The 576716-nt window shown below is 39.7% G+C and overlaps 22 protein-coding genes, 1 non-coding gene and 1 pseudogene across 33 annotated transcripts; 11 read left to right on the forward strand and 13 right to left on the reverse strand.

Annotated features, from left to right (window-relative positions):
- Positions 1 to 15735: 15735 nt before the first annotated feature.
- LOC139469910 (uncharacterized) lies at positions 15736 to 31229 on the forward strand. Of its 2 annotated transcripts, XM_071252255.1 has the most exons (9): positions 15736 to 15911; positions 16019 to 16121; positions 19840 to 19950; positions 20244 to 20356; positions 21856 to 25629; positions 26751 to 26844; positions 27548 to 27597; positions 28188 to 28235; positions 29193 to 31229. In XM_071252255.1, the coding sequence occupies exons 1-8, from the start codon at positions 15819 to 15821 to the stop codon at positions 28227 to 28229; spliced, it is 4380 nt and encodes a 1459-aa protein (XP_071108356.1). In that variant the 5' UTR covers positions 15736 to 15818; the 3' UTR covers positions 28230 to 28235; positions 29193 to 31229. The 2 variants fall into 2 exon arrangements, with proteins under 2 accessions (XP_071108356.1, XP_071108358.1); XM_071252257.1 differs by lacking the exon at positions 19840 to 19950.
- A 1738-nt stretch (positions 31230 to 32967) lies between these two features.
- On the reverse strand, positions 32968 to 41500 carry LOC139467483 (uncharacterized; annotated as a pseudogene).
- Positions 41501 to 51698: 10198 nt separating this feature from the next.
- LOC139469911 (myosin heavy chain, non-muscle-like) lies at positions 51699 to 121491 on the forward strand. 4 transcript variants are annotated; one of them, XM_071252261.1, is made up of 37 exons: positions 51699 to 52283; positions 54170 to 54326; positions 81337 to 81364; positions 83427 to 83541; positions 86203 to 86220; positions 88704 to 88796; positions 89202 to 89265; positions 89618 to 89716; positions 91688 to 91831; positions 92511 to 92606; positions 93035 to 93153; positions 93589 to 93741; positions 96945 to 97115; positions 97378 to 97542; positions 99140 to 99254; positions 100448 to 100629; positions 101104 to 101295; positions 101548 to 101708; positions 102479 to 102587; positions 103329 to 103532; positions 104411 to 104559; positions 106106 to 106525; positions 106800 to 106944; positions 107490 to 107702; positions 108069 to 108380; positions 108994 to 109146; positions 109403 to 109570; positions 109955 to 110067; positions 111029 to 111209; positions 112044 to 112256; positions 112788 to 113167; positions 113605 to 113728; positions 114537 to 114745; positions 115360 to 115468; positions 116139 to 116308; positions 117572 to 117599; positions 119136 to 119226. In XM_071252261.1, exons 1-36 carry the CDS (start codon positions 51930 to 51932, stop codon positions 117594 to 117596), a joined length of 5823 nt encoding a protein of 1940 aa, XP_071108362.1. In that variant the 5' UTR covers positions 51699 to 51929; the 3' UTR covers positions 117597 to 117599; positions 119136 to 119226. The 4 variants fall into 4 exon arrangements, with proteins under 4 accessions (XP_071108362.1, XP_071108361.1, XP_071108359.1 ...); XM_071252260.1 differs by lacking the exon at positions 117572 to 117599 and adding an exon at positions 117031 to 117067 and having other exon boundaries at positions 119136 to 119215; XM_071252258.1 differs by lacking the exon at positions 117572 to 117599 and having other exon boundaries at positions 119136 to 121491.
- A 7680-nt stretch (positions 121492 to 129171) lies between these two features.
- LOC139467485 (monocarboxylate transporter 12-B-like) lies at positions 129172 to 137028 on the reverse strand. The gene is made up of 5 exons (XM_071249029.1): positions 136729 to 137028; positions 136047 to 136075; positions 135341 to 135554; positions 131452 to 132246; positions 129172 to 129338 (listed from the first exon to the last, which is right to left on the reverse strand). The coding sequence occupies exons 1-5, from the start codon at positions 136916 to 136918 to the stop codon at positions 129172 to 129174; spliced, it is 1395 nt and encodes a 464-aa protein (XP_071105130.1). The 5' UTR covers positions 136919 to 137028.
- Positions 137029 to 162028: 25000 nt separating this feature from the next.
- Positions 162029 to 163524, forward strand: LOC139469164 (uncharacterized). The gene is made up of 3 exons (XM_071251299.1): positions 162029 to 162060; positions 162483 to 162868; positions 163326 to 163524. The coding sequence occupies exons 2-3, from the start codon at positions 162531 to 162533 to the stop codon at positions 163510 to 163512; spliced, it is 525 nt and encodes a 174-aa protein (XP_071107400.1). The 5' UTR covers positions 162029 to 162060; positions 162483 to 162530; the 3' UTR covers positions 163513 to 163524.
- An 8456-nt stretch (positions 163525 to 171980) lies between these two features.
- Positions 171981 to 179928, forward strand: LOC139468772 (uncharacterized). The gene is made up of 7 exons (XM_071250908.1): positions 171981 to 172040; positions 173126 to 173506; positions 175433 to 175477; positions 176048 to 176428; positions 177956 to 178000; positions 178329 to 178387; positions 179503 to 179928. Exons 2-7 carry the CDS (start codon positions 173146 to 173148, stop codon positions 179662 to 179664), a joined length of 1053 nt encoding a protein of 350 aa, XP_071107009.1. The 5' UTR covers positions 171981 to 172040; positions 173126 to 173145; the 3' UTR covers positions 179665 to 179928.
- Positions 179929 to 182769: 2841 nt separating this feature from the next.
- LOC139468773 (uncharacterized) lies at positions 182770 to 196750 on the forward strand. Of its 2 annotated transcripts, none has more exons than XM_071250909.1 (5): positions 182770 to 182889; positions 192169 to 192480; positions 192748 to 192807; positions 193069 to 193127; positions 194190 to 196750. In XM_071250909.1, exons 2-5 carry the CDS (start codon positions 192207 to 192209, stop codon positions 194313 to 194315), a joined length of 519 nt encoding a protein of 172 aa, XP_071107010.1. In that variant the 5' UTR covers positions 182770 to 182889; positions 192169 to 192206; the 3' UTR covers positions 194316 to 196750. The 2 variants fall into 2 exon arrangements, with proteins under 2 accessions (XP_071107010.1, XP_071107011.1); XM_071250910.1 differs by lacking the exon at positions 182770 to 182889 and adding an exon at positions 191307 to 191407.
- Positions 196751 to 197781: 1031 nt separating this feature from the next.
- Positions 197782 to 202865, reverse strand: LOC139468774 (FAD-linked sulfhydryl oxidase ALR-like). The gene is made up of 3 exons (XM_071250911.1): positions 202739 to 202865; positions 200320 to 200528; positions 197782 to 198944 (listed from the first exon to the last, which is right to left on the reverse strand). The coding sequence occupies exons 1-3, from the start codon at positions 202850 to 202852 to the stop codon at positions 198782 to 198784; spliced, it is 486 nt and encodes a 161-aa protein (XP_071107012.1). The 5' UTR covers positions 202853 to 202865; the 3' UTR covers positions 197782 to 198781.
- Positions 202866 to 213832: 10967 nt separating this feature from the next.
- On the forward strand, positions 213833 to 273225 carry LOC139469914 (uncharacterized). Of its 5 annotated transcripts, XM_071252265.1 has the most exons (12): positions 234029 to 234078; positions 239393 to 239429; positions 242314 to 242443; positions 243432 to 243637; positions 244293 to 244400; positions 252929 to 253017; positions 265117 to 265187; positions 266712 to 266789; positions 267118 to 267231; positions 267999 to 268037; positions 268887 to 268991; positions 269754 to 273225. In XM_071252265.1, the coding sequence occupies exons 3-12, from the start codon at positions 242372 to 242374 to the stop codon at positions 269802 to 269804; spliced, it is 933 nt and encodes a 310-aa protein (XP_071108366.1). In that variant the 5' UTR covers positions 234029 to 234078; positions 239393 to 239429; positions 242314 to 242371; the 3' UTR covers positions 269805 to 273225. The 5 variants fall into 5 exon arrangements, with proteins under 5 accessions (XP_071108365.1, XP_071108364.1, XP_071108366.1 ...); XM_071252264.1 differs by lacking the exons at positions 234029 to 234078; positions 239393 to 239429 and adding an exon at positions 213833 to 213986; XM_071252263.1 differs by lacking the exon at positions 239393 to 239429 and having other exon boundaries at positions 233992 to 234078.
- Positions 273226 to 273279: 54 nt separating this feature from the next.
- LOC139469915 (methylated-DNA--protein-cysteine methyltransferase-like) lies at positions 273280 to 287899 on the reverse strand. Its single transcript, XM_071252269.1, has 4 exons — positions 287814 to 287899; positions 278074 to 278280; positions 276132 to 276289; positions 273280 to 275480 (listed from the first exon to the last, which is right to left on the reverse strand). Coding segments are annotated over exons 1-4 (609 nt in total). The 5' UTR covers positions 287816 to 287899; the 3' UTR covers positions 273280 to 275238.
- Positions 287900 to 290212: 2313 nt separating this feature from the next.
- Positions 290213 to 342504, forward strand: LOC139469916 (ubiquitin carboxyl-terminal hydrolase 43-like). Its single transcript, XM_071252270.1, has 11 exons — positions 290213 to 291175; positions 315624 to 315941; positions 327457 to 327662; positions 328183 to 328300; positions 328633 to 328733; positions 329359 to 329439; positions 329981 to 330107; positions 331059 to 331181; positions 332362 to 332584; positions 334011 to 335204; positions 335551 to 342504. The coding sequence occupies exons 1-11, from the start codon at positions 290300 to 290302 to the stop codon at positions 336009 to 336011; spliced, it is 3828 nt and encodes a 1275-aa protein (XP_071108371.1). The 5' UTR covers positions 290213 to 290299; the 3' UTR covers positions 336012 to 342504.
- Positions 342505 to 347149: 4645 nt separating this feature from the next.
- On the reverse strand, positions 347150 to 351916 carry LOC139468777 (ADP-ribosylation factor-like protein 16). The gene is made up of 5 exons (XM_071250912.1): positions 351743 to 351916; positions 351068 to 351123; positions 350507 to 350626; positions 349760 to 349875; positions 347150 to 349269 (listed from the first exon to the last, which is right to left on the reverse strand). Exons 1-5 carry the CDS (start codon positions 351801 to 351803, stop codon positions 349077 to 349079), a joined length of 546 nt encoding a protein of 181 aa, XP_071107013.1. The 5' UTR covers positions 351804 to 351916; the 3' UTR covers positions 347150 to 349076.
- A 1346-nt stretch (positions 351917 to 353262) lies between these two features.
- LOC139469917 (hepatocyte growth factor-regulated tyrosine kinase substrate-like) lies at positions 353263 to 371873 on the forward strand. 2 transcript variants are annotated; one of them, XM_071252271.1, is made up of 16 exons: positions 353263 to 353352; positions 354135 to 354219; positions 354376 to 354451; positions 355692 to 355784; positions 356307 to 356427; positions 357456 to 357577; positions 358848 to 358972; positions 360121 to 360193; positions 360386 to 360487; positions 362046 to 362144; positions 363857 to 364024; positions 365376 to 365604; positions 366225 to 366397; positions 367645 to 367791; positions 368179 to 368752; positions 369515 to 371873. In XM_071252271.1, the coding sequence occupies exons 1-16, from the start codon at positions 353313 to 353315 to the stop codon at positions 369694 to 369696; spliced, it is 2409 nt and encodes an 802-aa protein (XP_071108372.1). In that variant the 5' UTR covers positions 353263 to 353312; the 3' UTR covers positions 369697 to 371873. The 2 variants fall into 2 exon arrangements, with proteins under 2 accessions (XP_071108372.1, XP_071108373.1); XM_071252272.1 differs by having other exon boundaries at positions 360389 to 360487.
- A 10524-nt stretch (positions 371874 to 382397) lies between these two features.
- On the reverse strand, positions 382398 to 382468 carry Trnag-ccc (transfer RNA glycine (anticodon CCC)). The gene has a single exon. It is a non-coding gene; the product is annotated as a tRNA-Gly (tRNA).
- Positions 382469 to 382856: 388 nt separating this feature from the next.
- On the forward strand, positions 382857 to 390282 carry LOC139468778 (MAPK regulated corepressor interacting protein 2-like). The gene is made up of 6 exons (XM_071250914.1): positions 382857 to 382936; positions 383053 to 383128; positions 386209 to 386327; positions 386678 to 386731; positions 388248 to 388295; positions 389918 to 390282. The coding sequence occupies exons 1-6, from the start codon at positions 382885 to 382887 to the stop codon at positions 389992 to 389994; spliced, it is 426 nt and encodes a 141-aa protein (XP_071107015.1). The 5' UTR covers positions 382857 to 382884; the 3' UTR covers positions 389995 to 390282.
- Positions 390283 to 396408: 6126 nt separating this feature from the next.
- On the reverse strand, positions 396409 to 397605 carry LOC139467486 (probable G-protein coupled receptor B0563.6). Its single transcript, XM_071249030.1, has one exon. The coding sequence runs from the start codon at positions 397603 to 397605 to the stop codon at positions 396409 to 396411; it is 1197 nt and encodes a 398-aa protein (XP_071105131.1).
- Positions 397606 to 450846: 53241 nt separating this feature from the next.
- Positions 450847 to 451404, reverse strand: LOC139467875 (probable G-protein coupled receptor B0563.6). The gene has a single exon (XM_071249393.1). It carries the CDS (start codon positions 451402 to 451404, stop codon positions 450856 to 450858), a length of 549 nt encoding a protein of 182 aa, XP_071105494.1. The 3' UTR covers positions 450847 to 450855.
- Positions 451405 to 455616: 4212 nt separating this feature from the next.
- On the reverse strand, positions 455617 to 456174 carry LOC139468051 (probable G-protein coupled receptor B0563.6). The gene has a single exon (XM_071249748.1). It carries the CDS (start codon positions 456172 to 456174, stop codon positions 455626 to 455628), a length of 549 nt encoding a protein of 182 aa, XP_071105849.1. The 3' UTR covers positions 455617 to 455625.
- Positions 456175 to 460397: 4223 nt separating this feature from the next.
- Positions 460398 to 460946, reverse strand: LOC139468009 (substance-K receptor-like). Its single transcript, XM_071249662.1, has one exon. The coding sequence runs from the start codon at positions 460944 to 460946 to the stop codon at positions 460398 to 460400; it is 549 nt and encodes a 182-aa protein (XP_071105763.1).
- A 9677-nt stretch (positions 460947 to 470623) lies between these two features.
- Positions 470624 to 471172, reverse strand: LOC139469477 (kappa-type opioid receptor-like). The gene has a single exon (XM_071251659.1). The coding sequence runs from the start codon at positions 471170 to 471172 to the stop codon at positions 470624 to 470626; it is 549 nt and encodes a 182-aa protein (XP_071107760.1).
- Positions 471173 to 491413: 20241 nt separating this feature from the next.
- Positions 491414 to 513302, reverse strand: LOC139468779 (sodium-coupled monocarboxylate transporter 1-like). Its single transcript, XM_071250915.1, has 15 exons — positions 512934 to 513302; positions 507160 to 507225; positions 506707 to 506758; positions 505522 to 505589; positions 504636 to 504790; positions 501931 to 502071; positions 501484 to 501613; positions 500879 to 500967; positions 499170 to 499285; positions 498259 to 498326; positions 496221 to 496307; positions 495608 to 495852; positions 494914 to 495014; positions 492288 to 492406; positions 491414 to 491545 (listed from the first exon to the last, which is right to left on the reverse strand). The coding sequence occupies exons 1-15, from the start codon at positions 513300 to 513302 to the stop codon at positions 491414 to 491416; spliced, it is 1938 nt and encodes a 645-aa protein (XP_071107016.1).
- On the forward strand, positions 509571 to 510116 carry LOC139468780 (neuromedin-U receptor 2-like). Its single transcript, XM_071250916.1, has one exon. It carries the CDS (start codon positions 509571 to 509573, stop codon positions 510114 to 510116), a length of 546 nt encoding a protein of 181 aa, XP_071107017.1.
- Positions 513303 to 549732: 36430 nt separating the features above from the next.
- On the reverse strand, positions 549733 to 561790 carry LOC139468781 (suppressor of SWI4 1 homolog). The gene is made up of 10 exons (XM_071250917.1): positions 561694 to 561790; positions 560499 to 560669; positions 558529 to 558852; positions 556885 to 556961; positions 554264 to 554371; positions 553806 to 553919; positions 553169 to 553312; positions 552178 to 552311; positions 551529 to 551591; positions 549733 to 550132 (listed from the first exon to the last, which is right to left on the reverse strand). The coding sequence occupies exons 1-10, from the start codon at positions 561709 to 561711 to the stop codon at positions 549765 to 549767; spliced, it is 1521 nt and encodes a 506-aa protein (XP_071107018.1). The 5' UTR covers positions 561712 to 561790; the 3' UTR covers positions 549733 to 549764.
- Positions 561791 to 569146: 7356 nt separating this feature from the next.
- LOC139468996 (uncharacterized) lies at positions 569147 to 571092 on the forward strand. The gene is made up of 2 exons (XM_071251132.1): positions 569147 to 570079; positions 570425 to 571092. Exons 1-2 carry the CDS (start codon positions 569147 to 569149, stop codon positions 570965 to 570967), a joined length of 1476 nt encoding a protein of 491 aa, XP_071107233.1. The 3' UTR covers positions 570968 to 571092.
- The last annotated feature ends 5624 nt before the right edge of the window (positions 571093 to 576716 follow it).

Raw genomic sequence — 576716 nt, forward strand, 5'->3', positions numbered from 1 at the left:
ACAAGTTTCTCATGGGTCCTCAGTACCACATGCCTGTCATGGGTCCTCAGTACCACATGCCTGTCATGGGTCCTCAGTACCACAAGTTTGTCATGGGTCCTCAGTACCACATGCCTGTCATGGGTCCTCAGTACCACATGCCTGTCATGGGTCCTCAGTACCACATGCCTGTCATGGGTCCTCAGTACCACAATTTTGTCATGGGTCCTCAGTACCACAAGTTTGTCATGGGTCCTCAGTACCACATGCCTGTCATGGGTCCTCAGTACCACATGTTTGTCATGGGTCCTCAGTACCACATGCCTGTCATGGGTCCTCAGTACCACATGTTTGTCATGGGTCCTCAGTACCACAAGTTTGTCATGGGTCCTCAGTACCACAGATTTATCATGGGTCCTCAGTACCAGAAGTTTGTCATGGGTCCTCAGTACCACATGCCTGTCATGGGTCCTCAGTACCACATGCCTGTCATGGGTCCTCAGTACCACATGCCTGTCATGGGTCCTCAGTACCACATGCCTGTCATGGGTCCTCAGTACCACATGCCTGTCATGGGTCCTCAGTACCACATGCCTGTCATGGGTCCTCAGTACCACAGATTTATCATGGGTCCTCAGTACCAGAAGTTTGTCATGGGTCCTCAGTACCACATGCCTGTCATGGGTCCTCAGTACCACATGCCTGTCATGGGTCCTCAGTACCACAGATTTATCATGGGTCCTCAGTACCAGAAGTTTGTCATGGGTCCTCAGTACCACATGCCTGTCATGGGTCCTCAGTACCACAGATTTATCATGGGTCCTCAGTACCAGAAGTTTGTCATGGGTCCTCAGTACAAGTTTGTCATGGCTCCTCAGTACCATGCCCCTTTAGAAATCAATGGAGTAATGTGAAAAAGACATGCAGATAATAAGATGATGCGAAACATGACCTAGAATCTGCTTATACCCCCCCGCCCCCTGAGTTTGCTACAGCCTCAATTCTACGGCGCCGTTATAACAAGGCGATCTTAGCACTAAGGTGATCGTAACTCCCATACCCTAACACAGACATACGACAGTCGTAGCACTGAGGTTGTTTTGTACCAGTCACCCAGGTCTTGTCCAAACTATTTGCAAAGTTTAGTAATTCATAAAATGCATCTACTTATGGACAATGTATATACCTATGGACCTCGTCACACCGAAGACCCAGGTTCGATTCCGACATGGGTACAATGTGTGCCGCCTATTTCTGGTGTCCCCCGCCGTGATATTGCTGGGATATTGCTAAAGGCGGCGTAAAACCATACTCACTCACTACTTTAAAATATCTGCTCTCTTCTCTTTTCTTGGAACTATCTTTAGCTCAGTCGGTGGTGTGTTGATTTGCCAATCCCTGAGTTCCAATTTCAACTTGGTGCAATTGTGTTAAATACATACGTGGCCATCCCTTGATTGCTTCTTTTGACTTCAAAGAAAACGAGAGTAGTGTGTGGCGTATCATTGGCACAAAGAGCTCATAGTCTGAATTAAATTGAGAAAGATACCACTGACACATGAAGTATGATTTCATTGATTGCACTACCGGATTATGTTCCTCTTTTGACGTCTAAAACAAGTAAAAAACATCGGGACATTTCTTTCATGATTCTTTTTCTACATATTCAACGTGAAATGAAAACGCTCACAATTTTCCCAAGCAGCTGTTGTCTTAGTTTGAATGGAATAACATTAAACATGTCCTGAAGACTTGACAAGTATCATCGTGACCCGCCAGGGAATTGAATCACCTGGAAAATTACATGTCTCCTCGAAAGAGAATCATCGCTAAATCTCACGGCAGGATTTGAATGAATCACTTTGGTGCGTCATGCTCACAGATGCTCAACCGAAACAATTTCTCGAGACGATATCGTCTTCCTAATGTATGGCGTCCCTTGTAATGCCAAGGCATCTACTGAAACCATGCTGTACGGAAAGAGAGAGCGGACTTAATCGCATGTCATATTTCTCTGCCAAACCATATTGGCCTGATCGAAATCGATGAAAACAATTACCATGTCATTATAACAGATAAGCCGGAGAGCATTGCACAGGTCACACTGCAGGTTGTTGACTCCTTGGCCAGCCGATGGTGGCGATATAACGCTTTCAGTGTTATAGTACAGGTGACCGACGCAGGCGTTTCCGTTAACATGAAATATATGTCGGTATTGATTGAAGCGATGGGAGCTGTTTGTTCTGTATATTCAAGGCCCCCAGACCTACTTGTTTGGGTTTAGAAATAACAAAAGATTCATGACATCTTCAAGACCCTCATCTGCCTTCTAAGATTAGCAGTAATATCTGAGACAGTCGGTGAATAGTGTTGCACATCACAGCATTCAATGCATAGACCTGGGCGTCCTTGGAACTCTGTCGAGTTGGAGGAGACCCACCAGTGAGGTAGTGCGTTTGGGTTTCACGCCTCTTTTATCATTATTTCGTGTCATGGCTGGTGTCACAAGGATGGGCTTGACACATTATAGCAGGACTCTGACCCGGATCTTCGGCTCAACAAGCCAACGGTGTGGGGGTTTTTTTCATTTCAATTACCGTTTTGCATCTGCTCACACGCTTTTTACCACACACGCGAATGCAAACGTCCGCTGTTTCAACGTTTGAAATAACCAGGATCCAAGGTAGAGGGAGGATGTATAAACAAAGTATGATGACAAAATCCAGCGTATAAACGTGTGTTGTTTTAGTGATAGAGCATGTCTCTGCAACTGGCATGGTGATATCGGGCACCATGTCAGCATGACCTTGGAGGATCGCCCTATTTGTTGCATAACACAAATATGTGACACTTGGTGAAACCCACGAGCACGGATTGGGTATTGTCAGTCCAAGACGACAATCTGAGATTCGAATTTTTGACCTGTGGATTCTTGCAACTCGGCATAGCGAACTGCTACGCCCTGGACAACCTGACGATGCAAATTAGCGTGTATTTAGTTTGGTGGGATGTCGTCATATCTATATACCATTACAAAACCTGCACGTAACTTCACGTGTCTACCCCAACACTTCCCAACCTTCCCCGCCCATCCAACACCCCACACCCATCCAACACCCCACAATCCACACACAACGTTCCTCGCCCATCCAACACCCCACAATCCACACCCAACATTCCTCACCCATCCAACACCCCACAATCCACACACAACGTTCCCCGCCCATCCAACACCCCACAATCCACACCCAACGTTCCTCGCCCATCCAACACCCCACAATCCACACCCAACATTCCTCACCCATCCAACACCCCACAATCCACCCACAATCCACACACAACGTTCCCCGCCCATCCAACACCCCACAATCCACACCCAACGTTCCTCGCCCATCCAACACCCCACAATCCACACCCAACGTTCCTCGCCCATCCAACACCCCACAATCCACACACAACGTTCCCCGCCCATCCAACACCCCACAATCCACACACAACGTTCCTCGCCCATCCAACACCCCACACCCATCCAACACCCCACAATCCACACCCAACGTTCCCCGCCCATCCAACACCCCGCAATCCACACACAACGTTCCTCACCCATCCAACACCCCACAATCCACACCCAACGTTCCTCGCCCATCCAACACCTCACAATCCACACCCAACGTTCCTCGCCCATCCAACACCCCACAATCCACACACAACGTTCCCCGCCCATCAAACACCCCACACCCATCCAACACCCCACAATCCACACACAACGTTCCCCGCCCATCCAACACCCCACAATCCACACACAACGTTCCCCGCCCATCAAACACCCCACACCCATCCAACACCCCACAATCCACACACAACGTTCCTCGCCCATCCAACACCCCACAATCCACACACAACGTTCCTCGCCATCCAACACCCCACACCCATCCAACACCCCACAATCCACACACAACGTTCCTCGCCCATCCAACACCCCACACCCATCCAACACCCCACAATCCACACCCAATGTTCCTCGCCCACCCAACACCTCACAATCCACACACAGTTCCCCGCCCATCCAACACCCCACAATCCACACACAACGTTCCTCGCCCATCCAACACCCCACACCCATCCAACACCCCACAATCCACACCCAATGTTCCTCGCCCACCCAACACCTCACAATCCACACACAACGTTCCCCGCCCATCCAACACCCCACAATCCACACCCAATGTTCCTCGCCCACCCAACACCTCACAATCCACACACAACGTTCCCCGCCCATCCAACTGCCCACAATCCACACACAACGTTCCTCGCCATCCAACACCCCACACCCATCCAACACCCCACAATCCACACACAACGTTCCTCGCCCATCCAACACCCCACACCCATCCAACACCCCACAATCCACACCCAATGTTCCTCGCCCACCCAACACCTCACAATCCACACACAACGTTCCCCGCCCATCCAACACCCCACAATCCACACACAACGTTCCCCGCCCATCAAACACCCCACACCCATCCAACACCCCACAATCCACACACAACGTTCCCCGCCCATCCAACACCCCACAATCCACACACAACGTTCCCCGCCCATCAAACACCCCACACCCATCCAACACCCCACAATCCACACACAACGTTCCTCGCCCATCAAACACCCCACACCCATCCAACACCTCACAATCCACACCCAACGTTCCTCGCCCATCCAACACCCCACAATCCACACACAACGTTCCCCGCCCATCAAACACCCCACACCCATCCAACACCCCACAATCCACACACAACGTTCCTCGCCCATCCAACACCCCACAATCCACACCCAACATTCCTCACCCATCCAACACCCCACAATCCACACACAACGTTCCCCGCCCATCCAACACCCCACAATCCACACCCAACGTTCCTCGCCCATCCAACACCCCACAATCCACACCCAACATTCCTCACCCATCCAACACCCCACAATCCACCCACAATCCACACACAACGTTCCCCGCCCATCCAACACCCCACAATCCACACCCAACGTTCCTCGCCCATCCAACACCCCACAATCCACACCCAACTTTCCTCGCCCATCCAACACCCCACAATCCACACACAACGTTCCCCGCCCATCCAACACCCCACAATCCACACACAACGTTCCTCGCCCATCCAACACCCCACACCCATCCAACACCCCACAACCCACACCCAACGTTCCCCGCCCATCCAACACCCCACAATCCACACACAACGTTCCTCACCCATCCAACACCCCACAATCCACACCCAACGTTCCTCGCCCATCCAACACCTCACAATCCACACCCAACGTTCCTCGCCCATCCAACACCCCACAATCCACACACAACGTTCCTCGCCCATCAAACACCCCACACCCATCCAACACCCCACAATCCACACACAACGTTCCCCGCCCATCCAACACCCCACAATCCACACACAACGTTCCCCGCCCATCAAACACCCCACACCCATCCAACACCCCACAATCCACACACAACGTTCCTCGCCCATCCAACACCCCACAATCCACACACAACGTTCCTCGCCATCCAACACCCCACACCCATCCAACACCCCACAATCCACACACAACGTTCCCTGCCCATCCAACACCCCACAATCCACACACAACGTTCCTCGCCCATCCAACACCCCACACCCATCCAACACCCCACAATCCACACCCAATGTTCCTCGCCCACCCAACACCTCACAATCCACACACAGTTCCCCGCCCATCCAACACCCCACAATCCACACACAACGTTCCTCGCCCATCCAACACCCCACACCCATCCAACACCCCACAATCCACACCCAATGTTCCTCGCCCACCCAACACCTCACAATCCACACACAACGTTCCCCGCCCATCCAACACCCCACAATCCACACCCAATGTTCCTCGCCCACCCAACACCTCACAATCCACACACAACGTTCCCCGCCCATCCAACAGCCCACAATCCACACACAACGTTCCTCGCCATCCAACACCCCACACCCATCCAACACCCCACAATCCACACACAACGTTCCTCGCCCATCCAACACCCCACACCCATCCAACACCCCACAATCCACACCCAATGTTCCTCGCCCACCCAACACCTCACAATCCACACACAACGTTCCCCGCCCATCCAACACCCCACAATCCACACACAACGTTCCCCGCCCATCAAACACCCCACACCCATCCAACACCCCACAATCCACACACAACGTTCCCCGCCCATCCAACACCCCACAATCCACACACAACGTTCCCCGCCCATCAAACACCCCACACCCATCCAACACCCCACAATCCACACACAACGTTCCTCGCCCATCAAACACCCCACACCCATCCAACACCTCACAATCCACACCCAACGTTCCTCGCCCATCCAACACCCCACAATCCACACACAACGTTCCCCGCCCATCAAACACCCCACACCCATCCAACACCCCACAATCCACACACAACGTTCCTCGCCCATCCAACACCCCACAATCCACACACAACGTTCCTCGCCATCCAACACCCCACACCCATCCAACACCCCACAATCCACACACAACGTTCCCTGCCCATCCAACACCCCACAATCCACACACAACGTTCCTCGCCCATCCAACACCCCACACCCATCCAACACCCCACAATCCACACCCAATGTTCCTCGCCCACCCAACACCTCACAATCCACACACAACGTTCCCCGCCCATCCAACACCCCACAATCAACACACAACGTTCCTCGCCATCCAACACCCCACACCCATCCAACACCCCACAATCCACACCCAATGTTCCTCGCCCACCCAACACCTCACAATCCACACACAACGTTCCCCGCCCATCCAACACCCCACAATCCACACACAACGTTCCTCGCCATCCAACACCCCACACCCATCCAACACCCCACAATCCACACACAACGTTCCTCGCCCATCCAACACCTCACAATCCACACACAACGTTCCTCGCCCATCCAACACCTCACAATCCACACACAACGTTCCTCGCCATCCAACACCCCACACCCATCCAACACCCCACAATCCACACACAACGTTCCCTGCCCATCCAACACCCCACAATCCACACACAACGTTCCTCGCCCATCCAACACCTCACAATCCACACACAACGTTCCCCGCCCATCCAACACCTCACAATCCACACCCAATATTCGTCGCCCATCCAACAGCCAACAATCCACACACAACGTTCCTCGCCCATCCAACACCTCACAATCCACATACAACGTTCCTCGCCCATCCAACACCCCACAATCCACACCCAACGTTCCTCGCCCATCCAACACCCCACAATCCACACACAACGTTCCCCGCCCATCCAACACCCCACACCCATCCAACACCCCACAATCCACACCCAATGTTCCTCGCCCACCCAACACCTCACAATCCACACACAACGTTCCCCGCCCATCCAACACCCCACAATCCACAAACAACGTTCCTCGCCATCCAACACCCCACACCCATCCAACACCCCACAATCCACACACAACGTTCCCTGCCCATCCAACACCCCACAATCCACACACAACGTTCCCCGCCCATCCAACACCCCACACCCATCCAACACCCCACAATCCACACCCAATGTTCCTCGCCCACCCAACACCTCACAATCCACACACACCGTTCCTCGCCATCTAACACCCCACAATCCACACACAACGTTCCACACCCATCCAACACCCCACAATCCACACACAACGTTCCACACCCATCCAACACCCCACAATCCACACACAACGTTCCTCGCCCATCCAACACCCTACAATCCACACCCAATGTTCCTCGCCCACCCAACACCTCACAATCCACACACAACGTTCCCCGCCCATCCAACACCTCACAATCCACACACAACGTTCCTCGCCCATCCAACACCTCACAATCCACACACAACGTTCCCCGCCCATCCAACACCTCACAATCCACACCCAATGTTCGTCGCCCATCCAACAGCCAACAATCCACACACAACGTTCCTCGCCCATCCAACACCTCACAATCCACACACAACGTTCCCCGCCCATCCAACACCCCACAATCCACACCCAACGTTCCTCGCCCATCCAACACCCCACAATCCACACACAACGTTCCCCGCCCATCCAACACCCCACACCCATCCAACACCCCACAATTCACACACAACGTTCCTCGCCCATCCAACACCTCACAATCCACACCCAATGTTCGTCGCCCATCCAACAGCCAACAATCCACACACAACGTTCCCCGCCCATCCAACACCTCACAATCCACACACAACGTTCCTCGCCCATCCAACACCTCACAATCCACACACAACGTTCCTCGCCATCCAACAGCCACAATCCACACCCAACATTAACACACCACTGGCCACACCCGTCCAACACCTCATAATCCACGCCCACATTCAACACCCCATATTTCCACACTAAACATCGCACACCCCACGGTCCACACCCCACGGTCCACACCCATCCAACACCCCACAATCCACACACAACGTTCCTCGCCCATCCAACAGCCACAATCCACACCCAACATTAACACACCACTGGCCACACCCGTCCAACACCTCATAATCCACGCCCACATTCAACACCCCATATTTCCACACTAAACATCGCACACCCCACGGTCCACACCCCACGGTCCACACCCATCCAACACCCCACAGTCCACATGCAACATTCAACAAACCACAGCCCACACCCAACACTCAACAAACCACAGCCCACACCCAACACTCAACGCGTCACACTCCATAGCCAACGCCAACTCCCAATCACCCACCTTAAAAATCATAAACTGATAGTCATAACATAATCAAAAACAATAAAAGCGTAATGATAAGCTAAACTTGCTATTTAACTTAGCGTTTTGATCTAAACAGCGTCAGTACAGGCAAATTCAGTACAAATGCATAAAACTTGAATAAATTCATCGAAATAGTATTTAAAATAAATATCCTCATAGATGATGACCAATTAAGGTTTCCCGTCGCGAGAAATTCAAATAATAAAGGACAAATTTCCGTTCGATTTCATGCTCGTTATGTGTTTAGTACCAAACAGTGTTTAAATCCAGAATGTCAGTTATTGGTATATCATAAAATAATATACAAATCAAATAATCCTTCAACGAAATGACTTTTCCCGACTAAAATTTAGATAAAGTTAAAACAGATAGTTTCCATAATGTACCCATTGTCAGATCAGTCCGGCTGACGATAAGTCCGCTTAATTAGAAACAAACTGATACCTCTGCAATTCAGGCCTACACTAATAGTGGCCCTTCTCTCGCTAACCACCATCAAAGCAGACAAAAATTAATCACAGAGACTATGCCTCTCACAGGGTTATCTTTTCCAACTCGCAGTTCATATTATTGACAATTTTCAGAGCCAATGTGACATGCAAGGATCTAGGAACTGTAGTTCACGGCTAAATAAGCCTGAGATTATTGATTTTTGACAGAAATTGGCAAATTTGGCGAAAACTACTACTTGATGCATCGCTTCGACACAGTCACGCTCGCGATAGCTGTCACATTATCTCCGTTGATTTATCACATGGATATGGTATAGACTTTTGTAGCAGTATATTTGTCGCCGTATTATACGAGAGACGAAAATTATAAGGGGAGACGTTTCAAAGTCGGTATTTATGCCATAGTATGAGATGTTTACATAAAATACATTCAAGATCAACAGTTGTTGTCGTCAACGAGTCGTCCATTTTTAAATCCCGCGTCTAATATATTTGATGTGGTTCCAGAATTCGCAAGACACTGCTATATGCCAAAAACACATGAATAGGAAAAACGGTCATAATCTCCAAGCCTGTCCATCCATCGGCTTGTAATTTCGGTAAAAATGAAAATTGCAATCTCTCAAGGCACTGCATAGAAACTGGAAGACTTTGACGGCGTTCTTCGCGTGGCGATTTCCCGTTGCCATAGAAACGAGTGACAACGCCAACGAGACGAGAAGTTTCCTGCTCATGGGATTTAATGATTTTATCAATAACAGAACGACAGGGCTTAACAGGGCTCTACAACCACCTCGGATATTTCCATATAATCTAAAATTTCGTGTTACTTCATCACACAAAGAGGCATATTACCGAGCTTGTACCGTTCCTTCACAAAAGAAAACGTAATTATTAAATTAATTTTTGACACTTCAAAGAGGCAGCGTCTCATGTGCTTGCGCCCGCGTCATTTGATTCCATATCACGTTTTATTTGCAGTCTCCCTAAATAGGATAGTTCGATTAAATTTGAAAGTTATATTTCTTTTCTTAGATATTTGGTTACTCTCATTATATAATGCTCTTCGATGCGGGAGCAAGATTATCTTATGTTATGTAACGAAGCCACAAATCGATACATGTTCATGTGCTCGAGTTATCATGCACTTACCATACACAACAATGACCAAAGCCATATACACAACACACAAGTTACATATACCGTGATACTAACGTCCACACACAACACACACGTTACATATACCGTGATGCTAACGTACATATACAACATACAAGCTACATATACTGTGATTCTAACATACATATACAACATACAAGCTACATATACCGTGATACTAACGTCCATACACAACACACACGTTACGTATACCGTGATTCTAACATACATATACAACATACAAGCTGCATATACCGTGATTCTAACATACATATACAACATACAAGCTACATATACCGTGATACTAACGTCCATACACAACACACACGTTACATATACCGTGATTCTAACATACATATACCACATACAAGCTACATATACCGTGATGCTAACTTACATATACAACATACAAGCTGCATAAACCGTGACGCTAACGTACATATACAACATACAAGCTACATATACCGTGATTCTAACATACATATACAACATACAAGCTACATATACCGTGATTCTAACAGACACATACAACATACAAGCTACAAATACGGTGATTCTAACATGAATATGTAACATTTAAGTTACATATACCGTGGTGCTAGCAAAAAAGCTACATATACTGTGATAATCAGATACATATACAAAAAAAAACCAAGCTGCTTATACCACGATGCAAACAGACTTATGTAACATACAAGCTACATATACCGTGACACTATCATACATATAAAACATATACAAGCTAAAATATACCCTGATGCCAACAGACACACGTGACATATAAGTATATAACATACAAGCTACATATACCGTGACACTATCATACATATATAATATATACAAGCTACATATACCCTGATGCCAACAGACACACGTGACATATAAGTATATAACATACAAGCTACGTATACCGTGACACTATCATACATATATAACATATACAAGCTACATATACCCTGATGCCAACAGACACACGTGACATAGAAGTATATAACATACAAGCTACATATACCATTAAGTTTTGAAAGGCATTTAGAAGTGATACACATAAGGAAGAGAATTGATGGATATCCACCTCTTTATTATAAGGAACACAGCGTTTCGGGGTATATGCTTACTCTTTCATCAGGCGAATAATGTCAACTTCTTCATTATGAGGAACACAACGTTTCGGAGTATATATGCTTACCCCTTCATCACCTGATGAAGGAGTAAGTATATACTCCGAAACGCTCTGTTCCTCATAATAAAAAAGTTGACATCCATAAATTTTCTTCCTTATACATATGCCATAGTCAACGATCATACAATCTACACACAGTGATGCCAACAGACATATACAACATACAATCTACATACACAGTGATGCCAATAGACATATACAACATACAATCTACAGACACAGTGATGCCAATAGACATATACAACATACAATCTACAGACACAGTGATGCCAACAGACATATACAACATACAATCTACAGACACAGTGATGCCAACAGACATATACAACATACAATCTACAGACACAGTGATGCCAACAGACATATACAACATACAATCTACATACAACATTGTCAATTGACATATAACAAACAATCTACACACACCACGATACTAACAGACACATGTAACACACAACCAGTGCATATTCACCTGTAATCTAGAACTTTATGTGACCGGAAGTAACATATGACGTCGTGTGATATGAAAGGAAAGTGCCGTACAATGTCTATAAGTTCATTTTCTTCGCTTGGGCTAGGACCCCCAGCATAGGTAGACTGCTACCCATGTCCGCCTTAGCCCAGTGGCCTGTTTCTAGATACGATACCCGACGTATCCAAGGTAATCAGGTTTATATACCATGGTTATACTTATATTTCCGACCCGTGACGATCCGATATAGAATTCATATTCAGCAACCCATGCTTATAAAAGGCTACTAATGGGATCGGGTGGCCAGGCCGCTGACTTGGTTGCTGCATGTCATTGTAACCCAATCGGTGCTAAGAATGTTAATCACTGGGTTGTCTGGTCCAGACTCGATTATTAAGAGACCGCCGTCATATAGCTGGAATATTGCGGCGTTAGTAACAAACAAACAAAGGATATTTATATTTCCGTACTACTGTTCTATTGATGTAACGTAACGTCTTATAGGAATGTCGTACAACCAGGGCTCGCATATTTCACTAATAAAGTTTCTGAATTTTCAAACCATCTTCTCGGTTATTGTGTACAATGATCACAACTGACTAGCGTTAATTGACAACCCAAGACAGGCGTAGTTTGGCCTCAAGTCTCTCGGTGGGCGGCTGTTAAGGAAGAATGTATACGTTCGTCTTGCTGACGCACGCACGTCTCAAGTCACTTTGCCAGAGATTAGCTTCAGCCGTGTACGACAGATACGTATATTCCAACCTACATTACTGCAACAGAGGCTGCCTCCGGTGTATAAGTAGCTGCATCCACATTGTCACTGAATCTTGGTTAATATAGGGATGTGTGACACGCCACACAAAGGAGGGCCAAGTGGTGTATGAAGACAATATCTCATTGCAGGGCTTCAGGCTGTCGTATTGTGTTGAATATTGGGGATGTAGAAATGGTGGGTCACGGGAAGAGGGAGCCGTAAACAGCACATGAACATAGAAACGGAGATATTTTGTCATTCGTGCGCTTTTGCGTTTTTTGGTAGTCGGTTATATAACTGGCCTGAGTCAGAGGTGTAGGGCATCGACATATTACATTTTATAGCTAAAATGGATAAAATAATCATTAAACCGACCGCATGTTATCAAAAATGAGCGGGCCACTGTAACTTGATAATGTCCTCATATTGCTTGACGACGGGCCATTATCACGCCAGTTGTTAGGTGACGTCATTGGATAGGATCGGTGACGTCACGTTCAATAGTGACGTCATCTGGTTTGTTCTATGACGTTTCCATAGTTGTAAAAGTTGGTCAGTGACATTGGTGTTGATTGAAGTAAGTGTTTCAAAACCGATAGTGTTGTTTCTTTTTATTTGATAACAAATTCCATCCATTTTAGCTATAATAACGGTAACGCTATTTTTCAGGGCATTATCATTTGCAGAAGCCCTTGGTCTTTTCAACTGCCCTACTTCGTCGGGGAGATTGTATATTTATATCAGCTACAGCTGCAAAACCAGATGTATATTTTATTTAGAATCTTGAACTTGATTTTTTTATAAAAAGAATAATATCTTGAAACAATTTAATGTTTTAATGTTTGTGGCGCGTAATTTCTTTTTTACTTTTTCATTTTCAAGGATAATATAGTTTTTCGATAAAATCACAGGCCGTCAATTCATGTTCATTGTTTGATGACGTCATGCGTTTCTTGGGCAAATTCCCACCGGGGCATAAAATGGACTTGTCCGACATTGCCGAGGTTGGATTCTATTGAGGGAGTCATCATTATTTAAATACGGGTAAATATTTTTAAAGCTTGTACAATTTATCGTCATCCTTAAAGAGGCTGTACATAATGTTGATATCTCATACCAAACACTCGGCAGGGCCACCCACCCAACAATAACCAAGACCTACATGCATAGGACGAAATACCGCCAGTGCCCACATTTAATCGACTCTAACAAGCACAATGGGGGTCTTGTCTTCATGACACATTATATTAAAAACGAATTTTTACGACAGTCAGTGCACGGTCTCTTTCAAAGAGGATATTCTGTTTCACACAAATGTTACTCATATTACGAACTGTGACACCAATCCTTGTTAGAATAGACCCGTGAAGATCCGGGGTAGAATAGATCTTCAGCAACCCATGCTTGCCGTTAAAGGCGACTATGATTGTTGTAAGAGGCGACTAACGGGATCGGGTGATCAGGCTCGCTGACTTGGTTAATGCATGTCATCGATCCCAATTGCGTGATATCAATCACTGGATGGTCTGGTCAAGATTCGATTATTTACAGACCGCCGTTCTATAGCTGGAATATTGCTGAGTGCGGCGTTAACAACCAACCAACCAACCTTGTTAGAATAGGTCCCCGGCACCCTCTATGCTTGTCGTAAGAGGCGATGAAATGGATCGGGTTGCTTGGCTGGTGTACGTACATGTTAGTTGATTTCGTATCATGGTACACGTACCGGACCTTGTTCATAATATCATTCAGTCACTGATTTGACACGGATTATTTACAGGCCGCTACCGTAGTATTATTGTGTGCGGCGTTAAACAACAAATAAACAACACTATAGGCCTAATCATTATAATTCTACTTGCTTTGACATATAATTACACGAACAATAATATTAATTGAATTATAAATATTCATACTGAATTAGAACTAGATATCGTCCCACTTTCATCGCACCCGCTCTTTGAACGTGGTATATTGCCTTATAGGATGGTAAAAATAATTTACAGGTAGATCTATGCATAGTTAGGCTATTTGTCAGAATGAAGAAGTTCTTTGTACGGTATTGTACTAATACTTTGGGGGCGGTCGGGTAGCCTAGTGGTTAAAGCGTTCGCTCGTCACGCCGAAGACCCGGGTTCGATTCCCGACATGGGTACAATGTGTGAAGCCGATTTCTGGTATCCCCCGCCGTGATATTGCTGGAATATTGCTAAAAGCGGCGTAAAACCATACTCACTCACTAATAATATGACACCATATATCTGAGGTTTCGTGTTCGTATACTGTCATCTACTTTAAATGTTTTGTTTATGTCATGTTAAGAAAACAGTTTCCTTATATGTAGCTTACATCCGCTTATGCATGCAATGCGTAGATCAACCATAGCCTATATATAGTCCTTCTAGACTACATTTAAAGTCGGGTTTTTTTAGGAAACATTCTTAGATGTTTCTTCATTGCAAGCGCTTTGTCGACGTATAAACATTATTTCATATCGGCTGTAAAAAACAATAGCTGCGTCAGACAATGTGACAAATTTCGATCATGACTCTCAATCCAGGTATATCATTGTCTCATATCGGCTCCCCGACCCTCACAAACCAGTCAAGAAAATGTTCATGTGTCTCGTCTCTACAATCGCTCCCGGAGGCACTTTCACATAAATTATACCTCATTCATAAACTAAACATATTTATTTTGGAAAACATTTATAAAATCGTCATGCGGTGATTAAATGTTTCAGATATGTGGTGGAGGGTAATTATTTCTCAAAGCCTGTTTGTCTGCTGCATGGTCTATTTTGATCTATTTTGCACGATCCGCATGACCTCGCGAGCTCTGATCACGTGATTCGCGGCCATTATGCTAAGGTTTCTGAAAGATGGCTTCGCTTTTTCAGGAGATTAATTTAGTCATACAATAAATTTAATTGTTCCAGAAGATGCCTGGACCTGTCGAGAGATGGCTCGAAACATTTATGTGCAAACAGTATGCTGAAACGTTTGAAGCCTATGGATTTAAAACTCTTCAATCAGTGAGTGTTTGTACGCGGGTTTTTCCAATATGGCTACCGCGTTCGCATTTATTCCAATGCGTCTTTCGTTTACCTCTCGATTTTCACAACTATTTCTGGTGTTGTAGGTATGCCAACTGCAGTTGCCACAACTACAGGCTATGGGTGTAGCTCAAGAACATTGTGAAAAGATCTTAGAGAATGTCTATGTTCTGAGACAAACACTTTTAGGTGAGATCTAGATCCTATTTCGTATTAGAAATTTGAAAGTGTAGACTTGGTGGATGTATCATAAATAAAAACAATGCGTGTTATACTATGTGAATTATATGATTGTACCTTGAACGTATTTGCTTTCATGTTATGAACCAAAGGCTACTTTTTCCATATGGCAATGGATTTACTACACATTGATCATCAGATGTATCTGTCAATCATCAAATTCAAAGTGGACACAAATGATGCATTTAAAACGAATCAAGAAGAGAAACACTTCAAAGGTCTTTTGCTTGACTAAGAAAGACTAAATACCGCCTTTGTGATTTGTAGGAAAACGTGTATAAAAGTACAAGGGCAGTATTATGAGTAATTACTGACACAGTTTGTTAATGATTCCATGACATGTGCTGTTGACATGTTTTTAGAAAGCAGCTAGCTCTGCCAGATGTCACCCACACTGCACTCTTTGAAGGGCTATATTTTTATAGTATGTACTATGATCTACTAAGATAAAGAAACTGCTGTTAATCATCAGCATGTGAAGAAAATGAACTTAATCTCTGAAATTTCCATTTCTATACTTTTTTTCCCAAGAAGATCTAGGTCCACAATGAAACTTTGTTCACCAAATTGCGTGAATAAGCATTTCATTTCAATGTTTTAACATTCGACTCATGTTGTAATTAAAATATTGACTTGTGACGTAAGTCCTGCTGGATCATGTTGATGCAGCTCTTTGTTTACATGGTATGGACAATAGTGTTCCATTTATGTTAATGATTCAAAGAAAGTAAAGTGATGTTGAGCCCTCAGTTTGATAAAATTCATGTGAACAAGTAAAGGTATTGAGTAATAAAAGTTTTAGAATAATGACATGTTTAGAAAGAATAGTTATTTTTGTATGGTTATGCCAAGGACCCATCTTAGACAATCACTCGTAACAATAGATTGGCATGTTACATGATAAGCACATATCCATATGTACAATTCTGCACAAGTGTCCTGTTATTTTTTGTTCTCACTAATTATAAGATGTTCACAAATTGTACCGGTAATGATGATATACTCACAACTGTCATGTCCTTAAATGTATTTTACACATTGTATATATGCTGATGAATCATTACTGCAGAAAACTTGCAGTCACTAAAGATAGAAAAAGTTGTTTTTGCCAGTGGCGTGGCCATTAATTCGTACATTTATATAGTCATAAACATATTACTTTTTCTGTGAAAACAGTTTGGTCTATCTGCTTTTTCTTAGCACGAACCCTGTGGGGATTCCGGGTTAGAATATGACCTCAGTAGCCTATGCCTGTGGTAAGATGAGTGATTTTAGTCCACTAGTCCTTGTAGTGATAACATATACCAATATCCTTAAGAATGACAAATTGTGGCTCATCATTATGATACCTAACTATTGGGCATTGGCAATGGGACAAGTGCAAATGTCTGTTGCTGAATAGGTGGATTATGTGGTCATTCTCGGTTTTGGTTGTGGCTTTAATATCAATCTGAATCACTGTTTTGTCTGGTCCACCAAGGCTCTAGATCATGAGATAGTGTTTTCAACCATAAGTATTTATTCAATATATTTTTGCCACTTTGGGTCCGATCTTTGGATAGTTGCCAATGGGTAGACATTTTTTTAAAATAATTCTGCCTAAAACGCTGTTTCGGGTGATTTCTAAGTTGTATCTGTTCTATCTCAAGTGTGTAACATGTTACATAAACTCAGCAGCATCTGCTGCAAATACACATCTGCTAAATAAATTATATGTATTGTCATTTGTATTCATTTGTTATGTAGGTGTCATTTCTGCATTTGATCAGTAAATAAAGACCTGTAAAGAAATACAGATGTGCATGTTGAAAAGAATGCAGCCAATACATTGGGTAATTCCGCAAAGTATTGACATATAGTATTGGGTTTTTGAAGTTTTACATGCATATTTGTATGCAAGCACCTAAACATTAATTGGGTAATAGTGATTCATGTTTTCTCAAATATTCAGCTTATCTTTGTGGTCAAGACTCAATCATATGTGGGGTGCCATGATAGCTGAATATTGCTGATGGCAGTGTTCAACAACATTCACTCACTCCCCTCGACAGTTGAATCCTACATATTCTCCCATCACCTAATGTCATTCATATATCACATTCTAATCATTAAAATGGAACATTTGTGTAATGAGTTAATGACTTATTTGGTGTAAATAGAAACCCAATAAAAGATCTGTTCTTACACAATTTGAAAGATAGGGTTTGCTTTTGCTCAATGATCTCCAAAGTTTCATTTATTTATTTTTCCAAAAGATGTTTCTTAGAAACATGACAACATAACATGACAAACACTTCTGAAGCAAGGGAAAAACATGTTATAAAGATATAATGCACATCCTTGTTGAGTTTATAAACACATCGTTTCTATTTTGGGCTAATCTGCAGACAAAGCTAGTTTCATTCAAGTCATTATCTCATTAGTTTACATGTATTGCAAACTCAGATTGTAATAGGTATCACCTGACACAGCAATAAACGTTTACCCTAACTACATGAAGGCAAGGCATTAATTACATTGTTTACACCTAGACTAGATTTGAAAACCAGAACATGACATGTATTCTTTTCACAATTAAAACCAAACTTCAGTGATTTTGCAAGAGAAAATGGAATAAGGACATTTTCATGATAGGGCATTCTTCTATCTTACTATCAGTGTGTGTCCTAGAATATGAACCAATCTGAAACGCTGATGTAAATATTGCAGTGTCATGAGTTAATCCATTACTATCAGTGTGTGTCCTAGAATATGAACCAATCTGAAACGCTGATGTAAATATTGCAGTGTCTTGAGTTAATCCATTATTATTTTTCTGTTTTGTGAAAACCCTTGTGTACAAATTGACAAGAAAGCATGTAATGACAAACATCATGGTTAAGAAGCAGAAGTCCGGAATGTCCTTTGAAATGTCTTGTGTACTCCAAAACTGGTCAATGTTCTTGATATATTTGCAAGTTTTAAGTAGGGGTGAAGCCATACACCGGTGCATCGTGAGTTTTCATGCAATGATACGATACACAATATATATTTTTTCTTTATCGATACAAAACGACACACTTGTTAACATTATGACTATCTACCGGGTAGTCATTTTCTCAGTCACATATAGCAAAAGTGTATTGTAATAAGCGTTTCAAGTTCACAACTAAAAAAAGGCGCTAGGAACATGTGTCTACAGCCAGCTTTCCTTTTGAACCTTCACTTAATTATAAATAGTCGAGAAGTTTCCTTGCAATTTGTTGTGAATATGTGCAGTGTAAATGCGATACATGTCATATCTTGACCTATGTATCGATACATATCGTATTATGACCATGCTGCATCATGTCACCCAAGTTGTATATAATGAAATCGATAAGAGTTCAGATAAGTGACTTTTGGGGTGTAGGTGCAGTGGTTGGATTAAGACAAGTTTGAAATGTATGATGATAACATGATATTCAGAGATGTTTATGTCTCCAGAGTGGATATTGTTATTATGTAATGTTGATACCTTCTTCATTTCATTTAGAGTTAATTACTTAATATTTGAATTCTTACAATTTACATGATTATTTGTGTAATAATCAAAGTGTTAGAATGGGAACCATTCAAGTAAAGGTTTTATCTTTTAATGGGGAATCAAAGTTACACAAATTAGCTTCTGTTTGTGTTGTATTTCCAGCTGGAAACAACAAGGGTCCGGGGCTATCTGAAAGTGCTAACTTTGACCCATCTATCAATTCAGCCAGTTCAGCCCTAAGATCTGTTGCTATGAATGCTAATTACCAAAGAGGTAAGCGCTATGCTAACCACCAAAATTTTATATATTTTAGGCACTTTCGATCAAAACATAATCAAACTGCCTATTGTAATCATACTGCAGAATGCATCAAAATCCACCTAACCCAGCCACCATCGATATCAATGACTCCATTCCCCAGAACAAATCACTAGTTTTAATTGAAAAATGTAATATTTATGGGGATTTTACTACTCTACAATATTCCACAATCCTGTGGCAAATTAGTTTTCTAGTTGATTCAAATTTAGTGTTTATTTCTACTGACCATTAACTTTCGTTTTCAGGCAGTATGAACCACTACCCTGATGAGTATAGTGGTTTTGGCCCTGGTGGTCAAGGAGGTGGTGGAAGAATTCCAGCAATGAACTACCCAGGACGATATGAGGAAAACAACATGGTTTGTTTTATGGTTATTATCCACTCAAAGACCTTGTATATCCAAGTTGCAATGTGAACATTTCTATAATACCGTCCATGTTTGTCTAGTTTGAGTTCAATACAAAAGAAAATCCATTTCACAAAATAAAGCACACCTGATTCCTAGATATGTTAATGTAACTTGTTAGATGAGGTCTAAAATAATTCTTGAGAGATCTCATTCTGTTTGGATACATATCTTTTCACAAATAACTGTTAGACACTTCAATTATTTCACATGAAGTAAATATTTCAGTAGTAGTTAAATAATAGGTAGTAATATTGGATTCTGTAAAGCATTAACATGCAAATTTCTGAAAATGATTCATTCAGTAAATGATATTATTTAACATTTGGGATATAAAATAATTCATGCAGTATTCATACATTAGCATTAACTTTCTTGATATTATTACCTCCTCGGTTTGAATAAGGGGGGGTTGGGGGATATAGCAATCAGCATGCCTATCTGTCTGCCTGTCAGCCGTTTGTTTTCTGTTTCTGGAGCAGCACTCCAAAACTGTACAATATTTTTAGTTGAAACTTTCTACATAGATCGTCTAGTTGGGAACTGGTATCTTTTGATAATTTGGAATTTTTGTACTTTTTATTTTGTTCTTTTTTTCCTGATGAAAACAAGTTGTTTTTCGTTTCCGGAGCAGAACTACAAAAAAACATGAAATATTTCTTGTTGAAACATGCTATATAGATCAGTCTAGTGGTGAATTGGAGCCTTTTGATAATTTGTGATTTTAAGAATAAATTATTGTTTTTTCATGACAAGAAGTTGGGACTTCTACTGAAAATGAGAGTACCGTATTCAAATTAATAAGCGCCCCTCTCTAATAAGCGCCCACGGCGATATTTGCTAATATATTGGCTAGTGAACAATCCCAATCAGCACCCCTTCCGATTGATCAATGTACACAAGACTTATTTATTCGTGTATAATACGCACTCGTGTGTTATATCACCCTTAATTACGGGCAATTAAATTCTTGAAAAATATATCTGTCGTATGTAAACATTTCAGGCTGTTAACATAAACCACGAAATTTACGATGTTTCAACTGAAAATAATATTCTAATAAACGCCCCCTCTTTCTAATTTTGAGAGGGCCCTGGGCGCTTATTATGTTGAATACTGTAGTTCCGTTTCTGGAGCAGAACTCCCAAACCGTTGAAACTTGCTATACAGATCAGTCTAGTGTTGAACTGGTGCTGTTTGATGACTTAGGATTTTGAAAAATATTGAACAGGAATATAATTTCCTTCACTGAGCGTATCCAATTGTATGAACTGAAGATATCCAATGGCAATGAACCAAAAGTAGGGTATAAGTTGCCAAACGACATTCCAAATTGCACTAGACTGGGGGGATATGTCATCACCTGATGACTCTTGTTGTCTTTGCAGTGAAAACCTTGCCACCATGTATATTCTGCAAGGTATAAGACTGTTCTATGTTATTCATTTCAGGGAAACATGGGTCAAAGTATGGCTAGCTACCAACACCATATGGCTGGTTATGGTAGTCAAAGTCAGGCTCAGATGATGATGCAGCAACACCAATCACAACAGCAACATGTACAACCTCAACAGCAACAGCAGCAACAACAACAGATGATGAATCATGGTGGTAGTATGTACCCTGGACAGCAGCACTATATGGGGCAACAGCAGCAGCAGCAACAACAACAACAGCAACAATTTCCCAATCCATCAAACCCTTACCCAGGCCAGTACAGCATGCCTGGAGTCCCTCCACAGCAACAGTCATCTCAAAGTCAGATGTCTGGCAACAATTACTATCAGAATACACCACACCCTTCACCAATGCATCATCATGCAAGGCATTCATCAACAACACAGAGCCCACAGCAGGTGGCTGACAGCATATTGCACATTGCTTCAAATTATCCTCAACAGCAAACAGTTCAGGTGCCTATTCAGAAGAGTAGGTCTGCTCCTTACCATGTTCCAAGATCACCACATTACAATATGCAGTCAGGAAGTCCTAACCAGTCACCAATGGGTGGCAATATGAACAGACACATGGGATATCCATCCCCGTCATCTCACCAACAGCAACAGTCGAGAACATCACCTATCAGTCCAATGTTGATGCATAGTCCAGTTTCTCATCAAAGCAACCAAAGTTTACCAAGTCCTGGATCCATGCATAGTCCTACTTCTGGAATACGATCTCCCATACCAACACCTCCTCCTGGATATCATAATGTAGGACTGCGCTCCCCTTGTGACATGCAACAAATGGCATCTCCAATGGGGACTGCCCAGTCCATGAGATCGCCAGGTCACATGCCTCCGATCAACATGTCACAACCAATAGGTTCTCCAGCCGGCAGGTCGTGTAGTAGCGGAAACATGACTTCACCAGGTCAGCATCAGCAGCATTTCTCTCCTAACCCACTGAACTCTCCATCCAGTCATGTTGGTTCTCCATACACTCCATCTTCCAAAGCTCATATCAGTAGCCCACCTCAGTCACAGAGTTACCAAAACATTTCTAGTTCTACCTCGCCTAGTCCATATATAAGTGATATGTCGTCTCCAGATCCGGGTCCACGCTCTGGTGTAGGTCCATCTAATCCCCTTCAGTCACTTCAGAAACTAGTGATGCTTCCGGAAACACAAGTGGTTGATCCTAAGAGTGTTGTGAATGATGCTTGTTTACCCTCCCCACAAAGTAATGAGGGTTCAAAAAACTGTGATGACTCTGCAGAGCAGCCGAGCGGGGAGGCCTGCGGCAGCACTGCAGAGTGTTCAAATAGCAACAGCACAGACCGTGCTAGCTCCAGCCAAAGTCCTCCATGCACAGACGGTAAGCACTGCAATGAAGTTGGTGATCATTCTGAAGATAAACTCTCCAGTATGAAAAACCAAAATGAATCAATGCTATCTGTGAAAGACAATATAGAACCAACACCTGAAATAAGTGAAAAGTTCAATCATGACTCTTGTACTAATCCTGGTCCAACTGTGAGCTTGGTACAAGAAAAAAGATCTCCTGTCCAGAACTGTGATAACCAGGAATTCAAGAAAATGTCAAAGGATGCACAGTGCCCTTTGATAGAAACTCCTGTTGATAGTCCAAACAGTATGAAATTAAACCTGGAGTCAGCTAAGAAAGAAGATGTTACAAGCCCAAGGGACAAAAATTTGAATTGTGATAATACCAAGAAATGTAAACAGGACAATTGTGAATCAATCATAATAGAACCAAAATTGGTCAATGGAGACATTGACCACTGTAATACTACTCCAGCTACGTCAGTTAGAATGAATTCTACATCTGTTTCAGGAAAAGTTAACAATGTAATGAATAAAAAGGCTGAAAACCATCGGACGAAAGAAGCAACTGTTAAGGCATCTGACAGTAAAGAAAGTAACAAGATTGGAGAAGTATCCACAGTGAATTCTGTGGATGAAAAAAAGGGTAAAAAAAGAGGTGTCAACAACAGTAATGACAAATGTGACAGTCAGAAAAAGGCAAGAGTTGTAAATTCTGTGAATAATGATGAGATGGAAAAGCACAATGACTCAGTTGATGGCGTGGAAGAAGTGGAAACTCTAAGGGTAAGAAAAGACTCCGGCAACACATATTCTAGGCAGAGTAGGAGTTCTTTCTTAAGATCAGATGAACTTTTCTCAGATTTTGGAGAAGAATTGGATGGTATAAAGAATGAAGACTGTCCTGATACAGCCACTTCACCCACAAACAATTCTGGTCCAGTCAATTCCGAGCTAGATACCTCTGATGTGTCATCAGACAAAAGAACAGATAAATTGCCTTCCAAATCGCCCAAACAGCCTAATGTGAACAAGAAAATGAATTCTGTAACTAAGAATACAGATTTGAAAGAAACAAAGACAAACATGGCAAACAGTTTTCAAGATGGCTCATCATCAAAGTTTCCTGGTAGTTCCAAAACTAAAGAGACTAAAAATAAGTGCAATGAAGAGAAAAAGCTACCTTCGCAATCAGCAGATAGTGCAAAAAGTAGTGACAAAACCAAACCTGCATCCAATATGTCTTATGATGTAGAAGTTTCTTCAGTACAAATACCACAGACTCCAAAAACTACTTCATCTGCAAAGAAGAGAAAACATACAACAAACTCAGAGAAAGGTAAGAAGTCTAAAGACAATAGTGTAAGTACAGACAATTCTACAAATGGAGTGATACAAAGCCAAGAATCAAAACCACCTCAGGTGAAGAAAGAGCTGACTTTCCATATCAATGAAGAGGATTCTCCAATGGAAATTGTTCTTTTATCAGATGATTCTGATATTGAGGATAAATCCTTATCTGTGCTCAATGTCAAATCGAGCACTGGTGGAATAAAGGCTGAAGCCATGGATTATGATGATTCTATTGGATTGGAATCAAATGAGTCACGAGATGTGGATAGAAAGAATAACTCCATTGTAGCTGAAACTGTGGACACAAGTCCAAATTCTGACAAGAAAAAGAGGGGTAGGCCAGTTGGGAGCAAAAATAAAGCCAAGGTGAAAGAAAAAGAAAGATCAGGAAAGAAGAAGAAAAAGAACAAACCCAATCCTGAGGAAGATTCTTTCAAAATGATGAAGTTCAATAAAACTCTTGAAGCTATGAAGAAAAAGAAGAGAAGTGATGGTATATTTTCATCTGGACCATTTATTAGAGTTGAGGGACCCAGGTCTCACCCAGCAAGTGTGAAAGTATTCAATGATACACCAACTGATGACTTGGACTCAAAGTTAGGCAAAAAGAAAGCCAGCAAGGGCCTGGTGTCATCAGCACCTTCTCTCCAGATCTCCAATCTTCCAACTGAAAAATCAGTAATGTTGCCATCTCAGAAACTTACGAGTGACACTGTTTGGGTGTGTGCTCTCTGTGGGAAACATAGCAGCTACAAGATCCTGGGTGATCTATTTGGGCCTTATTACATCGAGAGTCACCTTGCTCTGCTCAAATCAGAAGAAGAAAGCAAGAAGGAGGAACTGTTGAAGAAGAAGACCCCCGAGTCCACTCCAACAGGCGAAGCTGGGGGGAATAGCAGGCGCAGTCGGAGAAGGACGTCCAACGAAAGACGGTCTAGCTCAGGGATGAGTGTATCTGAACCACCACTTCCTAAACCGAAGGAAGTGTGGGTGCATGAAGATTGTGTTATGTGGACTGACGGGGTGTTTCTCATTGGATCCAAAATATATGGATTAGAAGAAGCTGTCAAAGTGGCAGGGTCCTCAGTATGTAATATTTTCCTATTTTTGTCTTCGATAAAGTTTTGTGGGATATTTCTTTAATTTCATTTGACCTCCTTACATGTCAGTGATACTTAAAAGCTATCAGATAAACTGAGATGAGAGAGTTCACAATAGAAAAGTTTTCCTTTTTAGAAATATGGAGCCCTGCAACAAGGGAAATATTTATCTGTGTACGAATGCTTTACTTAGAAACATTTTACCCCTTTTATCATGTTAGATAGTCCCTTTCTCTCTTTGGCCATCCTTTCTTTTAATCACACTTCAATCAATGGTCTAAATCAACTGGGTCACTGCAGATTAAAAAACAATCAACAGTGTAATATGTTTTATTGATTAGTCGAGACATACTGAGAATTGTCATCATGCAGTACACATTCATTTTGTCCCATCTTTACACTACAACAGTTGCAAAGGGGACAGACTGTGCCCAGTGACCTCTTATAAAGTGTACAAAGACAAAGCTTTTTTATAGATTGGACATGGTGATTCCATGATCTCAAGAGAACCCAAAGGTTGGTCTGGAAGTGTTTGCATTTCAATTACACTGCAAGTTTTGTTTGCACAAAGGGAGGTAATCTGTGGCTTATGGCCCATTTTCCTCTGACATAGGTTGTGGTATTGCCCATTGTTTATAAATTAATCTTATGGTTAACTCATGCCATGTCCTGTCCTTTCTCTTCAATATCGTGTTTGTCAAAATATAAGAGATGAGGTCATTTTGTACAACAAAAATCTTTACCCATAGTTTATCAATAGACATGGAAAACATCAGAAATCAACTAAAGAAAGTATTCTTGGTTCTCATCACTTTTTTCCACACACTATAAGCACATGACCTGTGCACATGGTGTGTGCAAAATGTTGGCAAAAGCAAAATTTAATTTCAAAACGATTATGAATAATGAATTAAAAAAAAGATATCCCGATTTCAAGGGAGGTCAGATCATTTAAAACAAATTTATTTTAACAAACCTAAACTTTTGGTGACTACCCATAGAGCAATTTCTACATAAATTCATGCATATCATAATGTATTTAATGTAAATCAAGTATTAATATTAATTTTGCAGCTCTGTTAGTCTTTCTTTTCTTTTTTATCCTAGGTCTGCTCATGCTGCAAAGAAAATGGTGCTATGGTTGGATGTTTAAACAAAGGCTGCAGTCAGAAATACCACTTTTTATGTGCCACAGAGAGAGGTAACCTTCAATGTCTAGTTTGTACACAAGAGAAGAGTAGTATTTGTTATTTTTGTTTTTCACATTGTCCCACCTTCAGTGAGTGGCTTGAAGTATGGCTTTACTTTATAATAGAAATGAACTAACTGGTTTATGACTTTTATTCAGTATTTCAATGTCCTACAGCAAGAATCAATTCAAAGGAAGATAGCATTTGTTGTAATTCATATTTGTTTCTGCTCAACTGGAGGGCTGCATATTACCATGTGGTCTATTGTTTGTTGAATTATTTCAAAGTCTTACCCTGCAGCAAGTCTAGTATGTTTGAAAAGATTTAGATTTGGTGGACTTTACAGTTAAAACCTAAACATCAGGATCCCAAAAAAAGGGTTGTCTCTTTATCAATTGTACCTCAATGCCATGGGACATTGCTCATATATCACTGGTTTGTCTGGTCCAGATTTGCTTATTTACAGGCTGCCATCTTATAGCTGGAATATTGTGGTGAGGTGTGTTAAACAACGAGCACATATATAAGCACAAGATCGGTTGTCATCTGCTGAATATGAAATGGCTATAATTGCTTTTGGAATAGCCTTCCTGAGTCAGTGTTAATGTGTTCGCATAACCCAGTTGAATGTGAATAGACCCCAATGTGGTCAACAATACTCCCCTCGAGTAATGAAAGCATATGTTATGATATTTCAAAATCATTTCTTTGCAGGATGCTTCCTTGATGAAAACAGATTTTCTCTACTGTGTCCCAAACATAAGGTATCAGTCTCATTGAAATAGATTAATGTCATTATTCATCTGTAGGTGTAACAGCAATACCTGTAACTAGTGAAGAGAGAATTGCATCCCTTGGGCACAGCAGAAACCGATGATCATGGATTTGAATTATGGTTCGCCCCAATTATGTTTTTAGGATTGTGGCATCATGCCCATGCTCTTGGGTTTCACCAAAGTGGTAAATGTCTGAGACCTGCACCAGCTTGCATCCCACATTAAGGTGACACACTGTGATATAACTGGAATACTGTTCAAAGCAGTTTTAAACACCAATCACTCATTCACTGACTCCAATGCAATGTGTCAGTATAGATGCCTATGCCTTTATTTGCAAGTGATAACAACTGGTATATATGTACTAGCATCTGTACCAAAACATCACATTTAGAAGTGGAATCCACAAGTCAACACTGTCATTGATAGGGCATCTTCTTGAATGCTACCTAAAGATATTAGAGCCTGCAGTGTAATTAGTTCATTAGAAATGTGATGACTGCTCCATTAAGCAATCAATAATGCTCACTTCCGAAAAAGGTACAACTGGAGTATTAATGTATGCTTTGTCTTTTCAGGAGAAGAGAATAAAGATTGAACAACCATGTACTAAGTCATGACACAAGGTATCTAGAGATACTTTTGATTGAAATAAAAATTATTAGAATCTGAACCAATTATAAGCATGGTCATAATGTGATGTTGTGTACAATTTTGTCCCTTAAGTCAACACTCTCCTTAAAGATTTCACTACAATGGAGACCGCCTCCGTGGTCTAGTGGTAGAGTGTCTACCCGGAGAGCGTAAGGTCCGGAGTTCGATCCCCGGCCGCTTCGTACCAAAAGACGTTAAAAGATGGTACTTGTTGTTACCCTGTCTGGCGCTCGGCATTAAGGGGCTAAAACAAGGACTGGTCGGCTCAGAGTCAGTATACTGTGTCTGAGTGGGGTATTCATGTTAAACTGCGGCATGATATCTCAGTGAGCTAGCACTATAAATCGGCATCAGTCCGGACTAGTACAAGCAGCCACACACGTACATGCACATCGCTATATAAGTGCAATAATCTTGGACGCGACGTTAAACCCCATTTCACCTCACCTCACTGCAATGGACATTCAGCTCACTTTGATTGTGCTTTGGTACTTTCTGAACATATTTTGATTTGGGACCCTTTGATGAAACATATAATGTTAATAAGTTTGTTTTAGGCACCATCTTCTGCACTCAACTCTGGTCATTGCCGCCCTAAATATCTTATGTGCCAGTAACTGTTTACTAAAGATGGTTTTCTTCACACAAGTGATTGTTACCATATGATAAAAAGAAGAATATTACTCTCAGATTATATTGTGCATGTTCTTAAATTTTGCAGATTTTGCACATTACGCAGCCACACTTTCCTTATTTGATGGCTTAAGAATTCACTACATAAAATATTTGGCCCACTCTAAATGTACCTGATGAGTAGCTGTGCCTTTGCACTATTTATATATTGTAGGCTGACAAATACTGTGCCTTGTGAACTTTTGTAGTTACACCCCTTAAACCATTAATAGTCATTCATATTTCACCTGTTGCAGGTTTAAACATGCTGTTACAGTGTAGCAGTAGATCCCAGTCTGAATACTGCTGAGTTGTAATCAGCATGTCCAGTCCACCGGCTAGGACAGATGGAGACAGTGCCCCACCACTTCTCATTGACGTCGCATTGGGGCTGTGGAAGACTCAACTAGCAACACGACTGATGAGATGTGTGCTCCAGACAGAGAGACAAACTTATGCTAAGATATTCATTGTGTTAACTGTGCCTGCTTATGACGCTTACAGGGTTTTACTGGACACAAAATATTGTGTCATTTAGCCATAAAAGTTTAGAATGGATGCAAATAATATCCACTGCAAGACAGACGCAAAAGTGTTTGGATGTTGGAATGATTGAAACTTCTTTAATTGAAGCATGTAAGATTTATATGATTTTTTTGTTATGATGACATGTCCGTCATTGCTCAGCCAGCCAATCATCACTGTCACCATATAGCTGGAATATTTCTGAGTGCAGTAAAAAACAAAACATAAACAAAATCAGTAGCTAAGATTGATGTAAATAAGATCATCCCAATCTATTTAATTAAAAGCATAAAGCATTGCACTTCATATTTTATTTGTTGTTGCTACAGGAGTCCTCCTGGAACCCCCATTTTATGGGTTAGTCCCCCAAAATATCTATTACTAGCAATCCCCCGGACATGCATATAAATAGACCAAGGTATGTAAATCTCTCAGCTTATTTTCAAGAGAACATGGTGATATAAATGATATTACATCCATGAATCCAGCATGTTGAATGTATAAACACATTGAGGGTGTTTTAACATCTGTTAAATATTAAGTCATTTTTGATTATGTCATTTCTTTGTTGGAGTTTTCTGTGATGTATTCTGCTTAGTAAGAGTTTGTCTGTCTGTCTGTGAAGGCAACCAGTCATAGACTATGCAATGGAAGATGGCGCATAAACTGTGTATGACATGGGTAAAATAGGTGTATCATACCTTATCCTACATGCTGAATACTGAAGGCATCAAGTATTGTGTCAAAGTAGATTTATTTTGGTACCTTGAAACTTCACTCGTGGATTGATTTGTCACTGTGTGTTGGTTCTGAATGGAATAATGAAAAATCTCTTGAAAATGTATTGATAATGATATAAATGATGTCATAATCCACCAAGGCAAGTTTAAATCTAATAAATATTTCCCCATTGACTCTGTAGAAACCATTGCAGTATTGCAGTCCTATGTTTCCCTAGAAATAAAGAATTAATAATATGAATATGGTTGATATTTTTCATTTAGTTTTGATTACATTTTCACCTTCCTCTTGATTTCTAATGTAAGAATAAAGTTGTGTTGCCTTGAATGAATACATTCTCTAAGAGAAGTCTAGGTTTTGCAATGGATTTTCTTTCATATTTGATAGAAATTGAAAATGTGGAACTGCTATTGCTTTGTTTAGAAACGTTTATTGACCCATATCATGCAGTAGAATATGTGTATTTGGCAGAAATCTTACCCGTCAGTCGGTAATTTAATTACTGTCACAATGATTGATAGCCAAGAGTTGTATGAATTGTTAAGAATTAGATTTTTAGTCCTATATTTCCAGTAAATATGAAGATTTTTATTTTATACAATTGAGGTCTTATTTTGTGATTAAAGCCTTTAACAAGTGAACTAAGAGTATGAACATAGTTTTAGAATTAATTGGAAATTAACAGCATGGCATGGAGTACCTGAATGCAATTGGAAGAAGTTGACTGGATATCCATCAAAAGGAGTTTGCCATCATTATAGAGTGCAGATAAGCTTGCTTCTTGTTCTAAAGCAAGTGTCATGTGTTGCTTCTACATACATGTATGTGCTTCTCTGTAACATTACAGCACAGTGATGGAAGTCTTCAGAATCTGCAGCTGATACCATGCAAGCTGCAGGGTGGGCTGATGGAGCCTGTCTGTACAAATGTATAAATTGTCATCACACTACTTGTGGAGTAATCAGGCTCATATATAGAAATAGTTTGATGTCATCAAGAAGCCTGTATTGAATTTTGCATAAAAATATTACAAATAAATATGATGTGAAGTTAATACTTGTGCTGCTTTTATTTATGAATTCAATCAATAAATTCTGATGGAGAAAATATAACGCATGTCACAGCAACCCAATCAGACGTGTCTGGTGACAGTAACATAGAGTTATGCCCCTTAGTAGACAATAATGTTGGGTATGTGAGAGAATTACCACAGTTATGAAACAATTTCCCAGACTATGTAGAAACGTGCCATTGCTAATTGATCTTTGCGAGATGCGTTCTTTCATTCTCAACACAACCTTTCAACATTGTATTAAGAACTAGATATTCTTTTGAAAAAATTATACCACTTTCCCATTTACTTCTGGATGGATTATCATCAATGTCTTGACGCCATTGTATGAACATTGTCTGTCTCAACAGTTTTGATGGCGCCTGTAATAAACAAGTACTGTGTCGCATCAGCTCTGAGTGATAAATATATGTGCTTCATGCCCCATGTGGTGCTTGTAACGTCTCTACCAGCTGCTTCCAGTGACGTAAACAGCGTCTCCAATGTCGACAACATAATTGTTAATCAACGTGCTGGGTGTCATTGACATACCAAGTCTATTTCTTACACCCGTACGAGCTTGTAAATGTGCCGCACTGTGTTTATTAAGGAACGTTTAAAAAGGCGATGTACTTGTTGATGTTTGTCGCGTTTCTACCAGTGACTCAACCTGCTGGATGACGTAAGACAAGTATCTTTTCCTCGAACTGAATGACAACGCAGAAGTCAACGGGAAGTAAGAATAATTAGTTTTTATTCTTTGGCTACTTTTTAGCGGGCAGTGATGATACATGTTCCGATAACTTTTTTAAATAATGACGTGAATGTGCCACAAAAGACGATTAATATAATTTATTACGTCGATTCTGTTGAATGTGTTGGACTATTTTGATCCTTTGACATTATATTTTTTTTATTTTTTTTTACAGTATGGAAACATACCGAGTTCAGGGACGACGCTAGAAATAATTTCTGTTTCATTTTAGCACCCAATCTCGGACGTTAGTGGCGAGTCTGCTATGACTATGATTCAGAATGGGGAGAGTGTCAAATATTCACCTGACTGAAAACGGAATCGCCGACTCCTCCTTAATTCCCCAGTTTATGAGTTCTTAGGAGCTATTGCTTGGATTAGCACCATTTCTTAGCCAGTGGATGGGTTTCTATGAACAAGTGCCACATTCGCTGGTACCAATTGGAGTTTTGACAAGCCCCCCACGACGCCAAGCTGACACATGTGTTACTTAACAGTATTGCAAAGCAATTCCAGGAATGTCGATGTCGTCTGGTGGTCACACGGGCCGTCACTCGTGCTTTAGTCAGTAATCTTCTTGGGATATAAGTCCCAGTAATACCTGGTCTGACCTTTCGGCTCATTATCTGATCGGAATTTATGGCACCAGTGATTTTCTCCGGAACAAAATATATTCTAAATGTATATTTGTATGAATCTACCTGACGTCGAGGCAGGATAATTTCATTATCCGTATCAATATCAAGACGATTTTTCATCTGTAGTGGGTCTTAGCTGAAGAGTTATTCACTTGGCGCTGGCCATTATCCATTATGTATCAAGTGAGAACATTTATTCGATGTTGTAGCCATGATGGGGCGTAATGTGGTTGAAGGGTCAGCCATCGTATATTAAGTGATCTTATAAGACGTTTTGTATTCTGGACATATTTTCTGACAGCGCGAACACAATCTGCACCAAATCACTTGACCACGACATTCCGTGCCACTCCAAACACGATCGGCTTCTTCCCCCGGAAATACTCTTCTTTGCGATTATGGTGGAGGTTGGCCTGTTGATGCCGTGCAACATAAGAAATGAGTTTGTGTCTGAGTGAGTGAGTTTGACTTTACGCTACCTTTAGCAATATTCCAGCAATATCACGGCGGGGGACACCAGAAATGGGCTTCACACATTGTACCAATGTCGGGAATCGAACCCGGGTCTTCGGCGTGACGAGCAAACGCCTCAACCAGGAGGCTACCCGACCACCCTTTTGTGTCTGAGCCTGTTGACATGGTTTGAAAGTGTACGTTCCAACTGTACCCATGATGCTCTTTTCGAGGTACCAAAACAATGCAGCTGTTTTGAACTATCTCCGCGAAACTATATAATACGATGCCATGTGGGATGGTGTATTTCAGCAAGGGAGCAAAATAAACATTACACATCGCCTGGTCGCCTTATAAACGCCAACCCTCGCTTGTGTGGTTCATGATAGCAAATGTCACACCTTGTGTTTATGTCGTATAATGCCCCTCCACCCGTGACCGCCATCTCGATGAGAAACACTGATGATACACGTCGGTATGTCAGTACATTCGTAGACCGCCAGGGCTCACAGTTTGTGCACAGGGAACACGCTTGGATCCACAGTGATTAATTCATTACGCTCTATAATCATTCATAACAAAGATAACTGTCTGGGATGTATTTGTATTTTCATATTTGTAATGATATTAGAACTAAATATACCCGACAAATTAACCTCGTGAATTTCAGCATTGGTTGCACGTGATTATATACCAGGGCCCGTCCCACAAATCCATCTTAGCGCTAAGGTGATCGTAACACCCATACTTGAACACTGGCTTACGATAGTCGTAGTGCTAAGAACGCTTTGTGGGACGATGCCCAGGTCTTGGTAAAGTTCACAAGGCATACTGATATTTGGAAATCTTCGGGCATTTTATGAATGAACTAATGATTTGTTCTCTGGGTTTATATCACATGAAACCAACGACTCTGGCCTTAATCAATGAATACGAAAGCGCTCATAAAATATCATTAAAAAGAGAAACATCAAGTTAATGATTAATCCTGATATGAATAGATACCGTCACCGTCACCGTCACCGTCACAAGTTATTTAAGTAGGATTGCGGTTGTACGTGAAAGGCTTCAGTGAGTCGGGGTTAATGCCGTGGGGGTTATATCCTTCTGAATGTACTAAATTCGCACCAGAAGTCTCCTACAGTTATCCTGACATCAATGATTCGGTTATTAGTCAACATTTCAAAATGACCTGTGCCCCTTCTGTCACAATGAAAAGGAAACAATTACTCACTTGTAGAACTGTGATGTAATAAAAGAATTTGGGGATGAAGTGTCAGTGTGGATAGACCAGTTTGTTTAAGCTTATAGTTTGACATTTGGGCAGAATTGATATTTTTTAGGGTTAAAGGGAACATAATTATTTCACAGATAATGCGTTCGATTTAGATCTACTTCTACGTATATCTATAGATGCGAATTCAAAAACAAAACAAAAATATTTTCATCTCGTGAAAAAGGAAGCGTTTTCGCAATACAGCATTGAAAAAGATGTGTTTTTCAAAACGTTCTATTCTATGGAGCTCGGATGCGGTGTCCTAATCTTTTCGAAAACGAGAAGCAGCTTTCACCTAATTTAGTTTTCGACTTTAATGTTTGAGGCCATGTGATTTCCTACACGACAGCATATATAAGCTTTACTAGATTATGCATATTGATATATGCAGTGTATTTGTATTACCAGAGTGAATGTGTGAGTGAGAAGCATGCTATTTTCTGTAAAGCAACTTAGATGTACTGATAAGTTGTTAAACATTCTTTTCATATCATGGCCTTTCTGCTACCCTGGGCGGAAGCCTGTTTTGTTTAAGAGGTACTTCTTATGATAAACAATAAAAGAAACGAAAATCTCATTAACCGTGACTTTATAAATTTACGGATTTTATGAATGGACTTGCTTAGCACCACCGTGTTGTCTATTTTCTAAACGTATGAATCTGTCGGTCTGTTTGATGCTCATCCTCATCCACTATGCTGCGAGTGCAGTTCCACCACTGACCGTCAACCATCGGCCACACCCTTCCCATGCGTACGACAACTGCCATTTTTTTTCTTCGAATGCATAAGACTGCATCATACGATCGTTATATCTATATACTTTGTGAGCGTTGAATGTGTTACCGGTACTACACTTTGCATTTGCGAGTCATTGACAGGAAATATTTCTATCTCCATAATTGTCACTTCTGTTTAAAGAGAACCTGTACTTTATGTCAACAAATGTACGTCGACTACAAAATACACCCTTTGAGCCAACGCCCGACGCTTGACAAGCTGAAGCTCACCGGGCGTCTTATTTCTAAACTTACCTCTTTAACTTGGGTTTATTCGGTACGTTTTCTAGGTAGAACACGTTGATGTTGTTTTACCTACTCTTTAATAGCCTCTGGTCAGGACCCCTTACATTCACCCCTCAATCTTCCATATATCAATCCAGTTCACATCTTCTCAACCTCAACTTTACACTAACATCTAGTCTCTGAAATGTTAAATTATGGCTATGAAATATAATAAAATGGAGCCCTTGGAGACTTTCTTCATTTTCAGATACTGCAGTCATCTAGACTTGCCAAATATTATAGACTTGCATGGGATGTAGTTGTTTCAGGGTCTGTATGATAGACTACCCCAACTTTACCCCACGCCCCAACCTTAACCCTGCCCCTTTCCAACCCCACACCAACCGTACTTAATCTTAATCTCCATGTTACCATCTATGCTAACTATAACGTCAGGGTCTGTATATATATATATATATAATAACGTCAGGGTCTGTACTAGTATATATAATAACGTCAGGGTCTGTATATATAATAACATCAGGGTCGGTACATATAATAACGTCAGGGTCTGTATATATAATAACGTAAGGGTCTGTATATATAATAACGTCAGGGTCTGTATATATAATATTAAATAACGCCAGGGTCTGTATATATAATAACGTCAGGGTCTGTATATATAATAACGTCAGGGTTTGTATATATAATAACGTAAGGGACTGTATATATAATGACGTCAGGGTCTGTATATATAATATTAAATAACGTCAGGGTCTGTATATATAATAACGTATGGGTCTGTATATACAATAACGTCAGGGTCTGTATATATAATAATGCCAGGGACTGTATATATAATAACGCCAGGGTTTGTATGTTTAATAACGTAAGGGTCTGTGTATACATAATAACGTCAGGGTCTGTATATATATAATAACGTCAGTGTCTGTATATATGATAACGTCAGTGTCTGTATATATAATAACGTCAGGGTCTGTATATATATAATAACGCCAGGGTCTGTATATATATAATAACGCCAGGGTCTGTATATATAATAACGGGACAATAAACTCCACATGGTTCCTTCTACAGAATGTCCCCTCAGGTCGGAGTCGTATCAGATACGAAATGCCCACTTACGTCCAGCTGACGACCCCTGACACCGGACTACAAGATTAATAGGCTGACACAGGTGATACTGGCCCGGGGGTAACCCTGACCTCTGTGTCCGACACATGAGTGATGTAACTGACCACTGGGACAATGGGTCGTCCACGATGACACAAACTGAACCGAAAACTAGAAAATAATCTGAACTGAATTATATAAGGATCATGTGTGGCTACTCGAAAGTAAATACCCCAAAGCCCATTCTTTTGTTGCGTTCAACACATCAATAACAAACTCAACAATCGTTTGATTAAAGCATGTATATTGTTTTGTATTGAATATACTGCAATGAGAAGCCTTGGCCATGACCACAAGTCAAGCATGTCCACACATAGTAAGCGACCGCCCATTTCATAGACAGAGAGACAGTTTATTCAGTAATTTAGGCACCAAGGCCCATAGTACAATGCAGATTGGATATTAACATTTGTCACGTGATGTACTTGATTAGATAAATCTAGTTACACATTCCTCATTTTAAAGACATGTTTTAAGAATATAGAAACAGCATGGTTATATGAGGATTTTCAGAGTTTAGCAGATTTATCATTAACGTACGGTCTTTAAAAATACCTTGCAACATGGGGAGAAATTTATACCGTAAATGGGAATACGTTTCACATATAAGTAAGACATGGTATTCATCTTCTACTTCTCCGGATGAACAGTTTCTACAAATAGAGCTCAGCAATATCACCGTCTTTGGACCTGCGACATACATTAACATTAAAATTAAAAAGTTTACAATGAGCTCTTATTAAACTTTTAGCATTTAAACAAGTTAAATATCTTTCAGTTTGTAACAATGATTTTACTTTGCTGTACTTGCTAAGATAAAGTGATTCAAAAATACTTTGGTGCTACTGTTGACAAAATATATCCTTTAGTCTTTGCTTAAATGAATATAAAAATAACTGTGGATCTCCCACATCTTGGGAAATCCATACATATGAAAAGCCACCAACAAATGATAGATTTCTTACATCTGAAACCCAATTATTTTTATCATTATCATCAAGTACCTTTAACATTTTGTAACACTGATATAGGTATCTATCAGGCATCATTCTAAGTAATTTAATCCAATACTTAATTACCCTTAATTGGCTTGCTACAAAAATATTACAATGGCCTGTTTCACCAAGAAATGCCTTGTTTGAGGCAAACTTACCAACACCGAAAAAACATTTGAAATATGAAGTGTGAACTTTTTCAATTGCAGTGTAATACTTAGCACCCCATATTTCAGAACCATACAAGAGTATAGGCTTAATTTTGCCTTAAAAAATGGTACATGCTGTGAAAAAAGACACACAACTATTTTTCCTGAAAAAAGTATGAAGAGGCATAATGGCTTTCGACGCCTGAGCAGCTAATTGCTTACATGCCTTAGACCATGACAATCTAGAGGAGAACATAAGACCTAAATATTTATAGAAGGTGACTACAATCAAGGCAGACGAACCAAGAAACCATTTTTCATGTTTTGCAACAATACCACCTTTTCTAAAAACTACAGCATTGGTTTTATTCAAATTTACTTCAAGACTCCATTTTGAACAGTAAGCGACCGCCCATTTCATATACGCTGGAAATGGTGATGTCTTTAAATAAAAAATAATGTGTGAAACAAAATAAAGTACGGCTCCTCCGTTTCAGAGGTGAAGGAAACAAAGAGTATATGTCTTGAAACAATGAAAAACAAATGTCCCATCCCCAAAAGTTACACATTCTGAAGTTCTCGTGAAAATCATTACACGAATGAGAATAACCCATTCTAAAGGGTTCATGATCTGGCTTTGTTATAGATATATACAATCATTAAAAGAAAAAAAAGTAATTACATGTACACGATTGCAGATGCATTCTTCTTACATGCTTAGTCCTTCCGCTCCTTCGCTGAGTTCGTCAATGCAAAATTGTTACCAATATTAAACATACATTCACTGAGACGCATCGTCGAGTGAACATTGAAAAAGGTATATAGAATCCAAATGTATTAGGATCTATCCTGTAGCAATCGTGACGTAATTGACAAAACAATCATGACATCATGGAATGCGAAAGCAAGTGACGTCATGTCAAACAAGGTATCTTAGGCATCAACCCCCAAGGACCTGCACACAAATCCTTAAACGAAAATCCCCCTGCGTGCCACATGTCAATATATCATATAAATAAAGGGGCGTATCCCCCAATTTAAGATAAAATGTTTATGGGTCTGCATGTAAAGAGATAAAAGTTGAATATTTACTTTTTATTTCACATAATGCATTCCCGATACCAACATGACATTTCTATGGCTTCTATACACATCTGTCTATCGTTAATGCATTCCCTTAGATCAATATGGCATTCCTATAACTTCTATATAGATCCGGGATAGAACTGGTCTTCAGCAACCCATGCTTGCCATAAAAGGTGACTATGCTTGTCGTAAGAGGCGATTAACGGGATCGGGTGCTCAGGCTCGCTGACTTGGTTTATGCATGTCATCGCATACCAATTGCGTGGATCGATGCTCATGATTGTCTGGTCCAGACTCGATTATTTAAAGACCTCCGTCATGCATATAGCTGGAATATTGCTGAGTGCGGCGTTAAACAATATACAAACAAATAGATCTGAACAGATCTGTCAACGTTAATGCGTTCCGTGGACCAATATGTCATTCCTATAGCTTCTATATAGATCTGTACAGATCTGTATAACGTTAATGCATTCCTTTAGATCAAAAAGCCATTCATGTAGCTTCTCTATAGATCTATACAGATCTGATGTTAATGCATTCCTATTTTTCGATATGACATTCCTTTAGCTTCTATATAGATCTGTACACGTCTGTCTAACGTCAATGCATTCACTTAAGACATTATGACATTCCAATAGCTTATATATAAATCTGTACACACCTGTATAACTTTAATGCACTCACGCAGTTCAATATTACATTCCTATAGCTTCTAGATCTGTACAGATCTAACGTTAATGCATTCCTTTAGATCAATAAGCCATTCATGTAGCTTCTATATAGATCTATACAGATCTAATGTTAATGCATTCCCTTAGATCGATATGACATTCCTTTAGCTTCTATATAGATCTGTACACGTCTGTCTAACGTTAATGCATTCACTTAGATCAATATGGCAGTCCAAAAGCTTCTGTATAGATCTAATGTTAATGCATTCCCGAAGATCCATATGGCATTCTTATAGCGTCTATATAGATCTGTACACATCTATCTGACGTTAATTGATTTCCTTTTCAAAACAGTTTCGTCCAGTTCATATTCAACACTGTAAAGAAGAGATGTTCGCAAACCGGACAACGTATTCCAGTTATTTCAGTGATCTATCTGTTGTTACTGCTTAAGTGTTAATGGCTTTACAAGAGATAGGGTTATATGATTTACTGTATATATGTACGTTGTCGACACTACATAAGCATGCCGCTATACTACTGAAGGAACAAAGTACCAGTGCATTACACTTTGAACTGTTTATTTTACACTCACACTGTCATGTTACAGCAACATTTGACAGTCCATACGGAGTATGTAACGGAGAAGGCATGTTTGGGCTGGACAAATATTAGACATTGAAATCTTTGTAACTTGCTTGAAGTTCAATATTATACACAGTACAAATCAATAAAGAAACTTACATATATTCAAGGAGACTATACAAAGACGACATAAACTCCCTGATATGTGGTAGGTAATGCAACTGTAAACCGTTTGTTAAAGGCATCAGATAGATTCGGTACAATCAGAGAACACATACCGCTCTATGGTCTCTGGTACAAAATATCTCAAGTTCATATTGATGTACCAAACAAGAAAGTTGGTTTCCTCTGTATACAGCTCTATCGATGTCATGTCCTGGTTCAGGTCCTTGCAAATACAGGTTGTTGATAAATGTTCAGAAACCCTTTCCATCAAAACATTATACATTGTACACGCACACACACGCACATATAAGTTAGACTATGACTGTTATACAACTGTTTATGTACATTTGATATTTTGACACGAGATCCAAACCACACCATCCCCCCTTCTCCTCAACGCCACCCTCACTTCACACGCACAACAGCACGAACACACACACAACAGCACGAACACACACACACACACACACACACACACACACACACACACACACACACACACACACACGCACACGCACACGCACACGCACACGCACACACACGCACGCACATGTACACACCCCAACCTCAATCCCACCCAACCCAAATCACAGACATGCGGCCCTATTCCCGCCCCGACTGGCCACCCCAAAGTCAACTTCTTGGCTGCCTTCTTCTTCACCATCGCCCGCTCTTCTTCCAGCCTCTTCAGTTTCTCCTCCCTCGTCTGGAGCTGGTGCTCCGCCTTCATCTTCTTGATGAAAAGGCGACGTTTCTTCTCGTCCTTGACAGCTTTGTGCTTTATTTCTCTGTCCAGTTGTTTCCTCTGGACTTGTTCTACCAACCTGTTTAAAATGGTGAATTAGATCGTTATGAAATTGGGAGATCAAGACAAATTCATGTTTAGTAATGAAAACGGTTTAAGTGAATTAAGGTTTTTATGTTCTGAACATACCTTTCCAGCCTGTATAGATCCGCCTTCTGTCCTCTCAGCTGTGTAAAAGCTTCGAACTGGGATTTGCTCCAAACGTCGGGGAGCTCTGCCACGGGGAACAACCCCCTCCACTGCGGGGACAGAGAAGTCAACTCCTCCGCTGGCCTGACGGTCGGGGACCAAGCCCTCATCTCGTAACTGTTGAAGAATCTCCGTCCCTGATAGTCGGGGTGTGGGCGGTGTCACCTGAGACTTGGCGTAGTAGAGCTCGTGAGGACAGTTGATCTTGCCCGTCAGAGCCTCCTCGGGAGATGTCTGCTTGAAAGGCTTAACCTTAGTCTGTTTGCATCCCATTTCTGGCAGAAAGATAGCATCGACACTTATAAAACACTGCTTGACTGCGATCTAGTGGGAAAGACAATGATGTGATGTCATAATTTCATGACGTCACAGACAACGAAAATCCCCCTTTTATGGGTATGCTGGTTCCCGGATCACTCTGCGCGTCGTCAACTCGAAGAGACGGCGCTCAGCTTGCCTTCCGAGAGACAACAGTTCCATTGTATTCCGCTTCAGAATGTTCTTTACATGTATAAATTGGATTGTTGAGAACTGAGGAGTAGAAACACACTGGTGGAATGCTGTATCGAAACTGATTTTACCAATCACAGTTTCGAAACGATGGGGGTAAAACGATTCTTGAAATAAACTTAACTTTATGCGTCACGTGACATGCGTAAATGAAGGGCAAATGACTGCCATCGTATTCCTGAATTTATAAGCTTCACAAGAAATTAACATCACAATGTTTGCACGTTCGAAAAACGTTTCTTGAAGAATGTTTCTTGTTTTTATGATGGTGGCCTTTTGTTGAAGACAGATGTTATTTTATGACGGGGGGAGACGAACAATTTATACATCTTCGGTCCCCAACTTATGATTTTATCATTTAACTTCTTGAAAGCTTTTATCACATACAGGAAATCGCCCTGAGATCATGGCGAGTCTGAAGCCTGGTTTAGAAACTACAGACAACATCGGGATAGAACCACGGTTTGCCTCCTTGTCACTAACAAACACCAGAAGGTCGGCGCCATGCACATAGACCCAAACAGGCAGACCGACAGATAGAATTTATACAATATGTAGGCCACCAACCCATTCTACAAATTACCGTAATTAAAGCAGCTATCTTAGATTTGTACAGATACCTTTTCCAAAATATAATCATGATCATAATAATTGCTCTTTGTATAAACATGGCATTTACATAGATCTGTTGTACCTGGCAAGGAAAGGAAGAGCCAAAGACTCTATGCCATGGTCCCCAAGTTGCCAAGATTTGTTTGCACAAATAATTTATCCATATTGTACCACCAATCGCCTGTATTATCCGTGTCCTTGCATCATTTACACTCTGCAAACAGATGACCTTATTAGTGATCATAGTCAAAGACCACAGTCGGCCGTGCCGATAACATATGATCGTGGGTTCGAATCCCGGTTCACTCTGGTCATGTTCTAGGTTTGTCAGCACCATACCCGTGCTCGTCCATGGGTTCCAACAAAGTGGTTAACGTTTTAGACTGGCATCACTTCGGACTTTCCTCCCACATAAAGCTCACTTGCCTTTATATGACTGAAATACTGCAATACAGTTCCAATACACGGTATTTCAATATATTTCCGTGGAATGTATCTTGTGGTTATACCATATCTGGACATGCGCAAATATCTACTTTCTGTTTCTGACGCATCTTGACATCCGCGTGCGTGTGTGCATGTTCAAAGAAGGTTTATCTGTGACAAATGGAGCCTAACAATGGATATTTTGTTTCCAGGTTTCGAGCCCAACTTATAATTTTATCATTTAACTGCGAGATGTACCTGTAAATAACACAGGTACATATTAATCTTAATGTCACAGCGTTCCGGGTCAAGATGACCACACGTAATGTTTATGGTATCATTTACATAGTGTAGTACAGTCAAGACATGGGATGTTTAAGGCCAGTACACTGGAATGTGTGAACAGAGTGTGTGTGTATGTGTGTGCGTGCGTGTGTGCGTGCATGGATACCCCACGCAGACACATTATACTGAATCGGGGTCGACCAGTCCTTGTTTCATGAGTCATAGCTTACGTATTACACTTGAATATAACCTCCTTCGCAATGCCATTGACTTTCTACTCTGGAGTGACCTGGTAACACGTGTCTCCCGCATGTTTAAATAGAGATATGTCCTATCTTGGTACAGTCAGTGATCAACAAAGTCTATTAAAGGGGCCGATTTTCAGTTTAAGTCTATACACGTTGTAATATAGTGACTGTTTTAAATTGGAACATTTAGCTTAATCATTAACTGTGATATTGGTATACATTTGAGCTAACGGGTGGTGTGAAGTGGTGTTTGAACGATATAAACCAAACTGGCTGGGACTGACAATTTCTTGGAGCCGAGTCCCCCTTTAAGGCCTCTTCACTGTTCGTGCATAGGGTTAAACAGAGGGGTGACTGGTTATAGCCCTTAAAGCGTTTTCTCACCACGCCGAAAGTACGGGGTCAATTACCTATAGTGGGTTCTGCCAACTATGTGTGTCCCCCGCCGTGATACTGATGGAATATTACTAAAACAAAAGGCGTACACTCTTCTTCACTCGCTCATAGGTAGACCCAGTATACCTCGCAAACTACAACCATAGTGAGTGAGTGAGTGAGTGAGTGAGTGAGTGAGTGAGTGAGAGTGTTCTTCCATCGCCTGTGAAAGCACACGGTCGGTACACCGTGTTGTCTCGACGCCTATCAAAATTCTACCTTAAGTCAAGCAGTGAAATGAGGTCGTGTAATTCTCGTGAAAGTCAAATTAGCCCTTCTCCGTGCAGGAATTGAGTGCCAGGCCTATACCTTTGCGGGATATTCAAGCAATGTCTATAGAGTAGATGTTTTCAAAGCTGTGACACATGCGGTTTGCCGTTGGTGCAATGTAGTCTGGGTTCTCATTGGTCAGAGCTCTCGCTGGTTTCCCTCTCGCGGGTACACGGCTGTGACTTGATTCGTCGTTAGAAAACAGCGACTTTCTACATTGCACATCTTCCCGACGCAAGACTATAAAAGTCCAGTTTCAACCCTTGCCGAACTAGGCTGGAATTCCTGGGTTCTATCGCAGCGCCACCAGTGGCTATTACGAGTTATGTCCCTTCTAAGCTTCTCCTATAGACCAATCAGATTCCACCTCTCGTATCACTTGCATTTGCTTCAAACAAAACAGTGGCTGCCAGTCAAGACGATCTGATCGATAATCAAGGTCTATACTGTAATAAAACGGGTCTTACATCGTGAAATGCATCAAATCACGTGAGCACCTTGATTAAAAACATGAAATTATTTGGAAAATATCTGTTGACAATGAGTTGGCGGTGCACATGCTTGCAAATACTGCAATCGACCGAAATCTGCACGACAGTTTACGAACCGGATTTCGATTTCGTTGCGCGATTTTGATTGGACTATGCATAGACTCGTTAGTCCAGCCAAAATGTTACTCCATAATACCTGCCTAGTTCGGCAAGTGTGGAAACTGGACTTTTATAGTCAGTTAACTCTCTTACCTCGGGAAGATGACATTGCAAATCACTGGTTATTGCGGACGGTAGCGTCAGGCTACAAACACTCACTTTTTATCTAAATTGTGAGTGGCTAGTGCTACAGATAGGGCAGGACATTTTCATCGCTATTTTGCCTGTTACACCCAACGAGGTCAGTTTCAGATGATGATCGAGACAGGTTATTCTCGTTTCACGTTTTATTTTTACAACCCCGTATAATACTGCATGATGAGGATATTTATGCAAATTGTGTGAATGGCTGATGCTACCGATAGCGCAGGACACTCTTACAGTTTTCGCGAACACCTGGTGTCATCACTGATTTTCAGTGATCAATTCACATAATGCTCATCACTATTTTCCCTGTTACGCCCAGTAGAATCTGTTTCGGCAGATAACCGAGACTGGTTATTCTCAGGCGTTGATATTTTATATTTACAATCCCGTGTGTGATACTGAGGAAGATACTGTGACCATCCAATACACATTGAGTCGACTCTATTGACATGGAGGCATGTATAGGGCATCTGCCCCTGGTTTACCGTATAGTTAACACTTTCATCACAGGCCGCCATGACATAACTATCTATGTTATACAGGCTAAGACGTGAGGCCTGGCTTTGTGGGGATTTTGTTTTCGGTTTAAAACAAACAACTATATTTGTTTTTTTCAGTTTTCGAATTTTGAGGTCGGTGGATCCGTGTACCTGATGCGACTAACGGGATCGGGTGGTCAGGTTCGCTGACTTGGTTGATGCATGTCATTGATCCCAATTGTGTGGTTCGATGCTCGTGATATTAATCACTGGATTGTCTGGTCCAGACGCGATTATAGCTGGAATATTGCTGACTGCGGCGTTAACCAACAAACCAACCAACCAACCAACCAACCAGCGACTCATGTTACACAGTCGCTATGTCCTGGCCCCAATTGTACAGGACGTGCTTTGGGGCACATCGCGTATTCATTATCTGTTTAGAATTCACCGTCCTCAAGTGCATGTGTGGAGGTGCTGTTCCCCAGCATGCATGTCAATGTCTATCCGATGACACGTGGTTAAATATAGACATCGCAGGCGTAATCAGGATCTACACCGACGCCTTCCCAGTAATAAAAGAACTTGTTATCCATGAATTGTGTCTACTTTGTCATGTCATACGTTGATGAGAAATACACCATGTCGAGTATAGTCATTTGGGTTGGGTTAAATGCATTTTTCCAATCACAAAGATCAGTTTTGGCCTGAGATTGGTCCGAATTAGGACACACTCACTGACATCATCACAAAATAGAAACAGGTGACACCAGACCCATTAGACTCTCTTATTATAGGCAAACGCACCCATTACGAAAAATTTCCAGTCAGGTGCAAATTACCAAACCTTTATTTTCTCCTTTACCACCTCTGCCAATATTCTAAGTGAGCTTGATTGTGCTAGTGGCTTTTGGCAAATACCACTCCATCCAGATGCAAAACTCAAGTCGGCCAATATTACACCCGATGGTGTTATTGGATGGAATCACCTCCGTTTCTGCCAAAAACATGCTATGGCATTTCTGCAAACCATTTCAGAGGCAATAAAAAATGATTTGGCGTTACACACTACTAATGTATGTAGTGACATAATATTTTCTAAAACGCTTTTGGAACATATGAATCACCACAGGGCAGTATTCCAAAATATCAAATAAGCCGGACTCACTCTAAAACCTATAGCAAATGTAAATTTGCGACAAAAACAAGTCACCTACTAAGGGCATATCTTCAGCAAAGATGGCATCCATGTTGATCCTTCAAAAAGAGATTCAGTCACACAGATCCCACCCTCTAAACATATCCATGACATGTGTCATTTGGCCTGTATTATCACAAATTTGAAGCAAGCTATTTTGTATTTGGAATGATCCAATTGCCAACAGGCATTCGAAAAGCTAAAGCAAGCCCTTACAACAACCCCCATCTTTGCATATCCCCACCAAAACAAACCCATCATCCTCACAACGGATGCATATCTAACTGCAATAGGGTACATTTTAGGCCAACCTGATTCGCATGGGGTAACTTGAAATGAAGTTGTTAATTCATGTCTTTTGACCACAGTTACAAGTATCTTTATGTTTTTGGTTTTTTTAACAAACAATGTTGATTAGTAAGGTTTAGTTTGCTCGTCAGTTTCCAGGTAAGGGTATATGATGCTAAATGGTCATTTCCCATCACAATCAACAACTGTTGTGGCCTCTTGAAATGGATGGTTTGGAATATTATTAATATATATCTCTCATGGTCAGGTCAACTTTTAAAGATTATGGCTTTGCTCACGAAATATTCTGTATTGACGAGCTTATTATTGAGGCTGAGTTATTTTTTCTAATCTGTTGGATGTTGAGTTTTAATATTTACACGAAAGTATGAGTTGTGTTTTTTGTTTTTTACAAACCCTTTCTTTTCTTCACGGTACCTGCGACAGCTTGATAAAAGTGAGTGAGTTGGGTTTAACGCTGCTTTTAACAGTATTCCAGTTATATCATGGCGTGTCAGCTTAATGTCGGAGGAAAGCCCGAAGTGATGCAGGTCTCAGACATTTACCACTTCGATGAAACCCAGAGCACGGGCATGGTGCTGACAAACCTAGAAACATAATCGGGGCGAACCGGGATTCGAACCCACAATCATAGGTTTCTGGTGTGCCCATGGGACGCAACTCTGCACAGCGAATCGCGGCGCCTTAGACGACTGGGTCACCCGTGCCCCCCTTGATAAAAGGGTGTGTAATATGATTTGAGTTTATTCAACTCTGTTTCAAATCTCTTTTAGATGGAAACCGTGTAAGGAGTGCCTAGTTGTTCTACAGTAGATGTTTTCATACAGTGAGAATGAAACCAGAGACCATATATTATATGGTCTCTGATGAAACAGTAATTTGAAAAATGAAACTCGCATATCAATTAAAACAAAGAGACATCGCTTGCAGTCTGACATCGAACCTCTTAGCTTGAAACTGCATCTACAAATTCAAAAGGGTAAATTTAAATATGCCCGGCTTTTGACAATATGTACATTATTCACACGTATATCAATATACATCTATCTTGTCAAACCACGTGAAGCAACCACAAGTTCTCCCAAGCAGACCATTTATCCTGGCAGCGTGAGTGAAGTAATATCGTGTCCCCCTGTCAGCCACAATGTGTATCTTCCTGACAACTAGCTCCAACTGACAACAGTCGACTGTTGTTCAAACGGCAAATATTTCCTGTAACCGGACACTGCGAGGTCATCATATGGCAGTTCACGTGTAGGTATGTCATATATGGCACGACAACCAGGTGTATAATTAATAACATGTCCGACATGACTGGGCTGAATGATAGCATGTCTTGGATAAATGCATGTATGTTCAATATATGTAAACCTTACCAAGATTAGTATGCAAAACGAACAACTGTTTTCTCGAACTTCCATCTCAAGAGAGAGAGAGAGAGAGAGAGAGAGAGAGAGAGAGAGGTTATAATCCCCCGTTTCACACGCACGCACGCACGCACGCACGCACGCACGCACGCCCACACTGTCTCTCTCACTCACAAAGGTTCTTTCATGTTTGTTCTTTAAAACACGCGCGCGCGCACGCACGCACACACCACAAGCACACCAATTTGGGCAATGACAAATGTATATGCCTGTGAGAAGGACTCACTACATTCATCTTGAAGTACACATGACTGTTTTATTTACTGATAATGTACACCTGCACAAGTGTGAAGGACTAACACAATCACGAAATACATACACGTGTTTTATTAACTGACAATGCATACCTGCACATGTGAGAAGGACTAACAATATCACGAAATACACACACCTGTTTTATTAACTGACAATAATTCACAATATACTTTGTACAATATACCAGTTTACCCTTGGGAAAGGTTCCCGATACCTTAACACACACACACACACACACACACGCACGCACGCGCGTTTTTATTAACTGACAATATATACCCTTGAGAAGGGCTCCCGATATCTGTCGAAATACATACCCGTTTTATCAGGTAAAACAGGTCACAGTCATGTTCACTCGCGCATCACTTTCGGAGCACCAGGTCGTATCATTTTACTGTAGGCACAGTGTGACTGTAGGCACATTAGGAAGACACCAGCCTTCCTTGCCGTGGAGGTGCTGTGACGACTTCGCCTCAAGCTATCAGTATCACCCACAGGTGTACCACTCCGTGATGAAGTCAGTCCCCAATAAACTAGGGGCGGTGGGGTAGTCTCGTGGTTAAGCGTTTGCTCGTCATGCCGAAGGACCAGGTTCGATTCCTCACATGGGTACAACGTGTGAAGCCCAACTCTAGTGTCCTCCTCCTATTTCGGGATTGTTTCTAAAAGGGTCGTAAAACCATACTCACTCACTTAAAAATATATAAAGACCACCTGTTGAAAAACAAACGAATGCAACTCGAAACTCGCCAGTGTGAAAATGTTCATCAAGGGATTTAACGAGAGTTGGTACATAGCCACTTATGAAATGAATTCGAAACACCAAGTACACATCCAGTGTATATAGCATGTATTTTTAACAGTGCCTGGTCGTCACAGCTAAAATATTTACGATATGCCCTATATGTCAAATGTAAACCAATAACAAATATCAGAAGATTATGTATATTTTCATATTGAAATCGGTATTTACCACGAGTAGCACATAAATATTGTGCCGATAAATACACGAAACACATTGCAGTTGCTCAACAACTTCAGACTGTTATATAGGGGAGGTAACTCTAAAGCGATTGTTGATGACCATTGAAGCGTTAACTATTTTCACATTGTTTTATCACTTGTTATTTTTTAGTTTTTAAAAAACAAAAACGAGCCTTACACGTAGAGCTACTTACAATTTATGTTGACTCAAGCATAAGAAATATCACACAATTGTTGTCAAATAGATGACACATAAGCCGTAAATTTTAACTTCGCGCACACCTGAGGAATGTAATACTTTTTACCATTGACTGTAACAGCGTCAACACAATAAGATGGAATGTTTATGATTCAGGGCAATCCAATTCTAGCTTCACTTTAGGTAGGGCGTCCTGGGCCAAACACAACCTGTTTTAAGGAGTGACAAGTGACATGTGTTTGTTTCCGGAACTCAACTGGCGTCGCGTCGTCAATGCATTAGGATAAATATATGTGGCCATTGTCAAATATTTATTGCAGTCAAACTAGGGTTAATGTCTGTTAACTATTGACATTAACACTAGGTTCATAGTACATGGAACACAACATAAATCTACTTCATGATAGGAATAAATAGCAGGTAACTGATTTTACGTTAAGCAAAGAAGAGGATATATACACGATCTTTCAAACAAGGGAAGCACTGTATACTTTGAAAGGAATGGATATATGCATTGTGTATATCATACCAACTGCATTTTTAACTGCATTATCGGAGCAAACAAATAAGTGGTTTTGCAGAAATTTCGTAAGATCTTGACAGTGCTCCCTATGATGTGCTGAAAATAAGCTGATTTAGTCATCTAAAGCAATATAATACAGTCATGAAAAACATATTCTTCGCCACTGGTATTATTATAATTCACGTAATTGGAACAAGATAGTTAAGAATACACATTCCACTTACTACAATAACAGTAGCGTTTTATATTGTTTCATATTCAGAAGCTGAACTGAAACTACGTTTACGGGTGCGTGTTAAAACAATTGCACTTTTGTTGGGGTAGGTGGAGGAGTATTTTCAATATGGTCAAGTAAGTCTCACTTCGAATACAGTTTTGTTCATGGTTAACCGTTTAATTTTTCACACTTAACCCAGTCAGCGGCTGTAACGACCCCAATACATGTCGATTGGTTCACCGGCATATATGAGGATGTCTGTGTCTCCCTGTTTAAGTATTACTTCCTTCCACGCAATGTCTCCCGACAACAACCCGTGGGTTATGTGCATTAACATGAACAAGTTGATTGATTATTGACGTGAGTGATTGCCTACATAGGGGTGTGAAATTAATTGGAGCACGGTACATATGACGCAATGTTACCTGTAGATAAGCTAAGTGGGAAACTGCTCGCAGCGATATGCATAATGACCACTTTTATACAATACACATTTCCTGTGATAATTGACTGGCATTCTTGAAGCGATTATGGTCTTCTTTGGAGGACTCTGTATAATTAGAAAGGACATCAAAGAAATACAGAAACTATTATGTAACTAAACATAAGAAAAATCCGCATTAAGAAGAATTGGAAAAGTTTTCAATTTCTCCCAAACGAAACATTCAATTGTTTGGTTTCTTGATTTATGATCAGTACTTTAGCACTTGTAGATAATCAGCTCTAGCTCATTATAAATGAAACATTTATAATATACAAACTTTCATATGAAACGTTAGTCTTACTTTGCATTTTTGTGTATGTTGATAAAAGTGATAAGTTGATAATGTTGTTCATTATCAATGAAACAGTAGAAATGACATAATATGCAAGCCACGCCCACATTTTACAAGCGTCAAGGTAGGCGCCAGGGTCGACGATGTTCCTCGCATAAAGAGACGCAGTATTATAGAACAATTCGTGCAAGACGGAGTGTTTACTATTTTGACCATATATGGAGGTAAATGTCGTCACTTCACGGGGGAATTCCATTCATTATGCTTGAGGCCCAGTCCAACAGGAAACACCTTTACTGCACCTCAATATGAGATCACTTTATGACGTCACTGACAATACCGCGTGTTTGTTTGATGTCAAGTAATATTACCGGCGAGATGTACATAGCAAGACGGTACAAGGGTCATCAATAAATATTTTATATAACATTAGAACGCATCATAGCGATAAAATTCAAATCACCCATGCCACATTCAAGTGAAGTGTGACACTCGGTTGGGCGTGCCATAGTGTCACGTGGCAAGAAGGGCCAATCACAGCACGCGTACCAAGTCGCGCACATTGTGCTACCGGAACCTTAGAGAGGGTCCCGAGCCATAATGACAGTTTGAAATTAACAGCGATTTGGAGGAAGGACATACAATTCTGTGAAACTGTGCACATTTGGGATTTGTATTTACTGTGGTGTTGCTTGTTGTTCGTGTATTTGAGTTGTTTGCAGTGTTGATACTTCGCCGGAACTCGCACACCAGTGTCCAAAATGGCGGAAGACTCTTTTGCTGGATTAAGCGCGCAGGAGTTGCGATACCTGGCCATAGACAGAAATATAGTCAATGATCCATCTCTACAAGCGGAGTGGTCAGCGAAAAAGTTAGTATGGATCCCCGACGAGGCACATGGATTCGTGGCATCTGTTGTAAAATCAGAAAAAGGAGACCAGTTCGAAGTAGTGGTGGAAGAAACAGGAAAAAAATCGCTCGTCCACAGAGATGATGTTCAAAAAATGAACCCACCAAAATTTAATAAAGTTGAAGACATGGCCGAATTGACGTGTCTTAACGAAGCATCTGTTCTTCACAATTTGAAGGACAGGTATTACTCAGGCTTGATATATGTAAGTAATATACTCTGTGCAGGTTGACACTGAGTCAACATGCAGAACAACACGGTCATGACAATGTAACATTTCAAACAGTTCTGAACTCCTAGGTTACCTGTAATAGTAGGGTGATGATTTTGTATAAAGTTACCGTAATAAGACCTTTATCAAATCGCAAAGGAGTACACTGCATGTTGTTGTACCAGTTAGAACCTAGCAGTAAATTGAGCGTGTCACCCATCCCAAATATCCAAAATTGATGTATACCGAATACAATGGAAGATTCATAATCATTATGCAGGTTGATCCCAAAACATTTCGTCATGTAATTTATCTATATAGAGATCTACCACATGTTGAAGGTACTGCTTTGAAATAATCACTCCAGAAAAGAACAATTCACATGTGATATGTGTATATATGTTTGATTAAATGTGATCACAGTTGTATATATATATGTGACACATGATACATTGATCATGTAAGGATGAGGTCACTATCAGTGAATCACACCTTGATAGTCAGATATTGATTGAGACTGACCATGCAGTTAAACATCCCTGCAGATACTGATAACATTCGAGGTTGCTGTCAGGAAGTTGGGCTGCTTCAACTGAAATTTCAGACTGATTTAAAAAAACCAAGTCTTTTTCTTTTAAGCTTGATTTCTCCAGCTCATCTATCCATAATTAATAACAGCTCAAGGAAATGCGTTTGTCATATGGCGATAGAGTGTTACATTATTAGCATAAGGTTGTTGAGTTGTGTATGAGATAGAAGTCCTGAAACTGTCTTTTAATATTTTCCCCAACAACCTTATAATTCTATGGATGAAAAAAATAGTACATAACAGATATTCAATAAAATTATTTTTAGTTTAATTAGTAGGTGAACATGGTGAAGGCGTCATTTTTGAAAATATAATCCGATGATGTCATTAGTCATTAAGAGATCTAAAAATAAGAACAGTCTGTTTCTCTCCCTTATTCATTGAAAAACCCTATTAAGAGATCCCCCTCTTAGGGTATTGCAAGCATTTGCCATTGCTAAGCCTGGCGAAAGCACAGGCACATGTTCCTTGGTTACTGTCAACCTTATCTCAGGATTGATTGCATTCCTGTTGAGAAATAAGGATCCCTTGTTAAGATTCTTGGGTGGTGGCAAGAGGGAGGATGGGGGGGGGGGGGTCATTTGAGAGATAAAAAGGGGCATTGACCGAACCTGTTGACCAATCCAACAATGGCATTATTGTTGTCATTTGAGTAATTTGATCTGTCCATTCAGTTATGCAACTTTGCAAAATAAGCAAACAGTTTGTTTTCAGTTGTATTTTATGCAGAATTAAACTTTGCAAAATAAAATATTTACATGGAATTGAGATCTATTTTAAAAAATGTTAAACCCTTTATTACATTTTTTAGATTGATTAACACACTAAGTCTGTTTCTCCTGTTGTTGGCTTGCAAATTAGAACCATTTGCTTCATAGTTGCAAGTTTCCTAGAATAATCCCACCTTTACTGATTCATAGACACTAACAGGTAAATTGTTTGGAGAGTGAACAACATTGAAGTAGGTGTTCTGTTTTGAAGCCACTCAAGGTCATCAATACATGCATAAAGGACAAATGTTCATGCTGACGAAAATGTTTGAAACAAGATTTAGATAAATTACCACACCCCCACACCACCATTCCCAAAATATGACAAGAATACAAATTGTTAAAATTGTGGGATTTTTTGCATATTAAAATTATTATGATTAGTATTCCTTCATTGAGAAAATTTGGTATTGGCTTGCATGTTGAAGCATAAATGTTGAACTTTCATATTATTTTTAAAAATAATGAATGTTGTCTCTTAAAAAATGTTATTGAACACAAATGGAATTTTTTTATTGCAGACATACTCTGGACTTTTTTGTGTGGTTGTGAATCCATATAAAAAACTGCCAATCTATACTGACAAAGTTATAGAATTGTACAAAGGGAAGAAGAGACATGAAGTGCCCCCCCACGTTTTTGCTATTGCTGACACAGCATACAGGAGTATGCTCCAAGGTAAGGCACAACAATAGCCTCAGAATCTACTATCGCCTCTTGTGGTTAGACATTGGTTGAGGGCAGTCAGTTGTCATTTGTCATGCTTCAGTGACACTGTGATCAATATTAAGCTGTGTTGTAATATGGTTTGTGTCTGTTACGCTTGACTGTACACAGCTGATTGTATGTACACTGCAAGTATGGGTCAACATGCCTCCAGATATCCCTTGCCGTCGGTCATCTTGATAAACATCTCTTTTAGTCATCTTTAACATAAATTGCTGGGTTGTATGAGAAGGTATACATCAGACAGATAATGTATTCACTATAGGTCGAGTAAACATTACAGGCTTGCACTGAATATGTAAAAAACATAATCCAGTAAATTTCTTATCAAAGTCTTGATGGTTGGAAAACTTGGCCATTTAATTGCTTGACTGAAAACTTCAAGGTTTTGTTGCTTCAGTTGTTAGCCTAAGCATGGATATATAAAGCATATACTTAGTTGCATAATCAAACAATCTAATTGTTTTAAGGATTGACTGTGTATTTTTTTCGGTTCATTGAGGTATGAATAAAAAAACCGATGTGCAAACTGTATGAAACCGCGTAACAACACAAATTTAATTATGTATGCTTGAATCCTGTACAAGGTCAGTAGCATTTGTAAACTTCTGACAAAACTCCAGCAATAACATATGCAGTCATTAGGCTGGGAGAATGGATCTGTTGATACAGGACAGGCGACTGTTGGTGTGGAATTTCAGTGTGAGGCTGTGAGAGTAGGAGTGTAGCAAGTGCTGTTCTCTAGCATTCCTTCACAATGAGGCTAGTGTCCACTATCTCCACAACTCCTGACTCCCTGTAGATACAGGATGACTGTCAGCTATCGTGTCACTTATTTGGGCCAAGTGGTGAACTTGTAGAATTTGCTTCTACTTTAAAAGAGTTTGGATTCTGGAATGAAAAACAAGAATGATCTTCTTATGTAATAATGTTATTGTACGTGTAGTATGACAGGTATTGTCTTCCATGAATGGGTTACCTCCCCCTAATTATCACACACTCCAAACTGGACTGAAGTGGGCGTGTAGAGTAATTTGGAGAAATTTTGCAAGCTGCTGACAATGACATAAACAGGTATTTTAGACCTGTAATTAGGATTGTACTTACTTCTCACTCAGATGTATAGCATTATATAAGGCAAACTATTAGAAGAAGATTCACTTTTTTGTTGGGTGTTTTACATTTATAATAATTTTGGAAAGTGGTCTTTATTGGTCAACCAGTGTTAGAAATAACAGGGAGTCTATATAATGTTTGGAACTATGGTCATGATAACCCCATAACATTTTAACTGTTTACCTTAGGGTTATAACAAGACCACCTTGGCATTTTATTTTGATAAACTTAATGTTGCTGGATGTTTCTTAGTGTTGCCACCAATGTCAGTTTATGTTGAAGTGAGGTAGCCCAGTTGAAGGTGTGCTCAGTTGTCATGCACAGTGTATGGGTTCAATTTAAAAAAATGCAAGAGACACACAGGAAACTAGTATTATGGTATGTATGTTTGTTGAATGTCCCATGCATCAGGCAACATGGTGTCTGACTGGACTTGACGGTCAGTGCCCTGTTGTCAGGTAATACTTGCCCATCTTGTTAAGGCTTCAAGCCAATGTGCGGACTTCCTCACTAAATACAACTATCATGTTGGTGGGTTGAGATTCAATCCATCACTTTCAACTTTTGACACATTAGTCTACTCCAGAGGCCACAACCTGTCACTTTCATAGCTCCCTCAGTCTAGCTTACAGTAAATGTTTTTAAAAGGAGTGATTTTTTTTGGCTTGGAATGTTATCATGGTTATGGGGGTTTTGATATTCGTAATTCATGCTGGTCATGTCTAGGGAATTATGTTTACTTTTCCATTTCTAAGTGATAAACACAAGTTATCTAAGTTTAAGTAAATAAAAGTGACTCGGGGTGGAATAGATCTTCAGCAAACCGTGCTTGCCATAAAAGACGACTATGCTTGTCGTAACAGGCGACTAATGGGATTGGGTGGTCAAGCTCACTGACTTGGTTGATGATTGTCATCGTATCCCAATTGCGTGGATCAATGCGCATGATGTCAATCAGTGGATTGTCTGGTCCAGACTCAATTATTTACAGATTGCTGTCATATAGTTTGAATATTGCTGAGTGTGGCGATAAACAACAAACAAACAAACCAGCTCCAATAAAGTGGCATCCTGTATTCAGAAGTAACTTACTTCAAATGAAATGGAATAGATTGTAACTGATAGTAAACAGTACAATGTTATGATGTGCTAATACATGAAACAAAGAACTTTACCTTGATATGTGTACTTGGAACTTTGTATGATTTGATATGAAAAACATGGGGTCAGTTTATTAGTTTCAAACTCTCACTTTGAGTGTTAGCGAAGAAGAGAAAGTCCAGTACACACATTTTCCAACCACACCCTAAAACATAAGTGCAACTCTTAAGACACTCTGTCTGGGGCATATCTTGAGAATCATTACGCCACCATGTACTGTGCATAACTGTGATTCTCGGAATACAGTTACTTGGAATATAAAAACTACTAATGTAATGTATGTAGCAGGAAAGCCAGCAATGCAGCCATCAGCATGATCAGTAGACTCAGTGTGAGATAGACAGTTACGGTGTCACTGACGACACACGTCAGCCATAATGGAATCATTAGCTTTGGGTTGTTCTGACTTACTGGAATACGAGCAGTTACCTGTCGTTATCTGCTGTTAGACAGATGTCTAGACTTGTTCTGTGACAAATTACATAGGTTGAATTTAACTGAACTGTGGCAAGCTTGCTGAAATGGTACATAATGTATTGTGACTGTCATGGTCTTTCAGTGTTGGTTTGATGTTAATTGGATTTAGGGGAATGAAATATTTATTTTGTGTTCAGGGAATGGATGAGGCGAACTCATACCCCTGAATTTCACAATGACAGTGTTAGGGTAGGCTTGCGATTAAAGCATGGACTTGTCCCACTGAGAGATCTTGGTTTGAAGCCCAGTTGTGATATGACTTGAAAAATACTTAATGCACACAATAAGAGGCATTCCTTAGTGAACTGATGGAAGATGGGGAATAGCTTATGAAAAAATGTGTTATCAAAGGCAAAGACCTTAATCCTGATTTTACACCTAAACAATCTGGAATTTTTGCTTCCATTTAGCCAATTTAGGATAAGAAAGTTGTCATCAACAACCATTTGCAGTCAGGCACTGCCCTATTGTTACAGCTAATAGAAGTTTAATATTATGCCTGATAGATCCTTGTTTTAGACCCATCAGCGTTAATCTAACATAGACCCAGTAAGGGCGAGTATGCAGAGGCATCTCGCTATCTCCTGTGTGTGTAAACATTGACCTGTGCGGTACACAAACAACACTTTTCTCACCAGAGTGGGATGAAAACATCAGCTCATGGGCATGGTGGCTCGCAGATACTGATGACCATTAGCTGTGGTTTGTCACGGCATAATATGCAGCAGGGTTGTCAGGTGAACAGTGGTAGAAACTAACAGTTTTCGTCCACTAGTCCTTATAATGATAACATAGATCAAAACCCTTAAAAAGGGCCAATTTCTACTAGTCCTTATGATACCTTTACTAATGGGCAGTTTGATAAGGACTATAGGACTAGTTCCAATTACTAACGCTGGTGAAGATACCATACATGAAATAAGGCCTTAAAATTGTTTGGTTTGTTTGGAGAAATATCCTATCATTAAAGGATACTCAAAAAAATATATATACTCACACGGGCTTACGTGCATGCATGTGTATTTCAGATTTTGAGGGACCCTAGATTGAATGATTCAAATACCTCAGAGAATACCCCAGGACCCCCTTGCATTTTGAACACTGTTTTATTCAGCAGATGTAGATTTGGTGGTTTGAAACTTGTGGGTGTTATTGAGTATTCAATGACCAGAAAATTCATTTGGACCCGACACAGTTCTATCACAATATACTGTGAGGCATATTTCGTCCTTTATCCTGCCTCCATGTTCCCTAGCTCGCTACCCTTGTTTGATCCAGGTGACCTGTCATGGGTGGGCAGAGTATTGGAAGAAAACCTGTTTAGTGGGTCCTGTGTTTATTGTTATCCCTTGTCAAAGCTCCCTAGGGGGTGACTATTTTGGAGACGTCTGGTTGCAGGGTTGGAGCTTTTCCTGCTTTATAGCTAGTTAATAACAGTCAATGTTAGTGGTTGACTAAGGAAATAAGAACTGACTTTGACACAATAACACTGGTTTATCAGTATAGTGAAATGCTTATCAGTTTTTGTGAATTTTGAAGTAAATAACACCATATGCACATGATTTATAAGCTTAAACATTTTCCTCCTGCAGCAATGTTCAAAAGACAGGAACCATGTAACAAAATTAAATTTTATGATAAAATGTTTGAACAGGAAAGATCAATATAATCTGTACGCATGACGCAATGTAATATGAGCCCTTTACCCTTTGAAGAAAGAAGAACCAACATGTTTGAGTGGACTTTAGTCTATTAAGTACCCTCATTGTAAACTTCATAGTGTATACTGTTTGCTTTGTCCTTGCCAGTCCTGTCATATTACACCGACACCTGTAGATGGTGCGTGTCTAAAAATGGTGACCCAGACATGTCCTTCACATGTTAATGTTCACAAGCAAAGCTTGCTCCATATTAAGAGCAGTGCATACTACAGCTTCTCATACTCGTATGTGTATGAATGCTTGTCGTAAAAGGCGACTGCTTGTCGTATGAGGCAACTAGCTGGATCGGGTGGTCACGCACTGACTTGGTTGATGCACGTCATCGTATCCCAATTGCGTGGATCGATGCACATGATGTCAATCACTGGATTGTCTGGTCCAGACTCCATTATTTACAGACCACCGTCATATAGCTGGAATATTGCTGAGTGCGGCATTAAACAACAAACACACCTATGTGTATGAGCTTCACAAATTCACTAAAAGTTCATATTTACAAGTAAATTTGCTTCAGGTATGGGTTATACAGTTGTCTGTTACCTGAATTCTTATTTAATGAATTGTTGATTAAAAGTTAATATACCGCTGCCATGGTCTGCCTGGAGAGTGGAAGGTCAGTGGCTCTATCCCCTGGCTGTATCATAAAAAAAGCGTTGTTAAAAGATAGTGCTTGTTGTCTCCCTGCCTAGTGCTTATCCCATTTAATCCCATTTCACCTCGCCTGAAAGTTTAGCGACAGATCAACTATTGGATGACATTTGTTTGTTGATCAGTGATTTGAATGATACAGCTTGACCTTTCGACCCCTTTATTGATGAGTTGTTGACTTAAAGGGGAAGTGTACACGCAAAAATCACTTTCTTTCTTTTTCTAAACAAAACGCAATTTTAGAATAAGTTAGTATCTGTGTTTGAAAATATTCACTCATTTTTTTTCACAGTGAAAGTAGGAAGCTCACAATAGTGTGAAAGTGATATGCCGTTATGAGGCCTTCGTTTTACGAGCGAAATAGGCCTGAGTTATCCCCCTTAGATTATGACGTAATTGGTGCCAATTCAACTGGGTCCCTGTCTATTCTCAACGCAAAACATATCAAGGACCAGTTTGCGGTAAAACAACATGGTCTACGACACACTCCGGCGCAGTGGTGACTCAGCATAACACAATTCTGGCTGGCATCTGAGATGCTAGAATCACAAAACTGTACCTACACCACGTGAAGCGGCTCTAACAAAGCATGATGACGTCATAATGTTTATCAATTGGCACCAATGACGTCATATTGCAAGGGACATAAGCCATGGTGTTTTTGTTATGGAAATAGAACACTTGGTAAATGTGAAAAATATAAATCGTTTTAGTGCAAAAAATATGTTAATTAAAAATGATGTTTTTATATTTTTGTCTATGACACTTCTATGTTAACACTTTTAATGTGGAAAAAGTACAAGAAAAAAAGGTTCATTTCCGTGTGAACTTGCCCTTTAAGGCTTAAGAATGGCATGTTACCTATAGAATCACATTTATTTGTCTTTTTAGGAGTTAACAATCTCAATAAGAATTTGTCAAAATTGTACCATTACTATGTATACTTGGAAGAAAGTAGTTTGTTAGTCAGAAATATGAGATTATTCTGATTTCATAGCAACAAATTTGTTATAAGATAAAGCAATACTCTTATGTGTAAACCATATGCATGTAATATTGTGAAACTCAACAATGATTGGACTGAATAATGATTTTAAGTGTATTAACCCTCTGATCTCGAAACACAAACAGTTTTCATCCTGACCATTAAGTTACAGCCTATGAAAGTGACCTGTGTTCTGAGCTTGTAGTAAGCCTCAGAACTGGTGGTGTAGGGGTTAAGTAGGCTTAGCTAGACTTTCCTCTATTGCAGATTATCTGCGGCAACATTCCTGTGGTGTAGCTTATCTATTGATGAATAAATGGAGAGTGAACCTATTGTCAACTTGCCATTGAGGTCCTCTCAGCCATTTCGTGATTAGGTATTTTTGCCTTATCAGCTGTCTTTGGATATGATTGTGATCTGTTTATATGGATGAACTTTTAGATGGTCACAACCTTTTCATATAGAATTGATAAAAGTATTGACGTTGAGTTTATTCAAGAGTGGAAATAGGTCACAGGTAGACTTTCCTCATTTTGAAACGGTGGAAAGCTTTGATGATGGAGATGAAAAATGCTGTCTTATTTGCTGAGCTGGAAAAAAACCCAGCAAACAGCATGCAGGTATTTGGTGCTGCCTCCTTGCTAAGTGGCCACTGGTGTGTAAAGGATAAGGAATATTTATGTTGAGTAGCTTTGAGGAGTTCAATTAGTCATCCAATGCTAAATAGAATATGCATGAAATGGGTTTTTGATATTTTTGTTGATTGAACTCTTTTGAAGTGTAGTTAATTAAATTATTGATGGTAGTTGAAAAAGGAGTAAAATTATGTCAGTGTTTCATCATCATGATGATATCTCAGGCTATTTTTTGTGATCATGACATTTGGAAGCAAACTTCAGAACTGCTTTACCATTAATTAAATAACGTGTTCCAGTTTTGTCATTTTTGTCAGAACATACACAAAATATTCCAGCCAAGGTACTGTCACTTATTCACTTTCAGATGAGTTGGCCCACGTGTGATTCACAATATAGTTGTAATCCTGCTGGGGCTCTAGGGTCCCCAGTATCCCATGCAGGTGGACTGCCTCAGTGGTCTAGTGGAAAGAATGCCTGCCTGAAAGGAGCAAGGTCTGGGTTCGATCCTTGGTTGCGCCATACCAATAAATGTTAAAATCACTCAATGCAATGCCGATAAACAATTACTAGATGAAAGTTATGCAATTGAAAGGGTTACATCTCCAGCCTGCAAAGCAAATTTTTAACGGAATGGATGTTATTTCATGGACTATTTGAAAGTGAAATAATGACAGTCCCTCCTCCACATGTAAATAATGATTTATCTTCTGTCACCTCCAACCACTGTTGTGTTCCATGATAGAACATGTCAATCAGGACTTTCTTTATGCATTGTATACATTTGCATGTGAAAGTGTGTCTGCGTGAATGAGTGTTCCGAAAAACCTGGTTTCATGTATGTCGTCCAAACATTTCCTAATAAATTCATTCCAAGGAGATTCAGGCTTTCATGGACAGAAGCACTTTCCTGTAACAGAACGCCAGAAATATAATTACAACACAATCCCAATATCATTAATTTAAACAGGAGGTTTGTTTGTAGACATCTGTTCTGATAAAGTCACTTGTGACTCCAGTGCATCATCATTGTGGTTACCGACTCCGGACAATCTACACATTCTAAGTGTGTAGTTACCCAAAGCTGTGGATAGAGTATTCTTCCTTTCATTTCTTTCCTGTACGTTCTTGAAACAACATATTTGCATCTAAAAATGTTTATACACCATGTTTATTCTTGGTTTATACTGGATTGCTATTTTTATGGCATATTTTTGAGAAGGGTGAGCTGCTTAAAAAGGTGGATGTTATTTCTCGGTCCAGGTGTACGAGATCAGTTTCCCAGTGATTATGATGATAAGGCACTGTCACATTCCAGGATCTGTTAAAGCACCTCCTAGACAGTGTTTTCTGATAAGCCTGAAGGATCAACTTGAATCTTGCCATGATAAACACAGGATTAAATAGACCTGGGTTTCTGAGTCTCTGCATTTTGTTGTGAAGATTAACATCATTCAACATATTCCTATAACAGATTGGTTGTACTTTTGGAAGAGTAAAATATGCTCCTGCATCCGCAGAAAGCTTGAGGGAAAACAGAGTGCCAACTACACATCCTACTCCCACACCCAAGCCTTTTCATTTAGATGGATCATTTCAGACATAGATTATTTTATACTTTTTGACATGTGACATACATTTCCAAGGGTTTATCTATGCCTGCTCTTAGGCTCGAGGTCTGCAGCACATTTTGGTAAATATTCCCAAATTGTAATCACAAATTTCTCATTTCATGTTAATTAGTAATATCTATACACTCTTATCATGCTTATGGCTTTAGACAGGTGACTTGTACATCACTAACCAGGTTAAGCAAATTAACATTTTTTCCCCATAATTGCCTGCCAAGGGCACTCAGTTTACGATCCTGGATAAGTCCCAGGTTTCATTGTGGTATATTTTTAGACCAAGATGAATCTTGTTTGAGAAGCATATGATTGTTTTCATCAAGGATCTTGCTATTAACAGAGGAAGGAAGTTTGAGACGTTAGATGCCAATTAAAATTGTGCAGGAAGGTGGGACAATCAGTGACTACATAATCCCAGGGATAGAAACGAACTGTTTTAGTCCACTAGTCCTTATAATGATAGCATATAGCAAAACGCTTAAAAATGGCAAAGTTCCTACTTGTCCTTATGGTACCTTAACTATTGGGCAGTTTGGCAAGGACTATAGGACTTATGCCAATTTCTAACGCTGTAATTTGTATTTTTCCTTTGTCCTGCATACAGCTGAATACTTGTTGTTTGAAGCAACTGCATTGACTCTCTTTCAAGGGGGATATAGATACTCTGCACACCACAAGACAACATACTTTTTGTGTCACCACCTCTACTAGCGTTAACCAAACAAGAATGATTACAACAGATGTTAAAATGTGCATCTAACTAACATATTGCCTCTGATGTGGTGGTTTAGTAGTAGTGCAGCACATTGCATATGGCTTGGTGCCAGCCATGTTTCAGTAATTGGTTGATAACAGGAAGGATGTACCACCGCAGGATGTCATGAAGGTTGCCCTGTAGCACTGTGTGGGAAGGTTAGATCAATTGCTCAATGATCAATACATTTATGTACCTGCTTGACCTAGTCTGGCATTCCAGGGTAGTAGCATGCACTGTTGAGAAGAGTTGTATAGGAGTATTAGGACATTGCTCAAGCCTGCCCTTATGAATACAAGTAGATCATATTATTTACATTAGAAGTGTACTTTACATATCTGCGTCAATACATTCTAGGATTGCGGAATATCAATAGGTGTGAAGGTTAAAGATATGTCTTCAACATGTCCTACTGCTGAATCATACAGGAGAATGATACAGGATAGTGCAGACTGTTAGTGTGTTATGATGGTTGGTGTAGTTAGTTGTGTGGTTACACTTTCGGACAATCTAATCAGTTTCATGAGGAGTGTCCTGTGACGTCGTGTTTACTTTGTTCTTATTTGAGTTTCTCAGAGACATTTCAAAAGAAGTTTAGTATCTTTATGGATACGATATATATCCATGTATGGCATGTGTGGCATCTTATGTTCAGTAGTTTGTGGATCTGCTAACCCAAATAATCAGAAAAATGGTAAGAATTGAAATCTGCATGAGGATTTAAGTCTCCAAGCCTATATTTCCGTTGAAAAACTTAACAGCCCCACAAATGATGAAAACAAGTGTATGAATGGCTTTATTATTCATTATCAATCTTTGTTGGTCTATGTGTGACGTTATTTCAACCTTAAAGGCAGAATGAATCCCAGATAGTTGATGTCCTGCTCTACACCAGGACATCTTGTATTGAGGTCAGAGTGGGTGAATAGCTCAAGGATAGTTCATTGTTTCATTAGTTGTGAGACACACCCATTTTGTCATCAGTTGACAGAGAATCGCCAATGTTTACAAGCAGTTAAGCGGTCAGGAATGATTTCTTTTGATGTTTCTCTTCATTCATGCAGGGTCAGGCAACTTTCTTTTTTCCATCCTATTGAAGGTGATCGTGAGGTATGACTGGACAGAGATCAGTATAGGGCATTTTTATTGGAATTGTTACTTCAAACATTTAATAAGCTGGTGTTTTGAATGGAAAATAAATCAGAATTTAACAAAATTTAAAACCTTTTAATACAAAAGGGTTACATTATTGAGTGGCATGTACTATTCTTATCAAGAATTATCATTTGTCAACATGTTCTGAAATGTTGAAAAGGCCAGACCAATTCAAAGTCTTTTTAGGGAGGTTGTTTTTGCCAAGAGACAAGAGTAAAACAAAGGAAAAGAAATAAAATGAGAAGTACATTGTTCTCATGTGTTGTGATGGTGATTTGCAGTTTCCTTTATGAAAGACAACTTGTATTCTGAAACAAATATCCCAACTTTTATTTTGATTAAGCATATTTTCATTTTAATACTATATTTATTCAATTTCATGTTTACTTTTGCAAATATAAGTTCTGTAAAACAAAGTGTTGCTGAATAAACCTATTTTGTTTTATTTCAACTCAGCTGTGAAGCCACAAATATATACATGTATTTGATCAACTTGAAGATAGATTTACTCAAACATAGATTTCATAATGTAAGCCATGAGTTCCTGGATGTGACTCCAGAACATCAGTCATATCTATTCTTATTATAACTCCCGATCTGGTTCATATTGTACCCATCAAATAGTAGCCAGACATATCACGCAGCTGATCTCTGTGGCTATTCTGGGGGCCCACATGACTGGTAGGGGGAGAGGGAGTGAGGGGAGTCGTGGGTAGGAGGGAGTACACTTCAGCGAGTGACTCAGTTGACCTTCCTCCAGTGCTCCACTAACCATTGTTTCTCTTTGAAAGAGAATTGTAAATACCTGTATTGTTTGTGGTGAATTTCCCAGCCAATTGAGTAGATCTGCCAGGCAATATTGAGCCACAACTGTTGGCCCTTGTGGAATCGCTGGCCGTTATGATCGGTCTGCAGACAGGTCTAGGTCGGACTCGCAGTCACCATTGAAATGGTAGCAAGGGCAACATTCTGTGTTTGTGATTTGGGTGATGTTTGAAATTCTTCCCATTTGAAAAAAGTTAAGAGTTGGTGAAGAATTTCGCTAAAAAACATTTTGTGATTTGTGTGAGTGGTGTTGTAGTAGACACAGACACTATTCTGTTTGTTCAAGACTAGATGATCTTGAGGACTAACTGTTTTCTCCTTTTTGTTACATAAATACTAAATGTTATTTAACAAAGCTGTAAACTAGTTTGACATGAGTTACATCCATGTTGTCAATCATTGTCCCTATAATTATCCTTACATATGTTACCTACATGAAGGATATATTATTAATGGACAGCGCTGCAAAGACTCAGATTGAGTGAAAAATTCGTTTAATGGCATTGGATAATGTACTTGATAACAGCACTTGGTAAGCACAGTGAACTTGCACTAAACTTCTGACATTTCGGAAAAAGCAGTAGCACTCATCGTATAATTCAGAGCCACATTGCAGATGTTAGACAAGAATGTGGTAGAAATTATTTGGTTTTCAGGACTTAATTAGGTTTGATTTGTAGGGATTCTGGAGTTTTGCTATTTTTTGTTTCAGAATTTGATATTTGGATGAAAATCACACACTTTTTTGTGTTTGGAAGATTTTTGGGATTGGGCCAGAATTGATGAGTCCAGTAATCAGATTCACAGTGTTTACATTTAGTCTGGAGTAGTAGAAACTCATCAGAGGTTTCCTCTCACGTAGAATGAGAAATGCATTTTATCACTGCTTTTGAAATTCAAAGAGCAGTACTTTAAGAAGTTGTATTGGCCAGCTGCAGATCCTCAGACTGCTATATATCAACCTTCACATGGTTCTCTTCAGCTTGTTCCTGAGTCAGGCATTGGGGAAATAGGGGCCGTATGTACTGGGGTAGATACTTTGTTGCAGATATAGGAACAAGTGAGTGAATGTTTTTCACCACAGTCAGCATATTTCAGCTATCTCACAGCCTATGTAATGTATGGAGTCTGGGCTGGGCAAACTTATGGCTGACAGCATGAACAACATGCTGACCCACAGACATATTTTAACCAAGGACGTGATTGTTCTTACACCAAGTGTGAAGTGATGGAACTTAATCTGCCCACACTGAAATAATATGCATTGAATAAATGTGATAATAATAATAATTGATATTCATAGCAATGACAGCTCTGATGGTTATGTCTTGCCAAAGTGATAAAAATAATCATGCATTTTATTTTCTGCACATTGTTTCTTCTGAGGGAATAAATGTTTTTTGTTTCCACTGTACAGGATGAAGGCACATCTTTATGTTCAAACACAATGAAAGTCTCACAATCAAAAACCATTTATAGACTAGGTGTGTATTTCCAAGAATTATCCAGGCTTTTTTTACAAACCAAAAGGTTTTCTGACTAAAAGGAACAGCATTAGCACCACTGAGAGGGATATATTTTGGTTATACTGCTAGTGGGCTTTAGGTAGTTGTCAGGAGGCAAACAGTGAACTGAGTTCCATGTCTTCAAATTTGGCTTCATATTAGAGTGGACTGTGTCAACAGGGATGTATAACATGTATAGCACTCATTGTGGACACTGGAATCAGATCCAGATTCAAGACCAACATAGTCAGCATAGTTCACCACATGATATATAGTGTGGCCCTACAGCTCTGAGAGGGCTTGCATTGTTACAGTATCATGGGGTATAAAACTGTATGGAGGTTGTTGATGGAAAGGAGGGGATGTAATGTTTAGTATTGTACAATGTGTGGATGGATGTTGAGGGGGGGGGTTGAAGTGAGTAAATGTGAGATATAGTGTATAGTGTCATATTCACTGTGTGGAGGGTGAGACTGCAGAAGGGGGTGGGGTGGGGGGCGAAGAGTGCAATATTTGGAGATAATTTGTTATAACTGTATGTGGAGTTCAAAATTTGCATGTCTGCCAGTCTGAGATTACTAAATTTCAGGAAAGACGGCCAAACACTTTTGACATTAGGGTTAAAATCTTCTTGTATTTTAGTGCCAATGTTGCCATTAAAATATTAATGGCACTGGTAAAGCGGTTCCCAGTGCCTGAAGGGCACATTAAGAAATCATATTTAACATCAATATTTGTGAAAATCTTTACCATGTCAAACAAATACATGCAGCAAGCACCTGCTTCACGTGACAAGACCATTTGTCAATAATGAGGAGTTTTGTGTATCTGAATAGTTTTTCTTGTTTGTCTCTTTTGATTAGTATTAAACAGCATTTGATTATATATTTGAAAGCCCTTATGCAAACTCAGCTGAAAATAAGCCTTGATGCCAATCACTGGTTTGTCTGGCATTAATCAAGCTGAACTGAAAATGTCAAAACTTTGGTGATTTGATGTGAGCTTGAAATTTATTTGACAGAAAAAAGGAGAAAAGCTTTCCAGTGTTAATATTAAGAATGAAACTCTAGAGGTCCTTGTTTTATATTCAAATACCTTAGCAAAAACCATAAGCACTGTAGGATCTCCCTTTATTACGAACACTCCTTTCATACATGTTTTCAAAGAACTAATGCTATGCTAATATTTCCTGCAAGTTCCCAAGAAAGTGAGTGTCCTATGTCCTACATCAGACAAGCAGCTCTGTCTGTCTATATTCATGTCGTCAGCAGTTTCAAATCTGACCTTTGTATGTGAAATCCCACAAGACTTCTGAGAGAAAGAACCCATTCAGACAGTGTTGAGAGGAGGAGACTGTTTCACATAGTTTAGATTAGACACATACTTGATCTGTGCTTGGAGACCCAGTGATACTCAACTGATAGTAGACCAGTGATAGACATTTCATACCCAGCGTTCACTGTACAGGCTGGGTTGTGGAACCACCTTCAGCAGCATCCCTGGGTTAATGAGGACGACCTTGTTGCCATGTGGAAAACTTCTATCAAAGATAATTGTGTAGATATGTATTTTGTAAAACTTTGTCTAGACAGACCAAGTTTAAATGTTACTTCAAAACAAGAAAAGTATGATTCCCTTGGTGTTCAAACTAAGGGGTTTGCTGCTATAGTATTTGAGTCAAGGGGCTCCAAAAGTTTTTGATTTCAAATTTAAGATTATGACAAGTATCCATGACTTTCAAACTTTCACATAACATTGATTAATTTATAAAAATTAAGACTCACAACCGAGATAAGTTGTCAGACTGACCTCGCTGACTTCCTTTGTTTGCCTGTCATGACCTGCCATATTGGACCCCATATTTCACAGAAGCCAGACTTCGTATTTGGCACTGGTCCTATGGCCAGAACCTAATGCTCATTAGTACCCATATTAATAGCATTCATGTTTACCTATTTTGAAGTTGTGTGTGTGGAATACTGTGTGTGTAGTCGCTTTGATCAAATCAATTGCTGTGTTTGTAAGATCATTAGTGCTGGGATAGGCTTGCAATGAATTTGCTGATGCAGCAATAAACAAAATTCACTATCTCGCTCATATTACACTTCAAGAATGCGATATGCACATATTTGAAGATAGTCCATACATCTTTCTATTCAGTGGATCCAGGGGCGTTGGGGTAGCCTAGTGGTTAAAGCGTTCGATTTGTCACGCCAAAGACCCAGGTTTGATTCCCCACATGGTTACAAAGTGGGAACCCTATTTCTGGTGTGCCCCGCTTATAGCTGGAATATTGCTACAAGCGGCATAAAACCATACTCACTCACTTCAGTGGATCCAGATGTGATGTAGAATAGATGATCAGTTAAAAGCATAACCAAGGTAAAGAGACACCAGCATCCAATGTTACACAAAAACTGACAAATGCTTGTGAGTAGAACAAGCTCAGTTTGGCCAAGAGAAATGTTCATGGGATTGCACATGTGCAGCATCTTGTCTCTACTATTCACCCTCCTTGGCCTAGTCCACAGTAACTGTATGACATATTCAGTTGCAGTCTGAACGATAGCTTGCGACAGCAATGTTCAACTGACAGAGCAGTACAACAGTAATCCAGTTTGTCTGTGTAAATATTGATGTATGTCACAAGCTGTTGCAGCAAATGCATGATAGTTTCATGGCAACAATGCTGGTATAATGTACTGGCAGGTAAGCAGGTGACTTCATCTAGACCTGTGTTCGGGTTACTGCCTTGCATTATAAGCTGTCTTCTTGCACTTCTCTGTGTGGCTCAGCCTAAAGGGGTGTAATGTTCTCCTTCTCAGCTTCGTTAAACAGGATATGGGAGGTCGAGGACTCTTTCCTCATAACATTTATGATTCCTCAAGTTTGTTGCCAAAACAATCTCCTGTTTTCATGCAACTTGATAAAAAAAATGTTAAGTTCTTATTCAATTTAATGTTTATGGTTTCCATTTCAAATAGATTTTATGATGGTGCAAGTAGCCTGCTGACAATCAATGTGCCAGTTCCTTTTTCACAGGTGTTGCCATGGGACTAACATACATTTGCTGCATCAGATAATGAATCCCTATGATTCTTTAATGACTGTATTGTTGTATGGTAGATCATTCTTTTTCTTGTTATTGCTATTTGATTTGAACCTGTATTTAGGATTGCTACAAGCGATGAATATATATTTTTGATTTGATGGCAGTGGAACTCATGTCAATGTTTTACACAACAGTGAAAACATCTGATACACGGTGATACTTTCAGCTTCAATATTCAACCTTTATGAATCATTGAAGCATGTCAACAGCGTCATAAAATCTATTTAAAATGGAAGCCATAAATGCCATAAATATCAAATGAGAACGTCTATGTCATTCCCCTATAGACTATCCAGAATGCACAAATGAAACACTGAGGTATGACACGAAATATTGTCGTGTTAGCCATGCATGCAGACGAGAAACAATTAACATGTCCCAGATACTTCAGCAGGCATGTATGCCAGGTGTGCAACTGAGGTAACGAGCTCACACACCTTGGCGCCTGCAGCCATACAACATGCACTGCACACTGGTGAGTGTGCCACGGTTCCCTCCCATTTGGCTTCACACAACACTGGGTCAACATGCTGGAGTATTTTGCATCCATGTGGGATGCTTATGTTTGCAACTCTTTAAAAAATTGCCCCATCATCTGAATAAATAAATAAAATAAATATGACATTTCTAAGTGGATACAGATTTCATGGAACAATTTGGAAATTTAGTGAGATATTCTTTTTCCAGATGCTGTGCATTTGTTAGTAATGTTGCAGAGGTTGCTAGATGCATCTGAAAAACAAATGACACAATGATTGAAGCTGATGCATATTTCGAAGATGAAAAAATATAATAAATAAACAGCACCAGGTTGATAACATTATCACCCTTTCCTGATCAGAAGTGTATGCAATTTTCATAAGTCATCCACATGGTAGACACAGGGATGTTTTTTGTATCTGGAAACAGATTTGAAATTAATATGCAGTAAATGGGTGTTCCGTGTATAATATAGCTCTTTCCAGGAACATATAAAGGCCATCGACATTCAGATGTATATCCTATAAATAAATGTGTTTATCACAATATCATTTTGTTTAGCCTGCAAAAGTAAACAATCCATTGTCTTTCAGAAAAAAAGGTATTTGACCTGAGAATATGTTTGATATAGATGTCGAAAACTTAGGCAGTAATTTTGTTATTGGAAGCAAAAATGCCATTTTAGAAAGAAAAAGAAAAAAGGGGGAAAAAAATGTAATCTGAATTTAAGTCCTTGGGGCACTTGGTTCCTATTTCTCAAGTGCTGACAGCCATCATTTTGTTTTCCCCACTCCTCCTGAAACATGGAAATGGAGTTAGCTCATGCAGGCTCCATCCCTTTGCAACCCTTCACTGAATAATTAGAAGTAATTTGATCTTTGTTTGAACCTCGGAACAGATCAGATAAAACTTTAATGAACTAAAGGAAAGAACCCCACTGCAAAATTTGTCTGGGTGAAAATATGTCTTCAGTACTGTCTTAGGTGCAGAATTTCAGAAAAGTTGAGGAAGTGCTTGTGTTTGTGTTGATATGTGTACTTCAAGGCAATAAACTCCATGACAACCAAGTGGATTTAGTATATTGGTAAATGAGGACAACAGAAGCAGTGCACCCATAAATCTCCTGTGTCCTTGCCGTCACTCTGGGTCCATGGTTACAAGTGGTGTTATTCAGCTGATATCCTTCCTATGGTGACACTGGTCCTACTGTAAATCTTATCACAGTGTCAACAGGAGGAACCCTGCTGGTGACAGCTGGCATTTCAGGCCTTTGAGTCATCTCATCACTTGACAGTTCACTACCCCCATACAAGGTGGGCTAGGTCTATATTTCCTTCCCTCTGCCAAGGAAGTACACAAGTGTCACTTTATTATACATGCCTGCAGGTCAAGGCAGGTCCAGCAAGGGAGTGAGTGAATGTTGTCTAAAACTGCATACAGCAATATTCCATCAATATCACATTAGCTTTAGATAGAGTAATAGCCTTGACCAGGCAAACCATTAACTGATAAGCATGATCTATAGCATGCAGTCATCCAAGACATAGATCCTGACCACTAATCTGAATTTCAGTTGACTCTTATGACAAAGTTGAGGCCCTGAGGACCTTTTCTGACACAGCATTCCCAAAGGATGGTTGAATAGTGTGAGGTGTTGAAACAAAAGAGTTCTTGACCCAGGGTTTGGCTGAAGGTATGGGGAGGCCCACACTATTTGGGTAGGATGACACGTTATCAAACAAGTATCAGCCTGACCACCTGAGCTGTCAGTCAGCTCTAAGGCATGAGGAACTGGGGACCCCGTGGCGCAGTGGTCTGTTGTGCATCTGTGCCGTTACATCTCTTACCCTGGCTTTGAAATAACCATGAGCCTGCTAAGTGACTTCACATGAATGAGTGAGTGAGTATGGTATTACGCCGCTTTTACTCCAGAAATGGCCTTCACACATTGTACTCGTGACGTGAATCGAACGCGGGTCTTCGGCGTGACGAGCGAACGCTTTAACCACTAGGCTACCCAACCGCCCAACTTCACATGAACAACTATGCATGTCAATCACTGGATTGTCCGGTCCAGACTTGATTATTTACAGACCGCCGTCATTTAGCTTGAATATTGCTGAGAGCGGCGTTAAACAACAAACAAACAACATGAACAACTAGTAAGTTATTAATTGTGATTTTCCTTCTTGCCTGCTTTTAAATGATCCCTGGCCTGTCAACAACTTACTTGTGCTGCTAGGTTTTGTTTTAGAAATGGAACATTGTGACAATGCTTTGCATGGTATGAGATGGTCGAGAATATTGTCCTGCAACACCATGTCATTGGTCGGTGCATATATTCAGCATGCATTCATTCTTATTCTTCTCTTTGAACTTAAAGAAATATATCTGGTGCCATTGTACAGTTGAAGTCGTTAAACTCTAACAATATCTCTTTGAACCCTTTTCCCAGTGCTCATAAATGACTCAGATGTGTAGTTGTGTATAAATGTTGAATTCTGTTTTTCTTCTTTGAAAAGCCAAATGTGAATCCTGTTGAAGGTCTCCATTGTTCCCCATGAATAGATGTCTGGACTTGTTATCGAGGCATGACTGATTATGATATTCACAAAATGGGGGCATGGAAGTTTGAGGTCAGGTTTACTAAGGGTAAAAATAGGACTCTACCCTCAACTTTGAGGTAAAACTTTTTCAATAAATGGAGAAAAACAAGTTCACTGAGGACAGTCTGTTGAAAATTTAGGAGTAAGATGTTGCATGATGACATAACTGTGTAGATTATTTACTTATTCCCTTGACAAACTTTGGCCAGCACTGCACACTACTCAAATGCTTTTAAGACAAACAGGTTTAGCCACCTGAGGTTAGAACGAAATACCACCGTTGTGTTTGCGGCGACAGCTTTCAGTAAAGGCCTGGATGACATGCACTTATATTAAATGGTTTTCATGATTCATGCTCGGCGGAGCGTGCAAACATCTTGAAGGCTAAGTCCGCATATCCTGTTTATTTCAATGGTGGTAGGGTAGTGGTGGGTTGGACTCTATTCAGCAACTAGGAGTGCGCTCATTGTCTGATATGTTTTGTATACCTTTTGTTACTACTTACATGCTCTGGTTCATTTCAGTAAAACCATACCTTATATAGCATTAAGTTGTCACGTGAGTCACTGTATGAGGTGATCTTTTAGACATTTATTGTCAGACCAAAAGCTTCGTGCAGGAAGTTCACACTGTGACACATTCTCAAAATTATTTTTCTAATGAAATTATTCCTGTCAGTTACATATAGGGGATTGTCTGGTTAACATGGCTGAGTGTGAATTTTATCCAGAAGGGAGGTTGAATGATCTTCTGGGCCTGGGGACATTGGTTTGACATTTCTTTACATTTTGACATGGACCGCCTCTGTGGTCTAGTATTAGAGCGTCCGGGGTTTGATCCCCGACCGCGTCATACCAAAAGATGTTAAAAGGTGGTACTTGTTGTTACCCTGTCTGGCGCTCGGCATTAAGGGGCTAAAACAAGGACTGGTCGGCTCGGAGTCAGTATACTGTGTCTGAGTTGGGTATTCATGGTAAACTGCGACATGGTATCTCAGTGAGCTAGCACTATAAATCGGCATCAGTCCGGACTAGTACAAGCAGACACACACACACACACACGTGCATGCACGTCGCTATATAAGTGCAATAATCTTGGGACGCGACGTTAAACCCAATTTCACCTCACCTTATCCAGAAGGGAGGTTGAATGATCTTCTGGGCCTGAGGACATTGGTTTGATGTTTCTTCACATTTTGACATAGATAAATGGCACACTATCAATGCAGATTTGCTAGACATGGCAACAGAGTCATAATTTTCGTTTGAATGATTGCATCCAGAAATAGAACTCTCACTCCTCAACACCAAAGCTTACATATATATGAATGGAATATATTTGAGTTTATCTGTATTGGATGAAGTAAACCCACTGAAGGAAGTGATACATAAATTTGGACATCTTAATGGCCAAACAAGCCTATCATAATGATTAGCTTAATGGGAACATATACTGGAGTGGTGAGTGGTTTGTGAGACGTGTCTATTCCCCACTGAGTAGCCGGTGTGCGTGACTACATGTGTGTCGTGGGGCGTAATGGATTACCTGCCTACACTGTGGTAAGAGAAATTGGGGTTGGATTTATTGTCAATTACTTCTCCTGTTTGTTCAAAGCAGATTTTATTCTGTAAATGATCGATTGAAGTCAAAGCAATTAATTATAGATGTCAGCATGTAACACAAATGTTTAAAGTTTAACGCATATCTTTGAATTTGAAAAATAATAAGAAAAATCTTAAAATTTACTCACCATTAATTTTGTTGAATATGATGATTTAAATGATGGTTTATTCATGCTTTGTAGTAATTTCGTAAATTTTAGAATTCAATATAATAGTTTCATATTTGTTGGCGCTGTTATTATAAGTGCATTAAAGATAGTACAGTGTATCCTGATTGCGCCTCATTACACCCTGAGGGCATAGATTGTTGCTCATATCAATCACTGGTTTGTCTGGTCCTGACTCTATAACTTACAGGATGTTGTCACATTTGGCTCTAAACAACAGATAAGCAACTCCATAACCATGATAGTAAATTGTGAGATTCATTGGGAACAGTTGAGTCCAGATTACCAAGGTTTTACTGTAATTTGTACTTTAATTTTAGATAGTAATACATGACATTCAGCACTAATAGACTGGATAATGAGAAAGTAGAATGAGTTTATATTGAAAGCTGTTATTTTAGTGTTCTCAATTTAAATAGATATAGAAATGCCCTAATGATGTTTACTTAAAAGGAAACAATATAAATTGTTGGAATTCCATGTGATGATTTGTACTCTGGAAAAACTGCCTTGGGCTACCTGACAGATGTATATGGTTTATCTTTTCTTCGGCATGTATAGTGTTTGTTTTGATAGAAAACAAAAGAAATGTAATTTGATTGATCACAAAGTATTTTTTCTTTATCTCAGCCACATTAAATGGTGGTCGTTTGTTTCTCCTAAACAAGGGATCTAGGACATATCAATGTCAAGGGGAATCCTAGTCATGTGACATACCTTCTCTGAGGCATTTGATTCATGTAAAGCCATATTACGTAAACATTGTAATGACATTTAGGGTTGTGGAGCATTAAGCAGTTGAACCTAGGTTTGTGTGTTTGAGAGTCGGGATACACTAAAGGGCAGCCTCAAAGCTGGATATTTGGGTTACATCTGGTGTAGGTTAACTACAATAAAGAACACCATTTTTTTTGTCCAGTACAGTACATGTGCCAAGTCCTCAATGGAAATCCTATGCCAGTGATTCAGTTGATGTAGAACTTGGCCCAGTGCCCATGGACCTGTACTACTGGATCAATCGTTTAATCATATGAGCACATTTTTCAAGGAGATGCATATTCATTGTATTTGACTTATTGGAGATGCACATGGGGGTACTCCAGTACCGAATGGAGCCCTGGTAGCTTGATGTAAGAGCTCACTAAAATAAGGATTGGATGGTTACAATGTGTGACCTGTCATCATACCAAGATGAGAAGGTCATTGCTTATGCTTTTACTGATTTATTTTAGAAATAAACGACAAGTTTATTGCCGTACAATAAATTACAGAAGGGAGAATAAACCATGAGTGTTTTATTGTACGAGAAACGATGACCACAAGACATTTATTTCTTCTATGAGATATCAACATAATGTACAGCCTCTTAAAGATGTTCGTTAAGAGTACACGCTTTAAAAGTATTTTCCCATATTTAGATAGTGATGACTCCCGAATAGAATCCGACCGAAGAAATGTCGGAGAAGTCCATTTTATGAAGGGGTGGTGGTGGTGGTTAAATTTGGTCTTTCCCACATATTCTAGCTATTTCCTACAGTACCTTATATCCCAATACCCATTGTCTCATATCTCCCTATTTTAAAAGCGATCGATGGCCATTGTGTTTATCTATGTTGCCCGGCTACATATATGGAGAATAGCTCACAAGACACTTCCCCCTCAAAAATAGAGTCATCCAATTTAAGATGTCATCTAGTTGCAAGCGCATGTTCGAATCTCCCGAAATGGCATTATGGTAGAACAATGTTTTATTGTGAAATGTGCCATGCTTCTATCTTCATTGTTCCTTGCGATCACATACCTATCTTATTTTCACAAATGTAGCATGAGTAATGCTGACTAGTGTGAAATATGCATGTGCACCCTCACTCATTCATTTTAGTGTACAGGGATGGTGGGGTAGCCTTGTGGTTAAAGCGTTCACTTGTCACACTGAAGACCCTAGTTCTAATCCCCACATGGGTACTATGTGTGAAACCCATTTCTAATGTCTCTGACGTGGTATTGCTGGAATATTGCTAAAAGCAGCATAAAACCGTTCTCACTCTTAGTTTATATAAAACTGATGTCTGTCTTGTCAAGGCTGATTAGAGCCCCACTCTGGGATTGGGCAGGTCTGCTGTGTAGTAATTACCTTGGGTAATGTTAACCACACATATTCCCTTCAGCATTTTGGTCTATAAAGCATGAGCTTACCATCATGTTAATGGTCTTGGTGACAACCAGGTCATATTGGAGTCGTAACAAGTATCCTTAATGTCATAAAAACAGTAACGTGTGCCTTATTATAAACATGTTGCTTGTTTTGGCTGTTACTGTGTGTTTATGTTGTAATGCACATCGTCCTCTACAATGATGTTTCAGCTTGAGTTGGCAGCAAGCATGCATGTATGGGCTCTACCTGAATGTGCAGTAATACATACATGCAGCAGTGAGATGTATCGTGTGTCCCTATGACTGATGGCATGTCAAATATGCATGCAGTATATAGGTGGACAGTGTTAGCTGTATCACATGTTGTCTAGTCTGGGTCATGTGAAGCCTGCCTGTTGTGACAAGCCATACATCATGTACGCTCTGACAATTCAAAATTTAATCATGGACAGGGGTAGAAAATCAAGAGAAAAATGATGTCGAAATCTTAGCTAAAAATGAGAGCTTTGGGGGACTATGTTTATATGTATGTTTTATATATTTAACTGAAAATAGGAGCATGTCATATGTCAATGGTGCTGTGGTTTTCTACATTTTCTCAGTAGATCACAATTTAAAAGGAAGTAGCTACCATTACCAGGCAAAGATTGACAGACAGTTTTAGTTTCATGTTTGACATATTTCTGACATTGCTATTATTTCCTGGGCATCTCGACATCTTTGTTCTTTAGCCCTTTTCCCACACACAAAGTTTGTCACGATGGACAGATTAATTTCCAATCTTTAATTGAATGTTGTATTTGATAATGCCAAACACACTAGGTGCTGGGGACCAGGCTGTGTAGTGAGTCACACAGGCAGCCTGGCTGTATCTCATTCTCCAGCCAGCTGAAATACTTTGTGAGTCATCCACACAACGTGTTAGCCAACCCCACGCTGCCTTTTGTTTGAAACCCTTCCTAACTTTACTAACCTAAAGTCACCCCAGTCTCAAGTTTTGTTTGGATTTCCGTGTCACAATAAATGCTGGTTGCAGTCAAGAATGAGCTGGTAGTTGTCTAGTAGTTCATCGCACTTGTCCTCTCACCTGGTTTGTGTGTATTATCACCTGCTTCAGTTCAAACATTTGTTTGTAACTCTGTGTGTTTGTCAAATGGCTGTTCAGTATATAACTACTTACTTTAGAACCTGTGAATTCCCCTAAACTTATATACTGGTGTATTCCTACTGTAAAAGAACGTTTCATATGTTTTTTTCATGAAAGAAAGAGATAGTTTTCTGTACTTTGCAATGACAAGTGACCTTCAAACAGTAGCTAGGTAGTTCCCAAGGTCGTGTAAAAATGTGACATGTTTGCAGAGGACTGTTTTTGTAATAGAATCAAGCACTTAGGTGCTACATGATTTCCATTTGGGGACCGTTCATTGTTTGTTTTATTCAGTCTGACAGCACAGTAGGTTAAACTGCTGCTCCCTGACAGGGAAGACTTATGATCTTGAGGAGTTTATCTGCTCATTGAATCACCATGGCTTATGGATTATACATCTGACATACGTCTGAGGTGAAATGTCTGCGGTTAGTTTACAGTTCTTAAGTGCCAAGGTATATGTTAATGGGTCAAAACATCCTGACCTGTCTTGTTCGGGGAATGATTAATTGTGTTCAGTACTTGACTTAGACTGTATTTTGTAAAACTAGGTTCATTAAAATTGTTAAATGGGAAGTTAGCCATACAGAGATGTTAAGTGTAAAGAAATAACTTTTGTTTTTGAAAGGTTGAGTTTGGGAATGAGTGGTTTGTCTTTGGTATTGATTATACAGCGGGAACATAATACACTGCATGTCATAAGAGGATTTGACCTGTGACGATCCGGGTTTGAATAGGTCTTCAGCAACCCATGCTTGCCGTAAAAAGCGACTATGCTTGCCATAAGAGGTGACTATGCTTGTCATAAGAGGCGACTAATGGGATCCGGTGGTCAGGCTCGCCGACTTAGTTGATGCATGTCATCGTATCCCAATTGCATGGATCGATGATCATAATGTCAATCCCTGGATTTTCTGGTCCAGACTTTATTATTTACAGGCCGCCATCATATAGCTGGAATATTGCTGAGTGCGGCGTTAAACAACAAACAAACAAGCATAATAGATTTTACTAGTTTGGGGTATCGCGTAAAACGTAATGGTCATCACTTTGAGGTAGAAGAAAAATAATTGATCATAACTGGTTTTCTTCCATGTTAGACCTGTTAAGTGTTGCTTGCACATGTTCAAAGTTACCTCCCTGCAAAAGTATGAGACAGATTGTGTCTTGTTTCAGTTGAATACATGCAAACAATTACTTGAGAATTTTACAAGGAATTATGATATGACTGAATACGAAAGTAGTCTAAAAATTATCTGCCAGACAATCGGGCAAGTGGAGGAAAATTTCATGCAGCCCACCTGAAAGTGACCAGCCTTGGGCAGGCAGTCAGTTATTTCGGACACAGGTACAGACTGCACATAAGGCTGTACCAGTCTACCACTTTAGACACAAGTCTGGAACTCTAATCTAGTAAAATGTCTTCTGGTCTAGTAAGATCAGCTTATTCTAATCCATATGCTAAGGACTAAAAATCTACTAAATAATTCCAAAATACAAGTTCGGGCTAGTAGACTGAAACATTTTTGGCACAGTCTGCTTTACGAAATGGTGCTGTGTACAGGAAGATCTGTTTCCTGTAACTAGCTGTTTTTAGAATGAACAGGAAATATGATTAAACTTTTTGTATGACTGTAGCCTGTTATTTCCTCTATACTGGCAGCTGTGATTGAGAGGAGTGTTTAAAAATTGTAGACCCAGTTATGGCCCCACACTGTTGTACAAGGAACACTTTGTGGCCATTCAAACAATGCTACCTTTGACAGTGTGTACCTGATACATGTGCACAAAGTGACCTGCTTTGCCTTACTTTTCATGTACATATAAATAGTGCTGATACCCTTGCTTGATAACACTCCAGGATGGAAGAGAGCTATTACTTGAGTGCTTGCAAAATAATCATGGTTAGGGCTTGAGTGTAATGGTAAAATAAATCAAAATTGAATTTATTGAGAGATTGATTTTGTTAGTGAATTATTATGGACAATTTCAGCCATGATCCGTTTATGGCAAGACACTCTGAAGCGTTTTGGTTTCAGCTCATTATTGTGACATCTGTAGATCACACATTAGGAATTGTTCACTCAGTGTCAACAACTCAATGGCGATGAGCAACATTATTGTAATGACCTGGGATAGGTTAAGATCATAAACTGTGTTGAGGATGTTCAGGGTGCCGTCGTACAAAACAACCTTAGCGCTACGACTGTCGTAAGTCTGTGTTAAGGTATGGGAGTTACGATCACCTTAGCTCTAAGATGGTTTTGCACAAAGGCGCCCAGGACTATGAAGGCGGTTTGTAGTGTAGAGGTCTGATACGGGATATCTGGAGTGAGGAAAATCCAGCTCAGACTGGCGACAGTGTCAGCGTCACACCCGATGCTGGGTAGAGTGAGTACACCCTGTTTGATCAGGCCACCCTCTATACAGCAGCAGAATAGGGGTGTGGACACACAGTAAACAGTGATATAGCTATAAAACAGGATATGGCGTTATCAGAACGTTGTAGCATGTGTCAGTCACATCTTATAAGAAGGTGATTTTTACACCTATTTATTTGATATGTCATATAATTATAGATAAACAAAGACAACACCTCAGAATTAATAAGACAAAAACTATACAAATGTTGTCATTGCATCTGTATTCATTAAATTTTTTAGTTGTACAATAAATCCTGTTTAACTTATGATATTGCTGTATAAAGGGTGATAGTGATCACCCTGTACTGTAACCACCCACATAGCGAGGTAATGGGACTCCTGTGAATAGTCAAGCTAGCAAACCACAACCAACAATGTCATGCTTCAATAGACAATGCAATTGTGATATATAATACCCCAACGGTACTTTGATAGGGCATTCAAAATCATAACAGATTTGGCCCAAGTACTTGCTAAAGCCTAGGCAAACCACATTTCAGTTTGGTTTTGCAAATTAATGGCAGCTTTCTTAAATTCAATTTGTGATATGTGCAAAATTTTATGTGAGTGTTTTTATGTGAATGTTTTTATGTGATCTATGTATATCTAATTATTTAATTATTTTATTCTTTTACTTTCAGACCGCGAAGACCAGTCTATTCTCTGCACGTAAGTTGGACTGCTATCTTTGACCCAAGTATTGAGATAGTGGCCTCACAGCAATATGCCCTTTAAATTATATACTGGATAGATCCTAGAAATTTAGCGTATATTTTACCGTAAGTGCATGACATCTGCAAGACTTTGATAAATATATGTTTTGCTGCAGATTGCATAAAATCCATAATTATTGTTGACAGGAAACAAGTGTCAATTTAATCACACTGATAGCAGCACAACTTCAGTGTGATAGTCCCTGTATGTCATGATGTATCTCCAAAAAGATTCATGTGAGGGTCGGATCTGTTCTTACACACACTCTTGAATCCAGGTCTGGTGTTGTGTATGTTCAACAAATATATAAGTAGATAAAGAAGAATCCTCCAATTCCAGATGCTATCAAATATAAGCAGAGGGGTATGGAAATGTTTTGAGTAATGTAGAAGAACTATTTTAGGTTATCTAACACTGATAAGCAGGGGGAAATGAATGCCATATTTTTGGCAGCACCAGCCAGTGGTTCCTACTTTCTTCTTTCTAATACTTGAAAGAAATTGTGCCAGAAAAAAGAATCTATCAGTGAAGTCCAAGATAAGGTTTAGGTTAGCACCGGGAAAGCCTTGGCTTGCTCTGGATTCTTGTCATATTTAGTGGCAGGGTTTTAGCCTCAAGTGCATGTACAAGTCTATTTCTGAAGGAAGTGCACTGTGACCAGTGCATAGATAAGCAATGTGATCAGGGAGATCAGACTCCTTTAAATGAATAGATTACCATTTAATGAATAACCTAACTACAAGGATATGTGTAGCTCATATGAGGAAAAGAGTGTCTGAATTACTTCATGCTATTATCAGTGTTCCCGTTTACCGGTAATTACCAGTTTTTCACCGGTAAAATTAGGCCTGGACTGGTAATTCATGTGACTGCCAGTCCCTGTGAAACGGCAAATAAAGTACCTTTAAATCTTTGTTGTTGAACAAAACATTGGTGTTTTCATAAAAGTACATTTTTAGAACAAAGTCAGTTTGTCTGTTACCACCAGGGTTTCCCCTGGTCTATTTCAAGGTTAAATATCCATTTGTAGTGACTTTGTCTCGAAATATTAAAAAGAGAGAGAAAAATGTGACTGAAGTTTGTGTGAATGACGTAAAGATCTAACTAAGTTACTTCAAAGATGACATCTTTGCACTGAACATGATGTTGAAAGAATTAAAACCAAATAATTTTCATACATTTTTTTGTTTGTTGAAAGTTGGGACTGGTAATTTTTAGAGTTGCCAGTCCACAAGGACTGGCTGTTTCAAAAGCCAGCGGGAACACTGTATTATGTGGGAAACACTTCATTGATAATGTTTATGTTTGATCATTGAGGGCGTGAACAGAGTGGCCATGGTTATTATTGATATTTGAGTATTACTGGAAATAACTTGAGGTATTTGAAGAAACATTGTGCAAAAGATGTTGCTTGAGTACCCCATGCCACTGTATCGGATGGCGTGAATCGTTGCTCATGCTGTCAGTGACTGGTATGACTGGTCCAGACTTGCTTACAGGCTGCCAGCATATAGCCTGGAATATTGCTGACACTTACTTGTTGATATTGACAAAATCTACACTAACCCTTGCATTGTCTGCAGCAGTGTGTTGAGGTCTTGTCTTGCTATTCACACAATTAACCTGGGGTTTGCCTGTTTCATATCTGAGAGTGCCTGCTCTGGCATCACATATCCTGACCCAATCAAAACACAAAAAAACAGGTTTCAATATCACCCTTGTTCCTTAACACACTGGGTTCGAATCTTGGTTCACCCCGATTATGCTTCAGCATTATTGCATTATTGTCAGCACCATACCCGTGCTCGTGGGTTTCATGCAAGTGGTAAACGTCTGAGACCTGCATCACTTCGGGCATTGCTCCCACATTAAGCTGATATAACTGGAATACTGTTAAAAACGGTGCTAAACCCAACTTACTCACTCACACACTGCTTTGAACACACTCTTTTAACAATACAAAATGTTCAGATGTGAGAATCATATGATGCAAACATGAGATTATATTAATTTTCAGCGGTGAATCTGGAGCTGGTAAGACCGAAAACACAAAGAAAGTGATCCAGTATTTGGCGTACGTTGCTGCATCCAACCGTACCCAAAGGAGCTCCGTGTCAAACCTACATGTGCCGGTAAGACTTGATGCATGGCTGCAGAATGGCGCCTCTTAGCGCAGGTATCGGATTGATGGCTTGTCTGTCCTTTATTTTGCTTCTTTGCATGTTTATCTGCATGGGTATTTGCTTGTATAGCATGTTTTAGTTGTTTTAGTTGTTTGTACACGAAATGTTTGGTACATAAAGATCACAATAGCTTTGTATCAAGTTTGAAGTTAGATAGATACTGGACTATATCGTTTACTTGTTAGTACATTTACTTTAGGTTGGTTGATTGTCGTAGACAGGTTCAAGTTTAAGCAGTGAATAGTGGTGACATTCCACAGAGTTATTTGGCATTACGACTCTTAACTCTCATACTTTAACACAGACAATAATAGTTGTAGTGTTCAGGTTGCTTGGATGAACAGTCCTTTTTCCTCAAGGCTGCCAGTGTTGTTGCAGGGTCGGCTAACCTTTCGGATATGACTCTGCTGATTTTGATTGATAGTCTATGAAAATACTGTATAGTTAACATAATGGTTTTAACTTATATTTTGAAAATTATTGAGGCTTTGCAAATATATGCAGGAATTGGTTCGACTAACAGATCAAACAGTCAATATATGGGTTCAGCTTTTGTGAAAAGTGCGTTGCTGTCTGCCAAGAGGGTTCATTCTGCTAAGATTATGATGTGCTTTGCTTGATGACTGAAGGTTTTTTCTTCGAAGATTTAAACTACGAGGTGTGTCTGTGTCAGAAGGTATTTTCAGGCCAGTGCTGGGCTCAGCTATCTTTTTAATGTAGAACAAATGGTTACCCCAAAATTACTTACTTTCAGAATGCTAAAAAAGGGACAAAACGTTTTGATAATCCCAATCTGAAAATACCTTGTGGATATAAGTGTTCAGTAAACCTGGATCTGAACGTATGGACTTTTATTATCTGATCTTAAAACCTGGACTATAAAATAGATTTTGAACTGAAAATCCATTTAACTAATTAACTGTTCTAAGAGCCACACTGACATCGACTTGTATTTGTAAGAGATAACACATTGTATTGATTGATGCATAGGATGTTATGTAATATATACACATGCTGGGTATGGGGCTGTGTTAAAATTAGAAGACAAGCCAAAATATATTGTATATCAACTAACTTGTTTGGTTATAACACCACCTTGTATGGTTAGAAATTAATCTTATTTTCACTTGTTCTCCAAACCTACAGTACTGACAGTTACCAAACAGTAAAATTGTTGCCTGCAAGAAAATATCACTTGTCCTTACTGAATATCACTCAAACTTATGTGGGTTTCGAACCCTGCCTTGTGCTAGATGGTGTTGCTGTTCCATGTTGTCAGTTTGAAGCAAACTGTGAAATCTGAGAATCTTTTACACCCAAACAGCTTAATCTTAACAAAGAGCTATGTTCTTAGATATATTGGTTTTGATAGCATTTATGTCCTGGCTGCATGTGAAAGATGGAATAATTTTGTTAATGAGTGTCACCAGTAACCGATGTGAAGTGATGAGTTGATAATGATACTGACAATAATGTTCTGACAGTACCCACCTACTGATACAGAGAAGATACCCCGGAACATATTAGTCTGAGAGCATGATATACAGGGCATGTTACCTAATACTGATTGATGTCAGGCATGTACTTAATCACACATTTAATGAGGCATGTTGCTCTAAGCTGATGTTGAGACATAAATAGTAACACTGAATGCTGTTGATGAACCTTAATCATGAGGATTTGTGATAATTAAACAACTTAATTTTAACTAAATTGGCACACTGTCTAAAATGCATGCAATTATGAGATTCTGGATGAGCTTTTCAAAAAGAAAAGTGTTTACATTTCGAATATGATGTTGAGTGCCATCCAAACCTCTCTGATAAATATTATATACTGGAAGGGAACCTGATGTTAAGATTCAAGTTTGAGATTTCAAGTTATTCCGAAAAAGACATATTGTGTCTGAGTTTGTGGCTGTTTTGAATTTTATCCAAAATTGTCAACTGAAATGTTATAAATAAGGTTTAAGTATGATAACCCATCAGTCTCCCTTCCACCCAATATGCATCCTAAAGGTCCTGAAGACTTTCGGAATGTTGACGTTTATGCAAGTCTTCACTGTGGAGACCAATTCTTGCTCTTCTGGGCATGGGATTCTAAAAGCTTCCAACCTGTTTGTGAATCTAGCTTTTAGCTAGATACCTGCTTGATGCAAATACATGCCTCCATGTTGCCAAGTCGGCCATTTTGAATTTTGACACTTCTCACAATGTTGGCGGATTTGCCATTAAACGCTTGCCACTTTTCACAGTTTATCGTTTTGAAAAATACAAGATTTCATGTAAGCACTATGCAATTTGTGTATAAGCACACGTGCAATTTGTGTAACCACGTAGAGATACTTTGTTAAGTTAACAACAATTGGCTTGAGTTAATCTTTAAAGTACCATTCTATCAACAATGCTCTACATACTTACATCACTGCGCAGGAGTAACGTGTGTCTCACGAACAGTAACTGTTGTACAGATAGATGTAGAAGAGTCATTTACTGGTTCTAGTACTGCTTTACCTAGTTGTGGTAGAAGGTAGATAGATAAGCATGGTAGGATGCATGACGTAAGCAGATGATGATCATGTTACTCTGTTTTCTGTTGTGGGCCACCTAGAACAAAGAGTTCAACCTTGTAAGTACCCTCCTGTTGATGCATACCCCAACTCTCTCCACATAGGATTAAACCACTGGCTGCAAGATAAGAGAAAATACATTATTCAACCACAATATTCATCAATCATTTTGGCCCTGAATGATCATTCATCAAGATTCAAAATTCATGGTGATTCAAAATCATGACAAAAGATTTCTTAGGCACTGTTTAAACTCTTGCAAGGACTTCAAACAATTTGATGTGGCACTGATCCACAACATGATACTACGTGATTCATTATCATTAAAAGATGTTACACCCCTTTTTGTTTGTTCGAGGGGGAAATAAAAAGGTTTGAGACCAAAGTCGCATCAACCAATTGAATATATATCTTTCTGCCAGTGTGTTTTGTGATTTGAATTGTTAGTTCATTCCTATGCTGGAGAGTGTTTCTTTCTCCATGGGTTATCAATGCAGCTTAGACTGAGGCTCATTAGTGGCTGTAGATATTACTTATTATGGTATTAATAGCAGATAGATGTAATAGACACATTATTTTGCAGAATTTGAAGCGTATACCATATTGTGATTATTTCCTGATTATTTAAAGGTCTCCCATTTGGCTTTGTTCTGTGTAAGTAATGGACCGACCAGAGGATCAGCTGTGTGTGTTTTAGTTAATTAAGTTTGAAATGATTAAGCTTGGAGATCTGCACTTATCCCTAAAACCTATATTATTGTGTGATTTATTTTTTTCTTATGTACAGTGTTTGCTTCTGTATATATGTATTCTACGACTTGCAATGTTTACATAGAAACATTCTTAAACTGCACTACACTGAATAGTGAGGTAATTCGTTTCGGAGATCTCATAAAACCAAACCAATTTTTAAGTTTTGTTTCCACCATTTTTTTATATTTTTCCAAAAACAACATTTTCGTGATTTTGAGATAATTCTTCAACATGTTTTGGTTGGTATTTTACTAAAGCACTTAATAATTTCATATGCTAAGTGTGCTGTTGTGTATATAATCGATCATGTTTTTTCAATATGTAAGACTAACCAAATGGATCTCATTTCATCATTTTGGAAAGTGTTTTAGAAGAGTAAACTGTCAATGAGGTAACAGAAATATCTGGTGAACAACTTAGATTGTCATGTGATCAGAGTGCTTTGTTAACTGTGTACACCTGTTTGAATGTAGATTAGATTTACCCTTAAATAGGTTTTGCATTTGAAGAAAAAAAGAATGTTTTTTTTATAGTTATAGAATATTTGCAAATTCATTCTTTTGAGATTGAATCATGTTCAAGATTTCATACCACCTTTGCATTGTATCATGTCAGCCATTTTTTGTTTGACTCTGAAACTGAACAGCATCAAACTAATGTTTCATTTCTATTTAATTTTATTGTCTCTACAGTAACAACATAGATGCCTTTAGTTAAGCATTTACTAATTCTTATCTTCATTTTACTTGTTTCCAAACTATTCTTAAACAGCTTATTTAAGGATCTTGGTTCTAAAAAAGAAAATGAAACAAAGATCTCTCTAAACTTCAACTAGCTACAATAAACTTTTCGTATTGTTCACTTCTGTCATTTATTTCCCAAATTGGACGGTAAACTGCCAATGTTGATGCAGTTCAGTATACCAGAATCTGTCATCTGTTTTTACTTGGTTTATATCATCACCATCATCATCATCATCATCATCATCATCACCATCACGTTGTTGCATGCATCATCTTGCTTCATCCTGTGCATGTGTCGTTCATTGTTGTGTCATGTCCCATTGCATCATTAAGCTCAGGAGCATTAAGCTATGACATTTTTTTCAAAATCTCTTAACCATTGTTTTATTTTATGGTGTTTCATTCAAGGTATTTTCTACATGACTAATCCAGAAAGATGAGGATTCCTTGTTCATATTTGAAGTATTTCAATGGGTGATGATTTAACCTCCAAAAAGATTTCTCTCTATATATGACTTTATTGTTCTGTTAATTAATCAGTTTTGATGACTATCACTGCTTATCCTTTCATTTCCGTGCGTTCATTCCATCATCATACGCAACATTTCCATTCATTGTTCTAGTCACTAGACCACCTCCATGTCGCCATTACTAATTCACTACATTTTCCATTGGATGTATCAGGAGCAGCCAGCTGTCTTCCAGCTGTTATCATACCTTCTTTCAAATGCTTTTTCATCGGAATCAATAAAAAGCATAAAAAGTGAATCATTAAATAAAAATGACCTTCTGTTTTCGACTAATTTGGGTCCATTCATATTATATGCCTTAAGAGCTGGACTATAATTTTCACAAACCTTCAATTCTTAAATAATAATAATTTTCATTTTGAACAGGGTAAATTTTAAATTCTATATGTGACCAGATTGTAGGGAGTGTATGTAGGTACTGTGTAGTGTACACTGGCTGCTCCATCCCCCACCTCACCTCACCATCGCAGGTGCCCTTCCCCTTCCTGCATCACATCTCAGCATCCATCATTACAGGGGGAACTGGAGAACCAACTGCTGCAGGCTAACCCCATCCTCGAGGCTTTCGGCAATGCCAAGACCATCAAGAATGACAACTCTTCTCGATTTGTAAGTTCTTTTGAGAGTGGAATTGCTAATTGTGTTTATACAAACTTTGTTGCTGTAATCAATGTAAGAAACATTCTTCATACCAAAAACCGATATCTGAGCAGATCAAGATAAGTGTGTGTTTTTTTGTAGGGAATGTTCCCCCCCCAAAATTTTTATTGAAGCACTGCAGTTGATATCTGTTCATGCTATCACATTACTTTGTGACTGGCAGCCTCTGAATTTTACAAGAAACCTGTATTAGCTTTATGAAGTATTCGTGATTATGTCAACTCCAACAAATGATGTTTTGTACATGTTAAAGAAAAACGATTGAATAATTCCTTTCGGAGATGGATTAGACGTCTACTGTGTGAGTTGTAGGATGTGTGTAGATCTTTAATGACATCTTTGTTCATGTTTCAGGGTAAATTCATCAGAATCAACTTTGATTCTTCTGGTTACATATCAGGTGCCAACATTGAAACATGTATCCTTTCAAGTGAAAAAGCAGAAGAGTTTGCATTTTGGTCAGAATACTGATGGTCAGTTAAAAAGTGATCAGTGAGGGAGTGCCGCTGAACAAACCAACACAAGCTTGGGTATTAAGGACCTAAATTATAAGCTTGGGTACAAGAGATTTAACGTAAATCACAAGGAATGGAAGGATCTAGCTATATCCAAACCAGATATGAAAGTCAAGGGGTATTTGTCAAAACCCTCATGTTAGAAGTTATACATTGATGGGATCCCTAAATTTGAATACTATTCTAACTGCCAGGATGGCTGATTAGTCCCTGGATTCTTCATGTTTCTGTTCAGTACACCTTAACCTATGTAAGACCTGCTGGAAAAGTCAAGAGCTGTGCGACAAGCTGAGAATGAGAGGAGCTTCCATATGTTCTACCAGTACCTCAATGCAGCCACGCCTCAACAGAGGAGTAAGTAGTTAGAGGATTGTTTGGAAGAAAATAGTACATATCTGGTCAGTGTAATACAGTTAAACCTTGTGACCTCACACTCGACTACATCAAAATCAGGGATAAAATATAACTCATTTTAAATACTAGTTGAGCACTATGTATAATAAAGTTGTCAATTTATTAATAAACAATTAGCCTTATGGATACCTTTACCTTCATGAACTGTGGCTGGGACTAGTATCAGTAAATAACACCACTATGTTTGTCGTAAGAGGCGACTAACGGGATCGGGTGGTCAGGCTCGCTGACTTAGTTGATGCATGTCATCGTATCCCAATTGCATGGATCAATGATTATGATGTCAATCACTTGACCACCGTCATATAGCTGGAATATTGCTGAGTGCGGCGTTAAACAACAAACAAGCACTATCAATGATGTAATTGGTGATCTGGCTAAATTCTTACTGGTGCTATTTTTATCATGAACAACAGATAATTCAACCTGTATTCAATGGTCCTGAGGACTTGATCAAGGGTTTACTGTAGTTTCGAGAATACCACTGAGTGAAAGAAGCATAGGGCAGTAAGATGGATGTTTATCAAGGGTATATTATGACACATACACAGTTGTTCAGATCTCCAGGGGCTCTGGGGTTTTGACCGTGACACATAGGACTTTCTATTACTGAGTTTCTTGGGCCTATGTTTCTGTAGTCATTGTTTCCATGGGCAATCGATTACTTGACCCATAGCCACTCATCTGAATATATAGTTCTGCTAGCGTCTAGGATCTTGATTTGTTTTGTTTTTCCCCCCAGAATCTGTTTCTGCAAATTCATTGCAATGCTACCAGTGCTTCTGTAAACTTGATAGGTGCATCGATCAATGCAGTTTTTGGTGTGTCTGAATCATGTACAGGCATGGACCACTAGGTGCATGCCCACTACTGTTCAGAGAGTGATATTGGACCTTATTGCAAACAGGACATTGAGAATCCTACTGCATTTCCAGTCCACTCTGCAGTCTATATTCTGATCCATGTATTCAGCCTGTGTCCTTGTTTATATGATTGTGGTCACTTGCTTTCATCAGAGGTGTTCTCAGCATTCAATCCACAGACTTTCCCACATTAAATATGTGCAAGGGATTTCCAGGATATTATCTCTCCTAGTGTTCATTCCATACTAGAGCCTCAAAGTGGTTTACAAACATACACTTATTAGTTTGAATTTCAGTGTCATGGACTTTTTATTTGTATGTAGATGTTCATTGTCAGAAGATGAAATACTGAATGGGCCCCCATTATAAGGCAGTATCTAAGGGGGTAGACAATCTAGTTAATTGAAGAATAATTTGATAAATGTTCCTGGTTCATTACGTATTTGAGTATTACTTTGTATAGTTTAAGCATGTAATGTCCTACTCTCTAGGTTTGGACCACATTATAATGAGGAACAAAGGTAGACATGTTGACTTGCACTCAGTGTTGAGTGTTCTATGCAAAGTGGGTCATGATGCCCTTGAAATGTGGGGACTCTATGTTTGCAAGACACATTAAAGGTCTTTGAGATATGAAAGTTGTTTTTAATTTATTCATTAATTTGACAGTATATTTTGCATTATAACTGTGAAAATGCCTTGTCTTCTTCCAATTTTGAGGTATTAAAAGAAAGAAAGAAAGATGATCATGGTTTTATTGAATCTGTATAAGTCAGTACTATCTTATGGTGAGTTTTTACATAAATGTCATGATTGTCATTGTACATAAGATTCAAACATTCAAGAAACAAGGATTAGAAATTGTTTTGTCAGTGCTTTATCTTGAAATTATTTTATCTCAGATATGCCTCTTTCCCCCAAGCAGAATTTCAAAGTAAATATATATGATTTATCTTTTATTTTTTTAAAATTTTGTATGATTCAATAACAAATACAAGGATGTTTATTTTCTATTAATACCTACTAATGTTATTCATTATCTCCGCAGAGGAGTTTCTGCTGGAGGACATCAGGAACTACACTTACCTCACCAACGGCCACATGCCCGTCGGCGGCATTGACGATGTCTTGGAGTTCCGCAGCACAGTTGAAGCCATGACCATTATGGGCATCAACGCAGAGGACCAGTCAGGTGGGCGTTTAGAATGAATGAATGTGGATTTCAGGTTATGATCCGGTGGACATGCCAATCTTAAGATGTGTACATGGACATGCCAATACTTTGATATGTCCATCAACATGCCAATATTAACATGGTTAAATGGACATGCCAATGGTATGATGTCTACATGGACAGACCAATGGTATGCTATTTACATGGATATGCCAATGGTATGCTATTTACATGGATATGCCTATGGTATGATGTTTACATGGACAGACAAATGGTATGATGTTTACATGGACATGTCAATGGTATGATGTTTACACGGACAGACCAATGGTATGATGTTTACATGGACAGACCAATGGTATGATGTTTACATGGATATGTCAATGGTAAGATGTTTACATGGACATGCCAATGGTAAGATATTTGAATTGATGTCAATGGGTATATGTTTTACATGGATATGCCAATGGGTATATGTTTTACATGGATATGCCAATGGTAAGATGTTTATATGGACATGCCAATGGTGAAATGTTTACATGGATATGCCAATGGTATGATGTTTACATGGACAGAACAATGGTATGATGTTTACATGGACAGAATAATGGTATGATGTTTACATGGATATATATCAGTGGCAAGATGTTTAAATGGACAAACTGGATTTCTAATCAGTTTGTGTTTGTTATTTCAGCCGTTTTCCGAGTGGTGTCTGCTGTGCTGCTGTTCGGCAACTTGCAGTTCAAGGCAGAGCGGAACTCCGACCAAGCCACCTTGCCAGACAACACCGGTAAATCATCACACAAAAATAACAACAAAGTAATCTCATGAAAAATTGTTGAAAATTTCATTGGTAACAAGGCTAATATACTACTCAAAGGAAGTTAAGGACCACTCGGTTCTTTCATATTACTATAGCTATCTGTCATGCCATGACATGTAAACTGTAGTTATATGAAAGAATTGGGCTGCGATTAACTTATGTGGAGTACAAAGTAGACAATAAAATTATGGATAACAACTTCTTTATTATACTGTAATAGCAAAGTTGTTGTCAATATTTTGGGGGTCTACTTTGTCATTGTCATCTTTTTTAGAAATCCCTCTCAAACAATTTACTTTGGAGTAGTATAATTTCACCATTACACAGTCTCTAGACTGTCAACACATGTGTTTTCCTGTTTTGACTTTGTGCACATTGGATCTCTGTCTCTGTAGTTGCTCAGAAGGCCTGCCATCTCCTTGGTCTGCCCGTGACCGCAATCACTCAAGCATTCCTCAAACCCAAGATCAAGGTCGGCAGAGACCACGTAACCAAGGCCCAGACAAAAGCACAGGTAAGTTTCTAAAACAAGGAACTCTCATTTGATATTAACCTTACAATGTAATCTGATGTCTTGTTTGAGAAAAAGAGAAAGTAAAGCTAAGGGGAGGTAACTCTCACAGGAGTTTTGATACTTTATAAAATATCCAGGTACTTAGCAAACCTTTATTATGGGCAAGGTGTAAATGGGCCTAGTTGCCCGAACACCTATGAAACATTTTACTAATCAATCAATCAATCTCACAGGAGGAAAAGATACATCCACCTGAGCTGATTGGTTTTGAAGCTCACTTGCATACCTTTACAATAACGGTATACATTGTTCACACATTGACTATGTTTTGTCCTTCAAATTCAGAAATTAGTTTCTGTCTCAGCTACCCCGCTAAATGAATGCTATATCACACTGACACACAATAAATGGATGATTTGATGCCTCATCTTTCAGGTTGAGTTTGCTGTGGAGGCCATTTCCAAGGCATTGTACGAGAGAATGTTCAAATGGATCGTCTCGCGCATCAACCGATCGCTGGACAGAACAAAGAGACAGGGTGCTAGCTTTATTGGTATCTTGGACATTGCTGGTTTTGAAATCTTCAAGGTAACTAGCTGTGATGTTTCCCCATCTAGCTCCTGCTTCCATAGCTTCCTATTGTGTCTTTATTTGGCTCATCTTCATCGTTATTCAGTTCATTCCAACATAGATGCCGTAAGTGTGCACTACTATACATACATAGTGTATTATTTATATTTAGTGTCAGTGTTTTCATTTATTCATGTGTTTTATATGGATTATCAGAAGTTATTTCTTTCCAGTCAATCAAAATTGAAAGGCCATCTGCCTAGGAATGTTAAATCTATTTTTATTCCTTTCATGATGATATAATTGATACATTCAAAGTAGGGTACAATATCATCAAGAGATTTCCATTGCTACTGTTAATTTGAATGTTAGTTGCTAAGGCAGTTAAGTATTAAAAGATCTGTAATGTGATCATATTGGTAACAGGGATTTATCTAGACCTACTCAGAGGCCGATATCCGGCCCCAAGTCCTCAGCGAATGTGAGAAAAACATTCAAATGGGAATTTAAAATTTCCCAATTCATATTGCAATTTGTCCCAATTAGTTTGGCATCCTAGATAAATCCCTGATTAAGGAAGATCGCTGTACTTGTACCTGGCTATTTCTTATCGCCCCCTTTCATAGTGTGTGGTTTGTTGTCGATTTGCTGCTTCTCATCTTGAGTTTTGTCTCGGCATTCAGCCGTCAATCAGGAACAGCATCATTTTCCGGTACATACATTGATTAAATCACTGCAATCACTTCATTGTTTGCCATAGTGTCAGGAAGACGTATACGACGAAAAAAATACCATGTACTTAACGGTCGCAGCAGGATCGGTAAAACTTGCATCCTTGTTGAAATCCAATCCGTGTGGCGAAGCATCGTTTTGAAACCCTTCATTGCTATTGCTCTTCTTTTTACCCCTCGGATATGTTCCCATTTTACCCCATTTCTTCTTAATACTTCTCATCAAATGATTCTCTGCTTTTCCATATTTATTTATTTTTCTACATATTTTAACTCCTTCAGTCCACCGAAAAGGTAAACTACTTGCTCGCAAGTGCCCTTGTCTGGCTGATGTAGTCCAGCAGTGTCCGATTACCACTTATTTCATTCAATAGCATGTGAATTGCCAATAGATTTCACAATGTTATTTGTTGTCTTATTTCAAACATTATGAGATTTAAGTTTAGCAAACAGCATGCACGTGTTGTTCCCAACTTGTAGCTGAGAATGTTAATGTCATATTTTCTTGTTTCATAAGTTTATTCTCCCTTAGTTTTTTCATTCGTGTATTTTTTAAAATATTAATTTATTGAACCTTAATTTTTTAGTTCTGTTGTACTTTCGGGGGGTTGAGGTCAATTCTGGAAATGTTTGAAGCAACAGAATGAAATAAGTCAATTTTCTCTCCCCATGATAGAATTCCTCCTTAATATGTTTGTTTCTCCTGTCGCATTAATGATTAAATTGTTGGTGTGGCACTAACAGTTGTTGCTCCCAAGTTTGCTATGATCGTGCATGGTATCACCATTGACAATGCAAACTTCTCTGAGACGTCAACTTTGATGAATGTCAGAATAAAGCTCATCAATGAATCTTGAAGAATTAAAGGAAGTACTAGGCTTTAAAAACTATTTAATGTTTATAAGGTTATGTGGCCTGGTTGATACATTTCTATTCCCATTACTAGGGGACATAGGAGTTGTTTAGGTGCATCTATTCGCGGTGCAGAATTTGGTCCCTGAGGCATGCCAGAAAGCTATGATTGTTGGAGTCATGGTTTGTCTTGATTACGACTGTAGGTTTGTCAGCACCAGTGGTAATCATCAAAGACCTGCATCACTTTGGGCTTTTCTCCTACATCAAGCTTCCCGTAACTGGCCAGATGATCAGATATATAAAATGACATTCCCTTTATTTTGTTTTCATCTTTTAATTTGAAGCCAACCCTTGAATGTGGTTGCTTTCAAAAGAGCCTCGTTAGATCCATGACATCAGTTTGCTACAAATGTGAAACACTCACTAATATGTAGAGGTTGGCGTCTCTTGACACAGCTACTAAATTGTATTTGTTTTTCTTACATTGGAAATATGTTTAAATTTTGAACAACTTTGCTAACAGGTGTGAAAGTTGTTTAATTAACCAAAAGTGTGCATGTCAGTGGAACTAAAACAATGCCTTCATAAGGCACACAAGTACAAGTAGGAAGATATCGCCTTGTAATGTTTGAAATTGGAGGAAACTATTCCTATGTCTTATTGAGATTTCACAGATTACATGTGTCATTGATTGGCAATGGTTAAGTGAGATTTCTTGATTAATATTAACAGATTAATTGGTGCATGATATTTTCCAAATTTAACTTTTATTGTAAGAAGTTCCTGTTTCAAGTCAAAGTTCCTGTAGGGGGTTAGCAATAGATTACAAGATCAACTGGGAGGGTTAGTTTACCTATTTCTGACTTTCACTTTCTTCTCTTGTGCTTTACACTCATTGTAATTTACGTTACTTCAAACTGATTAGTACAACACTTTCTATATTTATGTTGTAATGCATGCTTTTGTTTCAGATGTTGAGATTTATCATTTGGATTGACTGTTTTGTAAGATCAGTGTCAGCAATGGATTGGATGAGTTTCCGGTCACCTTTTCTAGACTCGTAGAGTTTTAGCAAGAATGGCCATGCTTTTGGGGCCCATTTTCCCAACTTTATGGTCCCAGCTATGCTTTTTCATTTTGATTCAAAATCTGCCAACTTAAATGTCCAACTGTTGCATGAAACGTTGTGAGTTTTGGCAGACATATGCTGAAGACAGATGGTTCCAGGAATAATATGGCAGAACACTTTGTTGTATAATGATAAGAAATATTTTTGGATAATGATTTGTTTATAAATTAAAGATGAAGGAAGACTCTCTTTTTTTCATGTAGGCTTATAAATTTATAAATATTCAGGTTCGGTTAAGGTCACCACTTACAGTAATACCTAAATATTTTTATTTGGATTTATTGTCACATAATCTTCTGTAAATGATCAAAGGGAGACAACTCCCTTTATATGGATATACCCAATGCTTGATGTTGATATTGACAGTATGGTAGAAACAGCTTCCTACATCCAAAAATTCATAGAAACAGCAGACTCTTCTTTTGATAATGTGTGCTTCTCTATTTACCACAGGAATTGTGTGATCTGCAAGTGGATGTTCCTAGCAACCATTTTGTGTGTTTCAGATGAATTCCTTTGAACAACTGTGCATCAACTACACCAATGAGAAGCTGCAGCAGTTGTTCAACCACACCATGTTCATCTTGGAGCAGGAAGAATACCAGAGAGAAGGCATTGAATGGAAGTTCATCGACTTTGGTCTTGATCTTCAACCCACAATTGACCTTCTGGAGAAGGTTAGCTTGTCCATCACTTCGAGCAGAGAATCAATGACTGAATACTCTAGAGATACTAAACATGAATATGATCTGTGCCACAATAATATCTGATATTATATTTAAAAGAACGTAAAATGCACTGAAGTGTATCCTTAGGTGACACAGTAACATAGAAAGATATCTTTTGTTCATACTTTCAACTGGAAGATTGTAGTAGAGGTCAAATGTAGCCTTCAAATTTTCTCCTGTCACCTTACTTACTTGTGTTATTTATTCACAGCCGATGGGTATTCTCGCTCTTTTGGATGAAGAGTGTTGGTTCCCGAAGGCAACAGACAAGACATTTGTTGAGAAACTGACGGCCCAACACACTGGTCACCCAAAGTTCCACAAACCTGACTTCAGGGCAGATGCTGACTTCTCCCTTGTCCACTATGCCGGCAGAGTAAGTAAATAGCCCAGGCGGCACTTCAATACTTCAATAGGGTCACATTGTACCCTAATGCCTGTGACATTGTACCCTGATGGCTGGTCACATTGTACCCTAATGCCTGTGACATTGTACCCTGATGGCTGGTGACATGGCACCCCGATGGCTGGTCACATTGCATCCCGATGGCTTGTCACATTGTACCCTGATGGCTGGTCACATTGTACCCCGATGGCTTGTCATATTGTACCCCGATGGCTGATCACATTGTACCCCGATGGCTTGTCACATTGTACCCTGATGGCTGGTCACATTGTACCCCGATGGCTTGTCACATTGTACCCTGATGGCTGGTCACATTGTACCCCGATGGCTTGTCACATTGTACCCCGATGGCTTGTCACATTGTACCCCGATGGCTTGTCACATTGTACCCCGATGGCTGGTCACATTGTACCCCGATGGCTGGTCACATTGTACCCCGATGGCTGGTCACATTGTACCCCGATGGCTGGTCACATTGTACCCCGATGGCTTGTCACATTGTACCCCGATGGCTGGTCACATTGTACCCTGATGGCTGGTCACATTGTACCCTGATGGCTTGTCACATTGTACCCCGATGGCTTGTCACATTGTACCCCGATGGCTGGTCACATTGTACCCCGATGGCTGGTCACATTGTACCCTGATGGCTGGTCACATTGTACCCCGATGGCTGGTCACATTGTACCCCGATGGCTGGTCACATTGTACCCCGATGGCTGGTCACATTGTACCCTGATGGCTGGTCACATTGTACCCCGATGGCTGGTCACATTGTACCCCGATGGCTTGTCACATTGTACCCTGATGGCTTGTCACATTGTACCCCGATGGCTGGTCACATTGTACCCCGATGGCTGGTCACATTGTACCCTGATGGCTGGTCACATTGTACCCTGATGGCTGGTCACATTGTACCCCGATGGCTGGTCACATTGTACCCCGATGGCTTGTCACATTGTACCCCGATGACTTGTGACATGGCATCCTGTTGGCTGGTCACATTGTACCCTGATGGCTGGTCACATTTCACTTACACTGACTGATAATCACAGGCTGCTGACATGGGTGGAATGTTGCTGAATGCAAAGTATAAATATCATTCATACACATACACATGAAACTGCCACAGGGTTTGATGTCCGGCCATTAAGTATTTAAGTTACTCAATGGATGACCACGAGCCATGACCCAACTAATCGTTGTGGCTTGTGTCTTGTTAGGTCACAGAGTTTTAGGTCAGTTTGTTTCAATGACATTGACTGATTGTAAACCCAAATATTATACAATACTTTAAAAGATTTGGCAATGGTGTAGAAATATGTCATATCAAAAGTTAAAAAAAATATTTGATGAAATGATAAAATACGGTACCATACTGATCAATGCAGGTATTGGAAAGAGGGACAAGGCTCTGGCAGATTGGCAGTCCCAGCATGCTTGATTCAAAGACCACTCTATTTGCCAAACTAAAATTTTATTATGTATTTTTTTTTATTTAATTGAATTACAGATTGAACATATTTTTTTGGTGTGTTTGTGTTACTGACTGTTGTCTTGTCTACAGGTTGACTACCAGGCTGCAAATTGGCTTCTCAAGAACATGGACCCCCTCAATGAAAATGTGGTATCATTGATGCAGGCTTCCTCGGATAACTTCGTAGCATCAATCTGGAAAGATGGTACGCCTTTAGGGGCTCTTTGAATATATATACTACTCAAAAGAACAGCTGATAAATCTATGTGAATGACTTCAGATCTTTTTAGTGCTAAGGTCACTTCGAGGAACAGGGCCGTGATTGTCAGGCAGTGACTTTCTGACAGTGTTATCTGTTGTTTTTTCTGGACCTTACTCACTTATACAGAGATAGCTGTGATGTAGGTGACATATACAAACTATGAGTTGTTGTATAACTAGCTCCATGTTACAGCTGAGATTGTGGGGATATATATCCTGAGTTTATGTATAATGGCTGAGCTCCATGTTACAGCTGAGATTGTGGGATATATGGCGTGAGTTGAGTTAGTTGATGTATAACGAGCTCCATGTTACAGCTGAGATTGTGGGGATATATATCCTGAGTTTATGTATAATGGCTGAGCTCCATGTTACAGCTGAGATTGTGGGATATATGGCGTGAGTTGAGTTAGTTGATGTATAACGAGCTCCATGTTACAGCTGAGATTGTGGGATATATGTCGTGAGTTGAGTTAGTTGATGTATAACGAGCTCCATGTTACAGCTGAGATTGTGGGATATATGTCGTGAGTTGAGTTAGTTGATGTATAACGAGCTCCATGTTACAGCTGAGATTGTGGGGATATATATCCTGAGTTTATGTATAATGGCTGAGCTCCATGTTACAGCTGAGATTGTGGGATATATGTCGTGAGTTGAGTTAGTTGATGTATAACGAGCTCCATGTTACAGCTGAGATTGTGGGATATATGTCGTGAGTTGAGTTAGTTGATGTATAACGAGCTCCATGTTACAGCTGAGATTGTGGGATATATGTCGTGAGTTGAGTTAGTTGATGTATAACGAGCTCCATGTTACAGCTGAGATTGTGGGGATATATATCCTGAGTTTATGTATAATGGCTGAGCTCCATGTTACAGCTGAGATTGTGGGATATATGGCGTGAGTTGAGTTAGTTGATGTATAACGAGCTCCATGTTACAGCTGAGATTGTGGGATATATGTCGTGAGTTGAGTTAGTTGATGTATAACGAGCTCCATGTTACAGCTGAGATTGTGGGATATATGTCGTGAGTTGAGTTAGTTGATGTATAACGAGCTCCATGTTACAGCTGAGATTGTGGGATATATGTCGTGAGTTGAGTTAGTTGATGTATAACAAGCTCCATGTTTCAGCTGAGATTGTGGGGATGGGAGCAGCTGCAGCTGTGGACACGATGTTCGGGTCCCGCACACGCAAGGGCATGTTCCGTACTGTGGGCCAGCTGTACAAGGAACAGCTCGCCAAACTCATGGCCACCCTCAGAAACACCAACCCCAACTTTGTCAGGTGTATCATTCCCAACCATGAGAAGAAGGTAAATAGATGCAAGGAACAGCATGAAATCAGGATCAGTTTATGTAGGGTTGTTGTGGACACAAATGTGTTGATTGGCTGAAATGCTTTCTGTTAAAAAAGCGCCATGCATGATTTTGATGATTCTACTTTTTATTTGTGTAGTTTGCCTTTGAGGCAAGGCATATTTTCAAATATCCACACACTGCAGCTTTGACGTAGATGAAATTATTTAAAGTGACAGTGCCACTCTCACCCTTGATACATTCTTGGCAGGACTTTCATACAACTTCATAATCCAGAGATGGAATTTGGCGAGTCAGTATGTCTAATGTTAAAGGTATTGAATGAGCCAGTTGAATTTCATAGTTTGTAAGGGGTATCTACTTTTGGGGCCTGTAAATGTTTCAGGTTGGGCTCGTAAATGTTTCAGGTTATGTTGCATCCCTGGAAGTGCACGTCACAAAGACTAATGGTTTTGTTTTTCCAACTGCAGGCTGGTAAGATAGACTCTCCCCTAGTGCTGGAGCAGCTGAGATGCAATGGTGTCTTGGAGGGCATCCGAATCTGCCGCCAAGGTTTCCCAAACAGAATCCTCTTCCAGGAGTTCCGACAGAGATACGAGATCCTCACACCCAATGCCATCCCCAGAGGATTCATGGACGGCAAAAAGGCTGTAGAGAAAATGGTAAGTACCAGAACTATTAATTGTGGTATAAATTGGGATTTTTTTGTCAACTTAAGTGTATATTCTAAGGACATAAGTACATTGTGTCACAGGCAATCTGAGAAAGTTCAATTTGAACAGGGAGAATGAAGATGAGAGAGACCCTCACCAAGAAATGACACATGATGTGTCTGTATTTTTGTGGTTAACACCACACATGAGTTGAAGTAAATCTATTACGTACATCTCAACTTGTAAGCTGTTTCATTACAGATCAGTGCCTTGGAGTTGGACGGCAACCTGTTTCGCGTTGGTCAGAGCAAGATCTTCTTCCGTGCTGGAGTGTTGGCCCACCTGGAGGAGGAGAGAGACCTCAAGCTCACCGACATCATCATCCAGTTCCAGTCGCTTGCCAGGGGACTGTTGGCCAGAAGGTTGGTCATTTAGACACTTTTTTCCATCTTTGAGGGAGTACAGATTATCTCCCCTTAGGGGTTTTCGTTGTCCCAGTTCTCTGTGCAAGGTGTAGCATAGACTTGCTTGTATCAAAGACGTGTGTTCAAATACACTGATCATGATCCTTGGTCTTGTGAGCTCCATTCCTGTGCCTGTGCATTGCATCAAAGTGGAAGCTGACTAAGACCTGCATTACTTTGGGCTTAAGGCCTGCATTAAGCTGACATTAAAAGCTCAAAAAGGCATGAAACCCAACTTTACTCACCCTCATGAGTTTAATTATATTCTAAGAGAGTGTTGGGGAGTGTTTCAGACCTTCATCACTCCAAAGTACCGGGTTCTGTTCCCAGGGTTTTACATAATATTGCATCCTGTATGCATTCACGATTGAAATGGGCACCAAAAAATGACATTGTAAAAAAAACAGTTGTGTTTTTCTTTAAATTTATAAAAAAAATGTAGATTACATGTTCCATATAAACTATCGTTTCTATTTTGATACACTCAATGTTCAGTGTGTCAATGCTTGATTTTCTACATCTAACATTGAAAACATCATATACAGTAGGCTTAATCTTCTGAGCATGTGCAGATATCAAGAATGTTTTAAATGTGCCACATATGGACAGCCTGGCACCCTATGTTCTTGCCCCAAAACTTTATTACGGAGAGTCAGAAAATTGATACACCCATGCTGGTTCATAACACTGAACCTCTTTTTTCATTTTCTTTGCTTTTTATTGTCCAGAAACCACATGAGGCGTCTGCAACAGATCAATGCTATCCGTGTGATCCAGAGGAACTGTGCTGCTTACCTCAAACTGAGGAACTGGCAGTGGTGGAGACTCTTCACTAAGGTAGGTATACACCTCCTATTGCCTCCTACTTGTATGTAATTGAAGTGTACAAATGTAGCACCCCATTCATGGTCAGACAACAATCCATAGGTTCAGTTAAGACTCAATAACACAATGTGACAATGCTTGATGACACATAATATTGGGTAAATAATTGATTATTTTTTTACCTAGACACAGCATGAGCTTAGAGTTATGTTCTTTTGAACCCTGTTTCTGAACAGGTGCTTGTTATTGAGTCACATGACACATCACATATGATGTTCCCTCCAAAGGCAAAGAGTACCTGTATTTCTATTAATGGCATAGGATTTACCTTAGATATAGTTCAAGTTACTCTTAGGACTGAACTGAAAGTTGCTCTTGGAGCTTTTATGAATGTACACTTAAGTAAAATTCTTAGCTAAGAATTATTTTAGGCAGCTTAAGATACTTTTTGTAGAATCTTCATGAATGCAATCCCTGAAAATGATTTTAGATCTCTAGCTCTGAAATGTACAATTGTAACACATGATCAAACAGTCATTATCACTGTTTATCAGAAAGGTAAAGCTTGTTTCAATTTCTTTTATCTGTGTCACACAATAGGCTTGTCTACTGGCGATATGTTTACTTTGAAACAATCTCTTGTCGTCATCATGGCCTCTACGGCGTGTCACCTGCGACAGGGCATTGAAAACAAGGGTTTTGGAAGAATGACCTTGGTGTAGGTTTATGTATGAATTGTTTGGTCCTTCCCAGGTGAAGCCGCTGCTGCAGGTGACCGGGCAGGAGGAGAAGCAAAAGGTGGTCGAGGAGGAGCTGAAGAAGGTCAAGGACAGTTTCGATAAACAGAAGCAGGATTATGATGAAGTCGAGCGTCGCTATGCACAAATCATCGAGGAGAAAAACATCCTGGCTGAACAGTTGGAGGCTGAGAGCGCTATCTGTCAAGAGGCTGAGGAGGTGAATACTCGAAGCAATGATTTTGATTACTTTGATTTTAAAACAAAACTCTCCTGTGAAACTTTGGAAATGAGGTTGTTGGCCTGTGTGCCTTGGCTGATGGCTAGCATTGTCCATGCATTCACACACTGTTTTGCCTGGTCCTAACTCGATGCCTTATGTACATCATGTGGTTGGAGTGTTGCTGACTCACTGAAGATAGAACTAGTGCCAATAGTGAAATCTCAAAAGTCAAGGTCATTGAATGGTAGAAATTACTTGTGAAAGTTTGTGCTTTGTAAGACAATGTTTGACTTTATCCTTGATAGGCATTTGAAGTGGTGTACTCAAGAATCAAGTTTTATTGATTGACAACTTCTTTATTGTTTATAAGCCGTAAGACACCAAGTTTGGGAGTGAAAATGAGTAAGGATTCTCCAAAACGCTTGCCTTTACTCGGACCTGTGAAAATTCCGGGGTAGAATAGGTCTTCAGCAACTCATGCTTGTTGTAAAAGGCAAACTAACGGGATCGGGTGGTCAGGCTCGCTGACTTGGTTCATGCATGTCATCGATCCCAATTGCGTGGATCGATGCTCATGATATTAATCACTGGATTGTCTGGTCCAGACTCGTTTATTTACAGACCGCCCTCATATAGCTGGAATATAGCTGAGTGCGGCATAGAACAACCAACCAAGCCATTACTCAATTTGTATCTTCTGTAGACTAAGAGTTTCTACAGTTGCGATATAATATCAAGTTTTTAGTTGGCCTATGTAGCATTCTGTATTTGCATTACAATCTTAAAGTTAATATGTGCCCTAATTACTTCACTGTAACTGTGTCTGCATATAATGAGGAAACATGTGGTTCATGGCGTATTTGTTTGCTAACCAGGCTCGTGCTCGACTTGCTGCTCGGAAACAAGAGCTGGAGGATGTCTTGCATGATATGGAGCTGCGCATTGAAGAGGAGGAAGATCGCTGCAATGCCCTATTGGATGAGAAGAAGAAGTACAGCCAAACAATAGGGGATCTAGAAGAACAGTACGTACTTGCCCCGCTAGTTCAAACCAGGGTAATTTCTATTACAGTGATCGCTCGCTATTGCGCTCTTCGATAAAGCGCTACTTCGGTTACTACGCGCGGTAACGTATGGCTCCCAAAATTTATGTACACTTTTATTACTGATAGTTTTACACAGACATAATTGTATTGTTGTTCGTTGTTCATTTGCACATAACGCTTCTCATTGCATAATCAACCGTTTATCGCTGAATGGAGTTCTAATAATCTGTTTGAAAACATCCGCGGCAAGTCCCGGAAATACGATTGTTCAACTAGTTAACTTTTCACACTATCGTCCTTTGATCTTAGAAGCGCATGCATGCAATAAAAGAGAACCACAAGCGAAGTTTATATTCTTAATTAGTGGGCAATCCAATTTGAGGCGACACTGTCACACACATGTAGTTGCTGTCACAACACGGCAGTCATTCATTTCGTAATCGCGCTTTCGTAACATCGCCTGGTTTTTTCCGTAGTTATAACAAGCGATTTCATTGGATTAAAATTTGTTTCTAATGACGCTTTCTTGCCGAAATCTACAAGTTTCGTGATTGGTCAATTTTGAGCACGTGACCTCAGGCAGCCAATCAAATTATAGCTGTGATACCAAGCTCGTGTTTGATAAATTTCAGAAGTTGGCGAAAGATTTTTTGTTAAATCGTGTTAATCTGAACGTTTTAAGCAGGAAATCACGATATATATTAAAAATATGGAACTTCGCGAATGTATCATGCTAGGTTACGAGCTGTGACATAGATTTTTCATGCATATATTTTTGCATTAAACATTGTGTCCGAGCCGAGAATTCAAGGCGACGAAAGCCGAGATGTCATTTGACTTACATTACACGCGATCGCACGAAACGATGGAAATAATAACTTAGATGTAAGTTTGATTACTTTTAGATATATTTTTGTTGATTTTTTTATCACTTTGTATAATATATTTAAAGATTTGTTTAAAACGTCTTTATTTTGCTCTTTGATGTGGACCCGTTGTCGAAATGTGTGTCCGAGAATTTTATTTTCAATAACATCGCGGGAAATAGTGAATAATTTTATAATTTATCGATTAAAAATGATAAATTGAAATGGAATACGTATTTCAGACATTGTGAAATGTGACAGATTTAATAAATGAATGATATTACAGGTAGATCTAGGTCCATAAAAATATATACTATTTTGATGTGACGTGAGATAAACACATATTGATGATTTGAGATTTTCCGAGCGCGCGCCTCGGTTAAACGGCTTATCGTCTATAACGCCCACCAATTATTTGGACCCCATTGGTAGCGTTATAGCGAGCGATCACTGTACTATCATAAAAGGCCAGGTGTGGTATTGTTTAAAGCTCCTTAATTCAGAGAATAGACACTTTTCCTCCACCTGCCGATTTTTCTTTTTTTTTAACAATACTCTGTATCTCATTTATAAAACTTATGATACTAAAAGTTGTGACGGAATGAGAATAGTTTCTATGTTGTGCTTGCTCCTGTAGTCAATGACTGATGTGTTTACAGGCTGGAGGAGGAGGAACAGGCTCGGCAGAAACTGCAGTTGGAGAAAGTGACAAATGATGCCAAGATGAAGAAGATAGAGGAGGACATGGCAGTAGCTGAGGACATGAATCAGAAACTGCTGAAGGAGCGCAAACAGATGGAAGAGCGTATGAATGATGTCCAGGGACAAATGGTGGAAGAGGAGGAGAAGGCAAAGCAACTGGGCAAGCTGAAGAACAAGTATGAGGCCATCATTGCCGACCTTGAGGAACGACTCCGCAAGGAGCAGCAGGCTCGCCAGGAGCTGGAGAAGATCAGGCGCAGACTGGAGTCGGAGCTGAATGACCTGCGTGACCAGCTGAACGAGAAGAGGCAGCAGGTTGAGGATTTGCAGACCCAGCTCAGCAGACGTGAGGAGGAAGTGCAGCAGGCCCTTCAAAAGTAAGAACCACTTGGAGATGCAATGATGGTATTGCTTGTGGGAACCATCTTTGGGCTTACAGAAGTAAGAACCACTTGCAATGTAATGATAGTAGTGGTTGTTGGACCATGTCTAGGGCTTTTAGATGTAAGAACCACTTGGGGAAGTAATGAACATTTTAGTGGTGGTGAAGGGATTTAGACTAAATATCCATGATGGATAGATGGAAAGATTCACCGATGATTGTGGTAGTGGCAGAGTTCATGGGTGCATATTATGTGGTCCATCTTCCAGAACTGATGAGGAGTCTATAGCCAGGTCGAACATGAACAAGCAGATCCGAGAATTTCAGAACCAGATTCAGGAACTGCAGGAGGACTTGGACTCGGAGAAGGAGAGCAGGAATAAGGCAGAGAAACAGAAGAGGGACCTTAATGAGGTTGGTAACAACTTGTGCACTGTGCCTGTTCCAGACTTCACTTTTACACTCGGGACCTCGGTTACATGGCCAAGGAAGGGGCGGTCGGGTAGCCTAGTGGTTAAAGCGTTTGCTCGTCACGCCAAAGACCCGAGTTTGATTCCCGACATGGGTACAATTTGTGAAGCCCATTTCTGGTGTCCCCCGCCGTGATATTGCTGGAATATTGCTTAAAGCAGCATAAAACCACTCACTCACTCACTCACACTCACTCACTCACTCACTCACTCACTCACTCCAAGGTACTCATGGTATATACAATCCTGTTCACTCACTAAGTGGAATTTGAATAGCGGTTTACGGTCCTTGAACAACACCTATAAGTCTTTGACACATATTCCAATCACTTTCCACATATGCTTATTTGACTTATGATTTAACTGACATACTGTTCAGAGTTTCATTTAAACAGGAAGTCACTCATTGCACTTCCTTAGATCCCGTCAGCTAGTATTGCACAAACAGTCAAAGTGTGGCAACTGATGCTCTAAACTGTTTTCCTATAGGAATTGGAGGCTCTGAAGACGGAGTTTGAGGCCGAGTTGGACAGCACAGCTGCTGCTGTGGAGCTGAGAACCAAGCGTGAGACTGAGATCAAGGACCTGAAGAAGTTATTGGACTTGTCTCAGCGTCAGCATGAGGAGAGCATCCAGGACATGAGGCACAAGTACCAACAGCAGATGGAGAACCTCAGCGAAGAGATCGAGACAGTCAGGAAGGTAAATAAATACTCGATCACAACAACGCACGCGAAAATTCCTGCGAAAGCCCTACCTCTATAACGTCATTGCTAATATCCTCTATTTTCTTTGTCATCATACTTTTATGATCTTTAGATTTTCAACAGCAGTCCTCTACACAGTCAACTATCCATAATCAGTCATTTTGATAATAGTCTTCCATTGCCCAGTGCTCTTGCTCAAACATAAGGCTGGAAAACCTCACTTCTTTCTTGTGTGCGCTAGAGTACCCATATGAAAAGTATATCTAGCACGTCTTGGTAGTTTGTCACTCTGCAGTTAGTTTGTATTTCCTGAAAACAGTGCATGCCAGCTTCCTATTTGATTTTATGTGATACATTTCAGGGCAAGAACGTGATGGAGAAGAACAAGACGACCCTGGAGGCGGAGAACCAGGACCTGGCTAATGACCTGAAGCAGGTCCAGATGGCCAAGCAGGAGTCTGAGCGAAAGCGGAAGCAGGCCGAGCAGCAGCTGCAGGAGGCCTCCATTAAGCTGCAGGAGCTGGATCAGGGCCGGGGAGAGACTGTCGAGAAGGTGACGAAGCTGGCCACCGAACTGGACACCACCAGCCAGCAGCTGGAGCAAGCGGAGACTAAGGCTATGCAGTTGAGCTCCAAGGTGTCCAGTCTCGACACCCAGTTGGCTGATGCTCAGGTATGGCACAGAGGATCAGATGTAGAGGATTATTGACAGTACACGTTGTGGGAATCCTGTTTAGAATTGGTCCCTAGCAACCTATGATGGTTATTAGAGTCGACCAAATGGATCGGTGTCAGAATCAGTGATTTGGTTGATTTCGTGCCATAATACCCTGAGAACGTCAATCGTTCTTCACTATATAGTTCACTAGATTGTCTGGTCACGTTCGATTAATGACAGACCGCTGCCATATAGCTCTAACATTATGGAGTGCGGCATAAACAATAAACAAATTGACAGTACTGCCCCTTGGGAGTATTTCCATACTGCACTACTGTCCATATCTCTCATTTCATTGGAGCAGTGATTTTCCCCAATTATTTTCTGCACCAGATATAAAAAAGGTTGCCATGGAGAATTAAACCTTTACAGACAATGATCATATGTTGTTTCAATATCTAAATAGGAGAGCAGTTTGATTCCACAACTAACACAATGCCTATCTCTGACTAGTTATGTCCTTCTTTTCCTACAGCTGCTTGCTTCCATGCAAAGGTGCTGTCTTATCAAACAAAACGTGTCAAAGTTTTTGTTGTTTGTCTGATGTGTAAATCTGTATGTACTTCAGGATCTAATGCAAGAGGAGACTCGTCAAAAGCTGTCTGCCCAATCTAAGTTGCGTCAGGCTAATGATGAGATCAACCAACTCGCAGACAGACTTGAGGAGGAGGAGGAATCTAAGAAGAATCTGGAGAGGCAGATAGTGGAAGCTAATAATAGGGTATGTGGTGTCTTGGTTGAAGCTGACTGTCACGGAGGAATTAGTTGCCTTGGATTGGTTGGGGGATTATGATTGAAGCTGACCATTAGGGAAGGTGTTTGTTGCCTGGTATGGTGATTATGATTGAAGCTAGCTGAATACTTGTCAAGTACATGTCAAATTGGAAGGTTTTAGTCCAGCTAAAAAGAAGTGAAGGAAGTTTTTTTATATTTATTGGCAAACTGTATGATTAATAGATGTCACTCTGTGAATGCAGATGGCTGAAATGAAGAAGAAGTTTGATAATGACACTGCGAATGCTGAGGCTATGGAGGAATTGAGGAAGAAGGCCGCTCGTGATATGGATGCTCTACAGGCCCAGCTCGATGAGACTCGCACACAGAACGAGAGGCTGGACAAGTCCCGCAAGAAGCTGCAGGCTGAGGTAGGCTAAAGTTACAGTGCCATAGTCAGTAAGACCACTGTGGGGACTGCAAGGGGGAATAGGTCCACCACAACCTATGCTTGTCATTATGTTGATTAAATGGATAGGGTTGTTAGAGACACCAGTTAAAGGAACATTGTAGGTAAATTTTGTAGGCTGAATGCACATAGAAGTTGTTAATAAATATTAGGGATGTCTCAATTTCGTATTTTCATCTACAGTTTTTTGTTTGTTAATGATTAAGTAAGCAGTCTGTGAAGTTTATTAGACATGTATATTTATGAGAATTGACGTCGTAAATATATATATTGACGCCAGTTCTTAAACATTTCAAAGCAGTTGTAGGTTGTTCATGTATGTGTAACACAAGATACTTGTGACTAGGTCGAGGACCTGACAATTGAGCGTGACAGTCAGAGGTCCACAACCAGTCAGATGGAGAAGAAGCAGCGCAAGTTCGACCAGATGCTCAATGAAGAGAAGGCCATCTCAGAAAGGTGGGTAGTGCTTTCTGTCCTTTAAGAAGGCTCAGTTTTTGTAGTCCTCAAGTAGTTCACTACTTTAAGTATCAAGTCTTTGAATGGCATTTAGAAGTCATAACATAAGAGAGAATGTATGGATGTCAACTTATTATGAGGAACACAACATTTTGGAGTGTGCATACTCCGTCATCAGATAATTAAATAAGCAGTCATTGACCTGATGAAGGGTAAGCATACACACCGAAACGTTATTGGTCATAATAAAGAAGCTGACATCCACAACATCTGCCTACTTTAGTAGGGACATTTACTGTTGCATGAATTGTTTGATAGGCATTACTTAGAAGTTGACAGATGACAAAAGTAGACACAATTTATGGATAACAACTTCTTTAATACTGTAAAAAGCGACATTTCGGTATAGATCCTTATACCGTTGTTGTCGTTACTTATTCATGTTATCCCACTCATATATGCAATTGTCATTACTGTTAGTCCTCCACTATTATATATATTCTGTACAATGTCCCTCATTCAGTCTTGCTTGACAACGGTATAAGGATCTTTAGGGAAACAACGCTTAACAGTATTAAAGAAGTTGTTATCCATAAATGGTGTCTACCTTGTCATACTTTGCATGTTTGTTGATAATGAATCGGGGCGTGGTTGTGGAGCTAGCTATGGGGAAAGGGGCAGGTGCTACCAGTTTCCTTGTCCTGCTGACAAGAACGAACAACTTCAGTGTACTTATTGTAAAATGTGAAAATTACATGGCTTCACGGGTAATGAATTGTAAAATGAGCAGAAATGAGGAGCTGTCAAGAAGGGACCTGGGAACCATGGATTTCATTATCTTTCTATCCTCATCTTTGCTTCATCCACTGTCTCCGTAACAAGAACTAAAACCTTATACAGCATGCAAATTCAGAATGCCTTTAAATGCCCTGAAATTGATAGGAGTTGCTTGTATCTACAGGCTTGCCGCCGAGCGTGATGGCATCGAGCGTGAGAGTCGGGAGAAGGAGACAAGGATCCTGAACCTGAACCGGGATCTGGAGGAGTTGAGAGAGAGGCTGGAGTCTTCCGAACGGCAGAAACAACAACAGGCCAGGGAGCTTGACGATCTCATGTCCTCCAAGGATGACGTTGGCAAAAATGTAAGTAGATTAGCATCAGAGAGACTTCAGTTTTGTGAGGGTCTTCAGAGTTGTATAAGCAGGAAATAGGCACTTCTTCACAACAAGAGTTTGTATCCTTGAATTAGCTAATCTTTTAAAGTTCCATGGCAGGAGTTTTAACTCCCAAGCCATTCAATTTTATTTGGTTTTAAAAATTGAGGGTACAAACAAATTGACCACCAAAACAATATTGGGGTTTGGCAGATACAGTAAGTTGTAATTCCAATGAATAAATCAGTTGTGATGCATAGCCCTGTAGTCTGAATTGCCACCTGTCCCTGATATACTGATCTTGTATACTGAGCCTTGCACTGTTAGCATGGGTGTAATCACAGTGACAAATGTCCACAATGGTGGTAGTTTGAGGGTTTCTTACATCATCTAGGTGGCATGCTGTGATGTACCAGAAAATTATGTTTAATGAGTGATCACAACTCCTAATGCCATGGGGGTGGCCGGGTAGCCTAGTGGTTAAAGTGTTCGCTTGTCCAGGGTTAGAAATTGGCACTAGTCCTATAGTCCTTGCCAAACTGCCCAATAGTTACGGTATCATAAGGACTAGTAGAAAATTGCCATTTTTAAGGGTTTTGCTATATATTATCATTATAAGGACTAGTATAACAAAAATGTTAGTTTCTACCGCTGTAAATGTCACACTGAAGACCCGGGTTCGATTCCCGACATGGGTACAATGAGTAAAGCCCATTCCTGGTGTCCCCCGCCGTGATATTGCTGGAATATTGCTAAAAGCGGTGTAAAACTATATTCACTCACCCGCTCACTCACTCACTCACTCCTAATGCCATGTGTCAGGTGCATGACCTGGAGAAGGCACGACGCCAGCTGGAGCAGCAGGTGGATGAGCAGAAGACGCAGATTGAGGAACTGGAGGATGAGCTGCAGCTCTCTGAGGACGCCAAGCTCCGTCTCGAGGTCAACATGCAGGCCCTCAGAGCTCAGTATGACCGCGACATGCAGGGACGGGATGACCTGGTCGATGACGCCAAGAAGTCAATTCTTAAGCAGGTATGTTTTATGATTGGCTTAGCACAATCCAATTGTTGATACTCTTATCTTGCACGTAGGTTTGATTTAAGTCCTACATAGATGTAAAGTATAAGGTATTCAGGATGTATAGCTTTTAGATGGGTGAACAAATGATACACTTCTCACTCGATCCGAAACATTTGAATCAGGGTCGTGAGACATTATTCAGAAATTCTCACACCTTGTGAAAATAGTTCTGTGGCTGGTGCTACCCAGCAGCTAACTTAATTTTGAAGAGATAATTTGGAAAATTAAAAAAATTTAAACAATTATGGTCTATGGTGACATGAAGTATTAAGATGGTTATGGTTCATGATTAGGAAACGTCCAACCTTTGACAAAACAGTTGTCTCAGCTGTGTCATTGCCATTTTACACATGGATGGGTATTGACAGGTTCAGTTTCCAATCTCAGTTTTGGATAGGTTCCTGCTAATAGAGCTGATAGTACAAAGGGTAAGTTCAGTGTGAAAGTGAATAGACACTGTCAGATTTTCCTTTCATATTACAGTTGCGAGAAATGGAAGCAGAACTGGAAGATGAACGCAAACAGAGATCCCTTGCTACGAGTGCTCGCAACAAGCTGATGGCTGACCTGAAAGACCTTGAAGGTCAGCTGGAGATGTCCAACAAGGTGAAGGACGATGCAGTGAAGCAGTACAAACGGGCCCAGTCTCAGTCCAAGGAATACCTGCGTGAGCTGGATGAGCTGCGGATATCCAGGGAGGAGATGGCTAACAGCTTTAAGGACAATGAGAGGAAGATAAAGAACCTAGAGGCAGAGCTGCTGAAGGTGCAGGAGGAGTTGTCCATGGCGGAGAGGGCCAGGAGGAATGCGGAGGGAGAGCGTGATGAACTCGCAGACGAACTCACAACACTTGCAAGTGGAAAGTGAGTTGCAGCATTTGTTGCCATAGATTTGACTGACTGACTGACTGACATCCGATGCTTGGTAATCCTGGTTCATTGTCAAGCCTTAGACCCAAGTTTGATTACCTGTAATTATTTGTTAGAATTTAAGCATAATAGTCAAGGGATTCTGGCCATCCAACATTTAAAGTGTCATTAATTATGTATGTCATAGCAGAAAACTCTACAGACTCAAGCATCTGCCTTAACTACAGCGTTTGAAGCCAGTGACATACCAGCTTAAGACATACACATTTGCATTTAGAATTGTGCAGTGTGAATGCTACTTTGTAGTAGTGTGTTTTCGTCCTGCACATTTGGCTGCACAGACATGCTGATTATTGAGTAAAAGGAAACATAAGAACTTTAAGATTAAAAAAGTTGTTTTGGGAATGAGCATTTTCGAATATTTATTCCAGGAATGCATTCCTTGATGAGAAGCGTCGCCTGGAGGCTCGTATCAGTGAGTTGGAGGACGAGCTGGAGGACGAACACGGCAACACGGAGATCATGACAGACAAGGCCAGGAAGGCAACTATTCAGGTACGTACTCTCATGTTACCAGGATTTCTGGTTAGAATAGGTCCCCAGCAACCGATGCTAGTCATTCGAGACAATTTGGTGTTCCATTGCGGGCAGGCTTGTTGTCTTGGCTGATTGCTTGTCATCATACCCCAGTGGTATGGAAAGCTGCTGTGGCTGAACACTTAAAGGGGCACTGATCTAAAGCAATTCCCGGGGACTGGTTGTTGCCTTTGTTATAGTTTTTTTCCCGTGAATACCTGGATGATATAGCAGAAATCTAGACTAGTTTGCGACCTGTGCTGTCAATTCATAAGCGCATTTGTCACTCTTATTGATAGTATAAGGGTGTATGGTCACTCACTGACGATAAAAAAAACAATGCTCAGGAGAAATATATACTTTGTGTTGCAAGTCAAAATAGTGTAAACAAAAATCGCACAATTACCAAGTAAGTGACTTATCAAAACTTCATCACCATTACAGATGCTACCCACAAAGATACCTACATTTCAGTCCTTCAATATGGATCCATACGTTTGAATTAACCCATGGGTCAGAATAGGTCTTCAGCAACGCATGCTTGCCGTAAAAGGCAACTATGCTTGTTGTAAGAGGCGACTAATGGGATCATGTGGTCAGACTCGCTGACTTGGTGATGCATGTCATCGTATCCTAATTGCTTGGATTGATGCTCATGATGTCAATCACTGGATTGTCTGGTTCAGACTCGTTTATTTTACAGACTGCCGTCATATAGCTGGAATGTTGCTGAGTGCGGCATTAAACAACAAACAAAACGTTTGAATTACTTCCTTTATTTTGTCAGATGGAGCAAATGAGTGCTGATTTGTCAGCTGAGAAGACACTTTCCCTGAAGTTGGAGAACCAGAAGTCTGCCCTGGAGAGGCAGAACAAGGATATGAGAGACAAGCTAGCAGAACTGGAGGGGCAGAACCGATCTAGAACCAAAGCTACTATAGCTGCCCTTGAGAGCAAGATTGTCAATCTGGAAGAGCAGCTCGAAATTGAAGCCAAGTGAGTCTACCAGGTTCACTGGGTTGATATCAATACCATCGATGTAGGAACAGCGTTAGAAACTGGCACTAGTCCTATAGTCCTTGCCAAACTGCCCAATGGTCAAGGTATCATAAGGTCTAGTAGAAAGTAGCCCTTTTTAAGAATTTTGCTACATGTTATCATTATGAGGACTAGTGGATGAAAACTGTCACTGACGAACCTGTTGAATTAGTGACCAGGACCAATTTGCAGAGTTGCGTCAACCCTGAGAGTGTTGGGTCTCATTAAATTGGGAAATATCTACAGTCTGCAGGACAGCACTTTCGACTACCACAAAATCACCTTCCTCACTCATACCGTTGCCTTCGTATGCCAGACATAGTGTAACTTTAACACTTGTAATCAGTGAGGTGGACAGATAATGTGTTTGTCTACATCACTGTCTTTGTTATCCCCCCGGCATCTAACTACTCCTTTTGTACGGACAGACAGCTCAGAAATTCTCTTGTCAAGTTGGACTTAGTGTAACAGTCAGATGATTTCTTCTGTGGAATTTTTTGGGGGCGAGGGATTTGCTATCTCCTGATGACTCTTGCATTATTCTGAATGTGTTTCACATTTCTGTGTTCCAGGGAACGGGCAACATTGTCAAGAGCGAGTCGGAAACTGGAGAAAAAGCTGAAGGAGTTGGTGTTGCAGGCTGAGGACGAGAGGAGACATGCTGACCAGTATAAGGAACAGGTCAGTTGGGGTGGATGCAGGGTAGTCACATGGTGGTCGCAGGGTGGATGCAAGGTAGTCGCAGGGTGGATGCAGGGTAGTCACATGGTAGTTGCAGGGTGGATGCAGGGTAGTCACTGGGTGGATGCAAGGTAGTTGCAGGGTGGATGCAGGGTAGTCACAAGGTGGTCGCAGGGTGGATGCAGGGTAGTCACATGGTGGTCGCAGGGTGGATGCAGGGTAGTCACATGGTGGTCGCAGGGTCAGTTTATCTTACTGCACAACTTATCTTATGCATGCATGCTTTGGCCTGAATCAATAAAAATACCACATTTAGGCATTTGTAGCAGACGACAGCAAACAAACTGAGTTATTCCCCCTAGATCTATTTCATTTGGAACATATTGTTAATATCTGGAAAATGGTGTCTAACATTTAATTAGAGATACAAAATTGTGGTTTGTATGTTGCAGGTGTAATTCCAACAGTTAGACAATTCTAGTGGGGAACATAAGAAATGTACCTTACATGTTAGCGGGGTACATTGAAAATAATAGAATGGGTCTCAGCCATACAGAATCTGACATTCATGTGCAACACTGTAAGTTGAGATTGTGTGATGTATTGCCTTGACTCTCATTACAAACAAGGGGGACGGACACCTTGTAAGTCTTTGTGTTTCCACCTGCAGCTTGACAAGGTGAACAACCGAGTGAAGGCCTTGAAGCGACAGTTGGACGAAACTGAGGAGGAGGTTGCACGTCTCAACTCTCAGAAACGTAAACTACAGAGAGATATCGATGAGCAAATGGAACAAAATGAAGTGGCATCTCGAGAAATCTCACAGTTAAGAAAATTCAGGTATGTGGCATTCCCTGTTTCATCAGCCATTGATGCATAGCATTGATGATATTGTAATGTATCTATAGAACTTGCAGTTAACCTTTAGACATGTTATTGTTTGTAGTAGAATATTTGTACATGTTCTCTGCATGATACGTTAAGTAGGTTTGTTTAGGTGTTTTTTTTGGTGATAAGTCAATCATTGAACTATGTTTTCATCATCACGTTATTGCATGATTCAAAACACTTTCATTTTTGGTGTCTTTGTATTTATGACATCTCATCTTCCATTTAGCAAAATGTGAGGGTATGTTATCTGATTTTTAACCAGTCCTATCATAATAGCAGCTTAATTGTGCTGTCGTGGTTATGCAATGAGTCCAAATATTGCACTGCAGTATATAGCTTCTCTTCAAGAGTTGACAGTGGCGTGGCATTTATTCATACTCTGATTGGAATGCATTCAGCAATTCTGTATTCAGCTAAAAAAGTTAAGTCGTTTTCTGAATTGGCTGAAAGGTCTGCTATCTAAAGCTGTTTGATGTCCTTTGCAAAATCATTCATGCTTTGCTTCAATGGTATTCTACAATAATACCTCGCCTTTCAGGAGATATTAGGTAACGTACCGTCTTTCCTTCATGTATTCAATATTATATATATTTCTATGTACAACTAAGTACAGTAAAATCCTGTAATTCTTGTCCCATGATAACCTCATATATCCGTCATTTTCCATGCAGTCTAAAATGTGTTTGCGAAGCCAAGAAGAAGTGAAAGGTATTCGCATGTTCCGCCATCCCTTGGCCTCAAGCTCTTCCATTTGCAATGAAACGCCTGGATTGCATATTTATTATAAGTCATTGGTTTAATTTTTTTGGCTTCAGTGTTCAATATGAAAACAGTGAGAATAGGCTTGAATGATCTGTTGTAATCTGGGTATTTCCTCCCACCTCATCTCCAGTTGAACGCATCCATCGCCATTTCATGACATCTTGTCCCAAACCTGTTTTTCCATGTTAACAATTCCGCTACAGTTGACATGCTTTGCTTCGATAACTACAAGATCAATATAACAATGACAGCATGTTTTGAAGTGATAGTTACACAACATAGATTAGTTAATTCAATTCGGAAATACTGGAGAATTTGTTAGTGCTAGTGGTGACGCATGCACTCTAAATATTTGTTTTTGACCTCATTTGTTTGCATTTAATCAACTTTGGGAAAGCTTTGCACATTTATGTTGAACTGTTATTATGCAGTATCACTCTCTGTTGTCAGACAAAGTGAAATGCAGCAAGATTAGGTTGTAAGTTGGCAGTTTCCTATGTTTCTTCTACTATACAGACTTGAACCATCTGCCACAGACAGCTCCAAGCTGATCACAATCTGTTTCCCAGCATGCTGTAGTGTACTTGTCTATTTTTGACTGTAATTTGTCTTGTTAAAGCTTACAAGTAGAACATTGTCAGGAAAGCTTAGAGATATACAAGAGCTGTCCTCACTGCTTGGTCACAAATACCATATACGCATGGCTGTTTCAACTTTGTAGAGTTATACAGGCTGAAGTGCAAGAGTAATGTACTAACCCGAGTGTACATTGGAAAGATATATACAGGTCAAACAGAATATAGAAAACAGTAACTGCGTGTTTGTGTAAACTTTTTGTGATGTCCTAAATGTGTGGTGTGATATTTTTTATGTTTTATAGCATGCTAGATGGTGTCATATGACAAAAGTTAAGCAATGAAGGTTTTCTATGTTTCTATAACTATGATACATGTTCCCTACTGCATGTCTACAGTGAGTTTTCTCAGTAGAGACTGCCGATGCATTCTGGATGTCAGTTTGTGTACAGGTGTGATATATCACGTATCATCTACCTATTGTGTTCTACACGTACCATGAATGCCGCTGGTCACCTGCATGAGGAGATGTAGCAAGTCACGAGTCATTCTGGTCACTTGAACTAAAACAAATGTGATTGTATAATCTCATTAGACTGACTGTTAGAAAGCTGATTTTTTTGTTTAAACATTACAGTTCAAACATCAGTCCTTTGTTGTCTAATCTTATGAAGAACAAAGAAAAAGATTTGTTTTCCTGGTCCAGTGAGATTTCATTATTGAATGTAGGATTATGTTGGTGGGAAAAGTACTGTGTACGACTTCAGCTTGTCAGAGGGCATCCTTTTAAACTAGTTCTGTCTAGGAAATGTGTTTTGTGTTTGTTGTTCAGCTCAGCAGAAGCACTGCTCAACGGATTCCTATCAGGTTATGAGGATAAAACAAGGTTGTTGTGCAATAAACAAAACTGTCTTGTATATAAATAACTTGACCAACATGGTTTAGTCTGTAAAAACAATACCAGGAAGCACTTGTAAAATTTTCCAAATATTTCAGTTTTTCGGTAAATGTAAGATTACAAGCCTTCATAACATCACAGCAGAATTTGTGCCCTTACTGCAGTATTCAGTATGAAGAATTCTCAGAGTGTCAATTTTTGAAAGACTTTGTTCTTATTTTTCAAAGTCATTTCTGCAGCTTTTCAACAGCTTTTTTTTTTAATCTTTTTTTTTTACTTCCTTCCTCAACTTGTTTTTACATTTCACGTATTTTGTTTATTTTATCTACAAGTTTGAAAAAGTGATTTACTAAAAAGTAATTCATCAATACTTATCCATTTAGTGATATTTGTTTTTTGAGTCTATTATGGACAAGTGAACCATGGGATGTGCATGCAACCCATATATATACTCCACTATATCTCTGTCACCTCTGTGCAACACCTTAGTCAAACTCAATCATTCTGCAAGAGTCTTAACCCCAGAACCCACCTGTTTCAGGCCCTCATCCCGAAGCACGACGACGGCCCGCCAGGTTATTCAATCAATCAAGACTCAGGCAGCCGAGGAAGAAGATGACGATGAATCAGAGCAGAATCAGTCTGAAACCTGAGCTGACTCGTATCCCATGCATAGTATATATGAATATATATCCTAACTGTGCTGGTTTCTAAGCCACCAGCCATTCCAATAGTTGTCCATATTATGCATTATATTAACTATTGTATCTATCTCTAATTGATATAACGTGACATTACCATCATTTACTGCTTTAATAATCAAGTTTATCTTTTGAATGGTCCATTATGCTTATGTTATGATGCTGTTATTTTCTGTCTGTACGTTTGATGATGATCAACTGAGATTTTGTTTACAATGGAAAAGAACCAATGAACTAAAGGCTGTCTAAGTAGGACTGAATGTTTACGTTTTGGAGACAGCACATGCAGACATGGGCATATTTAGATTGAGCTGTAATGTGGTAATGATTGTAAATTTCACACTTTAATCAGAATTGTATTATAGTATGGAGAAATTGATTGAAATGGGTTTCTGTTATCGATATGTTGGCAATTGAGGGATATCAAATAGACGTTGTCAAGGCATTGTTTAGACATCCAGGAAAGGGTTTAATCAGTCGTCATGTTGGCTTGCTAGAGTAGTTTCCATCAGTAGCATAGCAATAAATCCTCTTTTCTTTTGTTGCTCACTGAATCTGCTTGACTACGTATGACTGAGTGACAACTCATGAAAAATCAAGTTTGTCTTTTTTGGGGGTCATATTTCCAAACACAAATTACCAATATTTGAGTGGTATGGGTCAATATGAGTCGACATGGTTTTAAACGCATGAAAGCTCCATTTTGTCATTTTGACGTGTTGTACCGTCGTATATTTCCAAGAAAGGATTCCAGGTTACAACAGTGGGTTTTTGTTGTTTCTCCCCACAACCTTCTCTCTTGGAACCAGTGATGAAATCAGTGTACTTAGTTAATGTTTACCCCCAGACTGAAGATACAGGCTTGTGTTTGCATGAGGATGGTGCGTCTATGTAGCAGTGTCTGTTGCCGGAGATATAGAGAAGCATTAATGTGCTTGATATGAATCAGATTGTGGACTTAGACCCAAGAAAGTTGTTTTTCATGTGACTGATGAGCTTGGTCACTTAAATAGTGATTTTATTTCTGATCTTAATAAGTAAAACCACCAAATGGAAACACATTTGGGGATTTGATATATGGACTTTGCTTGCAACTATTACATTTCACTTTACGTTTAGGGATGCAGTCTTTGTTTAACTGTTTTGTTTTGGTACAATGCTATTTATCATATCACCGTTTGTACATTTCCATGCAGACTTTATGTGACAATTTGATACAAGCCATAATCTTGACTGAACAATCCTATGGGACAGCTAGCCACCTCAAAATCACAACTTATAAATCATGACACACACAATAGAAGAACAATACTTCTCATCACAGATTGAGAAACATCAGTATTTGATATTAACTTAAAAATTGAAGTATCGAGGTATGATCAGTATTTGATATTAACTTAAAAATTGAAGTATCGAGGTATGTAAAACTACTAATGTTGATGAGGATATTCTATTTTAAAATGTTGGGTTCTCTGCATCAGTTGTTATCCCTAACTGTACTTTGAGCTGACCTCTGTGAAAGAAAGTTAATATTCTATTTTTAAGATGTTGAGTGAAAGGTTGCTAAGCATTTGATGTGCATCCTTAGTTTCAATATAAGATTACTAATGTAAGAATGGTTATTTTATTAACATGGCGTGTCAACTGGCTATCAGAACAGCGATAGGAGGATCTGGCAATGGTTAGTCTTGTGCAGTGCTTGAATAATGTGTAAATAACGTTTCTATGTTTAATTGGTCACTAACATGTGAACAGATTTTAGATGAATATTTTTGTACATTCTACGCAATCATTTGACACCATTTTTTTCAGTGAAAACACGCCTCTGCTGCCTTTGTTGTTTAGGACATAATTAGGCCAAAATAGAAAATTTGTAAAAGTATTGTTGTAACGAAATTACTAAACATTTCTACCAATGGGAACAAATGATGTATTATAGCTGACTGCCACCGCAGCAATGGTGGTAGGAATGAGCAGGTGCTCTTTTGAGTATGCTGTTTTCAAGGGATCAAAATTCTTTTATTAAGTGTTTCTTTTGAGCCAGTCAGCAGTTGATTGCATTTAATCTCAGTGATATATCATGTTATGTACCTGTTTCCACACGGATTTGATAAGATTGCTTGGCATTGAATACTATCATGATGTATGCTTGGCTGATACACAAAAAAATCTTAAATAAAATAACTATGGAAAATGTGTGACGTGTCCGTTGTTTATTGTCATGATCTGCATTCTATTTCTAATTGCTTTGATAAGTCTGTCATGATGAAAACTCGAGTTGGTTCTCCGTATTGGAACAGTACTTGGAGAGGAGTGAATATTGTTGACAACAATCATGGTGTTCGGGAGACTTATCCTGTCTTGGAATCTCCACAGGTAGCATGGGCTACTGCTGACCTATTCCTCAGAGAGACAAACAAGGGAAACTGGGGACATATTCTGTCCTGGAATCTCTGCAGGGAGACGAGCATGGAGTACTGGTGACCTTTTCTGATATGTAAAAGTGAAACAATGAAAGAACAAACAACATTGGTATGTGTGTTGGTCATGAACAGTTTGCTCATGATTTTATTAAACATTTTTAAACAAATAGAGAACAAAGCCATATTCAGAAGCCTCAATAATAAGACATGAAAATAATGCCTTTTTATCCCACCACAAAGTGGGTTGAAATACCTTTTCAAAAGCAATATTATATGATATATTTGCAACCTTTCCATATCAACTATACAACACACTGTGTTCTGAATTTTTAATTTCAGTTAGTGAGGAATTCTTGATTTGATTCTTTGTTTAATGCCGCACTCAGCAATATTCTAGCTATATGATGGCGGTCTGTAAATAATCAAGTCTGGACCAGACAATCCAGTGATTGACATCATGAGCATCTATCCACACAATTGGGATACGATGACATGCATCAACCAAGTCAGCGAGCCTGACCACCCGAGTCCCGTTGGTCGCCTGTTACGACAAGCATGGGTTGCTGAAGACCTATTCTACCCTGGATCTTCATGAAGGAAAGTTTTTAGTTTATGACATGAGATACCTTGCAAATGTCTACTGATACCCTGGTCCCCACAAATTTGAAAGAACAGATCATCTGACTGTTACTTAAGTCAAACTTGATGAGAGAATTTCTATCTATCAAAACAATACCATGGGATTTGGAACATTGTACACAGTTAAAATCAAACTTGTTGCCATGGAAACAGGAAAAAAAATAATTTTAAACACCCCCAAGTAGCAAAAGGCACCATTTGACAAACAGGTCTGTGTGCAAAGTATTATGAAAGAATACATATTACTTTTAGAGATATGGTATGAACAAACACACCACTATGAACAGAGTGGAAGTCAAACTTGTTGCCTTGGAAACAAAATTTTAATTTTTTTTAAAAAATCGCAAAAGGTACGACTTCAGCCCTTGGTTAAAATAAGTACCAAGTTTGGATGAAAAATGTTGAATATAGTTGTGCTCCGGAAACGACACATACCTCCGTTTCCACTGAGTCTTAATTTGCTTCCATGGAAACATGGAAAAATATAATTTTGAAAAATTCCTAAATACCAAAAGGCACCACTTCAGCCCTTGGTTAATACATGTACCAGGTTTGGATGAAATGCCTTTTTCAGTTTTCAAGTTTTTTTCCGGAAACAACACCTACCCCATCACTTTTGAAACTAAGTAAAAATAGTTTCCAATAAAAATGTACAAAGTCCATAAATAGCAAAAGGCACTACTTCAGGATTTGTTTGATATATCTGCCAAGTTTTGCTGAAAAAAATTGAACAGTTTTCGAGTTTCGAAATGATTACAGACAGACAAATGGACATACAGACGAAGCATCAACTCTGCATTATCTTTCAGTATTTTGCCATGTTAAATGTTAATGGAATATGAACTATAAATAACTATGCCAACACCCATCATGTCATGATTATGTCAAATGTCATGGTCACTTTGAAGGTCATTCACTCCTCACTTACTCAGTACTGTCATGGTGAGGTAGAATAAGGTTAAACTTGTGTACATAATATCAATGATTATTAAACTATTATGACGACGTCACGCTATTGTTGTTGCAGCTGATCCTGAGCCAGGAATTAACTGGCCATTTTGCACTATAGGTCAATAGGCCAAACGAAATAGAAATTCTACAGCAACCGTAATACATTTTAAGTTGGAGAATCATTAAATCTGTTGGTTCCTGAAGTAGAAACAACAGATCCTCATTATTTCTCCATTAAGTGTTAAAAAAATATTTGTCCGATCACTAGGGTGACCTAATGAAGGTCAAGGTCACTAGAAACCTTATTGTCAAAATATGGAACACCTTATTTTATTCTATTTTGATACACGACATTTTATTATGATACTAATACATCAGTTTTCATCTTAACTTGCCATGTGTCAAGGTCATTTATCATCCAAAACTGGCTCCCACAGGAGATATGCTTAGGTGAGATCAAGCAATATCTACACTGTAGATATCGCTGCAATGAAATTGCATCACAATGCTTTGCAGACCATTGTGACGTCATTGGTTACCGTGACGTCACAATCATATGACATCACTAATGGCTCTGCTACAGAAGCTGTAAGCAGTACTTTTTACACTTAAGACACTGCTAATTACTGTCTGCAAACTGAAAAAGTTGGAAGAATGATGTTGGATGATAAATAAAATCTCATCCTCGTGTCTTTTGATATGAATTATATCAACACTCGATAAAAGTGGAAAAAATCCTTGGCAAGCCTCGGAGTTTTCCCACTTTTATCATCTTCCCAAGGCAAGGAAGTTAACTGACTAAAAAAGTCCAGTTTCCACTCTTGCGGAACTAAGCTGGTATTATGGAGTTACATTTTGGCTGGACTAATGAGTCTATGCATAGTCTAATCAAAATTTTGCATCGAAATCGAAATCCGGTTCGTAAACTGTCCTGCAGATATCGGTTGATTGCACGATTTGCAAAGCATGTGCACCTTCAACTCGTCAACAGATATTTTCCAAATCTTTTCATGTTTTTAATCAAGGTGCTCACGCATTGCACGATGTCAGACCCATTTTATCACAATATAGATCTTGATTATTGATCAGATCGTCTTGACGTGGCGCCACTGTTTTGTTTCAAGCAAATGCAAGTGATACAAGAGGTGGAATCTGATTGGTCTAAAGGAGAGGATCAGGAGGGACATAACTCGTAATAGCCACTGGTGGCACTACGATCGAGCCCAGGAATTCCAGCCTAGTTCGGCAAGGGTGGAAACTGGACTTTTAAAGTCAGTTAACTCTCTTGCCTCGGGATGATGACTTTTATCAACTTGTGTGGATATATTTGATATCAAAAGACACTCGGGTGAGATTCTCTATTTCAAAGTTACAAAAGACAACCATAAATGAAAAACACAAACATGTAACATAAAGCTTACATAAAACTGAACCTGAACATAGACATCAATGTGATCACCACACCCATACGATACTAACACCTCCGAGCTTTCACACATACGAGTCACCTGATTGGCTGCTCAGTACTACAAGGCATAAACAGACCACAGATTGTGTTTCGTGATTGTTGAAGATGAATTTCAATCTGTTCAAACAACAATGAAACAACAATAACAAACAATGGAAAAGAACTGGTACACACAGGTTTGAGATTCAAGCACGCAAGGTACACACATGATACCTCACGCTTTCTTTGATTTTGTTATTATCTAAAGCAAATTGATCAGGAACCTGTTCCATAAAGCAAACTTAGTGCTAAGTTGGTCGTAGCTCCCATACTTTGCATATAGGCTAGCGACCAGCTTAGCAGGAAGATTGCTTAGTCGAACGGGTTCAGCATGGATATACTATCAGAGAGAAAAATCAGATCCATCTCACTACAAGATCACAGTGAAAGGTTGAATAATGTGCTTATTACAAACAAGGAAACTGGCAATGTGATATATAATATATAATATTATGCTGAGCTATTCTCAGATATCACTCTTGCAGATTTTGGATTCCACCTATAAAGTATGTCAGGATTAAATAGACCTCCAGATCTAGGCAACCTCTACAAACAGATCTAGGCCTCTTCCAAGTACAGATCTAGGCCTCTTCCAAGTACAGATCTAGGCCTCTTCCAAGTACAGATCTTGGCCTCTTCCAAGTATCAGGGATGTGAAATCTCTGAGGAAACGCGTAAAATAGCGTTTTTTCAAACAGTAGTCCTCGGAAAAAATCATCTTCCGCGTAAAAATATAATCAAAGATTTTAAAAACTCCGAAAATATGATCGAAAACCGGACAACCGTTGCGGATTGTCCTGTTTTCGATCAGAGCTTTCAGCTGCATAGGTTTTCGGACATAATACGTTTTCTATCACGAATACTTGCACTATAACATGGGGTGTGGCGTGGCGTGGCGTCACACAAAAAATTGTAAGTTCTCAGAGTCAGATGATGGCTTGTTTTTAAGATAAAGTTGTCTTTTAGCCTGTAAGTGAATGAGATGTTTTACAGTTGTTAATGTGATTAGCGAGAAAACTATGAATGTTTCTTCAGCGTCCAAAAACCAATAACATGGGGATATATGTTGCATTAGTGTCTTATGTTTGCAATGGAGTTGGCTTTTTTCAACTAAAGGTAAGTAAGAAGAAGGTAAGTTTTTTTCACATCCCTGAAGTATAAATCTAGGCCTCTATGTACAGATCTGGGCCTCCTCTATGTACAGATCTAGGCCTCTTCCAAGTACAGATCTGGGCCTCCTCTATGTACAGATCTAGGCCTTCTCTATGTACAGATCTGGGCCTCCTCTATGTACAGATCTGGGCCTCCTCTATGTACAGATCTGGGCCTCTTCTATGTACAGATCTGGGCCTCCTCTATGTACAGATCTAGGCCTCTATGTACAGATCTAGGCCTCCTCTATGTACAGATCTAGGCCTTCTCTATGTACAGATCTAGGCCTCTTCCAAGTACAGATCTAGGCCTCCTCTATGTACAGATCTAGGCCTCCTCTATGTACAGATCTAGGCCTACTCTATGTACAGATCTGGGCCTCCTCTATGTACAGATCTAGGCCTCCTCTATGTACAGATCTGGGCCTTCTCTATGTACAGATCTGGGCCTCCTCTATGTACAGATCTGGGCCTCCTCTATGTACAGATCTAGGCCTCTATGTACAGATCTGGGCCTCCTCTATGTACAGATCTAGGCCTTCTCTATGTACAGATCTAGGCCTCTTCCAAGTACAGATCTAGGCCTCCTCTATGTACAGATCTAGGCCTACTCTATGTACAGATCTGGGCCTCCTCTATGTACAGATCTGGGCCTCCTCTATGTACAGATCTAGGCCTCTATGTACAGATCTGGGCCTCCTCTATGTACAGATCTGGACCTCCTCTATGTACAGATCTAGGCCTCTATGTACAGATCTGGGCCTCCTCTATGTATAGATCTAGGCCTCCTCTATGTACAGATCTGGGCCTTCTCTATGTACAGATCTAGGCCTCTTCCAAGTACAGATCTAGGCCTACTCTATGTACAGATCTGGGCCTCCTCTATGTACAGATCTAAGCCTACTCTATGTCCAGATCTGGGCCTCCTCTATGTACAGATCTAGGCCTCCTCTATGTACAGATCTGGGCCTCCTCTATGTACAGATCTGGGCCTCCTCTATGTACAGATCTGGGCCTCCTCTATGTACAGATCTAGGCCTCCTCTATGTACAGATCTAGGCCTACTCTATGTACAGATCTGGGCCTCCTCTATGTACAGATCTAGGCCTCTTCCAAGTACAGATCTAGGCCTCTTCCAAGTACAGATCTTGGCCTCTTCCAAGTATCAGGGATGTGAAATCTCTGAGGAAACGCGTAAAATAGCGTTTTTTCAAACAGTAGTCCTCGGAAAAAATCATCTTCCTCGTAAAAATATAATCAAAGATTTTAAAAACTCCGAAAATATGATCGAAAACCGGACAACCGTTGCGGATTGTCCTGTTTTCGATCAGAGCTTTCAGCTGCATAGGTTTTCGGACATAATACGTTTTCTATCACGAATACTTGCACTATAACATGGGGTGTGGCGTGGCGTGGCGTGGCGTGGCGTCACGCAAAAAATTGTAAGTACTCAGAGTCAGATGATGGCTTGTTTTTAAGATAAAGTTGTCTTTTAGCCTGTAAGTCAATCACATGTTTTACAGTTGTTAATGTGATTAGCGAGAAAACTATGAATGTTTCTTCAGCGTCCAAAAACCAATAACATTGGGATATATATTGCATTAGTGTCTTATGTTTGCAATGGAGTTGGCTTTTTTCAACTAAAGGTAAGTAAGAAGAAGGTAAGTTTTTTTCACATCCCTGAAGTATAAATCTAGGCCTCTATGTACAGATGTAGGCCTCCTCTATGTACAGATCTAGGCCTCTTCCAAGTACAGATCTAGGCCTCCTCTATGTACAGATCTGGGCCTCCTCTATGTACAGATCTAGGCCTTCTCTATGTACAGATCTGGGCCTCCTCTATGTACAGATCTGGGCCTCCTCTATGTACAGATCTAGGCCTACTCTATGTACAGATCTGGGCCTCCTCTATGTACAGATCTAGGCCTCCTCTATGTACAGATCTGGGCCTCCTCTATGTACAGATCTAGGCCTTCTCTATGTACAGATCTGGGCCTCCTCTATGTACAGATCTAGGCCTCCTCTATGTACAGATCTAGGCCTACTCTATGTACAGATCTGGGCCTCCTCTATGTACAGATCTGGGCCTCCTCTATGTACAGATCTAGGCCTCCTCTATGTACAGATCTAGGCCTACTCTATGTACAGATCTGGGCCTCCTCTATGTACAGATCTAGGCCTTCTCTATGTACAGATCTGGGCCTCCTCTATGTACAGATCTAGGCCTCTTCCAAGTACAGATCTAGGCCTTTATGTACAGATCTGGGCCTCCTCTATGTACAGATCTAGGCCTTCTCTATGTACAGATCTAGGCCTCCTCTGTATACAGATCTGGGCCTCCTCTATGTACAGATCTAGGCCTTCTCTATATACAGATCTAGGCCTCCTCTATATACAGATCTGGGCCTCCTCTATGTACAGATCTAGGCCTCCTCTGTATACAGATCTAGGCCTCCTCTATATACAGATCTAGGCCTCCTCTATGTACAGATCTAGGCCTACTCTATATACAGATCTAGGCCTCCTCTATATACAGATCTGGGCCTCCTCTATGTACAGATCTAGGCCTCCTCTGTATACAGATCTAGGCCTCCTCTATATACAGATCTAGGCCTCCTCTATGTACAGATCTAGGCCTACTCTATATACAGATCTAGGCCTCCTCTATGTACAGATCTGGGCCTCCTCTATGTACAGATCTAGGCCTACTCTATGTACAGATATAGGCCTACTCTATGTACAGATCTGGGCCTCCTCTATGTACAGATCTGGGCCTCCTCTATGTACAGATCTAGGCCTACTCTATGTACAGATCTAGGCCTACTCTATGTACAGATCTAGGCCTCTTCCAAGTACAGATCTGGGCCTCCTCTATGTACAGATCTAGGCCTACTCTATGTACAGATCTAGGCCTACTCTATGTACAGATCTAGGCCTCCTCTATGTACAGATCTGGGCCTCCTCTATGTACAGATCTGGGCCTCCTCTATGTACAGATCTAGGCCTACTCTATGTACAGATCTAGGCCTACTTTATGTACAGATCTAGGCCTACTCTATGTACAGATCTAGGCCTCCTCTATGTACAGATCTAGGCCTCCTCTGTGTACAGATCTAGGCCTACTCTATGTACAGATCTAGGCCTTCTCTCTGTACAGATCTAGGCCTCCTCTATGTACAGATGTAGGCTACAGTCATGTATGTAACTAACTCCCTTGAGCAATCTCTTCTTCTGTGTCCTTGTAGATGACTGATCTGCCCCAGAGTTTGGTCTTGAGAGGCACCAGTCCCATTATGACACCGCTGGCTACAACAAGCACCCCAGCAGTGTACAGCGGCACATCATAGGTTCCGAGACTGTCCTTCAGTAGGCCTGAAACACAGGTCATACAACCACTGGAGACTGGGTGCTTCACATGTGTTATAGCATTGGTTCCTTCAGCTGGACCCATACCTAAACAATTAATATATACAGTAAACCATGTTTATAACGAACTGACCGATATAATGAACTTAGTATTTAGTCCCGGCCTTTTGTTGTATATATGCTTTTAACGAACTACGGTTATTACAAACTAAAATTAGTGGTCCCTTTGAGTTCATTTTAACCATAGTTTACTGTATATATATGTATATAATTTTTTAATTTGAAGTTAACACGATATACAGCTTTTTAATTGGACTAGAGATCGGTCACCTGACCGCAAAATTGAAAATGAAATGACATAAACACTGACGGGCTACTTCCACATTCCTGGGGAAACCCCTTGGAATTTCCTTACACGAATACGTAAAGAAGCGTTCTTTCTGATCATTGTGACCCTTTAATCTTGAACTCAGCGTTTTAGTATGTTTTAGTATACATTGAGAAACGTCAGAGTTTGACTGCACGATCGTTCACGAATATCCCCGCTACAACCCATCCAAACTATGGTAGTTTCGACTCGATCCGTGTCTAGGCTGGTAGTGACTGTCTACAACAAGCTATGACTTCATCTTAATGTCTATTTGACACATCTTTAATCACCTTTCAATGATCGGCCAATTGATCAATGATGACTTAAACATGTAACCTCCATGGGTTCATTAGCAACTATCTATGATTGTGTGTTCGAATCCCGGTTCGCCCCGATTATGTTTCTAGGTTTGTCAGCACCATACCCGTGCTTGTGGGTTTCACTGAAGTGGTAAACGTCTGAGACCTGCATCACTTCGGGCTTTCCTCCCACATTAAGCTGACACGCCGCGATATGACTGGAATACTGTTAAAAGCGGCATTAAACCCAACTCACTCACTCACTCATTAGCAACTCCCAGTATTCACAGTATCCACAGTAGTCCAGTTATATCAGTTTAATATGGGAGGAAAGTGATGCAGGTCTCAAACGTTTATCACTTTTGTGAAACCCATAGAAATGGATATGGTGCTTACAAAGCTGGAAAGAAACTCTGCACAACAATTTGAGGCACATAAAAACAAAAGGCACCTTGATTACCTGTAATATATGTACCAAGTTTGCATGAAAAATGTTGAATAGTTTTTCACTTCTGCTCCGGAAACGACACCTAACTCCGTTTCAGATAAGTCTAACTTGTTTCCATGGAAACAGTGAAAAATCAAATTTTGAAAAATTCAAAAAGGCAGGAAAAGGCACCACTTCAGCCCTTGGTTAATACATGTACCAGGTTCGGATGAAAAGTCTTTCACAGTTTTCAAGTTGTGCACAGGAAATGACACCTACCCCTCCCTTTGTGGACTAAGTTCCAATTGTTTCCATGAAAATTGATACAAAATAAAAATGCCCAAAATCTGCAAATAGCATAAGGCATCACTTCAAGATCTGTTTAATAGATCTGCCAAGTTTTGGAGAAATATATTAAACAATTTTTTACTTAGGCTTAGAAATGATTACTGACAGACAAGTCGTTGACTATATCCCCTGCTTATATGCCGGGGGAATAACAATCAAAACCTACAGTGAGCAACTTGTAAATTGAGGTTTGTGTTATTTTCCCTCCATTCACCATATGGTATATCTTGTACAAGTTCCTTTGTCAAGTGTAATACATCTCAATCACGTAATTGTGGTAAAATATCTCAGACAACCCAACTTAGAAAATCCAAAATGACACGACAGTTTCAGTACTCTGTTAATACGGGTATAACATGTCATGGATGATATATGAAAAAAATAATGATATATGATCCAGAAATGAACGCTACAACCCATCTGTTTTTTACCTTAAGCTCTGGTAATTAATGAAAGGCACCAGTTCAGTATGTGTTTGAAGCATATGCAAAATTTTGTGAAAAATATTAAACGGTTTCCGAGTTATGCTCAGGAAATGAAACGTGATGGCGGGCCGGACGACAGACGAATGGATGGAAGGATGGAAGGACGAACAGACAGCACTCATGCCCATATCCCCCTCCCACTTGATGTCGGGGGATAAACACCGTGATGGTGCTCTGCTGTGGTAGTTACCTGCGATCGGAGGTCCAGCAAAACATCCAACACCATTGGACAGCATGAGGTAGCCGACGCCATCACCCAGACTCTCAGGCCCCAGCAGGTCAGTGGTCAACACAAGAAGCAGGCCAAGGATGCCCCCAAAACCAAGACCAACAATTGCATGAGCTACCATCAACATAACGTAGGTCTTAGCTATTGGGAAACAAATGACTCCAATACCAGAAAGCACACATACCAGCACATATAAGAAAAGCCTGTTTACACAATGGAAGTTACCAATGAAACCTGTCAGAAGAGATCCTAGAAAAGTACAAAGACCTAAAACAGTCAGCATATAAGCAGCTTCTATACTCGTTACGCCTAGCGTTGTCAGTATGAAATCGGGTCCAAAAGTCACAACAATGTTTAGCCCCATATTCCATAAAATATTACCAACAAAAAACACATCAAATTCAAAAACACAAAAAACTAAATAATTTCGAAATCTTTTTCCTTTTGTTCCCTTATCCTGATCATTTTCCCCTATATTTTCCAACATAGTCTCATCTTCATCTCTTGTCTTCTTAGACTGAGGCAGGGGACGCAGCAGGAGACCAAACACAAACAGATTCAACATCAGTCCTGCCAGGATAATCAGCGACCCACGCCATGTGTAGACGTCGATGAGGTAGCCGACGATGGTGGGGAACACTGTCATCCCCAGCCCCGACCCTGCTGTAGCGACTCCTGTGGCTAGGCTGGTGTGCTTGTCATAGTACAGCCCACTCATCACATGGGACGGTACATAAACAAAGCAGAACCCCAGGCCTGAAACAGATAACATATATTTAAAAACAGTGCTAGCATGTATATTGACAAAAGCTTCAAAAAGACAAAAACTGTCAAATTATGTTTGAGAAATTATACTCCACAAAGTGCGTATATCTCATACACCATTTGTACACACCTGCACTGACTCCCCACAGAGTGTACATGTAGCCTATATCTCATACACACCTGCACAGACTCCCCACAGAGTGTACATGTAGCCTATATCTCACACACCTGCACAGACTCCCCACAGAGTGTACATGTAGCCTATATCTCATACACACCTGCACAGACTCCCCACAGAGTGTACATGTAGCCTATATCTCATACACACCTGCACTGACTCCCCACAGAGTGTACATGTAGCCTATATCTCATACACACCTGCACAGACTCCCCACAGTGTGTACATGTGGCCTATATCTCATACACACCTGCACAGACTCCCCACAGAGTGTACATGTAGCCTATCTCTTACACACACCTGCACAGACTCCCCACAGAGTGTACATGTAGCCTATATCTCATACACACCTGCACAGACTCCCCACAGAGTGTACATGTAGCCTATATCTCACACACCTGCACAGACTCCCCACAGAGTGTACATGTAGCCTATATCTCATACACACCTGCACAGACTCCCCACAGAGTGTACATGTAGCCTATATCTCATACACACCTGCACAGACTCCCCACAGAGTGTACATGTAGCCTATATCTCACACACACCTGCACTGACTCCCCACAGAGTGTACATGTAGCCTATATCTCACACACACCTGCACCGACTCCCCACAGAGTGTACATGTAGCCTATATCTCATACACACCTGCACCGACTCCCCACAGAGTGTACATGTAGCCTATATCTCATACACCTGCACAGACTCCCCACAGTCTACATGTAGCCTATATCTCATACACACCTGCACCGTCTCCCCACAGAGTGTACATGTAGCCTATATCTCACACACACCTGCACCGACTCCCCACAGAGTGTACATGTAGCCTATATCTCATACACACCTGCACCGTCTCCCCACAGAGTGTACATGTAGCCTATATCTCACACACCTGCACCGTCTCCCCACAGAGTGTACATGTAACCTATCTCTCATACACACCTGCACCGACTCCCCACAGTGTGTACATGTAGCCTATATCTCATACACACCTGCACAGACTCCCCACAGAGTGTACATGTAGCCTATATCTCATACACACCTGCACAGACTCCCCACAGAGTGTACATGTAGCCTATCTCTTACACACACCTGCACAGACTCCCCGCAGAGTGTACATGTAGCTATATCTCTCATACACACCTGCACTGACTCCCCACAGAGTGTACATGTAGCCTATATCTCATACACACCTGCACAGACTCCCCACAGAGTGTACATGTAGCCTATCTCTTACACACACCTGCACAGACTCCCCACAGAGTGTACATGTAGCTATATCTCTCATACACACCTGCACTGACTCCCCACAGAGTGTACATGTAGCCTATATCTCACACACACCTGCACCGACTCCCCACAGAGTGTACATGTAGCCTATCTCTCATATACACCTGCACTGACTCCCCACAGAGTGTACATGTAGCCTATATCTCATACACACCTGCACAGACTCCCCACAGAGTGTACATGTAGCTATATCTCATACACACCTGCACAGACTCCCCACAGAGTGTACATGTAGCCTATATCTCACACACCTGCACAGACTCCCCACAGAGTGTACATGTAGCCTATATCTCATACACACCTGCACAGACTCCCCACAGAGTGTACATGTAGCCTATATCTCATACACCTGCACCGACTCCCCACAGAGTGTACATGTAGCTATATCTCATACACACCTGCACAGACTCCCCACAGAGCGTACATGTAGCCTATATCTCACACACCTGCACAGACTCCCCACAGAGTGTACATGTAGCCTATGTCTCATACACACCTGCACAGACTCCCCACAGAGCGTACATGTAGCTATATCTCATACACACCTGCACAGACTCCCCACAGAGTGTACATGTAGCTATATCTCATACACACCTGCACAGACTCCCCACAGAGTGTACATGTAGCTATATCTCATACACACCTGCACAGACTCCCCACAGAGCGTACATGTAGCCTATATCTCACACACCTGCACAGACTCCCCACAGAGCGTACATGTAGCCTATATCTCACACACACCTGCACCGACTCCCCACAGAGTGTACATGTAGCCTATATCTCACACACCTGCACAGACTCCCCACAGAGCGTACATGTAGCCTATATCTCATACACCTGCACAGACTCCCCACAGAGTGTACATGTAGCCTATATCTCATACACACCTGCACAGACTCCCCACTGAGCGTACATGTAGCCTATATCTCACACACCTGCACAGACTCCCCACAGAGCGTACATGTAGCCTATATCTCACACACACCTGCACCGACTCCCCACAGAGTGTACATGTAGCCTATATCTCACACACCTGCACAGACTCCCCACAGAGCGTACATGTAGCCTATATCTCATACACCTGCACAGACTCCCCACAGAGTGTACATGTAGCCTATATCTCATACACACCTGCACAGACTCCCCACAGAGCGTACATGTAGCCTATATCTCACACACCTGCACAGACTCCCCACAGAGCGTACATGTAGCCTATATCTCATACACACCTGCACAGACTCCCCACAGAGCGTACATGTAGCCTATATCTCATACACCTGCACCGACTCCCCACAGAGTGTACATGTAGCCTATATCTCATACACCTGCACAGACTCCCCACAGAGTGTACATGTAGCCTATATCTCATACACCTGCACAGACTCCCCACAGAGCGTACATGTAGCCTATATCTCATACACCTGCACAGACTCCCCACAGAGCGTACATGTAGCCTATATCTCATACACCTGCACAGACTCCCCACAGAGTGTACATGTAGCCTATATCTCATACACACCTGCACAGACTCCCCACAGAGCGTACATGTAGCCTATATCTCATACACCTGCACAGACTCCCCACAGAGTGTACATGTAGCCTATATCTCATACACACCTGCACAGACTCCCCACAGAGCGTACATGTAGCCGATGCTGGGCAGGAATGGCACACATAGTATACTGGCAGAACTCAGCCCAGCACCAATCAATACGATGGTCCGATGGCTTAGGTAGTTCATCAACAAACTTGCGAGTGGACCTGCAGAAAAAAACCATAATATTTTACAAAGTATCAATATGGATTCATGTGAATAAGGTAAGAAATAAGCCTCAGCACAAGTGTCAAAGGGTCAACAACATAATATGGTGTTGTAGAACTGGGAGTCATCATGACTCACTCCATACCAACAGCCACGGTTGAAACTAGCCCATGATTGAGTCGTCATGACTCACTGCACACAGATAGGTTTCACCCTGCCCATGATTGAGTCGTCATGACTCACTGCACAGATAGGTTTCACCCTGCCTATGATTGAGTCGTCATGACTCACTGCACACAGATAGGTTTCACCCTGCCTATGATTGAGTCGTCATGACTCACTGCACACAGATAGGTTTCACCCTGCCTATGATTGAGTCGTCATGACTCACTGCACACAGATAGGTTTCACCCTGCCTATGATTGAGTCGTCATGACTCACTGCACACAGATAGGTTTCACCCTGCCCATGATTGAGTCGTCATGACTCACTGCACACAGATAGGTTTCACCCTGCCCATGATTGAGTCGTCATGACTCACTGCACACAGATAGGTTTCACCCTGCCCATGATTGAGTCGTCATGACTCACTGCACACAGATAGGTTTCACCCTGCCTATGATTGAGTCGTCATGACTCACTGCACACAGATAGGTTTCACCCTGCCTATGATTGAGTCGTCATGACTCACTGCACACAGATAGGTTTCACCCTGCCTATGATTGAGTCGTCATGACTCACTGCACACAGATAGGTTTCACCCTGCCTATGATTGAGTCGTCATGACTCACTGCACACAGATAGGTTTCACCCTGCCCATGATTGAGTCGTCATGACTCACTGCACACAGATAGGTTTCACCCTGCCCATGATTGAGTCGTCATGACTCACTGCACACAGATAGGTTTCACCCTGCCTATGATTGAGTCGTCATGACTCACTGCTAACAGATAAGTTTTCACTAATGGGATCGGGTGGTCAGGCTTGCTGACTTGGTTGATGCATGTCATCGTATCCAAATTGCGTGGATCGATGCTCATGATGTCAATCAATGAATTGTTTGGTCCAGACTTGATTATTTTACAGACTGACGTCATATAGCTGGAATATTGCTGAGTGTGGCGTTAAACAACAAACAAACAAAACAAAGCATACCAACAGCCAGGTTTCACCCAGCCTATGTAAAGTAATGAGTCATCAGTATAGTGGTCAGAGTGTGTGGGTGAGGACGAGAAACACCTACCTGAACCAAGGAAGCAGCCTGTGTTTATTGCTGCCACTAATGACACTGAAAAGGCGTCGCCAGTGACAGCGAGTAACTCGATATTGTAGAGACCAATCGACAGGCCAGTGCCAAAAGCTAGAAACTGGATCATGAAGGCCGACAAGATGATGGCCAGCCCCCAGTATCCTCCATTCACGTCCTTGATCATGATCCTAGTCAAACGTCCACGGACATGGAGGAATTAGATTAGAGAATGTTGTACACTGTGTCTCACACACAGGCCACAAGGGGTCCTTACTGGCACCAATTCACTGCAAACAATTTATCAATTTCTAAAGGGAAGTATATGTACGCATCACTAGATGCTTGACGGTTAAAGCTTTCTCCAGATCTGATATTCTACGATTCGGTCATGGACGTTGATTCAGTCATGAGACTGCACAGGTGCTTAAAGCCTTCTCCAGATCTGATAGTCATTGATTTGGTCAAGAGACTGCACAGGTGCTTAAAGCTTTCTCCAGATCTGATATTCGATGATTCGGTCATGGACGTTGATTCATCATGAGACTGCACAGGTGCTTAAAGCCTTCTCCAGATCTGATATTCATTGATTTGGTCAAGAGACTGCACAGGTGCTTAAAGCTTTCTCCAGATCTGATATTCGATGATGCGGTCATGGACGTTGATTCAGTCATGAGACTGCACAGGTGCTTAAAGCCTTCTCCAGATCTGATATTCATTGATTTGGTCAAGAGACTGCACAGGTGCTTAAAGCTTTCTCCAGATCTGATATTCGATGATGCGGTCATGGACGTTGATTCAGTCATGAGATTGCACAGGTGTTTCAAGGTTGAAGTTGCTTAAGATCCGATTCGGTCAAGAGACTGCGCTAGGTGCAGTTGTCAGATGGTACAGGCACCAAATGCTGAGCTTGTGTTTGCAATAGTAGTTGCAATTAACAACTGATCTGGAATCGGTGTTTTGACAATAGTATATCCCTTGTTTCGACCGCTGCAAACTCCATGCTTGAAGCTGAATCGATGCACACACCACAAGCGTTGAAGTTACTGTGATCTGTCATGGCTGCATTCCTGAAATTAAATGTAAAGTCAGTGAGTCAGAGAATGTTAACACAGCATGATGGGCTACATTATTGAAAGAGCTTTCTGCAGAGTCGACGGGGCACTGTAACTCTTCTCCTTTTTTATTCAACAGTCTGAAATATCAGTAACAGCAACTATTTGAGATCCTGTTCACCCTAATAAGCGCCCTAATAAGCACCCCATGACCATCTTCTGGACAAGTCTGCAAGCCATCTTCATTAGTGCCCCGCACAAAGCCAGAGAGCTTATATGACAATATAGTTTCTGGTGTATATTACTCAATAATTTCAAAATGTTCATTTAACAAGATATGCAGTTTTTCCATTGAATCTGAGGTCAGTAACATGACCACGAAATTGACATTCTTAGTGTACGAATGCCACATTTTGATGCTAAAATGTTTTTCACAAGACCATATTCTTAAAGTGACGTAAACACTGACAGACTTCTTCCTTATTCCTGGGGAAACCCTGGAAATTTCCTAGCACGAATACATACAGAAGCATTGTTCCTGATCACTAAGGCCCTTTACTCTTGAACTTAGCATTTTAGCATACACTGGGATAAGTCAGAGAGTATAACTGAATGCCTGTTCAAGAATATCCTCACTACGACCTACCCTTGTGACCAAAACGAAGAAATGAACATCCAAACTATGGCCTCGATCCGTGTCTAGACTGACAATTGACAGTCTACAGCAAACTTTAAATTTACCTTGGTATCTATCTTTTTAATCACCTTTTAATGATCGGCCGATTAATCAATGATGACTAACGCATGCCACAGGTTCGTGAACAACTTTGGAAATCTCTCCCGTCAAGAGCCTCTATTGTCAGAATGAATGCCTTAATAATTACTGTCAATATATAATTTGTCATGGTTATTGTCATTTGAAAATTGTAAATTAATCCATCACTTCGTGGGTGCTCCCCATTATGAGACCACAAGTTGGTCAATATCAAATTGTGACTTGTCAAACTGTTCCATAAGTTTCAAAGCTAATCAGATATATACCAACTTCTATACCAGGTATGTATTTCTGGGTCCTTTCATGCAAATCACAAAGAGTCTGAGTTTCCTTTGTGGTACAATAATGGCTGGTGATCAATATCTTTCAATCTTTGCACAAAACAATTACTGAAGTTTTTTGTTTTTTTGTTGTTTAATGCCTCACTCAGCAATATTCCAGCTACATGACGGCAGTCTCTAAATAATTGAGTCTGGACCAGACAATCAAGTGATTGATATCATGAGCATCGATCCACGCAATTGGGACGTTATTCCAAAACATACATGCAATGAAGATAGGACAGAGTTGTGATATCGGAGTTGTGCACATGAAGTATTGTTTGTTTGTTGTTCAACGCCGCACTCAGCAATATTCCAGCTATATGATGGCGGTCTGTAAATAATCAAGTCTGCACCAGACAATCCAGTGATTGACATCATGAGCATCAATCCACGCAATTGGGATACGATGCCATGCATCAACCAAGTCAGCGAGCCTGACCCACCCGATCCTGTTAGTTGCCATTTACGACAAGCTGTAGCAGTAGCCTTTTCAGCAACCATGGGTTGCTGAAGATCTATTCTAACACGGATCTTCACAGGTCGGCAATTCTAGTAATTGAATGAATGCTATTTGATATAAATAAGTAATAGTAAGGCTATTCCCCTATTGCCGATGCTGTGTACATGCCATAGGGTGTCATTTCATTTAACTGCCATTTTGTTGCTGGTTCTAGAATTACATTCCCTGAGTAATACTTTGTTTTATGTAACCACATGCTGTCCGTGTGTTGACAGTGAGCCATGCCTTGCCTGAAGGACGATACACATGCCAAACTGACAGTAAATGGTTTGGAATAACTACCAGTGATTTATTCTTCTATTTTTCAAACTGGGAGGTTACCCAGACCTTGGAAGCAACACATGGTGGCATATTAAAAATTATCTCAAACAAACTAACAAGAAAAATACAAACATTCACAAACTGAACAAAATACTGTATATGAAGATGATAATGATGAAGCTAATATACTAGAGGACTACTTTGTTGGAATGCAACAGTTGAAAATTCAAATGATGAAATTTAATGTCACTTAGCATCATTTCCTTGACTGTACAAGTATCTGCCAAAGAGTTGGTGAGTATGGTTTTACACCGCTTTCAGCAATATTCCAGTAATATCACAGCGGGGGACACCAGACCGCTCCTGTCTGGTTGTTCTAGGTGATATTTTTTCAATTTGCAACACAAGTGCACTGTGAATCGACAGCGTTTTATTGAGAGAGCTCTTTCCTAAGTGTTTAGTGTTCAGCTCTCAGTTCCCAAATGCACAGCTCGTACTGGTTTACATGCATATACCTAGCTTTCTAACCTTCATCATATTCTTAATAAGGTAATAGGGCCAGATCACTAATACTGCATCCACCCCTCACTATCAAGTCCTCCTATATGTTTGATTGAAAAGAAGCATTATCAGAATTAATGTAAGCAATATCGTGTATAAAGTTTCCAAGTGCGATATAAAAGCAGTAACTATTGTCATAACAGCAGTTCTAATTGAAATCAATACACAGTCGTTATTGGATTTTTGGTTTGTTGTTTAACGCCACACTCAGCAATATTTCAGCTATATGACGACGGTCTCTAAATAATCGAATCTGGACCAGACAATCCAGTGATTTACATCATGGACATCAATCTACGCAATTGGGATCGATGACATGCATCAACCAAGTCAGCGAGCCTGACCACCCGATCCCGTTAGTCGCCTTTTACGACAAGCATAGTCGCCTTTTACAGCAAACATGGGTTGCTGAAGACCTATTCTACCCCGGAATCTTCACGGGTATGAGGGACATTTATGAAAACTACATTAATATGTTCAGTAGACTTTGAGAAGAGGCTTAAGCTTCATAATCTCACTTGCACTTCAGCCCTGGTATGCTAAAAAGAGGAGAAGATGCTGACAGAGATCAAACAAACAGGCGACACAAGCTGACTTGCCCATTGAGCAGGTGAGCTAAGGTCTGGTTTGATAGCCGTTTGCAAAACCATCTGGTTGCTGGTGAGAAACAGCTTGTATTGTGATGACACTGCTCGACAGTGCTCAGTAGAAAATAACTCTCAATGTTTCTGCCTAATTTACAGTTTCAACAAGGCAGCCCATGGTAATCACGGCAAGTGGTAGAGTGTCCTCCAAATGTCAGACAGTGATGTTATGGCAACTTCGATACACCTTGACATTCACCGCAACCACATGTATTTAGTGTTTGTAACAACAGTTTAACTGATCAGATAGACAAGCACTGCGGAATATGTCGCAATCAGACTTGTGTCGGGCTGAAAGTCTAGTCCAGTCGAGACAGTGGTCTGGATCGGTGAGATCTTAGCAGGAGTTATGTCCCTTGCTATCACAGTCTGAACATTCAAGATCGACGTCAATATCATATCATTGATTATTGCTAATACAATTTATCAATTAATTGAAAAAGTACCCTCACAAACATTTAACAAAACTTGTAACCCATTCTTTCTAACCATGCTGATTGATTTTGTTTAAGCAAGCCATATTGCTACACAAGTCATTACAGTGCTAGTTTAGCAATACCTCAACATCTAAGGCAGCTTATTGATGAAAACAGCTAAATAGATGTGTGACAACTCAATCCGGATCCGAGAGTCAATTACATGGTAACTGTCTTAGAATTTCATTGCAGAGTTTGGTCCAGTACTGACAGAGATTCCACTGATTCCACTGTAACCTGGCAACTCTCTATCAGTATTCCTGCTACAGAGACACGAGCCAACAAAGACAGAAATACAATTTAGATTCAGATATGAACTGTTTACAAAATGAATTCCATACCTGACTATTATTGAGCTGAATAAAAGCGGCCATTGTTGATGAAAAACCAGCAGATGGAGAACAATCAATAACATGCAGCAAGGGAAATATCACATAACAGCAATATCAAGATTGAACATGAATATATTATCTGTTTGTTTCCTGCTAAATGCCACATTCAGCAATACTCCAATCATATGATTTTGGTTTGGTTGGTTTGTTTGTTGTTTAACGCCGCACTCAGCAATATTCAAGCTATATGACGGCGGTCTGTAAATAATCGAGTCTGGACCAGACAATCCAGTGATTAATATCATGATCATCGATCCACGCAATTGGGATCGATGACATGCATCAACCAAGTCAGCGAACCTGACCACCCGATCCCGTTTGTCGCTTCTTACGGCAAGCATAGTCGCCTTTCACGGCAAGAATGGGTTGCTGAAGACCTATTCTACCCCAGAATCTTCACGGGTCTCAATCATATGATGTCAGCCTGTAAATAACATGAAAAAACAAGTCAGATACCACAACTATTCACAAGTTTCATAAAATTGGTATTACATGGGAGCTTGTTTAGTATTTTATTTATTACCTGCCATTTACATATATTTTTTTAATTTCACTGTTATGTGTAAATAGGCAGACATCTATGCAACCCACATAATCCAATTGAGTCCAACAGAAACATGCTTAAAACACATTTAACATTGACACATATTACAGTTATTTAATATCTTACATTGGCCTGCCTCTAGAATTCATGGGACCATTCCACAAGCTATGGTAGCGCTGAGGTGATAGAAACTCCCTTACTTTAACATACACTTATGACTGTCATTGAGCTAAGATTGCTTTGTGGAACAAGGACTGCACCACACATGCTGCAATGCCTTATGGCGGGATGTTGGCAGTTTTCAATATTTGTTAAGGAAACTAGTTCCAGCAGTATATACTCACACGCTTAGGTATAAAACACTGTGTAATACCAGCTTGTTCTTATTTAACAGGGGCGTCGTCAACATGTGAGTAAGACTGCTGTTACTTGGCATTTTTGGTATGTAGATGTCAGAGCAGTGTCCTGTCCAGATGATTTGATAAGACTGTCAACAACAAACAACTGTCCAATCGCTAGATCAGTCCGAGTAAACAAACAGACTCCACTTGACTTGGTGTGCAGCACTAAATCTAATGTTCAGTTACAATATAGTCAAAGCTTTGTTACGTATGTCACTGTTGCCAACATGTGCAGTGAGTCTGAACTCCAGTATGTCCAGGTATAATGTAATGACTTTATTAATGTGAGTAAGGACACTTGTAAAGTCCCCATTAATTTCATGACAGTATACTATTTCATGGCAGTTCATATATAATCATGATATTAATAATGTATGTTTATCGGTCTGTGCAAAGCATTATGGAAACACAAACATTTCAGTAGTCAGGTCAGGGGCAGCGTTAGAAATTGGCATTAGTCCTGTAGTCCTTGCCAAACTGGCCAATAGTTAAGGTATCATAAGGACTAGTAGCAATTTGTCATTTATAAGGGTGTCTCTATATGTTATCATTATAAGGACTAGTGAAACAAAAACGTTATTTTTTACCCCTGCAGGTGTATAATAAAAGCATGTACACAATCATACAGAGTACATTTACATATTTAGCACAAATTCTGAACATTGATATTTCAAAAGAATTCTGTAGTTTATCAAAATTATTATATTTGCAGAACCCTTTTTACTAAATATGCTGTTAAATTGAACACAAATTGGATTTCATCTTCAACACATTGAAAGCCACAGATTTTGTAAATTTGATGAACTATTTCTTTACTTCTAATATTCATACGTTAGGGCAACTGATGCTCAAATGTAGACAATTTATGATTGGATGTAAACTATTTACAAAAGGAAGAATTGTATTTCTAAATTATTCTGTACTTATTGAACAGAAAAGGATAAAATCTGCGAAATATGTAATCTCTGACTACCTTATTCTCATTCTAGGCAACTCTTACAAAAAACATGAGGTACTGGGAAAATGTTTAGACCCTGCAACTCCTGGTACAGCACTGCTGGGGTTCACCTGTACCCGAGTATACACTACCATCCGTAACCATCGACCCATTGACTCCATCGGGGATTCAGGGTTTGAAGTGAGTGAGTGAATATGGTTTTACGCCACTTTTAGCAATATTCCAGCAATATCACGGCGGGGGACACCAGGAATGGGCTTCACACATTGTACCCATGTCGGGAATCGAACCCGGGTCTTCGGCGTGACGAGCAAACGCTTTAACCACTAGGCTACCCGACCGCACCTTCAGGGTTTGAAAGGGTCCCCAGAAACTTGTGCTTGTAGCAAAATGTGACTCAATGGATTATAGTACCAATTACTGGTTTGTCTGGTCCAGACTTGATTACTTACCAGCTGCCATCACATAGCTGTAATATTGTTAAGTGGAAATTAACAAACGAACAGTAACCATAGCGCCATCCAGCATTTCATAGCAAACTTATAACTAGGTCATCACAATGTACTACTATAAACCAAATCTCACCCAAATAGTCAAGAAGAAAATACACACAAACTACTTAACATGTAAAAAATAATAACACCATTGGTTGGTTGATTCACACCTGACTTTACCCTCGTTACCACTGCCTTCTGACACAATCTGGCTGCATCATTGAGTGAGTGAGTGAGTTGGGTTTAACGCCGCTTTTAACAGTATTCCAGTTATATTGCGGCGTGTCAGCTTAATGTGGGAGGAAAGCCCAAAGTGACGCAGGTCTTAGACGTTTACCACTTCGGTGAAACCCATGAGCACAGGTATGGTGCTGACAAACCTAGAAACATAATCGGGGCGAACTGGGATTCGAACCCACAATCATAGGTTTCTGGCGTGCCCAAGGGACGCAGCTCTGCACAGCGAATCGCGGCGCCTTAGACGACTGGGCCACCCGTGCCCCCACATCATTGAGTGAGTGAGTGAGTTGGGTTTAACGCCGCTTTTAACAGTATTCCAGTTATATCATGGCGTGTCAGCTTAATGTGGGAGGAAAGCCGGAAGGGATGCACGGGTATGGTGCTGACAAACCTAGAAACATAATCGGGGTGAACTGGGATTCGAAGCCACAATCACATCGCAACTCTGCACAGCGAATCGCGGCGCCTTAGACAACTGGGCCACCCGTGCCCCCTGCTGCATCATTGAGTCAAACAAACCAGTAGTTGACAGCATGAACAACAATCCCTGGCAACAGGGTACATCTTCCCAAGGCAAGTGGGTTAACTGACTATAAAAGTCCAGTTTCCACCCTTGCCGAACTAGGATGGTATTATGGAGTTACATTTTGGCTGGACTAACAAGTCTATGTGGATAGTCCAATCACAATCATGCAACGAAATCGAAATCCGGTTCGTAAACTGTCATTCAGATTTCGGTCGATTGCAGAATTTGCAAAGCATGTGCACCGCCAATTAGTTGTCAACAGATGTTTTCCAAATCTTTTCATGTTTTTAATCAAGGTACTCATGTGATTTGATGCACTTTGCGATGTAAGACCCGTTTTCTCACAATATAGATCTTGACTATTGATTAGATCGTCTTGACTGGACGAAGCCACTTTGTTTGAAGCAAATGCAAGTGATACAAGAGGTGGAATCTGAATGGTCCTTAGGAGAGGCATAGAAGGGACATAATTGGTAATAGCTACTGGTGGCGCTACGATCGAGCCGAGGAATTCCAGCCTAGTTCGGCAAGGGTGGAAATTGGACTTTTAAAGTCAGTTAACTCTCTTGCCACGGGCAGATGAACAGGGTATGAAAACACACAATTAGCAAGGTACATTCTTGGGATAAAATATATATTTAGATTCTCATATAGATTAGATGAAGCAAACTCAGTTCTGTTCTCTTCTTGTGCTGATTTAGGTGAGTGTTCTCTGAAACGTGTACTAATGTCTTATGAACAAACCCACACATGTACATGGTAATTGATGTTCAGGTGGACTGCAATGGCTAGTCATTACAACCTTTCTGACTGCACTTTCAGGGCTCAGTTTTTGGTCTCTGGGTCTGACGTACAGTGTTTTGAATGGTTGACTCCCTGGCTACTGGAGATATCAGCTGGTGTAGGGTCTGTCTGATGGCTTCCTGAACGCCTAAAATAATCACCACTCAGACATCCATTGTTCAGGAATCACACATCTGTATCAAAGTTACAACTTTCATTACCGTTCAAGGATCATGCTTTCACTCTAAAAGTCATGTATTAGGTGATCAGGATAAAATAATTTTCTTATCCTAAATGATACATATGAACATGTGTCAAATTCATGAAAAAGCACTGAGAGTGGCATCAAACAACAAATAGTTGCAATAAAATCCTTAAATTGCTATTTCTTAAATTAACATTGAATGTAAATCACTTTCTGTGTTTTAATGACGAATAACAGCATGGAGGGAGAAGTTGATCTGTTATATATACAAACTTAGAATACTACACACAATGTGTTTTTTCAATGAATCATTCTGAATAAAAGTGTGATATGACTTTATTATCTATTCAAGCTCGGAAAATTATGCCCAAGGTGTATCTTGATATCAATGGACAAAGCATACAAGTGTTTGTACTTATATTTCTTTTTTCTGTAGATGCAGCTTTAAACTTATTTACAAAGGATACACATTTGGAATTACCCCTCATTGAGTTTACATAGAGACATCAAACACAACCACACTTGGACATGATGACAGGTGTCAATCAAACATACTGAATCATCCACTTACCATATAATGGGTAAGTTTCTCAGCAGGATGAAGCCAACTGACACAATTGCTATGCGATGGGGTCTTTTATGGATAAATATGAAATAATTAAAGGTCAGAGGTACTAGTGACAGTATTAACAAACATGGGGTTGCCCCTGTCTATCGGACCGCCTCCGTGGTCTAGTGGTAGAGCGTCAGGTCCGGAGTTCGATCCACAGCCAAGTCAAACCAAAAGACGTTAAAAGATGGTACTTGTTGTTACTCTGCCTGGTGCTCGGCATTAAGGGCAACAGGAACTGGTCGGCTCGGAGTAAGTATACTGTGTCTGAGTGGGGTATTCATGTTAAACTACAGCATGGTATCTCAGGGGTCTAGCATTATAAATCGGCATCAGTCCGGACTAGTACAAGCAGCCACACACACACATGTGCAAGCACGTTGCTATATAAATGCAATTATCTTGGACACAACATTAAAACCCATTTCACCTCACTTTGTCTTTCGGCGATGAAGTCAGAACTGATGGGGACCTGGACAAATTACTAGGATATTCTTATCATTATCAAAATAATAGTCTCAGATACTAGAAAACTGGGTGTCTAAAAGGGGTGTGGCTGAAGCCTTTCACAAGTGTTGGCAACTTTGGAGCTATAAATTGTGAAGAAGTTTAGTGAGGACAGTCAGGGTATCAATTCCCATAAATGTGCTTGTAAACCTCTGAGGCTTAGGCTCTTTTACCGAAACATAAAAAGTTGGATTTGGATGAAATATGTCAAATTTGTTACCTTGTTTCATTCTGTAGCTGTGAGGTATTTGACTATATTTTGTAGCTTCATTACGAAACATTATGACAGGCAAAGAGGACTCTAAACAAATGTAACATTTCACAATTAAATGATACCTTCCTTTGATGGATAATTACTAGGGCTGCAACGAATAACCTACGAGGCGAATACGATTCGTATCACGAATATAGGGTAATGAATACGAATATCAATTCACGAATACGATAATAAGTTAGTAGTTGATGTATTATTATATTCAGTGAAACATAAACAGCAAAATTATTTGAAATGGTTGGTTAATTATCTATATTATACATTTATATACTGCACTTGTCCAGGTACTTAGTCTTAGTATCTGCTCAAATGCTACAATGACCAGTGACCAAATTCCTGTTTAATTAAATATCATAAGAGTGTTGTCTTTAAAGAAATCTATGCATATCATATGTTCTTATGGATGTTTTAGGTACAGGGTATGTAAATGCATATGATTGCATATTCATAAATATTTGATTCTAGTGGCCATGAATAACAAATTCAATTCATGAATGGATACGGTTCGATTCACCGAATACGCGAGTGAATCATAACGGCCCTAATAATTACGCTTTCGGGCAGACTGATTGATTGCCACAAAAGGCGATGACTGACAAAGTTGAAAAATTATCTGTAGACTTTTTGCCTATGTAGTTATGCCACTGTTTAAAAAGTCCAAGTATCAGTTGGAACTATTTTCATGACTTTGACTATTGTCACTGACTTATCACTGACTTTGTGACATAAAATATTAATGCACACATTCCAGCAAAACTTGCAATGTTTAGATTATCATGCTTGTTTGTTTTGGGATGGTAAATATCCTGTATTAGGAATAAACATTGTATTTAGTAAGCCTGGATAACCTCTATTTACCTGCAGACATCACACACATAGACACACTTGGACAAGATAACAAGTGTCAATCAAACATAGTGAATCCTCCCTAATAATGGATACGTCAGTTTACCTGCAGACATCAAACACATATGGATGCATACCAAATGACAGGTGTCACTAAATCCTCCCTCATGGTGGATAATTCAGTTTACCTGTAGATATCAAACACAGACACCTTGGACAAGATGACAGGTGTCAATCAGTTTATCAAACATTCTGAATCCTCCTTATGGTAGATAATCATGATAATACTTTTTACCTGCAGATATCATTCACAAACACCTTGGACAAGATGACAGGTGTCAATCAGTTTATCAAACATTCTGAATCCCCCTTATCATGCTTATGGTAGATAATCATGATAATACTGTTTATCATATAATGAGTAGGTTTCTCGGCAGGATAAAGCCAACGGATAAAAACGATATCCGTTGGGGTCATATGCGGATAGAGATGCAAATATCAAAGGTCAAGTAGGGACCACTTTCACTGTATATAAACAAACATGGCGTCGCCCTCGTCATTCGGCGATCGAGTCAGAATTAACCATTGGGAATCTGGATAAACTACAGGGATAATTGCTATCATTATCAAAAGAACAGTCTAATATACTGAAAATCAGTGTCTAACTGTGACGTAGCTAAGGCATTTTATAGTTTTGGCAACTTCGGAGATATAAATTTCGAAACAATTTTGCAAGGACACGAGCCCCAGCCAAGCGGGATCAGTAGCCATATCTGTGCTTGTAGACCTCTGCGGCTTAAAACCTTCTCCACAAATTAAAATAGCTGGATTTGGCCGAAATATGTTTGAATTGTTACCTTGTTTCGTTTTGTCGCTGTGTGTACATCTGACTACACTTCTTAACGTTATGACAGACAGACTGTCAACAACGTCTGACCGTGATGTCTCATAGACTAGGGTTAGAGTAGCTTCTCTTTGACAAAGAGCAGTTACTCTAGCGGACAGAAGGATGGATTGCCGCGAAAGGCAAATAAAAACGATTGTTGTTTTGCGTATATGTTGCTTCGCCACTGTATAAGAAACAGATTTCTGTTGGAACTATATTGGCTACTGTCACTGTCCGACTGACACATCACTTACCCTGTGACGTAATAAATATTAATGCGCGCATTCCAGGAAAACTCGCAATGTTTCGGTAATGTTTGTGAGAGAGGGAAAGCGATTTTGAAGCACAGAATTAAAGAATGACATTATTTGATAAAGAGGTTATCACGTTTGTGTGTTTGGGGATGGTAAATATCCTGTATTAGGAATAAACACCATGTATTTAACTTCTTTCAGTGGCTCGCTAAATATAATGTAAACTATTCCTAATGCAGGATATTTACCATCCCCAAACACACTCGCGTGATAACCTCTATTTACCTGCAGATATCATTCACAAACACCTTGGACAAGAAGACAGATGTCAATCAGTGTATCAAACATTCTGAATCCTCCTTATGGTAGATTATCATGATAATACTGTTTACCTGCAGATATCATTCACAAACACCTTCGACAAGATGACAGATGTCAATCAGTGTATCAAACATTCTGAATCCTCCTTATGGTAGATAATCATGATAATACTGTTTACCTGCAGATATCATTCACAAACACCTTGGACAAGATGACAGATGTCAATCAGTGTATCAAACATTCTGAATCCTCCTTATGGTAGATAATCATGATAATACTGTTTACCTGCAGATATCATTCACAAACACCTTCAACAAGATGACAGAAGTCAATCAGTGTATCAAACATTCTGAATCCTCCTTATGGTAGATAATCATGATAATACTGTTTACCTGCAGATATCATTCAGAAACACCTTGGACAAGATGACAGAAGTCAATCAGTGTATCAAACATTCTGAATCCTCCTTATGGTAGATAATCATGATAATACTGTTTACCTGCAGACAGTAAACACAAACATCTTGGACAAGATGACAGCTGAACTCCTTTTTGACCTTGTTATTGTCAACGTTCTTGTAAACATTATTGACAAGATACATGCACATATTATTTAAAATATGTCATAATCAAATAGTTTAGTATTCCTTTATCATTAAATATGCTATTTGAAAAAAAGCGTATTGCATTTTACTTCTGGCATTGTTATTCTCTAAATATAGTATCCTAATATGAACAGTAACATACCTCGCCCGGACGTTGTGCAGGTATCAACACAATGTCACCATCGTTACGAAGACTTATCTGCATGTATGCAGTCATGTTTAGGACATATAACTTGCAGAAACCAAACACTTAACAACCTGCACGTTTCACACATCATTTTTTAACCTGATGAAATAGAATCATCAAATGGCCTCATCGTCACTCTTATTGAAGATAATTTTCATGTCAGCACGAAAACGAGCATGTGCTTGCATGGGTTGTCATTTAATGAAATGTGTACGTTAACTCTTTCACCTAATGATTTAGCATCACAGTATCTATGTAATATGACCAATAAGTACACTTTACACACAATCATACAAACCTGTTTGCAAAAAATCGGCCTTCTAGCCTGTCGATGCACACCAGAAAAGCATCATTCTTTATCCACACAGCAGTTGTCTACCGTGGATATTAGTTTTGACTGTCAGCTGGACATCACATTCCGGCGGTTGTGTCTGACATATTTTCGCTTGAAAATTATATGTATGTTGTCACAGACTATTTATATACCCATTAGATCTATCGTGTGGAATAGCGGACAATCGATATAAATTTATCAGCGACTTTTTGCCAAAATTAGAAACGGAAAACAAATATATTTACAGAAATATGTTTGCATCGTGATCTACATCATTCAAATAACTCTAATATAGCTGAAAATAGAGATGTGGCGCTCCAAATGACACATTTGTAGATCGACAATATGTAGCCCATTTTTTCGGATTGTCACATAGGGTTTATTGTCAAAAGGGCTACAAACACATTGGTCAAAACGGCCATACACAAAAAGTCAGTAGAGCCATAAACCCCTTGTCAAAAGGGCCATATCAAAAGGGCCACGAACCAAAAGCGTCGACGTTATAAATATATTTATCATCCAAAACTGGCTCTCACAGGAGATATCGCTTGGATGAGATCAAGCGATATCTACACTGTGGATATCGCTGGAATGAAATTACATCACAATGCTTTGCAGGCCATTGTGACGTCACTGGTTACCATGACGTCACAATCAAATGACATCACTAATGGCTCTGCTACTGAAGCTGTTAGCAGTCCTTTTTTGGAAAATAAATAAACTATCAGTGTTAAAGGACCATGGGCATCACGAACATAGTTGTCACGTGTGCTATCTCAGCTGACCAATGAAACTTACGACACCTATGTGAAACACCTGAAACAAACTTCGTGATCAGTTGAGCGACGAACATATATTTAAAATTAAAGACGCTTTATATTTAAAATATTAGATTGTTACAAAGACACCTGACATCAACAAGTTTCAGATATATTGGATATTGTTCCTTTCTGCGGATATTAACGGATATATATATATATATATATATATATATATATATATATATATATATATATATATATATATATATATATATATATATTCGAACAAGTTAACTGCCTGATATTATATATAGAACTTTGGTCGGTTGTTTTTACGATTTTTGCATTTTGTTTTCATTTATTTGCTGTAGCAAGAACGCCGGAATATATTATTTCTGATCAAATAATAGTTTCAGATACGATTCATACGACCATTGCATAAACAAATCTGTTAATTTATATTACTGGGTATTTTCCAACCGAATCACCGATAGATTTGTAGATAATGTGCATACAGTTGATTGCTATTTCAGGCTTAGTTACGAGAAAATACACAATGTGTTCCTTATTTCTGCATATTAAACAATGCGTAGAAGAACCGGGGGTATCTGTACACGATTTCCATCGGGGAGTAAGCTTGCAATTGTGCTATGTCATGCCTAATCACGAACAACTTACCTACCTCTCCAGAACAGATGGACTCTGAAAGTGACTAGGGGTGACATTATTTCACTGCCTTTGACTCTGTGATGTAATGTTTGTATACTTCCTAATTCTACACGTATTCACATGTTCTTTTCACTCAATTGATAAACAAGTGAAATTCTCTGACAAAAGTGCAGTACATCTACAATTTTGGGGGAAACTATGTCCATTTTAATTGAAATCGGACTTTGAGGGTTCATTTGCGTCGCTAGAGAAAATAGCTTTCAATATATCATTTGTTTTATTGTTAGGGATCAATTTACCACAGGAGTCAGTGAATAACATACATCATTGAAAAGACAATGTAAAAAGCTTTCATATGATATACTACATGACCATGTTGAAGAATTATATTAGATCTTTATTTTGAAAACAGGTCGAAATGGCAGCTATCTTGAAAATTAAGATGGCCACTATAGATGCTCATAGAAAAACGTGAAACATCATTTTTCTCTATGATTTGACCATTCTGGTGTTTTTAAGCATTCCTGCAATTATCCCACTCATCCACAACATTAACATGACCCACCACCATATCCCAAGAAGTAATTTTCCTCATTATTGTTTTTTGGGGGTTCGGGTTACATTGTATACAATAGGGCAGCCCCTATATAATATATTTTCATTTAGTTTTCTGTACAGGATGGCACAATAGTTCAGGCAGATTTCAATACACGGCTATAGTGGTTTTGTTGTCACAATTTAATGGTATTAGTATTTTACTTACTCACAAGATTTGAAAATGCAGTAAAAAAAAAAGATTTTTTATCAATGATTTCACTGAGAATTAGAACAACAGTTAGATGAAACAAAATGTTTGCCACATTTATATAACCGAACATATTACCTGTAATCGAAGACATAATTTGGATAGTTTAATGACTTAATAAAAATGTAACAGCCAGTGTTGTCAAATTATGCATTTTTCCTTCAATTTATGCAATTTTGACCCCCTGAAAACTCATGCAAGCTTACTACCCATTGGAAATCATGTGCAGATAGCTCCTTCATGCAATAGAAAAAGGTTAAGGTATACAGGAAGAGGTGGGAACGACAACCATAACTAAACCTCTTTTCCACTAGCGGCAAACTGACTAGATGTGATGGTGCGAAGTGCTGTGGACCGTGAATGGGCGACTGCATGTAACAGTTTGCAACACAGTGTGGCACTAACAGATTTTCTGTTAATATTAGCATAAGTAATTAGTATTAATATTAACATTTAGTTATTAATATATACTATATAGTGTATATCGTGTATGGTGTTGTTAGCATTAGTATTAATATTAGCATGTTGTCTCTGTTTTTTACACGCAGTAATGAGAGCGTAGACCTCGTGTATGCATATCCTATAATGTAATTCAGATGACGTTTCATGTTCTTTTTTATTTGTTTTATTTTATAATCTTCTTATTGAGTGTTATTGTGTATTTCAGGGTGTAAAAATATAAACACACTATTTGATTACTAGCAAGTAATCAAATAAGCGGAACTCTCATTCGTATAGCAGTGTTGTTAAGTTATTCAGCCGCGCCCACACCTGCTACAACAGGACCCTTCAGGTCGTGGTGACCTTCCTCCGCCTGCAAACCTGCAACAGCGCGTCGGAGTGTGTTATGACATATGACTTTCAAAAAGGTCCCTCACATACTCCGTTCAACATAGGGGTATTATTTGATTTGTTTACTGGTGTCTGGTTAGAAAGATTCTTCCATTAAATGCCACAGTATCTGAAATTACCCAGTGTCAGTGTGTTCTGGTTGTCTTTGTAGTCACTGAGGTATGATGGAACACCCGGAGAGAGAAATATAGCACACACCTGCCAGGGACCAGAGGAAAAGTCGCCACGTCATCAAGCCCCAAGGGAGAGAGGGGAATTGAAGAGAAGGAAGAAAGATATCTGGAGGTTCTTAAACATAAACACAAGATCTCTATGAACCTCGAGACATGTTGAAGAAAGGTGTCATGTGTATGCCAGGAGATGATGGCACAAGCATCCCTCAACTGTTGAGAGCTGCCCAAACAAAGAGGGCATTTTGGAATCCCAGTAATAACTGGTGATAGAGTGTTTCAAGCAACAGCCAAAATATCCGTTTTAGTTGTATAGATGATATTTGCAGATTAAATGTAATATTGCGTGTGTTTCTGTAGTGATGTCATCAACAAAATGATTAAATGCATGTTTGACAAGTTAGAAGTGTATGGAGTTGGGCAGCTGAAATGTGAGGCTTCCAACATGTTGAGTCACTCGGTTTAAGCGTCTTACGAACTAAACCACAGCCTCGGTGGCCAATAGAAGCCGAGGAACCCATTCGTCACCAATCGCCCCTTTCCGTAACCTGCATATCGGCTTGTCCCGGAATAACACGAGTTGGTCACGAATGCTGAGGAGCCTTGACTCTCAGTTGATTTTATCATATGTTTGATTTTCAATTAAAATATCTAGCTACCTGTATATATAAACCATGAATTGTATTGGATCATAGTCAGCACTTATTTTTTTAATTATAATTAGGGCTCCAAGCCGAAAGGCTGTAGAGCCCTATTGTAATCGTTCGATTTATTATTAGGGCTCCAAGCCGAAAGGCTGTAGAGCCCTATTGTAATCGTTCGATTTATTATTATTATTTATTATTATTATTATTTATTATTCCGCCGATTTCTGTACCAGGCCTACCAAAATAACCACTATCCCGATTGTGTTCAAATTTTGTATGTGTATGTGGACCGTTGGGTACTAGTGCCCGCCAAAAATCCAAGGCCGTAGGCCCAAAGGCCAAGGGCAGATAACTGAAAAACAAGTATTTTTTGACGATGTATTTTGCCCTGCTGCTCCACAACCGTTTGTCCGTTTACTTTCAAACCTTGCATGTATCTGCTGCTTCACTTCTTTGATATTTTTTGTTCTTTGACTTTGGTCATTGATCACGTGTTTTGGCAGCCATATTGGATTCAAGGTTTTCACAGGGTTTTTTTGGCACCTGTCTTCAAATACTATCTCCTCTGAATCCACTGCATGAAATGCATTCAAACTTTCTGAGAATTGTCTCCATACAGAACACAACAATTTAGCATAGCCATTTTTCGATATCTTTTTCAGTTGCGGCCATATTGGATTTTGATTTTGATAAAAAAATTCACCGAAATTTTACTTTAAAGATCATATCTTGTAAGGTTCTCCACAGAAACTATTGAAAGTTTGCATGAAGTTTTGATACTATATGTACCTCATTTTTTTTCTGGGTTGCATACTGAAAGCACCACCGCTTGGTGGTATTACTTGATTTAAGTAAAAAATATTGAGTACAAATTGACTTGAGTACAAATACTGAAGGAAGCGCCTCATAAATCTACTATAAGCCCCCATTCACTGGCTTTGCCGATACTAAAGCGTTCTCCACTGTCTTGTTCAATATTATGTGTACTACCCTTGACGACCTGAGTTAGAATTGGCCTTTTTCAACCGATGCTTGTCGTAAGAGGCAACTACATGTATGCTTGTCACAGGAGGCGACTAATCGGATCGGGTGGTCAGACTTGCTGACTTGGTTCTTCATTTCTCAATTGCCAATTACTACGGTACCTTATTTTTGACGGCGTTGTTAAAAGCAAACCATTTGCGGATTAGAATATGGGCAACTGTGGCACACGCCAATTTGGTAGCGGCAATGTCCTGCAAACAGTGACTATCATTTGACGGAGTTGGTACAACCAAACCATGTGCGGTTTCGAACATGGTCGAAGTCAAACTTGGGTTAAGAATACACTGGAACACATGTCATGTTTCACAAGCGGTTTATTACATTTATCGGCATTGGTACAACAAAACCATTTGGGGATTCGAACATGGTCGAAGTCAAACATGGGTTAAGAACACACTGGGACACTTGTGGTGATGTCTCACAAACAGTTCATTACATTTGATGGCGTTGGTACAAGCAAACCATATGCGGATTCGAACATGGTCGAAGTCAAACATAGGTTAAGAACACACTGGGACACGTGTGGTGATGTCTCACAAGCGGTTCCTTACATTTGATGGCGTTGGTACAAGCAAACCATTTGAGGATTCGAACATTGTCGAAGTTGGAAATTGGTTAAAACATCCTGGGACACCCAGGCACATGTCAGTTTAGTAGTGGTGATGTCTCACAAGAGGTTCCTTACATTTGATGGCGTTGGTACAGGTAAACCCTTTGAGGATTCGAATATGAACGAGGTCGGAAACAAGTTTAGCACTTTATCTCAGCAATGCTACAGGAACCCGGGGCCCGGACAAACGCAGAACGCTAATCCGTTTGACTGGAGCCCAATTGACAAAGAAGTTACAGCCTGTTAAAGAGTCACCAAGCCGAAAGGCTAAAGAGCCCCAGTGTTATCGTTTGATTTAATATTATTATTATTCCGCCGATTTTTGTATCAGAGCTAGCAAAATAACCACTGGCTCGATTTTGTTCAAATTTTGTATGTGTATGAAGACCGTTGGGTACTAGTGCCCGCCAAACACCCAAGGCCGTAGGTCCGAAGGCCAAGGGCAGATAACTAAAAATCAAGACTTTTTTAAAGATGTATTTCGCCCTTTTGCTCCGCAACCGCTTATCCGATTACTTTGAAAACTTGCATGTATCTGCTGCTTGAGCTGCTTGACATTTTTTGTTCTTTTACTTTGGTCATTGGTCACTTGGTTTGGCAGCCATATTAGATTCAAGGTTTTCACAGTGTATTTTGGGTACCTGTGTTCAAACGCAAACAACTCCGAGTCCACTGCATGAAATGCTTCCAAATTTTCTGAGAATTGTCTCCACACACAACACAGCAAACTCTAATAGCCGTTTTTGGATATCTATTTTAGTTGCGGTTGTATTGGATTTTGATTTTGATAAAAAAAATTACCGACATTTTACTTTAACGATCAAATCTTGTTAGCTTGTTGACAGAAACTATTGCAAGTTTACATGAAGTTAGTGTATCATATGCATCTTATTTTCTGTTCTTGGGTGCATGGAAAAAGTAACAACACTTGGTGGTAATATTTGATTAAAATTTGGGACACCCCTTGAACACGCCAATATCCTGCAAACGGTGACTATCTTTTGACAGAGTTGGTACAAACAAACCCTTTGAGGATTCGAACATGTTTGATGTCGGAAATGGGTTTAAAACAGACTTAGTACACGCCAATTTCGTAGCGGCAATACCCTGCAAGTTGTGCCTACATGTGACGGATTTGGTACAAGGAAACCCTTTAAGGATTCGAACATGGACGTTTGTGCACAGTGTAACTTGGAGCCCGCCATTGCTGCTTTGCAGCTATATTTATTATTATTATTATTATTATTATTATTTATTATTATTATTATTTATTATTCCGCCGATTTTTGTACCTGCCCTAGCAAAATAACCACTAGCTCGATTTTGTTCAAATTTTGTGTGTGTTTGTAGACCATTGGGTACTAGTGCCCGCCAGAAAGCCAAGGCCGTAGGCCCAAAGGCCAAGGGCAGATAACTGAAAAACAAGTATTTTTTGACGATATATTTTGCCCTGTTGCTCCACAACCGTTTGTCCGTTTACTTTCAAACCTTGCATGTATCTACTGCTTCAGTTGCTTGATAATTTTTGTTCTTTGACTTTGGTCATTGATCACGTGGTTTGGCAGCCATATTGGATTCAAGGTTTTGCCAGGGTTTTTTGGGCACCTGTCTTCAAATACTATCTCCTCTGAATCCACTGCATGAAATGATTTCAAACTTTCTGAGAATTGTCTCCATACAGAACACAACAAATTAGCATAGCCATTTTTCGATATCTTTTGTAGTTGCGGCCATATTTGATTTTGATTTTGATCATTTTTTTCACCGAAATTTTACTTTTAAGATCATAGCTTGTAAGGTTCTTGACAGAAACTATTGAAAGTTTGCATGAAACTTTGAGACTATATGCAGCTCATTTGGTCCTGGGTTGCATACTGAAAGCACCACTGCTTGGTGTGGTATTATTCGATTTAAGTAAAAAAATCAGACTTGAGTACAAATACTGAAGGAAGCGCCTCATAAATCTACTATAAACCCCCATTCACTGGCTTTGCAGATACCCTCGCGTTCTCCACAGCCTTGTTCAATATTATGTGTACTACCCTTGACGACCAGAGTTAGAATTGGCCTTTTTCAACCTATGCTTGTCTCAAGAGGCAACTATGCTTGTCACAGGAGGCGACTAATCGAATCGGGTGGTCCGACTCGCTTCAGACTTGATTCTTCATTTCTCAATTGCCAATTGCTACGGTACCTTATTTTTGACAGCGTTGTTTAAAGCAAACCATTTGCGGATTAGGATATGGTCGAGGTCGGAAATTGGTTTAGTGCACTCTGGGAAACTGTGGCACTCGTAAATTTGGTAGCGGCAATGTCCTGCAAACCGTGACTATCTTTTGACGGAGTTGGTACAAGCAAACTATATGCGGATTCGAACATGGTCGAAGTCAAACATGGGTTAAGAACACACTGGGACACATGTGGTGATGTCTCACAAGCGGTTCATTACATTTGATGGCGTTGGTACAACCAAACCATTTGGGGATTCGAACATGGTCGAGGTCAAAATATCGGTTAAGAACACACTAGGACACGTGTGGTGATGTCTCACAAGCGGTTCATTACATTTGATGGCATTGGTACAACCAAACCATATGCGGATTCGAACATGGTCGAAGTCAAACATGGGTTAAGAACACACTGGGACACGTATGGTGATGTCTCACAAGCGGTTTATTACATTTGATGGCGTTGGTACAACCAAACCATTTTGGGATTCGAACATGGTCGAAGTCAAACATGGGTTAAGAACACACTGGGACACATGTGGATGTCATGCAAGTGGTTCATTACATTTGATGGCATTGGTACAACCAAACCATTTGAGGATTCGAACATGGTCGAAGTTGGAAATTGGTTTAAACATCCTGGGACACCCAGGTCAATGTAGTAGTGGTGATGTCTCACAAGAGGTTCTTTACATTTGACGGCGCTGGTACAGGTAAACCCTTTGAGGATTCGAATATATGAACGAGGTGGGAAACAGGTTTTAGCACTTTATCTCAACAATGCGACAGGAACCCGGGGCCCGGAGGAACGCAGAACGATAATCCATTTGACTTGAGCCCAACTGACAAAGAAGTTACGGCCTGTTAAAGAGTCACCAAGCCGAAAGGCTGAAGAGTCCCAGTGTTAGCGTTTGATTTAATATTATTATTATTCCGCCGATTTTTGTACCAGAGCTAGAAAAATAACCACTGGCTCGATAATGTTCACATTTTGTGTGTGTATGTGGACCGGTGGGTACTGGTGCCCGCCCAAATCCCAAGGCCGTAGGCCCAAAGGCCAAGGGCAGATAACTAAAAGAAGAGAATATTTTGAAGATGTATTTCGCCCTATTGCTCCACAACCGCTTATCCGATTACGTTGAAACCTAGCATGTATCTGCTGCTTAAGCTGCTTGACATTTTTTGTTCTTTGACTTTGGTCACTGGTCACATGGTTTGGCAGCCATATTGGATTCAAGGTTTTTACTGTGTTTTTAGGGTACCTGTCTTCAAATGCAAACAACTTTGAGTCCACTGCATGAAATGCTTTCAAACTTTCTGATAATTGTCTCCATACATAACGCATCAAATGTTAATAGCCGATTTTGGATATCTTTTTTAGTTACGGTCGTATCGAATTTTGATTTTGATCATATTTTTCAACGAAATTTTGCTTTGAAGATCATATCTTGTAAGGTTCTCCACAGAAACTATTGCAAGTTTACATGAAGTTAGTGTGCCATATGCATCTCATTTATTGTTATTGGTTGTATGCTAAAAGTAACACCGCTTGGTGGTAATATTTGATCAATACTTTGGACACCCCTGGAACACGGCAATTTCGTAGCGGCGATTTCCGGTGACATCTTTTGACAGAGTTGGTACATGCAAACCCTTTATGGATTCGAACATGTTCGAGATCGGGAATGGTTTTAGAACAGACCTGGACGCTCTGGCACACACCAATTTCCTTGCGACAATACCCTGCAAGTGGTGCCTACATTTGACGGAGTTGGTTCAAGGAAACCCTTTGAGGATTCGAACATGGACGTTTGGGCACAGTGTTACTTGGAGCCCGCCATTGCTGCTTGCAGCTTTAATTTGATTTTAAACTTCTTCGTTTTAATGTTTTTCGCATAATAGAATCTACGTAATTGCTGATGGTTGGTTATCTTAGACATGTTATCTTTAAAAATCAATAAATTTGCTTTTTTGGCACATATTTCAAACATGATAGGAGTAGGGGTTTTATTCCACATTTGTGAAATTACTGCCATGTTGACCAGTAAAGCCAGTTATTTAACAAACTACACCTGTTTCACCTATAGATATTCATTATGACTAACATTTGACGACAATCTATTTGAAACGTCGACCGACAAGTGATATATCGGTTAGAATGAATATTTACGTATATTTGTATCATTGACGCCCTATTTTGCCATGTAAACTGCCCAGCAAAAGAAAGCATACACCCATGTTTAATGGTGGCTGAAAATTTAACAAAAAAGAAATGGTTACATGATTGATGTAGTTGATACCATACAAGGTGAGGTGAGGTGAAATGGGGTTTAACGTCGCGTCCAAGATTACTGCACTTATATAGCGACATGCATGCAATTACGTGTGTGGCTGCTTGTAAAAGCCCGGATAGTGCCGATTTATAGAGCTAGCCCACTGAGATACCATGCCTCAGTTCAACATGAATACCCCACTCAGACACAGAATACTGACTCCGAGCGGACCAGTCCTTGTGTTATCCCCTTAATGCCGAGCCCCAGACAGGGTAACAACAAGAACCATCTTTTAACGTCTTTTGGTATGATCGAACCCCGGGCCTTCCGCTCTCCGGATGGACGCTCTACCACTAGACCACTGAGGACCATACAAGGACTTTCAGCTGACTCGAGTCTAGTAACCCCCTAAGAAGATAGTTTCAGTCCTGCAACCCGTCATCCAACGCGCCTCATCGCGTTGCAAACTTAGGTCCCTTAATCGTGCTAGGATCTTGTTATAGTGGGTTCCAATTCCAGATCGGCCCAATGTCTTTGCCAGCAAAACAGTTCTTAGCTGTCACCAATGTGACCTGTGCCAATTTTTCTTTTCATGACTTTCCTCCCACTTTAAGCGGACATGATGTAATGTAACTGAATAGTCCAAGTCTCGAACACTCCATCTCAGCGGATTCTGTAAAGACCATTTCGGTTGAAGGCATACCCTCCAAACCCGCGCGCTAAACCAGTTTGAACCTCACATCTCAGGTGGGTGGTTGAGTGTCTGGATATACGAGCACGGGAACAGAACCCATGATCAGCGGATCCCGGAACGTCTAATAACAGCAACTCTGCATAATGGATTACGGCGACTTTGAGACAGTATGCGACCGAAGTGTAATTACGAATCTAACTATAGGCTCAGAAGGAGAAATAGAATTAGGGCATTTCTCTATTCACAGCGCTTCAACCTACGGGAATAATGCTTGCAGTGACATTGTCCGTGGACGTTCACAGGTTTGATGATACCACACACATATGTATGTTCCATTTGTTTCAGTCAGTGGTTGATGTTTGAGTTGCTAACTTAAATTTCTATTCATGCCTAACATCTGCAGAATATTCAGTGAAACTAGCGTAGCGTGTCAGAAATATTAATTTATCGTCATGCGCGTTGCACAAACAAATTGTTTATTTACATGAGTCATATAATTATAGCTCTGCTGTAATGCTGTATGTACGAACACAGCAAATGTGCCAGTTCCCTGTCAAGTACTGTTGCAGGAAGTTTATCAAGAGGGGATGGAGAGGTAAAGATTTGTAAGGATGATAAATATTTCTTTTTGTCTGAGACACAACACCTGGTGTGACGCTAGCACGACTTCGTTGCTGTCACATTCATATGCATTGATCCAACGTGATCCCTGATGGGGCTAAAACGAACATGATTTAAAATAAATAAGATGATATATGAGTTACGTGATAATAAAGTAGATAAAAGATGCAGGGCTTTGGAAATAATCGCATGAACACAAACTGAAAATCACAGACATAGATGTGTATCCAGACACGTCTGAGACTCAAACCGAGGCATCAGCTGTGTCATCATCCAGTTTATCATCTAGTGTGTGTCTCCCTATGTGTCGTCCATTGTATGTTCTCCAGTGTTTTATTCATTGTGTCATCAAATCGCCCAAAGTGTCCTCACATTACTTTACTACTCTTGTGGTAGAAACTCGGACGATGGTTGAGGCGTCAAGGGCGTCCAGATCTGTCTAAAATGGGATGCAAACAGACTCAGGTTAAGCCTTTCAAGCAGACATCTCCTGAAGAGGCTCTGACGGGCAAGATCAACTGTCCTCACGAGCTGTACTACGCCAAGTCTCAGGTGACACCGCCCACACCCCGACTATCAGGGACGGAGATTCTTCAACTGTTACGAGATGAGGGCTTGGTCCCCGACCGTCAGGCCAGCGGAGGAGTTGCCTTCTCTGTCCCCGCAGTGGAGGGGGTTGTTCCCCGTGGCAGAGCTCCCCGACGCCTATGGCGAGTTCCATTACGAGGTCATTACACCTCCGAAGAGAAGCAAATCATAGCGGATGTTTTCAGATATGATAAGTAGGTTATACGTCACTGATTATTTCAAATATAATGTTATCGAGTAAATTACTAATCACAGTTGAGGAAAGAATCCCACCATGGGTCTTTTCAAGAAAGAAGTTTACATAAATAAACAGCCTAAGATACAACCTGATCCTACATGTAACATATATGTATATATATAGAGATGGGATTTAATCTAAAAATGATGGCTTATATATAATCTAGTCTGCGCCAGGCTCAAGAAAACCATATTAAATGTCAAATGGTATCGGGTGGTCAGGCTCGCTCACTTGGTTGGTGAATGTCATCGTATTCCTATTGATGATGCGTAGAGGATGTTAATCAATGGGATTGTCTCGCCCAGATTCGATTATTAACAGACCGCTGTCATATAGCTGGGATATTGCTTAGTTCGGCGTTAAGCAACAAACAAACAAAACAAAATATACATGATTGAACTGATTTTAAACAGGTTGGTGGAGCAAGTCCAGAGGAAACAACTGGACAGAGAAATAAAGCACAAAGCTGTCAAGGACGAGAAGAAGCGTCGCCTTTTCATCAAGAAAATGAAGGCAGAGTATCAGCTTCAGGTGAGGGAGGAGAAACTGAAGAGGCTGGAGGAAGAGCGGGCGGTGGTGAAGAAGCCAGCTAAGAAGTAGACTTTGGGGAATGTGGGGCGTGAAGAAAGGTGCGGGGACAACGTAGGAGTAGGGCAGGGGGTAACGGTAGGGTAGGGTAACGGTAGGGGTTGGGTAGCGGTAAGGGTAGGAGTAACTGCAGGGTAGGATGGGGGTAACGGTAGGGGTGGTGGTAACAGTAGGGGTAGGTGTAACGGTAGGGGTGGGGTAAAGGTAGGGGTGGGGTAACGGTAGGGGTGGGAGTAACGGTAGGGGTAGGGGTTGGGGTAACGGTGGGGTAGGGGTAACGGTAGGGGTGGGGTAACGGTAGGGTAGGGTAACGTTAGATATGGGGGGTAACGGTAGGGGTGGTTGTAACGGTAGGGGTGGTGGTAACGGTAGGGGTAGTTGTAAAGGTAGGGGTAGTTGTAACGGTAGGTGTGGTGGTAACGGTAGGGGTAGTTGTAACGGTAGGGGTAGTAGTAACGGTAGGGGTGGGGGTAACGGTAGGGGTAGTTGTAACGGTAGGGGTAGTTGTAACGGTAGGGGTGGTGGTAACGGTAGGGGTTGTTGTAACGGTAGGGGTAGTTGTAACGGTAGGGGTGGTGGTAACGGTAGGGGTAGTTGTAACGGTAGGGGTGGTGGTAACGGTAGGGGTTGTTGTCCCGGTAGGGGTAGTTGTAACGGTAGGGGTGGTGGTAACGGTAGGGGTAGTTGTAACGGTAGGGGTAGTTGTAACGGTAGGGGTGGGGTAACGGTAGGGGTGGTGGTAACGGTAGGGGTAGTTGTAACGGTAGGGGTAGTTGTAACGGTAGGGGTAGTTGTAACGGTAGGGGTAGTAGTAACGGTAGGGGTGGGGGTAACGGTAGGGGTAGTTGTAACGGTAGGGGTAGTTGTAACGGTAGGTGTAGTTGTAACGGTAGGGGTAGTTGTAACGGTAGGGGTGGTGGTAACGGTAGGGGTAGTTGTAACGGTAGGGGTAGTTGTAACGGTAGGGGTAGTTGTAACGGTAGGGGTGGTGGTAACGGTAGGGGTAGTTGTAACGGTAGGGGTAGTTGTAACGGTAGGGGTAGTTGTAACGGTAGGGGTAGTTGTAACGGTAGGGGTGGGGTAGCGGTAGGGGTAGTTGTAACGGTAGGGGTAGTTGTAACGGTAGGGGTAGTAGTAACGGTAGGGGTGGGGGTAACGGTAGGGGTAGTTGTAACGGTAGGGGTAGTTGTAACGGTAGGTGTAGTTGTAACGGTAGGGGTAGTTGTAACGGTAGGGGTGGTGGTAACGGTAGGGGTAGTTGTAACGGTAGGGGTGGTGGTAACGGTAGGGGTAGTTGTAACGGTAGGGGTAGTTGTAACGGTAGGGGTAGTTGTAACGGTAGGGGTGGGGTAACGGTAGGGGTAGTTGTAACGGTAGGGGCAGTTGTAACGGTAGGGGTAGTTGTAACGGTAGGGGTGGCGGTAACGGTAGGGGTAGTTGTAACGGTAGGGGTGGGGTAACGGTAGGGGTGGTGGTAACGGTAGGGTCGGGGGTAACGGTAGGTGTGGGGGTAACGGTAGGTGTGGGGGTAACGGTAGGGGTGGGGGTAAATGTAGGGGTGGGGCAGTAGGAGTATGTAGAAGGTAGGGTAGGATTTAGGGAGAGGGTATACTTTTGGGGAAGAGTTCTGAATTTTAAGAACTGAAAACCGAAAGGTCCGATCTTGTCATGTTGATCACATCAATAACACGGTTATACATAGCAGTTCCTGAACTAAAAAGCATATGTGAAGAAAAAACAACCCACCAGCAATATTATTGTTTCATATATTTCATGTTACATTACAATTCAACAATAGTGTATAGCCATTATACATAGCATTCACCAACAAATGAAGTGCGTCAGGTCACCCTATAATAAACTGTCTTAATAAACAACAGAAACTCGACTTTCAAAAAATGTATTTTTGTTAGTGTGAATGCAGGGGCATCCTCAAATGTACGACCCGTGAAGGTCCGGGGTAGAATAGGTCTTCAACAACCCATGCTTACCGTAAAAGGCGACTATGCTTGCCGTAAGAAGCGACTAATGGGATCTGGTGGTCAGGCTCGCTGACTTGCTTGATGCATATCATCGTATCCCAATGGCGTGGATCGATCACTGGATTGTCTGGTCTAGACTTGATTATTTACATTGTCTTACGACAAGCATAGTCGCCTGCTACGGCAAGCATGGGTTGCTGAAGACTTATTCTTCCCCAGATCTTCTCGGGTCGCACACGAAGTAGACATCTGGGATTCCAATTGTGAACACGAAGTTGTTTGACAACGGTATAAGGATCTATACCGAAACGTCGCAATTTACAGTATTAAAGAAGTTATTATCCACAACATTGTGTCTACCATATTTACACACCTGTCATATATGTTCATGGTCACTCGGATGCTCTTTTATCTCACGACCAGCGTAATAAATGCAGGCGGTCAAATTATCCGTACATTTCAACCGCTGGTCACATGGATTACACCTTAATTTTCTATTATGCACAAATTGGCTCTTAGTACATGCCACATAGTATTGTGATGCTGTTTAGTAAGCGAATCTGAGCGGACCTTTCCTCTTCGAAGGACGGTGTCGCCACATTGGCTATTTTACGAGCACTTCTTCCACCTCCACTGAGGTAGACACGCGTGGGACTAAGAGTGATCTCCCATCGCTCACTTAAATTTTGGATTCAACGCAACTTCGAAACGCATTAGTTTTTGAAACATACAAATAGATGTTAAACCACATCATGGAATGGACTACTGCCTACCTCTATTTTCACAAAGGATAGGATTATCCCTGTCGCGACACACACCAAATGGGTGTCGTTGTACAAAGGGATCCTAACGCTACGGTGATCGTAACTCCCATACTTTAAGACTTACGATCATCGTTGCGATAAAGCTGATTGTTTTGTACTAAGTCACCCTGGTCAATTTTTCTATGCCCTTTTTTCACTTTTGTCACTGTTTTCAGATTATAGAAAACAAGCTAAACATGATGTCGCTGCCCCCCTGGGGAAACTCTTTTACCATGTATACTTTAACACAAATGGTCGTTTTTTCTTGAAAAGGAGGTACGGGGCACAGTTCAAACACAATTAATTTTTCTGACCAAACACTGATGTTCACAGTGAAACCTCATTTCCTCTAGTTTTAGGGGCGGTCGGGTAGCCTAGTGGTTAAAGCGTTCGCTCGCCACGCTGAAGACCCGGGTTCTATTCCCGACATGGGTACAATGTGTGAAGCCCATTTCTGGTGTCCCCCGCCGTGATATTGCTGGAATATTGCTGAAAGCGGCGTAAAACCATACTCACTCACTCATCTAGTTTCATTAACTCGAATTATAAAAATAACTCGATGAAAGCTTCCTGGCGCTTTGATCAAGCATAGTGCATTTACTCTTCTAGCCTATGGCCAACTATTTTTGTGTTGTGGCCTACGTTATGTCTTAATTGAAAGTAAATTTTAATTTGTTACAACGGGAAATACAAGAACTAAATAAATGCGACAAACCCTTTCCACTCTGATCGAAGATTAGGAAACTACCGGGATCATGTAGTCAGGCTTGCTGACTTGGTTGATGAATGTCATCGTATCCCAATTGCGTAGATCGATGCTCATGATGTCAACCACTGAATTATCTGGTTTTCGGTTGTTTACAGACCGCCCTCATATAGATGGAATATTGAGTGTGGCGTTAAACAACAAACAAACAAACATTTGCAATTTCGTCTAGTGGTGAGATGACAGCAGTAGTTGTGATTCAGAGTCGGACGTTGTTGTATATATATTGTAGTTGCTTGAATGCACTAGGCTGCAGTGTAACGGACACAACCCTACTCTCACTGGGGTCAGGCAACAGCGCTGGCGGTCATTGTTTGGATATAAAAAGTAAGATTGGGAATTAACTTGCAATGCTTGGATGACACAGCGCCGTGTGTACAGTGTCAGCCGATGTAGTTTACCCCTCGCTCTTACTCTAAGGTGAGGTGAGGTGAGGTGAAATTGGGTTTAACGTCGCGTCCAAGATTATTGCACTTATATAGCGACGTGCATGTACGTGTGTGTGTTTGTGTGGCTGCTTGTACTAGTCCGGACTGATGCCGATTTATAGTGATAGCTCACTGAGATACCATGCCGCAGTTTAACATGAATATCCCATTTAGACACAGTATACTGACTCCGAGCCGACCAGTCGTTGTTTTAGCCCCTTAATGCCGAGCGCCAGACAGGGTAACAACAAGTACCATCTTTTAACGTCTTTTGGTATGACGCGGCCGGGGTCCGAACTCCGGACATTCCGCTCTCCGGGTGGACGCTCTACCACTAAACCACGGAGGCGGCCTCTTACTCTAAGGACGTAAAGCGTTATTATTAAGTGAGTTTGTGGCCGTCGCAGAGTCCGGCTGGTTAACTTGACTTCCTATCTAATTGCAGAGTGAAATACTGAACTTTTGAGATAAAAAAAAATCCATCGAATCATGTCATCTCACCGAAAGCAAACACCTGAAACGATGCTTTCATTTCACGAGCCAATTTATCCTTGAGAGTCTTTCAAATAGCAATTCTACGAGTCACTCGGGCCGCCAATACAGTGTATTTGGAGATATTAGCTCCGGGGTAATCCATGATGGAAACATAGTTGTTGTGCTGACAAACCTAGAAACAAAATCAAGGCGAATGTAGGTTGTGGCACTCCTAAGGACGCGACTCTACGGAGCGAATGGCTGGGCTTGTGACGACTGTGGTGAGATAAATTGACTATGACATATTATGCATATGACATGAATTGCGGTATTCATTCGTCACGAACTCGCATTCTCACTCTCAGCAATGGATGTATGTGTTTCGCAAAAAACATCCCTGAGCACACTTTTCTAATGTGACATGACAAATAAGCCCGGGATTTTATTACAAATTACTTTTTATTCTTTAATAAGCAAATATTCATCAATATATGGTGTAAAGTGACTTAACTCACTTAGTCCACCTCTAGGTTCTTAAGAAATATTAAACGGCCTATGAGTTATGCTACTGGGGAAAGTTTCATTCAAAAGGGAAAAATACATGTCACAGAACGCTCTAATTATAACCTGCAGGGTGTGTCGTCAAACACCCACACAGGCACGCACGCACCCACCCACCCACCCACCCACCCACCCACACACACACACACTCACACACACACACGTACACACACACGCACGCACGCACGCACCAAACACATTTGCAACTCGTAGTGCAGTTTGCTCTCGTGCCTGTGAACTAGTTCATTATTTCAATACTGCTGTACACACACATAGCCACATGTAAATATAGCGGTTTGACAACTGATAATCTGGCTATCCTGTTACACGAATCGAATGGCCCTGTGAACGTACTACGTGACTTTGATGGGAAAAACCAAGGCGCTCTGGTCTATTTACGCAGTGAGTCATCTCCTTGTCTGATAAAGCAGGGGGAAGTTCGGGTTAAACCAGGGTAAATTCTAATTCAAATTATGTATTTATAGAATGACTGTACAACACAAATACATTTAATGTTTATGCGGGATTTGCACAAATGGACTCAGTCTGGTATTCTTTACTGGGTGCCTGAGTGATTGAGTGAGTGAGTATGGTTTTACGCCGCTCTTAGCAATATCACGGCGGGGGACACCAGAAATGGGCTTCACACATTGTACCCATGTCGGAAATCGAACCCGGGTCTTCGGCGTGACGAGCGAACGCTTTGACCACTAGGCTTCCCGACCGTTCCCCTGAGTGATTGACTGTGGCGCTCCTTCCTTTTTCCAGTCTTTTCATAAAACACTAATTCAGTGATATCAGGCAGTGGCAGCTGAATGCCGGTCGTGTCTTTACCATTATGGTGAAGTCGTTTAGGGTCACTTGTTTTTTCCTTTTCTTCTTGAAATTTCAAGATATTAAGTTAAAATTTCAAGATACTAAGTTGAAAGTTACAAGACAGTAATCAGCATACTCATAAATTGTCTTCATTCCGTTTTGCAGGTGTTTTTTTCTGGCTGCTGTCTCAGTTCTAGTTGGCGATATTTAGATTTCTTTGGGCGTTGCTTGCCCTTGTCAGATAGCTTGATAGTTGTTTGGTGTAGGCTCGCTCAGATTTGAAGACGTTGGTGAGTTTGAAGATGTTGGTGAGTTTGAAGATGTTGGGGTGGGGAGATGCTAATGTTGAGGTTACATTCGAGTGTCATTCTTCGGCGTGGTTGGTGGTACGTTGACCTTGGGTTTTGAAATGGTTCCACGATGTTCTGCTGTAGTTGCCCTCTACCCAGTACTGCACTCACATAGTCTGAAAATTGCAACACCCTAAATTCTACCAGGGCGCGTACCCACACATCTTCTAGGTGGTGTTCTGGCATCAACAGCAGGGTTACTGCTCTTCTGACTCATTGTTGATCTCGGGAACACATTAGAATCCTGTCTGCAAACCACACCTTTTTGGTTATATTCCAGGAAGGGGGCCACCAGAAATGAGCTTCACACATGTTTTGTGATGAAACAAAACCCGGGCTACACCGCCCCGATTCTTGTTCTGAAGCAGCGCAATCTAATCACACTTTACCTCACTAATTATCCATTCGTCATCAATCGCCCCTTTCCGTAACCTGCAAGAGGACTCGTCCCCCTATCGATGAATGTTATGTGCGAAAATACGACAAACCAATCAGAATGCGCGTATGATTTCAAGTTCTTCGTCAAAGAACCCCTCAGAAATAATTTTTGATTTTACATATGTCTTGCATCTAAGAATATACCAAAGACATAGTTAAATGTGTTCAATCATGCTGTATAATTCCGCACGTCCCGATGTGCTTTAAATTGCATCTGAAATATATCTAATATATGTGGAAAATGGGTGAACCATTACACAACGAATTGACAACTATTTGAGGTATGCCCGTTTGCGCTAAGACGGAACCCGGTCGCAAAAATGTGCACGAGAGGGGCACGAGTCGCTACTCGGCTTGTCCCGGAATAATACGAGTTGGTCAAAAATGGGTAATTATCGTGTATTATAGCTAAAATGGATAGAATTATCATTAAACATCCCGCACGTTATCAGAAATAAGCGGGCCACTGTTACTTTATAATGCCCTCACGACGGGCCATTATCAAGTCCGTTGTTCGGTGACGTCATAGGGTAGAGAAAATGACATCCTTCGTCGGGCAGTTAAATGGAAAACCTTGGGCTTCTGCAGATGATATGCCCTGTAAAAGCGCGTTACCCTTATAATAATGTTACGGGACATTCTATAAAATAAACTACAACAACTGCTGTGTGAATTCTGGGGCTTGAATATGCTATAGAAAGCAAACTGTCATTATTAAATGTAACAGTTATATTAATATGTGCCTATAGTTGCAGAACGGGGGCCCACTGGTCTGAGGCACCTGAAACTACTCAACATAGTTTCGCCCTAAAGGGCATTCCCACGGTATTGGTACAACTTTTGCATGGTTTTAGTTGTATAAATTAAAGTGGCATGCAGCTCGGCGTTCACACAGTGATCAGTTGAATACAATTCTGATTTCGTAAGATCTTGGATTTCTTCAGAAGAAATAGTGGTCCTGGCTGGCGAACTGCAAACGTACATCTTGTCTCTGGAAGACGGAACAAATCCTTTGCCGTACAACTTACGTCCGACAAATTGCATACGTCAAAAGGTGGCCCGACTTGCAGGTTCGGACGATACAAGGTGTTGCATGCAACGTATTGTATACAGCTAGTTGTACGATGTGAATGTTCCTTTCGCCTTGCTGTCCCCGTATGTTCTCGGCACGTGGTTTACTTACGGGAACATATAGACTAGGGCTGGGACGGGCAACTCGGGCACCCGGGTCGGGTGGGTATTGAGTAGGACTATGCACCCATTCCTCCTGACTTCTCATATGTTTGAATAAAGATATAACTTGAATCAACTTCAGTGTAACAAGATTGACACAATTTTATGGATAACTTCTTTAATACTGTAAAAAGCGACGTTTCGGTATAGATCCTTATACCGTTGTCAAGCAAGACTGAATGAGGGACATAGTGCAGAATATCTATAGCAAGTGGAGGATTAACAGTAGAGGATTAACAGTAACAACAAAGGCATACATGAGTGGGATAACATGGGTAGGTGTGACAACCATTTCTGGTGTCCCCCGTCGTGATATTGCTGGAATTAATATTGCTAAAAACGGTGTAAAACCAAACTCACTCACTCACTCAGTGTATGCACGACCAGATTGTTTAATACATGCATTTAAATACGTTTTGTCAGTGCTATGGTAACATAAATGCCCAATCAGACGTTTTGTGCCTATCTCTTGAGACCTACAGCGGGGATGAGTACCCGGGAAGTAAATTCAGAATCTTCACAACCCAAATATAGACGAGTATGTACACCGCACGTAACCATTTTCAAAGTGATTTGATTGGGTGTATATCAAGGAAGTTATACACTGATATAGATCCACAGTCATACATCAGACAGTTAGAGACTTTCTCGGTGTATAGCGATTGGGGAAGGAAGGATGAGCTTTTGAGGTAAAGAAAGTTATTTTCAATATACAGTAGCAAATCCGTATATCTCTGATAATACCTGTATATAGGTGTGTCGCCAACAGACTGTATTCACTGTTCGTAGAGCACTATAGACTGCTATGTAGGGCGATGACTAAGAAGGAAGTAGTTCTAATAATATGCTTAGCTATTGTAGGCAACTTTTACAGTAGGGAGTGGTGTTGATATGTCTTTATAAATACTTACATAAGTGCCGGGTATTTAATCTATTTCCGAATGTTTAAGGCCCGTCGTAAGTTTGTAGCGCGCGTCTGTGTGTTTCAGAGAGGCGTTTCGACCAAGACTTTTACACTCGTGTTTGAAATGTCTCTTATCTGTGTTACGGGTTGTGGGGTAGCCTGTAATTAAAGAGTTTGCTCAACACGCCAAATGGCAGGGTTCGATTCTCCACATGGGTGCAGTGTGTGAAGCCAATTCCTGGTCAATCATGACCAATTCATGCCAACAGGCCGAATGTAGCTTACGAAGAGATGCGAGTAGTGACGGTGGATTACTGGTGCCCCACCGCCGTGGTATTCCTGCATGGATAGCGACAAACGTATAAACATACACTCACTCTTCACTATCGATACGTTTCACATGTTGTTTCCACTTGTTTTAAGTGAGTGAGTATGATTTTACGCCGCTTTTAGCAATATTCCAGCAATATCACGGCGGGGGACACTAGAAATGGGCTTCACACATTGTACCCATGTCGGGAATCGAACCCGAGTCTTCGGCGTGACGAGCGAACGCTTCAATCACAAGGCTACCCGATCGCCCCTCTTGTTTTAAGGGAACACATGAGAAGACCGAGGTTTGGGATATATCAAAGACTTATTAACGTGTTTTTTGGAAAGGGAGCATTATGTAATCATTAGATTTTCCTCTAACGTTTGAACAGGCGTTTATATATACACGCTGCTGGCGTTTTACACAAGACATATCTTTTGGTGCGTCGATCAACCCGGCATTTATTTTGGGCACAGTTTACTCGGGAATTTACGATTCTACATTATTATATGTCATGGTGGTCGTGACAAATTCTAACTTAAGTATGCACAATTCAGGTGTAAACCCAGATGATCTGATGACAACATTGGATGACGCAATGTCTGCATGGGACGACAATGTCGTTGATGACATACTCAAAGAAGTTTTGGAAATCTTTTTAAACCAGTGTTGCGCAAATCAAGCGCTAGCTTCCAAACTCAAATTACACCAGGACCAAAGGGAAACTCGGAAACGTTACTCTGGGTCCGACGAAGGAATTGGCTCTCGTCCCAACTCGGAGAGTGTAGCCAGTACAGGGCCTGTCCTACTTGTGTCCAGGGCTATGCGAATACAAGATTTGGGCAGGGAGCTCAAGGAGGTCATAGACGAAGTAGTGGCCGGCGTTCTCAAGTCATGTGGAGACGAGAGTCTACAAGCAGTTGGTGCTAGAATGTCGGGTAAGGTGCTTCTATACTTCAATTAAACGAATCTGAAACAGTGGTCGAAATTTGAATGACAGCTGCATTGTTGGATTTGCCACAATCCGGCACGCTCACGAGATTTTATGACGCTTCAATCGCTTCGCACGATAAGTTCAATAACAACCAGACTGACTTGCGATCACATTCGTGACCAACTCGTGTTATTCCGGAACAAGCCGAATTGCGACTCGTGCCCCTCTCGTGGCCATTTTTGCGACCGGGTTCCGTCTTAGCGCAAATAGTTGTCAATTCGTTGCGTAATGGTTCACGTATTTTCCACATATATTATATATATTTCAAATGCAATATAAAGCAAATCGGGACGTGCGGAATTATACGGCATGATTGAACACATTTAACTATGTCTTTGGTATATTCTTAGATGTAAGACATATGTAAATTCAAAAATTATTTCTGAGAGATTCTTTGACGAAGAACTTGAAATCATACGCGCATTCTGATTGTTTTGTCGTATTTTCGCACATAACATTCATCGATAGGGGGACGAGTCCTCTTGCAGGTTACGGAAAGGGCCGATTGATGACGAATGTTGCGATCACACACACACGCGCGCACACGCGTGTTTACGTTGAAGCATACCGAAAGTAGTTCCAACAGAAAGTGGTATTTCGATTTTTTTTTGTCAGATAAATACAGTCTCATCACTTAATACACCATACATGTATGAATTATGTCTAGAAATGATTTACATTTATCCAGTTGATTTACACTGAATCAATTGGTGATATTTACCTTGATGTTCTAATGTGTATTTTATGAATGTGTGATTTGTTCTCGTCGTTATATGGGTGGGATATTGCCGACGCAAAGTCCACCTTTAACACACTCACTGACGCCCTGGCACTTATATGAGTAATAATAGTAATGCTCTATCACCTGCTCTGCATCCAACGTGGTCTAGAATTTCACATTCTTTCGCCCTTTTTCGCTGTGCAGAGGTACATCCCTCGACCGTGCCAGGATCCGCTGGTCGTTGATCCCTGGAATCGCCCCGATTATAATCCTTGGTTTGTACCATACCCATGCCCTTTGGTTTCCCCAGGATATTTTCTCTCTAAAAGATGACCACTTAAAAACACTATTTTGGTAAATGTGTAGACTTTTAAAACATAAAACTGATGAAAACTATTATGTGATTTTTTTTTAATGGACTGTGTAAGATGTGATGAGAAATTACGCATGCAGAGGTACTAGGTTGATCGCAAGGAACTCTGGGTAAGAAAGTGGTTTAGCTTTCACAACGTGAGTGGGTATAGTTTTACGCTGCTCTTAGAAAATATTCCAGCAGTATCACGGCAGGGGACACCAGAAAGGGACTTCACACATTGTACCCATTTGGGGAATCGAACCCGCGGATTCGGTGTGACGAGCGAACTCTATATATAACCGCTAGGCTATCCCCTCTCCCAGTCACGACGTGAGGTAACATTAATGTTCAAAGCTTCGTTAAACCAAACGCACTCGCTATTTATATGTCGTTGTGCATGCCAGAGATGAAAGGTATAATCTGCTTGTACAATGTCATTTCGTGTGTGTCTTGTATTCAGTTTATCGGTCCAACTGTAACTCTTCTTTTGCTTTTTCAAGAGTCGAGGCGCCGCGATTCGCTGTACAGAGTTGCTTCCCTTGGGCACACCAGAAAGCTATGATGTGGGTTCGAAACCCGGTTCGCCCCGATTATGTATCTAGGTTTGTCAGCACCATACCTGTGCTCGTGGGTTTCACCGACGTGGTAAACGTCTGAGGTCTGCATCACTTCGGGCTTTCCTCCCACATAAAGCTGACACGGCCTGATATAACTGTAATACTGTTAAGAGCGGCGTAAAATCCAACTCACTTACTCAATAGTCGACATAAATGGTTTTCGTGATCGTGTTTCAGTCGCATCAACTGACAGCGGTCATGCCAGTAACAGAGCGAGTGGAGGTAAGGATGACGAGGTTTTCAATGTTGATAGAACCGTCATCTATTCACGAACCAACAGTAAAACAAACTAATTGAAACAAGAGTCCAGAAAGATGTGTAGAGTATGTTGAAAGTCAGGACCAACCGGAAAAAGTTAATTTTTATGTGATCAATTCAGAAGGGTATGCTATTTTATCTTATCTAAATAACGCATAATGATAGAGACGATGATACTGTACCCGGGGATTGTGTACCGCCTTATTGTGACGAGCGAACGCTTTAACCACTAGGCTACCCGACCGCCCCACTTGTTTTAAGGGAACACATAAGAAGTCCGACCTTGGGATATATCAAAGACTTATTAACGGGGGTTTTGGAAAGGGAGCATTATGTAATCATTAGATTTTCCTCTAACGTTTGAACGGGCGTTTATATATACACGCTGCTGGCGTTTTGTAGAAGACATATCTTTTGGTGCGTCGATCAATCCCGCATTTATTTTTGGCACAATTTACTCGGGAATTTACGATTCTACATTATTATATGTCATGGTGGTCGTGACAAATTCTAACTTAAGTATGCACAATTCAGGTGTAAACCCAGATGATCTGATGACAACATTGGATGACGCAATGTCTGCATGGGACGACAATGTCGTTGATGACATACTCAAAGAAGTTTTGGAAATCTTTTTAAACCAGTGTTGCGCAAATCAAGCGCTAGCTTCCAAACTCAAATTACACCAGGACCAAAGGGAAACTCGGAAACGTTACTCTGGGTCCGACGAAGGAATTGGCTCTCGTCCCAACTCGGAGAGTGTAGCCAGTACAGGGCCTGTCCTACTTGTGTCCAGGGCTATGCGAATACAAGATTTGGGCAGGGAGCTCAAGGAGGTCATAGACGAAGTAGTGGCCGGCGTTCTCAAGTCATGTGGAGACGAGAGTCTACAAGCAGTTGGTGCTAGAATGTCGGGTAAGGTGCTTCTATACTTCAATTAAACGAATCTGAAACAGTGGTCGAAATTTGAATGACAGCTGCATTGTTGGATTTGCCACAATCCGGCACGCTCACGAGATTTTATGACGCTTCAATCACTTCGCACGATAAGTTCAATAACAACCAGACTGACTTGCGATCACACACACACACACACACACACACACACACACACACACACACGTGTACGTTGAAGCATTCTGAAAGTAGTTCCGACAGAAAGTGGTATTTCGATTTTATGTTGTCAGATAAATACTCATCACTTAATACACAATACATGTATGAATTATGTCTAGAAATGATTTACATTTATACAGTTGATTTACACTGAATCAATTGGTGATATTTACCTTGATGTTCTAATGTGTATTTTATGAATGTATGATTTGTTCTCGTCGTTATATGGGTGGGATATTGCCGACGCAAAGTCCACCTTTAACACACTCACTGACGCCCTGGCACTTATATGAGTAATAATAGTAATGCTCTATCACCTGCTCTGCATCCAACGTGGTCTAGAATTTCACATTCTTTCGCCCTTTTTCGCTGTGCAGAGGTACATCCCTCGACCGTGCCAGGATCCGCTGGTCGTTGATCCCTGGAATCGCCCCGATTATAATCCTTGGTTTGTACCATACCCATGCCCTTTGGTTTCCCCAGGATATTTTCTCTCTAAAAGATGACCACTTAAAAACACTATTTTGGTAAATGTGTAGACTTTTAAAACATAAAACTGATGAAAACTATTATGTGATTTTTTTTTAATGGACTGTGTAAGATGTGATGAGAAATTACGCATGCAGAGGTACTAGGTTGATCGCAAGGAACTCTGGGTAAGAAAGTGGTTTAGCTTTCACAACGTGAGTGGGTATAGTTTTACGCTGCTCTTAGAAAATATTCCAGCAGTATCACGGCAGGGGACACCAGAAAGGGACTCCACACATTGTACCCATTTGGGGAATCGAACCCGCGCGGCTTCGGCGTGACGAGCGAACTCTATATATAACCGCTAGGCTATCCCATCTCCCAGTCACGACGTGAGGTAACATTAATGTTCAAAGCTTCGTTAAACCAAACGCACTAGCTACTAATGTGTCGTTGTGCATGCCAGAGATGAAAGGTATAATCTGCTTGTACAATGTCATTTCGTGTGTGTCTTGTGTTCAGTTTATCGGTCCAGCTGTAACTCTCATCTTTTGCTTTTTCAAGAGTCGAGGCGCCGCGATTCGCTGTACAGAGTTGCTTCCCTTGGGCACGCCAGAAAGCTATGGTGTGGGTTCGAAACCCGGTTCGCCCCGATTATGTATCTAGGTTTGTCAGCACCATACCTGTGCTCGTGGGTTTCACCGAAGTGGTAAACGTCTGAGGTCTGCATCACTTCGGGCTTTCCTCCCACATAAAGCTGACACGGCCTGATATAACTGTAATACTGTTAAGAACGGCGTAAAATCCAACTCACTTACTCAATAGTCGACATATATGGTTTTCGTGATCGTGTTTCAGTCGCATCAACTGACAGCGGTCATGCCAGTAACAGAGCGAGTGGAGGTAAGGATGACGAGGTTTTCAATGTTGATAGAACCGTCATCTATTCACGAACCAACAGTAAAGCAAACTAATTGAAATAAAAGTCCAGCAAGAAGGGTAGAGTATGTTGAAAGTCGGGACCAACCGGGAAAAGTTAATTTTTATGTGATTAATTCAGAAGGTATGGGTATGCTATTTGATATAACGCATAATAACAGAGACGACTATACTGTAGCCGGGAATTGTGTACAGCCTACACCGGAAATTTAAGTAAAACGTGTAGCTTGATAAAGATGGAATATGCTGACTGCGCAACATTGATGAAACAACATTCTTGATATTGTTGCAGGAGACCTGCGCTTAGCTGAAACGACGGCGGAACAGGATCATGAGCTCCACAATCCGCCAGTAAGAAAATTAATTTATGGTTTAAATTTAATTCTTGTTGTATTCAGTCCTACTCGTAAAAATGTAACTTTATAGCTCTGGCAGAGATCCGGCTTGATTCGAACTACAGATTAGTCGACATATTGTCAATGGCCCTGAGTACATTGTATGTCGTGTAAGCGAGTTTTCTATGTAACTCCTCCAAACCACCTGATACTTAGTCATTTAGCCTACCTGTCAGCAGTGTCACACTGCGGGCTAGTTGACCTTGTAATGAGGCAACGTAATCTGGCGTCTGTACTACCAAAAATAAATATTTAGCCAAAATAATCAGTTTGTTTACCTTATGCAAAACGAGGAGATACAACATTGCCTAGCTGCAACAGTGTCCCTGATGTTTCGACGACGTACGGATGTAAATATATCATAATAATATAATATTAATTTATTACTTGTACAAAGCACTGTTTCCAGCGGTCTGTATCCGAATATTACACTGCGGGTCGTCTTTAAGCATTGTATTGCAGGTTATATTTAGATATTACATCGTGGGTAATATTTGATATTGTAAGTGCTGGTTGCTCGTGTGACCCAATACTTATATGTTTTAAATATGTGATTTAATTTATAATTTGTTCATATGTTGAATGTCTCTCATAACCCTGAATGGGTGGCCATGTTTTATCTTGTGGTGTTATGTAATTTGTGACCATGGGTGAGACAAAAATAAACAATTTTCTTCTTCTTCTATTACCAGACCTCTCTCAGCCGTAATTGTGGTTCGTCCTTACGTAGCAATATTAAATAGAACTAGCAGATCGTTAGCGTTCGTCACCTGCTACACTGCTGAAATAATGGGATGAATGGCATAATACCTGTTTAACTTTAGATACGAGAATGTAGGGGCAATACGGGATTTGAACGTATCAATCCTCGATCAGTCATATTGTCCCTCGACAGGGTGTATTGCCCTGCAAATAAAGCCTGCCTCTGGCCAATATGACTGACCTTGAACCTTAAATAATACAGATAATGACATCCAAAGGCCAGCCAGGCCGCGCCTTTGCGTGTGTCATACTGTTGGTATAGAGGCCGTATTACTTCCGGTATCCTAACCTCGCGTTACGGTGTTGCAGTTGTCGTTAGTCAGAGACATCGAGCTGGTGGAGAGGATGTCGGCAGCGGCCCTGAGCAACAGACTGACTCTGAGGGATGGACACCCACGACAGAGTATCCCTACGGAGCACACCGAGCAGGAGGAACAGACAGTGCCCAGAGAAATGAGCAGTGAACATTAAATGGCCACCAGAATCGACGCTGCATTTATTTGACTTTTTGTAGGGAGACAAAATTCAAAACGCGCTTGTTATCTGCAAACTAAGCTATCCTTAGAAATGTGTGTACATCCATCTACTATTGATAAGCCACAAGACAACCCACAGTAACATGTAACATCCTTTTTTTATCATCCAAAACTAGCTCCTACAGGAGATATCGCTTGGGTGAGATCAAGCGATATCTATACTGTAGATATCGCCGCAATGAAATTGCATCACAATGCTTTGCAGACCATTGTGACGTCATTGTTACCATGACGTCACAATCGAATGACATCACTAATGGCTCTGCTACTGAAGCTACTGAAGCTGTTAGCAGTACCAGTAAGAATGATGTTGGATGATAAATAAAATCTCACCCTCGTGTCTTTTGATATCAAATATATCAACACTCGTTGATAAAAGTGGAAAAAATCTCGGCAAGCCTCGGAGTTTCCCCACTTTTATCAACTCGTGTTGATATATTTGATATCCTAAGACACTCGGTGAGATTCTCTATATATACTAGTATTTCCACAGGTTTAACGTCACTAGGACGTCAATTATATCTGTATGTCAATAATTGTTCATTCCAAAATACAATGTCAGCATCATTCCCGAGCAGCCTAAACATACTGGGGTCTGGGCCGTGCACATGCAACAGCGCTGGGTGGCATATGGAAAGATCAGTGCGAACAGGGTATACGAGCAACATGCAAAGATGTCATAGTGACCGATTCCGGACAGCCGTCTTCAGGATGAACATTTAATGCCGAATGCTAATTACCATGTAGCCATGGTATGAATGGCGTATGACTCTAGAATCACTCAACGGCCATTACTTATATGATGTTAATTCCTATTGTTAATCCTCATCATCATTGTATTGTATTTACTGTCAGCCGTCATGGACGAGGTGTGCTATGTCTTTGCTCATTAATTACTGGTGTACATATTCAAGACTTTATCCAAGTCAGCATCTTCCTTCTACCCACACTGGACTTTTAAAGTCAGTTAACTCACTTGCCTCGGGAAGATGCCATGTCAGATGACCGTAGCCTCATATGTGGCAGCTAATATATAATGTAAGCAAGAGTGCAGTTCTATACTTTGGATGCCAAAACAATAAGCTTCAAACCACTAATGTATCAATTGGCGATATGCATGTTCCACAAACGAAATCTATTATATATGCAGGTGTATATCTTAGTACAGATAAATCATCACTTGAACGTACAAAATCTGCATGCGAAAAGTTACGTGTACTCATCAACACTAACCATAATAATGGGTTGTACTTTGGTCGTCTGAATCCCTTATCTGCAGCACGTATCTGGGAGAGGGTAATCTTATCATGTGCTCTCTATAGATTCAGCGTGTGGAGTAAACTTCCTCTTAAAGAGTATAAAATGCTTGAAGTAGTACAACGTCAATTTTGTAAAAAAGTTCAGGGACTACACACTCGCACTTCCAGTATTGTTGTGTTGGATGCTATCGGCATCATGCCACTACAGTATTACATACATAAAAGAGCACTCTACTTCTTAAGAAAGCTATGTATTCAAAGTATAACTGTGTTTTTAAAGTAATGGTTCTAGTTCGCCTGGGTCAATTTATGTGTACAGATAGTTTTACATGCAATGTATGGAGTAGAAAATCGCCGATATATAATATGCTACAACTTGTACAGAAGTATAACCTAAGTGATACACTTGTTAACTATGTCAATAATTGTCAATTTATTAAAAAGAAATGCTGGTCCAAGGCCGTGAATGATGCTATTAAATCTCATCGAGATGATGTATGTTATGTCCATCTTAATTCAAGACTCAGTCTGTCAAGATATGTTAGAATAAGATCAAGTCATGATTGTGCTGATTGTCACATATATAGTGTCTTGCATTTATCTACTCGTATATAATAAATTATTCTTGTATATATCGCACTCATAATTACTTCCAAAATAAGCCACGTGTCGATATTGCAAGCTGCGTGACTCGGTATACAAAGCCACACATTTGTGCAGAGTCGGATAATAACGCTTTGTAAAACGCAGTCAACGAATAGCAAAACAATAGCTATTCAAATCCTCAGAATTGTCTGGTTTATTGACGAAATTGCCAGAAACAAGCCTCTCGCAGACTTATGAATGACAGCCTGACGCACCTTGTTTGAACTGTACGCGCTACACGGATATCAATTTTACAGGCAAGAAATTGTGTGTAACTTTGTGTGTACCATTTAAGGCTATATTATAAAAGGGATTTTGTCAAAATATATACAAATAGGTATGAACGTGGGAGAGCACTTTACAATGAAGATTATGGTATGATGTATGGGCTTTGTTGGTTTAACCCCGCACTGTACCAGGTATATAGTTGACGGCATCCTGGGTTATACGTTATATTAAATCTTCATTGTATCATACATCATAATAGCACGATGATATGATACACTGGATATTAGAGATGTATGGCGGCGTCCTGTAAATAATGGAATCTTGACCAGAAAAACAGTTCATGTCAATATTACATGTGTGCAGTGGGGTACGATGATTCACAATCAAACAAGTTACGGGTGTGACCTCCCGATCCATTTAGTCGCTTTTTACGACTATAGGTTACTCGGGAATGGGGATCTATTCTAACCACAAATACTCAGGGGCTGCGCCATGACAATATTTAATATCACAGAGAAGTAATTTATAAAAGGAAAATGTATTTCGTACTGAAAGAATGTAACCTTGTGCTGTTTTGTGTGTGAGATGTTTTCCGCTTTCCTTTTAATCTTTCAATCGATTCATGATAAAACCTCCGCAAATTCATTCATTAGAGAATGCCCAAAACGTCCGGGTCGGTCCTCATTGGTTAAAAAACAACCTACCCTTATCCAAATCCTCCTTTTGTCGACGGAAGGTTGTAAACCATTGCAAAGATCGCGCGGAATTGTCTACATAATCGACACGTTGTAATTTAGACATTATTATCGTATGTTTATAAATCCCGCGAACCGATGTCATCATAACCATCTATGATATGCCGCGTCAGCAGACGACATGTCACGTGACTACATGACCTCTGACCTGGAACAGTTTATCGGTGTGGTGAAACGTGTGGAGACTTAGATCCCTCTTCATACGGAATCAACTCCCAACTGGAATACATTCTTGGAATATACACGTCACGTACACCCGTATGGTCATAAGCAGTGAGTGTCATCTGTTATTTATTTGATTTTGACATTATTATACAGTGACAAGTATGTCATATTACCATGGGAATGAAAAATGCTTGTGTTTTACGTAACATAACATACCTCAAAATGTGAAATGTGAGATCAGACTTCTATTTGGCTAATATATGCGTGTCTTGATCCGAAGTCGTTCATGCATGTAGACATATCTTTTGACCTAGATGGTTCTCCATTTGACTTTTGCGACATTAATACCAACCACTTTTAGGTCACTCCACGTTTTGATAATGATATTGGATATATCGAATGTGTTTGTATTTATGGATTGCTTTATCGATAAACCAATCGTCATTGAATAAGGCATTGACGTTACCGTGTCCGTGCCATGAGTCATGCGAACTATATTTAGGTCAACTGAGAATATCGAGTGTGACAGTTAGGTGCCTTAAAAATGTCGTTAAATCGCCTTTTCAATCCCTTAATTTAGGCAGTTATTTGGACAGAGAGTGTCGGTATTCAAATTCAGTTGTCAGAAATATTGTCATGCAAGAGTGCGTCGTGTTGCTGGATTCTGTCAGTGAAATTTATGGCTACCTTACGCAGGGTCATTCTGCGGGCTTGCCACACACCTATCTATTCCCCAGCACGACGTAGTTCGGGTTGCTGTGGGAGTTATGAGTGAGTAAGCTAGTTTAGCTCCACTTCGACCAGTATCTCGCTTACATCATGCTCATTAGAGGGAAGCACAACGTTGCTCAGCCCGTGGACATGACGCACGTCGGTTGTTCACAAACCCATGAACACGGGAATAATGTAGGCAGAATGGTCATTATCGGGACGAGTCTGCGAGTAGAACCTATAAGGTGGGGATGGAGTCATAGCCATGTCACACAGGATATCTGGTCTGTTTGTTTGATAATGAATGACATTAAAATTCATCGTTTTAGGACTAAGTACTAGTAATGATTAATCAATACCCCTTTGAAAAGAAACTTCGCATACATGCGATATCTCTATTTAGTTGATTCCGACAAACCATCGAAGGTCAAGGTCACCACGGCGTCATTAAACAAACATTGCAGGGACCTTGAACAACTTTATATACTATATGCTCCAGTGGTCAGAATGTGCTCGGATTTGAGCAGAGATTGTGGAGTTTCAAGTTACAAAATAACATTCCATTAACAGGCTCAGTGCTGGTCCTTATGCAGAGAGGGCTGGGGATGGTGTATCTTAAGACAGATAACAGAGATCATATTACCAAACCAAAACCACTGTGTAACAAAGTATGATAATATTGCAAGGCAGTTACACCTAGGTTAGGTATCAGGGATACACATATGTACCTGTATATGCCTAGAGGACAGTGCTCTACCTGTAGCCTTCGCTGATTAAAGTGGCAAGCAGAAGACTCGAAGGGTTGTGTACAAAGACTACACGTTGAAATCCAATATCTCGTCTCTCAAGTATCTACAAACTTCTGAACGCATATCGATGACCCGGATCCTTTTAGGGCCAAGGTCACATTTTGGACGCCAGAGAATAATCAGACTCGATTACCTGCCGAAACAGATTTCAATTGGCGTTAGAGGCAAAATTGTGATTACAATTATATGAATGGATCACTGGGAACCAATTATAACACCAGGTGTTCGCGAAAAGGGTAAACATGTCCTGATCTACCGGTGGCAACCGCCACTCGCACAGTTGGCATATAAAGTTAAGTGTGTTGCCTGACGCCGCACAAGCACAGGACACACATTTGACACAAAGTGAAACTCCGTTAATCCAGACGGCCCCCACTGAAATCGTCCGGATTAACAAATGTCAGGATTAACGAATAATGGGAACATGGTAATATTTGTTTGTTTGTTGCACTCAACAATATTCCAGCTTTATGACGGCGGTCAGTAAATAATCGAGTCTGGACTAGACAATCTAGTGATTGACATCATGAGCATCGATCCACGCAATTGGGATACGATGACATGCATCAACCAAGTCAGCAAGCCTGACCACCCGATCCCGTTAGTCGCCTCTTACGACAAACCTAGTCGCGTTTTACGGCAAACATTGGTTGCTGAAGACCTATTCTATCCCGGATCTTCACGGGTCAGGAAGACGGAAATGGCACTTGGTATTTACATAAACGTCTCCGGCAGTAATTTAGATTAGATTTCCGGTTTAATTCAGTTTCACTATGTTAAGTCATCTTCAACAACACCTGCTATGTGTGTTTCATGGACAAACAACAACAATAAGGTCATAAATCAGTTAATCAACAATTTGGTTTGAAATTCTACTGCAGTATGCACGTGATTTTACAAACCCAATATGTGGAATGTGTATGAACTTTACACGTTATCCTTTGAACTTTAAGCAATGTGACTTGAGCTTTGTAATGGCGGCTTTTGGGAGGAGATGTACCAATGGGGAAGGATAATGGGCCTGAATTGGAATGACTCTTGATAGTTTATCTATTGTGGAATGTGGATAATGTCAAAAGTCAAATACCAATCATCTTCCCGAGGCAAGAGAGTTAACTGACTTTAAAAGTCCAACTTCCACCATTGCCGAACTAGGCTGGAATTACGGAGTTAATATTTTCGCAGGACTGACGAGTTCATGCATAGTCCAATCGAAATCCCGGTTTATAAACAACATGACAACTGCCGTGCCGAATTCATTCGATTGCAGGATTTGCAGAACACGTATATACCGTCAACTCGGCGTCGACAGATATTTTCCAAATGTTTTCATGTTTCTAATCAAGGTGCTCAATTGATGTGATGCACTTCGCGAGGTAAAACCCGTTTTAGTACAACGAAGATCGATGAGATCGTCTTGACTTGTCTCCGTCATTTTGTTAGAAGCAAATGTAAATGATATGAGAGTTGGAATCTGATTGGTCAGTAGTGGGGGCATAGAAGGGTCATAACTCGTAATAACCACTGGTGGCGCTACGATCAAGCCAAGATTGGTTGGTTGGTTTGTTGTTTAACGCCGCACTCAGCAATATTCCAGCTGTATGACGGCTGTCTGTACATAATCGAGTCTGGACCAGACAGTCCAGTGATTAATTTCATGAGCATCGATCCACGCAATTGGGATTGATGACATGCATCAACCAAGTCAGCGAGCCCGACCACCCGAGTGAGTGAGTGAGTGAGTGAGTGAGTTTAAAGTAGCTTTGAATTTCAGTTACATCACCGTGTGCTCGGTCCGGGGGGAATTCCCTAAGTGGTGCGCCGGCCTTAATAGACGTTAACCAACATGCAGAGATGTGCCTCTTAGCGTTTTGACATGTAACCAAAACAACTTCCAGCCTTCATTTTTTTTGTTCTTATGAGAAGACGAAATGCATTTTCTGTAACACAGCAGCAGCAATGGCAATAGCAATACCAGCAGCAGCAGCAGCAGCAGCAGTAGTAGTAGTAGTAGTAGAAGCAGCAGCAATAGAAATAGCAACGGCAGTGGAAGTAGCAGTGTATATAGTAATGGCAACAGTAGCACTAATATACATCAATAACGTTCTTTATGAGGAAAACCTATTCAAGGGGATGTATTACAATAAGAAGTACAACCGCCTTACATTCTTCACATACTCGCCAGCATTAAATAGTGTTATAACAGAAATATCACCTTTTGAGCACGAACCTAGCAAACGATGATCAACTTTGATGTCCTAGCTGTTGGGTGTTCAAACCATATTTTATCAAAAAAAAATATCTGGTGGCAAAACACAATGTTGAACATGTAACACAACCACTTTAAACAAAGTTGTGCCCCGCTCGCAAACTGTGCATCTATAAAATCACGTGGCAGCTTTCAAATGCTCAACCAAAAATGCTGATTTTTCCGAATGCCGAAACATCCCAAAGACAGGTTACAGGGCGTTATAGTAGTTTGCGGCGCGTAGAGTCATGACAATTTGAGGTGCACCTCGTGTGACCGGAATATCCGTTTTCAGCACCCCCGAAATCGTGGCAGGAATGCTGTTTCTGCCTCCACAAATATACAACCATCGTTCTTAAATGTCCGCGTTGTTACGTGTTGTGTTTTGTATGAGGTTTGATTGTATCAATATATACTACCGACCCAAAAGAAGTTAAAGAATAATGGGTTCTTCTATGTTACTACAGTTAATCTGTCAAGTTTCGTCGTGAATAGTTTTGTCACATTGCTGATTCGGCGTCAAGTTAGTATTCACTCACGATAAATGAAATTTGTACTTGTTCTACCAAAATATAGTGTGTGTGGCATTAAAATGGATGTCGTGATATTCTGCAGTTAGCATTATTGCGTTAAATTACGATATATGACTATACAACATCTGTCCACCCTTGATGACGAAAGTGGACATCTTGATAAATTAGAGAAAGCACAGCAACTAAATCTATGTTTGGCTACATCCGTGAACGTCGGATATGGCCCTCTTGTAAACATACACGTATACATGTATATAATGCATTATTCATGTCATGGTTTAGTCAAGATAGGACTCCAAGCAGGATGTGTGGCGTAAAATAAATAATTCTGTTTCATACACGGTGATAGATCGATGTTAAAGGATGGGTAATAATTGGCACTTAATTCAAAAGTGAATTTACTGTTGATATCTTACCTTATTTCAAAATATAAATTCACATTGTAACCGTTAAAACACACTTAAGAAGCACGTTTTCATAATAGGCATAACGCATGCAATGCACAGTGAACAAAACATTTTGGTGCATATATACTTCTCAAAAACGTTAGAGGGCAAATGATTCTTTCATATTATTATTATGGTTGATCTGTCATGGCATTGCATGATTAACTTTAGTAATATGAATCATCGGTGTTCTTTAACTTCTTATGAGTAGTATATATACTGATGCGGGAGGGGATATTTCAAGAAGGGGATTTAACTCTGATAATTACAATCCCTTTTCACATGTACAGTAAACTACGGTTATAACGAACACCCTTATAACGAACTTACGGATATAACGAAATTACTATTTTGGTTCCTACTATTTGCTGTAGTTATGCTGTATATATGCTTACAACGAAATACGGTTATAACGAACTAACATTAGAAGTCCCTTTGAGTTCGTTATAACCGTACTTTACTGTACATGATTCTGCATCGGTGCACCTCGAGTATTCACTGACCGTGCGTTCGAATCCCAGGTCCGTCCTGATTATGAACCTCGGCTTGTGAGCACCATACACATACATGTAGGCTCTCCTTCTACACTAAGCCGACATACTGCATGTGAAATAGCTGGAATACTGTTTAACCCAGGGTTCACACCAACCAAGTCAATCACAAACTTTTGCTTTTTTCATGATCGAAATATATGCAAATTTGTCTTATACAGTAAACTTCTTCACATACTCGCCAGCATTAAATAGTGTTATAACAGCAATATCACCTTTTGAGCACGAACCTAGCAAACGAAGATCAACTTTGATGTCCTAGCTGTTGGGTGTTCAAACCATATTTTATCCAAAATAAATATCTGGTGGCAAAACACAATGTTGAACATGTAACACAACCACTTTGAACAAAGTTGTGCCCCGCTCGCAAACTGTGCATCTATAAAATCACGTGGCAGCTTTCAATTGCTCAACCAAAAATGCTGATTTTTCCGAATGCCGAAACATCCCAAAGACAGGTTACAGGGCGTTATAGTAGTTTGCGGCGCGTAGAGTCATGACAATTTGAGGTGCACCTCGTGTGACCGGAATATCCGTTTTCAGCACCCCCGAAATCGTGGCAGGAATGCTGTTTCTGCTTCCACAAATATACAACCATCGTTCTTAAATGTTCGCGTTGTTACGTGTTGTGTTTTGTATGAGGTTTGATTGTAACAATATATACTACCGACCCAAAAGAAGTTAAAGAATAATGGGTTCTTCTATGTTACTACAGTTAATCTGTCAAGTTTCGTCGTGAATAGTTTTGTCACATTGCTGATTCGGCGTCAAGTTAGTATTCACTCACGATAAATGAAATTTGTACTTGTTCTACCAAAATATAGTGTGTGTGGCATTAAAATGGATGTCGTGATATTCTGCAGTTAGCATTATTGCGTTAAATTACGATATATGACTATACAACACCTGTCCACCCTTGATGACGAAAGTGGACATCTTGATAAATTAGAGAAAGCACAGCAACTAAATTTTTGTTTATCTACATCCGTGAACGTCTGATATGGCCCTCTTGTAAACATACACGTATACATGTATATAATGCATTATTCATGTCATGGTTTAGTCATGATAGGACTCCAAGCAGGATGTGTGGCGTAAAATAAATAATTCTGTTTCATACACGGTGATAGATCGATTTTAAAGGATGGGTAATAATTGGCACTTAATTCAAAAGTGAATTTACTGTTGATATCTTACCTTATTTCAAAATATAAATTCACATTGTAACCGTTAAAACACACTTAAGAAGCACGTTTTCATAATAGGCATAACGCATGCAATGCACAGTGAACAACACATTTTGGTGCATATATACTTCTCAAAAACGTTAGAGGGCAAATGATTCTTTCATATTATTATTATGGTTGATCTGTCATGGGATTGCATGATTAACTTTAGTAATATGAATCATCGGTGTTCTTTAACTTCTTGTGAGCAGTATATATACTGATGCGGAAGGGGATATTTCAAGAAGGGGATTTAACTCTGATAATTACCATCCCTTTTCACATGTACAGTAAACTACGGTTATAACGAACACCCATATAACGAACTTACGGATATAACGAAATTACTTTTTTGGTCCCGACTATTTGCTGTAGTTATGCTGTATATATGCTTACAACGAAATACAGTTATAACGAACTTAAATAAGTAGTCCCTTTGCGTTCGTTATAACCGTACTTTACTGTACATGATTCTGCATCGGTGTGCCTCGAGTATTCATTGACCGTGCGTTCGAATCCCAGGTCCGTCCTGATTATGAACCTCGGCTTGTGAGCACCATACACATACATTAGGCTTTCCTTCTACACTAAGCCGACATACTGCATGTGAACTAGCTGGAATACTGTTTAACCCAGGGTTCACACCAACCAAGTCAATCACAACTTTTGCTTTTTTCATGATCGAAATATATGCAAATTTGTCTTATACAGTAAACTACGTTCATAACGAACACGCTTATAACGAACTGGCGGATATAACTGGTTTTTTGTGTGTCCCGGCCACTTGCTGTATATATGCTTACAACGAACTACGGTTATAACGAACTAAAATGTGTGGTCCCTTTGAGTTCGTTATAACCGTAGTTTACTGTATTTGAACTTCTTTGATAGGCATTTAGAAGTTGGAGTACTAAGTAGGTGTAGAACCTACACCGAAACGTCGCTCTTAAATTGTAATAAAGAAGATGTTCATACATAAATTCTTATCCTTACTTATAATGAAGTTCAAAACATACCTCAAAACGAGGGGCAAGATAATTTTACCCAAATGTCTGAAAAAGGTAGTTTTTCGATGTACATTCTCAAAACTACTGTCACATTTGAAGTTATTACGTTTTGGAATTAACATAGATCGCGAATTTCAAACGGGATCCTTAATCATTGCACTGTTTGCGTGTGCGGGATTTACTTTGAGTTATATTCAAGTTAGTGTTTATTAGACGTCCATATCTTGCTCCCAGTAGATAACGGCACAAGCCATGTTTAATCCTTTGTTAATAATGAACTGCAGCAAAAACTACCAAATGTATGTCAGATGATTGGTCCGATACTGTTTGTCTGTTATCCACGATTTTCAGTGTATTATATCTCCAACATATTAATCATGATGTAACTGTGATAATACGAGAATGTCGACGTCTGTGACAGTACCCAGTTATGCATGAGAACGAGTCCCCTGGTGGTAGATTGCCTGGCAACCTTCTGGGTATTTAAGTAAACCATATCGGGGGGCGTCTCAAAACCGCGATTCCTCTAATAAAACTCCACATTTTCATTTACAATCAAATTATGATCGAACTAATCGTTTAATATGTACTGGTTATAGCTTCATTGATAAGATACCTCGTACAACTGGGCAACATATGTTTACTCAACTGTAATCAGAGCAAAGTACATGCTGACATCGTTGGGTGTACTATATCCCCTTTCTGTTTGTTAGATATTAAAGGTAAACGATATCACTATTAATAGATTCTTTGACGTCAGCTCTGACGTCAATCAACTTGAACTATAAACCTCAAACAAAAAGTCGGTATGCATAGGTATCTATTTTTAGAAACATTTGCTTAATATACTATTCTTAGCCAGTCACGATGCTGTCGCAGGATATGTAGATTAAGGTTTAGTTGTTGTATGCATGGGAATTGTAAACAAAACAACATGGTGTGTGTGGGTAACGCAGCGTGTTTATTGAGAGACTCAAGCCTATGGATTTGTCAACGAACTGAGAAGGGGAATCCCCTAGTGTGGGGCGACCAATGGCTTTGTCTTGTGTTAAACATATTCTGTGCTCAAACTAATACAGGCGTTCTACCGAGAAGGTAGGATTTCGAATTATATCGATAGCTTCTTGTTAACGTACGACTGGTTGACCTAAATGTGTTATCATGGAAGGGTAGGCATGCATGAGTACTCTCTGTGGCGCATTATGCTGGACTTCACAGAGACCACCGAACATGGTGTCTGTTTTAACTTCACGTGTGCAGTTACCCTATTCGAGTCTTACGTCTCCATAGCCTGTGTACTGCCGCTGCGAGTCCAATGTTGCACACGCGGTCGTGCGTATGTTAGGGCAGTTTAGACGCGGCATCGTACACATAGATATGTACTAGGGCTGGGACGAGTCCAAGTTTACTACCCGGGTACCCACTCCCCTATTACCCGACCCTACCCAGGTACCCGCTGTTGGTGGCAAGAGATAGGTACAAAATGTCCGATTGGTAATAGTTTGACAGTAGCTCTGGCAGAATGTTTTTAGATAGACGTATAAAACGATGTGGTCACACTGAAGTTGACTTAAGTTTTAGCTGTGTTCAAACATTTTTAAGTCAGAAGGAACGTGTTCATAGTCATGAAGAAATGCGAACATTGGAGACTTAAAATTGTCGTGTAACCATGTAGTTAGATAGTGAATTTTTGTCATGAAACAATATATCACGTCACTAACCACAGGTCCAGGTAGTCCTGTGGGTACCCGGGTCCAACTCAGTACCTACCCGACCTGGGTACCCGAGTTACCCGTCCCAGCCCTAATATGTAATCACAAACATACAACCTACATAATTACATTTCCATATTTCAGGTTAACGGTAACCTGTATTGCGGTGCTTGACTCGCAGCATGACTGCCCCTACAGTTTGGCAGCTGGGCGAGGAACTGAAGGGGAAGCTGTTGCCCTTCCTCAGAGAGGCCAAGGAGATGAAGTACAAGATTGACCTTGAGATCAGCAACAAGCAGGACGAGATGGAGTATTGCTCGGTGGTGCTGAGGACGTGCAAGGCGCCGGTCCCGGAGGATCCTAGGAAGATTAGGAGGCTCTGCGAAAGTGTCATCGAGAACATCCAGGCCACGATGGACAGCTATGAGCGTCTGCACAGGATAGCAGAGCATGGTGGTGGGTAGTCTTGCACATCTTATTGTATATTTGTTTCAAATGTTACATTTTTTGTGTTTGCATTTTCTTCTCCTCAGCCTCCGTAAAGTTTCATTTGTTCAAAGTACCAATAATTTACAATGTGAAAAGATTTCAATTCAAGTATGTCTGTGTGCGTGCGTGTGTGGTGTGTTACAGTGAGTCTGTACAAGTCCTAGATCAACTCCCTCTCTGTATGAAAGATGTGCATGATGTTGCACTTTTAATTCTAATTCCTTCCCTCTTCAGGAGTGCAAGAGACTGGTCAGGTGACCACCACCTGCCCCGATGAGCTGGATGATGAAGCAGGTCAGTGTCCATTCTGTCAAATAATGAATGAATCCAAGATCCTTTTCTGTGATGCAATAAACAGTAACTGTTACAGCTGTCGTATGCCAACTTTACATTTACTAGTTATGACAACCAACGTTGCAGTAATAATTAGTACTGGCATACCCGCATGTTACCATGGTTACAGTTAGTACTGTAAAATTCATGCTGCCACCTGTACAACAAATATCTGAGAAATAGTTCCTCAACATGATGAACTGATCTTATCTTCCCCTACAGAGAAGATAATTCTACCAACTCCAGAAACTGAACCACCGAGCTATTTCTGTGAAAAAATGGTAAGTCTTCTCCTTTGTATTGAAGTAAGTGAGTGAGTGAGTGAGTTGGGTTCAACGCTGCTTTGAACAGTATTCAAGTTTTATCACGACATGACAACTTCATGTGGGAGGAAAGCCTGAAGTGATGCAGGCCCAAGACGATTACCAATTTGGTGAAACCCACACACAGGTATGGTGCTGACAAACCTTGAAACATAATTGGGGTGAACAGAGATTCAAACCCACAATCATAGGTTTCTGGCGTTGCCAAGGGACGCAACTCTGCACTATGAATAGCAGTGCCTTAGACGAATGGGCCACCCATACCATACTTAGACTGTGTCAATGCAGGACAAGCCTAACTGACTTCCAGTTAAACACACGAGTGACAGGTCATCACCTTTAACATTCAACCACAAGATAAAATGCATTCTTTGGAATGATCATCACAATGCCTACTAATCCTGGTCCTTGTTCTACAAGCGAACTTAGCGCTTCAAGTAAGTATGGGAGTTACGATCATCTCAGCGATAAGATCAATTGGTTGAACAAGAGCCAGGGCCCACTTGCACAAAGCGATCTTAGCGCTAAGACTATTGTATGCCTATGTTAATGTATGGGAGTTACAATCATCTTAGCGCTAAGATCGCTTTGTGCAAGTGGGCCTCTGGAATCCATACGGATCCATTAACTGAAGATGGTTAGTTGATAGCAATGACACAATTTTCTGGATCATAACTACTGCAATGACAGGAGGTTTGCTTGAATAAAGCGCTATCACTCTGTGGGCACCTTCTGGAGGTCAACAATAAATTCCGGGATATGCATCTCCTCTATCTCCAAAGTAAAAGTAGGAATCATGGTAGAGAAGGGGGAGCATGTCCTTTTCTTCAACATTGCCTCCTACCTGTACATATTCTTGTCAACCACACTCTGTATATCACTTGCTGGACAACTGTGTTAGAACCAACACCGAAACGTCGCTCTTAATTGTAATAAAGAAGTTGTTCATCCCTAAATTCTTATCCTTACATACTACTCCAACTTCTTATCAATCAAAGCAGAAATTCATGATCTTTGCAGGATACCCAGGATGTGAGTGAGACTGACATACCAGATAAACAAAGGCGGACCTCTTTACGCCCACAGCTTGTACGCAGGGGTGCAGTAGAGCATGTCGAGCAGGAAACGATCGACCTGGAGAAGTAGGTCAGCTGAAGTAGAGACAGGGAAGGGGGACTGCCGTTGGAGGGCCATGCATAGACAGGAGGGATCTCATGGAAGTTACAGGTTCTTATTAGGGACTAATAGGGGACTGTACATTGGGCACTGACAATGACTGTGCACTTTAATACTGGAAGGTAAAAATATTTTCCGTGTTAAAACCTACTCTATCAGGCATTATTTGTCACTTTTGTGGCCTCTGGTAGAGTTGTTACACCGTGTCAACATGGGTTGGAGTCCTGTCCACAGATCCAACTCAGTACTTCTGTCAAGTCTAGCTGTTGCAAACAGCCGTACAGCCTTCGAAATTCATGCTAGTCCACTAGCCCAAGACTACTTAATTGTGCAAAGGACAGGTAAAAAGTAAATGTTGATAGTATTTGAGGGTACCATTACGCCTATAGTTTTATATACCCCATGATGTGCGAAGAAAGTCCACTGCTAATATTGCTCAGATAAACCACTAACTAGTCTCAATTCCATCCAATTCTTTGCACTTGACCCAATCTTCTTTCCAATATGAAGTGATGAACCTGACTAAAAGACTAAAGTCAAATTGGCAAAGATACAGCATTCAATATCAAACAAGAAGTGAATTCCATCCTATTTCACTACAAATTATAATGACCTTGTCGTGACCTAGTTTATCAGTTTCAGGACAACTTGTTATACTATGTATGAGGTTATCATATCTATTCTATCTGTACATGGTTAATATAGAGTCATCACCACTTAAGGCCATATCCAGGCTGTTTCCATATTCCAAGGCAGTAGTGAGTGAGTATGGTTTTACGCGGCTTTTAGCAATATTCCAGCAATATCACAGCGGGGGACACCAGAAATGGGCTTCACACATTGTACCCATGTCGGGATTCGAACCCGGGTCTTCGGCGTGACGAGCGAATGCTTTAACCACTAGGCTACCCGACCGCCCCTCCAAGGCAGTAGTATTTACATAAAAAGAATCACTTTAAGGCTATAAATAAATAATGGTTCTCAGGCACTGCCCGCATTCTCATAAAGTTTGCTGTACGTTTTGTTTTAATTTCCATTGATTTCCATCATAAATATTCCAGGTCCAACGGTAATTAATTACTGAATTCACTATTTTACTCATCAAGGAACACATTTATGTAGGGAGGCCTTTTCCCAGGATGATTGTACAAAAATGTTGATTTTGTTACATAACTGTTTATTTCTCTCTCTCTCTCTCTCTCTCTCTCTCTCTCTCTCTCTCTCTCTCTCACACACACACACACACACACAATCTTTTCCTTAGACTATGCATAGCTAATTAGCTAGTAGGTTCTTCGTCTTTGCGTGTGATTTAACATGTTGCATAAAAGTGAGATGAATTGCATAAGGTGCTAATATATCTTTCACAAAATATTCAAAATTATTTCACATTGTTGCCTGTCTCAGATGTATGGCAGTTTTAGTATCAGTAACAGTGGTGTTGTGAGACAAGGCAGCTTGTTTCCTAAAAGATAGGTATGCAATCTTATATCAACCTAATCACAATTGTGCACAGTATTTTTACCATGTCTGCTCAACGTAGTCAGTGCTTACGAACTGCTGATGTATTATCACTTCTTTTATGATCTTTCTTCCCTATTGTTTACCAAATAGGAATTCCAATGTTGTTAAAATGTCATTAAAATCAGATCATTTCTCTTATTCAACACCTGTAGCCATGGTAACTGTCAAGATTGCACACACCCTCAATTGGTCATTTCAGGTCAACTTTCTAGTCAGCCAATGAGCGAGTTAGTTCTAAATTCTTGATACGAAGCATGCCTCTAAAAGGGAATGTACATGGGTAGTCCCAAATGGGGTATAATAAAGGCTGGACCATACATGATGTGGACATTTTATACATCTTTGTATTTCCGAGTGCATTGCACCCGACTCAAAAACAGTTGACTGTCAAGGGAACATTTGTGTTTTCATTGGATTTTCTTTTAAGATTAATATTTCCAGATTTAAGAGAAGACATAAAGCAGAATCCTTTTAGAAAGCTGACATTGATTTGCTCAAGAAACCACATGACCTTCCTCATGACTGGGCGGTCGAGTTCACTAAGGGTTCACCTAACATGACCTAGAGGGTTTATCACATCTTTACAGAAAGGTACTGAATCGGAGTCAAAATCTGATTTTGATAAGCTTGAATGCCATAATTGTCATCAGAAACATCATAATTCAACATGTTCAAAGGGTGCTTTGCAAATATCACATGAAGATGATTATAGCTGTGTTTATTGTCCTGCTTCATTCATTAACCTATTGCCATGATTGCTTGTCAGAAAATCATTCCCTCATGTATGTCAAGCTATGTATGATTTATGTACAAAACATGTTCACTTTTAACATCTTATTCGTGAGGTGGATTATATTTAGTTAAATCTTGAAAATGCTCATTTTGTAATTTAATACTTTGGAAATAAATGTTTCAAACATACATGACTTATGTATTCTATGAGTGAGGTGAGTTAATAATGGGTTTCATTATCATGTTCAAGATTATTGTGTGCGTGCATGCATGTGTGTGCAAGTCTGGACAACTGCCAGTTTTATAGTGAGATACCATAGTTTAACATGGATACTCTACACAGGCTCACTATACCGACTCCAGGCTAACCAGGCCTTGTCTGCCGAGTGGCCGGCAGCGTAACAAGTACCATCTTTGTACATTGTTTCGTATGATGTCACCTGGGGATCAAACCATCAACCTTCATCTATCTGGGCAGGCAGACAATCTATCTACTACACCATGGAGGCAGTCTCTGTATTCTATAAGGGCAGAGAGATACTTCATTATCGCTCTTCACGCCAAAGACCCGTTTCATTTCCCGACATGGGTACAGAGTGTGAAGCCCATTTCTGGTGTCCCCCGCTGTGATATTGCTGGAATGTTGCTAAAAGCTGAAATAAAACCATACTCACTCACTCATTATTGCTCAAAAATGAAATGACTTTTGTCTTACAGAAATTGTTTACAGAGGGCACGAGTGGCCCAGTCGTCTAAAGCACCGTAATTCACAGAATTGGATTCCTTGGGCACCCCAGAAACCAGTGATCGTGCGTTCAAATCCTGTTTCACCCTGATTATGTTTCTTGGTTTGTCAGCACCAAACCCGTGGAAAAGGTTTTCGACTTGCATCACTTGAGGCTTTCCGCCCATGTTAGGCGGACACGCTGTGATACACTGGAATGCTGGTCAAACAGTGTTAAACCAAACTCACTCAGTGTTGAGGTAATGATTAATGCAATGATGGATTGTAAAGTGTTTAGTCCCAGACTAGCCAAATAAATGGTCGCTAACTTGATCGAAGATCCATGTTGTCTGTGTATCGTGACATCCATTCTGTAAGTATATAACAGACATGGAACACCAGCTACAGGTAAACATTACATTGTGGGACCAAGGTACAAAAATAGATGCCGTTTTTATTACAGTTTTCAGTAACAAGTATATAAAAGAAGCATTTACATCCTAACACATGACAAACAAAGTACATTTCACATTCATTGCAACATAAGCAGCACAGAGGACAGTCATGAACAGTAGAATATACTTTATTCCCATCACATTGGAACTATCACAGTGATAAACACTTCTGCTTAATACATCACTAAAGGGCACTACCTCTCTAGAGATTACAAATGATATTTTGAGTTAATCTATACTGCTGTTATAGACCCTAACAGGAGGAATGTATCAGTGTTTTTTGTTTGTTTTGTTTGATGTTTAATGCCGCACTCAACAATATTCCAGCTATATGATGTTGATCTGTAAATAATCAAGTCTGGACCAGACAATCCAGTGATTGACACATGAGCATCAATCCATGCAATTGGGATACGATGACATGCATCAACCAAGTCAGCAAGCCTGACCACACGATCCTGTTAGTCGCCTCTTACGACCAGCATAGTCGCCTTTTATGGCAAGCATGGGTTGCTGAAGATCTTTTCTACCCTTGATCTTGAATGTATCGGTGAAACAGGGAAATATAAGTACAAGTTCAACATGACAAAACTTGGTTCTCTACTCTATAACCTGCCTACAATATCAGAAACACAAGTTCAACTATTGACATACACTACTAGTGTTTAACTGTAGTCATATGAAAACATTGGATGTTTAACTTCTTTTGAGTAGTATATATACCTAACCTGGATAACAGTGAAGATGTGAACAGAGAAGCCACATATGACAGACAATTTCAGGGTCAATCTTTAATCCTGAAAGTTATATTTCTAATTGTCGAATTATTGATGCAACTGTTATTTACATTATACAACATACTCTGATTCAAAGTCTCGTCTTGTTGCCATCCAAATACACAAATTACTAGCCCACCAGTCAGCTGGTCAACCAATGACACAGACTACAAACACACTTAACTGTTCAATCACACTTTTAAAAGAACCTAGATCTGTACTTCGTCAACCACATGATCCATCTTTCCATCCATCCTTCCATCGCTCATCAACCCGTCTACAATCGAATTCCGGTTTCCCAAGTTTGCGATTCACGTCATTATGAAGGTGACATAGCCATTGTGAAAACTGATGTCTATTGCTTGTATCAGGAGTGTTTGTCTTCAGGCTGAGAAAAGAACAAAAACAAATATGTCAGGTGTTTGTTAAGAAAACAAATAAACTATGTCATGTATGCTGTATACTTCCTGAATCTAGCTATTAAAAATGTGCAATCCTGAGTTAAAATACAGCTTTGACGTCACTCTGTTGTTTCAACTGTAGCATACCTGTACCAAAATGACAAATACAAATTTTAAACTCGTCAAGTCAAAGGACATGCATTATGATTATACTGGCTACAAATCAAATCTCACAAAATGTTCGTAAAGTATGGGATAGTTCAAATGCATCTCTCATATCGAAGCACAAAGTTAAAGATTCTTGTGCATTACCGAATACCTTATATAGGAGTTGTATTTATATACATTTATTTATTGATAGATTTTAAATATGTTAAAACAGTTTTTTGTTACTTTGATTCCGTATAGATAACACACACGAAACTAGACATTTGTTACAGATATTTGTAACATTATTATTACATTATTTGAAACATATGTCCAGTTACTTACACCTTCATATACCTCTAAAAAGACAATTTGTTCTCAGAGGGGAATCAGTAAAAAACAGTTAATGAGGACAAGGTTGACTTTGGGATTTCAACTTCTATATTCTTTCAAATTCTTTCAGGTTTGGCGTAACACTGCAGACCTAACTGCACATTCAACTAAGTCAAAAGCTGAAGTAATGCATCTTTGCATATTATCTAAAGAATGTGGGCTTGTATCTGTATTTTAGTATAGATTATGCTCAAAGTTTTCATCACAGATTCCTGAACATTGTAAACAATTGGGGGATACAATAGATACAATGAAATTGCATCACAATGCTTTGCCATTGTGATGTCATTGTTTACCATTTCACCATCATGAAATGACATCACTAATCGCTCTGCCACTGAAGCTGGTTAGCTGTACTTTTCACACTCAAGACACTGGTTATTACTGATTACAAACTGGAAAAAAGGTTTCGATGACAAATGGAAACTCACCCTTGTGTCTTTTGACATGAAATATATAAACACACATTGAGGCAAGTCTCAAAGTTTTAATCTTTTATCAACTCATGTTGAAATATTTGATATCAAAAGACACTCAGTCAATGTTCGAAATAAGCACCTGCCCGTAGGACCGTGGCAAGTAGATCTTGTGTTAGCCCCTACTTTCAAATTTGTATGGGTCATAATGGCCTGCAGTAAACTTGCATGTCGATTTGTTTGTCACAATAAGCTGCAGTTTTTTTAATGAGCGCCTGATGAGTTTGTTGAGTTGTGGCCTGATGCTTCCAAAGTCTGTGAGACCTGATGGCCAGTCACTTGGAAATATTTTTTATTTTAAACACAGCTCTCGGGTGAATTCTCTGTATTAAGGTAGGTATCTTACTTTTGCCTCAGGTCTTCAGCACAGTAATCACAAGGGTAGTACTTGGAGAAGAGATGGACAAAGTCCTTCATCTCTTTCTGCTGAACCTGTGAAGGAGACTCCGGGAAGTAGGCCGCCATCGTGTGTAGGAATGACCATGTATTCCGACCCAACTCATCACGATCTAGAGGGCACTCAGCTGGTAGTGGGGTAGAATTGGTAGTTTCTTCCTGAAACCATGTTCAATCAATAAATAATTCGTTATCACTTCAAATTTTACCAGATATATTTAAATACTGTTCACAGTCATACTAAATAACCTTGGTTTGGGCTATTGTACTGTTCTAGTTTACTGAATCATCTACTCAGGTGCTTGAACATGAACAAAAGGGCCAGTAGATGCTGAAGTCTCCATCTTTCTTAAACATCTGAATTAATAAAGAAAACTGTATCTTTTGATGTATCTAACTCAGCGTGTTATGTTGTGCTCCATGAAGACATCTTTATTGTGGAAACTTAATGGAGTTAAACTGTATGGTTTTTGGGTTGTTGTTGTTTTTGTTTTTTGGGGGGGTGCAATGATACTCTTCTATTTTATCAAATAACAAAATTATCGGGATGGGAGGGTCATGAATAAATGTTACATGTGTTAGAGGGCATGAGAAAATGTAACATAACATGATGGCTTGGTATGATATGATATGTAATATGATACAGCCCTAAGACCTCCACAGCCCTCCTGTATGTATACATACAATGTAGTGTCAAATGTCACCAGTACATCATTTGAAGTGATGACGGAAAATTGCTTCTAAGTAAATTTTCATTGTATTACATGATTATTCTAGATAAGTGAAATTTTACTCATCAAAGTCTGCAGTTCATTAATAAAAGTGCACAGTATGAATTCATTTCTTTAAACTGCTGAAGGATACTGTAAAATTCTGTAATAGTTGAACCACGTCTGGATTCAACAGTAGAGGTGTATGTGTAAGAGTGAATATTATCCTACCCTTTTATCCCTGGGATGAAATTCTCTAGTGTCAGGATGATTCTTCCTAGTGAATTTGAACCCATACCAGTGTGGCAATAAGGTAGGATACTATACTCTAGAGTAAAACTTCCCCCGGGATAATATTTAGGTAGGATATAATCCTTGCTTACACATGCACATTTCAATGCTGCACTCAGTTTCCTGGGTGTTTGGAGGTCTATTTGACATGTGTGAAAAGAATGGTAACTCTTGCTTAAATGGACATAATTTTTTACTGTCACCTTTGCCTTTGATTCAAATCACTGCGCACCTTGTAATCACAGGGCAAGGGAGGTAACCTATGTTGTCTTTTCCAAATACCAACAATATTATGAATGCAAAAAAACTTCCAGATACATATTTTCAGCTGAATGCTATAAATGTGAAAAAAAATAAAAATGGAAAATGTCCCACATCCATTCCTTATGCTACTGCTTGCATTTATACTTCTCTCGTTTCAAAAATAGATCTTATCAACTTTGAATACAGCAACCATTTACCTGATTCACTAGCAAGGTAATGATTAGATTGGACAATCTGGATCCTCTGATGTCATATCACAATGAATTATAAACAAAATTTGCTTAAAACAACACAGATTTGTTGATTTGTATATATATACAACGTGCTACATGTTACATATGTTCCAAACCTATGGCAAATCCGTAATAATACAAGCGAGTATTGTTGTGGTCGAGTTGTGAAACATCCAGTAACCTGAGTTAAGCACCTTGAAATCTAGTGTCGTGGCCGGACCTGTTAACCAGAGTCCATATACCCGGTACCGATCGGATAGTTTTCAGGCGGTTTCCCAATTCAAACCAAGACGGAAATAAAAGTATGACCCCTCCTGCTTGGGATACTTCTCCTTGTTACACACGGTCTCCTGATATTGGTGAACTGAAGTGAAACTGTAACTTGTATAATTTTGTTTGATTGTTTTTTAACGCCGCAGTCAGCAATATTCCATCTATCTGACGGTGATATGTAAATAATAAAGTCTGGACCAGACAATCCATTGATTGATATCATGAGCATCGAACCACCCAATTGTTACACGATCACATTCATCAACTAAGTCAGCAACCCTGACCAGCCGATCCCGTTATCCGCATCCACTCACATCTTACCACAAGCATAGGTTATCCTCACAGGTCGTAACTTGCAGTAAATGGGTATTAAGTAAGTGAGAATTAGAGTTTTTAATTTAAGTCAAACATGTTCAGGTGCATACTTTAGTCGATAATTCTAATCAGTTCACTTTGAATAAATCTATTACAGCTGAATACATTAATGATCAATGATTGACAGTAGCTTTCATCAACTGGTGCATGATGAAATTAATGATGAGTCATGCCCACAACCATTGTGTCATGTTACAATTTAACAGCTATACTCCATCTTAACCTTTTTAGGGGTTTTCCCTTGCATTTTCATCCATGTTGTGAAATCGGTGCACGTTCTGCAGGGTTTCTTAGATTTCTGATCATGTTTACCAAAATCAGGCATGGGCGCCGCCATGTTTTATCAACACTTCCGTTTTGCATTCGGAACATTCTCGCATCAGTTAATAAACACACGATACTTTTGTATCACCCACAATGCCGTAACTAGCCGATAAAAGCCGAACGACCCACTTCCTGTTGAAAGTGCGCATGTGTCAATAGACCATCAAAATGGCCGCAAGGAGTGCAACGAAAGGTAACTCACAAACAATTGGGACGATTTAAGTCTTTGAAGAGTGTATATAGTTCTATCAGTGTTCAAATTCTAACTTAAAAACTGTTAGAGAATTGAGCTGACTGTCATGAATGCACACCATGTTGTGGAGTGACACTTTTGCAAACGCTTCAGATACCAAGTTTTTGTTTCACCTTGAAATATCTTCATTTACTAAAGGATATAGACAAATTATATTATTTTATATTAATTATGATGTTTCTCTTTTCTGTTGTTGACTAGGTGTATCTCTCATCAAAAGAGGCTGGCATGAAATTCCTGAAGTGGTTGGTTCAATAGCCATGTGTGCATTAGGTTGGTATTTCAAGCCATAGATGTGATAATGTAGATAGTTAAGGATACTAGACGATCAGATCCATGGAGATTCGTACATACAGAAAATGGCTAAACTGTTACAAAAATTCCAATCAAATTTATACCTGTGTTGGAGCATTCATACATTATTTGGCCGATGTGTACACAAATTTGGAGGACCCATACACAAACCTAGATGATGCTTACACAAATTTGGAAGACCCATACCCATTTATTTTCAATTAACATTTCACTCTCTATGTTGATTGGGATAATTGGTGATTATCTCTTTGACTTGTGATTATCCCTTAGACTAAGCACCAATTACAACATTCAGTGTCCCACACAAGCAGTTCACACACATCAATTAGTGATTTTTTTCCAGAGATCTTGTTATTTTAACTCTTCGTCATGTTGTTTTAGTATAAGTACTACAAAGTACTACAAGTCAGTCGAGGTAACAAGAAGTTTACACAGTAGATAATTGGACTACCCATGTGTTGTTAATTAAATACAAAATAAACAATATTTCAATTGAAAACCTGTTTTGTTCGACAACGATATAGGGATCTATACTTAAACATTGCCTTTATAGTAATTAAAGAAGTTGGTATCCATAAATTGTGTCTACTCTGTTTAATCAATATTTTGCAGTAGAGCTAAAACTTTTCAGAGCAGTTTGGAAGTGCTAAACAGATTTTCGAGAATTCAAGCTATTGTTTCAAAATAACATCCGGTCACCACAACATCTACATTTTCAAAGATCACGCCTGGGTAATTACTACAGATAAGAATAATTTAAAAGAAGTGAATAATGTTTAAAATCAAATAATGTGCATTGTGTATGAATAAGCTTTTTGGGGTACAAGTTGTCCAGTTGATTAGGTGCGGGTGGGTATGGGTTATCCAACATTTGGGTATGAGTCCACCAAAATATACAAGGTAAGGATCTCTGGGAGGAGTGATTGTCCAGTTCCTGTTTCGATAAATCTGCTGCATATTTGCCTGTTTAGACATATAAGGGACTGTTAATGTATTATGGCATGTGTGTTTGAGGGGGGTGTAATCAAAATTTATCACAATATACCCCCATCTGCTATAGTACATAATAAATTACCAGACCTGTTCTGTCCTAATTTATTGAAGAGCCACATGGCTCATGTTTACATCATTAAGGTCAAGGTCACTTAATGACAGGGGGTTCCCATCATGTTCCGACATCATGTTATTACATTAAACATCTCCTTTGTGTATCAAAGACCAAGCTGACAAAGACAAAGACAGAGGTCATTTGATTACAATGCGGCTGCTCTAGGAAACCATCTCCCTTCAAATGTGAAAGCAACCTGTGAAAATCCGGGATAGAATAGGTCTTCAGCAACACATGCTTGGCGTTAAAGGCGACTATGCTTGTCATAAGAGGCGACTAACAGGGTCGGGAGGTCAGGCTTGCTGACTTGGTTGAAGCATGACATTGTATCCAAATTGCATGGATCGATGCTCATGATGACAATCACTGGAATTTGATTATTTACAGACTGCCTTCATATAGCTGGAATATTGCTGAGTGCGGCGTTAAACAACAAACATCACATCAAATATGAAAGCAGAAGGAACTCCCAACAATCTTCCAGTCCTAACTCAAGACATTTCTGTTCAGACTCTTTTTATCAAATTTAAAATCAACACCAAGTGTCACATCTATTTGTCTTGTATCTATGACCTAGTAGAGTTTTCCTCCATTTTATGCAGTGTTGTGAGCATCCATCTAGTGCAGGCATTACAAATGTAATTATTGTAATTACTGATGATGATGATGATGATGACGACGACACTATGCCACACCTGTATTCAGTTAGACTGCAATAAAGGGTAAAGTAAAGGGTCTTGGCGTTTGAGCCAGTTGTGTTGTTTTTCCTTGGGTACAACCCTGTAAGATGACAGAGAGGTACAGCAGAAATAAAAAGCTCCCAGAATGAGTTGATTGAAACATGATCAGATTATGTAATTGTATTACTCTTGCAGACTGTTCCAAAAACTTTTACCCAGCTAGTAAAAAAATATAGCCACAAATATAGCTGTTGCTCAGGCTTTCAATCACTGGTTTATTGATGGGTAAACATGGAATATTTCTGCTGTGTTAATCAACATCCCATTACTAACTCTCACATAGAATTTCCTGTTCTCTGAATACAGTAGTGAATTATGAATACTATAAATAATGATACGACTCACAGAACAACTTTAATGACTGATGTTACTTTCAGGTATAGCTTCATTTGGAGTTGGAGCCACCATATGGTTACGAGACACAGAGTCGGCTCATCAACATAGATACACCTACTCAGGTAAAGAGGAGAATTTAAGGGCAGCATTATTTCTGGAAATGAAACTAAATGTACCTGGTGGTCATACTCATGATTTCGTTGATCAACTGTTGATTGTGAATAGTTTTCATAATATCAATCACTAGTTCAGATTATTTACAGGCCTCTGTCATATGGCTGGAATATTACAGTGTCAAACAAACAAAACAAGTCAAGTGTTAGTGATGGGTTTTTGAATCAGTTGAAATGTAACTACCCGGTAGGTTTTACAAGAAAACTGGATATCACTGTTTCAAGACAAACAGGCAAGTGATTGTGTTTGACTCAGAAATGTAGATGCTTCTTTGGTTGACAAAACTAGAATTTCATTGGTTTGTTTGAGCAACATTTAGACTAAGTCATCCTTAAAAACATGAGTACTCCTCAGTACTACCGGTTGTTTCCTGTAGTCTGTGTGTCAACTGGTCATTCATGCAGTACCTTTGGGGACTTTAGATTTATAAAAGTTATAAACCATCAGTGCACTAATTAGTTTGTGAAGAAAATCATACATGGATTTCTAATTAGCATCTTGTGGGAAGTATTTTATGAAAATTCAAGCTCTTCACATGGATCATATGCTATGTTGAGTTATCTCCCTTGTATCAGTTTTCCAGATTTCAAATGACAAGCTGTCATATTTTAAGAGATGTTGCTACATTAAATGTCAGGTGAAACGTCTAGTTACTTCCTAAGAACACTAGTATATTGAGATAGTAACTGAAACAGTGACTTCAGCAAGGCAGACACCATGAGTTACATGAACTTGTCCAAAGGTCATTTTCACAAGTACATTCCAACATAACTTGATTTTGTGAGAACACGCCCATCCAGAAGTTGAGTAGTAAACTTATAAACCAATGATCATGTCTACCCCTTGTAACTTTGTCTTAGGAATTTTGATTCAAGTCGTTCAAAACCTGCATGCTTAATCAAAGTTTATGATATTGTTGCAGCAGCTAATGATAACCCTAACTACACAGAGACTGTGTCAGTTTCACCATGTGTTCACACAGGGCAGTAATTACAACATCCATGGAATGACACCAGACTGTGTAGCCTTGTTTCTTTCTTTTTTAAAATATGACTGCACAAGTACATTTATTTAAAGAGTTGATCTTTATTTTCCAGTTGTGCGAACATCTGATGTGGACCCAAATAAGAAAATATACAACTAGAAATATGTGATGTGTGTGCAGTGATCAGCTGTGAGGCCATCTAGCACCAAGATGTTGCCCCAAGAACACTGTCAGCCTGTGTGTATATAGAATGTCTGCTAGTAAATTTGTTGAAACAGAAATTGATATTGTCCTTGTTTATCACCTGTTACTGATGGCCTCCGTGGTCTAGTGGTAGAGCGTCTGCCCAGAGAGCAGAAGGTCGGAGGTTTGATTCCCGACCACATCATTCCAAGACGTTTAAAAGATGGTACTTGTTGTTACCCTGTCTGGCACTAGACATTATGGGGCTAAAACAAGGACTGGTTGGCTCGGAGTTAGTATATTGTGTCTGAGTGGGGTATTCATGTTAAACTGTGGCATGGTATCTCAGTGGGCTATTACTATAAATCGGAGTCCCAACTACAACAAGTAGCCGCATGCACGAGCAATCACGTCACTATATAAGTGCAATAACCTTTGACGCAACTTTAAACCCCATTTCACCTCACCTCCTGTTACTGACATATGGAGGGTCTCTATGCCCCTTAGAAACTTTGCTGGGAGTGAGAATATTCATCACATTTGATATGCAAGGAGGAATCTGATTGGTCCTCATGCAGCAACACATGCTTGTAGAAGAGAAGACTCAATGGATTGGTGGTCACACTCGCTGATTTGGTTGATTACATGACATCGTACAGTCACATAGAATACTATCTATCAATCAGAACAGGTCCTCATGCAGCAACACATGCTTGTAGAAGAGAAGACTCAATGAATTGGTGGTCACACTCGCTGATTTGGTTGATTACATGACATCGTACAGTCACATAGAATACTATCTATCAATCAGAATAGGTCCCCTTGCAGTAATGTGCTTGTAGATTATTCACAGAGTGCTGTCATATAGGTTGAATATATTGCAGGGTTAGAAACTAACAGTTTTAGTCCACTAGTCCTTATAATGATAACATATAGCAAAACCCTTAAAATGGGCCAATTTCTACTAGTCCTTAGGATACCTTTACTATTGGGCAGTTTGGTAAGGACTATAGGACTAGTGCCAATTTCTAATGCTGATATTGCAGAGTGCCATGTAAAACAACAAACAAGTGTGCCATTTATACGAATCATTCAATGTTGGAAAACAGAAATAGCATTTTCTGCACTACCCAAGACCAAAATAATTTTCTATAAAGATTGTGTTGTTTGTTTGAAGATATTGTGATGGGATTTTCAAAAGAAAAACTGATCAAATGAAATTGATTTTTCTTGTATTAAAAAGATGTCTCCCCATGATAGGTGATGTTAATTTCATGATGGCTTCACTTCGTATTTGCAACAAATCACATTTATTACAGGTTACAGGCCAAGGACATATGTAGCTTGTTTCTGCGGGGAATAGGTGTACAGCAGTCTATTCTTATCCCCAGAGGCAAATAAACTGATTTGGGTAGTCATCCTTGGCAACCTGGTTGAGTGCCTGTCATAGGAAAATTGTACCCAGTGGTGTGGGTCATTATTCATTTTATCAGTCACAGACATTATATCAACCTAAGCACCAGTTTGTCTGGTCCCAAATCAATTATTTACAGACTGTCATGATATAGATGGAATATGACTTGGGTTAAAAGACAAAGATTTCATACAGATGATAGATACCACATCATCATTTTGAGTACAAACATAAGAGACATAAAGCTGTTTGTTTTTCATTTTAAAACTCTGAATGTAGAGCTCTTTTGTTGATATAAAAAAATGTATCGTTCCCGATGACCAAGTGTATCATTGTTCCATTCTATTATGATATATATCCTACCCATTCGCTACCAAAGCTTTATTTGGGAACTGACATCATGATCAAAATATGAGAAGGCCTCTTTGTGGTCGTTTTATGTTTGGATGTGAATGGGTCCAAGGTATATATATCGTCATCTTCCCGTGGCAAGGGAGTTTTTTGACTTTAAAAGTCTAGTTTAACCTTGCCGAACTGGGCTGGAATTCCTGGGCTCGATCGTAGCGCCACCAGTGGTAATTACGAGTTATGTCCCTTCTAAGCCTCTCCTATGGGCCAATCAGCTTCCACCTACCGTATCACTTGCATTTGTTTCAAACAAATGGGCGGCGCCCAGTCGAGACGATCTGATCGGTAATGAAGATCTATATTGTGATAAAACGGGTCTTACATCGCTAAGTGCATCAAATCACGTGTCCACCTTGATAAAAAAAACATGAAAAGACTTGGAAAATATCTGTTGACAACGAGTTGGCGGTGCACATGCTTTGCAAATCCTGCAATCCACCGAAATCTGCACGGCAGGTTACTAACTGGATTTCGATTTCGTTGCGCGATTTTGATTGGACTGTACATAGACTCGTTAGTCCAGCCAAAATCTAACTCCATAATACCAGCCTAGTTTGGCAAGGGTGGAAACTGGACTTTTATAGTCAGTTAACTCACTTGCCTCGGGAAGATGTCCTAGCTCGGCAAGGGTGGAAACTGGACGTTTATAGTCAGTTAACTCTCTTGCCTCGGGAAGACGATATCTAGTCTGGCATGTACACAAGGTGGCTGAGAAATTCTGAGCCTATCTAGGAAGGGCTGCGTTAATGGAGTTGGTTGCTAATTATTTTATCAACATAGTCCCATCCGAGGTTCACCCACTTCTATACTGTGTACTATTCGTTCTTTCCAGTTAAGCTTAGAACTGTTCAGGCACTCCTTGTAATACAGTAGCAATTAGGCGTTGGTTGGGATATATATTCCATATCATGTGTGATTATACATTGTAAACCAATAGTTTTTATGTTCCGCAATCTGATATTGCAATACCTCGTCGATTAGCCTTCGATTCCCACAAATCCACATAAGTATGAATAATATACGGTACTATTTCTCAAGACAAGCCAAAATGTCTGAAGATATTTTTTCAATTTGGGAACCTATGAGGAAGTTTTTGGTTTTGACATGGATGATTCCATACTGGAAGAATTCCTGAATGATGATGGCAAGTATTTCATGAGTAATTGACGCCTCTATCAAGTTTACATTTTTTAAAATAACGCTGATTTCACGAATACTATCTTGATGATGTAACGGCGTTAATCTGTAAACAAACTGTTAAAGAAATACATCTCCAGATATAAAATGAATTTGCAGTCGTTGAGTGACAAAAACATTCGGCAGATGTAACAAACGTAACTGTTTATCTTCTAAAAAACGTGTAATGTTCGGTGCGTCGACATATGATATGCCGTGGCATCAGTATCACGAGGCCATGTATATAATTTAAGGGGGAACTGTGTGAATAAAAATAATAATTGAAAAATATATTATGTCCTGCTTGAATTACAGTGGGTTCAAAATACTTAAATATAAATATATAAATATATATTTAGTTGGTCAAATGATCATTTAATAAGATGCGCGCGTGGCACGTCATCAGTCGTATGTGTATCGGACAACGCCTAGATATCGAGATGTGTATCACATCTCAAAGAATTGTATCGCATATGCCCTATTTCCCCGCATGGTGTGAAGCCCACGACTGGTGTCTCCCTGATACTGCTGGAATATTGCTAAAAGCGGCGAAAACCACACTCTCGGGATCTGGCAGAATCGTTTATTTAGCCTTATTTGGTTACATTGCCTACACTGTTCTTGTGTTGCGCTGATGCAGACAGGCGCAAACAATAGTTCAATCATTTATTCGACATTCAGTGCGGCTCGTGAAAAGTGAGATTGATTTATCATCCGAAAAATAACTGGGAGACATAACTTTGGCGAGATCAAGACATATCTCCTAGGATATAAATAACTACAGTGCAGTGCAATGTTTTGCTGACCATTGTGACCTCATCGGTTACCATGACGTCACTATTCTCTGCCACACTCGTTATTCCTTTTTACGAGATCCGTGAAGATCCGGGGTAGAATAGGTCTTCAGCAACCAGGGCTTGCCATAAAAGGCGACTATGTTTGTATAAGGCGACTAACGTGATCGGGTGGTCAGGCTCGCTGACTTGGTTGATGCATGTCATCGTATCCCATTTGTGTAGATCGATGCTCATGATGTCAATCACTGGATTGACTGGCCCAGACTCGATTATTTACAGACCGCCGTCACATAGCTGGAAGATTGCTGAGTGCGGCGTTAAACAACAAACCAACCAACTCACCCTAGCAGACTATGTATCCTTGGCCCACTTGCACAGAGTGATCTTAGCGCTAAGATGATCGTAAGTACCATAATTTAACATAGGCTTACAATAGTCGTAGCACTAAGATCGCTTTGTGCCAGATCTCCTCGGGCCGATGTACCCTTCTTGTGCAAGTATGGGCAGGCTACACGCAGCATCTTAGAGGATATTACCAATGGTAATTAACTCATATACCTACTGAGTGATTTCGATTACCTCACATTCAGTAAGTAATGAAACAGTAATCAAATCGTTCTAATTGATATTACCAGCAGGGATGAGCTGATGAGCTGTCGATTGAAAGGTAAAAGCACCAGATTGTGTTGTGCTGATATTGATTTCCCCGCGTGGTACGTTACTTATGTTTGAACATGTGAGTAGCTGTTGTGATTCACACTTTTTGTAGGCCAAACAAATTTGTTTGTTCTACACTTCACCCCCGCCCAAGAACTTTAGGAGTCTATCATGGTTGGTTGGTTGCTTTGTTGTTTAACGCCGCACTCAGCAATATTCCAGCTATATGACGGCGGTCTGTAAATAATCAAGTCTGGACCCGACAATCAAATGATTGACATCATGATCATCGATCCACGTAATTGGGATTGATGACATGCATCAACCAAGTCAGCGAGCCTGACCACCCGATACCGTTAGTCGCCTTGTACGACAAGCATAGTCACCTTTTACGGCAAGCATGGGTTGCTGAAGACCAATTCTACCCCGGAATCTTCACGGGTCGTCTATCATGGTGCATCATGGTGCATACTAAATTGTAATATAATAATTAGATCCACAGAAGGTGTTTTTACAAGTTACCATGGTGTAGCATGTATACATTTTTAAAATATTATTATAGAAAGGAAGTAATATATATTAGTATCCAGAGAAAATGCAGATACAAAATATTAGTTTCGGCTCTTGTATTTATCTTAGCACTATAACTAAACTAATATTTTGTATCTGTATTTTCCCTGGATCCTAATATATATTTTACTTGCTGTTCTATAATTATATACAAAAATGTGTATAAATGTTACACCATTGTAGCCTGTAAAAGCACTTGCTGTGGATCTAATTATTATATGAAAACTTAGTATAAATGTTGCACCATGATAGATCTGTATATTGTTGTCATTGCTTCCAAGTGTGTTATCGTTTTCTTGATACAAACCTTTGTACACAGAGCCTTTGACGACGAGAACCCTGTGGAATGGGCTCCTCTCGAACTTGAGACAGCTTGTGGCTTCCTTGTCCTTAGAGATAACAAGGCATATTGCATTGACATTGGAGGAAACTGTTTCTTACTTTGTACGAATCATGAACAATATGACACGTCGTAACCAGAGAAATCAGATGATTCTCTGATGACACTAATTCCATTGGGCGTAAAGGCAAACTAGTGCTGGAACTTGTGTGAAGGGAACACCGATAATCAGTGATGCCACCAGGTGCCCTTGGGATTGGTAAGCATGTACCAACAACAGGTTCAAGTTACTCCATTGCAACTGCGATATACACCATACAAGATTGGTTGGTTGGTTCTTTAACGCCGCACTCAGCAATATTCCAGCTATATGACGGCGGTCTGTAAATAATCGAGTCTGGACCAGACAATCAAGTGATTGACATCATGATCATCGATCCACGTAATTGGGATTGATGACATGCATCAACCAAGTCAGCGAGCCTGACCACCCGATCCCGTTAGCCGCCTTTTACGACAAGCATAGTCACATTTTACGGCAAGCATGGGTTGCTGAAGACCTGTTCTACCCCGGAATCTTCACGGGTCCCCCATATAAGAAGGGTTTATAGCAGCTAAATTAATGATAAAACCATGCTTGGTAAACAGGTCATGGTGCCCACACTGTTCAAGTTTTATGCATACAGGGGTCATTCTGGGAAGGACGGGCGCCCAGTTCTCCACAATTGTTGGTGTTCACGCAAATTACAGACTGTTGTGGATGTCCTGCCTGGTTGTCTGTCACTGTATCCGAATGACGCGGAGCGTGGCTCATGCTATCAACCACTAGTTGAATGGCTCAAATTGACATTTTCTAGGTCAGTTGATGTGGCATGACTATTGCTGATAGTCGCTTCAGTTACACTGTGGCCCCTGGTGTACCTCCTTCAGACCAGGGGACACGGGTGCCCCAGTTGTCTAAGGCGCCGCGATTCGCTGTGCAGAGTTGCGTCCCTTGGGAAGCCAGAAACCTATGATTGTGGGTTCGAATCCCAGTTCACCCCGATTATGTGTCTAGGTTTGTGAGCACCATACCCGCGCTCTTTGGTTTCACCGAAGTGGTAAACGCCTGAGACCTGCATCACTTCGGGCTTTCCTCCCACATTAAGCCGACACGCCGCGATATAACTGGAATACTGTTAAAAGAGGCGTTAAACCAAACTCACTCACTCCTCCCTACCAAAATACACACTAATGATGAAGGCATATTGAGAAGTTGTGCTTTGAGGTATTTTTAGGTCATTCCGTCACCTTGCCAGCCACCTTGATAATAATTATCTAAAAAAATCCGTATCAGCACAACTGTTTTCACACTGCATGTTTCTGGCACGCCCCTGAGACGACAGCTGGGCATATGGCAGCTGTTACCTTTGCACATACGGTGTTACAATACCAAGGCTGCATCCTATTTAATACAGCACTGACTCAGACCACAATATCAACACTGAGTGAAAGTTGCATGGCGGAGCTCCAACACATTTGATACTGATTAGTGTGATGGAGATTTTTTTCTGCCATTGTTGATACTTAATCTCACTATTTTGTCTGGATGATTCAGTTCAAGGTGTTATGAATTCCACGTTACGTGTCTGGATACACCTTAATCAGTACAGCATGGCTGGAACTGGAGGCTCCAACTGCGAGATGTTCAGGTATGTCGGGGTTCATTACTGTGGGATTCCGGGGCAGAATAGGTTCCCAGTACCCCTAAACTCTTGTTCAGAGTGACGACTGTGGGGGAGGGAAAGTAGGTTTAGTGTGGTGGGACACCTGGTAGATTTAGTGTGGTGGGACACCTGGTAGATTTAGTGTGGTGGGACACCTGGTAGATTTAATGTGGTGGGCACCTGTATATTTAGTGTGGTGGGATACCTGGTAGATTTAGTGTGGTGGGACACCTGGTAGATTAGTGTGGTGGGACACCTGGTAGATTTAGTGTAGTGGGACACCTGGTAGATTTAGTATGGTGGGTCACCTGGTAGATTTAGTGTGGTGGGATACCTGGTAGATTTAGTGTGGTGGGATACCTGGTAGATTTAGTGTGGTGGGACACCTGGTAGATTAGTGTGGTGGGACACCTGGTAGATTTAGTGTGGTGGGACACCTGTATAATTAGTGTGGTGGGACACCCGGTAGATTAGTGTGGTGGGACACCTGTATATTTAGTGTGGTGGGCCACTTGGTATATTTAGTGTGCTATGACACTTGGTAGATTTAGTGTGATGGGGCATGTGGTAGATTTAGTCTGGCCGGACACCTGGTAGATTTAGTGTGGTGGGACACCTGGTAGATTTAGTGTGGTGGGACACCTGGTAGATTTAGTGTGGTGGGACACCTGTATAATTAGTGTGGTGGGACACCTGGTAGATTTAGTGTGGTGGGACACCTGGTAGATTTAGTGTGGTGGGACATCTGGTAGATTTAGTGTGGTGGGACACCTGGTAGATTTAGTGTGGTGGGACACCTGGTAGATTTAGTGTGGTGGGACACCTGGTAGATTAAGTGTGGTGGGACACCTGTATAATTAGTGTGGTGGGACACCTGGTAGATTTAGTGTGGTGGGACACCTGGTAGATTTAGTGTGGTGGGACACCTGGTAGATTTAGTGTGGTGGGACATCTGGTAGATTTAGTGTGGTGGGACACCTGGTAGATTTAGTGTGGGGGGACACCTGGTAGATTAGTGTGGTGGGACACCTGGTCGATTTAGTGTGGTGGGACACCTGGTCGATTTAGTGTGGTGGGACACCAGGTAGATTTAGTGTGGTGGGACACCTGGTAGATTAGTGTGGTGGGACACCGAGTAGATATATTTTGTCATGATACAAGTACAGGTTGATTGTCTTTACAACTGATAGATTTAGTTTGTCATGACATCTGGTAGATTTAGTTTGTCATGACAACTGGTAGATTTAGTTTGTCATGACAACTGGTAGTTTAGTTCTTTATGACAACTGGTAGATTCTGTTTGTCATGACAACTGGTAGATTTAGTTTGTCATGGCAACTGGTAGATTTAGTTCGCCATGGCAACTGGTGGATTTAGTTTGTCATGACAACTGGTAGATTTAGTTTGTCATGAAAACTGGTCGTTTAGTTTGTCATGACAGCGGGTAGATTTAGTTTGTCATGACAACTGGTAGATTCTGTTTATCATGGCATCTGGTAGTTTAGTCTGTCATGACAACGGGTAGATTCTGTTTGTCACGACAACTGGTAGATTTAGTTTGTCATGACAACGGGTAGTTTAGTTCGTTATGACAACAGATTAGTTGTAACCTGTCAACATATGTTTATCACGCGATGTCACATAGAAACAGAATTGTTAGTTCACAACCACGTCACCTACATGTAAATACGCATTGTACTATAGGCCTGGGGCCTTTTAATTACTGAATTAAACTGATTGATTGGACAACAGATTAGTTCGTTATGACAGCTGGTAGATTATGTTTGTAATGGTGCCTGTTTGCTTTAGATAGTGAATGAACGAGCTCAGTTTTACCTACACAAAACTAAACTGAACATATTTTTAAAAAACTATTTTAACTATGTCACATCGGGAGACACCAGCAATCTTTCACGCACTGTACTAATGTAGTCAATCGAACCTCTTAAATAAGTAAACCAGTCGAGCCCCAGACGTTGCATGTGATTCAAAACACCTTGCATTGAATTATAGACTATTTCAAATATTCAGTATATATAATATATAATAAATGGTTCAGTTAATTTAAAACATCAGGACATTAAATACACCTTTAAAGCTACATTAGTACCCTACATTCCATGCAATACAGTCGTGCTATCTTAAATAATTTATGACAGAATGCCACGACTCAAATATAGCTAATCATTCCAAGGTCAAATTCTTATAGTTCGAATTCCACATGGAAAAGAATATGAATCAACTGACAAGCATCTATGACACTGATCTATCGTAACAAAAAGTCACCTGATGCATCCATCTCTTTGGTTCAGGTAAGGTCAATATAATCTGTCGCAGTTAAATGCTGCCATAACTACATGTCGCCATTCCGGGCTACCTCTGTTCCAAGTAACCTCGTGCTCGGTGATTTGATGGCTGATTGAGTGTCACCATACCCCGACGGCGTGGAACGGTGTTCGTGACATCACCCCCTGGTTTGTTTGACTCATACTCGATTATTTATAGACCTCCGTAAATATAATGGACTATCGCAGAGCAAAACGGTAAGTGTGTGTACTGCAAAGTAAAGGTTCTCAGTTGCTAGGCATTAATATTATATGGTGTTGAATAACACAACGGCGGCCTATTGTAAACATAAAAGAGAAACTTATGTTGTATTAGATGCCGGCGCCTTTCCTGATTTAACCAATGAATAACAAGCGTATATCGTCTATCATTTTATGATGTCTACAGCCCTAGATAATGTCACCGTGGGCATTCTGGAGCTGATGTTGTATTAATGTAAGATAACATTTGAAGACCGTATTCGACCACACCTTACACTTATGAAATAACAGTCCCTTATATGTCGAAAGGCTGTGTTTGTTTGTTGTTTAACGCCGCACTCAGCCATATTGCAGCTGTGTGGTGGCGGTCTGTACATAAATGAGTCTGGACCACACAATCCAGTGACTGACATCATGAGCATCGATCCACGCAATTGGGATACGATGACATGCATCAACCAAGTCAGCGAGCCTGACCACCCAATCCCGTTTCGACAAGCATCGTCGCCTCTTACGGCAAGCATGGGTTGCTGAAGATCTTTTCTACCCAGTATCTTCACGGCTCTGAGTGAGTGAATGTTTTCAACCGCCGCAGTCACGAATGTTCCAACAATATGCCACGGCAGCTGTAAATAGTCTCTAAATAGTCTGTAAATGAACCTTAATTATCATCCAAAACTGGCTCCCACAGGAGATATCGCTTGGATGAGATTAAGCGATATCTACACTGTCGTTGATAAAAGTGGCAAAAATTCTCGGCAAGCCTCGGAATTTTTCCACTTTTATCAGCTCGTCTTGATATATTTGACATCAAAAGACAATCGGGTGAGATTCTCTATTTCTTTAAAAAACAACAACATTTTTTTACATCCTGTCTCTTGGCAATATTGACCGTGAAATTCGTGAAAAAAGGAAAATGAATTGGTCTGGCAACGAATTTGTAAAAAAATTAATGGACTTTTCCAATTAATTGCTACTCCTGGAACAAGCAAATGAAACATAATAGAGGCCAGTCTCGAAAATAGAACATGCAGGTCCAGACTCGCGACTCTCGCCTCGAGGTAAATGACGCATTTGCAATTCGCTCAATTTACACTTATAGCTGACGTGGTTCTAGTGTATCACTGCTGATCGAGCTTACGTAGGTCAGTGATAATATATCGTTTAAAATACTGCCTCTGATATGATCAATTAAATTAGCCTTGCTACAGGTCTGATGATCATATAAGTTAATATATATCTGCCACGATTTTTAACAAGAATGAAAGTTCACCGTCGTTCAATTTCGAGGCGTTGGTTTTGTTTATCCCATGTTAAAGGTTTCGTTTGAAGGACTGAACGCTGTAGTGACGTTATGAAATGAAATCGAGGATACACTGGCTCCAATGTCGGGTCCCAATTTTTCCGTTTACGTCCAGCCGCTGCAGATAATGTACTTTGTGAATAAACGTAAACTGTCCATCAAACATATGTCTTAATTTCATAAACATAAATAATACTATTAATAAGGGTGATCCTGAACTTATTGCCAATGGAGGATCCACACTGAAAAAAAGATTCTCATTGTCGGGTCACGTCTAATGATATTGTCCTTTGGACTCGTCAAATGCAACAATCATCATCTGAAACGTGGCAACGTATCCCTAAGTTTTCTTCTTTTTTTTTGGGGGGGGGGGGGGGGGGGGGGGATTTGGAGGAGGAGTTATTGACCATCTCGTGGAAGGTCAGGCCTATACGCGCTAAGGGTTGCAGGTTAGGAGCAAACTCCAGAATGCCCATATCAAGGAAAACCTTCAGAGCCGAACGCTCGCAATAAGGTCAAAGTCACAAATACTTATGCTGTATCCGTCCTTTCGTATTCTTTTGGTGTTTTTCGTTGATTGGTCGAAACAAGAAATTCAGGGTATTGACACCCTCACACGAAGAATCATATCAGACAATAGATCGTCCCACCACCCCCGCTCTTCCCTCAATGGCTTATAAACTGACGTCCAAAAGAAACTTTACCAACTGAAAATATAAATAACAGACAAAGTATAATTTTTTTCGATGAAGTCTATCTAAAACACATAACCTAAATACAACAATAGTGTATGCAGAAAAGGTTAATCGTCTGTTACATGTTTGCGAGATAACACGCGAAAAAGGGAAAAACACGTGCACCACGAACAACTGCAAATGCACGTGCGGGTAAGCAGTGATAAAAAACACACAAAAGAAATTCCACGACTCACAGTTGAACAACGTGAACGAGCCTTGGGTATGGTACAGATGGGAGCCACCCACGCCCATATTGCACTAACCTTCGGTTGCTCCCGTGTTGCCGTTACCAACTTGATGCAATGTTACAGACAGACAGGGCGGACCGCTGACAGGCCAAGAACAGGCAGACCCAGGGTGACCATGCCCCATGATGACCGGTACTTGCGTACCTTGCACCTCCGAAATCGCTTCCTAACAGTGACGTCATCGGTGACATGCTTTAGGTTACAGGGTTAGTCGACAGACAGTGGCCAGGACATTCAGGGCTCACGGAATCAGGGCTTTTAGACCATACAGAGGACAGCTATTGACAGCGCAACATCGTCGTCTGCGACTGAGATGGGCCCGGACTGTACGACGTTGGCAACGACGTGACTGGCAGAGGGTTGTCTTCACACTGACGAAAGTCGATTCTGTATGTTTAGGGCTCATGGAAGACAACGTGTTTACCGCCGAAGGGGTGAACGAACGGCGGCGTGTTGCGTGCAACAGGTCGTACCATATGGTGGAGGGGGTGTCATGGTATGGGGAGGGATCTGTGGGCAGGAGAGGACACCGCTGGTCATCGTTGACGGAAACTTGACAGCTCAGCGTTACATGGATAACATTCTTCGTCCAGTTGTCCTACCATTTCTCCAACAGCAGCCACGTGGTGTCATTTATCAGCATGACAACGCTAGAGCCCATACAGCCAGAATCGTCACTAATTTTCTTGCAGCCAACAACGTCAACGTCCTGCCGTGGCCTGCACGCTCACCCGACACGTCCCACATAGAACACCTCTTGGACTTGATGGATCGTCGTGTTCGACAACGACCACACTCTCCAGCCAACCGGCAAGAACTGATCTTGGCCTTCCAAGGAGAATGGCGTCAAATCACACGTGACCTCATCATACGATTGACTTTCTGTGCGTCGAGGAGTTTTTGCGTGTATTGAGGCATTTGGTGGTCACACACGCTACTAATGACTTGTTATTGAACGTGAGCGATTGTTTATGTACTCTGCCTATTGTCCATGATTCTGAAAGCTCGAATTTTGTACCACACCCAACTTTAGGGGGCTCTGTCGTCATTCTCGGTCGTGGTATGATTGTCATTTTCAGTGTTGATTATGTTGATATATTGATCTTCTCAATACACTTTACTTCATGCATGTATGTTTTGTTGTTTTCGAGCAAGAGTGATTTCAAACTCTGGTAAAGTTTCTTTTGGACGTCAGTTTACTTACCAATTATAATGGGAGGGCGTGGTTTGATTAACGTGGAGGCTCTTCGTGATAGAATTGTACTGTGTACATTTATTTGTCTGATGATCCTCTTATGAAGAATGTAAAGGCATTCCGCAGTTTTCTTTAACGAGCCAAGGATGTGAGACATAATCCCAATGTCAATGCTGATTTTGTTGATTGTTTTGTACTACTGGATGGTACAGAAATGAGTGTCAACCAAGCGAAGTGCCAGATCAAATCGACCCAGACTCAGGGAGAGACTATCTGAAAGACCACAGATTCGCATTTATGTGCAGTGTGTAGAGAAGACTGGCAACCCTGGGGAGTGCCTCGCATGGAGGATGTCGGCTGGCCTGAGAAGTGAAACCGAAGGCTTTCTGATTGCTGCTTAGGACCAGTCAGTTCACACCCGAAACCGTTAATGAGTGATTTTGCATCGAAATGTAAATAAACAGTCCAACAAATTGTCAGTGGATGCCAAGCTTTAGCCAAAAACACAGTATCTTAAGCGACATCGTTTTATTACCCTCTTCGCCCATCCATGGCACGACCCACAATATGTAGATATATTATCGAGAATTATTCATACAAAATTCATAGTAATAGGCCCGTACACAGCCTCAAGCCTATCCAGGTCAACAAACCTGGTCTTGTCCGTTTTTATAAATCCATTGAAATCATTTAAAATATCATTGAATTTTCTGTCCCTTTTGACACTAATGTGATTGACAAGATTCAGGAAAAACATGGCAAATATCCCAAGTACCAAGTTGTCCGACTCCCCATTGTTCTCGGTGCCTTGGATTTGGTATCTCCCAATCTTTTGACTGGCATTGGGAGAGTGGTCGGGTTTTTTGTCAGAAATACATCCCTTCTGACAATCTGGGTAATGCAGAAGGCTGCAGTGTTGGGGAGTCTTCACATTCTCCAAAAAGTCCTGTATGGGTTTGACTAGGCAGCGTTTCCTAGGAGAAGTCCATTTGGCTGTCTGGGTTGTGTGTAGAGGGGGCCATTTAATTACCTACATTCAGCACAGGAATTCGTTATCGGTCAGTTTGTGTAATGTACGATCCCTGGACAGTGAAAGTAAAGTGACCTCTAATGTTTAGGTCTTGGGGTTCTATTAAGATACCACAAACAGTGAGTGTTTGGTTGACATACTTTACTCACTAGGCAAGATGGCGAAACACCCGAAAGTTGTGACGTCATACACATGACCTTATGCAAATGACGTCATACACAAATGCTACTAGTAGTGAGACTACTTGTCAATCTAATACTGTACCGGGACCGTATATTACTCTCTCTGACTAATAATAACGAGGTCTTGTGGGAAAGAAGTTATGGCGCCGAAGCCGCGAAAAACAATTTTTGGGTTGCAAAATCGGCACCAATTTCCCGCAGAAAAACTGCATCGTGCCAGACGTACCCTCGAGGGGAGTTAGCTATGCGAATTGTGTAGTCCTGTTGGAGAAACAACCATTACTCCCTGTATTAGACGTGTGCTACTCCGTATCATGTGCTGCCCCGAGGGCATTCCCGGTGAGACTATTATTTTGGTCCCCATGTCGCAACATATATTGTAGAAGGTGACCGGATGGTCAGGCTCGGTGACTTGGTTGATTGCGTGTATTCGTACCTCGACAGCGTGGGGCGTTATTCAATAATGTCAATCACTCGATTATTTACAGGCCCTCATATAGTTGGAATATTGTGGAGTGCGGCGTTAAACAAGTAACAAACACTTAATATGTGTTACACAATCCGAAGCTTCCCTTCTTATCTACAACGTATGCCTCCGATTGCTATGGCTAACGATGTGTAACCAGAATCGCTGACGGTCAAAGGGAGATCATTCTTCCTGTCAAATGTCAGAGTTATTGCCCTTTGACCATGGATGTTTGTTTTTCACCGAAACACATTAAATCACATTGGTGCATATAAATCAACCATATTCAGTTTTCGTTTTGGTTAGCGCTTCTTCAACAGTCGTATTCTGCGGATTATTAGTGTCTTATACTCTCCAAAATAAGTAGGGATCGTGAAATAAAAAAATAACGTTCGGTCGTCAGGAGAAAGATGCACCTTGAAAAATGACTGCCAGGGTTAGAACTTTTTTGGAACCAAAACCCAACATACCTGAAACATTGCCATGGAGCATGCAACCCCTCCGTGTACGTGGGTACTGGGATCATTATAGATTTTCACACATCAGTTGAAGGTCGCCAGATCACACTGAGCCATTAATGTTTGTTTCATTATCCACAGTAACACGTAAGCTCTTGCGACCGCCTCCGTGGTCTAGTGGTAGTGCGTCCGCCCGGAGAGCGGAAGGTCCGTGGTTCGATCCCCGTCCGCGTCATACCAAAAGACCTTAAAAGATGGTACTTGTTGTTACCCTGTCTGGCGCTCGGCATTAAGTGTACAAGCAAACACACATACACACGTGCATGCAAGTCGCTATATTAGTGCAATAATCTTGGACGCCAACGTTAAACGCAATTTCATCTCAACTCTACTTTAATGCGTGCGGGCTTTTGGAATGCTTCTAACTGGCAGAACACAGCGAGTTTTAGCCGTGTTCAATGTGTCTCTGTCTGTGATTTGCAGGGACATGTTTCTGGAGACAAAATGTTCGGACCTCACAGCTCGACAACGCAAGTCCAGGATTGACCAATCAGAAACCAGGCTTTAAGAAATCGAACTGTTGACTTGCGCCAAGCCAGCCGAGTTCAAGATGCTGAACGGACGATTAGAAAGCGTCTGCATGCACGAGCTAATTCATGAAATCTGCATGCTCGGCGGCCAGGTGTTGTACCACAGTAAACAAATGGTGTTTTAGAGCTTAGAAACTGGGGGAATCGCCGATAGTCTCCTGTGATGTTTTCAGATGAGTCCAGACTCTCCCCATGGACTGTCTGGATAAGCGTGGACGTAACTGGAGGTGTCCATATTGTCCATAGAGTGTCACTGGACAGTACAACCGAGAAAAAATACGGGCGCCTATAGAATGCCTCTCAAGATGCGGTCGGTCGGGTAGCCTAGTGGTTAAAGCGTTCGCTCGTCACGCCGAAGACCCGGGTTCGATTCCGACATGGGTACAATGTGTGAAGCCCATTTCTGGTGTCCCCCGCCGTGACATTACTGGAATATTGCTAAAAGCGGCGTAAACCCGTACTCTCTCTCTAGATGCTAACGTATCGTAACTGACCTCTAGCAGCAAAACAACCAACAAAAGGCAAAAACCAGCCAAAGGTCTCGACCTTTCTCCCCTAGAGCACGCCTGGCGCATGAACGGGAGAGGTATCAGCGCAACATCGTCGTCTGCGACTGAGATGGGCCCGGACTGTACGACGTTGGCAACGACGTGACTGGCAGAGGGTTGTCTTCACACTGACGAAAGTCGATTCTGTATGTTTAGGGCTCATGGAAGACAACGTGTTTACCGCCGAAGGGGTGAACGAACGGCGGCGTGTTGCGTGCAACAGGTCGTACCATATGGTGGAGGGGGTGTCATGGTATGGGGAGGGATCTGTGGGCAGGAGAGGACACCGCTGGTCATCGTTGACGGAAACTTGACAGCTCAGCGTTACATGGATAACATTCTTCGTCCAGTTGTCCTACCATTTCTCCAACAGCAGCCACGTGGTGTCATTTATCAGCATGACAACGCTAGAGCCCATACAGCCAGAATCGTCACTAATTTTCTTGCAGCCAACAACGTCAACGTCCTGCCGTGGCCTGCACGCTCACCCGACACGTCCCACATAGAACACCTCTTGGACTTGATGGATCGTCGTGTTCGACAACGACCACACTCTCCAGCCAACCGGCAAGAACTGATCTTGGCCTTCCAAGGAGAATGGCGTCAAATCACACGTGACCTCATCATACGATTGACTTTCTGTGCGTCGAGGAGTTTTTGCGTGTATTGAGGCATTTGGTAGTCACACACGCTACTAATGACTTGTTATTGAACGTGAGCGATTGTTTATGTACTCTGCCTATTGTCCATGATTCTGAAAGCTCGAATTTTGTACCACACCCAACTTTAGGGGGCTCTGTCGTCATTCTCGGTCGTGGTATGATTGTCATTTTCAGTGTTGATTATGTTGATATATTGATCTTCTCAATACACTTTACTTCATGCATGTATGTTTTGTTGTTTTCGAGCAAGAGTGATTTCAAACTCTGGTAAAGTTTCTTTTGGACGTCAGTTTACTTACCAATTATAATGGGAGGGCGTGGTTTGATTAACGTGGAGGCTCTTCGTGATAGAATTGTACTGTGTACATTTATTTGTCTGATGATCCTCTTATGAAGAATGTAAAGGCATTCCGCAGTTTTCTTTAACGAGCCAAGGATGTGAGACATAATCCCAATGTCAATGCTGATTTTGTTGATTGTTTTGTACTACTGGATGGTACAGAAATGAGTGTCAACCAAGCGAAGTGCCAGATCAAATCGACCCAGACTCAGGGAGAGACTATCTGAAAGACCACAGATTCGCATTTATGTGCAGTGTGTAGAGAAGACTGGCAACCCTGGGGAGTGCCTCGCATGGAGGATGTCGGCTGGCCTGAGAAGTGAAACCGAAGGCTTTCTGATTGCTGCTTAGGACCAGTCAGTTCACACCCGAAACCGTTAATGAGTGATTTTGCATCGAAATGTAAATAAACAGTCCAACAAATTGTCAGTGGATGCCAAGCTTTAGCCAAAAACACAGTATCTTAAGCGACATCGTTTTATTACCCTCTTCGCCCATCCATGGCACGACCCACAATATGTAGATATATTATCGAGAATTATTCATACAAAATTCATAGGAATAGGCCCGTACACAGCCTCAAGCCTATCCAGGTCAACAAACCTGGTCTTGTCCGTTTTTATAAATCCATTGAAATCATTTAAAATATCATTGAATTTTCTGTCCCTTTTGACACTAATGTGATTGACAAGATTCAGGAAAAACATGGCAAATATCCCAAGTACCAAGTTGTCCGACTCCCCATTGTTCTCGGTGCCTTGGATTTGGTATCTCCCAATCTTTTGACTGGCATTGGGAGAGTGGTCGGGTTTTTTGTCAGAAATACATCCCTTCTGACAATCTGGGTAATGCAGAAGGCTGCAGTGTTGGGGAGTCTTCACATTCTCCAAAAAGTCCTGTATGGGTTTGACTAGGCAGCGTTTCCTAGGAGAAGTCCATTTGGCTGTCTGGGTTGTGTGTAGAGGGGGCCATTTAATTACCTACATTCAGCACAGGAATTCGTTATCGGTCAGTTTGTGTAATGTACGATCCCTGGACAGTGAAAGTAAAGTGACCTCTAATGTTTAGGTCTTGGGGTTCTATTAAGATACCACAAACAGTGAGTGTTTGGTTGACATACTTTACTCACTAGGCAAGATGGCGAAACACCCGAAAGTTGTGACGTCATACACATGACCTTATGCAAATGACGTCATACACAAATGCTACTAGTAGTGAGACTACTTGTCAATCTAATACTGTACCGGGACCGTATATTACTCTCTCTGACTAATAATAACGAGGTCTTGTGGGAAAGAAGTTATGGCGCCGAAGCCGCGAAAAACAATTTTTGGGTTGCAAAATCGGCACCAATTTCCCGCAGAAAAACTGCATCGTGCCAGACGTACCCTCGAGGGGAGTTAGCTATGCGAATTGTGTAGTCCTGTTGGAGAAACAACCATTACTCCCTGTATTAGACGTGTGCTACTCCGTATCATGTGCTGCCCCGAGGGCATTCCCGGTGAGACTATTATTTTGGTCCCCATGTCGCAACATATATTGTAGAAGGTGACCGGATGGTCAGGCTCGGTGACTTGGTTGATTGCGTGTATTCGTACCTCGACAGCGTGGGGCGTTATTCAATAATGTCAATCACTCGATTATTTACAGGCCCTCATATAGTTGGAATATTGTGGAGTGCGGCGTTAAACAAGTAACAAACACTTAATATGTGTTACACAATCCGAAGCTTCCCTTCTTATCTACAACGTATGCCTCCGATTGCTATGGCTAACGATGTGTAACCAGAATCGCTGACGGTCAAAGGGAGATCATTCTTCCTGTCAAATGTCAGAGTTATTGCCCTTTGACCATGGATGTTTGTTTTTCACCGAAACACATTAAATCACATTGGTGCATATAAATCAACCATATTCAGTTTTCGTTTTGGTTAGCGCTTCTTCAACAGTCGTATTCTGCGGATTATTAGTGTCTTATACTCTCCAAAATAAGTAGGGATCGTGAAATAAAAAAATAACGTTCGGTCGTCAGGAGAAAGATGCACCTTGAAAAATGACTGCCAGGGTTAGAACTTTTTTGGAACCAAAACCCAACATACCTGAAACATTGCCATGGAGCATGCAACCCCTCCGTGTACGTGGGTACTGGGATCATTATAGATTTTCACACATCAGTTGAAGGTCGCCAGATCACACTGAGCCATTAATGTTTGTTTCATTATCCACAGTAACACGTAAGCTCTTGCGACCGCCTCCGTGGTCTAGTGGTAGTGCGTCCGCCCGGAGAGCGGAAGGTCCGTGGTTCGATCCCCGTCCGCGTCATACCAAAAGACCTTAAAAGATGGTACTTGTTGTTACCCTGTCTGGCGCTCGGCATTAAGTGTACAAGCAAACACACATACACACGTGCATGCAAGTCGCTATATTAGTGCAATAATCTTGGACGCCAACGTTAAACGCAATTTCATCTCAACTCTACTTTAATGCGTGCGGGCTTTTGGAATGCTTCTAACTGGCAGAACACAGCGAGTTTTAGCCGTGTTCAATGTGTCTCTGTCTGTGATTTGCAGGGACATGTTTCTGGAGACAAAATGTTCGGACCTCACAGCTCGACAACGCAAGTCCAGGATTGACCAATCAGAAACCAGGCTTTAAGAAATCGAACTGTTGACTTGCGCCAAGCCAGCCGAGTTCAAGATGCTGAACGGACGATTAGAAAGCGTCTGCATGCACGAGCTAATTCATGAAATCTGCATGCTCGGCGGCCAGGTGTTGTACCACAGTAAACAAATGGTGTTTTAGAGCTTAGAAACTGGGGGAATCGCCGATAGTCTCCTGTGATGTTTTCAGATGAGTCCAGACTCTCCCCATGGACTGTCTGGATAAGCGTGGACGTAACTGGAGGTGTCCATATTGTCCATAGAGTGTCACTGGACAGTACAACCGAGAAAAAATACGGGCGCCTATAGAATGCCTCTCAAGATGCGGTCGGTCGGGTAGCCTAGTGGTTAAAGCGTTCGCTCGTCACGCCGAAGACCCGGGTTCGATTCCGACATGGGTACAATGTGTGAAGCCCATTTCTGGTGTCCCCCGCCGTGACATTACTGGAATATTGCTAAAAGCGGCGTAAACCCGTACTCTCTCTCTAGATGCTAACGTATCGTAACTGACCTCTAGCAGCAAAACAACCAACAAAAGGCAAAAACCAGCCAAAGGTCTCGACCTTTCTCCCCTAGAGCACGCCTGGCGCATGAACGGGAGAGGTATCAGCGCAACATCGTCGTCTGCGACTGAGATGGGCCCGGACTGTACGACGTTGGCAACGACGTGACTGGCAGAGGGTTGTCTTCACACTGACGAAAGTCGATTCTGTATGTTTAGGGCTCATGGAAGACAACGTGTTTACCGCCGAAGGGGTGAACGAACGGCGGCGTGTTGCGTGCAACAGGTCGTACCATATGGTGGAGGGGGTGTCATGGTATGGGGAGGGATCTGTGGGCAGGAGAGGACACCGCTGGTCATCGTTGACGGAAACTTGACAGCTCAGCGTTACATGGATAACATTCTTCGTCCAGTTGTCCTACCATTTCTCCAACAGCAGCCACGTGGTGTCATTTATCAGCATGACAACGCTAGAGCCCATACAGCCAGAATCGTCACTAATTTTCTTGCAGCCAACAACGTCAACGTCCTGCCGTGGCCTGCACGCTCACCCGACACGTCCCACATAGAACACCTCTTGGACTTGATGGATCGTCGTGTTCGACAACGACCACACTCTCCAGCCAACCGGCAAGAACTGATCTTGGCCTTCCAAGGAGAATGGCGTCAAATCACACGTGACCTCATCATACGATTGACTTTCTGTGCGTCGAGGAGTTTTTGCGTGTATTGAGGCATTTGGTGGTCACACACGCTACTAATGACTTGTTATTGAACGTGAGCGATTGTTTATGTACTCTGCCTATTGTCCATGATTCTGAAAGCTCGAATTTTGTACCACACCCAACTTTAGGGGGCTCTGTCGTCATTCTCGGTCGTGGTATGATTGTCATTTTCAGTGTTGATTATGTTGATATATTGATCTTCTCAATACACTTTACTTCATGCATGTATGTTTTGTTGTTTTCGAGCAAGAGTGATTTCAAACTCTGGTAAAGTTTCTTTTGGACGTCAGTTTACTTACCAATTATAATGGGAGGGCGTGGTTTGATTAACGTGGAGGCTCTTCGTGATAGAATTGTACTGTGTACATTTATTTGTCTGATGATCCTCTTATGAAGAATGTAAAGGCATTCCGCAGTTTTCTTTAACGAGCCAAGGATGTGAGACATAATCCCAATGTCAATGCTGATTTTGTTGATTGTTTTGTACTACTGGATGGTACAGAAATGAGTGTCAACCAAGCGAAGTGCCAGATCAAATCGACCCAGACTCAGGGAGAGACTATCTGAAAGACCACAGATTCGCATTTATGTGCAGTGTGTAGAGAAGACTGGCAACCCTGGGGAGTGCCTCGCATGGAGGATGTCGGCTGGCCTGAGAAGTGAAACCGAAGGCTTTCTGATTGCTGCTTAGGACCAGTCAGTTCACACCCGAAACCGTTAATGAGTGATTTTGCATCGAAATGTAAATAAACAGTCCAACAAATTGTCAGTGGATGCCAAGCTTTAGCCAAAAACACAGTATCTTAAGCGACATCGTTTTATTACCCTCTTCGCCCATCCATGGCACGACCCACAATATGTAGATATATTATCGAGAATTATTCATACAAAATTCATAGGAATAGGCCCGTACACAGCCTCAAGCCTATCCAGGTCAACAAACCTGGTCTTGTCCGTTTTTATAAATCCATTGAAATCATTTAAAATATCATTGAATTTTCTGTCCCTTTTGACACTAATGTGATTGACAAGATTCAGGAAAAACATGGCAAATATCCCAAGTACCAAGTTGTCCGACTCCCCATTGTTCTCGGTGCCTTGGATTTGGTATCTCCCAATCTTTTGACTGGCATTGGGAGAGTGGTCGGGTTTTTTGTCAGAAATACATCCCTTCTGACAATCTGGGTAATGCAGAAGGCTGCAGTGTTGGGGAGTCTTCACATTCTCCAAAAAGTCCTGTATGGGTTTGACTAGGCAGCGTTTCCTAGGAGAAGTCCATTTGGCTGTCTGGGTTGTGTGTAGAGGGGGCCATTTAATTACCTACATTCAGCACAGGAATTCGTTATCGGTCAGTTTGTGTAATGTACGATCCCTGGACAGTGAAAGTAAAGTGACCTCTAATGTTTAGGTCTTGGGGTTCTATTAAGATACCACAAACAGTGAGTGTTTGGTTGACATACTTTACTCACTAGGCAAGATGGCGAAACACCCGAAAGTTGTGACGTCATACACATGACCTTATGCAAATGACGTCATACACAAATGCTACTAGTAGTGAGACTACTTGTCAATCTAATACTGTACCGGGACCGTATATTACTCTCTCTGACTAATAATAACGAGGTCTTGTGGGAAAGAAGTTATGGCGCCGAAGCCGCGAAAAACAATTTTTGGGTTGCAAAATCGGCACCAATTTCCCGCAGAAAAACTGCATCGTGCCAGACGTACCCTCGAGGGGAGTTAGCTATGCGAATTGTGTAGTCCTGTTGGAGAAACAACCATTACTCCCTGTATTAGACGTGTGCTACTCCGTATCATGTGCTGCCCCGAGGGCATTCCCGGTGAGACTATTATTTTGGTCCCCATGTCGCAACATATATTGTAGAAAGTGACCGGATGGTCAGGCTCGGTGACTTGGTTGATTGCGTGTATTCGTACCTCGACAGCGTGGGGCGTTATTCAATAATGTCAATCACTCGATTATTTACAGGCCCTCATATAGTTGGAATATTGTGGAGTGCGGCGTTAAACAAGTAACAAACACTTAATATGTGTTACACAATCCGAAGCTTCCCTTCTTATCTACAACGTATGCCTCCGATTGCTATGGCTAACGATGTGTAACCAGAATCGCTGACGGTCAAAGGGAGATCATTCTTCCTGTCAAATGTCAGAGTTATTGCCCTTTGACCATGGATGTTTGTTTTTCACCGAAACACATTAAATCACATTGGTGCATATAAATCAACCATATTCAGTTTTCGTTTTGGTTAGCGCTTCTTCAACAGTCGTATTCTGCGGATTATTAGTGTCTTATACTCTCCAAAATAAGTAGGGATCGTGAAATAAAAAAATAACGTTCGGTCGTCAGGAGAAAGATGCACCTTGAAAAATGACTGCCAGGGTTAGAACTTTTTTGGAACCAAAACCCAACATACCTGAAACATTGCCATGGAGCATGCAACCCCTCCGTGTACGTGGGTACTGGGATCATTATAGATTTTCACACATCAGTTGAAGGTCGCCAGATCACACTGAGCCATTAATGTTTGTTTCATTATCCACAGTAACACGTAAGCTCTTGCGACCGCCTCCGTGGTCTAGTGGTAGTGCGTCCGCCCGGAGAGCGGAAGGTCCGTGGTTCGATCCCCGTCCGCGTCATACCAAAAGACCTTAAAAGATGGTACTTGTTGTTACCCTGTCTGGCGCTCGGCATTAAGTGTACAAGCAAACACACATACACACGTGCATGCAAGTCGCTATATTAGTGCAATAATCTTGGACGCCAACGTTAAACGCAATTTCATCTCAACTCTACTTTAATGCGTGCGGGCTTTTGGAATGCTTCTAACTGGCAGAACACAGCGAGTTTTAGCCGTGTTCAATGTGTCTCTGTCTGTGATTTGCAGGGACATGTTTCTGGAGACAAAATGTTCGGACCTCACAGCTCGACAACGCAAGTCCAGGATTGACCAATCAGAAACCAGGCTTTAAGAAATCGAACTGTTGACTTGCGCCAAGCCAGCCGAGTTCAAGATGCTGAACGGACGATTAGAAAGCGTCTGCATGCACGAGCTAATTCATGAAATCTGCATGCTCGGCGGCCAGGTGTTGTACCACAGTAAACAAATGGTGTTTTAGAGCTTAGAAACTGGGGGAATCGCCGATAGTCTCCTGTGATGTTTTCAGATGAGTCCAGACTCTCCCCATGGACTGTCTGGATAAGCGTGGACGTAACTGGAGGTGTCCATATTGTCCATAGAGTGTCACTGGACAGTACAACCGAGAAAAAATACGGGCGCCTATAGAATGCCTCTCAAGATGCGGTCGGTCGGGTAGCCTAGTGGTTAAAGCGTTCGCTCGTCACGCCGAAGACCCGGGTTCGATTCCGACATGGGTACAATGTGTGAAGCCCATTTCTGGTGTCCCCCGCCGTGACATTACTGGAATATTGCTAAAAGCGGCGTAAACCCGTACTCTCTCTCTAGATGCTAACGTATCGTAACTGACCTCTAGCAGCAAAACAACCAACAAAAGGCAAAAACCAGCCAAAGGTCTCGACCTTTCTCCCCTAGAGCACGCCTGGCGCATGAACGGGAGAGGTATTAGTCGGCGTCAAAGGCCACCCGCTATGTTAGCCAAAATGGCCAGACGCAACTGGAAAAGTGGACACGGCACCTTCAAATTGTCATTGGGATATTGGTCTGGACCACGCCACGCCGGATAAACGAATGTTTGACCAAACTTTGGGGCATGACTCAAATTATTTGACTACATCCCCAGGTCGTCTTTTCTTGGTACAATACACCCCCACGTGTTCTGTTGATTGTCATGCTACACCTACCTAGTCCTTCCTTTTCTTATGAATGAATATATATAATATATATTTTCATTTGTCCGCAAAACGATCTTTTACAGAGCTACCATCTATATAATGGTAAAAGTGGAAGTCCAAAATAAAGTATCACTGGCCTTGGCATCATTTTATTTAGAATTTGTCGATGCCACAATATTGACGCAAATGTATATGCAAGTTTATGTATGAATTACGGTAATTGTGAATCTTTCACGACCGTTAGTATGATTTCCTTCGCCCCTTGGACATCCTCCGTTGTTTAGTTGATAGAGCGAATACCTGGAGAGCGGAAGGACGGTGTTTAGATTCCTGGCCGCGTTACACCAATATACGTTAAGAGATGATAGCCTATACTTGCTTTTACCCTGCCTGACGTTCGGCATAAGGGGATAAAACAAAGACTGTTTCGGAGTTCGTTATCCATGTGCAATTGCGGCATGGTATCTCAGCTGGCTAGCACAATAGAACAGGCATTAGTTCGTCCAAGCACACACACACACACACACACACACACATGCAGGTCGATCGCTATAGATAGGTACAATATTCTTGAACGTGACATTACACACCTTTTCAGCTTACCTCAACTCACCTTCCCCCACCCCTAAAGCTGGTTAAAATATAAACAAACTATCAGTCATATGTTTATCGTAGGCCACATGAAAGGGTCCGAAAAGCCCTACTGAAATATATCAGTTGTCCAACAAATACACTCGTGGTTGATATGCGTCCTTTAAAGTAGAGCCGACAGGCGCTTTTGATTATTCATACGCTTAGATCATCGACGTCTATGTTTGGAAAACGCTCATTCTGAAATAAACAAACAGGCTCAAGATCAATATTCGCACTATAAGAAGAAAAAGGATAATCGATATCGATCTCTGATCATTAGTTGTCATGATCCAGCTATTCCACTGCAAATGAACAACTTTCATTAATATAAAATGTATGTACATATTTAAGTTTCATCTAAATGTGAGATCAAAGTGATGAATAGGGACGTTTGTTGTGCACAACAGACGTTTAGGTTGGAATGAGGAATAAGCTGGTTAAATGATCGAACGAATAACTGCCTGAGGAAATGTAAGAATAACTTTGATTTTACCACAACGCTATACGTTTGAACGAGGAATAAGCTGGTTAAATGAATGAACATATAAATTGATGACCATACAAATTGATGAACATACAAATTGATGACCATACAAATTAATGAACATACAAATTGAGCGCCGTCATATAGCTGGAATAGTGCTGAGTGCGGCGTTAAATAACAAACAAATTGACAGAATAATTGTAAGTTTGATTAACCATATCTATATAAGTTGGAATAGAGAATAAGCTGGTAAAATGAACGAATAACTGGCTGATTAACTGTAAGAGTAAACTCGGTTTAACGATAATGTTAACTATACGTTTGAAAGGGGAATGAACTGTCTAAATGAATGAACGAATAGCTAACTGAATAATTGTCAGTGTGATCGATCAATAACAGCACAGTGACTGGCAGAAAAACGTGTAGATCTGATCTGGATACATGTTTTGATACTAAACATGAAAACACATCTTTTGTTGAAATAAACAATAACAATCATATCCTTGTATACAAGTCAAGTATTGTTTCTACATAAGCCTAATCACTGAACATGCACACTTTGCAACTCACACCGAATGATCTCGAAAGAGAACCTAACTGTCAATATAACTTGAGTCACAGCCGGTGTGATATACTGTCGCGCCCGGGTATTTAATTAATCCGAGACAAAGAAAATGTGATCATGTATATTTAATGAAAGTCCTTACGAGAACTGACACGGGCTAAATAAATCAATCGCTTTATTCGGCTCTGTCCCATTGACGATTACATAAAAATGAGAGTCATTTAGGGAGCTGGGTTGACGAAAAGAGGTCGGTGCGTTGAAAGCGAAATGAGTTGCTAGTGGCAACCATCACGTGACTAATGTCAGAATCTCATCATGGCGCGGAATCGGAGGAGTGGATTTTTGTGCGATTGACATGTTTTACCAATGGTTTGTGAAAATTCTTTCATTTTGTGATCGGAAGTGTGGCAGGTAATGTTATTAGGTGATACACTTGATCCACGATATGCCATTCCATCACTAGATACCTCAGGATATGACTAGATCAAGTGAATTGAACTCATCGAGTTGACTGTCGTAGCAGACGCCTCTTCTTTTGACTCTCGCACTGACAGGTCATCGGGTTGTCAATTCATGGTTTGTCGTGAGAGACAGTTTAATGCCATTGTTTATGTTCATTTCTGTATTATTCTGTATTATTCTGTATGTATTCTGTGCGTAGCATGATATTAGCATTGTGAACGTTTGTTCGAAGGATTCTGTCATAACAATGCATAATAAGAACTCTCTCAGGACCGAGCACAAAAATAATTATCATGTCACCTTCTGCATATTTATGTCTTGAATTCTGATGTCTAACATGAATTTGTCCGCGTCTGGTTAATTGATGAACATGATGTGCGGGACAATAATGCATGTTTGGATTGAATGGCCAAATTATTCTTATTTTGAGTTATTTCACAAACCATTTTGCTGCGTGCGTTGCGTGTGTTGGCAATATTTCCCAAAATATTAGAATATTGCATTAAGAGTTGCCAAAATGTTAATGTTGTATCAACAAGGAAATGTGCTTGCGCTAGTATTCTAACAATACCCAAAGAGGATTCCCAGACACGTTCTTTGATATTTGGGGATAATTGTCTAATGCTACTCTTCGGCTTATTGACATTCAGCCTTTCACGTGTTTATTAATGTCTATTCGGTGGTGGGATCTTGTGCAGTTGTGAGGCTCTGCTCAGGTTTCATTGAGTCAGTTGTGTGACTACTCAAGTTTCATTGTATCTTTCTCAACTGTACAAGTAAATGTTTCGGTGTACTATAGATATGTAAGCAAAGAAACTAACTCAGTCTTGTCTCAGTCATTATGATCATCCAGTGGGAAATGTTCCGGAAATTTATGCCTAGGAAAATAAGTGCTTCCAAATATATCATCCGTATTTAATTTAAAGATGGACTAAGCCATGGTTGAATGCTCCAGTCTGCTGTGTATTTTCAGCAAAAAATATCTTAATTAGTGACATTGTGTTCATAGGGAAAACGCTACAGCAAGATTGATATTCAAAGAAATTATTTATTATAGAATTTGTGTTGGAAGACAAATGTGTTTGATTTAATCAAACTTGCTGGAACTACCAATTTGCCAAGCCTGGTCTCCAAATAACTAAACAAAACGCACACAACAATATGTATAGCAAAAAAACACTATCAAAGTAGTCCTTGAACATAGTTGCAGGGTTCGTAGAAGTTAGTAACTACCTTTGGAAATATCCCTTTTTTTATTATGTGTACTCTAAACCATAACTTTTTTATGAGGACTTATGTAATTTCTATTTTCATCATCTGAACAGACACAAAGTATGGACATTCAAGTGTCACTTGTCAATAAATCTTAGCAAGTTGGCAATTGTCATGACTTAGTTTTTTATCAGCCCAAAGATATTTTTCAGTAAATGAACTTTACCCAAGGTGTCAGGCTTGTCATAAGACCTGACTACAATGGGGATTAGCTGGTTACAATGCATGACTAAGGTGACTACTGTCTGTCTGTGTATCCCTAACAGCATGGGTTATTGATCATACCATCAACCACTGCTTACTAACATACACCCTTGATATTAGTGTTGTAGAAAAACTTGATGGACTTGATATTTAGTCAGATGTTGTCATAGCTATTAGTGTTCATAAGTTAATCATGTTAAGCTAGGTCCTATTTATGATCCTAATGTTAAAAGTTAAAGATTTAGGGGGTCTCTAGATTCAAATACAATAGGGGCAAAAATTAAGGGTCCTGGACCCTAATTACAAACACTAGCTATGTTCTGATATTTTTTGGAATGTCTGACAATTTGAGTACAAAGGAAATATAATTAAATCAGTGGTAGAAACTAACACTTTTAGTCTACTAGTCCTTATAATGATAACATATAACAAAACCCTTAAAAATGGCAAATTTCTACTAGTCCTTATGATACCTTAAGTATTGGGTAGTTTGGACTATAGGACTAGTGCCAATTTCTAACACTGAATTAAATATCTTTCTTGCAACTGTATGGCTATGAAATTAAAGTTGAAGTAACCTTCATTATTTGTTTATCACTAGCTACAAGTTCTCAGAGATGTCAGGTGGTCAATTAAATTGGCAGTAGTTTTGAGTTTCTGTGCAGAAAATTGTTAGTTACTTTGGCAATATCTAGGTATCTGTGTGTTTGTTTGTTTGTTTGTGAACACTATGATATGACTGATAGTGACTGGGTTTTACTGGATGCAAAATATTGCAGCACATAAACAGATATAGATTGAGAGTGGGCACATGTAATATGCACTGTGAGTCCCATGGGATGCAAAGAGTATGCATGTTTGAATCACTTAAAATAATTAAATTGTACATTAGATTTAGCACATATTTCTGTTCTGATAAAAAAAAAACACAATCAAAGTTAAGAGGTTCATTTTACATTTTCTTCACACAATTAATATGTTATTCAAACAAGGAAATCTCCATGTATGTCATGCATATATGGCATCAGTAATACTTTATGTGTTGTTGGCTGCAGCATATACTGAGAGTTCTTAGGACTGACAAATAGAAAGTCCCAGGGAAATCTACAAGTAAGTATATTGTTGACTGAGGCATGAAACATCAACACAAACACTCATTTATTTATCAACTACAGCTAACGGTGATTGATTTGTTTTGTGAATTTCCAGTGATGCTGAAACCAGATGGGACTCAACTCAAAAAAATACTAGAATCTGTACTTTACTACGAAAGTGTTATCCCAAATATAACATGTCATAGTTAGAAATTGGCACCTGTCCTGTAGTCCTTGCCAAACTGCACAATAGTTAAGGTATCATAAAGACTAGTAGATATTTGCCCTTTTTAAGGGTTTGGCTATATGTTATCATTATAAGGACTAGTGGATCAAACCTGTTAGTTTCTAGTACTGCATGTGTTACATTGGACCACTTTCTAAATGGCATTGTGTATTCATAGCTTTCGGCCATGGGAGCCGTGCCAATTTACACTTGTCAGAGGGGTACTCAAAGTTTGTGATCTAGACTACCAGTTGTCGGACTTTCATTATTGTGGAAGCCTCGTTGGCCAAGTGGGTTAGATTGCTGACTTTGTGTGCTGGCGATTAGGTGCCTCACCCTGGCAAGTGTGGGTTCGAATCCTGGACGGGACTCAACTTAAAAAAGTACTAGAATCTGTACTTGAACTAAAAAAAAGTGTTATCCCAAATATAACATGTGTTACATTTGACCACTTTCTAAATGGCATTGTGTATTCATAGCTTTCGGCCATGGGAGGCCGTGCCAACTCACACTTGTCAGAGGGGTACTCAAAGTACGTGATCTAGACTACCAGTTGTCGGACTTTCATTTTTGTGGAAGCCTCGGTGGCTGAGTGGGTTCTCCCAAATATAACATGTGTTACATTTGACCACTTTCTAAATGGCATTGTGTATTCATAAGAAATACTTGTCACGACTGATTTCGAAAATTGGTCCTGTTCTTTATTATCCCCCGCCCAGCGAAGTTGGCGGGGGATATAGAAACGGGCTCCGTCTGTCCATCACGTTTCGTTTCCGGAGCATAACTCATAAACCGTTCAATATTTTTTCATCAAACTTTGCAGGTCTGTCAGGTAAATGCTGAACTGGTGCCTTTTGCTATTGAAATATTTTAGAAATTTTTATTTTTTACGTTTCCATAGCAACAAGATGGACTTAGGTTCTGTGAGGGTAGGGTTCGTTTCTGGAGCATACCACATAAACCGTTCAATATATTTTCATCAAACGTTGGAGGTCTGTCAGGTACGTGCTGAACTGGTGCCTTTTGCTATTTAGAAATTTTAGAAATTTTTATTTTTTAAGTTTCCATGGCAACAAGATGGACTGAGGCGCTAAACTCATCTTTTTTTTACAATTTCCATGACAAGTTCCACCTCGGTTAAAAAAGGTTAGGGTTTGTTTAGATTTAATTATGTCATAAATTCTGCAACAGGGGCGGGGCAAACTCTTGTTATTTTAAAGATTATAGCCCTTGCTCCTTGTTTTTCAACTTAATGCATACTGTGTGAAATAGGGACAAGCTTTCTCAGAAACTACTGAAACTACATGAGTGAAAGTTTGAAAACTTATCTAAGTAATACTTGTCAAGACTGAAGTTTGAAAATTGGTCCCCTCAGTTATTTTTTACAGAGTTACGACCCTTGATCCATATTATTTTACTTTGTGCATAGTCTGTGCAATGGGGAAAAGTTTTCTCAGAAACTACTGAAGTTTATGAATGAAAGTCAGGACTGATTTCAAAATTGGTCAAGAAAAATATTTGTCAAGTAAGTTTTCTCAAAAACAGCTGAAAATTAGCTTATCCAAGAGATACTTATCAAAACTGAGTATATTGGAAGAGCTAAGAAAATGTGTTTAACCTAACAAACTTGAAGCTAATAAATCCTAAATTTGAAACAGAAACAACTTGGACTTGAAGCTGTTCGGTGCATTATCAAGCTTGTTGATGACAGGTTAGAGTGATGGAAGCAGAAATGTGCTGCTGTGACACAATTGTTTTTGGTAACAACACTCTTGTGATGTCTTCTGTTACATAAGTCAAATCTGTTTAATTGGTTTGGAGGGATAAGATCATGTGGACATTTGACCTATTTGGAGTTTAAAATTATAGAAGAAATCATCAGGGTTCAAATACACAATAATATTATCCTTGTGTTATGGGTTTTTGAGCACCTAAGAAGTATTTCTGATTATATGTGTAATAACAATCCCAATAGACTAAAATTAACTCTTACCTTTGAGAACTTTTATTTCTGTTAACACTTAGGTGGTCAAGTGATCATGTCTTGTTAATTTTATAGTGATAATATCTCGCCGAGTGGGTCAACTTGATCAGGGGGCATCTTATCCATATAACATCCATTACTATGTAAGCCAAATATTTCAGTCATTTATCTACTGTTCAATATTTTCAGTTACAGAAAGCTGTTGCACAGTAGCTATGTAGGGAGAATTCATGAAAATGATATGTGACCATTGATAAATGTAAACCAATGAAGAATGTGAGATATAAAAAACACCTTGATCAGGCTAAAAATAGTCTTGGTTCTCAGGCACAGCACGCATCATCATAAAGTCTTGTTGCATGTTTAATTTTTCTTTCCATTTTCAAAAGAAATATAAATTGAAAGAAAATATTCCACCAAATATTGTGATTTGTTTTTCAGTACTTACACAATTTTGCCGATGGATTACATACATACGGTATGTCTAGATAGACAATTAACACTTTCATTGCACGATAGTGTAATAGGACTAACTTGCATACTTCAGTATTGAGTTGTTGACATGTTCACGATAATGTTACATGCTCACGATAATGTCTTAGCGTTGTGAAATAAAGTCAAAGCTCATTGTATGCATGTGTTATGCACACACTGGTACTACAGTGGTAGATAAATACTATATTTTATTCATCAATTAATACATTTATGAAGGGAGGCCCTTTCCCAGGTTGATTGTGCACAACTTATTATTTGGTTACATTCTAGTTTGACACTCCACCCCACCTCCTAAAAAAAACAAAAAACACCACCCGCCTGCACTATGTTGTCAAAAGCCATTGCCTGAGAACCAATTGTTATATTTTTTTAAACCTCTGTGGTTATGCATGAAAATAGGAAAGTAGTCTCCGTGTCCACAGACAATAAAATAAGCAGATTTACCCTCTGTAATGGTGAGTCTCATATCTACTGGCCTGTCCACACCGGCCCATCTTCATAGATGATAATGGTAAAATAATAGCATTTCTTCCCAGCCAATTTTCATTGTTATTTGCAGACCACTTCAATTTCGAACAAATTTGTGTCAATGAGTCTGCAATACACTCAAAATGTCAAAAATAGTTTGGTGACAAAAAGGTTATCAAGACATGATGCGTTAAGAGAAGTATTATTATCAGGACATCAGTCCCATTGCAGACCTTTCTAGATCCTACTCTTTTGATTTTAGTGAAGGGTTACTGCTTTTAGGCATTTTTGTGCTTGGTGTTATCTCATGGAGAACTGAGAAAAGTAGCTTTGTGTAACATGCATGCACACACAGTGGGATCCTTGTCATAGGTCTAATGTTAAAAGGTAACAATTTAGGGAATCCCTACAAATAACATAGGAGCAAACCTCAGGGGCCACAAGACTCCACTTATTTTCAAACGCTGAATTATACTGAACACCATCTCAGTCCATAATAATATAATTTGTTTCTTGAGCAAAACTAAAATAATGTGTTTTCCTTTAAAAACTTGGCATTTATTATAAGTTAAATCAATGAAATGGTGAAGAAGCAAGTTGTAACCTTTACTGATTAGGTAATATATAAATTGCCACTTTTAAGATTTTTATGAAAACACAAGTATTTCTGTTCATTGATGAATTCTCATGTTAATTTAATTATTCAATAGAAGTAATCACTTATTACATATATACATTTAACGAATGGTGCACCTATTGTATGTTTACATAATTTAGGTTAGTACATTACTAGTAAAGGTGGTGATATCCTTCATCAGATACTCATGGTAGATTGTTATGGAACAAAACTGCTTTAGGTGTCAGATTAACACAGTTTATGTGAGCATTGGAAATTAATCAAGGTGGCTGAATTCAAGGAGTTGTAATGTCATTTTGAGTGCATGGTTATTTGTTTACAAACAATGCTATATATCAGGACATTATATTTTACTTGTTTGTCAGTTTCATTCTTGGTCCTGTTTAGAATTGAAATTGCCATAAAGGTAGCAGGTAGTCATACTCTGGCATGCATAAAGGAAATTATTTTGTCATATTATGAAGTAAAGTAATTATTACATCTTACAGTACAGTACACAATATCTTTTCTTTACTTTACAGGACCCTCATATTTTCTGTAAGGACTCTTGAAATAAATAATTGGCAGTCCTCTGGACTCCTAGATTAGAAGGTCAATGTAAAACTCTGGTATCACTTTTAGGTCAAACACTATTTCATCATAACTAAATTAATTGACAAACATGTCTACCTATGTAAGTGATAAAATACTCCCCTTTTGCTAATACCATGTGAACACAGAGTTATTTTGTTTTTACTCTCAGGATGAAAGTTTGTGCCTGACTTTGGACTATTAGTTACATACCGTATTACTAATACATCATTTGTCAGGAGTTAATCAATAAGATGACCTTGAATTTCCATACAAATTTTGGAATGAGGAACAATAAAATGGCATTTTTTTAAACATAATTTCCTACCCAAAGTGATCGACACCATGAACTATGCCCAACAAGTCCACAATCAATTTCAGATTATTTGTTTTTGTAAGAATAAAATTACTATATTTTGTGAGAAAACTACTATTCCTAACTGGTGTTTATATCCATGACTTATATATATATATATATGAATAAAATTAAGTCCAGCAACAACACAGACTTTGACACACTGAGAGTAAAGCTTATGGTTGAGCTAATGGAGACAAGTGTGGTGGTTGTTGCTGGGTTTCTGAATATCACTGTTGCACATTGTCAACAGAGCCTTTGTCCACCTGTCACAGCACTGTTGTCCACACATACACTGCAGTTGAATTACTGCCATTTTCAATACTCAATGCACAGTTTTTAGCCTCTCTCTTGAAAATAGCGTGGTTATCCATGGAGGCCCTACTGGGTCTGGATGGTCACGAAAGTAATCGTGTTTGCATTCAGCAGATATTGGATAAATACATCAAAAGAATGGGAATACGCGGCAACCCCAAAGGGAAGTTTATTGAACCCACATAAACATTTTCAGTACGTATTCAATCTATGAAAATAAACTTGTGAACAAATAGCTATCAGTAAGTAGTAATGAATACACTGAATGGGATGTAAACATTTATAGGTAAGTGGTAGGGGCAGTCAGTATGACTTGGTTTAACTTGCTATGTCCCAGTAACCTGTTAAGCTAACAAAGCCTAACCATATGTATGTGGCCTTGTTATGTATTACAGCAAATCTATCCATGTATAATATTGCTTATTCTACATGCTAATGTGTAATGCTTTGTATAGAAAGTTGTCGATGGTATTATATTAGTGTAACCTGTGTGTGATCGCTTGCTTTTGTTCATTCCCACAGGCCTGCACATTACTAAAAACGGGCTGATTGGTCACAGCATAGCTTGAAGTCAGCCATCATGAATAGGGAACTAAACGTGGATTCTATCATTGAACAGCTGCTCTCTGTCAGGGACTCTCCAGGGAAACAGGTAAAAACACATCCAGATTAATATTTTAGATCTACTTGTTATTACACTGTAACTTCAGTTTTTTGAGTATTTGTCTCACCTTGTTTTCCCCAGTGGGGCTGATTAATGGCTGCAAGACAGGTCAACAAGAGATACAAGTGTAGTTTGTACATAAGTGATAAACTGTTGATCGTGTTGATAGTTTAAATATCTTGTCTCCTTGTTCATTCATCTTAAAATTTGAAAAATACTTGATGACATGCAACTATTGCACATTTTTGTTGTGCTTGCCTTTTCAAGTACATGTACAACTATGGTGTAAACATATTTTTATTTCAAAAGAAATCTGGATCGGTAAACAAGCAAAAGTTGCTTATGTAAATACCTCTCCAGGTAATAACTTTACAACAGCTAGTTATATATAAGATTATATGTAAGTGGGCTTAACATTAACATACTAAATGCACAAATGAAATATATGAAGCCAATACAAGTGGTGTCTGTGAAATAAGATAATGCAGTTATCCATTACTACATGCATAAAATTAGGCTACTCGAATCTTTTGCTTTTGACAATGAAATCGTGAACTGATTTAAGAATAGTCATGTTTGTAGAACTGCTAACTAAACTACTGCCATGTAATATCGTTTTTAAATCATACCCATGTGTGTAGAAATACATAGTGTTTCTGATATTATCATATTTTTGACAGGTATAGAAAAAGGAAATTGTGTCTTCAAAGTGATACCCACAAGTGCAGTCTGATATGTCTGATACATGTCGTCTAAACTTATCAGCGTTAAGGTCACTGCAACCGAGCCCAACTATATACTACAAACTACTAAAAACTAATCAAATTTCAAATTCTATATATTTTGGCACTATAGTTTGCTTTCTCTTTATAGGCCAATTGTTGGCATGTGTTTGAAAACATCAGATTGGTTCACTTGACATATACTCTACTGCATGTAAATAAGATATACGTCAAGTGTTGAATTTAAATTGTAGGTTCAACTTCCTGAGACCCAAATTCGCCAATTATGCCAACTGTCCCGAGGAATATTCCTGGAACAGCCCATGCTGCTGGAACTGGAATCGCCTGTCAATATATGTGGAGATATACATGGCCAATACGAGGACCTGCTGCGACACTTCGACAAATGTGGATTTCCACCAGATGCAAATTATCTTTTTCTTGGTGATTATGTAGACAGGTTTGTGAAACCTTTGAATCATTACCCTGCAGGCCTTTGGGAATTTAGGGGTTGCCAGGATACCATTTCAACCATATTTGTGTAGCATTGGTCTGAAAATAGGTCTGATTGATTCATTGACTTAAAGGGTCAATGTGTTTTCCTGAAGTACATCAGATGAGTCAACAGAAGCGGATTATGGATAAGGCAGAAATTAATACAAGATTTGTTGATGCTTAAAGATTTATTATGAATTAACAAGCTATTAGTGATTAAAGCTGTTACAAAGCTTTTGTTATCTTGAAATATTGTTATCTGTAAGCTAAATCAGTTGCAGTTTAGAAGTTCATGTTAATCAGGCTGTGTAGAAATGTTGGTGATGTTTCTCATTTGTCCTTTGCACTTCAACACATTGTAAAGCCATGGCTTCCTGTAGAGTGTTCTTAATGATTCATATACTTTTGTGAGCAATAAGTTACAGATATATAACACCTATGCCTACATAATAAATGCATTTAGATAAGGAACCATACCAAGTGTGAACCATTGATCACTATTAATGGAGCTCCAGAATACAATGATAGTCAAAATTCTTTCAGTTGAATATGAATAAATAATGTGCACTAGTGAGAACTTGAATACTTGCCTAATTGTTATGTTTTATTTATATTTTCAGAGGTAAAAGATCCCTTGAGACTATATGTTTGGTTCTAGCATATAAGATCAAATATCCAAACAACTTCTTTTTGCTACGAGGGAACCATGAATGTGCATCAATCAATCGGTACGTTATCATGATTTCTTCAACTGTAGATTGTAGGGAGCACATTCAAGCTGGAAAATGGAAATTTCTAATGAATGATTATATCAAGGTCAGGGTTCACTCTAGGAATTTTCTGACACAGGCCCTTTATGTGAAAATTTCATATATTCCAAAGGTACACCCACACTTTCCCATACAGCAGTTAAAATGCCCGATTGTATTTGAAAATGTGGGCCTTTTTTCAAATTTTGGGGCTTAAAGCACAAGGTCCAACCCTAGAATTATCCCTGAAAGATGTTATTTCAGCTTATAATAGAAACTGACCATAAAAGATTCATTGCAGCTTGTGTCATGCTTGATCTTAACATACCTGCCGTAGTGATAGTGCATTTTGGCATTTCCTCTTAGGTTATGAAGCTGAAACTTTCTGTATGTAGTCCCAGCAATGGCATCTATAGACTGTTTATAGAATTTATATCTGATTTGAATGTATTTGACCTTTACATAGTCATTTCTGCACCTAAGAATTTGACATGGGCAGTTAATATGTGAATGTAAAGTAAACAAATTGTTTTCCGTATGTTGTTGATGATCCCAGGAGTAGTAGTTTTCAAAATACTAATTTTGGAAGTCTAATCTGAATATTGATATGGCAGACATGTTTAAGGTGGCATCTTATCCAGATTTGATGTAAAACATGTGACTATTTGAGCTATGATCATGATGATGTGTCGTGTTTATAACTGTTCAAGTGAAGTGTCTAAATGGCATTTAGAAATGATACACACATGAGAGAGAATTTATGGATGTCAACTTCTTTATTATGAGGAACAAAATGTTACATGTTCAGTAAAGTAAGGTTATAACATACTCATAGGGGCCACTAATTTTAGTTCGTTCTAAACCGCAGTTCGTTCTAAGCATATACTGTAAATCTTGAAATTAATGCGAACGTGAATTAGATCCGAAAAATGTGAGTGGTCTTTGATCACATTATTAAACATCGCATTTATATCAACAATAAGACATTTTCAATAGCAGAAATACCAACTTTGACATACTCTGAAAACAAACAACTATGTATTCCACACCTCTGTTTATTGAGCAGCACTTGTAACAAGTATATAAACAATGTCATTCAAACACTAATTACATCGTGTGAATTGTCACTGCTGGGGTCAAGACAAGAGTTCTACTCACTTATGTCATCACTGATCACACCTGCAAGTCCAGACAGAAGCCACCCATGCAACATGGTGTCTTTGTTCTTTGCGACATGCCAGTGTGCATGTATTGTTTTAGCAGAAGTACTCTACTCAGCGGTAATAAGCGGTGCTATTTGGTGTGTCATTGGATTAATGTAAGGTTGGATAAGGTGAGGATTTTCGTGTAAACCTGACAGATGAAATTTTCTTTTAGATATAAATCCACTGATGCTTGAGAGGAGGGGGGTGTCGCATTCATATTGAATCGCATTTATGGCTAGGTGCCAGTGGTCGCATTCTTTTGGAGATGCATCAGTTTCACGATTTACAGTACACAGCAAATGGCCACGACCACAAAAAACTTATATCCTTCAGTTCGGTATAAGCGTGTTCATTATAAACATATTTTACTGTACATATATACTCTGAAAAACAAGAAACACAAAAGTAATAAAATCGTAAATATCCAGTGGTGCTTATATCTATACAAAATTATTACCAAAAATGAATTCATCATTTCTGCATGGATTGGGATTGATTGAAATGCATGTGCAACATAACATTTTGGGCTATAAAAACGTTGGATTTTCATTTACACACCATCACAAACTTAGAAAGTGACTTCAGCAACCCATTCTTGCCATAAAAGGCAACTATGCTTGTCGTAAAAGGCGACTAACGGGATCGGGTGGTCAGACTCGCTGACTTGGTTGAAGCATGTCATTGAACCCAAATTGCTTGGATCGATGCTCATGATATCAATCACTGGATTGTCTGGTCCAGACTAGATTATTTACAGACTGCCGTCATATAGCTGAAATGTTGCTGAGCACAGCGTAAAACGGCAATAACATGCTATGACTGAAGAATGCCCAACACAGCAATGCCATCAGCAGACTGCATACAGGCAAATCATCTTCGGCCGTGGCCAGGTAATTCCACGTAGCACCAAGCACCAATACAAGACTGTGGAACTGTAATGAGACACATAGGTCAGCAAGTGATCAATCTTCTCAGATCCGGTCAACCAGGTGTCACTACTAGAGCACAGGACAGACTGTTACGGCTATACCACTATACCACCATGGCCACCTCTACAACAATGGCAATACCAGGATTGCGTAGGATATCAGCCCAGACAGTTAGGAACCGTTTACGTGCTGAAGGAATTTGCACTAGACGATCAGTTCGAGGTTTCATTTTGACGAACCTGCATCATTGGCTGCGACGTCAGTGGTGTCAAGGTCACAGAGTATTGCCACAACTGCGAAAGTTTCGTTTAGTGATGAGTCATGTTTTATGCTTCGTCATGGGGATGGGAGACGTGTTTACAGGCATCATGGGGAATGTGACAGAAGTGGACAGATTTGGTGGTAGAAGTGTGATGATGTGGGCAGCCATACTTGCACTTGTAGAATGTAGATGGTGCAAGTTCAAGGGTACTTAATGGCACAACGTAACACGGATGAGATTAATTCAGCCACACTTCCTTCCCATTATGCAACAAGCGAACATCATTTTCCAACAAGACAACGCCTGACCTCACACAGGCAAGACTGATGCCAGACACTTTGAGGAATCACACCATCCAGGTCCTGCAATGGCCCTCCAGGTCTCGAGATTTAAACCCAATCGAACATTTATGGGATGCGTTGGATAAACGACTGCATGCACGTCAGCATCAACCACAGAACCTCCATCAGTTGGCACAAGCACTGCAGGTAGAGTGGGGGAACATCCCCCAGGCCACAATTCAGGATCTGATTGCTTCCATGGGAAGACGATGCAAGTCAGTTTTGGACTCAAATGGTGGCCATACAAGATATTGAGCACAGATGACCTTCACCTTGAAATATCAAACAATAGTTATCATTGTGAATAATTCTAAGAATACCACCTCTATCACATCAGTGCCATAAATTCCTGTTTATGCTGAGAACCACACTATAAATTCTTATAAATTTTCAACAGACATCCACTACACTGCCAACATATCCATAGTTGTAAGGGAAACCCTATCCCTTGCCAGAGGCGCCACTGCGCATGTGCAAGGCGGGAATCTAGTCACTTCTTTCAACTCATTACTCTCATCAACTAAATGCAGATATTTGGGGAGATGGGAGGGATTAATTCCTGATGTGATAGAGGTGGTATTCTTAGAATTATTCACAATGATAACTATTGTTTGATAATTCTTGTGAATACCTCACCTCTATCACATCAGTGCCATTATACACCAGAGGGACCGGCGGGTTCTGGTTTCTAGCATCCCATAGATATTTGGCTAGTGGAGTAGTAAAACCAAGGATTATATGCCAAAAGGGGTCTTAAAACGGATGTGTCTAATAGTCTACTTACAAGACTTAGATGTATAGAATTTTCAAGACGTCATGTGAAGGGTATATGTATATTCCCTTGTGATACTTAGACATTTAGTGACGTCACTTCCTGTGATGACGTCATCTGTGACGTCACTTCCGGTGATGATGTCATCTGTGACGTCACTTCCGGTGTCACTATTCTCTCGTATCACTTATGACGTAGTTTACCGTTATGCCCTTTCGGATAGTGATATTTAACGGATCTTAACGTTATTCCGGTGTGATGACTCGTATGACGTCACTTCCGGTGGTAGTACATTGACGTTCCTATCATGTAGATTACCGTATATCACTTAAGCCTTCGATCTCTGATTTCAGTTTTGTCATTTGCCCTGTTTTACTAACTCAATAGCCCAATCCAGTAACAAAATACAACTTACCCTGAGTTCATGAGGTACTTCTGAAATCTTCACCCCACCCCCACCTGCAGCTACCCCAAATCGGAGTGGAGATTTGTGCCATGTTATAGCTATCTGTGATAACTGTTTTTAGCCATCCCGCTACAGTGCCCTTTGTGATGTCCTTTTCTGACGAGGGCTTGCAAGAGATAAATAGACATTTTCTCTGCTTTCTGTGGGGTTGAGTTGCTGTAATAAAATATCTCAAGGCTCTAATGGGGCAAAGCAATCTGTCCGGGAAGTCCACACTTTTACTTAGGGCTGGTATTGTGTATTGCCTGTGTCCGAGTGGGCCGAAGGTTGAGACTGGTTTTTGGCAATAAATTCAGGGAGCGATCTGAACGACACTGCTTTCCATTCTTGGGTATGAGTTACAGTGGAGATGTCAATAGCGTGTAGTTCTGACACGCGAGCCGCCGTAGCCATGGCTAGGAGAAAAGCAGTTTTCTTGGAGACTGATAGTAATGTCGCACTACTCATGGGTTCATACGGTGCTTTCATCAATGCTGACAATACTATAGATAGATCCCATTTAGGGAAGGTACGTGGTACTTTTATATCTTCCAGGGCAAAAGACTTCATAAGTCGATTTAGTACTGGATGGGTACCTATAGATAGGTCATCGTGTTGTAATACTGATGACAGGGCTGATCTATATCCTTCGATGGTGCCGTGTTGTAATTTCTTGTTGTTTCTGAGATGGATCAAGAATTTGGCTACTATAGGTATCGTTTTATCTCCATGTAACTGTTTTCCTCTTCTCCATTCGACGAACTTGTCCCATCTGTTATTGTATAAGGCAGATGAGGCTGGTTTCCATGAGCTAGCCACTCTTCGTGCAGCTGATATAGAGTAACCGGCGGCTTGCATCTTATGCGAGATAATTTCCAAGCATGAAGATGGAGGTTGTCGAGGCGGCCGTAAAATATGTCCGTCTTTGGTTGTCTCAATAGGTCGTGACGTACTGGGAGTTTCAGAGGTACTTCTAGCAGGAGTTGTAGAAGTCTCGGAAACCAAGTCCTTTGGGGCCAAGCAGGGGCTATGAGGATTATGACACAGTCCGTTTCCTCTATTTTCTTCAGTACTCTGTCTCGGAGAGCCCATGGGGGAAATGCTTAAACAAACATTCCCTTCCATTCCATGGAGAGCGCATCGACTTGGAGTGCTAGTGGGTCTGGTACTGGGCTGACATAGACTGGTAGTTTGTTGTTGAGACATGTGGCGAATAGATCTAGGTTTGGAGTGTTCCATATCTGGGTTATCCACTTGAACACCTCGGGATGTAGTGACCATTCTGTGGGTACTATCTTGTTCTTCTGGGATAGGTAATCTGCTAGTATATTTAGCTTGCCCGGAATGTGTCTTACTTCAATCTTGCAACTCACTGAGTCTACCAAGGCATATAAATGTGTAACCTCCTTCAGTAAAGGCTGAGATCTTGTGCCCCCTTGGTGCTGTATTGCGTGTGTCAATCATAAGAGACATTGAATTTGTTATTCTTTCCGTGAACTCATTTACGTTAAAGGGGGAACGCGGCAGAGGGTGAATATCGTCAGTTTCTGTCCAAACTCAATGATCGACCGTACCAGACGTTGCCGGATGCAAGTTAGAGGCACTTTCTGTTTGACCGGTAAAATGCATCTGCTCCTCAACATTATTGGGAGAGTGGGATGAGCGACAGGGTCTCTTCTCCTCATAAGGTGAGACGGCGCCCTCGCGCGACACGGGCTTAATCACTTGTTTTCTTGATGTAGATGCTCTAGTGACCGTTTTATAATCGGGATTTTTGATCCATGTCTTGGAGAGCTTGTCAAATTTTTCTTTTGACAGATGCTCGCAATAACTGCACCTTGACTTCTGTGTACAGCTGCTTTTCTTGCATGCGAGACATCTAGGGTGAGGAGCTTGGTGTTGTCCACAGCCCGAATAGACAGGTGTCTGCTTATGAGATGAAAATCTCATCCCACAACACTTTTCTTAACTAATTACTTACTAGAGACTCCGATCTTCTATACCCCCATTCTGCTTGTAGAACTGCTCTTTGCTTGTAGTCTATAAAGCTTGAGACGATCTATCTTGTATGTGGAACTCAATCACGTGTTCGAATGTGCAACAAACAATTTTTCCTTGTCATGGACACACAGGAAAGAAGTGACTAGATTCTCGCCTTGCGCATGCGCAGTAGCGCCTCTGGCAAGGGATAGGGTTTCCCTCACAACTATGGATATGTTGGCAGTGTAGTGGACGTCTGTTGAAAATTTATAAGAATTTATAGTGTGGTTCTCAGCATAAACAGGAATTTATGGCACTGATGTGATAGAGGTGAGGTATTCACAAGAATTATACTGTTCCATGTGTGCCATATCAAGCCTAGTTCAATGAGAATATGTCCAAATTTTGAACAATTGATTACTATTTGTTGATTATTTATATGATATTAAAAATATACAAAATATAATCATTTTGCGTTTATTTTTTGCAGAGTATATATGCTCTCTGCACCCTAGCATTCATTTACCTGAAGGAGTAAGTGTATACCCTGAAATGTTGTGTTCCTCATAATAAAGAAGTTGACATGCATAAATTCTCTCTCTTATTGAAGTGAACTTTTAGAAGCAGTGATTTTGTAGTTAGTATGTTTGTACATGCCTTTACCTTTGATAAACTTGTGTCCAGAGGAACCAATTATTTTATTTCATGGGTGTTGATGAGAGATGTAAAGGTTCTACCGTACACCATGACCTGTCAAACTTTACATTCTTATGTCTTTGGGACTTTTCAAACTATTGATTAAATTAATAACATTATTTCATGTATAATGTTAATTATTTGTGACTCGCTCGGTGTACCGTTAATTTGCATTCTTTATCCAAACCATGCATTTGTGGGTACTCAACACACTGTCATGTTGAACCCTGAAAGCAAAGAAACTGTTAGGCATATTTCTGAATAGCATGTCAGAAAGCTCTAATTATTCAGTTTGTTAAAGCAGTGTATAAGGTAAGGTCATTATTCTACTACAATTTCAAGGTATTTTCAGGCTAGTTCAATGCCCTGTACAATCTACGTGCCATTATTGATTATTGATTGACCATTGCCATCACAGATATTATCAATATCCGAACATGTAGTTAATCTCTGGCAGCTTTCATATACCAGAAACCATGGGTGGTTTTGACAGGTTGGTCGTATGACCTCCAGATAATTACTTCATTATCAAGCAGGCCATATTACATGGTTTGGCTGTCTATACAAGATATGTCTATATGACCAGATATAAGCCGCTGTGTAATGTTCAACCTGGACAAAGAATAATCAGGTTGTAATCCGTGGAATCAGGGGATTATCTCACTCAGTCCTGACTTTCATCACATCAGATTATATATTGACTTAAGTGGTGTGTTTGGGTGCTGGATTATTCCAGTTTGACAATTAATGCCTGGTATTGATTTGTGTTTGAATGGTAATCATGGTATTGTGATTGTAGTTCTGGTGATTTGGGTGATTTTATTATTTGGTTTGGGATAGTGACACTCCTACTTGATTAGATGTGTATGTTTTCATCATTTCTTATCATGAAACTGTATACAGCATCTTGAACTAATTGTTTGTAAAGTCAAAAGAATACTTTGTTATCCACTGGTGTTTGTCAAGCTGCAATGAATCATTAAATGTCAATTTAATTCATTCAATAATTCATGGTGGGGAAATATCAATCGTGATTTTGAAGAGACCTTTTTAAAATCAAACAATATGTTTAGATCTAGGTATAGACATTTGGATATTGTAAAAACGATAAATTGTCATTTCTTTTTAGTTTGAAAACGAATTATGATTCTTAACTATGAGGACTATTTGTCTGTACATGTTATTCCAATCAAAGCTTTTGGTATGCATGACAAGGAAGCATGATCTGGTAATCTGAAATAAACAGAACAATTTAGGACCTACATGTTTTCTTCTGGCACAAATTCTACTCAGTACTGTTGCTTAGGAACACTTGTTTTCTAGATAGATTTCTTAACATGCCCTTCAGGAATAGACACCACAGCTCATTTTGGACTAGTGGTTTATGTAACATAACTAACTTTGGGTAGGAAACAAGATTTCCACTACTACTACAAGTCCTGAACCTGCCCTTGATATGTGCTGTCAGTTAATACCTGGTGTCATTTTTGGCTTGGCATGAGCATAATTATTAACAGTGTTTGAAATTAAACAGTCAAATGAAGGGATCTTTGTCATGACCCTTATGTTAAAAGTTTGAGATTTGGGGGCTTCTTGATTCAAGTACCATAGGAACAAAACTCAAGGAGCCTGGGACCTAACTTAATTTTCAACACTAATAAACTTGTAATGGTGAAATAAGATCTTGATGTTTGCCACACTACTTGATGCATTAATAAGCTTGATGTAACTTATCATTCATATCATTTCATTTCATTTATTTGGTAGGTTCAATTACATAAACCAAATTGTGTATTTTGGTGTTTTCTAATCACAAATACTTCTGTTTATTCACAATGATAATAGTTTTCATGTCACTTTTATGATATTGATTTCAGAATATATGGTTTTTATGATGAATGCAAGAGAAGATACAACATTAAATTATGGAAAACTTTCACAGATTGCTTCAACTGTTTACCTATAGGTAAGCTTTTTAACAACATTTTAGTTTTATTTCTCTAAGAACATTACTTTGAGTGAAAAACTCTTTGTCTTTGAAACCAATGTTTCTTTCAGGTTAAAGAAAGTCTGAAAAATATGAATCAATGAAAATTTGAGATCTTCTTTTTATGGGATTGGATTTATCTTCCTCAAATTGATTTGGATAATAATATATTTGTACCTTTACTATTGGGCAGTTTGGCAAGGACTATAGAGCTAACACTGGTATGTATGCTAGACTTGCTCTACAGGAATGTCTGTTAGTTTGTTTCACAATAAATGTATTCAAATAATTATCATCATTGGATGAGAAAGGTGTGTTAAGGATGACCTCGCGAAGTCAGTCAGAATGACAGAGCATCATAATACATGTTCATCCGGTATTAAGATGTCAAAACAGGATAAACGACAGTTACGTGACGGGACAAATTTCCTTAGTCGTTCCTTAAACTGTCACTGTCATTCTAGACATGGATAAAGCCGATACTACGACAGTTTGTATGGACATTTCTATGTTTTCTTTCAAGGATTGGACTTATTGGTAAACGATCATGCAGTCAAATTCTCTGATGTTTCTAAATGTATGCTAACATGCCTAGTTTACGATTAAAGGGTCTAAATGATCAGAAACAACACCTCTGTATGTATTTGTGCCCAGGGGTTCCCCCCAGAATGTGGAAGTAGTCCGTCCGTTAGTGTTTGTCAGTATCCTGTGTTTGTCATTTCAAGAATAGGGTCTCGTGGAAAACGTATGAATGTCAAAATGTGTCGTTCATACACTTATGAATGTCAATTTTGCAGTCATGTGACAGACATCTTGTCCAATGGAAAAACTGTATATCGTGTTATCTTTGAGGTAAAAAAGTTGTTTTTTTGTATTATGCAAATTTTTTCAGAAAAATACAGCTGTGTACTTATTGGGGGAGGTTATTATGCATGCAGACATTGAGCTTTGACTTTCTGTCCAAAGCTAAAACATTAGTGCAGGCATGTTAACATAACTTGACACAAATAAGTCAATCTTTTCCTCGAGGGTGTTTTTTCCATTATGCGAATAATCATTGATCGATATCAAAGCGGGACCAGTGACAGTGTTCCACATATAAATGGGTGATGCCAAATACTTATTATGGACTTACTATAACTGATAATACTAATAAGATTGTCAAACATCTTGTCTTGTAACCTACTATTGCCAAATGTTTAGTTCAGTTGACATTTGAAGTTTGTTCTCTCCCACTCTGACATCATGGTACATGGCTTTATCGTCGGATGATATGTTTTCAGACATTATATGTTTTTGGACGGCCAAGTTGACATGATTATTCGTGCTATAACGATGGGTGTTGCGCCACACAGACATTGTAAATACTCAGATGAGGGCTTGTTTTCAAGTTAAAGTTATCTTTTATAAGTGAGTGAGATATGTACAGTAGTTCATGTGATTAGTGAGAGAAAACTATGAATGTTTCTTAAGCTTCTAATAACCCATTTTACATGGATAATTGTCAATTTTCTGAGCGCCTAGGGCACTTAATATGGCAAATACGGTACTTCAGATTTGTTGGTATATCACATCAAACTTTCAACCACACATGATTTGCAACAAATGGATGGTTGGGACAGCTAAACCAGTGTCATTGGCTTATTATAGATGTAGTGATATGATTGAGAAAATAATATATTTCCATGAGTAGATAATTTGTTGGGTAAATGAAGATTGGCATAATAGCCTGCCCTTTTCCTCTGTTGTATAATGAATGAGTGGAAGATATCGGCTTCCTCCTCATGAATACTATTGATCTTGCTGAGTACAGGATGAAGTTCTGGAAGCTTCCTTTGTGAGGAAACAAATAATGTTGATATCCAATCTGTTATTGGGGCATTTATGTGCGTTACTTATATTTATTTGTATATTTTCACATACCGATATCACATTTTTTGTGTCATACCTCCCATGGGAACTTTCCAGTTATTCTAGTGTTTTTCTTGTTTTATCTCTGGCTAAAAGGTGTAAATCTTGCTACACTTCCTTATGTTTTGTCAATCTGCAGTTGTTTTAGAATTACTTGAAAGTCACTGAAACCATGTTGCTTGCATATTGACTGTCATTGATGAAAGGAGATGAAGACCACTTTGATCTACACACAGAATTAGAGTGTGTTTTTATCACCTGTTATGTACTGAACTGCTCTTGTCTAGCAACAGTACAACACAACGGACAATGTACAAGAGTATTGATCCCAATACATTGCTGTGTTTGGAGAAACATTACTTGACTGACACTGTATGGGAATCTTCCCCTGAGCTACATCTGGATATCAAGTTCCGAGTCTTTTGTCATCCTGCTCAGCCTTATGTCATGAACACAGGATAGATGATTTGCTGAACATGATCGTCAACTTAGAACAAGATCAATGTGGCGCTGGGAGTTTCATAATGTACAGATCTGATGAGAATTGATTTGTCTGTTATTATGTTTCTGGGTGCATCAGTGGTAACTTGAAAGATGAAAAGACCATTAGGGTGGACATACAGGTGACTGTCTTATTTGTGACAGTTTATCAGAAGGTGAATTTTCAACAAAACAAAAAAATGATACGTGAATGCCTCTGATTCAGCAGTGAGCCTTATCAAAACGTATTGGGCATTATATACCATTCTTTATCATGACAAATAACAAAAATAATTTAGACAGTAAATGGGATTGTTTTGAAAATGTTATTGTATTCTGAAAATTCAAAAGGTTTCAACTCACAAACATGATTGTGGTTATCATCAGGGTAAGTCATGTGTGGCTATATTAATGATTTTGATATTATTATGAGCTTGTGGTCTAATAAAGTTACTTACAACCTGACTTTCATAGTTAAGCAGGGTTTCCCCTGAAGCATATTTCTTGCATATTAAGGAAAAATACATCCAGAAATAAATGACTGCGTCATGACTGACGCAATTTCAAAATATCTATGTTGTTGTTTACCAGCTTTGGAATGAAAATATTACAACTACTCACCTGAACTTAATTTATAAACATTTTCCGAAGACAATATATGCAAACATCTTAAAATTTACGTCTAGTTTTTAATTAATCGTCGTTTTTAGAAGTAACATAACTTCGCATAAGACCACTGCCACGGGCTTATTTGCATAGCCTGTCACATGACCAGACTTTTCTCTCGTTTTAAAACAAACGCTAAAATCAGAACAGCCAGGGGCTTTACATATTGTTATGCATAATTATATAGATATGCTACTAAAACTGTGCGACTTTGAGGTACACGACAAAATATATTTATTCATCAAAGTGAACGTAACTCTCACACTTTGTGTGGCTTTGATGACAGCACGTGATGTAAACAAAGGAAAACTATGCAAATGGACATGGTCTTTCACGTTTCGGCATATTTTCTCACTAAAAGTTAACCATGACATATGTTTATCTAAATGTGAAGACTCATACAAAATGAAACAGAACAAAATATTATCATTGTTGCGGTGAATAATGTGATTTGGCGCAGTCACAGTATATGGTTAAGCGGAACCTATGGAACTGGGTAAAGAGAAGTTGTAAGTATTGGAGGGACACATGTTTTTGCCGAAATTTAGGTAAACATTATTGAATGAAATTTTAAATATAATTAATAAAATAGATGGCAAACATAAGGTCAGATATACAGAGAACACATTTTTATTACCAGATAGTGTAACAACAGGATTAACTTGAGTAATTCAATTCGGATTTGTTATGCTATTTCTGTTGACGGATCATGACAGCCTGAAATGAGACTGAAGAAAAGTCTGTGCATATTATACACGAGAAATATTTTTTTCAGGATTTAATTGCCCATAATTAGGGGTGCGTATTATACACGAGTGTGTATTATCGACGAATAAATATGGTATATACGAAATGTAAAGCTTTGGGCGTGTTTGTTGTTGCTAATAAACTGTATTCAACCAGAAAATATTACGAGTGTTCACAATTCTTCAGTTCAACTTCACTGTTGATAGATAATACAAGATAACTAGATAAAAGATGTAAATGAGTTAGTGGTATTAAATTATAATCTGACATGAAATGTATTTTAATATCCATCCATGATTAAAAATAATGTCTCACAGTTGAAACTGATGTTATTTATTCATCCTGTATTAGTGTCACTGTAAATTGTTTCATGAGCTGTGAAGTAATTAAAGATTGTGAAAATATAAAACTAACTAACTTTGTTTTTCATTCATATATCCTCTATTTCTCTGTAGTACAATCAGCTGAAAACATAAATTAGCACTTGTTAACTTAAACTTAAGACATATAATATTTAAAAGATACTTAACTTTAACACAGTGAACACTTTAAGTTTCATTAATCATACAATAACACATTTGACTCCCAAAAATTCATAGGCTGAGTCAAGGTGACTTTCAGATATTGGGAGTCTAGGGGGAACCCTGGTTAAGATTTGCAGTTTTATTCTGATTGAAAATGCAATTCAGACTATTTTTTGTCTTTCTAATTTTGGCTTTCACAAAAGAATATTAGTGCTACAACTATTGAAATCTGTGTTATAGATTATGAGTAACAATAGCCTTAGTGCTACACCCATACCCGTGCTTGTGGGTTTCACCGAAGTGGTAAACGTCTGAGACCTGCATCACTTCGGGCTTTCCTCCCACATTAAGCTGACACGCTGCGATATAACTGGAATACTGTTAAAAGCGGCGTTAAACCCAACTCACTCACTCACTTAGTGCTACACTGCTAAGACCATGGCAGCATATTTGTGTCGAAACCCTAGATTGTAGCCAATCTCTGCGACTTGGCTATTGCATATGTTCGTGCACTGATGGTCTGGATGGTTTCTTGTCTTTTCAGCAACTGGTTTGCCTTGTTAGGACTCATTTTTTTACAGGACCACATGATATAGCTGGAATATAACTGACTGGCATTACACAAGAATAACTCACACATACACTTAATCACTATAAGTGTCTTAGATTGTGATGATCACCACCTGATCACATAACAGAATGAAGCAGAAATTCTGCCAGTAATTCTACAGGAAGTCATCGATTCAAAACAGTTATTTAAAGCATTAGATTTACGGCTGAACAGTGTTAGCAGTTTCTGCTAAAGTCTAGGCGCCTTGATAAATATTGTTTAAGATGTTATATTGATCCACATCTGTTAATGACTGTTATCAGGATTTATCGATGTCCTTAAGACAACAAGAACACATTTAGTACAGGTTTGTATCAATATTGTTATCAAGAATTATAACATTGCTTCAGATTCCTTTTTCACTTTTAATGATCTGAGGTAAAACAAGGGCTAAGTTAAGTGCTGACAAGTTTGTATCTGAACCTTCCTCTGCTGTAAGAAAACATACAACTTTATTTATTTTTCTTTATTTTTCTTTTATTGTTTTTAGAAAGACGCACCTGTTACATAAATGGGCTTCCGCCCAGGGTAGCAAAAAGCCCATGACATAAAGCACAACTTATCAGTAAATCGAACTTTGTTGTTTTTTTTACAGAAAATAACATACTTCTCTGTCACACATTCACTCTAGTTTATATATCATATTGCAGTTTAGGAAAGTACATGGTCTCAAACATTAAAATCTTAAGTACGAAACTAAAATTAAATTGAAAGCTGCTCCTCATTTTCGAAAAGTTGATGATACAGCAACCAAGCACCATAGAATTTCTGTTGATTACCTGTCTTGAAAGCAATATGTTTTTCAATGTTGTATCGTGAAAAAGCTTCCTTTTTATGAACATGAAAATAAGGTTTTGTATTTTGGAATTTGCATCTATAAATATAGAATTTTGCAATTAGTAAAAGTAAATCAAACACTTTATCTGTTTTTATGTTCTCTTTAACTCCAAAAAGTATCAATTCTGCACAAAATGTCATATTATAAAAACATGAATATCCTGGTCTATCCATAATGACACTTCATCCCAAAATTGCGAAATCACATTCCCAAAACAAGTGAGTAATTGTTTCCTTTTCATTGTGACAGAAGGAGCACAAAACATTCTGAGCATAATTGAGTAAATACAGAAAAAACTCCAAATAGGATGAACAAATACCATACATATCATTAAATTCCTCATATGACAGAAACTCCTTATTGGACTTGACCAAGTCTATAATTTGGGAGATGCCCCTCTCAAACCAGTATTTCAAGAAAAATGATTTCCTATTAATTTTAATATTAGGGTTATAAAAAATTGGTTCAGTTAAAAAACTACTGAAAGATTCTGGCTTGATTTTCTTATCAAGCACTATAAATGACTGAAAACAACTTTTCCAAAAATCATTACTTATCAAAGTTAATGTTCTCTCAAAAAATGACACACCAAACTCACCAAGTTTACACAAATAAGGATATGTAGATTTAAATAGGTGCTTCCATTTTTGATCACCTGAGGACACAAGTCTCCTTATCCATGTGGCCTTAAGAGATGTTATGTATGAAAAAATATTCACCATACCTAAGCCCCCTTGCTTAACAGGTTGACAAACTTTAATCCTCTTTCCTTTGTCTTGTTTATCACTCCAATTTTTTTTTAAAAACATAGCATTTAAAGTAACAAGAAAATCATTTGGGGAATCAGGCAGTGATAACAATAGATAATTGAGTTTTGAAATCAACAAGGATTTAATGATTGCCACCCTACCAATTGGTGTAACTATCCGTTTCATCCACCTATTCATAATCTATTTAAACTCAAATAATTTGTCTTTAAAGTTCAACTGAACCAATTTTTTTCAGATTTGTGCAAAATTTGACTCCTAGAATTCTGAACTCTTCTGGATTCCAACAAATAGGCAAATCATCTTTGAACTTTTCCTTACAACCTACCTCTCTTGGGGCCAAGCCAGATAACTTGAGTTTTATTATAGTTAATCTTAAGACCAGATATTTTGGCAAAACAATCAAGAGAGAGTTAATACATGATACAAAGGAGGACTGACTACCATCAAGTAATAATTCCATATCATCAGCATACTGACGAAGAAGATTCTCACTACTGTCCACCAGGATACCTTTGACATCTCTGTTAGAGCGGATCATATTGGCTAGTATTTCTACACAGAGAATAAATATATACGGTGATAATGGGTCACCCTGTCGGCAACCGCGTCTGATATTAAACCTAGATGACAACTGACCATTGATAGACATACAGCTTTTTATATCATTGTAAATTACCGATATATATTTTCTTAAATTTTCACCAAATCCCCAAAAGGATAAAGATTTGTCTATAAATGACCAAGCAATGGAATCAAATGCCTTCTCAAAGTCTATAAGAAGAAGCATACCAGGAATGTTTGATTTTTCTGTACATAAGCTGGCATCATAGATTAAGCGAATATTGTCAACAATGTAGCGACCTGTCATAAAGCCAGTCTGATCTTCATTAATGATAAATGGCAATCTTGATCTGATTCTATTTGCTGTGCATGAAGATGCCAGCTTATATGAAACATTCAATAGCGATATGGACCTCCAGTTAGTTATGAAGCGTTTAGGCTTGTCCCCCTTTGGAATACAGACAATAACCCCTTGTTTCTGGGTAACAGAGGGTTCACCTGATATTAAACCACAATTCAATGATCGCAATAAAAATTTTCCAATATCTTTCCAAAAGAATTTACAAAATTCAGTGGGAAAGCCATCTAAGCCTGGGCTTTTGTTATTTTGCATATTTTTCAAAGCTTTTGCCAGCTCATCAACAGTTAATAGATCTTCCATCTCTTCACATCACTTTTATTTAAAAAGGGGAGAGAGTCTCTGTCCAACAGGGTATTCAAATCACAATCTCGCACCATGTGTTCTTTGCTACTGTATAAATTCCCATAGAAATGGCTGCTTCAGCAATAATGTCACTTGAATTTAGCAATGTGGTGCCATCATTTAACTTCAAATGAGTCATAGACTTGCTGACAAAATTCCTGTTCTCAAGGTTACAGAAATAACTGCTAACTCTTTCATCAGCCATAATCCTCTTAGTTCTAGATCTTATGGCAATTCCAGCCATCTTGTGTTTCCTAATTTCGTCCAATTCTTTTCTTTTATCTTCCAAATCATCAAAATTAATAACACTAGAAGTTTCAAGAATTTCCATCTGTTGAATCAGGTTTTGTTCTTTTTCAACATTTTTTATTTTTCTTGAAGGAAGAATAAGAAACTGTTTTTCCCCTGATTTCCAGAAGCCAGACTTCAAAGAATAATTGATCATTTATATTAAACTGAATTTCATGATTAGGTATATCATTAATATTTCGAGCATCACCATACATTTTAATATACTGAGATTTAACCTTTAAAATAGTTTCTCTCACTAGATCTATGTAATACTTATCTTTCAACAAAGAAGTATTAAATTTCCAGTATGTATTACGCTTGGACAAGTTTGGAATGAAAAACTCAGATCAATGATTGAATAATCAGTTCTATAACCTGCAGTGATTTTTGGCTGTGTGGAAAAAGAATAGAGTCTTTCTGAGATGAGGAAGAAATCTAATCTTCCTTGTTTTAAGGGTGACTTTTTACGCCAAGTAAACCTTTTGATTTCACACATCTACCAAATCAAAATCACCAATTAATCTTAATACTTTTTCACCGGCACGAGGGTTATTGATATTCTGGTAATTATGAACATCTAGTGACTCATTCAAAACAAGATTCCAATCTGCAGCTAAAATATAATCCTCATTTTTCATGACATGATCTTGCTCTTTAACCTTCTCATAGAATTCTGGTGAGTCTAAATTGGGACCATAAATATTCACAAGTGTTACCCGTTGATCACTCATAGTTATATCTAATATAAGTAAGTTACCATTGTCATCCATGTAAGTCCTATGAATCTTTGTTAAACATTTTTGTTAAACAAAATCGCAACACCCCTGGACTGGCTGTTTTTGGAATTGAAGATGCAATCAAATCCCCACTGTGATCTTATAATTGGTTCTTGTTCTTTTGTAAAATGTGTATCCTGTAGTAGATAAAATGAGTATGCTTTAGATCGTAAAAAGTTAAAAACATCCTTTCTCTTGGCATTATCTAGCAGTCCCCTACAGTTCATAGAGCAGCAGGTAAAACCTAAGTTAGCCATTGTCAATAAAAGATTTGTTCACATACACAGAGGCCATTTGAAAGATTGAATTTACACACTTTCTACACATACATACACTTTCACAACTATCTAAAGGAAAAGCTTTAAAACCATAAATGACTGAAATCAAACTCACACATGCTTCTACAAACTTCAAGTAAAGCATCGTATGATACAAACTGGCACCATGTGGCTACCACCAGAAAAAAGGGGTAAAATCTTCACCCAAAAGTATCAGTGGCATATACCAGAAAAGACCAGGAGCGAAAATAGCTGTCATAATGACAAGTAAGAAGCACACAAGTGTCAAACCAACACACAACTAAATACTGTCCACTGTGAAGCTAACATCCCACATTCACAGTTACTAGTGATTCGGTTGAATATTTCCTCATGCAATATTCAATTGACCCATATCACTATAAACTAAATTAGGCTGTGGCATACAGCGAGTAGGCACTAACATAGTAATATAGAGAAAAGTAACAAATAACCAAACCAACACACTGTCCGGTATGTAATTTACGAGTTTTACACACTTACAAGTTCTCTATTGATCAAAAGTTTAACTGATGAACTAATGATGCAATGCATATAAGACTTATATCTGATATAATGCAAATAAGTCTTATCATTATTATCTCATACAGTAATTCTACAGTATACTAGTTTGTTTTTTAATAGAAATCTCCAGTTTTTTTTGTGTGTTTTTTTCATAACGAAATGTGACAATGGATCTTCACATGTCCAAGACCGAGATCAACAAACCCGAACATGTTGATGTGCACTAAAATAAAGTTAACAGTACATTTGTGATTTATAACAAACAAAATAAAAATTGATCGAGAGAATGGGTCACTCATCATCAGTAATTCTACAGTGTATTCGGTTTTTTAAGCTCACCTCCCAAAAAGCGGTTATCTCATTTTATTTTTCACAACTTATCCATGAAAGAAATATTATAAGAATATCGTCCTTTCCAAGAGTCCTGCGGGCCGCCATTTTGAATGGTCACGTGACAGACGTACACACCTGGGTCATGTGATATGCAAAATACCGATGTAAAAAGTTCAAGAAGCGTCTCCAGTAACACTGTGAAACAACGTGACAGTGGATCTTCACATGTCCGAGAGCGAGATCAGGAAACCCAAGCATGTTGATCTGCACTCAAATTAAGTTTACACTAGATTTGTGTTTAAAAAAACCAAATAAAACATTGATCGAGAAAATGGGTCACTAATCATCACAGACATTGACTTTAGCTAGGTTAGATTCTTGGTTCTTCGTCCTCTTTGAGAGTTTTCCATGCGCTCCTGGCATCCTTTCTGTAATACAGGGTAACAACGATCCCCTTTTCGCGAACCTTTGCATTAAGTTGTTGTTTACATAGTTCAGCGGCCACGAAATTTTTTTAAGTCGATAGGCAGGTCTGTACGAACACTGAGCCGGTCTTGTGCCAATTCCCTCCCCACGGAATAGGTAGTCTTCAAAATGAGATCTCTGTCCTCCATGCGCACGAATTTAATGATGATAGGATTAGGTTCTCCGCTCGGTGTGAATCGAGGGAGTCTGTGAATATTCACAAACAACATGTTGTCCATCGCATGTGAATCCAGGTGTAATTTATCCTTGAAAATGTTTTTACAGGCCTTGTCACCATCTGTGATTGTATTAGGTACACCATAGATTAGTAAGTTGGATTTACGGGAATACATCTCTGAGATCAGTAGCTTTTCTCTAAGCTTGTCGATTTCGTCAAGGAGGCGTTCAGAACAACGCCATTTTGTCACCAAAGTCGTCGATAGATTTCGACATAACTTCCACCGACGACTCCACTGAAGATACCCGTTTAAACAAGTCAGCCACTTCTTCTTTAACAGAGAATATATCTGACTGGACTGTTTGTCCAATTCCTCGCGAAGGAACTTTTTCAAGTCGCTGGACGCAACGTCAGCAGGCGGGGAGGACGAAGGTGAATGTAAGGGCAGAATAACGTCAGAACTTTCCTCCTCATCTGTCAGCTCCGGGTGCAGATACGAGCTGATTTTATGTGTAGCAGTACTGCTGGTGGTAGATTTGTTGTTCTGTTTGTTTGTATGTCGTCTCTCCGCCATGCTTGTGTGAAGATTGAAGTTGATTACCACGAGAGCGCCAGTCGCACGTCTTTACGCTTAGAGCGCCATACCGGAAGTCAAACAGACAACTTAATGGATAACAGATTCTGGTTTATTGCTTTGAGCGATGTTTCGAGGTAGATACTACATTTGATGTTTCGATTTAGAATCTACATTGAAACATAGCTATATGCAATAAATTAGAAGTTATCCATGAAGTTTTACGTTTTCTTACTTACTCACCAACTTCTAGAATGCCAATCAAACACTTTCTCTGCTGGTCCAGCAATTAATAGTTGCCCTTATTTATGTTGAGAGATACTTTTATTTCATGTGGGGATCTAATCTCAGTGGGCAGATTGCTTCTGTACCCAAAACTTTCAAGTCTACTTTCCTGACATAAACCCTAAATACATGTTTTCAACAGATTTTTTTCAAACTTATGTAGTATTACCTTTCCTTTATCAGCCAAAAATATCTGGGTTTCAGGCAAGAGATTATGGTCAGCCAACCATGTAGCCTAATCCCAGTGTGAGCGAGTTGTGTTTTATGCCTTTTTGAGCAGCATTTTAGCTATGTATTGGAATGTAAGGTAAATGTGGAAAGAAAGCCCCAAGTGATTCAGGTCTTCGACATTTACCACTTTGGTGAAACCCACCTGGTGCCAACAAACTAAGAATCATAATAAAGGCAATTCTATGATTGAACATGATTATAGAATGTGTCAGACGATTATGCCATAACACCACTTGAAGAGAATTGTTTTGGGATTTATTAGGCAAAGCTCTTGTGTCGACTTGAGTTTTAATTGTCCAATTGATATATTTCAGCTGCTGTTGTGGAGAGCACTATATTCTGTATGCATGGAGGATTATCTCCCGATCTCTCAGATCTACAACAGGTAGGTGCAAGTTGGAGTCATGAACATGGTGAGCTTTCAAATGTATAGATAACCTCCACTCTGCAGTTTCCACCACGGCAAACACATGTTGAAATTCTTTTATATCACCGAGGTGTGTTATAACCATTTTGTTCAAATGGGTAGGAGGGGTTGTATATTTTGTATGGAGAACAATTAATAGTTCTAAATCAAATGCACAGTCTGTGCCAAAACCTTTTGCGGATGCTGTCCTGATAATGGTACTTAGCATCAGTTTCAGAAGGTTTTAGTATTTTTATATGGATTATGTTTCAGTGAGCTTACTAGACCAAACAGAATTTACTAGACTTGAGCCTCGGACAAACAGCTAAGGTTAAAGATTTAAAAAATTGTAGTAGATTCGAAGTTATTATTTCACAGATTAGGTCATGACATGGTAATAGTGGATATGGCAGCTGATATGATTAGGTATGATTGTAATAACCCTTTGTCGCTTCAAGTTGCCATGGTATCTTCACCCTGAATACAACTGGGAAATCTTGGATATCAACTTCGGAATCTTTTATCATCCTGCACAGCCTTATGGCATGGACACAAATAGATGATTTGCTAAACATGGTTATCGACTTAGAACAAGATTAACAAGATTGTGGAGTTGGGAGTACATATCAGGAGACTTGTCTGCTGATGTGTATATATCTTTAACTCCAGATATTAAAAGATGAAAAGTGCAAAAGGGTAAACCTAATGCGAACCTGTAACATTTGTGACACTGTTTATCAGAAGGTGAATTTTCAGCAGTGAGCATCATCAGATCTTTCAAGGCGTTATATATAATTCTTTATCATGGAACATTAATTGATTGACATTGTGTGGGATTCTTCCTGCAAACTACATCTGGATATCAATGTTTGAATCTTTCATTATCCTGCTCAGACCTTATGTCATGAACACAGGATAGATGATTTGCTGAACATTTATTCAACAATATTTTATTTTAATCAGAAACCGAATATTACCGTTTGAAAACTCTGATTGATCAATCAAACTAAAAAACAGTCAAACACTGTTGTGCTGAACTTTGATGTGTCGACCTTATGTTTCATTTGAAGTAAAAGCTTGGTCCTGATGGCACAGCTTCTGTTTTCCATCCTCCATAGACCGAAAGCTCTTTATCAATGCTTTACTGAGCCTTGTCTTTGTTCAGTTCTGTAATCTAGTTCCATATACAGATCCAGAGGATGGGTGAAGGGGTTTGCATTCATCTAAGGCATTGGAAGCGTTCAGAACACCCCAAAACACAGGATCCATGCTTGAAATATGTCCAATCCTATGCATAGGTGTATCCTACGTGATAAGGCAATATGTCAGTATTCTTGATGAATCTGAGGGATGGGGCTTCTGATGGAATATTCTCCAACATGGTCCATGAATTGTTTTGCAATTTAATTCATAAATGTTGGTCTACAGGAAGCTGTCTTTATAGATTCACTTCACATGAAGCATCTGAGGGCATGTTATGTACTGGTTGTTTGTTGGTTTCAGATAAAGGACATTGAACGTCCAATTGATGTTCCAGATCATGGTCTGGTGTGTGATCTGCTTTGGTCAGACCCTGATGAGGTGAGGGAAAGAGATGTGTGTGTTTGTTTGTCCAGTGTTAGTATTGGGTGACATTGTAATGTGTTAGACCAGTATGTCATAAATAAATGTCTGTATATTATTACTGTGAATTAAGATTTGTGTCTGTTCTGTCCGTTTTCCCCATTATTGGACTAGAACTCCCATACTATTGAATATTTCTAGGGTCAACTGCAGTATTTGGGTCCCCACTTGTAGCATTCGTAATTGGTGATGGTTTCCTTTATTGATAACCAGGTTTGATTTCATTGGTCAAATGAAGACTTGTCACGTTCTTATTTTTGTTACCTACGTCTATCACATGTTGTAGGATATCACTGGCTGGGGAGAGAATGATAGAGGTGTGTCCTACACGTTTGGAGGGGATGTAGTCAAGGACTTTCTGAAAAAGTTTGACTGTAGTCTCATTGTCAGGGCTCACCAGGTAAGACTTTCCATCACACAGGTGTGGCAGTTCAGATGGACTGATCAGAGGCTGCAGATGCTCACATTGTTGATACAGTGCTATACTGAAGTATGATATAAGGCTGTTTAAACAATACATTAATTTCAAAGGAATACATCATGAAACAAACATTATTTTTTTAAGTGGAAGTCACTAGTGTGAATAATATGTGAAAATATGCCAATTATTAAATGGATTTTAATGTTTATATAACTTTGATAGTTTGACCATATGAGTTATTTTCAAGCTGTTTGTTACTTAACTCATTGGAAATTCTGAATTAGAATTGGTCCCTAGCAACTTATGCATGTCATTAAGAGGCATCTCAATGGATCAAGTGGTCAGACTTGATTGATTGCATGTCATTGTACCCAGGATTCGAAATTGCAATAGGTCCGCTTGTCAGAGACTAGTAAAATTCAGGAAGGACAAAAGATATTTACTTGGAGACAATCACTTTTCTACTAGGTATGTGAGAATATTCTGTATCATTTTTAATTGCTCATATCAAGCACTGGTTTGTCTGGTCCAAACTCAACTATTTACAGGCCTATGCCACATGTCTTGAATACTGCAGTCTGGCGGCAAAGAACAAAATATTTCTTGTGATTTTATCACAATAGAAAAACATCCTTCAAATTATCAATATCAGTTTAAGGCAATCAGGTTAGAAATGACCTGATTAACTGTCAATTTTTCAGTGTACTTAAGAGCTGCAACTGTTTGATCTTTGTTAATTTGCACAGGTTGTTGAAGATGGGTATCAGTTCTTCCAAAAGAGAAAGGTGAGTATGAATGCTACTAATGAAAGTACTTTTACATATGCCATATATGTTATTTTAAACTGAAACAGTGAAATTTTGTTATGAAATTTTATTTTTAACAGTGAAAAAAGTTTTGATTACAATTTCAGTTTCCAATAATGTCACAATGGTGTTTTTAATGAAGGTTCAAGTTCTAGAGATTCCTGGCCAGAAAATATTGAAATTTATTGAAACCTTATTGCCTGAATGTCAAACATTTGCCAAACAACCTTCGACAGAAACATTCTGCTTCAAGGGAGATAATCCTGGCAGTAGTGTTTTTGGTGTTCTGTCATAATCCTTTCATGACATAAACCTAAAGATTGATACAGGGACTATGCTGCATGGTCTGGCATCCTTTTCCAGTCAAGGCCTAGACATTCATAACTCTGTGTGTAACTCTGACATTTTCTCTGGATAACTAGGGTAAAATTAGATTTATATAGATCATTAAATGTGAGTGAGCTGATAAAAAGTGTGTCATCTGAAGGCAGAAAGATTGTAGTTCTTCTATAAGGGTTAATTAGCTTAAAATGTTAATGTCAACATGTAACAATGGTGACTTAATGTCTAACACTGAGAAGTAGTGATCACTGATGGTCATAGGGCTTAGGTCAAATGAGGAATTTACTTGCAACATGAAGTCATGAAGAGTTATATCCCTTTGGTAAGTACAGCTCCATGACTAAACTCCATTTTGGGAAAGAGATTTATTTGCATGTGGCTTAGAAATGCAAATGCAGATAATCATGACTGATTTCAGTATTGTTCAGAGGGACATCCAGAAGTTTGTAGACTTTAAACTGACAGAAACCTATATTTGTATTGCAGCTTGTGACACTGTTCAGTGCTCCCAACTACTGTGGAGAATTTGACAATGCAGCTGGTGTCATGATCGTGTCAGAAGACCTCACATGTGCTTTCAAAATACTTCCTGTGAGTACCAGGTCTACATAATCAATATGACATTGTTTTGGATTCAAACAAACAACATTAACAGCATAATTAATACATGTATTTTCAGCAACTGTACTTACACTTGGGGGACAAGATAGTGTGTGAAAAACCTAAATTTTATTCCATATCTAAAATCAGTGGTCTTACAAACCATTGTTTACACATGCAATGCATATATTGTGGGAAGTAGTTTCATGGTATCAGCAGACAGATAGGCTAACTTGTTAACGTTTTAGATTACCCATTTCTAATCTTCTGCAGTTGCTGCGAATCTGCTGATTGAGAAAGAATCAGAGAATAATAATTAGATCTGATCATGATTTTAAAAAAGCATAAGGCAAGTTATGATGTACTGCCATGAATATATATATGTATGCAAGTTTGCAAAGGAACCGGTTTGTTGCATTGTGAACAGACTCATCCTGACTTCAACACTATTATAATGCCTCATGATGGTACATTTCTATAATCTGATTGTTATAGTGAATTTGTGTATACACAAAGGTACCTTGGTCACATTCTGTATTAATTGTGCTGAAAACCCCAACAGCGAAGGTGTCAGTATTTTACACACTTCACATATATATTAATTGTTTGATAGGCATTACCAAGAATTCATGAGTATACTTGGCCTTCTCTCATGACTTTCCAAAGAAAATGTCTACTGGTCATGTCTAAACACCTAGTCTTGGATGAAAATATCAATCCGGATTTGTAATATTTGTCTGTCTCCAATTTCAGCCAGAACGAGGGAAAGTGATAGCAGTGAACACAAAAAACAGCAAGAAATAGCACAGGAGTCTTGAAGAGCACTTTCTGCGAATTCGGTCCTGGGGAGGTGTATCCAACTTGAATTACCTGAGCTGCACACCCTGAACAGAAAAAGATACAGCTCAAGAACAAAGTGTTCTATTTTCATTGAAGCTGATGCTACCACAAGCCGAGTGTTTCCATCCTCCAGGATGGACTCGTGATGTAGACATTGTGACGATGAACTGAAAGCATATTCAAAACTACGCATTTTATATGCATTACTTCTGCCAAAATCTCATGCATTTGCCCAAGTGCTAAAAAATCATTTATTGGGGAATTTACTCACTCAAAGATAAAGTATGTTTGTAAACTTTGTTTTCTCACCCTACACACACAGAAAACCTTTTTTACATAGTTGTGTATTTGATTGTAGTTCAATTTAAAGGTTGAAACCAATTGTTTGTGTGGATGCAAGTGCCAAAATATCTTTTCATGATTTGCATGTCTGGCTATTTTCTTTTCACAATCAATTTGCTTTATCAAAGTACAGTGTCTACTTACACATTAATTGGAATATTACTATGCTGCGACATGTCAGTATGATTCAGATAATAATTTTCAGTCCAGGTTTCTCCTTATCATCACAAAAACAACCTTCTGGCTTGATGCACCACACCTATTAAGCATTGTATTATTTTGTAAAAGTTGATACTGACAAACTGAAAATACTAGTACATGTATATCGTGATAACCAAAATGATTTGGAATTATGGGTATCGTTATTATAACCTCAACATGTAGATTAAACATATCAGGACTTAAATGCTTGTGTTGTAAGTAGTAATATTTTATCAGTTATGGATGTCTAGAATCTTTTCTTTGTGAATAGATCAAACATTTTGTCTTTCTAATTTTTTCCTCAGTGCTGCTTACACTTCTCATACATACCCCACTAAAATCTTCCAGATAGTAAATATGTCCATAAATGAATACAATCACATGGACAATTTGCAAGACACAGAATTGGATTTGCAGTTTTTGGCAATATTGTACCGTCAAACAGAACCTTGTTTTTTATACATTCACACTGCTAAACCAACCATCATAGTTGCATCTTTTCTTTTATGTCTGATCTAATGCCGAGGTCAGTTCTGGAGTACCTTTAACTTTAACCTTAAAATACTGATGTCACATGGAAATGTTTATAGTATATTAAGAAAATGGGTGTTTGGAAGAGCCTAAGGCCGTCATGAGGTTGATAAAAAGTCACATGGTGTTTACTTCAGCATGTTCAGAAGTTTTTCATGAAACGTGAACATGTGGCTGAAGGTTGAGATAATTACCGTTGCCCTATGCTTTTCTTATTAAGAACTGTAATTTATCTGTTAATGACTGCTAAGTTATTGTTCAGATTAAATGACATGTATTATGATGTAGGAAGCAACTCTATAAGGCGGTGGGTGTCATTTGGGCACTTTACCAAGTTTCATTTTATATGTACCTGTGTGCAATTGTAACTGTGTACAGTAGGTGGATCGTATGTTGAATAACGTTTATTTTAGCCTTTTGTACTTGTAAATAGTTATTACTTCTCTGTGATTTCAAGGTGTACAGACCTTTTTAGTGTTGTCATTTGTCTAGCCAAGATAGTTTGCTATGGTATAGGACTGTCAACTAAAGGCACAAATTGTATCAATTCCTAACACTGGCATTATAGAATTGAAACACAAACCTGTTGCACATGGTTTAGCACAGATGGCATACAAGTGTATGTGAAATTAGGTGAGTTACGATTGTTTCAGGGATTTATCTAGACTTGCACAGAGGGCAATATTTGGCCCAAGGCTGCAGCAAATGTCATTAAAACATTCAAAATTAGAATTACAATTTCCCAATTCATGTTTAACACTAATATACTAATCTTATGGTTTTGTGGAATTAAAATAACACTAAATAAAAATGAATAGTTTTTAATTCTTTGTTGTAAATTACTGCAATAAAAATACCTCTGAATTTAGAAAATTAAGAACATTTAAGAACAAAATATAATTTTTCCCCCCAATCTGGCTGCCAGGACCACTTTATCCTAGAAACATCCCTTGTTTTGGCTGATCACATTGTCCCAGGCTCGTAGAGCTTGTCACTGGCATATTTGCTGCAGTGTCACTTGGTAATTTACTTAAAACTTTTCAAACCATATATCACAAACTGACATCAGGAATATGTTTTGCAGTAATGATCTGTTAGTGACCTACATAATACTTTGTTTTCTTGAATGTTAACTTTAAGATTTAAATGTTTTATCCTATACAAATGCTTTGGACATTTGTTTACTCTTTAACCATGTTAGCCATGCGAGTTCTTCTAGTCACATGTACATTTATTACTGATGTTCACCCCGTGAAATTTGTTTTATGCATTAACATGTTAAAACTAGTGAGACTTATAGACTTGTCAGTTCAATGAAAATTTCATTAAGCAGTTGTGCAATTTGTTTGATGATTCAGACTAAAAACTATCAATTTGCAAGGGTATAATCAGATAATGTAATTAGTTTGTGTGCTAATACTTGTTCATTGTCAGTGCTCACATACATCAATCAATTCAATGCCAGATTGATGAGATACGAAAATGTGTCACAATTGTATGGAGAGCCATTAAAAACTTAGTTCTATATTTTCAAATAAAACGGTTATGAATTTTAGCTTCCATATTGTTGCAACCACAACAGTCTTGTGATAGAAGATCAGACAAATTCTTAAACCTTTGCATGGACGCTTTCTTGAGGCAAGTGTCCTTTGCTATCATTTCATGCTGTGTTAGTTGTTGGTCTTATTGCATAATGGGATCATCCAGCCAGTTATTCACTTCATGATGATGTTAGTCTTGTACACCGATGAGTATTTCCTGTCAAGAGTCAAGATGAGTATTTCCTGTCAATCTACATAGAGCCTGGTACATTCCAGTAAGCTATATGATTTAACTTTGTATAATAAGATCAAAATCATGTATAAGCACAAAAAGCTGACATTATTTTACAGTGCTGCTTGATATTGGATAAGTTGGTGATAACCTTCTGTTTTTCATTCAAAGGTTTCGAATGTAGATAGGCTGAATATTACAGGTCACCCTCTTGGTTGGCGTGTATGTTTCCCATGTTTGAATTATTTCCTGTACCCCAGAACCTTGTATTAAAAATTCCCTTTCAGCTTTTATGGGGACAAACACCAGTGATCATAACTGGGGTGTAGAGCAGGATGTGGTTACTTAACCAAACTATTGTTGCTATTTTCACTGGCATACAAGCTATTCATACTTGGTCATTTGCTTGAGAAGTTTGAATGTTCCTTCATTTGGGTTCAGGCCCTACTTACCTGAAGTAGTGTTGAACCACGGGGACCACGAAGTATCTCTCCTTTATAGAAATAACCATGTGGCTGTTTCAAAGCTGTTAAATCTTTTACAGTTACTGTTGCAAAATAAAACATTAAACAAAAGAGTGTTGCATCTGTTTATTTCACAGACATGTCTAGAACTAAGTAAACAAATGTACCTGTCATGCTCAGGTTGCCGTCCAACTTCCAACAGAACAATTTTTGTAATATGAACAAAGATCCAATCCAACTTCTCTTATATCACAGATATTCATCTTACAGTCACCAATCTGGAATAATTATTTTCTTGTGGTTTTGATCATGGTATGTACTGACTTGTTTCCCCTTAATCATTATACTCTGTACTTGTTACATATTTTGTCTGAGTGATTGTGGCTTTATAACATATCCACACTGTCGATTACAGTAAAACTAGTCCCATTGGTTAGACCTTACAAGCATGAAACAACGGGACCTGTTATGATGCAGAATCCCCACATTCTGGCAAACAATGTGTATCTTAATTCAAAACACTTTACCAAATAGAAAACAAAGACAGTACCGGTAATATTAACCCAATCTTTGACGACAATATGACTGACTTACAAACCCATAAACAGATACTAATTTAACATAAAATACAAGATAAGATGAGAATAGTCATAAATCCTGACTACATCACAAGCACATCTCCTTTAGTTAAAGAAACAAAACCTCCATTTGGGACTTTCCTCTCGAGACAAAAAAAGTTAAACAAATTCATTTATCTTGTATAAATGCAGGCATTTCTGAAATTTCAGCAACCCTCGATTATTCAGTGAATTATACCCCATTCTATTATGATATATACCCTGCACACAATTGCCGCCACAGCTTCATCTAGAGTCTGATAGAACAACACAACGCTAAAAAAAAAGGTGTCCCATCCATGAGCGAGCAAGGGATTTTTTCGCCAAATTGCCAATAAGAGATTGGAGATGGTGATGTCACTTCCCAAATGAAGCTATGGTTGTCAATGGATCTGGGGTATATATCTCAATAGAGGGGAGATGTAATAATATACTGTAATTGAGTATGACTGTCAGCATGTCTTGGAAAATCTGTACAGGCTAGTAAGAATATCCCCCTGATAAGGCTTGCACAAGCTCTTGTTCCTGACAAGCCATCAATTCAAAAGTATGTTCACTGTTTCCTTCTAGACTAAGCATACATGAAGATAACCCCTTTGTATGGATCAATTTAAAATGTTGCTTTAAAAGATGTACATTTATATAATTTAAAAAAGAAGAAGAACACAGCAAAATAGTATCACACTGTACCATCCTGTACTAAGTGTAGTGCAATTACCTGTCTCATCGCTACTATTTATACGCTTTTAAATCAATACAGTAATACCACCAGTATTCCCGTTGGTTTTGAAATTTTTTACCAGTCCCCCCTAATTTTTGCCAGTCCCTACTTTCAACAAATAAAAAAATGTATGAAAATTATTCAGTTTTAATTCTTTCAACATCAAGTTCAGTGCAAAGATGTTATCTCTGAAGTAAAGTAGTTAGATATTTACGTCTTTTACACAAACTTCAGTCACAATTTTCTCTCTCTCTCTCTTTTTTAAATATTTCGAGACAAAGTAGCTACAAATGGATATTTAACCTAGAAATAAACAAGGGGAAACCCTGATGGTAACAGACAAGCTTCAACTTTGTTAGAAAAGTGTACTTATATGAATACCACCTATGTTTTGTTCAACAACAAAGATTTATAAGGTTCTTTATTTGCTGGTCCACAGGGACTGGCTGTCACATGAATTACCGGTCCAAGCCTAATTTTACCGGTAAAAAACTGGTAATTATGGTAAACAGGAACGCTGAACACAAAGTCATAGACTCACTACACCTTACAATTGGTGTTTAATCATTATTTGGATTGAAGGTCTTTGAGGAGCAGGAGCCAAAACACAATATATGTATCCAAAGTGCATAAATCTTCTAAATAGTTACTGTGATATGACATCCAGGCACTGCATTGATCTTTGATGAAGATGCACAGGACGAAATAGAAGCATGTCACTTGTACTTTCAATGTATAGCCCCTTCGTATCACAGGAGCCAGTCTTTGACTGAGTTTTTCTTGCCCCATGCATAATTGCCCAGACATCCATTGCTGTTAATGACACGGTGACATGGCATAATCAGCTGAATGACATTTGTGGCCATTGCCATACCCACTGCTCGGCTGGCTTTAGGGCTTTCACAAAGCTTGGCTAGTTCTCCATATGATATTGTCTGTCCAAATCCAACTTGCTCTGGAAGTGTTTTCCAAACTCTGGCTGTAAATGACCCTGCAACAGGTTTCATAACACGTTCTGTATTCTATCACATAATGCACATTATGTCCCTCCATTATCTTTGGGTTGTGTTCATATGGCTTCTTTGAGAGTGAGTATGGTTTTATGCCGCTTTTAGCAATATTCCAGCAATATCACGGCAGAGGGACACCAGAAATGGGTTTCACACATTGTTCCCATGTCGGGTCTTCGGCATGACGAGCGAACGCTTTAACCACTAGGCTACCCGACCGCCCCCTGACTTCTTTAAATATACCATAACACACCCTATTTTCATTACCTGTCGAAAAATAGACCTGCATTACTATTACTCTGCACAGTGGACACATGTATTCATGGTGATGGAGGAACATTGTGTAAACAAGTATATAAGAGGCGACTAATGGGTACGGGTGGTCAGGCTTGCTAACTTAGTTAATGCATGTCATCGTATTCATATTGCGAGGATCGATGCTCATGATGTCAATTACTTGACTATTTACAGACCACCGTCATATAGCTGAAATACTGCGGAGTGCGGCATTAAACAACAAATTCATAGGATCCTGGCGTTACCAAGGAACATAACTCTGCACAGCAAATTACGGCACCTTAGACAAACCAAGCCTCCAAAACTGTCAAAAAACATATATTTTAAATCCCTACCTTCTTTGACAACCGATGGACATATCGGTGGCATGACTGGGTCTTTCTCCATGTTTCCCTGATGGAAGTAGGCTGTCAACCAGTCGACACACACCAGGGCTGGCTTGTAGGTGTACCCGTTGTCCTGGTACAGCTGGGCCTGCACTTCCACTTTCACACTACACCACACAAAAGATTATTTTGGTTTGGTTTGTTGTTTAACGCCGCACTCAGCAATATTCCAGCTATATGGCGGCGGTCTGTAAATAATCGAGTCTGGACCAGACAATCCAGTGAGTGATGTCATGAGCATCATTCCACGCATTTGGGATCGATGACATGCTTCAACCAAGTCAGCGAGCCTGACCACCTGATCCTGTTAGTTGCCTTTTACGACAAGCATAGTCACCTTTTACGGCAAGAATGGGATGCTGAAGACCTATTCTACTTCGTATCTTCATGGATCCCACAGAAAAGAAGAGAGGGGTTGTTGCTGCTGAAGGGGTCATTGTCTGACAGGTACTACAGATATGTACGCCAGGTACTCCAGTATTAGACTCCGGTATTTGACTGAACCAGTTCTGCGCCCTGCAGAATGGACTCGTCCCAGGATACTGTTCTGTAATCTTATGTTGGTTAGAGTACATTTCTGCATACCAAGAATTATGTGGGGTACATATCTTAGTCACGCCAACGACGACTCCTTCAGCGTTAGTGCAGGTCTCTCTGGAGCCATCAACTCAACTTGGTCATGCTTCACAAGTTAAACTCATGACCAAAACAGAATCATTCCCAATCTGGCTCCCTTGCCAAATGTTCAAATCATCTGACTGCCATACTGTGACAAGTGAGTGAGGTGGGATTTATGCAAGAATTTATGGGATGGGAGGCGAATTGGAACAAAATGTCTTTTGAACAAAATTTGGAATACAATTATTAAATTTAGAGGTATGTTCATATTACAACTTGGTACAGCTAGATCTACAAATAGGCCAGATTTTAATTTTTTAAAATTATCATTAGTAGTATTTTTTTTAAAAAGATTTTTTTATAAGAAATTCAGGTCGGTCGGTTAAAAGAAATCAATAAAAAGACTTTCCAATTTCAAATATTTTTGTTTTTATTTTTTTTAAATGTGAAGTTGGTAGGAAAACAGAAAAACAAACGAAAAGTAGAGGAGAGAATTTTTAAGACAAATTTTGAATTGGTTTATCTATAATATTTAAATGAATCACTTATTTTGATGGTGACAGTAGTGAGGTCTTTTTCCCATTTCACTTTTTTCTGGTTGGTAGAATGAAAAACCCACTGTTTTTCCTTTGTTCCCATTTCAATCTTTTACGAGTCAGAAATTTGTAAACAAAGTTTAACAAATATCTGGCCTTTAACACAGAGTGAATGTCTATTAACTGTCTGCCATAATAGAAACTAAACTAGTACTGCAGGGCTAGGGGCCTCCTACATTCCACAAACCCAATACAACTGGGTATTTGTCACAATAGGTACTTTGGGCACTTAGGAAATTGGCACTTATTAAAACCATACATGACAAGGTAAATTAGTTTGCACAGGTCCAACGTTAGTATCAAATTATTTTAAATAATGGACAAAACTAAACCATTTTTGATAGTTGTTTCCAGGTAATTAAATACCTCTGCTGTTTTCTAAAAAATGTGCAATTTAGGAAGAAAATATGGACAGTCATGTAAATGTTTATGGGGGTGCTTATAAAGATACTTTGCATATGGCTCTAGAAGTTGGCACTACTGAAGCAGGTTCCATAACATGGCAAATATGGTAACCCGCTATCATTGGACCAGCCAAGGTATGAGCTTAATGCCGAAATGTGCCACTATAAGAACTGTTCTAACCGAAAACATCTGATGTGTTGTCATTTACAAATCAATTCACTGTCCTTCCATCTCTCTAAAATACAGCAAGCAGGCTACTACACAGGAACTACCTTAAGTCTGGCTTAAAGTTGTCATCGTTGATGCTGTCCCCTTGATTGAGAAAATGCAGACCCTTTGGGCAGCTGATCAGTTCCATGTTGCCGATAGGTGTTGTCACAGTAAACGTGTTGGTTGGACCATGGTGACACGCCAGCTTCGCTTTGCCAGGCATTGTGGAGAAATGTTGACACACAGACCCACAAAACCGTACTTTATTCCTGAAAAAAACCCAATTGCCACCCAATGAAATCTAGAAGAATATTTGCAAACAAAGCTTTATCAGCCAATTCCAAAGGAGCCAGAAACAATGTCATACCACCAGGCCTTTTCAGTCTGGTACCTGTCACCAACTAATTAGATATACATACTTTGTTGCCACGGAAACTAAAAAACTATCATTTAAAAAAGTCCCATCCATCAGACACCTGTTCACCACTAGATACATCTATGTGCCAACTTTGGTGAAGAAATCTTGTACAGTTTTCAAGATCTGCTTTGGAAAATAGCACTACCCCCATTTTCAGTGTCAGTCAAAGTTGTTGCCATGGAAACTTGAAATTTAAAAAAAGTCCAAAACTATCAAAAGGCACCACTTCACCACTAGACCTATCTATGTGCCAAGCTTGTTGAAGAAATAGCAGACTCGAGACCTTACAAATCTCATTAATAGTGACCTTGACCCGAATGCATAGGTCCCTTTAAATAAGCAAGTCATTATTTAATGTCGCAACAGCATTATTTGGGCCACATAGCAACAAGGTCGCATTAAACTCAGGATTCAGCCTCACTCTCAGTTATGTTTGCTTGCTGACATCCTGTAAATATTCCAGTGATTGATGTTATGAGCAACAGTAAATGATCAACACTAAATGTTGTAAAACGATTTTTCAGGCCTTGAGATAACTGATCAAATGCCTCAAAGTCTGATATATTCACAATATTGATCTGCATGTGGATTTACAAAACAAAGTTATAAGTGATAATAATCAATGATTGATAGGTTGAAAGACCCAATTTTAACCAGCAACTAATATTGTAAATTTGTAGTTGTACATGCACCCTAAAGTTAGAACCAAAACATATGGCTTTTATCTATTTATCTTAAACTTCGCCTATTTCTTTATCAGATACAGCCTGATTAGTATTAGACAAAGTTCTTGTTTGTTCTTAGTATGTATACAGGCATACATTCAGTGCAATTATGGGCCTTTCTGATGACATTCTCACTGTCGTTTTTCTAAAATAATTCGGCTTCATTTATTTTCCGCCTTGATTCAGAAATTTCAATCTCTGTAAGAGGAAAATGCCACTGAAAGCATATATCCCTCGATAGCAAACCTTTTGGGTGGAGATGCCATGGCGTTCTCATGACGAGATGTATAAACTGTGCACAAAGTCTGTTGGAAAACAAAGCTCCTCACAACTAAAACATGAACTTTTCTTTCTGTTTTGCTTTCAACTACAACATATCAGTAGCAATAATTGTCATATGCTTGTTCTTGTTGTAGATACGCTTACACTGTCCTACCTTTCCATGGAAACATAACAACATAAAACCACTGAAGTCCACTTTGTTTATTCTGCCCTCCTTATCTATTTCATGCCTACAGATCACAATCTATGTTACATCATGAATAATACAAAATCGTGAAAATGATTAAAGCAGTGTTGATATAACATCGCGAGCTTGATCAGTAGATCGGATGTTTAGTCGGTGGGCAGGGGATGTGTCAAAAGTATGCATGTCATTTCTCGACACTGATGTTGGCTGATAATGTGCTTGCTGGCTTAGCACATGATGTGTACAAAGATTCATGTGCACCTGTACATAAGGCTGGCGTCCACAACCTTAAATACTTACTTAGATGAATCCCAGATCTGTTAGCTGATTCCTATACATTGTAGTTTCAAACAGCAGCTGTTTTGACATTGTTTGAAAATACTTAAGTAAATTTTCAAAACATACCGTCCATGTCCATAAGAAAGGCGATTCTCTATTACTGATTTGGAGACTTTATTGCACTCAAAAGAACCCACCTATCCAATAGTAGATGATAAGATGGTGGACTCATGAATACATTTCAAGGCTGGATTTAGCTGTATAAAACATGCACCAGTACAACCCTGTTATTGAAAAACGCAACCTAATATGTATGTCTACATGCACCAAGTACATGTAAAAAGAAATCTGACTAACCCTCACTTTGTCCACTCACAAAGTAAACAAACAAACAAACAAACAAACAAACAAACAAACACACACACAAACACACACACACACACACACACACACACACACACACACACACACACACACACACACACACACACACACACACACACACACACACACACACACACACACACACACACACACACACACACACACACACACACACTTATCATACTACATCACTAATCACTGTGTTCCGTGTAGTTTGTCATCCTTTCCTGGGCTTGTCATCATCAAACTGTGAGTAGTTCAAGAACATGTGCACTTGTTCCTGTTACGGTTCACACCAATGTGTCGTTTGCATATGCGACACTGGCAGCAGACAAGCCTGTTTCAACCTTCATAGACTTATGGGACCAGGATGCAACCTGGTTTGGTTTGGTGCAACTTGGTTTTCATGTCAACATGCACCAGGTGCAAGTTAAATCCTTAAATCAATCCCTGCATTCATACACTCGAAAATCAAGTGTCAAAATGGGGGGTCCCCTGGGCAAGTGACTTAATTCAAATGTGCCTCTGTTCACCCAGCAGGGAATGGGTGCCCGATTAGAAACCTTCTAGCGCTCGAAGGCAGCATGGGGTTGTAAAAACTCCAGGGAGTTGAGAATGAAAACTGGAATGCATACGGATCCATTGGTTGGCGAACAAATAAACCTCATTTGAGCAGATACCAGTGTCTGGATAAGTGCGGTGTATAAATACATAATATAATGATAACAGATCACTGTAAACAATCAGTGTTCAGAAATGCATAGAGATAGTGACGCAAAGTTTATTTCCACTGTCCTTACAGACGGTAGCCCATTCTCTTGTATCGCTCAGTTGCGTTAGCCTGCAAATCAACTCATGGCAGTTACTGAGCCTTAGCGGGCAGCGTTAGACAGTCAGGTAGGGGCCAGAGCCTAGTGTCCCTTTAATGGGGTGGTCAGTGTCCAAACTAAAACAAATATGGTGGAAATAGCATTTACACTTTTGACATAGTCCCTGTAAGTTATCTATTACTATTGTTATTATACTTCTTATTTTGTAACAACACATACACATAAACCTGTTACATGGTCCAGCTGGTGAAATTGAAGCTGAATGCTGGAATTATATGAACGTATATCTCACACAAAGGTAAGCAAAGATTCAAGTATGTTTCTGTTTTAGCACATAAAGCCTCATATCCAGAGCTACAGATAAGCAACGTATTTGTGTAAAATACCCCAAAATATATTAAAATCCAATTACTTTCAATGAACTTGCGTACAGAAACGCATGCATTAAATGAAAAACTCAAATTATAAAAACAGCTCGCGTAAATACCCAATGAAGCTTTTTCAGCATGCGTACAAAGGAGCTAATTTCCAAAACACATTTACAAGCTAATTCACTTTCTGAGTCAAGCCTATATATTTAGAACAATTATATCTAAAACATTATTTCATTTTTTCAAAATCTTAACATGTTCACTAATTTTTGGAATAACCCAGTAGAGTGAAACAATATTGGTTACCCAATGAAAAATGTAATAATCCAATTAAAATAGAAACCATAGAGTAAAAACTCAATTGCTCAAAAAGTTATCTGGAGCTCTGCATATAACTTTTACATACATTGAGGTTATCACGCGAGTATGTCATTATTTAATTTTGTGCTCGAAAATCACTTTCCCTCTCTCACAAACATAACCGAAACATTGCGAGTTTTCCTGGAATGCGCACATTAATATCTATATCATCACAAGGTAAGTGATGTGTCAGTCGGACAGTGACAGTAGCCAATATAGTTCCAACTGAAATCTGTTTCTTATACAGTGTCGAAGCAACATATACGCAAAACAACAATTGTTTTTACTTGCCTCTTGTGGCAATCCATCGGTCTGTCCGCTAGAGTAACCCTAGTCAGCGTTAGAAATTGGCACTAGTGCCGTAGTCCTTGCCAAACTGGCCAATAGTTAAGGTATCATAAGGACTAGCAGAAATTTGCCATTTTTAAGGGTTTTGCTATATGTAATCATCATAAGGACTAGTGGACCAAAAATGTTAGTTTCTACCCCTACTAGTCTATGAGACGTCACAGCCATGTTCAGAGGTTGTTGACACAGTCAGGTGTACAGACAGCGGCAAAATGAAACAAGGTAACAATACTGGCCAAATACAACTATTTCAAATTGTGGAAAAGGTCCCAAGCCGCAGACGTCTACAAGCACAGATATGGCTACTGATCCGGCTTGGCTAGTAGTGACCTCGCAATTTTTTTAGCAATTTATGTCTCCAAAGTTGCCCAGAATGCCTTAGCTACGACACAGACACTGGTTTTCAGTATATTAGACTGTTCTTTTGATAATATCAATTATCCCAGTAGTTTCTCCAGATGGTTAATTCTGACTCAATCGCCGAATGACAAGGGCGACGCCATGTTTGTAAACAGTGAAAGTAGTTCCTACTTGACCTTTGATATTTGCATCTCTATCTGCATATGACCCCAACAGATATTGTTTTTATCAATTTTATCTCCTACAGAGAAACGTAACCATTATATGATAAAATCCTATATCAGCATGTCAATTTTTGAGTTTCAATTTGAATTCAAATATAAGATTGTTCGTTGTGCAGTAAATGTGAAAATATTCATTTAATAGTTTCAGAATGAATTTAATGGCTTTGACAAATGTGCTCTTAATCATTTAATGAAACATTTTGACGTCAATGTGTGTTTCAATAAATGTTACTGGAGAAAAAGGGTGTACACAAATAGGAATTTAATTTGTAAGAAAAATAAAATAAAAATGACCAATTATCTGGGGTAATGAAATGAAAACTGTAGTCTGTAACATCAGAAGTTAATTTTGTGTTCTGATTCGTCATCCGAACTGAATAACGAGTATCACACATTATGTAGGTTTAATGTACAAATGACATTTAGTAAGGAACTGGTAGTAGATTAAATAAGCATCCAATGGCAAATGGTAACCATATGAAATAACACCAATTTCAAATGACAACAGACTGTATGACAAACATTGACAAACAATGATGATCAGGCAATGCACCAGAAAAAAAGAAGTTTTTCTCTGTAAACATACATGACAAAAATAACGAGTTTGCCACTAACGTGGATATATCCCCTGCCCCTGTTGCAGAATTTATGACATAATTAAATCTAAAGAAACCCTAACCTTTTTTAACCGAGGTGGAACTTGTCATTTGAAATTTGAACACACAAACACACGCATTTGAAAATATTCAAAATTTTGTAAGGTGTAAAAGGTAGCAGGGGGGCATCAACTTGATGTAAATACAAAATATCCTGAAGAAACAAAATAAAATGCTGCCAAAACACAATTTCTATGAAGTTCAAGAAAAAAAATGAAACCTTCTCCACAAAAAACATGATGGAAGACAAACTGACAAAACCAGTTACTACATTTATTACTGAATTCATTAGGGTGGGAGAAAGAAAAAACATTACAAGTCATGTTACAGGCACTCCCTGCGAGGAAGTAGGCTGCCATGAGTGCCACACACATTTTATGGTGTGGCTTTTTAACAATATGGTCATACCATGTTTAACAATATGGTCATACCATGTGATATGATAAAGTATATACAACATAAGACAATAAATGTGAATGTTAAAACTCTACAGCACAAAAGTCTTCATATCAACATGTGCTGAAAACTGTAACAAGAGTCATCAGAAAGATGACATATCCCCCCGGCAGCTGTCTGTAAAGTGACCACAAGTAAATGTGCAATTCTGTATGTAATGAGTCATGAGTTGAATGTTCTTGAAGGAGCATACATTGTTTACCAACAAAAGATCCACCATGGTCACATCCATATGAAATGGAAAGTGAAACAAGTGTGTTTCTGTGGTGTTTTTTATGCAAACAAATGACAAATTACAAGAAACAATAACTAAACAAGCGTATAGTCAATGAAGTCATCTATATCCCCCGCCCATTTTAACACGTTATTGTCCCAAACCAGGTAAATGACCCAACATTTCTCTTAGCCCATGTCAAAATAGCTGCAATGGAAATTCTAAAATAAACATTTTAAAACTCCTTAATATCAAATGTCACCAGTTCAGCATGTGCTTTATATATAGACATGCAATGTTTGGCAAGGAAATATTAAACAGTTTATTTGTTATACTCCATAAGTGAACCCACCCTATATTAAAACTGAAATCCAACTTGTTGCCATGGAAACGTAAAACATAAAAATTTCTAAAATTCCTAAATAACAAAAGGCACCAGTTCAGTATGTGCCGCCTGGTAAACATGCAAAGTTTTGTAAGAAAGTATTTAACGTTTTTTGAGTTACACTCCGGAAATGAACACCACCCTTATCGAAACTAAGTCCAACTTGTTGGAGCAAAAGGCACAACTTCAGTATGTGACTGATAGATGTGCCAAGTTTCGATCAAATACACTGAATTGTTTTTGAGTTCTGCCCCGGAAAAGGAAATGATTACGGAGGGACGGACAGACAGACTGGCTGATCGCTATATCCCCCCGCATTATATGCTGGGGGGGATAAAATGTTTCATAGAGAAGTATGCCATCTTATCACACACCCATCTCTGTCATAATCAATGAAGTAGTAGGGATGATGGATTTGATAATGAAGTCATTAAACGAAAGTTACCCTCAACCATTATGGAGGCACATACTGACAACTTGAAGGCATGCAGAGTTTCCCCTACTATGGCAGATACCTCAAACACAAACTGTAGGCACACAGAAAAACTTTAATATGACTTATAAGATTCCTTAAACAGGTTAAATGGGTATCAAGTTGAATTTTTTGGCATTTAAATTGGTTGGTTGGTTTGTTGTTTAACACCACACTCAGCAATATTCCAGCTATATGACAGTGTTTGGCATTTAAAAGAAGAATTCATTAATTTCTAAAAGTTCAACTTGTTGACATGGAAGATTAAAAAAATATAAATGTCTAAAATTTCCAAATAGTAAAAGGCACCAGTTGAGCATGTACCTGACAGACCTGCAAAGTTTCATGAAAAAATATTGAACGGTTTATGAGTTATGCTCTGGTTATCCAGTGTCGATATTCTCAGTGATCAATCATCTCTATACACAAAGTCAGTCTAAATAGCAAAAGGCACCAGTCAGTGATGTTTGGAGTTTTCATTATTTGTTTACTGTAATATATACCGTGACGGGGCATTTTATAGCAAGCGCTAGATTGTGAAACCTTTTTTTTCAATATATTTTTTATTATGTTTTGAACTAAAATCATTGGGATAAAAGGGTTATAAATGGGAAATTCTTATGATTCAGTTATTTTCATTATTTTGCATAGGAATGTAGTTTAAAAGGTAGCCTGATTGTATTGACGCTGCACACATCCAAACGGCACCGGCCTGAGCACTATCTACAGTGGGACATCTTTTACAAGAAATAGGTTAGGCTCCGGTTTCATAATGAAAATGATATGTTGATGTTGTCTAAGGGGGTTGCATTTTAAAGGACGGGAGAACAAGCGTCAACAGGAGCAAATAAATGGACTAGCCGGGCACTCACAAAAATGGTGAGAGAGCACCATGAAATGGCTTCGTGTAAAAATATTTTGGCTACTGGAAACTGTCCTCAAACTTCCAAGCCACTTTCACCTGTTACATTTGTTCAGTAATGATTCAAAAGCTGGCTCACTAGCTGTGCTCATGCATTCATTGTCCCTTGTTATTATTCACATTGTTTTGTTCGTTGTTTTTCTTTTTTTTCTTCCATGGCACTCCGGCGTTCCTTCCATAGAAAACGTGGTCAAATTTCAAACCTTTATTTTGAGGTGTTTGTGCAATACAGAAGCAAATGAGAATATCGCAACTTCTAAGTTTCATTGCCTGAATTAAAATTCTCTTCATAGATTCATAGACCCATAGCTTCGTAAAAACATCATATGGCTTCATTGCCACACAAGACATTTCGTTAATTACCCTTGGTTCTCTTGCCAAGTTTTGTTCGGTCCATGTGGCGTTCGTTCATTCATAACACTCAAGCAAGCTTTTTTCACCCAGAAGAGTTACAAAGGGGAGTTAACTATAGGGTTAGCGTAACACTCATAAAAGCTTCAGCTACACACATTATCCTCGCAGTGTTTCCTCCCACTTTTTCACAAATTCACCTGACAAATTATTGAATACCTTGTCATTCATGTGTACCCGTGAATTCGATGTCTAATGGCTGACACCTAGAGCCGTTGTCAGCTCACACAATATCGGCTTATTCCTCACCACTGGGTATCTTGTAGATTATGGTTGGTTGGTTTTTCTAACGCCCCACTCAGCATTCATATTCCAGCTATATGACGGCAGTCTGAAAATATGGCATGCTTTTACGGCAAGCATGTTTTGCTGAAGACCTATTCGACACCGGATCTTCATGGGTCTTGTAGATTATGGAATGGGACGAGTGTGCGAAATGGCATTGGGATAACTCTTAAGTGTCCGTAGACTAAAGTCACAAGATGTCATTTCTACCCGTAACCCTCGTAAGTGTCCATGACCTATTCGACCCTTTCAATTCATTTCTTTAACATCTTAGGCATGACTAGATAAATTTATACTTAGTTTAACAGTAAGGACGTAGCTCAGTCGGTTAGCTGTTAAGCTAACAATCCCATGGTCGTGAGTTCACGTTCGATGCATTCTCACAAAAACTGGTTGCTTGTCTTAGTAACATGTGAATTACGGCAGAGATTGTCCTCACCACAAGTTGTGGTGCTGTATTGTAAACGTGCTCATAACTCAGAAATTGTACTGATGATTTTTTGTGATTCTTGTTAGTTTGTTGTTTAATGCCGGACTCAGCAATATTCCATCTATAAGACGGTAGTCTGTAAATAATCAAGTCTGGACCAGACAATCCAGTGATTGACATCATGAGCATCGATCCATGCAATTGGGAAATGATGACATGCATCAAACAAGTCAGCAAGCATGACCACCCGACCTTGTTAGACGCCTCTTACGACAAGTTGTGTTTTGTGGACTTGAGACCTAACCTCAACATTAAAACTGATAGACATTTTCTGATTTCATGTATTTACAGATCTACTTTTCAATTATGAAAATAGATGTTATTACAAATCTATGCAACTTAATTAAAGAGCAAACTATGCAACTTAATTAAAGAGCAGGTAGTCATGTAGCATTCGTGAATAATGATGATAATAATAACAATAATAATAATAATTTTTAAAAAAAAACAAAAAAAACCTGGGCTTATAAGCGTCACTTAATTACAAATATAATGTGAAAAATGTAACATGACAAACTGCTTGGCTGCCTAATGTTATTCAGTATATTCATCTGCAGGACTGATTATGTTTGAAATCCGAATGTTTTTAACTCGTACATGGTCAGGAAACTGATGGCCTTGACCCTGGACCCCTGGTGACAATACGGGTCACTGATAAAGGTATTGCTTTCAATATTCCAACCCGTTCAGTTGAAACAAAAATATTTGACCTCATTGCATTTAAGACACATCAAACAACCTACATTGACAAATTACAAGCATGTCATTGGAAATAACACCTGAAACTTCTCGTCAACAGGTGCGAGTGCCCAGAACATTCACCGGCTTCCCGCCATATTACAAGCTGGAACAGAAACCTATTTTCCTAACGAGCTATTACAAGATTAGTTTTCCAATAAAGCGCCTGCTGTTTCGTTGTGACAAGGTCGATTTGGTCATACAAAATAGAACGCGTCCATAAGACAATCAATATGGACTTATATATGTAGCATCTACATGTATCCCCGTGATAACACGAATAATAGCATTATAATAAACCATTGTATACACGGGAACAACCTTCTTGGAGATATGTATACTGGCAACTTCTGGTAGCATAATTTGCTTCTTCTAAGCGCATGAGACTCGCATGAGACTTTTGATGGTGTCAGAATAAAACAACCATCATCAGCCACTCAGTATAGTTATATAAAATTCAAAATACCTTATTACACTTATTTTTATTGTTTCTACATAAATATGTTGGTTGGTTGGTTTTTTAACGCCACACTCAGCAATATTCCAGCTATATGACGGCGGTCTGTAAATAATCGAGTCTGGACCAGACAATTCAGTGATTGATATCATGAGCATCGATCCACGCAATTTGGATCGATGACATGCATCAACCAAGTCAGCGAGCCTGACCACCCGATCCCGTTGGTCGCCTTTTACGATAAGCATAGTCACCTTTTACGGCAAGCATGGGTTGCTGAAGACCTATTCCACCCCGGAATCTTCACGGGTATGTAAATGTAAGATATAACTTAATTTCTATTCACACGCCAACATATTTCCTTTTATTTCAACTGCGTGGACACAAAGAATGTCATCACCTTGTTACGTCCGGATAACCTGACTTCCTGGTGTATTGCTTTTCCGGCTTAGATGTTCTTGTTGTCCTTACAATACGGGAACTCGTTTGATGGCAAGTATATTGTAAAACTGAAGCTTTTATAGTGTTATTATCAAATACCATTCCCTTATTCTTTGTAGTTGACCTTTACACCATGTAGCCTCAAGGTTCATTAAGGGCGAGGTCAGTCCACATGGTCTAAATTCATAACATGTCATGAGTAAAAAAATATGCTTATGAGATTGGATTGACAGACTCGAGTTCCGCGACTTCAGTGTTGAAATGAATCAAATATTAAATGCAATCTTTTAATGTGTTATTCACATTGAGTTCCGCAAGGTTCGACACTTTTCGTGAATACTCGGAAACGCGCTTATATAACAGCACAGGTATTCCGATCTGTAGTAACATGTGAAGCCTGTTCCGATTGGTATGTAAACACGTCAAAGCTAGGCGACATGTTGGTTGTTTAGCCGTTCACAGACTATTCTTGGAATGTAAATATAACCGTAACAGTTAAACACTCGCATAGATTTATTACATGCATATGTGTTTATATGAGCAACTCTCCATTTTCGTATTCAAATATTCCGCATTAAAAGCGTCAACCAAAAGCGGATTTGGCGGGTAAAGGTAGGCCATTTTCTTTTTCAAATGTTCCTTATTTCATTGAAATATTATCGATACAGTTTTCGGTTTTATTATTGTTCGCACTTGATTTCGTGAGTCTGTATAACAAACAAAAATGTGAAAGAATTGTCCAGTTATACCGTCTATAAATAATACTTTTCAAGTAAAACTAGGATTTAGGAAACAACAAAATACTTGCTGAACCAGATCTATTTTATGGTCTCTGGCTGAACTATCTATCAAGTTATGTGATTATCTTAAAAATATTAGTTGTGTTTTATTCTCAAACTAATACATGCAGGAAACCATTGCAGGAAAACACCGTAAGAGAACTAAAAAACACCCCTTTTCGGATAATAGTTGTGGTTGTTCAATTTAGATTCGGTCCAATGCATTACTTTCAATCGGTTTAAGTAAAATCAAACTATCAATCAATCAAATAATGTATTGCATAGGAATTAACTAGGTGTTTACTAGGGCTCCCTAGTCATCAGTACGCGTTAATCACAGCTGTAATAAAACTGCACTATCATTAATCTAATAAACAATAGGTGTTGAAGTGATAAGGTGCCAGCAGTGCTTACGTAACGTTAATTGGACCGTCGTATTAAGTGTCCATGATTGGACAGACGCCAAAACAGTAAGTCACTCGACTGATTGGGCTAATTAGACCTGATCACGTGACAGACGGTTTAAACTTTGAAAAACAACAACATTTGGTCAGAGCAATGTAATTACTATCGTGTCTACATAGAATTTATACTTCGGTTACGATGTTTGTGATCATTAGAATCAACAGAAGCCTTAGAATTAAAGTTTAAAGACAGTTTGCTGTTAGGGGAGTATTTTGTAGGACACGGCCTCGTTATGGGAATCAATTACCCATCATGCTTTCGTAAACATGGATGTCAAGCTAAGTCTACAGGTGGAAACATATCTCCGGTAAAAAGAGTTTTTGTCCCTTTGTTTCTTCGTTCCTTCGCAATGTCTGAAACGATTCCAGGTGGGAGACAAAGAGCGTCATCTGAGGGGGATATTTTGGATGACGACGACGACGATGGCGCCTACAGCACAGGAGTAGGTGCCCCTTTGAACTCGGGCCACCGAAAGGTAAGCACAAGCGCAGTGTTGACAACTGTTGACAGACGAAGTCAAAGAGAAGACTACTATTCCGATGTTCCTGAAGAAAGACGGACCATAGGGCCATCAGAAAGGCGAAGTAAGTCGCGTAAGACATCTTTTAAATCAATAAAGAAACTAATGAATCGTGTAATGAAGAGTTCATCTTCTGCGAGCTCAATACACGAACAGGATCCGTCATCTCGTGTGACATGGACACCAACACTCCGACGACGAAATGACAACATTCACGATGCACCTGATCTTCGAGGATCGAGAAGAGGAAAGCACGAGAAGTCTGAATCAACGTCAAGGCCCCTCATCACCGACCCAAGCTTCACAGGCCCGAAGTGGGAGAAAACCCCTGGAACAGTTGGCCTTAACAATCATGGGAACACTTGCTTTATGAATGCGATTTTACAGTGCGTTGGGAACACAGATTCATTTGTGGAATACTTTGTTGATGGAGTGGTTAAAGAGGATTTGAGAAACCTGAGAAATAGCAGGAAAGGTGCCATAAAAGCAGATGTGACTGAGCATTTAGCAGTGCTTCTGAAATGTTTTTGGTCAAACCGATACAGTGCTGAAGTGTCCAGGGATTTTAAGTCCATCGTGGGGAAAGCTAATCATCAGTATGAAGGTAGTTCTCAACATGATGCACAGGAGTTTTTGTTGTGGCTGCTGGACAGACTGCATGAAGATCTAAACTCCAACATTAAGAAGAAAAACAAACCACTGAAGGTACGTATCGAAAAGCTCTTTTTATTTGATTTGTGTTAAACAGCCTTTTGTTTTGAACATATGTGACATTACCGCTGTAAAGATTGCTTATTGGCACTATCCAATAATGTCATGGTATTTTACACATATAATAACATAGACATTTTCCTATTTGTGTGTGTGTGTGTGTGTGTGTGTGTGTGTGTGTACTGAACATTCAGTGTGCCTCACAATTTGATATAATAACAGTTTGGATAAGTCATTTCATATGTCACAAGAATTATATCATTTCAGAGAGTTAACAGTTAAAGTGTCAAGCATTGCAAGACAAAATTCAAAATATTTTGGATGACAGACACAAATTATTGATAATGTGGAAAGTAGACAATTTGTTACTATCCTGAATGTCTCAAACAACACTAAATATATCAAGTCTGAATAAATGAAAATCATTAATTTTATGAAGTTCAAAATGACTTTGTATCAGTGAATTGTGTAATATGTTTCTTTTCAAAGACTAGTCTTCACTGACTATCCCATGTCCTATTAGTGTACACTTCCTGGTTCATGGTGGGGCCCACCTATCATAGCTTTCTAGTTAGGATCAAAGGTCAGGTGAAGGTCCCCCAAGTCAGCGTGGTCAGTGTCCTGCTGTCTGTCAATCGGTTGTCATCATGATCCTTTAATCTACTCACAACTACATTATCATAAAATGACGCAGGTTCAGAGATACAATGACATGTAGGGTTTAGATAGAGGGTAGTAAGGTTTGGATAGGTGATATTAAAATATGTTGTTAATGTTTGTGATAGAAGAAAATGATACAGAACATATACAGAAATAAATAAAAGGGAGTGTTTTATAGCCCTTAGGTGTCAATATTTATGGCTCAAGTATAATATATGGTAATTCCAATAAGCCATGATGTATTACACCATTTCAATGTCAGGGAAATATTATTCAGTTTGCAATACTGTATGGATCCTTTGTAATCATACTTAGTAATAATGGGAATTAAGTGAAATGGTATACATGTAAAAGTGAGATTTATTATCTCTTTAGGCAGTCAATAATTAGCCCTAATAAAGCTGTCAAATTAGGCATACTAATTATCATATTAGGTCATCTTGAAAAGGTAGTTAAATTTATTCTGCCCCTTAGGGTACATACCAGTATCCATTAAGTTAGATAAATGGTCTCTGAAGTTAAATGGTTGTGCATTGTTCTCTTGCTGTTAAATGATAAACAACAAATAGAAATAAAGTATTTGTGAATGAAGCTTTGACTGGTTTCAATAACCCTATATATGCATCCATTCTTAATTTGTTTACACAATATGTTGCGTTCTGTAAAACCCTGATGATGCATAATCTCTTAATGGTTCCAAACATGCCCAAAAAAATTTGATATTTCAGCGGCTAACTTAAATGTCCTTATGTTTGAACTGTAATGTACTAAATGATATCAATTGACAAGTTATGGTAAGAAGACTGAAGTGTTTTGTGGAAGACTTATATTGAGACTTAATAAAGATAGCATAAATTAAATCCAAATAATCTGCTCCTCATTTTGAATGTGTGGTTGATGTGATGTAACCAACTTCAGTTTCAGTCCCTGATGGTAATAGTCTTAAGGCATCGTCACAAGTCAGCGCTCTGAAACCATACTCCTTTGTTCATTAAGTGAAAAATAAAAACATCTGAAACATGTTTTATTCATTCAGAGGAAATATCCTTGAGTGATATTATTTTGCGTGTGACTTCAGGCATGTTTGGATAAAGACCCATTGTGAAACAACACTTTGTTTATATCTTGCATATATCTGTCATATTCCAGGTAAACTGTGTTGGCATTTATGACAGCTTGTTTGCCGAAGGTGGTATATGTCACATAGCTGTGTTTGTAGCAAATGACTTCACTGATTGACAGGCTCTGCATCAGTGGTGATTCTTTTAGGGTTAAAGTTTCCTGAACCTTGAGAAAGTTAAGTGGCTGACAATTTTGTTTTAAAGGCTTTTGGTGGCCTTTAACTTCAAAGAAGATGTTTATGTCTGATTGTTTTCCATTTTTTTTTTAACTACACTTTGCCATTTTCCTTCATCTTCCCGAGGCAAGTGAGTTAACTGACTATAAAAGTCCAGTTTCCACCCTTGCCGAACTAGGCTGGTATTATGGAGTTACATTTTGGCTTGACTAACGAGTCTATGCATAGTCCAATCGAAATCGCGCACCAAAATTGAAATCCGGTTAATTAACTGTCACGCAGATTTTGGTCGATTGCAGGATTTGCAAAGCATGTGCACCGCCAACTCATTGTCCACAGATATTTTCCGAATCATTTCATGTTTTTACTCAAGGTGCTCATGTGATTTGTTGCACTTCACGATGTAAGACTCGTTTTATAATAATACAGATCTCGTTTATTGATCAGATCGTCTTGACTGAGCGCTGCCATTTTGTTTAAAGTAAATGCAAGTAATATGAGAGGTGGAATCTGATTGGTTCATAGGAGAGGCATAGAAGGGACATAAGTCGTAATAGCCACTGGTGGCTCTATGATCGAGCCAAGGAATTCCAGCCTAGTTCGGCAACGGTGGAAACTGGACTTTTAAAGTCAGTGAACTCTCTTGACTCTGGAAGATGTTTTCCTTTTGTGAGTCCAAGACTTCGACATGAGCCGGTACATGTAGAATTATCATACTATTTTACCTATCATTAATAACAACAACTCTATACAACATAAAAAATGAGATATTTTCTGCTACCACAAATCAGGGTGTCATAACAATTTATCGGACTATCTGATATATATTGGAATTGACCGTGACTTAGTGCCACTGCCTCTGTGATAGGTAAAAGATATGCACTATCATTAATCAGATATTGAAGTGGCTTTGGGAATAACTAAATTCTTGTGTCATCGTTATGATTCTTATGTTTCAAGCAAATATTCCCTAATGATAGTAAAGTCTATCTTAATTTATCATCTCATCCTATCTTATGTTATCTTATCTTAACCAAGATGACTAGTTTGTAATAATTTTGCGCTTTCATCTTAGTTTCACAATGATGCAAAAATATTGTGACAATGTTAAATGAAATCAATATAATCATTACACATTCTGATTAGGTCAATTTTGCATGTTTTGGGGGTTCACTAACTAGATATTGATGGAATTAATTAACATTATTTGTACCCATTAGCATTGATTAAATCGATCTGAATACCATGTAGAATGTAGTTCAAATTTATCATAGACAGATACAAGGCTTAAACACATATTTCACTTACAAAGAAGACATTCATGCAAGTTTTGAATACACAGAAGAGCTTCTAAACCAGACCTACTATAATTCCCATTTGGCAGTTGTTTCCTTAATCATGTTAATATGGTTTTAAAAAGTAAAACGCATTCAGAAGGAATGAAAAGACTGAACAATACCCTTTATTGTGTTGAAGATCTGTACATACTTTTGAGGCAATGAAATAAGTGCCAAGTTGACAGAGCTTCAATTATTTAAGAGTAACAAGTGTATACCACAGTTAAACATCTCAAATTGTTCTGAGAGTTTGTGCAGTCCAGTTCTCAAGGAGTTTTGTGTCAAAGTGACCTACATTCCATATGCTTTTCATGCTTATGAAGTTTTATGCCAAATAATATTTCTTACTAAACTACTCTTCCCAAATATTGATATTTGACTGCTTTTATAAAAGAAAGAGGTATTTTGGAACCATTTACCCAGGCCATTATTTGTATGAAGCATTCAGAAAACCCAATAGTATGATGACACCATGAGTTAAGACCCAATATAGTCTTTTCTGCTTTCTACCTGTATTTCTTTCTAGATCTTTATTTAGAGTCTATTAGAGGCATCACATTTTGGGTTAGCGTATTGGCCAATAAATCGAATTGCAATATATCGCATACAGAGAGGTGTATTGTGATACATGTTGTATACATATTGGGGCCCAAATTATATATATTTATACTTTTTTAAATGGTTCTTTCCTTAATCAATAATTCAGACTTCAGATTGTGTGGTGGGTAGTATGGCAAACGAGACTACCTTTTAAGTCCTTTTATGACATCAATACAGAATTTTAATGTAAATAGTATGAAGTGTGTACTGTTTACCATGTTTACATGGTTTAGATAGGAACTTAGTCCATCCAAATGCTTTAAGATTGTAAATATTATTTATTTAATGATATATTTATTTTTCTGAGACTGTATTGTAAAATATTGATACACAAGGGTTGTATTTTGACACATGTACATGTATTTCTGATTGCCAGTTTGCAATATACCAGCGTTCCAGTTATATCGAACACCCCTAATCACGTATACCATATTCGACGTAATAAGCGTCCCGCTCTAAAAAGCGCCCACGGCGATATTTGCTAATATATTGGCTAGTGAACAATCCCAATTAGCACCCCTTCTGATTGATCAATGTAAAAGACTTATTTATTCGCGTATAATACGCAGTCTTGTTATATACACCCCTAATTATGGGCAATTATATTCTGGAAAAATATATCTGTCGCATATAAACATTTCAAGCTGTCAGAATAAACCACGAAATTTATCTTTCAACTCTCTTTTTTTCACCAAAATAATATTATAATAAGAGCCCCCTATTTCTAATTTTGAGAGCGCCTATAACGTCGAATACGGTACATGATCTCCAGCGCAGTGAATAATGCACAAATGCCATAGGTCTTCTTTATTGTAACTGAGACATGTATAACTATAAGGCTGTCGCGAGTATATACGTGATATTGCACACATGGTGGAGCCCCCAAAATTTAGAAGTCACCTGAGAGCATTTCAGCCAGGATTATTTCTGAATAAGGTCTATACATTGGTATAATGACACCCAGTAGATTCAAGGGAGTACAAATACATTCAATACCCAAGATAAAACTAGGAATACCCTATGTGAATGATACCATGTGAGTCATGCTTAATGGCTCAAAAAATATTATGAGCCCAGTGTTTATTTTCAAATGATTGCCCTGACAACTGTATTATATTCTTGGATAACATCACATGACTTTTTTGAAAAAGAAAGTTGAGAATGTCTTCCTTTTGATCATTAAATTTTAAACAATATCACATGACAATTTTTGAAAAAGAAAGTTGAGAATGTCTTCTTTTTGATCATTAAATTTTAAACAATATCACCACAAGAAGATAGTGTTGTAGGTTGACACAAGCCATGAAACTGTGTTGTAGAGAAGTCATGTTGTTGTATGCTCCTATGCCTAGTATTGCATGCCTTGTGTGTGACAGGTGTGTTTGTTTGGTGGAGGTCGTGCTGGTTCATTGAGAGCTGCACATCTACACACTGAAACCAAACAAACTAATTTCTTGAGCAAACCTCACCTTGCTATTATCTAAACATTGATCAAGGCTGATACTCTCACAGGTCATTTTGTCAAGTCACAGGTCATGAAAAACCAACACAAGCTACAGGGCTACTGATGTGGCCTTGTGCTGGAGCTGTTCCACAGCTTATTGACATATACTTTTGAAAACTCATTTCTTGTGTAGTTTTGTTTGAATATTACTGAAATTTCTTTTTTAATCAGACTATTCACTGCAACACTGACCATTGAAATTGGCCGGCTCCCCAAATTTTCGACTCACATGATGGACTATCCTTAGTATTGCTCAAGCTTGTACTGGTTTCACATTTAGAAAATGTTGGATTACCTTATGCAAACATCACTTCGGAACATACTGTTATTTTAAGTGGTTACATCAGTTTGAAAGATGACACAATACATGATAAATAAAGCAAGATGGGCCACCATATGAAAGCCTTTGTTTCAGACATCTTGCCCACCCTGTAGAATAGTTCTCTTTGAAAGTTCTTTTGCCCAGTTCAATATGTTTTGTTTATATATGTATTAACAACCCTAAAATCAGCTATCTGTCTGTCTGTTCATAATTATTTGATGGATTCCATGAAACATATTAACCCCTAATCTATCTACTGATATTTATGATGGCCTAAGAAAGCCGAGGATAATTTATTGTGTGATGTAAAGATGATGAAACTCGATCGTGACCAAAATTGGGTTACATTGTGTTAAGATTTCTTATATCCTGAGTGAGTGAGTGAGTATGGTTTTACGCCGCTTTTAGCAGTATTCCAGCAATATCACGGTGGGAGACACCAGAAATGGGCTTCACACACATTGTACCCATCTCAGGAATCGAACCCTTCTTCGTGACGAGCGAACGCTTTAACCACTAGGCTACCCGACTGCCCCTCTTACATACTGACTCTGACACTAGAGGAAAAACAAATAGACTGAATTAAAAACAGATTGGTATTATGGCCTTGTGTTGGCATACTTGCAATAAAAGTCAACCAAACTCCTCTTGTAGCCTCACTCCATTGTCAGGCATAGCAAATGTGTTGGTAGTTGTCTATGGCACAGTGTTCCTTAGCCATGCCATGATGGTATGATCATCTGAACGGATCTGAGATTCACCCTGGTTAAGATGCTTGGTTTGTGAGTGTTCACTTAAGCAACTGAGCATTAACTCAAATGTTACTATTCACATTGAGTATGTTTTTCTCTTTTGGGTCCAGTTTATTTGCAGCGTTACAAATCGGCACTAGTCCTCACAGTAGTCCTTGCCAAACTGCCTAATAGTTAAGGTATCCTAAGGACAAGTAGAAATTTGCCCTTTTTAAGGGTTTTGCGAAATGTTATCATTATAAGGACTAGTGGACTAAAAATCTTAGTTTCTTCCACTGTTTTGGGTATTTTACTCCAATATGCAGACATTATTCAGAAATACTTCAGCTTCTAATGCTCTTTCAAGTGACTTCTAATTTGTATCTGTTTTGTGCTTCCCCAAGTGTGTAATGTTTCATAGACTCACAAGTGATATACATGTCTAATCAATGATAAGTCAGACCTTTGTTATGCATTATTCACTGCAGTAGTTCAAGTTTTGTAAAGAAATGTAACACGTTCAAAGGGATACAGATATGTTCCGCAGTGTGATGCTAGTGTTTTGAATTTTTTCATGCGAGCATTGGGTAATTATGATTATTTTGTGTGTATATTTATATACAAATATGCATCTTATCTTGAGCATGTTGAGTACTCAGTGCTTATTTTTCAAAGATGATAACTTTTGAGATTTGCTTCCCTCAAGGTGTTTTTCTCTCACATCAAGCTTACACCCTGTAATATAACTAAAATTCTGTTCAAGAGGTCTTAAGCTAACTGGCCATTGTTCCTTGTTTTTGCCTGATTGGACATTAGTTTCTGATTTTAACAATGTGGTAACAAAATAGGTCCCCACTAACTGCTTTTTGTGAGAGGCGGCTAAGCTTGTAGAGATGGAGTTTGTACGTGTGACCTGGCTGAATGTGTTTTATCTTACGCTGACAAAGTTGATCATTGCTTATGATTTGTCATGTCCATGTTCAATCATTTACAGGTTGCAATGGTATCTCTATAATAATGCTGTCTGTGGCCTTAAATAACATTCTTTCACTCACATTCAATTGATTTTGAGGGGTGAAATGAAGAAATTCCATTTTGAAATCTTGGCTAAGATCAAGACAAGGTTCTTAAAATAGGCAATTATTCCTGAGCATCTCGACATATAGGTGAGACAAGATAGCTGGGCAGTTTAACCTAGTTTTTGTTTGGCCCTTGGCTCTCAATAAGAAGTGTTAAGTGCGGTTAATTGTTTCGTGATTTCGTCCATGTTCGCACCTAAGTCAGATACCGGGCTAATGACAAACATTCTAAATAGAGTGTGGACCTCATCCGATCACGCTGCGTGACAAATGTGACCGTGAGGTGACCGAGCAATCCTGTTAGCATATTTACACACCTCCCTGGAACACTGTTATTGATAGCAATTGTCACCTGTACTATTTACCGCTGTTTATGGAAGTGACCACAAAGACCGCTTGACCACAACATGACCAATATGGAGTCCAGTGTCCACCTCTCTTCATAATCCAGGCTTTGCTTTTGTCAGCTGGCTACAAATGTCTGTCTAGTGGTTTAGTTTGAAAGCTTTATTCCCATATTGAGTTGAATACTATGGTACTCAGAGTTTATAACTGTTAAAAATTCAGAACGTGTCTGTGTCATGTGAAAAGGCTTAAAGAAGTTGGAGTGTTTTCAAGGAGTGTGTTGATGACCTAGTTTTTACAGCCAGGGGCTGTATTTGGCACACAACATTAGATAAATATGATTTATTGTTCAGGGTGTATGATTTGTAGTTTGTTTCAGTTGCTTTGTTCATAAGTGGCCAAAGAAATTGATCTGAATTGTCAAATGCCAGACAGGAGAAAAAACTAATTTCATGACTTCACAACGCAGGTGTTTGTTAAGGATTTAGGCCATGAAACAGGTGACTTGAACCTGGCTTCAACTGAAGAGCGTGTAATTTGTCAGGCATGTTATTGTGAAGCAAGGACATTAGGGTGTAAGGGTTTTATCAGTAGGAATGGTGTTATCTACTCAGTTTGAATTTTCTTGGCCCTGACATCTTAGATATATTATTGGGATCAGAAGCAAGTGAATGAGGCCTTCCTCAGACAGTAGTTAGGAACTGAGCAAGGTTCCTAGACATGCAGGAACTGTCTCATATCCATGTTGATATACCTAGATTACCCAGTGTATAGTATCTTCATTCTGTTATGATAATGGTCCTGGACGCATTTCCCACCGTCATGACCATAGCTTTGTTTTGGAAGTGATGTCACAATCTTATCTCTTATAACCAACTGTATGAGAGCACAGAATTGCGCTTGCTCAAGAGCGTAATTTGATTGGACAGCTGTTTATAGCATTGTGTTTTTGAATTTGGCTTGATGGCATCAAATGGGTCTAGGGTATTAACCTAGTAGAATGGCCCGGAGAGCAGAAGGTACAGGGTTTGATCCCCGGCCGTGTCATACCAAAAGACTTTGGTCTTTGGACATCGAGTGGACTCACCTCACCTCAAGTCACCTCAATTCTCAACTCAACTCAACTCAACTCAACTCAACTCAACTACATGGAATTCCCATGCAGGGAAGGCACTTGCCCATGAAGATCCTGCTTAGAATGGGTGTTCAGCAACCCCCATAAGAGGTGACTAACGGGATCGGGTGGTCAGGCTCGCTGACTTGGTTGAAGCATGTCCCATTAATGTGGATTGGTGCTTATGATATCAATCACTGGATTGTCTGGTCCAGACTCGATTATTTACAGACCTCCGTCATATAGCTGAGTGCAGCGTATTGGGGCGAGTACAGGAAAAAGATGAGTCATTTTTCCGGAATAGGTCTGTTGAATAACTTGGCCCTATTCATCTGATAATCTGGGGTTTCAAGGGACATCGTCTTCCTGCTATGGTGTATTGTAATGGGCCTGTGTTTGTGAAGACATGCTGTAGATGTTGATGCTGCAACTGATTATGCCATTTGTATTCATTTCTTACACTGTTCTGTCAGAGGTTTGAGAAATAGATCTGGGTTACGTCGTTCACTCATGCAATCCTTTGTAAATAGTGGTACATGGATCACATTTATCTTACTTTGAAGTTATGTAGGTCACTCCTGCTGGGAGTCAGTTTGAACATAATTAACGTCATGTTGTTGTAAGGAGTCCATGCTTGGAGAGGGTTGTTGATTTTCAAAAATGGAAATAGGTTCAAGCACATGTTTCAAAACTTTGCCTTTGTCTTCTCCATCCCCAAACTAACATGGCTTGTGTTGTTTTCTACATACAGGAATAGAAATGAGCTTGAGTAAGTATTCCTAATGTTTTAAGGTATCATCAGGGGTAATGAGGGTGTTCAGAAACTTTAAAAAAAATGTTTGTTACTTAAAGCCAGTAGACTTTCAAGGTTGATGTTTATCCCTGACTGACATGAAGTATGCATCCATCAGCTTGGAATCATGTCAACATCACTATTACTAGTTCCAAAGTTACTGTCATACTCGTTTTAACTCACAACTTTTGGTGGTACGATCAGTTTTTGGCTCAAAATGGCAAAGTACCTTTGCCAGGACGTTGTCAAGTGAAACGGAATGTTCTATGCACGTCAGCAGCTCAAAAACTTAATGCACTGCACACAGGAAAATTATTTTAAGTAACCAAATCCTCGTAATGCTGCATGGAGCTATTATTATGTTCATTGACACTGAGGATGAGTACAGTTATATGAGTTACATTGAAATTGGGGAAAAAGACAAATCAGAAAGCGGGATCACTAATGAAGTTATTTATTTTTGTGTCTACACATGTGAAGCAATAGAATTTAGTTGCCACAAGATATTTTTCAAGGTAGTCATTTGGCAACCTCTGAATATTTGTTGGTAGACAAATTGACATTTATGTCACACTGGTGACCGTTTTAGTTGCAACTTTGAGGCCTGTTTAATAACATTTTTTCTGGACGATACTCCTTCCTATGCTTTTACGTTGACTTTATATTAAAAAAAGTGTAAATTTACCATGGTTGGTTGGTTGGTTTGTTGTTTAACGCTGCACTCAGCAATATTCCAGCTATATGACGGCAGTCTGTAAATAACCCAGTGAATTACATCATGAGCATCGATCCACGGTCATGAGGAAGAACAATTAAAGTACCAGACATTTCAACACAGACTATGGTCCATCCCAGGAAATAAGTTCATGAATTACACTTCCTTTTTCTTTCTTCCTGAATGCATTTCCTTAGGTGATGATATAAGACTATTATTAATATTATTCACACAAATCACAATATTGATGGCAAGTGGAATATTAATCATATTTTGAATTGATGATGCAGGGAAAGATACCTGTTTTGCCTGCACTCTTTTGAATAGTCAAAATAATTAAGTCATTAATAATGTCATTAATAATGTCATAAATAATGGTAACCAATAATACATACATTAAAAAAGAAGATATTTTACACACTCCCTCAGGCTGCGTGAATTGCCTTGAGTGAGTAAGCAAGTGCCAAATATTTTGACAGTCTGTTTAGTTTTCATAAAGTACACATGCTGATATCCCAAAGCCATGAAAACATCTAAAGAAAAAACGTGATTACAGGTAAAATGAGTTTGAAAGATGGAAAATGCTAGAGGACTTCTACAAACATCTTCAACATGTTTAGTTAAGCATTCTTCACACAGATCCTGTGATGTAAACTGTCGGTCTCTGCAAGACTTAATCAAACCTTTTTTTATTGTGCATTTATGAAATAATTCTTGTATTGTGCATGCTGTGATCTATATTTTTTACTTGCATTGCTAAAACATTTTCATTGTAAACAAACCTTATCCTATCGTCAGGTTTGTGGTTTAAGTCAGGCACTGTTGAAATACTAACCATATCATGTCCGTACCCCAAATATAAAGTGTTATGTTCCTTCATCAGACATACTCAAAACACAGAAAACCTAGTATCAAATCAGGTGATTGCTGTTAGTAGACATTGACATCACTGTTTTGGGTCATTGACAGGGTTTAATTAACACATGCTAGGAAGAATGCTACATACAGACAGTGAGGATAAGTGTCACTTTCAGTTGGCCGTGACCTTCAATCCAAGGGAGTTGTATATAGATGTGAGAAAAACTGGGCTTGCTGCATGGGGCTTGATAAGTTTTGTAAACATGTTTACACAAGGCGAAGCGACGTTTTTGCTAAACATGTTTTAGTCACATGCCCAAACAAAATGTTGACTTTGAAATTAGAACCTCCTTAATATGAATAACTCGCATTGCATATTTAAGGAAGCTGAAATTTTGCTGCCTCGGTATGAAATTTGTGGTGATATGGATGTGTTTAGATTTGCTGTTGACAGAGATGGAGGGTTGGAGATGTTTGCAGTGGGTCAAAGTTAAACTCTTGTCATCATCATGATCATGTTGTTTGTGTAAGAGAGGTTTGGTCCGGCAAGATGCGGGGGAAGATGTCGCTAGGAGACTTCAGGAATTACTTGCTCATAATTCAGTGCTTTCAGATTCCATGTACACAAGCTGATTCGGGATGTCTTTGGTACTTTGATTGGCACAGTTTCAGCTGTATCCTATGTTGTTCCAAATTCAAGGCCTTGATATAAAGAAAAGCCAATAAAAAACTGGTTTTGACTTGGTCAGTATTTTTTAGATTCAGCAGAAATCCAAAGGATAAAACTATTTTTCCATAAAAATATGATATATTCCAAAGTCATGTTTTGTTTGAAGAACAAGGAAGGTCTATTCTTGTGTGTTCCTGATCAGAAAACTTCAGGGACATGCTGAAAAGATCAGATGTGTTGAAAAACAGCCATGGAGAAAATGAGTTCCATCTAATCTATGAGTTTTTTGACATGTACGTTCCCAGGTTGCTGGTTCAGCTATGTAAGAAAATCTGGTGATTATTTAATCATATCAACAGTTGATTGATTTGGCCAGGAGAAATGTTCATCCATCATGTGGGACGTCTAATTAGTGTTTTATTACTGTCTGGGATGTGACATCAAGATAGTGTGGGTTTGGAGTTGAGGGACAGAAAATGATACAAAAAAATGGATATCAGCCCTGAATGTCTACTTCAAAGATTCCGATGATCACCACACAAGGTGTCTGCTGATATGAGAGGCTAGTATTCATATAGGCTTGCTAGGTTTGTGCATTCGGGAACCTTTCTCTTAGAACACAAGTGCGTGTTTGTAGAAATTATCTCTAGGAGGCACTCATTATCATGATAGATAAAAGAAAATATTGAAAAATTAAGTAGTAGCACAGATCTAGTATAGATCCTATTAAAAAAATTGATATTGTTTCTTAGGCTGCAAGTGAATCAGTGAAAGTTTCGTTTTTTCAGCACTCAGCCATATACAGATTTATGCATATAGGCAAACTGGGAAAGAATGAGAAAGTGTCATGCACCACAAGGATACCTGTATTATGTACTTCAGTCTCCCTGCAGTGAAGGATATTTAGTCAAGATAGAAATTATGTAATCAGACAAAAATACGGCAATTCATTTTCAATTATATGATTGTTTCCATTCAAGTCATAAAGTGTTATACTCTCCAGGGTGTTTGATGTCTCCATCATGAGTAGGTGATATGTATGATTGCGTACCAATCTGTTCGTAGAGTAAAGTATGATCTCAGTACTCTCACATGTAGTTTTAGAGTACATCAGTGCAATTTACACACTGCAGTCTGTTCACATGGGGTTAGGCAATTATTGAAATTAACGAGGAACATCAACAAGCCCAAATAGTGATAACATATATATAGCAATACCCCCCAAAATCTGCGCGCCCAAAGATACTTTAGCATCAACAAAACTGATCTGGGATTGTGGGCTTGAAGGTAATTTTCATCCCTGTTAGGCATAAATAAAGCAGAAAAACTCTCTGGTGATGAATAACAACTCGATTAACATGATTAATATTTGAAAACATGTTGGTAGGTGAAATTGTACTCCTTGGGATGAAAATCAGGAAGAACTTTGTTTTGTCGGCTTGAATGGTTGAGGGGTAGACTAACATATAGTCTCTGAAATGAACATATAGTACATAAAAAAACAGTTGTTCAGTTATCTTAATAAAAATATAATAAAAAGGAGCCCAGTGACTCTCTTCATTTTCAGATACATTTCCTGATACTGCAGTGATCTAGACTTGCCAAACATTATAGACTTGCATGGGCTGTATTTGATATATATTTGTATCAGGGTCTGTAAGACAGACTAGGTTGAGGGGAAAGCCGTTCACTTCTCATGAAGGAACTCTTTAGTGCCTTGTGTAGCGTTGTCAACAACATAATAAATTCTCCAATGAAACTGAAACACAATACTCTTCTTGTAAGTTGTGTTGACACAGTTATTAATGATGGCTTGTACAACATGTTTCCATACTGCCCCAAGTAACTTTTATTAGCTTCAAGATCCCTAGGTGATAAAAGCCCAACTAATATCTCCACTGTTCTAATTTCCTCACTGATGAGTATTTAAAGTATATTTAAATATGTCTGTTTTTCCACAAAGGGACATAATATCAGTTTTGTTTGTAACATTGTGGTTTTGTCCAATTTTGTCCCATCAAACAATCAATGCCAAATGGAATTGCAGACAGTATTGCATATTGTGATCTATTTATATGGTTAATGTATTGTTGTGTTAGTGCTGTAAGCATATGAGTCAGATGGTGGCCAGTTCAATTTATTTTGACATGCCACAGACGATATATTGTATTTGCTACAGACCATTGACATTTGCACAGAACATAAAGCATCCCTGCTCTGTAATGTAAACATTGGCCCAAACATACTTCTCTTTGTACCTTGTAAACTCTCTGCTTCAGTGCTTCCTTGGTATTGCATGCTTTTTGAGGTTGATACAGTAGATGTTATTTTCCTTTATACAAATGCATACCGTATTCAACGTAATAAGCGCCCCGGGCACAAATAAGCGCCCACGGCGGTATTTGCTAATATATTGGCTAGTGAACAATCCCAATTAGCACCCCTTACGATTGATGAATGTTCACAAGACGTATTTATTCGCGTATATAATAACCACTCGTGTGTCATATGCACCCTTAATTATTGGCAATTAAATTCTAGAAAAATATATCTGTCATTTCAGGCTGTCAGCATAAACCATGGAATTTATCTTTCAACTCTGCTTTTTCCACCAAAATAATATTCAAATAAGAGCCCCCTATTTCTCATTTCGAGAGCGCCCTGGGCGCTTATTACGTCAAATACGATGTATATATATATATATATATATATATATATATATATGTGCATCTGTTGTATAGAGTATGGATAGATGTCAGCGATAGTTAAGGGATCATAAGCACTATTAGAAATTTGCCATTTTCAATTGTTTTGTGATGTGAATACATGACACTTTTTATGGATATTAACGTCTTTTATTCTTTGTCACAATACTTCGGAGCTACCACTAGCCTCATCAGGTGAATGCTGAGTGAGTTGATAGTTATAATATATTTGTTTAGAGAGAGAGAGAGTATCGGAGAGGGATATTTGTTGTATAGAATAGGAATCTGTTGTGTAGATTATGGATTATGAGGTTTTGTATAGTTGAAGCATTTGTGTAGAATATGGACCTGTTGTATAGATTATAAAGCTGTATGTATAAAACATGGGTCTTTTATATCGTGTATGGATCTATTATATGTTGTATTGTTGGGGCCGTTATCATTATGTTCAACATAATTTTAACATTGATTATATCAAGCACACCGAAACTGATTAGATTGATATGGGAGAGAAGATCACTTTACCCTATAAGAGGAATGCTTACATTGTCCTACATCATGCTTTTTTATCCCAATGAACATGCATCATTTTCTACAATTCTAATGTATTTCAAGAAAGATATTAAGAAAGATCTAAACTAATTGTCTTTCACTTCTGAGAAAGTTACATAGCAATGTTTTTCATATTATGCACAGTTCAAAATTAATTTTAGCTTGCTTGTCCAAAGTAGAAAGCAGGGAGGACAAATGACATTTCCTTGTGGACTACAGCTTTTAACATTTGATAAATGACAGCTTTGTAGCACATCAGTTTTGTAGATACGTAGAAATAAAAATTAATTTCTGACCCCAAGTTTTCATTAAACTAATGATAAAAATTAAGGAATCTTAATTCATACTTTATGGATTTCTAACATATTAATGTTTGTTTATCTGAAATGTTGAAGAATGTATTTAATTTGACCATGTGTTGGTCATTTGTCCATTTATTGATGTTCTCTTTCCACTCAGTAACGATCTTGACAATGGACATGAAGGAATGTTGCTTGTAGTAACCAGTGAAAAGTACAGGGATCTTATCTTGTGTAGTGACAACTCCTGGGGACTCTCAGTAATAAACATTAGTGGGCTCTAGGGCTGACCAGTGTACAAACAGCCAATAAGATACAAAGTTAATGTAATACCATATTCTTATTTTAGTTGGGGATGCACTTGTTTAAAGATAAACTTAGTGATTGCTTGTAGAAAATCTGACTTGGACTATTTGTAATTTGATTGTATTTCACATCAGAACAGAAATCAAATAAACCTTATGTAATGCTTCAATTGGATTAGTTCCAATCCAGTTCAAACATCAATACTGGGACTTCCAGTGCATATTATTTGCATCCAATCTTCAGTTTTATGTGTATAGGACACAATAGTTTGTGTCAGGGAATACCCTGTATAGGCTGTCTGCTTTATAAGGCTACTAATATTATGTATTTCACTGGTGATGACATCAGGAAATATCTTTGATGTGTTTACTGAAAATTGGATGGTCTATTGGTAAAAGCATGAACACTCGATGCCAAACTCTAGGTAGAGTGATTTACTCTGGTCTACCCTATATGACATGGCTTGAATATATGAGACTGGGTTGGATTGGGTACAATGATATAGCAGGACCTTTGCTAAAAGCAGCATAAAACCATTCCTCTCTTTCTGGTTACGGTTCCCGAATTCACTTGGTTTGTTCAGGTTCTTGGTGTATTCTCATCAAGCAACAAATCAATCCCCAATCCTTTATATCTCCGAAACATATTTATTGGTTCCATATTAGTCTTTGTAGTGTCTGTCAGATTTGAATATGCTCAGTCCTACTTTTATGACACCCCCAATTGGATTTGAAAGACCTATGGTTTTATTACATTGAGCTGAAACTGACTCATGGAGGTCAAGCAGGTTCTTCAGTATATTATTTATTGCTTTAATGTTGGTAAACCAGATGACCTTGACATGTGGGTCAAAGGTCATGAACTGAAAGAGATGGGAACTACACCCAGGTTATTAGATGACAGGGTAATCACTTAAGTAGATTTGAAATAGTCCAGATAACCCCAGATGACCGTGGTCATTTTGAGGGTACCTGTGATGGAGCCATCCATCTGCTTTGCTGACAACCAGTTGGTTCCCTGTTTGCATCAGCTCCATCTCTCTAGAATTGTTTGGCATAACTATTTCAAAATGACAGCTGAAACTAGTAATTGCCTATACTGCTGTTCAGGGATGGAAATTCACTTCGAAAGTCTAAAAGCCTGAATAGAGAGATGATCTATGGTAACACCTTCAAGGATGACCATGAGATAACTCCAACTGGTCAACTCTTGTTAAGCCTTCGAAATTCACGCTTGTACGGGACCCGTGATAGTAGTCCTCATGGACAAGTAGCATTTGAAGGCTATAATTCAAAACCAGCTCTCAATGCTTCAGTTGTGCTACAAATTGGAATGGAGTAAAAAGGATAGAAAATGTAACAGTAAACATTTTCGTCTTGTTCAAGCTGGACAAGCTACAAGCTCTGAGGAATAGTGATAAAAGGTTTACACTAGTGCTCTGAACTTGTCTTAAGACAAAATATTTCCAAGAATATTCAGTATAGATTAGTTTGTAATGTTTTGGGAGGGATTTAGTAGTTTGTAGTGGCAGATTCAAACCCTTTGTTGCACAGACCTCACATTCTACATGCCACATCCCAGCCCAGCCCACCCCAGCCCACCCCAGCTGTCTCAAACCTTCCAAAAATCTTCAATTCTTTCTTTGGCATATCTTATGTTTTGGGTGAACTTACTTGGTCAAACAAGTCTATTGCTCATTTCTATCCCTGCTACCCAACAGGATAGTCTTGGACAGTCTAAGAAACTTGTTTGCATCATGACTGGAAATTGAAGGCTGAAATTACAGTGTAAGGACAATGTCTTATGAGTGGGCAATGATATTGAAAATTATTTCTTCATTGGTGCCCTTAACATGCTTCAAAGTCTCAAACTCTTGGAAACTAACAGGTTGTGGATTTCTCTTTAAAATTTGCTCTATGTTACTGATTTATCATACCAAGTTCATGTAGTATGGGCTACTGGCCTGTTACTGAAATAAGTTGTTTGACTGCCTGTCTGTATGATATTGAATTGAAACTGAACTGTTCTTGTGTGTTTGCTCCTCAACAATGTCTCTTTTATTTGAAGTCCTTGGCCTGGTAACAAAACCAGATAGCAGTTTCAGTTGCGATCATTCATATTCATGCTGGTTTTCCATGGACTGGAGGTGTTTTTCCCAGGCCTATTACAGTTAGTTCTCAGGTCAACTGAGAAAGCGTTTATCTTGTGACCCCAGGTATTGTCACACCGCTTTTGTTGTAAACTTGAGGGGGTAGTTGGCTGGCACTTCTGTCACCATGGTTGTTACAAACTGTTAACCCTCTTCATCCTCACATTACAGGACTGATGCAGTATTAGCTGTGATTGAAAGGGTGTGATATGGTCGTATTCATCACCTGGGGATGGCATGTAGACTGTTCTCAGATGGGTCATGGTCAACTTATGGCTTCTGTGACTGAATCTGAGTTTATAGTGTAGGAATTAAGGGGGATCAAAATAGCGTTGAGGTTTTCAACAAAAGTATTTATTTCTTGACAGCTAAACTATATTTTTTAACATGAGATCGCTTCCAAAGACTCTAGTACTCTCCTCCTTAATTTAGAAGACTGTTTTATGTTTGGATTAAACCCTAATGGGCTTTCAAGATATGACAATATTTAGTTTCTTTCTAGGTAGAATGTTAAGAGTTGTAGTTTGTTCGGGTTGTAAACCATTGTTGCATAGATCGAGTCCCACCTGTCATTCTTTCAACTTAACAATATTAGCACATGCCTATTGCAAATCATGAGGGTTACGACTGTAGTTTTGTGTTTATTTGACTATGTAGAGCAGGACCAAACCTTCTGTTATACCTATTAAGCTGGATATATGAACTTTATCGTTTAGTAACATTGTATCATGATTGATGTGTACTACTGATATGTTAAATGTGCTGCCATTAAGTGCCTGTTTACTGTAAGAGAGGAGACACACCTGTGTGGCATTCAAGGCAAGACATTACACCATTTATTATGACATCTCAACGGAAAATAGTTCTTATCTAAGTAATAAGCATACTTTAAATACTTGGCAAGCTGCCCCAGGCTAGCAAACTATTTCAGGTGTAGCCTTTGTAAGAAGATGTATATATTTAACACAGCTTCCTTAACCATTTGAATGTTTTCTACCCTTGATTGTTTTGAAAGTATGACTAGGAACGAGTGTCTCCACAGGCACGCAGCAATGGAGTGTGTGGCCGTGACATTGTGTGGAGGACTTTGTTCGATAGTGAGTTGTAGTAAACATACCAGGTCAGGTGCACACATGTGTACGATACTAACTATGCTACAACCATTGATAAATATCTTGTAGTGGTTGGCCCTGTGAACATACCCTTTGGTATTTGGAAAGACAATTTTGGGTCATCAGAAGAATCTGGTGTATCAAAATTCAGTTAAATATTCATACTATCCTTGACGAAACTCAGGCTTTTATGCCAAGACTTTCATGAATATTGTTATCTATTCCACAGTACACAAGTTTGATAATCTAATAAAGGCTGACATTTTCTGGTTATCGGTATTGATAAGAGACAGGTCCTAATTTGACACAAGGAACTAATTTGACACTTAGTCTTTGAAATGAGTCAGACTTGAGACCATGATAGAGATCACTTTCAAGAAGAAACTTTTGATTAAAAGTGGGTAGTTTCCTGGCAGTTTCTAAGCAACTTTACTTGTTGTTTTTCCTTAAACAGCTCCATAAGGTGACCTAGTGGATAAAACATTTGCTCCAAATTCTTTTTGTAGGTTGAAAATGGTGGTTAATCATGCTAGACATTGAATAAATTCCTAGGAAAGGTATGGCTGATAAAACATGTCAGTCATGAGATAGGGCTCACTGAGTGGGATGCAGCACATTGTAACAGTGGTGCATGCTACTCTAGAGGAGATGGATTTCCACAAGTGAATACATTCAGTGCTGCTTGTTTAGCTTGATATCAATATTAATTTGCAATATCAATGAACTACAGCATAAACATATGTGTGAGTTGACTGGCCACATGGCCACTAACATCAAATAATGAGTGAGTGAGTATGGTTTTACGCCGCTTTTAGCAATATTCCAGCAATATCACGGCGGGGGACACCACAAATGGGCTTCACACATTGTACCCATGTCGGGAATCGAACCCGGGTCTTCGGCGTGACGAGCGAACGCTTTAACCACTAGGCTGGCCGATGCTCCACATCAAATAATGACAAGTCCTATTTCTGCAGGCCTTGGGCCAAAGGCTCTGCAGTAAAGCGTACCCCTATGGATGTTCTATGAAATATGACATCAACTTCATCTGTGTGGGATACTATGTGCTGCCACTCCATCTACATGCTGAATTATAGCTTATTCAGTAGCTGTCAGTGGGAGTATAACAAGGAAACTGCACCAGTTTATTGCTGTACACTTGTTCTACAATACAGTCTTGTTCAAGATATGGTTCATGCAGGTCTATGCAAGTTCTAAACAGTGATAAAAAAGATATGTTTATTACACAACACTGGTTTTGACTGCTTCCTACCAGCTGATATGAATGTACAATATGCCACTCAAAAGAAGGTAAAGAATACCCGATTCTTTCATATTACTATAGTTAATCTGTTATGGCATGTGCAATACAGTCATCATGAAGCACAATAGGTATGACCGCGTCTGTGGTCTAGTTGTGTAGCGTCCGCCCGGAGAGCGGATGGTCTGGGGTTTGATCCCCGGCCGTGTCATACCAAAAGTCAGTGAGTGAGTAGGGTTTAACGCTGCTCTTAGCAATATTCCAGCAATATCACGGCGGGGGACACCAGAAATGGGCTTCACACATTGTACCCATGTCGGGAATCGAACCCGGGTCTTCGGCGTGACGAGCAAAAGCTTTAACCACTAGGCTAGCTGACCGCCCCTCAGACGTTAAAAGATGGTACTTGTTGTTACCCTGTCTGGCGCTTGGCATTAAGGGGCTAAAACAAGGACTGGTCGGCAGTATACTGTGTCTGAGTGGGTTTTTTGTGTTAAACTGCGGCATATTATCTCAGTGAGCTAGCACTATAAATCGGCATCAGTCCGGACTAGTACAAGCAGCCACACACACACACGTACATGCACGTGGCTATATAAGTGCAATAATCTTGGACGCGACATTAAACCCCATTTCACCTCACCTTCAGTGTATACATGACAGATTAACAGTTGTGTCAGTGTGTGACCTATTGTGTGCTTTATGTTTGATATATACTGTTTAGCAAGGTTGGCTTCAGGGTTTACAACCTGGGTACCTAACACACACAATTGGAGAGTCACTGTCCATATAACTTTGTCATTGATATGCAAGCAGTTTACCTGACTGTTATTCTGTTCAGGTAACTCTGTGAAATAGATGAAATAAGTGTTGACACTTAAGGGTGCTTGCATCAAGTTACAGACACAACACCTTCTTGTCAAGTCTGAACTGAGTCAATGGACCATGAAACTGCCACCCTTGTGGATGTCAGGCTGCTGCTTGGTCCACAATCAGGTCACTTTTTTATAGGTCATTGAACTGTTGTCAGGACACCCATGATGGCTATGGTGTTTCTTAATTAGCTCTTTGTAAGACAATCATTCCCTTTTGGTTCTTATTGAAGCTACTTCTCCAGGAGCATCTTGGTTTGCCTGAAAAATGTATGCTCAAAACAATGACAAACCATTGTAACAATAAAAAAATATATGACACAGTTTTCTTTTTAAATTCACGTTTATATTTCATGGTGCCCTTTTTCAAAATTAGTCCATCACTCCAGCGCAAAAGTAAATTTGCAAGTGGTCATTGTTGTAAACGACAGGGATATTTGACAATGCCAACTGTAAATTGTCAGTGTGCAAGGTATTTGGCAATCTTGTTTTTTTAAAATATGGCTTGCGCACAACAGATAAGGGCACATGCAGGTATTGTGATACATATCGGATCATGAGAAAAAGTATTGTTATATGTATCGGATTGCACAGTTGGTGTATTGTCCCAGCCCTAGTATGTATATGTTCCATCGGCAACTTTAGCCACTAGTCCGAACCCCGAATCTAGTAAAATTCTGTTCGGTCCAGTAAGCTCAGCTATTAATAATCCACATAATAACCCTAAATTCTACTGAGAATTATGCAAAGAGCCATGTTTGGGCTGGTAGTCTCAAAAGTCTTTTGCACAGACTGTATGTTGGGTTAAATTTGATGTTGCTTTGAAAGATATGGATGCCTGGCGTCTCAAACTTCTGCAATGCATCTAAGGATGACCTGCTGGAAAACTAAGTTCGGCATAAGCTGAATTGGAATGATGGATTTGTCTATGGCTCAATACTTGCTAAATAGCTGGTTTTCAGATTAGGGAATTGGTCTGATTGTTAGTGGCAGTCATCAGACCAAGCTCAAACACATCGGTTTCGTTTTTCGGTTCCATTTGTAATTAAGCGTCTTTGCGGAGTTGGAATGTTCCGTGGGCCATGTAATTGTTGGCTAGTGGAGATGGGATGGGTTGTGAAGGTTCATGTGATCAATGTTACTGTAGACATAGATGCTGTAGACATGCTGATGGATGATACAGCGGCTTGAATTGGACACGGCATGGAGATGAGGGGAGTTGTGCCAGTCAGCTACACTTGTGAATGAATCCCAATTCATTAATGAAGCTATTTATAGAGATTACTTGGTACTTGTTGTGATGGTTTCATATACCAATGTACAGAATCAGTTATTGACATATTTTGGTGAATGGGGCTTGCAGAACAAATCATGTGGACAAGCCTACTATATATTTTACTGATTGTTTGTGCAGTGTCTCATTCACATGCTATGGTGTAGTGAAATCCTGTTAGTCTGGCCCCTGATATACCAGGAACCCAGCTGTCTGGGCAATAATGTTGGGAACATTTGTATCTGAAGCGCTGATCCAGACAAAATTATTGGAAAGGGACCATCTGAGTGTATAGGATTACCTGGAGGGAGGAGGGGGTGGGAGATGATCAAATAAGCAGTTTTAAAGGGATGCCTCTTGCCATGGTGCATTTTAGATATTGTTGAGACCCGTGAAGATCTGGGTGAGTATAGGTCTTCAGCAACCCATACTTGCTGTAAAAGGCAACTATGCCTGTCGTAAGAGGCGACTAAAGGGATCAGGTGGTCTGACTCGCTGACTTGGTTGATGCATGTCATCGTATCTCAATTGCTTAGATTGATGATCATGATGTCAATCGCTGGATTGTCTACGGACCACTGTCATATAGCTGGAATATTGCTGAGTGCAGAGTTTAACAGTTGGGTCTTAACTTGTGCTTCCTAAACTTTTTCAGTACATTTCATCTTATTCATGGGTTGTGTTAGTTCAACCTACTCATCAAGGGGACTGTGTCTGTGGTGAAGTGGTTAGAGCATCTGCCCGGAGGTAATACCAAAAGAGTTTAAAAGATGGTACTTGTTGTGTCCCTGCCTGGTGCTCTGCATTAAAGTAATAAAACATGCACTGGTCATCTCGGAGTTATGATACTGTTTATGTTAAGCTGCGGCATAACATATTGTTGGGGTAGAACTAAAAAACCAACATTAGTCACATAAGCAGCCACATATGCTTACACATGTGGCTATGTAAGTGCAGTAATCTTGAACACAGCATCAACCCTCATTTCATCTCACCTCACCTTAGATTACTAGATTGAAAGTTACTTCACTTTACACAAGCTTTCGACATGGGGCCAGGGACACAGCTCCACCAGGGGGCACGTGTGGCCCAGTCGTCTAAGGTGTTGCAATTTGCTGTATAGAGTTGCGTCCCTTAGGCACGCCAGAAACCTATGATTGTGGGTTCAAATCCCGGTTCGCCCCGATTATGTTTCTAGGTTTGTCAGCACCACACCCGTGCCCGTGGGTTTCACCGAAGTGGTAAACGTTTGATACCTGCCTCACTTCGGACTTTCCTCCCACATTAAGCTGACACGCCGCGATATAACTGGAATACTGTTAAAAGTGGCGATAAGCCCAACTCACTCACTCACAGCTCCGCCCAAAAGATAGAAGATAGAAGACCAATAAATAGGAACAGGTTTAAAGCTTTATTCCTTTAAATGCAATCTCAAAATCCCTCTTTGTTTTGTACAAACTAACAGCTTTTTCCCAATTTGCTTGCCAGGGGCAATTAGTTAGAATCAATCTGTGGAACAATTACCTTAATCAGGGCGTCTGTGCCTGCTCCATATCAAAGTGAAACATACTTGTTTAACAGAAGCCAGACCTCCATTGCACAATGAGACTGTAGCGCCGAGACTTAGGCTATCAGAGTTATGACAGTTGTGGCACTGAAGAAGCTTTGTGAAAAGCAAAATAATAACATAAACTTAAAACAAAATAAACATTACTCTGTTAATTGGCCGTTATTTGTTATGAACAGGAAATGAGAGATTTCTATAACTTGTGTTTTAGCCAAAGGGTTTGCTCATCTAAGGTCGGGTTTTCGATTCTCTACCACAATATTATGGAACATTGCTAAAAGTGTCTTAAAACTCACTTGTTATTGTTTGCTTTTGTTTCAGAATACAGCAATGCGACCTGACGAGGAGTTGGCCAATGAGGCGTTGTCCTCAAGTCAGGGAAGTTTTGTGTCACATCTCTTCAAGGGGCTCCATCGGTCGTCACTGACGTGTCCCCACTGTGGGAAACACAGCAACACATTTGACCCTTACCTGTGTGTATCACTGCCGCTTCCACAGAAATGTCCTCGACCAGTCTTTGTCAATGTTGTGTATTCAGGACAGAAACAGCTGAAAATAGGACTGCGTATGAATACTTTTGAGTCAGTCAGAGACTTACGACACAGGATTTCAAAGGACATTCGGATACCAGAATCTGAGGTTGGTATTCTAGGATATATATTAGGATGTGAACCACACAATCATTTTTTAGATCTGATAAGTTTTCATGTGCAGCAAGACACATCATATGCTACTACTAGCTATGTAGGCTGCTGAGCTATCTGATGTAAGTAATCAGGGACGGTTGAATTGCCTGGTGGTTAAAGCATTGGATTGTGGTACTTGTGCACTGGATTCAATTCCTAACATGGGTACATTGTGGCAAGCCTATTCTGGGTGAGCTGACCTGTTGCACTCAAGAGATGGGGTCAATTCCTAACATGGGTACATTGTGGCACACCTCTTGCAGGTGCGTTGGTGCCTACCCGAGACTTGGGTTAAATTCCTAACACAGGTTCAGTTTGGCAAGCTCTTCCAGGTTTACTCCACAAACAATGATGATCATGGTGCTGGTATATTGCTTTAAGTGTTGTGAAGTCATACTCTCCAAAAAGCCAAAGACACTGAGTCTTTTGATGAATGGTTACCCAGAGCTCCAGATAAGCTGTGTATCTGCGTAAAATACGCATCAGAAATGCAGAAATATGCAGTAGAATAAAATCCAAGCCTATCAAATACACAACGAACATTACAGATACGCTACAAAAATAGAACTTGTGCGTATCATCAAAATATTGTGAAGTAACCCTGCGTATTCGATTAGCAAATCAGCAACTTATTTGGAAATTATAAACGGGCATTCCGTCAACCTTGCCAAACTCCATGATGACAGTTACATCATGATCATTTGCCATCACACTTTATTTGGGAAGTATCGTGGTATTTTTGAGTCCTATAAAGCTCCCGAACCCACACAACACCAGTTTGCAGGGACTAGAAGAATAGTGTTTTTAAATATTCAACTTAAATACCCACATGTGTAAAAACTAGTGGGTAACAGAAATTGGAATACCCAGATAGAATTACTGATACCCAATGATTTTAAAATGCATGGGTAAAATACCCACAACACTATAGCTTATCTGGATCTCTGTTACCATTCTGTTGATGACTCTATATTGGAATCATGGTCCAACAACAAGGTAAGGTTTTGGTACAAATAGTGTTGACGATAATATATACATGTTGATACAGAAGCTCTTAAGTTTGTTGAATTGTCAAAATGACCTTGTTATGAATACAAATGATTGTAATGAAAACATTGTCTGCACATTTAACTGTCTAAATGGAAGATAGAATTGTGACAATTATATGGTAATACGGTGTATGTGTCAGCCAGCAGAGGGGATGAACAGCTTATATTACAGACTTCACCTTGACCTCGTAGTGCTCATCCATCACAAATGCTTCTCTCAAGGCAGGTCAGGTCTAGAAATAAACATTACCGATCTTGAATTAGTCTTAAATGGCAGTTCACATGTTTTAATTTCTCCTAAGTGACATACGTATAGGTTACGTAAATGGCTTTTCTGTTGACGTGAGACGTGCCCATTGGTGTAGGGATGAGCATAATTACTTGTAAGTATTTAATCATGTCTGTTTTAGGGACAATGTAGGTTAATACATTTGAAACTGGATTGTAAATCTGACATTTGACTCAAGATTTTTTCAAAATGTCACTTCTGTTGATGTGCTTGTTTGTATCCAAGCACAGAGGACCAACATGCTTGAATTTATTCTTCCACTCATCAAGTGTAATTGGGGCCAATGTTATTCTTCTAGATAATAATTCTAACATTTGTAGTCGGATAATTTTACAATATATTTTTTATTTGATGTTCTGTTTCAGTACATTAAGTCAGATAATTTTGAATAAGTAAAATGTAAGATGTACACTTTGATAAATATGGTGGTAAGTGAGTTTGTAAAATTAAGCGTTTCATGTGAATAATATTTCTGAGGTTGTCTTGTCTTTTCTGAAATTGGATTGGTCTTGATACACTTAAAATCGACCCATCCAGGAAAAGTCCCAAAATGTTTCACAACCATTTTAAACAAAATCCCAGGTATAAACTTGAAGGGGTAATATCAGAATGTTTTTACAGAAATTCCTTTTCTGGTGTAGACATTCATATACTGGTTACAACATATTGGTTGTTTTTAAACAATAACAGCGTGTTTCCAGTCCCTTGCTAACAACCCAACCCCATGCATACTACATGTATTTCCTAAATTTACCTTGGCGTGTGTTTGCTTTGTGCAGGATAACAGTAATCATATCTCAACTTCTCTCTAGGTGGAGATTGTAATTGTGTGAGTCACAAGGGAAGTAATAGATAGTGTTGTCAGAGGGGGTGGGGTAAGGAGGTGATGTGGGTGGGGAAAATTGGTCCAGCTGGAGAAGGGGAGATAACTCATGTCTTGACATGACAACCCATGACTAACTAACCATGTGTCTGTGACATGAATGAATGTTTGAGGGATTCCCGGCATGTTCCTTATGAATATGTTCATATTTTGTTGTGTTCTCTCTTTGGTTTCATTTCATTTGTATATCAAAACACACACTGGTATGTTTGCAACAAACCATGCAGCCATTAATATGGGAAATTGGTCCGAAATGAAAAGGCAAATGTTTGTTGATTATTATAATGTAACTTGTTGCATACCGTATATCGCTGTGTATAAGGCGACCCCACGTATAAGACGACCCCTCTGTACACGCCTTAAAAATCAACCCAAAATCCTATACTCCGTGTATAAGGCGACTGTAGCGTATTTCGCACACGGACATCACAAGTTAGTTAGTTACTTTGGAGATTTAACGTGCGCTTTCCGACTGGTGCGTAATATTTCGCACACATCACAAGTCCGCACACAAACCTTATATATGCAATAAAAATATGTTTATCTTGCGTTGTTTTTTTTCTACAATGATAGGTCGCGTGTGTAACTCCAGCACACGTTGCCATTTTGTGTTTACACGGTACGACACCAAATTGGTGCCCGTAAAATAAAATTCATTTATGAAGTAATAACATATAAGAGACAATGCTAAGGTTGACTTCATGCTCATGCACTTGCTGGAAATGTTGAATTTTGAATTGGAGTAGAAGGAATACCAATCTCATTAAAATCTGATTTTAGTTCTCGCTATCGCTAAACAAAGATCTGAGGTCATCCCATTAGGGGACGCGTCAGAACGACCTTTCATCCAACCAAACAGAGCGTCGCTTACCAGATCATGAAAGTGACAGTCGGAATGTGTTTTCTAGTCATGCAACCACGAAATATTTAACACGGGGTATTCCGAACGACAGTTACAGGTTTTATGGTTATTTTCATACAATTTATGCCATCTATAAGAATGTTCTTCTTATCAGTTTTAAAATTTTTAACCAAGAATACGTCAAAATATGTTTCGAAGCGTAGTCGCCATTTTGAAACTAGTGTTGTAAAGCTTGAGAAAGCTGCCTTCTGATTGGCTTATGTCGATTTCTTGTCAGTCATTTCATTGGTCGGTCAAAATTTGTGAAAGGTAGACCTGACGTGACCCGTAATGAGATGTCCTCAGATCTTTGTTTAGCGGTAGCGAAAACTAAGATCTGATTTTAATGAGATTGAAGGAATACTGGTGAATTTGAGCTTGTAAAGATATTACAGTGTTAAAATTAAGATGAGTCCTTGAAGTTCACTACTATGCCATGTGAATCTAGGGTGCCCTGGGGCTCTAAATGTTGAACACTGAGGCCTCTCATGCTTAATTTCTGACATTACATATCTGTATATTTCATTACGTTTAACATGACCACATTTCCTTCACCTTCAAATTAGTTTTTGTAACAAATATTCATCAATTTAGGAAGGCTTGTTCAGTCATTGAAGGTCAATAAACTTGAATAGTAATACAAGGATCATGGAAGGAAAGCACCTGATGTGCATGGAAGCCAATAGGCCCAGAAGATACTTTTAACATTTTGTATCCTGCCACAGGCTAGCACCTAAGTGTCAAATTTCATCCCCCGATTTTACAGATAACTTATCACAATAATTAATAGTTATCACATCCATGTCTAACAATGTTACACATGCTAAACATTGTGATAATAGTTTATTTCTGTTGGAAGGTCATTAGGCCATGTGCAGTTTCACTAATCAAGACCTTTTTGACAGATGGACATATTGCCGTAGCACTGTATTTCTAACAGACCTTCCCTGGATTACTGAGCACAAATAGTGAGAATATTATTTTGGCTACAAGTTCATATTTTTTATGTTACATTCATAGGGATATTTTTACTAATAACAAGTTCTACTCTTGTAGCTGACATTTAATGCTTGATTTAATCTGTGGTATTTTTGAACAGCAAGATATTCTCCCCAACATGCCCAACAGAGAGCTTATGCAGCTTGCATTTTGTTCAGTGAGGAAAAGTATGGAAATGTAATCTGTTTGATCCTTGGAAATGAATGCTCTTACATGCTCCCATGTCTCATGTGTCACTTCTAGAATCAAGGCAGTTATTTTGAAATCTCTAGAGATAAAGTTTCCAACTGAAACAATTCCAGCAGTGATGCAGGCAGACATATAACGTTGCTATTTGGGGTCCGATCAACCTTTATTCAGTCCATTTCTTGCTAATTTCCCCATGGTTGTTGGGGTAGGTAGCGTGGACACAGATAATCACTGTATCATTGTCAGTGATGTCTTCCAGTCTGCGTGGGTTTGGGTGGCCTAGTTGTCTAAGGCGCCGCGATTCGCTTTGCAGAATTGCGTCCCTTGGGCACGCCAGAAACCTATGATCGTGGGTTCGAATCCCGGTTCGCATCCCGGTTCGCCTCGATGATGTTTCTAGATTTGTCAGCACCATACCCGTGCTCGTGGGTTTCACCGAAGTGGTAAATGTCTGAGACCTGCATCACTTCGGGCTCTCCTCCCACATTAAGCTGACACGCTGTGATATAACTGGAATACTGTTAAAAGCGGCGTTAAACCCACCTCACTCACTCACTCTTCTAGTCTGTAAACCTGAATCCAGTCTTTGACATGAAGCATGAAAGTCTGGGGTTGCTTGTCAACCCAGGATGTTAAAAGGTAAACATTTTAGTTGTCCCTAGTTTCGAATACCCTGGCAGTTAAGACCTGACAGAACCTGGGACTCCCTTATTTTCAAACACAGTTAATCTGTTGTATGAATATGGTCATGCCAAAAACTGTTAAGCTGCAGTTTTAATTGTGTTCGAAATTAGCATAAGTTGATGACTTAAAATTTAGGATTGGTGACATTTCCATAATATGGTCTACCACTTTAAATTCTGTAGGAGATCGTTTTTTTGTCAAAATGGAAATAATATATGATTTATGACCTTGGTCTCCATTTTTGGATAGCGACTAAGGTAAACAAATCAGTTGCGTTAGTTCTTAGACACTTTTGTATGAATGTTAATTGTTTTGGGTAAAGCTTGTTTAATTTCATTTTGCATGTTACCTTTTAATCAAATTCTTCACGACCTGAATTGGAGCACTGTTATATCTGGAAAGTTGTTCAGGTCACAGCTGTGTAATAGATTTTGGTGTGATTTGAACACAACGCCTGTACAATCAATCATATTTGTATGTGAAAATGATGTATGTTACAAGGTTCTAATACAAAGGATACAACAGCAGTTCTTCATGATAAATGACTCAGAATGTCAAATGGCTTTTATCATACCCACAAGATTGCTCTTGTCATCCGACACATGTGTTGCAGTAGTGTACATGGTGTATCATTGTCACTTGTGTTGCAGTAGTGTACATGGTGTATCATTGTCACTTGTGTTGCAGTAGTGTACATGGTGTATCATTGTCACTTGTGTTGCAGTAGTGTACATGGTGTATCATTGTCACTTGTGTTGCAGTAGTGTACATGGTGTATCATTGTCACTTGTGTTGCAGTAGTGTACATGGTGTATCATTGTCACTTGTGTTGCAGTAGTGTACATGGTGTATCATTGTCACTTGTGTTGCAGTAATGTACATGGTGTATCATTGTCACATGTGTTGGAGTAGTGTACATTGTGTATCATTGTCACATGTGTTGCAGTAGTGTACATGGTGTATCATTGTCACTTGTGTTGCAGTAGTGTACATTGTGTATCATTGTCACTTGTGTTGCAGTAGTGTACATTGTGTATCATTGTCACATGTGTTGCAGTAGTGTACATTGTGTATCATTGTCACTTGTGTTGCAGTAGTGTACATTGTGTATCATTGTCACATGTGTTGCAGTAGTGTACATGGTGTATCATTGTCACTTGTGTTGCAGTAGTGTACATGGTGTATCATTGTCACTTGTGTTGCAGTAGTGTACATTGTGTATCATTGTCACATGTGTTGCAGTAGTGTACATGGTGTATCATTGTCACTTGTGTTGCAGTAGTGTACATTGTGTATCATTGTCACTTGTGTTGCAGTAGTGTACATGGTGTATCATTGTCACTTGTGTTGCAGTAGTGTACATGGTGTATCATTGTCACTTGTGTTGCAGTAGTGTACATTGTGTATCATTGTCACATGTGTTGCAGTAGTGAACATGGTGTATCATTGTCACATGTGTTGCAGTTGTGTACATGGTACATGTGTATCATTGTCACATGTGTTGCAGTAGTGCACATTGTGTAAGTGTATCATTGTCACATGTGTTGCAGTAGTGAACATGGTGTATCATTGTCACATGTGTTGCAGTTGTGTACATGGTACATGTGTATCATTGTCACATGTGTTGCAGTAGTGCACATTGTGTAAGTGTATCATTGTCACATGTGTTGCAGTAGTGTACATGGTACATGTGTATCATTGTCACATGTGTTGCAGTTGTGTACATTGTGTATGTGTATCATTGTCACATGGGTGTTGAACCTGCTTCAGGTGGTCAGTCCATCATCACTGCAGACAAGGGAATCACGATTACAATGTCTCGTGTGACCCAGCTGGGATGTTGTCTTTGTTCACAACTTAGGTAGAACACAGAGAAACATGGTTTGTGGCTCTTTTTTTACAATCTGTACAGATGTAAGTCCTTATTTGGTTTTGGAAATATGCCCAGATGGAGAATTGGGTTTGAGGAAGTTTTAATCACAATGATACTGTTGTGAGGATTTTTTTACCACTTCTTGTGTATGACATTTTCCCACATCCAATCGACTTGAATTTTAATGTTATAATTTTTAATGTTTATATACCCCATTTTACAATTCATGGTCATTTATGACTGCATTGCATTATATCAATGCAGTTTTATGACTTTCTGCTTTTCATTCAACAAGGAAGTTGATTTGAAACGTACCTTTATGTTACTAACAATGCAGGTAGATTTACATTAAAATTGTTTGTGTTTTTATTTTTTGAACAATCAATTTCTCAGCAGTTTACAAACCTGTTTACAAACGTCTGCCTGAAGCAAAGTTCCAATGAGATATCCACTCAAGCTTGTCTCAACACCACAAACACTGCAAGTGATATATGTTAGTGTTTTTTTCTGTGAGAAATCTGGGTTGTGGCTTGTTGACCTGACATTCCACTGGCTTCAAGTTTGGATGATGAAGTGCGACCCTACTATGACACATGGGGACTTTGCATAGGATCTGATGTTGATGTAAGGCAGAAAGTTAGAAAATGTGATAAATTTACTGTAATTGATTGGTTGAGGTAAACCTGGACGTTATGCTTGACATCTTTGGCATGAGGCCTATTTGATGCATTTATGTAAGTTTTTTATTTTTTTGTGTGTCAAATTTATTTTTAACTGACTTAAAATTTGATATGAAAGGGATAATTTTATACACATTTTCCAGAAACATCCTATCAAGAAAACTCATCAAAAGGTATATTCAAAACAAAATATACAAGGAATTACCTGAACTCAAACAGGTATATATTATTATAAATCTTCTCAGATAATTTTGATACTTTTCCAAAAGAGTTTCAGAATACACAGACAGAATATCTCCGTTTAGAAACAGCCAAGATGTTCATCTTCAAAATAGAGATGTAATATGGCCTACTAATAACTTAACAAAAGCTTCTCGCGAAGATAAAAGGGAAATTGTCTTTAATGAAAAGCTATCTTCGGCCATTGTCTCCCGTCCGCTTCCATATTGTGTACATGCATGGCTGAAAAGGAAGAAAGTAAGCATCTTCATCGGATGGCCATTGATTTTCCACTCCCATCAGCTTTGTAAAACCACAAAGCTATTAAGTGGACTGAGAGAAATTCCTAGGGTCATTTACACAGTCGTATCTCCTCATAATTCCCCATGTACTGATGATCTTATTGGATTCCAGACCTATATGCATATTGTCTTCCTGTTGCACTAAAAGGCACTGTAGCTGTGTTGAAGTAATTTCTGTAAACACCCCCTCAGCAGGAAGGATTGGTGCATGGAGAAGGCTCCAGAAGAAAGCTTATGTTCTTTAAGGGTTTATGTAAGCTTACATGTTGAACCACTGCTGTGAAGGATTGAATCCCTGGCATATGCTTATCTTACTTCAACTATGTGTAGCGGCAAATGAGCTTTTTGTTGATGTGCAAATAAATGCTTCAGATGCTTGTTTTGAACCACTTCACAGATGTATTCCAGACTTGTGTTTGTTGAAGCCTCTGCAATTATTGGTACATCGACATGTCTTTAGATAGTTTTTTATGAAAGAGTCACATTGTGTACTGGAATGGGCTAGACATTTTTTCATGTTTCCAGATTTTGATAGTGAAAATGCATTGTGCAGTTTTGAATCATCTTAAATCTTTGGAAGTCTAGAAACATTCTATTCAGTCTTGTAGGCCCTGTTAATAGTAGTTCATATTACAAAAAAAACCCTCTGAATTCTCCTGAAAATGATGCTAAGAACCAAGTTTGGGCTGTTTGTCACATGTTTTTAGTACCAACTGTATACATGGAGTCAAAATAACCTTGGGTCAAGTGTGGGGGCCAGGATGTAGCATGGTACATGTACAATAACAGTTGCAGATTGGTCCAGATTTTATGCCATTGAATAATTTTCAGAATATCCTTAACAATTTAAAAAGACTCTAGCAATGGAAATCATGGTAAGGAAGAATGTTTTATTAAAACATTATGAAATGACAGAAATGCTCTTCAACCATTATTCTCTGCAAAGTCTTTGATTGTGTGTCTCACAAATCAACTTTGTTTTTCTGTTGCATTATTGATGTCTTGGAGACTGAGAACATTTTTTGTATTGTTTGTTTGACAATACATTTCTTGCACATCAATGCATTCTACTGGCAGCTGGATATTGAAATAAGATACACTGTTTTGTTCCTGAATTAACAGTGAACAAATGTACAGTTTTTATGGGTTTTTTTTACCAATAACACAAGGCAAAACCTTTTTATCCGCCCGGTTTCTCTTAAGATATTTGATGCCATTATTGAACTAAAACTGTTAATCAGCAATAACTTATTCATAGGAATAGATAGTATTTATCTCTTGAATACAAGGCTACTGTGATGCATCTAGTGTTAGCTGCCTACTGGAGGTATCGGCAACAATCAACTGATTGAAATTCAATGGACATGCCCTCAACAGATGCCTTTCCATGAATTATAGATTTCATCTTTTCTGGGAAGCTTATCTAACGGCTTGATATTCTTCAGATGACTGATCAAGCGTGAAACACTATTTTGCTTGGGAATTTGTTCAGTTGGAACACAACCGAAAACCAATACAGTTGTCAATATGTTTGTAGGAGGAAAATGGGAATGTAAGTGGGACAGTTTTATCATCAATTAAAGTTAATCATGCTCCAAGCAGATACTAAGTTTTTCGTCCAAGAATTTGCCATAAAGAAAAGAAAAAGAAGGTCAGTAACAAATTTGAACATTTATTATTTTGTAAGGCCAAGCTCCTTGTTATGTTTGGTTGTACAAACTGCAACATTCCCTATTCACCCTCTCGCTGTTGCTCAATATTATGGTGGATAAGTACAAAGACAGGTTCGGGCTAGTATGTTTTAAAGCTCTTGACATATCAATTTGTTGCCCTTAATAAATGAAAGTGATCAGCTTGTCAGTCATCTCCATGTACTAGGTCCTAACCATGGGTACATGCATTGGGTTGGTTTGTTGCACTGTGCTCTATTAGTGTTAGATATATATCAGTAAGCATATTAAGTCTTGTAAGATAGGGTTAGGACTCTCACTCACTCACTCACTCACTCACTCACTCACTCACTCACTCACTCACTCACTCACTCGGTTCCAGTAATAGGACAACTTTGGGGAATGACAGCTAGATGCACACCGATAGCTTGTTGCAGTAACTTTAAAACATGCACATTGACACACCTAAACAAGACAAACACAAGCAGTTGCTGAATCCTTTAGGGTACCATATTGATGCAGACCTTCCACCTTGCAATCTGAAAACAAGCCAACATACTTGATGATCTGAACATAATGTATCTTGGTAATGACTAGGGCAGGATGGTGGAGGCTGAATGGGGTCCTTTGTGGCCTCCGAACAGTAGATACGTACAAACAATCTGTAGATAAGGCTGTTTATATTGATCTGGGATGGGAAGCTAAGTGAGTTGGCTGTGGTGGATGATGTTGCTGATGCTGCTGGGATGATGTCCTTGCTGGTTATACAATATATTGATTAAAGTGGGGGAGGGAGGGGAATAGGTTTAGGCAGGAAGGAGATTGGAGCTGAGGGAAATTGCTGCTTCCATGAGGGGAAAGAAATTAACACTAGGCTTTGACCATGAATCATTTTGAGTCTTTGGACAAGGTCTTGTGAAAGATGTGATTTTCAGAGACATATCTTTGATGTTACTGGTTTCAGATTGGTTCATTTTGTTGGACATTGTTGTCCAAAATGGCCTAAAGACGAATTTAATTTTTTGTGATCTGCAAGAGTGTCCTGTGATCATGAAAATGTCCTGACATTTGTCTCCATCAAAATAAATTGTATTTATGGTTATAGGAAATGTCTGTTTCTACTGCTAGGGATATGATTTGTGTAAACAAGCTGGTGTGAGTGACTGAGTTGTTTTCTGCAGTCAACAATATTACAACTGGACCTGAAAGTCGGTTGTTTGAGCTGGAGGAACAGTCTACATCATGTGAGTGACTGACACACAAACCAGAACATACACTGTAGCCGTCCCATACATGTTTCAGTTTTAGAGAGGTAGGACCTATTCTGCCTGTGTCCAGATTTGAACCTGTGTAGTTCAGTGTCATGCACCATTGCAGGGGAAACTTTAGTGCTTAATTCTGCTGTTGAAAGGTATCTCCCTGTACATTTTTGCATCAGTGTCACATCGATTCCTTTGTATCCCTGGGGAATTCTAGGTCTTGTACGTGTGATAAGAGCCGATTAAACAGGAATTGCTTTGTCAGGCTCTGTGCCTTGCAATGTGGCTGATTGTGTATAATTGTGCCCTTTGCGGAGTGGGACATTGCTCATTACATCAACCATTGGTTTCCAACAAATTTATTTACAGGCTGCATTGATTTGCTGCATGAAACAACAGTCACCTAATTCTATAAAAATACTATCAATCAAGGTGAAGAGTTTCATACAGTTGTGACCTTGCATTTTACAGATTGTGCTGTGTCAGATGTCGGAGGAAGGGTTTCGCTCAACATATGGAGATGACCAGCCTCTTTCTGACATCCCAGAGACTGAAACAGTTTATGCATTCGAGACGTTGCCAGACAATGACCCTGCCAGTGCTTCCTCTCGCTACGAGACACCCTTCATACACATCCTCCTAGTACATGTAGAGAAGTCGACCAGCCCACAGGGACTGTAAGTTTGTTTGTTGTTTGACGCCACACTTAGCAATATACCAGCTATATGACGGCGGTCTGTAAATAATCGAGTCTGGACCAGACAATCCAGTAATTGACATCATGAGCATAGATCCATGCAGTCGAATATGAACAGAAATACATAAATATTATTGTAATTAGTATTTTATATTAGTTGACAATGCCCATTATCCAATAATATTCACAGTACAATAATTAAGTTTTTCGAAAATAGGAAAAGCATTGATATACACACATTATCTCGGATCACTGAGATACGATGACATGCATCAACCAAGTCAGCGAGCCTGACCACCCGTACCCGTTAGTCGCCTCTTACGACAAGCATGGGTTGGGACGTAAGCAGCTGAATAGGAATGTAATATTACCGTACATAGTGTCCACAATCCAAGAAGGATTGTTATAACAGGACAGATTACCTTAAAATATATCATCAGATGTCTTTTTTTCCTTCTCTTTATCTCTCCTTTCCTCCATCCTGATTCTTTTTTTTTCAGTTTCCGCTTCTGCAGTCCAAGTGTTTTAAGAGTACCGCGAGACTTTACTTATAAACGTCTGCAGAAAGAAATACTGCACTGCATGGGGGATGCAGTAAAGCCAGAAGCCCTCACCCAGGTGTGGATTGTCTCCCTTTCATCAGCCTATACAGCAGAATATTAGGAATAAATGTGTATTAATTAACCTTGCAACTTTTATCATTATTAAACATATTAAAAGTTTAGAGAATTAAACTTAGTTATTGTGTGCTGCCAATTCTGTAATTAAAAGAAATTTTGGAATGTTTCCGAAATATTTGATTATCAGCAAATTCCTTTCTCTCAGGCGAAAAGAAAAAGTACAAAGTTGATGCTGCTCTTAAAAAGGACATAATCTGATTCAGTATGTTATTTTCATTTGAATACCGGATGTAGGTACCACTATAACAATATATTTGTTCACTGTTGCAGAAATCAGTATTATTCAACTTGCGAGTTGTGGACTGTCACCCCAGCAAGGCGTACCTCCCGTTAGACGTGGAGATGCCTCTATACTCACAGGCAGTGGACAGGTAGGGAACTTTGACAACAGGAGAACTTGCTGTATTACCTCATTTAGAACATGGAATCATTCTCCAGCAATAACCTAGTTTGGAAGAACCGAAAAATACTTTGTTTTTTGTTTTGATCAGTGTCAATTGTTGAAAACTATGATTGTTTGATGTACATGATGTAGTTAACTTATATGTATCTGTGTGTCAGTTCCTTGTCTCACTGCTTTGTTGTGCACTGAGATGTATGTGTAATTCAACAATACATACTATGATGTCATTTGGATTAAAAATATTGCTTGAAATTAATTAATATACAATATGTTATCATTGTAGTCAAAACTTTTCAGTCTTTTATCATGAACTTGCCTTGAAGAGTTTATTGTTAATATTTGACCTTTATTGGCTGAGCTTGCACCAAACAAATGTTTTTACTAGACTTTTGCTTTGGGCTATTGGTTAACATTAAAACATGTATTGTCAGTAATTTCGCAGTATTTTACTCATTGAGGTATTTTTGCAAATTTTATGTATGGACTAGAAAAAGAACACAAGCTGTTTTGAAAAACTATTTAATGTTTCTAAGACTATGAATTCTGTTGTTTCTTAATCCACAATGTGAATGAAATGTTGTGATCTGTTGCAGGGTAATGACGTACTACGGAGAGGACTATGGGCCTGTCCACGTCAAGTTGATGGCTGAATGGGACACACAGATTAAAGAGGCGTACGTTACAGTTTGTAATGACATGATTGCACAGTGAAGTCTGATGATTCATAGTCACACATTCAAGAACGATAGACATCAAATAAGCAGTCCCACTGGTTGTAAATATTGTAGAGCCATTTGTAATATTAGCTAGCTGCAAAGGGTAATGACTAAAAAAAATTTGAAAACCTGTTTCATCCACCATGTTGGTTTGGTTGTGACAGAGCAAAATCCAAATAAAGTTGAGCAGTAGTTCTTGTGAGCCAGTTGAGTTAAATAGCTGTTGCGGAATTTTACAGACATATCTTAAAATTTTAATGCCACTGGTAACACCAGTCTAATATTGCTTGTTCAATGTATAGTTATTTAATCACATGTGTATGCCAAAATTGGCTTTGATGGCTTGGGAATGCTACAATTTGAAATGTGTAATTATTTTTAAACCATTGATGGTCATGTATGAAGAAATGATGGAATAAAAGCATTTATTCTAAGAAATGTGTGTGAAGTTTGAGAAACAGCGGTGTAGTTTTATGCAGGATAGGGTTGTGTCTTGCAGGTTTGTTGTGGAGGATGATGATAACATTGATGAACACGCGTCAGTCCACCACCTCCGTATCTCCCAGCATTTGAGTCCGACAGCATCGCTAGATGAGTGCTTCAAACTCTACACACAGGAGGAGAAGGTGAGTCAGTGATAAACTTATTGAAGCATTGACCTTAGTCTGTCAGACCCTGAAACAAATATATTCAAAACAGTCCATGCAAGTCTATAAAATTTAGCAAGTCTAGATTAATGCAGTATATGAAAATGAATGGTCTCTTGGCTCCTTTTTGTTACATTTTATAACTATAATTTTTTTTTTTTTTTTTTTTAAAAATAGTTTGTTTGATGTTGGTCTACATTGACCTGTGTAGATACAATGTCAGTTTGATAAGATCAAAGAAGGCGTATTTGTTCTTTTTTGTGACATTTGTTCCCTCCTCATGTCCTGAGTGGCAACTAAAATGGCAGCTATGTATGGATTCCACATGCATTAAGGACCACTGTGAGTGAGTGTGTTATCAAGCCTTGATAGTGGGCTGTCTGTTCAAGACCTGGTGTCTTGCAGATAGTTATCTTCTTATATTGTTGCTCATAGTGTAAACTAATGCTGGACTTGCAGTACATAATTGAGTCCCTTACAGGGTTAGAAACTAACAGTTTTTGTTCACTAGTCCATATAATGATAACATATAGCAAAACCCTTAAAAGGGTCCAAATTCTACTAGTCCTTAGGATACCTTTACTATTGAGCAGTTTGGTAAGGACTACAGGACTAGTACCAATTTCTAATGCTGCCTTAGCTAATAAGATCCTTCTGTAACACTGAATCCAAGTTAGTGATTACCATGCTCTTGGTCTCACTAAATTGTTTTCCTCAAACATTAAGTAGACAGACCATGATATAACCTAAGTTCAGTGAAAAGAGTTAACATATGTAGACCAAAGTATGCGGTACAAACGTTGTGTTACAACTATTGTCAGTCTAAGTTTGAGAACAGTAGTTATGCCAATGATAACATTGCTTTGGAAGTATCTCTGCAGAATGAATTGTTCTAGTCTGGGATGATGTAAGACTGACTTGTTGTTTCAGTTGAGTGGTGACGATGCCTGGCTATGTCCCCACTGTAAGAAGCAGCAACAAGGCACCATCAAGACCCTGGGTCTGTGGTCATTGCCGGATGTCCTAGTCATACACCTCAAGAGGTTTAAACAGGTAGGCTTTCAAGATGATCATAGTTAAGAGATAAACATAGCTGCAAAATCATGAGATCAGTTTCACCCAGGGGTCCGGAAACCGTCATATGCGCCGGACATGTCCGATTGGGAATCTCAAATGACCGGTTTAAAATATTGCTTACCGGACATTTTAAAAAGTATTGTCCGGACATTCTTAAATTTTGACCGGACATGATCAACAGTTAGGACTGAGCAGTTTCTGTCTGCAGTTGCAACACAATTAAGATTATCTACACTGACAAGCTTTGTTTGTTTTGATTGCTGTAAATACATCGTACCTACATGATAGTCATGCTTGATATGGGAGGCAATACAGTCAGTGATGATTGCAATACATTGAAGGATGGTATTCCTCTAAGAATTTGGTAAATACTTGATTTTTGATAGGTCTATCAGAGGTTATATGTCACAATAACCACTGATGGTTGAAGGAACTGATTTGATGTCCGGATCATATTACTTTCAGAACATAAACTGATTATTCTAAATTCAAAACTGTAAACTTTTGGATATACATCAGATGCTTATGTAGCAGCTATGCTTGAAATTTCCTGTCTCTTTATCTCAGGTCTGCCTCTTCCCTACAAACATTTAAACATCAAACTTGAAACAAACCTGATAACTTTCCTGAGACACCAATCCTGCTTGTTTTCATGACATGTTGGACTTTACTAAAAATGAGGGGTAATGGACGTTTCTTGAGCAGAACTCCTTATCATTGGGATATTGCAGGGATGTGAAATCTCCGTGGAAATGTGGAAAATCATGTTTTTTAAAACAGTAGTCCTCGGAAAAAAACATCTTAAGTCTCCAAGTCCTGATAAAAATATAATCAAAGATTTAAAAACAATATTCCGGCGGGTAGCTGGGTACGCGGAAGCTATGCCCGATTTTTTAAAAGTACTCTTTTAACTTCGACCGGGGGATATGACAACCCTTGTTGCTAAATCATTGATGGTATGCACTTTGAAATGGTGATATGTACAATGATATGTTAAACAATGCAGAGTTGTGGTCACTACAATATTCCAAGTAGGTCTGCAGTACAGTCTGGGCAGAAAACAAGATTGTTATCATCAGCTTGTGTTTTTTCATTTATCAGCTTGTGGCTTATTGGCCATTGCGTGAGCTATTATCACTGTTCATCATGTTTTCAGGTTGGCATGAGAAGGAACAAGCTGAACACTTTGGTGAACTTCCCTGTTAGTGACCTGAACATGACTGAACATGTGGTCCAGAGGGAGGACATACTGAACGGTCACCCTGGACACAGATTGACCAATGGCAAGGACACCTCAGGAGGGAGGGATGATGACATGGTTTATGATCTGTTTGCTGTTTGTAATCACTATGGCAACATGAATGGAGGCCATTATACAGGTATGGACAAATATTAAAGAGGATTGTACAGTGTCTCGAATAGTAGTCCCTGATCAGGACAGGATCTGACAGCCATGATTTTTAAGTTGATCTGTTATGGTGCCTGCATGTTTAGAAGGGGGACTGTTGAGTGTATTTGTACTATCGCAATATGGTTGCAAGAGCTTAAGTCACCATTGCAAAACTATTGCCATCAGGTACATCTTATGTACAGAAATATTTGAAATGTTTCACCTTACATATAGGTATGTGCAAAACATTGAAAGTTTGTGGTTGACATTAGATGGTCGTTGTTTTCAAAGAAAAAATGAACTGAAACGTCTTCAACCTGAAAGGCTGATACTAGTGGCCGTGTTCTGAGTTTTTGTCCTAATCCTGGTATATATATATATACTGGTATTTATTTTGACACCACTTCTAGACTTAACACTGTGGTTTAGTAATGTGACTGTTGTTAGAAGTGAAGGACAGAAAACAGTTTTTGTTATGGTTTGTGATACCTGAGACCTTAGATTGTGTTCCTGTTGCTTCCTACGTGACGTTTCTGATGACCTCGTCCCTGACACTCCCATTGTGTTCTATGATGTAGTGAGTGAGTGAGTTGGGTTTAACGCCGCTTTTAACAGTATTCCAGTTATATCGTGGCGTGTCAGCTTAATGTGGGAGGAAAGCCCGAAGTGATGCAGACCTCAGACGTTTACCACTTCGGTGAAACCCACGAGCACGGGTATGGCGCTGACAAACCTAGAAACATAGTTGGGGCGAACCAGGATTCGACCCCACAATCAAAGGTTTCTGGCGTGCCCAAGGGCTGCAACTCTGCACAGCGAATCTCGGCGCCTTTGACGACTGGGCCACCCGTCTATGACCTAGAGTACAGTAGAGTAGTGTAAAGCACTTCTGTAGTCATCAGTTGAACTCTTGGAGATTACAGGTACACAGCTTCTTTTAAGTGAGCTTGTGTTTGTGAGTGGGAATTTGAACTAAATCATTTGTAATTCCATACAGTATTATTATGTATTACCGTATACCCATAATTGTTTACCATATTATAGTTTTCCCTTGCTAAGATTGCATTTTGAATTTGTAAGTATAATCACACAATAGTTCGATCAAAACATGGATGTAAGGAGCAAAGATGAATCTAAGGTAAATGTTTTCAGAATTTCTGATGATGCAGGTTTTAATTTATGGTATTTTCTATTTGCAGTGTGTTTTATTCATGTGTGCCTTTCACATATGGATGCCAGGGCAAAATAGGTCCCCAGTACCGGATTATTAAGAACCACTCTGCAATGGGGATTACTTTGGTGCATTTTGTTTTATGATGCTCTATTAATTGGTTTGTTTGATAAAAGTTATCAAGCTGATGCCTGAATTGTAAAACACCATTCACTCACTCATGTCTTTCTTTGGTTGCTTGCAGCGTTTTGTAAGAACCCTATCGATGGCCAGTGGCATGAGTATGATGACACAAGGGTGAAGGACATGTCCCAGTCACAAGTTACATCTAAAGCAGCCTACCTGCTGTTCTACCAGCGGCGCAGCCTGTCCAAGTGTTGCAATCAAAACCTGCATACTGGCAAACACTGGATCTTCCGTATGTACACCAACAACAACAACAATAACAACAACAACCATGTTCCCCCCAGCCCTTCCAGTCCGACCAGTGCCAAGTCGGTACACTTTGACACCTCCTCACCCCAGCAGATCCCACGTCACTCCCAGCCTATGACACCCAACACGTTGCGGAGGGAAATGGGAGAGCATCCCATCAAACCTATCCTGCGACCTCTCACCCCTCAACCTCCACGAAGACAGAACTACAGCCCACAGGAAATAGATTATTACGACCACAGTCCAACATCCCGGGGAAGGGAGGTAACTCAGGAGTTCCGAGTACGAGCTCCACTTGTTCGGCAGCACTCAGAGCCTGATGCTCATAAAGGGATGGGTGCATGTTTCAGTTTAAATCGGACTTCTGGACACAATAGTGAAGTGTACGGTGTCAAATCTCCTCAGTTACCTGAGAAGCACAGCCATTCCTCTAACTTTCTGAATGGACACGATCACGAGAGTGGTACATTCAGGAGAAGCTACAGATCACAGGAAAGGACAAGGCCTAACATTAGTCATGATGCCAATTGCCACCGCCCTCCCCGCCCTCCAACAGACTCCTATTCTTCACGGGATTCAACAGACAGTTCAAATCACACTTCTCATTCAACAAATGACAGTTCTTCCCACCCTGTGCGAGCTGTGAATGGCTCAGGGTATCTTTCCTCGCCCAATGAAAGCCCAAGCCATACATCAAGAGCTTTGTCTGATCTTAGGCAACGGCGCAGCTCCAGTGAAGGGCCTGTGGTGGTGTCTCATGTGCCGCAGGACAAGATGTCTGTCATGGTGGCTGAGTCAAAACAGATCGTGCCTCCAAGTCCTGTTATGGCTGCACCGTTACCCAACGGAACAAGAGCCTTAGAGGAGATGAGAATGTTGGAGGAGAGGAGGTCATCTGAGGATAGGATAAATGAAGAGAGGAGAATGTCTGAGGAGAGAAGGGCATCAGAAGAGAGGACATATGTCCATCGAGACTTCAAGACCATTGACACTCGCACATCAGGTATGTCAGTCCTGGTATCAGACATATAGAGCATTGATAATTTGATTTTGCAGTGAAGAGCTGATTTCTTCTGTTGCTGTGTTTGAATAGTGATGTCTTAGATTAACTTGCCACCTACAGACATTAAGGGATATATGCTTAGTCGATGCTTATGTTCGTAAATGATTTAGTGGTTACCAACTGTGGAATATGGAAATGGATGTTTCAATGTTGTGTGTATGTAAGATCGAAATAAGATGCATTTGTAATTTGATTGCTGGTATAAATGATAAAAAATATGATTTGTTTTAAAGGTATTTGATTATGTTACCAGTAATAATTCACCATCTTGAAATTATTTTTAAAGGTTCTGCACGTAAATCTGAAGACCGAGAAATTCCTGAGAAGTATGCTACCGTCGGTCGTGACATTCAGATGAGAATTGATGCTCTGATGGATCATTCACGCAACACACAACACCCCCAGACAGACAGTAACATGAACACATATTCCCGACCTCCCCGACCCCACACCGTGCAGCGACGGCAAAATGATGCCTACGTGATGGAGCCCCGTGATCGGGATAACATGTCTATCTCTAGTCTCAGTCAGAGGCAGAGCCGCAGTCGCTCAAACATTGATGCAAGAGACACTATGTCTGTGAAAAGCTTTGGGGACCAGGTTTACAATGGCTATGGCAGAAGAGATTCCAGTCGGGGCCCAGTGCGGTACCGACCACACATACACAAAGGACACATGCATGCACAGATGCAGGCAAGACGCAGTATTGAAGTGCCAGCACCTTGTTTAAAAGAGTCGTCTGTGTAGTGGATCGCTAAGGTGGATGCTCATCCTTGGTGAAGACACGAATCCGGGTTTCTGTGCTTGTTTGGGGATGACATTAATTGTTGAAGACAGAAACCAGTATTGGAATGCATTAATGGGATACCGTAGGATCTTTTTGACTGTTGTGTTGCATAGCTTGGATCTGCAGCAGGATGTTTACCATTGATTGATATGTTTAGTGCTAAGCTTCTTCTGATGGAAGATATTGCGGAGACTTGTTAATGATACGTGACAGTTGCACTGCTGATGTCTATGGAACTTGTATTGTAACTCTGAAGGTAAACCTGGCTTTAAGGGATTTGCGGTAGTGTGAGGTAGAATGTCCCACGAAGAGATTATAGCATGTTGGTGTTGAAAGCGACTGCTGAGCAGTGAAATGTTGGACTCCTCGAACTATAGTGCTGTGATGTTGTACTTTGTTGTGACGTCAGGTAAAGTAGGATGTGTGTCTGAATACATGGTCCGCAGGCATAGCTCGTGTGCCATGTTTGTTCATGAAGGAAAATGAAAAAGGATGAATATTTTGTTTATACTCAGTGAATCCTATGTTGTCACAGTATGAAAGTACTATCATGATCAGTTGTCACAAATTTGTGTCAACTCCTTGGGACTAGTACAGCTGAATCATTGAAAACGCTTGGAGCATTCTGTTCAAGGTTTTGTAACCTTGTTTTTTATGGAAGGCTGATAAGAGATGCCGTTTTTTTGTGTGGGTATTGTGTATTGTGGAGATGCATGTGGGATGTGTCTAGGACTGTGCATGTTTGTTTGACTTGATTTCTCACTTGTTAATGACACTATTTCACCACAGCCATGTGTATATAATAGATCCCAGTAGCTGCACTGTACATAGACACAGCAGGCACATATCATGTACATACATCTACAGAGTGGAGTTGGACAGCCTGGTGTGTAAAGACTAGAGGCATGCACTGCCTTACTGTTGACAGTAGATATCAGAGTAGTCCATATCTTCATATAATTGTGTACAGTAATTTTCAATATTTGAAAATCTAACTGTTCAGTGAATAGCTAATATATATATATATATAGTTGTTGTATATTCTTACACATGCTACTCACTGACTGCAAGTACCAGTGGATGTGACTCTGTGATTAAGGGAGGCATTTATCAGAGATACTGTCACAGCGATGTGCTTCAGTATGTTTTTCAAGAAATGTGAACTAAAGTTCAAGCAATGTGTTTCAAGAGCAGGACCTAAACTTGAACAAACCACTTCCAAAAGCTGTGCATCCTTCCTGTGGAATGTGTGGGCAATCCTGATGACATCGCAACTTGACTCTCATCAATTGTCAGAAGTTACCTCCCTTTCAGGAAATGCCATGGGAATAATGCATGAATCCTTCCACATGATTGGCAAGATTTGCAAATTTCAAAATGAACCGAATGAGTTGGGCTCAAATACCTTTTCTGGCCCAGCTCTCCATACACAGTATTATCTATGATCTTGTTTCCTTTCCACAAATAACAAATTCAGTCCTCATGGGTGAGTCGGGAGTCACATCCAGGGGTATCGACCAAGTACAATGTGACACTGTTTTGTCCTTATGTCCATACAGCAATGCAAGTGACCATACCTTGCCTTGTGCCATAGGTACACTACCACTCAGCGACAACGATTTACATAATCAGTGTGTGCAAATATACATCATCACAAAGTGTTAGTGTTGCTGTTCTACCTGGGATGTACTTAGTCATTGTTGATGAAATTACAGTTAGTATGAAAGGTCTTTGGCTAGGAAGGGAATTTGAATGTCACCGTTGAACCGACCTGTTCTTGTTGAGTTGCTGAAGGATATAATGTTTCTATTTGTTTACCTTTCTGGACATGTGTTAACTGGGTAAATATTTTTAAACTGCAAAAAAAGTTAAGGACCACCATTTGGGTGATCCTTAACTTCTTTTGAGTAGTATAAATTGGTAGCCTAAAAATCTGGTAATTTTCTGGTAAATATATCTTTGTGTAGCTATGGCATGACATATAAGATATTTTTTTAGCTGTCATATTTTGGCTTTTAGACTCTTCATCCTTTCAACTTATCCCAAAGTGGGTAAGGATTGTTGAAAGTTCCTTGAATTACCTTATTTACATGTACTTGGAAGGATGTTTGTTACATCAAATTTGGAAATAATCAAAAACATCATTGATCAGTTTCTCCATTTTCCTATTACCTAAAGCTAGTGTTATGTGAGTGTGGTTGAATGAACACAACGGAGATGTGTCCAGTGTTTTCACTTACTGTTGATGGTGCATATCTGTGTGAGGACCAGTGTTATGTGAATGGTGTTTGTTGCTGTATGTGAATGAAGGCTTTGACTGAATATTGTACAGCCAGTGTTTTCTGCAACACTATTGTGTTCATTGTCATTTTGATTCCATATCATAAATTACCCGGTGAAATTTATGATGAATTGTTTTTCTAGGTATATCAAATATCCATGAGTTAAGATTTTGAGAACCTTTGAAATACATGTATATTATGATTCACTGTTTAATAGGAATTCCACATCATGAATGAATGACAGGTAGTCACAATTGAAATTATTATATTATGTCAGACATATTTTAATCAGTTATTGGTCTGTGTGCATATTTTGATTAGTTTTAGTATTTTTGTGTAGATTATTGTGAACAGAATAGCTGTAAATAGTTGTAACATGATTTGGGCAGCTAGCACTCGAAGAGACTCTCTTGCATTGTCTTTTTCAAGTATTTTCATTTCTTTTCAGCCTTTGTTATGCTATCATATCCTTTCTTCAATATTGAAGTCCCAACAAGAATCTTTCAATTGAGAAATTTTCATTTGCAATAAACAGGACAAAAATAGCATTTTGGGTCATGAAAAGAATTAATGATAAGGCTTTTGAGATGGTCCCTAAGGGTTAGTTTCCCTCCTTTTGTCCATGACATTGTTCCAAGAGAGACATTTACATGACTGAAATGGCATTTGTTTGTTCTGACATTGTTTATCATCCAGTAGATTGGATGTAGACTTGTCCATTTGGCTTTGTGTATCATAAATAGCCTCATGAATCTTCTCTGATTCAATCACTCATTTTATCCCCATCGCAGCATAGATACTTCAACTGCTAATCCACCTCAATAACTTTGGTTAGAATTGAAGTATATACATGCCATCTATTATTGTGGTCAGATTGGGAATTGCCAACTAATAAGATAGTTCATTGATGGACGATATCAGTGTATTTGTCAACAGTCTATCTTCCAGTTGATATTCAGTTAATGGTTGATTTAAGTGCTTGATTATAGTGCATAGTACTGTAAGTGTGTCCACTATATCTATTTAGTGAGTATTCTGGGTACATACTGATTCCAGGTGGTATGCCTGACTTGCTATTCCTATTGATGCTACCTAGTGTGAAAACATTCCACAGCTTCCTGCAGCATTGCTACAACAACCACAGTGTTGCACAACCAGGACCAGCCACCAGCCATGACAGCTGTTGATGAGCGTTAGAAACTAGAAATTTACAATCACTTGATTAATGTGTATTGTTAAAAACCAAACCCACCCACCCCCCAAAAAACACTTTTTTTTTATAAAATATATATAGTGTCAAGTCAAAGAGTTACTTCGCTTCCACTTTTTGTGTTGCCCCAACTTTGAAGATTTTTCATTCATTACTCAACAGACTTTAAAACCTTATTCAAATTTTGTTGGTGAAACCGTAAAGCAAGAAATTAGAATAACCTGAAGATGATTATGAACTTACTTTATTTATTTAATTTGTCAGAATTATGCTCTTGGTTGTGACACGTACCCACTACCGGTTACATATGATGTTGTGTGACTCACAAATACTAATAACTATAGTCAGTCACTCATTATTATTAGGTCAGGAAAATCTAGTTTCTTTGTGATTGAAATAAGCAACAGAGGTAGTCGGCTTCTACGTTCCACTTGCCCCATGAATATTGTACTGCACACATCAACTTTATTTTCTGATGCTGTTATTGAATCAGACTCCATCAGAAAAATTATGATGTCTTAGATGATGGTTGGGATTGATTCTTTGTTGATTAATTCTTTTTCTTCGTTATTTTGCAAGGAAATATACTGTTTCTATCATTGATGCAATTTGTTCGGAAGTAACATGGGCAGGTAAAGAAATGTAATTCTCGGATACTCAAATGAATTCAATGAGTAATGAACCAAGGCTTTTATTATTTCTTGAAATACCAAATGTTAGCAGCAGAAGGCTATATATACCAACTTGTTTTGTACTAATATTAAATGGTTTACAGTATATTTAGAACCTGAGAGAATTAATGGGGGAAAAAGGTTGCTGAGTAGTCCAAGATGCCACTACTTGTTGGACCTGCTGGCATTTGTGTCCTTCTGTGTCTGTGGGTTTCACTTAAACGGTATACTATCACTTGTGTCCCTTGTTTTTCTCCCACACGATTGAATTATTTACTTTATTTCAAAATAATTCTCGCAGTCCATAAGAATGAACGTGTTGGGTAAGGGAAAAGTGTCATGGCTTCACTTGACTATTGAACTGGAAGCAATCCTTGGAAACTGTCACAAACATTACTTTCTTTACATGCTTGTGTGTTTTCTGATGCATAAAATTCTTCAATTTTTAACTGTTTGTGATATTTTACTAAGAAGTAACCAAAATGTATGGTTTAATATATTACAATTTTGTGTCGATAACATTCCACATTTTATGTACATGTGCAATTGCTGTTTATGTTTAGTTTGTAGTGATTGTGTGAAGACCAACACTGTGCTGCTTCTTGTTTTTATGTCGTACGTCACTATTTATTTTGTTTCAAGTTTGCATATTCTTCCAATTTCATTCATCAATTTAAAGTGCTGACATTTTGTTTTTTTGTACATGAAAATCAAATGCAATTCATAGAAATATGACATATCTGCAGGCCATATGCTGCAGCCTTAGTGATGCTCATTATTGACGACAATATCATATATGTTTGTACGAATGCTGTTTTGAATCATATGGCTTAAAAGTGGCTGGAGTCACTATTTCCTGTGCTTGCCTCAGATATGGATTTCACATATCTATTTTGTCTCCTACTAGTACTGAACTACCGATAATTACCCTCAAATTACCTGTATCACCTTGATCAAAGGGGAACTCTTGGCATAGCATCATATTTACTGTGCTAGGCATCAGAGTGGCTATGCACATTCCAAGATTCGCCCTGCATTGGAAAGGTGTCGTTTGGACATGGTCAAATGTAAATTATCTTTGAATATGAGGTGATATAGCTGTTTGATTTATTTACTGGTAGACATATAGACATTGCTCTTGTCTTCTCTCAGGATTACTTCTTAATGATAAATGTCTCAAAAACAATGATATGAATCAGTGATGACATTTTAGAAACTTATCTTTTTCCCCCTGTTAATCATTGTCTCACTTTTTTTTATATAGAACTGAAAAGAGAATAATCAAACAATAGTTACTTAATCCCTTGTTTGTTGTTAAATTTTCTTTTGGAATTGATATTTTATGAAATACAGTATGATTATTGCCATGGAATGATTTTATTACTTAATCATTGACATCTTTACTCAGGAGGAATTCCTCATGCACAGATTGAAATGGCCTCTAGTCTAAAGGCTGGTTCCCAGACAGGCAGTTCTATCTTGTCCAGTGGGATCCTGACACTTGGCAGTGCTATGTTCAGGATCTGGTGTAGGAGCTGTTATAGCTTGTACAGTTGGGCCCTTTGATATGAAGCCCCATTATCTCAATGTTCCAAGAACCAAAGGACAATAGATGAGGAGAGATAAAGGCGACCTCTGATGTTCCAGGCAATATCTGTCCTTCCATAGTAATACCAATGGACCTAAGTCACTGGGCTCATTTCAGGTGAAAATTGGAATGATACATTATTTATGTACATTATTAATTTTTCCTTAATTTCAGATCTGAAAACAATTTTTTTAAGTAATACATTTTGTGGTATTTTATTTGTTAATCAATGCATAATTGCTAAATTATCTTTTTGTTGTTAATATTTTACTGTAGATAACCTTGATGAGTGATATTGTGTCAAGAGGTATTACTAGGCACAAATATACCAGTTGGGGTCTGAGGATGAGATAATGGGACAGGTGTGGTCATGCCCACAAATTTACAGTGTTGGACTTGACGTTCAAGTGTAAATTTGTTGTGCAGTGAGTTTACAGTTTCTGAAATGTCTACAAAATAAACAAACTCTTAGTTTTGCTCATGGCTTTATCACAATAACTATTCCATTTTCTATCAGCATTACTTGATTTGTGGTTAGTTGGTATACTACTATGTATAACAATGTTAGATGTGTAATTCAACAAGCTAAGGTAGTTTTCAATGCAATAATGTTCATGTGATTCATGTTCTTTTCAATATCATGTCTTTTTAGGACAATTAAATGTACATTTAAATATAAATTTTGCCATCATTAAGTTTCCTTGTTAACAGTATGTAAAATAAAATAATTAAAAAATAACAAGTTGTTTTGTGGTGCATGAATTGATAAAAGTTGGGATAGAGTATCCTAACTCAGATCCCGATAGACTTCCAGGAGTAGTGCCAGGCTTCTATCCAACAGTCTTCATCAAAACTTCATGGGCTTGTATACACCTGTGAATGCATATGACCACTGTGGTGGAATAGTGACGCATGTCTATTCACAGTCACGTAATGAGATGATTATGTGCATTATGCCCTGGAAGTCAAATGAGCTTGACTGTGTTCATGAACAGAACCCTATATGTGTCTACCGTTGTCGGAGATTGAACCAGTGTGTAAAGTAGAGGCTAAAAGGCCATGGAACACGTTGCACAAGAAATGTGTGTATTCACTATGTAAACAGACCCATAAAGTATTGATGATATATAATCTATTGACTAGTCACTTGGAATGAAACATTTCTCAGTTGTGATGTAGCTTCTTTCAGTGTCCAAACATGACCACTTTGCAAGGATGCTTGCCGGTATTGTAAAACAACTGGACAGTGTGTGTGTTCCATGCTGTAGTCAGCGTATTCCATCTTTTGTTTGTTTGTTTGTTTTGTTGTTTAATGCTGCATTTGACAATATTCCATCTACATCATAACGGTCTGCAAATAAACCATTATGATGATGTCACGCTATTGTTGTTGAAGTTGATTCTGAGCCAGGAATATTTACTGGCCATCACTGAACAAAATATAACAAGTAAAACTGACACAAATGTAGGTCACAAAGCCAAACTATAGAGAAATCATATATCAACAATAGCATGGTTTAAGTCGTTCAGGGCTTGTTGATTCTAGTTCTGGAATCAATAGATTTGAGTCATTTCTCCATAACATTATCAACTCTTGGCCAGGCAATCAAGTACCAGACTTCAGATCACTCCAAATGTACCCAATGAGCAGTAGGTCCACGCCTGTCATATTTGGATTTAAAGATTAGGTTACAAGTTGAGGATGAGAATGCATGTTATGTAATTGTCCAGAACAATTTAATTACAGTAAACTACATTTGTATGAACATGCTTATAACAAACCGATAGATATAACAAACTTCTGTTTGGTCTAGGCTGCACATATGCTTATAAGCAACTTGGGTTATAATGAACTAATATTAGTGGTCCCTCGATTCTGTTACAACCATAGTTTACTGTACTTGTTTTACTGATCCCCATGTCACTTGTTAGACATTTAATAAAACATAAAATAAAACAATTCCATAAAGGTAAATGATTATGTTTTGTGGATCAAAATCTGAACAAGAAGTAATTAAATTGTTCTGGCCTTATATCAATTTGATTATATAGATTTGATCAGAAACATTACTGTTTTGTTAACAACTTGTTAAATAAAGTATTGATGTGAGAGCAGTAATTAAAGCTAGAAGCTTGGATGTAATAATTTTACAGCTATGGTCTGGTGCAGGTTGATGTCCCTTATGGGAATGACATCTTTGTGGGAACAAGACACAACCTGTGGTGCTATCTCACTGCCACCCAGTGTTTGGTGTAACAAACAAATACACACATTAATCACATGTTTATTTGTTGCAAAAAAACTGCAAAACAAAATAACTTTTGCTACCGGTACATTACAGTTTGCTGCAAGAGCTAAAAATCTACATAAAATAATATTTGTATTGTACAACACAGTATAACGAATGAAATAAATAACATCAATAACAATTCTAAAATATCCAACATGAATGCTTGGAATAAAATAGACTAATAACTGAATCTTTATACTGTAACATGAAGCATATCACAAGGTTTGAACAATGATTCGAAACTTGCAAATATTCTGTAGCTATCTCTATGTTGAAGGACTGAACAATATAAAGAACAATATAATATGAACTTATCCTTGGAGAAGGAGGAAAGCCCAAAGTGATGCAGGTCTCAGACATTTACCACTTTGGTGAAACCCACCAGTATGGGTATGGTGCTGACAAACCTAGAAACATAATCAGGGTGAACCGGAATTTTAACCAATGATCATAGGTTTCTTAGACGACTGGGTCACCCATGCCCCCCACATGCTGCACACATAACAAACATTCAGTCACCATAGCAACATCATTCAGCATTCACTGAGTCAATGTAAAAGTAATGCTTGTAAAATGATTGTACACAGCTTATTCACTGCATGTAGAAACATCAATCACCAGTACATAGAATACATACAAGGGCTTTAAACAATAGCTACAATACCCTTGTTATCACACGAGAGTCATCCTCCAATATCTAGTGCATTAAATCTCAAATCTGACCCGCTGCCTCCGTGGTCTTGTGGTAGAGCGTCTGCCCGGAGAGCGGAAGGTTCGGGGTTCGATCCCCGGCCGCGTCATACCAAAATACGTTAAAAGATGGTACTTGTTGTTACCCTGTCTGGCGCCCGGCATGGTATCTGAGTGAGCTAGCACTAAAAAAATGGCTTTAGTCAAGACTAGTACAAGCAGCCACACACACATGCACGCACGTAGCTATGTAAGTGAAATAATCTTGCACGTGACGTCAAACCCCATTTCACCTCACCTAACCTCAAACAGAAGTCTTCCAGCTCCATTCAACACAGTGGATGGATGGCTCGCATGCGGCTGTGATTTTGAATGTAGACCAGTGCTCACATTCAGCAATTTTATTTTGATTGGTTATTTAATTGAAGCTCATGAGAGAGCGATATTCTGTGCTAGGATAGTGATAAGTGAGATTCAAGACTGGTGGTGAATGGGTCAGGATATATATCCTAACTGAATGAGGATATGATACACTGGATAATCGAGAATTGTGCCAAAACGTTGTGTCTGTTGTTATCTCGAACTCTATGTTTACACTTTAAGTGACTAATGTTGGCATTTCTTTCTGACTATACACTTATTCCTTCTGACTTTATATATTTAAATAAAGATAAAACTTCAGGCAAATTCAGTGTATGCATGGCCAGATTGTTTTATACGAGAATCTAAAAACATTTTGCCAGGGCTACGGTCAAACTGTTCCCAATTGGACATATGGACCTATCTCTTGAGACCTTCAGCGGGTAACTGGGATGGGCCAGGTAATAGTGGGGAGGGTACCCGGGTAGTAAATTTCGTCTCATTCCAGCCCTACTACTGACATATCATGATCATTACTATCAGGTGAAATCTTTACCAGTGTATCCTGGTAAACTAAGGGACACAACTTACACCTTACTCTTAGTGATATCAAATTTAACCTAGTAAAAGAGTATTATGATATGTACATGTATTTATATTAGGCTGCATATTTTTTTAAATATGTTTTGGGACGATTTTTCTCAAAAGTGAGGACAGGAAGTAGGACTTTTTCTTAAAAACAAAATTGATGAGAGAGGAAAACCTTCTTTTAAAAACACTTTCATGCAACGTCAGCTGTCAAGCATGGCAGATACATATGATGTTGGAACTTTGAATTATTATATTTTTTTTATTGGCAATAAACATGACTGATGCAGATGGTTTAAACTGGCACGTCAATGCCCCAAAACCATTTAATTTTTTTCAGCCTTAATTTACAAATCATCGAAAGAAATTCTGTCGTGACTTTGTGTACCGTACAGCCTCAGCCTTTCTATCTCAAAGTCAAACTCTGCATCATGATGGCCATTTCCAGCTGCCCCAAACCTCCCTGTTCCATCACCACAGACCCCTGTCAAACTTCATCAGGTCACAAAAGAGTGATAAACAGATTCACATTCCTACCCACCCCACCTCCTGTCATTTTATCACCCCACGTACCTACATATGAACAAATGCACTATGTGCTCCCTTCCTTCTCTGCTGAACTGTAGCATACACAAAAGTCCTAACAAACATTCACGCTTCATGTGAACCTCATTGGTCTACAGTTAAAGTACACAGATGCCTTGAACAACTGACCAGTTTAAAAACGTAAAAAATGCATACCACTTCACATTTTGTAAACATTTCAATGAAATTCTAATAAAATAATTCATTATGCCCTGAACATCCACAACGTCAGTCTTGTCTCATGAATGTCATATGGCCCTATGTGTTGCTTGTTCTTGGCCCCAAGCATCCAACATGTTCTATCCCTCATTGCTCCCTGTAATTGTTGCACGGTTTTTACTCAAAACACACACTTGGGTACCCGGTAAATGGTCACTTCTTTCTTATCCCTTTTAAGCTTCTTCATTGTGCGAAACCCCCCCACAGTCAGCCAGAAATAAAACACCTTCATCAAGTGAGTGAGTGAGTATGGTTTTACGCCGCTGTTAGCAATATTCCAGCAATATCACGGCGGGGGACACCAGAAATGGGCTTCACACATTGTACCCATGTCGGGAATCGAGCCCGGGCCTTCGGCGTGACTAGCTAACGCTTTAACCACGAGGCTACCTGACCACCCCCTTCATCTTGTGACCTTGGTGACAAACACATTGTCTTAAAAGAAAAAGAGGGGTACAGACATCTTTCATCAAAAGATAAAAATGAGCTTTTCTGAATAAATGCAATGTTTTCATACTTACTTGACGCTACACAGTGTTTTAGCTTCCCTACCTTACAAACAAACAGTACTGGAACAGAGAGACAGTTGAAACAGGCTATAGTCTGTGCCCCAATACCCACGAGTTATCCGCCTTGGTTCGTACTCTCTCATATTCTTCACTGTAAGACAGCAGGAGCAGCATAGACAGTGGTGCCAGAACGGTAAGACAGACTTTACCAGGTACTGACGGAACAGTACACCAGCAACCCAGAATATTTAGAGCGGAGCTGAAACAAGGTGAGGTCCTACCTCCTCAGCAGGTGCCAGCAGGGCCAGTGGTGCTGAAAGTGACCTTGTTCCTCTATTAGGGCACGGACAATGGCGTCGGGGTGGGTCAGCTGCTGGGCCAGGACAAACAGTCCGAAGCTGTGAGTCCCCTCGACGTCCTCAACAGAGATAATGCATAGATAATGGCTGGCAAATACTGACGAACACACCTTCATGATAGTTTGTACAGAAACGAAGGCATGGAGGGCTATTGTGGAGGACAGTGCATGGATCTTGTGTGGGTTGCTGGCTGATGGAGGTGGCAAGTCAGCACACGGAGACACGACTGGAAACAGATAGGAACAGCCCCTGGCGCTGTCATTGACGCTGCTGGGACACCTGAAGATACTGACAATGGGCTGGAACAGGACAGAGGGTGAGTTACACATCATCATCTGGACCAACGATCTCTGAAATGTTGACCTGGAAGTTGATTCTTAGCGATGAAGTGCCAAGAAAGATTAAGGTGACCAGGCCATGTGCTGATTGATTCTGACCCAGGTGACATCCAGGGCATGAAGCTCACTAACCCTGGCTGCCTTGCCAATTGAGGCCAGACGGGTACCACAAGCGATCTTCAATACAGAGTTGAGTGCCTCTAGGTACATTGTAATTGTGGAGCCAGCAAGGTGATGGAACTGGTGTAGAAATAACAAGAAGTCAGCCACCTGGGGGTAGGAGGCCCCCACCATAGCTATGTGTCTGGACATACAGAAGCAAGAACAGAGCTCCACTTGTGATCATAGAGGGAACGAGCAGACGAACAGTGAACCTTGGAGGCAGCTTCCTCAGCTCAGGCCGAGAACCCCTTAGCCCTCAGGGACTTTGGAGACATACCAGACATGCAGATTGTAGACATCAGATTCCGGATTAGGCTGTCAGGGTTGAGCAGCAGATCCGGCCATGCCAGAAGGTGCAACATAGGTTCTCCATCAGGCTGAAGGACACTTGGAAACCAAACTCTGGCTTGCCAGTAAGGCCCGACCAAAAGCAGATTCAAAAGGACTGGTCCTGGCTTTGAATGATCTACAGAAGAAGAACCAGGGGGGGAAGCGTTTGCATACAAGGACAGGGAGTCTGAAGATCTGAAGAGGAATTCTGTCGGTCAGAAGAAACAGGCGAAAGGTCTGCTCCAGCAGTCTAAAGTAAGATGACTATTCCAAACACAGGTCTGTCATAAGTCAGACAGAGAAGAATATGAGGGAGTACTGCCAAAGGCGGAGAACTCGTGGGTAACGGGGCACTGGCTATAATCTGTTTCAACTGTCTCTCTGTACTAGTACTGTCTGTTTGTAAAAGGTAGGGAGGCTAAAGCACTGTGTAGCGTCAGGTAAGGCAAGGCCTATTCTTATCTCAATTGGCAACATTTGAAATAGGCTACCAGTAAAGGATTTCTGCCCCAAACCTTTGAGTCTAGTAGCCTGAAAATGGTGTTTTAGCATAATTTTTAGTACATTTTGGTGTTATCATTTGGTCTATTATTAGCTGAGACTTTTACTAGACTTGGTCTTTTGAAATGTGTCTAAAGTCACAGACTGCAATCAATAAAATAGTCAAAGATGACATTAATGTTTACAAAATATGATTGGTTGGAAGATGAGATCAAACAGAGCAAATGTCTGATCATTAAATTTCCGCCCCTCCTAGTCATCTGTCACTACGAATCCAGATTCAAACTCAGCTTCCATGGAAAGTTCTCCCATCATGCCTCACTACCCCTGCAACCATGGGTCCTACTCTCCAGGGGCCTGGCTGGGGGGAGGCGCTGGCTTGTGGTGCTGCAGGATCCACTTGGCAATCATGTCTAGTCCATGTCCAGTCTTGGCGCTCATCTCGAGGACGGACATCTTCTGGCAGTGAGCGAGGATGTCCTGCAGCCGAAACAGAGACTCCAGCTCCCCATGGCTCATCACAGTCGGCAGATCGCTGCAAGCAGAGGTCGGCAACGGCATAAGTTAGCTCTCACACACTCACCTACTGTCTGCTGAGGTCTTCATATGTGATATAATGTGTACAGTTATCTGCTGTAATATAGATCTCATATTGCTGACTGATGTGTAAAACTTCCTCTTATGGTTATGAGAAAGCAAAGATGATTTTGCGAGAGTGTCAGTGTTCCAAATACCTGCCTGCCAGGCGCCCGCTAGCCAAATGCTGGGGACTTTTAAATTGGGCTAGTAACATTTTGGTAAAGCTGGCCCTACTGTCTAGTTGAAAATTTTATTCAATACATGATAGGCCTGTGTATTGTCAGATTTTTGTGTTTTCTCATGTCACACTTCAATTTATTTTCCATTAATTTGTTGAAATAAAGTTCTTTAATCTGAAACTACTCAATCGCAGATTTCATGACTGACTGAATCCGTGGTTGGAAACTAAAACACAAATTGCTGAAATCAATCAACTGGATCCCTACGTCTTATTGAGGATGAGAAGGACAGGCAGCCCCTGGGTATCTGCATGGGACAGCACCATCAGCAATTGTATACAGGAGGCAGCAATCTGGAACCGGTTTGTCAGGTCCACCATGTACTGGAATCAGATTACAATATAGAGAATCACATGACAGCAATCTGGAACCGGTTTGTCAGGTGCACCATGTACTGGAATCAGATTACACTATAGAGAATCACATAAGACAGCAATCTGGAACCGGTTTGTCAGGTCCACCATGAACTTGAATCAGATAACACCGTGGAGAATCATATTAAACAGCAATTCTAAAGAACATTTATAATGAACCATGCTGTGACTTCTGTGACTTCTATGATGACTAAATTTCATGTTTGGGCTAGTATAGTAGCCCACTCAAATGGTTTTAGCACAGGCTCTTGAAAAGGGAAAATATTTTCTATTTTCTCTTCATATTCTAATCTGCTAAATTGTTGTACGTCCAAATAAAATACCACCTCTATGTCACATCAACTTACACACCCCATATTACTGTCAATCCCAACTAGGGGCGGCCGGGTAGCCTAGTGGTTAAAGCGTTCGTTCGTCACGCCAAAGGCCCGGGCTCCATTCCCGACATGGGTACAATGTGTGAAGCCCATTTCTGGTGTCCCCCGCCGTGATATTGCTGGAATATTGCTAAAAGCGGCGTAAAACCATACTCACTCACTCAATCCCAACTGTTTTTCTCTGTCAGCCTGATCTGACTTACGATAATGGAGCCAGCTTCCTTGAAGTAATTGTGCCAGATGGGGACCATGGATCCTCCAAGTTCCCTCAGAGTGATCTCATCTCGTCTACCCAGTGTTAATGAGGTCAGGTTTGTTCCCACCTGAAAGATTGTCATGCATGATATCCTCCTTTGACAAACTAACAGTTTTAATATAAATCATGAAAGTGAAGGGGTCCTACTTATAACCCTAGTGAGTAGTGATAAAAATGACCTCAAGGTCCCACTTCAACCCTATTAAATAGAAAACTGAGTTCACAAATTACCAAGTCATGCAGAGAAGTGAAATGTGTCCTGTTTTCTTATCCTAATGTTATACACTTTTTTACTTCAAATGGATCAAATAACAAAATTTACTTCAGTTTAGAATGAGTCAATATGTCATTGTGTTGAGCTATGATTTCATCCTCACCAAAATATGCCACACTTTATAAAGTATCATGAGCATACCGTTATTATTTGAATTAAAAAAATATAACATACATTAAAAGATTAACAACTAAAATGTGTGAAATATTTGAAATTGACTCCCCCAGTACTTACTGTTGGTATTGTCATGGGTGCTATCTCTATCTCTGTTGTCACCTTCAGAGGGTAATCTACACAACACTAAGGAAAATAGTCATTTTATTCTTAGAGGGACATTCAGACCGTATTTGATTTGCCAAAGTTGGTGTACAACCCTTCACAGTGATGTACGAGTATGAATGTTTGGGCAGGAAGGCAGCTCACCACTGTGAAGTTTGCAATTTTACAACTAAGGCAAATCACATCCATGGCATCCTGTGATCCTGGGTGGTGTATTAACCTTGTGATTATTCATTAAAGGTCTTGCTCTGTTAATAGTCAAAGCACAATGTGTGAAATTCCATGGTTAAATATTACGAAAAGCGGCTTGAAATATCATATTCACTCACTCACCAGCACAGCGCACTGTGAATATCGAGGTTTTGTTTGTTTGGTGTTTAACGTCGCAGTCAGCAATATTCCAGCTATATGACGGCGGTCTGTAAATAATTGAGTCTGGACCAGACAATCCAGTGATTGACAGCATGAATATCAATCCACGCATTTGGGATCGATGACATGTATCAACCCAGTCAGCGAGCCTGACCACCCGATCCCGTTAATCGCCTTTTACGGCAAGTATGGGTTGCTGAAGACCTATTCTACCCTGGAATCTTCACGAGCCTAGAATATCGAGGTAGTAAAGGATACTTTGTAACCTCTTCAGTAGAAGAGTTTTTCCAACACCCGATGAGCCAATGAGTAGACACATGGCTAGCAACTTATAAAACAAATTATTTCTAAAGAAATTGTAAAAACATAATAAATGAAGGTGACAAGCTCAACGAGGCCGTCTCATCACTTCAGAATATTTTACACCGGATGTTTACACCAACCTCGCTTACGAAAAGAAAAAAACATCGTTAAGAGTTAAACAGTTGACTATAAAGAATTTGTGAGCAATACATATTTTGTGTCATGATCTACTAAAACGTTCAAATAATGTGTGAGAATCATTAACTGAACGAATTAAATTTGTTCAGCTTGTGAGCAATGTGTGAAGGTAAGCTCCAAACAGCGAAACTTATCGTTCTAAAGAGCGATCACCGGGAGGTAGCACGCGCTGACAAGGAGCGTACCAGTGACCTATAACGCATAATACTTCCTTAAAAACTATTTCAAGTTATTTCTGCGACACTGTTGTTTTCTAACAAAGTTAAGTATAAAAAACATACTAAAAATATCCATTCTTGTCAAATAACACATGAACTTATCTCATATCGTGATCTGAAAAAATTGATTTTCTAACTCGAGGCTAGTTAGGCCACTGATGATTTATATAAATATCTCAGTAGGATCACTTCTTTCATCTTTTTTTGTTTTAAAATAAACTTGGACAGTAGCCTCAAGATATACATGTCTTCCTACTCATGTTACAGAATATAAATATGAATATGGCTCTATACTTTTGCCATCTGCATTTTTTTGTGTTGGAGGAGAGGGCAAAGTGAAAGGTAAAACGTCCTGACGGACCAATATTTTTAATCGGGGCTAATCCTGATATTTTCGAATATTGCATTAGTTGGAATAGGGAAGATCATGTTTGTACACGGCTTTGAACTGCATTTCAGTTATATCACATACATGTCAGTTCACGTGGGAGGGAGCCCAGTGTGACGCAGGTGTTATACTGTCGTTTACCACTTGGGCGAAACACAAGAACGGGTATTCTGCTTACAAACCTAAAATCATTGATGATCAAGACAAATTATGGAATAGAACCCATACTCAGTGAATTCTGGGATGCCCAAAGGACGAAACTCTACACAGCGATGTGCGGCGCCTTGGACGGCTGGGCCACCTGTGCCCACACCCATCTAACACATCTTGTAACTAGTAGAATAGATCAAATGGACGCAGATACGAAATGAATGCAAAACAGCATCAGAGCAGTCAACAACATAATATTAAAGATATCATATTTTATATAATCATTAAGACTAACGTGTTTATAGTTTTGGAATTAGCTATGTGTTCTATACGTGTGTGTGTGTGTGTGTGTGTGTGTGTGTGTGAAGCACAGTCCAGTTCGTTCACATTTACGATACTCTTACTGCATTTGGGATTATTACAGGCAAATTGGCAAATGTGTCTGTTTACCAACAGAAGCCTTTCAATGCAGTCGTGAATAATACAAGTAGGAAGAATACAGTATATGATACAGCTGACCAGACAGACACAGATGACAGTGAGTCAGTGAAGATTATTTCAGGAAAACAAGATGTTCAGCAGCAAATCGGCAACTTTCGATCGAGCTCTTGGTAATTATTGTTAAATTCGAATGTTTGTCTTGATCACGAGTGTTTTTATAGCTGTTACAGCAGGTTCAATATTAGACAAAATCATTGTTCGTTCGGAGAAAGGCCTATTATCATGTTGAATAATGTTATTATTTCCGTCACATCTTCCTGTATGGCGTATCATAAATCTTTATAGAGACGTAGAATAATATGTTGTTCAGATTATTATTTACACTAATCAGTTCGAAAACTGCACCGGACACGTTTTTGACAGTCGTAGTATGAGGTAATGGTCAATCAAATATCATTGTCATTGATCAAAACTCATTGCTGCTGTGAATATTCAGAACTCATTATGAATTGTTACTCCAGTAAACTGAGTAAGGTGATATATCTTTATACTGATCTTTGAATGATTTGAAAGCAACTCTGATGATCTTTTTCCGAAGTGGTTGATATGTGATTGATATGACTGACTGACTCTGGTAATAACAAAGAGCTCTTCCTGGTTATAGGCAAGTGTAGGCCTATATAGCCAATAGCTGTAATTTAGGGGTTTCAACACTGACTCAAAGTTGTTAATAATAATGCTTGAAATGCAGTGTAAAATACCTAATGGGACCTAGAAGAAGTCTGTTTTTGGTCGCTCTTGTTTCACAATACCCTTTTCAGGTCATCACACTTGGTTCAGTGTTTTTTAAATAGGTTTCAATATCTTGAAAGCCATGCATTCAGCATTGAAAATGCCTCATTTACACGTTCTAAGTGACAGGTTAGAAACCATGACATGTTTATTTTTGCAGAAAAAGCTACTAGCCAGTTGCTTTTAGAACCAGACTGGGACTCCATATTGCAGCTATGTGATTCGGTCCGTCAGGCAGATGTTACGTAAGAATATTTCTTTTGTTTTATGTAATATATTGTTATGATATATTTGATCGAAATAAACATAACATGAAAAGTAAGAATAAATGTGTCATTCTGAAATGATATGTCCGCATTCATCAATGCTGTGTAGTATATATGTGTTGGTTACTCTTACAGTCCAAAGTATGCTGCACTTGCCATAAGGAAGAAGATCCAGTTTGATAATCCACATGTGTCCTTGTTTGCTCTGCAGGTAACTGTAGTAACAGAATCTGTTAAAATGGTTAATATGACAACCTTAGAAATTCATTCTGCTCTTCGACAAAGAAGTATTGCTGAGGACTATAATATGGCTGCTGATGATCTTCCTCATTGGCTAAGACCGCCTCCGTGGTCTAGTGGTAGAACGTCCGCCCAGTGAGCGGAAGGTCCGGGGTTCGATCCCTGACCGCGTCATACCAAAAGCCGTTAAAAGATGGTACTTGTTGTTACCCTGTCTGGCGCTCGGCGTTAAGGGGCTAAAACAAGGACTGGTCGGTTCGGAGTCAGTATACTGTGTCTGAGTGGGGTATTCATGTTAAACTGCGGCGTGGTATCTCAGTGAGCTAGCACTATAAATCGGCATCAGTCCGGACTAGTACAAGCAGCCACAAAAACACACACACGTACATGCATGTCGCTATATAAGTGCAATAATCTTGGACGCGATGTTAAACCCCATTTCACCTCACCTCCTCATTGGCTAGTAACATTGTTTTCTCATTGGCAAGTAACATTTTTTTCTCATTGACTAGTAACATTGTTTCGAGTATTTTATAACAAATGTTTTCTACAATGATTTGTTTTATAAGATTATTGAATGATACTTTGCCAGTCCCTTTTCTTATGATACCATGGAGTTAGGTATATCATTTTGCGATTGATGAATTATTTGAGGGATGTAAAGGGATACATAAGTGTGTCTTGTTTATGGTGGTAAGATCTTTACGTCTTTCTTGTAATAATGTTTGATACCAAGGTATGCTTACGCTTGTCACAGTAGGTAACGATATGGAAAGGGTGATCAGGCTCAGTGACTTTGGGTGTCTGCCATCATACCCCACCACAACACTGTGGAATGTTGCTCATAATAGCAATGACTGGTTTGGTGCAAACTAGGTTATTTCCACTGTGATATAGCTGCAGTATTGTTGACTTCAGTGTTGAATGGGGGGCACGGGTGGCCTAGTCGTGTAAGGCGCAGCAATTCGCTGTGCCCCGATTATGTTTCTAGGTTTGTCAGCACCATACCCGTGCACGTGGGTTTCACTGAAGTAGTAAAAGTCTGAGACATGCATCACTTCGGGCTTTCCTCCCACATCAAGCTGACACGCCGCGATATAACTGGAATACTGTTAAAAGCGTCGTTAAACCCAACTCCCTCACTCACACTCAGTGTTCAATGACAAAAATAATATGACAAACAGTGGTAAATGCATTTATTTCCCCTTTAGGTCCTGGAGTCTTGTATGAAGAACTGTGGCTCACTTATACATGGAGAAGTGGCCACCAAAGAGTTCATGGAATTTATGAAGGACCAAGCTAAGGTGACAACCTATATTTCTGAATAATATTTTAGTGTGAAGTTTGCAGGATATACAACTTTTCCATAGGATGTGAGGTCGGACACACAATTTCATGTTCATACGCTTTTCACGAGACTGTTTTCATGAAATGACGTAAACAATGATGGACTACTTCCACATTTCTGGGGAAGCCCCTAGGAAAACTCTGGCATGAATACATACAGAAACGTTGTTTCTGATCATTAGAAATATCCTTGCGACGACCAATCTAAGTAAACAATGCAAAGAAGTGCACATCCAAACTATCGTAGTATCAACTTGATCCGTGTCTAGATCTGGTCTAGATCTGTAACTGCCACAGGTTCACGAACAACTTCAAAAATCACTCCTGTCATGTTTATCGTGTCTGCCATGTTGATGTCTTGTACTTGATGTAAATGTATTATGACGCACTGTAATTATGACTGAATACTGAGATTCACGTCACATCTATTGTGAAATGCAGTTGAGGGTTAATATTGATCTGTGTGTTTGATGTTGCAGACAAAAAATGACCCAGTGAAGGCCAAGATTCTAGAAATGGTTCAGGTGTGGTCCCATGCATTTCGTAATGAGCCCAGCTACAAAGTTGTGCAGGACACATTTCATCTGATGAAGATGGAAGGTCAGTCACAAGTCAAATAATATTCTAGCCTTTAGAAGAATGAAATTACAGTCTTAGAAATAACTGTTCCTATTCACAAAGCATGAAATTTCACTGTTTAGGAACTAGTTACATAACTATGCACAAGGTATTATTGCTATCAACAATCAAAGAGATGAAGTCACAAAATACCTGTAGAAAGAATGTGATTGTTCGGGTCAAGTTTAAACAAGCCACAAGTCATTCAGATGAAGGCCCCTGAGAATTTGGTATACATGATCCATTTGTTGCACACGAAAAATGATAGACACTTTCAACTTCCATGTACATAAATATATCTTGGCTGGGAAAATGTGGATGCTATTGATGAGAGGTCTAATTTCAGTATCTAATTTAGCCTTCCAATAATGAGCCAGAAATTAGTCAGTTTTTATGAAAGACAATATGTTGCAACAAAATTGCCTAAAATTCATGAATCCTGTTACATTTGTTAACACTGGTTAATATAGATGATTTGAAAGATACTGAACAATCTAGGTAAAGGAAATTGACTGTCGTGGTACAGGTTAGCAGATCGGGATTATTAAGATTTACTATGTCGTGGTAAAGGTTACAAGTTCCAGAATAATGAGATTTACTATGTCGTGGTACAGGTTACAAGTTCCAGAATAATGAGATTTACTCTGTCGTGATACAGGTCACATGTTCCAGAATAATGAGATTTACTCTGTCGTGGTACAGGTTACAAGTTCCAGAATGATGAGATTCACTATGTCGTGGTACAGGTTACAAGTTCCAGAATGATGAGATTCACTATGTCGTGGTACAGGTTACAAGTTCCAGAATAATGAGATTCACTATGTCGTGGTACAGGTTACAAGTTCCAGAATAATGAGATTCACTATGTCGTGGTACAGGTTACAAGTTCCAGAATAATGAGATACACTATGTCGTGGTACAGGTCACATGTTCCAGAATGATGAGATTAACTATGTCGTGGTACAGGTTACAAGTTCCAGAATAATGAGATTTACTATGTCGTGGTACAGGTTACAAGTTTCCTCAGCTGAAGGAGGCAGATGCCATGTTTGCAGCAGAGAAAGCTCCGGAATGGAAGGATAGTGATGTGTGTACCCGATGCAGAGTGGCCTTTGGCATGGTGCAGAGGAAGGTATGTAAGACAAATCCCTGTTTGTTTGAGAGGGGAGGTATGTAAGACAAACCTCTGTTGGTTGGGGAGGTATGCGAGACAAGCCCCTGTTGGTTGGGGGAGGTATGTAAGACTCCCCACTGTTGGTTGGGGGACGGTGAGTGAGACAAGTCCCTGTTGGTTGGGGGAGGTATGTGAGACAAGCCCCTGTTGGTTGGGGGATTTCGAGTGAGACAAGCCCCTGTTGGTTTGGGGATGTCGAGTGAGACAAGCCCCTGTTGGTTGGGGAGGTATGCGAGACAAGCCCCTGTTGGTTGGGGGAGGTATGTAAGACTCCCCACTGTTGGTTGGGGGACGGTGAGTGAGACAAGTCCCTGTTGGTTGGGGGAGGTATGTGAGACAAGCCCCTGTTGGTTGGGGGATTTCGAGTGAGACAAGCCCCTGCTGGTTGGGGGAGGTATGTGAGACAAGCCCCTGTTGGTTGGGGGATTTCGAGTGAGACAAGCCCCTGTTGGTTGGGGGATGGTGAGTGAGACAAGCCCCTGTTGGTTGGGGGAGGTATGTGAGACAAGCCCCTGTTGGTTGGGGGATGTCGAGTAAGACAAGCCCCTGTTGGTTGGGGGATGGTGAGTGAGACAGGCCCCTGTTGGTTGGGGAGGTATGCGAGACAAGCCCCTGTTGGTTGGGGGAGGTATGTAAGACTCCCCACTGTTGGTTGGGGGATGGTGAGTGAGACAAGCCCCTGTTGGTTGGGGGAGGTATGTGAGACAAGCCCCTGTTGGTTGGGGGATTTCGAGTGAGACAAGCCCCTGTTGGTTGGGGGATGGTGAGTGAGACAAGCCCCTGTTGGTTGGGGGAGGTATGTGAGACAAGCCCCTGTTGGTTGGGGGAGGTATGTGAGACAAGCCCCTGTTGGTTGGGGGATGTCGAGTGAGACAAGCCCCTGTTGGGGGATGGTGAGTGAGACAAGCCCCTGCTGATCAGAGGAAGGTATGTGAGACAGGCCCTGGTTGGTTGGGGGAGGTCTATGAGACAAGCCCCTGTTGGTCAGTGGATGTATGTGAGACAAGCCCCTGTTTGAGCACCTTTTTGATCCGTCAGTACACCAGTTGGTGAAATCTCCTTGCTTCCTGACTAAACTGTAGGTTTAATCGACAACACAAAGGGGAAAGTATATTTACATACAATGTATTTGCTCAGTGATGCTCTAGAAGAAGAGACTGTAATTTTCCAAGTTTTGTCTATTCCCTTCACCAATGCAATATGCCTTTTCATCCCTTCTCCTCCACAGCACCATTGTCGCAATTGTGGTGAGGTGTTCTGCAGCAAGTGCTCCTCAAAGAGCTCCATCATCCCAAGATTTGGAATTGAGCGTGAAGTACGAGTTTGTGATGCTTGCTTTGATAAGCTCAACAAGTAAGTAAACCAATATCTCATGACCAAGAGTTGGTTTTGATGAGTTGTCCGCTTTTGTTTCAGTATTGCATAACGTCACAAGAAATAAATCAGTAAATTTTCTGCCATAATTTTTCACAAAAGACAGTATGATTATGTAGTGTATTTCTTTTATGTAAAATGTTCAATTCATTTGTGTACATTAACTGTTGATAGATATAATTCACCTGTAGCATGTTTTACTTAGGCTGGACTATGAAATGCACACACCCAATTTTCCTCGTCAAATAGATATTTAGGGACAATAAAATGTATTTGGTATTGAGGCAGGTGGGAATAAAAAATAGATAATTAATTTATCATGCCCTGAGATTTAGACATGATGTTAAATTATTATCTGTATGTGCAAGATGTTGTTTCTGGAGCAGATCTTGAAAACCATACAATATTTCTTCACCAAACTGGGTCCAGTGATAGGTCTGGTGGTGAATTGGTGTCTTTTGATTGTTTAAGCTTTTGGAAAAAAATATTTTTTGAGTTTCCATTGCAAAAACTTTGACTTAGGTTGTAATTGGTGGTAGTGCTTGTTTCCGGAGCAGGTCTTGAAAACCACACAATATTTCTGCACCAAACTTGGCACATAGATAGGTGTAGTGATGAACTGGTGCCTTTTGATAGTCTTGAGTTTATTTTTGAGTTTCCATGGCATCAATTTTGACTTAGACTGAAAGTGGGTGGGGGTGGAGGTAGTGCTCATTTCTGGAGCAGATTAAAAAATACAATATTTCTTCACCAACTCTTGGCATATAGATAGGTCTAGTGATGAAGTGGTGCTTTTTTATTGTTTTGGATTTTTTTTATCAATATTTTTCAAGCTTCCATGTTAACAAGTCCTATAGTTACTCATGACAAGTATTTACCGTTGCAGGGGATATCGATGGCTTTGTCCTCTTGTTGCTGAAAATAAGACCACAATGAATTATATTTGAGATTTTCATCACAATCCTTTTCAAAAGTGATGGAGGACATTTTTGTTTGAATTGCCATTTGCAACCATCTTGAAACTTATAAATTGACATCACAGTTATCGGTAATGAAAGTGAAGGGGCTGGCATAAATACCTCATGATAAATGCTGTTGTCTTTTTAAAACTTTATTACTTATTACAGACCTACAGCAAAAGCTGGCTCTGATGAACTGCCTCCCGAGTACCTGGCAAGTCCCCTGTCCAAACAGCCACAGGTATGGCAAGGGAAGTTCTAGGTGTAAAACAACATACATTTTGATCTTTTAGAGGGGCCTTATTGTTGCAGAAATTAAGCTATTATTTTAAAAAAAAGAATACAATTAAACAATAATCAACTCAATATTTGTGTTTTTCAATTAAAATAATATTTCATTCACCTTTTTATAAATTGTTGTATCTTGTTTAAGCAGAATCCAACAGTCAAGACTGAGCAGGAACTTCAAGAGGAAGAAGAGCTGCAGCTTGCCCTTGCTCTGTCCAAGAGTGAACATGAGACCAAAGAGAAGGAGGTAAGAGTTGTCCCCCCTTACCAGGAAGTAAGTTGTGACAGGTGGCAGCATATTACTGCCGGTCTGCATGTCAGATGTCATTCATAGGACAATAGAGAGAGATGTGTATAGACTCTATGTTCTTTGTGTTTCTAATGACTTACAGCATCTAATAATGGTGGCTCATGTGACATGATCAGTACCGGTAGGCTTTTGCAGTTTTTCTTCCTATTGTTTGATTGTGTACACATCATGCATTTAGAAAATAACAATATTTGTGTTTTTTGAAGAAGTGCTTTTATTTCAAATATGATTATATATCTTCATGATTGTGCATTGTTTGCCATTGTCCTGAAAGAATTATTTCACATGAGTCACATGACATACCTGAGCTGGTAGCAGAAAAGTAGGTCACTGATCAATTCTAACCTGCCATATGGCCCTTGTAAAAATCTGTCACGATAACAGTTTACCTATATTAACATGGGAGTCATGATTTTTGTCTCTTTACCTTCTAATCTTGTACAATGTTCACATCAATCACTAAATGGATTTACTCTTGATGGAAAACTTCTGAAATTAATTATCATTAAACAGAAGCGATACTTGCATTTTCTTTTATGTGAGCTTCATGCTGCATACTTTTGGATTTGAAAATTTGTTAGGTATATTTTTTGGATTGGCTTGATTTCGGAATTCATTGTGATGCAGCAAATACAAGCATCCCAGTAGGCAAGTATTTTAACTATATTCTGATTGGCTGCTGCTGATAGCTTACCAGTTAGGTTATTCTGTTTATAGACATTGGGTTTTCCAGTTTTAAACAAAGCTGATATCAGTCGTAGTTTGTCCCTTTCAGATTTGAATATTCTGACAGTATAGAGCAATTAAATGATTAATTTTTATGGACTGAATGGTCTTGGATTGATCCCCAGCCGTGTCATACAAAATGATGTTAAAAGAATGTACTTGTTGTTACCCTGCACTTGGCATTAAGGGCTAAAACAAGGACTGGTCGGCTCAGAGTCAGTATACTATGTGTGAGTGCAGTATTCATGTTAAACTGCACCATTTGTACAAGCAGCTAAACACACACACACATGCACATAGCTAGATAAGAACAATAATCTTGACTATGATGTTGAACCCCATTTTACCTCACCTATTATTATCACCAAATAGTTTTACAAATTGTTGATTAAAACATATTGAAATTGATTATGGTTGCAGAATTAATACTCATGTTAGTATCTAAATGAAAAGACTTTTCACCAGTCTATTTATGTAATATTACATGTACCTCTGCTATTCATTAGGATCAGAAACAAACTAGTGAATGCAGATGTGGTTTGGTTTGTGACAAACACTAATGTTTCTCTCCCTGTATGTAGAATGAAAGCTAATTTCTTGCCTTTATGACTAAGATCTTGGAGACTATATGTTTATTAAATATTCTGTCAAACATGGTTGTGTCAAACTTTGATGTGTCGAAACTTACGGTTGTGTTGAATTAAAAAATTGGTCCCTGCGTTAGACAACATTTGACAAGGAGGTTGATGGTCAGTGTTTGGTGTTTCAGAGGGAGCGCCTGCGTCACAACTACTCCCTCTACAGTGGTGACGAGAGATCCTCCTCCCCGCAGTCGGGGAAAAACGCTCAGATGTCACAGCCACCAGCGGTCAGTCAGTCAAGTTGACATTTGTTTACATTATTTAAGATAACAAAGTTTAAACAACACACTGTAGTAACAATAATCAACTATTTCAGAGGAAACAAAAAGGGGTAAAGTGCATGAATATATTCTAATTTTGATATTACAGAGGGAAAGAAAGTTCATTTAAATCACTTTTTGATGTCAGAAGTTCATATTCAAGATAACTCTTTTACATGATCAAAGTCCAAAGTATGTATCTGATGTATGAATGTGTGAAATTGTAACTATAACTCACAACAAGGGGCATGGTGTAAGCCTGTTGTGCATCAGTGACTTGTTCCCGCCTGTACGGTTCGCCCCGATTATGTTTCTAGGTTTGTCAGCACCATACCCATGCTCGTGGGTTTCACCGAAGTGGTCAACGTCTGAGACCTGCATCACTTCGGGCTTTCCTCCCACATTAAGCTGACACGCCGTGATATAACTGGAATAGTGTTAAAAGCGGCGTTAAAAACCCAACTCACTGTTCCAGCCTGTGTATGCAGTGGTTATCAGAACTGTCAGAATTGATGGTTTAGTACTGCAAACATTGGTTTGTAATCTGACTAAATGCTGAGAAGTATGGATGCCTTTAGGTCTGACACTTTTTTTTATATATGCACAGACTCATTTAGACCTGCTCAGAGGCAGATGTTTGGTACCCAGGTCTGCAGAAAATGTCAGTAAATGTCCAGAATGAAAAATTAATAAGTTCTTGTTAGTGGCTTGAAAGTAATGACTAATGGTATGGTATTGCAGAGGTGACTTGTATTTCAGTGATAACAGAGCCACAAGGAGTAACTCACTGTTAGGTTTTACATTGTTAAAATAATTCGGAATCTTAGAAAAAAGAAGTTTTTGAACAAAACACATTTGCCTGCCAAAGGAACTTTGTTTGGAATCCTAGATAAATCCCTCACATGTTGTTGTAGCTGGTGAAGTCTGATTCCATCTGTGTTACTGTTCAGTAGTTCAACAAAAAGCAGCATTAGCTTCGGTTGCAAGTATTTAATTAGCTGCAACATATGATTAGAACCTAATATATCTCATTTGTCAGTCCTGCCAATTGTTAGACACCCAGTTGTCATTGACAATGAGGTTGGTGACTTATTTGACACTCAAATGAAGCATGGAACAACCCACACACATAAAGCAACAATGGAACAACCCACACACCTATTGCAATAATAGACCAATCCATACTGAGTTAGATGGACAAGCTTGGGAAGCTGAACCCAAGCTAGTTTGTGGACATTCTTTGAATTGCCAGTCATTTGTGTTTACAATACAATGATCTTAACCATATTACACTTAAACATGTTAAATGTTTGTTTTAGGGTTTACTTAAATTGTCCCAAGCTGTGTAATTTTTCTTTTTACTTTTCTTTATTTTATCATATTCAAATAAGATAAAGCTGACCATAACATTTCAGAAGGAGAAGGTTTGCAGGTCAACTGTTTTTTGTCTGATATCATGTGCTATCAGGCAGTGGGGCTTATTATATCATATTTTATCTTTATTTGTGGAATTAATAAGCTTAATTTGAAACAAGCTCTGATGTTTTAACATATCCAAAGTCTTTTTTTAAAACAGCTCACCTGTAGAAGGAGTGTATGGTATGTTCTCACAGCTAATACTGGGCAACTATACAGATAACTTGAATTCAATTCAACAATTCATTTGACTATTCATCCAGGCTGTGACCTCAATTGACACAAGTGACATGGACCCTGAGTTGGCAAGGTACCTCAACAGGAACTACTGGCAGCAGAAGTCTGAGCATCAAGCTGTCACATCGACTACAACGCCCTCTGCCCCCGTTGTCACCACCGAGCCCAAGACATCGACAGTTAAGACACAGGAGGTAAATGTAGAAGCCTGTTGACACATCTCAACTTTTGGCCATAAAATTTACATATTTCACTTTACATTTTAAAGTTTGTTGAATCCTTATATGGATTCTTGTCCAACCATTCACAGTCCCCTTTTGAGATTACAGTGAGGTTTGCAGGTAAGAATTGGTCCCAATTGACCAATATTTTAAAACTTTTCCTATCTCGCATAATGAATTTCTTCTTCTTCGATCCTATGTGGAAATGTGCTTGTACCATGTTTTCAGCTCCTAAAACAAGAAACATTCACCCGAACACCCCAGGATCCCTAAGGTTACTGACCAACAACTGTATCAATAACGTGTGTCTGTGCACGGTAATCTGACAGAGGTCTGATCACTTGTGTCTCTCTGCAAACTCATTCTCTTTCGTAGAGCCATCAGGCTAGAGGAACTACACATTTTACCCCACAGTTGGATGGTGGACTGCAGATATCCTTGCCTATATAGACTACAACCATCAGTTGTACACAAGGACGCTGGAGTTAAACAGTGCAATTAGTTAAATTTAAGACACTGCCTTGTGTCTGGAGGACATGAACTCATGACAGGGAAAACACGATCAATCGGTGATACAATCCTGATGCGTTTACGAATGAAACAGCATGAGATTTGGGATACTTGCCGAACGTGTTTCACATATGTCATCTTTCATGTATGTCATCAAGTTACAATGCACGAGAGCATGTTTTTGACTCAGTTATTGGTCAGTAGCTATAGAGATGCTGGGGTGTGTTCGGGAGCGTGTTTTTTGTTTTAGAAGCTGGAAACATGGTTCAAGCACATTTCCACATGGGGTCAAATAAGAAGAAGTAATGCATAATGTGAGACAGGATAAGTATAAACCTATGCCATTTATACTAAAATTTCCAAATTTGTTATAAGACTTGACAAGAATGGCTTGAGTGGTCATGATCTGGCTTGGCTGACTGCATGTCATTGTGCACTGATGTCAGGGATTGTTCATACTCATGCTTTCAGTCACTTGTTTGCCTGGTCCAGGACTTTAAGCAGGTTGCAAAACAACATTTACTCACTCACTTGTTAGCTTGCTAATCTTGGAATTGAGGAGACAATTCTGTTTTTATTAATGCCAGTACCTGTATATATCCAGTTATCATCTAATCACTTTGTGTCACAACCACAAGTGTGTGTGGAATGACAAACCAGCATCAGTTAATGATTGCAAACAGCATTTATTAGTAGACACCACTAGTCTGCAGGTCATATAGAGCTAGTGGAAATAAGTAGATTTGGGGAGAAAACAACAAGTCTTCTCTGACTAATGGACCACTATCCATCTGATAGAACTGTAACATTTCAGCAAATACAGACGTACCCACCCTACCAGAATGGTGAAACAGATGAGGATCAGGCACAGTTCCTCAATGCCCTCAACAGCAGCATTGAGATTTTCGTCAACCGAATGCGCAGCAACTCTCAGCGTGGTCGCAGCATTGCCAATGACTCATCTGTGCAGTCATTGTTTGCTGTTATAAGCAACATGCACCCTCAACTCATGAAGTACATACAGGAGCAAGAGGACCTTCGAAGTAAGGATGGATCATAAGGATGCTTGTTATGAGATGTGAAATTATAGTGTAGGGCTGAGGTCTTTTGGTTCTCGATTTTGGGGTTGACCAAAATTTATTTTCTATGTGTGGTACATAGAATGCTGATTCAGGTTACTGGTCATGGAAATACTCCCACCATGCCAATGAGATTGGCATGAAATAATTGTGTTTATAATGAAATTGTTCCATTTTATCTGTTGCTCTTGCTTTAAGAACGTCATTTTGAAAACAGGAGAAAGCATCTATTTTGTCACTATTCCCAATGATAGAAGTTCACTAGCTTTAGTGAGATACAATCTTAAAAATTCATCAACATGAGCTAGACATTTCAAGTGTTTAATGGAGATGTTATTGACTTACACTAGCATTGAGCATAACAGTGATATTGTCTGGGTAAGTATGTTTCCAGATTATTGAATCATTGGCAATGATGGGTGTGCAGTAATGTTTCTATGATAAAACCATTTCCAACCCTAGTCCTCCCAAAGTCTGGAGTGACAATGTCCAGACAGGGTTGCACTGTATACCTTGGGACTGAGTGTTCCATTTTGGATACTGAATTGACCCTATGACACTGACTACACCAACACTATGTGCAGGTCACTATGAGAGTCTTCAGGACAAACTTGCTCAGCTACGAGATGCCCGTGAGGCCCTGGATGCTCTGCGCGAGGAACATCGCGAGAAGCGTAGGCGTGAGATGGAGGAGCTGGAGCGGCAGAGACAGATACAGATGGCCCAGAAGTTGGAGATCATGAGACAGAAAAAACATGTAAGTCAACAAGGCTGTTAACTACAAGTGTCAAACTTCAAGGAGTCTGAAACACTTCGGGGGGAGGGTGGTTCAGTGGTGTCACCGGCAGAGTTTGGTCCCTTTGCTGACATGATCCACTTGTCCTGGTTTTAAATCCCTGTTTTGCCCCGAATATCTTAAGCATAACCACCGTGATGACGCATTAGGGTGTCACAACATGCTAGAGATGCCCTGCTTCAGTTTAGGCTTTCCTCCGACATTAAAGTCACATACTGTATTCGACGTAATAAGCGCCTAGGGCACTCTCAAAATTAAAAATAGGGGGCTCTTATTAGAATATTATTTTGGTGAAAAAAAACAGTTGAAAGATCGTAAATTTTGTGGTTTATGCTGACAGCCTGAAATGTTTACATAAAACAGATATATTTTTCCAGAATTCAATTGCCCATAATTAAGGGTGCATAAAAGACATGAGTGCGTATTATACATGAATAAATAAGTCTTGTGTATATTGATCAATCGTAAGGGGTGCAAATATCACCATGGGTGCTTATTTCAGCGGGGCGCTCATTACGTCGAATACGGTAGTGTATTTTTTGCAATTGGTGTGAAAATAACATTGTCCTATAGTCCCAACCAAAGTTCATACTGGTATCCATGGGACTAATTGAAAGTACTGAAATCTGGAGAGAAAACATTTTTCTCAATGAATATCATCATAAGGTCTTGTGACTAAAATTTGTTAGTTTCCACAAACAGAGGATGATGATCACCATTGATCGAGCAGAGCACTTCCAGAGTCTTTATGTGAAGGTTTAGTTTGTATCTAGGATGTTTTGTGTGGTCATTGAACACTCAGTGACAGCAGAGATAGGAAAGAATGTTCTATCAGCATCAAAATGTATGACCCTCCAGAAAGTGCTATTTGCATTTAATGACGATAAAGTGTCCTTTAAAATTGTCTAAGTGCTGCAATAATAGATAGAGGCTTTTCATGTAACATATTAATGTCATCATGTGACCTGAGCAAGTTGATATTTTCATGAGTGGCGCAGCCATTAGATGAGTTCAACTTGTTATTTGACAACAAAAGACAAATGTTTATTTTTCCTGCTGGTTTTCATGATCTGTGAAAACCAAACAATCGAAAGTTGTTCCGGGTTAAATACTACTTGTATGTTTATAGATAAATCTATCTGTTCACCAAATGCATAATAATAACAATTGTTTCTCTGAAAGAACTTGCTGTATGGGATTGGTTGCAGGAATACCTGGAGATGCAGCGACAGTTGGCCTTGCAGCGCCTGCAGGAGCAGGAACGGGAGATGCAGATGCGTTTTGAGCAGCAGAAACACCTCACCCAGATGAGGCAGATGCAGGCATATGGCTACCCCCAGGGCATGCCACAACAGGTAGGGGGCGTGGCTGGCTATGAAATGTTGCTAAAGCAAACTATGGTCTTTCCAGGACGAATTAACTGAGTTTATTATTTTTCAGTTATTATTAATCTCCACTTGGGTTGGTCCAGACTTAATTTTTTACAGGCCACAAACAATCATCAGGACCATCTGCAGCTATTACAGGGGTCTCAGTTATGTACAGAAAAGTGGCATGAGATGCTAGTGTTTTTTGTAAAGTATGAATGCAACTATTGTGTTTTTATGACCAAAAATCCATTGAGATGCAGATAATATTTTGACAGTTCATCAATGGTGAATTTTGTATGTGATATACTTGAATTCAGTGCCAAAAAGCTACTTGAGTACATTATAGAACAACTAGATTCTGGACTGTTTCAGATGTATGGTCAGATGCCTCCACAGGGGGTCCCAGGCCAGATGCCACCCCAGGGAATGCCACCTCAAGGCCCCCCTCATCTTCAACAACAGGGACCGCCCCATGGTTTCAGCCCTGTGGGGTCCACTGAAGGCTCTCCAGTCCACCAGACTGGTGGCTACAACCAACAGGGGCCCAATATGATGCCACCCGGTGGAGGAGCCCCGCCTGCTCAAGGAATGTACATGCCCCCAAACACTCAACAAGCATACACCCAAGCAGGGCCTCCCAACATAGGATATGCCCCGCCACAGGCCAGCATGGCAGGGGGTGGGGCAAATCTTCCTGGGGGAGGGGCAACAATTCCTGGGGGCTACCAGGCCCATTTACCATCTCAAACACAGACGGATGGAGGTCAAATGGCAGGCCCGCCACAGGGTAATTTTGTGCCAGGTCCTGGTGGGGTAGGATATCCTGATCAGGGTCCAGCTAGTATGCCCCCACAGATGCCACCCTCAGGGGGGCAACAAGCACCTGCTGCCCCAGCCTACGCATCAATGCAACCTAATATGGAATACAACACTTACAACATGCAGAGTGAGTATGCTTCAAGTTGTGAAATAATTTGTCATCTTGTTGGGACAAGCAATAGTAAACAGAATTAAATAGATAATTGGAAGACATTGTTAATTATAAAACACAGCATGACTATATTTTCCATATTTTATTAACAAGACTGACAGGATTGGCTGGACAAATATGGGAATATTCATATTTGTTTTGATGAACTGAACACAAATCTGTAATGTCTTTTTTATTTTGTTTTGTCCCTACATACTGACCCAGATTTTTCACCTAAACAATTTGTAAACAAAAACTGAAAGAATTCTAACCTGATTAACCTATTAGCAACATGTTCCATAGAAAGTTGTTTTACAAGAAAAACACATGATGATTCCAGTTTAGAATAGGTCCCCAGAAACCTATGTTGGTCGTACAAACCTACCAAATAGATCAGGTGGTCAGGCTCGTTGACTTGGTTGTTAGTGTGTTATCATACCCTGACTCTGGATCATTGGTCACAATATCAATTACTGGATTGTCTAGTCCAAACGGAATATTTTACAGGCCCCCATCATCTAGCTGAAATGTTGCTGAGTGGGCATTCTAAAACAAACACTCAAGAAATTACTTTTAAAGAATTTGGATGATTTTATGTTTTTATGCAAAACAATGTGCCACCTAGGGTCAAAGTTTCAGTTTTGTGAAAAGAACAGAAATAAATACTTTTGTGCTCTGTTATTTTGTAAATGCATGGGTATCTTGTTTTCCTTGTAGATGGAATGCCTTGTGTTTCAGACATGTCAGGAGCCCTACCCCAGCAGAACCAAGCTGTATACAACAACCCCCAGCAACCATACATGGGACCTCCTCCCCCACAAGGACAGTTCCAGGGGGGTGCCCCTCCACAGCAGATGCCCCCACAGAACCAGCCCCCTCCCCATCAGGAAAATGAGGCGTCCCTGATATCTTTTGATTAACATATTTGTTGCACTTGTGACATATGAATTGTTTGTTCCTATAGTGATATTGGACATGTGATCTAAGCAGATAAGATAAAGGCTGATCATTTAAGGGTATTTATATATTTCATTGTTGCTAATGGTTTGTGAAATCTGGAGCCATTTAACAAGTCGTAACTTGAACGTGTGCAGCGAGTGCATGAATTGACAAGCAAAGTGAACAAATCAGTATATCTCTCTGATGGCAGTACGTCAAATCACAGTCTGATAAAGCCAGCCAAATTTCTTTCCTTGATTTAAGGATGAGTTCCTCTCAGTTTGTATATGTGGTATATTACTTCCTTTAAATATCAAGCAAAGAGCAAAATCAAAGTTTGATCAGTATGTGATAAGGACTCCGCCGTTTACTTTCTAATTGTTTCGACTGAAAGGTGGTGTTATATGGATGTTGACTGCTGTTGACTGCTGTCAATGAAGTCTTCACTTTTGCTGCTGTACATTGCGTTTACGTCATGACAGTTTGTAAAATGAGCTGATTTTTGTTACATGATAATCATATGTTGTCTCCCTGAGCAGAGATGTGTACAGCAGCCTACAATCGTCACTATTTGATTGGCTTGTATACACTACGTTCCGTAATCACCCTTACTTATGCAGTCAAGCGCCGGTGTGTCAAAGGGGAAGGGACCTACGTAAATACTTTGAGTTTTCAGAAGTTTGACACAACCGAAAAATGATGACTAAAGAAAGAATACGAAGGGATAAGCTTTTACTTCAAGACAACCGAAAGTTTGACACATCAAAGTTGGACACAACAGTGTTTGACTGTATTCGGATGATTGGTGTGTTGTGCTAATTTGTTATCAGTGGATCAAGCCACAGCCTGCTTTCAGCCATTGTGATGCCATCGAGTTCATTGGCCAATGAGTGCTCAGATTACATCACATTTATGTCCATGTTTCTTTCTTGACAGCGTGTAACACATGGGCTATAACCATGTAATCATCAGCTGGGGGCACGGGTGATTCGCTGCGCAGAGTTGCATCCCTTGGGCACGCCAGAAACCTATGATTGTTGGTTCAAATCCTGGTTCGCCCCGATTATGTTTCTAGGTTTGTCAGCACCATACCATGCACATGGGTTTCACCGCAGTGGTAAACGTCTGAGACTTGCATCACTTCGGGCTTTCCTCCTCACATTAAGCTGACATGCTATGACATAACTGGAATACTGTTTAAAGCGATGTTAAACTCAACTCACTCACTCACTAATCATCAGCTCTACACATTGCTTCAATGGCTGTCAGTGGTAAGGTGTGCAAGAGGTTCATGGGTAGGGCTCATTGACTGCCGTGAGCTGATGAGCTGGGTGAAACTAGACCTGTCAGCACAGCACCTTATTGCAGCAATATTTGTTTATGGTTATGGATAAACATAGGGTCTACAAGCCTGTGAAGCATTGACATTGGAGCCCCACAAACATCCATGGTGTACACTGATCATTTTTAAGATAGTTTTGCTCTCAAGCCAACAAAGTCCTTTGGCAAGATAATTTCAGCAATAACAGCTGAGAATAATCACAGAACATAATTATTGTTTAATTTATTCATATTTATCATACTGTGAACACACCTATGTTATGTGACGTTTTTGTCAGGAATATCAAATCAGTTGTATCAAAGAAAATGACAGGTACACTTCAAAATGTATGAGATCTTTTTAACTTACCATCTGCTGTTGGTAGATTGAAATTGTGCAATAATCAGTTTAAATCCTCACCATGATTTATTAAAATCATGTCATAAAGACATGTATCTTCTGGGTTTCCACGGTAATCTGAAGGCATCACTGTTCAAAGTGTTTTGTGGTGTTTTGATTTATGTAATGGAGTACTGGTATAACTGCTTGTTGCAAAATCATCTGATTAGAAATAATGTATGCGCTGATGTGACGCTGGAGGTACCATCTGCTAATTGTTATTATTGAGGAACAATTTTTTGAAACATTTGCTCCCATGTACATCTTAATTCCTTGTTTGAATAGGTCCACTACTTGTGATTGCCTGTTTGTATTGTAAGCAAGTGTGGCTCTGTATAACTATATGTTAATGAACTATTCCCTGATTCCTGTATCTGCATTTGGCAGTCCATACTACTACATTGAAGCATGTACTTGGTAATAAAGCCATAATATGTTGTTAGGATTTTGTGTTGTGTACTGTTTTAGTTCAGTTTTAGTACTTAGAAATCATGGGAAGAAATGACAACCTCCATCCATACATATGTGGGCAGTAGTGACAGCATACTAAATATTGCTGAAATAGGATCACTCCAGGTGAAAGTGATGGATTTTTATGGGTCATGAGAAGCCTCAGAAATTTATTTTCTTTTAGTCTAGTCAGGAGGACAAGTGAAAACCTTATTTGACTAGTCAAGAGAATATGTCGCCAGTCCTGCTTGAACAAGACAAAAATGTTTCTATGTTTACATTTTCTGACAGTTTTATTCAGTTCCAGTTTGTTGCAAACTTGGAGCACTGAGAACTGGTTTGGAACTGTAGCCCTCAAGTGCTACTTGTCAATGAGTTTTGTTTGTCCTCAGCACAATTTAGTAGTCATGGGCTAGCAGACTGGTGTCCACCCACGTCACTTAATTGTTTGATAAAAGATACGTAAAAGTAATTAGGTGATGTGGGTTTTCTATGCTTGACTGAATTTAGGAAATTAGGTGATGTGGGTTTACAATGCTTGACTGGATTTAGGTAATTAGGTGATGTGGGTTTACTATGCTTGACTGGATTTAGGTAATTAGGTGATGTGGGTTTACTATGCTTGACTGGATTTAGGTAATTGGGTGATGTGGGTTTACAATGCTTGACTGGATTTAGGTAATTAGGTGATGTGGGTTTTGCTTGACTGGATTTAGGTGATGTGGGTTTACTATGCTTGACTGGATTTAGGTGATGTGGGTTTACTATGCTTGACTGGATTTAGGTAATTAGGTGATGTGGGTTTACTATGCTTGACTGGATTTAGGTGATGTGGGTTTACTATGCTTGACTGGATTTAGGTAATTAGGTGATGTGGGTTTACTATGCTTGACTGGATTTAGGTAATTAGGTGATGTGGGTGGGTATGGAAGATCCCACTCTTGAATTCTAGGGGGGTTACCAAAAACTGAACAAATAAATAGAGGATGGCTTTCATGGCTTTTATTGTACAATGTACAAAGTACAATGTGTCCTTTCATACTATTACAGATAAATAAAGCACTATCAATCATACACATCTATTTAGAGTCTAGCTATCCCACATGCCAAGAAGTTGGGTAACTCTGTCGGTATAGTCCAAAACAGATAAGTGGCCATTGATGAGTCTGTCCTTAGCTCTCAGCAGCCCCTGGATGACTGCAACAAAGGGACGTTTCTACGTGGTTGTCTAGGGTTGGTCTCATTGATCCATGATGAGGACATTTTAACTAGCATCAGTTGTTTTCCACTGGCCTTCTGGATGGATGCTCGTGTCTTGGGTACCTTAGGCTGATTCTTTTCACTCACTCTGTGAACATAGGCGACCTCATGGTGTCAAAAGTAGGGAAATGCTGAATATCCTGGATTGGGATAATGTCGGAATTCTTTCTCCGTACAGACAGTTCATCATTGTGTGAAAACAACAGTCCTCCGTTGACGGACGTGAGACTGGCACCACCTTTGACGGTTGTGTCGATGACGTTGCGCCATGATAGGTCGCATGGCGGGACGACGTGGCCGTATCCCATAATGATGTAAGCGGTTCCTAACCGTGTTGGGGTGTTACACGCCGAAGTCCAGGAATGGTCTGAGCAGTAGTCACTGCAGTCTGGAACCTGTGCCGGAGATGGGTCATTCGTATCCATCGGTCCTGTCTTATCGTTGTGATGCGAGGACGTCCAGCACATGGGCGATCGGCAACTTCATTACTGTTCTGATAATGTCTCAGCACTGCTGAAACGGTGTTTCGCAGGCGATGGAAATGCGCAGCCACCTGAGGTTGAGACATTCTCCCGCGGACCATCCCATCAGCCTCACGTTGTGCTGTCATGAGTCGTGGCATAATGTGCGGTTCATTACCCGTTTAATCTTTTGAACGATCAAACGTCAAACAATTAAGCTTCCCAAATCGACAGCAGTGTTTGACATTCATGTGCTCCACGCAGTTTAACGAGATGCACATGCACAAACGTGTTGCACGTGCCCATGCCGAGACCACTGACGTCACGAAACGTAGCACACGCATATTTCTCTAATTACTGTGTTTTCATCTGTATTTGTGTACACATGTAGTTCCAATACATATTTTGATTTCCTCTTTGCACAGTTTCATTTTGTGGCTAGTATGTATCATTATTGGAAGGTCAGTAACATTCGCGATCAGTCCTATTCACGATTTTATGATATTAGATTAAGTTCATTTTATTGTGAGTCTAGAAACATTCTCAATCAAGGTACGATGGTATCATAATAGATCAGTTTTATATCATTTGGAGGCGCATATAGTCAAGATTATACCAGTATATATAGGAAAGCAAAAACCAACTGTGTATAACGCAGTCACAGTACTGGCACCCCTATGTGCATAATAATGGGCACTACCAACGTAAATCAATGTCAGTTTTTAGGTGAAGCGGACTTCGATTCACTCGAGCGGTAATAGGTGATCCGTAAAATAGGTGATGTGGGTGGGAACCGACTGTTTGACATTTAAGATATACTTACAGAACTTTAAGTGAACACGTTCTAAAATACGTTTGTTTCAAAGCCCCAGACCCCAGACCATACACGATAGGCCCAATAAGGTGGCCAAACAATTTTAATTGACTTTCAATTGTTATGTCTAGCTCTAAAGACAGTAAACATAGCTCTGGAGGTTTGATCAGAAGGGCGGTTATAGCTTTTGAAAATCTTCCGTAGCGACTAAACAGTATGCCTAGATATTAACATTCCTTTACAGTATCAATAGCAGTATTATATAAAGAGAAATTGTATTTATTTCTGACATAACATTTTGAGAATATTGCCACTTTCATCTATATTAAATTAATATTAACCTCGGGTGTCTCTGTCAGTAATACGGCGCCATCTCCCAAGTAGGTTTCAGTGTAATTATTTACAGAGTTAAGACCGGGTATATAGTTTACAGATAAAAACAGTTCGTGGTCATTTAAATAAAGTGCAAATAAGCATCTAACAATAGATATACCCCGGTACTTTTCCGGGTCCGAGGGCTTCCCTTGTATTCATAAATTGGTATTATGTAACCAACAAGCCACGATGTGGGTAAAACACCACAATTTAAGATAAGATTAAATCACTTTAGTTAAACGGTCACCATTACATTGACGCTGGATACGATCAAGTCCATAAACTTTGTATAACGTAACGCTTTTACAGCTGGGGATATTCCAGGTTCACACAGTGCCGATTATGGCTCCCGTTTGAGATCAGACAGCGCTTCGACACGAAAAGTGAAAAAGTCGGATTACTATCATCAATGATCTGGAATGTCCTTTCATTATCTGAACGCAGTCGTATACCTTCGTAACATAGTCCTACGGATCGGGAAAGGTCCAGAGAGGTTGGCCAAGCACTCCCGACAGCATGGTGCGTCCCATAACATTCGGGAAACTCAGCCGATTTTGTCTTGTCGGATTACAATCGTGGCTTTATGTCGTGACAGATTCTGCTGTATCGGATCAAAATCGTAACAATGTCCTGTGTTGTCTGGATGGTGTCCTGTGGATGGGGACGCTGTCGTGATGAACGGGCATGAATTGTTCATTGCCGTTTCTTGTCGATTGAGTCCAGATTGCGTCCAGATCGTGCCGAATGCGAACCGTCTTTGTCGGTTCACTGTCCGATCACTGTCTGATCTCTGCCGGATCGCATTCGGGAGAATCGGGACGATGTCGGAACAGATTCGGTCGTTTTTTTTACCATGCGAAAGATACAAAGACGAATTCGGCTGGAAACGGCTGAATCGGGACGCTTCCTGAACAATATCTGATTGTTTGTGAATTTCCCGCCACGAATCACAGGATCTTGATCAGAATTTTGACAAATGTTAATCAGGAATGTTCCTCTCAAGGAGTGGACGGCAGTAAAAATCCTGAATTTGTGACTGAGCCCTTAGTAATAGGACAAGTTTCTGACCGAGACAAATCAAGGCTTACATCGTCTTCTTTACAATCATTCAGTTCTTTAAAATAGTCGTACATATTGCTGAGAACTAATCTCACTATAAGCATACCTTTTAGTAAAAGATTTTAAAATACTTCAGAAAGCGTTAGGATTTTTTCCTTTTGTTTCACGCAGCTTTTCAGTACATTTTCGTTTAAATGACCGATTTGATTGCTTTTGAATTTTGCTGTACCTGCCGATTATGATAACTTAAAGTTTTTTTTCAAAATTCCTTTTGCTTTTATGATATTGTTTGGGGGCTGATTTATATACAGTTTGCATCGAACCATGGTTTGGGATTATTGTCATATCTTCTGGTTAAAGGTTTTGAGCCAAAGGTACTTATTAGCAGAAGGTAACTTAACACAGATTACATTTGTAACAGGTTCAACGCTGAATCATGCATTATCTACCTGGGTGGAATTAATTTGTTTACATAGATCTTCAACAAAACACATATCTATTTGCTGGAGGAAGATATCGCCTTTCTCAGGCTCCCACCTGTTGATTAGCTTTGTTCCATGAAAATTAATGTAAACATCGTGTTCGTCTCCAGTACTATCATTGTTATTGACACGGAAATGAAAACTGTACACCGCAATGAATATCAGAGAATGCAGGGTCAAAGTCACATACTGTAAAACATTTAGAGAGGGGGAACAGCTCTGCAGTGGCTAAACAGTAGTATAGAACACTTTCATTTTTACAGGCGAGGGTCCCAATGAGGGTCTTCGCCTACATATATAATTAGTGGTTTTACATATATCTAACAGATTATTGTTATATGAATTGGTTAATGACCCTTGAACTCCTGTCGATACTAAACCCTTTAGATGTGAGGATTTACACACTTGATTGGAGGATATCGTCATCGATATTAGCACTTTTGTTAAAAAGTCATCAATAATAATGAAGTCTGGAAGAGACTTAGTTCTAGCAATCATATCATATCATACAGACATATTTGGTGAGATTACTTACTCTAGAAATTTCCCACTCCAAGTCAGTAAAGTGTTCAGTGGAAGCATGGTTGATGCCTTATAGGAGTAAGTACGAGGGCTGGTCCCAAAGTTCTATGCCTAACAAACAAAATTAACATTTGTGAAAGTGTTTTTGATTTAATTTTTCAACATAATCACCCTGCACTTCTCATATCGATAGTGAAGCTTTTCAATTCCAATCAGGGAGAATTTTTCTGAAGCCACCCTGAAAACCCCATTCACGTCAGCTTTGACGTCATCGTTGTTGTCATAGCGTTTTCCACGAAGGTTTCAGGTTAGGAAATTGGCGGAAATCACTTGGTGCCTTGTCTGGCGAGTAAGGAGGATGAGGAAGCTCTTCGAACCAACATGGTCGCACAGCAGCCTTTGCAAGTCGAGAGGTCTGACGAGAACTCCAGCAGTCAGCATTCATCGCGTGACCATAACTTGTTGGTTGGTTGGTTGTTTAAGGCAGCACTCAGCAATATCCTAGCTATATGACGACGGTCTGTAAATGATCGAGTCTCGATTATTTACAGACCTGCGTTATATAACTGGAATATTGCTGAGTGCGGTATTAAACAACCAACCAACCAGAACTTTCTTCACTGATCCTGAAGACTTGAAGGTGTAATTCAATGGATTGACGTTTTGACTCGGGATCATAATGGTAGACCCATGTTTATCACCAGTTACTAATCTCTTTTTGAATTTGACGAAATCCTCCCCAATTAGCTCTAGATTGTCTCTGACAATGTCAGTTCTCTTTTCCTTAAGATAAGAATTTAGAAGGTTTGGCATCCATATCTGTAAATGTTTATGAATAATAGTTTCAATGGATGCATGGCTTAGACCTGTGTAATACGTCTACCTGACAGCAAAAGTTTTTTCTATGACCTTGATTGAATCTTCATTGATGGTAGTTGACGTCCAGACCTACAGTCATCATCAAGGCTTGTTCCCCTAGCCTTAAATATAGCTGCCTAACGTTTAACAGTGGAATAGATAGGGCACTTTTTCCCATACACTTGTGACATGCGGTCATAAATTTCTTGGGGAGTACTTTTCTCTGAAGTCAAAAACTTGATGACTACATGCTTGGTACTCGTTCTTTTCCATTCCTGTGTCCATTTGAACCCCTATCACATTCAACTGGCTGTCGCTAATATACAAACGGCCTCAAAAGACCAAATACAATTGCACTGACCTACTCAAACAATGTACTACATTGACTAGTTCACTTTGTTATGTCCCACAGTTGAAAGTTAGTCAGGCTTAGAACTCACGTTCACATACACGTTTCTTAACTGCAATACTGATTCCGCCGGAAGCACGTTTTTGACCATGGTGCGTTCTGTTGTTGGTATGTATACTGTAAAACCTGGTATGGGAATGTCATGCGGGGATTGGAGGGAGTTGCTCTACTACTGACCACACCCTTCACAATCATGTATATAAGTATTTTGCCCCGTGAATATCCAGGTTAGAATAGGTCTTCAGCCACCCATGCTTGCCGTAAGAGCCGACTTTGCTTGTCGTAAGTGGCGATATTTTTATTGTGACATGATAATACGTTTGTAGTCTTTATTTTTTTTGTGTAGCCATTTTGATTTTTTGTTGTTGTGGCCGTTCAAATCTTTCATGTCCGTTTTGACTATAGAGTGTGTCCGTTTTGACAATAGAGTGTGTCCGTTTTGACTATAGAGTGTGTCCGTTTTGACTATAGAGTGTGTCCATTTTGACTATGGAGTGTGTCCGTTTTGACTATAAAGTTCGTCCGTTTTGACTATAGAGTGTGTCCGTTTTGACTATAGAGTGTGTCCGTTTTGACTATAAAGTGTGTCCGTTTTGACTATAGAGTGTGTCCGTTTTGACTATAGAGTGTGTCCGTTTTGACTATAGAGTGTGTCCGTTTTGACTATAGAGTGTGTCCATTTTGACTTTTCCCATTGAGACCGCTTTGACCTGCTCCCATGCAACCAGATCGTACCTAACAAATACATCTACTTTATTTTTCAAAGTTGAAACGAGCCTCATTCTTTCACATTTTTGTCTTCAACTACTAAGTATGAAACAGTGATCAACCTCAGGTAACGAAACTGTCTCAGGGTTAAGAGGGCTCGTTTGGTTGGACCTGCCAGCCATTGATCAGAACACCGAATGTCATGGTATGGTAGTCTGTGCCAGACACTTTGGAGTCTTCACAGGGAGTTGATACAGGGGTTAATATGTTGACTATTATTAGTTAAACCTGATTGACTAGACTTTTTCATTGCACTGGTAGCTGAGGTCGCAGACCACATTGTGCTAAGAATAGATAAGTGGCCAAACGGATTTGAAGCTCTAGGCAGCTTCGGATATCATGCTCGAGTAATTCGTTTGCCATATCATGCAAGATAAAAAAAATATTTCACAAATAAAGAATAACCTGATGTTGTACACCATTTCTCACAAGGACTGATGCTATTTTGCATGTACAGCAGACGTTTACGATCGCCTTTTAAGTAATTAGGCCAATATTTGTTCTGATAAATGTTCACCCGTCAAACATCAGTTTGCAGTGATGAACTTGGTGGTGAAATGAGAGACAAGAACAGAGACTGTTGTAATTCTTGTCATACGTTGGTGAAACTTCACAAATTTACTTAAACGGTTGTTACAAAGTGGCCGTACACATGCCTGTGGTTATGGGCATATGTGCTTCAATGACTGAGTTGTCCAAGTTCGTTTAACGCCAAAATCAGAATACTCCAGCTACATGACGGCGGCCAGGACATGCATGAATGAGACTTAACCAGACAATCCAGTTATTGACATCATGAACATCGATCTACACAATTTGGATACATTTTCATGCATCATCCAAGTCAACAAGCCTGACTACTCGTTTCCGTCAGTCGCCTATAGGTTTACGGCCAGCATGGGATGCTGGGTGAGGTGAGGTGAAATGGGGTTTAACGTCGCGTCCAAGATTATTGCACTTATGTAGCGACGTGCATGTATACGTGTGTGTGTTTGTGTGGCTGCTTGTACTAGTCCGGCCTGATGCCGATTTATAGTGATGGCTCACTGAGATACCATGCCGCAGTTGAACATGAATACCCCACTCAGACACAGTATACTGACTCCGAGCCGACCAGTCCTTGTTTTAGCCCCTTAATGCCGAGCGCCAGACAGGGTAACAACAAGTACCATCTTTCAACGTCTTTTGGTATGACGCGGTCGGGGATCGAACCCCGGACCTTCCACTCTCCGGGCGGATTGGATGCTGGGGATTAGTTCTTGCCCGGACCTTCATGGGGAGAAGTCAGGATCAGAGCTTCTTTTGTGTAGCCTCATAGAATTCTTATAAAAGATCCGCAAAGTAGGTTTGATGTGACATGAAGGGGGACGAGGTTCTACTGTCTGGTGCACAGTTTCTGTCTCTTTCTGACATTGCAGTTAATACCATGAGAGAAATCGAGACGTACACTGTTCCTCTGTGATGAGGATAATCATTAACTGCCAAATGTTGTGTATCATAAGATTTGAAACAGCAGACAAAGAGAGGGACTTTAATCAAATTCGTTGAAACTGCCAATTAGCCCGAGCCTTATTATACAACACAACCTCCCAATCGCTTAATATATCCAGTGGTGATAAAACCCTTTAGAATCATGTTTCAATCACTGTGGAATGAAGAGTACAGTGCCTCAATTTGTCTCTTAAAAATGGTATCAAATCAAAATAGGTGTAAGTATATGACATTGTGATTTAGGTGGGTTTGTCTTTGCAAATTAGCGACTATGCTAGTCGTAAGAGGCGACTAACGGGATCGGGTGGTCAGGCTCGCTGACTTGGATGATGCATGTCACCGCTCCCAATTTCGTGGATCGATGCTTATGATATCCATCACTGGATTGTCTGGTCCAGACTCGATTATTTACAGACCGCCGTCATATTGCTGGAACATTGCTGAGTACGGCGTAAAACAACCAACCAACCAACAAACAATTTTTTCTCTCAAAGAGAACTAGAATAATGGTCATGGCAAAAGTCGGACATTGCAATCTGATATATTATACACAATAAGAAATGACATTCTTGGATATATGATTTACCACCTATACTGAGGTGAAAGAAACATGTTTTGCACCCAAAGCAGAATTTTAGTGCCTCTAGTTACATAACTGCGGAATAATTTTCAGATTTGTAATTTTCATTAATTGCACTGACTCGGCTTAAGTTTTACAAGATCCAGGTTTGTAGATGAGGTTGCAGATTCAATGATAGCCAAGCCTTGCAACAGAATGATTATCTGTGAAATTGTGTATTTTAATGTTTCTCCAGGTGAAGCAAATTGGTGATCTTCCTATTTGCTCCAGACAAAATATAATAGATATATCAATGTTGGCTGATGGAAATCACCAAGAGAAGGAATCTATTTTACTTCTTAGCGGAAAAGTAAAGTGTTTTGTTGTTTAACGCCGCACTCAGCAATATACCAGCTGTATGACGGCGGTCTGTAAATAATCGTGGTCGGACCAGACAATCCAGTGATTGACATCATCAGCATCGATCCACGCAATTGGGATGCGATGACATGCATCAACCAAGTCAGCGAGGCTGACCATCCGATCCCGTAAGTAGCCTCTTACGGCATAATCGCCTTTTACGGCAAGTATGGGTTGCTGAAGACCTGTTCTACCCGGGATCTTCACGGGGCGAAAAGTAAAGTGAAGTAACCACTTGGTTGGTTGCTTATAATTTAAAGGACTGGTCATACAGACCCTGAAACAAATATACCCAATACAGCCCTTGCAAGTCTATAACGTTTGGCAAATCTAGATTAGGCCTACTGCGCTTGTAGTATCAGAAAATGAAGAAAATCTCTGGCCCCCTTCTATTATATTTTATAACTAAACAAATATGTAAAATATGTTTATTTCAGAGACTAGATGCTGGTCTAGCTCGGAGTCGGTATACGGTGTCTGAGTGGGGTATTAATGTTAAACTCCGGCATGGTGTCTAAGTGGGCTACTGGCTAGCGACCAGTTATCGCCAAGTCCCCGTTATAGCACGCACGAGATTGCTCTCGCTTTACTTTTGCTCGTTTTCATTAGAAGAGGGAAATATTTATCCAAATATGATGAACAAAACTGACTCTTGTGAAGAAATATTAAAAAACAAAAACTATCACCTTACACAAATGCAACTTTAGAAGAGACACTGATTTTTTTCCAAAGGACATAAATACGCACATATGCTAATAGTACCACACAAATCAAAGTTATTTGAACAGTTAACTTTGTACATAGAATATTTCAGAAATAACATGAAAAATATGGCGATAACTGGTCGGTGAACAGCTAGCACTATAAAATCAGCATTAGTCAGGGCTAGTACAAGAAGACATACACACACACACAGACACAGACACGTGCATGCACATCGCTAAATAAGTGCATTAATCTTGAACGCGACGTTAAACCTCATGTCAACTGGCCGATAAAGAAAGTATATAGATCTAAAACATAACACCAAAATGTGCGCCGCCCGGGAATCGAACCCGGGTCGCAAGAATGGGAATCTTGCATGATACCACTACACCAGCGGCGCTACATAAATTGTTCCTCGTTTTTAATAATTTTAAACATCGCCAGTATGGCAACTTAATTAAGGGTTGTAATTAACTGAGAATTCATCAGATATTATTGAAATAGTGATTGCATGGGTCGATTCACAATAAATCCATAAAACATCCACAAATAACGACATGCATAATGTACCATTTTCACGTGAACATATTCTTTATTATACAGAGTTTGTATTATTTTATCTCAATTTATGATTAAAAGGGTATATCTACACAGTCATACCTTCATAGTATAAAGATATATACACAAAATGTAATAATTGAAGATGTACAAAAGAAGAAGTAGCAGCAAATCTTCGTCTTTACACATGAAACCTGCAGAAGGGAAATAGCATCAACAGCGCAGAATGATGCGCAGACGACAGGCAGACGACAAGGGATGTATGCATTGTCGAGGGGTCCCAGCAAAATTGTTGCGAGTACCCGCAGAGGTAAGATTAAAATTCAGATTCGAGATGTTCTATGGAACGCAATACTGTCAGATATGATTCGTTGAAAAGATTAGCTTTCCGAGAATGTTTTGATCACACTTTTTGACCAATTTCAGGTCCACCGAAGCAACTAGATAGCCTCGAAAGTCGGGATATTTCATCAAAACGTGCTCCTGGAGAGCCCGTTATGAGGTGAGAAATTGAATACCGGAAGTTAATTATTCTGCGCGTTAGTTCATGTTAATACCACCACGTAGAAGAGTCGTTGTATTAAAATGCAAAGCAAAAACACTGCTCGTTCTGACCATCCGACTCAAGGTCGGGTTTTTCCAAGTTCAGCGGGGATAAGAGCACGATAACGCGCTAAGTAACTCCACATATTTCACTAGCTTTACAAAAGTAGCATTTGTGCCGGCTTTGGCCAATCTGGCGGGATTAGATATTCATAATATGTACCCAAAGTATTAAAAGCATCATCTCTGAGAAAGCAAAATGGTGTTGGTTGTAAGATGATGATGAAATCACATCAAACCTTGCCATTGGTCACTCCGCGCACCTGGCAGTGTAACCACGCCCATTTTGTGATCGTGATTTCAAATAGAGTATCAGTTTGAGCAAGTGTCATGAAACATGTATATCTGCTCTATGTAAATATGGTCAAGATAATACTAGTGTGAAATAAGCTAAAACAATAAAAGGCCGTCAGTAAAAAGTTGAAATAGATATGTTGTTTTCAGGATGTATCTCAGTCAACCTTATATTTTGAACCCCCAACATAAGTGTTGCTTTGAACCTATTTCCTGATAATACTTCTTGGGTTTGATGCAGTTTGAAACATGTATATATTGATTTTTATCAGACCAAAAGGATTTTTACTAGACTCCGGCTTCGGACCAGTGGCTGAAGTCACAGACTGCCATTTAAGTGATATTTTCAAGAATCAGATTTGAAGTTTTTAATGAGAGTCTGACATGAACTTTTGCTGGAAGTTTATAACAACAGGAGCAGCGTTAGTAAGAGCTCATGATTTATTGTATTTTAAATGCTAAATGACCAAATTTTCAGTGTTCAGGAAACATCTCCTCAAGGCATTCTATGTCAAAACCTGAAAATGTTACAAAAAAAGTATTTTATAATCATGATAATTATGTACAATATAAAGAATCAGATGGATTAATCCCAAAGTTAGAATGTTGATATGATCCATCTGCACCTGTTGTTTTCTGTAAAGAAATAGAATGGTGTAAAGATGAACAAGCAAATATAGACTTTGTTGTCCATTTGAGTTTTTAGTATGGTGCGCTTATAGATTGGTCTAGAAGTTGGTCAGAGGGTGCTTACTAGAGCAGGGCACTTAATACGGCAAATACAGCACATGGATTAAATGTTGTTTCACAAAGGGGTACGGGTGGCCCAGTCGAAGGTTCCACAATACACTGTGCGGATTTGCATTCCTTGGATATGCTTATGATTGTGGGTTCGAATCCCAGGTCGCCCTGAAGATGTTTCTGGGTTTGTCAGCACCACACCCAAGCTTGTGGGTTTCACCAAAGTGGTAAATGTCGGAGACATCCATCACTTCAGGGTTTCCTCCAACATTAAGCTGACATGCCGCGATGTAACTAGAATACTGTTAAAGGCGGCTTGAACTCATGCACTGTTTTACAGTGTTTTCATTTTGACATTTAGTAACTATTAGTAAAATTTGAAAGCATTTTTTAACAGAATTATTCTGGTACACTTCCAAAAAGGTGTGCAGTAAAACATCATCTGTAAGTGAATACAAACAGATTACACATGAAATGACTCATGCGAAGATCTGCATCCATCATGCATCATATATTTTTTTCAACTGATTAAGTCAACCTGTATCATATCTTTTGTTTAAACAGTATTTACATACATGTGAGTATTTCTAGGAAAATGACCTGAAATCACAGTTTGCGGCCTTGAAAATAGGAAACCGGAGGGGATACAGTCAATCTGAACCATTGGCAGTCAATTTCTCATTATTGTTAACATCAGCATCTCTATCCACATGATCCAGATAAGGCACAATGTTTCTTGTTTGTAGTAAGTCAGTTAAGGCTATTTTTCATTACCTAGTTGTCAGGGATGTCAGCCTTAGAAATTGGCACTTGTCCTTTTGTCCTTGCCAATTTGCCCAATAGGTAAGGTATAAGGACTAGAAGAAATTTGTCCTTTTTAAGGGGTTTGCTATATGTTATCGTTATAAGGACTAGTGGACTAAAACTGAGTTGCTATTGCTGGATGTTGAAATAATTAAATTTGAATGAAAATCAAAGTTTAATGCTCTTTTTAATAACCATGATCACAACAACCACAAATCACCAACTTGCCAAAAGCTTGAAACAAAGCAAACGACGAACACTATACACAGCTTCACCACTGCCCTAAGCGTTGTGTGCATGTCTGTTCTAGTGTAAAGGCCCCGGGGGTTTTGGGTCAGAATAGGTTGCCAGCAACCTATACTGGCTGTAAGAGACATTCCAACGACTAAATAGATCACAGAGCTACAGATAAGCAGCGTATTTGATTAAAAAAACCCCAAAATATTCAAAACCCAATTACTTTAAATTAACTTGCATACAGAAACGAATGCATTAAATGAAAAAATGTATTAAGAAAACCAGCTCGCTTCAATAGCCAATGAAGCTTTTTCAGCATGCGTATAAAGGAGATAATTACCGAAACAGAATTAGGAGCTAATTTACTCTCCAAGTCAAGCCTATATATTTAGAACAGTAATATAGATCTAAATCATTATTTCATCATTTTTTTTTAAATCTTAAAATGTTCACTAATTTTGGGAAAAATCCATTAGAGTGATGAATAGATGAGTGAAAAAATGTTGGTAACCCAATTAAAATAGAAACCCAAGAGTAAAAACTCAATTGCTCAAAAAGTTATCTGGAGCTCTGGATCAGATGGTCAGCCTTTGTGACTTGGTTGATTGTGTGTCATCGTACCTTGCTGGCCTAGATCGTAGCTCACAATATCGATCACTGGATTTCACTGAGCACGGATAATACTAGGAGGGGCCCTTCTGCTTTTAGTATTTAGCCCCTAAATTTGTAAAAAGGCCCAAATGGGGCATTTTGACATTATGTTGTATAGGCCAGTGTGGGCACAACTGGAGTATTTGAAATTTTCAGTTAATGGGCCCAAGGCATCATTGTCTACTCTACACTTGCCTCACCAGTTACCGTAAAACAAATTGCTTGAGTAACACTATTTTACTTCTTTTGCAGCTCCCCCAAACCTGTTTTTAATGTTAATGGCAAGCGTGCTCATGTAAATAGGAGCAACAGTGCGCCACAGGAGCCCATCTCTCAACAACATGAAGATATTGTAAAGTACCTAAATGATGGTAAGCATATGTCTTCCTTTTTCTATTTAATTTCTCCACACTTATTTCACCTTTTCTGTATCTGAAAGTTAGAACTACAAGGATAATGTACAAAATAGGTCTTGGTGACTACGGGTAAGATAATCTGTGACATAGTTACCATGGGTAAAAAGGTGATCTCCCAGGAATTCAAATTCAAATGAGAGGATGGCCTTGTTGTAGTGGATTATCACTGTGCAGTTTCATCATTATTGTAGTGTGTGGATGATGTGATAGGTTGGTGATGATGTGCAACTTGGTTGATTGTGTGTCATAGTACCGATGGCATGGTATTTTTGCATAGCACTAATGAAAATTTCCTCTCATTGCAGCCTGGAACAAAGTTCGACATGAACTTGAAGTAGGCAAGAAATCAGAAAGAGAAAGTAAGGTTTATTCACATGTTTGATTTTCTTGCTTAATTGTATGATTTCTACACAAATAATGTTTGCACACAATGTTAATTAAATTTATATTTAATTAACTTTCTAAAATCGAGAACACAGCTTTTATTTTAGTGTTGATTAGGGCACCAGGTAAGTTTTCAGCATCAGGAGTACTCTTTATTATTTCAATATAGGAGTACTGGCAAAATGATAGAGTACACTCAGAGTACTGAATGGAATTTAATGGATTAAATTTGTATTTCATTTTAGACATGCACCTTAGCATTGCTACTGTCGTGTAAACAGGTCAATAAAAAATACTTTCCTTGTTGTACATGTATGTCTATTGTATAATAGGGGAAAAATTGACAAAAATGAGCAGAAATTATTTACAATGTATCCCTTCGGCAAAGTCATGTCAACGAACAAGTGATAACAAACTTGGTTAATACAAATTTGAAATTTGAGATAAAACATCCCTAGACAGGATGATTTACCATTTAAGTTGTATTTCCAGTTCTATATGTAGAGATTTAGATTACCGTGTGTATTTTCTCGTAACCTTAACCAGAAACAGTAATCAACCCTGCACACGTTTTCACATAATCTCCTGGTGATTTGGTCCAAATTTACCCAATGATATAAAGGTGGTGCAATGATCTTAAGAATTGTACTTGAAACTAATATTTTATCAGGAATAATACATTCCAATCTCGTGTTATTCTAGTTGCTGCTTTACTATAATTATTTAAGATAATAACCATAAATGTAGCACTACCTTTGGTACAGCTGATCACTATTGCCGGATATTGTTTATGTAGGAGACAATATAAACACAGTTCAGGCTCTGTGCTTGTGCTTGAGAAAAATCTATGTTGACGTATAACAGTCAAACTACAACAAACATGACATTTAACGAGTCGAAGTATGGCATATGATATATGTATCCATTCTCTGTCATCTATAATTCATTTCAAGACATCAATAACAGTTATCTGACAGTGGTTGCTGTACATCACTGTGCGATTGTGCTTAAATCAGAATATAATTTTTGAGTATTACGTCTATAAATGAATGTTAAACATACATGTATGCCGTGATGCGAATGTGATATGTTTTCTAAATTATGCCCAACCATATCGTGCATATTTTCATCCATACATACCCCCATACAGCCTTTATCTGGAGCCCTGTATCAAGTCAGAGAAATTCCATGCACACTTCCGTTTTTTTTTTAATTTGTATAGTCCTGTATATTTTTTACTCTAAAAAAACTGACTAGGAGTTACTTCCCTTGTTCTATTGAACCTCACTGAAATTTTATGATTTTGAAGTTAATGTTAATAGTTTATTTAACACTTGTAAATTGTAATATCTATTAGAATTTAATTTAATCTGTTCAGAATTATATCATGAGGCATCCACTTGGAATGTTATTTGGGTATTTTAATGGTTAATTATTCTCAAATTTTGATGTTCATACCTTGTACACTGATCTGATGGTTTTTTTTTACAGACGCCCCTCTGTGGTACAAAGAGAGGAATCCAAATCCAAGATTGCAAGGTTGGAGTCCTGTCTTGTACTTTTATGTTGGAAAATTTGATATGTTTAACTTTTTAACTTTAAAGAGTATTTTTGTTTGCTCACCCGACCCTAATGTCCAAATGAGCTTTCGTCATGCATTATTTGTTCTAATTATGGATCTTTCATACAACTTGAAATTAACTTTGCTGTTATAATGAATTTATGATCTGAGTGTCAGTAGGGTTTCCAGACAGGATAGGTCCCCATTGTCGCATGTTTGAATGAGGACTGGTTGTTTACATAGCATGACAAGACTTGTTATGTCTTTGCTCATGTATCGACCATTGGTTTCTCTGGTCCTGCCTCAAAATAACTGCGTTGTTAAGCAATAATCACTCACTCAGTGAGCCCAAAATTTGTCTTTAGAAAACAGTACCACAACTTCTTGTCAGGATGATCTCTGCCGTAGGTCATGTGTCTCAAAGACAAGCAATCAGTTTTGGGTAGAATCTGTCGGACGCGAACTCAAAACCTTCGGATTGTTACCCCTACAGCTAACCGACTGAGCTACGTCCACATTGTGAAACTAAATGCAAATTTACCTAGTCATGCCTACGCCATTACATAATTGAATGAAAAGGGTCAAACAGGTGACAGACACTTACGAAGGTTATGGGTAGGCATGGTGTCTCGTATGAGTATTCCCATGCCATTTGGCACACTCGTCCCATTCCCTAACCTTAATGATAGTAAAGGGGTGATTGGTCGTAAAAGTGATCCAAGGGCTAAGGATAGAGTTCGGGGTAACCTACCCTAACACCTGCAATATTTGGATGTGTTCAGCGCCAATATAATATTACCTTATAAACTGCATTCCTCTGCATAATAATGAAAATTAAAGAATTGAAAAAATAATATATGTATATTAGTTCACATTTATCAGCATTTTAGCCACTTGAATTATGAAATAAAAAATATATTAAAAATTAAAGTGCTTTTATTAACTAGCGTTTACTATTTAGTAAACAAAAATCCAAATATTCAACATTGCTTGGCATATTCAACATTGCCCTTAGAGATGATAGATCACTGGGAGGAGCTTATGCTCTTTCGATGACCCCTGACTTCACAGGGCATTGTTTCCCTGGTATGACTGGCAACAAAATAATACAAATTAGCTCATAGGATATTGTCACATGTTTTAAAAGTTTGTGGTACTGTATTCTAAAGTAAGGATAAGAATTTATGTATTCTAAAGGTATTCTAAAGGTAGGCCCATTACACACCGCCTCCATGGTCTAGTGGTAGAGCATCCACCCGGAGAACGGTAGGTCTGGGGTTTGATCCCCAGGCATTCATACCAAAAGACATGAAAAGATGGTACTCGGCATAAAGGGGCTAAAACAAGGACTGGTCGGCTCGGTGTCAGTATACTGTGATTGAGTGGGATATTCATGTTCAACTGCGGCATGGTATCTCCGTGAGCTTGCGCTACAAATCGGCATCAGTCCGGACTAGTACATGCAGCCACACACACACATGTGCATGCACATAGCTATATAAGTGCAATAATCTTGGACGCGACGTTAAACCCAATTTCACCTCACCTCACCTTTATTACACTGCATGAAGTTTAGTTAATGTTTGTTATATTTTTTCAGGATTCAAGGCATTTGATCTGGAGGAATTTTGGGGGAAAAGAACACTGGAAAAGCTAGACTTGACAGAATCCAGTTGAAATCTCCACAGCTGTTGTTACAGTATTCAAACAAACTTGGCTGTAGATATTTTTAGCTTTGTCTTTTGACAACTAGTTTCCTCAAACTGTGAAACAGATTTTAACATGTAATTTATATTCTGTAATATAAACTTTTTGACAATTTTAATCCAATGTGTTGTGTTTATTTTAAGTTGTGAAAGATTTGCTGGATGATCAACATAAATATTGTCCATGTTGAAATTGTCATTTTATTCTGACCTGTAAACTGTGACCATTTTGATGACAATAAACACTTCAACATCACCATTCTGAGGGTTTGATTTGTATATCAAAATCAGATGTAATATTAGAGTGACTCTACGAAGTTGTAAAGTACAAAACGGTATATTTCAAAGTTAAAGTTGTATGTTTGTGAGTTAAACTTACAATAAGCATGTAGATTCTTCAACTAAGCAATCAGCTTCACACAATATCCATAAAGGGGATGCAGTGGCAGGAGGATTGTGTCACGGATCTTTTACCAGAATTCAGAGCTATGATGCAACCCTGGACAGTACTACCATATCATTGTCACACACTTTGCTTTCCACCAATCTGTATAGGTGTTTATGTACAATTTGTGCTGTTAAGTGGTCAATGAAACGGAAACATCAACGGAGGTTCTCTGTTTCCTACGCATCTAAATGTGTCGGTCCTGGTGACTTGGTGTAGGGCTGCAACTCGAGTACCATTTGAGAATGTACATTTTGCGAATGTTAATAATACAGTTAAAATATGTAAGTGTCTAAGGACAAATATGAGGTACATGGACATTGTACTAAAAATACAGATTTTTCCGGATATTATGTTTACTTTTAATTTGCTGGCAAGTACTGATTAAACATATTTTTTTGACATTATAATCTGCATTGAGGTAAATTAAAGCAGACCTTGCTTACTGGACCCTCTCCAGAAATAGGATGTTCAATGATGTGGCAGATGAGATAACATATTCTTCCATTTGAGCGCTGGAAATCATCACTTTCTTCTTCACTAATATTGTACACATTGGTTACGATCGACGCCCTACTCGGAATTGCGTACTGGCACCATGAGACCATATCAGAGTAAAGTAAATCATTAGATCTTTTTGTAGTATATGCAAAATAGCATGACGATTTCAGTACTCTGTTAATATCAGTGTAAATTGGCATGGATGATATATGAACAATGAAAACAAATATGGATATATGATCGTGAAATGAACACCTTAGCCCATCTGGTTTTTAAGTTACGCTCTGGTAATGAAAGTAACCTGTATTTGGGTTAAGTCTAACCTGTTGCCAAGGAAACAGCAAAAGGCACCGTGCAGTTCAACATGTGTTTGATATATATGGAAAGTTTCATTATAACATATGAATGAATGCTACGCGTATTTGAGTCCAGATGACAAGGAAACACACACACATTTTTTTCAGAAAAAAACCCAAAACAAAACATTGATATCTGCCAGTTCAGCATGTGTTAGATAAATCTGCAAAGTTTCGTAATAAAACATAAGACGGTTTCCGAGTTAAGCTTTGGAAACGAAACGTGACGGAAGGACAACACCCATTCCTATGTCCCCCTCCCACTTCTTGGCGGGGGATTATAATGGGGAGGGCTCCGTGCATAAGCACAACCCGACGTAAAATGGAGGCTCGGCGTTTAATTGAGGACTTATGGTAAACTGTTTTGAGCTTGTTGCCCTTGTTTATTTATTTGCAGAAGTGTGGGCCCAGCAAGCGTGTCATTTAGATTTCTCAAATAATAAACCAATATTATGCATGGCTTTGGCGTTGAAATTGTACAAAAACAGTTATTAATTATTTATGCGTAATCCTTTCATGAACCTTTAGGGCATGTCCTTACTACTATTTAATTTCAAATAATTTGATCTATGTTGTTGCATATATTCTCACACATTCAGACGGGCCTCAGCGCCTCTTGATTCTGTCTCTGTCAAATTCTGATTTAAATGATGACTGCTCCCAAGGATACCTCAAAGAACTGATTCAGCCCGTGGAGAAGTAAGAAGTGACTATGCTTGTAAGAGGCAAGTAACGGGATCGGATGGTCAGGCTCGCTGACTTGGTTGATGCATGTCAACGTATCCCAATTGCGTAGATCGATGCTCATGATGTCCATCACTCGGTTGTCTGATCTAGTCTCGATTAATTACTGACCGCCGTCATATAGCTGGAATATTGCTGGATAGGGCGTTGAACAACAAACAAGCAAGCAAACAAACAAATAACAAATTCAAATGTATCAACCAGAATGAGTATTTAGGATCAGCACAAGAACAACGACTCCTCATCCACTCTGTTACAACTCCAAAGCTCTGGAACTTTATATCAATCGAACAGAAACAAAAAGACTCTCTTAATTCCTTCCGACGTCAACTTACAACTTTTTTGTTAATTCAAAGCTTATTGACGTTGACGTGACCTGTATTTACCATGTCTTCTTGTAATCGCCACAAAGCAGATGTGTAGCTGGACGGTTAGACGCTATACAAGTGCATAAAAAGGTTCAAACCATTCCGTCACAGGCGGTTTTACATTCAAGACGTTGACATGGTAGATCCTTTATTTTTTAAACTTTCACTGCTTACTGCTAAAATGGACACACTTGGAAGATAAACCTACTGTGTTTTGAAACTCTTCAAGACAGAATCGATACCTCTTTTTTTAATTTGGAACCGAGCGCAGTAGGTTTACTCCCATTCTACCGCGACAACAATAACGTTTTAAACCCGATAGAACGCGTAATCACACATGTGTAAATAGGTCAGCTACAGGCCAGAATTTGAGTTTAATCATATTTTAATTAATCAGAATCAAGTATTTGTTAATGTCATAGTAGACTGTCAAGCACTTTCACCCGATACAAGCCGGTTACGGCCTTTTCGCCTGGGTCGGCGTAATCTGGCGTGGCATGTCCAGTGAACAATAATGTTTACTTTGTTTTTAAATAGATCTACCACCCGATCAAGGACACATTAACTACACCTCGTTTGTAGTTTGTCTACCTCAGCCCTTCTCCCATTTATAAGCATAATATTTCAATGTAGCAGGAAATAGGTTCTAAAAACCGCCCTATTACTATTTTATATTGTTGCATTAAAGTGGCACAGTTAGGCCTGGGATGGCTGTAACTGGGTAACACAACTGGCCAAAACTGTGAGTCACAAGTTGGCAGAAAGAGCGTAACTGGCCACGTCTCTGGTTTTAGCTTACATTTTGTTTGTTGTTTAACGCCGCACTCAGCAATATTCCAGCTATATGACGGCGGTATGTAAATAATCGAGTCTGGACCAGACAATCCAGTGATTGACATCATGAGCATCGATCCGCGCAAATGGGATACGATGACATGCATCAACCAAGTTGCCTCTTACGACAAGCTTAGTCGTCTTTTACGGGAAGCATGGGTTGCCGAAGACCTATTCCACCCGGATCTCCACGGGTCAGTTCACATTTTGTGTACTGTAATACCACTACGTTAGGCCTTTATTGTAGGGTGTGTGTGGGTGTGTTGTGAGATTAAGGGCTGGTGTGTGTGTGTGTGTGTGTGTGTGTGTGTGTGTGTGTGTGTGTGTGTGTGGTAATGCAGTCTTAGATATTTGCTCACATTGCAGCCATAATAAAAATGTCATAATGTTTGCATATTTTTATTACCCTTTAACTTTGAACCACATGTTGCAAATATTTAACAGACGTTCAGGTGAGCTGCAGCTTGTGCTTCTTTTTCTCAGCTAATTACCGAGGACGTCTAATTGAGGATAAAACATGTCCGCAACAAAACAACACATTCATGAAATAAACCAGTATGTCGGGGATTTGTCACGCGACAGCAATTCAAAAGACCGAGCACACAAGTTGTATTTGTACAAACTAGATTGCATCAAATAGACAGTTTAAGGACAACATCTTCTATATATATATTAAAGACGTTGTGTCTACTTCATCCTTCAACTTCAAAGAAATGCATATCAAACAACTCAATGATTTTGTTTTCGTTGTGGAAATCATTTTCTTTTGACCAACTCAAGCTTTAGAAGTATCATTTATATTTCTTTTCACACAGCTTTTAATAGTACAGATTCAGAGAGTTCACAGGTTTGATCTTATCAAAGGAAACCAGCAAACGTTTGTTTGCTTGTGGAGGAAGAACATCTTCGATTGGAAATGCCCGTGCCCCGCGGAGTTAGTAGTGTAATTCTTTGATTATTATCGACAAACAATCTTATTGGTGTTGGTGAAAACTCCAAGATAGTCGCCAACATGGCTGTAATTTCTGATGATATCTATATATACTCAATATATCAGGAGTATCTGGTCAATTTATACCGATATCTATATTATTGTATTCAGAATTAATTGCAACAATGCTGCATATAATTAAAAAACACAGTTTGCAGGCCCCTGGTGGTAGAAAATCTAAGATGGCCGCCAACATGGCTGAAATCTCTAATGATATCAATTTATACTCAATATATCATAGTTAACTGGTCATTGTATACAAATTATAACTGTAATGTATCAAGGATTAATCGCAACAATGCTGTATATAATTCAAATCTGGTATGCTGATCCCCTGGTGGTGATGGAAGTACAAGATGGCCGACAATGTAGTTGAAATATCTAATGATATCAGACTATACCCATCGTATAATAATTATCTGGTCAATTTATACAAATTATCAAAGGATCATTGGCAATAAATCAAGGACGATTTTTCATTAATATATTGCAAGTGAACCGCATCCAAAATTACCCATAATCATGTGGGAATGGATTCATATCTTAAAAACTGGAATATATGTTCAAGTTATATTGCCATTGTTGCCATGAACCTATGATATCAACTTACTTCCTACTTAAGTATGACCAGGAATATCAGTTCAATGTACGTGTTTACTGTTCCATAACTTTGCTTCACAGCGGCACAGAGCAGTGTACTTTAGACCGACGATTAACCTTTACAAAGTCTATACAAGATGCAGTGTTAGTTAATAACACTTGTGTGTCTGAGCAAGTGTTGTCCACTTGGGTCTCCACGTATCACTACATGTCCTCTCTTGTCCCCATACATGTCCCCCATGATAGGTTACTCGCACTGTGTGCTGTTGTGGAGCTGCCTGTATTGGTGGAATGTTTTCAATTGTAGATTTCATGAAAATAGATTTTGCCTTGCTTTATTGACCTTCCAAATTATCCAGTTGTGTAATACATGGGAACGACACACCGCGAAAGAAGGTGCATTGTGTTGTCAGAGGTATTTGACGGAGAGTCTGCTGATGATAGAAAAGCACCACAGGCACAATATGCAATATTCTTGTAGTGAAACTGGGGTTGAGGCAGCTGACGTCGGTGCACATCAACTTCTGAAAGGATCTTCTTTGTTCACTTCTGTTTCCTTATATTAAACATATGCCTGATGTGGACACATGAAGGAATCAGCAACTCGGCTTGAGGCAATTCCAGCAGCACACAGATTGCAGTTGTCCATCCTCTTCCTTCGGGGCAGTTTCCGAGGATACCCCAAAGCAACTATGATAAACAAACATGATAATTAAAGGTGCAAATTAGATTCACAGGCACTTGCATAACACATATACCACCAGGATTTACAACGAAATTGATCCGTGGAGATCCGGGGTAGAATAGGCGACTAACGGCATCGGGTGGGCAGGCTCGCTGACTTGGTTGATGCATGTCATCGTATCCCAATTGCGTAGATCGATGCTCATAATATCCATCACTGGATTGTCTAGTCCAGACTCGATTATTTACAGACCGCCGTCATATTGCTGGAATACTGCTGAGTGCGGCGTTAAACAACAAATACACACACACACACACACATACAACGAACTTGGTAAAATATTAACATAAAAATGTCCAAATAAAAACCAAGCTAATGGTGACCAGGAAAACTGACACTACAGCCTCCTCATCACAGGTGATGGCGTGACGGACTTCAAATCAAGAAGTTGCACGTTCGAGGTTGAATAATCCTTGTAGTCATTATTGTGTTGTTGCTGTATGCCTAAGAGTATTTCGCTCATGTAGGAAGCCGACAATAAAAGTGTATATAATTACTTACTTAAAACGTTTTAGTTAATGCCGAAAGGCCACCTAGTAATGGCAATACTAACTGATTAGTAAAGTCTACTAACATGTTTTAGTGGAATGGGCTGTGAAATTCACAAAGTTAGTGAACTATTTCTGTTGTCAGAGAGGCATCATAGTTCAGTTCACAACCAGCAACATGAGCAATGTTCTCTTGTTTGCATAGTTATCCGAACTTATAAAGCTGCCGCTCAACAAGCTACAAGGTGAGTTTCATGTTTCTATCAAACTGTTTATTAGTGAACTCATATGCTAAATAAATTGATTTACTCGCCTAAATCCCATTTAGCCACATTCGCTGTGATACTGCTGAGACCGATATCGTGGATAGTCTCATTTCACTTGCGGACGTGTCTGTGATGTACTTCTGGTCTGAAAATGTCCCCTTGCGGTTCATGATGACATGTTTGAACTCCCTGCGCATTCGTCTGCTAGATATAATGTAGATGATAAAGTTTGCGGAGGAGTTGACAATTTCAAGCCAAGCTGCAAGTATCCCGACCAGGTTGTAGACGTTGTTCCGAGTTTTGGGGAAATTGTATTCGTAGTCAAATAGCTGGCTTAGGATATTGAGGGCACCAGGTGTCATGCAGAAGAAAAACAGAAGAGCCAGACCAAACAATGTCTGAGTGATGCGCTGTTCTGCAGGCGTCTTGTCACGATTCTGACCCGTCATCTGGGAGCGCTTTGACTTGGAGCGGTACAGGCTGACACTGATGGCGATGTTGCAGATGATGACGACAGCGATGGGGATGAAGCGAAGGAGGAACATTCTGACGATGTACAGAGTTGCATAAAAGTCACGGTTCTTTCCGAACTCCGACATTTTGAGAACTGTGATCATTTGTGTCGAATTGGGTATAGGGAAATCAGTAGGCACGAACTCCAGGGCGTAGGGAACGAATATGGCTGCAACCAGAAGACTGCAGATGAATATTGAAAGTCCCATTGTCTTCCTTGACCAAAGTGATTTGATTTTCAAAGGGAAAAGGACAGCACATAACCTCTCTAGTGATATTACAACGATTAAAAGATTTGATATTCGACCAAATGCCGATCTTAAGTAGGAACCGAAATATGGAAATGCTTTTCGGGAGATATAAAGTCCAGGTTTATAGTCTAAAGCGATGGTGACTCCGATCAGACAGAAGAGTATCATCGCAATAAGGTGTAGAAAGTCACACACAGTTATGGAGAGGAGAACCATCTTGGTTGTGTCCTGCATCTTGTGACGTAATAAGACCACAAAACTGATGACGTTTCCCACAAGACCAACGAGAGCTGTTACAGGCATGATGGTCGTGTACATTGCAATCCGGAAGTTGACCATGTCTTCAGCAGGGATGACAAAGTAGCCGGCTGGATGTATTGACTTCGGCGTAGTTGTTGTGAGATTGCTAAGTTGAAGATTGTCGGGTATGTGATTTAGGAAAGTTGACATCTTGGTGGTGGCGTTTTCCATGTTTTCCATGAAGTGGGTGTTGGTCTTGGTCTGTAATATCAAGCAAGGCATTGTCAGACAGTGTTGTCCAAATGTTTTCGGTTGCAGCTGATAAATGGTTTACGTATAACCATGTACAGTTCTTGCAAACTTCATACATAACCTGTTCGGCAAGACAGTGTTCATCCATTATAAAACTTATTTGACAATACGATGTTTACTCTAGATTTTCTAAAATTATATATATAAATCTTTGAATGGTATTTAAGAAGTGATACACATAAGGTAGAGAATTTATTAATGCCAATTTATTTATTATGAGGAACACAAAGATTCGGAGTATATACTCACTCCTTCATCAGGTGAATATGAAGCAGAGAACATATATATGTACCAGTAAGAACAACAAAAGTTATAAGATAACAAAGGTGGAAACTTAACAAAGCAAGCCAACAGAAATGGCAATATTGCCAGACAAACAGGACATTCATTATGAGAGATCTTAATGTGTCTTGTTTATTAAAAGGCAGTTTTCGGCAATGTCTTGCAATATCTAGGTGCAAGGAAACAGCACCTAAAGAAAAGAGGCACGTAGGGACTTAGCAGTACGGAACTATGAATTACATCCATGACATATCCTAATAATTGATATCCTATTCAGTCGGCCACTCACTCACTCACTCACTCACTTGAATCGCATGATCTTTGTATATTGTGAGTCTTGGTCACGTCGCTTAAATACATTAAAAGTGGAATAAAGAAAAATGTCCCTCTGATAAAGAAAAACGAATTGCCATGCAGGGAAATCTAACATCCGCCATAATCCCCAATCGACCTTACCAAATGGGCAAAACTCACATTAATGTTTGCAGCTCAGAAGACATTGAACGGATATTTTTTTATATTTAGTCGAGATCTATAATTTCGATTTGAAACAGCGTAATTGAGAAGTCATGCAGCGTAATGTTTATGTGTATGTTATTATATATTCATGAAGAACAGGAAGTTGATAGTGAGTGGAGCAGCTTCCTATGTTCTAGCTGAAATGTCAATGTCAGCCACGACTGATTGAGTGTCTGTAGGCAGCAACATTCCACCTATTATCACTGCAGCAGGATAATATTCAAGATTAGGCCAGCCAACCACCACTACAGACATGCATTTAAGCTAGGTGATCTGGATACGACTTAACTTTTGTTCTCTTGCGCCGTTTTTTCTGACTCGTCGTAAAAAAAGAATAAAACTTAAGATATTTCCTTTCATTTTCACATGAGGTCTGACAACATATATATCATATATACATTGTTGTGGAAGACACACGGGGGAGGTATGTCATGCCCCCTATAGCTGTGGAGGACACCCGGGGAAGGTATGTCAGGGCTCATATAGCTGTGGAGGACACACGGAGGAGGTATGTCATGCCTCACATTGCTGTGGAGGACACACGGAGGAGGTATGTCATGCCTCACATTGCTGTGGAGGACACACGGGTGATGTGTGTTATACCTCACATTGTTGTGGAGGACACACGGATGAGGTATGTCATGCCTCATATTGTTGTGGAGGACACACAGAGGAGGTATGTCATGCCTCACATTTCTGTGGAGGACACACGGAGGAGATATGTCATGCCTCACATTGCTGTTGAGGACACACAGAGGAGGTATGTCATGCCTCATATGGTTGTGGACTACACACGTGGGAGGTATGTCATGCCTCATATTGCTATGGAGGACACACGTGGGAGGTATGTCATGCATCATATGGTTGTGGACTACACACGTGGGAGGTATGTAATGCCTCATATTGCTGTGGACTACACACGGGGGAGGTATGTCATGCCTCATATAGCTTTGGAAGACACACTGAGGAGGTATGTCATGACTCACATTGCTGTGGAGGACACACGGAGGAGGTATGTCATGCCTCATATTGCTGTGGAGGACACACAGAGGAGGTATGTCATGCCTCATATGGTTGTGGACTACACACGTGGGAGGGATGTCATGCCTCATATTGCTATGGAGGACACAAGTGGGAGGTATGTCATGCCTCATATGGTTGTGGACTACACACGGGGGAGGTATGTCATGCCTCATATAGCTTTGGAAGACACACTGAGGAGGTATGTCATAACTCACATGGCTGTGGAGGACACACGGAGGAGGTTTGTCATACCTCATATTGCTGTGGAGGACACACAGAGGAGGTATGTCATGCCTTAAATTGCAGTGGAGGACACACGGGGGAGGTATGTCATGCCTCATATTGCTATTGAGGACACACTGAGGTGGTATGTCATGGCTTATATTGCTGTTGAGGGCACACTGGGGAGGTGTGTCATGCCTCACATTGCTGTGGAGGACACACGGAGGAGGTATGTCATGCCTCCTATAGCTGTTGAGGACACATGGGGGAGGTATGTCAGGGCTCATGTAGCTGTGGAGTACACACGGAGGAGGTATGCCATGCCTCACATTGCTGTGGAGGACACACTGAGGTGGTATGTCATGCCTCACATTGTTGTGGAGGACACACAGAGGAGGTATGTCATGCCTCATATGGTTGTGGACTACACACGTGGGAGGTATGTCATGCCTCATATTGCTATGGAGGACACACGGAGGAGATATGTCATGCCTCATATGGTTGTGGACTACACACGTGGGAGGTATGTCATGCCTCATATTGCTGTGGACTACACACGGGGGAGGTATGTCATGGCTCATATAGCTTTGGAAGACACACTGAGGAGGTTTGTCATACCTCATATTGCTGTGGAGAATACATGGAGGAGGTATGTCATGCCTCACGTTGTTGTGGAGGACACACTGAGGAGGTATGTCATGCCTCACATTTCTGTGGAGGACACACGGGGAGGTATGTCATGCCTCATATGGTTGTGGACTACACACGTAGGAGGTATGTAATGCCTCATATTGCTGTGGAGGACACACGGAGGAGGTATGTCATGCCTCATATGGTTGTGGACTACACACGTGGGAGGTATGTAATGCCTCATATTGCTGTGGACTACACACGGGGGAGGTATGTCATGCCTCATATAGCTGTGGAGGACACACGGAGGAGGTTTGTCATGCCTCATATTGCTGTGGAGGACACACGGAGGAGGTATGTCATGCTTCCAATTGCAGTGGAGGACACATGGGGGAGGTATGTTATGCCTCACATTGATGTGGAGGGCACATGGGGGAGGTATGTCATGCCTCACATTGCTGTGGAGGACACACAGAGGAGGTATGTCATGCCTCATATTGCTGTGGAGGACAAACGGGGGAGGTATGTCATGCCTCACATTGCTGTTGAGGACACACGAGCCTAGATGTTTCTCCAATATATGCTTGTCCACAATTGGAGAAATATTATATTTTATGTATTATATTGGAGAAACACCTTGGCCCCTCAAGACTCGAATTAAAGAACACCAAACCTCAGTCTCCAAAGATGACTTTAAATCAGCTCTATCAGATCATATCCGTGACAAACCAAGCCACAGCATCCAGTCGGATAAAGTCAAAACCTTCACCACCAACCATCAACATCAGAAGACTCCAACTGTCAATCAACCGTGACCCCTGGCATACCATCAACTCATCAAAGATGTCCAATAAGTCATAATACTTCTGTTTATGTTACTGACTTCGCCGGTCAATTTACTACCCTTTTTGTGTACATAACAGGCTTCTCCACTCCAGTGTAACTACGTCTGATATCTACTCTACCGAATAAACACCGCCTCGTACCTGTATATATACTTGTCCGATGGTAAGTCAGTATTCACTGCTGAATTGGAGGCAATTCATCATGCACTCAAATTCATATCGGAGCGTCCGGAAGCAAAGACAGTCGTCCTATCAGACTCCAGGCCAAAAGCAGTCAATATTCTATACGAATATACAAAACTATCGGACCAAGGGCAACAGGTGGAGCTGTGTTGATCCCCTCTCAAATAGATATTCATGGAAATAAAAAACCCAGACTCACTGGCGAAGCTAGCTCTAGACAAAGCGGAGATACAGCCTATTCCCTTTAGTAAACTAGAGGTAAAAAGCAAAATCAAAGCCTCTATAGCCCAAAGATTGCAAGCCCACTGGTAAGATAAGCAGATGGCTATACAAAATTCAACCCAAGATCCAACAAAAGCAAAACTCATACTCTAATGAAAGGGAAATTGAAATTGCCCATTTTACGCCTCAGACTTGGTCACAAAAGCACTATGACACACACACACACGCACGCACGCACGCACGCACGCACGAACGAACGAACGCACGCACGCACGCACGCACGAACGAACGCACGCACGCACACACACACACACACACATGAGGGTCAGGTCAGCCGAAATTGCTTAGGCAGAAGGCGACCTCTTAAACGCCTAATGCAACAACAACACCCTGTACATCACTTGCTTGATAACGGTGTTAGAACCTACACCGAAACGTCACTCCAGTTGTTCATCCATAGATCTTATCCTAACTAAGTACTCCAACTTCTAAATGCCTCTCAAAGAAGAAACTATATCGTGTCAACATCGGTATGATTTCGTAGTGACATCGCACTGATACAGTACCAAACTCGTGTTCCATTCGTAAAAGGTTCGTGATGTACTCGAACTACATTGTGCTATTGCTATCATTATATGTCATAATAATCGGTTAACATATAATTTGGTAGATATAGAAACTCCCTAGAACTATATGTGCAGTGATGCAGAAATAAGTGACGTCATGTATATCTCCCATCTTAAATGCCACTTAAATAATCATTGGATGCTCCTAGATAGATGACTCTGTTGAGATTCCTGGTTAAATAATCCCCCGCAATGCCATTGGTGATTGTGTGTAATAGGACCACGGTGATGTTCACAAAAGCAGTAGATGGTATGTACGGTCCGGGTTCGGTTCTTTGCAGGTCGCTGTTATATAACATAGTGCTGAGGGCGACGTTAAACAACGAACAACAATCCCTAAACAGATTAAAATAACAAACGTGACATGGACGGTTTCGCTCCTGTGTTGTGAACATTAAAGCTCACATAGCCTTTGTTTCTTGTATTGACGCGCAACGATAACCGCTATTCATCGATACGAGGCTGGATCGTACATCTAAACATGATGGCACTATTCATGCGAAAGTGAGGTGTCCGTTAAAACATTCACGCGACGGCAATGAGTGGATATGCAAATGGTTTTACTCGCCTACGGGTAACGTACATTCATGTATGCCACAAGGGAGAGACTGTGTCAATAAGCTCATGTATTTAACTGCGAAAGCAAGTCGGCCTATGGTGACAGCAACAGGATGCCGACTTGTTTTTGATATTTACTTTGTCCTTATCAGCTTGTAGTTGCAATTGATCATGATGAGGTACTGGACGAAGCATTACTGTTTCAACATCACGACAGTTGCAACTATTTGTTTATCGATTATATATGAAGAACAATCTCTGAAGCTAAATCGAAATAATGCATAATATTGGGTAACTTGCTTCCAGAGGCGACAGCAACGTGTATTTTATAGATCTTTCTCGAATCTAGAAAGATTAAACACTCCATGAGAAAGGATTGGTTGAAGTCAAAGCAAGCAAGGCCCATCTGTATGCATGTTACAATAAACATACTTTATATGCTTGACTAAATGTCCGGGAGGTCCGTAAACAATTCAGATTAGGTGGTATTAGAGGCGAGTTAGTAAGTGAAAGGACATCATTTTTCCATGTTCCATTCAATACAATAGAAAATGTCCTGGCTTCGAGTTCCAGTTGTCAACAATTTGTAACCAATTAGATTGCTGTCAGCTTTTGCATTTCTTTTGTACTGAAATGATAGGAACTAACGACATCTCAGTGACAAATAAACAGTGACCACCTTGAAGCTTCTCTGTGGTTCATTAGATTCACAATTTCACATATCACTTCATTTACTCAAATCACTTTGTTTTCTACGTTTCTTGCTCAGGCCTGGCGTTATATAGGTCGCAGTTGCAAGTTTGATTGTTTGCTGTTTAGCGCCGCACTCACCAATATTCCTATCTATATGACGGCGGTCTGTAAATAATCGAGTCTGGACCAGACAATCCAGTGATTGACACGATGAGCATCGATCTACGTAATTGAGTCGCGATGACATGCATCAATCAAGTCAGCGAGCCTGACAACCTGATCCCGTTAGTCGCCTCATACGACAAGCATAGTCGCCTTTTACGACAAGCATGGGTTGCCGAAGATGTGTTTGTACACACTCCTGACTACGTTGAAACGTACAACGTTTCAGTAATCATTAATTCCTGATCGTTATCTGCGGTTCTCTTGCATTGAACTCGTATGAGAGGGCACGGGCGGTCCAGTTGCCCATGTTGCCCCAATACAATGTGAAGAGGGGAATCCCTAAGACCAGAAACATGTGATCGTGGGTTCAAATCCCAGTTTACCCTGATTATGTTTCGAGGTTTGTCAACACCATGCGTGCTCGTGGGTTTCACCAAAGTGGTAAACGTTTAAGACCTGCATCACATAGGGTTTCCTCTAACTTCAAGCTGACACAGCGTGATATAACTGAAATAGCGTTCAAAGCGGCGTTAAACTAAACTTACTCCCTCTCTAGACCCGTGAAGATCGGGTTAGAACAGGTCTTCAGCAACCCATGCTTGACTTAAAAGGTGACTATGCTTGTCGTAAGAGGCGACTAACGGGATCGTGTGGTCAGGCCCGCTGACGTGGTTGATGCATGTCATCGCATCCCAATTGCGTGGATCGATGATCATGATGTCAGTTACTGGATTGTCTCATCGAGACTCGGTTATTTACAGACCGCCGCCATATAGGTGAATATTGCTGAGTGCGGCGCAAAGCATCAAACAAACAAACTTACTCCCTCACTAAAATTGTTCAACTATATCATATAGTAATATTCCTGTCACGCGTGTTCACTTCATACATGAGAGGATCTATCGGGTTTATTGGAATGATCACAAAAAAGTCATATATCAGAAGCTATCAGAAACAGGCATTTGGCAGTGGCTGTTTACTCAGATGAAAAGGCAACAATAGCAACAAAACTAACCACCCCTTATGTGCAAAGATGCCCGATTCGTTTAGTAAATATTATAACCCGGTCACCTTCCCTGATTTGCTTCAGATTTGTCAAATACGCGGCAATGGGATCAGTCATAGGAGTTAACAATGTTGAAACAGGTATGTGTTTTTAAAGAATGGAACAGCATATCTATATCTTTAGGTAACAAATTGTAAATATGTCACCCTCTACTAAGGGCAGGGGTCTCTCAGTTCTCAGTATACAGTTACTTTATATGGGCCGATGGCCCACTACATCAAGCATGAAGATTGAAGTTCATTCATTAACGAAAACGACAATACCTTTATGTTCCAGAACGATGTATTGTCGTATATTGTCAATTAGGATAAGCTGATACTTTTAACGCACTCCTTAATTATTTTAACTTTAAGTAATATAATTATGACGGGTATACCGCATTTCTACCATATCTGTGTATAGGAGTCTATGCATCAAGTCTAGTCGTATGAAAACACAAATTAAAAATACCAAGCATGCGATGTCTATGGACCTCTCTTGATAATACAACCTGCCAACGAAAACAGTTAGTAAGTAAATTTTGAAGGATGGATTTGAAAATCAATATAATCATGAATAAACAAAATGAAATAATGTTTAAGACTTTCATACCTGGCGAGCGTTGAAAAATACCAAATCTCTTCAAAGTTGAAGCAGTTCCCGTTAGCCCGTGGGTGTTGTAATACTTCAGTGAAGAATGGTCTTTATATCTCACATTATCGCTTCACAAACCAATCAAATCCCTAATCAGGTTTCGACTTCACATCACACGCATTCGTCAGTCGTATAATGATACTGGTGTCAAAAACTTCTGACTTTTTGGTTCAATATTTATTCGTTTTTGCTTGCACATTATTTCCATAATTAAGTAGTTATTTCACGATTGATATGGTATTGAAACAAACACTGTGAAGTAGACCAGATGGATCAATATAATACACACCATGTCCACGGGATCGATGCTGCTGACGTTGGGAGGTCGTTGTTATGATGTTTTGTGACAACGTGCAAGAAGTGGGGATTCAACAGCAACATAGCCGTGACGCACATCTCCTTCTGTTGGTCGTCTTCATGGATACAGTTTAAACTGAAACTGACAAACACTGACATCTATCAAGTAGAGCTGTTGAATTTGTGGCCAAGCATACTGAGCCATGGAGGTCTGGACATGGGTAGACGGGATCGCGGCGGATGGAATGAGGGGTGATCTAGAAACGGGTAGATGGGATGACGGAAGTTGGGAGGAGGGGTGATCTGGACATGGGTAGACGGGATGACGGCAGGTGGAAGGAGGGGTGATCTGGACATGGGCAGATGGGATGACGGCAGGTTGAAGGAGGGGTGATCTAGATACGGGTAGATGGGATGACGGAAGATGGGAGGAGGGGTGATCTGGACATGGGTAGACGGGATGAAAGCAGGTGGAAGGAGGGGTGATCTGGACATGGGTAGACGGGATGACGGAAGGTGGGAACAGGGGTGATCTAGACACAGGTAGACGGGATGACAGCAGGTGGAAGGAGGGGTGATCTGAACATGGGTAGATGGTATGACGGCAGGTGGAAGGAGGGGTGATCTAGATACGGGTAGATGGGATGACGGAAGATGGGAGGAGGGGTGATCTGAACATGGGTAGATGGGATGACGGCAGGTTGAAGGAGGGGTTATCTGAACATGGGTAGACGGGATGACGGAAGGTGGGAGGAGGGGTGATCTAGACACGGGTAGATGGGATGGCGGCAGGTGGAAGGAGGGGTGGATCTGAACACAGGTAGATGGGATGACGGCAGCTGGAGGAGTAGGGGGTGGATCTGGAAACGGGTAGATGAGATGACGGCAGGTGGAAGGAGGGGGTTATCTGAACATGGGCAGATGGGATGATGGCAGGTGGAAGGAGGGGTGATCTGAAGATGGGTAGACGGGATGACGGCAGGTGGAAGGAGGGGTGATCTGAACATGGGCAGATGGGATGACGGCAGGTGGAAGGAGGGGTGATCTGAACATGGGCAGATGGGATGACGGCAGGTGGAAGGAGGGGTGATCTTCAAGTGGGTTTTAAAAGTAACTTCCAGCGTTAGCTGATAAAATCTACTATTCCGACAAACAGGTGAACAGATTGACAAGAAAACACGCAAATAATGACAACTGAGTTGATGAGAAAAAATGACTAAATCGAAAATATGTTTACCGTAAAATGCTTAATAAATAAGAGAAATCACTGGGGAGATCAATTATCTTATTTACATACAGAGCATCTGCATATGGGGCCAGAACATTTCCGAAGAAGCCTGAAGAATACACTACATGATTTAACTTTTCGAAAATAATTCTCCAGGCAATTCCAGACACTGTTGGCCTCATAGGCCAGTTAATTCCTGCTTGTAAGAAGATTGCTTTAAACGTATCACACATTTTGTTAACAACGTTGAATGTCAACAGAATCATTTTTTATATCTCCAATAGTAAAATTATTTATTGCAGAGCGACTTTTCTTCCCTTCCTACTTTCTTTGATTAATAACACATGTAACAGTGGATGTTTTCCAGACTTATGGACTAAGACAATTATAATCCCGTTGCATAAAAACGGCGACATAAATAATCCCGAAAATTACAGAGGAATGTTATTACTAAGTTCGCTAGGAAAGATTATATATGTGTATTAAATGACAGACTTACAAAATCGGCAGGTGTTATGAGTAAAGTTTCTGAAAATCAAGCAGGCTTTCGCCAAAGACTATGGATAATATTTTTTACCAAGAAATTGTATGTAGCTTTTATTGATTTTAAAAAGGCCTTTGATTGTGTCAATCGAGCAAAGCTATGGAATTTATTGTCTTCCTATGGCTTAAATGGTAAAATGTTGAGGTCATTACAAAGTGAATACCGATCGTTTTAAGCATGTGTAAGATGTAATACATATTTCACAGATAATTTTGATTTGGTTTAAGACAATGATGTATGCTAAGCCTTATGCTATTCTCATTATTTATAAATAAATTATCTGCAGATGTTATGGCACATGGGGCTCATAGGATTCGACTCTTTCCAGATATAGTAGAAGTATTAATACTGTTAATACGTGTTGATGGTGTATATATGGCTCCTGATACTATATCTGGTTTACAGCGTCAGATAAATATTCTAGATTCATATACAGGTAAGTGGGGATGGATGTTAACTTGCACAAATGAAATGCTGTTGTTTGTGGAAGTGGAGGAAACGTATCAGTTGAAGAAGTGTGGTATTATTGAGGACACGTTTTCGATATCTTGGAGTACTCTTCACATGTAAGGTTAGCCTCAGTAAATCTGTTGCTGATCTAGCCCTACGTACCAAAAAGGCTTTATTTGAGTTCTTCTCTACAACTAGAAAAATATCTATTACTGATCCCAAAGTGTTCTTTATGTTATTTGATTGTCAGATTAGTCCGATTCTTTTGTACGCATCTGAAATTTGGGGATCAATAGATTTGAAAGTATAAAGAAAATCCACCTACTGGCTTGTAAAAAACTTCTTACAAATAGGACCACGCCCACCAAATGCTATAGTGTATGGTGAATGTGGCCGATATCCAATGTATATCAATTCACTTGTTCGTAGTGTGAAATATTAATGCACGAGGACCGCCTCCCCATAAAAGCGTATAACATGTTATTTATTTAGATAATGTAGGGTATAAAAACTGTTGTTCAAATATTAGATATCTACTATTTTCTCATGGTTTTGGTTTTGTTTGGCTGTCACAAACAGTTGGTGATAAAATATGTTTAATAAGAATGTTGAAAGATTGTGCTATTAATATGTTTCCTCAAAATTGCATATCTACTAGTAAAAGCTGTTCAAGATATAACCTTTATTGGGAATGTAAAAGTTTGTTACAACCGGAATGGTATCTTTATGCAAAAAGCGAATTAAAGCTTCGAAAAATTTTAGTGAAGTTTAGAGGGTGCTATTACGGTTGAGAAACAATGAAGGTATATGGCAAAACATCGAGCATATGCATGAGAAACTGTCCTTTATGTGATCGTGAGAAACTCTCCTTTATGTGATCGAGGTATAGAGGACGAATATCATTGCCTATAGTATGTGCTACTCTTGGTGCTATTAGAATTAACTATCTACCAAATATATTATGTATTTTGCCTCTACATGTACCATACTTGTAAACTGTTATTTGTATAATAAGATAGATACATACATAAAAGAGCACTCTACTTCTTAAGAAAGCTATGTATTCAAAGTATAACTGTGTTTTTAAAGTAATGGTTCTAGTTCGCCTGGGTCAATTCATGTGTACAGATAGTTTCACATGCAATGTATGGAGTAGAAAATCGCCGATATATAATATGCTACAGCTTTTACAGAAGTATAACCTAAGTGATACACTTGTTAACTATGTCAATAATTGTCAATTTATTAAAAAGAAATGCTGGTCCAAGGCCGTGAATGATGCTATTAAATCTCATCGAGATGATGTATTTTATGTCCATCTTAATTCAAGACTCAGTCTGTCAAGATATGTTAGAATAAGATCAAGTAATGAACACTATCTCTAGAAACTAGCCTTGGAGAAGTATGACCATTTAACTAATAGTGCAAGGCTTGTATTCTATGGATCAGCTGAAATTGTCTCTAGAGAATGCTATTGTAAAACTATTCTAAAGCACGTGTTTATGTCCTGCATGATCAATATGAATGACCGAAATTTACTTTTTAACACCATATGTGATATCCTGGATGTAAATGCTTTTGTTAAGATTTGGGAGAAAGATGATGATGTTATTCTTGTGTTCTTACTTGGTGGATGTCCAATAGAATGTGTTATGGAACTAGAAAGAGATGTGTGGGCAGAAGTAATAATTAATGTAAGCCGCTTTATAAGGAAATGGCAATACCTGCTAGAAAACTTGTATGTTTATGCACATGTGTAAATATACCCCCAGTTCATGTTAAACATGTAACATAATCATATCTGCATATTGTAATCTTCATTCAATTGGAGGAAATAAAGAATATCTATCTATCTATGGGCCTATGGCCTTCATAAGTGCCTTCATACTGATTAAAGTTTTGATTGATTGACAGAGACAAATTTGACAGTCTCACTCTGAGAGCAGTACAATGTATTGTCATCTGCATAATTATATAACAGATTCTATAAGAATCTATAAGATTCACCCAGAGAACAACATCACCATTCATAGAAGGAATAGTATATACAATAGGGCCTAAATTGACCTGTGGTGCATCTTTAACAATATGAAGCTATTAGCAGTAATTTGGACCCGGCTGTACCTGCGGGCCTTGTACAAAGGTGACTTTTATTATACAGTAATCCCACAGGTGAGGTGAAATGCTCACGACATCAATCACTGGATTGTCTTGCCCATCCTTGATTATAGCTAAAATATTGCCGAATGTGGCGTTAAACAACAAACAAACAAACAAAAACAAACATTCCGTTGCCTCTTACGACAAGCATAGGTTGCTCGGGACCTATTCTAACCCGCCATCCGGGGTTTATAGCCTGTTGTTATTAACTGACTATAAAACGCTTCAATGACGATATATATACGATCAATTACGACGCATCAATACACATCAATCAAACTCTTGCCTGGTCTGTTAACTAATTTCAGATCGATCTAAAATACTTATACGAGATAACATTCAATAAAAATGTCACCCAAGGTAATTGCAATTAATTGCATGATCGGATAGAGAAAATTCATAATCGGAGATTGCATAAAGGTTAGGTCGATCCAAGACATCAAGGTTAACTTATTACTGGCTGATTACTCCAATATAGACGATTATTCCTACATCGTAATGATGCATTGTACACACGATACCACCAGCCAAACCCGACTTTTCTTGGCCCTTGGCAATCTTCGAAAAAGTGCCTGAAATGTCGGTTCAGTTGAGGTATATGAGCGTAGGCGATCGATGTCTAACTAACTCTAATCAGGATGAGGCTTTTGAAGGTAGGGGGTTAATGAACCGATGAAATATAGACTTTAGAAATATAGGGTGGTTAAAATGACAGATTTATGACAAACTTGTTCTTTAAATATCTTCATTGAAATACACACGAATCCAGTCTGACTGTGTGAGAAAAACACATGATTATTACTGTGTCATGTCTGCGTCATTGATGAATGATGTGTGATGTTTCCCTGCATTCTCTTCGTGGTCCTTTTCTATCCTTTGTATCACTCCAGATGATGTGGTCAATTATTTAAAGGCTTATTGCAAACAATTCAATGTTTATCTGTTGTTTATTCGACACATTCATACTAAATATGTCCAGTGTAATATATAAGATATATTTATTACTTTAAAGTAGCGTTGTCTTGACATATTTATACCATGTGCATGGACTTCATAGTCATATATCCCCACGTCACACGTTTTCGAGCCCATAAACCTTACCTTACTACGCGCATTATGACGTAATCAAGGTCATGACGCTTCAAAGCCCACAGAAGACAGGAAAGTGTTCGCCAGTTGCAGCTAAGTTATGTCGCGAATTATGATACATGAGGAAAGATATCCAATAAGTAATGAAAACCTACTTTTTCACTAAAGCACATTTTAATCAAACTCGGTCTGATTATAATTTTGCATCAGAGCAATTGTATGCACCGACGGTGTATCGTCTGCTGTTGGTAGACTTCCTGTCTATAATGTCATGTGACTGATCGTGTTTTGCACCTATTTTTAACTTGACTAAAGGGGACGAAATCATGTGGCGCCTGATCGACTCGTCTCGCCCAGCAAGGCATTATCGCTTTAAAATTAACAAGACATGGTCATTTGATCATCCAAGTGTAAACAGAAATAAATGTTCTCAAAGTAAGACTTAATGTTAGTGCATCGGGATTCTTATTAGACATATGATCACAAATACTTCTTACGGGCTCGAAAACCCATAACATGAGGATATAGTACTAAAAGAAGTAAAAGCACACCCGATTCTTTCATATGACTTTAACAGTTAATCTAATAACTATGACTATGTAACGGTTCTGAGTGAAAATATGTTGTTGTATGGAGACTTGATGAACCAGATATTGTTTTCATTAAAACAGTGATCCAAAATATGGCTTTTAAAACACTTTGCTGCAAGGCAATCCAAGCATTGATATATCTTTGTAACAAAATGAACAGCTCTCTCTATAAAAAATCTCTTTGAATTCAGCAACGTGTTTTTTGTTTGATCTGTATATATTGTTGACAATGAAATTGCCTTAAATATTCGTGAGATAACTTCTATATCTCTGTCGACTGACGATAACTTATATTGCCATTCTCAAGATTGGCAAGATGGAAACAAGAGAAACAGAGAAAAAAAAGATTGAACAAACACTGAACACAATCTGAACAAAGGTTGATTAAATACTGAACTTAACACTGAACAAAGATTGAATTCCTTACACTTTTTGTGAATAAAATATTTTTATACCAAACCAAGACTGAACACATCCATTTCTAGTTAACTACATCAATATCCTCATATGCATTTCCGCATGAAGTTGCAATAATATGTTGACGGAAATTGTTGATGCAATGTGATGGACAATAGCCGAAGCTGGTTTCCGTATAAAAATCGCCCAAGTGTGTATTTGCTGTGTAATTATAGAAACTCATTCTGGCTAATCCTGATTCATAGTGAACTCTTTCAGCTTATCTCGGCAAATAGCTCGCCAATAAATCACTTTGTCAATACAAGGACTCGCAAACAGTACTTCTGTAACTGGCGCACCTGCCCTGCAGACTTGTTATTGTATAAAATATGCGTGATGGAGCGATTTGGTTAACAAATACCAAGGCCACGTTTGTTCCTCCGTAGAATACAATTCTTGGCCAATCATAACCAATTTACATGTACGGTACACATTTCCACCATACAAATACAATATATATAGTGCCGTTCATATGCTGGGTACTATGTGTGAAGCCCATTTCTGGTGTCCCCTGTCGTGATATTGCTGGAATATTGCTAAAAGCGGCGTAAAACCATACTCACTCACTCACCCGTTCATATGCACAATAATACATACATACGTAATTATACCATAGGTGTAAATTTACTCATGTGTGTAAATAGTATACTAGTAATTTCGTCCTCATGCACAGACTCATCGTGTGTGTAATTTTATTCATTTCACATTTGACCATCAACATGGAAACACTTGTAGTACTTCGTAGAAGGAAACATAGATATTTTTCATATATCGTATCAACGGCAACAGCTCTTGGTTTTGATCGAGAACGGCAAATATATCGAACATAGAGGAGTGAGTGATTACGAAAGGAACATTTGATTAACTTTGTCAAGAGCTCTAAGACTTTCTTGGAAAGACATCAAGTATGGCAACCCGTGGATGTTCATCATTAAGTTGGAGCAGCAAAATACAAGTTAGCGTCATCAGTAGAGTAGAGAACAGCCGTAATGCCTTTCCCAAGTCAACACAATCAAACTGCTTACACAAGTAATTTTGCTTTGGGTTCATATGATCTAAATACACACGGGACAAATATAAATATGTACTGTTATATTGAAGTGTAATTTATTGTTGAAATTGTATTACATTGTTACTGTTAAGATTCAGTAGAAATGTATCAATAATTAGTTGTCGGGAATATATTACTATTTAATTTAAGCAGTGGTGTGGACGTTATTATATTTGGATGCTTTTCGTAGTCAAGTGTAATATGGTTGGTTGGTTTGTTTGTTGTTTAACGCCGCACTCAGCAATATTCCAGCTATATGACGGCGGTCTGTAAATAATCGAGTCTGGACCAGACAATACAGTGATTGATATCATGAGCATCGATCCACGCAATTGGGATCGATGACATGCATCAACCACGTCGGCGAGCCTGACCACCCGATCCCGTTAGTCGCCTTTTACGACAAGCATAGTCACATTTTACGGCAAGCATGGGTTGCTGAAGACCTATCCTACCCCGGATCTTCACGGGTCAAGTGTAATATGGAATCTGCTTGAACAGTTAGACTAATCAAGCATCTTATAGAACCTTGTAGAAGGTATTTAGTGAGGTGAAATGGGGATAATTGGACTTACATAGCGACGTGCATGCACGTGTGTGTGTGGCTGCTTGCACTAGTCCGGACTGATACCGATTTATAGTGCTAGCTCACTGAGATACCATGCCGCAGTTTGACATGAATACCCCACTCAGACACAGTATACTGACTCCGAGCCAACCAGTCCTTGCTTAGCCCCTCAATGCCGAGCGCCAGACAGGGTAACAACAAATACATTTTTTTACGTCTTTTGGTATGACCCGCCCGGGGATCGAACCCCGGGCCTTTCGCTCTCTGGGCGGACGCTCTACCACAAGACCACGGAGGCGGTCAGAAGGTTTTAAGACTATATAAGGGAGCAAGTGCGTGTATCTCACATTACATCAAGACCAGCAGTTGTGTGAAGATCACTTTTCACCCTGGATATCCAGCCAAAAGTCCTATTTTGAAAACTTGACCACTGTAGCTGCTAGGTGAAGATTATTATCACTGACATTTTGCTACTACCGCTGCTATTATATTTAAAACAGAATACTGCCCTTGTTTTTTGGTGTGATTGAATTTGGTACTGCCTCTTTAGTGTGCACAGCTATTGTAATTACTTTGCAGTAAGTTGTAATGATTTGGAAACTTAATACAAATTATAATTGTATGACATTTTTTTGTGTTGGTTTCAAGGTTTGTCAGCACCATACCCGTGCTGGTGGGTTTCACCGAAGTGGTAAACGTCTGAGACCTGCATCATTTCGGGCTTTCCTCCCACATTAGGCTGGCACGCCGTGATATAACTGTAATACTGTTAAAAGCAGCGTTAAACCCAACCCACTCGCTATTTACATACTTGGATAATGTTTCATACCTACATGTTTGTACAAATACAAATATGTTATGTTAAATTTCCGTTTTAATGTCAACAATGTGGATATAAATTACTTACAATGTGATGAAAGAAATGATGGCAATAACCCCCCCCCCACACACACACACAATTTTTTTAATTAAATAATATTAAGTCTAATAAATTGTATCAACAGGGCTCAGTCTCCAATTGCAAAGAAGTAATATTGTTTAGTTATTTCAGTTTAATTGTTTCGAGAAAATGTTATTTTTTGTAATAAAATGGCCAGAGAATGTTTCTAAATTTGGCCTTAAAATGTATCAAAATATATACCTAGTGTTAGCGAATGATAAGTAGAAGTGTCCTAGGCCTTGACCCATGATCGTATTTATAGACATCATTAACCTTTCTCAGCCAATCAGAACACATGTTGGATGGCTTTCATATCACAAACATGACATAGGTAGTGTCATTTCTGACACAAGTAAGTGATTACAAAATGTACTTGTCTTGTCCTCTTTGTCCGAATACAATTAGGACACAGTATATTGCCTTACCCCTTTCAAACAATTAAAATATTCTGTAGTATGGGCTTTGAATGACAGACAAGATGTAATACTGTTATACATAGATTGAATAAATCTGAAATAATTACTTGTAATTTCATATTCAGTCAACTTATTCCATGAACCAATTCTTCATACACAATCAAACGCCTTTTCAATGTCAATAAAAAAACAAAGCATATTTTTCTTTGCTTCTTCAACAAATGTATAGTGTAAATATATGGTCGCATGTTGAATATCCCTTTCTGAATCCAGTTTGAATTTCTGACAAGGTATGAGACGATTCTAGGTATGCAGTTAATCTGTTATCAACTGAGGTAAATAATTTACTTATGCAACATAGTAATGTAATAGGTCTGTAATTTTTCGGTTCAGTTGTAGTCACCTTATAGATGGGTCTTACAATCCCTTTCAACCATGTAGCAGGGTAATAATCCGTACCAAGCATTCTCTTAAACAATTTTATGTACACATGAATCATTGGTGTATAGAGCATTTAATATATTCATTGATGACGTTATCTATACCACTAGCCTTAATAGGTTATAAATGCTTAACATTTTCAGACATAATAGGTCTATCCTGAATCTCATTGGGTTATTTTAAATCGATATGTACAATTTTATCAAAACCATCATCTTCATTCATTTCCTCATACAGTAAACTACTCAAATGGGCCTCTAATTTTAATTCGTTATAACCGTAGTTCGTTAAAAGCATATGTACGGCATATTGGCCGGGATAAAAAATATACATTTGTCATATCAGTCAGTTCGTTGTAAGCGTGTTCGTTATAAACGTAGTTTACTGTGATAATAAATTATCAATTTAAATTTATTCTGCGGTGCCACACGCGCACTGACACTTGTGATTATTAACGAACTTGTGTTGACAAGTCTGGAGTACACAACAAAGACATAGTGATTTTACTTGCACATGGGAGATTAAACCAGAGGATAATTCATACTCTTAAAAAAGTAGGGGTCATAAAATATAAATGTTGATATCAAGTATCAGAACTACAATCACAAACAAGAATGTTTGTCTGTAAACTAATAAGCTAAACTCCATGCTCGACGGCCACGTGTTGTGCCGCTAGTTACAAATCGTCATATTACCAACAGACCTCCCGATTCACTTTGCAATTCATTTTTAGGCGTGGTCGTGTCTGGCGCATCGAAATGAACGCGAAGCCATTGTCAAACTAAGACCTCATGACATTTCATTTTGTGGAAGCCGCAGTGGTTGAGTGGGTGAGATCGTTGATTTTGTATGCTGGCAATAAGGTGCCTTACTCTGGCAGTGTGGGGTAGAATCGCGGATGGGACTCAACCCCCCAAAGTACTAGAATCTGTACTTTATAAAAAAAAGTGTTTTCCTTAATATAACATTTGTTACATTTGACCACTTTCTAAATGACATTGAGTGTTCATAGTTTTCGGCCATGGGAGCCGTGCCAATTTACACTTATCAGAGGGATCTAGATTCACAGTTGTCGGACTTTCATTCTGTGGAAGCCTCTGACGGAGAGTGGGTAGGGTCGCTGACTTTGTGTGCTGGCGATTAGGTGCCTTACTCTGGCAGTGTAAGGTGGAGTCCCGGATGGGACTATAACATTTGACACATTTGACCACTTTCTAAATGGCATTGTGTGTCAAGATCACAGATAATCTTGTATATTTTAATTATATGTTAGTACTTCAGATAGATGTATTACGGTATGGTTACATTAGTATATTAAGCTTAGCGAGTTGTTTTTAGATATTGTCAGGTAATACTATGGGAACGGGTTAGGTTCAGGGAAGCGTGACTGGGTACGGGTGATAGCTGGGGAGTTAATTGGTGTAACAATAGGGAGGTCAGGGGTAGCTTGGGCTTTGGGGTCAGTTTAAATAGCGGGGCAGGGTAATAATTTGTACAGTCAGCCAGAATCAGCATGGTCATGTAAGGCATGGACTAATATTGTGGGAGACTTCTACTCTGGTTGGCGTAAGTTTTTACATTTATTGTTTCATGTTGAATTGTATTTTAGAGGATAGAATTTTGAGTTATGTATTTTTTCCAAACGTAATTATATACACATATTGATGGTAATAGCGTAAAGCCACTGTAACAAATAACCACAACATGATCAAAGTATAAACAGTTCAACTCAGTAATATGTAAATCGGAGTATTGGTGCATGGCTGTATGTATTGTGAGGTAGTGACACATACCTCAGTGACTGTAATTGCGTATATTACATTGTAGTGTCCCGGAACTGGCCGGTTAACCTTAGAGTGCGTAGGAGGGAAGAAGTATACCTCCGATATTACGTAGGAGGAAGTAACAACCTCCAACATCACGTAAGGAGAGAAGTTCTCCGACCCAACGTAAGGAGAGAAGTATCTTCGTCTCCGTGGCACATCGTAGGATGAACACAGCCGTGGCATCCATGTAAACAGGCACCCCTAACTCCGTGGGGACAACATCGCCTGGGTGGAAAGATCACCATTCGTTATTACGAGGAAGAATTCTCGTATGAACTGCTCAATAACATCAGAGATTCTAAAGTTCTGTATAGAACTGTTGTGACAGTGACAGTGGAGTGGCTTTGTATCTTTTGGTTGGTTTTTTTTGTGGTTGTGTGTTGTTGTTGTATATATATACACACACAAAGTTTTACTGTGTATTAGTTGTGTTATTCTTAGAACATCTGTATTAGTGTTAGTATTTTTAGAAGTAGACTATTAGTATTAGGATAGTGTATCGTGATAGTTGTATTGTTAGTAGGAGATAGTTGTATTATTAGTAGTAGACATTTGTACTGTTAGTATTAAGATATTAGTATTAGTAGTAGGTGGTAGTATTGTTATTGGTAGGAGAAGCTAGTTTAGTTAGTTGTGTTAGTTAATTTGGTATTAGTTTGAATTTAGATATTGTTATTGGGATTTAAAATTACTTTAAGGGAGGGAATAAATCTGTATTACAATCTCATTTGTGTTTGTGGTTGATTCAATACGTGACATTGTGTTCACATACTGACACCATGGACGAATCAGCAATGCCCATCTCTAGCAGCACAACATCAATAGAATGACATTGCCAGCAATGGACACAGATCTTTCTCACATAAAACACGTCATGATAGGGAGACACGTGCGTCAACGACATAGGCCGCCGATCACGTTGGCTAAACTTGGTCAGGCTCTGCGTGAGGGGTGGGACAGACTCTCTCAAATCACCCTTGGGCGAATCATACGCAGTATGTCTCGTGGAGTTTGACAAATCCAAAAACGTACTCCAATACCGTTGTCAATGCCGTTTTTTGTGTTCCTAATTCGTTCACTAGTGTCATAGCACTATTTCTAGAAACTAATATCTCTTACAATTTTGGAAATTTCCAGAAATTTCCGAGTATCCCCTACTTTTTTAAGTGTATATCTATGGTCTTGTTACAGTACTACATATGGTAGATGACTAGGGGTGGTTGATTAGGGTTGGTTCCATGGTCGCACGTAATCAATAATGCTGATTATGAATCTTCTCGACAGTCAAGTCAAAAGACAAAACTAAAAATATATTGATTCTAAATTCGGTTCCGCAGCAAATACTCTGTATGTATGATGATGATGGCAACTATGTGAGGGGTTGTGCAAAATCCACCTCGCGAAAATTTGTGGATAAAAAAAATTGTTAAGGAAAGGTGTGTGTGGGTGTCTCTTCTTCTCCAATCTTATATCGTAAACCGAAATAAAGTATAATACGATGCTTCGTTAGCTTCCGGAAGTAAACAAGCCTTTTAACGCAATCTCGTGCATGTGCGAGAAAACACAGCGAGATGTCGTCCTCATTTATCCTGGCTTCCACATAGAGAACACACAAATTGACAAAGTAGACATAATTTATGGATAACAACTTCTTCAATACTGTAAAAAGCGACGTTTTGGTATAGATTCTCATACCGTTGTCAAGCAAAACTGAATGAAATATATGTAGTAGGTGGAGGAGTAACAGTAGAGGATTAACAGTAACAACAATTGCATACATGAGTGGGATAACATGAAGAAGTAATGACAACCGAATGATAATACTACAACAACATGATGGACAGAGAACACATAGGTAGAAGCCAATGGGACATGAAGCCAATTAAACAGGACAAGTGATTATTGCTTAATGAGTTCATAGTAGGCGTATGGGATAATAGCCATGATGATGGATGGCTTGATTGATGGCTTGTTGCGGCGAATGTGGACTGCTTTTGTGAATTTTCTTTTAGTGAAATAATGTTGGTTGTTGGAGAGGACTTCATACTCTTACAATCACTCTCACCGTTTGTTTGTTTGTTGTTTAACGCCGAACCTAGCAGTGTTCCAGCTACAGGACAGCGGTTTGAAAATAAACGAGTCTTGGCCAGACAATCAGTTGCAGTTTGTACTCCCAGCGAGCAACACTTCCCAAGCCAGCACAGAGCATTGCCTGATAGCCAGCCAAGGAAACTCCATCATCGGTAATTATCACGTTATCCTTATTCACATACTCTTAAAATCACTCTCACCGAATTAATCATAAAACCCCTAAATCCTTAAAAAACAACAACACTAAATAACCAACACCTTATCCTACCCAATCTCCCTAACACAGCTCGCACTCATTTCTACTCACACCCACGCCCACCACTCAAATACACCCTTTGACCCAACTCCTAAAAGCAAAAAACACCTAATCCCCCCTTCTCCTAAACTCAACGCTCGCTCTTTCCTACTCACCACCCACGCCCACCACTCACATACCTCCACTCCTTCGACTAAATATCTCTTAATCCCCGCTTTCCACTTGTCTCACCTTATCCCAGCCTTCCAGAATCAAACTTAATCTTCAATAAATAATCCATTTCCCAAACCCTCCTACTAAAACCAACAACAAATAACCACCGCAACCTCCTCCGCCTCCTAAACACAAATCACCAAGTAAAAACAACAAACCAACTCACCTCCCCAAAACCACCACCACTCACCACAACACACGCTCTCCAACACAACACCCAAACAATATGACTGACACCCGCAACGCCACACTTGCAGACATTCCAGCTCCTTACTCACCCACGCCTGCGGAAGCGCACAACACTTCTGGGAGGTCACTCGAAAACATCGTCCCGACCGAGTATGGCGAAAACACGACATACACCACCCCAACCAAACCAGCTAACTCGCCACCACAAAACACCAAAAAACGCAAACTCGACACATCCACTCCACCTCCATCGCCAACACCCTCCCCGGCCGCCTTCCTCACCACCTTCGCCCTCTACTTCTTCTCAGCAGGCTCAGGCACCACTCTCTCACTAGAACTTTCGGCAGACAAAATAGGACTTTGGTTCAAAAGACAAAAAATAAATTACAACAATATTAAAAAAGCCAACAAAGGATACCAGATAATCTTTCCTAACCGAGAATCTTACAACGCAGCAAATAAAATAACTCAAATATTCCACGTCACGGTAATCAAACAAACACCTAATTGGCAACAATATACACGAGGCGTAATAAGGGTTAACCCAAGGGAAACAACTGAGGACTTACAATTATACTCTCTAGAAGCTAACATAAACCAAGACCAAAACCCTCAACCTCTAATCACCAGCACGCGCAGAATAACCTCAACTAGAAACGGAAAAACGGTCCCAACCTCCATTGTCATAATCAACTTTAAAAAAACCGCTAAATTCCCTGAAGCCCCCAAACACATATCCTTCGGAGCCCACACAAACTTAGAAGTCAAACCCTATATAAAGCAGGTTAAGCAATGTTCAAAGTGCCTCAAATACAACCACACTGCTTCCCAATGCACCTACCCTAAAACTAAATGTAAAAAATGCGCACAAACAGACTGCCCAGGCACATGCACACCCTGGTGCATCCACTGCAAATCCACCCAACACACTTCACTTTCAAACCAATGCCCACACAGACACACACTCACCCAGCAGGCCAACAAACACATAAACATAGAAACGGCTAAAATCCAAACACGAAAATTTGCTACACCTGCATCTAAACCACTCCTCCCTACACCACACCCAAACACCATCCCACAAACAAACACCACACCCATAACCGACAGCTCTGTCTGGGACCCCTACCGAGAAACCGCACCCACCTCACACACACAAGCAGCCACTCAACCAACCACGAACCCTCCCAAAACATCAACCCCCGCATGCAAAACAAACCTCAAAATGACCACCACAACACGACCCTCATCCAAGCACCCTACAGCCCATATGGCAACAACGCTCTCCCACAAGCAAGCACAACAACAAAACACAAACACTAAGAAAACATCAGCTACACCCATCCCGCCAACACCTTCACAACCCTCCACATCACATGCCTCCCCCATGGAAACTCAACCAGCTAAACCTAATCCAACCCATGACGAAGATTTCTCCACTACTGAGGAAACAATAGACACTACTCCAACTAAAACAAACCAAACTTCCCAACCAGCCAACACCCCAAACCTAAATAACCTCACCTTACTCCTAGCATATATGCATAGTCAAAACTCACCAAAAGCTAGTATGGAATCCTTCCACAAAGTAGCTTTCAATCTAAAATTAACCGATCTTCCCTTCTTCCTCTTTAACCTCCATCTAAAAGAACTCACCGAATAAAATAAAAACTAAAAACTAAATCACCAATCACCCGAACCCAATATTCGAAGGACTAAATATTTTTCAGTGGAACGCCAACGGACTCACCTCCCACGGCCATGAACTAAAAACTAAATTTAAACTAAATAAAGGCCCTCACATTGCTTGTATACAGGAAACCAAATTCTCAAAAAAATCGAAATTCACACTACCTAACTACAACTCAGTTAGAACTGACAGAGCTAAACCGAAAACAAGAAGAGCCGCAGGAGGACTAATCATATTTATCAGGGAAGATATAAATTACGAAGAAATAAAAATAGACACGCCAAACCTAGAAGCCAACGGCATTAAAATCACATTAAATAACCGAAACATAAACATCATGAATATTTACCACTGGGCGGAACAAAAAGTCCAACCTGAGGATCTAAACAAACTACTCAAAATAAGCGATAAATCTACTATATTCCTAGGAGACTTTAACGCTCACCATCCTACATGGAGCATAGATGATAAAATAGATACTCACGGCAAATTAATCTCCGAATGGATAGAAACAAACGACCTAGTACTCCTTAATAGCAACCAACCCACGAGGTACGATAAGATAAACCAAAAAATGTCGGCTATCGACCTAACCATATGCACCGCAGATCTAGCCCAAAGCACTCAATGGGAAGTGCACGACGTCCCGCTAGGTAGCGACCACTTCCCCATAAACATAACCATAGGAAATACAAACGTACCAATCCAAACAGAAAACCAAGAACCAAAATTCCATTACAACAAAGCTAACTGGGACCAATTCCAAGATATCTGCAACGAAGCTAACTTAAACGAAATAGAAAATAATGATCCAGAAACCTATTGTAAAAACCTAACAGACTATATAATAAACGCAGCCAAAACCTCCATCCCCTTCAAAGTATCTAAGACAGGCAAACCGACGGTACCATGGTGGAATGAGGAAATAGAACAGACTAGACGAAAACGTAAATCAGCCTTCAATAAAGCAAAACGCGACTACAAATATTTAAACATAGCCCACGAACTAAACCACCAGGTTCAAAAACTAGTCCAAATAGCCAAAAGTAGAGACTGGAAAAAATTCTGCGAAGGTATAAATAACCGTACAGATGCCAGAACGGTCTGGCGCAAAATCCACGCCATTAGAGGCTTAAAACGACATAAAAAAAACCCTAACATTAACAACTCAACCAACCCCGCCCAAAAAGCAAATAATCTCGCCAACCACTTTTCGGCCGTTAGCAGTAACAGCAACTTCAGCCAAAAATTCCAAGATAAACTTAAAACAGAAAACAAACCCACAAAAGAACCAAACAATAACAATCTAGAAATAAATCAACCCTACACAATGGAGGAGCTCCTCTACGTAATCCAAAACAGGAAAAAGGGCACAGCCCCAGGATTAGACCTAACCTCTTACCAAATAATTAAAAAACTCCCCCTAAAACTGCTCCAGGCACTACTCAAACTATACAATCTCATCTACCTAAACGGACAGGTTCCTACACCCTGGAAACAGGCCCTAGTCATACCAATCCCTAAACCTAATAAACCAGCTAATCAAGCTAACTCATATAGACCAATATCCCTAACTTCAAACTTATGTAAAGTAATGGAATCAATGGCTAAAAATAGATTACAACATTACTTAACCCAAAATAACACCATAAACCCAGATCAAAGCGGTTTCACTCCTGGCCGCTCAACCCTAGATAACCTCGCCCGACTAGAACAAGATATTAAGACAGGACAACTAAATAAACAATATACCACAGGCATCTTCTTAGACTTCTCTAAAGCTTTCGACATGGTATGGCACGATGGGCTAATACAAAAACTTAAAAAAATAGGACTCAAAGGTCAGATAATAAACTACATCCAGGACTTCCTAAACAATCGTAAAATAACCGTGTGTATAGACCAAACTCTATCGGACCAATGTCCCCTAGAAAATGGCACTCCACAGGGCAGTATCCTCAGCCCCACCCTCTTCAATATAATGATAAACGATCTATTCGAGGGTCTATCCCCTAAAGTAAACACATCAAAATTCGCGGATGATGGAGCCATCTGGATCCGCACTAAAAGCATGAAAATGGCCACAAATCTACTCCAAAAATCTCTTAATAAAATACAACAATGGGCTGACAAATGGGGCTTCTCCCTTAACTCAGAAAAAACAACAGGAATAGTATTCAAACATAAAAACATGAAACCCGCCTCCCCAATCCTCCAGCTAAACAACCAAACAATCAAATTTCAAAAACAAACCAAATTCTTAGGACTTATTTTCGATGAACATCTCACCTGGGATGCTCACATCCAAAACCTAACAACTAAATGCAGTAAAGACCTAAACACCCTAAGATGCCTAACTGGCTCTAACTGGGGAGCCTCCAAAGATACTCTCCTCTCTCTCTACATATCCCTAATTAGATCAAAACTAGACTACGGCTGCGCCATATACAACACCCTAAACAACTCTCTATCCAAAAAACTTGACTCAATACAATATCAGGCTCTCAAACTCATTACACGCACCCAACATGGCACCTCCTACACCTCACTTCAGGCCTTAACAGGAGAAATGCCACTAAGTCTACGCAGGGAACAGCTAAGCTTAAATTTCTGGGCCGCGTCCCAATCAAACCCTCTCATCCAAAACTTAATAAACCAAAACATCAGCCCTAAAAACCAAGCTCTAGCTCGTAAACACCCCTTACTTACCCCAATATCCCAAAGAATAACAAACTACCTAAATGAACACCAAATTAAAAATCTTAAACAAAACTGCAAACAATCAAATATCTTCACCCCTAAACTTAAAATACCCAAAATAGACACAACACTAGCTAGCCAAATAAATAAACAAACCGACCCAAACATAGCTAAAACTACCACACTAGCATACATACACAAAAATTGGCCAAATTGGTGTCACATTTACACGGACGGATCCTCAGATCCGACCTCCAAACACACGGGTTTCGGAGTCCATACCACACAACCAACTAAAACCACACAATCCTTCCGACTCCCAAATAACCAATCAATATTCACGGCCGAACTAATGGGCATGGCCTCAGCCCTCCACAATCAAGAATCCAAAAACAACCAAAAAATCCTAATACTTACTGACTCCCTAAGTGGACTACAAGCCCTCCAAAACAAAAATACCAAAAACCGACCTAAATTAATAAATCAAATACTTAAAAGCTCCAACGACCTAACAAAAGCAGGCAAACAAATAACCTTCTTGTGGATACCCGCCCACGTAGGAATATACGGTAATGAAAACGCCGATAAAGCAGCTAAACTATCCCTTAAAATCCCAGAAATAAGCTTAAACTTACCCATCTCAAAAACAGAAATTAAAAGTGTAAACAAACAAAAAATCACAAAAAAATGGCATAACCTATATCTAAACTCAAATAGCAAAATCAAAAGAGTGCTCAGCAAACCACTAACCAAACCAAAAATTCTCCATCCATCAAAAAAAATCGACAGAGTAATCACTAAACTCCAAACAGGACACACCAACCTAAATAACCACCTAAAATTTTTTAAAAAACACACTACAGGTAACTGCCCACACTGCAAACAACCAGAAACCCCAGAACACGCACTCATCCACTGCACACACTACCTAACACATCGAACCGCATTACAAACCACCCTCAATCTAAACAAGGCTCTCACTCTAGAAGCAATACTAAACCCACAAAATAAACTAGAAAACTTCAAGGCCTTAGGCGTATTCTTAATAAAAACGGAACTAATAAAACGCATCTAAAACCATAATAACCTACCAAATCAAAATCACATAAACAAACAATCATCCACCATACCCAGCTCCCTTAGTTCTCCTCCCTAACCCCATCAGCATCTATTCCAAATCTCAAAATTCCCAAATTCTACATAAGCAACCCCTAAAGCCCCCTCTTGGGTTGCACAGACCACCCTCGCCCCTTTCGGAAACACATTAAATGGCCTGGCCGGCCCGTGTGCGAAATACGCATCAGTCGGAAAGCGCACGTTAAATCTCCAAAGTAAGTAAGTAAGTAAGTGAGAGGACTTGGACGTTGTCCCAGCTGATGTTGCGGTTAGGACAGTTGGTGATATGGTCCGAGATGGCTGATTTACTGTCTGATTTAATGGTTGAGGTTTTGTGCTCTTTGATTCTGGTTTTGATAGGGCGAAATGTTTCACCTACGTAAGATTGTCCACAGTTGCAGTCAATTTGCGATGCGGAAGTGCGCTGATTCGGGTTTAAGGGTCGCAGATCTGTGTATGGCATGGGGTACAGAAGAGATGACTTCGTCGACGAGATTAGGTGGATAAATGTTGAGGTGTGTGAAGACTTGGCGGTGGAGTTCGATCTCAGGTTTGGGTTTAGCAGAAGAAACGTTGACGGGGCTCGTTTGGTGAGGGTGGAGATGATGCCAGTCTTTTTTCTGAGGGGATGGTTGGAGTTGAAGAGGATGTACTGGTCGGTGTGGGTGATCTTCCGGTAGACACTGGTTTGGATTCTGTTTGTTAGAGTTCTTGCAACGAGGACATCTAGGAAGGGTAGTTTGTTATTCTTTTCTATTTCTATGGTGAACTGTACTCGGGGGTGTTGTTGGTTAAGATGTTGAAGTAGCAGGGTTGGGTTTTGGTCTTGTTTTAGGATGACAAAGGTATCGTCAACTTTCCTATACCAGCTAATAAGTTGGATGGGTGATGTGGCTTGCTTGTCGAAGTATGTCATGTAGATTTTAGCTAGGATAGGAGAGAGTGGGGATTCCATGGGTAGGCCGTGTATCTGTTCATAGTACTCGTCGCCCCAGGTGAAGTGGGTAGAGGAGATACAGGCGGTGGTGAGGGCGATGATAGATTCTGTAGATAGGCTGGTTTCAAGAGGAGTTTCAGTGATGCGACGGTGGAGAATTTGCAGAGTGTCATCAATGGGTACGTTGGTGAAGGGGTCTACTACGTCGTAACTGATGATTTGGATTGGTGATGTTCTTGCGTTTGGAGCAGAAGTCCGTGCAGTCAGAGATGAAGTAGTCTGCTGTTTATTCTAAGGGGCCAATGATTCTGGTGAGGTGTTGGGCCGTTTTGTAGAAGACAGTATCTCGCGGACACACAAGTAGACGGGCTTCAGGAGGGTTCTTGTGAATTTTGATAGTGGCTTTGGCATAGGGTGGTTGGGGTCGATTGACGGAGAGTTGGTGGTGAACTACAGTCACGTCTCGTTAATCCAACACGTGTTAATCACACAATAAGCTTTATCTGACACTAACGATGGGAACCGATTAATCAGTGCTATTTAGACCCGTTAATCCGACAGTCTCATAGACATAGACATAGTTTATTCCATAACTAACCACACTCGCACTCCGACTCCGACACACCCAATTTGCAACGAATTAACGAAATCACTTATTAATCAGTCTAATTAATCCGACACAGTGATCAGCGTACTCCGTGGTCATCTGCCCGCGAGTACACAGTCCGTGTTTTGATGCGAGACGGCTGGTAGCTCATATCACAACGGTTGCAGAGATAAACTTGCTTAACAATAAATGCTGTAAAATAAAGAAAACAGGATTAATCACATGCTTTGATTACCTCATTCTCATTAATATCAGATGCAAATTCTCGCCATCGACGAGTACATCCCATCAAAGGTCACGTCAGAACAACCTTTCGCGAACTATGACCGACCAGTGAAATGACTAACAGGAAGTCAACGTTAGCCGCTTAGAAAGCATCTTTCTTAAGCTTTGCGGTACCAGTTTCAAAATTGCGACTTCCATTCCAGACAATGCTTTTTAAATGAATTGGAAGAAGTCATACAGTCCGTAACAGTTGTTGTGTGTTGAGCTTTAGAGGTTGCATGATTAGAAAACATATTCCGCTAACAATGTAACATAACAATATGAATATTTCATTTTTATATTTTTATTACGTGTTTGTAATTACGGGCTTTAGGAGGGTTCTTGTGGATTTTGAAGCTGCCTCTGGCATAGGGTGGTTTGGGGTGATTGACGGAGAGTTGGTGGTGAAATACATGTACTTGCAATTGGCTTATTTCAAAGTTGTCTTTTAGTTGTTTGAGGAGGGTTTTATGTTGGCGAAGGAGTTTGGCAGTTTGGAGTAGATGGTGGCGTCTTGGAGGATGTTGTTTACTAGCTCATGGAAGTGGACAGTGTCCATGAAGACTGTGGCCTAGTCAGCAGGGGCAATCTCGATGCTTCCACCCATGTGTTCTCTATCCATCATGTTGTGACAGTATTATCCCCTCTGTGGTCATTACGTACTGATGTTATCCCACTCATGTATGCAATTGTTGTTACTGTTAATCCTCAACCTACTATATATATTCTGTACAATGTCCCTCATTCACACAGTTGCAGTTTGTACTCCAAGCGAGCAACACCTCTCCAAGCCTCCAGAGCCTCCTCAAGCCCACGCACAGCACCGCTGATAGCAAGCCCAGGGAGAACTTCAAAGGTAATTATATAACCACTCACCCATCCATTCACAACAACCTACACCTCCTAATCAACGCTCACACCCAAGCCCAAACCTAAAACTACACTCACAAAGCCCACCTAAACAAACTCAAACACTTCAAATTAAAACACAAGCCCTCCAATTAATCTCTTAAAGCTTTAAACAACTCACAAACCCAAAACAACCAAAACACCGCAAACACTACTCACCCCTTCCAAAACACTCCATCCACAACCCCTCACCTCAAACACCAAAACTCACACACACATCCTATACACCCAATCCCAGCATGACAGACCAAAGACAAATCGAGATATGCGAAATATCTGGCATTACATCCCCTACACCTGCGGAGGCGCACAACACCTCCGACAGGGCAACACCCTCACTCATTCCCGCAGGCTACGGCGATGAAGACCCTCAAGCCTCCTACATGGAAACTCAACCCAGCACCCCACCTCCCCAAGCATGCAACTCAAAAAAACGCAAACTAGACGCATCGGCATCACCTACCTCACACACCCTCTCACCCGCAGCCCTCATCACCACATGGGCCCTCTACTTTTTTTCGGCCACCCCCTCAGTACAACTAGCTCCAACACTGACCATAAATAAAATAGGCATGTGGCTAAGGCAACAAAAAATCAATTACCTAAACATCAAACGTAGTTTCAAAGGATATCAGATAATCTTCCCAAATCAAGAATCCTACATAGCAGCAACTAAAATTAAACAAATATTCCAATTCACCGTAAATAGCTCTAAACCTAACTGGCAAATATACACTAGGGGAGTTCACCCAAGGGAAACCGACGAGGACCTCGACATATACGCCAAAGAAGCTAACACTATCCAAACCCAACCACAAATAACTAGCCTCCGCAGGATTAAATCAATCAGAAACGGGAAAACCACCCCCACACCTATTGTAATAATAAACTTAAAAAAAACAGCTAAACACCCTGAAGCCCCCAAACATATCACTTTCGGCGCTAACCATAACTTAGAGGTCAAACCATACATCAAGCAAGTAAAGCAATGTTCTAATTGCCTACAATATAATCACACCGCTAACCAATGTACTTTCAAAAAAACTAAATGCAAAAACTGTGCTCAAACGGACTGCCCAGGCATATGCACACCCTGGTGCATCCACTGCAAATCCATAAAACACTCATCACTCTCGAACCAATGCCCCCACAGACTATCACTAACCCAACAGGCCAACAGACATATAGACATAAACACGGCCAAAATCCAAACCAAAAAACCCACACCGCAAGCATACAAACCACTACTACCAACACCACCCTCAAACAACAACACTCACGCACGCAAAACAGTATACACAGTCTCCGTATGGGACCAAAATCAGCGAGACGCATACATCGCAAATGAAACAAACACCCCACAAACTCACACTCTCACCCTCCCCGCCTCTCACCCTACAATTACCACATCTACACCCGCAAGCAAAACCCAACGCACAACGACCACCACACAACAGCACCAACACAAGCCATCACAGCCACAAGGGCAACAACACTCCCAAACCTACAGGCAACCCCCGAACACCCAGTCAACAGGGAAACTACAGAAACCACTCAGACTCTCGCACCCAAACCCAGCATGCAACCCACCACCGAACAGATTGACCAAACTAAAGACAACTTAACCGAAGAGGATGAGTACACATCCTCAGAGGAAATAAACGAGCTTACCTTGTCAGCCCCAAAAACCAAAAGCTATAGAAAAAAACTCACCCAAAACGTAGCAAGCAAAAATCTAAACAACTTAGTCCTCCTACTAGCTTACGTGTTAAAGCAGTCTAATCCAGAAGCCAGCTCCAAAGCCTTCTTTGGTGTAGCACATAAACTAAAACTCGTCACCACCTCTTTCGACCGTTTCAGCAGCAACCTTAATAACCTACTAAAGTAAGTACCTAAACCAAGCCTAAACCAAACATAAATCCACCCAGTTTCCCAATGGAAGGCCTAAACATTTTTCAATGGAATGCCAATGGCCTCGCCGGCCATGGTTCTGAACTCAAAGCTAAATTCAAAATAGATAAAGGTCCCCATGTAGCTTGTATTCAAGAAACCAAATTCTCACATAAAACTAAATTCAACCTACCAAATTATAACGCAGTGAGAACCGACAGGTCCAAAACCATGCCAGGCAGAACAGGAGGAGGTCTAATCATCTACGTTAGAGAGGATATTAACTACGAGGAAGTTAAAGTAAACACTCCTAATCTAGAAGCTAATGGAATCCAAGTCACCATCAATAACCAAAAAATAAAAATCATTAACATCTATCACTCAACACTAAAACCAATTAAAGATACAGACCTAGATGTCCTTTACCAATTAGGAAATAAATCAACCATCTTCCTAGGAGACTTCAATGCACATCATCCTACCTGGGGCATTGCAGATAAACTAGACAACCATGGACAACTAATATCAGAGTGGATCGAAAAAAATGACCTAATACTATTAAACAATAACCAACCAACTAGATACGACAAAACCCACCACACCATGTCGGCTATCGACTTAACAATATGTACGCCAGACTTAGCACAAAGTCTGATGTGGGACGTCCACCCAGTACCTCTAGGCAGCGACCACTTTCCCATAAATATAACCCTAGGAAATATAAAAATACCAAATCAAACCCCTAAACAGGAACCTAAATTTCAGTACAAAAACGCCAACTGGGACCAATTCCAAGAATTATGCAACAAAGCTAATCTAAACGATTTAGAAACAACAGACCCCGAAACATTCTGTCAAAACCTAACTAACTTCATAATCAACGCAGCCAAATCCGCAATCCCCTTCAAATCATCCAACCCAGGAAAACCCACTGTCCCTTGGTGGAATGAGGAAATAGAGCTAACTAGACTAAAACGCAAATCAGCTTTCAACAGAGCTAAACGAGACCCCTCTCATCTCAAAACAGCTCATGAACTTAACCACCAAGTGCAAAACCTAGTTAAAACTGCTAAAACCAAAAACTGGAAAAAATTCTTTGAGGAGCTAAATCACCACACCGACGCTAGGAAGGTGTGGCGCAAAATTCACGCCATCCGAGGCATCAAACGGCACAAAAAAGCCCCAATATAAACAACTCAACTAACCCCACCCAAAAGGCCAACAGCCTAGCCAAACACTTCTCTAAAGTTAGCAGCAACAGTAACTTCAGTAAGAAATTCCAAGATAAACTAAATAAAGAAACCAAATTCTCCAAAGAAAACAGACAAGACAACCTAGAAATAAATCAACCTTACACCATAGAAGAACTAAATCACGTACTAAACAATAGAAAAAAAGGAACAGCCCCTGGCCTAGACCTCACCTCTTACCAAATAATCAAACACTTACCTACCAAACTACTCCAAACTTTACTTAAACTATACAACCTAGTCTACCTAAACGGACAGGTCCCATCCTCATGGAAGGAAGCTCTAGTAATCCCAATACCTAAACCAAATAAACCAGCAGATCAGGCAAACTCCTATAGGCCCATCTCCTTAACCTCAAATCTCTGCAAAATAATGGAACTTATGACTAAAAATAGGCTACAGCACTACCTAGACCAAAACAACATCATAAATCCTGACCAAAGCGGCTTCACTCCTGGCCGATCAACTCTCGATAACCTTGCCCGACTAGAACAGGATATAAAAACAGGACAGCTAAACAAGCAATACACCATAGGCATATTCCTCGACTTCTCTAAAGCTTTCGATATGGTATGGCACCACGGGCTAATACAAAAACTAAAAAAAATAGGACTAAAAGGTCAAATAATAAACTTCATCCAAGATTTCCTAAACAATCGCAAAATTACCGTGGGTATAGACCATACACTATCGGACCAGTGTCCCTTAGAAAATGGCACTCCCCAGGGCAGCATCCTCAGCCCAACCCTCTTCAATATAATGATAAATGATCTATTCGAGGGCTTATCCCCTAAACTAAACACTTCAAAATTCGCGGATGACGGAGCCCTATGGATCCGCACTAAAAGCATTAAAATGGCAGAAAACTTAATCCAAAAATCTCTAAATAAAATACAACAATGGGCAGACAAATGGGGCTTCTCCCTTAACTCAGATAAAACAACAGGAGTAGTATTCAAACATAAAAACATGAAACCTGCCTACCCAATCCTCCAGCTAAACAACCAAACAATCAAATTCCAAAAACAAACAAAATTCTTAGGACTTATTTTCGATCAACACCTCACCTGGGAGGCTCACGTCCAAAACCTAAAAACTAGATGCAGCAAAGACCTTAACACATTAAGATGTCTCACCGGCTCTAACTGGGGAGCCTCCAAAGATACCCTCCTCTCACTATATACAACACTAATTAGATCAAAACTAGACTACGGCTGTGCCATATACAATACCCTAAACAACTCTCTTTCTAAAAAACTTGACTCAATACAATATCAGGCTCTCAAACTAATTACACGCACCCAACATGGCACCTCCTACACCTCACTTCAGGCCCTTACAGGAGAAATGCCACTAAATCTACGCAGGGAACATCTAAGCCTTAATTTCTGGGCCGCGTCCCAAACAAACCCTCTCATCCAAAACCTAATTAATCAAAACATTAGCCCAAGAAACCAAGCTCTAGCTCGCAAACACCCCTTACTCACCCCAATATCCCAAAGAATAACTAACTACCTCAATGAACACCAAACTCAAAATCTTAAACAAAACTGCAAAAAATCAAATATCTTCACCCCTAAACTCAAAATACCCCAAATAGACACAACGCTAGCTAACCAAATAAATAAACAAACCGACCCAAACATAGCTAAAACCACCACACTTGCATACATACACGAAAATTGGCCAAATTGGTGTCACATATACACTGACGGATCTTCTGACCCGATCTCCAACCACACAGGCTTCGGAGTCCATACCACACAACCAGTTATATCCACACAATCTTACCGACTCCCTAACAACCAATCTATATTCACGGCCGAACTTATGGGCATGGCCTCAGCCCTGCATAACCAACAATCTAAAAAAAAAAAAAAAATCCTAATTCTCACTGACTCCCTTAGTGGACTACAAGCCCTCCAAAACGAAAATACCAAAAAACGACCTAAATTAATAAACCAAATACTTAAAAGCTCCAACGACCTAACAAAAGCAGGCAAACAAATAACCTTCTTGTGGATCCCCGCCCACGTAGGAATTTACGGCAACGAAAGCGCCGATAAAGCAGCTAAATTATCTCTCAAAATACCAGAAATAAGCCTAAACCTACCCATCTCAAAATCAGAAATTAAAAGTGTAAACAAACAAAAAATAACCAAAAAATGGCATAATCAATATCAAAACTCAAATAGCCAAATCAAAAAAGTGCTCAGAAAACCACTAGCCAAACCTAAAATCCTACACCCCTCTAAAAAAATTGACAGATTAATTACAAAACTCCAAACAGGACACACTAACCTAAATAACCACCTAAAACAACTTAAAAGACACACCACAGGCAACTGCCCCCACTGCAAACAACCCGAAACCACAGAACACGCACTCATTCACTGCTCCCACTATCAAACACACAGAACCACACTACAAACCACCCTCAATCTAAATAAGGTTCCTACTCTAGATGAAATACTAAACCCTCAAAATAAACTAGAAAACTTCAAGGCCCTAGGCATATTCCTAATCAAAACAGACCTAATTAAGCGCATCTAAAAATTAATTAATCTACCAATCCAAAATCCAATAAACATACAAACACCCACCTCACCCGGCTCCCTTAGTTCCCTCCTCCACCCACCTCGGCATTTATTCCAAATTTCAAAATTTCAAAAAATCAATATAAGCAACCCCTAAAAGCCCCCTCTTGGGTTGCACACACCACTTTCACCCTTCTCGGAATACACTAAATGGTCCGGCCAGGCCCGTGTGCGAAATACGCTGTAGTCGGAAAGCGCACGTTAAATCTTCTATATCAGTCAGTCAGTCCCTCATTCAGTCTTGCTTGACAGTGGTATGAGGATCTATAGCAAAACGTCGCTTTTTACAGTATTAAAGAAGTTGTTATCCATAAATTGTGTTTACTTTGTCATCCGTCAACTACTAAGTAATACCTATCAAACAATTCAACACACAAATTAAGTTGAAGTTCCTTGCGCCCCAGAGGAGGAAGGTGTTTAGAGACTATCACCCCTTCGTGGTGGGCCCTCATTTAATTTCAGAAACGGGGAGTGATTTAGAGGCCACTCACATTCAAGAGTGACATTCACAGGACGTGTCCACTCCAGACCGAGGTGAAGAGGACAGTCCAGTGGAATCTCAACCAAAAGGTACGAAAGATTTGTTGATAGTTTGGAAGACAAATTAGTCTGAACTTTATCAACTTTAGTAGAAACCAACTATATTTCAGACAGCAGTCAGATCTGCCAAACCCGTTGACTTCCTTTGTTTTGCCCCACTGTTTGTTCTTGTCTCAGGACCAGGATTAGGTTCTATGCCAGAACATAATAACAGTATCTGCACAACACATTTTAGACACTTCTGGGTCAAGTTCAAGTTGAAGAAAAGTTATCGCAAGATGATTCTGCATGTAGAGTTAAACTTCTGTCTGCTAAGGGTTTTGTCAGTATATGATTGAGTAGTTCGTACAAATATATCATCACATGTCCCTCCACAGAGATGGTTGAGGATGTGTCTCCTGTTTTCGTTGTATGTAAACAACGGACTTTTAACAAATCCAGACATTTTGCTGACACAAAAAGCTTCAAACGTATCACAGAAAGAGTGAGTGAGTTAATAATTAACATCACATCGGCAGTATTTCAGTCGTGACGAAAAGTTACACATTAATAATACATATATTTCTACTAAATTAAAAGCTGTCGACAATGGACAGTACAATAACTAGAATATCACAGATTCGATTTAAAACTAGTTGAGAATTCAAAATTCAAAATCAGTAAGTATTAGTGAACAACACAATATAAAAATGGACTAGAGATCGTCAGTCACTGAAGGGTGATCACCATACCAGGGACCATGGGGACTTATAGTACCTTTGCTTCCTGCATGGACCCCAGCAAGATTCATATCATCCTCCAGTCACTGGCGATAGTATATCAATTAAGTCTTAGATTAAAATGACGAAAATACTACGTTTAAAAGTCTGGCATGCATAAAAATACTTTGAATGATGTTGAACTTACATACCCTCCAATAATTTTACGCTACTTCACCCCCCCCCCCCCCCCCCCACCCCCCCACCCCCTCGAGGGTACAGCCACTAACGATCTAAGTTATTATTTGGCACTACCAATATATATAAAAAACTTCATCATTATGTACATCAAATTTTATGAATAATCCTATTTCCTTTAAAAAGCACAATATTAAATGAGAATTTACATGATCAAAAATATTTATCACCAAAGTACTTCTCACCAAAGTAAGTATGGCTTCTAGTCAGATTAATCAGAAGAAAATTAATCCGATTGTCATCGTCGGGTTCGGAAAAAAGAGAATTTGGTTAACAATATACAAAGATAATGAAATCCCCCGAGATGAAACTTTTGTTTGTAAAACTTCTCTTCTTGTAAGTTGACTTAATGACACACTTGTCAAGACCATCTACCAACATCCTGAAAACCAAACAAAATAAATCAGATCATATGGGTCAAAACGCATCCCCGGGCTCCTTTTGCCTCAATAACAGTACCATTGGATAAGTAAACAACACGTTATTACTGGGTCTCGAGCTGTCGCATTTCAACTCCTAAAAGATACATGATGCCAACATGTTTTGTAAGTGCACAAATGTTTTGGATATAATCTTACGTTTTCTCACAATATACGCATTGAAATATATCAATGTACATATATTCCTTACAGCAGAATCACAGTTTTTCATATTTTTTTAAACGTAGCCTCACTAATCGTACATATGGCGTCAGCCAGGTTTTTGGCGCTTCTTGACTTCTGCTCCCATTGGATGATCATTTAAAATCACGCCATCTGACGGCAGATAAGGGGCGGTAACGCTTTCTCGGTTTGCCTCTTAGGCGCGCTTTGCCAATAGCGGATCTACTGTCATCACCGGACGGGAGGATACACCCACTGATAGAACAAAACACACTCACACTAGCGGCATGGAACGTATCAGGCCACGATATTTACCAAACGGAAGTTCTGAGTCAGCAGCAACGTTATTGTCGAAATCTAGACGACAAGGTACTAGACAAGCTTATAACAGCTTTTGGAATAAGTGGAGTGGTTGGCGTAATGAAAGGTAAATTAATCCATTTCAAACCGCTGTGGCAGATGTAGTTAACTTTCTGAGTGACATGTGTGATGAAGGCTAGTCATACAGTGCTATTAATGGATTTCGTTCGGCCATTTTATCAAGTCATCCACGAATAAATGACACACCAATGGGACATAACCCAGACGCAATATTAAATGATAAACCACCAGTTCCAAAATACAGTGAATAATGGGATGTGAGTATGTGAGTTTAAATTTAAGGTCGCATCGGCATTAATTCAGACATGGGATGTGAACAAAGTTTTTTGTGTGTGTGTGTCTGCTTGTACTGTCTGATGCCGATTTATAGTGCTAGCACACTGACATATCATGCCGCAGTTTAACATGAATACCCCACTCAGACACAGTATACTGACTCCGAGCCGGCCAGTCCTTGTGTTAGCCCCTTACTGCCCAGCGCCAGACAGGGTAACAACAAGTACCATCTTTTAATGTCCTTTGGTATGACGCGGCCGGGGATTAAACCCCGGGCCTTCCGCTCCCCGGGCGGACGCTCTACCATTAGACCACGGAGGCGGTCTCAGAAATCCATAACATCCATAACAAGCGAATGGATGAATCTCAGAAACACCAACTGTTCATTAGTTACACTAACCACACAAACAAGTAGTCACACGTACAACTAGTTAAAGAACACCAGGGATGAAGCGGGAATAAACGCAGAGAAATTCCAAGCACACCCCACCAGAGCAGAGAGTACATCCAAAGCTAAGTAACATGGGGGAAATTTTGAAATGTGCAATTTGGTCAAAAGCACCTGATTTTCAGAAGTTCTTCTATAAGACTGTTAAAGACCACTCACAAACATATGCGAAGAGGGTATAACACAAATAGTTTGGAAACATCGTATTTATACCTTATATAAGTTTTCAATATAAAATAGGGAATTATATTAGCGTACGTAGCACGCGAAATGAAATTATAATGTTATGAGTAAACTGAAATAAGGTATACCCATGTTGAGTATGTTGAGAATATAGTAAATAGAACTATCTACAAATGTAAAGAGAACTTCAATTTTATTTCAGATGATACTATGTCAGGAAGACTGACCCAACTCCCAAAGATTGATTTGGGATGGTGTGTGGCCACTGACTTTAGTTGGTTCATTTTATTCGTGATGCGACGTTATTCATAAATTGACGCTGAGATCAGTTTTGACAAAGGAAATCAGATCGTCAGTGAGATTTAGTATTTGGGAAAAGAACTGATAAATGTTCACTATGCGTGTTAGATGAGCTCACACTGACAATTATGTTATGTTAAACTTTTGATCACTTATGTAAATGATGTGCGTTTATAAGACAAACACATGGGAAATGTTTATTCCACCCCACACAAACCCACCAACTCCCAACACCAGCGTCAAGCCACTAACGTTACTGTTCTGTCACAGGTTTGAGTGGAGGAAGTAGCACGTGATGAAAAAATCGTTTGTTTGAAACCGTTTTGTGAATATTTTATGTCCGTTTCCTTAACATTAAAACGTAAAGGTAAATAATTGTTTATTCGACCGGTGTGTAATGTTATACGCGTAGTACGCCCCTCTGATTGATGAATTCCATTGATCTTGTGAGGCATATTCCAACATCGCTGGGGCATGGAGTAATCCTTTGAAGGAGAACATTTCAAGATGCTCCCTCGGATGCAATTCTGGGGAATGTGCTGGACCATATTCAATACATGCTTTCTCGTGTGTTGACAAATGAAGGATCAAAATCAAGGGGCGGTCAGGTAGCCTAGTGGTTAAAGCGTTCGCACACCGTCACACCGATTCCCGACATAGATACAATGTGTGAAGCCCATTTCCCCCGTCGTGATATTGCTGGAATATTGCTAAAATCGGCGTAAAACATACTCACTCACTCAAAATCAGGGCCTTTCTTGGATTCGAACGATATAAGGGGAGCAAGTCTCGACAGCGAATTGCGTCGCCTTGGACTATTGGGTTATTTTCAGTATATTTGAGGGATGTTTACTGCACATTTAACAATATTTCAATATCTATACTAGAGTCTGGATCAAACATAAGTAACCTACCACACAATCTGGTACAATTTCTTACAATCAACAAAATCGAAGAAGCGGACACACCGTCACCAATTTAATTGCTCTTTCGACAACTATTCAGATCTGAGTAGGTCTTGTGATTTCAGAGATAATGTCAAAACTATTCGACGAACGGACGACGGACGAAGCGTCGTGCAATCATTGCCTTGAACTATTTAGTTTGCATGAGGTTTATGAAAAAGGTCACGTGAACATAATTACCGTATTCATGTATGGCCTGTTTTAGTTATTGTTACAATTTCAAGGTGATACTTGTTTGGAGTTGTACATTAACTCACTGAGGCGGCTTGTGCAATCTCATTAAATCAGATCTTAGTTTTCGCTACCGCTAAACAAAGATCTGAGGACATCCCATTACGGATCACTTCAGAACGACCTTTCGCGAATTTTGACCGACCAATGAAATGACTGAAAAGAAATCGACATTGGCCTTTCAGAAGGCAGCTTTCTCGAACACTACGCTTCGAAACATATTTTGACGTATTCTCGATTAAAATTTTTAAAACTGATACGAAGAACATACTGAAATGACGTATAGGTGGCCTAGATTGTATGGATATAACCATAAAACCCGTAACTGTCGTTCGGAATACCGCTAAACAAAGATCTGAGGACATCCCATTAGGGGTCACGTCAGAACGACCTTTCACCCGAACAATCAGACCGTCGCTTACCAGATCATGAAAGTGACAGTCGGAATGTGATTTCTGATCGTGCAACCTCGAAAACGTTAACACGGGGTATTCCGAACGATAGTTACGGGCTTAACGACTGAATCCATACAACCTAGGCCATCTGTTAGCCATTCCAGAATGTTCTTATGTTCAGGTTTCAAATTATAAAGCGAGAATATGTTTCGAAGCGTAGTCGCCAATTTGAAATTACCGCCGTAAAGCTCGAGAAAGCTGCCTTCTGATTGGCTAATGTCAACTCCCTGTGACGGATATTTGTGTGTTTTGTGGGTGTTCTTTTGTAAAAATCGAAATTTCAGAATTGAGTTGCTAAAGAAGCCGGATCGTTTTTGAAAAGTGACATCTGGTCACGATTGGCTCAAGAATCCATGAAGTATGCAACGTAATCGTTACACATACTAGTATTTACATAGAAAATTCTCCCACATATAATCCTCAACGACAAGCACCAATATAACAAGATAACAAATTAGAACACATTCAGATACACATGTGTATGAAGCACCAGATTCTTTCCAAAGAAAACCTCGGCGATTACAATAATCAGACACGATCATTATATATGGGTTACAAAAATATACCATTACTAGGTCAGAGGATAAGCAGTGCTTTAGGGCTAATGACAGTCCAATCCTTAGCTGTCAGTACGTATAGCACTGCCTTGGTCTTCAAGACGTTCTGCCAAGAAACCGCACCCAGCTTGTTTGTCCACGTTGATCAATGAAGACTATGAGATGTACTTCTGGGCACCGGAACATTAACGATTTTATGACATCTTTTTGACACTGTAACACAAAAATAAAAATACGAAATATTAAATGATTGCTAATCGAAACCGCAGAAGATTTTGTTCTATTGGAAGGCAAAGAGAGAACACATTTAATACAAATTAGCACTGACACCATGGAATCTTGGTATCTTGTGATACCATTCTTGTCCGAGAGATCAAGGTGTTAGGGCTTCTTTATCAATTCATTATTTGCTAATGAAGCCTTCATTACTGTCATATTTACCCAGTCTTGAATTTGGATGTTTCTTCTTAAATAGATGAAATAAATCCGGACATCCTGACCAAGATTCTACGGTTGACATTGACGAGACGACAATAACATATCATTCCACTCACCCACTTGACAGTATAAATTTCACACATAATTAGTCCAATCATGATTTGATAACCGTCTGCATGTTATTATTATATACGTCGGAATTTCAGCTTTCATAAAATGGCATGATAATGTGATCTAAATGATTTGAAGTTCCTTAAAATGTTTATTGAAATCTTGTATTTTCCTAAACAATTATTGATGGTAGGGGTGCAGAGGGAGAAACTGCACGGCCAATGCTTCGCTGGCGTATTGTGACGAATGAGTCCCTATAATCTCATGAAAACAGTTTTCTAACGGCAAGATCCCATTATATAATTTGAAGATTAATACACCGTTGTTTCTATTAGGGCATATTATATTTATTAAAAATTAGGGCATATGTATTTTACAGTTTAAAATCTGTAAACAGTTTCGTCTGTAGCAAAGGCCAGTTCATCATCACCATCAGCGAATAGGAGGAAGGGGCGGTCATCAGGTGTCTGGGTCCAAGAATCTTCAAGGTGAACTTCTGCTCTCGTCTGTGGCAAGGCAGGGATAGTCTTCCTTCTATGGCGGTAGAGGGCGCTGCTCATGGATGGAAAGGCAGCCAGGATACGAATTTCTTCTGGGTTATAGTTGGTGTGTGCATCTGTGTTGTTTGCGCTGAATGTCTTCTAAAGGATGGTTATAACATGTTTAAGTTAATCAAATGTTAATCCAGGTTATCTTTACTTGGTTCTTCCTTTACTCTCATGGATTCTCTTTGGGACTGTTCAATTATAAGTAGGTGAAATCCCTTTGTTGTTTTAACCAAGTGTAGGGGTACTGGGCTGTAGGTGTATTGGCATGTAGGCGTTTTGGGAGATAACCATTTTGAACAGAAATTGCGTATTAAGGACCATAAGAGGTGTCTGCTTCAGTGTGGTTTCTGCTTTCTTTAACTTTTGTTTGAACCACCGAAGAAGAGGACCGGGGGTTTACAATGTGTATATTGGCCCGAATGCGTGGATCGTTTGCCATGCTATCAGACACTACTTTTCGTGGCACAGACGATTATTTAATGGCAACCAAGACATAACTGAAGTTTTATATTACTGATTGGAGAGTTAAACAGCATTTAATCACATTTCATTAGATGATAGGACAAAAAAAACCAGAACTTTATTCACTCAAGGCTGTGAACATAGCATAATGACGACTTTACAGAAGTCTATTGTTTTGAGACATGGCGACAAAATATCCAATAGTTGTTCTAATACAATGTATAATGAAATGAGATAGTTTCCTCAGCGTATGTATGATTTTACATTGAAATAACTTTCAAATAACTTTGAAACTTTTAAAACTGATTGTCGATTAATGTAATAAGGAGATAGGAACCTTCTTGTTTCATTGAGATACACGGGCGGTCGGGTAGCCTAGTGGTTAAAGCATTAGCTCGTCACGTCGAAGACCCGGGTTCGATTCCCGACATGGGTACAATGTGTGAAGCCCATTTCTGGTGTCCCCCGCCGTGATATTGCTGGAATATTGCTAAATACACACAAGTGAACAAATAATGGTATTCATCTGCAGTATTGTTTGATGGATATAATATACATTTTCTATACATACTTGGAGTGTATTGCCATCTACCTGTTTCAACAGGTAGAAGGTGATAAGAAAGTCTAAACTTAACTTAAGTAGTTTTACATTTATAAGATTAATATTTTTGATTTTTTGTCGGTATTTTCTTTAATTATCTTGTCGTATTTGTTTTTACTCATGTTTCTAGACAGAGTTCAATTATCAAATATATAGGTCTGAAAGAGTGTTATTTATTTTATTTCGAAGCCAATTACTGTTTTGCTAATCCAAATATTATTATTGCCTTTCGTATTAAAGTGTCATAAATGCAAGAAATCCATTTCCATTGTGGATATTTTGTGTTATCTTTAGAGGTACTCTGAAGGATATTATATACACATGCACAAAAGTTAAGCGCCACCCACCATATTTGTGAGCTGTTACTTTTGGCACTTAATGATGACTATTATAACGAGATGTACGATTGTTATAAGCCGTATATGTAAACCTCATGTGATGCAAAAGGTGTCCCAAAGCAAGTTTATCTTGTGTTCCAAAAGAATATGAGCAGAAAGGAATTTTACCGAAGACCAGAAATTGAAGGATTAGAAAACATTGAACAACTTTTTTTTGTCATGTAACTGTCATGATATCAGCAGACCATATCAGGTGTCACATAGACACCCTAGGGAGTGCAGAGTCTATTGCAAGACAGAACGTCAGTAACATGTGTATGATCCATGGACATTGACCACAGCTTCAACCCTACGCCTCATACTCATTACAAGTCGTTGAATGCTTCTCTGAGGCAAACGGATACATTCTTCATGAAGTGCGGCTTCAAGTCCAGCGAGATTTTGAACTGGGGGATCACGATGTCTGATATTCCGGCCAAGAATGTCCCAGAGATGCTCAATCGGATTAAGATCCGGACTACAAGCCGGTCAAGGAAGAGTGGCAATAGCTTCTCGACGCAAATAAGCCCAAACTGCCCGAGATATGTATGGTCTAGCATTGTCGTCCATGTACACAGGTCTTGTCTGAAGAGGATGGTTGTCAAAAAGAGGGACTACCACTGGAGGAAGAACGGCATCTTGGTATCGTGGGCAATTCAGGTTTCCACGAATTGTCACCAGCGGAAGTTTGCAGCCGAAGGAAACACAACCCCATATCATGAAAGACCCCCCGCCACATGCTAAGGTCTTCTGGATGTTCCTTTGGTGCAAAACGAGTGTTACGTTGCCTTCAAACACGTATTCGACCATCAACAGTTCGTAGCAGCATTCGACACTCGTCAGACCAATGGATCCTTCTCCAGTTGGCCAAGTTCCATCGACTACGGGCACGACACCATATCAGACGATTCCGCATGTGCCTCTCAGTCAGTTGAGGACGTTTTACTGGTCTTCTGGCTTTATAACCAGCCGCTCTGAGGCGACGCCTTACGGTCATCGTCGAGAGTCTCTGATGGGTAATCCACTGCAGTCTTAAATCTGTTGAACTGGCAAATGGATTTCGTCTGACTATCCTGAAAAGACGTCTATCTTCTCTCTTAGAGGTCTTTCTTGGCCTACCAGACCTATGCCTGTCATTGACATCATTGGTTTGACCATGTTTGACAATCAAACGAGTGATAACACTGTGATGACGACCCATTTGTCTTGCAATGGCCCTGCATGACATGCCAGCATTTTTCATGCCTATCACTTGCCATCTTTCAGCGTTCGTTAACTTTCTCCTCACCATGGCTGATTTTCAACCTCTATTGGAAGGGGAATCTCACACAGGAGCAAAATGCAACCACGTGCCTGAAACTTGAATTTCACTATTTATAGGGTAGGGGAACTGCAGCAACACGTAAAGCACGTTTTCCTTGTGGTATCTGGACAAATTTGGGTTCATGAAACTATGGAAGCCTAATTCAGTCATACATCATCATATTTCGTATTTCTGATTCCCATACGTGAAATCAAGAGACTATGAATATGGTGGCGCTTAACCTTTGTGCATTTGTATAGATAAGGCCAGATTTGTCCTGTTGTCAATTCTGCCCCAAAAGAAATAATTATAGTGAAGATGTATATATACTGAAACGTAAAAGAAACGTCACCCAAAGTAACATTGCATGAAAAGTTGTCATTTAAATATCTGGGAATTTTTTGTCAAAGTTTCTAAAATTTAACATCGCCTTGTCCGGAAAAATGAAATTTGATGATGAAAAAACAAAACCGATGACAATAAAACCGATCGCCCGAAAGATCTTGCCCTATAAAAAATCCACAGAGGGTCGGCCTGTGGTTTTCAGAACATCGGGCCAGGAAGTGGCAATGGTGTCACAGCAGCTCGGTACATTGATCAAGTCTTGAGACCACACGCCATACCTCATTTGGCACGTCGCCGCAACCACGAGTTTCAGCAAGATAACGCCCGTGCCCACACTGCGAGAGCAAGAAGAGACTTCCTCCATCAGAATGGCATCAGAACCATGCAGTGGCCTTCCCTCAGTCCCATTGAGCACTTGTGGGACGGCTGAATGACGACCGACCAAGGCCGATAACTGAAGCTGAACTGCGTCAGTTGTTCCTCAGTGTGTGGGATCAAGTGCCTGTGGCCTTCATCAACCGCCTCATCCATTCCATGTATCGACGTTGCACGGCAGTCATCAATGCACATGGCGGACACACGAGATACTGACTTGTGATGCCACTTTTTTTAGAGACTAGTGTTGTGTTTCACTTTAAGAACATTTGTCACTTTAATTCAACCTTGATGATCAGTTTTATCAAGTGTTATCTTTTTAATATGTCTCAAAGTATGTTAACAGTGTTTGGACAAATAAGGTTTATCATATATCTATCCAAGGTGACGTTTCTTTTGCGGTTCGGAATATACAGAGACTTTCTTTTCTCTTCATTGTATAACATATGTAGGGGTGTACTTTTCGTCACTCATAATGTTTTTCTTATGCACGTTAAGTGGATGTTTTCAATAATATTTAAGCTTTCAAATCACCATAATTCTAAGCCGTAAGTTAAGATTTGCGTTACTACAGCGTCGCATAGCTTTAGCTGTTAGTTAATTGACAAAGCATAATAGGTAGATCTTGATAAAATAAAATTCTTGGCTTTGGTACCCTTTTCAAACAAAGTGAGTGAGTGAATGGGGTTTTACGCCGCTTTTAGCAATATTCCCGCATTATCCTGGCGGGCTTCACACATTGTACCCATGTCGGGAATCGAACCCGGGTCTTCGGCGTGACAAGCGAACGCTTTAACCACTAGGCTACCCGACAGCCCCCTTACAAACTTCAAACTACAAAGAATTTCTTGTAGAAGTACATTTCTTATTGGATACAACACCAAGGTATGTGTATTCATTTACCTTTTTATAAGCAAACGTCTGATAATACAAATGTGTAACTACATTATCGTTTGCTACCATTAAATATGAGGACTTTTTTCAACATTAGGGGCGGTCGGGTTTCCTAGTGGATAAAGCGTTCGATCGTGACACCGAAGACCCGGGTTCGATTCCCGACATGTTTGAAGCCCATTTCTGGTGTCCCCCGCCGAGATATTGCTGGAATATTGCCAATATCATTAAAATCAGATCTCAGTTCTCGGTATCGCTAAACAAAGATCTGAGGACATCCGATTACGGGTCACGTCAGAACGACCATTCATCCAACCAATCAGAGTGTCGCTGACGAGATCATGAAAGTGACAGTCGGAATGTGTTTTCTAATCATGCAACCACGATATATTTAACACGGGGTATTCCGAACGACAGTTACGGGTTTTATGATTATATCCATACAATCTAGGCCATCTATAAGCCATATGAAATATATTATGAAAAATGCATTATAGTTTTACGTCAACACGGTTCTTAAAACCTTAAGTTTAATAAAACTTTAAGTCATTTGTCATATTTGTCCTCACTGAACTTGCTGAAGTTTCCATTTGTGATGAGAGGTGCTAGCAAACCGCACAAATAACATAATTGATTGAATACTTTGTTACTGTAATTCCTTTATTCATCCAGTCTCAATTTCTGATGTGGGGTGGTTGCAAATTGCTCAAGCAGCAACAAACGTCAAATACAGAGAGTCCAGAATGCAGCTGAAAGATTGATCACCAGAGCCAAATAGACTGAACACATCACTAGTGTCAGGAAACCCTCTTCATTTGCTTCCAATCAAATTCAGAATCCAGTACAAAACCCTTCTCTTTGTTTTCAAGAGAGTCAAAGGACAAGCCCCACAATATCTGTCTAACCTTCCAAATCCTAATTAGCCAACTCGATCTCTTCGCTCCGGTGACAAGTCTCTACTACATATTCCTCGCACAAGAACAAAATCATTTGGTGACAGATCTTTCCCTATATATGGACCTTTCCTTTGGAACAAAAACTGCCACTTGGCCTTCGATCTCAAGAAGAACTCTCGGCTTCTAAAATTCAACTTAAAACTCGCCTTTTCACCACAGCTTATGCTTAAGAGGAAAAGTGGACACATTGAGCGCTTTTGAGCCAATTCATCGGATAAAAGCGCTGCATAACATTTTGTATTATGTATATCAATTATTTGTTACATGTGAACAAACAGGTTTATGTCCTTGGGAGCAATTTAGAAGTTGGAACTATATTGTGTTTATGTGTATCAGACGGACAGACAGACAGACAGACATACAGCCATTTTGTTCGTATTTTTGGCCAAGGGGCCAAAAGTACAGTGACAGTTTTACAAAAAGTGTGTACTGGGCGCATGTTAGGATCAGTTATATTCAAGTCTATACGGTTGTTGACAATTTATATTAATCTTTTGGCACTTTATTTAAAAATATAGCGAGTCATTGAATTATTTTTGTATTTTGAGTTTCTAGAAGATGTGCAATGTTTTGTTGGTTTGGGTTGCTGATACAGAAATTAGGAATATATTTCTTTCTTTCTTCTGCATACAAAGGACATTCAAATAAAATATGAAATTCATCTTCCTGCAAGTTCAAACAATACTGACACATAACTATACTAATATCGTCAACTTTTGATCTTCTTAGCAGTCGCGACAATTGAACTTTGTAAAGGATCATCATAGTTACGGAGATGATACGGCTTGTAGATATACTCGGGTGCAATGTTAGAGTTAAATGTCGACTATGTGTGCAAAACCACATGGTGGCAACCTAAATTATTACCAATATGTGAAGCGCCATCCGAGTATAATCAGATCGCCATGGAGCAGAGGAGCGCGTTTTATCGGAAGGTCGCCTTTCGTGGCGATCGGCGGTGCTCTGAGGTGATTACGATAGTGCGATCAAGTAGCCATCTGACGGCATTCTTGGCGGAGCGCCACGCGTATTGGTGCAGGGGAGTCAACAGGCGGCGACCTTGACGATCATAAAGATCAGTTAGAGATCAGATAATGATCCATGTGTGCTTTTGGAGTTCTTAGCGTTCTATATGACAATCTATGGCGTACAAGGGGCTGCTCGACGCTTGTGGGGTGCCTTACTCTCTGACTTCTTGAAGCAACGTTCTTCATCTAAACCAAAAGCAATGTCGTCTCCCTCCAGTTCCGCGACTACGGCCCAACCAGACAGGGATCTATCAGCTAATATCTCAAGGGAATCTTTCAACTATGGTGAAATGTACAATGTAATACATTGTTTGAGTCGTCCATTGCAAGTGTGTTTGGTCTGTTGAGGCCGTTTATATATTTGTGTTTTTGACTTTAGAGAAAAGTACTCCCCAAGAAATTCATGACCGCAAATTCAAAAAGAGTAACGGGTGAATAATGGGTCTACCAAATTGATCTCGAGCCAAAACGTCAGTCCATGGAATGGCACCATTCCAATTCTCCAGCACCAAAGAAATTCAAGTCTTCAGGATCAGTGAAGAAAGTTTTGGCCCCTGTATTCCTGGATGCGAAGGGTGTGATATATTTTGAAAGTCAAAAGACGTTTAACGGTGCCTAGTATGGCACTTAGCTTTATCGCCTGAGAGATTTTATCCAAGAAAAACCGCGAGGAATGGTGACTGCTCGAGTTCTACCTTTTCATTTTAGTACCTCTTCTCACGCATCTCGACTTGCAAAGGCTTTTGTGCGACAATGTGGGTTCGAAGAGCTTCCTCACCCTTCATAGTCGCCACACCTCGCACCAAGTGATTTCCACATGTTTCCTAAACTGAAAGAACACCTTCGTGGAAATCGCTATGACGACAACGATGATCCCAAAACTGCTGTTGATGTTTTTTCAAGGTGGCTTCAGAAAACACCCCCCTGACTGGAATTGAAAAGCTTCACTATCAATATGAGGAGTTTATTGAAAAGCAGGGAGATAAATAAAATTTAAAACCCTTTCACAATTGTTTGTTTTGTTTTTTAGGCTTAGAACGTTTTGACCAGCCCTCGTACCTAACACTCGAAGATTCGGGGAGGAATAGGTCTCCAGCAACCAATGCTTGCCTTAAAAGGCGACTATGCTATTGGATCGGGTGGTCAGGCTCGCTGACTTTGTTGATGCATGTAATCGTATCCCAATTACGTGGATCGATGCTAATGATGTCAACCACTGCGTTGTCTGGTCCAGACTCGATTATTTACAGACAGCCGTCATAAAACTGGAATATTGCTGAGTTCGGCGTTAAACAAAAAAACCCAAAAACCTAACACTCTGACTCATAATCATCTATAGTTGAAGGTCGCTGGTTCAACTCCTGGCCATTTCACACCAAAGGACGGTAAACGATAACACCTATTGTTACCCTGTATGGCGGTCGGCATTAAGGATATTGTCTGTGTGGGATATAATGTTAAACTTTGACATGCAGTGTATCCCAGAGGCCTGCATTTTGATATAAAACGTCAACGCCGAAAATTAACCAGTCTAGATTTATCATCCGAAAATAATTCCATTGGGCATAAACGGCAAACTGTAATGTGAATGGATTACTGTATGAATGGATCTGATCTATGGCCCCGAAAATCCAGTGACAGGGCAAGCCGATTTTTGATGAAGGTAGCAAAGTGCCATAGGAAACCACAATTAGGTGTTTAGAGTTGCATGCCTTAGTCAATCCAGGGCGATTGGGTTGCCTAGTGGTTAAAGCGTTCGCTCGTCAAACTGAAGACCCGGGTTCGATTCCCCACATGGGCATACTGTGTGAATACCATTTCTGGTGTGCCCCGCCGTGATATTGCTGGAATATTGCTTAAGGCATAGGTATAATAAGCTCAAGTATAATAATCATTGCATTCAAGTACAGGACCTGTTGGTGAATATTCAACATCGCCTTTATCACAAAATATTAAAGCAATCTTTAAGTTTTGTCAACGTCGAAGACAGGGGTTTTACAATTTGTGTCATCGTGCCCCGAATGCGTGGAACGTTTGCTATGCTATTAGCAACTAATCTTCTCGCCCGGATTATATATTGGCAACCATGACTTAACTTTAATATTGATGATTGGGGAGTGAAACAATATTCAAGCATATTTCACTGGACGGTAGGACGATGCATCGGACATTAGCATATCCTCTCCGCCTTCTTCTGGGGGATTTAATGTGTCATGCCCAAAACGTATGGACTAAATCAAACAAATTCTTGACTTATTTACCGACACAAGAATTGCAAAGCCCATAGCGTCACGGTGCTTAACTAACGATTACGCCGCCTACGCTCGAGACAGACCGACTGACCGATAACTTAAGGCGCACATCCAAGGATAAATTAACTGAAGTTTAAGCATTTATTGACAGAAGACAATAACAACCTAGCTACATCACTGAAGCTTAAATTGAGCAATTAACAATAAGACTCACACAGTGTGAGGATGTCTGAACAGGCGAGTATACACAAGCTAGCAGTATTGAATGTAACAAGTCACTTCTAATACACATCCGATCCAATCTAAATACACAGAGAATATTACAAATCTACACAGGTATACGTTGCCATGGCGCCAGTCTAGTCAGATTAACGGACAACGCTGGGCTCCAACCATCTGTTATGTAACCCGCTTCCATATAAACATCAGGTCAGAAACTCCTTTCGTTGGGGGAACCAACACGACTGTGCGAACTCAAGTTCGGGACTTTCTTGCAGAGGAAACATAGTTAAGCTTATATAGCTGGAGGGGTGAAAAGTGCAGGCGTCGGAGTAGTAACTTCAGCTCGGGTGGTCGTCCATGTACATATTTGAAATGACTTTCAGATTAATCCAACCGCGACAGACAGATGTGGTCTTCAGTCATCAACGTCGAAAAAAGGCCAAGGACATTTAAGCAACTGTCACATTTTAACAGTTTGACACCGAATATATACGGTGTACGCCAACAACATATTATATATAGGTCTAAGCCAGGATGTATAGTTCACAACACAGGACATGTGCAGTCTGAACCAACGTGTATGATTAAGAATACGGGGTGTATACAGTCTAAGCCAGAACGTATTGTTGACAACAAAGTCAACATCACGTCAACTTTCGGTCTTAGGCAGAGTGCAAAGTTGAAAGCACATGGTGTATATACTGCCTAAGACACAACGTGGCCTATTCGGTGTAAAACAGCACATATCATTGACAACACAGGGTGTGTATGTCTTTGTTAGAACGTAAAGTTGACATTACAGTGTATGAGCCACTAAGCCAGACTGTCATTACTTTATTGGTGCAAAAAGTACGTATCCTGTTTTGGCGATATGGGTTGAGGCGTCATGGCGTCTTGCCGCTGCATGTCACACCCAAAACATCCTCCGGCGCATTTGAACTTATGAAACTGTCGCAATAGACAACGTGGATACCTTAGTGTCACTTGCGCTTGTGTCTCCAGTGTACTTCCGGCTTGTTGGTTTCTTTATTGGACAGCATGTAATGACACGCTTGAATTCTTCACGCAACGGCTGATTGGCCACGATGTAGATGATGAAGTTAGCGGAGGAGTTGACAATTTCAAGCCAAGTTGACATTATTCCGACGACCTTGTAAATATTGTTCCGAGTTCTAGGGAAGCTGTATTCGTAGTCAAAGAGTTGTATGAGGATTAAAAGTGCACCTGGTGTCATGCAGAAGAAGAACAGAAGAGCCAGCCCCAACAATGTCTGAGTGATGCGCTGTTCTGCTGACGTCTCGTCGCGATTCTGATCCGTCATCTGGGAGCGCTCTGACTTGGAGCGGTACAGTCTCACAATGATGGCGATGTTGCAGATGATGACGACGGCGATGGGGGTGAAGCGAAGGAGGGCCGTTCTGACGATATAAAGCGCAGAATAGAAGTCCAAGTTTTTTCCTACCTCCGACAGTTTGAGAACTGTGGCCATTTGTGTCGAATTGGGTATAGGGACCTCAGTAGGCACGTACTCCAGGGAACTCGGAAGATATAAGGCTACAACCAGAAGACTGCAGATGAATATTGAAACTCCCATTGTCTTCCTTGTCCAAAGAGATTTAACTTTTAAAGGTAACACCACAGCGCACAACCTCTCCAGCGTCATAACTACGATCAGTAAATTTGATGTACTACCGAAAACTGACATAAGAAAAGATCCAAAATATGGAAATGCTTTTTGTGAGATATAAAGTCCAGGTTTATAGTCTAACGCGATGGAGATTCCGATCAGAGAGAAGAGTATCGTTCCAATGAGGTGTAGAAAGTCATAGACAGTTAGAGAGAGGAGAACCATCTTGGTTGTGTCCAGCATCTTGTGACGTAATAAGACCACAAAACTGATTGCGTTTCCGACAAGACCAATGAGGGCTGTTAAAGGCATGATGGACGTGTACATTACCATCCGGTAGATAAACATGTCTTCAACAGGGATGACAAAGTAGCCGGGTGGATAAAATGATTTAGGCGCAGTGGCTGGTTCAGTGATGTTCAAGTCATCTTCTGTTCGATTTGGTAAAGCAGTGATCTCCATGGTAAAGTTTTCCATTGTAGCTGGATCTGTAAATGGGATAACAATTTTCAATGTTGATATTTTACATTTGACAGTTGTTGTATAAAGCCTAAATTCTGTATTAATTTATCAAATTGACTTGTATATCCTTTGTGTAGGAGGTTGTCATGGTTATAAAACTAAAACCTTGTCATGCTTAAAGAGTAAACTATTGTTTGAAGTCAGTTACCGCAGTTTTGATATCGGTCGTTTGTATTCAGGTGCTACGGAGGAACATAGTGTTTACAATCTCGTGAAGTATCGACGATGCATTAAGCTAAGGGTCACGACTGATCGATCACGATTACGATTGAAAAATAATGAAGGTAGGTGGGAGGAAATCGTAAAGTGTCCTATATATGATCCAGATGTAGAGGATGTATATTGTTTTAACTGTATGTGTCAATTGTGTCAATCACTAATATGCATACATTTAAAAATATAATTGCCCCAAACGGTCCTGAACAAATCAAATCATTATGCTTGTTTGTTTATGATGCTTATGAAAGAAGGTTGTTTAGAATCATGTGTGTTACCGGTACTACACTTGTAAATTGTCATTTGTATCTTTACATCTGACCTTCATACTGAATAAAGTAATGGTTGATTGATTAGTTCTGCAATACATTTTCAATTTATATTAATATGTATATAGGTTATCAGTATTGTTTCAGTGCAAATTAAATGTATCTCTTAATGTGTTTTGTGACGCGTGAAGATCGGGGGTAGAACAGGTCTCCAGCAACCCATGCTTAAAAGGCGACCTTGCTTGTCGTAAGAGGCAACTAACGGGATCGGGTGGTCAGGCTTTCTGACTTGGTTGAAACATGTCTGTGTGGATCGATGCTCATGATGTCAATCACTGCATTGTCTGTTCCAGACTCGATTATTTACAATATATTTACAATATTGCTGAGTTTGGCGCTAAACACCAAACAAACAAACAAAACATAATGTGTTTTGTGTATATTGTACCTGATATATTGTATTTCAAGCACTCTCAAATCTATCAAGAATTCCCTTGCTGCTAATTAAGTTTTGTCATTGTCATGTTTATCTCAATGGTTAGTGTCCAAGCTAACCCGTGAGATTAGGATGAGCCGAGTAAGAGTGAACACTATATCCATAGCCGTGTACATTTGGTAAGTGCACCAAGCATTAAGCCATTTTGTGGGCTGGCTGGGATCTTGGAATGAACACCCTCTATGCTTTAAAGACCCCTCCATATATTTTGCCTAATGTTCTACAAAATAATTTCAGATATTTTGAAATAAAGTAGATAAATTGTTATTGTTTTAGAATCATCACGCTTTTGTTAAAAAGTTACGTATCAGCTCGACTGTTCGTTGAAACCACAACATGTCTCAAAATGGGGTTTGGTTTTAAGTGAAGAATATTTTCTGTTGTGATATAAACTGTAGTAATGGCTTTTTCGCAGATGAATGTTATAGCAACCACATGCTAATATAGGCCTTAAGCGGAGTTACACGATTACATTATTATTTGTGCGAAATTAATTTGCAATAACTGAAACAAGTTACCACGGGATGATGGTCTGTTGCAAACACTGGTTTATGAATGTACTTAGAGGCGATTGTCCTAAGTTGTAATACAGAGCTACACATTCTTTTTAAGAAGCGGATATTTCACCAATAAATTCAAATAAAGATAAACTATGAAGATACTACTGAAAAACAAACATTAAACAATAACACATCAAGAGACAATCGTTAAACAGGAATATGGTCGTAAGACGTTAACACATACCTGTAGGGCAAAGTAGCCTCTTCAAAGACAGGTGGGGAAGTGACAGCGAGTTATTAGTGAATCAAAGTAATATAACATCTCTTAATGAGCCAAATTGATTTGAAACCATCACGATGTTTTCCGCCCTGATCAATTTTCAGTTGCCAAACGTTTATCACCACGGCTGCCAGAAAGGTGGTTTGTATTAATGCGTTCTTTGTGTGGCTTTTGGTCATCACGACGTGCTTGTCAAGAATCGTCTGAATGTTGATCCGCCGTGATATTGCTGGAATATTGCTTAAGGCATAAGTATAATAAGCTTAAGTATAATAATCATTGCATTCAAGTACAGGACTTGTTGGTGAATATTCAACATCGCCTTTATCACAAAATATTAAAGCAATCTTTAAGTTTTGTCAACGTCGAAGACAGGGGTTTTACAATTTGTGTCATCGTGCCCCGAATGCGTGGATCTTTTGCTATGCTATTAGCAACTAGTCTTCTCGCCCGGATTATATATTGACAACCATGACTTAACTTTAATATTGATGATTTGGGAGTGAAACAATATTCAAGCATATTTCACTGGACGGTAGGACGATGCATCGGACATTAGCATATCCCCTCCGCCTTCTTCTGGGGGATTTAATGTGTCATGCCCAAAACGTATGGACTAAATCAAACAAATTCTTGACTTATTTACCGACACAAGAATTGCAAAGCCCATAGCGTCACGGTGCTTAACTAACGATTACGCCGCCTACGCTCGAGACAGACCGACTGACCGATAACTTTAAGGCGCACATCCAAGGATAAATTAACTGAAGTTTAAGCATTTATTGACAGAAGACAATAACAACCTAGCTACATCACTGAAGCTTAAATTGAGCAATTAACAATAAGACTCACACAGTGTGAGGATGTCTGAACAGGCGAGTATACACAAGCTAGCAGTATTGAATGTAACAAGTCACTTCTAATACACATCCGATCCAATCTAAATACACAGAGAATATTACAAATCTACACAGGTATACGTTGCCATGGCGCCAGTCTAGTCAGATTAACGGACAACGCTGGGCTCCAACCATCTGTTATGTAACCCGCTTCCATATAAACATCAGGTCAGAAACTCCTTTCGTTGGGGGAACCAACACGACTGTGCGAACTCAAGTTCGGGACTTTCTTGCAGAGGAAACATAGTTAAGCTTATATAGCTGGAGGGGTGAAAAGTGCAGGCGTCGGAGTAGTAACTTCAGCTCGGGTGGTCGTCCATGTACATATTTGAAATGACATTCAGATTAATCCAACCGCGACAGACAGATGTGGTCTTCAGTCATCAACGTCGAAAAAAGGCCAAGGACATTTAAGCAACTGTCACATTTTAACAGTTTGACACCGAATATATACGGTGTACGCCAACAACATATTATATATAGGTCTAAGCCAGGATGTATAGTTCACAACACAGGACATGTGCAGTCTGAACCAACGTGTATGATTAAGAATACGGGGTGTATACAGTCTAAGCCAGAACGTATTGTTGACAACAAAGTCAACATCACGTCAACTTTCGGTCTTAGGCAGAGTGCAAAGTTGAAAGCACATGGTGTATATACTGCCTAAGACACAACGTGGCCTATTCGGTGTAAAACAGCACATATCATTGACAACACAGGGTGTGTATGTCTTTGTTAGAACGTAAAGTTGACATTACAGTGTATGAGCCACTAAGCCAGACTGTCATTACTTTATTGGTGCAAAAAGTACGTATCCTGTTTTGGCGATATGGGTTGAGGCGTCATGGCGTCTTGCCGCTGCATGTCACACCCAAAACATCCTCCGGCGCATTTGAACTTATGAAACTGTCGCAATAGACAACGTGGATACCTTAGTGTCACTTGCGCTTGTGTCTCCAGTGTACTTCCGGCTTGTTGGTTTCTTTATTGGACAGCATGTAATGACACGCTTGAATTCTTCACGCAACGGCTGATTGGCCACGATGTAGATGATGAAGTTAGCGGAGGAGTTGACAATTTCAAGCCAAGTTGACATTATTCCGACGACCTTGTAAATATTGTTCCGAGTTCTAGGGAAGCTGTATTCGTAGTCAAAGAGTTGTATGAGGATTAAAAGTGCACCTGGTGTCATGCAGAAGAAGAACAGAAGAGCCAGCCCCAACAATGTCTGAGTGATGCGCTGTTCTGCTGACGTCTCGTCGCGATTCTGATCCGTCATCTGGGAGCGCTCTGACTTGGAGCGGTACAGTCTCACAATGATGGCGATGTTGCAGATGATGACGACGGCGATGGGGGTGAAGCGAAGGAGGGCCGTTCTGACGATATAAAGCGCAGAATAGAAGTCCAAGTTTTTTCCTACCTCCGACAGTTTGAGAACTGTGGCCATTTGTGTCGAATTGGGTATAGGGACCTCAGTAGGCACGTACTCCAGGGAACTCGGAAGATATAAGGCTACAACCAGAAGACTGCAGATGAATATTGAAACTCCCATTGTCTTCCTTGTCCAAAGTGATTTAACTTTTAAAGGTAACAACACAGCGCACAACCTCTCCAGCGTCATAACTACGATCAGTAAATTTGATGTACTACCGAAAACTGACATAAGAAAAGATCCAAAATATGGAAATGCTTTTTGTGAGATATAAAGTCCAGGTTTATAGTCTAACGCGATGGAGATTCCGATCAGAGAGAAGAGTATCGTTCCAATGAGGTGTAGAAAGTCATAGACAGTTAGAGAGAGGAGAACCATCTTGGTTGTGTCCAGCATCTTGTGACGTAATAAGACCACAAAACTGATTGCGTTTCCGACAAGACCAATGAGGGCTGTTAAAGGCATGATGGACGTGTACATTACCATCCGGTAGATAAACACGGCTTCAGCTGGGATGACAAAGTAGCCGGGTGGATAAAATGATTTAGGCGCAGTGGCTGGTTCAGTGATGTTCAAGTCATCTTCTGTTCGATTTGGTAAAGCAGTGATCTCCATGGTAAAGTTTTCCATTGTAGCTGGATCTGTAAATGGGATAACAATTTTCAATGTTGATATTTTACATTTGACAGTTGTTGTATAAAGCCTAAATTCTGTATTAATTTATCAAATTGACTTGTATATCCTTTGTGTAGGAGGTTGTCATGGTTATAAAACTAAAACCTTGTCATGCTTAAAGAGTAAACTATTGTTTGAAGTCAGTTACCGCAGTTTTGATATCGGTCGTTTGTATTCAGGTGCTACGGAGGAACATAGTGTTTACAATCTCGTGAAGTATCGACGATGCATTAAGCTAAGGGTCACGACTGATCGATCATGATTACGATTGAAAAATAATGAAGGTAGGTGGGAGGAAATCGTAAAGTGTCCTATATATGATCCAGGTGTAGAGGATGTATATTGTTTTAACTGTATGTGTCAATTGTGTCAATCACTAATATGCATACATTTAAAAATATAATTGCCCCAAACGGTCCTGAACAAATCAAATCATTATGCTTGTTTGTTTATGATGCTTATGAAAGAAGGTTGTTTAGAATCATGTGTGTTACCGGTACTACACTTGTAAATTGTCATTTGTATCTTTACATCTGACCTTCATACTGAATAAAGTAATGGTTGATTGATTAGTTCTGCAATACATTTTCAATTTATATTAATATGTATATAGGTTATCAGTATTGTTTCATGTGCAAATTAAATGTATCTCTTAATGTGTTTTGTGACGCGTGAAGATCGGGGGTAGAACAGGTCTCCAGCAACCCATGCATAAAAGGCGACCTTGCTTGTCGTAAGAGGCAACTAACGGGATCGGGTGGTCAGGCTTTCTGACTTGGTTGAAACATGTCTGTGTGGATCGATGCTCATGATGTCAATCACTGCATTGTCTGTTCCAGACTCGATTATTTACAATATATTTACAATATTGCTGAGTTTGGCGTTAAACACCAAACAAACAAACAAAACATAATGTGTTTTGTGTATATTGTACCTGATATATTGTATTTCAAGCACTCTCAAATGTATCAAGAATTCCCTTGCTGCTAATTAAGTTTTGTCATTGTCATGTTTATCTCAATGGTTAGTGTCCAAGCTAACCCGTGAGATTAGGATGAGCCGAGTAAGAGTGAACACTATATCCATAGCCGTGTACATTTGGTAAGTGCACCAAGCATTAAGCCATTTTGTGGGCTGGCTGGGATCTTGGAATGAACACCCTCTATGCTTTAAAGACCCCTCCATATATTTTGCCTAATGTTCTACAAAATAATTTCAGATATTTTGAAATAAAGTAGATAAATTGTTATTGTTTTAGAATCATCACGCTTTTGTTAAAAAGTTACGTATCAGCTCGACTGTTCGTTGAAACCACAACATGTCTCAAAATGGGGTTTGGTTTTAAGTGAAGAATATTTTCTGTTGTGATATAAACTGTAGTAATGGCTTTTTCGCAGATGAATGTTATAGCAACCACATGCTAATATAGGCCTTAAGCGGAGTTACACGATTACATTATTATTTGTGCGAAATTAATTTGCAATAACTGAAACAAGTTACCACGGGATGATGGTCTGTTGCAAACACTGGTTTATGAATGTACTTAGAGGCGATTGTCCAAAGTTGTAATACAGAGCTACACATTCTTTTTAAGAAGCGGATATTTCACCAATAAATTCAAATAAAGATAAACTATGAAGATACTACTGAAAAACAAACATTAAACAATAACACATCAAGAGACAATCGTTAAACAGGAATATGGTCGTAAGACGTTAACACATACCTGTAGGGCAAAGTAGCCTCTTCAAAGACAGGTGGGGAAGTGACAGCGAGTTATTAGTGAATCAAAGTAATATAACATCTCTTAATGAGCCAAATTGATTTGAAACCATCACGATGTTTTCCGCCCTGATCAATTTTCAGTTGCCAAACGTTTATCACCACGGCTGCCAGAAAGGTGGTTTGTATTAATGCGTTCTTTGTGTGGCTTTTGGTCATCACGACGTGCTTGTCAAGAATCGTCTGAATGTTGATCCGCCGTGATATTGCTGGAATATTGCTTAAGGCATAAGTATAATAAGCTTAAGTATAATAATCATTGCATTCAAGTACAGGACTTGTTGGTGAATATTCAACATCGCCTTTATCACAAAATATTAAAGCAATCTTTAAGTTTTGTCAACGTCGAAGACAGGGGTTTTACAATTTGTGTCATCGTGCCCCGAATGCGTGGATCTTTTGCTATGCTATTAGCAACTAGTCTTCTCGCCCGGATTATATATTGGCAACCATGACTTAACTTTAATATTGATGATTGGGGACTGAAACAATATTCAAGCATATTTCACTTGACGGTAGGACGATGCATCGGACATTAGCATATCCTCTCCGCCTTCTTCTGGGGGATTTAATGTGTCATGCCCAAAACGTATGGACAAAATCAAACAAATTCTTGACTTATTTACCGACACAAGAATTGCAAAGCCCATAGCGTCACGGTGCTTAACTAACGATTACGCCGCCTACGCTCGAGACAGACCGACTGACCGATAACTTTAAGGCGCACATCCAAGGATAAATTAACTGAAGTTTAAGCATTTATTGACAGAAGACAATAACAACCTAGCTACATCATTGAAGCTTAAATTGAGCAATTAACAATAAGACTCACACAGTGTGAGGATGTCTGAACAGGCGAGTATACACAAGCTAGCAGTATTGAATGTAACAAGTCACTTCTAATACACATCCGATCCAATCTAAATACACAGAGAATATTACAAATCTACACAGGTATACGTTGCCATGGCGCCAGTCTAGTCAGATTAACGGACATCGCTGGGCTCCAACCATCTGTTATGGAACCCGCTTCCATATAAACATCAGGACAGAAACTCCTTTCGTTGGGGGAACCAACACGACTTGTGCGAACTCAAGTTCGGGATTTTCTTGCAGAGGAAACATAGTTAAGCTTATATAGCTGGAGGGGTGAAAAGTGCAGGCGTCGGAGTAGTAACTTCAGCTCGGGTGGTCGTCCATGTACATATTTGAAATGACATTCAGATTAATCCAACCGCGACAGACAGATGTGGTCTTCAGTCATCAACGTCGAAAAAAGGCCAAGGACATTTAAGCAACTGTCACATTTTAACAGTTTGACACCGAATATATACGGTGTACGCCAACAACATATTATATATAGGTCTAAGCCAGGATGTATAGTTCACAACACAGGACATGTGCAGTCTGAACCAACGTGTATGATTAAGAATACGGGGTGTATACAGTCTAAGCCAGAACGTATTGTTGACAACAAAGTCAACATCACGTCAACTTTCGGTCTTAGGCAGAGTGCAAAGTTAAAAGCACATGGTGTATATACTGCCTAAGACACAACGTGGCCTATTCGGTGTAAAACAGCACATATCATTGACAACACAGGGTGTGTATGTCTTTGTTAGAACGTAAAGTTGACATTACAGTGTATGAGCCACTAAGCCAGACTGTCATTACTTTATTGGTGCAAAAAGTACGTATCCTGTTTTGGCGATATGGGTTGAGGCGTCATGGCGTCTTGCCGCTGCATGTCACACCCAAAACATCCTCCGGCGCATTTGAACTTATGAAACTGTCGCAATAGACAACGTGGATACCTTAGTGTCACTTGCGCTTGTGTCTCCAGTGTACTTCCGGCTTGTTGGTTTCTTTATTGGACAGCATGTAATGACACGCTTGAATTCTTCACGCAACGGCTGATTGGCCACGATGTAGATGATGAAGTTAGCGGAGGAGTTGACAATTTCAAGCCAAGTTGACATTATTCCGACGACCTTGTAAATATTGTTCCGAGCTCTAGGGAAGCTGTATTCGTAGTCAAAGAGTTGTATGAGGATTAAAAGTGCACCTGGTGTCATGCAGAAGAAGAACAGAAGAGCCAGCCCCAACAATGTCTGAGTGATGCGCTGTTCTGCTGACGTCTCGTCGCGATTCTGATCCGTCATCTGGGAGCGCTCTGACTTGGAGCGGTACAGTCTCACAATGATGGCGATGTTGCAGATGATGACGACGGCGATGGGGATGAAGCGAAGGAGGGACATTCTGACGATATAAAGCGCAGAATAGAAGTCCAAGTTTTTTCCTACCTCCGACAGTTTGAGAACTGTGGCCATTTGTGTCGAATTGGGTATAGGGACCTCAGTAGGCACGTACTCCAGGGAACTCGGAAGATATAAGGCTACAACCAGAAGACTGCAGATGAATATTGAAACTCCCATTGTCTTCCTTGTCCAAAGTGATTTAACTTTTAAAGGTAACAACACAGCGCACAACCTCTCCAGCGTCATAACTACGATCAGTAAATTTGATGTACTACCGAAAACTGACATAAGAAAAGATCCAAAATATGGAAATGCTTTTTGTGAGATATAAAGTCCAGGTTTATAGTCTAAAGCGATGGAGATTCCGATCAGAGAGAAGAGTATCGTTCCAATGAGGTGTAGAAAGTCATAGACAGTTAGAGAGAGGAGAACCATCTTGGTTGTGTCCAGCATCTTGTGACGTAATAAGACCACAAAACTGATTGCGTTTCCGACAAGACCAATGAGGGCTGTTAAAGGCATGATGGACGTGTACATTACCATCCGGTAGATAAACACGGCTTCAGCTGGGATGACAAAGTAGCCGGGTGGATAAAATGATTTAGGCGCAGTGGCTGGTTCAGTGATGTTCAAGTCACCTTCTGTTCGATTTGGTAAAGCAGTGATCTCCATGGTAAAGTTTTCCATTGTAGCTGGATCTGTAAATGGGATAACAATTTTCAATGTTGATATTTTACATTTGACAGTTGTTGTATAAAGCCTAAATTCTGTATTAATTTATCAAATTGACTTGTATATCCTTTGTGTAGGAGGTTGTCATGGTTATAAAACTAAAACCTTGTCATGCTTAAAGAGTAAACTATTGTTTGAAGTCAGTTACCGCAGTTTTGATATCGGTCGTTTGTATTCAGGTGCTACGGAGGAACATAGTGTTTACAATCTCGTGAAGTATCGACGATGCATTAAGCTAAGGGTCACGACTGATCGATCACGATTACGATTGAAAAATAATGAAGGTAGGTGGGAGGAAATCGTAAAGTGTCCTATATATGATCCAGGTGTAGAGGATGTATATTGTTTTAACTGTATGTGTCAATTGTGTCAATCACTAATATGCATACATTTAAAAATATAATTGCCCCAAACGGTCCTGAACAAATCAAATCATTATGCTTGTTTGTTTATGATGCTTATGAAAGAAGGTTGTTTAGAATCATGTGTGTTACCGGTACTACACTTGTAAATTGTCATTTGTATCTTTTCATCTGACCTTCATACTGAATAAAGTAATGGTTGATTGATTAGTTCTGCAATACATTTTCAATTTATATTAATATTTATATAGGTTATCAGTATTGTTTCATGTGCAAATTAAATGTATCTCTTAATGTGTTTTGTGACGCGTGAAGATCGGGGGTAGAACAGGTCTCCAGCAACCCATGCATAAAAGGCGACCTTGCTTGTCGTAAGAGGCAACTAACGGGATCGGGTGGTCAGGCTTTCTGACTTGGTTGAAACATGTCTGTGTGGATCGATGCTCATGATGTCAATCACTGCATTGTCTGTTCCAGACTCGATCATTTACAATAAATTTACAATATTGCTGAGTTTGGCGTTAAACACCAAACAAACAAACAAAACATAATGTGTTTTGTGTATATTGTACCTGATATATTGTATTTCAAGCACTCTCAAATGTATCAACGATACCCTTGCTGCTAATTAAGTTTTGTCATTGTCATGTTTATCTCAATGGTGTCCAAGGTAACCCGTGAGATTAGGGTGAGCCGAGTAAGAGTGAACACTATATCCATAGCCGTGTACATTTGGTAAGTGCACCAAGCATTAAGCCATTTTGTGGGCTGGCTGGGATCTTGGAATGAACACCCTCTATGCTTTAAAGACCCCTCCATATATTTTGCCTAATGTTCTACAAAATAATTTCAGATATTTTGAAATAAAGAAGATAAATTGTTATTGTTTTAGAATCATCACGCTTTTGTTAAAAAGTTACGTATCAGCTCGACTGTACGTTGAAACCACAACATGTCTCAAAATGGGGTTTGGTTTTAAGTGAAGAATATTTTCTGTTGTGATATAAACTGTAGTAATGGCTTTTTCGCAGATGAATGTTATAGCAACCACATGCTAATATAGGCCTTAAGCGGAGTTACACGATTACATTATTATTTGTGCGAAATTAATTTGCAATAACTTAAACAAGTTACCACGGGATGATGGTCAATTGTACGATTCCGACTGTATCATGAGCATGTGTTTATAAGTTGCTATCGAACACTGATGATGCCAGGTGTTCCCCAAAAGGTGAGCGTATCCTCTCCCACCGGTGGCACACGTCACAAGTACACGCAATTGCAAATCAATTGTTCAATTAAAAAAATACGGGAACATATGGTACATGTCAAAATAGGGAATTGCATGTACATCATGCTTGTTACTGATGCGCGCGTCAAATTTGGACATTTCATCCGCATGTCTACCATAAAACATTTTGAAAACTTTCCTGAGGCCTTGAAGGTTGTAACCTTGAATAAGCAATTTCGTATGACGCTCTGAGTGAGTGAGTTAAAATTTAACGTCACATTGGCATTATTTCAGCCATATCGTGACGAAAATAAGTATTATATTAAGAATAGTTATATTTAGACTGTATACAAACTTGTCGTCGAAGGACAGTAAAATAACTAGATTTATCACAGATTTTATTTACAACTAGTCGATAACCATAAAAATATAACGATACAAGATAGAAATGAGCAATAGATCGCCAGCCACTGAAGAGAGATCACCATGCCAGGGTCCATGGGGACTTACAGTACTTTTGCTACCTGCATGGACCCAAGCTGAATTAACATCATCCCTTCAGCTAGAAAAACCATATACTTTGAAAGACGTGATTCTACATACGCTCTCAGGGGGACAATAATTATACACTCCTTTAACCCCCTTCGAGAATACAATCTAAGTTACTGATTTATAGGGGCGGTCGGGTAGCCTAGTGGTTAAAACGTGAGCTCGTCACACCGAAGACCCGGGTTCGATTCCCGACATGGGTACAATGTGTGAAGCCCGTGATGTTGCTGGAATATTGCTAAAGCGGCGTAAAACCGAACTCACTCACTACTGATTTATATTACCAATTGTAAATTTATTTATTTACATAACATCATAATCAACATTTATGAAACAATTCAATTTAACAACAAAAATAAACGAGAACTTACCTGATTAAAACAATCCTTGATTCCTGAAACTTAGAAATATTGATCCCTCGTGATGGAAAAATCAATACAATCAAGCAGGACATGCTTGACCGTGATTCTTTCATCACAAGGAATGCAGAATGGAGGATCCTCACCTTTTAGTAAATATTCATGAGGATATCGAGAATGGCCAATACGACATCGTCTCAATACGACCTCTTCAAATCTGGACTGACAACCCAAGTAGGTGTAACCGATATTTGCTTTTATTGGATGTAATTTATTTATACCCATTTGGGTGTCCCACTTCTTCTGCATTAGATCTCTGATGTAACATCTAATGACAGGTTTATAATCACCTATAAGAAGCGGTGTCACAGATTTGTTGAGTGCTGCCTTTGGAGCAGCATCAGCCAAAATGTTACCAACGATCCCAACATGCTGAGTAACCAACAAAAGACGATGTCATTTTGGCCAGTTGCGAGATTATTGTGTAATTCAATTATTTCAAGTAATATTGGATGCTGACACGACATATTTTTCATTGCTTGAAGACAGGACAACGAGTCTGAAAAATAATAAATTCCTTGTGTTTAGAGCAGTTAATATGGCCTTTGATTCTGATGTAAAAATTGAAGAGCCATCCGGTAATCTAGTTCATATAGTTCCGAATCCAATGATGGTAGCGCTGGCAACAGCACCTCCATCCTTGGATCCATCTGTAAATATTGATTTGTAAGTTTTTCATTCGCTTCTTAACTGATTATATTCTTGTAGATATTGTAGTTGATTAGTGTCAGATTTCTTTTGTTTAAATAATTGTAAGGTCCACCTGTGGCTTTCCCAGCTGCCAAGGAGGGGAAGGAAGCAGGCGGAAAGGAGATATATTTTCGAGTTCAATGTTTGCAGCAGAAATGAAAGGTATAATTCTGATTGCTAGTGGTGGAATAAGGGATGATCTTTTATTGAAAAGATCCCCATAAAGAGGATTAAAATGCTGAATTAGACTTATTTGAATATAGTTTAGTTATGTATTGTAAAGATAGTTTAATACGGCGCTGTTTAAGAGAAGGTTCATCGGACTCAATGTACAAACGGCCAATAGGAGATGCTCTAAAAGATCCAAGGCAGAGTCCTAGACCTTGATGGTGGATGGAAACTAAGTTTAAGATTGCTTTTTACAGGGCCCACCATAGATGATGGAGCGATAGTCGAATTTAGAACGGACAAGTGATCTATATAAGTGAAGTAAGGTCGTCTGATCTCCTCCCCACTTGGAATTAGAAACGACCTTTAATAAATCCAGTGCCTTCAGACATTTAGCTTTCAAATATTTAATATGTGGTAAGAAAGTAAGGTGATGATAAAAAAATATTCCTAAAAAAATAGCTTTTTTCATTGGATTTTAATTGGACTTCCAGCTATATGTAATTCTGGGTCCCTATGTGGTTTATATTTTCGACAGAAATGGATACAATTAGTTTTAGATTTAGAAAGCTTAAAGCCGTTCTGCTCTGCCCAATCATTGATTTTATTCAAACAAAGTTGCAACTGTCTTTCAATCAATCGTGTGCATATTTTTACCTCGACATGATACATTAAAATCGTTAATAAATAACGACCCTTTAACAGAGTCAGGTGGATCCCACATGTACCTGGAAATGCCTATCTGTCCGTATCGCGTGTGTCCACCATGTGCATTGATGACTGCCGTGCAACATCGATACATGGAATGGATGAGGCAGTTGATGAAGGCCACAGGCACTTGATACCACACACTGAGGAACGTCTGACGCAGTTCAGCTGCAGTTTTCGGCCTTGGTCTGACGTCATTCAGCCGTCTGTGAATCTCGTCCCACAGCTGCTCAATGGGATTTAAATCGGGACTGAGGGCAGGCCATTCTGAAGCCATTCTGCTGGAGGAAGTCTGTTGTTGCTCTCTCAGTGTGTGTGTGTGTGTGTGTGTGAAGGGGGGGGGGGGGGGGGGGGCGACACGGGTGGCCCAGTCGTCTAAGGCGCCGCGATTCGCTGTGCAGAATCCCGGTTCGCCCCGATTATGTTTCTAGGTTTGTCAGCACCATACCCGTGCTCGTGGGTTTCACCGAAGTGGTAAACGTCTGAGACCTGCATCACTTCGGGCTTTCCTCACACATTTAGCTGACAAGCCGTGATATAGCTAGAATACTGTTAAAAGCGGCGTTAAACCCAACTCACTCACTCACTCTCAGTGTGGACACGGGCGTTATCATACTGAAACTCGTGGATGCGGCGACGTGCCAAATGAGGTATGGCATGTGGTGTCAAGACTTTATCAATGTACAGCGAGCTGATGTGACACTATTGCCTCACCCTGGACCGATGTTCTGGAAGACCACAGGGCCGACCCTCTGTGCATGACCAATTCCACCCCACACCATGATGCTCGGACCACCCCACGAGTCTCTCTCAACAACACAAGCATCCGAATAACGTTCCCCGCGGCGTCGCCAGACTCTCTCTGCCATCTGTTGTTGAGATACAGTAACGGCTCTCGTCTGAGAAGAGGACTCTTCTCAACTGCTGGTGGCACCAATGCTGGTGCTGTGTTGCCCACTGAAGACGGTCCCGGCGATGACGTGGTGTTAGCATTGATCCCCGGTGTGGCCTGTGACAGTGGATGTGTCGACGCACGGATCCCCACGAATGTGTCGCTGGTGTGTCCCCATGATCTGTCGAGCAGTTTCCGCAGCAGTAACAAAGTGATCTTGAAGATGCTGTCGCCAAAACCGAATAACCAAAACCATCATCCAGCAACTACGATGCTAATGGAATGCTTTCTCCAGTACTTGACCAATGGGCGAACACACTTCGTAAAGATGTAAGGGGCTGACGTGAGACTAAGGGAGAACTGCGAAACAGTAATACTTTCCAACACCTTGGCGTTTCCAAGCTGAACACAGAAAAGTATGTTGCCTAGGATGGATGTCAATGTGATGGTAACCTGACTTTAAACCATACTTGAACATGGAACCTGAGTTTTTGAAAAAGTCTAGTGCGACTTTATAGCCTTCAAAAACAATTTTATCTTTCGAGAAAAACTGATTCACCAATCTCAGGTTTCTTTTTGCCTGAACGCTGAACAGACACTATAAGAGGATAACTATACGAGGAAGAGTATAACTTCAACAATGCATTCGTTTTTCAACAGTTCCTGAATAGACTCTGAAACAAACTTTCGATTTCTTTACAGCAGAGGTGGGCTGTCAGCTAAGGGTAACCTTCCTGAATAGTTTTGAGAATGTATCATCAACGTAACTCCAAAATGAAATACACCTCCTTAAACTACCTTTCGCAATTGCAGAAAATAGTGACTCAATTTCAAATTGATCAATCATAAATATGTCTGAACAAGTCTTGATCTGTACCTCGGAGAGTTGAGACATCAGAATCGCCTGTGCGTGTGTTTCCCAAACTGTGCTTATTGGGCATTCAGCATCTGTCCTGTGTGAAGTTTCCCGACCAGAATCTGAAAAGGGTACCTTGTCGTCAATCACAAAGATAGAAGCGTAGACTGTCTGATAGACGTATTGCCTTTGCTGAGCTTGAGGAAGACACAGATCTCAGCCATGAATCCATTATGAAAGTATTATTCATGAATATTTACAGATGAAAAGATATCTGCTCGTTGGGTGCCAAAGTTTCCAAATGATCTTAAGGAAAAAAGAACTGGCATAGCCAGAGAAAATTGAAAGCTGATTGAGGAAGATTTCGTCTAATTCTAAAAGAGATTCGTAACGGGTGATGAAACGTGGGTCTACCACTATGATCCCGAGTGAAAACGTCAATCCATGGAATGGCACCATTCCACTTCCAAAGGAATTCAAGTCTTCAAGATCAGTGAAGAAAGTTATGGCCACTGCATTCTGGGATGCAAAGGGTATGATCCTTTTTAAAAGTGGAAAGAGTTCTGTTTTTCTTATTTCAGTACCCCTTCGCACACCTCTCGACTTGCAAAGGCTGCTGTGCGACAATGTTGGTTCGAAGAGGTTCCTCACCCTTCATACTCGCCAGACCTGGCACCGTTTCCACCTGTTTCCTAGACTGAAAGAACACCTTCATGGAAATCGCTATGACGACAACGATAACTTCAAAGCTGTTGTGAATGTTTTTTCAGGATGGCTTTAGAAAACACCTTCCTGACTGGAATTGAAAAGTTTCATTATCGATATGAAAAGTGTATTGAAAAGCAGGGAAATTATCAGGTCTTTGAGGGGCATTTAGAAGTGATACACACAGGGAAGAGAATATATGGATGTTTCAGAGTGTATGCTTACTCGAAATTCCTATGTAGCTAATTACTGTAAAGCTTTGGCTTCCATTGTCTATTGCTAATCACCTATCAGCGCCAATCATCTGTTGGCTTCCCTTGTTAGTTTCTACCCTTTGTTTTTTCCACCTTTTGTTATCTTATTATTTTGTTGTCCTTACTGTACACATATATGCTATCTCACTTATGGCATTCATTATCTATTCCAAATCTCAAAATTCCCAAATTCTATATAAGCAACCCCTAAAGCCCCCTCTTGGGTTGCACACACCACTTTCGCCCCTTTCGGAAACACATTAAATGGCCTGGCCGGGCCCGTGTGCGAAATACGCATCAGTCGGAAAGCGCACGTTAAATCTACAAAGTAAGTAAGTAAGAAAGTGGCATTCATTCACCAGATGAAGGAGTAAGCATGTACTCTGACACGTTGTATTCCTCATAATAAAGACGTTGACATCCATATAATCTCTTCCTCAGGGAAATTATGATGTAAAATCAAAATTAAAAAACACTTTCGAAATTGTTTGTTTTGTTTGTTAAGGTTCGAACTTTTTTACCAGCCCTCGCACCTAATACTCACCGATAATCATCTAGAGTTGAAGATCACTAGTTCACAACAAAGGACGTTAAACGATGACACCTTTTATTACCTTGTCTGGCGGTCGGTATTAAGGGTATAAAACAAAGACTGGTTGACTGGTTTACTGACACAGGAAGTGCAAAGCACAAAAGAACATACGCTTGAGTAACGCCTCACAAACAGAAGAACCGAAACGTTTTAGCGAACGTAAATACACCCACGTGACAAACCGATAGCATTATGGCGCAGAGACAAGGATAAAACAAACTGAAGTTTGAACATTTATTGACACAAAACAATAATAACCAAGCTAAAATTATTGAGGCTTTACGTGAGCAATTAACAGTAAGACTCACACAGCGTGAGGGTGTCTGAACAGGCGAGTATACACAAGCTAGCAGTACTGAATGTAACAAGTCACTTCTAATACACATCCGATCCAATCTAAATACACAGAGAATATTACAAATCTACAGGTATACGTTGCCATGACGCCAATCTAAGCAGATTAACGGACATCGATGGGCTCCAACCACCTGTTGTAACCAGCTTCTATATGCAAATCTTGACAGTAACTACGGTCATTGGAGGAACCAGCACGACTGTGCGAACTCAAGTTCGGGACTTTCTTGCAGAGGAAACATAGTTAAGCTTATATAGCTTGAGGACCGAAAAGCTTAGAAGTCGGAAGAGGAAACTCCGCTCGGGTGGTCTTTCACCCCTAGCGGCTATCCAAGGCTGTTGAGTGAGTTTTCTATGAAACTATAATCCGAAACTACAGATTAGCATTTAAACTAACAAGTGTAAGTAGTACGACAATCATGATGTTGTGCAGCAATTGGACTTTAAGAAGATGTTTTATATACAATCAAGACCTAAGTGGTCTTTTAATTAACGAAAAATCCGATGGAATTAAACATTTAATCTACATAAGCAATAACAATACAAGGGAACGGCTCCACAATCTGAACTTTGTCACACAGAGCAAGACGTCAATGTACATATTTGAAATTAAACTCAGATTGATCAAACGATGACAGACTGGTGTTATCTTCAATCATCAAACGTGAAAAAACCCTCAACAGGTCAAGGACATTTAAGCAACTGTCACAGATTTACAGTTTGACACCGAATATATTCAATGTTTATATAGGTTTAAGAAAGAATGTATAGTTCATAACCCATCGTATATAGGTCTGCGACAGAACGTACAGTTCACAACACAGAGCATGTGCAGTCTGGACCAACGTGTATGATTAACAACACGGGGTGTATACAGTCTAAACCAGAACGTGTAGTTGACAACATAGTCAACATCCGGTCTTAGGCAGAGTGCACAGTTGAAAGCAAACTTTGTATAAATGGGTCTAAGACAGAACGTAAAGTTGACAACATAGTGTATATATGGTATGAATCAGCGTGTGTTCGGTCAAAAACATAACGTATCACTGACAACACAGGGTGTGTAGGTCTTTGTTAGAACGTAAAGTTGACATTACAGTGTATGAGCCACTAAGCCGGACTTTCATTACTTTATTGGTGCAAAAAGTACCTATTCAGTTTATGCGATATGGGTTGAGGCGTCATGGCGTCTTGCCGCTGCATGTCACACCCAAAACATCCTCCGGCGAATTTGAACTTATGAAACTGTCGCAATAGACAACGTGGATACCTTAGTGTCACTTGCGCTTGTGTCTCCAGTGTACTTCCGACTTGTTCGTTTCTTTATTGGGCAGCAGGAAATGACACGCTTGAATTCTTCACGCAACGGCTGACTGGCCACGATGTAGATGATGAAGTTAGCGGAGGAGTTGACAATTTCAAGCCAAGTTGACATTATTCCGACCAGGTTGTACACATTATTCCGAGTTTTAGGGAAGTTGTATTCGTAGTCAAAGATTTGTATGAGGATAAAAAGTGCACCAGGTGTCATGCAGAAGAAGAACAGAAGAGCCAGACCAAACAATGTCTGAGTGATGCGCTGTTCTGCTGGCGTCTCGTCACGATTCTGACCTGTCATCTGAGAGCGCTTTGACTTGGAACTGTACAGGCTGACACTGATGGCGATGTTGCAGATGATGACGACAGCGATGGGGATGACGCGAAGGAGGGACATTCTGACGATGTACAGCGTAGCAAAAAAGTCTCGGTTCTTTCCGAACTCCGACAGTTTGAGAACTGTGGCCATTTGTGTCGAATTGGGAATAGGGAAATCAGTAGGCACGAACTCCAGGGAATAGGGAAGAAACAAAGCTACAACCAGAAGACTGCAGATGAATATTGAAAGTCCCATTGTCTTCCTTGTCCAAAGTGATTTGACCTTTAAAGGTAACACCACAGCGCACAACCTCTCCAGTGAAATAACGACTATCAGTAGGTTTGATGTACGACCGAAAACTGACATGAAAAATGATCCAAAATATGGAAATGCTTTTCGGGAGATATAAAGTCCAGGTTTATAGTCTAAAGCGATGGTGACTCCGATCAGAGAGAAGAGTATCGTCGCAATAAGGTGTAGAAAGTCACAGACAGTTATGGAGAGGAGCACTATCTTGGTTGTGTCCCGCATCTTGTGACGTAATAAGACCACAAAACTGATGACGTTTCCAACAAGACCAACGAGAGCTGTTACAGGCATGATGGACGTGTACATTACCAACCGGTAGATAAACATGTCTTCAACAGGGATGACAAAGTAGCCGGGTGGATAAAATGATTTAGGCGCAGTGGCTGGTTCAGTGATGTTCAAGTCATCTTCTGTTCGATTTGGGAAAGAAGCGGTCTCCGTGGTAAAGTTTTCCATTGTAGCTGGATCTGTAAATGGGATGAGAACAATTGTCATTATTGATATTGTAAATGTAAGAAATGTTGGACATTGATTTTTTAAATTGACGTATATTACCATTGTGCAGATAGCTGTCATGGTGTTAAAATTAACTGCTTTTCACATTTGGAGATGAAACAATTTTTTTGCAATTTAAAATACGTTATCGCAGATTTGATATTGGTTGTATGCATGCACTTGGGAAGGATGAACAAAGTGTTTACAATCGCGTGAAGTATTAATGATCCCAGATTGTGATTGTGATGTGTATTTTCCTATACCTTCTGGTAGGCTATATCAAACGCCACGTCCCCAACAAATCCCAATTCGGCACATTGCAAAAATATAGTCAATACACGCAATGGCCAATTTAGATAACTCTTCCATTTCTTTGGTTTATTTACATCTGCCCTTTTATCTTAAGATACTTTTTCAAAAGTAGGATCCAAGTTATATTCACTGTGAGAACCTACGAACATAAACCGAGCCATGGCCCTTTACGATAGAACTATTGGGCATCCCGGATTTTGTCACAGTGCCAGGTAGGGGTCCCTTAGTGACTTGTGCATGCGTTATGGGGTCTACAAACCTAGCTGTGACTAGAGGATTCACTCGCACCACTGAGCCCCTCAAAACAAGTAAGGCAAAGAACAAATATAATATATGTCAGACTGTTGAGCAAAGGAAAATATTCTCGCAAATGGGCCAAACCTTTTTCTCGCCCATGGGCGAACTATTTCAATATCGCTATAAAATCGTTGAATTAAGTTTAAATGAGATAAATTTTGTGTATGATACTTGATGGAATACAAGTTGAATATTTGCGAAACAAAACCATGAGTTTTGAGTAAAGGAAAATATTCTCGCCCATGGGCCAAGCCTTTTTCTCGCCCATGGGCGAAATATTTCAATATCGCTATAAAATTGTTGATGTAAGTTTAAATGAGTTAAATTTTGTGTATGATACTTGATGGAATACAAGTTAAATAATTGCGAAACAAAAACATGAGTTTTGAGTAAAGGAAAATATTCTCGCCCATGGGCGAGATGGTGTAAATATTGAGTTTTTGAACTTCTTTTTTTTTCATTTTTTCCCATGTTCCCATGAAAACAGCATGCTTATTTTTGTAAATACCTTTGACCGAGACTGGGAAAAGACCGCAGAGTTTCTGGACTTTTGGGTTTCCAGAATTAAAATGGGACATGTTAATATATGTCAGACTACATGCATCTACTCGGAGATGATAACCGAAATGCCAACTAAAGTACTATTGACACTTCACTTAATAATGACCATATTTTTGATAATGGTCCTACCAACAAGTATACTCAATAAACTAACTGACCCAGACATCAGTATATAATAGCATGCAACGTAGTTTAACAAATAATGATTAACTGTGACAAGTTAAATTGTCAACATGAGATCTAAGTAAGAAGAACCTTGGAACTAACCAAGCTTCCCCCCATGTATAGCATCAGAGAGGTCCGGGTCAGCAGTGGTGTGAGTCCTCCGTGGGGACTGGCCCATGGAAGGACATCACAATTATTTATTACCCTGGAACGGACCTTAGAGGAAGCACTGGCAAGAGGTTGTTACTAAATACTTGTAGACAGGCACTTTGGGCCAAAATGTGTTTGTGTAAATTTGATTTATAAAATTTAAACAAATGCCAGTTAAATAAACTTTAGTAGTTTTGACACTATTTCCATGTGCAGAATCTGGCCAATTATAACATCTACCAATTAAAATCATAGCAAACGTAAACGAAATGATAAAAAAATTATCAGTATCATTTCAAAATACTAAATGCAGTATATTTTAAAAACGCTTGAAACACTTCACGTGTTGTTAACGTATTATTTAAGGCACATGTAAGTTATGTTGATAACACTGTGTATCGTGAAACACATGTTCTGTCTCGTCACAATGTACACAGAAGCGATTGTCATACAGAACTACATTTTTTTCAACAGCGGGTATTTTACTTGAAACAATGACACAGCAATATACAGTCGTAAAATGAACAGGAATATGTACTGATAGAGAACAATTTTGTCAACCAACAGTTTCAAAAGGACACACATACCTGAAGAGCGATGTATCCTCTTCAAAGACGATAGGGGAAATTACAGACATCAGCAAGTTCAAACAATATAGAATCTCTCGGAAGATGGATTCTAAGCCATCACTAATTTATTCGCATTGATTTATTATCTGTTTTGAATTGCCGATCTTATTCGCCATGGCGGCGAGAGGACAACCGTGGGTTGTCTTGATGTTTTCTTTGTCGGACCATTGGTCCAAATATCTATTACCGTCCAAATGTTAAACCAATCCCTGTCAGTTTATCAGAATATTTCTTCCCAATACGACGATTGTTGTTTCAGAAAATACTAAAATGAAAAAGTACCACAAAGCCATGTTCCTAAGATTCATACCAGTTCCTATCTTTGCGTTATACTTAATCCATTCTTGTTCCATTCCCAACCCAAACACATAGTCACATATCCATTGCCAACCCTACCATCCTTCCATTGGTGGCGATCTGAACATGGGTAGATTCCCATCCATTACTCTACATGCAGTCATCTCATCCATATTATTTCAGATATCCAAGACCGCCTCCGTGGTAAGATAAGATAGACATAATTTTATGGATAACAACTTCTTTAATACTGTGAAAAGCGACCTTTCAGTATAGATCCTTATACCATTGTCAAGCAAGACTGACAGCAAAACGTCGCTTTTCACAGTATTAAAGAAGTTGTTATCCATAAAATTGTGTCTATCTTGTCATCCGTCAACTTCTAAGTAATGCCTATCAAACAATTTCGCCTCCGTGGTCTAGTTGATAGAACGTCTGCCCGGAAAGCGGAAGGTCGGGGATTTTGAACCCCGGCCGCGTCATGCCAAAATACGTTAAAGGATGGTACTTGTTGTTACCATGTCTGACGCTCGGCATTAAGGGTTAAACAAGGAATGGTCGACTCGGAGTCTAATCTTTATTTCACATACTGAAGAGGCCACAGGCCTATAGTACAATTTGAAGAATATACAGTTTTATACAATTTATGTACATATCTCATCAGATCACCTCACGTCATTCCACCTCGCATTTCAACGCAGTCACATAATTTCACACATACAGTACAATACCATACCCTGTAATTTCATAATTTCTATATTACCATATCACAACTTGTTATATCATACAACATATTCTATAACATCATATCATATTGTATCATTATTATAAGATCATACTATATAGTATTATTTCATATAACATTATCATAACATACTATACATACCATCGTACCATATATCACAACTATATTGTATCACATTTCAACATGTCATATCACACAACACATAAGCAATGTCAAAGCTTGTCCCATCATATCTTATCATATCATACCATATAATGCCATGTCATTCCATGCCAATTTATTTCACATCAATCAATCAATATTTACTCAACACTGGAAGAGCGCAAGCCATATAATATGTACATTAAAAAACAGTATTCACACAATTTCTATAATACACATTATATATTGCATCATATCCCCTCATGTATCATATCACACCACAACACTTCATATCATATCACATCATGTCATGTCACATCATATCATTTCATATAACTATACTTAACCATTTGTAATATCACGTCCCACAATATCATATGACAGCCTAGTAGTTTAATACCATTTCTAACTCTTTTGTTTGTAGTTTATTCAGATGGCAAATATCTATAAATATGTACTTAATGTATATACACAATAGTTTCCTAATACCGAGCAGCTAAGATTATTCTTTCATAAGGTTCTGTCGGTATAAAGAGGCATAATATATGTACATGGAAACATTTTGTAAGATACTTCTTTTTGTGTTTGACAGCAATGTAACAAATTTAATAATATTAGGGTACCTGTAATAATAAGCTTGCAGGTATTTTTCTCTAAGGTGTAAATACACAGGACATACAAGTAAAAAATGAAATTCATCTTCTACTGAGTTTAAACTACATAGATAACAGATTCTTTCTTCACGAGGAATGTTTACATAGCGCCCTGTTTCTATTAAAAGGTCGTGAGAAGAACATGTAAAACGTGAAAGAGCCGTTCGAAATTTTTTAACATTAACGTTTGATAAATAATCTTCCATAATTATTTCTGATTTAAACATTTTGTAATAAAAGCATTTGTTTGTTAGAGTTAATGATGCAGTCCAAGATTGTAAATAAATATCCTTTAATCTCTGGGTTAATGAAAGTATAAACATTGATTTGGAATACACATTTTGGTTTTGCCAAATATCACCGAAGCCACAACTGAAAAGTAATTCTCTAACAACTGTAACCCAGTTTCTTTTCCCATTATTATCATAAACTATCATCATATTATAACACTCTTTTTTGGCAATCTATATGAGGGCATGTCAATAAGTCTCAGCCAGTATTTAATAACTTTTATATTTGAATATACATAGAGAGGGAATCTTCCACATTCTCCATACACCACCGGAGTCAGTGTACTGTGTTTGTGTGGGATATCCTTTTTAAATTGCGGCATGGTATCTCTGTTGGCTGGCACTATAAAATCGGTATTAGTCCAGACTAGTACAAGCGGCAACACACACGTCGCTATATAACTACAACGATCTTGAACGCTACGCTAAACATCATTACACCTCACCCCACCCCATCTACCTATGTTCAGATCCCCACCTATCACTCCACCTGTCGTCTGTGACTTAAAATGTTAACTCACTCACTCACTCCACCTGTCGTCATCTCATCTACCCACGTTCAGATCTCCACATATCAGTCCACCTGTTGTCAATTCATCTACCCACGTTCAGATCCCCACCTATCACTCCACCTGCCTTCATCTCATCTACCCCAGTTCAGATCGCTATATCACTCCACCTGTCGTCATCTCATCTTCCAACATTCAGATCCCCACCTATCAATCCACCTGTCGTCAACTCATCTACCCACGTTCAGATCCCCACCTATCACTCCACCTGCCTTCATCTCATCTACCCCAGTTCAGATCGCTATATCACTCCACCTGTCGTCATCTCATCTACCCACGTTCAGATCGCTTCCTGTCACTCCACCTGTCGTCATCTCATCTACCCACGTTCAGGTCCCCACCTATCACTCAACCTGTCGCCATCTCAACTACCCACGTTCAGATCGCTACATCACTCAACCTGCCTTCAGCTCATCTAAACATGTTCAGATCTCCCCATATCACTCCACCTGTCACCAACTCATCTACCCACGTTTAGATCCTCACCTATCACTCCATCTGTCGTCATTATCATCTACCCACGTTCAGATCTCCACCTATCACTCCACCCATCATTAACTCATCTACCCATGTTTGATCTCAGTTAAGGCAAAGGTATGTATGCATGTAAGGCCTCGAGCCTATATACAAACGAGTTACATGTAAGCAGTTTTACATATTCAGATACATCCTAATATGTAACAATTCGCTTCTGAGAGAAATTGCATTTTTGACTTATATAGCCAGTTTTAAAATGACAGCATCATCTTTTGAAGAGAGAAGAGAACTAAAAGCAGGCACAAGATAATTTGACAGATAGCGTTCATGTGTTTACTTGTTTCTTAGATCACAATGATAAGGACATACAAAAGCAAAATGAGTTTCATTTTCTATAGTTGAATGACATAATGGAAATAAACCTCTTCGATTTATCAGTGTACATTTTCTTCCTTTATTTATCATAAGATTTAACAATCCAAGCCTAAGTTCGATACAAGTCATACCCCGAACTGTTGAACCCTGAGTGGAATGTCATGGCCCTGGTAAGACATTTATAGATTGTTCACGAATTTGCTTCAAAAAGAGTTTAACATCACCAACTGTTTGGTTTAACCATGAGAAGCCGTAGTCATGAGAAAACAAAAGGTTTCTGATACGTTATGCTTATGTTACTTTGCCCATGACATCTAAATGTACAAGCAAATTATAAGCCTTTCATACAACCTGCCGTCAGCTTATCTCCGTTTGTTCAGATCTCCAACTTTTTCTCGTATCGAGCTTTTGGCAAAAACCGATACCAGAAACACCAACTTATCAACCTAGATCCGTTCTGCCGTTACTGCACCTACCGGTAATTAAAAAAGGTTGGATTCATTAAGCGTGTAAGTACAGCATTTAACTTAATGTTCGTGTAGAACTTTGTTGCTTTGTGGTTACTTATGTGTAATTTTATCTTAGCGAATACAGTGTTGATGGGGGTGATGGGACTTTCAACGGCCCATATATTGAGAGCCACAGAAGGTTCTGAGTCTCAGAAACACACTGTTGACACACGTCCGCACGTTTACCCACATGCATGGAACACACACCCTGGGCACATTATGGCACTGCCATTCTTATCACAGAGCAGATAAAAAGGGGCTTCGGTGCCAAGTCATTGTTTGTTAATGAGGCCTTCATTACTGGTATTAAATTATCCAAAAATGAGATGGTTCCCCTAAAATCGATGTAATTCACCCGGAACAATGACTACAATTCTGACACTTCTGACACTACAGCTGTCACATAGGTTGAGATAATGATGGTGTGTTCATGTTATTCCACTTATTGACGTTATGTAGTTCACATATAATCAGTCCAATCTTGACTTGACAAGATGTTCCGTTTTGTCAATGTCTAATTCCTTTGGAGAATTGATTTCTTGTTACCGTATGTGAATGTTATGTGAACAAGAAATAAACAAATGTGTAATGAATCTTGCAGCGGGAAAACTCAGTGAATGTAACTCTCTGGGGTGGAAATGATGGTAGACAACACCCTGTTTGTCTCCGGTCTTTTGTGCCCTGTTTTAGAAAATTAATCTCATGGAAATAGTTTGTTAACGTTTTATTTGAATTGATAAACAAACCTTATTATTAATGAATAGATATGCATTTATATGTTATATGTTACCTCCATATATGAATTGAATCTCGTTATTAAAACATAAATAAATAATTTATAGTGAAATCCTTGAAATAACAGTGGTATTTTCCACGTCCTTCCAGGGCGAATAGGTAAAATAGCTTGTAGGGTTGGAAGGTGTTTCAAGTGGAATAAGGAATAATTCTTCTTAGTGTTCTAGATCCTCATATATCTGCTTAATAAGATGAGTCGGAAGAAGTGGATGGAAAGAAGTGCCGTGAAAATAATATGTTTTCCCTGTGGATAATGCGTGCAGCCCACATCGTCTTTACAAAATATCATTTCATGCTCCCTGTATCACGGACTTGTATAGGTCTTCAGCAACCCATGCTTGCCGTAAAAGGCGACTATACTTGTCGTAAGGGGCGACTACCGGGATCTGGTGGTCAGGCTAGCTGACTTGGTTGATGCATGTCATCGATCCCAATTGCTCATGATGTCAATCACTGGATTGTCTGGTCCAGACTCAATCATCTACAGACCGCCGTCATATAGCTGGAATATTGCGGCGTTAAACACCAAACCAAAAAAATCAAAAAACAAAAACAACACGTCCCATTTTAATTCTGGAAACCCAAAAGTCCAGAAACTCTACGGTCTTTTCCAAGTCTCGGTCAAAGGTATTTACAAAAATAAGCATGCTGTTTTCATGGGAACATACTAAGGAAGAAAAAATGAAAAAAAAAGAAGTTCAAAAACTCAATATTTACACCATCTCGCCCATGGGCCTGCCCTTTACTCAAAACTCATGTTTTTGTTTCGCAAATATTTAACTTGTATTCCATCAAGTATCATACACAAAATTGAACCTATTTTAACTTAATTCAACGATTTTATAGCGATATTGAAATAGTTCGCCCATGGGTGAGAAAAAGGTTTGGCCCATGGGCGAGAATATTTTCCTTTACACAAAACTTATGTGTTTGTTTCGCAAATATATTTTAATGCATTCCTTCACGTGTCATGACATAAACTTTAACTCATTTTAACTTAATTCAACGATTTTATAGCGATATTGAAATATCTCGCCCATGGGTGAGAAAAAGGCTTGGCCCATGGGCGAGAATATTTTCCTTTGCTCAACAGTTTTAGTTTCGCAAATACATTAAGGGATTATAAGCATGACACATGATTCTACTCATTTTAACTTAATTGAACTAATTTTTGGCGTTATTAAATATTTCGCCCATGTTTTCGTCAGTCCCTTTAAAGAATTAACTAATTGTTTACAAAGTATATTGTATCATGTGAAACACACTTTGTATTTATCATTACATTACTATTCTAAAAAGGCCTTTGGTTGGATGTTTCCTTTGCAGAAGTTTTACAAATTTCACCTTTTTTACATATTGCAACGATCTTTAATGAACCTGGCCTTATCTCTCAAAACGTTTTGACAGTTTATCATACAACTTCACGCGCGTGTACACCAATTTATTGGCGTTATTTTTCAACGAATTAAAGTTTAGTTTGTTTCTTTTTCACTTCCCATTTTATGTCTCGTTAATACATCACACTGGGAAATTAAGTACAGGTGATTATACAATACCTGCTCTCGGTCAATTACGATCTACCACACCACGCGCGAATAAACAGTTATGCAGGTGTTGCTGTGGGAAAGTACCTAGCCTGTATATGTATATTTTTTTGTGGATACATGTATTACGTATTTTCGTTGATATGTGGATATATTAAGCACAAAGACCAAAAAAAGTTTATGAAAGATGAATTAGTGCCTTGATATATTCAACGAGATGTGTATCATCGTTTGATGGGCCATTCAATAAAAGTATGTTTGGAGGAGATATCAGAGGAGCCGCCCAATATACACAGTGTCGTCCGGTGAACTACCACCCCACCCTGTCCGTAAGAGTTATGTAATCGATACACAAATATATTTGATGCGGTGTCAGTGTGGAAGGAGTTTGAATTACGTCCGCCTCTGGCCACAGAGGTAATTCTCAAAGTGTAGTAACAATCATCAAGGTCATCAATGCCGTACTAATTACCTAGTAACGCACGTAACAACGACTGTCAATCTGTCTGCTACAGCTACCATACCATCATCCCTGTCACAACTAGCATATCAACGGCTTATTCAAAATATTAATTGTACAAACGTCGTTGAGAGACTAACGTATGTCGTATACAGTCCTCATATTTGATAAAAAAAATAGTAAAAACGTCAACTGGGAATTCAACTGGATGTTACAATATCTTATATCAGCTAACAGCCCTGTTTGTGAAAACATGTACTAGACATAAGATTTATAGACTAATAAAATCAGTTGTAAGACTGCATAGACCATAAAACCGAATTAAATATGTCTTGGTATCATCGCTTGTGTATTAGATGATGGTAATGACCTGAAATGTTTTAACGTTAGATTAGGAAGAAGAGACATTAAAGTGTTTTATAATACTTGGGAACATGAGCAATAAGATGTAGCAACATAAACATGCATGGAATGGAATAGATAAAATGGTGAAAACAAATTGAAATAGATTTTAATAAAACATTATTGTAATAAATAACTTGCAAAAGCGGTGCCCAAAATTGTTTGACCGTGTTTTGTGCTTTGTAGACTGACAAATTCAGATATACAACCGGTATAAAACTGAGAACTGAGATGCCAAGTATCACCTGCATTCACACATGGAAGCAAAATACTTGTATGTATGCCCTCTCCTCTGAAAAATGTATCACTAAAGTATTTGCATTGTAATAAATATAATAATGATAAATCTTGGTAAATTTGGTAGGTCTCCGACAGATTTGATTTTCAGTTATTTTACACCTTTGATTGATACGGATTACGTAAATGTAGTCTGGTCACTGTCTCTAATGTATCTGCTTGGTTAGAAATTTCAAATGTCCTGATATAGCACTGTTCCTAAACTAAGCCAGTTTCTTTTATCGGGTATAAATAGTTGATTTGTCTTGTCACGCAGTCATTTATACTTGATCGACTGATTTCCACGAAAGATTCCGGCAGAGAGTTCTGTATTTTTATTATATACATGTATTGTTAATTGTAGAAGATGCTTACATCACTGTATCTCAGAACGCAAAACTGATAACATTCAAACATGTAATTAGTACACAGTTAATTGTTACATATAATTTCCTGCATAATCCTTTTTAAACAAAAAGCCTACATGTATACTGAAACCAGGGTGAGGGCCTAGTAAGGTAAACCGTGTCCACCAGACAATCTCAGGTGGCTAACGCCATATCTCCCACCAAATCAGCTCTATCATTTTTTTACATTTTAAATAAAAGGAATTAAAAAAATCATATTTAACAAACCTACACATTACCAAATACAAAACTTTATAATCCTTTCTAGACTTCGTTCCAATTAACCTGGATCATATAACTTGCTCGCGAATACGACTTTAAAGTGAATACATCTACAGTGTACAAGTAACTTTTAACTGTATCATATATACTCATGATAAGTAATTATTTTCGTTCCTAATTCGAATGAGCACATTCTGGGGCTAAATCTGCAAAAGGACAGACAAAATATTTCTTTGTACAATGCAAACGATACAAACGTAGCGGCTGATAAAAGAGACAATGACTTAATAATCTGCAATGTATCATTTGTTCTCGTTTAATCTATTGTACATATTGAAGTGATTGTAAAGTTTCAAGGAGTACTTAAATGTTGTGGTATTATGAATGAATTTAGAATATCAGTAGCGAAAAACAGTTAACATATGGGATGTACATGTATAACTTGTCTTCCAGCACCACGCTTGTGCCGAGGCCCATGGTCATAAAACTAATCGGTCCCATAAAAGGAGCAGCTAGTTTCGCAGATACTTGCTATAGTTCACTCCCAATTGTCAGACGACCTAATCATCAGACAGACCAGTCAAGTGTGACCAGTGTACCTGCCTGGTCTTACCTCCTAATTACTGAGCTGCCCAATACTGTCATACTGAGTGATAGAGATTAACCAGATTATGATTGTGTTTGTAAGTTGCGTTTGATATGTGTCGGGTTGCAGTTGTTTTATTAGGCAAGACCAGGGGTAATTTTTTCAATGAAACCTTTCAACCGTTGAGTTTGTTTTGCATTCATGTCATTAAATGCATTGTTAGGTAGAATAATAACACGTTATATAGATTAAACATCTCCCTAACCTTAGTATAATATCACATGTACTCTAAGTACCGTACTATATTACTTTGAGGAGACATTGAGTAGGCATTGTATGCTGTCGGAATGACTTTACGCAAATCCCTGCATCAATGGACCCGTGAAGATCCGGGTTAGAACAGATCTTCAACAACCCATTCTTGCCGTAAAAGGGCGATAGCGCTTGTCGTAAGAGGCGACTAACGGGATCGGGTGGTCAGGTTTGCTCATATAGCTGAAATATTGCTAAGTGCGGCGTTAAACAACAAACCAACAAACAAAACTTTGAGGCATTCACAACAATCACTATGACGAGGTATGCATATCTTGCAATCAACCTGAATCCAGTTACTGGAATGTCAAACCCGGGCTTGGTTAAAACAAGAATTGCAGTTAGATCCGCTACATGTTGTAGATCTCCTGTAGTCAAGAGATGCAATACCGAGGCAGCAATGTCAATTTATGAGGGACAGACGACTACTCCAACATATATAACATACACATAAATAGGTGTTTCGATGGTTTTCCTATTATTTTGTACTAAAAATAGTCAGCCATTTTGTAACTTGTGATCTTAAAAAGCACATATAACGTTAAAATATGGTGTCCAACAAAATTGACAGTTCCTTGGCTGCTGGAATAAGAAAGGATGATGGTACAATGTTTTTCTTAGATACTTTTATACATGTTTTAATGTACATACGATGTCTCATAAGCCTGTAGAGGCTGGGTGCAATAATGATGATAATTGTTTATATTGTATATGTTATTTGCACGTGACATCTTAATAAAATATTTTCTCTCTCTATATATATATAAACAGAGCAGCCAAAGATAAAAATGAAATCATATCATGTACGAAATTAGAAATCATATCAAGACAAAAAGAGAAGGTGTATGAGTACTAAAACTTGCAATAGATATGTGTACCCTACGTACACACATGAGTCCCATTCGACAGTCTACAACACCCGAATAACTGTCAAACAAGTTTGGGTACCCCTTGCTGATATAAGGAAGGTAAGATCCAGTTCAATTCCCAGTTGACGTATTTACTTTTTTTAAATATCAAATATGAGGACTGTATACGACACACGTTAGTCTCTCAACGACGTTTGTACAATTAATATTTTGAATAAGCCGTTGATATGCTAGTTGTGACAGGGATGATGGTATGGTAGCTGTAGCAGACAGATTGACAGTCGTTGTTACGTGCGTCACTAGGTAAATAGTACGGCATTGACCTTGATGATTGTTACTACACTTTGAGGATTACCTCTGTGGCCAGTGGCGGACGTAATTCAAACTCCTTCCACACTGACACCGCATCAAATATATTTGTGTACCGATTACATAACTCTTACGGACAGGGTGGGGTGGTAGTTCACCGGACGACACTGTGTATATTGGGCGGCTCCTCTGATATCTCCTCCAAACATACTTTTATTGAATGGCCCATCAAACGATGATACACATCTCGTTGAATATATCAAGGCACTAATTCATCTTTCATAATTTTTTTTTGGTCTTTGTGCTTAATATATCCACATATCAACGAAAATACGTAATACATGTATCCACAAAACAATATACATATACAGGCTAGGTACTTTCCCACAGCAACACCTGCATAACTGTTTATTCGCGCGTGGTGTGGTAGATCGTAATTGAACGAGAGCAGGTATTGTAGAATCACCCGTAAATAATGCCGACACTGTTATTAGATACAACGTACTATGAATATGAGAATTATCATAAGAAGGCTGTTGTTTTTTTCTGAACTGTTACCATTTTCATACCAAAAGTGACAATGCATTTAAAAGTTGCTTTAGTGTCATAATATTCACTCAATCGCCTGTAAAAATCGCACCGCATATAATGAAATAATTATTTCAAGATTTCGTTAGAATGTGAGATATTAGCTATTTCCCCCATTAAATACGCGCACGTGTACCTGTATATTGCATATCTATTGTCACTTAATTTCCCAGTGTGATGTATTAACGAGACATAAAATGGGAAGTGAAATAGCAACACTAATAGCAAACTAAACTTTAATTCGTTGAAAAATAACGCAAACGAATTCGTGTACACGCGCAGGAATTTGTATGATAAACTGTCAAAACGTTTTGAGAGATAAGGCCAGGTTCATTAAAGATCGTTGCAATATGTAAAAAAGGTGAAATTTGTAAAACTTCTGCAAAGGAAACATCCAACCAAAGGCCCTTTTAAAATAGTAATGTAATGATAAATACAAAGTGTGTTTCACATGATACAATATACTTTGTAAACAATTAGTTAATTCTTTAAAGGGACTGACGAAAACATGGGCGAAATATTTAATAACGCCAAAAATTAGTTCAATTAAGTTAAAATGAGTAGAATCATGTGTCATGCTTATAATCCCTTAATGTATTTGCGAAACTAAAACTGTTGAGCAAAGGAAAATATTCTCGCCCATGGACCAAACCTTTTTCTCGCCCATGGGCGAAATATTTCAATATCGCTATAAAATCGTTGAATTAAGTTAAAATGAGTTAAATTTTGTTTATGATACTTGAACGAATACAAGTTAAGTATTTGTGAAACAAAAACATGAGTTTTGTGTAAATGAAAATATTCTCGCCTATGGGCCAAGCCTTTTTTTCGCCCATGGGCGAACTATTTCAATATCGCTATAAAATCGTTGAATTAAGTTAAAATGAGATAAATTTTGTGTATGATACTTGAACGAATACAAGTTAAGTATTTGCGAAACAAAAACATGAGTTTTGAGTAAAGGAAAATATTCTCGCCCATGGGCGAAATATTTCAATATCGCTATAAAATCGTTGAATTAAGTTTGAATGAGTTAAATTTTGTGTCATGATACGTGAATGAATGCATTAAAATATATTTGCGAAACAAACACATAAGTTTTGTGTAAAGGAAAATATTCTCGCCCATGGGCCAAACCTTTTTCTCACCCATGGGCGAACTATTTCAATATCGCTATAAAATCGTTGAATTAAGTTAAAATGAGATAAATTTTGTGTATGATACTTGATGGAATACAAGTTAAATATTTGTGAAACAAAAACATGAGTTTTGTGTAAAGGAAAATATTCTCGCCCATGGACCAAACCTTTTTCTCGCCCATGGGCGAACTATTTCAATATCGCTCTAAAATCGTTGAATTAAGTTAAAATGAGATAAATTTTGTGTATGATACTTGAACGAATACAAGTTAATTATTTGCGAAACAAAAACATGAGTTTTGAGTAAAGGAAAATATTCTCGCCCATGGGCGAAATATTTCAATATCGCTATAAAATCGTTGAATTATGTTTGAATGAGTTAAATTTTGTGTCATGATACGTGAAGGAATGCATTAAAATATATTTGCGAAACAAACACATACGTTTTGTGTAATGGAAAATATTCTCGCCCATGGGCCAAACCTTTTTCTCACCAATGGGCGAACTATTTCAATATCGCTATAAAATCGTTGAATTAAGTTAAAATGAGATAAATTTTGTGTATGATACTTGATGGAATACAAGTTAAATATTTGCGAAACAAAACATGAGTTTTGTGTAAAGGAAAATATTCTCGCCCATGTGCCAAACCTTTTTCTCGCCCATGGGCGAAATATTTCAATATCGCTATAAAATCGTTGAATTAAGTTAAAATGAGTTAAATTTTGTGTCATAGTACGTGAAGGAATGCATTAAAATATATTTGCGAAACAAACAAATAATGTTTGTGTAATGGAAAATATTCTCGCCCATGTGCCAAACCTTTTTCTCGCCCATGGGCGAACTATTTCAATATCGCTATAAAATCGTTGAATTAAGTTAAAATGAGTTAAATTTTGTGTATGATACTTGATGGAATACAAAATAATCAAACTATGTCACACGCTGACAACTGTGATGAAATTAAGTTTCTTTGATTCGATTTTAGCGGTAAGTATATAATTTAATTGTGAAATCAATAAAAAAAACCACGACAAGTAAGTAAATAAATAACACATTGTATTGAAACACAAAGGAATAGTTTTACAATCACAAACGTCAATAGGTGAAATATGTGCCAACAGCAGTACAGTAACCGGCCCTATTGTAAGTCAGTGCACTCACCGGCTCAAGAAGCTGTCCAACTCGATTGTCTTCATGTTATCTGCAAGGCACGGGTTTTCAGATATGTATCCTGTCCGCACTGCGTTGCTGCTATATAGTGACATCGTTAGTATTGCAGCCATATAGCAACATCGTCAGTATAGTAGTCATGCGCTAACATCGGCAGTATTGTAACCATTTAGTGACGAAAGTAAACACAAATGTGTGGCGCCACCGGGATGTTTTACATCACAGTGGTAAGTTCGATGACATCACAATCGCAGCATATGTCTCACACATACTTTAATCTTGTCGGAACAGTACAATGGACAATAGTTTGATAGTCAACGTTTAGTTATCACATGCAAATTAACTATGGTTGGTATTAGCCAATGAGTGATTTAAAAGTGCGCTGTTAATCCTGGACTCTTACTAATATACAGCTTTTTTTTATAAGATTGGAACGTATGAGGGATTACGGTAATCGCAGTTTGGCCAACTGCTGTATACGTGAGTAAATGAGGTAACTAAGCAACTGTCTTCAATTATATCAGCTTAATATTGGAGAGAGGCCAAGCCGACTGTCAGCGTATCCTGGTTTTAGATACGTGTTAAACCACTTAGTCGATTGAATATAAACGCTGTTAAGTGAGCGAGTGAGAAAATAGGGATAATACATGTAGTATGACAGCGGCCTCTATCCATACTCGAAACTACATAAACCGAACTAGTGGTCGATCGTGTGAGCACAGTCTGTTCCAGTGCAATGGCGAACATTCCGGTCCAAGCTTACTATTCCCACTAATTTCAAGCACTTTAGTCGGCTATTTCCACAAAGGACGGGATAGTTGGTATTGATAGTGAATAAGTATCTGATATCAGAAATGTAATGAGCAAAAAGAACAAATAACGATAAAAAGGAACAAAATGTGTTTTTATTTTATTACATCATAAGCTGCTTGATGAATACAGGGGCAAAATGCGTTGAATACTTTCCAGTCAAAACAACCATCAATATTCTTAATGTTATGATATATGTGTTGATATACTGAATCAAAACAGACGTTTCCGATAAGAAATGAGTAAATATAAAACCGTAAGAGCTACTGTATACATACATCATGAAATGGTCCATAGTTTAATGTTGTGCGTAACAAATTATCATGATCATATCATTAATCATGATAAACCAGGATAAAAATCCTGAGCAAAACCAGAATAGCTTTTGAAAGTACAATCTGTCATGCAAAAACAGAAACTCCCCCTACTGTTGACTGAAGAACCCAATCATTCCATACCATCATGCATTTCAAGAAACCATGCCTACTGCACCTTCAAACCAGATGCATTGCCTTGCCTCGGATGACATAATTTGTTGTCTAAAAAGCATTTTAAACAGAATGTCCCATGTCCCATTTCATCTATCTTCAGAGGGGAGTTATATGCCATGCCGGTTTAATGACTTCGCGTTCGTTCTGGGATAACACATGTCGGAAGAAGTACAGTAAACACTTACTGAGTCATCATGAACATTTTCGAGAGTGTATGACCTTGATGGTTCTTCTGAGTAAAAGTGTAGGTGGGTCTGTTGAAGGAAGGCGCGTACCAATTTGTATTGACCTGGATTCAAGCATTTTCGTTTAAGCGGGGTTATCTTCAGGCTATGACCTCGAGAAAAAACTTGATCCCTAGGGTTATAAAGGAGAAATAATTGGTATGTTATCTCTGAGAAGTCCAAGCACCGCGTGGTTTGTTTCGGCAGCGACAGCTAAATTCTTACAAATCCTTTACGTATTACCACCTACGTGGGGCAGAATGATTTATTTATATATATATAATGAACAAGAAAAGAGTCCCTAAGCTCAGTAAATCACTTCATGTTGTAAAGCCTATCGTACTTTGGATCTTCCAATATTAACTATATGTGTTTGAAGTTTGAATTAAACTAAATATACTGAATATTAATACTATGTTCCTAAATTACGAAGGCAGTTGGGTAGTCTAGTAGTTTATGCGTTCGCTCGTCAATTGCTAACATGGGTACACTGTTTGAAGTCCATTTCTGGTGTCCCCTGCCGTGATATTGCTGGAATATTGCTAAAAGCGGCATAAACCCATACTCACTGACTCTTGTTTATACAGACAATATTAGTTTTAGGGTGCATTAGTGACGAAATACACTCTTTATCCCAAAGTATAAAATTGATTTAGTAGAGTGAAATAACACGATCAGCGTTACATCATGGAAATCGTGCAAGAAAAAACACTGTCAATGAAACATTTGCCTTTTTATAAAACAGCATGTGTATTTAATTTCGTGATCTGCAAAGTTGACAATTTCACTGGTGCAAAATATGTTATTTAACAAGAAAAGACACATATCCTCCATATATTCTTAACATAAATCTACAACTTTTGAATATATATAAATTCCTATCTTAAGTAAACAGTATAATTATACAAATAAAAATGAACCAGTACCAAGCACTGCCCATGTCCGAATAATTCATCTGTTATGTCTTTGAGGATACAATATTAAGTATTTTTTAAAATGAAGATTGTATCTGTCATAGAGTTATAACATATTTTAAGCATAGGCAGATTTGTATTCTCCACATATATATAAACACGTATACTCAAATAATTAGCTACAATCAGGCATAAACCCAGTCCCTTAAGTGTGGCACATCAACTAGCCATAAAACCAGTCCCTGAGATGCATCAAGTCACTTATTCATAAACCCAGTCCCTGAAATTTCCGCGCGTTAACTAGTCATAAAACCAGTCCCTGAGATGTTGCACGCCACTTATTCATAAACCCAGTCCCTGAAGTGTGACGTGTCAGCTAGTTATGAACTCAATCTCATAATATCCAGATCTTAGTTCTCGCTACCGCTAAACAAAGATCTGTGGACATCCCACGGGTCACGTCACGCCGACCTTTCATCCGACCAATCAGAACATCGCTCAGCATATCAAGAAAAAGTGATAGTCGGAATGTGTTTTCTAATCATTCAACCTGGAGTGTTCCGAACGACATTTATGGCCTGGACGACTGATTCCATCAAAATCAACCTTTATCTCTCGCTTCAATGGGACAAACGTTTGAACGGAAGAGACTTTGCATAGCCCATGGGAAGTATTGTCATACAATGTTGGCCATCTATTACATCTTGGACATTCTAGAATGCTTATTTGTTCAGTTTTCAAATTGTGATTCGAGAATTTGTCAAAATATTGTTCAAAGCGTAGTCTGGAATTAAAGTCCTGAGTTTGAACGTAGTGCCGTATAGCTCGAGAAAACTGCTTTCTGATTGGTTAATGTCAACTTCCTGTTAGTAATTTCAATGGTCAGTCAAAGTTCGAGAATGGTCGATGGGTCATGACCTGATACGGGATGCCATTAAATCTTTGTGTTGTGGTAGCGAGCACAAACATCTGATTTTAATGAGATTGATCATGAAGTGTGGCGAGTCAACTAGTCATACACCGAGTCCCTGAAGTGTAGCACGTCAGCTAGTCATTGTTATGTGGCAGTGTAATTTATTTCTAAACAATATTGTCTTCACGATTTGGCTGATATATTGCCGATGTGACTTTAAATAGTAACTCACTCACTCACTCTAAACAATATAGCAACTGTAACATAAAGTTTCTGCTGAGATTCAGTAGAAGTTCAGAGCATTGTGTTTTGACCATGATTAGTTGTCACGAATATATTGCTATCTAATGTAAGCAGTGGTGTGGAAGTTACTATATTACGATGTCATTGGGGTGTAACCTAGAATCTGCCGGGACAACTGTATTAGTCCATCACTGAAATGAAAACCTGTACATGTATTTAGACTATGTTAGGAGGCAAGTACCTGCCTCTCTGATCTCACATTTCATCTCACATTACATCAAACCAGCGGTTGTGTGAAGATCAATGTTTTCACCCGGGATCTTTCCAGCTTATCACTGTTGCTGCTCGGTGAATATTATTATCCTTAACCTTATTACTATAACCACTGCTATTGTATGTTATACTGCCATTAAATTTTGTAAGGCATTCTATTATGTACAGCCATTGTAATTACTTTGCAGTAATTTGTATTACTTTATTAACCTAGTTCATCATATAATACAAATGTTGATTGTAAACCATGTCTTTTTGTTCGTTGGTTTTACATTGAATTCTTCTTGATTTCTGGTAACTTATTGTTTCAAATTGGAAGTCGACACGTAACAACATAAACCCAGTCCCTGAGATGTAGTACATAAACTAGTCATAAACCCTGTCCATGCACTGCAGCACAAAAAAACACAAAAAGTAGACGTAAACCTGAAGTGTGGCAGTTAAACTCGTCACCAATGCGTCAACCTCTACGACATGACGTCGTCTATAGACCCAGGAGGCCTCACGTTTATCTCAATGTCTCTCTCTATAAACGCGGCTAACTCAGTGGCCGTCTTCTCATCAATGGGTTCTCTTCCGTGTCCTGGCCTGTCAGCTTCCTAAAAAACATGTTTTACAATGTACTGTTCAATCTAATTCAATACATACAAACAGCAAATATAAGTTTAGAAGTACTTTCGTTTAATAGTAAAATCTAAGCGGATGTGAACAGTATTTCAGTTATAAAACTCTCCGCCATATCATTTAGTCTGATCAAGTGATCAGTGATCAAGAGTTGGGTTTAAAGCCGCTTTGAACTGTTGACACGACCAGTTATAGGGCGGCGTGTCAGCTAAATGTGGTAGGAAAGCCTGAAGTGATGCAGGTCTCAGACGTTTACCACTTCGGAGAAACACACGAGCGCGGGTATTGTGCTGTCAGACCTAGAAACATTATCGGGGTGAAACGGGATTCTAACCAACAATCATAGGTTTCTGGATTGCGCAAAGGAAGCAACTCTTCACAGCGAATTGCGACGCCTTTAAACGACTGGGCCCGAGTCTGATCATGATAGAACATAGTTCTTGAGCAGCCATGAGTACAAGGACAGGCGTTAAGCACAATGACACTTTGCAACAACCCGATCTGCAGTTTAGTCCGGTACATACGGGTACTGTGCTATGTGTAAGTCAAAAGGAGTAGGCTTCACACCTTGTAAATATTGAGATTAATATGCACATAAGACTTTCTCCAAAACGGCCATCTTGTAATCCAGTTCCATGCTTTACCTTGAGGATTCAGATATAAAAAATGAACATATCTTTCCGCCTCACCGTTTAAGCAAGATCTACAAGGGATTACCTGTTGGTGTTTCAGGCCGCATCGACACGCCTCTCTCCACTTGGAGGGCAGACAGCAGCAGACGACATCAAACAGGGGACAGATGAGACGAGGGTCCATCTTCTCGATGTCCTCAAAACCTGTAACATGAAGATTCTTCAGTTGATTGATCATACCCGGGTATAAGTAGGGTATACATTCACATAGTGGTATAAGCAGAGTATAATTAGCCGGGTATATGTCTTTAAACAAACCGTGTGAGTCGAGTCTAGGATGCTACCGCTAGTGCGGGACCCTTTTCGCGAACACCTGGTGCCTCCACTCACTTTTAGTGATCCATTCAAATAAGTTTCACCGCGGTATCGCTATTTTCCCCGTATGCCCAATGGAATCTGTTTCGGCTGATAATCGAGACTGATTATTCTTGCATGTCTATTTAATACGAAATAAGACGGGTATATCTCCTGAGCTGAGGCACATTATGCTCGGTTCACTGATAGAAATGAATACATACAGAATAGACAGTGTTTACAGACTGTTATCTGAATCTCAGAACATTAGGCTACATGACCGAAATGAATAAGAAACATATTAATGGCAAGGTCATTTCTGTCACGGGACAAGTGAACACGGACATAACTATATAGAACCCACATGTTCATTGGGGGTTAGCGCTGCCTACGCCAAACCAGAAGTTTGTAGGTAGCAACTATCATTTTCTCGCTGGACAGTAAAAAATGTGGTTTCACCCGAGCACATGGAGCATGATTTAGGCAAGATTTTAGCCCTTTTATTTATATTTTGAACTAATTTTAACTTGTATCATGCACAGATGGGTTTCAGTACCATAATTGTTATAGCATTGATATACGACACCCAATAACAATTTCAATATTTTTTTCACTTTCTGTTTGATGTAGTAGGGCTCATTAGCGACGAGTCGAAGACTAAGTGTTTTTCAGCGTGTAAACTGTGTTATTATTTTCACACTAGCGCACGTTTGTGTCAATTCTAGCTTCATGAGTTTATTTTAGGATTTGTATCAATCTATTCCCTATACGTAATGTATATATTCCAAAATATTTAACAAAACAAAACGTGTACAAGTCGATGGTAATTGGTTGAACACTGGCTAGGTTGTTGATATTTATAACTTGGTCGTGCGCTTCAGATTGCCGATTAGCCACATTGACATCCATAGCGGCCATGTTGAGGATATTTATGCTTCCAGGAGTGATGGAAGACATTATACATTGCTATTACTCATTACAGCGAATGTTTTTCACATGCAGTGATAAGCCATATTAAGACTTGCAGGTCTTCAAACATTATTCACTGATTAAATTAGGTTTCTTAAAGACTTTGGTCTTTTTGACGTAAACTGGTGGTAAATAACACACATATCTCATCAATTGCCTCGATGTCAATGGTTCTGATAGGAACACAATAACGTCACATTGGTACAAAGGACGCATGACACACTTAGTGTAAGGGACATGTAAAATAATGCCACATTGTGGTATAAGGCCGCTATGTTAACGGAGGAAAAACTCTGGATTTGAAGGATTCTGGCACCTCCAAATGATCAATAAACGTTAACTTTTTTAACCTCGGACGAAAATATCGACTTTGGAGCCGATGTACGGGACCGAATCGTTCAAGAGGACACTCCCAAGATGATTCATTAAATCAACCAAAACGCAACTACAGTGTAATCTAAATGAACATATACATTTGGGTGCGTTGTTTTCAAGGTTGTTCGCTGGGAAAGTGATAGATGTAGAGCACTTCCCCGATCGATGAAAATAGAAATACAATAATAAAATAATTATACATTAATGTAGAGTCTAGGATATATCGGAAATCATTGGTAAGGATTTGCTGCGAATCTTGTTACATTGGTGTGGCTTGAACAACGCACGAGGAACAAGGGCAACATTGTGTGGGTGATGAAGAAACTTGAACATTTCCAAGCGTATGTGTGGAAGGGAGTTACGGAATGGCACGAAGAGCTTCCATTGGTCAGTTATATGGTGCTTAAAGCTGTAATCAAATTTCGTTTGTTACAGCATGCAAGGATGAGATTGTATGATCTCTGTATGGATCTCTGTAACAATCACATCAAAGATGTAAAAAATACTGAACATATGATTCTGTGTTGTTTAGAAATACGAAAACGATATTGACCCTGAAGCCAGTCGGTGCATGATATAAGTTAGATTTAGTTCACAATATACATTAAAAGGGATAAAACTCGCCTAAATCATGCACCATGTGCTTGGGTGAAATTATGTTTTTTTGCTGCCCCGCGAGAAAATGTTGCCACCTAACAACATCCGATTTGGCATGGACAGCGATTACCCCCTATGAATTATTCAACTTCGTAAATCCGAGTACTGTCTCCACCCTCTTATTGGTTGGCGATTGGAAGATGGTCGTTCTGTTTCTTAAGCCAAACTTTTATGTGCCCTTCACTCACATGTGAAGCGAACACCTGGTGTCATCACAAGAGCGTCATGGGTGTCAGTTTCAATAAAAATGTAGGTCTCATTTCTTGTTTGTTTCCGGTAAGAATACTACGGTATACGTATTTGAACTGCTCACGGAACTGGAGATTTGCAATCAGACAAAGTCAGCATGGACTCACCTGTGAAGAAGCTGACAGGTAGCCCTACCCCCAGAACTATCAGCACAGCAGTGAAACTGTACCACAGGTAGGACAGGCCGTACAGGCTGTTAAGGGGGTTCCTGTAAACAGGGGGTTCAATAAACAATCAGCAGATGTGTACGGTCCGTGTACAGGAACCAGCTACACACATGGTAACACAACATTCGAGAGAAAATATTAGCACTATTAAACAACATAACTTGATTCGCTCATATATGTAGCTGAACACATAATTAAATAACTAGTATTAAGAATTGACAAATCGTTATCATTTTGAAAAAAAAAGGCCAGATCTGTGAAAAAAAATTGAACAACGTGACCTAACCATGAAGGACATTACCAATGATACCAGTGGTGGGGACATGTGTCTTTGTGACAATGATATCGAGTTACATTCAACCCCTACAAAGTAGTAACGCTATGGGAAATCAAACTAGGGTTTCTGACTGGCGATTACACACCACAAGCACAGGCTTATTTGCATATCAAGTGCCTGGACGTTTCTCTTGTTTGAACATTGTATTCTGAAATCAGAACATTCTTGCCTAACATTCACTCCCTTAACAATCTTAGAAGGCGCATCTTCAAGCTGTTTGTCAAAACATCAAAAAGATCATTAAGGCAAACTGAGGTGCATCACTACATTTCCTGAACAGTATGCTGGTACTCTTACCAGTCCTCTGCTGGTTCCGTTCCGTTAAAGACACTTGGTGGCGTTGTGACGTTGAGGGAGGCCAACGTTGACAGCGTGGCGTTGACGTCATATCCGGGGGAGGTGTACATACTTGTCGACGTTATGTTCCAATTGCATCCCGAAATACTGATTGGACTCCTATTCTTTGGTAGCTGAGCAACGTGGGAGCCAATACCGATCCAGAACATCATAAAGAGGCTGACGAACAGGCCGGAATATGCTCCCTGGGAGGAGTACAGAAACTATAGCAATTTCACACAGGAAAATTTTACAATAATTATATATTAGTGATTGATGTATTACGTGGAAGTAAACAATACCCAAACTATAAAACAGCGGACTGCAATGTATCACTGCGAATTAAATGGTTGATACCGTGAGCACACATCCGCCGGGTTAGGATGGCATACTTGAACAGCCTGTTAAAAAGTTGAGAGTTGAGATGGTTGCCTATGACCTATCCGATGCAATGGTCAACACTAGCCACCCGGTTCTCATTTTAAGTCATATATCACAAGAAACATGCATGTCTATTTTCAAAAGGATATCCACCCGAAATTCCTACGGGTGTGTATATATCTCGTGTACCTACCCATTTATTTGCCCATGGAAACAGCATGCCCAACGTGAAGAGTCCAAGCATGGGCGCCCCCAGCATTCCAAACAGAGACAACGCCGCCTGTTGAAATAACATTAGTGTGTTTGTAGTTTAACGCAGCACTCAGCAATAGTCCAGCTATACGGCGGTCTGTAAATAATTGTGTCTGGACCAGGCAATGCAGTGATTGGCATCATGAACATCGGTTTTACACAATTGGGATATAATGACATGCATCAACCAAGCCTGACCCGATTCTGTTAGTTGCCTCTTACGACAAGCATGGGTTGCTGAAGATCTATTCTACACCGGATCTTCACGGGTCTCGGTAACATTAAAGTAAAACTGACTATGAGTGAGAGGGTGTAAACTTAATCTGGAAGAAGAACACTCAGTGTCGCATATCGTTTACCACTTATGTGAAACACACGAGTAGGGTATGATGCGGACAGACTAGTGATCCTAATCAGGATCAAGCTCCTTCCCAGCGTGTAACACCGTTTTTTTTAACTCGCGTGGTATCACAGTACAGAGAGCTCCGCGAACGGACTATGGGATCTGGAATCAGGGTGAGCTAAAGCCTAATCTGTTTATTCAGTACATGAGTGGGCCAGCGGCCCATAGTACAATTCGGTTCACCAGACATGTATAAAAATACAACTGTGTACACCTAAATACACAACAGCAAGGCATTCATAGATAAAGAATATTACTTGTGCAAAAATGAATTCCTTAACTTAAAAGCGTGGTAAATATAACAAGCCAGACTTCTAATTGTTGACTGATGCAGAGACGACATAAGTATGTAAAATTGTTCTATTGATGGATTTACATAATATTTTTGAGGAATATATGTCACTCGGAGAGCATAATATTTTTCACAAACCAATACAAAATGGTATTCAGACTCAACATAGCCTGTTTTACAAACCATACATAACCTTCGCTGTCTTGGGATACCAAAATATCTCCCGGTTTCTATGTGGAGCGAGTGGGAGCTAGCTCTAAAACGTGCCAGTGCAACGCGAAACTTATTGATTGTAATAGCCGATAAATAAAATTCCCTGCTAAACCTAAATTTATAACAAAGATATGATGAATACTTGGGGCTATTGGTCAAAGCAAAATGCCGATCTTGTTCATAAGAGCATTTTAATCTTTGTATGAACTCATCAATAAATGAAATAGAAATAACAAGATGCTGATTTTCCCATACGTAGCCAAAGCCATAGGCGTACAAAAGTAATTTAACTCTAGAGGCCCAATTAGTCTTACCTGCTATGGCCTGCTGCACAAGCATATTGTAACTTTTTCGTGGATAACGCGAATCGGGCATCTTTAAAATCTTACACCAATAATTCAAGCATCTTTTGAAAGCATAGATATACAAAGGGTATCTCCCACACTCTCCACGCACAACATGATTGGAAGTTGCTGACTTAACTCCTAAAATACGTTTACAAGCAAGTGTATGAACAACTTCAATCTCCTCGCAAAACGATAAAGATAAACCCCAAACTTCTGCACCGTAAAGAAGTACTGGCACAACTTTAGCATCAAAAATTTTAAAGAAAATATTCGTAGGAGTAGGTTTAATTAGCTGTAGGGACTTCAAAAGCTTAAACAAAACCTTTTTAGCTTGATTAACAACATTAGATATATGTGCACTCCAAGATAGATTTCGAAAAAATAATACACCAAGGTATTTATATGTAGTTACACATTCCAACAATTTTCCATCGTAAACCCATTTTTCATATTTTGAAAGAACACTCCCATTTTTAAAATCAGGGTGAGCTAAAGGTCGCAACTCACAGCGAAATACGGCACCTGATAACATTAGATATGTCCACCAATTCGCCGAGTACAAGCATGGTCTCTATAACAACTGTTTAGTATGTATGGAATATGAAGAATCGGTTCAATCTTTGAAAACCTCTCGAAAAGTTATTTAATTAGAATTGGTATTGCCTGACGGTGCATCGGAAAATACTTAGGTATTGAGGACGTCGGACCACTGAAAATGGGCTACCTGTAGAATATCGCCGAGTTTGGAGGCGACCCACGTAAGTCCGAGGCAGATGATACCAAACACAACAGCTGCAACAAAGATGTATACAGTCACCAAGTCATAGAGTGTGTGTTCCGCTTTACAGCCCACTGAAGATTCTCAAACCCTGACGCTAGGGTACATTTACACACGTAAAAGGTACTTAGTGGCTTCCATGCATCATAGCTTGGTATTAAACCGGAATGAGGAAAATATAAAATAATATCAGGCAAGATAAGTATTGAAAATACAATTGACTAATCGTCTCGATCTGGATATATGGTAATGTGCACGATAGAGCAAGTGTCAGTGTGTATATAGAACACAACTGTGATACACTAAGAGGACATCTGATCAACAGCATCATCACATATCAAACTATGTCGCCATCAGTTGAGTGTGCAAGAACATATTCGTCAACAAACTCACTTTGCTTTCATTTTGATACGAACACAAATATGTGTAATTTAACGCCAAAAACTATATAAGCTTCACGTATTTACGAGCGTCACTAATTGTAACGTCACATATAATTTTATATAAGTACACAAGATTGCCCATGCACAGGTCCCTACAACCATATTTCCTACCCCAGGAGGAGCGTAATGTTGTTCACGTGTCATAATGTTGTGTCGCAGACTGGTTCCTGTATGGCCATGCGTCGTGTCATATTTCTAATGTGATGCTTGCAACAATCATTTCTGATGAATTTGTTGTAGACGAGCGCATTAACGGAATCCCCTTTTGTTCAAGCCACATACCAGTGAAGTAAAGGAAAATGTTTTCAGAAAATGAATTCTCTGATCGAATAGAACTCACATTGACATCAATTAAATCAGCGAAATCTAATCGTGTACCTTTAAAGACGCTTTGTCTGTTGCTTTGCTACCCACCTATGATCTTGGAGATATTGGTGGCTCTGCTCTCGCTGATTCCTTTTAGAAAATAGGGTTTGAGAATATCCTGGAGGGTCACAGCCGCCATAGAGTTAAGTCCAGACGATATCGTGCTGTAAACATGACATATAAACACGTCTTGACAATAACACATATAGTATATACTGTGATTAAATGAATGACCTTACGTTGAATACACTACTAAAGTAAAGTTAACACTTTCAACCGGAGAAGGCTATATCGTGATAAATACTATTCACGCGAACACTTGTGAGTGAGTGAATGCTGTTTTACGCCACGCTCCACAATGTTACAACAATATTACTGTGACTTGTTATTAATCTAGTCTCGACCAAGCAAGTGGTTGATAGCATGATAAACGATCAACGCCGTCAGAGCACGATGGCCTACAGTTGCTACATTCCTATAAGGACCCCGACCATCACTGCCGGGAATCCATATCGTGTGACTGGTGTCGTGAATTGGCTGTCATGCAGTAGTGATGTTTCTGTTTGCTTGTGTTGTTTGCTTTTTTCCTATTTTTTGTAAAAAAATAACCGTATCTCTTTGCTGCACTCTATAAACGATCGTAGTTTTGATCATGAGTTGTTGCCACACATTGCTACGGGCTGTCCCATTGTGTTTTCCTAATAGATCCCCGATTCAAATCTGTATCGCGCATAACAGTCTTCAGCAAAGTGCATGCCCAGTGATCTGAAACAAATGTAACAGGTTTCCCATTCTAAGACACTTGCTTTCAAATACAATTACTTACATTTTAGATCGTGCAACAATATATTTACTTTTGGAGTCGGAAACCTAACCATGCGCTCTTACACAGAGATACGTTTACCGTTTAGCTAATAATAACCTGTTATCAAAACGGCAATTATGTTTTTGCGGTGTGATCTGGCGTTGCACAGCTTACAGTGAATAAAAGTGACAACACCATTCCATAATCAGAATTAATCTCTGATAAAAACAGAGTCCATTTTACAGTTCCGACTATATCATAGTGAGTGAGTGAGTATGGTTTTACGCCGCTTTTAGCAATATTCCAGCAATATCACGGCGGGGGACACCAGAAATGGGCTTCACACATTGTACCCATGTCTGGAATCGAACCCGGGTCTTCGGCGTGACGAGCGAACGCTTTAACCACTAGGCTACCCGACCGCCCCGACTATATCATAAGCATGTGTTTATGAATCACTATCAAATAATGATGATGCCAAGTGTTCGCAAAAAGGTGAGCGTATCCTGCCCCGACGGTGGCAGCCACCATGCACTATCACTATCCCCTCGCTATCCATGGAATCATGTTGGGAGCGGAATGATCCGATTGGACCCTGGTGGGAAGGGTCTCGTTCCACAGTGTGACCTTAGCGTTGCGATTATTGTCGGAGTACGTCTGTTGGGGTAAGATCACATTTTGAAACGATTTTGAAACCTGGTTTCAGTTTCTCTTGTTACATTCTGGCTCGGTATCCCAAAGCGGGTGAACACTTAACCTCAGTACAAAATCACGCAGCACGTTATTTTCATTTTGATTTTTCCATTCGCACTTCCTGTCTTTCTGTTATTACATCTCTTGTTTATACATTTATATTATATTTCAAACACGTATTTCATAACCATGGAAATATATATCAGAAGTAATTCCTGGAATATTGGTGTAAAGCACGAGAAGGTGTATATCGACCGACCTGAGGGCGCCACTGAAGATGGAGGCAACAAACAGGCCCGGTATCCCTGGCACATGGCCCAGCACATCCATGACAAACAGCGGGAACAGCTACAACATTGAAGAAGACATCAAGAGGTCATTGTTAAATTTCAAATCGATTTTAAATTCTACTAATCACATGCACACACGTACACACTCAAACCCTAACAAAATGTTTTTTTTTATGTACAGCACTACACATACCTAAAATTCGGCATTAACAGGGAGTATGTTTTGTTTGGGTGGAAGCCGACACAAGATCATTCTATAACTGTCAATAGAGCCAGAGAAATAGTTCTGGTTAAGTCAATCGCGGAAGCCTACATCTATAACGTGTGGTAAGTCTTTATTTTAAGTCATAGGCACATAAAGTAAACACGGCAGACAAGCGGAGTTGATACAGTAGACGAGAAATAGTGATTCTATCAGGCAAACAATAACTACTGTTGAGACAAGCAATTGACATTTAATGTTGGAGAGCAGTTTGTTTCCTCTGTTACACCTCACACAACTGAACACCTGGTGTCTCAATGTCTTTACACTTCGTTAACGAAGGGTCGATACCGCCTTGACGCTAATATTTACCTGGTCAGAGGCGAATACAAGACCGAAGCTGATTGGATCACATGTTGCATAGAACGCATACATAACGATGCCAACCATGCTGCAGAGCATGAGGATGACGCAGAGGCCGGGGGCGTTGATCCAGAGGGCGCTAGAGAGGCAAACATGGATGCATGAGTGAGTAAATGAAGTAATGATCTTTGTTCATCCCATAATGGATGTTCAATGGTCCTTACACTTCACACCGGTGGCCGTTAACGTGAGCATGAACATGAACATTGATACCTAATCTAACTACAGGTGAAATTGGGTTACCTACGTGAGGGAGTGTGTTTTGTCTGGACGTTTACATTTTGATTCGTTTCGAACAATCTGTAAAGGTCCCTCCCAAGAATCTACATTAACTAAACATGTTTGACAAATATTGACATATATTGTATACAATCACCGTCATTAAAACACACTTACATCTGGGCATCCTTCAAAGAGGAACACGTGAGCGCTCTCTGGACCTGAGCTTGGTTGGTTCCATACACGGAAGCCCACAGGAACCCTGCACCAATTGTAAGAGACCAGAAGCTATGGCGGACAGTCGGGTTAGGGCTGAAACTGTAAATATTTAGAGGTTACAGTGAGTATGGTTTTACGCCGCATTTTGCAATATTCAAGCAATATCACGGCTAGGGATCACCAGAAATGGGCTTCACACATTGTACCCATGTGGGGAATCGAAACCGGGTCTTCGGCGTGACGAGCGAACGCTTTAACCACTAGGCTGGCAACTGACGTTAGAATGCTGCCTCTGCTAATATTAGAGCAGTGTCGCGACTACGAACACCAGAAAGGGCTTCACACATGAAATTGTGATTGGGCGTAACGAGGTATGCTACCCCTCTGCAGTGAGTGGGTACCCGGTAGGATGAGATGGGACTAAATGGAAACACATCCAGTAAAAACCCACATCTTGGGTAGCACACTCCACAGTAAGATGACGATGCAAGATCATACACACTAATCCGTTGACATGGTCATAAAATGACATGTATCTGATTCTGTGGAATTGTGTGGATTCTATGGAATCGAAAGAGTCAGAGATCGAGGTGTCATTACAGTAGTGATAGTGATTTTCTCTGGGGAGAAAAATATACCCCTTCCATACCGTGTGTGACTTGACAACTCGGAACACTGCCAACGTGATTCAATCGGGCAATATGTTATCACATACTATTCGCCTGATTCGGCCATCTTCGGTCCAGGCACCTTTTCTATTTTGCAGGAAGCCTTTATAATTACAGATAAAGAGACTACAAAGAATGAATGAAATTCCCTTGTTTCGGTTGTGTTGGAAGTATTCAGATCTGCGACACGTCAAAGATTAACCTGATTAATTCAGGTCTGCGAGACGTCAAAGATTAATCGGATATATTAGTTCATCGAGACGTCGAAGATTGACCCGATATAGCACTACCACCTGCAGACTTGTTTGTTTACAACTGAGCACGGACGCTTAATTTGGTCAGAAAAAATATAACTTGCTGGATGAAAGTATTGCATCTTTGTTTTACGGATAACAAATGTATTTCCTGTTTCGCCTAGTGGGTAAAAAAAGTACATTTGTCGAGAGAAATGCAATTATTTTATTTTTTTTTATCCCAAACCAAAATTGAGCCCGTTTATTACAGGTGAAGTGAAATAGCGTTTAACGTGGACTTCAAGATTATTGCCCTTAGACAGCAGCGAACCCGAGAAGATCCGGGTTAGAACAGAATCAATCTCATTAAAATCAGATTTTAGTTCTCGCTATCGCTAAACAAAGATCCGAGGAGATCCCATTAGAGATAATGTCAGAACGACATTCATCCAGCCAATCAAAGCGTCGCTTACCAGATCATGAAAGTGACAATCGGAATGTGTTTTCTAATCATGCAACCTCGAAAACGTTAACACGGGGTATTCCAGGGACAGTTGCGACATGTGCGACTGATTCCGTCAAAATTATCGTCTATATAATAGATAAACATTTGAACGGAGGAGGCGTTGCACAGTATGTGGGAAGCACTGCTATACAATCTCAAACATATATTAGACATTCCGGAATGTCCGTTTGTTCAGTTTTCAAAATTTCAATCGAGAACTGTGTCAACATATTTTTCAAGTGTAGTCTGAAATGGAAGTCGCACGGTTGAAACGAGTGCCGTAAAGCTCGAGAAAGCTGCTTTCTTATTGGCTTATATCGACTTCTTATTCGTCATTTCAGTGGTCGGTCAAAGTTCGCGAAAGATTGTTCTGGCGTGACCCGTAATGGGATGTCCCAAGACCTTTGTTTAGTGTCAGCAAGAACTTAGATTTGATTTTAAAGAGATTGGAACATAATATGCTTGTCGTAAGAGGCGACTAACGGGATCGGGTGGTCAGGCTCGCTGACTTGGTTGATACAACCCTCAACCAACAGACTCCCGTCCTCCACTGACAAAGGGGCGCAACCTAGGGCAAACGGGTTGCCCAATTCGGTCGCCTTTTACGACCAGCAATGGGGTGCTTGGGACACATTTTACCCCGGGTCCCTACGGGGTAGGACTTGACAATGTCAAGCAAAGTTTACATTATTCCGACTATTTTGTAAACATAATGCCGAGTTTAAGGGAAATTTTAGGGAAGTCCCGGTTCTTTCCGAACGCCGATTGTTTGAAAAGTACTGTCATTTGTGCCAAACTGGGTACAGGGAAATCGGTAGTCACAGTCGATGGATTCGTGGATCGATGCTCATGATGTCAATCACTGGAATGTCTGGTCCAGACTTGATTATTTACAGACCACCATCACATAGCTGGAATGTTGCTAAGTGCGGCGTTAAACAAACAGACAGACAGCGGCGTGCATGTAAGGGTGTGTAGCTGCTTGTACCAGGTCGGACTAGCCCATAGAGATACAATACGCAATCTTAACATGGATACCCAACTCAGACACAGTATACTAACTTCGAGCTTACCAGTCCTTGTTTTATCCCCATAATGCTGAGCGCTAGGCATGGAAACACGTTTTTAACGCCCTTGGGTATGAAGAGGCCAAGGATCGAACCACCGACCTTCCGCTCTCCGGGCAGACGCTATATCCACTAGACCAGTGATATACTATAGCTGTATTTTTGCTTACAACTGCCGCTATTCACTCACTCTGTAAAGTAGACTCTGTGGTTTTTCTCGGCAATATCCCAGGCCTTGCTGAAGCCGCCGATCTCTATACAGCCCTGAATTAGGGCTGCTGCTATCCCCGCCAGCATCATGAAGATCTGGAACGTGTCCGTCCACAACACCGCCTTCATCCCACCCTGAAATAATAATACATAAATACATAAAAAATAAACCAAATAATAAATAAAAGAAAACAAAGGATACAAAATAAATATAAACAAATTCAAATTATATTATTCAAGGCTTCAAAAAACAAACAACCTAGCTAGATGCAGCTGGTTTCCCTAAAGTCCCCATTTGTTTATACACTATTCACTTGAGTGTCGCTGAAGAATTTCAAGTTACTGCTATGATTCTGCCTTGGGAGATAAACGTTCAAAACAACCTTTGATTGCAGTTTGAAAACAAATTTATATGTTTTATTTCTTTCACAACGGAACATACACGTATACAGAAAGGCTTTTGTAATCCTAAATGTCACCAAGTCTGATCAACTACTGGACTACTAGTATTTAATATTTATATATACATCCAAGTTGCCACAACAGAAAGGGCAGGACTAGGGAAATACAATATTTACATTTAGCACTGTATAGGGTAAGGCAGCAACCAATTATTATTATTATAATTCGTAGTATTATATTATGCCTTTATGTACCGTACGTATCCACATGCTTGTATCTGCACAAAGACGATTTATTTGTTCCCCAGCCAACTTATCTTGTGCTCGAAGGAATGGCGGTGAAATGTATATTTTATAGTTACAATTACATGTCGTCTATAGTAAAGAGTACTATGTACTCATATAACAATTATTGCTACATACTAGGCTAATCAAGTAATACGTATGTGCATAGGTATGTCTTACAATAGCTGTGTAAAACGTACAGACAATCCCCACAGCGGCCACGGCTCCCCACAGAGACAGGCCAGTTACTGAAACAATAATTGGACAGCATTACACAATGTATAGGACATTGTGGCAGAGAACAATGCCACACAATACACATAGCAATACATGTCACACAATATACATAGAACAATGTCACACAATATACAGAACAATGTCACACAATATATAGAATGGCACACAATACATAGAACAATGGCACACAATATATAGAAAAATGGCACACAACACATAGAAGAATGTCACACAATACATAGAACAATGTCACACAACACATAGAAAAATGTTGCACAATACATAGAACAATGTCACACAATACATAGAACAATGTCACACAATACATAGAACAATGTCATACAATATATAGAAAAAATGTTACACAATACATAGAACAATGGCACACAATATATAGGACACTGGCACACAATACATAGAACAATGTCACACAATATATAGGACACTGGCACACAATACATAGAACAATGTCATACAATATATAGAAAAATGTTACACAATACATGGAACAATGGCACACAATACATAGAACAATGTCACACAATACATAGAACAATGTCACACAATACATAGAATAATGACACACAATACATAGAACAATGTCACTCAATAAATAGAATAATGATACACAGTACATAGATCAATGTTACATCCTACAGTTGAATAAACTCACTCACTCATCAATACTCAACGATATGTATTGTCGTGAATGGCCGCCATCATATGAAATAGTTGGTATTATAAGTTAATTGCTTTCCCAACATTTTACAGCGTCCGCCCGGAGAACGGAAGGTCCGGGAATCGATCCCCGGCCGCGTCATACCAAAAGACGTTAAAAGATGGTACTTGTTGTTACCCTGTCTGGCGCTCGGCATTAAGGGGCTAAAACAAGGACAGGTCGGCTCGGAAACAGTTCACTGTGTCTGAGTGGGGTATTCATGTTAAACTGCGGCATGATATCTCAGTGGGCTAGCACTATAATTCGGCATCAGTGCGGACTAGTACAAGCAGCCACATAAACACATACACGTACATGCACGTCGCTATATAAGTGCAATAATCTTGGACGCGACGTTAAACCTAATTTCGCCTCACCTCACCCAAAATGTTACACAGTAGTAGTAGTACCTGCGTTCAGGGCAAGGGATGGGCCGTACAGCACTATCGCCATGTAGATAATCTGCAATTAAAAGCATCAGTGCACACCTTATCCTTTATCGGGTTACTATTAAAACGACACACCTTCATGAAGAAAATTCAGGTAAATGAACCAGTTACTTAGATATCTCCGGTGTGATGCAAGAAATAAATAAGCAAGTACGTCAGAGCCGTCAGTAAGGTATATCGTAGGTTTGTAAATTTGGGCCGACCAAAATACATAATTTGTTCTCTACCTTTTCTGTTTCTCAGACCCTAGAGAATAAATAAAAAAGGAGTCCAAATCAAGAATGATTTGGCAAGTCTAGAATGACCCAACATGGTTCTGGGCTCCATTTGGATTATATTTAATTTTATTTTGTAGATACATATTTTTACATACGATAACTTTATTTCTTGGACAAATGTCAGTCTATTCTTTACCGTCTGTGTACAGAAGATGAGGGTGCCGGCAGTGCGGACTCCCTTGCTGAACCGCTTCTCCAGATACTGAAGAAAGAAAACACAGGATTGTTACAAGAACGACCACATTAATAGAAAGTCCTAAGAGCAAAACAAACATTAAGACCGAAGATGGCACAAAAAGTAGTTTAGATCAACCCACAAATGAATCAAAACAACAAACTCTGCTAAGGTTACGAAAATAATAACTATAATGGATTGTCATTTGCTGTAACAATCTGAAGCATGCTTAGATCGTGGTGAAGGATCTAAGTATCCCAACTGTCGCGCTTTCGTCATCGTAATCTGTGCCATGATGGATCTGATAATGATAAGACAATTTCGTAATAGGTCCTCTAACAGTATGAGGACGAAGTGTACACAGATGACAAGAAGTAAAACGTCGGTATTATCTAGTTCTAGGCCATCATCTTGATTTTATCGTGTGGCTAGCCTTGAATAATCACGTGCTCGGGTATTTGTTTAGAGGGGTGGTATACTAGTATATATACGGGTGAAGAACGTAGTCCCAGGAAATCTGGACCAGACACAGTACCATCTGGAACACGTTTTCCTCTCATACATAAGGTAAGCCTTGTTGTGTACACATACAAAAATACACCTTATGGTTATTGATTGATGCGATTTAAACTGTATCGGGTGGTAACAATATTGGAAAGTGTAATAAGCACCTGAGAAGAAGTTAAGCACCGCTCTTTATTTTACAAAATCCCAATCTTTCATGCATTTTAAAAAAATGTCTATATGACATTAACTCAATGCTTGCTGATAAATACGGAGTTGTCGTATGACGCAAAGAAGCAGGGGAGTGCGGATTTCTGTTACAATATCAGTATGACTAATATAAGTATGTAAACAAACACAAATGTCTTTCGTCAGAGGATTAATTAAGGTTACGATGTAAAACAATTTGGACATTTTTAATTAATTAATTAATTAATTAATTAAGCGACAATAGCATTTTCATAATCATAAGACATCTCTTCTATAAGCAGAGTCCACTGTACGATTCCGACTAATTCAACAGCACGAGTTAATAAATCACTATCAAATAAGAGGTGCTTAACGTTTTAGGTATATATTTGCATGGTTGACCACCCTGGCAGATTATGAGTATCTGTACTAAAGATTGGTTTATGGACTATTTGGAAGGGGTATTAAAGTGTAATGACATTGGCTATACCAACCTCTTTAAACTTTAACGTTAAAGCCAGATCACGTATATTTTACTAATCTCAACAGACGGAAGTGGAAAGGCGAACAGGTATTACAAATAGAAATGAGTGTATATATAATAAGAATAATACTGAATTTCATCCCATCGGCAGTGTTGACATGCTCGGATTAATTGTGAGATTGGCATTTGGAGATTGAATTGATCAGTAAGTCTAGCGTATTTGTTTTAAAGAAATAGGTGCATCATTATTCGATCCACTTGTCAGGAGATTTTGAATCATTCTTATAAATAAATGTATTTGTTCATTTCGAAATAAAAGTTGTTTTAAAGCTATATACTATTCAACATGACACTCATTCAAAACAGAATGACTTAACTTTATCATCTCCTTACATAATGCATAATGCATACGATAGTGCTTCATCAACACATGCTCATGATATAGTCGGAATCATGCAATCGTCACTATTTTCAGAAGTGATTTCTTATGAATATGGAAAGGGCTTTATCGATTTTATTGTAAATGTACCGACGGTTTAGTGTTATTTTTCTAATTTGGCAGGCCTTACTCTCGTTTTAGGTGAAAATTGTACACATCAACACCTTTCTTACCAATATAAGCATGGACGTTGTGAACATTACCGACCTCCCAACTACTACGCCAAAGTCAATGTATCCACCCGGCTACTTTGTCATCCCAGCTGAAGACATGGTCACCTTCCGGATTGCAATGTACACGACCATCATGCCTGTAACAGCGCTCATTGGTCTTGTTGGAAACGTCATAAGTTTTGTCGTCTTATTACGTCACAAGATGCGGGACACAACCAAGATGGTTCTCCTCTCCATAACTGTCTGTGACATTCTACACCTTATTGCGATGATACTCTTCTGTCTGATCGGAGTCACCATCGCTTTAGACTATAAACCCGGACTTTATATCTCCCGAAAAGCATTTCCATATTTTGGATCTTTCCTAATGTCAATTTTTGGTCGTACATCAAATTTAATGATCCTTGTAATTTCGCTTGAAAGAGTTTGTGCAGTGATATATCCTTTGAAAATCAAGTCACTTTGGACACGGAAGATAATGGGACTTTCAATATTCATCTGCAGTCTTCTGGTTGTAGCCATATTGGTTCCCTATGCCCTGGAGTTCGTGCCTACTGATTTCCCTATACCCAATTCAACACAAATGGCCACAGTTCTCAAACTATCGGAGTTCGGAAAGAACCGGGACGTTTTTGCTACGCTGTACATCGTCAGAATGTCCCTCCTTCGCTTGATCCCCATCGCTGTCGTCATCATCAGCAACATCGCCATCATTGTGGGACTGTACCGCTCCAAGTCAAAGCGCTCCCAGATGACGGGTCAGAATCGTGACAAGACGCCTGCAGAACAGCGCATCACTCAGACATTGTTTGGTCTGGCTCTTCTGTTTTTCTTCTGCATGACACCTGGTGCCCTCAATATCCTAAGCCAGCTATTTGACTACGAATACAATTTCCCCAAAACTCGGAACAACGTCTACAACCTGGTCGGGATACTGGGAGTTTGGCTTGATATTGTCAACTCCTCCGCTAACTTCATCATCTACATTATATCCAGCAGACAAATGCGCATGGAGTTCAAACGTGTCATCACGTGTCGGAAGGGGACATTTTCAGACCAGAAGTCCACCACAGACACGTCCGCAAGTGAAATGAGATTATCCACGATGTCGGTCTCAGCAGTATCATAGGGAATGTGGCGGATTTCGGCGAGTACATAAATTTATTCAGCATAGCAATGCACAAATTGACTGTTAGAGAGAAACCTGAAACCCGCCTTAGCTTGTTGAGTTTAAAGCTCTAATTACATGATGCTTGTTGCGGATACTTTCGGTCCAGAAGTACACAGTAAGTGATACAGTCAAATCTATATCGGTCTCGATTGTGTGTTAAATGGACATAAACCAATATGCAAATATCTTGCACAGGGTGAGAATAATTAATTCATAATGCTGCAATAATGCTGTAATAGTATCATTTATTCAAAACGCTGTTTTATTTTGAAAGTAGAATTGACTTTCTTGTCATTTCTTGTGATTTACTTTTAATAAAGCTTTACGTTTACTTACTAATTGTTACTATTTTCATCATATTACAATGCAATGCACCCCCAGTTAGAGTCAGCTGTATTCGGGAACATTGGGCCTCGTTCGGAATACAGTCATTAAATGTGTGACCCTAATTTAAATATTACAGACTATTTGCAAAAGGCGCCGATAGGTCAACATGCTTCATGGGTGGAACTCTGACGGTTTTTACACAGGGAAGGAGACTACGCCGTTTCATGCTTGTGTACTTGGATTTACCAGACAACCTAGACTCACACTTAATCAATAAAAACATTTCTGTAAAATAATTATGATTTAATTCTTTTAAAGAACCTTTGTTGGTTTGATTTAGACTTGCCTAGGCATTTAGAAAAAAATGCCGAAAAATACTTATTCCACAGGCATTCCGCACGAAACAACCCAACTATGAGTCCAAATGACATTTCGATTTTGAATTAATTGTCACACCTTGCCTAATTTTAGGAAGGCGTTTTCATTTAAAAATGGGCAACAGGGATAAAATGTAACGTTGCATCTGGAAAAAAACCTACGGGAGAGGTTAGGGCTCTAATGGTTATCAGAAGCGAGGATTTCTGACAGGAATGTGTCAAATTGTATAACCTGTTTAGGTTCAGTGCGTCTGTGCGTGCGTGTGTTTGTTGTGCATTCACTATGCCAAATGAATAAACTGCAAGGGAAAAGAAAGTATACATGCATCTTTGATGGTGGCTAAAAATGAAGAAAACAAGAAATGGTTATTTGAAGGTGATGTATTGGATAGGGCACCATAGTTGTGTTTTGGACCAGTCCTTGTTTTATACCATTAATGCTGAGCGCCAAGAAGGGTAACAACAAGTACAATATATTAACGTAGTTTCAAACCACAGGCCTTCCTCTCTCCAGGCAGACACTCTATCTACTTGACCGCGGAGGCGGAATATATTCTTCAGTGTCTGACGGCAGGATGTCATTGGAATGTTCATTGCGAAATAAATATTTTGAAGCACTCTTTTCGCAAACCCACAACTTCAAGTATTGATCTTACTTCATCACCTCGTGTTGCGAGTCTTAAATTATTTAAAGCAAGTGTGACAAATGTTTTAAACGGGAAACTCGATGTATTAGGTTGTTATTTGAAAGTTACTAACAGTCCTGGTAGAAAGTGCTTTTGAAACCTTTAAATTGAAAACTGAATTCGATTGTCAATGACGACATCCAGGTGCCACGTGAACAGTTATGTATCAGGTCATTATCATAATCCAATACCTCAGTAAAACGACTGTAATCACAATTAGTCATCATTACCTGAAGTCGATATTACAAAATCAATTGTGCTGACACAGTACATAGAAGTCTTGGGGTCAATATTGTATTTCACCTTGGGTATTGCATATAAGGATTGACAATACCAGGTCTCCGTTGGCAGTGCGACCGAATTTAAGAAGAATTGATTCATTTAGTTTGAAGAGGTGCACATGGGCGTGTGCGTGTGCGTGTGCGTGTGCGTGTGCGTGTGTGTACGCGCTCAAGTTTGTTTGCCTGTTGTTTAGCACCGCACTCAGGTATATTCCAACTATATGCCGTTGGTCTGTAAATCATTGAGTTTGGACCAGACAATCCCGATATTGGCATCAACAGTATCGATTCATGCAATTGGTATATGATGACATGCCATCAACCAAGTCGCCGTGTGCGTGTGTGTGTGCGTGTGTGCGTGTGTGCGTGAGTGTGTGTGTGTGTGTGTGTGTGTGTGTGTGTGTGTGTGTGTGTGTGTGTGTGTGTGTGTGTGTGTGTGTGTGTGTGTGTGTGTGTGTGTGTGTGTGTGTGTGTGTGTGACTGTCAACTATTTATGCAAATATCGTTATTGTGATCGTTTATATATTGATATCATTTGTGTGGGTTTCATGATAACGATTAGGTGATTGGATGAATGTTGTTGAACGCCGGAATCAGCAAGAGTCCCTCTATAGTACGGCTGCAGTGGTTAACTGTTTGACCTACGATCGAATTCACAGGTTTAAACACCCGATCATCATTGATCTGCTCTCAACTGTAAGCATGGGAAGTAATGTACCAATAGTCGAGTGATCTTGATAGTTTTACGCATAAGTACCAGCATGGTGACATTTCGATGTACCAGCTGGTTACTGACAAAGAATAGGAGTGAAGCGGTGTGCAGACATGCTGCTATGCCTCTGTGTCACGTGATTAGCAACAGTAAGCATCGTGGGAGATCTGGCGGACCGGAATAGGGAATATTCTTGAGAATTCTACAAGTATACGCCAGACGACAACCTAGATGAACATGACAATGACACAAATTATAGGTCTTTTCGGGATTAACCATTGTGCCAAAATTACAGCTGTAACTTTTGCCTTTGCGTCTCGCAAGTCTTGCCAAGTTTATGTTAATGTTCAAATAATCTTGGCGTTCACATGCGCACTTTGAATTACACTTACCTCATAGGCGCTTGTCACTCCAAGGTTGTAGAACACGGGAACATATATGTGCGCGGACATCCCGATAGCCAGGAAGTAACCGAACCCAATCCATATATACACCGTCGTGTAGTTGTACATCTCCGCCGGCGTTCCCAGCAACGTGATAGCCGACATGAAGCTGGCCAGCAACGACATCCCGACGGGAACAACGTGCATGTTGCCACCAGCTAGTAAGAAGTCCTTCACGCTTTTCTTACGCCGATCTTTAATGGCGTAAAATATGCCTATTCCGGCGGAAAAGAGCAGCGTTCCACAGAAAATGACAAAATCCAGCCAATGAAACGAGTTCTTCTGTCCCGTCTGAAAACTGTACTGTCTCTCCGCCATCTTTGCTCACAGAACCTGAAGATGTGTCTGAAAACCAAAGCGTTTTTGTCTCGACCAGTTTTATAAGTGGTGTTACATTACAAGGGACATGCAAATGTTGTGTGGTTTAGCCAAAGGGTCATTCATCAAGTAGTCAACATATTTACACAGCCGTATGTGAAACCGTGTTGACGCAGCACATGACAAAACATTGACTAGATAACAACTAGTGAGATAACATGAATAAAATACATGAAACAATTGTACACAAATGCAGGCCATTGTACAGAAAAGAAACTATGTCAAATATGTGGCAAGAAGTTTCTTTGAATACTCATAGCAAAAGTTGTATTGATACTATACTATACTATACTATACTGTACTGTACTGTACTGTACTGTACTGTACTATAATATACTGATAAAGACTGGGAGATTGGTCAGTCTTCTAGCTGTCAAGACATGAGAGTGTAGCTTGATGCCTTACTGTGGTATATTATTGAGGGTATAAAAGAAAGTCAAAGCAAATTTTCATTCCCTTCCAAGCGAGTGAAGGAGTATAATTTTACAAAGCTTCTAACCAAATTCCAGCAATATCACGACGGGAAACACGAGTAAATGGGCTACACACTTTTTACCCATGTAGGGAATCGAACCCGGTACTTAGGCGTGACGCGCGAAGGTGTACTAATAGACTATCCCACCCCCTTTTAGACTGCTACGCGTCTCTCATGGGGGATTAAAAGAACGTAACATTTCATCTTAGCTCGCGTAAGAACACAACAATTTCCCGGCAGGATAACATTCTCAGCTTTTGATTTAGTTGAAAATCAAAGTTTTTTAAAATATTTTTTTCAGAAAGACTAAGGGTCCCTCTTTGTCCCAGCTAAACACCAGCGTCCTCTCTATCCGTGAAGATCTGGGGTAGTATTGATCTTCAGCAATCTTTGCTTGTCGTAAGAGGCGACTAACGGGATCGGGTGATATGGCTATCTGTCGATATAATTTTGTGATATTTTGTAATGCATGATGCCGTATTATGATAGGCACCGATCCTTATTTTAACCATGACGACGGTTTCAGGAATGGAACTCTGCAAATTCAAAGAAAAGGTGTTTGACCTGTTTCGTAAATACACCTGCAACTGAAGAATGTGTCGATACGTACTGTATCATGCAGGAAATAAGGCGTATAATTAAGTGGTTGATCGATGTATCATTACATTGTTAGCAAGGACGCCTAACTACTTATTTCCAATAACGTTAGTAATTGAGTATCTCCTCTATAAATTGATCATTTGTTGAACTTGTCAATGATGTACTAAATAGCGGCCACTTGGGCAACAGACTTCGGCCACATTTGGTATTACTCCACTTCATAAGAAAGGGGATCGATGAGACCTCGCACAACGCAGCTGTGGGTGAGCTATTTTGCAAGGTCGTAAATGACAGATTAGTAGATCATATGACAAGACGTAATCTCCAAGACAACTGTCAGTCAGGATTTAGGAAAGGATTCAGAACATCTGATAATGAGTTTATATTGAAACTTTTAGAAAGGCTTTTGATTCAGTAGATCGATCACTATTATTGTCAAAACTTTGGTTCCATAAAATTTCGGGAAACGTCCTCCAGTATATATCGTCCCTTTTTAGTGAATTATCGTATAAAGTATGAAACTACAGAAGGTAACTCATAAATATTTAATTCAAATATAGGGGTCCGACAAGGAAGCATTTTATCTCCCACACTTTTCAATATATCTATCATTGACCTCCTTTCATACTGTAGTTAAGACAACTGTGTATTACGAGAGAATATCGATATCTTTTACTTGTTGTTTGCAGATGACTTAGTCCTTTTGGCAAATTCACCTCAGAAGTTAAAAGAACTACTCGATAATGTCAGTTCATTCTGCAAAAACAACAAGATATGATAAGACAAATATAGTGATATTTGGCAATCCTGGTAAGCTGGAGGTTAGAAATAATTGGAAAAATGCTCGACAAAGGATGCTTGTCACACATAAATACAATTACTTATGAATTACATAAGTTCAAATACAGTGCAAAATCACTTCTAAAAAGGATAAGGAGCATACCATAGACTTTAATCTGATATTTTTAATCATGAAGTTCCAGGTAACCCTGGCATGTACATTATTCAAAACATTAATAGAACCAGTTATTTTATACAACAGTGAAATAATCAATGCAACTCAGTCTAAATTCAATACCCTATTCCATGACTCATTTCAGGATACATCTACTTCTATGGTACGGGGAATAAACTTAGGACATAGAGATTAGTAATAAAGCCACAAAACCCTGGAAATAAACCTAGAGCCCTATATCAGCTGTCAACTCGTCAACTCGTGTTCATTTTGCTAAACTACCTCCAGGTGACCACATAACTAAACATAGACTTAGGAAGAAGCTCCAGACCTCTAGTACCTTTAAATCAACGGCTTTGTTCTCCATTACTGAAGATGGTGAACATTATATATTACACTGTACCAAACATAGTGATCAAAGATTTCTTCTGTAAAAAGTACTAGAGAAAGATTGTCATAATTTTAGGCAAATTGACGAAAATGATTTATTCCTAATACATTTGAGCAAATAATGACTTCAACACCATATATATAATATAGGTCACCATGGTTACAATAATGTGCCAAATTACGTATCTAACGAGAGATAAATATGAATGTATGTACATATCTTATATTTAATTTCTTTATCTTCTTCTGTAAATACTCTCTATGGGTTACATGTATGTTCATATCAATGTGTATGTCTACAAAATTGCTTCTGTTCCGTAATGAAATATTTCTTGCAAGAAATACATCTTATCTTATCCTATTCAGCGAACGTTAACCACAAGATACGTTCAGGATAATGTTTCACAACATAACCATTGCTGGTCAGACGCGTTAGTTGTCAAGTTTGTAAATAAGTATCCCCCGTTTGTTAGTTTGGGAGTTCGACGGGGTAAGGCCATTCCGATATCTGACAGAAACACCAGCTGTGTAGACTCCGTAGATTTGACTTCACCATGTGTGCGGCTGGGCATAGTTCTGGGTTAACGACTCTGTATGTGTTGGAAAGGGGGTCATTGACCTAGGAGCGTCATGCTTCCTTAGTGGATTGCCTGTAGCGTTGTTAAGATATAGGCCCGGCTGTTTGCTCTATCATACACTGTGAGTGCTGGAAGGGCACGGGTGACGCAGTCGTCTTATGGGCCAAATACACCTATCCGTACTTTTTCACCCGTATCCGTATCCGCGAAAACCGCTTTCGTATACAATTTCACCACTTGGGCATCCACTCTTATACGTATCAGTATCCGTACATTTTGGATACGGGTCCCGCATCCGTTTTGTCCCATTCTATGTCGATTTTTGTGGATATGGATGGACCTGCAGATGAAACAACCCCTGTTGTGACGTCACATTATATTGTGAAGCCCATGGGCTTTTCTTTTCGCACGTCTTCAACATGCTACGTGTGGGTTCGTGTGGAAATAACTAGAGCCAAGTGTGAACGTAAATATGGATGCGTGTCACGGATACTGACACGTGGGCGACAAAAACGGGCTATGCAGAGTTGCGGCTATTAGGTGGGCCAGAAACCTATAATCGTGGGTTCGAATCCTCATTCGCCATGATTATGTCTCTAGGTTGGTCAACACCTCCGGATATGAAGGTATGGGTGTAATCTTCTTCCTGGCCACCACGTTTATAGACGTGTGCAAATAACCTACACAAAGTCATGGTTCATGTTCTAAGGAAGCCATCTTCTGCATCTAGTTGTACGCACAGTTTCGCAGTCCTAACTTATCATGTGACGTGATTACGTCACAATGGAATTGTCTTTCTGCACACGACACCAGTATTATGACTACCAGTTAGCAAATAAGCACCCTTTGGTGATGTCAGTAGTAGTTGGAAAGGGCGTTCCAGGTAACATGCAATGTGTCTATTGAATACCAACACATGTTTGCTTTTGCTAAAAGTCTACAAAAGGTGCATTTCATGTTTACCAATTCTCCAACATCTCCCAGGCTGCCTACGCATTCTATTAGAGGACATAACAGATTCACACTAGATCTATAAAAACCTACATATGATATGAGTGAGTGAGTGAGTGAGTGAGTGAGTGAGTATGGTTTTACGCCGCTCTTAGCAATATTCCAGCAATATTACGGCGGGGGACACCAGAAATGGGCTTCACAAATTGTACCCATGTCGGGAATCGAACCCGGGTCTTCGGCGTGACGAGCGAATGCTTTAACCACTAGGCTACCCGACCGCCCCAGATATGAAATGAAGCTAGTCCTCACTTGCATGATATCTCGAACTCCATTAACTCGACATATCGTATAAGACGAGTTTACATTTTTTAAGGCCCTGAGTCTGGTCCACAAAGCGACCTGACCTCTATCTACGCCTAACGTAAGTCTAAGTCTTGTCTGGAAACTACGCACGTCGTTGGTAAGATTGTTTTGTTAATGCGATCATAATAATTTTGGTACCGTCTTCCGATATTGGCACTCATCTTGTCTCGAATTTCGAAAATCTCGAGTTACCACATTATGAATAGGTTTCTCCGGACCAGAATGTGAGGATAAATATGCAAATACAAAAGGAATAGGTACTACTTTCGATGTTTACAAACAAACATGGCAGCCCTCTTGTCTTTTGGCGATCGAGTTGGAATTAACCCCGTATTTGTTATCATAATAAACAAAATAGCATCTAATAAAACAGGTTTCAGTTATAAAGGTCACTAAATATAATTACTGTTCTAGTACAGAATATTTTCCATTCCAAAACGCTTTCGCGTGATAATTTATATAGTTTTGATGATAATGGATGTTAACGCGGTTTTCCTGTATAGTTTAATCGAAGAAAATATCCAATGCATGTTCGTAAAATATGTCTTGAAACACAAAATTCCGTATCTTATACGTACACCTGCAAGAAATTAATTAAAAGTAAAACGTCAACTTGGCGTGTTTACAACTTTCGAGATCGGTTCTATAATCCCCCCTACGCCCGGAAAATCTAAATGCGTAATGTTGGCCGTGAGTATATAGCCCCACGTGTTTCCACGGTCTATTTCTGCTCAGTTTTGTTATCAATTACAGCTTTGCACCAATGGAACTGCTTCATACCGTTCTCAGGGCAGCCCAGGGCTCACAGAAACTGATAGCAAGGAGGCTTCCTAGACTAACACTCAGTCTCGGAAAATATATATTGTTGTCAGAAAAGGGTGTTTCAGAACCTGTGGAAAACCTTCATTTAGGGCTATATCATTACAGGGCAGGGGAGGAAATAATGTGGTACAGGAACCGTTGAACAGCCTAGGAGTCCCTTGTCCTCGAACAACAGCTACATACATGTGTTTGTAATTGTTCGTAGTTTGTGTGATCTGTTGAAATAAGGTCATTGCGATTAAATTGCATAGAGAAAGATAAAGTAAATCGTGACTGTCTTCTATAACTTGCATAAACAATAACACTATTATAAAACTGTTTCCGTTTTTAATGTAAACTTTTTCTGCCACAATGTCGGAACGTATTTTCGATTTCTACTCACAAGGGAGTATACATGGGCAATGTGAGTATACGATCGATGAGTTGTATAGCTGAATTAATAAGTGGCCGTCATTAACCTAGGACTGACAGAGATATAGGTGCATGAATACCAGTAACATTTAACGTTTTGATTTAAAGTTGGCAATTACATGATAACAATGTAACCATTGCACACATATCCCCCACTCCAAACACACTTCTTGTGTGTCCACTCAACAGCGAATGGGACGGAAAAGGTCGATGTAAGACGAGTTGAGTTGAGGTGAGGTGAAATGAACGTCGTGTTCAAGATAATTGCACTTACATAGCGACCTGCATTCACGTGTGTGTGTGTGTAAGTGTGTGTGTGTGTGTGTATGTGTGTGTGTGTGTCTGCTTGTAATCCTCGTAGTCCGGACTCATGCCGATTTTATAGTGCTAGCCTACTGAGATACCACTCTGTTTAACATGAGTACTCCCCTCAGATACAATTGGCCAGACTTGATTATTTACAGACCCTCGTCATATATATATATTGCCGAGTGTAGCGTTAAACAACAAACAAACAAACAAACAAGGATTATACAGCGGTGTGCATGTAAGGATGTGTATCTGCTTGTACCAGGACGGACTAGCCCACTGAGATACCATGCCGCAGTCTTAATTTGAATACCCCACTTAGACACAGTATACTGTCTCCGAGCTGATCAGTGCTTGTTTTATACCCTTAATACAGAGCACAGGCAGGATAACAACAAGTACCATCTTTTAACGTCTTTTAGTATGGCACGGCCGGGGATCGAACCCGGGCAGACACTAGACCACGGAGGCGGTCGGTCGATGTAAGGACGGGTACTAAAGGGGAAGCGATCCTGTAGACACATGGTGGCACCAGCGTTTCCTGATATATAACAAGACCTTTTCTCTTGTATGAGACTAAAGACCTTTCCAAGCGTGGATACAGCTTCTTGGCAAAGCACGGGTGCATTCAGTGATCACAAGTTCTAACAAGCGATGTATAAATGCAAATGATTCGCGAATGGGTACCCGGCTGGGTGAATGGCAACGTGAATGCCAACCCTGCGTAACATATAGCTTGCTATATGCATACTCCCAAACGAGCTGAGAAAGGCGCATATACTAACCCTTTCAACTGTAAAACTTAATTAAATTTTTTATTTATTTGCCTTGGTCTAAATCTGATTAACACATGGTTAACATTGAAGCTTTGTCACATAAATATCTAAATAGCCATAATAAAACGCCAAACACTCCAAACGGCCCTATGCCGAGCTGGCGACTTACACGTCAACATGACATAGTTGTGATATTGCGTCAGTATGTACACGTAGTGATGCAAAAGTTTCTCTAGGGAAAGCCAGCTCACTGAACTCACAAGGGCTGAAAATACCCAGGGAAGCTTACACTATCAACATAAAAAACATATGTTGGGCAGGAAGTTTGAATTCTCAGCACGACTCGTGTTCTAATTTTCAAATATGACCCGACACGCAGGTGTCAGATTTCATCACCGAGGTATTCTAATGCACTTACATACTCGATGACTCTTAATTCACACGGTGCGTGATACAACGGTACATTAACGGCAACAACCATCCTATGTTTTTAAAATACAAATCCTGTTGCATTTCAGTAACGTTCATTTAGAACCCTAAATGTGTTCATTTGGAATGTTCCCAGTCAGGCAACCAAGAGTCGGTGTCGTGAAGATTGTCTATTGATGTTGCGAGGCACTGTTGCATAAATTACGATTACATCATACATGTACGTGAACGATACAATGAAACTCCGTTTGTTCGGACACCGTTAATCTGGTAACTCCGGACGTACAAAGGGACACAATTACGTGTTTCTGGAGATAATTCGAACGATTTCATAGAGTATGGTGTACCCAACACGTCCGGCTAAACAAGGTTTATACATTGATGCATCTGAGGAACAAAACAGGAGTCAATGAAATTGATAAAAAATAACATGCCAGAGAGAACTAACATAAAACACCCTTTTGAATGAGTGTTGTTAGCAGTAAAATAGTACGTTCTCTACATACCCCGATCCAACCAATGCCTATGTCTAGCACAAAGAAACACAAGTGCGGCAAATGTGTTAGAAAATATCAACAGTTCTAATTCTGATTTACATTTAGTGGAGAGAACGGCCGGAATAAATTGACATTCTAGTTAATTAAATTCAAGTCGTTAAATAAACTACATTCTCAATCTGATTACTATTTTTTATGTTATCAAATTACCACTTGCTGATGGCCCTGAGTACATACAGGCAATGTCTCAATTCCTCACATATCACAAATATCAGACCGAGACTGGAACAGGGTACAGGTTATGAAACGCACATGACCCCCTTACCCACACATGACAGATGGTTGACGACAAGTTCGCACGAAAGAAAATAAAGAACATAAAGAACATGATTGTCGTTATTAAGAACACATAGCCATATCCGTCAAAGAACATGTACAAACATTGTTTTAAACATTCATTCTTACCGCCTCTTCGCGTTGAGGTGCCTCTGTGAGCACTTTGCTACTGGCTAAAAATACATTTAGAACACTTCCTGCAAAGGGCTTGACATACCTCAAATCGCCGCTAGTTCTTTCCTCGGATATAAACACACTTAAATCGAGGAGAAAGGCAAACTGGCTTCCAGGGGAAACTGACTGGCAGACCTTGTCCGTATCAAGGTTATACCAGTATCCGTCTATGAACGGTCTCTGTCCGAAGCAAAAAGTTCACGAAGGGTTATTTTAAAGCTAAAACAGAGTTGAGCATCAGGTTACGCTGACGAAGAGGTTGCTATAAACACTCTCCCTGTGAAGACGGTTCAGGGGATAATATGACACGGCAAGGCATGCATCCCTCGAGTAGCCTGACCATTAGACTTGCACAAGTCTCTAAGGCATTTTTTAAAAGTTTGAAGCATGATTTCTTGACTATACACATAATAAGTACAAGTTGTCCCTATAAGAGACTGGCGTCCTTATGTTGTCCGCTTATCTAGACTTGCCTATTATAAGGTTAGAACTACTATACACGCATGGGCTTATTATTCAGTACAGCCTTGGAGCAAGGCTACTTTACCAAAAAACTCGTTGATTTGTTATTTGGTGCGGTCATTGGTATTCCTAAGCCCAGAAAAAACCCACTTGTTAAGAATTTTTTACTGAATCATTTGATGTAACTGCGAAAGAACAAAAACATATATATGTGCTTACACGTCAGGGAAACAAATAAGTAACATGTAAAGGATAAGAATTCATTCACATGTAATCTTGATTCCGGAATATACTCTTCAAGGTCGGAGATACTCGGAAATAACCGAGAACACGTCCCATTTTAATTCTGGAAACCCAATAGTCCAGAAACTCTACGGTCTTTGCCCAGTCTCGGTCAAAGGTATTTACAAAATTAAACATGCTGTTTTCATGGGAACATACCAAGGAAGAAAAAATAAAATAAAAATTGTTCAATAACTCAATATTTACACTATGTCGCCCATGGGCCTGCCCATGGGCGAAGTGTGGCTCATGGGTAGGCCCATGGTCGAGGATATTTTCCTTTGCTCAAAACTCATGTTTTTGTTTCGCAAATACATGAATGTATTTTTTTCAAGTATCATGACACAAAATTTAACTCATTTTAACTTAATTCAACGATTTTATAGCGATATTGAAATATTTCGCCCATGGGCGAGAAAAAGGTTGGGCCCATGGGCGAGAATATTTTCCTTTGCTCAAAACTCATGTTTTTGTTTCGCAAATACATAAATGTATTTCTTTCAAGTATCATGACACAAAATTTAACTCATTTTAACTTAATTCAACGATTTTATAGCAATATTGAAATATTTCGCCCATGGGCGCGAAAAAGGTTTGGCCCATGGGAGAGAATATTTTCCTTTGCTCAACAGTTTTAGTTTCGCAAATACATAAAGGTGTTATAAGCATGACACATGATTCAACTCATTTTAACTTAATTCAACAATTTAGCGGCGTTATTATAATATTTCGCCCATGTCTTCGTCAGTCCCTTTAAAGCATTAACTACTTGTGTACAAAGTATACTGTATCATGTGAAATATACTTTATATTATATCATTACATTACTATTTAAAAAGGGCCTTTGGTTGGATGTTTCCTATATAGAAGTTTTACAGATTTCACCTGTTTTACATATTGTAACGATCTGTAATGAACCCGGCCTTACCTCTCAAAACGTCTTGACAGCATATCATACAAATTCATGCGCTTATACACCAATTCATTGGCGTTATTTTCCACAACATTAAAGTTTAGTTAGTTTATTTTTCATTTCCCATTTTATGTCTTGTTGATACATCACACTGGGCAATTACATGGCACTAGGAGAGGATTCTTAGGTCTCTTCACAATGACTCTGGACACCAAGGACGGGATCGAACTCTCAATCTTATTCGATCAATATTCTTCTGGCCTGGAATGTCTGATGACGTGGAGAAGTATGTGAAAAGCTGTGGAAACTGCATAAGACGCAAATCTAAGACCACTGTGAAAGCTGCTAGACTCGTGAATATCAAATCAGCACAGCCATTGGAACTTGTGTGTCTAGACTACCTAAAGCTCGAGGAATCCAAGGGAGGTTATGAAAACATCTTAGTCATAACAGACCACTTTACCCGTTATGCCATTGCCATCCCCACAAGCAACCAATCAGCCAAGACCACAGCAAGAGTACTATTTGACAATTTCCTAGTACACTACGGATTCCCAGCTAAACTCCACAGCGACCAAGGAAGAAACTTTGAGGAGAATATCATCACAGAGTTGTGCCAACTAACTGGAATCTAGAAGACAAGAACGACGCCATATCATCCCCAGGGAAATGGTATGACGGAACGTTTCAATCAGACTCTAATGAACATGTTGGGCACTCTTGATGAAGAAAAGAAATCAGACTGGAAAACCTATGTCTCACCTCTTGTACACTCGTACAATGCAACCCGGCATGAGAGCACAGGATTCACCCCATTCTATCTAATGTTTGGTCGACATCCACGTCTCCCTATAGATGCTTTCCTGGGAACCATAGTGAGAGAAGGACAAGTGAATCACACCCAGTATGCTCAGAATCTAAGGAAACGACTGCGATTCGCCTACAACATTGCCTCCAAGGAAGCTCAGAAAGCTGGCCATCGCCACAAGCACCAGTATGACAAGAAGGCCAAGGAGTCCTATCTTCAATCTGGTGACAGAGTGTTAATACGACTGGTTGTACTCACAGTAAGGAACAAACTCTCTGACAAGTGGGACAGGGATGTCTACACGATTGTGAAACAGCCAAATTTGGGTGTCCTTGTCTACTGTGTGAAGCAAGAGAGTGGACAAGGGATAATGAAGACTGCCACTTCAATTTGTTTCTCCTCCAGCAGTCCCAACCAGGAACCACTCAAAACAGAACTCTAGACGCAGCCAAAAATCAACTTCCCTTCAAGTGAAGGAATACCTTGCTGCTGAAGGAGCTCCTGACGAAGACAGTGAAGAGGAAATGGTACTGTTACCAAGACTTAGGAGTGAAGCAAGATCTAGAGCCCAGTCTGACATTCACATGTCAGGCAACGATCACACTTCCGGTGATCATCCCACTGAGCACAGTTCTTACTACAGTCTTACCAAGGATTCTCTTGTGTCTTCTGTGTCGGGTGGACCCCCCGAGGACCCTCAGACCCAGCCAAAGGTTCAAGACTCGGGTCCCTTCAAGACTCATCACCCGATGTTTTGCAAGATCCATCAGTAGCAGCTACATCACCTGATACCAATTCTCATACAGGTTCTGCTCCAGATGATTCGACCTACTAGTCGTATCCTAGTATACCTGAAGAACCTGTGGATGTTGCAGCCACTCCTGTTAACAATGTTGGATCTCCTCCAGTCCCATCCCAAACTGACAGTCCAAAGTCGGGGAGGCCTACCCGACGGAGAACATGTCCTGCCTGGATGAGGAGCGAAGAGTGGGTTACCAACTTTGTTTTAACAACGAACAAGCCAGACACAACGAACGAAGTCTTTGTATAGGATCATTTGTAAGATTGTATATAGTTTTGTTCAGCAGTTGTAGTTTGTATGTTTTGCTCAAGTTCTGTGTTTTGCCTGTGTTTTCATTCAATGGGAATAACATCATTCAAACCTTTGTTGTTCACTGTGTAAGTTAGTGTGCATTAGTTCCTCCGATGACTTCTCGTTTTTGGATCATTACCAAGCAAACCTCTCTTCGTGACTTCTTCTCATTGGTTCATCTTTTTCAATGTTGGGGACAACATTTGAACGCAACATTTGAGTTTGAACGCACAGTCAATTGTCACCTGTCAGCCTGGTAGGATTCGCCGACAGCACTCAACACTTTTCTAATGTTGACGTTTCATGTTACAGGCAAATAAATACATTTTAAAAGAAACTCCGTCTTCAATATTTGTCTGGGACGACTAGAAGCCTGAACCTGCGACATTAAGATGAAAATCATAGCAGAAAAAAGTGTCTTTTGTCAACTGGACTCATGGCTAAACGATAGTGCGGTGTGCAGCAAAACACCGCTATGAAACGTGAAATAAACATGATCGACGATCTGGAGTTTGCCAAGCCACGCATTGACTAAGCAAATTTGCAAAAGTACACTGACGTGTTTCATGATATGCAGTTCATTTACGATACAAAACTTCTGTCATTGAATGTACTGTCACATTGTACTTATATGCCGACGAGGTTATGATAAAACAATCTATTTCTGAAATACGTATCTCGAAATGCACTTTTCGATTCACTTCCGGGATCCTGACAGCAAAATGCTAATTCCAGTGTATTACAGGCATATTTTAGTTGGACCTCAGGATTAAATGTGCAATATCTTCTGTATTAGATACAGAGGATACCATTTTTTGTTTGTTTGAAATGTCCAGTGAAATGCACAACATGCTGTCTGTTCCCTATGAGCTGATGGGACTCACACTGCATGGAGCTATGCTCTCCAAGCCTCGTTTTCGATCCAAGATGGCGAAAGTGTGAACAAGGTCAGTAGTATTGTACTGTAACCCTTCCTTGACCGTCCGATCAAACGTCAAATCTGTTATGATGTCACAGGTTGATATTGGCTTGACGTTCGTTTCGACGTCGCCAGACACGACAACGCCTATCAAGGAAGAACAAAGTGAATCGGGACTCATCTGTAAACATGACACGTGACCAGCGACGATTACCCAAGTTTCGACGTTGTGTTCGTCATTGGCGTCTGTTGGCAATATGACGATTTGTAAGGGGCGGCACAACACGTAGCCGTTGAGCATGGAGATGAGCTGCAAGTAGACGATTTCTAACCGTCGGTCTCGTAACTCGCATTCTAGTAGCCTCATGAAAGTTTGCAACAATTTGATTCGGCGTTCGAGTTCAATTTCGTAGAGCCTGGTTTGCGGATCAGTCAATCCTGTACCCTTGTCGTTGACCTAGGACCTCAACGGGTCGATTATCAACATTTTGGGTTTGTCGGTTCTTGTTCAGTAGTCTGCTAATCACAGACTGTGAAACATTGAACGTATTGGCCGCTGCACTCTGTATTCTGCCAGTGTCCTGCATGCAAATAGCCCGTAAACGCTCCGCGCGTTGCAGACGTCGCATCGCCAGGTCATACACAAACAAGGAATGAAATCAAGTAAATCACAACTATATGATAAGCAGACTGAATCAATAAAATCAAGAGAAATAATGGTCTACAGAGATTAATCGACCTTCCTTAAAAGTGCCAAAATCAGGAATGACACCCAACGCACGTGCACACTATCGGATGTGTTTGGGTGATTTATTTCACAGACATAAAAATTCTTGCATAGGATGCAAAGGATGCTTGTCAACATTTATCTTTTTTAAAATACTTGGTATAAACATTTTATTTGAGATCCACTACTGTCTTTTAAATAGTAGAGTTTCTGAAATTCCGGACTTTCACCCATGTATAAAAGAAGTTCATTCCCAGTATCCTCTTTGGCAAAGTGTGGCACAATTTGTTTGACTCAATGTGTAAATGAAATTGTCCGTCATGGGTGGGGTACTCCGTGTGTCCATTGTATCATGTTTAACCTTAATGGGTGGGTACACCGGAGGTAACCCTTGTTGGCAGCTGGTAGTCATTTGATACCCGTCCGCCATTCGAGGTCACCACGGTCACCACGTGGCAGAGAAACGTGTTTAGAAACATATGACCAGGGCCTAACAGTGTTCTTGGGTGAAAGAAAATCAAAAGAGTTTTTCTTTTGGTAATGTTTCTTATGATATGTTGCTTGACAACAATATAAGGAATCGTCTATACCGAAACGTGTTTTTTTACCATATTAAAGAAGTTGTTATCCATGAAATTGTGTCTACCTTGTCATCCGTCAACTTCTAAGTAATGCCTATCAAACAATTGATATGTTGTAGCTGATCACGTATATCAATACGTTCGATGGTGTAGGTATCAATGTAATTATAAACTACTGTATTGTCAATTGGCCAAGTGTAATGTATCGATAGATAGATCAGTACTTATTAATGTTACACTCCTTCTCGTGACACAATGAGAACATACCAAGTTATCAGTCACAGCGGACGAATTGATGACTTATTCCCCTGTGGGTATTAGGGAAAGAAGGTCCCAACAGCCAAAATAGTTGTCGCGGTAGGCGACGTAATGGATTGGTGCCTTCACTGATTTCCCGTCACCGTATCCCATCGTATGTTGCGTGGATCGATGCTCATGTCAATCACGGGATTGTCTGGTCCAGACTAATTATTTACGGCAACCGACGTATGGCTGGAATATTGCCGAGTGCGGCGTTAAACAACTAAGAAATATGATTTTAATTACCACCGTAAATTACCAACATAAAGTTTTCATTTACATCAAACATGTATACGAGGTACACTATTCAATATTGGTACCCCAGTTTAACGTTCAAATATTGCCGATGCAGTATATCAAGCCACGAGATGAGGGGATCAATTCGCAAAGCAGAGGCACAACTGTGTGAGTACACAACCAACCCACACAATAACTCAAGACCTGAGTGACTAAACAGGGAATTTATTATTCAACCACAGAGTCAATTAATGTCAGCAGTCAACAATAAAGTGCTTACAATCAAATAATTTCATACTTTGAAGTTTACACTGTTTCTTTCATGCTGATTGGCTGAATGGGTAGTCACGTGATCTGATATCTGGAGTTCACACACCTGTGAACGGACAAAAAATGTTCACACGATGTGAACTATTTTTTTGATGAAATAGATCGTGTGAACTTTTGCCGGTACTACTTTCCGGGGTTTCCCCGAATTCTCGATCGGTTTTTACGATCAACTCGTTTTTCTATTTTCTTTTTAATCCCTGCATTTATCAGCAATATAATTATTTTAGTATTTTACCCTGGTCTTGTGACATTTCATCTGACTTATAAATAAATAAATGCTTTTGTTCTGGTGTTTGATGTCGTCTAGCTGCTACATGAAACAAAATGGATTGTCCTTATGGTGATTTGGATATGGAATGGCAATCTTTCAATACTATTAAAACACATCTGTGACGTCATTCCATTGTTTGAACGCTCCATTATTTTTCAGGAATGGAGAGTTGATTGTCAAGCAACATTTGAATTAATTTCCACTTGGAACAGACGGAACTATTTTTTACATTTATTTACAAGTGAATATTTTCATTTTTTTTCCGAAAACATGTGTCGCCAGCGGGGTTCGAACCCGCATCGTTAGATTTGGAAATTAACTATTAAATATTTTCATAATTTTGCATAATGCTTAAAAGCTCAAAATAATATGTATATATATTGTGTTAGAGCAGGTTACCCACAACAATGTTCATAATTATAGATAGTTAGATAAAACTTTGACGAGAAAAACCAAAAAGGTAACATAAATATCGCTTGTTCGGGGCTCTATATTTCCAATTATACCCATCAGCATGTATTAACAATGTGCAAGCGATTGATAAATACTAGTTTAGGACCCAACGAAATTATGATGAGCCGTGTACCATGCATTGTAAATGTCAACTCGCCACGGAGTTTGGCGCACGTGCAACAGCGGCAGAGAACGCATTCCTCGTGCATCACGCAAGGTCGACTCACGCAGTATAAATACAGACAACAAAGAGTTCTGGTTTATTTTTCAAATATTTTCAATTACAGAATATTTTGTCAAAGTGTAAAAGTAGGGACGAGTTTTAAGTAGGGGAATATCCTCGTAACTCTCCATTCCTTAAAAATAATGGGCCTCTGCTCCATTATTTTTATGGAATGGAGAGTTACTCGGACATTCCCCTCTACATAACGCTAGTAAAAAAAATAATTCTGTAAAATTACTGAGGTGAACGAATGTTGATTTATTGAGCGATATTGACTTGTTTTCGGAAATGACAGAAATCTAGCAGCAATGTAAAACAACGTTTAGTCTGGAAGTTAATTTAAGGTACCGACGTTTACTACAATATCTGAAAAACTATTGGACCTACTCCAGTCAAGTTGGTATGAGATTATTAAACAGTCATACATAACTGGATATTACATTTAAAGACAATCGGTGCATGAATAAAAAGTCTGTCCATTTAGCTGTCACTATATTTCATCAACAACCAGACCTGTTCGTCACGGGAGGAACGAGCATTCATTGTAACAGCCACCTGCATAATGCTACCCCTGCGTCACAGGGCCATATGACACAGTTGAACCAATCACTCGAAAGGCTGCACGGGAATCACGCACGCACGAAAACGGTGTTAGCATTAGATTTCATGATGTCTCAGCGCAAGCATCTTTCCGCTGATGCGAAAGGTTTCGTTGTTAAAACATTTGAATACTTTAAGGCTGAAAGTGAAAGACGTTCGCCATTCTTTGACATTTCAAAGTACATGAAAAGAACAATTCATGCGTTACAGCTTAAAAAAAATGTAGTTAAGATTTTGAACTCTCATAAAAACACATGCTCCCCTGCACATCCCTTAGGGGGCATCTCAAAACAGGATAGGAAATATAAGTTCGATTTCTTTGATAAGTTGAAAGTTGCCAGGGGCGTGATTCGGCGGTTAACACGAGAAAATGAATTTATTTCAACATGAAAACTAAAACAAATTCTCCTCACAGAGCATGACTTAGATATTTCCAAATGAACCATTTGTAAACTCCTTTCTAAATTTGTATATCAGTACAAAAAGATGAAAGGGTCGAAACTAGCAATGTGTGAACGACCAGATAGCATTGGTGTGCGTATAAATTATTTGCGCACTATTAAAAAGAAACGAGAAGAAGGCTATGAGCCTGTCTATTTGGACGAAACCTGGGTTAACCCCTGCCACACAGCGGCTTACCAATGGTCTCACCCAGATACCTGAGAGCCACAGCGCAAGATCCCCCTGGTAAACATATTCGTACATATTCTTAATCATTTCTTAAGAATCTTAAATATATCTTATTTGATTCCCAAACATTCTTGTAGTTCGTGGGATTCGTGAGAAAAAAATTGTTTATCAAAGAATTTCTAGGAATCGTCTACGAATTTCAGGTTCGTGCTTTGTAGTACATGTCGTAATCGGATCTTGTCCACTTTGTACACTACTTGGCTCAGAATTTGATTCTCTTTCACCCGAAACAGCCCCGAAAGTCTCGAATCATCTACGAAAAAATTAAAATATTTTCTTCGAAACCATAAAGCAATGATTTGTCTAAATGAATAATTACGTATGATATAATACACCTAATAACATGATGCATGGAATATAATAATGTGGCAAGAAATGATACATTCAAGTCAATAACACTGACCTGAAAAAGAATGCAAAAATAATTGGATAAATATTATTGAATAACTGCTTGAGACGCCCAACGCTAATGTTGTATTCGTGCGTGCGTGATTCCCGTGCAACCTTTCGAGTTGAGTTGATTGGTTCAACTGTGTCATATGGCCCTGTGACGCAGGGGTAGCATTATGCAGGTGGCTGTTACAATGAATGCTCGTTCCTCCCGTGACGAACAGGTCTGGTTGTTGATGAAATATAGTGACAGCTAAATGGACAGACTTTTTATTCATGCACTGGTTGTCTTTATATGTAATATCCAGTTATGTATGACTGTTTAATAACCTCATACCAACTTTGACTGGAGTAGGTCCAATAGTTTTTCAGATATTGTAGTAAACGTCGGTACCTTAAATTAACTTCCAGACTATAGTACCCTGTTCAGATGTGACCGCTGACACAGAGCAAACGCGACTGCTCCTGATCAATCCCAAACTTAAACTCGATTCACTATCCTACCCCTAAGATTTTGAGAAACCATAACACATAAACATAAATTAAAATCTTTGCCTACCTGTTTTTATGATTGGTCATCGGAGACTACAAAATATCCGTAGGCGGAATTAGAAATCTATCTATTCCGGTTTCTGAGTTGACCGACCTTCTCCGTGCATTCTAGGCCGAGAAGCGGCGGTACATGAGGAAAGACGGGACACAGACATGAAGCTGGTATCGGGTCATACGGTAGGTCCATCTCAGGTGACAAGAAACACCAGCTAAGCTTTGACAGCACACGCGACAACATTATTTGCAATAAATTATAAATTTTCATATGATCGAATAGTTCTCCTCTTATATACCCGAGTGAACATTCACACAAGATAAAACTATGTTAGGCACAATGCATATTCCAATGGAAACTCAACAATACAGTATTGACATATTCTTATTCACAGCAGTATTACATAGGAATACACAAAGGTATGACATGCTGAAATTACCACATTAACCAATGTATGTCCACATATGGCATATAGTTAAGATTAACAGAGTATAAGATAGTACACGTTTCTTACCTGAGTGAATAAACGGTGCGTTTATCAGTCAACCACAGACTGACATGTGACTGACAGTCGTCCGTATTTATACCTTATCTAGTTACTACAGATATTTTTTTATTATATTGACGAGAGAGGATTGTGGAGGATTGTGGAGGTGGGGGGTTTGGAGGTTCTTGTTATCGTAAAATAATAAACTGCAGGGAGAATAAACCAGGAGGGGCGCAATAAAACACTTATTCTCCCTGTTTATGCTCACTGCACTGATTTATTGTGCGATAACCAACGACAACGGGTCGTTTATATCTTATATAAGATATCAACATTATTTACAACCACCTTCAGGATTATAATAACATTTACAAACTTTGAATATAGTTACCTGTATTTAAATAATGAAGTGGGGTTAAGTTTGGTATTTCACTTTTCTGTTCAACCGATGTCCTATTACAGCAATGCCCTGTCACTGACATCACTTCATGAACCGTTGCACCATAGTGACATAGTCGCGTGTTGTCTACTTCTCCCTCAAATTGGCCTGCACGGAGAGCATGTTTATCACTTTATTGAGAGCATTTTCACCAAGAGCGGGCCCTCGACACCTTTCTTAGTGGTTACTGCAAACATGCAGAGCATTCTGAATACAACTTTGTACTGGGCATCTTCTATCGCCAGGTACCGCGTACAGATCAGAATTGTTTTTCCTTCCTTGCTGTTCATTCCCGAGTGGTTTCCATCTTTTTCATTATATGCCATCTCAACAAACTGTCAACCATTATCACCTGTGCGATGGACAAAGCTATCGCATTAAAGACTTGTCAAACCCACACCTTTGTTGTTTAACGCCGCACTCAGCTTTGTTCCAGCTATGTTACGGCGGTCTCTAAATAATCGATTCGAGGCCAGACAATCCAGGGATTGACATCACAATGACGCCATAACCGGAAGGGGTTGTAGCTAAAACGGTACCTCATCAAAACGCCACTGAGAGAAATCGGACCGTTTGGTGAAAACGGCACCTCGAATAAAGCGAAAACGGCTACTATTTCATATCGAAATTAAACTCACATGGTCACTTGTTAAAACAAATAATTATTAAATGTTAAAACAAGTTTACATTAGAAATTAGCCTCTACTCCAATTTACTGTAAAGTTTCAAGTATTTTTCCCCAAATTAAATCAATGTCAAGCTGAAACTGTATTTATTTATAATAATATAATAAAAATGTATTATGTTATTATGAAACTGTGAATAACTGTGGAAGACAAGACAATGACAATGTAAATAAAGCATATATACTACAACATAAATCGTTCTTATCGTTATTAAAAATAGAGGTGACGTTTTCGCCCGACAATTATAGGTGCCGTTTTCGTTAGAGAAATCGGTGACGTTTGGCTGAGGTGCCGTTTTTGCCTGCACCCAACCGGAGGTGATGTAATATAGAGATTGTGGGTAATATCATAACAGGAAGTGACATCACTACCGGAAATGACGTATCGGTTTTCTGGTTATTCCGAGGAAGTGACGTCATGGGATTTCTTCTCATGAGTGTATGTGACTTTCGGTTTGATAATTTCTGGAAGGAAAGGCGGCCATGATTTGGCATGAGCCTCGCGAAAGAGGTGACGTCACGGTGTGTTGGTCTGATTCGTCTGTCTTGCTAAATATAGCAATGGAGACAGACATCTTATATACCAATATGGCGGACGCAAGTCCCAAAATATATTGATCATTGTGCATAAATCAATAAACGAATTTATAAAGCAAAATGGATGTATTCCTGTTTATTGTTTATTCTGTGCCGGGACCATCCGTACGTACTTTTCCAACGATACAATTTTACGCCGCAATGATAGCACATTACCCAGTCGTTAGTCCCTGTGCAGAAGAATCCACTCCTAGATCCCAGAGTTTGGTCTGTTAGGTATATCCTACAAGTCAGTGTCGAAATATGAACTGCTATCACACGCATCAATGCCAGAGTCGTGGTTGGTATCCCTTAGACAACCTTTCAGCGTTACAGTCACTCTTAGACTGAAGATTTCAGCCAAGAATTGTCAATGGAATACGTCAAGTACGTTTTTAACATATCCACATACAGCTAACCTGCTGACGGTGAGGTGAGGTGAGGTGAGGAGAAATTGGGTTTAACGTCGCGTCCAAGATTATTGCACTTATATAGCGACATGCATGCACGTGTTTGCGTGGCTGCTTGTACTAGTCCGGACTGATGCCGATTTATAGTGCTAGCTCACTGAGATACCATGCCTCAGTTTAACATGAATACCCCACTCAGACACAGTATACTGACTCCGAGCCGACCAGTCCTTGTTTTAGCCCTTTAATGCCGAGCGCCAGACAGGGTAACAACAAATACCATCTTTTAACGTCTATTGGTATGACGCGGTCGGAAATCGAACCCCGGACCTTCCGCTCTCCGGGCGGACGCTCTACCACAAGACCACGGAGGCGGCCAACTTGCTGACGGATCACGTACCCTTGAAGTAGTTAATCGTTAATGAAACCCAGGGTCGAACGACCATCGCTATCTAATGGTTATCTCAACACTCGTTCAGAAGTGTGAAGTACTCAGTTATGGATTGAAATTAATAAAGCCGATTAATACTCAGAGTATAATGACCATAGAAGTCGTCGATATCCATGTACACTAAGGCTCAAGACAGGTATACACACTGTGCCCCTAATTTAAAGGAATCCATGAAATAGTTTTCTAAGTTATAGGTAGCACAATACACATATCAAAATCAGACTATGCACTGCACCTCTTCTATTAGTATGGAAACTGTTCCCTAAATTTGAAAAGAACTCATGAAGTTGTTTTTTAGTTATAAGTCGCACAAAGGTTTCAGAAAAAAATCTCCGTAAAAAAATGTATAAAGCTATACATTTCAGAAAAAAGCAACAAATATTGAACACAAAATTCGCACTGTACCTGTCTTATTGGTATAGAAACTGTACCCACAATTGGAAAAGAATCCATGAAGTATTTTTCGAGTTGTAGGTCACATAAAGGAAGGACGGAATTCCTTGGTGTAACTATATACTCCATCCCTTCGGGGATATAATTAAATCCACAAAGCGCTTGGTGTTCTGCTTATAAACAAACGCGATACTATACAATCCATTATCTTTTGGCAAGTTCAACGCAAAATGGTATGGGGACTTTGAAGAATCCAGTATGTACAGGTAAAGTATTACAATAAACATTTTTGTATGACTCTATATAATTTCAACCAAGCTCTGTGGACATTCATTAGCACGAACTTCGTGAATACTCAGACCATTTTGCAAAGAACGTTTATTTAGGAAAAGTTGCAATCTGCTCGGTCTTCAACAATAGAGAAATACTGGTGTCGTTGTATATGACATTGTCTGGTTTCTCGTGTGATAATTTAATATTATCAAAATAAGTTAGAATAACGTAGGTTCAACGCTATTTATTCCAATACCAAGATGTTACAATGGCATCACTCATTGTACAATCGTCCTCAAAACGTGTAAGAACAGCATTCAGGCTATAATGTTAACATCTATAATGTAAAAAATAAAATTTTGCACAAAAACTGCTCGAGAGTGTGTCCAGGGTTGACATTGCGTGGGATAAGTACAGTCTCAAATTAACAGTAAGAGGCAAAGGAAGAAAAAGAGGCTGCGTTCAACCAAGCAGCAAAATTGTTCACACATGGGAATCATTTCTGAGAATTGTCGAGCACAAGACTGAAATGTTTAAATTCTTGGCTGAACAAGTTATTTAATTAGAATGTTGGGATAAACCAATTATACGCAGTCACAGTAAACAGGTTCTGTCAATGATCTGCATCCATGTTCAGACGAAGAAACTGACACGAAATTATTTTAGCACATGTCTAATGCTGTCAGCTAGGGTCATGATAGGATTTTGATTAGAACAGTTGTCATTGTCATAGCCATTGCATTGCTTGACAGAATAGATGTGTCACCTCTGGACTGCTTTGGGAGATGTTTGGCTGTCCATGTCCTTGTCGGACCAGTGAAAGCCTTGGCTCACTTCGAGCTTTACTGGCTGTGACCAGGCATCTTTCTTTGCGGGAGAAGGCAAACAAAACACCAGTGTGGGAAACATCGAGTGTGTACGATGGAGCAACGGAGGCTTTCAATCTCTTTGGAGATGTACCAACCAAACAGGATGTCATGAACGTGATGGCCGTCATTCAGCGTATTGTGGTGATAATGAATATTTTTTTCACACTTTAGATTACCCTAAATCAACATGAATAGTCTATTATGATGAAATGTACATGACAGATGTAGTGTTGGGTACTTTAGAAGTATATTCTAAAATGTTCATTTTTCTATATATTTTTAGGTGGTGGGTCATGTTTACGTTAGATAAACTAGAATTTCATTCTTCCATGGTGGCCATATTGGATTTTTATAAATATCTGGAATGTCATTACTACAACTGAGCCAAGTATCATGCTTTTATCACAAAGTGCACAACTGATCCTATATTTGTCACAAAACGGCGCCACTATACGGAGTTACGGGAACGGGGCCACTTAAAGTTTATTGAACTTTCAGCGGGATTAAAACCGTCGACTCCTAATGCCATGGTTTATGGGCTCTTTCGTGTGTATCCGATCCGTCAGCCTTAGTTATTGTAAACGCAACTCGTAAATAACATTGCCCTAAATCTATGCAGCTGTTAACAGGGTTTTGTATATCAAATCGGATAGTGCCTACAACGTTAGTGGTCGGACAATATCGTACCCACTGGCTATCTGTCATGGACGTTACGACTCCCGGTACATAATCTAATTCCGAGACCATAGTCTCTTTGGGGCGGTCGGGTAGCCTAGTGGTTAAAGCGTTCGCTAGTCACGCCGAAGACCCGGGTTCGATTCCAGACATGGGTACAATGTGTGTAGCCCATTTCTGGTGTCCCCTGCCGTGATATTGCTGGAATATTGCTAAAAGCGGCGTAAAACCATACTCACTCACTCAACCATAGTCTCTTTCTTTTGTTCATTCGTTTTCTCTTTAATGGAGTCGGCTGTATTGCTCTCTCGGCGGTTTGAACACTTTCTGACAGAAATTCCGCTACTCGCCTTTTTAAAATTATCGTTGGGCGAACACCTTCTACATCCTGGATCAGATGAGATAATCTTCTAGCCCGTGTTGTCAGAGCATGTCTACCCAAACCACCCCGGCCTTGGTAGTATCGGCCTCTGCACACGGGTAAGTCTCCACCTATTTGAATCCTGTAGCACCTGTTTAATTAACATTATGTTCGTTTCTTTTTAAAGTGTAGTATCACCACCGATCTACCGCTTTGAAATCATACAAGTTCATATCTCTTATATTATTATATGTATTGTAATATTCGGAACATTATCGTAGCGTAAAGGAATGTATTGCACAGGGTTGTAATCTTTTACCTGTACATAGTCATCCAACATAGCTTTGCTGATAGGATCATGGGTTAGTGAAGGTGCCTGTTCGTGACCTACAATTTGATCTTCTATCAAGTCAGTGTAAATATATAAATTGTGAAAGGTGTGATCTTTTATTGAATACAAAGGTAACAAGGCTGTGTGGTCGTATGTGTATAAATGGTCTATTTTTTCGTCAATTCCTGCAATAAATCCTAACAGCCGCGCTAATACAGGATACAATGTTTCAAGTACCTTATACACTCGAAGATGTTTAAATTTGTCTACATCGGAGTTTGGAATTTGTAGAAACTGTGTTATTTTCAATCACCAGAAACTCCCATTCGGCTGGGTAGTGATAAAAAATTAAGTAATTGTAGATCTGCTGCGATGTCTTTCTTGAGAGCCTTTCACGGCGGCTACCAACTGACTACCGGTATAGTGTCTTTTGTTAATGTTTGCCCCTGTTGAGTGCGAGAATGTTTCATCTTCACTATTCTACCTGTCAATATTTTGGACATACCTACAACGTAATCCGATAGGAATTCAAAAGGATGTCTCACGTTTTGCCATATGAATGAGTGAGTTTGGTTTTACGCCGCTTTTAGCAATATTCCAACAATATCGCTGCTGGGGACACCAGAAAATGGCTTCACTCATTGTACCCATGTGGGGTATCGCACCCGGGTCTTCGGCGTGACGAGCGAACGCTTTAACCACTAGGCTACCCCACCGCCCCGTTTTGCCATGTCACGGGAATTTGAACTTGACTTGACCCTACTTCCCATTCGTTGCTGTTGAATTGTATGGTATAGGGTAGATCCTATATCTGTTGGCGTTATTGCTGGTTCTGGTCAATGTAATCATCGCTAGTCGTGGTTAGGCAAAGATCATCATGTCCAGACCCCATCCTGGCTGTCGTACTGTCTGAATCGGAACTAGCAATGTGAAGCAGGGTGATCTTGGATTTAGGTAATAAATAACCCAAACAATTCGACAGGAGAGCTATCCGCAGTTGTTGCTTAGGGGAGTCCTTTTCTCTTTGAAGAAGATAAGAATAACTAAACAGTTTTCCCGTAAATATCGCAATAATCTGTACAGCAAATACCACTGCACTCTCTCGGACGGTCAATCCCCATCAATTCCAATTAATAGACATCTATTATGTTATTTTCCGGTAACCGCTGATTAAATATCTTAGGATATCTTTTCCAAATTCCGCATGTTTCAGCCACACCCGTTTCGGGATTAATTCTTCTTGACAGTATTATATCTATCTCGCAAATGTCCACTTGTTGTACTGGTTGTAATTCCTGGCGGTAAAATGTGCCATCTAATGTGTTTCATGCATTATCTTCAATTTATTATACAACTGGCTTCCTTCCCAAAACGACTCTACTGATATAAAACACCCCCAGTGTCCAGTTGGATGTATCATTCTTATCAAACGCTTTTTACTAATACTAATTCTAACCACACATCCTACCTTCAAAGTATTAATTTTTGTTTTGTGGATGTTTTCGTTGTTCATGAAATCCAAATTCCGTATTTCAGTTACGTTGTCATTCGGTCTTTTGGTTTCTCCCCATAGTGATAACTCTAATTGTAACCACGCTACAATATTGTAGTATATCTATAAATAGAGAATCTCACCCGAGTGTCTTTTGATATCAAATATATCAACACAAGTTGATAAAAGTTGAAAAATTCCGAGGCTTGCCGAGGATTTTTTGCCACTTTTATCAATGAGTGTTGATATATTTGATATCAAAAGACACGAGGGTGAGATTTTATTTATCATCCAACATCATTCTTTCAGCTTTTTCAAATTGTAGACAGTAATTAGCAGTGTCTTCAGTGTAAAAAGTACTGCAAACACCTCAGTAGCAGAGCCATTAGTGATGTCATTTGATTGTGACGTCATGTAACGTCAGTGACGTCACAATGGTCTGCAAAGCATTGTGATGTAATTTCATTGCAGCGATATCTACAGTGTAGATATCGCTTGATCTCACCCAAGCGATATCTCCTGTGGGAGCCAGTTTTGGATGATAAATCTCCTTGAACTCTTGTAAAGTGACGCCACATGCGTTTTTTTTCATTTCGCTGAAACGTTCTACTGCAGCACGCTTTGTGTCGGGGTTTTTACTGGTGTAATAATGTGAATTTGTTAATGGATTCACTAGCTTTGTCACTTTGAAGGGTCATGTACGTTTAAACCCACTGGGCCCATGTGAGGGCTGTTAAGTTTCAACGGTTCTACCCATGCCATTTCACTGACATCAATAACGCACGGAATATATTTATAACCGTCATTTTCAGACGCTACTGATGCCATAACTGTCAAGTTCATCTGTCATAGTTGATCTAGTGTGCATATAGTAGATCTGTATGTATTTCTAGGAAATGATTTACAGACATACTTGTGTAAAATATAGGTTTGTTGAGCCTCTAGCCTCTCTTGAACTATACTCGTATTAGTTTAGAACTTTTTTCGCACGCGTTATAGCAGCCATTAGTGGCCTTAGAGATATTATTCTTGTCGTAATATACGCGCTTTATTCATGCGTCCCAGCTTTTTCTTCGACGTTTTTCCGAAAGCTTATTCTTTTTCGAATTTGATGTAAATGTTTCTTCATCGTCGTCGCTAGGTGTGTTTTTTATTTCGCCTTCAAGTTCAGTCCTCCTATTTCTATTACCAATCATTTCCCTACTAATCCCTTCTTCTATTAATAAACTAGAACAGTGTTTCATCCTCTAGACGGGATAGCTCCTGTCTTTGTTTTCGATAAGTCACGGACTATATCTACAACGCCATGGCCTTCTAGTGGTTGCGCATGCAATCTTAATCTATCTAGAGGGTTCCATCATAAACGACTGCGTTTTGCAACTCTTTTGAGTATAGTTACAGCAGCATTTCTACAGGATTTTGGTAAATTCTGCAATTTTTTCTGTTACCACATTAAAATCATTTTGTGCATCCGCTTCATGCAGTGGCGTAGGTATCCCTGGGGCACTCTCATGTGATCTGACTGCGTGTTGCATCTTCAACGCCTTTTCTAACAATTCTTAAACCATGGTTCCTTTGCCTTTGACAGTTGTTTAACGAACTGAATTGTCAATTAAACACCACTTGGCAATGACGCAGCCCTATCATTTATCTTGATGACAGATCAATTTCATGAAAAACGTTTGTCGCCAGCGAGATTCGAACCAGCACGGAAGGATTTGTTTGTTTGTTGTTTAAAGCCGCACTCAGCAATATTCCAGCTATATGGCGGAGGACTGTAAATAATCGAGTCTGGACCAGACAATCCAGTGATTGACATCATGAGCATCTATCCACGCAATTGGGATACGATGACTTGCATCAACCAAGTCAGTGAGCCTGACCACCCGATCGCCTCTTACCACAAGTATAGTCGCCTTGTATGGCAAGCATGGGTTGGTGAAGACCTATTCTACCCCGGATCTCGCACGGAAGGATAACGAACGTAGTTTATGAACAGCGAAATTTGTTTTATGCAATTGTTATACAGTATGTTACTCTATGCATTCTAGTATTTGTACTGTACTTGTAATTTGGTAGCTTTTCGTTCTAGGAAACGAACAGATAGAAACGAAATTACTATTATCTTGATCAGAGCTGTTTGCTCATAATAGGCCCATCACCACGGACAAGTAATATTTAGGTGATTGACACACGTGTTCGAGTTGGTCCAAAATGAATGGTATACTGCCCGGGGATATGCATTTTATAACCCAAATCAGCAAAGTGCTAGGTGCACGTGCGAATGGCTCGGGGAACATATTTCACGTGCTTCACGCAGGGCCGACTCACACCGTGTTCTCTCAGTTGCGAATATCTTTCAAAATACCTTGAACAAAATAATGTTTTTTTTACGAATTTTAGGTGTTATAAATGTTGGGCATGTTTTAAGTATGTTAGAGCACTCGAACACCAGTGTTCAATAGTTGAAATTGTTAATTAAACCACGAGGCGCTGGTTAGACACTGGTTCCTCGTGGTCTTACCTATACATAATACTTCTGTATACGGTCATGCGGTGTATTCTTTTCCGACACATCCTGAGGTGAGGTGAAATTGGGTTTGACGTCGCGTCCAAGATTATTGCACTTATATAGCGACGTGCATGCACGCATGTGTGTGTGGCTGCTTGTACTAGAACGGACTGATGCCGATTTATAGTGCTAGCTCACTGAGATACCATGCCGCAGTTTAACATGAATACTACACTCGGACACAGTATACTGACCCCGAGCCGACCAGTCCTTGTTTTAGCCCTTTAATGCCGAGCGCCAGACAGGGTAATAACAAATACCATCTTTTAACGTCTTTTGGTATAACGCGGCCGGGGATCGAACCCCGGACCTTCCGCTCTCCGAGCGGACGCTCTACCACTAGACCACGGAGGTGATCGACACATCCTGAATATCGTTTAAATTATTTTATCTAAATTGAGTGAACAATGCATTCTTGTTTAGTACACTTGTTGCTTGAGTCAAATGTTCGCATAATGTATTATGGAATCACTGTATGTGGTGTGGTTTAACAATTGAAACAGATATCACACGCGACCCACATAGTGGTCAAGAGGTGATATTGCTTTACTGCAAGAAAGCGATAACGGTGATGAGAAAGGGATATTCAGATCGCCTTCTCGTCTGGTGTTATCGCTTTCTCGTCTGGTGTTATCGCTTTTTCGTCTGGTGTTTTCGCGTTCCCGTTTAAAACTTCAGACACAAAGTCCGGCATGGGGAAAAAGCAGTCCAATAGCTGCTTGAGCTGATCCACGTTCAGCTTGATTCCTTGACAATTATGCTCTGACAGCGTTTTGCTTTCCACACCAATACCATTGCGTATGTCCAATCCAGGGTATGCATTATCCATTTCCACATAGTATTACGTATTTCCTCCGAGATGGCATTTCAATAATCCGGGCTGTCTTAACATTGTTTCTTCAATCCTGCTTTTGTTTGACTCAAGCTCCACCCAGCGCTGTAACGTTAATGCTATCACTCTTTTCGTAGGAAATTATCTTCCCCTTTGTTGTTAATATTCTCTGATGTGTATTTATATCTCACCATGCCAGAGTTTTGCCACTGCAAAGACGTCTCCAAGGGCCAGCTGACAACGTTGATCATCCTCTGAGGACACAATGAGGTAAGTGTCAAAGCTTGCTTTACTTACACCCCTTCAGATGCATGAGTAAGTGAAAGCCCGTTAATTCTTCCTATCTGCTACCCTACTTTCAGCCAAGTTGGGAGCATGTGAGACACATGGACCATGTCTTGAGGATAAGCGGATAAGCAAACACATGTTGTTTCACAAAGAATGTGTAACCTGATCCAAGAATCATTTAAAACGTGCCGTTCATTGCATTTTGCTTTGTATGCTAATTGTTTCTCCATGCTATTCTAAATAATAATAATAATAATAATAATAATAATAAAGAGTATTGTTTCTTTTGCCTCTACATATCATGTACACCATATGTATACACGTTCCCTGTAGGACGTTATCGGCACCAGTCTTAACATTCATTATATGTTGTAACATGTTTAGAAGGTGATATTTTAGGCATATAAATATGCTTCCACGATGTCTTGCTGTAGCATTTTAAGACTACATATTGACGAATTATACATCAACAACAATTATTTCTTCAGCTTGAAGACATCAAGGCCTCGATCCATCATGACGGAGATTCCGATCTTCTAGTTCATCATCTTGAGGAAGTAGAACAGCAGCTGTAACAGGAAGAAAATGAAAGTTTAGTTAATCATTCAGTAGAGGATGAAGAAGGGCTATCCATGGTGCAACATATGGATCAAGTAGAGCAGGAAGTAAAAGACGATATGTCTCTACGTGTACATTTGGACGAGGAGGACCTTGCTTTTAATAAATCATATATATAATTTGGAACAGCAACCTAAACACAGCAAGGAGAGGTTGGGTGGGGGGTGGTACTGTTCCTACCTATTTTATTTTATAAAATTATTTAAGGTGTGTGGTCGGGCAAAGGGCTCGGCGATTTTAATGTGCAATTCAACCCTGTCTCATTGCAACAACAGAGACTCCAGAGTTTACCATAGGCACCTCGGGAGCAGTTTGACAATATCATACAAGAACTAAGAATTGATGTCAACGGGCAATATAATGACATGTTAATGTTTTTCCTTACACCATGAAGGATTAAATGTGCCCGTTCGTATACCTTTCGTCGTTTGTGTGCTTTGTGTGGAGAGGATATTATGGCCATGGTAGAAAAAGTACATCAAAGCACAGTCCAAAAATCCGGATACCTGTTGATGCAATTTGTAAAGAATGGGATACCAGAAGATCTGCCTTAACAAGACCGAACAGACCTGACCTTCAAAAACAGGAGGCAGTGAAATTGGTATTGAGCCTTGGCCATGCACAGGTCGGAATACTTTGGAGTGTTTTTAGTTGATACCTGGCATCGGAATAATTTTTATCAGCTGAAGGTACACTCTCAAGATTTACAAAGTTTACAATATGCTTTTGTACAAGAGCGAAGTGGTAAACCCCTCTAGGATCATTCACCTTTTTCCGTCATAATAGCCATTTTGATGTAATTACATCCATGACAGCTTTTACTTGGTACAGTGAATATTGTGAAGATTGCGACGTGGGTTTCAATTACAAAACAGACCACCGCTGTTTCAGGGCATTTAGATTTCATCCATGTCGACGACCTGGCTATTGTGGTAAAGGTTGGAAAGAAGGCATTCCATGTCTCGATTGCAAGAGGTGGTTTCCAACTGCTTATTGTCACCAACGACATCAAGAGATGTCTACCAACAAAGCTGGTATTACAAACAGTGCTTGTTAATCCCTACATCGGTGTATCAGATGTCATCAAGAATATAATAACAAAACGCATACCTGTTCTGAATGATGTTGTTGAACCGTAAGGAACACCTTACCCTGAAGACCCGTGAAGATTCCGGGGTAGAATAGGTCTTCAGCAACCCATGCATGCCGTAAAAGGTGACTATGCTTGTCGTAAAAGGCGACTAAAGGGATCGGGTGGTCAGGCTCGGTGACTTGGTTGATGCATGTCATCGATCCCGATTGCGTGGATCGATACTCATGATATTAATCACTGGGTTGTCTGGTCCAGAATCGATAGCCGGGTAGCCTAGTGGTTAAAGCGTTCGCTCATCACGCCGAAGACCCAGGTTCGATTCCCGACATGGGTACAATGTGTGAAGCCCATTTCTGGTGTCCCCCTGATCCAAACGGAGCCTGCTATACTACTACTGGTGTGTCAGTTGACCATATTCCATTGTCATACACCCTATCATTTGGCTGAGTTATGGGCCCTACAGCTTTAGATCTTACGTTTTGCATATAGTAAGAACGCGCATCATGGAAATTCCTCATGTGAGGCAATGTCTTCATGAGCTGATGAGCGTCAACAAATACAACTTCAATCCTTAAATAAACCACGCCTCGTTCTTCATTGTACTTAACGATTTATCGCGTAGCTATCTTATATAAACCGATAAAGTACTGACACTTGCCCACAATCTATTACATAAAGTTGTTAATGTGAACATTACTGACACCATCTCGACAGAATTATATAATTTAGTTTGACGGAGGTATTGATAACAACGGTGTTTACTAGTAAAGATTAGTATGAAAAAGAACAGCCGACCAGCTGCTTGTTTGCCACCGATGTACACGTGGTATAAGTGACTTCACAAGTGTGGCTAGCCGTACATGCAGATGAATGTATTGATGTTTTAAACTTGTTTGCCTGGCTCCATCTGACTGAGGCCCCGTTTGACAAAGCGGCCGTAGCGCTACAACTGTCGTAAGCCTTTGTTGATGCATGGGAGTTACGATGCCCTTTTGGGAAATCGACCCAGCACAATGAGAGATACGGGTCCTGGGTTAGTGCCTTATCAATTGGACCCTTAGTATGTTTAAGATTGGCAAGTGGCCCGTTAGTTTGTAATGTTCTCTTATTTGAATGTTAAACAATAGTAAAACCCGCCTCACCCACTCAAGCCTTTGAGATACCACATTGGTTTAAAGCAATTGATGAATGCTATGGCTAGGAATCGACAAAGGATTTCTTTTAAAAATATGTATTATTTTTTCCAAAATGTTATTTTTTGCCTCAGCTTTATAAAAGCGATTGTTCAATGGACAACCTGAAAACCGTAAGTTGTTGGTGCCATATGATATCTTCCTTGTACTAGAAACCTATTTATAACCAACTGGGTGAATAGACAGGCGGTCATATACTTAATCCGTACTATGTAGGTCACGCGTGTGTGGTACAAGGTTTGCCTCGTTTTATTCAATTGATTGGATAACCGTGACCTTGGTAAGGTCACCCATGATGGGCCACAGTGGTTCGTAAACTCGTGCCATACATGTGTATCACTAGCTCTCGCTTGGGAAGTACAAGAATTCTGACACTCGTTTCCTAAAATCAGTATGCCACACATGCTCGGATAATAATCTCTATTTATCATCCAAAACTGGCCACCAAGGGAGATATCGCTTGGGTGAGAGCAAGCGGTCTATCTCGGATATATCGGTGCAATGAATGCATCAAAATGCTTTCAGGTCATTGCAACGTACGTCATCGTTACCATGACATCACTAATCGCTTTGCCACTGAACATGCTGAAGAGTACTTTTTACACTAACGCTTATTCTAGTGTTTTCACACTGAAAATGTTCAATGATAAATAGAACCTCAGCCTCGTGTCATTTGATATCAAATATATCAACACTCGTCGATAAGACACTCGTGATTATCACGATACGTTAATTTATTCAACGACCAGCATATGTATTGATTAGCTCCGTAAATGTTTATTAGTTTTATTTTACTGCATTCATGAATGTAACGCTAACATTGAGCGATTAAATGAGTACACACTGGTCACTGATCATTTCAAAGCTGAAGGTTGCGGTAGTTGTGTTCTTCAACAGCGAGCTTGCCGCACTAATGAGACAGTACTTCTTTTTGCCGAGGAAAGCTGTTACTTTGTGTGGCAGATGACTGCTCATTGACGTAGCCGACAATGCTAGTGCCATCACCTCATCCATTCATCATCAGGTGTTCAGTGGGGCTTTAGATCGAGTGAAGGACCCAGACGCCGTATATTTGGTTTTCAAAGTTTTAAAATACCTTTCTGCTTGTCGGTACAAGATTGGGTTGTGAGAATTCATGAATTCAGCGTCCGGGTAAATAATTTAACGGGACTATTCAGTACATGGAGACACCGCTTAATACAGACAAGTTCCCTTCGTTGCGATTCGTTGCGCTTTGTTGGATGAGTGAGTGGGTTTAATGCCGCTTTTAACAGTATTACAGTTATATCACGGGGTGTCAGTGAGTATGGTTTTACGCGGCTTTTAACAATATTCCAGCAATATCACGGCGGGGGACACCGGAAATGGGCTTCACACATTGTACCCATGTCGGGATTCGAACCCGTGTCTTCGGCGTGACGAGCGAACGCTTTGACCACTAGGCTACCCGACAACCCCTCACTTGTATGTGCTGAATCTAAAGGTACTTTGAGTTCTTAAAGTTGGATTTCTGTGTTAGACATTATATGTACATGAGATCTCGTTCAACCTGAAAGCTCGGTTTTGTAGACTTCGATTAAACAGAATCAAATATTCTTGTAAGTCAACGCTAAGTGCTCGGAAGAAAATACACGAATCCACGTTGTTAGGGAAATACATCATCCTGATCTCTGTGGGCTGCCCGCTGGTTGGTGACAGAATCACTGTCGTCACTCGGGAAATCCAACACCAGGTAACTCAACTCTACTTCACGCTCACATATTCAATCATATCAGACTCTATCCAGGTAATCCCTGTGGAGGTGAATGTGTGTCACTGGGTAGGGCGCCCGGTTAGAACGAGGTCTGTGTACTCGGGACAGTCGTAGCCTCCAGATCGCTCTGTGGAACGGATCCAGGAGTACGAAAGCAAATTCATTGATAACATTTTTTATTTAATAGTTGTAATTACAAATTGTAAAGTTGTAATTACAAGTTGTAAAGGTGTATTTACAAGTTATAAAGGTGTAATTACAAGTTAAAAAGGTGTAATTACGACTTATAAAAAGTTGTAGTTACATGTTTTTAAGGTGTAATTTCAAGTTTAAAAGATGAAAATACAAGTTTTGAAAGGTGTAATAACTAGATTTAAAGGCGTAATTACAAGTTAAGAAATGGAAATAACAAGTTTTGAAAGGTGTAATTACAGGTTTGAAAAGGTGTAATTATGAGTTAGAAATGTGAAATTTCACTGAATGATCGAAACATTTGAAGTTCTCTATTGCCTGAAGGACAGACGTAGAATTATGGACGAGGACAATCAATTTTGGATGTTTTTAGATGAATTGGGCATTGAAAAGTCTGTAATAAAGAAGCATCTAACAAGTCTGTGTGTTCTTTTCTTCTTCGAAGATTCAGTCCACGGAGAACCCGTTTCAGAGTTCGTTTACTGATAACAACATTGTCTGCTTATGCCAGAAAGCACAATATTTCTGTTGGTGCAAGCCCCAAATCATAATACAACTTCACTTTTCTATTTATGTTTCTTGATGCCATTTGGGACAGTCGTCCTCCCTCCAAGATATGTTTATTTGCCCCTTATTCTGAATTTATAAGCAGTTCAATGGTTAAACTTGTAATTACAACTTTTTAAACTTGTAATTACACCTTTACAAGTTGTAATTACACCTTGAGAAACTTGTAAATACACCTTTAAAACTTGTAATTGCACCTTTACAACTTGTAATTACAACTTTACAACTTTTAAATAAAAAATGTTATCAATGAATTTGGCCCTAATAGGCTTTCGTACAGGAGTGAGTGCCTGAACATGGTATTGAAATGTTTTAGTAAGATGAGCTTCAGTTGGGGGATCGTGACGGGGATCATGACCAAGGTCCATAGTCCAGGCGAGGATCAGCGGATCTGACACCGCATGGGCACGCATCTCTACAGTACCGAATGAGTTGCGCAGCCTAACGTAAATTTCTATTCAATAGCATGAGTTGAGGTCAGCTGAAATGTGGTTTAAGAGAATGGCACTTATACAGGTTACACACAACCAAATGTTTTCCCATAGACATCTATAGAAACGTTATATTTTTTTAAAGAATAACTAAGCATTCAACAGCTATTACCTGTACGTGTGTGCACAGTTTGGCCTTGGAGCAGCAATAAAAACATAAAAAATGACTAGCTTAGCCAGCACCTTTTCCGAGTACAGGAAGCTAAACACACGTACCACCCCCAGTTTCGCACCAAATGTCACCTCCTTGAAAATAGCTGTGGTCACATTCACCATAAGTCATTATGTTGAAAAAGACTAAATATAGAAAAACATGGTCAGTTTTAATGACTGGATGGATGTACATTTGAAAGGCATAAAAATCCTACAGAATATCCTCCAATCACAGCCTGCAGATATCTCTCGATCTACACTGAAGGCTCCCTACGAAAACTGCACTGTCCAAACTGGTTCTGATTTGGTGTAGTAGAACCTATAGCAATGTGCATGGATGTGTGTATGTCGCTGCTCGTACTAGTTCTGACAACCCCGGTTTTATAGAGCTAGCTCACTGAGACACTATGTCGCAGTTTATTATGGGTACTCCACTCCAACACAATCATCATAGACTGGAGATATAATACACTTGAGAATCGAGGTCAGTAGACATAAATGAGGGCAGTTAACTTTCAGCAGCCTACTTTGTTTGTTGTTGTGCGTGTGTGTGTGCATAATTTAAGGTCAGTGGCTTATATTATATGACAGCGCCCTTTAAAAAATCCAGTCTGGATAGGACAATTTAGTGATTGACATTAGGAGCAACGATCCACGCTATCCGTGAAAAATCATACGCTGCAACAACTCGTTTAATTAAGTCAGTGCTCACGACCAGCATAGTTTGCTGGGGAACCCCACTGGATTGCCCACATGTGAGTGAGTGAGTGAGTGAGTGAGTGAGTGAGTTTTGCATTGTAGGGGTGTCACTGCAGTGACAGAAATTGGCTTCACACATTATATCCAAGTTGTGATTCGAACACAGGCATTTTGAGGTGACAAATAGAAACTTTATTCTTTTCCATATATTCCATCAAACAATTTATGAGGCAGTGACAGTGATGACAGGTGTAGTCACACATCTGGGATTACTCAGTGACAGTCATGAAGATCATACTATGCCCTTATTCAGTCACAAATTATACAAGATTGACTCTGAAATGTCAGGCACAATATGTCCTTGAGTCTTATTTCAATTTCTCACAATACACACTGCAATGTATATTTGAACATTATTTTGCATGAATGATCATCAAGTACTGTCATCTAATATATTTTAACTGACTCCTTAAAGGACCCTAATGTTAACATTTTTAACAATTCCTTCATTTGAAGATCTTATTTCAAAAACTTAATGAACCCTTAAATATCTCTCACTGTGCATCTTCACATGAAAAAAAGCTAACAACCCCCCTCCCCACAAATGGAATTGGTTATCTTCCAGTTTTCCGTTTAGGTTTGAAGCCAGCCTTCCCTTTGCTTCCCTTGGGTCCCATTTTCTTCGGCATCCCTTTTTTCTTCGCCGCAGCCCCCATGCTTGTCTTCCCGCCTGATCCTGTTTTCCTTGGCATCATGTTTTTCTTCCGTCCCGTCTGACTCTCTTTCTTGGTCCCCATCTTCTTTTGCATCTCCTTCTTCTTCTTCTGTTTGGCCACTTGTTGCTTCTTGCTGAACCCAGGGGGAGCTTGTTTCTTCTGCTTCAGCTTGCTGTCCTCCTTGCCAGGATTCTTCCTCACTTTCTTTGTGGGAACATCAGATCCATCAACCCTCTTCCTCTTTTTACCCATGCTGGGGAACAGATCTGTCAACAGAGCCAAGAATGAGTGAGTGGATGCCTGCGTTGGTAGTTGGGTATACTAAGGCAAAATATTAGGACACAACAAATTTAAATTTAAATTTTTTGAGTCTCCCCTTCCCTTTTAACCCCGTCCCCAAGTCAAACCAAATAGTGATAATGATAATCAAGTGTTTGTGAATCACATTGTGAAAAGTGAAGGTGTGAGGTGAGGTGAAATGGGGTGTAACACCTCGTCAAAGATTATTGCACTTACATAGCGACGTGCATGCACGTGTATGTATGTGTGTGGCTGCTTGTACTAGTCCGGACTGATGCTGATTTATAGTGCTAGCTCACTGAGATACCATGCCACAGATTAACATGAATACCCCACTCAGACACAGTATACTGACTCAGAGCCGACCAGTCCTTGTTTTAGCCCCTTAATGCCGAGTGCTTGACAGGGTAACAACAAGTACCATCTTTAAACGTCTTTTGGTATGACGTGGTTGGGGATCAAACCCCGGACCTTCCACTCTCTGGGCGGACGCTCTACCATTAGACCACGGAGACGGTCTAAGAAAAGTGAAGGTAATATCAGACCGTGAAGTTGGTTTAATTTGGCCTTGAACAGTATTAAACTTGTACTGTCCCTGTCAGCTTAAGATAGGAAAGCCAAAGTCGATGCAAGTCACAGATACCTGATTATGCTGTGAGCACAAAATGGTCCTGACAGATTAAGGGTCAGAATCAGGGCAAATTCATAGTAAATTGCTTTTAAGGCATCCGGCTTATTTACATAGGAGTTACATATAAGAATAGACCTGTACGTATTCTGATAACTTGTAATTTGTCCAATTCATTTCTTAGAGAAATAGCATGTTAGAAATATCAAACCAGTTTTGATATGACATCATCATCTTTTGAAGAATGAAGAGAAATAAAAGCAGGTACAGGATAACCTGACAAACAGCATTCTGGTGTAAACTTTTTTCTTAGATGACAACAATAAGGACATACAAAGTGGATTTCATCATGAGATTTACAGTCCATGCCTAATTAAAATTGAATAAATAGACATCTAAGGTTTTTAAAAATTTTAATATAGATAACAAAAAATGTGGTTGAATAAGGTTTTTAAAAGTTCTATACAAGAAATATTCAGGACCCTATGACAATCAGATCCTCATACGAATAAGGGAGATAATTCAAGACCACTGGACCAACTGTTTGCCTGATGACATGCCCAGTGTATTTAAACCATTATCTCTAATAACTTAGGATGAACAAAGAAATCTGCCTGGAAGAAGATTAATTGGGCACTGAGATCAAACAGTGAGATCTGTAATCTTATGGAAACCAATGCACAAACTGAATGAATATCTGACAATATTTGACGATGCAGTAAAGTTAAACCCACCTTTGTCAGGATTGGATCCAACCTCTCTCCGGTAGTGAGCAATATCATCATCGCTCTCATCATCTAAGGGAGATAATCATGACATAAATCAAGTGGAAAAAGTTAGAGATGTGTGCCAGCTCACTTTGCATAACAAAAATATGCTCTTAAATTTCAGATCCTGCCATATTATCATCTCTCAAATACCATCAAGGATTTTATCAGCATTTATAATTTATATTGCCATTTGCCTCTAACCTTTCATTTTGTATATATTTTTTACTACAAAACATTGTTTAATAATATTGTCTAATACATTCAAGCAATCAGTTTTCTCAATTGTCTTCATAACCTTGCATGTAATCTTTGTTGTATAACACCAAACAATCAATCAAGTCTCGTTGCCTGAATATTGCCGAGTGTGCCGTTAAACAATAACTAAACAAACACACAAACTTAGCCTGAAACCCTTTAGATGCTTCTTACGACCATCATAGGTTGCCGGGACCTATATTCTTACCTGTTATCCCAACAGGTGTGTAAGTAATGGCATATTTACACAATCACATATTTATCTACAGTCAAGCCCTAGTCATTACCTCATAATATTTCACTCTCAATGACATAGCTGAGCCAACTAATCTTGCACACTAGGGGAGACAACTCTCACCAGATTCCTTCGTCTGCTCTGACTCCTGTTTCCTCTTCATCCCTTCCAGACTTCGCTGTTTGTGCTCTGCCTTCAGCTTCTCCTTTTTCTTCACGTTCTGCATCTGCTTCGTCTGCCGAGACTGCTTCAACTTTCTGCAAGGTCAAGATCCATTTGATAAAAACTGTATAATCTCCTGTATAATGCATCCTATATGAAGCACAGTAAGGTTTATGAACAAATAAACATGACATAGTGAAAGGAGTGAGAGTGTGAGATTTTACGCTGCTTTCAGCATCATTCCTAAAATATCAAGGCTGGGACAACAGAATTGGGCTTGGCACATTGTAGCCACATGGGCAATCAAACCCAAGCTCTTGGCATGACAAGCGAACAATTTGACCACTAAGCTAAACCACAGTCCCCCCTCGAAAAAGGAACCGATTCTACTAAAAAAAAGACAGTAAAATTGTCACGATTGAAATACAATGTCACATTGCCAGCAGGGAAAAGCCATAGCCTCAACATGCTCAAAATGTACACAACAGCAATACACTACATGATACACGAGACCCTACTAACTCCTCCCTGAGGTAAAAAAAACATCCCTTCTCAGGCTCATTCCATACTCAACCCTAGCAGGACTGTACTGAAAATATACCGGATTAAGAAACGTCATGTGAGCTAAACAAACCGAAAATAGCATGCTCTTAAACTCTTTGTCACAATCCTAATTCTCTGGCCTACCCACACATAAAAAATCCCTTGATAATACTTACATGTAACCCTGTTATATACATAGTGACTTAGCAAATGGGGTCTTACACCTTTGTTAGCAATATTCCAGCAACATCATGACAGGGAATATCAGAAATGGGCTTCAAATACTGTACCCATATGTGGAATTAAACCCAGGTCTTTGGTCATTTTGGTGTGACGAGTGATCACTTTAACCACTAGGCTATGCTGCTCCCCTGGAAATCTAAAAATACTTGTTCAGTCTCGGACGTACAACTTGAGCTCCTTCTTCTTCTTATCGGCCAGGAGGTCTGTGGGGGTCTTGTGGATGAAGCTGTGGTGGATGACTGCTCCCTCACACAGCCCCTCCTCAATCTTCACCAGCTCCAGCGTCATCCGTGGACCAATCTCCTTCAGTCTGAACAGACAAGATAACAATATTGAGTATAGTCATTTATTGAATGCTTTATACTGAAATTTTGCACTTGCAAAGTTAATGGATAACACAGAAGTCGATAGGTGGTGTATGAATACAACATTTATAGCTGACGATTCGGGCACAGACTTTACACCTTATCAAGACCTGGCAATGAAGTGCACAACTTTCACCGAGATTGCCTGTAAGAAACCAGAGTGAGTGAGTGAGTGTGTGTGTGTGTGTGTGTGTGTGTGAGTGAGTGAGTGAGTGAGTGAGTGAGTGAGTGAGTGAGTGAGTGAGTGAGGTTTTACGCCGCTTTTAGCAATATTCCAGCAATATCACGATGGGGGACACCAGAAATGGGCTTCACACATTGTACCCATGTCAGGAGTTGAACCCGGGTCTTCGGTGTGTAAGAAATCATAACATACATAAAGGTGTTAGTGTCTTTTATACGCCTCTGCTGGTGAAATGTCTCCTGCCTGCCACCCACCTGATTGCACTCTGTCCTGCCTTGAGGTTCCCGCGGCCGTGTATCTGCTGTGGCAGGGTCACTTCATTGTGTGGTCCATCCTGTTCACCCTCACTCTCAGACAAGTTACCTCCCCTGAATCACAGTTACATTGCAAACTAAGAAGCTATTGTCTTATTGTCAGTGCTATTATACACACAACAAATATTTCAAAACCTACATCAAGGTGCTGAAACTACACCCCAACTCAATATATGTAAAATTGTTTAATTATGCACTGCTAAAAACAAACACAGATCACACTAGTTGTCATGGTTCCAAGAACTTTATTATTAACACTTTAGGGATAGTTCAGGTGAGCACCAACTTGAAGGGACAGACTTTAAAAAGAATCCCAATAATCTTTTCAAATGATTGTTATATTTATAACTCTAGTCATAGATCTCTCAAACAAGAAGTACAGTTACTCTAACCCTTACCTTTCAATGAATTCACTGATATCATTGTATTTGCTGAGATCTGGAAGATGTGTTTTCGTCAGTTTCTTGACCCCTTTTGTCAACCCTACCGGGGCCAGGCTGATGGTACTGGAACAAAGGGCGTAACATTCTTCACCTTAATTACAACGTCCATGATAACAGTTGAAACACACAACTCTTGTCATTACAACGTCCATGATCACAGTTGAAACACTCAACTCTTGTCATTACAACGTCCATGATGACAGTTGAAACACACAACTCTTGTCATTACAACGTCCATGATGACAGTTGAAACACACAAATCTTGTCATTACAACGTCCATGATGACAGTTGAAACACACAACTCTTGTCATTACAACGTCCATGATGACAGTTGAAACACACAACTCTTGTCATTACAACGTCCATGATGACAGTTGAAACACACAACTCTTGTCATTACAACGTCCATGATGACAGTTGAAACACACAACTCTTGTCATTACAACGTCCACGATAACAATTGAAACACACAAATCTTGTCATTACAACGTCCATGATGACAGTTGAAACACACAAATCTTGTCATTACAACGTCCATGATGACAGTTGAAACACACAACTCTTGTCATTACAACGTCCATGATGACAGTTGAAACACACAACTCTTGTCATTACAACGTCCATGATGACAGTTGAAACACACAACTCTTGTCATTACAACGTCCATGATGACAGTTGAAACACACAACTCTTGTCATTACAACGTCCATGATGACAGTTGAAACACACAAATCTTGTCATTACAACGTCCATGATAACAGTTGAAACACACAACTCTTGTCATTACAACGTCCACGATGACAGTTGAAACACACAACTCTTGTCATTACAACGTCCATGATGACAGTTGAAACACACAAATCTTGTCATTACAACGTCCATGATGACAGTTGAAACACACAACTCTTGTCATTACAACGTCCATGATGACAGTTGAAACACACAACTCTTGTCATTACAACGTCCATGATGACAGTTGAAACACACAACTCTTGTCATTACAACGTCCATGATGACAGTTGGAACACACAACTCTTGTCATTACAACGTCCATGATAACAGTTGAAACACACAACTCTTGTCATTACAACAAAGAATGAGACAGTAACCATGGTAACCAAGTAAGTTGGGTTAAAGAAGGGCTATGGTCACTGGTCTGGTGCCGATCTCCAGTCTATATCTAAATGGCCTAATTTCTGCTTTGAGGGAAATAACTAGAGGTCTATGCATGTTGTGGGAAATAACTAGTGCCTTGTAGGAATTAACTAGTGCCTAGAGGGCAAACACTGGTTTCTTCTGGAAAACAATGTTATCACTATTCCATGCCATTGGGCACATTAGAATTTTGTTAGTTAATATAGTAGTGAACATAAAATAAAAACGAGTCCTAAAAGTCATATTAATACATAAAAAATGCCGTTTTTCTGGAAAAATAATTCAGTCTTGATATAACAAAGATATCTCTTAGATAAGCTAACTTCAGTAGTTTCTGAGAAAACTTGTCCACATTGCAAAATCTATGCACAAAGTATAAGAACATGGATCAAGGGATGTAACAAAAATATTTGACTCAGTCTTGACAAGTGTCTCTTAGATAAGCATGCAAACTTTCATTTATGTAACTTCTGTAGTCTTTGAGAAAACCCGTCCCCATTTCACTCAGTATGCACTAAGTTGAAAAGCATGGAGCAAGGGACATAACACCAATTTTTGAACTCATGCGAGTTCATGACCAGTGACATCAGTGTGTCAAATTTCATTTCTCTGACTTGAATAGTTTTTGAGAAAATTTGTCCCCTTTGAAAAGTGGACGACCTTTGAGAAGCGGATGGACGGATGGACAAACAGCGTTCCTATATCCCTATAATAACTAGCGCTTTGAGGGAAATACCTGGTATCTTGTGGGAAATAATAAGTGCTTGAGGGAAAATAACTTTTGTTTGTTTGTTGTTTAACGCACCACTCAGCAATTTCCAGCAACATGACGGCGGTTTGTAAATAATAGAGTCTGGGCATTGAACAATTGGGATACAATGACCGATCTCGTTAGTCGCCTCTTATGACAAGCATGAATTGCTGAAGACCAATTCTAACCTGGAATTTTCACGGGACGAGAAATAAATAGTGCCTTGAGGGAAGTAGCTTGTGCTTTGTGGGTAATAACTATAACCTGTGGGAAATAACTGGTGTCTTGTGGGAAATACCTAACTAGTTCCATGTAGGGGAAATAACTGAGGCTTGAAATACACTTGCTTGGTCTGACAATTTACCTGAGGCTCCTCACAATTATTTCATGTTTTTCATGGCATGAATCAGTGAGGTGAATTCCAAAGTGCTTTAGGTTGTAAATAATAGACGAGGAACATGTGTTTTGTGCTGACAAAAAACGACCATTATCTGAGCCAATCTAGGATTTAAATCCACAGTTCTCTTCAGTGAATCTAGACCATATTGACTGTTGCATATCGAGATATGTGGATGAAGAATATACTCTTTACAGGGATTCAAGATGCTGATACTAATGAAAACAACATCCTTCAAATTATACTAGTCATGCTAGAACTATGGTACTTACTAGTGCCGGAAATCGATGAGTTTTGTCTCAGGGTCGTAGCTCACCAACACACACCTCTTGATGTGATTCAAATTTACCTGCATCACACATGAATGGCAATCAAATAACTGAATCATAATATTTAAGCATGTATACACTGACTGGGTTAGTTCTGCCAACCATCTGACTCAAAACTGAATGGCATTGCAAACTAAACCACTGAAAGTCCTAGCAGACGTATTGTCAATACCATGATTATGATGATCAGTATACATGAGGAGACGTATACATATTACAAATACATACATCTGTACATACCGTATTCGACATAATAAGCACCCCGCTCTATTAAGCGCCCACTGCAATATTTGTTAATATATTGGATAGTGAACAATACCTATCAGCACCCCTTCTGATTAATCAATGTACACCAGACTTATTTATTTGTGTATAATACGCACTCATGTGTTATATGCACCCTTAATTATGGGCAATTAAATTCTGGTAAAATAAATTTGTCGTGTATAATACGCACAGACTTTTCTTTTGTATCATTCCAGGCTGTCAGCATAAACCACAATATTTATGATCTTTCAACTCTTTTCTCACCAAAATTATATTCTAATAAAAGCCCCCTATCTCTTAATTTTGAGAGCGCCCTGGGCGCTTATTACGTCAAATACTGTATAATGTACATGTAACCAGTCAACTAGTCAAAGCACCTCTCACTTTTCTTGTTTACAGATCCGAATAACATGGTACTGACAGCTTTAAAATTAAACTAACTCGTTGTGTAAACAGTAACCATGGTAAAGCAATAATACAATTTAATGTATACATCTAAACTGTTTTCTTTCAAATTGCCAAAAGATGAGAGGAGAGTTATCATGCTTATCTACACAACCAACATGAATCTGCTGTTAACATGAGTTAAGACGAAGAGAATCGACAGCCATGAAATTACAATAATTATATTAACACCTGAATGTTTAAACAGTGAACAAGTGAGTGTGTTAATAATGTTTTATACTAGTCCACAATAAGGGAATGTGCAGTGTGTCATATCTTCATTCTATCAGGAATATCCCAGACTAACTGGCCACTAGAACTTTGTTTTGAAAGTGATGCTTTTTGTCATGTCTCTTGCCACAAATTATGTAAAAAATGTTTGTTTTTTTAACAATGCAATATTCCAGCTTTATTTTAAAATGCAAAAGCTCTTTTCCTAAGCATTGCCATGAATACCTTTTAACAGAATGAAGGAAGTCCTTATCATGATAGACAACAGGGTGAGTCGAACATACTTGCGATATGAGTTTGATTAACATGATAAAAAGAAGTCTCAGTCTTAGACATTTGTCTCTTTTAAGACTAGTCCAGAGGACTAGTGTAACGCTAATGTCACTAGCCCTTGGACATGGTGGAGTTTGTAGCTATAGTCCTGCTTGAGTGGCATGTTTATTCAGTTTCAGTTTGTGGCAAAATTGAAGAATTGAGTATGAAGAGAAGTGGTTCAGAATTATAGTCCTCAAATGATACAAGTCAGTGACTCCATATTGAACACATGTACTTGAACACATGTTGAATCACTACCCTCCCTCCACTCTTTCAAAAGTCCCTGATCCATCTGAATTATCAAGAAACATTGAATCCAAATGCCAATACCTTGTTAACATTGATGGAAGGGAACATATTCTGGAACATCGTTGTTATGAGCTGGACGCTTTTCTCATTGCCTGCGAATCCATTCATCACTAACAGCGGATGATGGTCGAACACTTTCCCACTTAAATCTGGCTTCTTCTGAGCAGATAACACATCCTTGCTCAAACAGAACTCTCTCACTTGAAATGTCAATGTGGGGCCCCTCGGAACCCGACCAATTCTCAGCTGGATATATTTGTCCGTTTTGGAGAGAATTAGAAAGTGAGAAATGTTCAACAAACCAGCCACATTCACAAAGTCCTTCAAAACGTTGTTCTTACGAACCTGCAACAAAAATTATTACTAATTTTTAATCACTGATTAATGAATTTGGAAGATAAGATCTTATAAGGATAAGATCATCAAAGAAACATTTAAAAAAATGCTGGCAACTTTTAGTATGTTCATCATGTTCATGCCTGGGTTTCATCAGCAGACATATAATCATCAACTTGAATGTGAGGCATCAACACGGCAACAAAAATTTATCATGTCTTTATTGGGTGAGTTTGTTGTGTTTAATGTCGCTTTTAACAGTATTTCAGTTATATCACAGCGTGTCAGCTTAACGTGGGAGGCAAGTCCGAAGTAATGCAGGTCTTAAACGTGGACCACTTTGGTTGAACCAATGAGCATGGGTAAGATGCTGCGAACCTAGAGACCAAACTAGGGTGAATCGGGATTCGAACCCACAATCATAGGTTTCTGGCATGCCCAAGGAACTGCAACACTGCACAGCGAATTGCAGCGCCTTTGACGACTGGGCCACCCGTGCCCCCATGTCTTTATTGAAATGGCAATCAAACTAAATTACAATAAAATAATTTTCCCCAAATGTTCAATCAACACAGGCATGTTTAAAACAATATGTACAATAATGATTTCAATTCATTGCCTGTTTTACAACTTACACCATGTTTTTGACCACTATGCAATTACCTCCCTTAAATACTGAATTTGAAAATGACTGTCTTTTCACAGTAGCCTTTTCAGGCCAAATGGTTGCCAAGCTGTTGTGACACTGTCTCCCTCCCATAATTGTGGTAAAATTTCATGCATATTAGGGTTCAAAGATATATAAAACTGAACAATATATTGGGTTTGTTAATATGAAGTGGATCAAATTACTTAGAAATATAGAAATACATGAGTTCAATCTATTCTACACATAAGTGCCATCGACTTTTCAGAAAACTATTACAAAAAGACCAAGGCAGGCTATGTTGATACAATTTTTTTTGCCCTTGCTCAAGCTTACTGGTACACTTTTAACATTTTTCATGTCTCAATATGTACATTATCTAAACATCATGTGTATAAAGAGTATTTAAAAAAAGGGCATTGCAAAGCACGTTCAAAAGGAAAAGCTAGCTGTAGACGCATGTTCGTAGCGTAACTCCCATGCCTTAACATAGACTTATGACAGTTGTAGTGCTAAGTGAGTGAGTTGTGTTTTACACCGCCTGTAGCAATATTCCAGCAATATCATGGTGGGGGACACCGGAAATGGGCCTCACACATTGTACCCATGTGGGGAATCGAACCCGGGTCTTCAGTGTGACGAGCGAATGCTTTACCCACTAGGCTACCCCACCACACCTGTGTATTGCTATGGTTGTTTTGTACAACGACGCCCAGGACTCCACCATTTCCACCCAGACAATTTGTTGGTCAAATGAACGTTTTATTTCCACAGCCCATATTATGAAAAAGAAGTGAAAAAGAAGAAAATATGTTCAAAAGATATGCAAAAAAGTCACGGCTAGTGAATCCATCACTGTAACACTGATAAGTGATAACCTCACATAATATCTAAAATCATGGTCACAATGATATGGCTTTTAAAAAAGAAAGAAAAGAAGAATAGTTCATTCACTGACCTAATCAACAATGCTTTATTCATGTTATTAATTCCTACAAACTAGACTCACCTGAAGTTTTCTGGCTGTATAGGGCTCCATGACTTGCCTCAGGTTTTGTATCAACGTTCTCACTGTCACCCCCACCTTCCCTCTGTGGAACACGAAGGAGTGAGGAGCAGTTTTAAAAACTGCATCTTGGGTCTCTTCATGAATAGCTTGTGTCTTCCGTGAATTACCGTGCTGCAAAATAGAAGATACAAATTACAAGCATTAATATATGTTGAACATGTTTAATGCAATTTATGTACACATTGTTCCCAGGATCTTGCTTTGTTAGGCATAGTCATGATGGCAATCAAGATGTATCATGTAAAATGACTTTACATATTTTACTGTCACAAACTAATGTACACGTAAGACAAAATGCAGGCTTGTTGATGAACTTGATATGGGAGGATAGGGATTTAGGTTGTCATTTACTTTAGCATTATATTAAGAGTTTATGGATACATATCGATATCGTGATATATGATGACATCCCTAGTTAACATGTGAATGAGTTAAAATTTTAACATTGCATCGAGATTGTTTCAGTTTTCAGGCATATAGCAACTAGTTAACATGTACAATACATTCTTTATGTGGAGGGTACAATGTGTGAAGACCATTGTCTGGCATGAAACAATACTCGCTCACTCTTTATGTGGATATTTGTAGGCGTGGGAACAGCCCTGATTATCAATAGAATGGTTGTAATTGCTGTCAGACTCGCTACCTGGCCCCAGTACAATACAAGAAACTTGTAAGAATCGAGTGAACTAAGGATCAGCTGGTGTGCTCTGGCGGATGTTTGCTTGTCCTTACAGCCTGATGACGGTGATGTCGTGGTTCGTTGCTAGTGCTACTGACCACTGGTGCTAGTTCCATTCTCAGTACAGGTGCTACGTACTGTTGGTATCAAGTTGATACTATCATTATCAAAGAAGGCGTTCCGATACAGGTGCTACCTTTCAGGTGCAAATACCTGTACCGAAACATCGCATTGGAAAAATAGTTAAAATGTTAATTCAACCCTGCCTTCATTAATACCACATCTTCTATAACTCACAAAAAGATGTATATTATTTACAGCTCGATGTAATACAGCTGGATAACAACTGAGTGACGGTACGTTCAACAGGCATGCCCGGCAATCACCACGGTTTCTGTCCGGTACAAGTTTATCTTATTTCAATTTTACATAACATTCTTTGAGAGGCAATACCTTTCTTTTTCTTCCCATGATAAGAAATGACTTGCCAAGCGCCTGATATGAATGTCAACAATCAAAACAACGACCACATGGCAGTCATATCCGGAAATACCTCCCCGGAAGTGCGCAGTACGCATGGCAAATACAATCGGAACAATCCACAGCGACCGGCACATCTCGAATCGATAGGAAGCTCATATTCGAGAAGACTCGGCTCCTTTCGCTGCCGACAGTGATGTTAATGCCCTTATATGTTTATAACTTTGTGATGAACAAAATGACTGACTGACGGACGGACGGATGAACGAACGAATAAATGTAGGTGAGGCATACTATATTTTTATTTATATTGTTACAAATGTTGAGAGGATTCACAAGATAGTCTGGTTATTTGTGAATAAAACATGTTAATGAGACAATTTCATAAAATGTGTATATAGTGCCTTGCTTCAGTGTTGCAAATGGTTAGTTTAGTTTAAAGCAACAATTTGAAAACAGCATTACGAGTCCGAATTGTAAACCAAAAGCAATAAAAAGATCTTTAAAGAAATATGTATTGTGTTAGATCTGTGGAGTGTCAGGATGGAAATTCATCTATCCATTCTGACAAGTAGGAAATGAAAGCAAATATTGAAACACAAAATGCAATTATAACACTTCTCCTCCCCACTATTATTATTTTTTATCATAATATCAATGTGTTTAGGCTGGCATTTTTTTGGTAAAAGAAAAGAATGGACTTTGACTGTATGGTCGAATGTAGAGATTTTACGTGCGCGTCAGTTTGGTGATATTCTGAGACATAAGTTGATCGTTTTGTGGTTTCTTTTTCCCTTTTCCTTTCCCAAATGTTTGTTTGTCTGTTTGTTTGTTGTTTAACGCCACACTCAGCAATAATCCAGCTATATGACAGAGGTCTGAGCATCATGAGCATCGATCCACGCAATTGGGATCCGATGACATGCATCAACCAAGTCAGCGAGCCTGACAAACCGATCCCTTTAGTCGCCTCTTACTATGTTACATTTCAAGTACATTTTAAAACAAATAAAACAGCTTTAAATGGACAATAGACATTAAATAAATCTATGTTTCAATAAACAGTTTGATCTGCATTTTTAGAAGTTGGTTAGTAAAAGTAACGGCAAGAAATGTTCTGGATGACAATACCTTTATTCTCTTATGATGCGACATTTCCCTACAGATCCTTATACCGTTGTTGTGTGTGACTCGCATTGTATTACTGTTACTACATCTATATTATGAAATGTTATCTGCGGTTTCCATTTCTGTAAGTAAATAATATATCCATTTCTTATAATTGCATAAGATATTTCGACTTTGTATACGGATGATAGATATCTATTGAAGCGTTAATACTTGATAACTGAATATATTTTGTTTGCTAAAAGTAATATGTGATTACGTTATTTCATATCTTCTTGAAACCCAAACAGAATGGAAAATTCAGTAAGATGAAACTTATATAAAAGGTATTGCATAATCCAGCTGTTGTTCCAGTTCTCTCCAGAATCTATTAATAACATCACATACTGTATAGACATAGAACATACTTTTTCGCTTGAAGATTTCCAAAAAGAGCAAATATCTTCATCAACAAGTTTAACACCATTCTCGGCTGCTTGGGTCACACTTATACAAAATTAGCTATTGCCACTTTTCTTGTTGAGTTTCGATATTTTCTCAGGTTCGGGCGTGTATATGGTATATTCCTTCTAACAGCTGTATGACGCCGGGGTTTGTTGTGGTTTTACAGATAGAACTATACACCAGTTAAACTAAATGCGACCTACTGGTTACCTTGTCGTACAGTATAACTCCCTTGTACACACAGTAGATGTGGCGACAATGCTACACTAGATGTTGTTTGATCGCAGGTTGAATCTGTGACGATTAAAATAATAGATGTCAGTGTGGTTGCTATTAAATCGATCATAACTAAATTACATTTCATTTCACTTATACATAATTTTGTATGTGCATAATATTGGGAAACATAAGTTAAATATGAAATACTGTGATGCATGACAAATCAGGAGGACAAAGCTTTTGTTTGTACGTGTTAGACTATGCTGACACCTGCTGCTGAAACATTTTCAGAGATTTGACATTGTTTGCCACTGGTCACACATTTCATCTGGTACATAACACTGACTCATGCTGTAAAACTGGGGCCTGTCACAACTATACAATGTCACTGGGGCCTGTCACAGCTATACAATGTCACTGAGGCCAGTCACAACTATATAATGTCATTGACGCCTGTTACAGCTGTAAAATGCCACTGGTACCTGTCACAACTATACAATGTCATTGCGGCCTGTCACAACTATACAATGTCACTGGTACCTGTCACAGCTGTACAATGTCATTGGGGCCTGTCACAACTATACAATGTCACTGGGGCCTGTCAGAACTATACAATGTCACTGGGGCCTGTCACAACTATACAGTGTAATTCGGATCTGTCACAACTTTACCATGTCCGTCGGGCCTGTCACAGCTGTGAAATGTCACTGCGGCCAGACACAACTATATAATGTCACTGGGACCTCTCAGAACTATACAATGTCACCGGGGCCTGATGTCACTGGTACCTGTCACAGCTATACAATGTCACTAGAACCTGTCACAACTATACAATGTCATTGGGGCCTGATGTCACTGGGGCCTGTCACAACTATACAATGTCACTGGGGCCTGTCACAACTATACAATGTCACTGGTACCTGTCACAACTATACAATGTCATTGGGGCCTGATGTCACTGGGGCCTGTCACAATTCCATGATGTCACTGGGGCCTGTCACAACTTTACAATGTCACTGCGGCCAGTCACAACTACATAATGTCACTGGGGCCTGTCACAGCTGTACAATGTCACAGGTACCTGTCACAACTATACAATGTCACCGGGACCTGTCACAGCTGTACAATGTCATTGCGGCCTGTCACAGCTGTACAATGTCACAGGTACCTGTCACAACTATACAATGTCACCGGGGCCTGTCACAGCTGTACAATGTCATTGCGGCCTATCACAGCTGTACAGTGTCACTGGTTCCTGTCACAACTATACAATGTCACTGGGGCCTGTCACAACTATACAATGTCACTGGGGCCTGTCACATCTATACAATGTCAGTGGGGCCTGTTACAGCTGTACAATGTCACTGGGGCCTGTCACAACTATATAATGTTATTGGGGCCTGTCACATCTATACAATGTCACTGGGGCCTGTCACATCTATACAATGTCAGTGGGGCCTGTTACAGCTGTACAAATGTCACTGGGGCCTGTCACAACTATATAATGTTATTTGGGCCTGTTACAACTATATAATGTCATTGGGGCCTGTCGCATCTATACAATGTCACTGGGGCCTGTTACAGCTGTACAATGTCACTGGGGACTGTCACAACTATATAATGTTATTGGGGCCTGTTACAACTATATAATGTCATTGGGGCCTGTCACAACTATACAATGTTATTGGGGCCTGTTACAACTAGACAATGTCATCGGGGCCTGTCACAACTATATACAATGTCATTGCGGCCTCTCACAAAAATAACGTCATTACGGCCTGTCACAAATATAACGTCATTGCCGCATGTAGCGAATGAGAAGGATTAACGTCGCTTTTGAACACTGGTATACTGCATGCGTTGTAGTTTTCAGAATTCACATATCCGCTCCAAAATTAAAATAAATTATGCTTTCGAGTTCAGTTAGGCGGTTTTCAATACGTTCACAATGTAATTACAATAGGAATAACTAACGAGCTACGAGGCAATGCTAAACCATAATTCTGAGTTTTGACTTCTCATTCTCTTTCTTACCAATAATCAAATTTACTGAAATCGTATCTAGAACCTATCCCTTACCACCTTTGAAATTTTAAGCGGCTCTAACTCCAAACAAATGTATCCCTACTCAACAATAAACAAGCGACCTTTTCATGGCAAATCGGATTGTGTAAAGTAGCCCGCTGTTACCATTTACATTTAGAATAGTTGTATCACTTACACTTATAGAAACACGTTGTTGCATTTAATTCATTGACTTTAATTAATGCAAGTTTACAATTTAATAAGTCAACAGTGCGAGAATGTCAGTTGAGGTGGGTCACGCGTGTTGACGTAACGTTACAGCGACTCAGTAAGCCAAATTACAAGATTTCGAATATGAACAAGCTGATGCCAGATATGCATACTGCCGCTGGATGAAGGATTGGTGGATGACAGAGACTATTTATCAAGTCGCTGTTGTATATTCGGAATCAGAATCCAAATTAGTGCGACGTCTGATTCCATATCTGCACGTGGATGGTAGACTGAAATTACGAAAGAATGAAAAGTGGTACCGGCGACCAATGAAAACCCGAATTATTTATAGAAAAACTGGAATTCCCAAGAACTTTACAGAACATTTAATACCTATGTCATACCCTTCCCGTATGGGTAAGTATATTCATTTCATTCTTGACCCTATCGTATTATAGTTTCTCTGATGTTATAATTACGATACAGTGATGCTGTAATGAGCAAGTAGTTTCAATGCTGACTCGACCATAAAGGTTCATGTCTTTCAGATGTGAATGTATGTGTCTGTTACGCATTGGTTACGTATTACAAAAGCAGCTGTTTTATTTTCCCATATTTTAAGAGAAATAAGCTGATAACGGCTAACTATAATTACCCATACACAAGTTATATACATTTGTCCGGTGCTTTTCAGTTATTGAGACTACTACATCAAAACATGCGTTGTTGACAGTGGGTGTGGCTAACAGCGTTGTGGGGAGCCTCCACCTCACGGGCTGCATGCTTCCGACAGGTTTGACGAGCGCTGTATTTGGGTCAAGGGGGAAATAATAGAAAAGGACCAGAGAGGAAGGAGAACATTTCCGCCAAGCCCGATAGGTCGATGTCATGGACGTCTTTTTCCTTCGATGGCAACCCCGTGACTGGTGAGATCCATACTATACCCAGATGGATTTCCACAGCCGCATTGTTCGACCAGAGAGCTACAATTACCGCTGTAGGAAGACAGTGTAGGAAGGCAGGAAACAGGACGGCTGGAGTGGTAATTCATCAAAACACAAAGATGATGTCGGTACAATTTGACTACAACTACGGCAGCAACCACGCCGACATTACAGATATATTCTTAATCTTTGCAGACGCCCCGGAAACAAGAACGACAACTCTATCTTGTATTATGGGCTAGGGATGTACAGTTTCCATGGACAAAATGAGTGAGTGAGTGAGTATGGTTTTACGCGGCTTTTAGCAGTATTCCAGCAATATCACGACAGGGGACACCAGAAATGGGCTTCACACACTGTACCCATGTCGGGAATCGAACCCGGGTCTTCGGCGTGACGATCAAACGATTTAACCACTAGGCTACCCGACCGCCCCTGGACAAAATGAGCTGGGCCATAATGTAAGAGGGTTCCAGAGGCCCCCGGGGCCTACATCGACGTCGGGTTCCGGACATCCGGCGGCTCCGAGAAGATACATGGTCGTGGCGTCATCTCTGGAAGCACTAATGAAAGAGAAAGCAGAGACCATATACCGATCGGTATATGGTCTGAGATGAGCGATTCCAGTGGGCTCTAGTTGTTATGGACAAGGGGTCCATGATACACGGTACTCACATCAAACGTTCGAGGGCATCACACAAACAGTTCCAGAGCGATGTTTCTGGCGAGGATATAGTGATCATGATACCGTCAGAAACGTCAAAATGGTCGTCGCATGGATGTACAACGCTGACGTTGGCATCAGCCATGATGGCGTAGCTGAAGACAGGTTCATCCACGCAAACGATGATGCACTGAACGTACATTTAATTTGTTTGGTATCACTTCATGTATTAAGATAAATGATAATTCCGAGTTATAAGCGACGTGTCTGTCTCATCATTGTCAGCATCCCAGGCTTGTCATAAGAGGCGACGATGCTGGTCGTAAGAGGCGACCTACGGGATCTGATGGGCAGGCTCCCCGATTCTGTTTATAACATCGTATACCAACTGCGTAGATCGATGCGCATGATGTCAATCACTGTATTGTGTGGTCCAGACTCGATTATTTACAGACCGCCGTCATAAAGCTGTAATATTGCGGAGTGCGGCGTTAATCGACAAACAAAGAAACAAAGAAACAAAGATTGTCTTCCGATTGCGCCAGTCTTGACGTTAAAGGTGTCTACGCCACTGGAAGATATGTTTGGCAGCGATGATCATTCAACATGACCATTTGTCACAGTGTACTTGACTAAGTGGAGAATTATTACCGCCAAGCAAATCTGCAACGATATCCTCATCATCGTTGGCAGCGTTCAAATATTCGTGCTCGTAGGTTTCGCCAAAATGGTCACCGACTACGACAAAGTATTACTAACTATAACTGAAATAATGTTTGAAACTGAGTTAAACCCAACTCAGTCCGTCAAAATAGTTCTCGAGATAGAGATATCTACACTTGCATTGTTTGTTCATTGTGTGTTCTCTGCTGTAACAACACAACAAGGAAGTACAACATGTTTATTGAAATATGAAAAATATATTGTACTTTTAATACACATTTCAGCAAAATATTAAATACACAACGAGGAAAGTCCTGGTAATATCACAAACACAACGGCGAGCGGAGTTCCAGCTCAGAAATACATTTAAAAAATGCAGTGAGCGGAGTTAAAGTTCAACCTCCGGGTGTCTCCCCCGAGCGGCATATCCTGCTCGCGGTCGTCCGTAACAAGCAGTAAGATAACCCGACTTTGTACATATCCATGCTCAAAGGCGCTTTTGAACGAGTCTTGTACTGAAGAGTCTGTTGGAACTATAGGTGGAGTGGAACACAATTACAGTCAGTTAGCTTACACGAGTGCCAAACTGTGTTAAAACTGCGATCACTAAAACACATATGGTTAATGTTTATCTCTTAGGTGAGGTGAGGTGAGGTGAAATGGGGTTTAACGTCGCCTCAAAGATGATATCGCTTATATAGCGACGTGCATGTACGTGTACGGGATGTGTGTGTGTGTGTTTGGCTGCTTGTACTAGTCCGGACTGATGCCGATATATAGTGCTAGCTCACTGAGATACCGTGCCGCAGTTTAACATGAATACCCCACTTAGACACAGTATACTGACTCTGAGCCGACCAGTCCTTGTTTTAGCCCCTTAATGCTGAGCACCAGACAGGGCAACAACAAGTCCCATTTTTAACGTCTTTTGGCATGACGCGACTGGGGATCGAACCCCGGACTTTCCGCTCTCCGAGCGGACGCTCTACCATTAGACCACGGAGACGGTCCTTATATCTTAGGTTTTCAATTGACCTCGACATGAACTACTTACATCAAAGTGTTATCTAAGACGTGCCCGTTACAGCACACATTTTATATAGAACAAAACTGGAACTCTAACTCTATGTGTCGACGTGCAATCAGGCAGGTGATGATGGACGCTCGGATTCTCTCCGTGCTGCTGAGCACCCTGCTTCAATATGTTTCTTCCAATGTTATAGTATATCCTTCTCCTCAAGGAATCCACCCATCAGACAAGTTCGACGTATCAATCTCTCAAAGCGGACACCAACACCAATTATTTGTTTACATCAGCAAATCTGACCAACGAAGTAAGCAGACATCCCGAACACAACCAGGCAGAAGTATGTCATGGACGTCCTTCGCCTTCACTGGAGCTGCCGTCACCGTTGAGGTCCACGCCCCCAAAGACTTCAATAATTGTCTCGTCAAACCTTCTAGCTATGGTTACAAGTGTAGGAGAACGGGAATCAAAACAGCAGCTTTCACCGTCTCGCACAACACACGTATGATGTCCGTGGAGTTTGACTACGATTACGGTTTCGGTGTCTCGGACATCGTCGACAAACTCTTTGTCTTTGCTGACCCACCTGAAGGAAGTGTCCCCTCACCGCACGACAGAAATGTTCTGTACTACGGCCCGGGGATCCACGACCTTCACAAGGAAATAGTGGTTGATAAGGATATAAGGGAGGTATACATCGCCCCGGGAGCGTACATCAGAGGGGGATTTCAGCTTCCACATGGGCGAGTGAAATTCCACGGTCGAGGTATTGTTTCTAACGAAAATTTTGTTCGGCATGATGACAGCATTGGCCAATCAGCAATCGATTTTAAAGGGTCATCAAACAACGTATTTGACGGTGTGACGATTGCTGACCCTTCTACGTTCTTCTACCTGAGCAACGGGGACGACAACGTTGTCCGCAATGCTCGTCTTGTAGCGGCGTGGATGGGGAACTCCGACGGAATCGGGATCGGGGATCGAGGATTGGTAGAGGACAGCTTCATAATAGCTGATGACGCCAACATTAAGGTAATCAAACTATTGATTCTTCTCGAAAAAGTATCATAACGTAGTTTGCAGTTTGTATAATTCTGAGTAAACTTTATTTCTTCAAATTTAAACATCATAAAACTGAGCATACCGTTTATATTAAACCGTAGATCATGTATATATTTAAGTTTTTAGCAGAGAGTTTTAAGGAATATGGAAACGATTTCGACGCTTTTGTTTAATGTCAGAATAGAAACATTAAGCAGAAAGGATGACCATATTGCAAGAAGCGCATTTTTTAGGAAAACTGTTTTGTGGTGGATTGGGTAGCGGTAACATGTATAACTTGTTGGAAATTCAATTCTCGTGTTTTGCTATTTTCAGATGCACAAGAGTCATATGACCGTGAGACGGTGCGTACTGTGGCAGATGCAGAACGGGGGCGTATTTCAGACAGGGTGGACGACAGCATACGTCCGCAACGTCAGCATCAGCAACATGGACGTCATACACGTCGACTATTGCAAGTTTAAAGACCCATGTACTCACTTCAGTTCGAATGATGCTGTTCTTGACACATTCGGTAATACACGTCATTTTGACATCAGTGACATGCGCTTCGAAGACATACGGGTTGAAGGATCGTGCCCCAGGGTTGTCCATTTCGTTATGAATCCTGCGGCGAAAGGGACCATCTCGAACCTAAAAGTCATCAATATGTCTGTGGAATCTCAGCCAACGAATGACCCTCTTCATAATGAAATTGCTGGAACTTCCATTGGCGGACGTATAACAAATTGGCAGTTTGTGAACTTTAAGGTCGGTGGTCACTGTATTAGTAATCCAGATCAAGGCGACTTCCGTATTGATCCTCATACAACCAAGGACATCACCTTCTCTTGTCATTCGGGTTCAATAATTGGATGACACTTGACACTCGCAACTGTTGTATAATCTGTATTTCAATGCATATACATCGATTAACTACATGTAACGGTCGCTCTAGTTCCGGCAGTATCTGTGGTAGAAGAAATATGGTAGTTATTTTAGTTAAAAGGTCTATAATCGATTTGATAGCAGTCGTTATTATGTCAATACAATTGGTGTTATCAATTATATGTTTTTAATTTTAATTTGCGTTCTCAAGCGAAACACATATATTAGGCCACGACCATTATCGGAGTACTGGTGTGGCTGACAGCAAAGTTTGCGGGGTTTGGGTGGCATTATTGCCCTGAACGATGTCATTGGTGTGGTATTGTTGTCTATAATGTTTTTTACGTCTTAAGTTATAACCTTTACTTATATTTTTGGTGTAAGAATTGCCTTCAGGATGTTTTGCGTTTTTCCCCCTTAAACGAAAAAAACCCATATTGAATTCAATTCTAAATCAAACATTCATTGTAGACAATTTACTAAGGTCGACTGTTGAACACAAATTGAATGATTGTGACTATTTACATTCCTGTCGTATTCATCATTTATTAAGTTGATTTCTATTTGACAGAAACATTTACGGAGCCATATGCTGGCATATTCATTGTTTGATGACATCATTGGATTCGATCAGTTTCAGTTGGTGCCGACAGATAACACTCCAGCAAATCAACCGTTTACTATGACAGGGAAAGTTTATATATTTTTTCACCTTTCAGTAAAATATTGAGTCACATATTTTATCATTTGAAACATTAAACATGACGGGAACCAACAGAGACGAACATCAGGTAGATGTGTTACTTGTATTGTGTTCAAGAAAAGGGAGAAATAACACTTATAAAATGTAAACAGTTTAGTTTTTCGTCGAATATTTTATCATTTGATTCCTTAAGACCAAAGAAACTTAAACAAGGCGTCAGCCAACAGAGACGTGCATATAGTAGTTTTCTTGCTCGCGTTCAAGGAAAGAGAGAGTTCTCATACTGGAACATATGGCTTCTCTATCTGAAGACAACACATTCAAGGCTTCTTGTCAGTCTTGTCCATCAAAATGAGTCAATATCCTTGAAGTGCATCTGACTCATATAGAGGTCAAGGCAAATAAAGGTATATCAGATGTACACAACAACAGCTGGTCTGTGACATTTTAGGCCATCCCTTCACGTTTTACATTGTTGCTTGTGTTGTCTTGTTGACACTGCATGACAGACATGTCCATTTCTACGACACGGGGCTCCATGACCTTCTTAAGCAAAGGGATGTCGGGAATGGTATAAGTGAGGTGTATATGGCTCAAGGAGCTTATTTCAAAGAGGATTCAAGCTGTCTCATAGAAACGGAAAATTTCACGGTAGATGCGTCGTGCCAAACCTGAATAAAGAGGCTCAATGAGATACAACACGTAAAGACCTCCCAATAACAACGTATATATTTGAACATTGCATTCTGTTCGCAGGAAACAGAAACAGTTTAAAATTACGATGTGTGAGTTTGTCAGCTTGATGTGGGAGGAAAGCAAGAAGCGATGCAGGTCTGAGAGGTATACCACTTTGGTAAAATCCACCAGCACGTGTATGGTGCTGACATACCTAGAATCATATACAGGGTGAATCTGAGATTCGAACCCACGATCACGGGTTTCAGGCACGTCTAATGGACTAAACCCCGCACAGTGAATTGCGGCGCCTCAGATGACTGGGTCACCCGTGCAAAAGTACTTTGTCAGCCTTATATTTAGCATGTCTATATCTTGTGCTCGTACCTTTAAATTTGGAAATTAAAGGACAATGTACTAATGGTTGCCTGTTGGTATTTTTGATGCACACATGATCTTTGGACGAGGGGGCACGAGTGGCCGAGTCGTCTAACGCGCCGCGATTCGCTGTGCAGAGTTGCGTCCCTTGGGCACTCCAGAAACCTATGACTGGGTTCGAATCCCGGTTCGCACCGATTATGTTGCTAGGTTTGTCAGCGCCCCTCCCCATGCTCATGGGTTTCACCGAAGTGGTAAACGTCTGAGACCTGCAACACTTCGGGCTTTTCTCTCACATTAAGCTCACACGCCGAGATATAACTGGAATTCTGTTAAAAGCGGCGTTAAACCCAACTAACTCACTCACTCGTCGGACGATATGTTTTGCATCGGTTGCAGAACGGAGACGTCCATTTACATATATCGTTCACGTGGACTTCTGTGGGCGTAGGAAACCCCTCACTCTCATCATAACCCTGTGTTCAACACATTTGGCAATACTCGACATGTCCATAGCAGTGGTATATGGTTCGAAGCCATCCTAATTGAAGGACCGTGTCAAAGAATTTTTTATTTGAAAAGGAACCCCTCTGCGCAAGGAACCATCTTAAACATAAAATCTATTAACGTTGAGATTCACAATAATGAAAGATGAAAGAGCTGGAACAGCTCAAGGTGGATGGGTATCGACCGGGGAGTTTGTGTACAAGGCCGGAGGAAGATTTTCATGTTGACACCCCCCCCCCCCCTCCCAAGCCCCCATATCACTTCTGATAGACCGTCCCTCGCATGTCATAAAATATTGTACTATTGACATTGTTATAGTTCAAACGTTTTGAAACGCCATGCAACACCCAGCAGATAGTAGTAATAGTCATAAAATGAGTAGCAGCTGATGGGAAGGAGAATCAGTAGTATAGTAGTAAAAATGGTACTAAAAATGACTGTAGCATATGTAGTAGCAGCACTAGTAGTAGTTGTAGTGGCAGTAGTAGTAATTGGAGAGGGAGTGGTAGTAGTAGTCGCATTATAATAACATCAATAGTAGTAGCAGCAGCAATAGTAGTAGTAGTAGTAGTAGTAGCAGCAGCAGCACTAGTAATAGTTGTAGTAGCAGTAGTAGTAATTGGAGTGGGAGTGGTAGTAGTAATCGCATAAATGTGAACAGACATTGGTCATGGCCACAACATCAATAGTAATAGATCTATCATTTACTTACAAGAAGCATTATCAGCAGATGCAGCCGTAACATCAGTAGCAGCAGCAATAGTAGTAGTAGTAGTAGTAGTAGTAGCAGCAGCAGCAACAGTAGTAGTAGTAGTAGTAGACTGGTAATATTAATGATGAAATAGTTTAAGAAGTACCAGTTGTGCATTTGTACAAAGCGATCTTATCGCTAAGAGGATCGTAACTCCAATAACTTAACATAGACTTACAACAGTCGTAGCGCTAATGTTGTTTTGTACAACGGCACCCTCGTAGTTACTACCAGGAGATCAAGTTGTACACGTGAATAGTACATGTAGCTGAAGGGATGCAACATCTGCTGCTCTAGTAGAAGCAGAACTCGGAGATATAGGATTTGTCAGCTCAAGTCAGTAGAGTCTTGTGCTATTGTTTAATATAGTCTTTTCGGACATATACTCTGTTTGACTATATAGGAAAGAATGTTATTCTAATGTACAGTCAGAAACTGTCAAATGAAAGGAACAAGCTGTACATGTTAACGTTTATGTGCGCTCAGATTCTTTTCAGGAGGGGACGGTTAAATTCAGATTTGAACTGTTTCTATTATTTCAAGTATTTTACATTTATATTGCACGAACAGAACGAGACCAGACATTGTGGCTGAACGTTATCTCGTTATGAGGTTGGTTAGGACATTTTGTAGTTGAACGATTAAAGAAATGAAGACCCTGTCTCAATTTAATGCATTTCTGTTAAGTGGACGTCTCTGGATCGTTTGAAAGTCTCGGAATATGGATAAGCAAGCTCCCCAAGGAGAACCAGGTTAGGATAGGTTTGTTTAAGTGGCGACTTAAATGGATTAGATGGTCAGATTCGACAGATTTGCTGATTACGTGTCCTCTGGCCCGGACGAGGTCGGACGTTGCTAATTCTTTCAGTCACTTGTTTTCCTGGTCCAGATTAGATTAACAGGCCGTTGTAATACAGCTGAACTATTGCGGCCCTGGACAGTCTCCCGTGGCAACAACAGAAACAATTCACCCTCAAACCACTGAAATGGTAAGTACATCACATGTTAATTGAGGAAAAAGCACATGTGAAAAAGAAATCTCACCCACTTTTTTAAATACGCAACCTTTTCAGATAACGATTAACTATGATTACTATTAAATGGTGATGTAATACTTGCACAGTTTACAAATAATAAAAGAATATACATTTACTACTTTTCAAAATAAACATCAATGAAACACACAAGTTATAAAACTGATATCACTAGATCGAGTATGAAGAAAATATGTTTGTTCCTGACGGAAGTACCATTCTAGCTTTGTTATTTTTAAGATTATTTCCAGACGTACCCATGACCACAAACGGTAATGTTTAAAGGATATCAAGGACTCATAGCTATATTCAAGAACATATTTCTGTATCAATAAGCGAAACATATTTCAAAAGATTATTTTATATCAATAAGCACTGAGTACACATTTGCTATGGATAGTGGATATATTCCTATCACGAGATAATATCCTCATATCCCGGTATTGTTTTACGTGTCAGTAACTAGGATGATCCTGTCGAAAGGCAAGAATCCTAACATCGATCGTGGGTTCGAATCACTGATTTTGATTCAAGGTATGTCAGCACCCTGCTCGTTAGTTTCATCAATATTGCGAAACGCAAAATCAATACCCTTAGGCTCCATCAACGAAACGCCGTGATATAACTGAAATATTGTTCAAAACGGTGTTAAACTTACCCACTCACTTTACGTGTAGTTGAAAATGTTATATGTGGTGTTCGTGTTCTGTAAATGTACCCTGTCGATATAGTTTACAATGAAACCTCCGACCCTTCTGGGATCTCGAACCGTGGTCAAGAGTAACTGCACATTATCGAACCGTTTTGTAGAATGAGACACTATGACCTGTGTGTTTTGCCGTTTTGTGTGGTCACTCAACGTCATGTTTATGCTAGTATCTGACTTTCTTCTTTTTTGCCATGGCATAGCAAGATACAGAGCATATATCTAAAGCTGCATTTGACTCTCAATGGGGATGTGTTTTGATCCCAATCACTACTTGCTGGTTACATATACAGTGCCAGGACAGATTAACTATAGCCAAATGAAGGTGGTGAGGTGAGGTGAAATTGGGTTTAACGTCGCGTCCAAGATTATTGCACTTATATAGCGACGTGCATGTACGTGCGTGCGTGCGTGCGCGTGTGTGTGTGGCTGCTTGTACTAGTCCGGACTGATGCCGATTTATAGTGCTAGCTCACTGAGATACCATGTCACAGTTTAACATGGATACCCCACTCAGACAAAGTATACTGACTCCGAGCCGACCAGTCTTTGTTTTAGCCCCTTAATGCCGAGCGCCAGACAGGGTAACAACAAGTCCCATTTTTTAACGTCTTTTGGTATGACGCGGCAGGGGATCGAACCCCGGACCTTCCGCTGTTCGGGCGGACGATCTACCACTAGACCACGGAGGCGGTCCAAAATGAAGGAGTCGGTGGTGCCTCACATCTTTCGAGTACTATATACCAATGGCGACATACACAGTTCACTGTGGTAAGACGTTTAATATTATAATTGTGTTGGGATCACGTGATGCATTATAGTAATTACATTTCCATTTATTGTACATTGTTCTGTATTCACTCACCTGTTAGACTGACATTTAGTCCCAGAAAAAATGTGTCTTATTAAAAATATATATCTACAAAATGTAATAATAACATCCAAATGGAACCCAGCAGGATCCTTACTTTCAGAGCTGAGGCAAT

Source organism: Haliotis cracherodii, unplaced genomic scaffold, assembly GCF_022045235.1.
Source record: "Haliotis cracherodii isolate W230 unplaced genomic scaffold, xgHalCrac1.p SCAF_2, whole genome shotgun sequence".
Classification (NCBI taxonomy): domain Eukaryota; kingdom Metazoa; phylum Mollusca; class Gastropoda; order Lepetellida; family Haliotidae; genus Haliotis; species Haliotis cracherodii.

Bases quoted from the DNA above. Each gene is read 5' to 3' on its own strand.
- LOC139469910 (XM_071252255.1), top strand. From the start codon at position 15,819: ATGCCTGGACCTGTCGAGAGATGGCTCGAAACATTTATGTGCAAACAG. The intron at 26,845-27,547 runs GTAACCTTCAAT...ATTTCTTTGCAG, and splicing joins TTTATGTGCCACAGAGAGAG to GATGCTTCCTTGATGAAAAC. The intron at 27,598-28,187 runs GTATCAGTCTCA...TTGTCTTTTCAG, and splicing joins TACTGTGTCCCAAACATAAG to GAGAAGAGAATAAAGATTGA.
- LOC139469911 (XM_071252258.1), top strand. From the start codon at position 51,930: ATGGCGGAAGACTCTTTTGCTGGATTAAGCGCGCAGGAGTTGCGATAC. The intron at 89,266-89,617 runs GTATCCTTTCAA...AACCTATGTAAG, and splicing joins AGGTGCCAACATTGAAACAT to ACCTGCTGGAAAAGTCAAGA. The intron at 104,560-106,105 runs GTACGTACTTGC...ATGTGTTTACAG, and splicing joins ATAGGGGATCTAGAAGAACA to GCTGGAGGAGGAGGAACAGG.
- LOC139467485 (XM_071249029.1), bottom strand. From the start codon at position 136,918: ATGATCAAGGACGTGAATGGAGGATACTGGGGGCTGGCCATCATCTTG. The intron at 136,076-136,728 runs GTAGGTGTTTCT...ATCTGTGTGCAG, and splicing joins AGGCTGCTTCCTTGGTTCAG to TGAGTCATGACGACTCAATC. The intron at 132,247-135,340 runs GTGTGTATGAGA...TATCTGTTTCAG, and splicing joins TCTGTGGGGAGTCTGTGCAG to GCCTGGGGTTCTGCTTTGTT.
- LOC139469164 (XM_071251299.1), top strand. From the start codon at position 162,531: ATGGGATGCAAACAGACTCAGGTTAAGCCTTTCAAGCAGACATCTCCT. The intron at 162,869-163,325 runs GTAGGTTATACG...GATTTTAAACAG, and splicing joins GATGTTTTCAGATATGATAA to GTTGGTGGAGCAAGTCCAGA.
- LOC139468772 (XM_071250908.1), top strand. From the start codon at position 173,146: ATGACAACATTGGATGACGCAATGTCTGCATGGGACGACAATGTCGTT. The intron at 175,478-176,047 runs GTAAGGATGACG...TGCACAATTCAG, and splicing joins CAGTAACAGAGCGAGTGGAG to GTGTAAACCCAGATGATCTG. The intron at 178,388-179,502 runs GTAAGAAAATTA...ACGGTGTTGCAG, and splicing joins ATGAGCTCCACAATCCGCCA to TTGTCGTTAGTCAGAGACAT.
- LOC139468773 (XM_071250909.1), top strand. From the start codon at position 192,207: ATGACTGCCCCTACAGTTTGGCAGCTGGGCGAGGAACTGAAGGGGAAG. The intron at 192,808-193,068 runs GTCAGTGTCCAT...CTTCCCCTACAG, and splicing joins TGAGCTGGATGATGAAGCAG to AGAAGATAATTCTACCAACT. The intron at 193,128-194,189 runs GTAAGTCTTCTC...TGATCTTTGCAG, and splicing joins GCTATTTCTGTGAAAAAATG to GATACCCAGGATGTGAGTGA.
- LOC139468774 (XM_071250911.1), bottom strand. From the start codon at position 202,852: ATGGCGGCGCCCATGCCTGATTTTGGTAAACATGATCAGAAATCTAAG. The intron at 200,529-202,738 runs GTTAAGATGGAG...ACATGGTTTCAG, and splicing joins AAGGGAAAACCCCTAAAAAG to GAAGAAACTACCAATTCTAC. The intron at 198,945-200,319 runs GTAAGATACCTA...TTCTTTTCTCAG, and splicing joins GCTGAAGACCTGAGGCAAAA to CCTGAAGACAAACACTCCTG.
- LOC139469914 (XM_071252264.1), top strand. From the start codon at position 242,372: ATGAATAGGGAACTAAACGTGGATTCTATCATTGAACAGCTGCTCTCT. The intron at 253,018-265,116 runs GTAAGCTTTTTA...GATATATTTCAG, and splicing joins CTTCAACTGTTTACCTATAG to CTGCTGTTGTGGAGAGCACT. The intron at 268,038-268,886 runs GTGAGTATGAAT...TTTGTATTGCAG, and splicing joins AGTTCTTCCAAAAGAGAAAG to CTTGTGACACTGTTCAGTGC.
- LOC139469915 (XM_071252269.1), bottom strand. The intron at 276,290-278,073 runs GTAGTTCCTGTG...TGTGTGGTGTAG, and splicing joins AACTTTAAGCCAGACTTAAG to TGTGAAAGTGGAAGTGCAGG. The intron at 275,481-276,131 runs GTAGGGATTTAA...AACCTGTTGCAG, and splicing joins TCCATCGGTTGTCAAAGAAG to GGTCATTTACAGCCAGAGTT.
- LOC139469916 (XM_071252270.1), top strand. From the start codon at position 290,300: ATGTCTGAAACGATTCCAGGTGGGAGACAAAGAGCGTCATCTGAGGGG. The intron at 315,942-327,456 runs GTTGGTATTCTA...TGCATTTTACAG, and splicing joins TTCGGATACCAGAATCTGAG to ATTGTGCTGTGTCAGATGTC. The intron at 329,440-329,980 runs GTACGTTACAGT...TGTGTCTTGCAG, and splicing joins GACACACAGATTAAAGAGGC to GTTTGTTGTGGAGGATGATG.
- LOC139468777 (XM_071250912.1), bottom strand. From the start codon at position 351,803: ATGTGTCTACTCATTGGCTCATCGGGTGTTGGAAAAACTCTTCTACTG. The intron at 351,124-351,742 runs GTATCCTTTACT...AGTGTTGTGTAG, and splicing joins TCTACTGAAGAGGTTACAAA to ATTACCCTCTGAAGGTGACA. The intron at 349,270-349,759 runs GTAGGGATCCAG...CTCTGCTTGCAG, and splicing joins CTTCTCATCCTCAATAAGAC to CGATCTGCCGACTGTGATGA.
- LOC139469917 (XM_071252271.1), top strand. From the start codon at position 353,313: ATGTTCAGCAGCAAATCGGCAACTTTCGATCGAGCTCTTG. The intron at 364,025-365,375 runs GTAAATGTAGAA...GTAACATTTCAG, and splicing joins CGACAGTTAAGACACAGGAG to CAAATACAGACGTACCCACC. The intron at 367,792-368,178 runs GTAGGGGGCGTG...GGACTGTTTCAG, and splicing joins CCCAGGGCATGCCACAACAG to ATGTATGGTCAGATGCCTCC.
- LOC139468778 (XM_071250914.1), top strand. From the start codon at position 382,885: ATGTATGCATTGTCGAGGGGTCCCAGCAAAATTGTTGCGAGTACCCGC. The intron at 382,937-383,052 runs GTAAGATTAAAA...GACCAATTTCAG, and splicing joins TGTTGCGAGTACCCGCAGAG to GTCCACCGAAGCAACTAGAT. The intron at 388,296-389,917 runs GTTGGAGTCCTG...ATATTTTTTCAG, and splicing joins TCCAAATCCAAGATTGCAAG to GATTCAAGGCATTTGATCTG.
- LOC139467486 (XM_071249030.1), bottom strand. From the start codon at position 397,605: ATGGAAAACATGGAAAACGCCACCACCAAGATGTCAACTTTCCTAAAT.
- LOC139467875 (XM_071249393.1), bottom strand. From the start codon at position 451,404: ATGGCCACAGTTCTCAAACTGTCGGAGGTAGGAAAAAACTTGGACTTC.
- LOC139468051 (XM_071249748.1), bottom strand. From the start codon at position 456,174: ATGGCCACAGTTCTCAAACTGTCGGAGGTAGGAAAAAACTTGGACTTC.
- LOC139468009 (XM_071249662.1), bottom strand. From the start codon at position 460,946: ATGGCCACAGTTCTCAAACTGTCGGAGGTAGGAAAAAACTTGGACTTC.
- LOC139469477 (XM_071251659.1), bottom strand. From the start codon at position 471,172: ATGGCCACAGTTCTCAAACTGTCGGAGTTCGGAAAGAACCGAGACTTT.
- LOC139468780 (XM_071250916.1), top strand. From the start codon at position 509,571: ATGGCCACAGTTCTCAAACTATCGGAGTTCGGAAAGAACCGGGACGTT.
- LOC139468779 (XM_071250915.1), bottom strand. From the start codon at position 513,302: ATGGCGGAGAGACAGTACAGTTTTCAGACGGGACAGAAGAACTCGTTT. The intron at 502,072-504,635 runs GTGAGTGAATAG...AAATATTTACAG, and splicing joins CACAGAGTCTACTTTACAGA to TTTCAGCCCTAACCCGACTG. The intron at 492,407-494,913 runs GTGAGTCCATGC...TTCATGTTACAG, and splicing joins ACCTGTCAGCTTCTTCACAG to GTTTTGAGGACATCGAGAAG.
- LOC139468781 (XM_071250917.1), bottom strand. The intron at 553,920-554,263 runs GTAAGGGTTAGA...ACTGTGATTCAG, and splicing joins ATCAGTGAATTCATTGAAAG to GGGAGGTAACTTGTCTGAGA. The intron at 550,133-551,528 runs GTGGGTTTAACT...CTCTGTTGACAG, and splicing joins TGGATCCAATCCTGACAAAG to ATCTGTTCCCCAGCATGGGT.
- LOC139468996 (XM_071251132.1), top strand. From the start codon at position 569,147: ATGTGTCGACGTGCAATCAGGCAGGTGATGATGGACGCTCGGATTCTC. The intron at 570,080-570,424 runs GTAATCAAACTA...TGCTATTTTCAG, and splicing joins CTGATGACGCCAACATTAAG to ATGCACAAGAGTCATATGAC.